This window comes from Grus americana, chromosome 24 (genome assembly GCF_028858705.1).
Source record: "Grus americana isolate bGruAme1 chromosome 24, bGruAme1.mat, whole genome shotgun sequence".
NCBI classification, from domain to species: Eukaryota; Metazoa; Chordata; class Aves; order Gruiformes; family Gruidae; genus Grus; species Grus americana.
Window position 1 is genome coordinate 3,220,255 of NC_072875.1, and position 444,165 is coordinate 3,664,419.

Sequence of the window (444,165 nt, forward strand, 5' to 3'; positions counted from 1 at the left end):
ACTGGCTCAGATAAAACTGTTTCCAAAGGCAGGCAATCGCAGGAGACAAGCTGTGGAACAGGAACAAATGGAACCCCACTGGGTATTAACGAAACGACAGCAGCGGTGGGATCCCAGTTTTACAGCAAACGCCGGCGGAGCGGCGGGACGAGGGAGGTGGGGAGCCGAGAGTCACCTCGCTCCCTGAGCATCCTCAGGCTGCTCGCAGGTGAGTAACGAGGCTAACGGGCTGAGGCAGGTGAAGTTACTTCTGTCCAACGCAGTGCCCTCCCACAGCCTTCGCCGGGGACTCCCGGCTCAGCCTCTTGCTCTCTATTTTCCCGTTTATGCAGCAGAAATGTTGTTGTGCGCCCCGTTATTTGGTGCACGCCTTCGGTCCACGTGCGCGCAGCCCCTAGCGCCGTCTGTTGTTCGCCGGGCTCGGGAGCTCCAGGAGCGGCCGTGGCAGTGATGATAACACGTTGGATGTAGAGCCGAGGTGGTTTTTGCCCGTGTCCAGGAGCTCCAGCTCCAGCTAGACATGCAGGTGAGTCCCGCGGCATCACAGAAGATGGTCGCACGGACGTTGTTCGGTTTTCTGTGTCTCCATGGTTTATAGCGTGCTCCGCGTCCATCGAAGGCAAAAGGGTCCCTGCGGAGAAACACCGGCATGGAAGCTGGGACCAAATGTTTATAAAGCCGTTTGTTATTGCCTGTAGCTGTCAGGGGAAACAGATGAAGTTGTTGTGTTTGGCGTACTGTTAGGGTTTGGGACGGAGCAAGCTGGTGTAGCATTGCTTATCAACGTCGGCCGGGCAGGTGGCTACTTCAGGCCTTTCCCTGGAGACGCGTGTTTTGGTGGTCGGGGTGCTCTTTGCACGCAAACAGCCCTCCCGTGTTTGTACACGAGGTCTCCCATCACCCCAGGTCCTCAAGGGCTCGGACGCATCGGAAACCTGCAGTGAAGGGAGAAATCATCCCCTCGTCCTCCTCCTCCTCCTCGCACCCTGCAGCTTTCTGAATTTCTGCTTTTGCAATGGGACCGTGCAAATGACCAAACTGCCTTAAATTCCTGAAAAAGCTTTAAAGCAACGGGCACCACAGGCAGTTCCTGGCGCACTGCAAGTGTGGGCGGATGGGGCAGCACCGGGGTCCCCAGGAGGCTATGGGGGGGTGCACAGGTCTCTGCACGTACCGGGCTCTCCCGGGGATGCCGCACCGCAGCCGGCATCCTCTGCTGTGCCGGCTGTGTCGCCCTTCGGTCCCTATCCCTTTGGGCAGTAGAGTTTTCTGGCACCGAGCAGCTGCCTGGCTGACGTGAGCGACGCATTCAGCTCGTGCGGGCTGATTCCTGTAATTGGGGTCAATCACAGAAAAAACCCCCAACCCATGGCTGCAGAAAGCCGGCGCTTCTTGGCTGCCAGGGCCACTGCAGACACCGGTGCTCCAGGGACAGGGAAGGAGCCACGCTGCCCTCCCTCTGCGCCTCCTCGCCTGGTTTCTCTTCGCGTAGCTCCTCTTCGCTCCCTCTCTCCCTCCCGTAGCAGGGGAGAAGGCGTCCTCGCTCCCCGCATCGCTAGCATCCCTGAAGGTCCTCTCGCTTAGCTCCTCTGGCGTGTTATTACACAGCCCCAGAGTCGTGGCGTTCACCAGAACGCCCTCCTGCACCCGCCGTGGGTCGGTGGAGAGGGCTGGGGGTTACGTACCGGCGGCAGTTGGTTCTCGTCGCAAAAAACCACTCTCCTCGCCTCTCGCCCTTGCCCTGGGATCGCTGATGCTCGTGGCCGGGCGGGAGATGTGCAGCAGCCTGGAGAGCAGGGCAGCGTCTTGCTCTGCCGTCCCTCGTCTCCTCGTGTGCCCCGTCTGCCGGGGGTGAGCTCCGTTCTCCGCGGCAGTGCTGCTGAAATAAATAAACAAGCACATAGATCATTCCTGCTTCCTTTTCGCTAACCCTGCCAGTCGGCGACAGAGGAGCGAGGGACCTTTCATGGAGATAAATGCAGTGTGAGGGGGTAATTAAAGCGACTGATTTCCCCATGGCAGGAGCTTTCCAAGGCTCGTCCTTGCGTTCGAGCGGGGAGAGGAGTGAGAGGTGCCAGCGAGCCGCCTCCAAGGGGACCTTGCCTCTCCGGTAACCTCTCGTCAGAGGTGCTCCGAAGGTCTGGGAGGTCTGCAAACAGCCATGGAAACCCACAAATAATCACGGTCTCATTTCCCTGCCGGCTCGCACGCGGTGAGACCTTTCCTGTCTTGCCGTGAGAAAGCAAACGAACCTTCTTCGTGAGTCTTCTAAAAAAACCCCTCTTCTTTGGCAATTGGAGGTCGCTCTTTCAGCTGCCTGAGGTCGGTGCTGCCGCAGGCTGGAACGCGCTGCCTGGCACCGGGGTCCCTTCGGTCCTTGCCAGAGCCCGTGGGCATCGCCGAGCCCCGTCCGCACCGCGATCAGGCTTTTTCTGTTTCTCGGCAGCAGACGCGTCTCTTCTGATGCTATTGCGCGTTCCTCTCTTTTTTTCTTTTTCTTTTTTTTTTTTGTTCTTCCTAGGAGCTTGTGTCCTGGTGATCTATGAGTTGTTTGGAGAAGCAGCAAACACTGCTTATGCATTATATACATGTCTTGTCTGTTCCGCTTGATAATGCCATTCTTTAATATGCTCAGCAGTAGCTTTTTGGCTGGCTCTTCCCCCTCTCCTGCTCTCCCCTAAAGCTTGCCTGGCACGCACCGAGGACTTTTTCTTCTTCAAATATAATTTAGGGGATTTTATATCCAAGTTTGTTTTCTGAGATCCTTGCACGAGGAGGAGGAAGAGGAGAAGAAACTAAACGAAGCATAAATCCGCCCTGGTAGCCTGGAGCGCGTCCATCCCTTTCCTCACAAAGACGTGGCGGCTCGCAGACCAAAGGGGAGAAGGGAGTGAGAAATTAGGAAGGCTGGGGGGGGTGCCTCTGGTTTCCCTTTCTGGGTCTCCCTCGGCGATGGACCTCCCTTGCTCTGACCCTTCGTATTGACATCCTCAGCTCTCCGAAGCCATGGGAATCGCGGCCTCGTCCCTGAACTTGGTTATTTCACCTGTCCTCTCTCCAGACGCGCTAAATAAAGCGCTTGATGTGATGTGCTGTGCTCGAGACTCTCCGGCTTAGCTCGGTGCACGACGACAGCCTGTTCTTTTCTGATTCCCGTGCGAAAACATCCGCTTTCTCCTCGCTTCCCGGTTGCTCGCCTCCTGAATTTCGCGGAGGGGCGCCCCAGGCACTCATTCTCACGTCGGGCTGGCTCGGGGGACGTCGGACGGGGGAGAGAAGTATGTGATGGATAAGCTTCTCCGGAGGAGCCTGTGGGGCTTGTCTCTCCTGAAGCAATCTCTCACTTTGGCCCGGCTGCTTGATCCCTTTCCGGGGGAGGAAGGTGAGGCTGATGACGCCACAACCACCTCCTCCGCTCCGTCCCGAGAGCCCTGACTTCTCACGGGGCTACGGAGAAGCTTCGCTGTGCAGCAGCCCCCAGGACGATGAGCCCCCAGTCGTACCAGCCCCAGCGACGTCGTGTTTCAGGGGTGTTGCATTTTTATTTAACGAACAGCCAAGGGGCACCTAGCCGCCGTCGACGATGCGTTATTTGGCGTTACGGCAGCTCGGGTCCCCAGCGAGGTCTCGGGGCTGCTGGGCTGGGACGCGGTGAGGAAACGCGCTGCCCGTGGAAGACCGTGGTCTCGCCTGGCCCATCGTTCGTAGGGCTGGACCGCTCCGCCCAGATGCAGTGTCAGCGGCTCGCAGTGCGTCCAGCCGGGACGGAGGCTGCGGGGATGGAGAGCAGTCCCTGCTCCGCGAGCTTTGCCCCCCAAAACCCCGCACGGGGGGGAGAAAGGATGGGCTCGAGCTTCAGGCTGTAATGCACAGGCAGAGGGGGTTTAATAATTTTTTTTCCTTTTTTTTTTTTTTTGTGTGTGCAAAGGCATAATTATACTTCCCTGATTAATCTTCAGGCTGAGCCGAGCGCGTGCCATAAATCTTGGAAACAAACACGTCTATTTATATTTTAATTATCTTTCTTCTCCTTCTGCAAAGTTCGGGTTGATTTGAGCTGCTTCTATGTATTTATCAACGGAGCGATTCCTGGGCGTCTTGCAGGCAAGACCGCGGCGTCTCCCTGCACCGTGGCTCCTCGGTGCCAAACCACTGCTTTTTAGGCTCGGAACCGACGTCGATCCACCAGCACTCAGTCTCGGCATGCCTGTAGCCTTGCTGGAAGGGGGGGGGTGCAGAAAAAAATCCATCTCCGAGGGAGCGTGGATGCTGGATTTCGGAGTGCCCACTTTCCCTGGGTGACCGCTCCAGCCGTCCTTTTGTTTCCAGCGAGCCGCTGTGATTTGTAAACATTAATAACTGTTATTACTATTAAAAAGGAAAGAGAGCAAGTAGCCCTGTATAACTAATTACTTTAAGTGTTTTCAACGAGCCACAGTTCAACTCCTTTATAAAATCTCCTGCCGCGCGGACCAAATTGTCATTACGATCGGATCTTTCCTTAGACCTATTAATTTTGCCCAGAATAGTAGCCGAACAGATGCGGGGAGAAGGCTACTCTGGTTCGCATCGTTCTTATCAAAGACCGCTTCCCCTCCCAGATCTCACGACAGCCGGAGGACGCAGGCGCCGATCGGCGATCCTGGCAGACGCGGCTTCTTGGAGATGGGGCCCCGCCGGGATATGAAACGTCATCCGAAAAAATCGATGGGAACTGCCAGCCCTCACGCGCCGCCTTCCCCTTCTTCTGCGGCCGGACGAAAGCTGGCGCTGAGCAGCGACCTCCCTTTTTGTGGCCAGGGAGGCTAAGTTTTAAGAAATTCCCTAAACCCACGGTTTATTCCCGATTTTTTAAATTTTGGGGGGTTTTTTTTGCTCCTTCCAATTCCCCCCGCAGCTTTCTCTCCTTCTCCTTTCCACCGCTCCTTCCACGGGGGAAGGCGCATCCCTCGCCCCGGTGCCAGCCCAGGACAGGACGAAGGCTTTTCCCCTCCCGTGCGGCCAAAATAGCGTTACGCCGTGCGATCGATTGCCGTCCCTCCGCAAGTGCCCACGCGCCGTTTAAATGAAGGTTTTTAACTGAACGTGGCGGCGGTGTTTCACATGGGGGAAATTGCTCCGGTATTTACTGCTATTAAATTAATTTCTCAGTAGAGGATTTCAGACTCTTGTAATTCACGAGGATATTTTAGGTCCTGTTTATTGTCTGGCGCTTAAAAAAAAATTGTCTCGAGCATTTGTTTGCCGAGTATAACGCTGTTACTACATTAGCTTTCTCTCACAGGAGAGACAGGGGTTCATTAATGTTGATGCGGAGCTTATTGTACCGCCGAGCTCTCCGAGCGGCGGGTCATTTTTCATAACGCGTGCGCAGCAATACGCAGGCATGGAAAGACGAGCGGAAAATGGTTGTAGCCAGGCGCCCGTACGCACCCTGAAAGGCTGCGGCTCTGCGTAGCACCGAGGGGAGATGCTTCAAGTCCCCTACTGCATATATTTATATATATATAGAGAGAGTGTGTGTGTGTGTATATATATATATATATAAAAACATACAGGGCCCCAGCTGCAACACCTTCACGTCCAGGCAGGGGACTCCAAAGGATGGAGCTCAAACAGAGAAATATCTATTTTTCTCCCAGGAGCGATAGCAAAACGCTGAAAGAGATGCAGCCTGAGGTGGGATGCAGGGGGGAAAAAAAGAAGGAAAAAAAAAAAAAATAGCGCTTGGTTTGAAACATCGTGAGTACCTTGTAGTTAGTAATGCCTTCCCCTCCAAGTGGCTGCGTTTTTGCGACGGAAATCGGCAGCAATCAGGCTCGCAAGTGCTGGGAAGAGATTTCCTGGGACGGATGAAAGAAAACCATTTTCTTCCAAACGCCGGTGCCCAGAGCGAGATAACCCGGCTTTCTCCGACTACGCGCACGGCCGGAGACGTGCGCGCAGCCCCTTTGCTTATAACGTATAGCTGTTCGGGCATGGGAGAAGCCCACCACGGCCGTCCTCCGCTCGCCGAAGCCGAGGGAGGTGTTGTTTTCATCCGGCGATAATGAAAAGCTCCGGTCTGTTTTTTTCATCTGGGGCCGGCGTTTAGCGTGGGGGGGTGAGGGGGGCTTGATCAACAAAGCGATGCTGTTCGGGGCTTCTTCCCTTTTGTTTTGAAGTAGAAATGCGAAGAGGTGGGGAGGGGAGCACCGGAAGCCTGTGAAGATCCGACCCGTCGGACTTCTCAAAGCAAAAAAAAAAAAAAAAAAAATTATCATCCCCCTGAGAAAAGAGCTTTTCTCCCAGCCGTATCAAAGCCGCGCATCCTTCAGATGAAAGCCCCGCTTTCTAGCTCCCGCCTTTTAACACCTCGCTTGTTTTTAAGCTCCATTCTTCCTAAACGTGAACAAACGGTTTGCCTGCTGCGCCCGGAAGGAATAACTCGCTCGATAACCATCGCCCAGGCTGGCGTCGATTCGGAGCGGGGGCTTTGCCACCCCACCTGCGTGCAGCCGTGGCTGCTGCCAGGCAGGACCTCGCCGTGTTGTTCGAGGCAAAAACTCCGTGTGACCCCATTTTTACAACAGGAATAAGAAAAGAAACGGTAACGAGTCACAACTGAACCGAGCCGGTGGCGGGGGGGGGGGGCGAAGCCAGGCTGCCTATCGCCATCCCCTCGGTATGGGTACCCCCGGCCGACATGCGCCCCGACTTTGCTGCGATTCCCTGGACAACGCCACCTGGAAGCTTCGTTCTCCCCGAAAAATCAATAAGTGATCGTCAACATGAAATGAACTGGGCGACCGATCCGGGGGGGCGTCGGGGAGCAAGCGGTGTTCGGAGGGGCTCGGTGGATTGCTGCCTCCGTTAGCCGTGAGGCTGAGCAGCGTGATGCGGGATTGCTCCTTATTAAATATATATGCGCTCTGTGTTTACATTTGCTAGAGGCTCGTCAATCCTCCAAACCCTCTCTCTGCCTGCGTTTGCTTTCCTGTATTTTAAACCATTTTTAAAAGCGCTGGAGGGAGCGGGGTGAAACGCCACAGGGTGCCTGGGATGCTCGGACCGATTCTTCCCCTTTGTGGATCGGGATGCGGCCACGCACCATCACAGCCAGCGGTGCCGCAGGGGTCGGCATCCGGACAGACGGATGGCTCGAGAATAGAAACTGGGCCATGAAACTCATCGCTGGGGTCTGGCATTAAATCGCTTCATAGTCATATATAACTTTTTAGGGTGAGCTGTCGTTCCGCTTATTGTGGGGCTTTCTCCGTACGGGACGGCCGCGCTTCAGAGGGATGCTGTAAAGCATCCCTGTGCCGTGTAAATTCGCACACGTGTTTGGCAATTTTTGGGTCTGAGCACTCAGCACTGGGTTGACGCAGCTGCCCTGTGAGGTTCGTTCTCCCCCGTGGCATCCCTTCCCTGCGATGAGCGTAGAAATTACCTTTAATTACCTAGAAACTGGCATCTTCTCCCTGCAAACCGGAGAGGGAGTCTTCCCAGGCACCCATCCACACACGGAAAAAGCGATCTCTGAAAAGCTGGTCCTTTCAGATATTTTACTTGAAGCAATTAAAAGCCTCGGTGCCTGGAAAAACTAGTTTGGGCGTCCCTTGTTACATGGGAGAGCCCAGAGAAGTCGGTCCCTGGGCTGCGAATAAAGCCTTGTCCGGGCTCGGTGCGCCGCGGCGGCTCAGCCGCTATCGCAGGGTAAGAACGGTCTCATTTGTCTTTTATCCGCACGGTATAAATTCAATAGTTTCACCGCTATGAACTTGTCATAACACAGGGATGTTTGGGAAAGCTTCGGGGGTGGTTTAATTAGCAAAGTTAGTCGGGAGGGCAGTTTGTGCTGCCGTCCTCCTTTTCCTTCTGCTGACGCTCTATAATTTACGCCAGGCGCTGCGGCAGAGCCCCCCCCCCGACACATTTCCTACCCCCAGCTCTCCTCGCCCGGCTCCCTCGGGATTTTTCTTTCTATTTTCGGGCTGCTCCCAGGTTGTTTTCAGCTCAGGAAAGATGAGTCGCGTTTGACGGAGGGTGTAATTTGACGAGTCCTAGCTGCCTCGCACCCTCGTTTATGGGGAATGGGCGCCCTCATAGCTTCAATCCCTGACAAAAAAAAAAAAAAAAAAAAAGAAAAAGAAGGGGGGGAAAAAAAAAAAGTCCAGGTTCTGAAGGGCATATCTTAAAGATTGCGGAGACACACGTAGTTATGTAGAAATAAAATATGAATTTTAATGCGAGGCATTAACATGAGCTCTTTTAGGAATAACTACAGGACTTCACGATGAGCGTATTAGAGCACCGCTTCAGCACAGGTGCCTGCCAGTCTTCATAAATCAGCTCCAACAAGTTAATTCTTCATAAAGGAGGATGAATTTGAATATGGGGGACGGATGAACGGGCGCACAGCAAGAGAAGCAGCATCACGCCGAGCCCTCGGGTTCCGGCAGGCGCCAAGAGCCGGGCAATGTCAGATGGTGTGGGAGCAAACAAGCGTTTCGGGAGACGCTCTTTAAACCCCGGCAAAAAGCAGTCGAGGGCAAGGACAGCGCTGGTATCGCGATATCGATGCCATTAGGGGTGCCGGCGATGCTCCTTGTCGGCAAACCCGTTTGAAAGGCGGCCGAGATGTTTCGCCTCGAAGAGAGCTTGCCGCCGAGCCCGGCTGCTTTTTATTTGTTGTTGATTTTATTGATGTTATTGGCTTTTTCACGGGGCGCTTTGGGGACGCTCGCGTGGTAGCGCGTGCCGGCGCTACAAAATTGCTCGATGTCACGCAGCGTTTAACTCGCGCTCTGCACCGGCGAGAGGGATGCGTTTTTATTTAGAGTCTGTTGTAGTTGCTGCTTTTGTTTTTACGATAAAATATATAACGCAGTCACTGCCGCCGTCCCACTGCGGCTACCGGCTAGGGCAAAATAACGACGTGTCGTCCACGCGCTTTCAAGACAGCGGCGGAGGTGCATAGCGCACGGCTTCGTTGCAAAGAGCCTCCCGTGCTGTGCAACGGGTACGCGGCGTGCGGCGTTAGCACGGCAACGCGCGCAAACACCGATAATGTTTCAGTAGGTGGGGGAGGACGGGGAGGGCGTGCTTTTTCTTTTGGGTTTTTTTTTCCCCCCTCCTTCCCGCAAATAAAATCACTTGTTTTCTATTCCGAGACTCGCCGCCTGCCTGAGACAATAATATTTTAAAGCCGATTGGATCTTAAAATTGTAAGAGGTCCCTGGTGGCCCGACTTTAGCCGACATTATCAGCTCGGCCATTGTCTTACGAAGCAATCTCCTCTTGAACCGTCCTGCGCTCCCTCACCCTTTAACAACACGCAGCCCGCGAAGGGCTCGGTTCCCCCGGGCTAAGACCATACGGCGATGGCGAGGAACGAAGACGAAGAACGTCGTGCCTCGCGACCTTGGCAGCAGCTGGCCTCGTCCTTGTGCCTCGGAGCACTTCCCAAGGTTTCCGTTTGCTTTTCCTTACCTCGCGGTCCGTCAGCAGCATCGCGCCGGCGGCGAATGGCGGGGACCGGATGGAGTAGGGGAAGGCAAAATTATACCTGGTGGTTAGGAATGGATGTCGGATGAATTCAGGCAAGAAATACGGGGCCAATTCTCAGCGGCGCGGTCGTAAAACACGGGAGGGTTTACCTAGGGATGGCAGCGCAGCCTCTTGAAGTCTTTAAATCAACGCCAGGTATCCGCGCGGTCTCCAGGCAGAGAGCGCGCGAGTAAATGTTCTGAAGGCCGGCTTCCTTTTTGCTACGTTAACTCTGCTCTTAATTAGGTTCTTTATTAAAAAAAAAAATAAAATAAAATAAAAAAAATTAAAAAGCCTACCCGTTGATTGGCCTTTGCAGTGAATTTTCCCTTTGGCTTTCATCCGAGTCCCGTGAAACCAGGATTGTGTGCCTGCAGTTTTTATTACCGGCTTTAAATAATTCTTCCAAAATACTCTCTTGCAAAAGGAAAAAAAAAAAAAAAGAAAAAATGAGACCGATACTTATGTGTCTGCGGTATCTAGGAGACTGGCAGGAACTGTGCTCTGCGTGATTATCCAAAGCCGCCGTCATCGTGTTGTTCTCGTCGCTAATGGTATATAATTATGTATTAGGGCTCTCTCCAGGTAGAGCATCTCGGGGCACTTAGAGCACACGACGAAGACCCCAGGCCAAGTGACTCCATCCCTCCGGAAAGGGAAATAATTGTCCCAAAACCACGTTGTTTGCATTTCTGCCACCTGAAAATGAAGCGGATCGATTAGAGAGAGATGATTTTCCAGAAAGACCCTGTCTGAGCTTATCTTGAAAGCTCTTCAGCCTGGGCCTGCGTGGAAAATTCCAGCCGCGTTTGCGTTGGCATGCTGGGAATCCCAGGTGGGGGGTCGGACAGCCCCCCCACGCCTCCCTTTGCTGAGGGGTAACGGAGCCGCACGAAGCATCGGGGGATGCTGGCGCGGTCGGGCAGGGCAGCATCCTTCCTCTGCGAGGGCCAACGCGCGCCTCGGCGACCGTATCGAGCACTCCCGGCTCTGTCCGTGAAGCCGTTCGCGAGAGGAACGCGCTTCCCCTCATCTGTTTTTTTACTGCGATAACCTTTTGTTCTGAAGGGGCTGGTCTGATTAGCCCTGGTTTATCTACTCGCGTGTCATCGACGATTAAAAACTCGCGCAGACTGTTAAAGCTGCCCGCGATGTTGGAGCGGGTGGGTTCTTGCGAGCGCGAGGCGCAGATAGGATCACGCAGGCTTGGCTTCTCGGCAGGTACCGTCCACCCGGGCGTTGTATCTGGGTGCTTAAATTCCCACAGGACGCTGCTGATGCCCTGCTTTTGGGGCGAGCCGGCAATGGCGGAGATGCTGGAGGGGGGTGTTGGTGCCCGGTTGGTCCGCAGAATGAGCAAAGAAACCCAGCAAGCGATGCAAGACCTTCCCCATCCCTGCTTCAAGGAGAGCTGCAGTTCTGCAAATAGAGAGGGGATCCCCTTTTTTTGTCGGGAAAACACGGGCTCCTCGCGTTCCCAGGCCGGTTCCCCGTTGGGAGAGCGGTCGGGAGAAGAGGCACCAGGTGCTGGTTAAACACCGTGCCAGCGGATGGAGCTGAGAAGTCGGAGATGATAGGTTTGTTTTTCAAAAAAGCGCGGGAGATAAATCACCGGGTTCTGGGATGAACGGTCCCTTAAACAAATGGCTCGAGCGCAGTCGTTTCTCCTGCCCAGCTTTCCCCAGCCCGTCACTTCCCAGGGGAGCAGCGGCAGCGCCGGCGAGCCCCAGGATGCCTCCGCTACCCGGGAAGCCCGTCCTTTGCCGAGGCTCGCAGACCAAAAACGTCATCTGAAGCACGCGCGCGGGCCCGAGGTGGGGGAGGAGATGCCAAAAGCATCGAGGGAATGAAAGAGGTGGGACGCTCGCCTTGCCCGCCGGCACGTGCCAGCAGCCCTGGGCTCGTGCGGACACCTGCACGGCGCGGGGGACGCAGCTGGGGGCTCCTCTCCTCCCCTTTGCAAACGAGGAGCAAAAGCAGCTTCGTTCCCGCGGGAGGTTCTCGTTGCGTTTGGAAACGAGGGATCACACCTGGAAGCGCGATATGTCCCTTTAGTACCTCCCTTTGACCACGGGAGCTGCGCCTTCCTAAAATAACCGCCCGAGGGAAACCCGTGGGCTCCCGGCAGCGTTTCTGTCCTGGCTCCATCGCCATGCTCCCTAAAAAAAAAAAAAAAGAGCTGCTTTTCTTCCCTCTCCCTCCACCCGCCGCTCCGCAGCTCTCTGTATTTGGGAGACACCACGAGACCAGCCGCAGCAACAGCAGCGATGCCATCGGGGCGCCCGCAGATGGGGAGAACGGCCACGGTGCTCGTTTTGGGATTGCGCTCGTGAGCAGCAGTCCAAGCACCAAAACCCCTGCGGGGAAAACGTGGCGGCTTTTGCAGGTAAAACCTGACAGCCTGCACCCCTCTCCGGTAAAAAAAAAGGCAGCTCCCACCCCAGAGAGGTGAGTAAGTGAGAGAAAAAGATGTTTTCCTTTAAAGAAAAAAAAGGCTTGGCACCTGCCCCGCAAATGAGCCAGTGGTGCACGTAGCCCAATGAAACGTTCCCCTGAACTGACAGGGATTTGCTTCAAAGGCGCCTGAGAAGAGGTTCCGCTGTAGTTATGGGGAGGAAAGTGCCACGTAGTCTAATTAATGCACGCGCACAAATACATATATGTACACACACGCGCGCGCACGCATCCCCGAAACCGCAGAGAGGGCGAGCAGGCTGCGGCGAAGGGGACGGCATCCCGGCGATGCCGCCGGCCCAGGCAGATCACGGACCAGACTTCTGCACGGAGGGCACGTTGCAAAAAACAAACACAGGTTTATTTTTAACTCAGCCAGCTCGAGGGAAAGAGGAGGGGACACCTTGCAGTGGCAGAGGAGGGCCCTGGAGATCTCGGCTCGGTTCTTGGCTCCGCCACAAATTCCCCATGCGACCTTAAGCGGGTCACTTCACCTCTCTGCGCTTCATTTCCCTTCTGTAAAGTTTGGAGAGCGCGATCCTCCCTCCGGTCTCGTCTGCCTGGGTCGGGAGACACTTTTTTTTTTTTTAAATTTTTCTTTTATTCAAGTGCAGCGCATAGGGTTGGCACAGTGCAGGAAAAGAGCGGTGGCTGGGGGAAGCAGAGGGTGCGGGGCGACCCGACCATTTATTTCAGAATACGCAGAGGAAATTTTTTTTTTTTTTTTTTTTGAATCGGTAAAGCCTGACACGGGATTAAAGCGGACGTAGGATGACGGTGCTTCTTGCAGCCTGATTTGTGCAGAAGGTCTCTGTTGCTGGTCCCTCTCCTTCGTATCGAAAGCTCAAAAGCATCCTTCTCCATCGCATAGCGATCGCATTTGAGGAGGGATACAAACCGTCTTCAGAACGGACGGGCAGAACCCCAGATTTCCCTGGGCGGCCGGTACTGGGCGAACCCGAGCTTCTCCGCCGGTCTCGGAGCTCCCCCGCCGGCGGGGCGCCCGCAACTGCAGCCGCTGCGGGAAGGGGGGGACCCCCGGTCCCCCCGGCGGGGAGGAGGCGGCTCAGCCTTGCCTGCCTTCGTCTGCGTTCCTTAATTGCTCCCCCGCAACGCGCCGGCCCGTTTAACCGTCATTCATTGCTGCTCAGGCTGCCCCAGCGACACCGTCCAGAGCATCCTTCATCCCCGGCGTGGGTGTCGTCCTGGCGCGGGGTTCTCCCCAAACTGCCTGGGGAAAAGGGGGTTTCCACGCTGAACAGCGTGAGATTTGGTGTGGGGCAGGCAAAGGGGGTTCACGCGGATGGTTTGTTAGCTCTCCTGGCCCTCGGGAGTCACCCATCCTGGGTGCGGGGTGCTGTGGGGGTCATTAGGGGCGGGCGGGCGAGCGAGCTCACCAGCTGATTGTTTTCTTTTTCAAAATACTTGCCCCGTCCAGCTGTGCCGTTATGCTGCCTGTTTATTCCCTTTCCCACCTCTCCCTCCCCACGTCACTTGCCGCTGGACTGACGGTCGCGCGTCGCACCGAGCCCGGCAGTTGACAGCCATTTGGTTCTCAGCCGTCGCTCGGCAGCCCTGCCCGCCGTCAGCGATGGGTACCCGGTGCCAGAAGGATTGGAGCCTCCGTCCTCGTCGTGGGAAGCTTCGGCTGAGCTCTCCCTCCCCACAACAAGCCCCGTTTTGCCCTTTTCCTCTCTTTTTCCTCTGCCCACGCTATTCTGCTTTCTCGTCCGCCGCCAGGACGGGCCCCGGGAAGGTTGGGGCGACTGAAGGGGCACGCAAGTTTCTGACAAGTTGTGTTTTATCGAGCGCGCGTGTGGGATAATTTCGCATGTCCTTGTTTTGTCATTTAGAGCACTTAAAGTGTCACGGAGATTTCACTATCCTAAAAGCTTATCTGTCAGCATCAGTGAGTTATTCCAGTAAAAGGGTATCATCAACAGCAGCAGGAGGAAAAAAAAAAAAAAAAAACAACAAAAAACTCCATATCTGAAGGTTTTCTATTCCGGACTGTCTGCAGCCAACCTTGAGCCCGTACAATTCCAGTGGGCCGCTCCAAACCAAAGCAAAAATCAGAAATTCAAAGCGCTCCTACTCTCTTCCTTCCCTTCGGTCTAGCGCGAGCTGATGTTTTTCCAGATTTCCGTGGTTTGCACCCAAACGGTGCAGCGTGGACGGATGGATGGAGCAAGAGGTGCAGGAAAGGGCAGAGATTTACATAGGTGCTAAACAGCTTTCGCCCCGGTACACGACCGCCGCGCCATATTTCATTTACTTTGGAAATCCAGTGGCAGACCGGATAGTTAAAAAAAAAAAAAAAAGTTGTATAAGCACACGTAAAATATTTGTTCCGAGCGCAGAAGCGAACAAGAGAGTTTGATGAGCTGGATTGGGAGCCTGGGGGCACGTCGAGCAAGGGAAATCGCACCAGTCGCTATTTGCGATAACGTTTCTGCTGCACCTTCCGGGGTGGGTGTTTCCGACCGGAGCGATTGCACGCTCAGGGCAAGAACGGCTTCAAAACCTGGCCAGAATAAGCGATGGCCCTTTTTTTATAGAATTGTATCAGTAATCCGCGGTTCCATTATTAATGTAGTATTAAAAGGACTTGAGGCCTCTCAGCAAATTCCTATTTCAAATAAATAATTACTGGAGCCAAGATAATTTATTAAATTAAATTGAAAAACCCAGGTACACTCTATATTTGCCTCAGAGTAATTTTTTTTTTTTTTTTAACTACCGCATCTGAAAATACACCGTTATTCACAATGCCGTACCCAGAGACTGCAGACGGGCCGGAACGCCGACGCGCTCCTTCTCACCCGAACCCCGTCTCACACCTTTGTTTTTTAATTTAACGTGGGTGCCGGGACGGACAGGCAACGCAGGGCAGCCTGGAAAGCTTTCCCCTGGTAGGGATGTTGTAACAGCAGTGTACGCAGAGTTTTGTTGTATCATCTCGTTTGTGGGTCGCTCATGAGCAAGCCCGTTTCAATCGGTCGGTACTTTTTCATAAAGCACTTTGATTAAATAAATAAGGAGACCGCAAGTGCAAAATGTTAGTTTACCCTTCAAAACCTCCGCTGATGTCGACGCAGCTTTTAAGGCGTCACGCAAAGAAATAACAACCGGTGGAAGCACCCCTGGCCAAGCGAAGGGTGCGAAGTTGCGGGGAAGCGGGGGGTGGCGGCGGCACCCGCGGAGCCGATTTCGGTGGGTTTTATCTGCGCTTTGCCAAGACGCGTGACAAATTTGTACTAAATCGGAACCTCAAACGATGCCGGCGCCTAAAAAAGCCAGGGAAGCGATTGCATAATACAGGAGAATGAGATGAAAATCCTTCGTACGGCGCAGTTACTTCAGAAGCAAGAATAAACAATATTTAAAAATGCATAAACACAGATGGCATGTTTTCCTTGAAAAAAAATGTTTCAGGGGAAAAATAAAAGCCTCTTAAAAGGGAATAAAATATGAAAAGGAGGAGAAGTAGGTCGGACAGAAGTCGTCAAAGGAAGGGGAGGAAAACTAACAAAACCAAAATCAAAGGTAAAGCAGGTTCGTGGCCATGGCGTGGGTCCAGGCATGCCTGCCGGGGCGATGGAGAACTGCACGTCCTCGGGGTGGGAGATTTGCACTCAGGAAAGCATTTTTGGCACGGGCTGGGGATCGGTGGCACGGCAGCCGCGGCGCAGACCCCTGCTCGGGTACCCGAGGCGTGGGAAAAGAGCCCTTCAGCAGCAGCCATCTCTGCTAGGAAGGAACCCAGTTTCCAGGGCTGTACTGCCAGTGTTTTCTGGCTTGGGTAAGTAAAATGCGGCGTACGTCTCGGCGGCGATCTGAGGGTTTCACCACACGCACGGCAGGTAAGAGACTGGCGTCGTTACGAGTCGGCCTGCGACGCGCCAAAGGGCGTTTTTATATCCAGATGGCTCAAGACACGATCTCGTAAAAGGCCAATATGTAAAACATACGCAGACTTACAGGGTGCGAGCAGAAAAGCGACAGGTTTTCGTTCCGTGTGGGAAGGTAAGTGCGACAATCTTCCCCCCCGCCACGCTATTTCGGTAGCAGCGTATCAGCGCAGGCTGTTGCACGAGGGCGCGCTGCAGCAGGGAAGCCGAGCTCTCCTCCGACCAACGCCTCCCCAACAGCACCACGGGGCCGCATGCCGCTTCCCGACCACCCGTGCCCCGAGCCAAAACTTAGTCTAAGAGCTGCAGGATTTTTAGGGTTTGGTTTTGGGGTTTTTTTCTGGCTGGACCCACGAGCCGAGTCTAGGATTTACGAGACGCGCTCGCTTATCTCTGACGATTCTGCGGTTAGAATTTTGCTGGCAGCTCCGGTGACGTGAGAGGCTGCGCTGGTATCGGCAACCAGAGTAAAAATCCGTTTGTGTCCCACCGGGGATGGGTTGCAACCTCCAGAGCCTCTCGTCCTACCCGTAGCGCGCGTGTAGTAACAAACCTTCCGAATGCAAATCTTTGCCATTTTAACACCCCAGACGCCGAGGGGCTAGCTGTGCCTCTTTCATCGCCTGCCTTTTCCCTTTTTTGATGAATTAATGTAGAACGGGTGGCTTTTTTGTTTTTTTTTTTTAACGTGGCCAGGTAAACCTCACACGTTTATGCTCCCAGGGATTTTTGCAGGGAGCGCCCAGGCGTCTCCCTCTAGTGGCATCGGGCGCTGCCAAGCCCCGTTTTCTCGGAAAAAAAAAAGGACGGGTGTCCTTACCCCAGGGTTCCCCAATCCCTCCCCTCGTACCCACGAGTCGCCTCGGTATTTAGCTGCCGCGTTTATGCGATTGAAGAGAAAAGGGCAGGCCCCTCTCACGACTCACGTGCCTTTTCTCCTTGGCTTTTCCTGGACCGTGCCATCTAAAAAGCAATCACGCCTTCTCCAAAAAACTGGCGGTTTTTAACCGGCCAGAGGCTTTCCAAGTCACAATTATTTAGGGCCGGCGGCGCAGCTACCGTTATCGAATCTTCTGTCCCGACCCGTAGCAGCTGAGGGCAAAGCAGAAAAGACAGTCTGGACGAAACCACCCTCTTTCAACAGAACTGTTTTTATTGTGTTGCGAAAGACCGCACCCAAAACCGGAGGAAGAGGAGTATCAAACAGCGTGTTTTACGGAGGACGTACAAAGAAAGAAGCTGCTGAGGCTTGAGCGAGTCGACTCCGTGCTCAAACAGAAAAGCAGCGGTAACTCGGGCTTCCCTCTGCGCATTAACAGCCGTTGCGAAAGAAGGGAACCAAAGGGTGCAACTTCTTGAGAGACTGGCAAACCAAAAAGAACCGGGAAGATGCATCTAGTACTTGCCAGGGGATGGCAGGGCCAGGTGAGGAATCAGCTGGCCGTTTTGTCGCTTTCTCCGTTCTCTATTAGTTTCCTTTTCTTCTCATCCGTTTTCCTCTTGAAGATGCTATCTCTGTAGAACTGAAGTTCTTTGATGCTTTCCCTGATGTCATCGAGTGCTCTGAAAGAGAATTCGGGAGGGTTTTGAAATGCCTGAGTGCATCCTCAGCCACACCTGGGTTCTAGCGCTTCTGAAGAATTCCAGGCTGGAAGAAATCCACCTCCGATACGCAGTACAGATGGACTTATCCAAGCCCATGGATCCCACGGCACCAGCGGTGTCTCCTGCACTCAGAAGAACTAGGAAACGTAGAAATTCCTAGAAATACGTGTTAACGCTGCCGAGAACCTTTTCTTCTACGAAACCCCACGGCAGGACAAAAGCAGGAACCTCACCTGTGAGAAGCCGCCTTCTTTGGTGCGAACTCGTACTCCTCCGGATACCAGCGCCTGCGAGCGGGGGGAAAAAAACCAAAGCACCACTTTAAAAAAAAAAAGGAAATTGGGATTCAAAGAACTTCGGTTCTGCTGGCATCCAAGGAGCCGCAACCCGGTGAGTCAAGGTGCTGCCTGCCGCAGAGCAGCCCCTTTGTGACTCGCTCCGCGCGTCCCCCAAACAGAACAGGCCGCATCTCCCAGCAGCCTTCACCTGTGTTTCCAAAGAGCCGCTTCACGGGCTTCCCCAGATTTCCTTCCGTACCGCCGCTTTGTTTGGGGGAAGGTTTACCTGCACAGTTCTTTGACGGTGCTCACGTCGATGATCCTGTAATGAAGATGTCTCATGAACTGAGGCATGTATTTGTCAAGAAATTTCTTATCTGCGTGAACAGAGTTGCCTACAAAGACACAAAACAAGATGTTTCTTCAAAAGACGTTACAAAGCCACAGCAAACGACATCGCGACAAGCAGCAGGCTAAGCGAGCTGGGGAGAAAGATCACACAAAGGTGTGCAACGCTGTTCGCGAGCAGCTCCTCGATCTCATTTCCTAAGAAACATGACTGCAAAGCTTTGTCGGGTCTTCTCTTCAGGATCACACACGGTTTAAATAGGTAATGCCTCTATTAATTCTTCAGTTCCTACTCCTACAGTTCCTGTCACACGGATAAATATCAAAGCATCGGGTTTTCCGCCACGCAAAAACAGGTGTCGGGGTTAATTTGGCTTAGTGGCAGTCGCAGGACCGTAGGCCCTGAACGCAAGTTGGGATGGTTGGTGCCTGGCGTTCCGTTCGGCGAGGAATAGACGCCGATGGGTTTGCCATCCGGACTTTACGGTTGCAGGTAGCTGTCAGCAGTGAGGTCGCCCGCCCCAATGACAACCGTACGCTGAAACGTGAATGCAGAACAGAATCGAAGTGTGTGTCCCCCCCGGCGGTGATGACGCACGGTACTTCCTTGAGGGCATTGGCAGGGCGGACGATGCCATTGCTGAACCGCTCCCTGACTAAACAGATTTGGATTTACCTGCCAGATTCCCCGTGTGGAAAACCAAAGCATCCCCGCCCCGCGCACCAGCGGGCCTTTCAGCACCCGGCTGGGAGCTGCAGGAGGGACGACGCTGCTGTTATTAAGAAGGAAGGTACCTTACCTGCCAGAGGACAGAGACCCGGGGGTGTCTGTTGTCGTACGAAGGAGAGAAACTCGTACTCTGCTTGCTGCAAGGAAATTTTACTCTCCTTCACAGCCTTAGTGAGGCCAGACTGCAAAAAAGAGCCATCTGTCACACATCAGAAATACACTGCTGGTAAAGATGCTTCCAGAAAGGCTCGGGAGGGGAAGGGCAACCCTCCCAGCAGCGCTGTCTCTACCCCCTGCCCGCCCAAAGCGCCACCCAAACACCGCGTTTCGATGTCCTGGCACATCCTCTCGCCTCTATTCCTCCCCGGGGATCCCCACAAGCAGGCCTGATGGGTGTGCAGGGCACCGCTCGGGCGGTAAAAATCCACGCGAGCGCAGGCAGCTGTAGAACAGTCCTACCACCACCAAAAAATCCTGTGATTTTCTCTCTTTTTCCAGGCTGCTGTACTCTCTAGGGGTTCTCCTCAATTACCCAGGCACCGCACAAGCCTCAATAAAACACCTGTGTGTACGCAGTCCTGGAGACGATTACGCTTCCCTCTGCCTAACGAAGGGGCATCCACCTCCCCGGCCCAGAGCGGTAGGTATAAAGAAACAGAAATAATCAAGATCGCGACCTAAGTGTTTATCAAGACTCCTATAAATCAGAAAAGTCCCTTCCTTCTTCCTTTTTTTCTTTTTTTCTTTTTCTCCTTCTCAATAGCTAAATGTCAAATCTGCTCCAAGTGTTCCCAGTGATTTATTTCCATCTGGCTACGCTATATATTTCCGCGACTGCGCCGCAAAAATCTACTTGACGGATCCGACTGGTGGTTAAAAAATTCATTATGTGGCTGCATTTTCATCTATATTCTAATTGCTTCTCTTTTCTTAGTCAATTAAAAATAAGTAGCTCCTCAGGAGCAGCGATAACGTATGGCACCATCTTCAATTCACTCGTGAACTGAAGCCGAGTTCGAGCCCTCAACCGGAGAAAGGGAAAAGCACCCATCGCAGTAAATTAATATTCGTCTTTTCCCAAACTCTCGCTAATCCTTCCCGGGGAGAGCGAGATGCCGAAGGGGGGAGGAGGGGAGGGGTTACGGGTGTCTTAAACCCTCAACCCTTAATTGAAAACTAACTTGAATTTCAATTAACAGTCAGGGCTTTCGCCTTCTTGCTGCCGGCAAGGAGGAAGAAGCGTTCTTTGGTGGCTGAAAGGACTGAACCAAATCTCTTGCTGCAAAAGTTTGGCTTTCGGAGAAAAAAAAAACCCACACTGGGCTTACAGCGCTGAGGGGGAGCGGGCAAAAATAACAACCCAGTGCTTAGGCTAAACGGGCCTGTTTAATTTTCCAAATACCTGAATTTGTGGCGATCAACTTGTCGACCCTGGACTATTCGACGCTGATCTTTGCTGAGGCTTCTGGCTCTCGAGGTAGGTAGAAAGCAGCTCCCAGCACCACTCAAACTTACTAAAGACCAGGCTGCAACGCACAGCGGGCCACTTCGGGGCAACCCTGCGGCCGAGGTACGGGGACTACAGGAACGCAGCCGCAGCCGTGCCAGGGACTGGCTCCTCGGCACCGCGTAAGGACGGTACTTACTGTCTCCCGTTCTTTGTCTCCTCTGATTGACCCGCAAACCGTTCGGCACGGTTGTCGTCCCTTTTTAGGTGACTACACTGCAACTAACGGTTCTGAATTACAGGCCGGGAGCAGCGTTGCAGAGAAAGCGTAATTGCAGCCCGACCGCTCTAGGAGGGTTACCTTCCCGTGATGCTCCTTGCACCACTCGGACATGCTCTCCAGCAGCTCGTCGGGCTGATTAATGATCAGGTTAGGGCCCTGTCGGGGCGAGAAAAAGCACAGAGGTAACGACAAAGGGTTGGGGGCCCGGCCGTCGCTCCCACCACACCCCAGCGGGACGGCGGAGCGGCCCCGGGAACGGGGATAGGGACAGGGACCGGCCCCGGGGGCTGCTCCTCACCTCGGCCAGGACGTTGAGGTCGGAGTCGGTGATGAGGCAGGCCATCTCCAGGATCTGGTCCTTCTCCACGTCCAGGCCCGTCATCTGCCACACCGGGGAGCGGCACCGTCAGCGCGGCCGCGGGCCGCCCGCGCCCCCCTCCTTTCCTTTCCCTTCCCTTCCCCTCCCTTCCCCTCCCCTCCCCTCCCGCCGCCGCGCCCCGCACCTCCAGATCCACCCAGACCATCCGCTGGCCCATGCCGCCTCCGGCCATGCCCGCCGCCCGCCGCCGGCCCCGCCACAGCCTCCCGGCGCAGCTCCGCAGGCGACCCAGGCCGGCGCGGCAGCCGCCCAGCATCGCCGCCAGGCCGCAAAGCGCCGCCGCCGAACTACAACTCCCGGCGGCCCCCGCGGCGCAGGGTCCCCCGGACGGCCGCGGGCTGTGGCCGCGGGGGCTGCCGGGAGTTGTAGTCGCGGGCGGAGTCAGGAGCCGCCCCGCCGGGAGCTGCTGCGCGACCGGCGCGGAGCGGCCGCGGCCTCCCCCGAACCCCGGGCAGAGCCGGGGGGACGCGCCGGCCCCCTCGCACGGAGCCAGCCTCGCTCCCCGAGGCTGAAAGCACAACGGCCGCTACGCAGAATTTTTCCAGGGAGACTTTTAATGCTGGTTTTTGGGGTTGTAGTTTTGGGGTGGTTTTTTTTTCCCCCCTCCCGGACAAGGAACATTCAAACATTCCTTATCAAAACAACGCTCGCCCGAAATATCCGAGATGCCAGAAAGCATCCGTCCCGCCCCAGCTCCGCCTACAGGGACGTACCCCCGCACCCCCCTGCAACCCGCTACAAAAATACAAACGTCGACCACGTCGGCTTTTTTCTCTTTTTTCCCCCCCCTCCCTGAGGTGTGGAGCTAACTTACTTAAAAACGAGACGCTAGTTTGGGAGGATTACGCTGCTAGTACTTTTACAAACATTAAAAGGTAACTGCCAGGGGCTGGGATTTGTTTCGGGGTGTTTTGTTTTGTTTTTTCTTTTAAACAGGTATGCTCGGTAAGAAAGAGATTTGAGCTTTCTCGGATGCCGAGTTCTTTAAAGCCCACCGAACGGGCGTTAGTGCCGTGACGGGTGCCACTTGGCCTCTCTGTAGCTCTCTCTCCGGTAGTCGTAGTCGTGGCTCCAGCTGTCCCGGTGCCTGTCTTCGTAGGCAGGCTCCTCTCTGCCCCCCCGGTAACGATGCTCGGCGCCGGCATCGTGCCCCCTCTCCTCAAAGCCGTACTCCTCCCTCTTGCCCCTGCCGTAATCGGGGACCCGCTCCCCGAAGCGCTGCTCGCGGCCGAAGTGCCGGCCCTCGGGGTGGTAAGGGTGGGCGCTCAGCCTGCCCTTGCGTGGCGGTGGCGGCGCCGGCAGTTCCGGACGCCGCGGTATTTGGGAGGGGGGCGACGGGTGGAAGGCGTGAGGAACGTGTTGGTAGCCGGGGGGGGCCCCGAACGGAGGCTGCTGCCGCATGACGTTGTTCATCTGGAAAGAGAGGAGGAAAAGGGTCGCTGGATCGGACACTGGAACCCAAACCCACACCTTCATTGCGCTGCAAACACCGGGGAAAAGGAACCTTTCTGGTTTGGAAACGACACCAGACTCGCAGAATAGCGATCACCGAGGGCTTCGCCTCCAGCTACAGCCCAAAGCCCTCCCTGACATTGAGCACCTCGGTACTAGGAGCCGTTACACCTTTTGGAATTGCCCTTTCCACGCTCCAAAAGCGCCTTCTCCACAACTTCTCGCCATCGTTAGAGGAAACGGGCGCTCAAAATTAGGGACAACTCTGCCGCGCGTCGTCTGTCGGCCGACTGCGGGGTCGGACGCTATCGGCGCGAGTGAACAGCGTACCACCGCTTGTCTCTGAAGGCTATCGGCAGACGGCAGGGACCGCTGCGCCGGCGAGAATCCCACGGCTACCGTACTGTCAGGACTCCTGTCGTATCTGCAGGGAAAAAAGAGAGGGAAAAAAAAAATGAGGAACACAGCGAACGCCATTTTCTCCTTCGAACCGTGTGCTCGCGGAGGGGGCGCGTACCTGCCGGGGTTCGACGCCGGATGCGGCACGCCAGTCGGGCTGGTGTTGGCGGCTCCGTGCGGGGAACAAGACGGGTTGCTGTCCAGAGATGCGTGACTGCTCCCTGAAGAGAAACAAATGGTTCGCGAGACCAACAAAAGCGAGTTAGAGCATGGCTTCCAAGGGTACAGATGAATATCCAAAAAAGAAAAACCCCCAAGAGAAGACTCGGCTCACGCTTGGCCACAACCGACAGAAAGGCCCCTGGTGAAGCAGGGGCAGGAAAGCGCACGCCTGCTCGACGCCGCCGTTCCCCGGCATCGCCGGGCGAGCGACCGTTTGGTGGGAAAGGCGCACGATTTAGCCAAACCGAGCAGAGACCCGTGGGACTCAGGAGGGGGAAGCAGCCGGCGGTCTCGCTGTCTCGGCAGGAACCGGGGTTGTTTCGCGTTTCTTTGGGCGCGTACCTGATCGGAACTGAATTTTGATGGGCCGCCCGTACAGCTTGATCCCGTTAAGCAGGCTCAGGCCATAAGGCACAGACTCCTCGTGCTTGAAATTCACAAAGGCGAACTGCTTGGGTCGGCCGTCTCTGTCCTTGGGGATTTTAACTTTAATCACCGGGCCCGCCTGCGAATCCAGACACAAGAAGCGTTAAGCAAGAACGGGGCAGCGCCCCCAAAAGCCGGGGCTGCCGCGGCCGCTCCGAGCGCCCCGCGGAAGCGTGTCCTCCGGCGGCCGCCGTACCCCCGCCTGGGCCCGCCCTGCCGTGGCGGCCGCGCCCCCTTCCCCCCCCCCCGCCCCGGGCATATAAAGCGCGGCCGGGCGCAGCCGCCGCCGGCGGTACCTGGTGGAACAGCTCGAAGATGAGCTCCTCGGTGACCTTGGGGTCCAGGTTCCCCACGAACAGGGTCCGATCCGCCTCGGCCGCCGCCGCCCCCATCGCCGGGCAGCCCGCGCTCACTGGCGCCGACGCGCGTCTCTGCGCAGGCGCCGGCGGCCTGACGTCAGCGCGTCAGCGTGCGCGCCCCGCCCCTTCCGCTGGGCCGGGGCCGGGGCGGGAGGCGGTGGCCGGTACCGCGGCCTCGGAGGCGGCGGGGCCGGAGCTCGGCTGGGGCAGCTGAGCTCTGGGAGCCCGGGGGCGGCGGGGGGGCCCGCTCGCGTCTGAAGGAAGAGGCAGGAAACTGCGGGCTCGCAGGGCCCGGTGCCTGGCTGCGGCCTGGGGGCGGAGGAGGTGCTGGCCTGCCCCGCCCCAGGGCTTGGTGATTAAGTAATAACTTGTAATAAATTCTGGTTTTCCCACCAGCGCATCGGGTGTGAGCGGCCGTGACTCTAGCACCCCACTGCTCAGAAACACGCCGGTGGGCCGAGCCCGGTGCGGCCGGGTCGCGACAGGGCCCGGCGGGCAATGGGGTTTCCTCCTTTGCTGTCTCCTTTCCACGCCGCTGCTCAAAGAAACCAAGTGGTGCCGAGCCAGCGGCGCCCGTGAGAAACCTGCGAGGGAGAGAACCCTGGGCGTGTTGCTCGCAGGCGGGAAAGCCCGCAAAGACCCTTGGCTGCTGGAGGGCTGCGGTGGAAACCCATGGCCGTCCCCGCTGCGGGGGCTCCCAATCTTTTCCTCTCTTAGAAGATGGTAGTCGAGGAGCCCAGCTGTGCCCGTAGGACTGGGTTCCCTCTCAGGGTGAGCACCCTTGCCGGGGAGGGCTGCATTAAGCTTGAGGAGTTTTTGGGGTTTGGGCCAGGCACTACCCACACCATCTCTTGGCTATTTCACTTCTCCCGGTGTTTTGCATATTTTGCTCCCCTGTCCCGGTCATTTGATCCAGTATAGTTCTTCCCAGCCACCATAACCCCCTGGATATTTCAGAAGGCGCCGGATGTGAAACCGGGGTGTTTTCCATCTGGAAAAAGTTTTGAAAGGGGAAGTTGAGCCTTCATTTTTCATTAGATTCCAGCGCGTTATGGCAGATCCTATTTTCTTGTTAATTAGGCGCTGTTCATTTTCTTCACTTCATTACTTACTACCGCACCTAGAATTTATATTCATTTGGTTTAATCGCGTTCGCCTGGTTACATTCTAAACAGTCACTCATTCAGAAAGGAAATTATTACCTCGCTCTGCCAGGACTTCCACTTTGCCTTAATTTCCCTGGAGCCTCGTTTACTTTCCTCTGCTTTTTTTTTTCCCCTGGCGCTTTTTTTTTTTTTTTTTTTTTTTTTTTTTTAGCTTTTTCCCTTTCTGGGTCCCTCTGGGCTTGGCTGGGAGCGTGCGTGGCATCAGTGCCACCGGCCGCTTGCTCCACGTGTGCCAGGCCGTAGGTAGCCATGCTCCCCCAGCCCCGCAGAAGGTGTTGGCGGGCTCGGGCAGCTTCGCTTTAAAAGAAGATCTCAGTGTTTTACTTTTTCCTCTCCGGTGGCTTTAGGTGACACCGCGATTTCTGTCGGCGAGTGGCAGGCAGAATCCCACCCAGCCCCTTAGCTGGGAAAGGCTTTGAGTGCCTCCTGGCAGGTTGCAACAGAAGGGTAATTGTAGCTGCAAACTTCTCCGTGAAGGGAATCGTCGTGCTTTTTAAACGGACCATAAAACCCCCCGACTTTCAAACACTTAAACAGCAATTAAAGGCGCTGGTGCTACAAGACCTGGGCATCTTATTTCCAGCTGCTGAATTCCCGCCTTGTTTAGATTGGGGTATCTCTAAAGCGACTCTCTGTCATGTCACAGGTCCGGCCAGCCGGAATCCTGCAGCCTGGCCAGGGGTGCTGCGTGCCAGAGGAGGCTGCTTTGGGGGGAGAGCGCGTCCTTTCTGTCTGCCGGCCCTTTTGCGGGTACGTGTTGCCGGGGCCGCGGCGTTTTGTCAAACGGTTTTCACGGGTTCGGTGAAAGAGCCTGCAGTACTCTTGGTGCCGTGAGTGCTGGGGCTTGTCCGGGCCCTCCGTGTGCCGCTCCCCTCGGCAGCATCCTTTTTGTCCCCCCAAATTTTCAGACACAGTGTGCAGGATTTGTCCAGAATCGGGCTCGGATAGTCTCGCTGCCTTTGCGGTCAGACTTCCCCCTCCCCCCCCATAAAGAATGGATTTTGCTCTCCAGAAAGCGCATCACGGCTGAAAGAGGGAAGCTCCTCAGAAGCTCCGGGCTGGGCCAAGTTTATTTGCTTTCAGATCAAGAGGTGAGGGGCTGCGCGTGGCGTTGGCGGGGCTCTCCAAAACCAGACACGCTGCTCTTTTCCTCCCCAGTGCCCGCTCAACATGGCTTCGCCGTCCACGTGGACGTCGCCGAACTTCACGTCCTCCACAGCCACCTCCACCGCGTTTCTCTCCAGGCGGAGGCAGGAGAAAACCTGTTCGTGGAAGGCATAGCAGGTTTCCCGGACGAAAAGGTGGGCCGGGTGCCCACCGCGGCTTCAGGGGTTGGCTTGGCTTCAGACCCTGCCTCGCCATCTTTCTGGGCCTCTCCTTCTCGGCCCGCGTCTCCTCAGCAGGCAAATAAAGAAATAAAAAGGTGGCGGCTCGTTGTGTCGTTATTTAGCATCCACGCCATCCGACGGCACCCAGCCCCTCGGGGTGACGGGGGGGACGCTCGCCCGAGGAGAATGTTTTGAACAGAACGGGCTCCTCGGGTTTTGCAGCAGAAACGCCTTTGGCCGTCCCTGGCTGTGGCTCCAGCTGTAAAATTCATCCAGGTGCTCCCCAGGGTCGAAACTCTGCCAATAAAGGTTCGCGTCGGTGAGGACGGCCGGTATGGCCGTGCCCGCCACGGAGAGGCAGCAGAGCCCCGCGCTTCTGGCGGCGGCACATCCCCGCGGCACCTCATCCTCTTCCTGCTCACCCAGCGGGAGCCGAAATGATCAAACGGTTTTAGGCTCGTTACCGACGCTGAATCTATATAATTGGCCTTTGCTTTTTGAAAGATCCGTCATTAGGAGCGACGGGTGGATGAGCCGCCGTGTCGTCCTCAAGCTAATAAGCGCAATTTTTAGATCCCGAGGTGACTTTGCTTAACGAACCCACGTGCTTGGCCAGCCCTGCCGACACGAAACCAGCCGCTGGAGAGATGCAAAGCGTAAAAAGGATGTCAGCTTTAAAGACAAATGTGTTAAAGAGGTTTTCTTCCGAGAGCAAAACCAACAACCAGTGCTCCCTGCCCCTCCGTCACTGAGGCTAAAACGGTCTCTAAAGCCACCGGCCCCACGAGAGCCCCCCCCTCCCCGGCCATGGCCGATGGACCCTGGGGGCATCTTTCCTGCGGGGTGTCAGCCCCCGAAGCCCGCGGACCCGGCCGGGGCCAGCTTGGTGCTGAGCATTGCCAAGCTCTCAGCGGGGCTCGGAGCGCAGCCTGGGCCCCAAAGCCGAGCCTAAAGGCGTGCGTGCCCTCGCCAGGGCCTGAATTTATTTACTGGGCGGAGGTATAGAAAGCAGCGTAGCCCTGCAGCCGGCCGCAGCTCGGGGGCTTCGGCTCGTTTCTGGTGCCGCTTGCCAGGGCAGCTCTCACGTTCCAGTCCATAGAGCCCGTTTTTGTTCATGGAATGGCATGATTTGGGGATAAAAGTAGAGGGTATTGATGAGAGGGAGTGGTGGAGCATCTCGGGGCTAGCGAGCCCCTGCTCGGCACGCCTTGTCACCCACGCGCTGCTGCTGGAAATCGGATGCGGAGCCTGCCTCTGCAGCCCCCGAGCTGGGAGCAGCCCCCCGAATGGCTCTGCCGCTCCAGCTTTCTGCCTCCATTGAAATCTCGGCTTTAGACGTCTGATTTCCATTCCCCCCCCGTACTTTCAGTTCAATCAAAGTGTGTGATTAGGGCTCTGCGGGCTCCATTGTCATCTCTACCTAAGTGCTTCTCTGACTGATATAAACAGCATTTCGATATTTACACTGTGGAACGTACCGCTCTGCTCACTTTTCTGGAAAATGCACAAAATCTGCCATTACGGGGAGGCAAAATAGCATCCAAAAAAAAAAAAAAAATAAAAGCAGCAGGCCCCTGCAGAAAGCTGCCAGGAGGGGAGGAGCCCTCCCTGATGGGACAGGGCTGTGTCCCATCAACCTAAGGAGAAGCACCTTGGCCTCGTCCCGTCACCTGGGCGGGTGGCAGCAGCCGGGAGGGGGGAAGTTATAAAGGGCAGGGGGCATGGGGAGGGGGTCTTGGCACCTGCAGCATCTCGAGGTGTACTGGAGCCCCCCCCCAGCCGCTTCCCACCCTCCTGCTGCGTCCTTGTCCCGGGAGAGAGGTAAGCGAGACCCCCAGGTACCATCGTGTGGCACAGAGCTGAGCCGGGGCAACGTGCTTTGAGCGTGGGAACAGCAGCGCCCCTTTCGCTCTTTCGCCTGCTTTTCGCTGGACAGAGCTTTGGGTGCTCCCTTCCTTCACGTCCCTGGGGATACGTGTAGAGCAAGCGCCCCAAAAGCAAACGCTTCCAGCCTGAGGTACTGTTTGGAGAAGGGAGCGAGCGTTCTTTTGTCGAAAACGCCGGTTATTTGGGAAAAAGCGGGGGCAGTTGTGCTTTTAAAGGGTAAAACGCACTCCAGCAGCTCCCCGGGGGCTTTTTGCAAAGTCCGCGGCTTTCTCCGGCAAGGCTCCTTAGGCTTCCCTGGGCGCGTGCGGCAGTAACGCAGAGAAATTCCAGAAAAAAACCGCCCGGTACCGCTGCTTTTGATGGGGCAGAAGCAAGCGCAGGTGCTCAGCTGATTCTTCTCTGTTGCACGTGTGATCCTCGTTAAATGTTACGCTGTTAATAAATGGGCATGCTGCCGGCATCTTGCCCTGGGTCTCCCCACGTGGCTTTTGCTCCCCGAGAGGCTCCTGCCCGCGGTGGGGAGCGGGAGCAGCCGGGCCGGGAACAAAAGCCGCCTCTTCCTCCGCGTGGTGCAGAGGATCCCGAACAAAAGGTTCACGTTCCCCTGAGCTCTTCTCTTTTTTTTTTTTCTTTTCTCTCCTCTCTTTTCTCCTGCTCTTCCAGGGAGATTTAAACAGCTCTTTTCTTTTTTTTTTTCTTCTGGTTTAAACTTCTCCGCGCTGCAACGAGAAACCAGCAATTAACTGTTATAAGGCTGTTTTACAGTCCTGTGGAAACCCTTTCCATCCACTTTGTTTCTAAATGGGTATGTCTTTTATTCCTAGTTTTCGGGAGCGTAAAACTTTACAGCGTTTGCTGCGAACCTTCATACTTTGCTTTGCAGTTTATTGCTCCCTCTGCAGATATATCTTACTCATAAATAAGGCTTTCATCCCTACAGTACTCGAGTAGGAACCGCAATGCCTCTGAGCCGCCTCTCTAACGGGGTTTTTGCCTACAACTCGCGGCGCGATCCATCTCGAACCTCAGCCTTTCCTTCTTCCCCGAACCCACAGAGATGCGCTGCACCCGGCGTTGGCTCGCGCGTCCCGAACCCGTGCCAGCGCCTTCTTTCTTTAGCGAGCGATGTGGGGGCACGCTGGGTTTTTGTTCCTTGCCCATTCTGCCGGCGTCCCTGGGAAGGGGGCGAGGTGCTCGGCATCCGGGCGGTCCCTGCTGCGGACCCAGCCGCTGGTTTTTCCAGGACTGTCATGACACAAAGGATTCGGAAAGGTGTGGGATATTAATTGCAGCTTTCAGACCCCCCGCGTGCTACGTGGTAATTTCATCGCATTACGGTGATAGTGGTTTTAAAAATCTCCCTCCTCCCCGTCCCCTTCTAACAAAACACGCCTTGTTTCGCAAAAAACGCATTTAGGGCCAATTTGTTTAGAGTCCAGAATGGCGGCAATTAAAGTAGCGCTGCGCGCTTGGAATAAATGGAGTAATGCTCGTGTACGCGTGACCTCCGCCGCAAGGAGGAAACTGGGCGGGGAGATTTCCGTCGGCCGTGCCGCAAGCCGGGGAAAACGGGGTACCTCGCATCTCCCCTGAGCATCCCCGCTATCACGTTATTAAAAGCCGCTTTACCGGGGGCGGGGGTGGAAAATAAGACCCGTTTAAAAACGCATCGGTGGTGTGTGTCCGTCCCCGCCAGCCTGGCACGATGCTCCTCGCGGCTTCCCCGGCCGCGCTGGCAGGCGCCGCGTTCGCGGATGGTTTATGGGACCATTTGCTGGTGCCGGTACCTGCCGCCGAGCTTCCAAATGTCAGAGCCGGGCGCGGAACGGGGGGGCGGGCGATGGGAACAGGTGGGCTGCGTGGATCTCCAGGGCCCCACTAATTCACAGGGAATAAATTAATGACGGGAACGGGGACGAAGTCCTATTTTGGGTGCAGGTGACTGAGCAATTCCCGTCGGGAGGGAGACAGACAGACCTGTCATCATCAGGCTGCCTTTGATTTTATTGTCTGAGCCAGCCTGAAAGGTATCCTGCCTTCGGCGCAGGCTTTGCTCTTGCTCGGGGTTTCGGAAGCAAGCCTCGCTTAAAATAACGCGCGCCTCTGCTAATTACATGAATTTGCAACGCGGGCTGCATCGTCCCCGCAAAGGAACCCAAGGTTTCCGTCTCTCCCCGAGAGATGCGAGGTGTTCGGAGCCAGCAGTAAACGGCGTAAAGCCCTTTACACCTGCGCAGGCCTAGTCCCCGGCTGTTGTACCGGGGGGGGGCTGTTCTTCCTTGGCCCCCTCCCGTCCTCCCCTTGCATCCCACCCGTGATGCCCATCTATCAGCCAAGTTTGGGGTGCCCAGCTGTTTGATGAATTATCTGCCTGCCTACGATTATCGCCAGCGTTTACAGCGGCAGTGCGCTCCGGAGCCCATCCGGATCGATGGCTTGATAACCGATAGATGGACGTGGAATAAGCAGCGCAACTGCGTTGCACAAACGAGATTTTTGTGGGTTATTTACGGCCATTAAGGGTATGGGTGAGCGAAGTCACTTGGATTAATAGGCTGTTATTAACTGGGAGATGCGATCCTATAACTGGCTTGGGGGGAACTGGTGGCTGGCCGGAGGCAGGGGACCTTCGGGCTCTCTCCGGCTCTGCCTCTAGGAAGCACTCTGACCTCAGGGAAATCGCCGCCACGCTCCCCAAAATGGGGACAATCGCTCCGATTCGTGCCGCCGAGCACACGCAGCTTGGTGCCGAGAAACCCGCCGTAGGGGATGGACTCGCGTGGTCCCAGAGCTGGGAACCCCTTCCCGTGTTTGTGTGGGGGGGTCCCTCCGAAACGGGGGTGCGAAGGCAAAAGCCGGTCTCAGAGACTGTGGTTAGAGACAGGGAGCGTGGTGCCCAGAGGGATCGGAGCGGGGAGAATCGTTAAGGAGGCGTGTTGGGTGATGCCGACGCCGCCGAACCTCCTCGCCCTGCCAAAGTGCGGGAGAGATGAGTCTTCCCGGGAGCAGGCGGCTGCTACCCGGCCCAACGAGCCCGCGCAGATGGCGGGGAGATAAATGACGCCATCTCCGTACTGTAGTGGCTCGGCCGTAATTTCTGGGAGACATTTATTAGAGGCAGCCTTCCCTTTTTCAGGGACCGTGACTCCTCGGGCAGGGGGAATTGCGACAGGGAAGGTGGAAAGCGCAGCCCGGCGTTACTGATGAGAGCGGTGCCCAAAACCCCATCCATTCCTCTCCTCCAATTTTCTCCTCTGACAATTTATAGGTTAGTTTGATGCTTGAATAGCTGTGTCTCTCCAGTAATATGTATTCTCCGTAAGTATTCCCCGCTGTGGCATATCCTAAGAGAACTCCATCAAATAATTATCTTCCCTTTTATTTATTCACAGTCTTTTCACTCGATCTGCATCGCGATAAAATATTCCAATGGTTTCCTCTTAGCGCCGAGCCTTCCCCAGATTGTAAAGTGTATTTATGTACAGTATTAAATCCGCCCCGCGCGGCTCTTTATCTCGGCGCTTTCCCCATTTGACGCTACCGTCGGGCGCCGGCCCCGGCCGCCTCCTGCCTCGACGCCCTGCATCATCCGGGCACGCACCGAATCCGTGCCGCTCGCCCGAATCCCGGGGCGGGAGAGGTCTGCGGGTGGCCGAGGGGACGCAGAGGGGAGGGCAGCCGCACCGGGGAACCTGCCCGTCTCCCCTCCCTCGTGCTTCGAGCCTGGATGTCGCTGCCTTGCAGAGCCGAGTCGCCCGCTGTCAGCAGAAGGACGTGACTGCAGGACGGCCGAGTGCAATCAGAGCAGGGAAGAAACCAATAACCTCTTTTTTTTTTTTTTTTTTTTCCTTCCACACTGTTTCCCCACCACCACCACCGCCCCGCTCCGGAGGGGCTGAAAGAGCAGCACTGATCTTCTCCGAGGACTTGTCGGCTTTCCCCGCGCAGCCGGCTGGGCGGATGGCTCCGTCCCCAAAACAGGCTTGCCGTGACCGGAGGGCGGCTTTTTTTTTTTTAATACGTAAAGACGGGGGATCGACGGGGGGTGACGTGCAGTTTCCAACGCCGGGCAGCGTTTAGGAGCGGTCCTCGGAGAAGGTGCGGGCGCGCTGCGGCACGGACGCGCGTCATCTCGGGGTTTTCCGGGCTGAAAGGGCTCACGATTTAAAATTTAAAATCCATAGCTGTGCCGGGGATGTTGTCAGGCCAGAAGAGCTCTTCCACCCTCCAGGGCTGAGGGAGTCCGAGCGAGTTTAACTTTAATTTTAAGTTTGCTCCCGCCTCCTCTCCCAGCACGCGAGAGCTTCCCGGGAGCCCGCGCGCTGCGAGGCGGAGGCAGCATCTGCGCTTTCTGCCGCGCCCGGTCGCCGCGATGCTCGATTAGTTATAGTCACGGAGCGAAATAGCGGTGACCGTTCCTAATCGCGGCTTTTGTTGCCAGCGGTTCGGCTCGGCTGGTCGGCGGGGAGGAAGGAAAGGGGATGCTCCCAGAAGAGAGGGAGACGTCGGGGAGAGGGACCGGTTCGCGGTGAGGATGGTGACCGCTGCGATGCTCGGCGCTCGCTTGGCTCCGGTACCTCTTCGGCGTGGCTTCGCCCCGAACGGCGGAGAGGCGAGTTCCCTAGCAAGGGTTAACCGAGTGTATAAAATTGATTGCGATTTTAGTAATTCAGTATAATCACAGTCTACCAGCAGGTTGCTTTTCCAGCAGGAGGGTTTGGAATTATTTTCTGGAGTTTGCAATATAGAACTTAAATTAAGCCTCAGAAGTCAGAGGAGCTCTGCTGCATCTCTAATGTGGTGCTAAATTCTCAGCAGCACATTCTCTGTATTAAAGCCTTTGCTAGCAATTAGGTTCATTAACTATCACAATACCTTATTTATTACTCGGCATGCCATATGGTTTCCCAGCTAAAGAATGGCACCCGTTCTAGCACAGACCATTTGGCATCATAAAAATGTTAACAAATAATGTTATGGCTCTCAAGGGCAAAAGGGCTCGCCGGGTTGCAGGTCTGAACGGCAGGAGAGAATATGAAAACATTTTTCTTCTATGGCAAAATAAAGAATTCCTCGAGACAGAAGTATTCAAAGAATATCACGCTCGCGTCACGCAAATGGGAGTTTTATACGTGCCCATAATGGTTATGTCAATATTTGCAGCAGGCAGCGCTCTCGCTCATCTCCTTTCCTTCCTGCTCTTCTCCTCCCTCCGAGCGTGGACCTTCTCGGGAGCACCGACAGAAGAGGACCCACCTCCCTACAAGCGTCCCTCGCCTTACGCCTCTTGCTTTTTCTCCCCCCTTTTTTTCCTCCTGTTTGATGGCGCTGGCTTTGCGGCGTCCGCAAGTCTTGGGGGTGGGATGAACAGCGGAGCGCTGTCCTTTATTGCCGTCCAAACTTCATCCCTGTGGAAGCAGTTCTGGGGACCGCATCGAGGCGCTTTGGATGCCGGCGGTGGTGTGCACGCAGCGCGGATTTCGGCACCACAGAAGGACCTACGAGGGGTGAAGCTGTGCCGGTGCAACGAGCAAATCGGGAGGCTGATCGTGCAATATCGAGTTAGCTGTTCTGACCCTGAAAAGAAAAAAAAAAAAAAAGAATCTTAGTTCTGCGCTTGTTTAGCGGTCTTTGGAGGAGGTCACGGATACGCAGAGCACGCTCGCGCTTGGTTCCTATTTTCAGCACGATTGGGATTACGAGAGACAGGGGCGAGGTTTCGGGTCACAGAGCTGTGAGTTGTCTCATCTCGGGTGCCGCGTGGCCAACAAGCGAGGAAAGTGTACTCTTCCATTCCTGCTCTGTGACCGGGGTCCCACCAGAAGGAAAATGAACACGTCCAAAAGGTGCTTCCGACAAAGCGCGATTTCCGTCAGGGTCGTGATGAAAGCACAGGCGAATACAGGCTTTTCCCGGTCCTACGTCTGTATCCCACGGCAGCCTCCAAATTTCCAGAAATTGGTCAAAAAGAGCCGATGAACAGGCTGGGTGTTAAACCTTATTTCCATACCCTGTTTCCAAAACCAAACTGTTCCCGTGCCCCTGACGCATCCAATCGCCCACCGGTGACGTGCCCAGTGTGTCACCCACGCGCCGTTGGGGAGCGTTTGTAAGGAGCGAGGTACCCGCGGGTCAGGGGGAAAGGTGTGCAGCTGGTTTGCTAGAGGGCTCCGGGTCCCTGCCCGCCTCGGCAACCCGGTGATGCCGTAGCCATTTCTGTAGCAAAACCAGTGACACAAACGCTCTGACGATGAGCGTTTAACAGGGAACTTTTTCTGAACGGGGAACTTTTTTTTTTTTTCTCCCCTCAAATGGCAGAGAAAAATGAAGTTCTGGTCCACGGGTGGTGGAAGTGGTATTTCCCAGCCTAGGGACGAAGCACCGGTGAGGAGCAGTGGCGCTGGGTTTCGAAAGGGACTTTACACCTCGAGAGGAGTCGGGGGAAGATGCTGGAAGCAGCTGCGCAGCCGGTGACGGCCGTGTCGGCTGCCCGCATGGCGAGCCTTGCTGTCCCCGTCCTCCCCCTGTCCCCCCCCATTCGCATCCCCAGGCGCTTGCAGAAACACGTGTGAACTTCTGGCCCCAGGCAGATAGGTCTTATCCAGGAACGGCTTTGCAGGAGTGTTTACTTTCATTCTTGGGAAGCCGATCGAGCCGTTCCGGCAGGGAACACGGCGCGGCCGAAGCTGGACCGTGCCAAGCTCCCTCCAGCCTCGTCCAAGGGCACCGCGGCTCCTTCGTCCCGGTCCCATGGCAGAGCCCGCGGGATTCACGGCGACGGATGCGTACGTCGCAACCGAGCTGGAAGGCGCCGATTTCTCCCGACCTTCGCGAGGGATTCGTAAAGATCTCCCCTGAAAAGGGCGGTTTGCAAGCTGCCTTGATGCACGAATGTTATCTGAGGTTTCAGTCGCTTAGGAATCCGTGACCAGATAAGATACTGGGGGTTTATTGTATCTTCTGGCAATTATTAAGAAAATAAAATCAGTTAATATCTAACCTTGAACCTAGACTGCAACGTTTGGCCTCAGACCTTATGCTGACTCTCTCGTACAGTTCAGAGGACTGTCAGGAGTGACGGAAGGCACGAACGGGAATTTAATCTGAGACTAAAATACCTTCATTATACAGCTAGATCATCTGAGAAACATTTTGGAAACAAGATCTGTAAGATGTGTGATTCAGCCACTAGATTTTTTTTCCCCCCCTGGTGCAAGGAAAGAGGGGGGGAGGAGGAGTCCCTTTTGGCAGAAGTTTCCCCAGCTGTGGAGGCATTTTGTGTGAATATTTAGTGCGCAGATATGTGAAGGGAAGGCTTCCACAAGTGTGGGCTTTTTGTTTGCACTGTCAAAACCGGTAATGCATTTTCTGTGTGCGCACACACACGCACGCAGAGGCACATATATCTGTATCTGTATCTCCATCCCTTTGGAAAGGGGAACAGATGACTTGGGCAACCGGACACGGGACGTGGAGCCTCGCCCTTGCTAGAGAGGAAAGATGAAATTAGGGGTAAAGGCGTTTGCTCGCTGATTGGAGTTCAGGACTTGGCTCGTTCCCTCCGGGGAAACAAACTCGAGCATGGCCGGGGTGTGAAAACCGGCTGCTTTCAACTTGGGCATCATCCTTCCGGAGAAGGAACGTTCCCCCAAAGAAGGGGGTCCTGGGTGGAGAGCCAGAGCATCCCTTGTTTTGGCGGGCAGAGTGACACCCCCCTCCTCCCCCAGCAGTGCTTTGGGGAGCCCCCGATGTAGATTCTGGTCTATTTAAAAGTGGGCTGCTTTTTTTTTTTTTTTCTTCCCTGGGATGAACTTTACCGAGCACGCGTGCAGCCTCCACGGTACCGTACGGTTGGGGCTGACATTTAAAGCCTTGGCACATCTCTCTTCTCGTCCCGTGCGGGATGTCAAGCGTTTTAGGTTAAGAGAAGGGGAAAAGAGGAGAAATCATTACCCAGTGAATTAAACAAAGACAACCCCCCTCCCGCCTATTAGGACTTCGAAAGTTGCTGCCTCTGGCTCGAGCTCTCTCGAATACGTACAAAGGGTAACGCTAAAAATAGGTACTGTACAAATGATTAGGTCATAGCCTGCTAGAGGGAGACATTTTTATTTAATTACTAACCCGGCAGCGCGTTGCTGGGGGGGGGGGTTAGTGGTGGAATACATAAACACGGCGGTTCAAAGCCCAGCTGTAAAGTTTGTGCTCCTTCGCTGAGTCACTGCGGCTAAATTCCCTTTTGTGCAGGGGATTTAGGGGAGGAATGCGGGAAGGCTGGCCCGGGCTGCCGCCCTCCTGAGTCACAGCTCCCACTCACCCTCCCAGCCCTAAGCCGCTAATTAGCCTCATTGTCTTAGGGCATCTATAACCCGCGCAGAGCCGGAGGAACGGAGGGACGCGCTCCTGGGAGCGCGGCGCGCATCGCCTTTCGCCGACGTTTCGTGCGTGGCGACCCGTCCCTCGGTAGTCCGGGAGGGATGCTAATCCTCTCCTTTGATGTAATGGCATCGATTCGGCCGTACGGCTGCGAGAGCCACTGCTTGGGTGAGCAAAGTCGTGACTCAGAGCGGCGATTACGAGCAGAAATGTAAGGATTTCGGCATTGTCGTCCCCCCTGTTTGTCGCTCGGATGCCGTGTACCTTAAAGGAGCCCAGCAGAAAAATAAACCAGAAGAAAAGGGAGGATGCGCCAGGCTGGGAAGATGCCGGTCGCGCACGGATGGATGGGTGCACACGGGCGTGCGAGCGGCCCCATTCAGCCCGGCAGGGCCGCGTGGGTGCACGCGGTGACGCACCGGGCCGTTCGGGTCACCAGGCAGGTGACACGGTTGTCCTCGTAGCTGCTGCCGTGCTTTTTTCACGTGCTCGAGCGTCAGCCAGAAGGTTGCAAGGAAAAGGCAGGAGCAGGGCAGGCAAGGGTTTCTGCGGCACGCTTGCCCTGCGCCGGTCCGCGCGTGTCTACTCAGCTCCGGTCCGAATTATTAGACTTCAGGTGTTCACCTGTCCCACCACAACAGGAGAGCTCCCACGCAGCTCCGGTTCTGTCCGCACTCCCGCAGCGGTTTCCTTCGCCACCAACTGCGAGATGGAGAACTTGTGGAAAAGCGCGAAGCCACGCCGCTTGCGTTGCGGCCCCCAAACCGGCTGCATCCTCGGAGCGACTCCCGGGTTGCCTTTGTGCGGGGAGCGGGGCCGCAATGAAAGGCTTGTTCCCGACTCCTCCGCTCCCACGTGCCGTCACAGCGCGCTCGGGTCCTGTATCTGCACGGCTCGGACGGATCCTGGTGCTCATCAATGGATTTCGCAGGGAGCTTAACGCGCCGTGGCCGCACGCTGAGCGGGGCCCCGCCGCAGCTTTCCTCCCTCCCCCTTGCAAACGGCAGCTTTGTGCATTTCGGTTTTTCTTTTTTTTGGGGGGGGGGGGAATAAAGTCTAACACGTTTAATCATCTTTTCATAAGCTGTCAGCTTGCTGCGTGCGAAAGCAGAGCACCGCGCTCTACCCCGTCTCCGAGCAAAGCTACCCTGCCTGGTCTGGCGCGTGCGCAGGCAAGAGCTCGGATGCCATAAACTTCTCGCAAAGTCTGGAGCAATACCAAACCTCCGTTTTTTAAAAGTCACTGATCCCCGATTTAAGTTAAAACAGATCTTACTTTGCGCAAAAGCCTCGTCCCAGCGTTTCATAATTCAGCTCCGCACCAGCACGACTGGAAAACCCTCCGAACGCACCAAAAGCGAAACAAAACTATTTCTAGGAAAATGTACGAGTTGGGACGCGGGAGAACGTTCCCATCCCCTCACTGTGCGCGCAGCTCGGGTGCGAATCGGCAGGGAGAAGAGGGCTGGGGGCAACCGAACTGGGGGCCCGGCAAGCTGGGGAAGCGGGAGCCGTTTTTGTTGCATCCCTCTCCGGGGCGGAAAGCGGAGGACAACGAGTCCGTGCAACGTCGGCAGAGGATGCAGCTGATGGAAAAGGGCGCTGACCTGGGGCAGAGGGAAAGGAGCAGCTGCCCGCCCACGGGTTTTTGGGGGGGGGGGGGGGGGGGGGTGATGGAGAGGAGCTAGCTCAGGGGGGCGGGGGGTGTCCTGGAGGAGCAGCCTTGCCCATCATCCCTTGAGAAGCTTGGACGCTGTTGGGTACTTTGCCCCGTCTGTGCTTCAGGCTATTCCCGTTGGGAAAGCGAACGTTCACATCTCCCTGTCTGAAGCAAAGGGCGGGCCGGGGGGCTGGAGGCGGATCTGAAGGGATCCCCAGGTTTCCCAGGAAGGATGCGCCTGCTCCCACCCGGTGCTTTCACGGGAAGACCTTCCCGAGAAACCACGGATGCCTCGCGAGTTTAACGCTGGAGGTTAATAATAATCGCACCAGGCAGCACATCGTTGCCCCCGTATCTGGTTGAGAGATTTACAACTGAAACTCGTGGTGGAGGAAGAAATTGCCTCAATCACTTGGAGTAATGGCACATGGAGAGGCACTTGGGCGTGACTGCTATTTAACACAAGAGCCCAGCTTGGCTTCATTTAACGTGCTGGTTCCTTTCTAATAAACACGTTACACTACAAGGTGGGGATTAAGATCAGGAAAGTAAATAAATTGGAAACTGATGGGGAGAGATGGGAGGGAAATGGAAGGTACTGGGGAGGGGGGAGCAAGCGAGCGACGGGCGATTAACTCCCGTGCCGGGGCATGGGGAAACGACCCCCAGAAGGCCACGCCGGTGGCTTCCTGAGCTTTGTTTTGGCATCGCCGGGGTGGGGGGGGCCTGCAGGTGCTGGGCGGCCCTGCAACTGCCCCACCACCCCGCAGGGCTGCTCCCGCTCTGCTGGGTACCTCCTGTCCCGGAGCCTCCAGGCTCGCAGCGTGCCTGCGGGTCCAACGCTGGAGCCCGGGAGATGGTTTTACATCCCCGAGCCGAGGGGGACGCCTTCGGTTTTGGCTGATGAACGGGGCTCGCGGAAAGATGCTCCGGCTGGAGCTGTCTAACCAGCTCTTCCATCTCGCTTGGCCTCTAAGAGCGAAACAACCTCCGCGTTCAAACCTCCCCGCCGCCCAGGGAGGTCTCCAAAGACACCGGTGTGCTCTGCTCACGTAGCACCGGTGCGGCAGCGTGCCGGGAATCCAGGAGGGATTTGGGTGCGCGCCACTGCCCGGGGTCGGCAGGCCGGTGGGTCCCTTTTGGGAAAGGCGGCCGTGGGAAGTCGGTCTCTTAAACAACTCAGTAGCTTTTACTATATGTATTAGAGGAGCAACAAAAAGTGCAATGCACCAGTTGACGGGAAGGACTGGGGGGTTAATTTTCAGGATGCTGCCTGGGAATTTAGCCGTGGGATTTCCATTATTGCTAATGGGACTCACGCAGCTTAATTTCATGCGAGCTACACTAAAAACATACCCCTAACCGTCTGCAAAATTTCAGTCCTGAAATCAAGCCTTTTAAAAGTTAGAGGAGGGTAAACAAACACCTGAAACCACACTGTCTTGCTATTCCCCCCCCTTTCAGCCGGTCGGATTTAAAAGTCGGGGGGGGGGGGGGAAACTGGAGGAGTTTCAGGCAATTAAAAAAACCATACCGTGGGCACGCTGACTGCCTGCGCTCCGCGCTTTCGCTCTCCGCCAATTAAAACAGCAGAGTTATAACCCCCGAAAAAATAGGGGTAGCTGATGCCTTACCCTTAAGTATACTACCGCGAGCGCTGCGTTATCATACGCGTCTAATAACCCGAGCAGCGCCGCCTTTCATTGTGAGGCCTCCGTTATTAGGCTGTTCTCGTTAAATGACTGCTATCATCTGGTCCCAAAGTACATTAAATCCCATTATAATTATAAACACACTTCCCCATAACGTTCTCCTTAGATTACATTTGCGCTGCTTTACCCCAAGGGTATCTTTGTACTAATACCGTCCGTATTTGTTGTTTTAGCTGACGACGCCGGGCCCTGCGCCGGCTGCGGCGTGCCACGGGTAGCGCTGGGGAGGGAGAGGTCTGCGGTGCCGCTACCGCACGCCGCCGTCGTTGTCGTCCCCAGGAGACCGCGCGGGTCTTTCTTTGAACGCGCCGAGCGCGGGCACCGCTGGGGTGCCGGAGCGCGGGTGCGTGACCCTGGTTAAGGATGCTAGGCGAGATGCGCCCTTGGCGTGGGGTGTCTCGTGGCCCACGCTCTACCGCTGCCGTCAGTATTAGGGTGCCGCCGGCATTTTGCCCCCTTCCCAAGCCTGCTGTCGCCGATCTTTGCCGGCAGCCCTGTGTCGCCCATCCTCGGGTGCGGGGACGCGCCACGTCCCTATACGCAAGCGGTGCTGGCGTTTAATCTGGGCAAAATAAGCCTTACTGGGGTGACACGTGCTCGGTGTCGCGTCGTGCCCGCAACAGCTCCCACCCGCAATGCGTCGCCGAGCCCCAGAACCCAAAACTTGGCTTTCTGCTTGGTTCTTTACCTTCTTAAATCTGGGCGCCCGCCTCCCCTTAGCACGGGGGTCGGCTTTTCAAACCCGGGCTTTGTGGCGGCGGGGAGGTTTCGTGCGCGGGGGCCGGTTCCGCGTGTGTCCACACACACCCCCCCCCGTGTCCGTGTGTCCCCCCCCCGCCCCGGGGGGTGGCTTTTGTTCGCGGGCAGCGCGGTGCTCGCCTCGCCTCGCCTCCCCTCCCGTCGGGGCGCGCAGCCGGCGGCGGGGCCCGGGGCCATCCGCGCTGCCGCCGGTGCCCCGGTTCCTCCTCCATGTTTGTTGTCGGCAGCGCTGTCCAGCCGCCGCCCCGGCCCCGCTCGGCGCCCCGCAAGGTGCCGCGGCGGGACCGGGGATGCGCGGGGCGGGGCCGGGGGGGGGGCGCCCGTACTCAAGATGGAGCGGGCGGCGGTGGCGGCGGGGGGGCGGCGGGGTGGGGGCGGCCTGACGTGGGCGCGGGGCGGCCCGTGGGCCGGCGCCGCGGTGATTTGCTGCGCGGCGCGGCGAGCGGCGGCGGCGGCGATGAGAGCGGGCAGTGCGAACTGCCGGAGCAGCCGCCGGCCGCCGTGAGTGCGGGCAGGGGGCGGGCGGCGGGCTGCCCCGGGCCCCCCCCTTCTCCTCCTCCTCCTCTTCCTCCTCCTCCTCTTCACCGGGCCCCCCGCCCGCCCGCGGGGACGGGGCTCCGCCGGCTCCCGCCGTGCACCTGATGGGGCTCGGCGGGCGGGACGGGGCGCGCCGGAGCCGAGCGAGCGGCGGGGGTGGCGGGGGGGGGATGCGCTGCGCTGCGCCCCCTTCCCCGGGCGGCGGCGGCGGGGACGCGGCTCCGCCGCTCCGGCAGCCGCCGGCCTCCGCCGAGCCCAGCGCAGAAACTTTTCGGCGAGTCGCCGCCGGGCTGCGGGCTAACCTCCTCTCCCTTCCTCTCCTCTCCTCTTCTCTCCCCTCCCGGCCCTCCTCTCTTTTTCCCCCCTTTCTTTCTCTCCCCCCCCCCCCCCTTCCCTCCCCTCGCTCCGCTCCTCTCCCCCCTCCGCCTTTTGTTTTCGCAGATAGTCGGCACACAAAGCTAGTCCCAGATTTGAGCGACGGCGAGGCACCCTGATGAGTGAGCCTCGGGAGCGCAATGGATTTGACTAAGATGGGCATGATCCAGCTGCAGAACCCCTGCCACCCCACCGGGCTGCTGCACAAAGCCAACCAGATGCGCCTGGCGGGGACGCTGTGCGACGTGGTCATCATGGTGGACAGCCAGGAGTTCCACGCGCACCGGACGGTGCTGGCCTGCACCAGCAAGATGTTCGAGATCCTCTTCCACCGCAACAGCCAGCATTACACCCTGGACTTCCTCTCGCCAAAGACGTTCCAGCAGATCCTGGAGTACGCCTACACTGCCACCCTGCAGGCCAAGGTCGAAGACTTGGATGACCTGCTCTACGCCGCCGAGATCCTGGAAATCGAGTACCTGGAGGAGCAGTGCCTGAAGATCCTGGAGACCATCCAGGCCTCCGAGGACAACGACGCTGAGGTCGCCATGGCCGACGGAGGCGCCGCCGCCGAGGACGAGGAGGAGAGGAAGTCGAGGTACATCAAGGGCCTCTTCGTCTCCAAGCCCACTGGTGAGGAGAGCAGCTATGCCGGTGTGGCCGGCCAGAGCCTGCCGGCAGCCACGGCAGAGCAGAGCCCCTCCGCCTCCGCTTCCTTCGGCCCCCTCTCTGCCATGAGCCCCACCAAGGCAGCAGTGGACAGCTTGATGACCATCGGGCAGTCGCTGCTGCAGGGCGCCCCGCCGCCCGGTGCCCCCGAGGACTCACGCCCCACCGCCACCCGCCGCCCCCCCGGCCTCGCCGAGGTCAAAACCGAAGCGATGCAGGTGGACGACACCTCCAGCCGCGACAGCCCCCGGGCAGCCGAACCCGGCGCATCCGGCGGGGAGAAACCCGACGAGAAGGGCAAGGAAGGGCCCGGCACCCCGACCCGCAGCAGCGTCATCACCAGCGCCCGTGAACTGCACTACGCCCGCGAGGAGGGTGCCGAGCCACCGCCTGAGCCCGGCCAGGGGCTGCCGCCGGCGCCAGAACCGTCCGCTGCTGCCCAGGGCGAGAAGCCCCTGGGCATCTACTCCCTGCTGCCAAACCACAAGACTGAGCCGGTGCTCGGCGTGCCGCCCTCCGTGGCGTCCGCCCTGCACGTGCAGCCGGCCCTGGCCGTCTCTATGGACTTCAGCGCCTATGGGGGGCTGCTGCCCCAGGGCTTCATCCAGCGGGAGCTGTTCAGCAAGCTGGGGGAGCTGGCGGCCGGCATGAAGACGGAGAGCAGAGCCCTGGGCGAGCAGTGCAGCGTGTGCGGGGCAGAGCTGCCGGACAACGAGACCCTCGAGCAGCACAGGTGGGTGCCGAGGCCGCGCCGCTGCCTTCCGTAGCCGGGCGGGCGGGATCTCCACGGAGGGTTGTGGTTTCCGGACGGGCGTCGGGCGCGCCGCTGCAAAGTTCCCGGCGCGTACCCCGAAACCGGGACACGGAGTGAGGGCTGTCGCAACTTTTCCCGGGTCTGGCAGCCATGCCAGAAGGTTCCTTCCAGCGAGTGCCGGCTGGGGAGGGCAGCCCGGACGTGGCTCGGGCCGTAGGTGTTCCCTGCTAGCACGAACCCCGCTGGTATCCCTGGCCGGTGTCCGCCGAATGGCTGATGGTTGCTGTGTCCCGTCCGTCCCCCCCCCCGTTTAGGGATCTGCCTGTAAATGGCATGTAAAGGGATGTCGTGGGGTCGGGCAGCCCTCACCCACCCTCTGCCGCGAGCCAATCCCCCCCCTGCTCCGGCACCCGGGCGCGTCGGTGCGGGGCGGGGGGGGACGACAGACCTGTGGGATGCCCGCACCCAGCTGCGGCCATGGCGTTGGGGCTCTGCGCGCAGCGCCTCACCAGCCCGGTAGTTTTACGTCGCTCGGCTTCCCGGTTTATGAAATATTTGCACTCTGCGCAAAGTAACGCGTAGGTCAGGCTGGGTAACGCTGGGGCGAGCGCAGAGGGCGAGCGCTGCCACAGACCTGCGGGGACGGCTTTGGGGTTGAACCTCCGGCGGCTGCGGATGCGATTTCGGGGCTCCTCTGCTCGGGGCTGGGATGGGGGGGGGAGGGTAGGAATCTTTGTGCTCACGCCGAGCCCCGCACCTCGGGCAGCTGCTGCGGGGCGGGAGCGCGGCGGTCGCTATCGGCACGTGCGTTCGGCCGTCTCCCCATCGCGGGGTCCAGAGCTCGTTCCCCAGTTTGGCCGGGGAAGGGAGTCGTGCTAATTACCGCGCCTAAATCAGCATCGCTGGTCAAACCCCTCGGTGCTGGGCGTGCTTCGGCGAGTGCCGCGCAGCCCTGGCCCCCAGCGTGGCTGCAGCCCTGCGGCGGGACGGCAGCGTCCTGCCTTGGGGAAAGGCAACGCCGGCACGGCACCCGAGCCGCTCCGCGCACTGTGTCAGATTTTTAATGAATCAACAGGTTAATTAGTCCTGACGCACGTAACATGCTCTAGGGACGGCGGCCGTGCCGGCACGCGTCTCTGGCGGGGGAGTTGGTGTGGGATGCGCCGGTGTCGGGGTGGCAGGTCTCCGGTATGGGGTGGCAGCCGCCGCTCCGGGGTTCTCAGCCCCGCACGGGTCCCCAAGTGCCAGCAGCGTCGCCTCTCGGTCCGGCTGGCTGCTCGGACCCTGCTGAGAGCAGCCCTGGCCCCTTGCGGGGGTCCCCCGGCTCTTTGTGGGTGCACAGCAGCTTTTGGCTTTGTTCCCCTGCCTCCGGAGCGGGAGAGCCGGGGCTCACGTTCGTTAGCTAGCGTGCCCCAAGCTGCCTCGGCGCGGCTCTTCCCCGGCCGTGCGGTGATGCAGACCGAACGTCACCGGAGGAGAGCTGCAGTGAAGGCTCAGAGAGAATTTTAACGTGCTTTTCTGCCACGGCCTCGACCATCTCCCTTTCCCCCTCCGAGCCCGTGAGCGGCGACCGATGCAGCTGCAGGGAGAGGGTGACGCCGGGGCTGCCCGGCCGCCCTCGCAGGTCAGATCCTTCCCCGTGCGCCCGAGAGATGGGGGAGCGTGGCCCGGCCCGTATTTCACGTCGCCTTCCCGGGCTCGCCTTGTTTTGACAACCGCGTCTGCGGTCGTAGCTTATTTCTTAATTATTCATGATCCTTATCGGGCGGCTGGGTAAGCGCCGTCCTCCCAGGGGCTCTCGGGTCTGACCCAAGCGCCGTCCCCTGCAAGCGAAGCCTCAAAGGCAATCGCTTAAAGCCAGTGCCGAGCTCCGTTTGGCCTCTTCTTGCTTTCAGACAGATTACCTGGCGCTGGCAAACTTTGCGGGGCGAGCCAAATCCTGTGAGCCATTTTTAAACTGATCTCTAAGACCGTCCATGTTGAAAGGCATTGGGCAATGCTCAAATGAACTTACACCCGCCCCCAAAAGTCTAAATCTAAGGCGGTTTGTGTGTAGACAAGGTCTCACGTGGCTTTTTTTATGGTGTTTGCTTTCTAATACGTGGTGAAAATTACCGTTTCGGGAGGATTTGTGGGATCCTGTTGTATTTATGGAGCTGTTAAACAGCATCTCCGCTAGACCGGGATCTGTAACTCTTTGCTGGAGCAGGTCTGGCGACGGTGGCAGCTGCGCTGTGCCGGCTATGGGCTCCCCTCCGCCCCGGTGCCTGGCGGAGAGGGGGTCCGAGGTGCCGAGGCATCACCTCCCCGAGCCGGCTGGGTGGCGGGGGCAGGATGTGCTGGGGCGGGGGGGGGGCACCGCGGCGTTGCTCGTCAACTGCTGGCTTTCGCTGACCTCCTTCTGCTGAGCGTTTGCTGCTGTGGTTTTGCTTTCCGACCCCAAAGCGAGTGCGGAGGTGCCCAGTGCTGAGTCGTTCCCGGCTGCCCGGGAGGGGCACCTCCGGTACAGGCCGCCCCGGCAGGATGCTCGGCCGCCCCGGCGGGATGCTCGGCCGCCCGGTGCGATGGCTTTCGCCTGCTGAGCCCCAGCAGGTGACAGACGGAGCCCGAACCCGTCCAGAGCCAACACCGCTCTCTCTGCGAGGAGCGCGACGAGCCAGCGCGCACCCTGCCTGTTTACGTTGCGCGAGCGGGTGTATGCATATGGCGGGTATGTTTGTTTACGCACACACATGCCTATAGAAGCATAAATATATATGTTTATAGTCTCGGAGCCTTCTGAGCATCGTTCCTGTCTTCGTTAGCATGGGAAACGCGCGCGGCAGAAAGGGGAGCGGGGGGCCGGGCTGGCTTCTTGCCGGGCTTTGGCAGGCGCGTGGCGGGGCCGCTCGCCCCAGGTGATGGAGGGTCCCCGAGGGACGGTCGTCCACCCCAGCCCCGTGCAGGAGCGTGGCTCCGCGGCCGCGTCGTCTGCACCCTGTCGCGACACGGGCAAGTCGGGAGCGCCGAGTCGTGACGTTTCGGTGGCAGAGTGGCCGCGAGCCTCGGTGCGGACTCTGATTGGGGTTTTCGGGTCCCCAAACCCGCCAGCTGCCGTGTGATCCGTTGTTGGTTTGGGTTTTTCTCTCCTTTCCCGAGCTTATGATTTTGACTAATTGAGTGGATATTGAGTCGGCAACTCTTTAATTTTTTTTCATAAAAGGTTTCCTTCTAGGTTCAGCAAAGTTCAAACTTAATCTAATGTTAGTATCGATCGTCGCTTCTAATTGCGGACAGAAAAGCCATAGTTCAGCGGCCCTTTTTGGGTTGGTTTGTATGAAGAAAAGCCTCCCGAGCCACGACGCGAGTGCCGTGCTGAGCCCCGAGTAATTTTTCATCGGGAAGTTAAATACTTTAAAACTTTATAAAAGACACGGTTCCATTTTTTTGTAGCGCCGACAGCAACCGGGGAAGACTGCGGGGGGGGATGCGATTCGATAAAGTTCCTTAGCGGCGCGGCCGAGCATCCAAACGCCGATGCTGCCTGGGAATTCACCCACCGCAACGATGCCACTGGCTGCCGGCGTTGCGTGCCTGTGCGAGACGGAGACGCTCGCCTGGAAAACGAAAGTGCTTCGTGGCGATGGCGTCGTGGGGCCCGTGCGGGTTGGCAATGGGTGGCTGCTGCCCTGGGAGCGGTTTTTGGCTGCAAGGTGCCTGTCGTGGGGGCGGGGATGCACCTTGGGGAAAAAAAGCCGCCGTGCGAATTTTCACGCCCGAGTTTGGCGTTTTGAGGTTTCGTGGCAAGACGCGTGCTCCGGCAGAGTACGTTAAGAGTGGGAACGAGGAGGCTCGCTCCTCCCTCTTGGCTGCTGACCAGCCGCGATAGCCCAAACCGCAGAGTTTTGCCCGTTTCCGAAGCGCAGAGGAGCAAGCGGATCTGACCGTCTTGCTTCCAGCGGCGCTGGCGCACGGCACCGGGAATGGATGCTCCTGCCCGTCTGGCGTGCAGGACCGGGCGCTGATGCTCCCGCCAGCCCAAAATGCTCCTGCTCGGGCAAACCGCGGCTTCCCGTGGGGATCCAGGTCCTGGTTACTTCCAACCTGTGATGCAGGGTCTGCTACCGGCGCGGAGCCGTACCGTTGACGCCGTAGCAAACTCGAAGTAGCCGCGTAGGGAAAACGTTCCGGCTTTTGGCTCTTTCTTTGCCAGCATCACCTCCGTGCGTCTCCGCCTGGATTAGCTGAGCGTCGTACTACTAATGCTATTAGGCACGTTGGCACCGCTCGACATGTCACAGTGAGAAACAGATGCAGTATACCATTAAAGCAATAAACGTGATAAATCGGATCCCAAGTGCTTTGTGAGATGTTATTAGTGTTAATTTTGGTAGCCCGATACAGTAGTTGTTTTTTATTTTATTTTAAGCATTCGGCAATTTATGTTCCGCTGCGCTTGGCTGCCACCGAAACTTTAAAAAAAGGAGGAAAAATAGAAAACAAGGGGGGGGGGGGCGGGCAAAAAAAAAAAAAGCAGCCAGCAGCCCCCCCCCCCAAACTCTGCCCGTGATTACTTCCAGAGTCCGAAGACGCCTCGGCAGCTCTTGTTTCTTGCTGATGGGCCTTATTAACGGCACCTGGCATCATAAGGGGCTAATGGAAACCAGCGTTCCTGGCTGCCTGGCCGCTGCCGCCCGGCTCCGGCGGCGCGGGGCGGCCGGGCGAGGAAGCTCTTATTAGCTTTATGGGCAGGGGGACGTGCCCCGCTCAGGAAATGAATGTTGCAGCTAAGGTCCGCGGCGCTGACCCCGAGCGTGTAACCTGTGAGCGCCGGCGGAGACCCCGCTCAGGATGCTTGGGATTTCGGGGCTCTCTGGTTCTTGTCATAGGCAGAGCGGGGAATACGGCGTGGTATGTTGCAGCCTTGAACTTTTGATTTATTCAGTGGGGGACTTAACCGTTTCCATACTCGGCTCCGAGTGCGGAGGGGGGAAAAGCCCCCTTTGGCTTCCGTCTTATTCCATCCGTGATTCCGCACCGTTTCAGTTGCGTGGGTGATGCGTTTTAAAGCGCAGCTCTGAGATGCCCATCGGAAAACACCAATTTCAGTTTTTCTTTAATTAATTTCTTTTTCTCTCCCCCCCCCCCCCCCCCCCATAACTTTTGCACCTTCCCCAGAGGATGCTTGTGTGCCTTCCAACCGGGCTGCCTTCACCTTGCTGCTTTCCCAGGGACCGGGCTGGGCGGATGGGTGCCCACCGATCCCCCTCGGCCGCAGGGTTGGGACCCTGACGCTTAAAACCTGCCGGATTGAGGACGCTCAGGGTGGCTTTTTCCCCCCAAAGCGCGCTCGCTTGATGTCGCTCACAGCAGTTCGATTAGCTTTGCGCAGCCTTTTCGGCTCTGGCTACGACTCGTAGAGTGACGTCGCTTAAAAAACGTATTTATCGGCTGCGCGGAGGGACCCTCGGAGAGCCCGTGCCGTTTCGGGGGTGACGCTGTCACCTTTTATTTTTTTCCCCGTCTTTTTCCCCGTGGCGCGTGGGAATGGCGCAGCGCAGCCCAGGCAGTCAGTGACGGAGCATCCCTGCAGCCTTCCCCGCGATGTCGGCTCTTGCGTTACACCGGCGCGTAAATCTGTTTTCCTTGGGTAGAGTAAAACGATCTGCGTTTTCCTTTTTGCTCGCAATTAGCAAGATTTTTCTTTTACTTCCCCCCCCCCCACCCTTGACAGCTTCAAGAGAGGCTTTAAATGAGTAATTACTAAATATTTCCCGGCAGCCAAACACGGGGCCATGGCATCTCCTGTTGCAAAAGTGAAAAATATTTCTGTTTGCAGTTAATTTTAGTGGCAGGCAGATCATGTTAACTGGGTGTAATTGCTTCCAGATATGGCAGAGGGTTTTGTGTGTTGGGATGAAGGGTCTGGTAAGTGCTCACTTCCTGTGTAAATTAGCCTATTCCATTCATTCCTCCTCGCCCGGCAGTCCTGGCCTGTGTCACTCTGCCTGCAAGGTTGTGGGTTTGGTTTTTTGTTGCTTTTTTTTTTTTTCTTTGGGGTTTTTTTTATTTATTTCCCCTGGCCCGGTGTTAGGGAGCTCAGCGCTTTGTGGCCGGTTTAGTCCTTCGCTGGGTATGGCTCCCTCCTTTGCCATCGCGGGCCAGCGCCGCCGGGATGCGCCGGTGCCCGCATCCCGCTCTGCCTCCGGTGCCCGCATCCCGCTCTGCCTCCGGTGAGCGCCCAGTGCCAGCAAAATGCTGGAGCCCGGTTGCAAAGACGTACTGCAAAGCACCGGCCTCACGTTTGTTCTGGGTATCCTTTATCCTGCCTGAAACGCTCGGTACCGGATTTGAACGCCAGTTTTGCGCTGGTGGTGCTTTGGGTAACGCCCGCGGCCGACGCGGGGAGCAGCAGGTAGAGCAGCGCACGCTGCTGGGCCGCGCCCTTTCCCAAATAAAGGCGGATTCCTCGGGTTTCTGACAAGAGCGTCCGCCGGCTCGGTAGCTTCACAGCCAAGAGCGTCGCCGTGAAATTTGGGTTGTAGGCGCGAGGCTCCGCGCTCTGGCCGGGGGCCAGGGCTGCCCGTATCGCTTTCGCTGCAGCGTTCTTAACTGATTTTAAGTAGATTACGGCTGGACGCGTGCCCCGCCGCGCCGGTTTAGTTTTCCGTCGGCCTTCGTCGTCTTGTTGCAGTCTTATCGTCGCGTTGTTTAGCGAGCGAGCTGGCGATACGCGATTGAGGAAATGCTTCTCCGCGTAGGCGCGAGCGCTGCGAGGCGGATCGAGCCTCGCTAGAGCCGCCCGCCATAAATCGGTGTTAAACACCCTGCTTTGTTACCGGTGTCGGCGCAGGAGATGGGCTGTTTATCTGCGTGTATCAGCCGGGCTGATAACCCCGTGCTCTGTTTAGTGCTGTACGAGGAGCGGACAGCTTGCTGCGTGCCGGGGCGGGGGGGGGATGCGGTGCCGGATGCCGGCAAGGGGGCAAGACGAGGATGCCGGCACGGGCGATGCCGTGGTACTTGGCCTGACGCGCCGCGGAAGGGACCTCTGCGCCCCCCTCTCAAAAAAATGCCACCTCCCTCTGTCTGCGAAGGCGGCTGGCGGCAGCGAGGAGGATGCTTGTTTTCACCTTGGTGACCTATAAAGGAGGCCGAGTGGAAAAACAAAGAGAAACTAAAAAAAAAAAAAAAAAAAACCCCAAAAAACCCCAAACACCAGACCGTTTCCATCGCGAGGTGGGAAAGAGCGGGGGGTGGCGGCTACCTGGGCAGGCGGGCTGGTGGTCCCTGCCGTTGGGAGGGCGCCGGGCTCTTCTCGCCGTCTGAAATAACTGCGCATTGCCGCGAGGTCCAGCTCGGTTTTCTCGCGGAGAGGCAGCAGCCAAGAGCCGTCCGCCTGCCGAAATGCCCGGGCCGCTCCCGCCATCGCAGCCCTTCTCCGGCAGAGCCGAGCCTGGCACGGCCGACGTCCCCTTGCCCCAAAGGCTGAAAATGGGGTTTCCCATTGGTGAGGACCTGTGCTGATTTATTTTTATCTTTTTTTAAAGTAATTCCTAGGGACTCGTTTAACCGCACAGTGCAATTCATATATATATATATATATATAAAAAAAAACCCCACATAGCTATTGCCTATCGTTTAATTTTCATTCAGATTTGCATTCGTGCAGCGGGTACTGTGCTGATGACGACCCATGTGCTGCTCGGAGCTCCATCGCGAGTGCTGGAAGCGTTTTTCTGCTCTTGCCCCCGAGTTTGGGGACGGAGCTGGGCTCTCCCTGCGCTTTGCCCTTTGTCACCTTCCCTCGTTCTCTTCTCCGCGCATTATTTATAGTAAATCATATTAGAAAGGAGCGCTAAGGAGGAAGTGTGATTCATCTTCCTTGAAACCGGCGCTGACATAAATAAAGGCAAAGTGCTTACTACGTGTTTTTTATTATGGTATTTAGGGACAGGTTGTACTAATCTCGGCGTGCACAGACTAAACCCGCGAAGGCTGCGACTCTAAGAAATTCAATTTATCTGCGGCACAGACTGCACGTTTAAAAAAAAAAAAAGAAATCTAACCAAAACCCAGCCGGTCTTCTTGGAAGCGTGCACGCGTGGCAGCACGAGGCTTTTGGGATGGCTCATCGCTTTCCAGATTTTACTGGGTGTTGTCTTTTGGCTTCTGGGGGGTGTGCTGGGGCTGGCATGGGAGCAGGGACAACTGCGAGCTCGGGCATCCTCGTTGCTTGGGCGTATCACGGCTCTGGGCTGAGATGCTCAAGTTGGTCCAGGAAAGGGCTACCTGGGGCGGGGGCGGGCAGAACTGCTGGGGAAGCAGTGAGGGGATGCTCGGTGCAGAGAGACGCCCTGTAAACCGCACGAATTCGGGCTGCCGGCGGCACAGCGAGCGACGGATATCTTATCTCCGGCTGGGCACGGGCTGCGGTCGCAGCCTGCTGCGCAACACACACGATCTGCCTTTGCGTGGGAGAGATAAGGCGCATGCATTGTGCAACGCCCGTGCCTCGCCGGCCCCTCGCCCGCCCCCCTCTACCCGTGCGGTGTCGGCCGGAGGGCACGGGCGATGGTGCCGTGCGCGTTGCCAGCGCCGGGTCCCCTCCGCTGGCGGCACACGGCAAGCCCGGTGCACGCCGGCGTGGGGTGGTCAGAGCTCGCGCGCCGGGGCCCCTTTCTGCGAAACAGCGCGGTGCTCAGAACCGAAACCCTCTGTGCCTCCCTACTGGCTTCGTTCTACTATTTTTACCAGTAACACGGTGATTTCCTCTTCTCCTTCTTCCTTCCCCCTGTTCGTAGAAAACGTCCCAAGCGCCGAGAGCGCGCTTCTGCGAACGAGAGCAGTGGCCGGAGGAGCTTGTAGCGTGCAAAGCCTCTTTGGGCAGCTCTGCCCACGCTGCCCTCACTTTTTTTTTTTTTTTTTTGGGGGTGGGGGGGAGGCCCCCGCAGCTGCCCCATCTCACCAGGAGCTCGGGCAGCGGATGCTCGGAGCCCGGCCCCCTCTTGCCTTGCACGCGAACCAGCGGCGTGCGATGAAGCCGGCAGAAGCCCCCCTTCCCTCCGGCAGGAATACTGGAGGAAAACCCTTTCCCGCGGTGGGGAAAAAAGTGAAAAGGAGTTATTTTGGTTTCCTGGGTGCTTGTCTCCTCTGGCTCTCAGGAGAACAGGGGAAACACCGTTCTGGCTTTGCCGTGCCTTTCGGTTCGTCGTCACCCCGGTCGAAGGGCAGCATTTTGTTGGGGTTTTTTCGGGGGGGGGGAGGGGGTGTTGGGTTGAGCTTTGCACATCTGGGGGCTGCGGGGAAGACTGCGCGTAGGGCAGGGGCCGTGGGAAACGGGTGCCACGGTGGGAACCGGGCCGCGGGGTGCTGAGTCAGGGCAGCACCGGGGCTGCCCGCAGCCCTGCCGCGGGAGCTGGGGAGGGGCGCCGGGATCTCGGGATGCAGAGGCAGTCGCTCGTATTGATTTCTGGCTTATCTGACCCTTTAGCTGGAGGCGGCTCTTCCCTCAGCATCTAACCAAATGTAACTTAAAGCAGCCCAGAAACGTATATCATCCTTTCCTTGCCTTCGTTAGGGCTGGCCGACACATTATTTAGCGGGGCGGGAGCTGCCCCAGAGCAGCCCAAGAGCTCGCGTCGGACCTCGCTGTTGGGAGAGAGGCTGGTCCAGCTGCGCCCGTCCAGAAGAAGATGGGAAAAGAGGGGACCCTGGCGATGGGGAGTCAGCTGGAGGTGGAAAGCAGCTCCCTAATCAGCACCTTTATTGCGAAAGCAAACGAAGCGGACGCTGGCGACATGTGGGTTGGGGAGGGGGCCATCAAACGCCGCCGCTGCTGCCATGCAACGCCGTCTCGTGCAGCTGCGGGCACCGGTGCGCCAGAGCCTGTTTGCTTTCCTCTCCTCCCCTGCCCGCTTCGTTTGCTTGGACGTTCGGTGCCCGCCCCGCCGCTGCAGTTGGTGGGGGCTGATAAGGATCGCTGACCTAGAGCGAGCGATGGGGACTGTCTTCCTGCTCAAAATCAAAAGAAACCCACGCTGCATTGTGTTCGTACGGGTGTCGCGGTTTAACCCGGCAGGCGGCTGAAACAACCGCGTGGCCACTCGCGATGGGGCAGAGAATCGGGGGGGGGAAAAGTAAAACTTGTGGGTTGAGGTAAAAACAGGTTAATAGGACGGAAAAGGGAGAGAGTAATAATAATAATAACAATGGTGATAAAAGAATATACAAAACAAGCGATGCGCAGCACAATCGCTCGCTGCCTAGCTAGTTCCCGAGTGGCCAGCTCCCCCCCTGACCCCACCCAGTTCTATACGGAGCGTGACGTCATACAGTATGGAATATCCCTTGGCCGGTCCGGCTCAGCCGTGTCCCTTCCCGGCTTCCCGTGCGTGCCTCCTCGCTGGCAGGGGCCTGAAAAGTCCTTGACTTGGTTGTAAACACTGCTTAGCAACAACCAAACGTCGCCGTGTTATCGGCGTTATTTCCATCCGAAATCCAAAACACGGCGCCGTACCGGCTACTAGGAAGAAAATTAACTCTGTCCCAGCCGAAACCAGGAGATACGGCCAGGCTGGGGGTCTCCCACCGCGGCTTCTCGTGTGGACGTGCCAACGAGCGGGGTTTGCATCCTCGGTGCTCTCGTGGACGGAGCGTTTTCGGTCCCCAGTGTCAAACGTGCGGCCGGGTCTCTCTGGGCTTTGGTGCGGAGTAACCTCCTCCCTGGGTCAGATGTGGTTGGATTTTGGGGTTTTTTTTTTCCCCCCTTCTTTACGTACGTTGGCTTAATTCTTGCATCGGTCTGCAGCCGCGCCATTTTCCCGTGGTGGGATTTTTGTCACTGTTATTAGCTAATGAGCTGATTCTTTTGCCATTCTTAAATAACTCTGTTTTCCCTTCAGCGCAAGAAAGGGAAAACGTCGTTTCTTAATAGCGCAGCTCTCAAAAGTCATTGAAGGCATGAATTTGCCATTCTTTCGCACAAATGCGCGGATTACCACGCTTTTTATTACCGGGACTTGAATTGCTGAATCATGGAAGCAGGGCAACGGGAAATGTTTGCATACACGATTTTGGGGGCGGGTTTGGGGGGGAAGGCTATTTTTAAAGCTGCTGTAGCAAACCGGGGTGTTTTTTTTCCCCTCTCGCCGCAACGTCGCGTGGAGTCTGTGGTACGGGATGCATCTGGGTTCCCGGTGCCGGGTCGGGCTCGGATGCACGGCGGCGGTGGCCCCGGTCTGCCCGGCCATCCCCGATGTGCAAAGTGCTGGTTTACTGTGCGCTCCGGGTGGGTGTGCACCGGTCATCCCCTGGGTACCGTCGCTCTTGCCTCTTGTGACCAGGGTCCGTGGCGTTTCTATTTTCAATTACGTTTTGGTCACCTCTCGTACGGCATCTGCCCTGTGCCGCCGGGGTCAGGGCCGAGTTAGCCGCCGGCGTCGGTCACCGTGTTACGAGAAATAATCGGAGGGACGGTAAGGATGGATGTTAACACCAGCCTCCCGCCGGTTTAGAAACAGCATCTCTCCTCCCTCCCCCGGCATGAATAAATCATGAGCTTTGCCGGTCCCGGTTGTTCAGCCCAACAACTAATGGCGCGGCTCTTGCCTGTCGAGATGCCGCAGCTGCTCGTGCTCTGGGTACCAGCCCCTCTCCGGGCGCGGGGGCTTTTCCACCAGGCGCCGTAGAGCTGCAGCCCTCGGCGGGGCTCGTTAAACAAAACTCCGTTGGGATTGCCTATTCCCTTTGATTCTCCCCGCGTCATCTTCTGCCGCATCCTGGCTCTGCGTCCCGGGGCGGGGGTTTTATTATTTTATAGGTGCCATAACACTCGGACCGCGTCGTGCGCTGGTGGCCGGCGCGGTCTCCCCGCCATCCTCCTCCTCGGGATGCTCTTCAGCGGTAAACAGGGAGCCGTCGGGCGGCTGGAGCCACGCGGGGGGCTCTCGGCCCGGATGCAAACCCGGCTGCCGGCATTTGCGGCGCAGCTCTAAGCTGATCGCCAAAAGGACGCGCTGGGGAGCGGGAGAAGAATTTTCACCCAGCAAATCGTTCTTCTCGTAAGAGCAGATTTGAAATCTATTGAACTTTTCGGTGTCCCGTACCCCTTTAAATGTTTCGAGCGCGTTCTCACCGATGGGTTACCTTTTCTTTGCTCCCCCCCTCGGGCTATAATTAGTGTCCTTTACACAGAATTGCCTTAGAATTGGATTTGAAGAAGATAAGAATCCAATTACCAGTATTTATCTTGTAAATTCCAAAAGATCTACCGAGAGGCACTGTATAAAGAGGATTTTTTTTTTGTAATGGCGACTATCGGACGATGACTAACTATCGGGGCGAAGGCATGGGTCGGACGCCGTCGTGCATCCGGGAGGGCGATCGCCTCCCGGGTTCGCTGTCGGGGGGCTGAGCATCCTCTCTGCCCCCGTGGGTTTTGCCGGTCCGGGGTTGGTACCCAGGCGCAGGAGAGCTGGGATCTTTGCTTTTGCAGCTCGTCCCACGTGGGCTGGGGGACAGAAAAGTCTTCCGCAGGCAGCTTCTCCCCCTCTTTTCCAGGCTCTCCCGCCTGGCTTCCCTTCCCTCCCCGCTCTTGGATGACTAGGCAAGTTGAGCACCAGAAATGGATGGAGGTAATTTCGGTGGGCTCTGTTTTGACAGAAATTAAGCATCTGAATTTAAATTAAGGAGATGGAGAGCCCGGGCAGCTGAGACTATATTTTCATAGCGTAAACAGTTGCGGAAGAAGATTAATAGCATCTGTGTAAACACTCCGCCGTAGCGGCGAGGGGGTTTGGTTTTTGGTTGGGTTTTTTTTTCTTCTTTTTTTCATAGTTGGAAAATAGTAAGGACGGCTAGAGGCAAGAGCCGCCGTACCTCCCCTCCCGCTCGCCCACGGCACGGCGCGCACCTTCAACCTCTCCGTCCGTCCCGCGGTAAATATCTCAGCCGCCTTCAGCCCCGCTCTCCCTTCTCGCAGTAAATTACATATTAAAGTAGCCTGGTAACTGAGCACCGGTTGCTGCGCGATAAGCTCCAGGAAATCGATATGTTTGCCATGTGCCTGCTTGTTTATGACACCTGCCTGCAGAGCAGTTGAGCAATGCTCCGCGTGCCCGGGCTGCGCTTCGCGGGCTCGCCTCCTCCCGAAACATGGACGGCTTTCGCAGGAGGGGGTGCAGCAGCACCCCTTGGGGGGGTGGGGGGGGGGGGTCCCCCCTCCCCGAACATGGGGTCCGCACGATGGCGCTGCCCGAAGCTGCCCGGCAGCATCCCGTCGCCGAGGTTGGGGGGAGGCGGAGGGGCGTCAAATGACGCGAGCGATGGTATTTGATGATACAGAGCGCGGGGAGGCTGGCAGGATGAGAGATCGGGTCGCGTCTTCATCCGTCTTCGGGGCTTCTCCCCGGCCCCCCTGCGGGTTTCCGCTCCGCTTCCATTTGTCACCTCCCCGCAGCAGGTACCAGAGCAGAACCCGGGGCTTTACGTACTCGTTCCGTGTGCCCGGGAAGGGACGGCAGCTGCCTAAGTGCACGGTGCTTTACGGGAGGGGGTCGGTGCCGGCGCCACGGGGACCGCGTTCCCCGGGCGGTCGCCGGCATGATGCCGAGGACCCATTGGCCGCATCCCGGTGCACGGTGGATGCCCTGATCCCTTGTCCTGCTTCCCCTTGACTTCAGAGCCCGGATGCTCCAAAAGTTTGGGCGCTTTGCCCACACCGAGGGTGGCGGGCACCTGCCGGTGGGGCTTTGGGATGGGAGCATACGTTGTGGGGTTTTTTTGGTGGGTTTTTTTTCTCCCCCACCCCAAATCTCGAGCTAGCAAGCTGCAGTAATTGACCTTTTGACCCAGATATGAAGTTGGGAGGTAAAAGACACAGCTTGCAAGATTTTTGTAAAACTGTTGACCTCTCACAAGATTAACTCGGAGATAATAGTAATTATAAACAGATTACGGTGGGTCCGATCGATAGCGAACTTTACCTCCTGCCTAAAACCTGAAGGTCGGCGCTTTAACCGCAGTGAAGAAGATAACTACCGCGGGTTTTCACGCCATCGCCGGCCAGTAAACGTCCCTACACGTAGGAAATCCGTGAGTTGAGCCCCTATGGTTTCTGTGGAACAGGGACCCACGGGACGACGGTTCAGCGCATCGCCCCAGCGCGGGGTGTTGCGGTGCCGGAATCCCAGAGGGAAACTTGGGACACGGTGCAAACCACCTCGCTGGGTGCCGGTACCGGCATCCCCGGATGGCAGCTCCCTCGAGATGCTCGGGTCAGGAGGAGTGAGCGCGGCGGGGTAGCGCCCAACTCCGAAAAGGCGCTTTCTCTTCGCCTAGCTTTTAATTGCTTGCTTTCACTTTTTATGTATAAAAGATTGTCCATTTAATTAACTTGAGAACGCAATTTCAAAAACGCTAATGCTTTACACATGACGGCTCTTAAAATACAAGTAGCGTTCCAGTACTGCGCCGTGCTTCCTTAGCCTCTTGCGGGTTATTTTGGGGAGAAACGATCCCCCCACCCAGCCAGGAATCAGAAAGATTTGGGGCGTTTCATCCTGGGTTCACCCCATTAGCATTTCAGGGCCGGCGGGAGCCCGGCTTTGGCGATGCCGGTGATTCCATCCTCCGTGTCCTCGTCTTTCTGCGGGGCGTCACCTGTTAGCGCCTCGCCAACAGCACCGTGAGACGTAGCATCTTCTCTCCCGGGGACGGCGCGGGTGCCGGCCGGCGTCTGCCCCGGGTGCTGGGGATGCCGCGCTGCGGCGGCGACGGGACGGGGGGCGAGGGGGTGGGTTTCGCTTTTCCGCAGCACCGGCATGCAGGTTTCCTTTCTGCGGGTGTTCCTCAAACCCACGCTAGCCTTGGGGTTCTCTTTTTTTTTTACCTTTTGGGGGGAAAAACAAAAAAAAAAAATTTTTTCTCTCCCATCTGCATTAACGCGTGCCTTTCCCCCGGGCTGGAGCGGGGAAACCTGGTGGGAACTTTGAGGCGAGTCGCTGGGTTTGTTGTTAAAAACCTGCACGCACACCAACCTTCCCCCCCTCCTTCCCCCCCCCCCTTTTTTTTTTTTTGTAGCTTAGAAACCTCTCTTTGTGGCAGAAGGCTGGGAGGGTTTGAATACCACATCCAGGCGTAGGAGGCTGACTGAGACCATACGGCTTTATCATTCATTAATTCCTGCGCTCATTCATCCCCCTATTTAAACTTCTCTGTAAAGACGGGAGCTACAGATGGTCTTTTGGTACCCGCTTTAGCCTGCAGACCTCGGCCCCGACAAAGGGGTACAGAGGGAGCAGCAGAGTGTACAAAATATTTCCAACCATTAGAAATCGAGGTCTCATTCACCGGCGGCTCCTGTTTTGAAAGCGAATTTATGCGAGAGCATCATAACCCGCCAAACGGGGCATCGCCAAGAGTCGGGCTTAATTGAGGGGCAAGCGTTAGCCGCGGTTCTGCCGGCCGTAATTGCGCTTTAGAAACCGGAGGAGCGGCAGCGTAGCTTTAGCTGCGTCCTTGCCTTTGTGTTGCGTCATGTAAAAACTCTGCTTTCTCCGCCGACGAAGGGAAAAAAACCAAAGATGGCTTTTTCTGCCCGCCTTGGCTTGATGCCGCATCCCTGTTACCCTTCTTCTCCTGGTAGAATCGGCGACCATTAGGGCACCCCCAGGCGCGACACCGCGTCCCCGCGCGGCGAAGGGTGACGCGCGGCGTGCTCAGCAGGGACGCCGTAGTTTGGGCCGGCCGGCAATTTGCTCCTCGCTTTTTTTGCTCTTTGCACCGCGTTCCCAACCCGTTCGGGTTTTCGTTTTGGAGGAGGAATTGCCGGTCTCGCTGGCTATCGGGGGGTGGGGAGGGGCGGGGGGGCTGCTGGGGTGGATTTGGGACGTTTCCGTAGTAAAAAGCCTCGCTGGCCGCTGCTGAGGGGCTTGGAGACCCAACCTGGCACGCGGCGTTTGCTGGGCGCGCTCGGCCCGTTCTGCGCAAAAAACAGGGTCCAAAAGTTTTCTGGTGGAAAAACCGAACTCTGCGATCCTGTTTTTTTACACACGCTGTGCTTAAATATTAACACCAATTGAGCAAATTGCCTTTTAACTGCCTTTATTTGCTTTCATTAACGGTATAATTTAAAAGCTCCCAAATTTGCATGGAACCTGTTGTGCACGTTGGGGGGGGGGGGGAAAGGGTGCGTGTTGTGGTGTGCGGGGCTGCTCGTAAATTAATTAATCGTCAGCAAGGCTCCTTGGGGAGGTCCCGAATTGCCAGGACAGCTCAGCAACGCCCGCGCTCTTGGGTTCGGGACGCCGCGTACTTTTGGCCGGGGCCGGGGTGGGGTGGGGGGGGAGTGCGGAGCGTGCCGTCAGGGCTGGCGTCCCGCTCGTAACTTGGCTCGCCCGGGAGGTATTTATTTATTTTTTCAGTAAAACACATCGCAGGCTGAGCAAAACTAATTACGCCGCAGCTGAAGGCAGCGCTCTCCCTATTAACGCGCCAGCGTTCAAACTGATGGGGAAAGTGGAAAAAATAAAGGAGAAAGTTGCCCGTCTCGTGCCCCCCTCCCACCGTGCTCCGTTCTGCCCCAAGCTGCTTGCACCCCCCCTCGTTTTTCGCAGTCGCGGCTCGTGCCGATAACCAGCGCTTTGCGTCTCCACCTTGGGAGCTTGGGTGGAAAACCGGGCGGTTTTGCACAAGCAGCCTGGGTGAAAGCATGCGTCCTTCTCCGGGACGGCTGTCCCCGCGTTCCAGGGGATCCTGGTCTTTGCCATCCTTGGAGCATCCCGGGAGGGGGTTTTCCAGGGGGGAACACCCATTTCCGCCTGGCGCTTCTGGTTCTGCCAACGCTGCAACACATTTCTCGCTCGTGCGTTTGCCGGGGGGGGGGAACGGCTGGCACCTTTGGGGGTTTTGGGGCACCGGTTGCTGTCGCACCGACCCGCAGCCTTGTGCCACCGGCAGCAATGCCCGTACGGCCCCGGTGCGGGACCCTCCGCGATGCTCCCCGGCTGGACGCTGCTTATCGACGCCGATACCGGACGAAAAGCCAGCCGTGCTGGGGCTGCGGCACCCCCGAGTCGCTCCTCTTGCCGCCACCTCCGTGCCCCGGGCTCTCGCCGAAGGCCAGCACAGTGCAGATACGTTAATTTACCAGCTCGACGAGGTGCGTAATGTTCATCTCCCGGCTTCTAATTGGAAATAATTAGTCCTTCGTCAGCCCCGGGAACTCCTGAGGAAGCGGCGCAGACCCAGGCCGAGGTGGCAGCGCTGGTGGGGGGGCGGGAGGGGACGCGGCTGCGGCCGGGAGAAGGCTTTCCGGGGAAATCCTCGCAGATCCGGGGGGGGTTTCAGCCTGTCTGAGGGCATCTCCCTGCCGAAGACGGGCTGTGTAACAGCCGAGTCTCGCGGTTTCATTAATCAAAGACACTTCCACTGCCCCTTTACAGCAACACAACTGCTGCGGCTGTCCCTCGCTGACAGCTCCCTAATTCATCTTCCCGGGGAAGGAGCCGGGGGGGGGGGGGACGGGACGGGACGGGACACGACAACGACACACACGCGACACCCGCTGCCGCTCTCCGCTTGCACGCCGACGCTGCAGCCGTCGCCCGCTTTCGGTGTGTGCCACGGGCGCATCGTGCGTGCCACGGGGCACGTGTGCGTGCAAGAGCTTCGGCCCCTGGCGCTTGGCAAGGCTTTCCGCGGAGGCAAGCGTCGTGCCTTGGGTCCCCCCACCCCGTCCCCGACCTGCAAAACTCTCCTGTAGAGAAACGCAGGGAGATTTCGGCAGGCGCTAGCCTTCATCCTTGAGGCATGGAGGGTGGGAAAGTTTATGATGGCATGCGCTGCGTCCCCTTAGCATCCTTCCCAAACTCCCAATGACCGCGTCCTGGGAGCCTGCAGCCAAAACCAGCCCCCCCCCCTCCCCGGGAGGGCGCGATGCGACACGCAGAGCCGGGTGGCTGCGGGTAGGAGTTGGGCATCCTTAATTCTAGCCTCAACAACACGACGTTTTGGAGTCGCTAGCGCTAAGGAAGCGTTTTCATCAAAGCGCTTTATTCGTCTGTGGGCTGACATCTGGAGAGCGGAGATAGATATTTTCCTTAAGACCGTATTTCCAAGCCACGAGCTCTTCCCCGGCTGTTAATTAATCCTTTGTAGTTTAGCGACTGATGAAATCATGACTCTATGAAATTTTAATCCTTGCGCTGTATAGGCGCAACCGACATTATCAGAGGACCCCAGGTGTGTGCTTGAAATTAGTTTGTTGAATCTCTTGCATATTTGATTACCTTATAAAACTCCTCGGGATCCGGGCCGCTCGCTGGAAAGACGGCGTTTGCCTGTAATTTGTGCCCGTTCCCGGCGGGGCTGGCATCGAAACGCGAGCGGGCACGGGGCGGGAGAAGCGGGATTGGGACTCGCGGGAGAAGAGGATGCCGTGCAAAACTCGCCGGGAAAAGACAACCAAGCGTAAAGTCGGCAGAGGGGGATGCGCCCCGCTCCCTGAGGATGAGCTCGGCGCCGGGAAGCAGCTCCCACGCTCGTCCCAGCTCATCCCTCTGCGGGGCAGCCCCGTGGGTACCACCCGGCTTCTGACCCACGTCCAGCCCTCGTCACTGCAGAGAGCGGAAATTTGAAATAAATAATAAATAAATACACAAACGAACGAATGGACCCCCCTCCCCTGAAATTCCTGCCTCTGTTTAAGCAGTTCTTTGCCCCGGCATCTTCTGGGATCTCCCCGGGGACTTTTGTCGTCTCCCTCGTCTCCCTGGGGAGCACCGGGATGACGCTGCCCCGACCATCCCGGGACCCGGCCCCGTGCCCCAACCGCCCCTCGGGGTGGGGAGGAAGGAGCGAGCGGCTGAGGCCGGCGTTTTGCCGTCCGTGGACCGGCGCTGGTTCTCCAACGGCGCACGTGCTGCTAAGGAAACCAGATGATGGAACATATTTTTAAACTTGGAATCCGTGAACCGCTTATTATTTCTGAATTAGGAATCAAAACATCTGTGTAATCGCGCTGCTGCGGCGGCGGCAGATGTACTCGGCGCTAAGGTCACTTTGCTTTTCTGTCGAAATTCCGTATTATTTTTAAGAATAAGCTCCCCCGGTGCTCTGCTTGACGCCTCTGACACCCATGTCATGTTTGCTCAGCGCGGCGGGTGCGATGCCAAGCGCGGCCCCGCGCGGGGTCAACGCCACCCAGGGAAGCAAACGCTCTTCTCTTCGCGTTCGGTACGTCAGTGTCACCAGATGCCCGAAGAATGGGGATGATGATGATGATTCTTTTTTTTTTTTTTTTTTTTTGGACGGCTGCATTAGCACCAGTTATTCTAAGCCAGGGCCACGTGCGTGTTGGTGGTGAGTTAACCCCTTGGTACCCACGCTCTGGCCCGCTGACAGAAGCATGAAAATTTGGAGCTTTTTCCGTCGGTCTTGAGCGGCGGGAGGTGTTTCCTCACCACCCGAGATAAATCCGACCGCTTCCCATCGGGTGCGTGCCCTGTGGATGCGCAAGGGGAGCGCTGGCGGGGATAAGGCTCCGACCCGGGAAATCCCACGCAATAGCGATTATTGAGCAAATAATGCCGGTCTGAACCCAGGGCGCTGGAATAAATTTAAAAAAAAAAAAAAATAAAAAAATCTATGTGCTGCCCTATTTGCTGTGGCCAGTCCCACTTTTCCCAGTCCATGGGCGCCGCTCCCGGTGGGAGACGCTGGTAAATTTGGGAGAGTCGCTGCCCTTTCGCAGGGTTTGTTTGCGGGCAGGGCGTCGAGAAAGATTTTAAAGCACGCTTTTGGCGTTTTTGCGCTCGCCTTTTGCACAAGGTGTGGGGTAAAGCAGGAGGGATCCTTTCCTCGGCTGTTTGGGAAAGGGGAAGCGCTGGCATCCCGGTGAGACGATGTCAGGGCACGGCGTCTGGGTAGAGCTCGTGAATTAGCTCACGGTGAATAGAAATATTGTACGGGCAGGGAGGTTTAGTGCTCTGTTGATAGCTATCCCCTCCCCCCCCTCCTTTTTACTTGTCTAAAAGTTCAGAAATAGTAAAATCTTTATTTCCAGCTCCCGTAAGCTTTATTTAATTTATTATTTTTTTTTTTTTTTTTAATAGGAGCAGGGGTGGTTTTGAGGGCGGTTTGTTATTTATTCCCCCCTTCTTAATTTATTAAACGGAAAGGAAGGTCTCTGCTCCCTTCCCCCTTCCGCGTGCCCTTAATAGCTCTCCCTGCTATTTTAATCCTCCGGGCTGGGAGATGAGGGCAAGAGCGGTGGCCGTGCAAGGAGCCGAGCCTCCCCAGCACCACGTCCCGCGGCCGGCCCGATGTCACCGAGCGTCGTAAATAACCGCGTCGGATGTAAAACTCTTATCGGAGGATGTATAACGGCGGCTTTTTCGCAGGCGGCTTGCTGCCCGCTGACCTTGGCTTTCGGCGAGATCCCCGCTGCAGATGAGATGTGGCACCGCCACCTCTATCTTGATAAAATAGATCAGGGGATGAATCGATTTTCATATCGATTTACCCGGGACGAGGGAGGCGTGGGTGGAAATCGGGCAGTGGGGATGGGGGTGGGTTTTTTTGGGTTGGGGGGAGGGAATTATTCAACTTGGTTGTCCTGGGGTGCACCAGTCCCAGTTTGCCTGCCCGGTGCCGAGCATCGCATCGTGCGTACCGGCCGGCAGCCGCCCCTCTGACGGGGTACCGCAGCTACAGCTCGGTATAAATAAAATCAGAAGGCTCCTATAAAACTCTGTTATTGCTGCGGCACAAAGTTAGGACCGCTTGAGGTTTCTGCTCCCTGGCTCTCGCGCGCGGCAATGAATATTTTATAGGAAAGGAAATACTTAGCGTCTGAATCTTTTTATAGCGCCGCCGCTCCCGCGGGCGGCAACCTGCCCCCTCGCCCTTCGCCGCCTCAACAGGTATCGAGCGAAAAACTCCGCTGCGCTCGAGCCTTTCCTCAGCAATAAAAAGGGGTTTGGGGTTTTTTGGGGCGGGGTTTTTTTTGGGTTGGGTTTTTTGGTTTGGTTTTTTTTTTGGCCTTTTCCCAGTAGCCGGTCGCCCTGCCAAGCTGCGCCCCAGCCCGGAGATGACAAAGTGCCCTTTAGTTAATTGCAGAACGGATCGCCTGGAGTTAAAAGTTCTGATTTATACGACTATGGCTCTAACTGCTCAATAACACGGGCCCGTAATCTACTTTCATTTCAAACAGAAGGGTGATTTATGGGGCAGCATGCCGCTTTAGCTCAGAAATGAGGTGTTCAACATATGCTCTGTTGACATAAATTTGGAATTTATCGTTCCTGTCAAAACTGCCTGTTGGACAAAGGTGCGCATTAAGGCAATAAATGGCTCGGAATAGTTTTCTGTCAAATTTCCTAACCGTTGCGTTCACTCTGTTTGAGGGGGAAAATATACACTTAAAGGTAATCAAACGGCCAAAAGCCACGCGTCTCGCTCGGCGCGGAGGGGAGAGGGGGCTCTTCTCCCCGCATCCCTAAAAAGGGGTGATGGGGAGGGGCCGGGCAGCCAGAGACCCTTAAATAAAAATAGCGGAGGGCTGGTTTTTGCGCGGGTTTTTAGATGGGCAGAGCGGGAGTTTGCTTGCGGTGTGGCGGCGGGCCACTTGCGGCCGTCGTTGGGTACCGGGGGCTGCGCTGGTATCCATGTCCCCCCCGGGGGGGATGCTCCACCGAGCCCCCCCCGCATCCTGCCCCGGGGATGCTCCGCCGAGCGTTTGCCACCGATCCCGGCCTTTTCACACAAAGCACCCTGTGGGGAAAACTCATAATTTTTTACACCGCGCGGTCTCGCTGGAGTCGCCGTCCCTTTGAAGTGCTTTTTGCGGGGCGTTTACAGGCCTTTTTAATTACCGGCAGCTTGCGAGGGGGGCCAGCCTCCCGCCCGGCTTTTGTTTGCCGGCGCTAAGGTGGGGAGGGGGTGTGCGGGTATCGCCCCACAGTTGGTTTATATCCCAGCCGGACTCGCCAAATCTCCGTGCCGGGGCTGGGTCCCGGCCCCGGGACGCCCCACTGTAAGCATCCTCGCCGCCCCGGCAAACCTCCGCGCCAGAGCATCCTCCGGCGGTGATATCTCGCACTATCCCGGCCGGCTTCGCGTCTCCGTGTGCCTCAAGCGTCGCACAGAGCGGGAATCGCAGAGGGAGAAACCCTCTTTTAAAAGCAAGAAGGTGCTTTTTCCCGGCTGCCGCTGCTCTCCGCCCCACGAGCATCTCTTCGGCCGAGTCGCTCGTAGGGGAGCACGCAGGGTGTAATTCCAGCACCGGATCGAAATAATTGAGCCCCGCGTGTGCCTTCGCGGCAGCGTCGCCGAGAAGCGGTGGGTTTTTAGGCGTTTTATCGTCCTTAACTTCTTCTCCCCCCCCAACAACTTTAGAAGCACGTATCGATCTTTCCCCTCAGATCTTAACAGCCCGAGCAGGCGTAATACCTCGCTTACATCTGCCAGGTTTCTGTTGCAGTTTTGCAACGTCCCCTTAATCCGGCGAGCAGAAATAGAACGTTTCAATCATATTTCGCTACCGGGAAAGCGAGCAGATAAAGCGCTTTAAGACCTTGTTGAAAGGGACCGTGCGAGATGGCGAGCGATAAGATCGTCCTATAGGCAGGCGCCGGAATGGAAAACTTTTGTCGCCGCTGAAATTTGTCGGTAGAGGTATCGCAAAGAAATTACTCGCCCGGCACCTTAGAACGACGAGGAGGTTACGCGGCTCATAACGGTTCTCCGGCCCTTACGGGGGGGGCGAGAATAAATCGCTGCACCCGGGCAATTTGAATCTGACCCGGGTCGCCCCGGCTTTTGGGGATCCGGGCTGGGCGCACGGTTGGTTTTGCCGTTCTTTCCGTAGGCTTGGGCGACGCAGAGAAAGGAAGCGTGCCCTTTTCTTTCACCTCTGCCCTGCTTTAAAAAAAAAAAAAAACAAAAAACAGAAAAAGATATTCCAAGTTTTACTCGAACTAATTAACCGATCGCACTGTAATTCACCGAAAAGGCATTCGAGCCTCAAAGAGGGTGCGATGCTGGCACGGAGGAGGCTGCGCTGTCCCTCACGAAGCGGTTTAAACCCGGCGTTGGGCGCGGAAGCGAGCTCAGCCCGAGCCGGGGAAGCGTGACAGGCGCGTCCCTAATTAAAAACGCAGAACGAGAAGGTTGTCACTTATTTAGCTGACTTCTTGGCAGCAGAAGTCTGTCGGGAGGTTGGCGCTTTATTTATTTTTGCGCGGCGGATAAACCCTTTGGATTGTAAACCTCCTTGGCCTGAATTCGTGCGTGACTCTTAATCCTCCGCTATGACACAGTGAATTTAGGACAAGCCTGATTAATAATTACATTATACAGCAAAGTTGAGAGTTGAGACCAACTCCTGCTTTTTTCCTCTCCGCTCCCTTCCCGCTCCGCCGCGTTCACTCGCCGCCGAGCATCGCGGGGTCCCCTCTGCGGTCCGGCGCTGCCGTTTGGCATCCCCGCAAAAAAGCAGGACGCGGGGCGGGATGCTTTGTGCAGGAATCAGACCCTGCGCGCCGCAGGGCAGGGGAGGTTTTGGGGCTCCGGGCTCTCTGCAGCTGCGAGGGATGCTCCGGCTCGGGCTCGGTGGAGCAACAGCCGGGGCCGAGCCCTCCCGCGGGAGCGGCAGAGGGAGGAGGGTTCGGCATCCAGCCCCGGACAAGACCGTTTCTGTTTTGTCTTTGGCAACAAGGCAATAAAAATATGCTCGTCTCGTTGCAGAGCGATGATAGATGGTGGATGCGATCAGAGGTCGGCACACAGCCTTTCTCCTCAAACGCATACAAATACTTCTCTGTTTACGGCATCCGATTTTGAAACTTTGCACGTGCTCCCGTCGCGAGCCCTCCCCGGCCGTCGGTGCGGACGGCTCGCGTTCACCGAGGTGCGGCTCGCGGGCGGCAGCCGGCACGCTCACCGGGAAGCGTTTGTGACTTGGGGAGGGGGCTTACCAACGCTGCCCTCAAGCGCAGAGCTGGGCTGCTTCGTGAAAGCATCCGTTGATCGCCAGCTGACGTGGCGAAATAAAGCTGCGAGCACCCGTTTCGGGCGATGTGTGTGTGTGTGTCCGTCCCCTGGCACCGGCATGCTTGGAGCAGCAGTGGCAGTTTGGGCGGGGGGGGGCCGAGCCTTGGGATGCTCCTCCAAGGCGTGGGGGAATGGGTTTGGGAGGGGTCGCCCATGGCTGGCAACAACAGCTCGGGGAGCGAGAGAGAGATACGACGTCTGTTAAAAGTCATTTCATCCGGCGGGCAGCTCCCGCTACCCAAAGACGGGAACGTTGACCTCCCTGTGGCAAAGAGGGGGAAACAGCATGGGTTTGGCCACCGTTGGCCAAGCCCGGCATCCGCTGCCTGCGATGGCACGGGGGAGAGATGCTGCGACCGGTACCCGAACCCCACCCCTGCGTCCCCGGGACGGATGCTCGGCCCCTCGGCGGGATGGGCGATGCGGCTCTGCGGCCGCAGTCGGGAGGTTTTGCAATGCTGGCCGGGCGTAGCTGAGTTTGTGCCTCGCGGTGCCAGGAAATGGTGAGTGGCATGTTTCCTGTTTGCTAGCTGGTGGTTAGGGTTTTTGCTTGTGATTTGCGTCGTGCCGAATTGGGATGGAAATTGGGATTCGCTTAGAAATGCGTACAAACAACCTCTTAATTTTTGTACCTTTTTCAAAAGGGCTCGGTGCGTAGGGAAGGGGGTTGCCAACGCGCGCTTTGCGTTAACACTGGAGCTCGGGTTTATCGGGTTTATTAAAAGAACCCAACCGTAGCGAAGATAGCGAACGTTAAACAGGAGGAGGTCACCCCATCGGTCCCGGGGTGTCACATGGGACCGCCCGTCCGTTCCCTTCCTTTAGGGCTTCTCGAACCAGAACCGACTGCGCAGGTCGCGTGAAACTTCGGGACGTTTCCCGGCGTTATTTCGGGTAACCTTTTCCCCCCTGCGCGCGCAGGGAGGACTAACCGACCCCTTCTCCGTTCTCCCCTAGGAAGCTGCACAGCGGGATGAAGACTTACGGATGCGAGCTGTGCGGGAAGCGGTTCCTGGACAGTTTGCGGCTGCGAATGCACTTACTGGCTCACTCAGGTGGGTTGCAAGAGGGATGCTCGGGGGCAGGGGGGGGACGATGCTGTCCGTGCCTGCCCAGAGATGCTGCGGCCACGGGGCTCACGTGGCTCGTCCAGAGGAGACGCGTGCGGAGCCGGCTGTACCATTCCCAGGGCAGCACGTTGCAAACTTGTTCTCCCGGTGCCTGGTAATTTGATTTATTTAAATTTTCTTTTTTGGAGTTTGTTTTCAATTCCTTAATCGGGGAAATATTTTCCGGGATAAGCAGCTCGCAATAACAAACTGCGCGGCTGCCCGTTGTCCAGCGCCGCTCGTAGCATGAGCATCGCCTTCGCTTCCGCTCGGGTCCCGGCACCGTGTCCCTCGCGTACGGGCACCCGCCGTGGTTTCATTAGCAAAACTGCCGCAGAATTAGGCGTTCTCTGCCTAATGAATCTAACTAGCAGGTTCACATGATGCAGGCCCTTTAATTAAATAGATAGGGAAGGGCTGGAACGCTGCACTGGTGGGAAGACTTGTGCTCTGCAACTCAATGTAGGCTGATGTTCCTCTTGGGCGTGCAGCCCCTTATGCAGCCCGGGGGTGGTTTCATGTGAAAAAAAAAAACAAAAAAACCCCAAAAAATGGCAAGCGGGTACCGGACTCCTTTGCTCGAACGCAGGTGGGAGTCCTCATCCCGCTGCCTTGAGGACAAATCACTTGGGGTGGCAGGTGCTGCAGCTGCACTTGCAGGTAGCTTTGCAAGGCAGCTATTTATTTTATAAGTTTTTAATACATTTTTATCTATTTTTTTCCCCTCTGTTCTCCTATTTCTTTTCCTCCCCACTGCCCCTTGTCCGGGCCGAGGGGCACAGGGCAGACATGCGCCTTGCTGGTACCCGGGGGGGGCGGCGTGGGGCTGCCTTCCCCGCACCCCTCCTGGCCCAGCGGCGGGTTCTGCTTTTCGGGGCGTTGCAGCCGGCCCTGACCTCATCCCCACCCCACCGCTTTTCAGCATGGGTACCGGCAGGTTGCTGGGGCTGGTCCCCGGGATGCCGGCATCCCCCCTGCCCCAACACTGGGATGCAGGATGCTGGTGGTACCCAGGATGCAGGTCCCCCCCCTGACACTGGGGTGCGGGATGCTGCTGTCCCCCCACCCGGTGCTGGGGTGCAGGATGCTGATCCCCCTCTCCCTGGCGTTGGGGCGCGGGATGCTGGTTCCTTCCCCCCCCTCCAGCGCTGGCGCACGCGGCTTGTGTTTGTTATGGTCGCTTTGGCTCGCGGCCCGTCCCTGGCGGGCGGCCAGCTTTGTGGGTACAGTATGTACAGTGAACGCTGAGCCAAGCTTCTCATCGCGCAGGATTAATTTTTTTTTTTTTTTTTTTTTTTTAAATCCAGCAAGGGCGGGGGGTGGGGAGATCTCTGCCCTGCGCTCGCAAACAGCCACCGCGAATTCCAGCGCTGTTATTTATTAAAGCAGGAGACCTTTGCACCTCTCCCCTCGCCTCCCCCCGTCCGCCAACCCGGGATGAAGCGAGGTTGTGCCGGAACGGCGGCGCGAGGGCTTGCTTTCGGGGTGGCGGTGCTCCGAAGGTGGCTTGCCCCTGCGCTGATGGGCGATGTGTTTAACTGGGAGTCTGCCCCATGGGTCAGCTTGTGTGCACCCCCGGTACCCCCCCGCCCAGCCCCCAGCAACCCTTGATGCTGAAGGCAATGAATGCTGGGTTTAACGGAGGCGGGCATCTCCCGGTTCCCTAACCGAGTGTTTACGGGAGATACCCGATGGGTAAAGGCGCGTTTAAATTCAGGACCGAATCGGGGACCGGCCCTCGGGGGGCTTGGGGTGCCCCCGTGACCCCCCATGTGCTGGGCGGTGTTATCGCAGCAGCCTCGCAGGTGTAAGGTAAATACCCGGACAAATGTTTACGCTCCGATATGAAGCCCTTAATGCCGTGCAAAGCCCTTCCCTACATGCGAGGATGCTGGCGGGTGGGATGCAGGCAGCACCCCACCAGCCCCCTGCCCCGCTGGCCGCGTGGGGGATCGGGGGGGGCTTTCCCCCCACCCAAACGCATCGCTGCAGGGAGGGGAGGGGAGAAAGCACCCGGGTCCCATTGGGCGGTGGGACGGGCAGGGTGGGGGCCACGGCGTCCCCGGTCCCCTCGCCCCCCGGCCGGTACCCGCGGCGGCTCCCTGGGGACGCCTCCGCCCCCCCCGGCTGGCCGGCGTCCCGCGCTCGGTCCCGGGTGATGTCAGCGGCCTGCCGGCAGGTCTGGATGTTCTGCCAGCGTTCCCGCGTTTATGATCATCCGCAGATGTGCATCCAAGAACACACTGTACCCACAGCAGAAATTAATGCAGGCTTGACTGCCGGCCAAGCCGCGCACACGGGGGAGAGGAAGAAAGAAAACAAAAACTGTTTAATGCTGTTTATAAATTATACACTGGCTGATGAAAAATACATTTCTCTCGGCACCCCCTCCCCTCCCCGTCCTCTCCGCCTCGAGAGCCTGAGCTGAGACCAGAAGAATACGGTTTGCTTTTGAGCTCCTGTTCTGGCTGCGTTCCTGCACCCGGCCGCTGGGTCCAAGCCAGCTGCTTTCCAACCCCCCAAACCCCCTTACCTGATGAAATATATTTATTTTTCACCCGCCGCCTCTCCCCGCTCCCCTCTTCCACCCCCTCTCCCCCTCTTTATTGAAGGTGGGGTGCGGACCGAGGCGCTCCCCGTACCGAGCGCGTCCGGCGCGCGTCCGTCTGCGTTATTGCCGCCGAAACGTACGCGGCCATCGCCGCCCGCCCGCTTCCCCCGGCTTGCTGCTGGGTGGGGGAAACTTCCCAAAGTTCCCCCGAGGTCGCGGTGCTGGACACCCCCCTCTCTGGGTTTGGAGGGGGGGGGTAAATGGGGCGAGAGCCCCCATCCTTCCCCATCCCTCCCCATGCTACCGCTAGCCATTTACGCAGCTTTGGCACAGGGGTTTGGTTGTGGGTTTTTTTGGTGGGGTTTTTTTTTTTGGTTTTTTCATTGTTTTTTTTTATTTAATACCGCTAATGTTTATCATTTGCCCAACAGGCTTGACAGATTTTGTTTCCTGTCGAGCGTCGCGGCTGCGAAGCCCCCCCCTCGGTTGCCAAGGAGCCGCCTCCCCGCACCGTCACGGGCTGATTTGGTATTCCGTACGGCGCCCCGCCGCATTTCTGTATGCAAGACAAAGTGTTTTGATGGAGGACGATTGCAGGAGTGTCTGGAGGCTGTTTGGAGTTTTATGGGCTGTGCAGTACGCTCCGTGCTCGCTCGCTCGCCGCGCGGGGCTGCCGGGGCTTTGGATGGGGTCTGTCGTTTTTTCCCCTGCCGAGAGGAGGCTGCCGGAGAGAGCAGCGCTTGCAGGGTGGAGGAAAAGGGGGAATTACGTAAGAACCTGCCTGGTTTTAGCTCCTGAGCTAAAAATCTGGAAAATTTTTTTTTTTTTTTAATTTTTTTTGTTTTTAATATGAAAACGCCCCCCCCCCACTCCACCCGCCGCCACGCGGCGTGGGAGTCGGTGGCGCCGGCTGGCAAAGGTTGGGCGCTGACGTTGGCGGTGGCTCTGCCCCCCACCCCGTCGCCCGAGCCCCCGCTCCGTCGTTGCAGGTGCTTTCCCAATCCTCTCCGGTGCGGCCGGTGAGATGCTCTGGCAGCATCCTTCCCGCGAGGGCCGCCCGTGGTCCGGGCTCGCTCGGCCGGGAGAACCACCGAACCCCCCGGCGTTGCCCCCCTGCTCCGCACCGGGGGGGTGATGGCGAAGCGGCGTGGGCTCGTCCGATCTGCCGGCTTCGGCTGGTGTCCGCGTCCCTCCTTACCTTCTAAAGCCTGCGCCTGGCTTTTTTTTTTTTTTTTCTTATATTCAATTATTGCCTTTTGATGGCACTTTTGGGGGGGAAAAAAAAGGGAGGTGAAGCCGTTTGCTTCTCTAAACCCCAGCCTGCTCTGCAGCTCTGGCTTTTGGGTTTTTTTTTTTCTTTTTTTTTTTTTTTGGCCCTTCTTGGGTTTCTCCGATATATTTTCTTTTTCGTGCAGAGATTTTCACGACTGTCTCTTCCACTTGGGTGAAACAGGGGAGAAGGGAAATAATAATAATAATAATAATGATAACAGCAATAATAAAAATCAAAAAGCGGCTTGATGTGGGCAAAAGAAGAAAACAAGAGAATGGGGTAGAGAACAGGCTAAATTTAAAATTGTAATTGGCTGACTTCCACAGGCTTGCGGGTGTTTTAATGACTCATAATAACTTCATTTAAAACCAGCTGAGCAGAAAATAGATTGGAGAGGAGCCTCAGGCCATTATGGATTTGGTTTTTTTTGTTGTTTTTTTTTTTTTTTTTGACAAGCTCTGTTTTCGGCAGCCAGGAAGGCACTCGCAGAGGGCTCGGCTGCTTCGCTCTCCCGAGTTGGTGGTCTGCCCGACAGAGATTGTATAGAAAGCAGGGCTGGCTCTTCTTGGGTTTTTTTTTTTTTTTTCTCCTTTTCTTTTTTTTTTCCTTTTTTTTCCTCTGATTAAAAATAGATGCCTTGAGGTATTATTTTAGCATCACTGTGGTTTGGTGCTTTTTTTTTCTTTGCACTTTTGATGTGGTAAATGGAACATAAATAAAATTGTTTTTGAAATTACTGAATTAATTAGGTAGTAAAGCGACGACAGTGCATAAATTTACTTGGCAATTTTTTTTTTAATCCATATTTCCCTCCCCCCCTCCACCTTCTTGCCAATTACAGCCTGTTAATAATATATAATCCCAAATTTTCACTAATCCCCTGTGCCGGAGGAGGGAGGGAGGGGAATAGCTGTCGCATCGTACTGGCGGGGCTGTCCTGCCGAAACCGTGGTGGGGAAGGACCGGGGCGTTGCCACCGCCAGCCCGTCCTCCCCCACCGCCCTCCTCCTTGCGAGGCCACGGGAAATCACCGATTTCCCATCCTCCTCCTCCTCCATCCTCCAGAGGATGGATGCTCCCAGCTCCTCTCTTTTCCTTTTCTCCTTAATTTTTTTTTTTTCCCCTGGCCTACAGTTTGTGTTTTCGGAGCGCCTCTTGGCCCCGTGAAAAGTTTCACCTCGCAGCCGGGGATGGGCACACGGGTGCTGGAAAAATGGTGGTTTAGCAAGCTGAGCTCACGGGGATGCTCGCTGGGGGTGCGCACTGGGATGATGCTCACTGGGGATGCTCACTGGGATGCGCTACCGGGGTGATGCTCACAGGGATACGCACCAGGATGCGCACTGGGATGATGCTCGTGGGGATGCTCACTGGGATGCGCTACCGGGGTGATGCTCACGGGGATACGCACCAGGATGCGCACCAGGGTGATGCTCGTGGGGATGCTCACCAGGATGCACACCAGGATGGTGCTCGCCGTGACCCTTTCGAGCATCCCGCTTCCGAGAGCTGCTTTAAACCCCGGCGCTGTCGCCCGTCCTGGCCAGCGTGGGGCTGTCCCCTTGCATTCGGGAAATTAAATAAGCCCGAGGCCTGCCCCTCCTCATCGCTATGCTTTGGGGGGCACCGCGGTCCCCGGACAGCGCTGACCTTGCCGAGGGGGGATTGACACGGACGCGCCGGCGATGACTGTGCAGATAGCGCTGGACGGAAAAAAACGTCGGCTCCTGGTCCGTTCGCTCTCGCTGCGGGGACCTTTATTAGGCAGGAGCTATAAATTCGCTCGCATGGATATAAATGTACGGCGGGGAGGTCGGTGCCAACCGCGGGGCTTGCGCCGAAACGCGGCTGGTACTTGGCAGCACGCGGAGTCCCGTCCCGTCGGGAAGATCATCCGGAGATATCTATATACCGTAGGCGATACGAGGCGCTCGCTGAAAATATCCTCCCCGAACTTGTGTTGTGTACGTTTGGAGAGGGCAATCGTTTCGATGGGGGGCATTTAAAGCACGGGGCGGGGGGGGGGCTGGGGGGAAAGGCGAGAGGGAGAGAAGAAAGCCCCGACGCAGGCTCAGGATGCGCTGCCTTCAGATACGTCCCGCTCCCTTTAATAACAAACATCGAGCTGCGCTGGGTGGTTTTTTTTTTTTCTGAGCCCTGTTATAATAAGCTCAGATGTTGGATGACATTTTTGCCGGTGACTCACATAGTAAAATTAACCTTGAACTATTTACATATTCAATCGCCGCCCTCCCTCCTCCTCCTCCTCCTCCTCCTCCTCCTCCCCCCCCCCTCTCCGCGAGCGTGTGTACATTACAGGAATCCTGGCTCCGTATCAGTTTTTGTTTTGCTGATGAGAGAGAAAAAAAAAAAAATTAAAAAAAAAATTCCCCCGCCTGGAGTACACATCTACTTGAGGGAAAGAACACGCAGTCCTGGCCTTTGGAAATTGGCAGGCGGCGTGCTGTTCCCGCGCTGATAAGAGGTACTGTAAATAAAACTGTACGGCAGCGCCTGCTGTAAAATGCCCCGCGTCTGTACTCATTGTTCTGACAGCTCCGGCTTTTTTTGGGTCCGCTGTTTTGGTACACGCTGTGCTTCCTTATGTAAGCGAGCGCGCCCAGCTCCTCCCGGCGTTCGCCCTGTTTATTTTTCGCCTCGCCAGGAATTTTTTCTGCCCCCCACCCCACCACCACCCCCCGGGCCAGATGCTGGCCGCCTTCGCCTTTCCTCGCCGTGCCTCCGCAGGGCGGCTCTGCGGGCTCCCGCTGCCCCCCGGCCCCGGATCGGTTCTCGGGGGGCACGGAGCAGCAGTGCGTGCGTGTGTGCTCCCTATGTTGAAAAGAGGGGGGGGGGGAAAGCAAACCCCGTGTTTTGGCACATCCCAGCCCCCCAGCTCGGCCGGAGCACGGGACCCCCGGCGTCGCGGCGGAGGTCGGTGGGGCGGGGGGGGACGCGAGCGCCGGGGGGCTGCTCTGCCCGGGGGGGGGGACCTGTTGCTGCAGCATCCTCACAGATGACGCTTCTCGGCGGTGGGGCCGGGAGAGCTTCGAGTGGCGATGGAGAGTCATTGCCTTGGCAACTGCCGGCTGCGCATCACCCGCGCCGGCGTGCCGGGCGGAGGGCAGCCCGCGGCTCCCGCCCTATCGATCCCCGTCCCCTCCTTGTTCCGGCAGCTTCTCCCCATCCCGGAGGAGGTCTCACCGCTCTTTTACGCCGCGCTCCTCTGCCGCCGGCAGCACCTGCATCCCCAAAAGCGTCCCGGGCGCGCACCCTTTGGCTGGCAGCACGTGCACACGGAGCCGCCCTGCTGCCCCCCTCGCGTCGCCCCCCAAATCCCCCTTTCCTATTTTTTTTTTTTCCTTTTTTTTTTTTTCTCCCTGTATTTATCCCTTCGCGAGCGGCCATGTGGCCCGTGCACACTCGGGTTGTTTTGAATGCAAACTTGACATCGCGGCGAGGGTGGCGGAGAACAACATATGCACAGTAAACAGGCAGACTGTCGTATTGATTAACAGATGAGACCTCTATTATCGATCAGCGCTTGGCGAGAAAATTTATCACTTTTAATTTCGCCGCTGCCAAATATTTCTGCCCGCGAGCCAGCCGTTACCGAGACAATTTAAAGGCGAAGGAATTCTCTTTTTAATGCGTCTGGTGATACCTCCCTCTCTCCCCCGTCACCTTTTCCTTACGCCTTTCTCCGAACCCCACCCTGACGGTGGGGTGGGGGCACGGGAAGGGGATGGGGTGGGATGGGAGATGCTGTCTGGACCCCTGGAAATGGGTGGCACAGCTGCGATGCCCCCCCATCCCCCTCGAAGGCCGCTCTGTCACGCTCAGCTCCTCGCAACAGATGCATCAAACCTCGAAATATAAGAAACGGGTGCGCAGCTTTGTCCCGGCGGCGATGCTTTGGACGTGGTGTGTATCGTTAATCTGTTTTTATCCGGACGTTACTTATCTGCTGCTGGGCCATCCGGGTTGGTTTTTTTTTTTCCCTCGCCCGATCTAGCAGCACGTGTCAACGGGGGGTTTTTAAGAATTCCCCCCGATACCACATCTCTCGCCAACAGTCGAAGAGTTTCTCGCTCGGTCGCACCGTTGCAGCCACCTCTCTGACCAGATGCGTCCTCGGGTCCCGGCAACGGTGGCCGTGATGGGAAGGGGCAGGAAACCGATGGCAATTAGATCGGTTGCAACGCTAATGAAACGCATTGATGTTTAATGATTTATTTTTATTTAAAGAAAAAAAAAAAAAACAACCACCAACCTCAAATGTTTAATTTCTTCCTGGCAAGCAGCTCTTTATCCCGTGTTGGGTTGGTAGGTGCAAGGAACGGGACCGCGGGGTGAAGCGAGGCGCTGCTGTTTGTGCCCCCGTCGCACGGGTCCTGCGGTTCGAACGGTACCGGCAGCCGCAGCCGCGTCCCCCATCCCTCGAATAACCCTCCTCTCCCTTTTCTCTCCCCAGCGGGTGCCAAAGCCCTGGTCTGCGATCAGTGCGGCGCCCAGTTCTCGAAGGAGGATGCCCTGGAGACGCACAGGCAGACGCACACCGGTACGTGGTCCTCCCTTTCCCCTTCCCACCCTTAAACCCAAGTCTAAGGTTTAGGCTGCCTTCGTAACTTTTTGCCCAAGGGATTGATTAACCCTTTGCGGTTCCCGCTTCGGACCTGCCCGGGCTCGTTGCCGGACTTTAATTTCACGAAGGTAAGTCGGCCGCGTTCTCTCTTCATTGCCGACGGGTTTGCGCCCGGCGTTTGCAGGGGAAACCTCCCCGAATGGCTTTTGGGTCGGGACGCTTGCTGCTGGCTGATTTTGGGCCCGTTTTTGCCGAGCTCGCGAGAGCGATGGCGGTGGAAGGAGGAGCGCGACCTCTGCGCCCTTGCACTGCTCACTGACCGCCCTCAAAGCCACGCACGCCGAAATTTGCCCGGCGTGCCAGCGCTTGGCCACCGTTTAAGAGAAGCTTCCCGAGGGATAAATACCCCGCCGAGGACCGTGCGGACGCTCTGGAGCCTACGAGCGATAAGCTACGAATGGTTTGCGAATCCCAGCCTACGCCGGTAGCTGCGTTTCTCAAAGTGTTTATAGGGATAACCGCCTTGCGTCTGGAGCTCTGGTGCGCGCACGCAAGCGTCTGCCGGACGGTCGGACCGCAGCTGCTCGTAGGAAGGGATGCTTTGGGACCTGGGACCCAAGGATGGGGTTTCGTGGAGGGTCGGACCCAAAAAAAGCCTCTTTCCCCCCGTGCTTGCGCAGGTTTAAAACCCTGACCCCAGCCCCTCTTTTGCTAAAACGCACCGGTAATGAGGCACCGGTCCGCACGGCGCCGTCGCGTTTATCGCTCGGCATTAACGTACGCGCGCGGGGAACGATGGCACAGCAAGCGCGTGGTAATTTCTTCCCTCTGCGAGCAAAACACCGGCCCTTTCCGAACGGCTCTCGGCAGCTGGCTTCGCTCCCCGGCCCTTCGGCGTAGCCGCCGTCAGGGAGCACAAGGAGCTCTTTATGTGTCCTGCAAAAGCCACCTTGCTCAGGAAGGGTTTGCGGCGGGGCGGTCCCAGGCGGAGCCTGTTAAACCCCCCAAAAACAGGCTGGAGCCGGGGGGAAAGCGCCCGTTCCTCCCCGCGCTGTATCGGGGGCGGTTTGACTGAGCGCAGGCTCTCCTTTCAGTGCCGAAAACCCCGGTAAATGCCGGTAACGGCCGAGTTTGTGCTCGGCGGCGGCACGGGGAGCCCGGCTGGTGTCACGCCGGGGGGTCGAGGACCCGACCGGCGACGCAAAGCGCTGCGTCACCAGGCGGGAATAACTCCGGCCGTCATCCGATCTGGGAGCCGTGCTGGCCGATCGCTGGTTCGTAAATCGTAGTGTAATTGCTCGCCTTATCCAAAGTCGTACGGCTGGAAGGCCAGGCTTTACAGATCGGGGTCTTTTTAAAAATGAAAAAAAATGAATAACGCATACCGTAGGTTAAGGAGAAGGAAAAGGACAAGCAACCCGAACAAAGCAGCAAACAGCGGCCAGCTCCCCGTCTCCTTCTCTTTCCCGGACCCCTCGAGCATCCCGGGGCAGTCGGTGGGACCCCGGCTCCCCTCGGTACCCAGGTCTCCGTAGCCCCGGGTGCGACATCAGGAGCGGACACCGTTGAGCATCTATCTAACGAACGCCCGCGTCCAAAACCATCCCTTTGGTTGCCGAAACCGGAGGGGCCGTGCCGTGCCAAAGCTCAAAGGGCGACAGGGAAACGGAGCGCGGGGGACACGGTGACCCCGGGTGGAGCGGGTTTATCGTCCCCGGCTGTAAACACGGGCAGCTCAGTTACACGTTGGAGAGGGGCTGGATGGCCGGGGCAGCCGAAATGAATCGCTTCCTCTCCTCGGGTAGCACGCGGAGCGCCCTGCCCTGGCACGGAAAGCATCCCTCCCCTAATTATAGCCGCCGCTATAATTAACCCCCTTCCCAAATAACGGCATCTTCCAGAAAGGATTTTTTTACTGGGGGGGGTGTTGTCCTCCCTTCGCCCTTAGCAGTGGTAAAAGGGCTGCCAACCTTCCAGGCAAAAAAAAAAAAAAACAGCCCTTTTCGGTAGGTGCCTTCGAGGGTGGCCTCAAAAATTGCACAGGGCGTCTGGTACGGGCTCAAAAACGCGGTGTTTAGCGGCGGATGCAGGACCTGTCTGCAGGTGGTCGCCACTTGTCCGGATGACCCACAGCTTGAGAGTTTTTCTGCAATGGATGGCCAAGATCGAGGGTTCTTGGGGCTGTTTCTCAGGTCAGGACCCAGGACACCCCTTTCTTTCAATATTTTTTTTTTCTTTTTTTTTTTTTCTTTTTTTCCCCATCGCCCTCACTGGCTCCTCCGAATGACAGTGCAAAACACGAAGCCAGCATCAAGCACTGCCTGTCTCTTACGGTAGAAAAGCTACGCCCTGCTTTCCAACAGGAGGTAAAAAATAATCATGAATTTAGGGGGGAGGAAAAAAAGAAAAAAACCCAACCCGGAGTTTCTGCTTGTAAACACAGAGCCGGCTGTGTACAGGACTGAGACGCCCTCTCCGGGTGTTCACTGTCCTTGGCCCCCGTCCCGCGGCAATAGGAAAAGCAGCAACTGTTTTGGCTCATCTTCCGGCAGCGCGAGCTCGGTGCCGAGCCGGGGGGGGGGGGAGTGGAGAGCGTGGAAAATTCCTTACCCTTCTCCTAAAACGCAGAGGAAAAACCGAAACGCGTTGAGAAGGCAGCCCGAGCACGTACCCCCCCAGCAAGCGCCGGCGGGGCGCGGGATGCTCGCGTGGCCAGCGTTCGCGCTAACAGGGCGCGGGCTCGCCGCCGACTTTTTTATAAATATCAGAGGTGACTCGTCTAGAATTTCCCCCCCCCCCGCGCCGTGCGCCGAGGCAATTAACGCGGGCGAGTGTGTCCGCGCTGGGCAGCCGGCGTCGGTCCGCGGGCCAGCGCGGATTTACTCCTGACCCAATTTCACGTGGGCACGCTCCGTGCCTAATACAGGCTGTGTTTTCTTCGGCGCGTAGTTGGCTTTTTGATTTGTGGGGTCGGCGTGCCCCCGGCCGCTCTGCGGAGGATGCGCGGGAGACTTCGCCATCCCCTGCGAGCATCCCCCGGCTCGGGGCGCGGAAAGGAGTTAAGAAAAGGAACGTGTAACTGAAAATTGAAAAGCTATAAATCTCCACGCCCCCCCTGCCCCCCCCCCCTTTTCCCCCCCTTTTTTTCCTTTTTTTTTTTTTTTTTTTTTGCTGGGATGTTGGTAGCGTTTTGATTTAATAGTTGGCCAAACACAAGGGTCTATTTTATTCAGAGTTTACAGGCCTCAGGGCTGTTATTCCTCCAAATTTAATAGCATTGAAATTGCAGGGTTGGCGATAATTTGCCTATCACTTTCTGCTCTCCCATTGATGTTTATTGTCAGCGGGATGGAATCTCAATCCGATTCACTTAGATAACATGTCTGTTAAACATTTAGATAATTGTGCCATCATTAACTTGTCACATTATTTTAGAGATTCAAAACAGTCGTGCGGTATAAGCGGAGGTACAAAGGGAGGAAAATCCAGCGCACGAGAGCAAGAACCCGGGAGGCAAGGCGTCGGTGGCCGAGGGATGCCCCCGCGCTGGATCCTACGGACGGTGTCGCCCAGCGGCTGCTCGGGAAGCTCAGCCTTCCTCTCTCACTTTGCAGGGCTTCCGCTGCTTTTTTCCCTACCCCCCCCTCAAAAAAAAAAAAAAAAAAAAAAATTCTGCTCCCCTTCGACAGGCATGCCGAGATCCACAGTGACTTTTTTTTTTTGTTAAAATGCCGGAGCATTTGGTGTTTTCCTGTTCGAGAGCATCCCAGGAACCCCGTCAGGGGCTTGGGTTGGCGAGGGGGATGCGTGGGAGCCTGGAGGAGGAGGGGACCGTGCCAGAGCTGCGCCGACGCACGCCGTCTCTCTCTTTGCGACAAATTTGCGCTTCGTCCAGTTAATTACGTATTTGACTAATCTCCTTTCTGTTGCTTCGCTTTCTCTGCCTCAGAACGGTACCCGCCTAAAAACCGCTGGTGACGCTACAGACGTACGTCACGCTACTCCTTTTGGTGTTGGAAACTGAGGATTTTAAGCAAGCAGAACACGAGGCGCGGGTTTGGTGACGCGAGCCATAAATGACGTCGAAACGTAAATTCCGTTTGCCTCGCGCTCGGCGTGGCGCTTCCTTACCGAAACCGACCCGGCGTCTTCCCGGGCTGCCCATGAGTTTTCGGCTGACCGTTTCACGGGACTCCTGAGAGTTTTCAGAGAGCGGCTCAATGAGGCTTTGGGGGGAAATACCACCGGATAGCGTTTTTCTTCCGTAGCTAGAGATAACGCGCTGTTGTATTAAGTACGCTTAGAGGCAATTATCCCTCCCGTGCTCGCTTCGGTTCCCCGGTCCCAGCTGGGGGAGGGAGCGCCGGTGACGCTGCGCGGCGATGCCCAGGCGACGCTTTGCAGGTTTTTCTGTCGGTCGTGATCGTGGATTTTGGATGCTTGGGTATGGAGGCTTCAGTAGCGACTGACGGCGCGAAACGCCGACAGCAAAAGAGGTTTTCGTGGCTGCTCGCGACGTCTTCGGCTACGGGCGTCCGACTGGCGCGGCCTCTCCTGTGCCTCCCAGCTCGCGGCCCACGTGCTCTTCCCATGCGAGGCGGCGTCTTCGAAGGAAAGCGCTTTTTGCAAACGTTTATTTCCGTAAAAGCGAGGGTTGGGACAGCCGCGCTTCCCATCGGAAGCCTCCGTCGTTCGGGACCGCAACACGCGGTGCAAGCGGCCGTGCCGCGGCCATTGGCTCGCACACCCCCCCACCGCCTCCGAGCGTGGCCACGGCACGCCAGGAGCTCGCCGGCAAGCGCGTGGAGCGGCGTCACCTCGTTAGCACCGTCCCCCGGCTTCTGTGGGGTTTCGGGTCCGGGGCGGGGGGGGGCCACAGCACAGAGCCCCTTTGTCTGACAGTAATGTCCTGTGACAGCGCCTGAAATCCGAGTCCCGGCGCGCATTCCTGAAACGGGGAATCTCCCAGCCTCCCAAACCACGGCTGCTTGCTTTATTTTTTTTTTTTTTTTTTTTTCCCTCCTTCCCTCTTCTTTTCCCCCGCCACCTTTACAGCAAACAGCGGCAAAAATTCCCCCGTGCTTCAAGGTGGGCTCATCGGGAAGCGCGACGAGGTCGGGCTTCGTGCAAGCGGGTGGATTTCCCGAAAGCTAAGCCGGGAGCTGGAAACGTGGCGGGCCCGCACGCCCGCGTCCCAAAGCAGCAGCCGATGGCCGGCCTTTAATTTTCCTGTGCAAATACTATTTAAAGCGCGATGAGAAAAGCCCTCTCGCTAAGCTACGGAGAAATCTTTCTTGTCCTTTAATTCTAGATGAAGGGGATTAGTGTGAACATATTTAACCTCTGACCCGCGGACAAAAGCATTATCAAATTTAGTTGCCGAGCAGCTCCCCGTTTAACCGAACCAGCGCAGTATCTCAGCAATTTATGTATTTTTTTATTTCTTCCTCCCTTTGAAAGCTTTAACCTCTGTCGTTGCCCCCGGAGCACGGGGCGGGGGGAACCGGGCAGCCCCTCGGGCTCGTCCAGGCCGCCCCGCCGTGAGGGAAACCAGCGTGGCTTCAAAAAGCGAGTGAAACCCCCCCCCCAAAAAAAAAAGCAAATCTGGTTTCTTCCCACCCTCCTTGGCGTTGGCCGCAGGTCTGCCTGAAAGGGCTCGGAGGATGCTGCGGAGCACGGAGGGATGCCTCTCGTACCACTTGGCTCCTCGTTTTGCTCTGTAGCGGGAAAGGAAAGGAAAAAAGGAAAGCTGGGCTGCCGGCCGGCGAGTTTCGGGGATGCCGGGCGCTGCCACGGCTTTATAAACTGGGGACGAAACGCGGGGCGAGGAGGCGGCCGGGGTCTCCTGGTCCGGCGGAGGAATGCCGAGAGGGGCCTCCCGTCAGGAGCCGGTGTCCGTTTACAGTGCATCTCTCATAAACCCGGCGGCGGGGGCGAGGGCAGGGGGACCGGCCCTCCTGGTATGTGATTGATTATCTGGTATTTATGCCATTGAGGACTTTTCAGCGGCTCGGGGTCAGGGGGTCATCTCATGTGTCTTGCTGCAAATCCGCTTCCTTTTGTACAGTGCGGGCTGGGTGAGCAGACACACAAAAACAGCTTTTTCTTTTCCTTGGGAAAAAGGGGAGGGGGGCGGGCTGGTGTCAATGAATTTTTTTTTTTCAGCCTTTCCTGAATAGTGTCCTTTTTAATTCCAAAGAACTTTTAATTAAAAGTAGCAGGAAAGTTCATCTCGACAAGGTTTAACTTACCTTAGCAGTTACTTTTGTCCCCCGGGATTCGCGTCTCCCCGCTTTACCAGAATAAAACCCACGCAAAATGGGGGAGAGCCCGCTCTCGGGACCGTTTTGCGTCTCCCCGCGTTTACCGAGAGGGCCTTTTCATCTTTTCTCTCTCTTTTTTTTTTTTTAAATGACGGGGGCGCAGGAATAACAAGCGGACACCGCGAATCCCGGCTTCGTGCCTGGCGGCAACCGGTCGCTCCGCTGACCGTGCCTGGCCGCCCGCGCCACCAAAAGGGTCCTTTCATCGGCTGGGACGCAAACTGGGGCTCCCCGGCATCTCCTTGGGGGCTGGAGGATGCCAGAGCGGTACCACCCCAGCCGGGAGAGATCCAGGGAGCGGGCGAGCTCCATGCCGGGCGGGACGATGGCGATGGCAGCGGTGACGCTGGTCTCGCGTGGGGTGGGATGCCGCAGCCCCGTAGGCGAGCGCGGGGGCACCACCATGGAGGGTAGGACGTTGACCGGGGATGCAGTCTGCTGTCCCCTAAAACCCTCCCGGGCAGGGAAGAGCGCGCACCCACCCCGATGGGCCAGTTGGAAGAGGCTGGCTGGGGTGGGGGGGGATGATTCTTTGGCCAAAAAGAGATGGGGGGCGGCTCTCGGTGGACCAGCGACACTGGCGAGGGCTTTGTCTCCTCGCTCGAGCTCTTTGTTTGACGACGGAGCCGTTTCTAACACGTTCGTTTAACCGTCACTGGGAAAGCAACAGGGAAAATAACGCTAGGTATTTTCGACGGAAAGTCAAATTATTTTTTCAGCTGGTTTCACTCCAAATTCCGATTGGGAAGAGGAAATTTGGGAAGCCGGCACGGTGACGGTGGGTAAGCGAGTAGGTGGCGGCTTCCCCTCCAATGGGGCGGCCAGAAACGCCACCGCGATTTGCCTCCGTTCGCCCCAGGGAACGCGCTCGTCCTCAGGAAGGGCAGGGATGGATCCGCAAGGCACGTCCTCCTCGGGAATAGCGGGGATGGATCCAGGATTCCTCGGGATGGAGAGCGCTGGGACAGGCTTAGGGGAAAGCGGCACAGAGATACCCAGAAACCGAAGCAAATAATGCGTTTCGGTCAAGCGACATTTCAAGGATTTCACCTTTTACGAGGAGCGCGCGGCTCCAGCTTTGGCCAGAAGGCTTTTTTTTTTTTTTTTTAGGGCTTGTAAACACCTTCAAACCACTGTTTGGCCTAAAATAGTAGAAATTGGGCCCGGAAGCGCAGCACGCCTACAGCGCGTTCCCAGGCTCGCCTGGCGTGGGGAGCTCAGGAAGCTCTCGCCTCCCCCAGCCGAGGGGAGGAAACGTGGTTAAACGGGATGGGCCCTCGTAAAAGGCGATCGGAGCTTGGTTCCTGAACGCGGGGCTTGCGCGACACTCGGTTTCTTCGGGAGGAAAACCTGCTCACGCCCTGCCGGTGTGGGTTTGGGCGATGCCAAGCGTTGCCCCTTCCTTCCAAAGCCTGGGCACCGCGTCCGGGGAGAGCAGAGGCGGCTTTGCCCACGTGCTGGGGAGAAGGGCTCGGGCAGGAGGTGCTCGGGGGATGGCTCGTCGCCCGCGCCTGGACCCGCGCTGTCCCCCGGGGAGCATCCCTCGCCCGTCCCTTGGTTTGCAGGCACGCGGGCTCGGCGTCCTGCCCCGGAGGCGGGAGGTGGGGGGGACACACCGTGGTCCTCGTCGGCAGCCGATCCCCCTCCCCAAAAGTCCCGGTTTGGACCCGCGGGCTGCCTTGGCAGGGCTTCACCCAGCGCCGGTCCAGCTGCCGCCGTGATTGACGCAAAGCCAGTCTATAAATAAAGTCTTTCTCTCCTCTCATAAAGACTTTGCGGTTTAGTTTGCTTTCAAGGTCAAGATCAGACCTTTCTAAATAAACACATATCAAAGGATCATTAGCGGAGCAGCACTGTTAAATTGAGATATTAACTTCTGTCAGCCACGCGTTTCCTTTTTGTTCTGTAACTCGCGACTGCGGCGGGTTTTTATTATTTTGGCCCTAGGCGGTAGCATCTGGCTTCTGTAGAGACTGTAAAAATTAAAAAGCAACACAAATCATTGCGAGAGAAAAGCAGTAAATTCAATGATAAGAATTTAAAATTAAAATGTTTCGGTGCTTTTATATTCCGCGAAACATGAAACGAATGAGTTGTGTGCCTGTTGCCATAAAGCCGCCGCCGCTAATAGTCGCCGGGCTCTTTCCCTCCCCGCTCGTAATCGTTCTCGCCTGAGCAATCGCAGAAAAGCGCAGTGAAGGCAGGCGATGATGATGACGGCGATGGAGATGCGGGGTGGCGGGGAAGGGGGCAAGGCGATGCTGATGGGACCGGGGGATGGGGGGGGGGACAAAGGGGCTTGCCCCCACCCCTTCCCAAAAGGGAGGCGAGAAGGGGATGCTCTCGTCCCACCGGGCTCAAAGAGAGATGGAGAGGTCGAGCAGGGAGGGTGTGACTAACGCGCCGGGTCACCAGGATGCGGGACCGCATTGTCCCCCGGGTCCAGATGGCCCCCGGAATAAATCGCCCCCGGAATAAATCACCCCCAGCAGGCACGAGCGAGCTTGCCCGTGCCGGAGCCGGGGCTCGGGGCTCGCCGCCTGCTCCCGTGGGCACCTGGACACGGAGCATCCTCCACGTGCATCCCGCCCCGGGGAAGGAAGTGGCACGGCACGTCACCGCGGGGGCGGAAAACGAAGCGTTTAGGTTTGGGTGGGTGGGGGTGGTTTTTAATCCCCTGTGCTTGCGAGGTCGATGCTGTGCATCTGCTCTGAAAGGCTTTTGAGTTTTTCCGGGCATCGGTAAAAAGGCGAGCGGGTGCGGAGGGGGTGCGCCCTGCCCTCCTCTTGCGGCCGGGGCGGCCGCATCCAGCCCTGGAGGAAAACCAGCAGCCGAAGAGCAGGCGCGGCGCTGGCTGCTTTTTAAGAATTAATTTTCCGTAATCGGTTAAAGTTGGGAAGAAAGCTGTGCTATCTCCAAGTAAATAATAATAATCAAACAAATGCCCCCTTGGGAGAAGTTGCCTTCCATAAAGATGTTAATTAGCGCAGGAGCTGAGCTGCGGAGTCCGGAGGCAGCCTTTGAAACCAGGATGATTTGGTGACTCCGGCGCAAAACGGCGCACATCTCGTGCGTTTATCGTCCAGGGGTTTTCCCCCCCCGCCCCTCCTGTCTCTACTTAACCGCGAAGGCTGTAGGGGCCGTTGGGCTCCAACCGAGCCACCGGCGTGGTACCGGCTGCCACTGTCACCCATCAACAGCACCCCCAGAGCGGCCGGGGGGGGGTCGTACACCCTTAAAAACCCCTGCGTCCACGTGTACGCGTGCAGGCGTCGCCATACCCCGACAGCAGCGTTCGAGGAAGGGCTCCTTTGCACCGCACCGCGGGTTTGCTTCGGTGCTGCCGCCAAAAACGCCGCTTTTGGTTTCGTAACAACCCTGAAAACAGACACCGAAACTGGGTTAATCTTCTTACCCCGAGCAGCCTGCATCCGCCACCCTCCCGGGGCAAAATGCAACCTCGGCGCCGGTCCCACGCTCCAGCGTCCCCGGGGCCGTGCCAGTGCCCGCTGCTCCTGCCTGTCCTTCACCACCCATCCTCCTCCTCGGCTCGGTCCGAGCCAGGGCGGCCGTCACCTGCCCAGCCGCTGCCTCCGTGCAGGGCATCGGCTGCCGGGCACGAGGGGGCCGGCTCGCACAATGCAGTTTCGGCACGCCTCTTTGGCGCGTGCATCGCGTCAGAGGTTACGTTAAACAGGAAAACTGAAGGAGCGGAGAGCCCCGAATTTGCAGGACACGAGTCCGAGGGTTCGGGGCTTTGACGGTGAGAGGCAGCGACGGGCCCTGTCGGCACCCTTCGATGCGCGCAGCCTCACGCCCGCTGCAACGCCGGAGCCTTCCCGGCGCGGCCCTCCGCAGCCTTCGATTACGGGTTTCCGATGCGATTGATTACCGCTGCGACGGATGGATGGACGGATGGATCCGCCTCGGGTTTTTTTTGAGTCTGGCAACGTTGCTCTCGGGAAGGCCAGGGATAACGTTGCAGGGAAAGATGGCAGCGTTGAGGGGAGGACTCGGGGAGGGGTGGTTTGGCTTGCGCATCCGTCCCCGCGCCGGCTCCGCGTGCCTGGGGACCGCCCGAGCCGTGCTGCTGCGACGGGGGCTCGGCAGAGGATGCTTCACCGGCACGGTGGCGTCGGTCCCCTTCAGTCCCCCCTCCCCTGCTGACGGATCATCCCCAGGGTCGGGGGTCCGGGCTCGGCGGCACTGCCGCGGGGTCGGGGGGCCGGCGCGTGCGCGCGCGCAGGGTGGGGGGAAAAACTTGAAGTCAAATGTCTGAAAGTCAGATCCCTTTTTAGTATGAATTTGCTGTATCTCATTCTGAGCACTAATTCCAATTTAATTGCAAGTGGCCTGAAGCCTCTTCAATAGGAGTAACAAATGGTTTGATTTTGTAAACTTCATCAGACTGCATTTTAAATGCGACACACTAGCCCGGCTCGAATGCCAATGAAGCACTGAAGTAGCTCTCTGTTTACTAATTATCCGTTTTTACTTCAAGCCACGCTGGCTGGCTTGTCTGATTAAATCGGATTTGTGGGATAGAGAACAGCTAGCAGAGTTTTCTCTATAGTAAACGAGATTGAAACTATGGGCCGCCTGGCTGCACACTGTAAATTATATTTCCTTTTAAAGGGGACGTGTCGCCTTTCTCCCGCCGGCGCGCCTCCCGCATCCTAAACTTTGCCCAAACCCGCCCGGCTCCTTCCTGGCACCGAAGGGAGAACCCACCCTGCCTCCCTCGCCCGTCACCGCCCCGGTTTTTATGGTAATTCCTCCTCTCACGGAGGCGGCGCCACTGCCGCGCTCGACGCCGGCGACGCCTGCATCATCCCTCGCCGTGAGCCGGAAGAAGCTCCTGGGTATCGCGCCTCGCCGCGCTCGCCCTTAAATCCCGGCGCTTGTTTGGGAGCGAGCCACCGGAGAACCGGGATGCGCGTCTCCAGGCTCGCGGCCGTAGGGTCTGTCCTCCCCGGAGCGAGCGTCCCTGCCCTAAAATCCAGATTTCGGACCGCCTGCTATTTAAAACCGCCTCACCCGAATAGCGTCCGAAACCCAACCTGCTCTGGCTCCAGCCTCCGAACCCGGCGGCGCCAACAGCCGCCCCGTTTGCCGGCGAACGCCGCCGGAGATGCGTAAAGCCAGGCGGAAGGTGGGCGAAGGTGGCTGCCGAACGGTGCCGCGCTTAAACCTCCCCGGTTGCTAAGACTTTAATTCTGCGAGCTTGACCTACGCCGCCCCCTCCCTCGGTATCTATCTTTGTGCCTGGGGGCTTTTTATATTTTAATTTGCTTTTGAACGTCCTGCAAAATTAATGGCGCGCTCGGGGCCATTGTGCGGCGTACAGTAGAGGGAAGGGCCGGCGGCGCCCGCCGAGAGCCGCCACGTTTCCCAGGGAATGAATTGCTCGCCCGCCTTCGCCCCTTTTAATTGTTGACAGTAAAAAGCGTTTAAATGCCGCTTAATTTGTAATCATCTTCCCGCAAAAAGGGGAGAAACCATTAAAACGTCAGGGAAATGAATAAATCCGTCTCTCGCTGGTTTGGGGCGGCAGCGGTTCTTTATCGGGGGTGATTTTTCTTCTGATGGCTCGGGGCTGGCTCGGGGCTTGCTCCGGCTGCGAGCCTAGGGATGCACTTGAGGTGGGAGCCCGGGGATGCTTTCAGGGTGGGAGGACCGGGATGCGTTCCGGCTGGGACACCGGGGCCGAATTCCCCGCGTCACCCGGTGCGTCTCTCCTGATGGCGAGCCTGGTGCTGCCAAAGCCCGGCTGCGCTTGAGCTTTCCCATTTTTTCCCGCCTCCCACCCTCTCTCTGATTGCCGCACGTGCGGCTTCAAAAATACGTTTTTAAAAAAAAAAAATCGGCTTAATTGATCGGCCGTAGCGGGGCAGAGACCCCGCTTGGTGCTGCGGACCTCGGCTGCGGCAGAGCCGCGTTGGCGGAGCCTCGGGGCCACGAGCAGGCGGTGCTCGACCTCGGTCCTCTGCGTCCCGCTGCTGGGCTCGATGCGGGGATGGGACGCGGGGCCGTCTCCGGCATCCTCCGCCCCTGCGCCGGGCTGGCATCAGCCTTCGCGCCCCGCGGACGCTCGGCTCTTGGAGGGCGGCCAGCACCTCCGCGAGCTGTGCCAGCGCGCGTCGACCTCCCCGTTGGGGCTGTTTGTTTATTTACGAACGCGTTACCTAAAAATAAATAAATAAATAAGATTGAAAAACGCTTTTTTGCGGGTCCTGGCAAGCAGCACCCACGGGGCGATGCCTGTCCCCAGCGGGACCAGCATCCGCGCGTGTGTGAGGCTACTCGTCCCCATCGCCGCGGCTGCCAGAGTCGTCCCGTATTTTTTGGGGTTTGTTTTTTTTTTTTCTTCAAGCGGGGGCCAATTAGTTTCACAAATGAGGGCCCTACGGTGCCAGGGAGGATTTGTTACGGCCCCGCGCGCCGGCCCGGCGGCATTGTCCTGCCCTCCGCCCCCGCGGGAGCCCATTGTCCCCGGCCCCAGCGGGGGCTGCTGGCGGCAGATTTATCGGGGCCGGCGTCCCGCCGGCCGGGGCCTCCGCTCCGCAGCTGGCCACGGCGCTGGGGGCTCAGCCCCGGGGACCTTTGACCCGTCCTGCTGTCACCGCCGGGGCCGCCGAGGGCCGCGGGGCCGCATACCTCTCGGGATTTGCTTCGCACGGCCCGTTTGGGGCTGGCTGCTTTTGCTTTTTTTTTTTTTTTAATTTTTTTTTTGTTGTTGTTTCGGGAGCGTTTTGTCCGCAGCTGCGTGGGGGGCGCACGAACCCGCGCGGCCCCCGCCCCCCCGGGATAAATCCCTGCGGAGGGAGAAAGGCAGTTCCCGTGCGAGGCTGCCTCTCTTGCTGCTTTTATTCCCGTTTCACTAGGGGGTTTTGGAGATTTCGGAGCGTTTCTGGGCAGCCCCCTGCGTCCTTCACCAAGGCTGGTGCTGAGCATCCCTCCTGGTGGCTCCTGCATCCCCCAGAGCTGCCACAACGCCGGGATGGGCGACAGTGCGCCCCGGGATGCTCTCTGGGATGCCCGTCACCCGGCTGGTCCCCAGGCTGGAGGCGCGGGGCTGGCCAGGAGGATGCTGCCGGCATCCCGCTGCGGGAGCATCCTTCGCTGGCACCTGCCTGCGTGCCGGGTGGGACCACGATGCCGACGCGGCGGTGGCACGGTGGTCCCGGTGGGCTCCCCTCCGGCGACTGCGCCTTGCCACCGGGTTCTTCCCCTGGGCTGGTTTTGGCAGCGTGGCGAGCAGCCCCCCCCGCCGCCCCTGCTGTTCCTAAAGGCAACGCGGATCCGTTGGTTACCTTGAACATCTTGCTGCTGCTAATGAATTGCTAATACAATTTTCTAGATAATTTTATTTCCAGAGTCCTCACATTTTAATGTCTCCGAAAAGCTAGCGTTTATTTGCTTAATCTCCCCGCGTAACACAATTTGCACTGACTCGTAGGTTCTGAACAATCAGCTATGCATAAACGAAAACGAATTGTTTAATAACAGAAAGGTCTGATATTTTTATTGACGGTGTATAAGCACCTGGGGGTGGGGGTATTCCCCCCCCCCCCGCTCTTACTGTTGCGTCGGTGCGGCCAGTTTTATTCCCGGGGTCGGTAGGACGGAGCTTGTGTTTGCACAAGGGCTCAGCATCACGTGCAGCGCAGGGGTGGGCGCGTTGCCCTCTTGCATCCAGCCCCCTGCTCGGCTCTGTGGGGTGTTTCTCGGGGTCCCCTTTCCCCTGGGCGTCGAGAGGTCTGAGCTCGGCAGCTCCCGCAGGTGCTGGGGATGCGGTGATTGCCCAACAGCTGCCTCGTGTTTCGGCTTCCAGCTGCCTCCCATGCAATAAAAGCCCCTTGCCCTTCTCCGGCGTTCCCCCTGCGGGGCCGGCAGGGTCGGGGTCCCACTGCCAGCACCCCAATGACACCCAGACCCCCTTCTCTGGGTCCCCCTCCAATGCAGGAGCATCCTCCCCAGTGCAGGAGCATCCCTGCTGCCGGGTGGAGCGGGGACTCCCCCCCAAACAGCCGGCAGCACAATGGGACAGGGGTCCCGGGTACCGGGCCGTGCCTAAATGGTCTCTCTCCGTCTCCCGCAGGTACGGACATGGCCGTTTTCTGCCTGCTGTGCGGGAAGCGGTTCCAGACGCAGAGCGCCCTGCAGCAGCACATGGAGGTGCACGCCGGGGTGCGCAGCTACATCTGCAGCGAGTGCAACCGTACTTTCCCCAGCCACACCGCGCTCAAGAGGCACCTCCGCTCCCACACAGGTACGATGGCATCGCCGACGGGATGCTCGGGGCTGGGGCGGCCGTGCCAGGCTTCTTCCCCTTTTTGGGGGGGGGGGGGGGGGGGGGAAGAAAAAAGGGAGGGAAAAGAAGGATGAAGTTGTCTTAAAACAACTGCAATGGAGGTTGTTTGGACTTAAAAAAATGAAACGGAAAGGGAAAAAAAAAAAAAAGCCCTGTGTAATAAGTTGATCCGGTATAAGGTGACATGTGACCTTCTTAGGGGACGTGCGATCATACCCGCTTCATCGGCTTACAGGCGGTAGATGCACATAATCAGCCGGTGCTCGGCCCTAATGGGATTAGGGCGACCTGCGCTACGTGTAGCCACTGCTTCAGCGGCGCAGCCCACCGGGGCAGGGCTTGGCTCCAGGAGAGCCGCGCGGGACAGCGGGGCTTTGACCGCCTTACGCCGTGTCCTCAAACTCCCCGCACCGCGTCCTCGGCTCCTCCGCCAGCGTCCCTGGGCAGGACCGTGGGGGGGTGCCAAGGGGAGAGGTCCCGACCGTGCCGTCCCTGAGGGGCGCTCCCGACTGCAGCGAGCACCGTTGCTCGGGTCCAGCTGCAAAACCTGGCGCAGGAAAAAGCAAATCCTCAGGCGACGAGTGGGGTCAGCCTGCCTGGTGCTTCGCAGCCAGCGCCTCGTGCGCAAAGCGTTCCTCGCCCAGCCTTTGCCCACATGAGCTGGAGGCTCGTGCGCCCTCCTTGGCTGCGCTGTTATTGCTGGCAGGGAGGAAAACGCGTGCCTGGTCGGGATACCCCTTCTCTGTTCACCCCTTAACCGGCGTGCGCGCGTGCAGCCCCAGAGGGGGACGTAAAAGCGGCTGCTGGGGCGGCGGAGGGGGGGATGCGCAGGCAGCGTCCCAGGAGGGTCGCTCCGTCCGGGCTGTGGCCGGCAGCTGCCAGAGCCACACGTGTGCCGGGGCTCGGGGTCCCGACGTGGGAAACGTGAATCACGTGCCGATAATAAGCACGTTAATGCCGTGGAGCTATTTATAGCCGGTAATCCGGTGACCTGGGCCGCGGGTCGGGCCGCGCACGTCCCACCCCAACCTCTGCTGCTTTAGCAGCTCCTGGCTGTGAAAAAACGCCAGGGTCGTCGGCGCTTTGGGGGGGGGGCATGTAGTCACGCGGATGCGGGATGCTCGCGCCCCGGCTCCCGTTCACGCGGCTTCTCCTAAAAACTGAGCGTGTGGAAACGCTGTCTGCCTCTGGCTGCAGAATCCCTGACTGCAGGATCAGAAAAACAAGGCCGCAATTTGGAGTTCGCCTTTGGAGGGGGGGGGGGTCTGAAACGCATCCTGAGCATCCTCCTCCTCCTCTTCTTCCTCCGGTGCCCAGCCAGCCAGCGGGAGGGGGCGAGGGGCCGCAGGTCTCGGCTGCGACACACGGGGAGAGAGTAAAATATCATTTTAAAGAGGAAGGGAAAGCGCAGGCATGTGAGTATATAACGAGAAGGACAATTTATGCCCAGGCACGAGTGCAGTTTGACACGGGGATAATGAAAAAACGTAGGTCATTGTGGATGACTTAAGCCTTCACAGCTGAAGAAAATGTATGAAATGCGGGGAACATTACACGCTTGGCAGCTCCGCACATCTGCAGCAGGACAAGTGAAATACAGTTGGCCATTCTTTACCATAAACTGTGCTCGTAGGATATGCGGCACAGAGAAATTGTAATTACAGTGACAAGACAAATCAGTAATATTTAAATATTCATGAACAAAGTCTCGGACGATCAATCTATCTTTATTGTCCTTGCCTTCGCGGCTGTAATAAATAAGTAGCAGGAGCCCTCACCTTTCCTTCAAATCATTCCGCCTTTGGTGCCGAACCGGAGTTCATTTATCAGCCGCCCGGTCTGCAGCACGGGAGACGCCCGGGGCCGGGTTTGCGCCGGCGATGCCGGGTGAAAAGCCGGGAATTGGGGGCGGGGGGGGGGTGGTCGTCGCACCCTCCGGTCTCTTTACCCTGCCGCAGACCCGAGCATCGCCGGGGACCGGCGCGCTGGGGTGCTCCATCCCCCGGGGTGGCGGTGGTGGGTGTCGGGGGTGAACGCAGGCTGGGGAGCTAGTTTCGGCACGGCGGCAGCTCTGACACGTGCGTGTGCTTGCAGGCGACCACCCTTACGAGTGCGAGTTCTGCGGCAGCTGCTTCCGGGACGAGAGCACGCTGAAGGGCCACAAGCGCATCCACACCGGCGAGAAGCCCTACGAGTGCAACGGCTGCGGCAAGAAGTTCAGCCTCAAGCACCAGCTGGAGACCCACTACCGGGTCCACACAGGTACCTGCTGCGGGACGGAGGCGGGGGGGGGCGTCTCCGCGAGGCCGGCGGCGGCGTGGACCGGGGATAACGAATCATCGGACGTGCCGGCGTGTAGCTGTTGCAAATAGGGGATCAATAGCGAGATCGGTTTTGCTGTTCATTACTCGGCTATCGGCTGCGCCCGCCGCGGCAGCGTCGATGCCGGGCGGTTAATTACCCCGCTGACGCCCCCCGTCTCTCCCGCTAGGCGAGAAGCCCTTCGAGTGCAAGCTGTGCCACCAGCGCTCCCGGGACTACTCGGCCATGATCAAACACCTGCGGACCCACAACGGCGCTTCCCCCTACCAGTGCACCATTTGCCTGGAGTACTGCCCCAGCCTCTCCGCCATGCAGAAGCACATGAAGGGCCACAAGCCGGAGGAGATCCCCACCGACTGGCGGATAGAGAAGACCTATCTCTACCTCTGCTACGTCTGAGGGAGGAGGCGCAGGGGCAGCGGGGCCGGATGGCGGAGGACTGGGCAGAAAGGGGGAGGAAAAAAAAAAAAAACCCACCACCAAACCCGCAGCGTCCACGGCCTTGTTTGTTTTCGGTTCTCGCTCGTCGCTTCTCGCCCAGAGGATCCCGTGGCTCGCGCCGGGGCGGGGGGATGCACCGACCCCCGCCCCGGCCCCGGCCGCTCACGCGCCCACTGCTCTTGCGCCCGCGCTGTGGGGCGGCTCTTGCCCCTTGCAGCCCCCCAGGGACTTGGCACCGCCGGGAAGACGGCGGAGGAGCCACGCGCTTCCTCCATCCTAATTTCCGCTGTCCTCCATCGCCGCGTTGGACCCCACCACAGATGCCCTGAGCTCACGCGTGGGGCTCAGCCCCCACATTCCGGGAGGGTTCCCACGCTCCCGGGCTGCAGCGAGCCGTAAGCGATTCGGCGAGAGCGTCCCGGCGGGGGGAACGCTGGCCGGAGGAGGGTGTTTGGGGTAGGGAGCTGCCACCCTCCCCCTGACCAAAGACCTCTCTATGCATTTCCCCTCCTTCCCCGGGGGCGAGGGCAAAGCCCCCCCGCGGGGAGACGCGGCCGGTTTGGTGACGCACGGTCGATGCCGGAGCCGGCACGGGTGCCGCCGGCGTGCGGTGTCGCTCCGAGTGGGGGGCGATCCCCTTTTTTTTCTGCTAATTTGGGGCGCCCGGAAGGTGCCGAGCGTGGTTTTTTGCCCAGCCCTCAGTCGCAGGAGCCCGCAAGCGAGGAGTGCCCGGTGGCAGGCGGCTTCGCTCGCCTTTTTTTTTTTTTTTTTGGCTTTTTGTTTGTTCGGTTTTCGGGGTTTGTTTTCGGTTTGGGTTTGGTTGGTTTTTTTGGAATATTTCCGCCTTTAGCACATTTTACTTGAAATTACCTCAGTTTTTTGTGACCTCATGAGCTTTTATTGATTTGGGGAGGACGGGGGGCGGCGTGGCAGGGAAGGTGCGAGCCGCATGCCCGGCAGTGGAGGGGCGGTGCGGCGGCGGCAGCAGCGTCCCCGCCGGCCTCCCGTTGTGCATTATCCTTACCAAAACTGGTATTTTTTGCCCGGCCCCGCGGGGCCGGGGGTGTCGGTTCTGAAGCTACCTCTTGTGTTCGTTTTTGTTGTGTTTTCTCCTTCGCGGTTGCGGAAGCGGGCTCTGCGCTGTCCATCCCGCGCGGCACTTGCGTCTGCAGCTTTGCTTTTTTTTTTTTTTTTTTTTTTTGTCGTCATTTTGCTGCGTTTGGGTGAAAAGGGGGGGAAGGAGTCCGGGACAGTGTCTGGATGCGGTTTGGAGGGATGCTGATGGCCCCTCTTGGTTTGGGGTGCCCGTCCCGGCAGAGCCCGTACCACCTCTCCCGGTGCCGAGCAGGGATGCGTCTGCGGGACCAGCATCCTCCCTCGCACCCCGGTCCGGCTTTGCACGCGCGCGCGCCCGCCGCTCCGCGTGCGGGACCTTTGCTGCTCCGCGCGGGGTGGACGCCGCTGTCGTACAATCCCAGGACGTGACTGTGGAGAACGGCTCGTTTAACTGTTGTGCCTAAGAAGAAAAAAAAAAATTAAAAAAAAAATACTAAAAAAACAAACACAGTTCTTTCGTACGGAAAGTTGCTGCAATTTCTGGCGCGTGCGCGGTAGCTCCCTGCGGCGCACCGGCGCACGCGGCCGAGCTCATGTGGCTTTTTTTGCTTTAACCTCCCCTCCCGTCCCACCGTCCCCCTCCCTCCCTCCCTCCCTCCCTTAGTGCCGCAGCCTACCGGCTGCGACGGCGTTGGGATCGGCGTCGGAGCGACGCCGCGGTGCCCCGGGCGCGCGTCCCTGCATCTCTTTGCTGTGGCGCGGCGAGTCGCGGCGCAGCAGCCCCCGCCGCCCCTCCATATATATATATATATATATATACGAGTATATATATGTGTATCGTATCGCAGTGAGGACCAAGCGCCCCGCGGGGCCCCGCGGCCCCGGGCTCCCTGTCCCCTTGGCTTGTCGTCGGTGTCGTGAGCGCCCGCCTGCCCGTCCCGTTGCTCTGTGTTGCCGCTCGTGGTTCGGGTCCGTCCGCTGTCCTCGTTCCGTCTACCTCAGCACCTCTCTGAGCCCGGGCGCAGAAGGTGCCCAAGTTCCCCTTTGGTTTTCTCAGAGTATCTATCGCCTCCTATTTTTTGTACGACTTTTCTCCCTCTTCCCCTCGCCGTTCGCTCCCTTGCGGTTCTGCTTGCGAGTCCTCTCTGTCTTCTAGCCACAGATGCCGTTAGCTAAAAGTTTCCTGAAAAATAAAGAAAAATAAAAAAAAACTAATAAAAAAAAAAAACCCCAGTTGTGGTGTCTCCTAGTTGCAGCTCTCCGCATCTGCCTTCGTCCTGTGTAGATTCAGATGCATTTCTTTGTAAGACTTCAGTGTTTCTGACAGAGGAAAAAAAAAAAAAAAGACAAAAAAAAAAAAAAAGAAGAATATACTGCTGCAGGTTTTTTTCTCTCCATGTGTCACTAAGTGAAGTTCGTGCCTTCTATAGCAAAGAGAATATTTTTTACATCCTACTAACGGTAGATTTTTTTGTAGTGAACATTTTTTGTATTTTTATTTATAAGTCTCATAAAGAAAATAGCAATGTTCAGTTGTATACCTTGAATCTGCAGTTAGGAAACAAAAAACAACCAATAAAGTTAATTCCGTTGTCTCGGCCTGATGTCTCCTATTCCTGTGCCCGTGCCCGCCGGGAGGAGGAGGAGGAGGAGGAGGAAGGATGCATCCCACTGGCTCGGGGGGGGGACCCGCGGTGGTGAGTTTGGGGGTGCTGCTCAGCTCCCCCCGGGACTGGGGAGGGGGGGGTCCCCATCCCCTAAACCAACCCCGATGGGTGGGGGGGCGCCTCTGGGATGCGTCCGGGGAGCAAACCCGCATCCCTTGTCCCGGGACGCAGGCGCGCGCTGCCCGCACTGCTGCCTGCGCCGCTGCCAGCCTGCCTGCGCGGCTCACCAGGGAGCTGAGCAAGTTTGCCTCAATGAAAGTGAACTCGTTCATTTAAACCTGACTGCAGAGTAGTCTGGCCCCCCGCTGCGTTAATTATCCTGTAGTTCTCGACTGATTGCTGTACACTAAGCTTAAGCCCTCCTTTATTTATTTACTGACTACATTAACAGCAGCGCCTGCGCTCCTTTTGTGCTGCGGCAAACTGTACGGCGTGCCGCGGCGGGGCCAGGTGGGTGCTGCTGGCATCGTCCGGCCGTGCCCCCACCCCACGGGCGCTGCCCGCCGCCCGCCTGGGCCTCACGATGCCGTTAAACCTTAATTACGGTGCGGTCCGAGTCACTGGACGCAAAGCATGGCTGAGGGGTTTGGCGTTTATTTTCCAGGGGCGGGCGAAGCGTGCCGGGCTGTCGCACGTGCCGGTGTCGAGGCCGGGCTCGCCCCATGCCCCAGGGCTTCCCGGTGGGGTTTGGGGGGCTGCATGCCCACCCCGAGGTCCCGGTGGTGGTCCCTGCCTCCCAGAGCTCCCCCACCCCGCTGCGGGTACCCCTCTTCCAGGGATGCTTTGGGCAAGCGGGGGGAGAACTTTGGTCCTGGTTCGGGCAAGCAGGGGCCGTCCTGCTGCAAGCAACTTGCCGGCTGCAGCGTCCCCGGGAGAAGGGGGGGACGATGAATCCCCTCTCCGGCGTTTGGCCCGGTACAAAGGCGTTATTATAATAATGGGGAAATTGTCGTAGGACCGGGCCTTTGTCTGCATGCTCGCGCAGCAGCTGGGAGCGATTATGCTGCAACAATGTTCTGTTCCATCAACATTATGTCCTCATTAAACCTTTATTAGTAGATTAGATTCAGATTTATTGATTTTTTTTATTTTTTTTTTTTTTTAAAGAGGAAAATCCAGGCTCCTCTCAGAGAGACGCCTGGAACTTTTCCCCGCGTGCGGCGCTTCCCAAAGCAGTGAGAGGGCAAAGGGAGAACCAGGATCCTTCCTCCGGCACGGGCAGCCTCCTCTTCCAGGGGGAAAGGACCGCCGAGCTGTGCGAGGGGGTTAGGTCGGGCGCAGGATGGCTTCCTGGCCACGGGGAAGGACGGAGGACCGAGCGGCCGCTGACGTGGTCCATGGGACGCGGCGGTGCAGGTGAGCATCTCGCGGTGGGGCCCGGCGGACGGGAGAGGGACGGTGAGGCTGGCTCGGGGGTCCTGTCGCCCCGTCTCCGCCTCGAACGCGCGGGCTGGGCGGCATCGCACGCCCGGGTCAATGGGCCCATTGGATTTGTCTGTTGGAGCGTTTGATGTTACATGAAGGCGGCTCATTCCAAAGGGTGTTAATTGCCCGCTGCAGTGATCAGGTCTGTAGCACCATCGATCTCAGCAGGATCAATGGGCTGATTTAGTGTCTCGCGAACTCTTTAGCTGGACACCTCATCAATAGGCAGCCACTTACCGACCATCAGCGCATTAGCACGGGCCGGCGCCGGCGGGATCCCGCTCCCACCCATCCTCAGCCCCCCTGTCACTCAGCGGGGAGTTTTCCTGCAGGTGACGGCTCCGGGACAGCCAGCGGGGCCCTCAGGCCAGGGCCGGCGGGCGTAGGAGAGCCGGGCGCCATCAACCCACCTCTGCCTCACCGCCCGCAGCCCGACCGTGCGCAGAGGTGCTCCCACACCGCGGGATGGGCCCTCCCATCATCTCCAGCGTTTTCGAGGATGGTGCCCATGCCAGTTGCTCAGGTACGTTACCGGCGTGAAGAGTGAGCCGTACCTTTACAGGGTCTCGGGCAAGCACGGCGGGGCCGGGGACCACCCCGAAAGCACTGTCGGCATTTCTTATTGCAACCCCCTGACACCCCCAGCTCCAAAATCGATACTGCGTTGGGCAGATCTGCTCCTGGCAGTTTGGGCTCAGCTCCCTGCTCTGGGGTGCAGCTGGTGGTTCTTTCCTCTCCTCCTAGCCTCGTGCCTCAGGCAGAGACGGGGAGCAGGGGGCTCGACCAACGCCGCGATAGTGATCGGTGACCCCGCGGGTCTCTCCTTCCAGCACCGCGTGCCCACGGAGCCAGTCCCGTTGTCACCCCAGTTCACGAGCAGCTGGCCGGCACCGGTTCTCTCCCAGTTTACCGTACCGCTGGGCAGGGGCGTGATGGGAACCCACCGGGCGAGCGTGCACGGGGGTCCCGCTGCGGGGAAGCAAGCCCCGCGTAGAGCCCGACGGGCGGGGGGAGCGTCGGAGAGGGGGACGCAGGCGTGTGGCCCCCCGTGCTTGGTGTACGGAGGTGGGGGGTCCCTGGGGCGGGGGAGCCTGGGGGCGGTGGGGACACACGCACACCCCCACACGCACCCCCACACGCACACACACCCCCGGTGCGGCGGGGACCCCCGGGCGGGCGGGAGCCGCGGGGCCGCTGTCCGCGGTGCTGAAGCGGCGGCGGCCGCCGGTCGGAGCGGGCTGGGGGCGCTCCGGGGATGGGGAAAGCGTCGAGCAAGGTTTGGGCAGGGGTCATGGGTGCTTGGGGGGGGGGGGGGGGGGGCGTGTCCTCCTTCACCTCCGCCCCCGTGCTCAGATGCTGCTGTTGCTCCGGAGCTGGGGGGGAAGGTGGTGGATGAACCGGCCCGGGTCGGCAAGCAGCTGGGGGGGGGTCCCGGAGCAAGTCAGCGTCCAAGGCCCCCGCCTCTCCTGCCCCCAAAGGCGGGAGCCACTCAGGCGTCCTGCCACACCGACCAGAGGGTGCCCAGCGTGACGGTGTAGGCCAGGACGGCCACCAGGTATGCCCGGAAGAGCAGGACGTCCAAGACGTAGCCCACTTGCAGCCACTCGCGGGCGACGTCGCGGAACTCCTCGCGTTTCTCCAGGAACTGGCGGATGGCGGTGATCTCGCGCAGGACATCCCACGTCACCGGGGAGCCATCCGCCTGGCCGGCAGAGGTCGGTGCTGGCATTGCGTCCCCCGCCGCCTCGCGCTCCTGGGGGTCCTCGCGGCCATAGTGGTTCAGCTTGGCTGCAGGATCGAGAGAGGCGAGTGCGAAAGATCCGGTTAGGTGGGGAGCTGGGATTTCTGCAGGTGGCCCGGGCATCCGGATTGCCACGCAAACAAGGGGCTGCGTGGACATAGATGGCTACACGGGGCCCGGTCCCCTTCGGTTCCCACAGGCTCTCTCTGCCTCTCAGCCCTTACCTGTGCTGTCGTTGTTCTCCACCTGCCTGGAGATGTCGGAGCTCTGCGTCCTGCTTTGGCTGAATTTCTTCCTGTCCCGGATGCAGAGCAGGATGGCGGCTCGTTCCAGCAGCAGGCGCCTCACCCAGTCGGGGACGTGGGGCTGCAGGTCTTGCTTGTGCACCAAGCGCACGATCAGGATGGTCTCCGTCAGGCTGATGACGAGCAGTGCCATGCACACCACAAAGTAGATGCCTGTGGAGATGCCAGCAAGGTGAGTGGCCTGCGAAGGCCGGTGCACAGAGCGTGCTCCTGAGTGAGGTCTCCCTGCCCGCCTCTCCAGGGGCCCAGGACCGCCGTAGCTGTTGGCTGCGCCACTGTACCTATCAAGGGAGTGCCGACCGCAGTAGCGGGCAGCGTGTCGGACACGATGATGAGGAAAACCGAGTAGCCCAGCAGGAGGGTGATCTTGAAAGAGACCCTCTCGCCACTGTTGGGAGGGAGGTAGAAGCCCACAATGTCCATAACCATCAGGAAGATGCTGGGGAGCAGCAGGCTGACGGTGTAGAAGAGGGGGCGTCTCCGGATGACTACCTGTGGGACAGAGAGATAGAAAAGGCTCAGCGAAGGGTTGAAACGAGGGCTTGAGCTGGTGCGGCTCCACCAAGGCAGGCAGGGATGGCAGGACGCGCTAAGGCGAGCCAGAGGAAGGGCTCAGCACCAGGAGCCTCCTGCCCGCAGGCGAGAGCACTGCAGCACAGAGCAGCCGGGCGATCGAGCGACAGGGATGGTGGCAAGACATCCCCGAGAAGCACGGCGGCCAAAGACCCTTACGTAGAACTTCATCTCGGCATAGCTGTCGCTGCTCTTGACACTGAACTCCTGGAAGTGGCTGAGGACGTAGAGCAGCTCCCACTCGCCCTGGTTCATGAAGACGCTCCGGTCGAACTTGACCAGCTCTGGCTGCCGCCACAGCGAGAGGTTGATGTCACGGACTGTGGGACGGAGGAGAGGAGATATGAGGACCGGGGGTGGCCCAGCCCAGAGCGCCGGCAGCTGCCGGCACCTCCACGCCGGGCTGGGTGCCTGCCCTCCCCGCACGCATCCCCGATCCGCTGGGGCCATCTAGAGGGGCGAGTCGCCTTCTGCATGGAGCTCCAGCCCAGCGGAGGTCCTGCCCGCTCCCCTCTGAGCCCCCCAGCCGCAGGGGGTCCCGGCACTCACTGTGGTGCAGCCAGCTGGTGAAGGTGAGCGAGCAGTTCTGGACGTCGAAGGGGAAGTTGTAGATGTCCAGGCTGCAGGCAGTCATCACCTGGATGGGTTTGAGGTTCTGCACCTCCCCGTGGTGGCCAACATAGACGTAGGGGACGTGCGGGGACTTTCCGACATCCACGCTGCGGGGCATGAGGGAGAGAGACCAGGGCTGGGGAGTGCTCTGGGCAAGCGGCTCCTCCCGGCCAGGCTGCATTTGGGAGAGGAACTGCCCAGGAGCCGGGGATCTACCCCCCGAAGCTGCCTTTTTTTGGCGGTACCCGTGCAAGCGTCACCTCTGTGTTACCTGGGGCCGACTCCCAGCCCACAGAGCGCCCCATGTCCTTGTCCCCGTGGGGGGCTCACTGGAGCTGGCGGAAACACCTTAAATCTCAGCAAAGCGGGGAAGGACGCCGGCTGGCTTCGCAGGAAGGGCCCGCAGCTCTGCAGCTGCCCTTGCATTGTGCTGCCTTCACAAAGCCTTTCTCCAGATATCTGGATCCCACCCCCGGCACGGCGCGGGTAATTACCGACGGTTGCAGTTAGCCAGCATTGGAAATGGCCCAAGTGCCGAGCCGTTCCCCATCTGCAGCTCGCCCGATGCGGGGAGGCTGCCAGCTCTGTGCCGGGAATACAAAGCGCGGGGCGGCGCGTGCCCACGGTGGGCGAGAGGGGTCCGAGCCCCAGGCTGCCTGCCGCGGCCCCGTGGCCTTCACCTCACTCACAACTCGTTGATGAGGATGTCGGGCACCCAGATGCTCTCCGCGGGGAGGGAGATCTGCGTCAGGTTGTCGAAGCGTGCCGGGTCCCACCTGAGGAACTCGTCCGTCCAGTGCTGGGGGGGGACAAGGGAGAGGGGCTTGGAGGGCAAGGTCCCTTCCGCCCTGCGGGGACCCAAACCCACGCTGGCGTCCTGCCATGGGCACCAATCTTCAATGCCACCCACGGGAGGGAGGAGACGCTTGTCCTCCAGCTCTTGCACCACCCAGCAGTGTGAAGCATGGAGCATGAAAGCCATGCCTTGAGGTTCGTGCCCTACAGAGATCTTCTCGTCCCCTGACCTTGCCGTACGCCTCTCCCATGGGAAAACTTGTATTTGCAGGGGTGCTCGGTCGTGGGGTTGCACAGCCTCGGCTGCTCACCTGCCTGTACCAGATGTAGGTGGTCAGCACCTGGTTCTTCTCATCCTGCAGGAAGAAGAGGACACAGCATCGGCGCGGGGGGTACCGGCGCTCTGGAGGATGGGCAGAGCGTGCCAGGAGGATGCTGCACACCGGGTGCCGTTCCCCTTGCTGTGGACACACAGAAGCTGCCCGCCCCATGAGGAATGTGGGAGCAGAGGACTCACCACACTGAGGATGGCGTAGACCATGAGGTCAATGGCCACGTTGGTGGTCGTTCGCCAGTCCCGCACGGGCCGGGTGCCCTTCTGGTAGTGGGACAGCAGGTAGTGGGACAGGCGGCGCAGGGCGGGCTCGGTGGGCTCTGGCATCCGGCCCCCCCGCCGGGTACCTGCCGGCAGAGGGAGGGGATGGATGCATGGATGGATGGAGGGCTGCTCGCACCGGGGCAGCAGCTGCAATCACCCGGGGCTGTGCCACAAAGCGCGGGATGCTGCTGGCTGCCATCCCTTGCTTACCAGTTTCCCATCAAAGTTAAAAAGGAGCGTCCTGACGGGAAACAAAACTGCCCGCCAGAACCATCGCCTAACGTTTCATTAATATCTTCTGCCGTGTAGGTGGTCAGCACTGTCACCTTCCCCGCAGCCTCGGAGGGCAGGGCTGCCATCTTCCGCCTCTCCTGGACGGACGCCAGGGCATTGGCAGCGGGGGACCACGAGGGCCTCACTGCCCCCAGATAAGTTTCCTACCACTTGATCCTTTTCCAGGAACATTTCTTCTTTGCTATGCGGGTGGAGGAGGCGAAGGTCAGAGATGAACCGGGATTTTAAATTCATTTATTAGGTATCTCGGTATTTATTAGGTATCTTAATATCTTGGCATTTGCTTCCCGTGGAAGCAATCCCCCGGCTGGTGCTGGCAGCGTTAATTGCAGAGCAAATCGCTCTCGTTACCCACGTCCTCGCTGCAAGGCAGCCGGCGACGCCGTGGCCGAGCCAGGGCAGAAGAGCCGCGCTCGTGGCTCTGCTCTCCAGCACACTCAGCCCCAGAGTCCAATTCCCACGTAACGAAAGGGACTAATTGGAATAGATCTGCGGGAACTTGGGGAAAAGCTGCCGGGAAGGGAACTTTAATCTGTCTTTTAAGCCGGAAAAAAACCCAAACCACAAACGCAGCAGTCTCAGCCCCTCCAACGTTGCACGCGATCGGTAATGCTGGGGAGCCGGCCAGGCTCACGGCCCTCGCCCAGGCAGGCGTGCGCCGACGGAGGCGATGAGGGGGGGCGAGAGGCAGCAATTAGGTTGAGGAAAACAGGCGCTGCCGTCATCACGGCTGGGGCCAAGTGGCCTTTCCCGCTGCAGCTGGTGGCAGCTGGCTTGTGCCCGCACTCCTCCTCACACCCACACCGCTGAGCTGCAGGTCGGGATGCTCTGGCTTTGCAGAGGGATGACCGGGCTGGGTTCGACCCCCGGCTGCTCCGTGCCGGTCTGCGCGGCCCCAAAGCCGTGCCGGCAACTCGCCTGGCACAAATCGGCGCTGCCCTGGCACGCAGACCTTCCTACCCCCTTACCTCCAGCATCGCTGGGGCGAAAGCATCATTGCTGCCGCTCCTCTTCTGCCACCTCTGCCGTGCTAACTGCGGGAGAAGGTTTGGGAGTGGGGAAGGATGCTCCGATGAGAGGGGTTGTCTATCTGACCAGCCCAAAGACCCGAGTTACAAACTGGCTGAGAAAGCTTTCAGCTGCGCCGGTGCAAAACAGCGCAATGATCTTTCTACTCTTTCCCAGGAAGGTTAAGCAGGAGCAAATAATAGCGGTCGCTTGTCAGTGCTTTGGCAGTCGGTCTTGTGCCGTGCGGAGCCCAGGTTACAAACCATAGAGACAGCGTCGCTTCCGCACGCTGTCATCCCCAAACCCCAGCTCTGCGTTATGGGGGATGAAACCTTAAGTTAGAAAAATCCCCTTAGCGGGTGCAGGGCTCGAGCAGCAGCTTCCAGACAGAGGGATGCAGGCAGGCAGGAGATAACCCTGTTTTTTTCTCTCTATATCTCTCCTCAAGGCTTGGACCCTGCACGCTTCCAGCGAACTTCGAAGCCCCGTACCCCACAACGCAGAGCCGGGTTGGAACGCTGCATTACCTTGCTGCGGGCGTTCAGCCTGCGTCACCGAGGCAGGCAGTGCCTCCGGGCTCTTGCGGAAGAGGTCTCCCACGCTTGGGCTTCTCCCAGGTGCTTTGATTTCCCAATAGCGTTAAGGTCTCTCTAAAAAGCAGCCTTTGCGTGCCGTGCAGCGCTGCTCGGATTTTAGGAAGGCATCGCACCGCGACTTTCGGTGCGGGGAGCGCCCTGCTCTGCCCCAGCCCCCCAGCCCCCTGCTCGCGGGGCTCCCCTCGCCTTACCTTGGCTCTGCAGCGTCGAGGCGAGAGGCAGCAGGGCCAGGAGCACCCCGAGCGTGGCGGGCGTCATGGCTCTGCCGGCTCCCAGCCGCTGCCTCCCTCCTCTCCAGCTCCCCAGCCTGCCGGCTCCACGGAGGAGTGAACCCGAGCAGGGAGGCAGGCAGCACTCCTTGCTCGCTTTCCCCCCACCGTCGGGTTTTTGAGAACGCCCAATTAATCTCGCAATCAGCCTCTCTGGCTGCATCAAGTTTCAGGCTGGGAGGATGGAGAGGAACCCACCCAGCCACCCTCCCACCCCGCCAGCTCCCCCGGGGCTCCTCCATCCCCTGCCCTGGCGCCTAGCCACGGAAAAGCGAGTTTCGGGGGTGCGGGCATCGCGCCTGCATGCGGCAGGAGCGGGGGGCACGGCGAGGGGGGAGAGGATGCTGCAGGCACCACGAGCTCGTCAGCAGTTGGAAAGTCGGGGGGAAACCCTCTGAGATGGGGTGGCCTGTCCCGGGAGGTTGCAGAGACATGGCACTAGCATGGGGTGGTTCCCATCAGCAGGGGAACGGGGTGGGGGGGTGGGGGGGCCTCCCTGGAGGTACCGGGCTTCCTTTCACACCCTACAGCGGGGTGGACCCGTCCTGCCAGAGACGGACACGCTGACGGATGCAGGTTGCAGGCAGCACGTGCTGCCTGCCTGCCCTTCGCACCCCTGCCTGGGGGCAGCAAGCTTTCCCCAGCCGCCTCCAGCCTGCGCCCAGGCGAGGGTCTGTTTTCACCGCAGCAATTTGCATTTGCATGCAAATGTCATGCAAATTTTTTACCAGTTTTGGTTTCCCCAAATATTCAACACCTTGGGGCAAACAAGACCGTAAGCAAAGGTCGATCCCGCGTGACCGAGAGCAAAAATTTGTTTGGCGCCTGCCTTGCACGCTGGTACCCTGCTGAGGCCGCAGCATCCTTCCCTCCGTGTCAGAGCGTCGCGTCCTTGGGGCAAGGTGACGTCCCTCTGCCTGGCAGGAGAGCCTCCCCCCCGGCCCCCGTTCCCTACAATCTTATATATTCGTGCACGTATGTCTGCGTTTCATAGGCGTTGCAGGCGCCCGTGCCCCCACAAAGCTGCTGGAAGTGCTGGGGAAGTGGTGGGCAGAGACCAGAGCCTGCGGCAGCGGCGGCAGCGCAGAGCAAATCGCATCAGATGGCAGCGTGGAGTCACTTAAACGAGATAAGAATTAGTGCGCGGCCCTGATGAACTCCCCCTCGGCTGCCAACAGCGGTGTCAGGGAGAGAGCGAGAGCAGAGCCGGGGCTAATTTGATTTCTCGGCTCCGTTAGCGGCTGGCAAGTCACCTCCCGGGGAGCGCAGGCAGCTCGGAGCTCTTTCCCCTTATTGAATCTGGGTAATGAAAATCACGGGCAGCGCCGCCGCGGCGCTGGGGACCGTGCCCTGCTCTGCCCCCCTCTCCTCCGGCCTCCGTGGCGAGCAGGATGCGGCCGAGGGAGCGAGGACCGCTCAAGCGGAGCCTCTGCTTGCAGCATCATTAACTCTGAATTTTCTCCCTTGGGTTTTACGTCTTCATCTTAAAGAGATTTTAATGTAGTTCCTATCAGCCCTCCTGTTATCGGATATCTAATTAGCGTGATCTATTAGAGCCTCGTATTGCACGCGTAGGGGGCTCTTGCGGGACTTTTTGTGGGACGGCTGATATCAATCGGCAGCGCCCGGATCAGATTTACTTTCCGAAATGGCGTAATGGGATTTTATTAGCCCTGTAATCTGCTGCGCGGTAATTGCTTTTCTGGGAATCAAAGTGCTCGGCGTCCGGGGCTTCCCGCGGCTCAGCCCCGCGTCCTGCCCGGGCTCTGCCCGCAGCAGCATCTCTGCGCCGGGATGGAGACCTTCCCCCAGGCCAGAAGCGGCCGCAGGGCTGCCGGAGGGGCCGCCTGTCCCCCAGCTCCTGAGACATCATGGGCGGCGACCGCTGGCGGAGCCCCCGGCCCCACTCGCGCCTGTCCCATTAGCTCCTGGAACAAATTTTCTAGCTTTTTGTTATCGGCTAAGGGTTTTTGCCCAGGGCAGCCACACTGAGAGCAGGTGCTTTGGCTTGGCAAGTACCGAACTTCGGGTAGTGCTTAGCCGGGAGCGACGGTGATCTGGGAGGCTGGGGAAGAGCGCAGGAGCACAGGCACGAGGTCCCAGCGACACAACGGGATAAGCGATGCAGCCGAGCCCTGTTTGCGGGTGTTATTCCCACCCTGTGCCGTGGGACGCAGGCAGCGGGGGCTTCGGCAGGCGAGCCCTCCAGCTCCGTGCAGGATGGGGTGCTGCGGCCAGGCTGGGGACCGCATTGGGATGGGGAGGGAGGTCTCAGCTGCGGCAGCACGCAGCGCCTGCCTGCACAGAGCAGACGGGAGAGGGAAGCAGCCCTCCTGCAGGCCGCCAGGACTCGCCTTTCAGAGCGCGTTTGGAGCGTCAAAAGTAATAAAGCATCGCGGAGGAGCCCTGGCAGCGCGGCTGCCTGCTGGCCCCGGCCCCATCACGCGCCCGAGGCCGCCCATTACGGAGCCTCGCGCTCCCCCGAATTGCATGTCTGCTATGATTTAACGCTGCGAGACATGAAATAAACACCATGCGCAGGCAGGGCTGCCGGCGCTGGCATGGGCGGGCTCGCAGCAGCCCCCCACACCGGGGGATGTGGGACCCTCGGTGGGGGCGGGAGAGCGAGCCACCCTCCTGCGGGATGGTGGTCCTCAGGGGATGCTCAGGGTCGCTGCATCCCCGGAGGGTATGCAGGGTCTCTCCCCTGGCACCCACTTGCACAGCTCCACGACTGAAGCAGAGACCAGAGCGGGCACTTGGTGCTACACCCTTGGCTGGTGTAATCGCTGCCGTGGGTCATTGCGGGCGCCAGTAGCTTTGCAGGTACGGAGCCCATCCTCACCCCGCCAGCAAAGCAGCCTGACGCCTTTAAATCTCCCCGGTGAAGGGAGGGGAGCACTTTTCTTTCAGTCCTCTTCTCCATTAGACACCCTTCAGGTGTTAGCAATATTCTGCCACTGTTTCATTATCCATTAAAGCCAGGTAATAATAACTACGGGAAGGTATTTGGAGCCCATTGCTGTTAATGAAGGAGATCCAGCTCATCCCGAGTGGGGACGGCAGCCACGGGTCGTAGGCGCGATATCGCCCGAGGTCAGGCAGGAATTGCCTTGCTGAGGGCGGACCCAACCAGCGTTTAGTCTTGTGTGACCGTCTTTTCCTTTTTCTTTTTTATTTTTTAAAGGAGACCCGTGCCGGAGCCTCACCAGACGGTCGTGGCTGCACTGGCTGCCTGCCACCTTCTCGGCAGAGACCCCATCCCAAAGGTAGATTTGCAGCGGAGATTTTGGACACGCTATCAAGAAGTCCCCTATCAAGAAGTCCTAATCAAGCAGCTCCCACAAACGAAGCCATCCTCCTTCCACGAGCAGCGTGGTCTGCAGTGTAGGAGGGGGGCAAGATGGCTGGTCCAGGGGATGCTCCCAGTCCAGGGGATGCTCCTGGTCCGGGAAGGGAAGGCAGAGACAGATGCAGAGGGCTGAGGCAGCACTAGAAAGGTCGGACGCTGTCACACAACGTGTGGGGATGGCCCTGGGGGACACAGTGGCAGGAGACGGGCTGGGAGCACGTAGTGCTCACCTCTGTGAAGGATGCTGCCAGTGGCTGGGCTGCCTCTCTGGCTGTCAAGGGGAAGGTGAACAGGGCGCACATGGGCATCGCTCGTGTGGGCTCATAGCTCCTGAGCACCCCGTGGCCAAGGATTTCACGGGGAAGCGTGAATTTGGGGGTGTCTCCATTTCTGGGTGCTGAGCTGGACACAGAGCCTAGCACAAGATTTCGATGCTGGGGGCGGGTGGCAGGTTTTGTGGCAAAGGGGAGATATGCTCGTATCTGCGTTTCGCAGCCGGCCAACCTCGATATTGGCACATTGGAAGTCGTCTCCTCCAACAAGATCGTCTCCCTGCTCGTGTTTCCCCCAGGTCCCCGTGACAGCGGGACGTTCCCAGGCAGGACTAGTCTCTCACAGATGCCAAGCAGGAGGCAGAGGACGGAGGCGGCGATGAAGCCGGGGTCGGGAGCTGCTCGGGTGAAGCGAAAATTACAGCGACCAACATCGCCTCCCTGTCTCTTGCTATTAATAGCCTCACAGGTTCTCAAAATGGGCAGAATTTCCTACATCATGCTTAAACTTTACTGGGTGTCTTATTTTTTCTTTGCGTATCAGGGAAATTGGATAACGCCACCGGCTTGCTCAGTTTGACTTTATCAATGCTGCTAACTCCTCCTCGCCCTCTCGCCTCCTGAATTCCTGAGCTGGAGCACACCTGTGAGAACGTGGGAGCAGAGACAATCCCGGGAAGGGCCGCCTTGAAATTCCCACACCTCTTCCAAAACATAAGGCAAGGGACGCTCTGCGACTGCCCAAGGAAAAATCCACGTGCAGGAGATGCCCACCCAGCCGGGAAAAGGCGTTTTGGCCCAGGAATTAGCAAACGGGGGGATGGCAGCGGCCTCGCCTGATCCTTTTACCCCCTTCCTCCTGCTGACACCGGCATCGCCGCCACAGCGGCTTCGGTGCCTGGCCAGGGGAGAAATGCATATCGGCAATTGTAAGCGACGCGTTTCTGATGATGTAGAAGGATATTTTGCTCGCCAGACCCCCCCACCCCAGGGAGATTGGCCCCGCCGGCTCGTCGTGTTGAGCCAAATTCCCTGGGCGCGCGAGCCACGTCTCATCTTTGGGGTCCCGCTCCGACGGCCGCCCTGACGAGCTGCCGACAGCACCGGATCCGTGTGGATTCAACCGGATCCCGCAAAGCCCCCCTCCCCGTCCCTCGCTTGGCATGTCTCCGTTTCAGGCGTTAAAGGTGTTTTACGGAGAGAAAGGGGACATCGCGGCTGGCTGGGCTGGGCTCCGCTGCGGGGGCTTCCAGTGACACTACACCTGGGAAATGGCCGTTTTCTCACAATTTTAACCAGACCGTAAAACCCGGCAAACGCAGAAAGCAGGTGACTGCCCCCCCCTGTTGTTACCGACCTTTTCCTCACGGTTTTTCCCTCAGGATACGCGCCGCCCCCGGCCCCCCGCCCGGAGCATCCCTAGCCGCAGAGCTCCGGGCTTGGATACCTGGAGCAGCGTGACGGGGGCAAGAGCCGTTCCCACCCGGCCCTCGTCCGTGCCCACGGGGCTCATTTCTCCCGCTCCTGGGTTAAGAAACGGGGAGAAAAGACCCGGCGGAGCAGCAGCGGCGGCGGCGGCGGCGGGGGGGTGAACAACGGGGCTGCACGAGCGGCCTCCGCCAGGCGGCGGGGCCGGAACCGGCGCGGGGGGCGCATGCGCGGTGGGCGGCGCGGCCCCGCTCCCCACTGGCGGCCGGCATGACGGCCGAGCTGCAGGCCCCGGGCGGCGGCGGCGGCGGTGGTGGTGGCGGTGGTGGTGCGGTGAGACCGGGGGTGTGTTTGGGGGTGTGTGCGTACGTATACGTGTGTTCGTGTATGTGCGGGGAGGGGAGGCTAGGCTGCGCCCCCGCCCGCCGGGGCTGACCCCGGCCCGGCCCGGCCCGGCCCGGCCCGGCCCTCCCGCCTTGGCACCTCAGGCCTTGGCGGCCCCGCTTCTCCTCAGGCCCGCGGCCCTGCGAGAAGGGGTGTTGTGTGTGTGTGTGTGTGTCCGGCCCGGCGCCCCCCTCGGTGTGGGCTCCCAGCGCTTCCCGCGGGCAAGCGCCTCGCCGTGCCTGTCCCGGTTCCCGTCTGGCAGCAGGTGTTGGGTTTTCGCCTTTGCCGTTTCTTTAGGTGCTTGCCGGACTTTGTGCGTTGTTTGCCTTTCGGACCTCAGCTGATAGGACGTGGGTGACTCGGGGTGCTCTCCTCGCAGCGGCTCCCTCCTCTGCAAAGAGCAGGAGTTAGTTTTCTCCCTTCCCTGTCACCGAACCAGCATCTTCCTGTACCCCTTAACAAAAAGTGTTGCGCTTACACCTCAGGGCTCTGCATAATTTGTCTCTGAAAGGACCTGGACGGTGACAAGACGGATGGCTGGCTGCTCATCCGCAGTGCTCTCTGCTCACGAGGTCGGTACCCGTGTACAGGAGACTGCAGCCCGGCCTGTCCCGAATTTACATGGGCCTCTGTGCTTCTCTCCAGCGTCTCTGTGCTCTTGGGATGCAAGAGAAACGCTTCTGAGAGGCCAGCATTAAAGCCACGAGTGGGAAGACGGTGTCAGCCCTTTCGCTGTGCATTTAGAAACTGTGTGCGTACAGGGACGGTGTCGTGACAGTGCCCCGTGCGCAGGGGCACTTGATGGAGCTGATGGAGCCGCTGCTTCTTCCCCTGATGGATATTGGTTCGTAAAAGCCTCGGTCAGGAATGCGGGCATTGTTCCTGCTGCCGCCTGCGGGTTTCTAGCCCTCTTCATGTCCATTTTCCTGCCGTGTTAAAAAGCACGGCTGAGGTACAGAGGCTGAATGCCGTGGCTCTGCGTCCCTCTTCCACACCGCCACCTTCCTCCTCCTTGTGCGCTGTTATTTCTGGAACCCCCTTGAACTCCCGCACCGTGCTTCCACCTTTCCCCGCTTGCAGTTTCGCATCAAAACAAACTACTTCTGAGCACAGCGAGTCACATTAGAGCGAGGAAAACAGCAAAGCCTTTCAGTTTCATCGCTCGCTGGCCGATAGCATAATTTCCATTTCCAGTACTCTCCTTCCTCTGAGTCTACTGGTGTTGTACGCGTCTCCTGTTGCATGTAATTTAACGCTAATAGCGTCGTGGTTTGGGTCGTTACTTTTCTGGCAGGTAGGACTTTGGTTTGGTTGTTCAAGTGCGGTATGTACTAATAGCGGCAGCACGCTGGTGTTAATTACCAGCTCTGGAGCTTGTTTTAAAGCACCGCGGGGCGTAACCTCAAAAAGCAATCGCCCAGACTAGTTACAGCAACAAAACCACGTGCACTCCTCAAAAACTTAACAAATTTGTTGTGCAGAGTGCGGTTCCCAGTGGTTTTTGTGGGCTGCCAGTCAGCTGCAAGCCTCTCGAAACTTGTTGTATGGGATAAGCTCTCCACTGTTAATGCAAACTTTTCTTCTCAAAGGCTGAATAAAATTGTGCTGGAAATCATTAGAATATTAAGCGGTAGCTTAGAGCGGCGGATCAGTAATTAGCTTTTATGGTTGCAGCAGCCGTTGTTAAATCCTCCTTTTGGTGAGGCAGAAAACCCCCTGAAAATCGTGCCCTGTCCTGCCTCGGATTTCATTGGTGTAATGCAGTTTATTAGCGTGGGGTTTTGGGGTTGGTTTTTTTCCTCCAACGGAAAAAGGCGCCCTGCAGCGTTAGGTGGGGTTAGCCGACAAGCACGCTCCTCGCTAAGGTAGCAAAATTAGCAACATGATATAAGTGGTTTGCCTTTGTGAAAGTATGCCCGTCCTGAGGCTTGTACCCTTGGCTCCTTACCATGCAGCTCCTCGTCATGCTGCCGGCTGGGTGTGAGGCTTTCCAGCGCCTCTCAGCTTTTCTCTGGACTAAAAGAGTCTGCGGGATGGGTTGGGAGGGGTGCACGCGCGTGCTTTTTCTTGTAAAAGTTGAGCAAAAGTAGTATTTTAGGTGGGAATGTCATGAATAACTCGTCAGGGGAATTCCCTTCGAAAAACAGTATAGGGTTTTTTTTGTTTCTGTTTTAACCACGGATACGGATGCGAGCTTTCTTTACGGTATTTGTGTGTGGAGTAGCATCCATCAGCGGTGCGGATGGATGGCTCAAAAAAGTAATTGACTTACTGCTCACTGGGTGGATCTTGTGCGCCAGTGGCACAAAAGCACCTTAAATTTTTCCCACTGGTGAGAGTAAGTAGAAACGTGAACGTATTCGTTTGCAACGTTGCCGGTTAGGAGTAATTAAACGTGTGCTCCTGAGAAGCTGGGATTCGCTGGACTGTGCTGACAGCAGGATCCCAGGTAGCCTTTATAAATCAGGCCTACGCGATCCAGTCCTGGCTGTTTTTCCCATTGTAACATCCTTCCCATAGTATGTGCGATGCCGGTGCTACCGAGCTGTATCTCGTGGCGTCAGATTTCACCCGGACCGAGCCGTTGGCGGCAGCAGCTGAACTGTGGCTACGAAGGGGGGGTGGTGGGACCCCCCCGGCATTGGGGCTCACTGCGGGAGGGGGCTCTTTGTAGAGAGCTGCCTCTCCTGATAGCCGCTTGACTGAAGTTACTCGTGGCCTGGCAAGCACAGCGACCGCTCCGGCGGTAAGCTGAGATGGCAAAGATTTGATCAGTCTGTTAAAGAAAACTTCTGTCATTCTGTATTTTTATTTCTTTTTAAGCGATGGGGGAAGGAGAGGCGATAGCAGCCTCTCAGGCCCTTAATCTGTCACCTCCTTGTCAGCGAGAAATGACGCGTGCAAATGGCATGTGCGGCCAGACTTAAAATAGCCCCTCGCCGATCCCCCGAGAACATGCGGTCTCCTTATATGTCCCGCTGCACATGCCGCCGCTGGCTGCAGGAGGGGGGGTGCCCGTTCCCACCGATCGCAGGTGCGGTGCATCCCACGGCAGGGATAGCGTTTCCTCTCGGGCCTGCTGACGTGCTCGTGAGGATAGGACGGGTTGCACGTTAGTCTGCATGCTTGCGGGGGAGGGGAAAATCAAGTACCATGTTTGAGCTGATGTCGGTATTAAAGCGCAACTGGATTTTTGTGTCAATCCATCAGTGAAAAGGAAAGAAAGAAGCAATACTCCGGTGAGCCCTCGGCAAGCCTTGCGGAAACAGCTTGATGTCTGTCCATGTCACCTTTTCACGTGAGCTTTCTTTGTTTCTTGCACGTAGGATTGCCAGATGCTTTTAAACCAGCTGAAAGAGATCACGGGAATTCAAGATTCGGCTTTCCTTCACGCAGCTCTAAAGGTTTGTGCCTGTTGTCGTTGTTTTGTGGAAAGGAGGCCTCTGAATTTGTCCCAAAAGTCAGGCAAGTTCAGGCTCTCGCAAAACATAACGCACGGGTTGGATGTTCGCCGGCACATCCGTGGGCTGATAATGAGCTGGTCCTCACTAAAATAGTCAGCGCGTGGCCTGCGAAAGCGATACAGCCTGTGCTGCATGGAATAATTTGGTTCCTGTAGGAGATGAGAAGGGTAAACCCTCCACTGCTTTTCTACCCCTCGCTTGTGCTTCTTTCGGGTGTACCCGTGAGGCACACGGGTACGCCAGGCCAGCGGTTGTTGGTGTCAGCAGGGAGCGTGCGGTTCTGGGGTTCATAGGTATTCATCCACGTCTGAAGCAAAACCATCACGCTTCGTTTTTCTTAACATTAGACCTTAAAATCTGTGCCATGCTAAAACGTCGTAAATGTCACCTGGAAGTTTCGCTCCTACAGGACTGTTACCCATGCTTTATGGTAAACGCAAACTTAGCAGGTCGGAGCAGGTTCTTCTCTACATAAACTGCTTCAGCAGTTCTGGACGGCTGTGATAACATCGCCAGCTTTGTGGCTGGTGGTCGTTCTTGTCCATCACCAGAACAGTCGTCATTGCTCCAAAGTGAGAGGACGCGGGAATCTCAGGTGCTTGAGGAAGCAACGTTTACCGGGAAAGATTCCTTCTTGTAGCACGTTTCGGTATTTATAAATTGTAGCATGAAACTGGCCACGGTCTGGAATCGTCAGACACCATGCATCTTCGTGCGACGCAGCAGCAGGATGCGGGCTGTGCTGAAAATATACAAAGAGGGTCACTTAAGGAAATTCTTAAACATTTAATCAAGAAATAATGTCCAGAAAACATCAGAATAAATTTAAAGGGGTGTAGCCTGTAGTGATGGTCTGAAGAAAGCCCTAGCTCAGTAAGAGACAAACGTCTTGAAATCCAGAGAGAGCTTGATTCCTGTGAGTCTCTCCCGGTGGCAAAAAGTACCCTGTCGCGCTTCGGGCCTTCTGCGACCACTCGAATCTCTTGTGAAGGAAATGAAATTAGTTAATGGAGTCCATACTGTCCTAGTAATAAAGCCAAAGTGCTTTCCAACAGAGAAATTCTAGCCTTCGTTATTTTCATTTTTGTACTACTGCTTGTCACTGACAGATAGCTCTCTCCCGTGGCCAGGGAAGGCAAAGTTGGTGGCGGTGTGCCTGTCTCTACCACAGATGCATTAAATGGCACGCGAATGTAGATGAAGCAACCCTGCCGCTATGGATTTTTTAATTTTTTTCCCCCCTGTCATTCCACTAGGCTGCTAATGGAGACCTAATGGAAGCAGTCACCTTCCTGACGGAGGAGCACGCTCAGGAGCCGGCTCAGGACGCGTCTGCTGCAGAGCCATCCACTTGGGAAGGGAGCGCTGTGGGCAAACAGCTCCCACAAAGTAAGTCATTCGTCCGTGCTCACCCTTTGGGTTTCACGTGTTTCGGCCCCCGCCAAAAAGGGGAATTATCAGTCCTCCCTGCTTCTGCCGGTGAATCCCCCCAGCTCCTGGCCTGGCGCGGATCTCGCATTGCCAGTACTCACCACGGGACGGTTTGGGGAATTAAACCTTCCTGGTGAAGGAGAGCTGCATCCAAAAGGAAGGTGACTTGATAGTGTTTTAACAGCATTTGTAGGTGACGCATCGTAGTCACAAAGCTATCGTGGTTATAAACAGTTGGTCTTGGCTCACCCAGAAAACCCGGAAGGCTCCTAAAGCAGAGCAAGCAGAATAGAGAACTGAATCCCTGTCGAGGTGCCCGTTTCTTTCTACAGCATCCGCTGGCAGAGCAGGCAAATCGAGTGTTTCATGTCGTATTTTCATGAAAATTTAAAGCGTTACTCGAGCTAGCAATTTTGACTACGTGCAGAACGTTTTTAGAAACGTTACCGGGATTGGCAAAAGCAGGCCGTCGGTTTGGTACACATGTAGATGTGAAAAAGCATAATTGTAGTCTGAGGTAGTTGAGAAGAGTTTCTTTAAACCTTGTTGCTAATGACAGATGTATTAACTGGAGCTTTCCCAAGCAGTATTATCACCGGACAGGTTCACGATGCCAAAAATCTGCGCTGGGAGCTTTGAAGCAACGCCCGGAACAGCATGGCTGCCCTTTGTTCCTCAGCACAAGGCTTCCATCTCTCCCAGAGCTACTTATTTTCCTTTCTCCCTCTTTCCTACGTAGCTAGTATGTGCAACAACTCGTAGCTGAGCATCCTGATGTGAGCAAAGGAAGGCGCTTCTGTGTGATTGTGCTGGTTTTATTGAAATCCTTTATTTCTTGAACCAGTGTCGGTTGTCAACACAGATGTTAAGGCACAGCAAATATAAGCAGCAGCCTACGTTCCCGTGTCATTATTGCGAGAGGTTTGAAATGTTCCCTCGAGCTCTGGATTTGGCTGTAAGGAATTCTGGCCTGTAAGCAGCCACGTGGTCTGTCCTGTTCTCCTCATCCAGCCCACTCAGTGGCTTTTTATTCCCTAGCACGACCCAGACTACAAGGATTTGCATTTAAAACTTTAGCTAGAAAATTATGCTCGTGAAAAAAAAAATCACATTTGTGAGGTGTAACGTTTTCTAGAAGTTCCTTTCAAAGAAAACGTTTGCCCGTTCCTGGTGGAAAACTGACCTGAGTGCTGCCTCCGCTTCTAGATGTTACTGCTGCCCTTACCCCTAACAACAGAGACAACCTCTGCGCAGCCGATGCCTTCAGACCGCTGGAATCGCCAAAAGCTCAGGCTGCGGAAAGAGATGCCGCTGAAAGGTCAGTGGGGCCGCAAATTGGATTTGGTTTTCCCAGGTGTTGTAAGTGGATTCTTAAGCCAGTAAGCAAACCAAACGTAAATCACCTCCCAGGTGTTAGTCCTACTGCTTTTAGAAGGTGGTTGGGTCGTTATTGCCTTCTGGGTGGCTGACCTTTACTCCTTCTTTACTATGGGTTGGATTTGCCTCCAATAACGACTAAGGACACCAATTTTTGCGAGCAGCTAGTTCACAGGAAAAAACATGCATATCTTACTACCTTCCTCCATCGTTGCAAATTGTCTTGCGGTCGTGTTTTCCATCCCCCTCATGCGAGGGCTGAAGCTTTTCTGGAGTCAGATGTTGCGGCTGCAGCATCCCACTTGTGACTAGAGGGGAGTACAATTCCCCTAGTGAAGACGGTGTTTTACAGCACAGTGTGCATCTTTTGTGACAGGCCGCAGGAAGGGCATTCTGCTGAAAACAAAAATCGCCCCAAAAGGAAACGCTGTGAAGTCTGGGGAGAAAACCCCAAGCAGAATGAGTGGAGAAGAGTGGGCGACTGGCCTGTTGGAATGAAAAATATTGGAAATACATGTTGGTTTAGCGCCGTCATCCAGGTAATCTGACAGAAAAGTTCTTCTGGAGTCGCTGTGGTCTCAGAGTCAAAACGTTTATCAGGTAGAATTAAATGTGCAGCAACTCTGTGGTCATCCTGTGCAGATGAGCGAACGTGACCATGCTCAAATGAGAGTTCTGCTTTTGTTTGATAGGATTGGGATTTATTCTGGGCGTGCACAGCAAGAGCCAAAAGAGCAGTTAAATGGGCTTTGCGTAAAAATAGATCCAGATACATATAATCTGCGTGTACGTATGCAGGCTTTTTTTGGTGCAGTGATGTCCAAATGCTTACTGAATGACAGAAGCTTGACTGGCAAAGCGAACTGATAATTTAATTTTACTGCAGTTATTGCTGGCTCTGTGATACGTGGGGTATCATATGCCAGTTAATGGAATACACTGGCATAGATGCTGGAATGAATAAGCGACTAGGTGGCATATATTATTAGTGATAACCTAAACCAGAAGAGACAACAATAAATGGAACTCAGCAGATTTGTCTCTTCTCACCATTTCACATCAGCAGATAGACGTTAATCACGTCTCCAGCTTTGAGAGGAAGCAAGAAAGCTTCAAATGGCTCCTTTCTCACTGTGGCTGGTTCCTGGATGCTTTTTCTAAGCTTGTCTATGCAGAATAGAATACGCTTTCCTAAGACACGATTTTTTTTTTTTTTTTTTTGTATGTGTATCTCCTAGAAACGGCAGGATGAGATTTTTGTTCTTTGGCGGGTACGAATGTGCTGCTCCGGCACGTAGGCTGCTCGCTTCATAAGTGTTTATTTGGTAATGTAAGGCCATGGAAGAATGCCAAGTTAACAGAAAAGCTGTCGACTACAAGAGTGGCAACGGGGCATCGAGTTGCGGCGAGTCAAATCCTCGCGGATGCTGACTGGTCTTTACCTCTCCTTTCAGTCTCTGTTCCAGTTGCCAGAATTTCGGAGGCTGGTCCTTGGGTACTCCCTCCCGCAAAACGTGCTGGAAAGTTGTCGTAGTCGCACTGTAAGTTTTCGTTGAGTAACGCTGTGAAGTTTCCCTCTGTTGTGGTGTACTGCTCTGCTCTTTCTCTAGGTGGGTGTAATTTGGGGCCATCTGAGATTCCCACGCCTACGTTAATGGCTTTCAAATTGTCCAGCTATGCGCAAGGCAAATTTGGGAAATACTTTTCAAAGACGGAATCGCTGTAGAAAAAAATCAGATGGTTCTCGTAAAGCTTTCCTCTAGAGCTTCTAACTGTGGTGCAGGGAGAAATTTGTCCCGTTAGGCTTCCATGGTAGCTCCGGATTGTTCGTTTGTTAGCACAGAGCACAGAGGAACTGGTATTCCAGTCGGTCTGAAGGTCCTTCTCTAGCCCCGGTACCTCCTGAGAGCTGTCAGGAGAAGGCGCTTAGAAAATACATAGAGAAAAAGGCTTACACAGAATTGTCCTTCGCTTCTTAAATCACTCTAGCTCATGGCCACCGCCACTTAAAAAGACTTTGCCTTACTTGCACGTATGCTCTCGATACCCTAAAATACCTCAAATGCAGGCAGAATAAATTCACAAATCCACTGGCTTTTGCCTTCTGTTTTAGCAGCTATTACTTCTGGCACTCTTCTCTCCAAAGGTTTTGTTTCGGTTAAATTTTTCCTCCCGTGCATCCACTGGGAGAGCAGATTGCTGCCAAGAAACAATGCTGCGCCTTGTTCTGCTTTTGTCCTTTTTAATGTCGCCTCTTCCCTTGGTTGTTAGCACACCTTTTAAGGTGTTCTGTGGCACTTTGTTTTAAGACGCTGCTTTTCTGAGTTGCAGGAAGGGTTTGGCTTTTCTGAGTTTCAGGAAGGGTTTGGCTTTTCTTCTTTTTGCAATGCAGGGAAAAAGAAATGTTGCGTTCATGCAAGAGCTTCAGTGTCTGTTTGCGTTAATGCTGGGGACACGTCGTAAGTTTGTAGATCCTTCTGCAGCGGTGGAACTCTTGAGGGATGCGTTTAGATCAGCTGAAGAACAGCAGGTAAAACCGTGTTAAAAAGCCTTTTGCTTTCTTCAAAACGGCACTCGCAGCCACGGCAATCTGATTCGCTTCATCCTGCTATTGCTTTCAGAGGCCTCTTCCCGTGTTTGTCAACTGACAAGCAGCTGTCCCTGTGTCATTTAGGCAAAATGTACGCGCTTGCTAATTAAGCAGCCAGCGTCACAGCGCTCTACCCAGTGCCATCTGGGTCCTTGGGTAGCGATCGCAATAATTTCCTCTGATCTAGTTTGCAGATGAGCAGAGCGTTCATTATCGGTCTAAATCAGCACAGCACTTCCGTATCACACTTCTTTCAGCTGGGTAGGTACAGCAGCACCAGTCGGGTTGTATTCCAGTAGGTTTGTGAAACCAACAGGCCGTGAAAACAAACGCTTGTCGGTCGGTGTTACGTTTGACTCTCGACTTTTGCCTCTCTTCTAGCAAGACGTGAGTGAATTTACACACAAACTGCTGGACTGGCTGGAGGATGCATTCCAGCTTGCTGTGAACATCAAGTGAGTTTTTTGTGATCTTAGGAGTTTGACCCGATGCTGAGGAGAAACAGATTTTCAGTGCGACGCCTTAATAAACGAGGCGGGGGCTTTGCACGATGATTTTGAGTAAAAGAGAGAGGGTTCTTTGTTTACTGAGGATGATGCTCCTTAAGCTTGAAATACAAAGTGTTGTTGTATCTACGTTTCCTGTACGTAAGCGCAGGACTTTATTCAATGCCAATGTGGCCTGCAGAGTAAATAAGCCTTTTAGGGGAACTCAGCAGAACCGGTGTAGGTGAAATGTCTGGGTTTTTGCAACTGCGTTTCCAAAGGTAGTGCCTTAACTTTTAAAAGTTGGTTGGTTGGTTTTGGTTTTTTTCCCTTGCCAGTCTAAGTGTTTATAATATGCTTTTGAGTACAGAAACGGATGAGAAGCTTCCTCTGTATTTTGTGCTTGGATAGAATGCTTTTGGCTGTAGGAAGATTCCAAGCAAAGGCTTAGGTTATGACTTGGGGCTTTTTTGCAGCCTAGAGCTGCAAATGTACACATGCTTTTCCTTTCTGAAACAGGAGCCCCGGGGACAAATCCGAAAACCCAATGGTACAGCTTTTCTACGGGACTTTCTTGACCGAGGGTGTCCATGAGGGTAAGTTAAGGGTTTAACTCCTTCGAGTGTTTTGATTTTATAGCAGCCATGACACAGGCTTTCGTTGCACATTCCTGATGAAACTGCCTAGTTCTTTCAACTTGCAAATAGTCATCTTGATAAAATTGTCTGTGACATTTATAAAGTCTGTCTTCTGAAATCGTTAACTGCTCGCTAACGTATCAAAAGCACTAGTTTATAAGGAGGCTCGCCCTGGCAGACGAGTTTACAGCTAAATGCAGTTTGTTTCGTGCAAGTAGCGCCTTTGACTGGTGCCGACAGCAAACTCTTAAGTTAACCAGAGTTTTTTGTTCTCTTGAGTTAGTTCACGGGTTTTGTATCGTTTCCATCATCCAGGCAATACTTTTTCCAAGATCGAAACCTTTGGTCAGTATCCCCTTCAGGTAAATGGTTATCGAAACTTGAACGAGTGCTTGGAAGGAGCCATGGTGGAGGGAGAGATGGATGAGGCGACAGCATCTCAGTCAGTGAAGTACGGACAGGAGGTTAGTTTTACGGTTTTTTTTTCTTGAGCTTTTGCTTGCCCGCTGCAGAAAATAAATGCAACACATGTAGCGCAGGGGTGTCTGGCTATACGCTGTGGACTTTAAACGGCAGTCATAAATGTTCCCCAAGAATTGAATGCAAAATGTTTTCTGGATACCTGGAATCTCACATAAACGCGTGTGAGTGCTGCGTGGTGAGACGCTAAGTGTTTGCTTATTTGTAAAGATGTGTTGTCCTCTATAACCAGTTCGAGGAGTTTGTTGTAAATTAAAAAGGTAAAGATGCTTCTGATGCGAGTGTGATAAAGTCTCTCTCTTTCTGTTGAAGCCTACCTGTACCTGAGTAGGGGGAGAACCACTGCCTCCATATTTTCGGAGGGTAAAAGTACAGTGCTTAACTCTATGGTATGCCATTTGGAATTTGTATCTTTCTCCCTATTACAGTGTGTGTTTTTTTCCTTCTCATTTTCACTCTTATCTTCTGACCGTGCTGGTTTGTTTTTTTGTTCTTTTCTTTTTTTTTTTTTTTTTAAATCTCACGAATCACAAACCAATCATAAAATACTTAGTTGCGGCAAACTAGAAAGTGAAGGTGTACCATTAATTACGTTCAGCATCCTACATGTGTAAGTGCAGCTGAGCGGTTAGCTTAGAGAAAGACTGGGAAGGCACATTAAGAAATTTGCAAAGGTGTTGGGCGTCAAGGGGGCAGGGAAGGGTAATTCTGTTCTATGAGGTCATCTGAAAAATGTGAGAAAGTCTCAGGCAGGCAAGCCCTGTCCGACGCTGGACTCAAATGTTTGATTCTGGTTTTGCTGGTTCCTGCCTGAAGCTCCTCAGATGCATTTACAGCAGATGCAGGTGAAACAAAGGGCCGTAGGGAGCTAACAGGGCAGGTTCTTTTCAATCCAAGCTTTCCAGTTCCTCCAAATCCTTTTCCGGAAAATAAGGGAAATCAGACCAGTCGTGGAGATGTTTAAATCATTCTTTGTAGAGATAGAAGGAAAAGGCTCTGGCTTTATTTCTAAGAAAACTGACTGGAAAAAACTGTGCATCATAATTTCACTTCCTAGGATGTTGTGGCTAGAGGACTGCAGGATAGGGGACGTAGAGAACAAGGTGCGTTTTGTCTTGTGAGAACGTAGGCGAGTGTACTGAAGCTCGAAGCGTCAGTGGGATTAACGAGAACTTACCTTTTTCCTAGATAATAGGTGTGTAAAATCGTTCCTCCTCTGTCTTTATGTTCTCGCAGTCTGAAGATTGGGCGGCTTCTCCAAAAGCTCTGCTACTTGGCTGTTTCCTTCCAAAGTTTTTTTTTTTTTAAATAATAAAACCCAAGTCGCCTTCGTTGGAGCTATTGTAGATCTAAAAGCGTGCTGTTGCACTTTGGCGTGGGGTGGCAGGACTTCTGATGTGAATCCTGCAAAGGAAAACGGAGCTTAGCGCGCTCATCCCGAGTCCAGCAAGGGAGCGTTGTTTGGGTGGTGCCATGCTAAGGTAGGTGAAGGGAAGTCCTGGCCTTGGATGCCAGAAGTATTTGTGAACCCAGGAGAGAGAGAGGAAGTGTAAATTCAACCGAGAATTTGCCTGTCCACATAGCTTGTTGAAACAGCATGTGAAACATACAGAAAGCAGATTTCTTCTCTGAATCTCCTAGATGGGATAGTTTGTAAATAGCCTGAGAGAGGGTAAGGAAGCGGGGGCGCTGCTTAAGGACTTTGTTTCGCTCTCCGTCGTTGCACGTGATCTACGCTGGAAAGGAACTCTCTTGGAGGCTCTTAGCTGACATCTAGAGTTGGTGTAGTGTCTGCTGTTTTTGTAAAATTCAGTGCTGGACCCGTTAATAATCCATCAAGCTGGACGCCTCAGGCCATGAAAAGTAACTTTCTGAAAGCCATTAGGAGGCTTTTTCACGGTAAAAATGTAAAATGGAGGCAGAAATTTTAATCTTGTAAAATTTGGCTCTTTCTGACTATAGGCACTCTGTAAACAGAACATGTTCTGAATCAGTGTTTAAAGACAAACAGAGATTTAGGATCAGTCTAAAATCATTTTGCATCGGTCTAAAATGCACTGTTTAGCAGTCCTCTTAAAACAAGTCCCTGTGGGGGCATTTCTGCTTTTGTTACAGCGCTGGTTTACAAAACTCCCACCGGTGCTGACCTTTGAACTCTCCCGATTTGAGTTCAATCAGTCGCTAGGACAGCCAGAGAAAATTCACACCAAGCTGGAATTTCCCCAGACTATTTATATGGACAGGTGAGTTGTTCTCTTGTACGGTACGTTCAAACCTGTTGCTTTATTGTAATTAAAGAACTTTAAAAGGTCGTACAGATGAGCAAGGAAGGATTCTAAAATATTCGTGAAAGATGGTGGACGTTTAGAAGTCAACAAATCTCAGGTGGCAGGGCTCTGTGTTTCTCTGCTTAGGTACCTCTACTGCAGCAAAGAGCTTATTCAGATGAAGAGAGAAGAAATGAAGAGGCTGAAGGAGAAAATGGGGATTCTGCAGCAGAAGCTGGAAAGGTAGGTCATCAACTAGCTTTATTTTTGTGCCCCGTGGAAGGGTGCGAATGCTTCCTCTTAAATCAGCTTTCCAATAGGAGAGAAACTTGTCGGGAAAGGGGAAATGGAACTGGGTTTGCTCTGAAAAGCGTGGCTTGAGGAAGTGATGTTTTTAAAAAGAAACTCCTGGCTCTGATGATTTCTGAATACGACCGAATACGCTGCTACAAGAACAAATTCTTTAAATAGCGCTATTGTCGCTGTCAGCTGTGTTGGCAAGTTTCGGTGCGGAAGCCCAGTAGTGCATTAAAAAGAATCCGCATTATTTTTTATATGCGAGATCCCCTCCAGCTTAGAGTTTGGCATTATTTCTTCCCTGTTGCTCTTCTGTCGTCACCTCGGGTTTAACCAAATGCTCGCGTTCCTTCGTTAATGCAACATCTTGCTTTTTTTCTTCTGCAGCTACATGAAATATGGCTCTGGCCCAGCCCGCTTTCCGCTGCCTGACATGCTCCAGTATGTTCTCGAATTCATCGCCACAAAGCCAGCTGTAGTTGTTTCTTCCACTCAGGGCTCTCAGACGACGCTCCTGCAGTCCCAAGCCGAGCCCCACATTTTGGACGTGCTTTCAGAGCCGACTGGGTTAGTAAACAGAAATAAAAATCATTCGTGGGAGAACGTTTTGCCTTGTTCAGCTAAAGCTTTGCTCCTGGTTTGCATTCTAAAAGTGGATTATTTATCTGGGTGCCTGTGAGTGTGATGTAGTAACGTGTGAATGCCTGTGCAAGGAGTCAGTCCAGTCACTTCTTTGCTCGTGGTTTGTGTAAACCACACCTAGTCTGGTCTTTTTCCTTTCCCAAAAGCATTGCCATATTCCTTGTCTAAGCGGCAATTCTGACTTAAATTATGTGCTCTTTTTGGTTAGGCTGTGAATTTTTTTTGCTTCATCAACCAGTAAATTACTGCAATATTGGATTATTACAAACCCGGCCAGCACGGCTGGTTTACACTCTAAATTAAGCTGAGTAAATACAGGAGTTTCTTCGTAGTAAGAGAAGGGATTTTTGGAATTGCTCATTGTGGATCTGTGCTTACAGAGCTCTGCAAGAATTTTAGCTTTTATTCGTCCAACGTTCTCATTTGGTCTCTTAAGGTAGAGGTACATTTCAATGTACTCGTTCTCTTTGCATTTTGTACCATCCTGGAAGGGAAATCGCGCTCTGGCTCTGGAGCAATTTTTGGGTGCTTTATTTCTCATTCTTTTCCAAAAAGAGAAAAAAAAAAACCAAAAAAAATGAGAGGTTGAAAGGCCTGTCCGCTACTCTTGGATTTTGCTTCACAGTGTGCTAGAAAGGAAGGATACCAGGACTGATGATGCAGCTTTCTTCTTGGCAAATCCCTCACCCCAGCAGCAGTCGAGTACGCCGCTCCAGCCTTCGGGTTCGCCTGCAGAAGCATCTGAACGTCCAGCTCCTCGTGTGGTTTCCGCGGAAGAGCTGAACCTTGTTCGGGCGTGTCTGCAGCGATGGAGGAATGAGATTGAACAAGATGTGCAAGGTTGGCCCCAAATATATTTGTTGTGGTTTTTCTGTTGAATGCCAGCCCGATTTCCCCTCTGTTGCTTCGACTGGATGCCTCCTGATCTACAACTGACCGTGCTCAGGCTTCAGCCTGGTGTATTTGATGATGGCTGCACGGCTTCGAACTGTTTGACGTGAAAGGGGCCGGAGTAGCCTGATGAGCAGTCATCGATTTTTTTTTTTTTTTTAATTTTTTTTTTTACGTATTTCTCTCCTTCATGATGTTCTTGGCAGATCTGAAGGAGTCTATTACCAGAATCAGCCTGTCCATTGAACAAATGTACTGCGACCCTCTCCTCCAACAGGTAGGAAACGCAGCTTCATTAGGTAAATACTAAACCCACCTCGCTGATACTGGGTTTTGCTGGTAGCTGTCAGTTTCAGTTATCCCGCTTTACTGTATTTTTAAAAAAATCCCAATGTTATGATGAAGCAGAGAAAGGATTCTGTGTGAAAATCTTGTTGCTATTCCCCTTAGAAGTCAGCTTTCCCTTAGTAGGAGGTTCACCCTGTGAGTCGAGAGTCTCGTACCAGGCTACGGCTGTGAACGTATTTGCAGTTTTTGCGTGGGGGTCAGGCAAATTCGTTTACTAAAAGCGCGTCTGAAAACCGTGTCCACGTGAACTTGCAGGTTCCCTATCGTTTGCACGCAGTCTTGGTACACGAAGGGCAAGCAAATGCTGGTCACTACTGGGCCTACATATACGACCAGCCTCGAAAAAGCTGGCTGAAATACAATGACATCTCAGTGACGGAATCATCGTGGGAGGAATTGGAGAGAGATTCGTTTGGAGGCTTGAAGAATGCCAGTGCCTACTGCCTGATGTACATAAGCGATAAGGTGTCCCGCCTCGTTGCAGGTACCAGAGCCAAAACTGCTGGTTAATTCCACGTGTGCGTATTATCTTGTCTCTCTGTGATCGCTACGTTCCTCAGCTTCTCTTTGGCACCGTTGTCTTTTGACGACGTAAAAAACTTCACCCCACTTCACCCAAAGTGAAGTCGTTTGCTCCATACTGGATTCATTTCGAAATCCCTGGTAGGGTTGAAAACCGAGGGAAGAACCGGAGTGCTGAGGTTAGGCACAGTACTTCAGGTTTTAGTAACGTATACAAATGTTCAAGCTCCCCATTCGCCACTTTCAACGCACATCTACCGCTGGCGCTTTTCACGTGGACTTTATATAGTTTATCTGACAGTCTGTCTTTTAGAAGGGCATCTGAAACGCCTCCTACTTTATTTCTCCCAATTTTTTAATCACGCTTTCCAACCTGTTGGTTTGTTTTTCAGTGATACCGTTAAACCGAACCTAACCGGGGCTCTCTTTTCACACAGCCTTTCCTAGTGCATGGGTTCTTGCTAACGGTGGTTTAAACTTGCAAGTATGTTTGTGGTGCCGCTGTATAAATAGTCACGTGGAGAAATTGTTGTGCACGTGGCACTATACATGGCAAACAGCTGTCGAAGAACCTAATAATTTCACGGGTGGTTCATTTTGATGTAATAAATAGAATGAAACAATGGAGAACTGTCATTCTGTTCATTGCTAAATATGGCTGATGAGGATCTGGAGGTTGTTCTTTGTCTGTCTTCCTATGACAGTTCCGTTTCTGAAACGAACCCGTGATTTTTTATTTTTTTTCCCCTCCTATTTAGCACAATTTTTGTTGTCTTTCAAAGACGCTTTGCTTTTACAATGGGCACGTAAGAAATATCTGGTGTAGAGAATCGCCACTTGCTTTTGATCAGTTTTAAGACTTGTCTAAAGCCAATCTAAGAAGTGCTGAGAAGTACCAGCATGACACTCATGCTATGGCACCCTTGCAGTTCCCTGCCTTTAAGTGCTATGTGGCGTTGTATGTAGATGTGATGTCTCCGGCTTAATTGTGAATTTTCCAGCTATTGGCACTTTAAATACTGTTCTCTGTACAGTCGCAGCCCTTGAATAAGGACGCGTTTTTGACCCGCGGCAGCAGCGGGCGCTGTTTCTGGAATTTCTCTCTGATAAATGCCGTCTGGTGGTGGAACAAAACTGTGTTTGGTTTCAGATAACTCCATAGATTTGTCTTTATTTTTCCACTTTTGCTTATGAATTGTCTTCAATTATGAAGCTAGTAGAAAGTTGGGAGTTTTTTTCCCATTTACCCCTCAACCAATTTGATTGTGGCTGTCTGTAATACTCCCTATTCGTTTAGTCTCTGATGGTGGTGTCCTGCTACTACGTGTTTCGCTCTATGCCCATCCTGCATTCCTTCCAGACGAGGGTGACGGCTCCGAGGTTGGACAGTTTCAGAAGGAAGTCGAAGCCTTACCCCCGGAGCTGCGACACTATGTCCAGGAGGACAACTGGCGACTGGAGCAGGAGGCGGAGGAGTGGGAGGAGGAACAGTCTTGCAAGATTCCTCAGATGGAGCCTTCGCCTGCTTCCGAATCGCAGGACCTCTCTTCCGAGTCAGGACCAGGTAATACCGCCTCTGAATTTGCACTTCAGACTTCTGTTTCGTCCTGCGCGGATGAGCTGCAAAGCGTTTTAGAACGAGAGAGGAGAAGTCGTCTCGCAGCTCGTGCTCGCTAATACCGCACCTCTGTCCTGACAGATCCGTCTTTGGTCTGCGAGCAGAGCGTGCGCTCTCTGTCCTCTGAACACGCCATGATTGCCAAGGAGCAGACTGCCAAGGCCATTGCGAACACCGCCGACGCCTATGAAAAGAACGGCGTTGAGGCGGCTCTCTGCGAGGTAGGAGCTGAGCCCTGGCCCCTGAAGCGACCCACTCTGGTCTTTGTACTCGTCGTCTTTGGCAGACCTTTGCTCTTTCCATTTCTGCGTAATTCTGTAGCTATGCCACATTCGACTCGGTCCCCTTTGGCTCTCCTGTGTTTTGCGTAGATTTTTCTTACTCTTTTTCTTCTTTTTCTTCTTGGCCACAGCCCAAGGAGGTAGAACCAAGGAAGGCCCAACCGGGAGAGACAGCCCTTACAGTTCAGGCAGAACCACCACCGCAGGACGCTAAGGAAACAGAGTCTGCTGCCCAAAGTAGCTCACAGGTCTCTGAAGTGGAAATCCCCAGTGTGGGGAAGATTCCCGTTAGATCCGATGCAGACGGATATAACGAGGAGGTACAGATCCCAGTGCAGGGGTTGATTACCACCGGTCATTAACCTTGAACTTTGTAGTTAGTGGGCTTCGAGCTTTCCTCAGATTGGGTACGAAAGGAGTCCGTCACGGAAACAGTGCTGTTTACAAAGTACGTTTTTCCCTGCTGTGGAAATGAAGGAGGCCAGACCAAACCATTTCAAAACCTAATTTCGTTTCTGAGTGCCATCAGAGAAGCAGCTCTGTGAAAGCACTCAATCGTTAGAGCCGCACGTTGTTCCTTTAAGTCTTCTTTCTGGCACAACTGTATCAAAAGCGATCCTGGTGGCATTAATTTATCGACAAGCCTCTCTACTGTCCTCGGTGCGAGTTTCGTCCCCTCTCTCAAAGATGTTAACCGCTAATGGCCTAACTGAGGGTACCCTACCTGCTGATTTTGTTTGAATCTAACCCCGCTCACACATACTCAAGTAGCGTTTTGGAAGCTGAGCCTTCCTCACAAGCGCGATTGGATTTCACGCAAATCCCGAACCCATTACTCCTTGAGTATGTTGAATATGAGCTTGTGTGAAGCTGGCACGATGAACTGCTCCGCCATAGGCACCGCTCTTGTATTTACATTACTTGAGAAGATTGAGTGGGACGCAGAGGGGATACAGCTAGCGTGCTTTACGTTCTCGCTCACTGAATTTACACATTCAAGGCTTGGAGCGACCAGCATTTAGACCTTTAAGCGCTGGGGAAAAAAAAACCCTGCATGCAAAGTGTGCATGATAGATGAAGTAAGCAGTATAGAAGTAAATCGCAGCTCTAGCTTATTCCACCTGTGTTCATACGATTTTCTTTACACCTCATCTTTTGAAAATGCATTCCTTTCTTCACCGTGCTTTCTCTTCTTTCCCTATCTGTTACCCTTTTCCTTGTTCTTGTTTGTGTTTTTTCCTGCTTTCGTGGTAGGTGATGCTGAGTCCAGCCATGCAAGGCGTCATCCTGGCTATTGCAAAAGCCCGCCAGACCTTTGATCGAGATGGGTCTGAAGCAGGGCTTGTGAAGGTATACTTGTTTGTTTGCTACATCCAATAGTCTGGATATCTCTCTTCACGGAATGAGGAATCTATGCTCTATTGACGTATCAGGAATGCGGCGGGAACGATTTGTGCCGTTTTCCTTTTAGTTAATGGCCTTTCTGCCCCGTGTTTCTGTTTCTGCTCTCTGATTGTGGCGACGCTTCCTCTGGTTCTAAACAATGTTTAGAGCCTGTAATAGCTCCCTTCTCCCAGGGGAAACGACAACTTTTCTTTTACTTCCCACAATTTATTCCGCTGGTTCTTTTAGTATTGGTCATTCTCTTGACCTGGATTTTAAAAAGCAGGCTTTCTTTGCGTGCCTTTCAGAATCTGTTGTCTGGGTCCTCAGTGTGATTGTCAGAAAATGAACCAGCACTCATGAAACTTTTTATTGGTCCTGAACATGCACGCTTTCCGTGACCTCTGGTGTAAAATGCATCCTCGAGAAACGGATGCGTTGAACAGAGGGATTGGAAAGAACGAGCACTGCTGAATGTTGAAGCTGCTGTTAGATTTTACAGGTAGCTTGAACTCAAAATGCTGCGTGGGAGAAATCACCCGCGCTATTCGTCTACAGAAATACAACTCACAAGATACTCTTGCACCTTACTACAGATGTAAGCGTGTTGCAGTCGATTTTTACAACCTCAGCGCTTGCAAGAGGGCTGCCAAAACCGAGGCAGCTGTACATTCCCCCACCGAAAGGCATTCAGACACATTGGGGCTTTTGAAATGCGCATGTTTCACGCGCATGGATGCCTTTTGGTGATAGTTCCAGGTGTTCGTGGGCTTCCATTGACCGCTAGAATATTCCCAATTCGCCTGTGGGAATCCCACCGGGACAGGAGAGCTGTAAGCTTCCTATCGGCTGCCACGGCATTCCCACGGGCGGAAGAGCGGCCGTGTCAGTGACTTGTGTTTTGTTGGCAGGCGTTCCACGAGGAGTACTCTAGGCTCTACCTGCTTGCCAAAGAGACCCCGACCCCTCAGAACGACGCCCGGTTGCAACACGTGCTCATTTACTTCCTGCAAAACAACGCTCCCCAGCAGGTGGTGGAACGGACCCTTCTCGAGCAGTTTGCGGACAAAAACCTCAGCTACGATGAAAGGTTTGTGCCGCGGGTTCCGAGACGAGGCTTTTCTCATCTGGAAGTGGCCGGGGCCGTTGTTCTGATTTTCTCCATCCCTCTCTGCTTACATGGAGCAGGTCGATTAGCATTATGAAGGTAGCACGAGCAAAGCTGAGAGAAATCGGACCCGACGACGTCGATATGGAGGAGTACAAGGTAAGGGAGCAGAGCACCGCCTTCGATCCTCCACGCCGTCGCGACCGGGGCTGTCTGGGAGGCAGGGAGCGCGGTGCAGAGCAGCGCCAGCAAAGGCAGCCGTCGCCGGCACGCCTGTCGGCAGCGTCTTTGCCATCTGCAGAAGGGTGCTGAAAGGGAGAACGAATGCAGCGGGAATCTCCCCAGCTCTGAGGGATGTCTGGGCAATTGACTAAATTGATTTGTGTGTCGCTTACGCGAGATGTTTCAGCCTTTCAAAGGGTAGAATCTGATGCGCTCTCGAGTTGCGGAGGAATGCAAAGCTGCGTGCGTGCGTGCGTGTGTGTTAGGAGGTGATGCTGACGCTCGGTTTTCTTGCTGCTCCTCCACAGAGATGGCACGAAGACTACAGCCTTTTTCGCAAGGTGTCGGTTTACCTGCTGACAGGGTTGGAGCTCTACCAGAATAGAAAGTAAGTTCCTTTTCATGCTGTGTTTGGACAAGATAAGCTAGAGCCCAGGAATAGAGGCCGCTCTGAGAGGACCTGACCCGCAACGGCCAGTTTGCGTTCAGTCTTGAGGCCAGCGGGCTTGCTTTTTGACTGGCTGATAGCCCGTTCTTGAATCCACCTTGGTTAGCAGGTTAAATATTACGCTCTAGTACTGGCTAGGTGTCTGACACGGTTTCTGAGCGTTTCCCTGAATTTCTCCTCCTGTGAGGTAGAGCTCTACAGTCTCCTTTCCGGAGACGGGTGTGCGGGAACGATTGCCATCACTTCTTTTGCTCTTCAGACTCCTGTGTTAACATTAAACTCTCTTGACCAGGCCATCGTACTTTGTGTAAGCACACACTTTGGAGGTCTCTAGACCCCTAAGAATTTTGAAAGGGCCTTTTTTTTCTCCCTACTGCTTTAGAACCTGTATGTTACGTAAACAGTGCAGTATGGAGAAGGAGAGTGCTGTTTTATGAAAGGTTTGTAATTTGAAAAGTGATTTTTCCAGTCCGGGGAATAAACTGGCTTTCAGGAATTATTCGTGGATGGAATCAGAACTGAGCTCTGAGGGGGTTAGCAGTGATGAACCTCCAAATTCAGGTGGGCAACTTGACAGGAGGCTGGAGAGCGGTTAGAGCTTCCCTGAAATGACCTAATCTCTGTTGGCCGTACTGTTTTCTCAGTGGGGGGTTTATAAGCTAGAAATACGGAAAAGAAATGAAAACATTACCTCCTGCCCTTCTTTGAGTGCTCTCCCAAAGTTCCTGGAGAGATACAAAAAAAAAGGTCCCACCAGCGTTCACGCTCAGGCTAAGTTGCACACAAACTCAGCTTTAAAGGGCTTTTCCTGAGACACTCATTGGCCAAAAAGCAACATTTAATTACCCGACACAGGGCGTCTGCCCGTCTATGCTTGGCAAGGAAGTAAAGATTTTTTCTGTTGGGCCGCCATTCAGGCCGAGTGGAAAATATTTGCGGAGCTGGCACAACTGACGGCGCAGTGCCCGTGGGTGGGAGAGCTGACGCTCTTCTCCTAGGTACCAGGAGTCGCTCACCTACCTGGTCTACGCCTACCAAAGCAACACCAAGCTGCTGCTGAAAGGAGCCAACAGAGGAGTGGACGAGTCGCTGATTGCCTTGTACAGAAGGGAATGTCTCCTGGTTCGTATCGAGGGGCTCCATGCCCCTTCTTAGAGAGGAGGGGAGGGAGCAGCCCGGGTGACATCGGCTCCTGCGGTGCGGTTCGCTTACCGGCTGCCCACTGTGCGTGGCCCAGGGAATCGGGCTGTACCGCATCCGCCTTTAGGAGCAGGCTCGATTAACCTCCTGCGTTTTCAGGGAAGGTTCAGATGCTGCCGAACATGCTCTCGGGTTTTAACTCGGTGCTTGCACTGTTTTCCGTCCATTCGCTGCCTTCCCCCCCGCAATGTTTATTTCTAACATTAATGGCTTTCTCTCTCTGAGCAAAAGACAATGGCCTTTTCCACGGGGGGCAAAAAAAGGGCGTCAAAATGAGCTTTGTTTTTAGTTCACGCTCCGGTGGTTGCCAAGACCGGCGTAACCGTCTCTCTCGTGCCTGTTACCGCGGCTTCTGCCCCTTGCTGAATACCAGCAGCAATATGGAAATTTAGGAAATAATAATTCAATGAAAGAGCGTGCTGTACCGCTCTCGGGGAGTCTGGGTAAAGGCAGATCTGGATCTTGGCATCTGAAAAGCAGAATTCTAAGCAAGCCATATGCACTCTGTACATATATAGAGAAATTGGCATATATGTATATAAATACCCCTAGTTCTCAGTTTGTTTTCGACTGTGTGATTCTTGTGATTAAAGGCGGCTGTTCCGTTGATCTTTGCGTCCCTGTGCGGCTGTGGGTGAAGGCGCCCGAGCTGTGTGCCTTTCCTGCGAGCGTGCTGGTTATCTCAGGTCCGTGTGTGCTTTTTACAAGCCTGTGTCCCCGTCCCCACCCCGTTCTCCCTCCTCCCCCAGAAGCTGAACGAGGTGGCAGCGTCTCTGTTCGTAAGTTGTGATGAAGCTCGTGTGGCAGAGGGCGTTAGCATCCTGAACGAGCTGATCATCCCCTGCATGCACCTCATGAACAGCTTCGAGATCTCCAAAGAGGACCTGGATGCCCTCGAGGTGATGAGAAACTGCTGGTGCTCCTATTTGGGACGAGAAGACATGGACGGTAGGGAAGGGCTGACTGCCTCACCTTTCTCATGCTCTCTCGGGGCAGGGCGGGCTCTAGGTCTGAACGAGAGAGGAATTAGAGGAGCGTTGAAAACCCTAACCCTTCGATTCCTGGCGTTTGTTTGGGTATTTCTCATTGCTGAGAGGGGAAATGGACTCGAGCCATCCGTTGAATTACATTATAGAAGAATTTAATGTTCTGTTGCGCTAAAGCTGCAGCAGAAGCAGCATTCCTCTTCCCTGAAACGCGAAACACTGCTTTCATAAGAATGGCTTAGCATTATCTAGGTGCGCTTTGGTTTTCTTTTGTCTTACGGAGCAGAGGGTTCCCCACAGATGGGAGGGGAACGCTGGCAGCCTTCCTTGCACAGGCATGGCCCTCTTCAAGAGGGAGGAACAGGTTCTATCAGCAGCCAGAGCTGCAGAAGACCGGATGGGGGAGCGGATTCAGGGGATCTTTGCTTTCTGAAGAGAGCTTTGCTGGTTTAGAGCTGAATTTTGGTTCCCGATAGCTGCTCTTGTTCGATGTTTCCTTCTGCGCTCTGGAGTCAGGCTGCCGTCACTCCCCTCGGATCGTTTTGGTTAAAGAGAAATTGGTTTCGACCCCCCTTGAGCTGTGTGGCGTGAAGGTTTTGGGGAGTCACGGCAGAGTTTTTTGTCATCAGCAGAGGGTAAACTTGCTGAAGGAAAATAATGCAAAACCGCAGAGGTCTATTCTCAATAACTGCCGTAAACAATAAAACGGGATAAATTTATGCTGATGCGCAAGTTGCCCGTTCTCAGGCTCACCACAACGGTCTCCCCCGCGTCAGCCACAGGCGAGGGGCGGTTTTCAGGGCTGGAAGAAGCGTCGCAGCTCTTTAGCTGGTGGCCCCGGAGCCCTCTGCCATCTGGTCTGCTACTATTGCGGCGCCACTGACTGTGTCATCCTCTTCCCCCTTGACAGCAAAGCTGCAGATGAAGCTGGGCGAATTGCTGCCCCGGCTCCTCGACTGCTCCACCGAGGTCATCGTTCTGAAAGAGCCCCCGAAGATCCGGCCCAACTCCCCCTACGACCTCTGCAGCCGGTTCGCAGCCGTGATGGAGTCCATTCACGGGGCCTCGACCGTGACCGTGAAATAGACTGCCGACTCCCCGGTACACACGCTGCGGGCCGCCCGCCCTCCCGCCCGTCGGGCCGCGTTGGAAAAGGGAGAGGGGAAGAGAAGGGGCGATTCAGATTCAGAGCCGTGTTCTTTGTAAATACAAGCGAATAAAAAGCAGCGTTGCACTTTTGAGGTAAAACATCAAGCGGAAATGCGAAGGACCCGAACCGCTTCGTTGCGGCAGCTTTCTAGACCCGGATCCCCAGGCCCGCAATGGCAGCGATGAGCTGCCGTTGATCTGTCAGATGCGCTTACGTCTCTCTGAGTGATTAGCTACCAGACATCATACCTTCAGCTCTTGCCAAGCTCCGGCTAGCAGGGCTCCGAGTTGCGCGCTGAGGAGGCGGAGAGGAAGGGCGGCTCACGCTCTCTGTTGCGCGGGCAGTCACACGTGCAGCTGCACGGTTTGGTCAAGCAGGTGTTTGCCTTTTGTATTTTACCTGGCAAAAGAAAAAAAAAAAAAAAAAAGGACACGGGAATCCGGGAATCTTCCTTGAGAAAGGCAAAAGCAAATAGTGGTGGTGACAAGAGGGTAAATATTGCCCCCTGCGCAGCTGTGCCACACCGACAGCTTACTGGTTAAGGGACATCGCACCACCCCGAAGGATATCCCCCCCTCAGATCAAACTTCCTTCTCGCCTCTCACCACCGGATTAGTGTTGCCGACAGCCATGAGGGCTAGGATTGGCTCCTTTTTTGTTGTTGGTGGTTTGGTTTTTCTATTGACTTTCTGTGAGGAAAAAAAAAAAAAAAAAAAAACCCAACCCCGTTGGGATTTCCTTTTTGCGGGCAGCCCATGCTTGCGTTTGAGCTGCGGCAGTTGTTTGAAACCAAACGTTCTGCGTAAGTGGAGGGGAGGCGGGGGGGGGGATCATCCCGTTTGTTGGGACTATGCAGATTTTTCTAAAAGTGCAATAAAAGCATTTGTTCTATGTTAGAATGAAAAAAGCTCCCTCTGTGTCTTTATTCCGCTCCAACGTTATGCCTTAAGGTGCCTCCTGGCTTCGGAGCGGAGAATCCCTTCCGCAGCCCTTCCCCATCGCGAGCCGCTCGGCGCTACCTCGCAGGGTTTTGGAAGAGGGTGCCTGCAGTTCCCCAGCAAGCCGTGGTAGATAAGCATTCGCGTTAATAAATCAGTAAAGAGGAGGGAAAACCGCTCTCCTCTCATAGCCAAAACCTCTATTTTCTTTATTAACCGGGGAATTGAAAGCATTTTACGACGTACCAAGCTGCTAATGTGACTCTGCGTTATGAGGGCACCCTTATCCCTGCTGCTGCTGGCGGGGCTCTGACAAAACATGCGTTTCTCGGGCAAGAAATACAGGTGGGTGAGGGTTATTCGGGTTTTTTTCCAACAAACTAAACAGATGGTTCTAGGACTCATTCCTGGTGCAAAATCGGTTGTAATTAGCAGAGCTGTCTTTGAGTGGAAATTGTCAGCGCGGTCCCACCGTTCTGTCGGTGTGCGTTCCCCCGTTGTTTGGGAATAAACGGCTCCCGTGGGAGAATCTTGCCTTCTCCCAGCTATTTCACGAGGAAATAAAAGCGCCGTTTGCTGTAGAGACTCAAGCCGCCTGCGTCCAAGCAGTGGATGCTGCGGAGCCGGGGCTGCTGCTTTTTCCGCCTTTTTTTTTTTTTTCCCCCCATTTTCACAACTGGGAGCGGGAGGATGTGACCTCAGCTTAATGTCTCGGGGTATTTTGGGTGCAGTGAATGAAAACTTGGGGGTTTTTTTAACAGAGACGGGGGATAATCTCTCCTCTTTCTCCCTGCCCACCCGCTCCTTCCTCTCCTCTTCAGCTGAGCAAAGTGCAGGTTTCAAAAGGAGACTTGGGGAGGAAAACGGACTTTGCTTCCCCCAGGAATGCCCGTGTCGGTTGTGGGGGGGCTTCCTTGAGTTCGGTCACGCGCCCGCAGCTTTTTAGCTTTGCAGGGATTAAACCGGCGGTGAACTCGGTTTCTAACCGGTGCCGTAGCAGCGGGTTGGCTTCTGTCGGGACTCGGGGCGTTAATCCGGCCTGACGTCCCGTGCTGCTGGTCACACGGAGGCGCGCGAGCGGGTTTTCTTTTCGCAGCCGAATTGGGGAAACGTGGAAGAAACGGTTAAGGAGACCCCCAAAACACCGCTCTTGCCTCTCGTGCGCAGGTAAACGATGCGGTTGAGGAACTTGCTACACGAAGGTCTGCGGCACATTCGCGGCTTTATTGCTGTAGGCGTGAGAAGATGAGGCTACCGCCGGGGACGCTGCCGCTGGCGTCCTGCCTCTGCAGCAGGAGCGGTCTGTGGTACCGCCTCGCCTCTGCTTTTCCCCTCTCTCCCTTCTTTTCCACCTTTCTCTCTCTTTTTTTTTTTTTCTTTTTCTGTTTTTTCCGCCCCCAATCTTTTACGGACAGACCGAAGCACGGCTGGAGCAGCAGCCTTGCCCCTCGCATCTCCCACCCTTCGCCCCCAACCCATGCTGCGCCTCCGGCAAGACGCCGCTGTATGTTCAGAGCACAGAAACGCGCTTGCCGCCGATGGCAATAATTTATTGCGGGTACATCAGAGGGACGCGGACACGCAAGGAACGAGCTGCTACGCCGGGGCGTAGCTGTTAACCGCGACAGATTTGGCTACGGGGGATTTCGCAGAGGATGCTGCGGTGGCGGCAACAAGTAACTCTGCCGCAAATGCTCCCGGGACTACAAAGTGCTGCCCGCTGCTCTGCCTCGCCGCCTTCCCACGCTCGCTCGGCGAGTGCTGCGGGGAAAGCTGTTGCTCCTTAAAAAAGAAAAAGCAAAGCAGACACGCGGAGGAAAGGAAAAAGAAAGGGAAAAAATAATCTGGAGGGCTGCCATGAGAAGTAGCGAATCATCCCGTCGGTCGTGCAGGAGCCATCTCGGCAATGGGAAGAGCCGGGAGGCGCGCAGGGCGTGGCGCCTGCTCCGAGTCCTTAGATGACCAGGTCCGCGTTTTTGGGGTTCGGGTGGTGGCCCCTGGCCGGACCCTGTGCGGCAGGGGGCTGGCAGCAGGTGGGGGCTGCCAGCGTTGCGGTGCCGGTGGAGCGGGTGCTGCAAGCGAGGAGCAGCCCGCCGGTGGTGAGGAAGGCTCCGGCAAACCACCCCAGGAAGGTGGCCTCCCCGAATTCCCACCGGGGCACGATGTCGGGGACGGTGTCATCCCAGAAGTCGAGGACGGTGTTGTAGGCGACCCAGGAGACCGGCGCCAGCGTGGCTATCCCCGCCGCGCCGAACGCCGCTCCCCCGGCAAGCAGGAGCCGCCGCTTTAGCCCGGGTCTGTCCTGGCAGGCTGTCCAGCCCTCCAGCCCCGGGGCGGCGAGGAGGCAGCCCAGCAGCCCCAGCCCGTTGGAGAGGCACATCAGGAGGCGGGAGATGCGCAGGTCGGGGGGCAGCGCCAGGAAGGAGCCGTGGGCTTGGCACTCGACCGCTCCCTCCTCCCGGGCGATGCAGACCTGCCAGAGTCCCATGGTCCAGACCTCCAGCTCGTTCAGGTCCAGGTTCAGGCTCTTCCAGAGCGGCACGAAGGTGGTGACGCAGGAGGAGACCCAGCCGAGGAGGGCCAGCAGCATCCCCCCCGCCTGCGCCTTCGCCCACCAGCTCCTGGCCATGCTAACGCCGCCCCGCTAACCTGTGCGCCGGGCCGAGATAAGCCGCCCCGAGCGGACGGACGACGTGGGCATTAACGCTTGCGGAGCAGCGTCCGCCCTGCTGCCGGCGTGTCTGGAGCCCCGGGGAGGTGGGGGGGGGAGCGAATTCAAGCCTGTTGCTCCGACGCTGGGGTGTGGCCAGGAGCGTTTTCCAGCTGGTTGTTGGTTTTTCCACGCTAAGAGAAAAGCGCGTCCGGCTTGGCAGGAAAAGTCGGGTGCATCCCTGCCACGACTCCAGCCGGGGTCCCGCCGCTGCTTCGCCGTGCTCGGGAGGGTTAAGCCAAAGCATGCAAATCCTCCGAGCTTCAGCCACCCCGAAGCGAGAGCCTTGGCAGGGAAAGCAAGTGCCTCTCAGCAGCGGCAGCTCCGACCGTGGTGGGACGGGGAGGGGACCCCGGGCAAGATGTGGGCGGATGAGAGCCAGCATCAGGCTCTTCTCAGGAGGGTTTGAGGCATCGTTTGGTCATTAAAGACACGTGCAGAGGAGCCTTCGAGAGCCGTGCCGAGGCTGGGAATGTCCCAGGGAGGGTGCGCCCTTGCCCGCTGCTCGCAGGCAGGTGCCCATCACCCCCTCCCGCGCCCAGCACCTCGCCAGGGGACATGGGTGGTTACTGGTACTTTACAGGAGCAACATCCTGCCTGGGAGAAGATGTTCTGCTGCAAAAAAAAAAAAAAAAGCAGATGGGGGAAGAGGATGGGCCGCATGGTCAGGAAAATCCCAACTTGGTGCTGGCCTCCCATCCGCCCCCGCATGCGTCCCCTCCGCGGGGTCCAGCTTGCAGATTCATCTTCCCGGGGAGATTAGCGACTAATCTCTCCTTCATCTGCCGTCTTTCTTATTGACAGGGGTATCGGGAGCCAAGCTGGCAAATTACCGAGTCCTCCTGGCGCTGGGGGTCTGGCCCCGGTCAGCATCGAGGGGGGACCTTCGTGGGGGGCTCCCGAAAGGAGGATGCGGTGGGGGCGAAAGAGCACGGCCAGCCCAGAGAGGGGAGAAGTTTTCTAGCACTTGCTGATGGTCCTGTCCCCAAGAGCAGGTGGGGAGCATCCTCCCGAGGGCGAGAGTGGGGAAATCCACCGGGCACCCCCTCCTGCTCCTTCCCTCGGGCGTCAGGGCACCCGCTCCTCCCGATTAAATCATCTCGAGGTAATTGTGCCTGTCATTGAGACAGATTAACGGGCGACCTTCTGCCACCGGAGCAGGATTGGCGGCCGCCGCCGAGCTCCCCTTCCTTCCTTCCTTCCTTCCCTCCTTCCCTCCCACCGGCTGCGGCGGCACAGCCCGGCGGAGGATTCCCAGCCACAACCAGCGAGATGATGCCTGGCAGCAGCCGGGGTGCAGCGGGATCCGCAAGCCGAGGACAACGTCTGCTGGTCCAGCAGCCGCTCCGCCTGGGCATGAGGTGGGTGCCCCTCTCACCTGGGGGGGGTCTGTGCGGGGCCAGGAGCTCGGCCCTGGGGACCCCCGGTGCCACCGGGGCAGCGGCAGGAGATGCCGTGGGAGCAGTCCTGCCCCAGGGCACCGGCTGGGGCTGCTCGGAGGTGGCCGAGCGCCTGCGCTCCCCGTCCCCGTCGGTGCTGCATTTCCAGGAACGCGACCTCCCATCGCATCTTCTCCCCGCGGGGACCCAGCCGGACTTGGCCCGTCCCAGGGAGCCCAGCTACGGGGGCCTGCACCTCTATCACGGGCTGTCCCTCCTCCCGCACCCAGGGGCCACCCGTTTCTGCTCAGAGCTCGTTAGGGAACTGGTGATTACGGCCACATCCCAGGATGAGCGTGGAGCACGGCTGCGGGCGCTCACCCAGCGCTCCTCTGCTGCCGGGGCTGCTCCTCACCGGAGGCGGCCGCCTCCTTCCCCGGCTTCCGCAATGGAATTATGGCCCCTAACGGGCTTAGCCATCTGGTGCCAGCCCGTAGCCGCCCCGGCACGGCTCCGTGGCTGGCACATGCACTGCCGGGCGAGGGCGGCCCCGCTGCCAGACCCTGGCCCGTGGGGATGCGGAGAGGGGCCGCAGCCCTGCGCCGCCCTCCGCATCCAAACTAACCCCCCACTTCGTGTCCCCTGCAGCAGGACCCGGTGCCCAGCCCGGGGCTGAGCCCCCACCCCGGCCCGCCATGGTGCTCCCCTGCGCCCACAACGGCGGCGGCCGGCTGGCGCCCGAGGAGCCCCGTGGCCGCAGCAACTCCATCCCCCCGGCGCAGACCCCCACTGCCAAGCACATGCTGGCTTACCTGCCCCGGCCGCCCACCGACACCAGCCGGTACGGCACCTTCCCCCAGAAGGTATGGCTCGCGCCGGGGCCCTCCGGCATCCTTCGGACGGGATGCTACCGGGCAGTCCTGGTTGTCAGACGCGATTTCCCGATGATGGGCTGCTTTCTGCCCCGCAGCCCGAACTCCCAGCCGCCCCTGGGGCTCCGGCGGAGGACGGCTGGCAGCAAGCCGGTGCCGCTGCCACCAAGAGAACCTCCCTGATGCGAAACTACCCGTCCCTGCCCCGCCGCGGTGGCATCGTCCCCAGCGAGCCATCCCTGCCACCAAGCCGCAGCAGCCCGGCCGCCCAGCTCCGTCCCAGCGATCTGGCCCGGCGCTCACCAGCAGCGGGCGCCTGCTGGTACCCACTGCAGGCGCTGAGCGTGCCCAACTTCCCCAGCTCGGCGCGCAGCAAGACCCCCGCCCGCAGCGCCGCTGTCCCCATCCCGGAGGGGCTGCAGGGCCGGCGGCGCAAGCTGCTGGAGGAGGACGGCCCCGTGGTCCAGGCCAGCAAGCGGCAGCGGCAACGCTACGTGACCAAGGTGGGCAAGTGCCAGGTGAACCTGGGCAACATCCAGGAGAAGAAGCGATTCCTCTCGGACATCTTCACCACCATTGTGGACCTGAAGTACCGCTGGTTCCTCTTTGTCTTCATGATGTGCTACATCGTCACCTGGGTGGTCTTCGGCACCGTCTACTTCTTCGATGCCTGGGCGCGGGGCGACGTCGGGCACCGGGGCGATCCTGAGTGGCGGGCGTGCATCGAGAACGTGGATGGCTTTGTCTCCGCCTTGCTCTTCTCGGTGGAAAGCCAGCGGACCATCGGCTACGGCTCCCGGATGGTGACGGCCAACTGCGCCGAGGGCGTCATCCTGCTGATGGCGCAGTCCATCATCGGCTCCATGATCGACGCCCTGATGGTGGGCTGCATGTTCGTCAAGATCTCCCGGCCCAAGAAGCGCGCCCAGACCCTCATCTTCAGCAAAAACTGCGTCGTCTCCCGCCGAGACGAGAAGCTCTGCCTGATGTTTCGCGTGGGGGACCTGCGGGACAGCCACATGGTGGACGCCAAGATCCGGGCCAAGCTGATCAAGTCCCGGCAGACGGCCGAGGGGGAGTTCATCCCCCTGGAGCAGTCGGAGCTGAACCTGGGCTACGACACGGGGGAGGACCGCCTGTTCCTGGTGGAGCCCCAGATCATCTGCCACGTCATCAACCGCCGCAGCCCCTTCTGGGACATGTCGGCCGAGTCCCTGCGCCGGGAGCAGTTCGAAATCATCATCATCCTCGAGGGCATCGTGGAAGCCACAGGTGAGTCGGCCGAGGGGGAAGGGGAGGGTCACGGTGGGGACGGGCGGCCCCCCTGGGGTCCTGGAGATGCCAGGCGAACCCGGGCTCGGGGGCCAGCGTCCTGGCAAGAGTTGCCCAGGGCCGAAACTGGCTTCTCCCGCCACCCTGGCCATGGGCGACCCCGGGGCTGGAAGCCCCCCCCGCCGCCCCGTTAGGCAGCGGCTCGGCCGCTGTCTCGCCGCAGGAATGACGTGCCAAGCCCGCACCTCGTACACGGAGGACGAGATCCTCTGGGGGTACCGCTTCGAGCCCTGCATGTCCCTGGAGAAAGGAGCCTTCCGGGTGGACTACAGCCGCTTCGAGATGACCTTCGAGGTGCAGACCCCGGCAGCCAGCGCCAAGGAGCTGCACGAGCTGAAGGAGCTGGAGCGGCAGGAGCTCTCCACGCTCAGCCTCTACTGGGACCACCTCCTGCAGCCCTGCGCCCCACCGGGGACCGGGCCTGGCGAGGATGCTCTCACCGGGCTGAGCGTCCCCGGTAGCCAGGACGAGCTGACAGAGCGGGGGGCCACCGCCTGAGCCCCTCCCGGGGGGAAGCCATGGGATGGGACGTCCAGCCGTGCCCTCTGTGCACGGTGGGTGCCCGGTGGAGGGTCCTGCACCGACTGTGCCATAGCCCACCCTCCCTCCGTGGGGCTGAGCCCCCCCCACGTGGCATTATTTTTGCAAAGTTGTTCTTTTGTAACAAGGACAGCAAGATCCAAACAACGGGTGAATAAAGGCTCTTATTAAAAAAACAGACCACAAAAACCCGACACAAATAAATGCGCAGCGGGTGTTTTGTTTGCACAACATTTGACGGGGGGGGGGGGGGGGGGGGGGGCGTTGCTCAGGCTCTGGAATGGGATCGCTGCCGCACAGCAACGGGAAGGGGAGGGCCGGTGGCGCCAAGAGCCCAGGCTGGCGGGGAAGCGCCCCTGTCCCCCCCCCCAAAACCAGGAACTTGCCCCCCGAAACCAAACTGGCCCCCAGCGCAGCACCAAACCGAGCGCAGCCGCTCCCGCGGCCGGAGGGCGCCGGCGAGCGGGGCTTTATATAGCGGCTGGCCCCGCCCCGCCCAATTCCATTGGCTCGGCCGCCGCTGGCCCCACCCCGCCGCGCTGACTGACAGCTGACAGCCGCCGAGGAATCTTGTCCCCCGCGGGCTGCCGTAGCGCCCCGCAGCATGCCGGGAGTTGTAGTCTCCCCGCGAACGCGCCAAGCCCCCTCCCACTCGTTACCCGCGGCCAGGCCGCTAATTAGCGATAATCAGAGCGAAACTCGGCTTTTCTGCACCCTCCTGGCCGTGCCGGCCAGCCAAGGTCAACCCACGGGTGGCGGGGGGGGTGGGGGGGACAGGGGTGTGTGGATATATATATATGTGTGTGTGCCCGTGCATAAGTGTACATTAACATGTATATTTTTATATATATACATATTTGTGTGTGTGTATATAAAAAGCAAAGTTAATACGCTTTCATACTGTAAAGATGAAGAATAGAACAGAATAGAGAGTAGAATAAACTAAACTAAAATAAAATTAAATAAAATAAAATAAAAATATAAAACATAGAGTAGAATATAGAAAGGAAAGGGGAAAAGGAAAAGAGAAAAAGAACAGAACGGAAGAAAAAAGGAAGGAGAGAAGGAGAAGGCGAAGGAGGAGGAAGGCAAAAGGAAAGGAAATCGCTCTCCCCCAGCCCGGCACTGCCGTGTCCCTCTGCAGTGGTGGTCCCACACACACACACACACCCCACCACCCCCACAGGACTGCTAATTACAGTGGGATAACACCTCTTTTTCACAGAACCCCAGCCTGGTTTGGGTGGGAAGGGACCTCCCAGCCCACCCAGTGCCACCCCTGCCATGGGCAGGGACACCCTCCACCAGCCCAGGTTGCCCAAAGCCCCATCCAACCTGGCCTTGAACACTGCCAGGGAGCCAGGGGCAGCCACAGCTTCTCTGGGCACCCTGTGCCAGGGCCTCAGCACCCTCACAGGGAAGAATTTCTGCCTCACATCTCATCTCCATCTCCCCTCCTGCAGCTTCAGGCCGTTCCCCTTGGCCTGTCCCTCCACTCCCCGGTAACGACTCCCTGCCCTTCAGGGCACTGGAAGGGGCTCTGAGGTCTCCCCGCAGCCTTCTCTTCTCCAGGCTGAACCACCCCAACTCAGCCCGAGGTCTCCACAGCGGAGCTGCTCCAGCCTTCGCATCGTCTCCGTGGCCTCCTCCGGACTCACTCCAACAGCTCCACATCCTTCTTGTGCTGGGGACCCCCGAGCTGGACGCAGCCCTGGGGGGGGGGAGGGTGGTGGGGGGGTGGTCTCACCAGAGGGGCAGAACCCCCTCCCTCACCCTGCTGCTTGCCCCAGCCCCCATGGCCCCACACCCCCCCCCCCCCCCCCAACCATAAAGGTCCCACGGACTGCACTAGTCACACACGTGTGTATGCACACACACACACACACACACACAGAGCGCTCAGGCTGGCTCTGCTCGGGGGGGAGGGGGCTCCATCCTGGCAGGGTGGGTCGGGTTCCCCAGTGGCTGTGTGGCCCACTCGTGTGCACACAGAGTCTCTCACACACAGCTGTAACTGCAGCTGTACTACCCCCCCCCCCCCAAAACCTCGCGCACCTCCACCAAAAAAAAAAAAAATCTCTATTCATGCTTTAGTACTTTTATGCAACTGCAAACAGGTGTTTGGATATGCAAATGAGACACGCTCCAATTTGCATATTAATCGCCTTATTTGCGTGTCATTTGACTCGTTTTGCATATTAATTAGGTGATTTGCATGCCATTGATATTCAAATCCCGGTCGCCGCGCGACTGACAAACGCCAACTCGGCTATCACGCCGGGGTTTAGCGTTTCACGGCACGCAAACACGCTCAGGACTCTGCTGCCCGTGTCCGTGTGTCCGTGTCCCCGCAGGGGCACTCGCTCCTCCGCGCCGCCAGGGGGCGGCCGCCGCCCACCAGCTACTCAGCCCCACCCCGCGCCGTTCTTCAAAAGCGCTTGCCTCGCGGCCGCCCAGTTTCCGGCGCGCCGCGGTGACGTCTATTGTCGTGCGACGAGGTGACGCGCTAGTGTTGTCTGGCGGTTGGCGGCAGCGGAGGAGGAGAGCGCGCCGGGCCCGGTAAGCTCCCGGCGGGCCGCGGCACCGACCGGCGCCCTCTCACGGAGCGGGCCGAGCCCGGGGGAGCGGATCGGAGCCCGGGCAGCGCTGTCGGGCGCGTTCGGACCCTGACGGCCGCTCTCCCCGCAGCCCTGCCCCGGCCCCCCCCGCATGGCGCGGCCCTGAGGGGAGATGACCGACCAGGAGAATAACAACAGCATCTCCAGCAACCCCTTCGCCGCCCTCTTCGGCTCCATCGCCGACGCCAAGCACTTCGCCGCCGTCCAGAAGCAGCAGCAGCAGCAGCTGCGGCAGCTGACAGGTGGGGAAAGGGAGGGGATGCGGACGCCGGTGCCGCCGGCGGAGGCGAAGCTTCCCCCCACCCCCGCGCCGGGACGCTGAGGAGCTCCGTTTTGCAGGTGATGAGACTTCGGTCAGCCAAGATGATTCCGATAACAGCATCTCCGAGAGCCTGGACGACTGCGACTACTCGGTGGCCGAGATCAGCCGCTCCTTCCGCTCGCAGCGGGAGCTCTGCGAGCAGCTCAACATCAACCACATGATCCAGAGGATTTTCCTCATCACCCTCGACAACAGTGAGCGCTGGGAATGCTCCTTATCGTGCCGGGGGGGGGGGGGGTGGCTGGGGCAGGGGGTTATGGGCCGGGGAAACTCCCTGGTGCTGAGCAGAGCTTGCCGGATCCGCCCGAAATTGATGGGGAGAGCTGGGAGAGGGACCTGCCCGCGGGTTTCACCGCCTGTAGGCGTGTTCTCTGTCAGTTCAGGTGAAACGGGTCACTCTGCGTTTTTTCCAGGCGACCCCAGCATGAAGAGTGGGAACGGGATCCCGGCACGCTGCGTCTATCTGGAAGAAATGGCCGCGGACCTGGATGACCAGGACTGGCTGGACATGGACAACGTCGAGCAGGTATGGCCGCCCGCCTGGGGCCGTGGATATTCTGCTTGCTTTAGCCACAGGAACTGAACTTATTGCCTCGCAAGGCACGTGGGACGCATCCTGAACACAGTCTGTTTGCCGTAGCTGCTGGTTGCGGCTCCACTGGAAACAGCCACAGGGTTTTTGGGCTGAGAAAGGTTTAGAATTTGCTGCTTGAGGCCCCTCTTCCTGGAGGCTGCGGGAGTTTGTTGCTGTGCAGATCGGCTGGGGGCGGGGAAGGGAACACGCTCGGCCTGGACGGGGTGTGGGGGAAGACTTGCGTGCGGTTGTGGGAGGCAAATGCCACTGGCAGCGGGGCAGCGTGCTGCCTCTTGCTCTGCCGAACAAAACTTTGTGATTGGCGTTCCTGCTGAGCTTCATTTACGCACGAGTTAGTCATTCCTGGTGGGGGGGTTCAGTGAAAATAACTTCTGTTAGGGCTGCTCTTGCTCTTTAAAGGGGGCCAGAGAAATTGTTCAGCTAAGGAGCAAGCCTGAGGGTTTATGCTGTAGTGCCGTGTCACTCGACGAGGGACAGAGAGTGCTCTTCCGGGCAGAACTAACTTAGCCTGCGGTGATATGACGCTTCTTCTTCTGGAGGGATTGTCTCTCTGCCGAGGCCATTTCACTTTCCATCTGTCTTTGCTGGTGTCTAGGCCCTGTTCACCCGCTTGCTGCTGCAGGAGCCCGGAAACCACCTGATTTACATGACCTCCACCAGCATGCAGAACCTCTCTGCCGACCGGGACGCCGGGGAGAGGCAGATTCTGCGCTACCTCTACGCCTGTTCCCAGAGGGCAAGAGAAGAGGTGGGTGGGGGCTTCGGGAGGAAGAAGGCAGCTCTGTCACCCCATTTTCTAGTCCGAGGTGACCGAGCTGAGGTTTTAACGGTTGGAAGCGGATGCCGGGGCCCCAACTCTGTCTCATTCTCCTTGCGCAGATAACGAAGGTCCCAGAGAACCTGCTGCCCTTCGCCGTGCGCTGCCGGAACCTGACCGTGTCAAACACTCGCACTGTCCTCCTCACCCCAGAGATTTACGTCAACCAGAACGTCTACGAGCAGCTGGTGGACCTGATGCTGGAGGCGCTGAGAGGGGCGCGTAAGTCCGGCTGCCTCGTGCCTCTTGATTAGTGCTGCGAGGCTGCCCTCTGCCTTAAAACTTGCGGGAAGAGCGTCCCGGACACGGGCGAAGCTTTGGCTCCCCTCGTCATTAAAAGCAGGGAGGGCCGCGTTTAGGTTTATACACACGCTGAGGTTCGGCTGCTCGGAGTGTTGTGACTAACAGCCTTGCTTCCCCTGCTAGACTTTGAAGACATGACCGAGTTTCTCGAGGAGGTCATAGAAGCCTTAACGATGGACGAGGAGGTGCGGACCTTCGGGGAGGTCATGGTTCCGGTGTTTGACATCCTCTTGGGCAGAATCAAGGACCTCGACCTCTGCCAGATCCTGCTGTACACTTACCTCGACGTGCTCCTCTACTTCACAAAGCAGAAGGACATAGCAAAGGTGGGTGCCCCCCCCACCCCGGCCTTACAAAACGCGTTTATAGGACCCGAGCTGTCAAGGTTGAACCTTACTCCTCTCCTTTCTGATAGTCTCTCCCAAACCTATCCATTTGTGGGGGGTTTCGTACAACCGCCGGCACATCCTGCTGTGTTCCCCAGGTTTTTGCAGGCTACATCCAGCCCAAGGATCCCAGCAACGGACAGATGTACCAGAAGACTTTGCTGGGTGCCATTTTAAACATCTCCTGCTTGTTAAAGACCCCTGGCATCGTGGAGAACCATGGCTATTTTCTGAATCCATCCCGGTCCAGCCCGCAAGAGATCAAAGTGCAAGAATCCAACATCCATCAGGTGGGCTGAAGCACAGCAGTGCTGCTTCCCCCTGGGTTTTAGTGGTCTCTCTCTCTCTGCCTGAGGGTTTGAGGCACCATATCAGGACTCGAGTTCCACTGCTGGCTCTTCTAATAGTCTGACTTGTGGCGAAGCTAGTCACAAAACTGCTTTGGATTCTCCAGCAAACGGTTTCGCTCGCTTCCTCGGGTTGGCGTAAGACCAAAGTCTTTGTGTCGAGCAAGTCGTGTTTTGTCAGAGTAGTTGTTTGAGCTGTGGTACTTGTGGAACAGATACCGGCACCGTAACTCGAGGCGCTATGCGAAGGTAATCTACCTTAGGCGATGTAACCTCCAGGAAATAGTTTGTGGTATCTGTCCTGTAATTAAAAAGGTAATTGACTCCCCAGCAGAGAAAGTGACCAGCAGCATTCTCTCTCATTGTGAAAGCAAACAGCTTCCCTCCTTGGAGGAGTGGTGCTAGGAGGATCTTCGGGATCGTTTCAGGAGGAGGGAAGCACCAGAAAGCGGGATCTAAACGCAGGAGCGAGATATAAATACAGCAGGAGGGGTCATGGAGAGGGGCCTTCCCAGTCACCTGTTCTTTCGAGGGTCACTATTGCCGCCAAAACCCCGTAAAGAACGTTGGTTTTACTCCCCGCAGAAACAACTTGCTCTTGACTATGCTTTTGAATACATCCCTGATTGTTCTTTGCTGCTGGCCTTGGGACTTGGCCCGCTCGTAACGTGTGTGTCTGGCGGGCAATTAATAGAGGTGGCCTGGCTGTGATTGGCTTTGGAAGCCCTGCCCTTGAAGAGCAGGATGGGCTCAGGAGCCGGGAGGGCTCTGAGAGCAAAAGAGCGATTCCCACCCATGACTCCCTCTGTTCCCTGTCACAGTTTATGGCCCAGTTCCACGAGAAGATCTACCAGATGCTGAAGAACCTGTTGCAGTTATCTCCAGAGACGAAGCACAAGATTCTCTCCTGGCTGGGAAACTGCCTCCACGCGAACGCAGGCCGCACCAAAATTTGGGCTAACCAGATGCCGGAGATCTTCTTCCAGATGTATGCCTCAGATGCCTTCTTCCTCAACTTGGGAGCTGCCCTCCTGAAGCTGTGCCAGCCTTTCTGCAAACCAAAATCTCCTAGGCTGCTAACCTTCAACCCCACCTACTGTGCCCTGAAGGAGCTGAACGAAGAGGAGAGGAGGAGTAAAAACGTACATATGAAAGGTACCCCCGAACCTCAGGGGAGCAAGAGAAGGAGAAAGGGCATCTCCTCGGGTCCTTAGCAGCCTCGTGATGCCTGCCGTTACGGCAGAGTTAAAGGAGCGACTGCGGGGGGGGAGCAGGGGGAGAGCCAAATGCAAATAAAACGCTGCCTAGCATCATCAGCGGTTGTTTTGTCTTCCATGGGGGCCTTTTCGAGGCCTCCCCTCACCAGCGCTGCTGGGGGAGGACTTGAGAGATGGTTTTTGTTCCAGGCTTGGAAAAAGAAACGTGCTTGATACCTGCCCTGAGCGAGCAAGAGCCGGAGTTTGCAAACAGCTACAACCTGGTGACGGAAAACCTGGTCCTCACGCAGTACACCCTTCACCTGGGGTTTCACAGGTAACCGCTCTGTGTCCCTAAGGCCTTGCCTCGGGCTGACTGATTTTGGAAAGAGACTCTCTTCGCTGTTGCTCGCGGTCAAGGCTAACAGTCTTATGGGCTCCGTGTTATTTATAGAAACGTGACAGCCAAGCGCTGGGTGTCCCTGGGTCGCGCGGTTCCCCCCCTCTCCTCGCGGGAGCGAGCTGCTGGCATCTCGCTTCTCTACTAGAAGGCATCTCGGCGGCAGAGCTCCTGCCCGCTGCGAGCGCTCTGAACCGCCCCAGTAAACAGATTGTTTGTGCATGAAGCAGAAACGCGAGGTAGCTGTCCGTTTCCAGGAAAGGATTTTCCGGACACCAGACGCACTATTTTTCTCAGCTTCCCTCTGCAAACCGTTGCCTGGATACTGTGAGGTCACCACTGATCCAAGCACCGTCCCCTTCTGGTTTATTCTCTAAATATAGAAATAGGCGAAAAAGTTATGCAAGTGGCTTGTTGCTGGGAAACTGAAAATGTCACCTCGCAGGCATCTCCCGGGCTTGCCGGATCCCTGACCTTGGTCAGCTAAGGGGGTTCGCAGCTGCACCAGCTCACTGCTGAGGGCCTTACCAGACCACTTTGCAGGCCGCCGCAGCTCCTCAGCGGGGTCCAGTGTCCTCCCAAGCCCTGCCTTGCGTTTCTCCGAAGGCTTCCCGTCACCGGCCCTCCCCAGACAGATTATCCACGGGAAATGGTTTGAACGGGACGAAAGCGCGTGCTAGCTTACGTATAGCTTAGGCACTCTGAACATCTATAGGTCTCATCACCCCCTCGCCTTGTTTCCCTGGTAGGTTGCACGACCAGATGGTAAAGATAAACCAAAGCCTTCACCGCCTGCAAGTGGCCTGGCGAGAAGCTCAGCAGAGCTCCAGCCCCGCTGCCGACAGCCTCAGGGAGCAGTTTGAGCGCCTGATGACCATCTATCTCTCCACCAAGACGGCGATGACGGAGCCGCAGATGCTGCAGAACTGCCTGAATCTGCAGGTGTCCATGGCAGTTCTGCTGGTGCAGCTGGCCGTGGGGAACCACGGGACGGAGCCGCTGGAGCTGAGCTTCCCCCTGCCAGAGGTGGAAAACAGCGCGTTGGCCTACGTGCCAGGTGAAGCTTCTCATCCTGCCGCTGGGTCGGTCTGTCTGTCTGCCTGCTGCAATTACCCATCCAAAGCAACGGGCGTCATTTCCGTGTTCAGAGTATTGCACGCATGCAGCTGTAATCATGGTACTGCCTGGACAAGCGCTGGGAGAGCTGTCCGAGGAAGTGCTTGTATGTCCAGGGCAGGACACAGCGCCACAACTGAGAGCGTCTTTCTTTGCATAGAATATTCTTTCTGAAGAGGGTCACTTGAAAGTTTGGGGTTCCCCGAGGTGGCATGCTTAGGGTATTGACGCTGCTGACTTTTTAAAGATCCCTCTCACGGCCTGCTCACAAAGTTTTGCCAAATGCTGCATTGATTTACTATTCTCCCTACGCGCAGAACCCTCCTTGCGGTTTCTGTCGTCCAGAGATTCTCTTCCCTGGAGTTTTTTTGTCTAACAGCGCATACGATCGGCCACACGGCCGCTGGGTTTCGCCCTGTAAGTGACCCGACTTCTGAGAGTGGTGAAGCGAATCCTGCGTGTTACAAACTTCATCGGGCCGGGCATCCTTCGCGAGCACGGTGTTCCGATACAGCTTGTTATTTCCCAAAACTATCATCGGGGCGATGAGGGGAGAGTGCACAGGAGGCTAGAAAAGGGCAAAAGGAGCTGCTCTTGGAGGAACTCACGTGCGATCTCTGTTTGCAGAATTCTTTGCCGATAATCTGGGTGATTTCTTCATTTTCTTGCGGCGTTTCGCTGACGACATCTTGGAGACTTCCGCCGATTCTCTGGAGCACATCCTTCACTTTATTACTGTTTTCATGGGTGACGTGGAGAGGTACGTACAGCCCTGGGTGTGAGCCCCGTGTGCCTATGTGCAGAGCACCCAGAGGGGAAACAAGCAAGTGGAAACTGTCAGTGGCGTCTTGGGGTTCGGTTTAGATATCCACGAGCAGTTTGATCTCACTGGAAAAGCTAAATTCTGCCCACAGCAGGCACAGTGAACACAGCCCTGCCCAAAGGACACGGGCTTTGTGCAAGGGGATTTGGTGCCTAAATGCATGTTTTGGTCATATTATGAGGACTTGCTGCGTTGTTTTCTCCTGCAGGATGAAAAACCCTCATCTACGAGCCAAGCTGGCAGAAGTGTTAGAAGCGGTGATGCCTCACTTAGATCAGGCCCAGAACCCGCTCGTCTCGAGTGTGTTTCATCGCAAGCGAGTGTTCTGCTCTTACCAAAACGCCGCCCACCTTGCCGAGGCACTTATCAAAGTCTTTGTGGATATCGAGTTTACTGGTGAGTGCTGCGTAAGGGGAAGAGTTGTCTGTAACGTCTGCAGGGGGGAATGTCTCCAGGGTTCAAAGTACGTGGCGAAAACAAATGAATCCGTTTGCGCTTCGTTAAGCCGCTCGCTGTGTTAGGCAGGCAGCATTCCAGGAAAGCGTTGGTCTTTCCCACCCTCTGGCTCATGCAGAACTGCATATCTAGAAAGGATAACCTCTGGAGCTCCAGCTGTTCAGCTCGGCAGTGGTTGTTATGGGTCCTTGCCCGTCCTCTTCCACTGCAGGATCTCTTGTACTGCTTGGAAATTGGTGACAGGTTTTGCTGACCTGCACGGGAGCGGTTGTTTCAGTTCAAACAAACCGAAGAGGAATTAACAGCCCCTGCCTATGCCCACTGCCCACTTGAAATGCTCTCGCTTTTGCTAACGCCTAGGTGACCCGCACCAGTTTGAGCAGAAGTTTAACTACCGCCGACCCATGTATCCCATCCTGAGGTACATGTGGGGCACCGATTCCTACCGGCAGAGCATAAAGGTGAGGCAAGAGGCACGTACGTAAGCGCATGCCTGCAGCTCTGCATGTCCTGCCATTGGGACCGGGCCGCGGCATTCACTGTTCTCTCCTTCCTCGCAGGCTCTGGCTGATTACGCCTCAGAGAACCTGGAGGCCATGAACCCCCCTCTCTTCTTGCGCTTCCTTAATTTGCTCATGAACGATGCCATTTTCCTGTTGGATGAAGCCATACAGGTAGGGCCAAGCGCGCATGCTGACGGCATCGCGTAAGCAACGGTTCTTGCTCCCCTGAAGATGGCTGGGTGTGATGCCGATCAAATCCCCTCGGCCTTTCCGCGGGTGTTTTAGCCTTGCAAGGGCCTTCTGTCTCCAGGCAGTTGTCCTTTGGCTTTACAAGGAGAGCTCCAGGTGAACTCGCGTCCCTGGTATGTGGTGACTGCCTCTCCGCGCTTGTCAGCGCTGCCCGTTGCTTCTAGAAAGGGCTTTTTTGGGGAGCTTTTATCTGCGATAGAATCGGTTGTCGGAGGGCCGGCAGATGAGACAGGCGATGTGGATGTTGCCCGTCTGGTTTCGAACATCTAGCGCAGCGCAGCTTTGGCTTAGTTGTCGCTGCCCGTTTGCCCACCTGTTGCCCCAGACGTTTCCCTGCCCTCTTGTTGCAGTACCTCAGTAAGATTAAAGTTCAGCAGATTGAGAAGGACCGCGGCGAGTGGGACAGCCTGTCCCAGGAGGCTCGCCGCGAGAAGGAGTCAAGCCTGCAGATGTTTGGCCAGCTAGCGCGTTTCCACAACATCATGTCAAACGAAACCATCGGCACCCTGGCCTTCCTGACCTCAGGTAGGGAGAGCAACCCCTCCTGCCTGCTGGGACCCGGGGAAGGGCCCTGCCTGGTTTCCGGGTGGTCATAGCAGGACGGGATTGCTGTGAAGCTCAGGCAACTGTTGGTTTCTGTTCCAGAAATTAAGTCCTTGTTTGTCCATCCTTTCCTTGCCGAGCGCATCATCTCCATGCTCAACTACTTCCTGCAGCACCTGGTTGGGCCTAAAATGGGTGCTTTGAAAGTCAAGGACTTCAGCGAGTTTGACTTCAAGCCGCAGCAGCTCGTGTCTGACATCTGTACCATCTACCTAAACCTCGGGTAGGGGACTGCGGGTCACTCTGGGGAGGACCTGGGAGAAAAGCTTTTGTCTAGCTTTGAGTGCTTTGCAGCTGTTGTGGGGACTGTGTTTCACAGCCCGACAAATGTGGATTCTTAAACCTTTGCTCTCTTTTAACCTGTGCTCCAGGGATGAAGAAAACTTCTGTGCCACGGTGCCCAAGGACGGCCGCTCCTATTCACCGACACTCTTTGCCCAGACCGTTCGGGTTCTGAAGAAAATCAACAAGCCTGGCAACATGATAGTGTCTTTCAGTAACCTGGCTGAGAGGATCAAGGTGAGAACCAGAGTGAATTTAAGCTCACAAAAAAAAAAAAAAAGGTGGAACTGGTTCCTGGCATCCTTTTCCATCTGCATATCGCTGTGTCTTTCCTGTGGAGCTGGATTTCTGGGAGCGGGGCTCCATCTGTGGCTCAGGTGGGGTGGCTGGGAGGGCTCTCTGCCAGCACGGACCTGTAAATACCTTAGCTATCAGTTAGGAGCAAACCTGGTTTTTGCTCCAAAAGAACCATGAGACCGAGTCTCTAAAGGCCGCGCGTGCCCACCAGTCTCTTGCAGACCGCCAGCAGCAGGAGGAGGAGACGTATGCGGATGCCTGCGATGAATTCCTGGATCCGATCATGAGCACTCTGATGTCAGACCCTGTGATACTGCCCTCCTCTCGCGTCACCGTGGACCGGTCGACCATAGCCCGGCACCTCCTCAGGTACGCAGCATGAGCCTCGCACCTTGACGGTTTTTGGGGATCTGTTCCCCTTATCCGACCATGCCTGGTCTCGGTGCGTCCACTTCACTCAACAGCTGGAAGATTGTGCCCCTCTTCCTGGCCTCTCTTCCTCTTTTTTTTTTTTTTTTTTTATTTCTTATTTCTAGTGCCGGGGCCATCCAAATAATCCTCTCGATGCTTTGTCTTTCAGCGACCAGACAGATCCTTTCAATCGGAGCCCCCTCACTATGGACCAGATCAGACCAAACACGGAGCTGAAAGAGAAGATCCAGCGGTGGCTGGCGGAGAGGAAAAAGCAGAAGGAGGAGCTGAAGGACACGCTGAACTGAAAACCAGGATCTCACCCCTAGGCCTACAATCACTGGCGAGATAAACGCCTTGCAGGGGTAGCGGCTGAAGCTCCAGAACATCTGTGCAACTCGCCACCTTAATCAAGACCGTGTTTAGTGCATTGCCAGCGCCTCCAGAGTCTCTCCTAGGACCTTCCCTTCCCTCCCTTGTTCTCTCTTTTCCTCTTGAGACTTGCTCTTTAATACTAAGACTTTCCACTGCCCTACAGCTTTGAGCCTCTGCCTCAGGGGAAGACTGCAGCCCCTCCTGCGTGGCCTGCCCCCCCCCCCCTCACCCTGGCCCTCTCTTACTCATTCTTTGTGTTTGGCCATGTTCTCTTCTAGCGACACCAAAAACCTCCCTCTGTTCTGTTGCTGTGTTTAACCTCTGTAGCCGTGTGTTCCGCGGGAAAGCGGTGCCTCCGCACCCACAGCCGCTCCCAGGGTTAGACGCGGGCACGGGCTGGAGGGGGATGGTTGTGCTACTTGCGCGTGCCGGTGGTGTAGCGGAGTTTCTCTTCCAGAGGATCTCTGGGAACGGCAAGGCGGTGGAAATTAAATATACGGATGAGCGGTGGAGCTCCGGCAAGCTGTTGGGAGCCCCAAGCTGTAGAAAAGCCTCTTTGCTTTGAGTGCGACGCTTCCCCGGTGGGCCGGGATGCGGCCGCGCCGGGTCTCGAACCCGCGGCTCCGGCCGGGGGTCCTCGCTGCGGGCTGCCCGCGGCAGATGCCTGCCGGGCGCTGGGGAGGCAGGCGGCGCTCGGGCAGCGGCGGCGGCGAGGTCCTCGCGGCGCAGGCGGCGGCAGTAGCAGCGGCGGCGGCGGCGGCGGGGTGACATTCAGCTCGGGCCCCGCAACATGGCGCAGGCCGCGCAGAGGCTGGCGCAGCGCATCGCCACCCGCGGGCCGCAGCTTCTCAGCGGTGAGCGGGGCTCCGGCCGGGCGGAGGGGGCTGGGGAAGGGACGGGCCCGGGGGGCGGCGGGGGAGGGAGGGGGGCGGCGAGGAACGAGTCCGGGGAGGCCCCGCGGGCGTCCGCCGTTGGGAAAACGCCTTTCCCTTCCCTTTCCCGGCAGCCGCCGTGGCGTACTCGAAGCCCCGTTTGGCCACGTTCTGGTACTACGCCAAGGTAGAGCTGGCCCCGCCGACCCCCGCCGAGATCCCCCGGGCCATCGACAGCATGAAGGCCATGGTCAGGAGCTTCCAGACCGGCCGCCTGGCGCAGCTCACCGTCAAGGTAACGGCGGGACGGTGGGAGCGGAGGGGCCCGGGGTGCGCGGCGCTCGTTCCAGGCACGGTCTCCCTGCCCCTAACCCTGCCCAGGCGTTTTCTGCCCAAAATTGGCTCGGAGGCTCTTTGGCACGTCACGGTGACCCGAGAGGTGTCCCATTGCCCCAGTGCTCTGATTTTTTTTTTTTTTTGTTTCCTGAGGTTTTTCTGCTCCCCGCAAAGAGAACCCGGGTCAGGCTGCTTTCCTCCTCCTCCTCCTCCGTGTAGCAGCGAATCCCCACGGCGCTCCCTGCGAATCTGCCCACTAGAATCGATGCGCGCTGCACTGGGTTTCTGTTGCCTGCGCTCCAAAGATGCGTTTCCTTTGGTGCCAGGCTTTCAAAATGTTATACATTTACAAAAATTTACCCACTTTTTCCTGGATAAGCCGAGGAGTAGGCGAGCTCTGCAGCCTTTTCAGGTCCTGCTGACTATTCTACTACTGAGGCTGTACCCAGCGTTTTGGAACCACCTTAACAGCGTAGTTTGTTGGGGGGTGGCTCAACACGAGAAACACCCCGTTGCACTTTTAATTATTTTTCTTTTCTTAAACCATTGCCTTGCGAATTGGTTCACTGCTTTGCTAGTCGTATGTGGAGCTCGATTACAGGAGCGAGGAGAGAAGCTGTAGCAGGAGCTGACAGTCTAACCAGTGGCTTTTTTGTTTTGTTTGTTTTTTTCTTTCAGGAAGCGCTGAGGAACGGTCTGGTGGCCACGGAGGTGCTGATGTGGTTTTACATCGGGGAGATCATAGGCAAGGGCGGCCTGATCGGGTACAACGTCTGAAGGCTCACCCTCAGTAACGCCGTGGGTCCCGAGTCTGTAACAGGGGTCTGTGACAATAAAGCCAGGAACCGATGTCGAGCTGTCGTGGTCTTTTGTGGCGGTTGGGGCGCGAACCTGGCCCCGACCCGGTTGCGCTGCTGGCAGTGGAGGTCGGCTCCTGGGAGGGGAGCCTGAAGGCCGGTCCCCTGAGGCGGCGCTTTGACGCCATCGTCCGTTGCCACACCCGGGCTCGTTCTTTGGACAGCCACCGCACCTTGGCTACAGCGTTAGGGGAGGTGCGAGAGCCCCGGGTTCGAACCGAGAGTGCAAATGCTTTCATTTCTTTCTGAATGTATTTCACATCGGCAAGCGGGAACCAAAAAGAAATGCCGGTACTTTATTTACGCTCCCAAAAGCTCTCTGCCGTGGCTTATGTCGTAGAGGATGTAGCAGTGTTCCACGCGCTTTTGCTGGTTTGGGGTGTGGCTTGTTGAGTGGAAAACTTTGAAGGTAAGCGGAGCTTTGCTGTACGCGTCATCTTAGCTCGCCACTGGCTGGAGGTGCAGGCTGTCTGGAAATCCACAAGCTTGCTCGTTTTCCACAAGGTTTTATATAGAGGTGCATACAAAAACCTGGTGAGGTCACCCACACTCGAACGCGAGTTCAGAAAATAATGGTAGAAGGAGTTCTCTGAAGCCAAGCAGTCCTGTTGGGGTAGGACCTAACTGTTTTTATTGTCTTAGAAGATGGTTCCTGGTCAGTATTGCTTCTCGTTGATACTGTCACCGTATCAGCTGCTCCTTTGCTCCTCTGGGCCTTGTGTTCGGCTCCCCGGTGAACCCGCAGCCCCCCCCAGCTTGGCTGCCCCGAGTGACCCCAATGTCTCTGGGGCAGCTGCGCCAGTAGCACGGCGATTTCTCTCCTCCCTGCAGCACAGCCGACCTCCTCAATGCTTCATCCCAGCGAGAAGCCTCTTGGATTCCTGACGGGTAGCACAGGTGAGCTCACACGCTTCCTGTTCGGTGACCGGAAGGTCATCAGTGGCCGCAGAGGTCCTGGAGAAGCTCTTTTATACCTGTGGCTTGCTGGGTGCTCCTCTGTGCTGCCAAGCACTTTGACACGTTCTTGCAAAGGGCACCGGCAAACCTAACCAGGGCTGCAGCCAAACGCCCTGGCTGAGCGGCGGGTGCACGTGCCGGTGAGGGTGAACAACGGCCCCGAAAACTGCCTCTCCCTGGGAGCTCTTCCCTCCTGCCTTCATAAACCAGCAGATAAATACCAGTGAGGGGAACCCCCCTGGGCCCCTCAGTGGGGGTCTGCAGCATGTATTCCTTAATAAGAGACAGACAAGAGAGGTCACACAGGGGATTTAAAGCGTGACCTTGATTTGCAGAAGGTTTCTGGACCCAAGAGAACCTCCCTGAGAGAGCAAGTCTGCCTGATCGCACTCAAAGGCCTGCCCGCCCTGTGTGACTTGTTCCTACCTGCACGTACTGCTCTCTCAGGGCGGGCGCTCGGGAGCGGGGCCCCGTGCCAAAGCTCGCACGCCAGTGCCGGGTCGCGGGGGCTGTCACACTCTCTGCGTTGGGAGGATTGGATTAAACTTGACTAGCGTAGCAGGGGAGAGCTTGGAGACGCTCCAGTCCCTTTCACGCTCCCTAGAGACACAGAAACCATCTAATTTTAGTTGTCCTCCCTGGAAGTCCGCGTGAGAAGCCACCCTAGCCCTGCTCACAAAGCAGAACCAACCCCCCTCCCCGGCGGCGCATCTAGTGTGAACTAAGCAGAAGCGGCATCTGCAAACACGATGGGCTCCAGAAGCTTTTCTGTTCTCTGTAACATTACGGACGTTGTTCAGTTGCTTCTGTAAGGGGCAAACAGCCTTTTTCCCTCCTCCTCAGTCACTCCCTCCCTTCGGTTGATGAGCTTTAAAGGAAACGGGTATTTCTGTTCCCCAAATAGAAGGGTTTTATGACTGATGCTCCTGTGTTTGCAGTGTTGTTTTTCTCAGGGAAGGCAACGGGCACTTGTTGGATTTTTAACCCCGTTCTTGCTGCACCGCGCAAGATGGAGGCAAGCCTGCAGGCGCGAGTGACACCGGGGACCGGAGGGAGCTGCTTGGCCTAGTGCCATCGCCGTTACCTTCTTCCTGGACATGGCACCTGGCGGGACGCTGACCCAGCCCGGTAGGCAAACGGGGCGAGGGGGTGCAGGTAGGAGGCGGACGGGGACGTGGAGGGGAAGGGCAGGCCCTGAGCTCCGCACCGGCCCGGGAGAAGGGTGGGTGCAGCCGGAGGGAGCCTGGCGGAGCAGGGCGGGGGTGGGTGTCCCCTGTGGGGGTGCCGGGCGCCCCGCCAGCGGCTGAGGGGCTCTGTCAGGCGGTCCCCGCCGCAGGCCCGGCCCGCCTCGCCGCCCTCCCGCCTCGCCTCGCCGCCGGGCCCCGCGCCCTGGCTGCGCGCCGCCGGTATGCGGGGCGCCCGCCCGCGTCTCGCTCCCCATGCCGGGCCCGGGGCCGCGCCGAGCGGCGCCCCGCGCCCCGCATACGGCCTGGAGCTATGGAGGGGGCCGGCGGGGCGGACTATGCTGTATGCGCGGTCCCGGGCGCCGGCGGCTCGCGCGCTCGCTCGGTATTGCCGTCGCGGTTATGCGGGCTGCTTGTGGCCCGATTATGCGGCAGCCAGGTTCTGGGGCCCTCGCGCGACGTGCCCCGCGCCTGCATGGCCCTCCGAGTTATCCGGGGCCGCGGCGGCGGAAGGCTGCGCTATCCAGGGCGGCGGGCCGCGCTGGGGCTCGGGCCCAGGGCCCTGCATATCGCCCAGCGTTATGCCGGCCTAGCATCTGTCGCGCATGGCTTACCCAGGTGCCCGGGCGGCGGGATGGCGGTGCCCCGCAACCTGCATCGGGCTTGCTGTTATGCAGGACCTCTGCGGGCTGCCGAAGCGATATCCAGGGCGCGGGGCGCGGCCCGGCCCCGCTCTCTGGCTCGTCGCCTCACAGTAAAGATGGCGCACAGCGGTCGGTGGCGCTTCCCTGCCCGGCCCGGCAGCGGCGGCTGGGGCCGCCGGGGGCTGGGGGGGTCCCGGCTGCGGGTGCCGGCCGTGCGGAGCCTGCGAGCCGCCGAGCCGGCGGCGGCGCCGGCGGCGGCGGGCGAGGGGGAGCGCGGCGGCCCGTGCTCCGGCGGGGCGGCGGGAAGCGGGGGAGGCGGGGCAGCGCCGGGCTCCGGCGGCTCCGGGGGCCCCGCGGCCGGGGTGGGACCCGGCTTCGACGCGGCGCTTCAGGTCTCGGCCGCCATCGGCATCAACCTGCGGCGGTTCCGCGCGGCCTGCGGCGCCGAAGCGGGTAGCGGAGAGGTGAGGAGGGGCGGCGGGGCGCGAGGGGGGGGAAGAAGGGGGGGGGGGGCGGCGGGGAGGGAGGGAGGGCGCGGCGCGGCCCGCGGGTCCCGGCCCGCAGCATCCCCGCTCCGCCCCGGCGGGCGGCACACCCCCTGCCCGCACACCCCCTGCCCGCGCCGCCCGGACACACCTACCGCGCCCGCGGGGCCCGCGCCGCCGCTCCCGCTCCCCGCACAAAGGGCGCGCCCCGCCGCCGGGCCGCCGCCGCCTGCCCGCGGGGAGGGGAGCGGGGTGGGTGGGTGGGGGGGGGGTGGGGGTGTTCGCGGCGGGGAGCCCGGCGCGGCGGGCGGGTGGGTGCCGGCCGCCCTCCGCCTCCGCGCCGCGCGGTCCCTCCCCGCGCACGCGACTTGCCGTCGGTGTGTCCTCCCCGCCGCCGCCTCCATTATCCTCCTCCCGCCGCTCCCGCGCCCTCCGCGGGGGTGAGGAGCCTGCTCCCCGCCACCGGGAGGTAGGATGGGGCCGGGGAGGGCGGCGGCGGCTCCTCTCCCCGCGGCGGGGATGGCGAACCGGGGCGCGGGGCCGGGCTCGCGTTTCTCCCCGTTGCGGAGGATGCTCTGCGGGGTAACGCGCCCTTCTCCGGGAGCGGGGGCTCGGAGGGGGCCGAGGCGGGGAGCCGGGGTATCGGCCCCTCCTGCGCGCCCCGCCGTGGGTGTCGCGCACCGGCCCTCCTTCCCTTCGCCGCCCTAGATGCTAAGCCAGACCCCGGGGCAGCGGGGCCCGGTGCGAGCGCGGTTCGCTGGCACCCAGAGTGCTGCCTTCTTTTTTTTTTTTCCTTTTTTTTTTTTGACTTGCTCTTCTTCCTGCCTTCTTTTTTTTTTTTTTTTTTTTTTTTTTTGAAGCCTTTCGAAGGCAGCCAGAGCAAGAGTCTGACAACAACCCACCTATTGACAGAACAGGGAAGACATGATGGGGGTGTGTTAGTTACTACAAGCTGCAGCGTTCTTTTCCCCCAGTTCTTGTTTTGCATCACTTGTTAGCTACGTCCTTGCGCCAGCAAGAAAATTCCCCAGGTCCTTTGTAGCAGAAATGCTTAATTTTTTTGAAAGGCTGGTTCTGTCTCTTCTTCTACAGGCAGATTGTCAGCTGCGGAGTGGGTGAGCATATCTTTGTCTATATTTTGCCTATTTAAAGAGCAATTGCTTTGCTCTTCCATCGCTGGCCATATCAGAGTTTATTAAAACACATAAAAATACAGTCTTTCCGGCTTGGTGTTGGTGTTTTCTGTTGGGCGCCGTGAAGTGGAGCTAGTCACTCGCAGCTGAGCTAGAGTAATTCCTGGGCTGTAGAGTTCCAGCTCTAGCAGGCTGCGGTGCGGGGAGGAACGAGGTCGTGTTTGCACACACGGAGCTGAGCATGGAAACGCTCTTAACCTCACCAGTATGGCACTTTGGGTTTTAACTCGGACTGCCCGCCAGCATCCCTTTTATTTCATGTCTCTTAAGGGCTGTGGTTTAGGATACTCGTACATTTTTCTGTTTGCAATAGACTAGGTTCAATGGAATTTACCGGGTCTACTTGAAAGCAGTTAATACCTCACTAGCGCTAGTTCAGTGGCAGAAATGACTGAAATCTGGCTAACCAACCTGACCACAGACTTAACAACTCTGGAGGTTTTTATGTGGGGGGAGGCGAGTTGCTTTGTTTCTTTTCTTTTTTTCTAAGATGATGCTGGGTTTTCTTTTTATTCCAGTCATCTTAAAGTATATTTTTGCGCCTCAAAAAAATTCTAAAACAATCTTTGAAAGATCTTTGTGAGTTTGGCTTTTAGGGCATCTTTGCTGTAAATCAAGGTAACTCGGACGCGTTCTCGTTGCTAGCAGCTGATGAAGATAGTGTCTCCTGGATCTTAGGAGTTTTACTTCTCATGTCAGGTTTCCATCTAGCTACTAAAAACTTCTCTCTAGTAGCATTGCATACAGTGGAAAGTAATGATAAAAATTCTCTGTGGCTTGGTGTCTGGAGATTGAGATTCACCTGTCCAGTCGTGAGCAGGGAAGGGGTAGACCCAGGGTGCTTTTCCTCACTCTAAATTTGCAACCTGTGCCTGCATTCTCAGGCACTCTCGGCGAGCAGATACTCCCAAGTATTCAGATTTAGTCAGCTCACCGAGGTGCTTTCTTCCCTTCGGTGATGCTTGAGAAACAAAGCATTTTTGCATTGAAGGACCTAGTTCTCCTGACCGGTGACTTACTCTGTATGTGATATAGTGAAGATCACACCACCGCTGCCGGTCACCAGAAGTTGTAGGACAAGCTCGTCTTTCCTGCGGTACGAGTTCTCTGCTGAAGGGTGGGAGTGGGGGATGTGAAAAGAGCCTAGGAAATCACCGTGTGGGTGCCACTCCTGGTCTGTTTAGAGGAGAGGGTGGCTCTGTGTTGGTGCTGAAACGGTCAAGTTCTGGTGCCCGTGCGGTACCCCGCTTTGGGTGGAGATGTTCTTCTAGATAAAGGGGCTTCAAGAAGAACCCTGCTTACTACAGCTCGCCGTATCCTTTGAATAACTGCCTGGCACTCACACCGTTCTCTTCCGCAAGCTTGAGGGTCTTCCCTGAATCAAGCCAGTTGCAATCTTCAGCTGAGTTGGCATTCTGCATCCGGAGTAAACTCTTGACTTGTTGCTTTGAGTTCAGGAGCCTATGGTGATCAGGTGAAGAAGCTGTGTAATCTTTTTACGTACGACTTCTGCTCTGCATGCTTATTTTTTTGACATCTTAGTGGCATGCTGCATTCCGGTGTTCGCTTGTGTAAGTACCTGTTGAAATTGTGGGTTGGCCTCAAAATTTGATGTAACAAAGAACTTCAGAGCAAGTATTATGCTCAGTCTTTCCCTTGTCTCCTTGGCCGTTTTGTGGCGTGTAACAGGTTTTATTTCTCATCTAAAAGGTACCTGAATTCTGGGGAGCATTTCTGGTGACTTTGTACAAATCCTTGACTTCTACCACAGCTCTGAGTTTCGCTGACTTGTCCTGAAACCGGCTCACTTTAAGGGAGCAACATTATGATACTTGATTTTGGCACCGCAAGACATGGGGGTGGGGGAGGGGGGAGAACTTTTCGCACAGCAAAGCTATAACTGGTTGAAAACGGTGGCATTTGTACCGTGTGTTATCCTTTCCGCTTGATGTGAGTGGTACTTTAGTAATAAGGGACATTCGGTTGCGTTTCCTTGGTTCGTTACGTCGATATTTGGTATAAAAGAAGTTTGTGCGTAGTTGTTAAATATCTGCTAGGCCTGTCAGTTCAGAGCTTTCTCCCCATCCCTGAAGTTTAATTGAAGCTTTGGAACGTAAAAGTTTAGAGCGTGTTGGATGCACGTTAACGGTTTACGCCATAAATCTGCGTCAGCTTGAAAGTTGTAGAAACTTGAGGTTTGAAATGGAACGTAGTGCTGATGATGGGTGTCTCTAGTAGTGCTGCTGTAATTATACATGGATCATAATTTTTTATGAGGTAAATCTTACAGTTGTAGATGTTCACCAGTGGCTGGCTTGTTTTGAAATGGTACTAGATCCATGTGCTGGGAGGGAGGAGTGGCTTCCATACTGCTGCCACGGTCACGCCTGAGCTGGAAGTGCAGATAATTTCTTTCCTTCACGGGCATTAAAATTCTGTCTGCCTCAAAATTTCCTCTCCTAGTGTTATGTCGAACGGTCGCTGTAAAACTGCCTGGGTGTTTAATCTGTGAGGTAGAGGTGTAGAGCCCTGCCTGTTACTGGTAACGTGATTACTGTGCACACATGGGGAGATAGTTGCTTGTAGGTATTGTAAAACAAGAGACGCGTGGTGAGGATGATACAGATCGTGGCCCGAGAGATGGAGGGCTTCTTCGTGCTTTTTCTCCTTTCTGAAGACTTGAGCCCTCCTTTCTCAGAAGTGTGAAAATACAAGTACATGTTTTAACCATCCTGGTGAGTTCTCCGTCTCCACGATTCGGTCGGCGTCACATGATACTCGAAACCCTCAGAGGAGCGGTTTTGTGAAGCTTTTTGGCAGAAAGGAATTTGGGGTTCCCCATGAGAAGCGGTTCTCGATGGAAGGTGGTGTTGCTCCTCTCACTGGTGGTAGTGAGGGGTAGGTAGGTAAGGTGGTTTCAGAAGCAGCAGCAATTCACAATGACCAGTTTGCTCTGGGGGCTTTTCGATGTTGCACTTCCTTCAGCTGGAAAACTCACAGGACAGACTCTCGCAGCAGTGTTTCTGAGTCAGTGGTTCACTTCTTGCCCTCTTTAAACTGGCTTCTGAGCGCATCCCTGCTGAGGCTGCATCCTCCTGACCTGTTGAGTGCACGTGGAACGGTGCCGATGGCTTCCACCAGCGAGCGGGTAACAACACTTTTCTCTCGTGACTGCGTGCGAGGGAACGCGCTTGCTGCAGGTTTTCCAGCTGTGATGCCAAAACTTGCTGCCTGTACCCGCTTTTAACCAGCGACAATCAAACGGCAAAAGGGACTGACTGTCTTACGTGAAGTAAAACTGTGGCAGGGAGGCATTTTGTTCAGGTTTCAGTCATATTTGGTTTCAGTGAACAGAAACACGGGTAACCTGCCTTCAGAGAGGGAGCCTTCCGGTAGAGGGACTTTGTTCCGGTCCCAAAACAGCAAAGGTTTGTCTCCTCCTCTTCACCTGTCCTGTAGGCTACCTGAGGACACTGTATCTGGCATTTGTTGGAAGGCATCCTCATCCCCTCCGATCTCTTAAGTAGTTCAGGCTGTTTTGCTGTGAAGTATTGGTAAAGGGCAGACAAAAGGAGTCACTGGTGAGATGCTGCCTCTTGCATCTCTCTCCAGCATTGGTGGCCACTGAGGATGACTTTGGCAAAGAATGTGAGCTCTTGTGAACTACTCAAATGTGAGCTTCTCTGGCAATTAAATACTTTTAGCTAGGTGACCAGGCAACACAAGCCTCTGGGGTTTTGATAATCTTGTTTTTCACTGAGAGTATTGCAGTTCATTATGGTCAGTCCCCTCTCAGTTCAGTCTTGTGCACTGACAGCAAGTGAATTCTCAGACCTTAAGGTAAAGGGATACCACAAAAGTCCTGTAGAGGGGTGAGCTGTTCCCTCCCCTGAGTCAAGCTACAAGTCATAATTGGACTTTAGTAACACTTCGTGCTTTGTCGGGGGGTGCATGTTTCTTTGGGAACGAAAGATGAGTTTGCCACTGCTGAAGACTTTTTTTAAAGCATCGATACAGCAACTTTAGAGCCTAGCCGTGTGCGTGCTGAAGTATCTGAAGTTTTGCAACCCACTGCTTTGGTGCGTTGGGCAGCTTTGCTAGTTCCGTCTGCTTTTATTTAACAACAAGCTCTAGAATTCTTTCCTTTTCTCGGTTGTCCAAGTCCAGCTGAAGCATTGCTTTCTAAAGATCCATTATGGAACTGAGAGAGAGAGAGAGAGAGATTTCGCTTGCCAGAAGCAGTGTGTTGCCAGTGGTCTCTTAGATGTGGTCCGGGAGGCTTTGGTCTCGCTTTTCTCTCACCAGGCGCAAGCTAAATCTTTCTAGGTAATAGTTTGGCTGACCCTTTTCCTTGGAGGTGGTACTGAAAGCTTGTTGCGACCAGAATGAGACTGTTTCAGGTCCTCTAAAAGCCATCCCCCTCTTTGCTCAGAGTGGAAATTGTAAATCGGAATTTCTCATCCAGGATGGAACCAGGACTCTGTGGAAAGCAGGGACCAATAGTGTTTTGTTGGTGGGCTGCTGCTGTACATTAGACTGTTCTGCCGCTCGCGGTTTGGCCAAATAGCAAGAGACTGGCTGTATTGTTACCTCCTAACACTGAATATTCTCATTTTCCTTCTAGCAAGCTGGCCAGACCGATCTGTGTGCTCGGTAGTGCCGTCAGAATGGGTGCTCTCCATGCTTGAGCCCCATAAAAAGTGGCTTGCTCTTTCTAATTCTGAAATTGGGTGTAATCTGAGGGACTCTGGAAGCTGCAGCCCTAATCACGGTTGTATTGTTGTGGTTGATTGCCGAGGGTACAGCTGCAAGACTGTATCTTCCCATTGTTCCAGTTTGGGGGTTGTCGTGTGGAGGTCAAGAGCTGTCCTGTGCTCTCGGGACATGCTGTGTAGTTCCATGCTGTTTCGAGGCGAAGCCCCAGCAGAGCCTGTGCATCACACTCATTCAGGGCTTTCATCTAATTAAAGAATGAAAGGGCGAGTGGACCGTCAGCCGAGTCAGTACATAACAGTAACCCCAAGTGCTCTGCCGCTTATTAGTGGCATTGCATCGTAAGTAATCGCTTGGGAAGCATCTCCTTGAACTCCCGGATGACTCTGCTCCCGACACGAGCGCAGAGTGCACCCAGCATTTATCTTGGGGTTACTTATTGCCAACTTCTGAGGATGTTTACTCTGCTGAAAGCAGAGTTGTCTGTTAGATATTGTGCTGTAGTTACTAAGCAGGCTTCTGAATGATCCTCTAAAAATAGCTTATCTCTTTCCAAGAAGATGAGGTGCTGTATAATTGGGGCCAAAACCAAGATGGTGAACAGGGAGGGAAGTAAAGCATTGTTCAGATAGCTCTATTGTAAAATTAAATAAACCTTTTCCAGAACCGATTGAAACAGCTGCATTGCTGGTTTAGTGCTTCTGACAGCTTTGATGACAGTCCCGTGCAACTTTATGGATCCTTAGTGATACGGGTCATACTATTATTCCTCGGGCAGAGATCGGAACATCAGTCAGTACCTTCGGGATAGTTTCTCATTCTGAAGGTGGGTTTTCCTCCGAGATCCTTAGCTGGAAATTCTTTGGAAAGCACTTTTGCTCAAGAAGGTTGTAATAGACATTTGCTTGCAACTTTTCTGTTCCTGTAGTAGCTGGTAAGTTACTTCAGGAAAAGCCTTTCTTCATCTGCTCACAGCTTTGAGGTTTAAACCAGTCGAGGGTAGTGTAATGTTTGCGTGGGAGATGTACGTGGAAGCTCTGCTGCCCATGGAGAGATCGCTCCTTGCCTGCTTCATTAGGCTTCAAGTCTTGAGGCAAGCCTTCCCTCATCCTTTTATTTATAATCCCGAGTGACCTTTTCTGCATTGCATTGTTCTTTCTCAGGTAAATGAGGTCACATTCAAAACCGTTATGGTTTTTAATCACTCTCCATCTGTTGTGCTTTATAGTCACTTCTGAAAAACCGGAGGGAGGCTGTTCCTGTTTAATTTGCCTCAAACCTGCGTTTTGACGTATGATGGCCAACTGGATGGTTTAGTCTGGCAAACGCGTATTGGTGTTCAATGGCTGCCTTGATTTTCTCCGATTAGTTACAAGGCTACCTTCTCAGATAGTGAGAACGGCCATCGTGAGGTCAATAATAGTCGTGAACATCACCAAACAAATGTGAGTGACATATTGGTCACGCTACTTGTAGTCGTAAATGAAGCCAAAGCAATGATTTTTGTGGAGAGAGCCTTTTTATCATAGATGTTTCTGGTGACTGCTTGGTAGGAAGTGAGGAAAAATGATTGTTCCCAGGATACTGGGCTGAAGCCAGAATTACTGTATCCCATCGGAAAAGCAAGGTAATGGCACTCAGTTTAAAAATAATGCAGGTTCCACTTGTGGATTATGACAGGCAATTGTCAAAAACAGAGAAAGTACTGATTCAGTCGCCACAGATAAAATAATGATTGTAGGACCCAGAATAATAAAATGAAGAAAACATTCATTGCAGCCCCGTGAACTTGGAGGCAGATGCAAGTCAAGACTTTATTTGTTTTATTTGCAACTGCGTGAGACTGTATTTGATATTAGATGCATCTCTTCCTTTCTTACCTGAGGCTGGCAGTAGTTGGCCAACAACGAGCATTTCATTCACGTGTAAGTCGAGCGCCAGGAACTGATTTTAGCGTAAGGTGTTATTTTAGATTGCACTGAACTGCCTTGCCTCTCAGGGCAGGGATGGTCTCTAATTCAATCACGTGAGTAATTCTTTTGCGTCTGTTACTCTCCCTGAAAATAATTTGTTTGATGAGTGTTTTAAGTGGTCTGTTAGAAATGTGACTAGTCCTTAGAGCTGCTTAGGTCAGCACGGCACTGCCGTAGCGAGGGCTCTGTGTCTGTTGGGGCGTGCTTCTCGGGCTGCAGCTCCTTGCTCAGAGCCCTTCCCGCGCAGCAAATGAATGAAGCACTGGGGAGCTTGTCAGTTCTTGCTGGGAGACTTGGAAATGAATTGTTTTGTGGAAGGAAATCACGACTGTCTCTCTTTCCCCAAGCAGTCTATAGGATTCTCCTCTGAGGGGCTGTATACGTGCCGTAAGAGTCTTCTGCTTGCAGCACTTGTTTCCTTGGGAGAGAAGTGCTCATACATGCAAAAGTCAGCGTTATTTGGCCTTTCTCCATACTCAGCGTACTCTGTGTGCTCATGATCATGTGTTCGAACGTGCTGCAGATCTCAATTTTTGGTAGGCTAACGAAGAAGAAATCGCGTGGGGTGAGCAGCTGTTCCCTTTGCCCTTCTAAACCTGGCTGCTTGTAGGTAGCTCGTTATTTTCCTGCTTGCATTCTGGGGGTTCAGACCGTTTCAGCCCGCATTTGCCTGTTAACAAGCCTTTCCGCTGGGCACGCGTCCGTCCCTGCGACGGCAGTGCCCGCGCAGCAGTGTTTACATCTTGCAGGGAGCCCACGTGCTCGGGGAGTGGCAGGCAGGCGTGACGGGGCCATTGATCCGCAGTGCTGTGAGCGGGCAGCCGGGCGCTTCTGCAGCCTTCCTCCCTCCCGTTTTTGTTGCTGTAGGATTAAAGTTGAGACGTGGTAGCTTTTCCCTTTCAGGAACAGATCTCGGGAGGGGGGATCTGCACGATGCAAGGTTCCTCGGGTAGAAACAAGGCGTTTTGGCGTAATTTTGTTTCTTTTACGTTGCTTTATCATTGCTTTTTCTGTTTTTTTCTCAGCATCACTGCTGCAACTGCAAAGAGCAGATAGACAGCAGGGATGTGAGGAAGGTCAGAGCTATCCCCCTCTCTGGCAACGTGCAGGCAATATTTGCTTACAGCAGTTATGAACTGCATCCTAAGTGTGCATGTATAGTATTTGACTCGCTAGAGCATTATCTGTGTTGAAAACCCGAATGGTCCTCTGTTCAGAATATTTACTCTGAGTTGTTTTATACTGAGGCTCATTAAACAGAAACCAAGCAGAAAAATTTTGGGAAACAGTTTGCTTTAAGCCTTGCTGCTTTTTATCACATCGCGACTTTCCTGTAGACACACGTACAGGTCTCGGTGCGCATGGTTTAATTTCTTTAAAACTGAACTGTGGTTTCAGTAGCTGAGACTTTCTTTGTGGTCAGTCCTGTAAGTAGATGAATTAGAAATTTCATGTAGGAAGCACAAGGCGGGAAAGAGGGTTTTGACAAAAGTCTTTTCTCAGGCCTAAGCTGCATTAGGAAATGGTGTTACTTATTTGCATGGCTTGCCTTCTCCTATTCACAGTGTTGCACTTTTTTACTTTCAGGATACTGTTTTTGTAGTGCTCCCTGTTCTCAAAGCTCTTTGCAGACTCACATTGTTACAGAAAATGCACAGTTACTTTCTAGCATGCAGCCAGGTTGCACAGCAGTTTAAAGAAGCAAGCAACAAGTGACATCTCTGTTTCTAAAGTTCAGGGGAAACTAAATACTTGAGGTGAAAGGGGACTAGGAAAGCTGGAACAACATAAAACCAAAAATGTGTCACAAATTTTGGTGGCAGAGGAATAGGATTGACGTTTTTGCATACTCCCTGAAAAAAGCCATCTTAATGTGGACAGTGTCTTTAATGTCATGCCTGTGTCAGAGGGAAAAGCTTTACAATGGAAATCAGCTTTTCATCTGTCCTAAAGACAAAGTCTAAAGTGAATTAAAAAAACAAAACCAAACAAAAAACCGAACCAAACCCACCAGCAAAACCCACCTTTACTGTAACGAAGAGTCCATTTTTAAGAAAATTGACCTTGGCGTTCCATAATGTTACCTTCATGGCTACTAATCATCTCATTATTTTATGAAATATAACAATCAGTAAAGGTTGTGGTCCCTTTGCAAGAAACGCTCTTATTTTTGGTGGTGACTTTGCTGGGAACCATAGGAGAGGAAACAATCTTTGGTGCCTCTGAGAAAAAGCTTGTTCTGCCACCATACTGGTTTACAGTGTTTCTAGACATTCAGTGCTATGACAGGCTGCGGCTCTTGGGGTGTATGAATGATGCCTGCATCTTCAGGATGGCTGTGGCTTCCCATTGTTAGCTTTAGTCTACTTTAACTTGTTCCTTAGCCAGGCATAGAGGTTGTTGCGTGATGGAGCTGATGGGGTGGGATTCATCTGAAGGCGTGCTGATCTGTGTAGGGTCAAAAGAGGCCCCGAAATCACGCGTTTTCCTTCCAGACGCCGTAAGCGTCGTTGTGGGGTCTCGTGGGAGCGGGTGGCAAGCTGTCAGAAAGGGACCAGAGCGAGCCCTGAGGTCTTGCTTGAGCTCTGGGATGCTCGCGCAGAATTATAGACCTCAGACGATGCTACTCATCTAGAGAGGCTTTTAAATGAGTTTGGAGGAAGTTAGTCTACATTCGTACTAGAACAATAAACATGGAAACACTTCTTTTGCTGGAGTATGTCTTCAGGGTGGCTTATGTAGTAGCTTATAAGAGTAGACCTTTGTGGTTTGATACGAGCAGTAGATTTTATGCATTATGGGTTTGTTTCTGTATATACTTGTCCTTTGTTTCCCCATAACTCTTTTTGATCATTCCATAACTGTAAACTATACCTGCTTTATATGTATATATAAAAGCTGTATTTCCTTTTTGGTGATAGTTTGCTAGAAGAACAAATGCCACTATGTTACTTGGGGAGGGAAAATCCTCTAGAATCCTTTCATGCTTTGATCATAGTGAAGCTCGTTTTCATGTTCATATTCACATCTTCAAATTTCCATCCACTTTCTCATTGCAGGATGAACAGTTTTTAGGTTTTGGTTCAGATGAAGAAGTCAAAGTACGAAGTCCCACCAGGTCCCCCACAGGTATGTTCGAGTCGCAGGATTGGACGTTGACTTTGTATTCTCCTTTGTTGATGGTTTTGCTGTGCCTCTCCTGTCTGTTCCAACAAATCTCCTCCACTGTAAAAGCCACCCCAGTCTTTGGATTCCACTCAGTTCTGGACTATTTACGGAATCTTTTGGATCTGTTACGGAACAGGGAAGCTTTCAGTAGAAGTGTTATACTGATGAAACCAGTATTTGAAACCCCATGTTCGTGTTTTGGAGAGGCAATTATTTTAATAGTAAGGATCTAAACTGGTTTGAATATTTCAGTATCTTTCAGTAGACTCATTATTGCCTGTAACTGGAAGCTTCACTTTTTTGGAAACAAAACAAATATAGAACACTTGAGGATAAGCTGTAGCTCAGTTGTTGCATTTTCAACTTTCAAGATGTATTTTCAAGTCATGATGGGACTGCCAGTGAATGAGTTCAGCTTTGATTTAGATTCTTGTCAATAAATGCTCTCACCACAGCACTCTGCTCATTCACCGCAATGATCTGCTCAGCTTGGCCTCGCCAGCAAATTCTGCTGTGGAGAGCCTTGCTAACAGAGTGTTTCAAACGAAGAACAGAGTATGTTGTCAGAAGACCCAGAACTGGAATAGCTGGGTTTGGTGGGTATGCATGGAAATGCATTGGCGGAGGTGAGTAATCAAGTCTTGCGCATCTGCTTGATGATTCCAAGCACAGTGCCAAGTGTTAGCTGTGTTTCCAAGCTCAAAACAGGGGTTTCAGTAAATTACTGTGTATCAACCTCTCCCTCTACGTTGTTCTAGCCTTACTGAGCTATCCCTTAGCAGTGCAGGCGGATGGTACTAGAGAAGAAGGATTTTATTTTCCCTTTCAGTTAGCTGTGATCCGCTTAAAAAAAAAATAAATCTTTTAATATGTTTGAAAGGTGGCACGTGCCCTTAAGAATTATTGTTCCCTCTCAGCATTAGGTCAATAGCGGTTTCGTGCCATCACGTATGTAGCTGTTGTGGAAAGGCAAGCTTACGTTTTAACAAAATTAGCTGTTTCTTATTGTGTATGGGAGAAGAGGTTGGTTGGGAAGATTCTCTTTACACGTATTGATAAAACTGTATTTTTAGTTGTCGATTAACTGAAATGTCTTGGCAACTTGTACAGGCAGCGTGACTGTTACTGAGTAAATACTTGCGTGAGCTGGGTAGCGCTCATCTGCCACTCGGAGAAGTTTAATGTGCGCTCTGCGTTCTCTGCTTCCCTCTCAGCTAAATCCAGTCCACGGAAACCTCGCGGGAGGCCCCGGAGCAGTTCTGACCGAAGTTCAGCTGTACCGTCAGACTCTTCATCGGTGTGTTCCCCTTCGAGCAAGTCTGAAACCACATCCATGGAGAAAGTAAAGAAGAAGGACTTGAAGGGTGGGGAAAAAAGACGAGGAAGACCTCCAACGCTTACAAGCGTGAAGTTCAAATTGTCACAAGTAAAGGACGCGTCGGATGTTCAGAAGGGCGGTAAAGAAGAAAAAGAGAGTCTGAAAAAAATCAAGAGGTCGCCATCCACTACATTTCAGCAAGCAACTAAAATCAAGAAATTAAGAACTAGTAAGCTCTCCCCACTGAAATCTAAATTTAAGCCTGGGGCAAAACTTCAGATTGGGAGGAAGAGCGTTCAGATTGTGCGCAGGAGAGGTAGGCCGCCGTCCTCTGAACGTTTAAAGACTTCCTCGACCTTAGTCGTAAACTCGCAGCTGGAGAAACCCCAAAGGATTCGGAAAGAAAAGGATGGCACGCCACCTCTTACGAAAGAAGAAAAGACCGCTGTCAGACAGAGTCCGCGCAGGATTAAGCCCGTTAGGATTATACCTTCCACCAAAAGGACGGATGCCGCGATTGCGAAGCAACTCTTGCAGAGGGCTAAAAAGGGGGCACAAAAAAAGATTGAGAAAGAAGCAGCCAAACTGCAGGGCAGGAAGGGGAGAACCCAGCTCAAAAACATCCGACAGTTCATCATGCCGGTTGTGAGTGCTATCTCTTCACGGATTATTAAAACGCCCAAACGGTTCATAGAGGATGAAGACTACGATCCTCCTATTAAAATATCCCGACTAGAATCCACACCGAATAGCAGGTTCAGCGCTACGTCTTGTGGCTCCAGTGAAAAGTCCAGCGCCGCTTCTCAGCATTCGTCTCAGATGTCTTCGGACTCCTCGCGGTCCAGTAGCCCCAGCGTGGATACCTCTACGGACTCCCAGGCTTCCGAGGAGATGCAGACGCTTTCTGAGGAGCGCAGCAATACTCCAGAAGTTCACGCGCCGCTGCCTGTTTCTCAGTCCCCTGAAAACGACACCGGCGACAGGAGAAACAGAAGATTCTCGATAACGGAAAGAAGTTTTGGCCAAAGGACTGCCAAAAAGCTGTCGGCCTTACCAAGCGTGCCACAGCAGCAGTCCTCCTCCTCTCCTCCTCCCCCTTTGCTTACTCCCCCGCCGCCGCTGCAGCCTGCTTCCAGCATCTCGGACCATACCCCTTGGCTTATGCCGCCTACCATACCGTTAGCCTCGCCCTTTCTTCCCACTTCTGCTGCACCGATGCAAGAGAAACGGAAGTCGATTCTGCGAGAGCCGACGTTTAGGTGGACCTCCCTGAAGCATTCCAGGTCAGAACCGCAGTACTTCTCATCAGCAAAATATGCCAAAGAGGGTCTTATTCGCAAACCAATATTCGATAACTTCCGACCCCCGCCGCTGACGCCAGAGGACGTTGGCTTCGCATCTGGCTTCTCCACGCCGGGTGCGACAGCTCCAGCACGTCTGTTTTCTCTTCACTCTGGAACGAGGTTTGACATGCACAAGAGAAGTCCTCTGCTGAGAGCGCCCAGATTCACTCCGAGCGAGGCCCACTCCAGGATCTTTGAATCCGTAACTCTGCCCTCATCGGTCGGTCGAACCACTACAGGGACCTCTGCGACAGGCGCCTCTTCTCGGAGGCGGAAGAGGAAAGTGTTTAGCCCCATCCGATCGGAGCCCAGATCTCCTTCGCACTCCATGAGGACAAGAAGCGGGAGACTTAGTACCTCTGACCTGACAACTCTCACCCCGCAGTCTTCTGTCTCTTCCTCGTTAACGAGCATTTCTGTCAGTTCTCTTGCCACTAGTGCCTTAAACTCAACTTTTACTTTTCCTTCCCATTCCCTCACACAGTCTGGGGAATCAGCAGAAAGAAGCCAGAGACCGAGGAAGCAGACCAGCGCGCCGGCAGAGCCTTTCTCGTCTAGTAGCCCTTCTCCTCTCTTCCCCTGGTTCACGTCGAGTCCCCAGACAGAGAGAGGCAGAAACAAGGACAGGGCAGCAGAGGAACTTTCCAAAGAAAAAGATGCTGACAAAAGCCTGGAGAAGGACAAGAGCAGAGAGAAAGACCGAGAGAGAGAAAAGGAGAACAAGCGGGAGTCAAGGAAAGAGAAAAGGAGAAAAGGGTCGGAAATTCAGAGTAGCTCTGCTTTGTTTCCTGTAGGTAAAATGCCCAAAGAAAAAGTTGTCAGCGAAGACGTTGCAGCGTCATCGTCTGCCAAAAAAACTGCCGGGCGGAAGAAGTCTACAGCAGTAGATCCCGCGGCAGACGTTGCCGCAGCCGCTCTGGTAGACGCGGCAGCCGTCAAAACCAAAACGTCCAAGAAAGGTAGAGGGGGGTTAGACAAATCGGATATGGACCTCATCCCCGCTGTGCCGTCTCTGGAGAAGGAAAAAGCTCTGCGTCTTTCTGCTCCTTCGTCAAGCACTGTTAAACATTCCGCTTCCTCCATCAGCTCTATGTTGGCTCAGGCTGACAAACTGCCAATGACTGACAAGAGGGTGGCCAGCCTTCTGAAAAAGGCAAAAGCCCAGCTGTACAAGATCGAGAAGAGCAAGTCCCTCAAGCAAGCCGACCAGCCGAAAGCACAGGTATTCCTTTTCCCAACTTTTTTCATTGATTTTCTTTTTTTTTTCCCTTTGCTAGAGTGCATCTTATTTTGAACTTGCGCTGAAAGTCACAAGTAGCTTTCATATCCTAAGCGTGAAGAATTAACGTGCCGAGCGAAGCAGCTGTTAGTGCAACAGATGGCAAACGATCCGAAAACGAGAAGCCCTGGGCAGAAGCTGAGGAGGAGAGGGAGCTACTGTATAGTCAGCTCAGGAGGGAGCTGCGTGCATTTTTAGAGATCAGTATGGTGTAGCTGCTTACTAGATTTCTCTGAATAAATCTAAGCAAAGTGATCATCCAGAGTAGTATTACTTGCTCTTAAAAGCGGGGTTCCAGCAAACTGCGGTAGTCTGTCTTTGCCTCAGTGTTTCTTGTAGGCCCTTCCTGAACATAAAGACTTGGGGAAAAAAGCATTACACTAACTGACTATTAGTCTAATTTCAGTCGAGACTGATTTTTATGATACCGATGCCTTGATAATGTGGCTTCACCACCTAGTTCGCTTCCCAGTAGCAGGTGGAAACTTACCTTATAATTCCGAATGAGTAAAACAACTACTTCTTTTGAGTTTATCCTCTCTTGGATAACAGAGGCTTAGAAGGCTGAGCGTCTTTATTTTTATCCCGATTCTTACCAAGTGCAAGCTAAGATACAATTTAACTCCTTTTAGGCTATTTAGAAGTTTCCATTACTTGTTTCCCAGCCTCGTTTTGGTACTGTTCTTAGGAATACTGTCTGCTCTCATGTTCTGAAATCTAGGGACAAGAGAGCGATTCATCAGAAACGTCAGTCCGAGGACCACGAATAAAACATGTTTGCAGGAGAGCAGCTGTTGCGCTGGGCCGCAAGCGAGCAGTGTTTCCCGATGACATGCCCACTCTGAGTGCCTTACCGTGGGAAGAGCGGGAGAAGATACTGTCTTCCATGGGGAATGACGGTGAGTTAAGGTTATTTTTGGGTTTCATCCATGGATTCATACAAAGTCAGCTTTTGTTGACTGCTTAAAATGAGGGCGTCAAGTGATTAAGAAGGGAAAGTATGTCAGACAGCCCTGGGCTCTGTTACGATGCCACTCAAACGGGGTTAATCCTGTTAATTGTTATAAACATGTGTCCTGCGCTAAACTTTGGGTCTGCTGAGGGCTGTGCGTACATATACGTACGTACACATGTGTGTATGTACACACGCTCACATGCACCCCTTGTGTGGCTCTGCAGATGAACTTGCGCTTAATGGAGTAAATTCCATTAGCGATTTAGATGCTTCTGAAACAATCTTTGACATCAGTGAATTCACGTTAGAAATTTTTTTTGATAGATAAGTCATCGATAGCTGGCTCAGAAGAAGCTGAACCCCTCGCTCCACCTATCAAGCCAATTAAGCCGGTTACCAGAAACAAGGCACAGCAAGAACCTCCAGTGAAGAAGGGCCGACGCTCAAGGCGCTGTGGGCAGTGTTCGGGCTGTCAGGTTCCAGAGGACTGTGGTGTCTGTACCAACTGTCTAGACAAACCCAAGTTTGGTGGGCGCAATATAAAGAAGCAGTGCTGCAAGTAAGTGTGCTGTCTGAGAAATTGTTCAGCTAATCCCTACGCCGAGTGGGGTAAGCGCACCCATGCTCCGGGACGGGGAACAGTAGATTTACCCTGTAGCACAGGCTTTGAGTGAATCTGCCCTGGGCTGAGGCTGAATCACAGCAAGGGATTGTAAACAGTCTAACAGTCAAGATGTTGATTGAAGGCGTGGTTGTTATGAGCTCTCTTTCTGAAGTTCACTTCTGGTTTGTTCTCCCCAGTTTGACGAAACTGGCACAGCATTGACAAGTGTTTGGTATGAGACCACTGGCTTTCCTTAGGCAGTAGGGGTTTTTGCAAGGAAGGCAATGTATACATAAATATTTATCTCTTACTCTCCCAAATTGCATTCATTGAGAGCTTGTGTTTTCAAGACGATGTTTATCTGGTGTATAACTTCCTATAACAAAGAGGTCTCTGGATGTTGTTAAGAAATACCACTCTTCCTTGATTTTTCCTGGGGTTTTTTTATATACATATCACTTAGCCTGAACCTTTAGCTTTTTTTAAAACTGCTGCATTAAATTGATTTTACCAGACTAGATAATCTGTCTGAAAGGCAGCAACTGAAGTGGCACCAATCAAGATTGTTGTGGTATGAAAGCTATTTATAAAGCGTAGCTGTGAGAATTGCTGTGTAGCTCTCGTCTGTGTGAGAACACTCTGCAGACTACGATCTGTAAGTAGTCTCACTCTTAGCAGCTTTGCCCAGGCCTCGGGCTGGGTTTCAAAACCACGGGCCCTGCTACAAGAATAAAGGCAGAAACAAAGCCTAGCCCAACACATAGAAGACATCCTACGCTAAACGTAAGAAAAATAGGAAATTAAGTTGAACGCTTAAAAAAAGGCTTGGTTGCCTAATCTGATCCCGCTCCACGAGTACCTACTTTTGTCTGAAATGGCCTTGGTTTGGATTACATAAAACCTGCAGTTGTGAGAGTTCAATGTGGTTTATTAGAGCTCTTGGAAGTATTCTAATACTTCTCAAATCAAAGGAGTGGAATCGATAGGGGATTTACCAGTGAAGCAGTGTTGTTAAGTAAGCGGTTTTTATTAACCTCAAAATTGTGTTGAGACTGTGGAAAACCAAAAGGAAAATACAGAGGAAAATAACAAGTTTCTTTTGCATATCTCTGAAGAAGGGAGGGGAAAAAGAAAAAAAGATTGCTTGGAAAAAGGTAGTGGGCGTATTGATAATGTTTTTTTCAATTTGAATGTTTACGCACTGCCCTCTTAATGTCTGCGTTCTTCTTCTGATTTCACAACGTGCTCTTTCTTTGTAGAATGAGGAAATGTCAGAATCTACAATGGATGCCTTCAAAAGCGTATCTCCAGAAGCAAGCTAAAGGTAGGCTAAAAGGCTTGGCTTGAGCATAGCACAAGAGAAAATTTTCATCTCCTAAATTTTGCTCTTTGCACTGTCATCGTGGCTACACTGAGCTTGTAAAAGGTTAGTCTGCAACCAAACGCTAACAGGGAGCCTGCCTGGTCTGCTGATGCCAGGTGAGAGTCACAGGAGAGGTGTGAGCACAGGCAGCATCTGTACTCCGTAACAGTGGCTGTTTATTTCAGCGCTGGACTTGGAGTTTTTCCTTCCTTTTGTAGGGAGCTGCCGGCTGGTCAGTCTCCCCTCTGCCCTTCAGGCGAAGCATTTCTCAGAGGTTTGCCTGCTCCTGCGTGACGCGGGGACCGACGAGTCAGTCGGAGCCTCCCTTGTCTCTGACATACGGCTTCAGTGAGCCGGCATATCTGTTCTGTTAGATCCCCACATTCTTGGTACTGGACCTGCGGAGGTCTGCATGTCAGTGTGGCAGCGGTCAGGCAGCTGCCTTGCCCTCCCTGAACTTTGCCATACAAAGTCCACTTTCTCTTTTGCACGGTTAAGCTCTGAATCTGCTTTACTATGGAAGAGTTTTGCTTGCTGCTCCCTCAGAATAGAGGCCTGAGGTATTAGAACACAGATTGCAACATAAGCCAAGTACATTACTTTCACCAACAAAATGCTTTTGCTTTTTTATTTTTTTCAGTACCAGTTTTTTCTTTTGTATGACAGAATGACAAAATTCTGACATCAGTGTGTCTGTTTCCTTATTTTAAAAAAGCAGCAAATCATTTGAGGTCACACCGTTTTCTCTGTGTTGCTTTATTAATGCTTCTTTTTCCTAGCTGCAAAAAAGAAAGAGAAGAAATCAAAGACAAATGAAAAGAAAGAAAGCCATTCTGGAAAGAACCAGTTGGACTCTGGACAGAAACAAACTCCTCCGACTGTCGTATCAAGAGAGGACAATGCCGTAAAGAAGAGCAGTGAACCAGCCCGTAAGCCCATTGAGGAAAAGCACGAGGATGGGAATTCCTCCGCTCCAGCGCTGGAGCCCAAACAGGTCCCTGTGTCTGGTACCAGAAAGACTGGCAAGCAGGCGTCCCAGCCCGCACAGCTCCCTCCTTCTCAGCCGCCGAGCTCAGGACCTTTGAAAAAAGAAGCACCTAAACTTGCCACTTCTGAGCCTAAGAAAAAGCAGACTCCCCAGCCAGAAATAGGTAAATGGGACTGTTTATCCTCAATCTGTTTGAGTCACGTTAAGTAACAATACCGCTAAAAGCTGTTGGATTTTAAAACTGATAAATGCTTTATGATCTGGTGAAATTGCAGCGATTATTGTGGAATTTTTTCTTAGAATCTGCTTCCTTTTTATTGAACCGCAGTGTATGTTGGGACGGGGAGAAGGATGGCTGTCCTTACTGTGATTTTTTTTTTTTAGTCGCGTAGTCTTGGCAGTCCTGAGGTATATTTTCAATACTGCTAAGTCTGTCGACAGTTCGCAGTCTGAATGTCAAATGAGAAGAACGTAATCTTTTTTACTACAAAGCCGTAGTCCGCTGTCGCGTGTAGTACAGAACAGCATGAACAGTGACCCGCAAGGCAGCTCCAGGACTTCTGTGGCTTTATACCCAGAACGCTTCAGGTTTTTAGCAGAGCAAGCTCTCCTGGTTGTGCCTCGAGGAGACTGCTCGAGTCGTAGTTGGTGAGGTGCAGTCACAGAAGAGGGTGGAAAAATTCTAGTCTAAAATTCATCGCACGTTACCCCGCTGATTTTTTTTTTTTCCCTTTTCTTCTCTACAGGTGGCTGTTAGTTACTTGAAATACTCATAATTTTTCCCCCCTTCCTAGGCACAGAACAAAGCAAACAGAAAAAAATTGCTCCCCGTCCAACTTTCCCTGTGAAACAGAAACCAAAAGAAAAGGTGAATACTGTTTTTTGTACACAGTCAGTAAATTTCAAGAACCTGGAACTTCTGTCTGTCTAGAAAGTAGAACTGTATTACTTAACACGTTGGCAGTTGGTTTGTTTTGGGGTTTTTTTTGTGCTTAAAGATACCAGGTTTTTCCTTGTGGCAGTATGTGGATACCAAAGTACCTGGCACGCGCCTAAGATTTGGTTCAGACGTTAACTTGTTCTCTAAGACTTGGATGTTGCGGGGTGGAGGCTAGCTTTTCCATTAAAAAAAAAATGGAACTACCTTCGCCTCAGAAATGACTCCATTATGAAAAGGAATAAACAAACAAAAAAAGAATTATTTAAATCTCTTGAGAGAGAAGTGCGTAGGGACTAATTACACCCAGAGTTGCCCCACTGCAGCAAAATAAACCCCAGCGCTCTGATGAGAGAGAACGCCACGGCGTTAGAGGAAAACACAGCAAACTGAATTAGAAGTGTAATTGTGTGTGGAATGCTCTTAAGAAACGTTTTGCAGAATGGTTGCTTTCTTGCAACTCTTACACACCTGGTAATTCTGTGATGGTTTGGGGGTTTTGTCTGTGAATTATCTCCAGCGTTTAATGTAATTACTGGTTAAGCTTTAACGTTCGGCGTTGGGATTAACGCAGGCTCCTTTACTTGACTAGGAAAAGCCCCCTCCTATAAGCAAGCCAGAAAGCAGCACGCTGAATTTGCTCAGCACTCTGACTAACGGAAGCAGTTCCAAGCAAAAGCCACCTACAGATGGAGTCCACAGAATCCGAGTGGATTTCAAGGTAGAGGACAAAATGTTTTAAGTATTTGAATGTTACCTGCCTCTAGACACTGGAACTAGAGTCCCTCCAGAGTGCTGGTAGTGACTTCTCAGTTTGTGTGTCTGGTACCGGTCAGAGAGAACTGCAAATAGGAGCCTTCATGACGAGTCACTCGGTTGTTGATTTATTTTTTTTTTTTTTAATTTTTTTTTTTAGAAGCTTGTTATGCCTTTTTTTTTTTTTCCTTATAATTAGAGTACTGGATGAAGAGACACTTAAAGCTTTAAAACCTTAACTGTCAATGTGTGAGGATGAGCAAGAATTTGAGGTTTATGAAGAATTATTCCATTAAGATGGAACTATAAAACCTTTACCACAACTTGAGCCAACAAGATTTGGGGAAAAATGTTAGTAACCTGTAATTCGCAACATTTTGGGTACATCTGGGGCTTTAAACTGACAAATCATGTACTTTTTTGAACAACGGTGTTGAAATAATAAAAATTAATATTTTCCTAATAATTTTTCAGTCCATCTATAAGTGTTGATACTGGAGATTATAGCGAGATCTCATAAGTGTTTTATACAAATATGGAGTTTTAATAAAGTACAATTCTTCTGAAATTTCACTTTTAGTAATAATTGTGCAATCGGGGGAAACTCTGTCTTGTTCCTTAGGCTTGCTTTCCATAGAAGGAAGGCTAGTGTATTATTGAGCTCTCTCTGGCAAGCGCAGCGCTGAGATGCGACTGTTCCAATAGACGCTATAAAGTAGACCGAGACAGAAGTTGAAATGATTTCAGTTTGAGACCACTTAATCCCAGGTGCAGGATGTATAAAGCAGCAGTCAGTGTGAGCACTGTATACTGATGTTGTATTGCCTTATTCTGCATGGTGACGTATCCTTTTGTACTTTCAGGAGGACTGTGAAGTGGAGAATGTTTGGGAGATGGGTGGGTTAGGCATCGTCACCTCGGTACCTATTACTCCCAGGGTGGTCTGTTTTCTCTGTGCCAGCAGTGGACATGTGGAGGTAAAGCATTGTGTTCTGCTGTCAATGACTTAGTTGCAGCACCACGCTGTTAGAAACATAACTAGATAAATTATGTCATGACCTCTAATCAAAGGGAAATTAGAACAATGCCTGTAAATCTGTCCTTGCCGAACTTTGTCCCAAGATACCAAAATACAAGGTGTTTTAAAATTGGTTTGGAAACTTCTGTGGTGCTTACTTTGCAGGTGAACCGTGTTAGACATAAAGAATAGCCTATCTGAGAGCACCCGCGCCTCCTCTTAATTTGGAATCCCACATCTGACGTAAAGCCAGGGGCTTTGCTTTCTTTTAACTCGAAATACTAAATGCTGCCTGACAATGTTAAGGGGCTTTAGGCAGTGTTGACTTTCCCAGGTAGGTCTGTATCTGCTGAGAGTTGCCAATCAGTACTGAAACGTGACCGGAAAGATTCTGGTGCTGTATAAAGAGCTGGATTTGGGCTCAAGATGAGTTAAATGTGTTTCCAGGTATAGATAGGTGCCTTCTCAACATCTGCAGACGAGCTGTCCCGGGAAGGCGATGCTAGCGTTCCAGAAAAGGCTCGCTTATGATGAGCAAGCAATATTTGGGGAAAAGGGGCTTGAATTCTGTATGTGGACATCATCACTGCACTGGAGGACTGTGAAGGTCCAGTGGGGCATGGAGCCATCCCCTTCCCAGTCAGGTCACTCAAGGGGACAAAGGGTTCTTCTGTCCCCTGTGAGCCCGCGGTGTTCTTGTCCTAAGGACCGTTCTTTTCCTAGCACGACTAGCCTTGTAGGGGATACCTAGCAATTAGCAGAGCTTTCACACGGGCCCCTAAGCTGAACAAAGGGAGGAATGTCTCTCTTGGCTCCGCATATCCCTCCCTTCTGCACTAAGTGTTTCTTCTGGTGCAGTTGGCTCGTGTTACAGCGAGGGAGGGAGATCCTGAAGGAGCCCTTGGCCGGTACCTGGAACGCTTAGATATAATGGGTACCGGGCTCCCCTTTGCTGCTAGCTGCCTAGTCTGGGTAGACGAGCATGCATCGGGGTTATCTGAAGTACGCACACAGTTTCCCTCCCAAAATATGCCGGTAGAAATCCTTGTTCTGGCAGTCATAAAGCAGAATTCGAAGTAGTTCGGAGGGCGAGGGGGCTTGTTTGGGACTTCAGAGCAGCTTCTGACTTGCTAAAACCTCCCTCTCCCCCCTTGCAGTTTGTGTACTGTCAGGTGTGTTGTGAGCCTTTCCACAAGTTCTGCTTAGAGGAGAGCGAGCGGCCCCTGGAGGACCAGCTGGAAAACTGGTGCTGCCGTCGCTGCAAGTTCTGCCACGTCTGTGGGAGACAGCACCAGGCCACCAAGGTACCCCCGAACCGCCGGGAGACCCGGCGGACACCCCCCACCACCCCCCCTCCCCCGCGCTGATCCCGGAGCTCCTCTCGCTCTGGGAGCTCAGGGAAGCGCAGAGTCTCTGCGCAAGTGCCGCTGTGCGCTGGGGAGGATGCCTCTCGAGTTGCTTCCTTGCAGCTTCTTCCTCTTGCCCCGAAGGGGGGGATCCAACGTAAAACAAAAATGTCCAGGATTTTGCATCTTTTCGAAAGGTCTCTGTTCCAACGCTTTTTTCCTCCCTTATTCTCGTAGCAGTTGCTGGAGTGTAACAAGTGCCGAAACAGCTATCACCCTGAGTGCCTGGGCCCAAACTACCCGACAAAACCCACCAAGAAAAAGAAAGTTTGGGTGAGGGATTTTGATTTCTTTTTTGGGCAATTCGCTTGTTGACTGATTTGTAACGCTGTGGGCCAGAGCTCTGCAGATCACTTGCTCTTCCGTGATTGCTTAGCCTTTTAAGGCAGGGTGCCTGTTGCATTGGAAGGCACGTTTGGAAATAGATAATGAGGTGGGTTCTGGACAGACAGGATTTTTAAAGAGGTTACACCTTTTTTTCCAGTTGTAGTAATTCTTCTGATCATAGTCCCAGAACATGGAAGAAGCTCTTCACAATGGAAGCATTTACCTTGTTAACAGCCTTACCGGTTGATACCGGTATTGAGAGACAATTTGGATCAATGCGCTGTTTTGTGTCTTTCAAGTTCTCGTTCTAAACAAGTGCAAAAGCTTTGCCTGTGCTGTATTTGACACTAACAGTTTTTAGGTGTTTTCTACTACCATATCCTCAGAGTTGGGAAACTGTTAAAATAAGGCTTCACATTTTAGGTCAGAAGAAATGCCACAACTACATATGCTGTTTTAAGGGAAGGGTGATAGTTCCTTCAGCGCAAATGTGAAGGACAGAAAAACTATACTGGGATTTATTTTCATTTTTTCCTTGTTGCCTTATCAGCATTTTACCATAAAGGGAGGGAGCTCTTTTCTCTTCAGCAAAACTTTTGCTATTTAAAACTCCTTATTCTCTTGTATAAGCTCTTTGCGCTCATTCAATAACAAAACTTGTGAAATGTGTCATTAGGACCGAAGAACAGAAACCGCTGGATAAAAGCAAATAACTCTTGCCAAACACGTTCCTTTTCCAGATATGTACCAAATGTGTTCGCTGCAAGAGCTGCGGATCAACAACACCAGGCAAAGGGTGGGATGCGCAGTGGTCTCATGACTTCTCGCTCTGTCACGATTGTGCCAAACTCTTTGCTAAAGGTACATAAAGTTGTGATTCTTTGCAGCGGGAGCCTCTTCAGATGCTCAGTTTTGAATTAGGCAGCATCAGTGTAGAGTGAGCCTGTCACAGTACAGTCAGGAGTGAAAGCACGTGTAATAGTTTCTATAGGGAAGCCAGGTTCTTAGATTTTTATTTTTTTTCAGTGGCTAACAAAAGTCACCACTGTTTTATTGTCAGAGTTTGAGACTTCCAGAATTTAAATGCTATACCATGTAAAGCCATTCTTACACACCTGTTGGCCCAGGGTTTCAAATAGCAGTTGAGAAAAAGATGTTTTAAACGACTCTCGGCTTAAAAGCAACAAAATCCCTATTGTAAAGTGGTCGTTGCTTGTTGTGTTAGTTACTGTACGTGTTATTTTTGTGGCTGTTGTTTGCAGTGTTGTAAAAGTAGATGTAACTGTGTTGGCAGCTTACTGGCGGGAGGGTTCAGAGAGCTGCTTCCTTAGCACACTAGTAAGTAACTGCCTAGCCTTTACAATGTGTGTGGCAGCTGAACTTCCGATAAAAATCACGTCTCGTTTGCAGGAAACTTTTGTCCTCTCTGTGACAAATGCTATGATGACGACGACTATGAGAGCAAGATGATGCAGTGCGGGAAATGCGACCGCTGGGTCCACTCCAAATGTGAAAACCTTTCTGGTAAGGCAAATGCTTATCTCCTCAGTACTTAAGAACGCGGGACGGCGAGTAGACCAAAGCAATCCAGTTTTGGACCTTTCTACGAGAGTGTGAAGTTAATGCGCTCACCTGTTGCGACCTACCTGAAAAAATACCTGTAGAATGGCCACAGGTAAACCAGTGCTAATATCAATGACATCCCAAAAGCTTAGGATTTGCCTCGAAGGCCCTACCACTCAGTTGCACAAGATGCTTTTGTTACGTGAGAAGTGTTTCAGTTAGGCAGCAAGTGCAGAGTAGGGGCTTTCCCCGACATCCATCCTTCAGTAAAGTAGTTCAGATTGTTATTTTCTTTGTTTTGTTTTGTCTCCAGATGAAATGTACGAGATACTTTCTAACTTGCCCGAGAGCGTCGCATACACCTGCATTAACTGCACAGAGCAGCATCCGGCAGAGTGGCGCCTGGCGCTGGAAAAGGAGCTGCAGGTTTCCTTAAAGCAGGTTTTGACAGCCCTGTTGAATTCTAGAACGACTAGCCACTTGCTGCGGTATCGACAGGTAAGCTGGAGCCTCGCGTCCCCTTAAGATATTCTGCCTTGAAGTGTTGCCTGGCATTCAGCTGAGTTCTGGTGTTGCTGTGCATCACACTGCTAGAGTGTCTCTATCGTCCTTAGGACAACACATACTGTGGTTTTTGTGTTCGTTCGTTCGTTCATTCCTATGAAAAGAAAGAAGTGGGTATCTATTATATGACTTGGGAGGCTAAAAGAAAAAAAACGGGTAACGTTCTTCAAGGAATGGGAGGATTTAGCTCTGTGGTGGTGAAGGAGCTTTTTTGACAGCAGAACAGGATCTTTGTCATGAAATACTCATTCAGAAATACAACTTCTGAAAATGAGTTTGATCCTTGCAGCTGATGGGTCCGCTCTGCTGTGTGCCTTACAGGTCAGCAGCAGAAAGCTGGTTAAGATCTTTTAATTTTTGCCCCTCCGTTTTGGAAAGGAATTCTCAGAACACGAGTCTCCTTTTCTCTCACATTAGCGAGAATCTCTGGTCCAATAAATGTGCGTGGGAGTATGTCGTGAGTAGCAGCCACACTTCAATAGCCAATGTCCCTCTGTCTGGTTGCTGATGTTAACAGGCAGCAAAACCGCCTGATTTAAATCCCGAGACGGAAGAGAGTATCCCGTCCAGAAGCTCTCCTGAAGGTCCCGATCCTCCTGTCCTAACAGAGGTCAGTAAACAGGAGGAGCAGCAACCTCTGGATCTGGAAGGAGTGAAAAGGAAAATGGATCAAGGAGGTTACATTTCTGTGGTACGTCAAAGTTTTAGTAATAAACTAAATAATAGATAAATAATAAACTTTAATAATAGATCCTATGAATTGCTTTATGACTTGTGGTGTTTATAACTGAGCATGCTTATTAAGCCTTTTCTTTATGAACAAGGAAACAGGTTAGCATGCTGCTAAAAATAATTTTGGCTGGCACTCATGTTAATGTTGGCCCAAAGACGTGCTGTCGTTTGGCTCTCTTTAACCAGCAGTGATACTTGGTTAAACCCCTTTTGCTCTTAATCAGATGTTTGTGTTGATGGAAACAGGATGGGTGATCATTCATGTGCAAATTCTAACTCAAGGCCTAGCCAGATAACACTGATGGTAGTCAGTTATCTGGAAACTAATAATTCACGTGTGGAGGGATGATCTTTTTAGGGGTCACTTATACAAAATGCTGAGGCTGACTGAATCAGTTTTCTTTGTTGGGAGCAGCCTTTCCCTCTGTTTTTCCCTATAGAGCCTGTAATCTCGAGGAAGACTGTATATTGCAAAGTGCTAGGCAAATGTGCTGTTGCCAGATTTTGGCCAAATCCTTGAGAGGCAGCTATATCTCAGCCGATTTAAAATCGGTCAGCAGTCAGCTCCTGGTGGAAGGAAGAAGCAAACAGTTATGGGTGTAGCAGTTCTGCCAGCCAGATTGCAAATGCACGGGGCTGCTCCTTTCTTTACAGCCAAATTCTTTTTCTGCTTTTGATCAATGCTCTGGTTCAGTCTCCTAGTCATCTGGATGCTCTCTCGATACCTTAAAAAAATCAGTGGATGGTGTAGCTGTACAAGAGACAATCCTGTTGATGTGAAATTTTGTGGCTTGCTTACAGTTGGATTTCAGTGATGACATCGTGAAGATAATTCAAGCAGCCATTAATTCTGACGGAGGGCAGCCAGAAGTTAAGAAAGCCAATAGCATGGTCAAGTCCTTCTTTATTCGGGTAAGCTGGACTACAGTTATTTTGAAATCTACTTGGGTATTTCCAGGAATAAAATAATACATTGTTGGAGTTGTTGATGTTAACGAAATCTTACCAGTTGCGCATTTACAGTAGATCTTGGCTGAATTTCTCTGAATTTGGGGTATGTTGTATAACGTTTCTAATGGAGTGTTGTTTTCCTTCAGCAAATGGAGCGTGTTTTTCCATGGTTCAGTGTAAAAAAGTCCAGATTTTGGGAGCCAAATAAAGTAACAAGCAAGTAAGTAATTGTTCTGTGTCCGACTGCGACACCCTGCGGTTTGCCAGCTGTCCAAGCAAAAAGTATCGAGAGAGCCTGTTTGTGGGGTTGGGTTTTCTGATTTTCTTTTTTTCTTTTCCTCTTTTTTCAAGAAGTTAAACAATAGTCTCATTCCCAACTTTTGTATATGCTTCCTTGTTCTAAAGCAGAGCAACCAAACACGTTATTTAGAACTAGTTATATTGCATGTTGGCTTGTCAGTCCTGTCCTTCCTTGCCCCTCCTCCTCACCCCCATTTGGTGTAGCCCTCCTTCTGCATCTGTTACCCTCAAAAGAGAGCAACGGCTCCCTCACAAACCTTTAAATGTACATGACCAGTGATAGCCTTTCTTGAAAGCATGCATGGACCGTAAGTTATTAAATGAGTTGTCGCTGTGTGTTGAGGGTCGGTAGTGCAGGTAGACGGGGCGCAAGGTCCTCTGGCCTAGTCAGGTCTGACGGCTCACTCCTTGTTGCATTTCAGCAGTGGTATGTTGCCGAATGCGGTGCTGCCCCCTTCGCTTGACCATAATTATGCTCAGTGGCAGGAGCGTGAAGAGAACAACCGCACTGAACAGCCCCCTCTGATGAAGAAAATCATTCCTGCTCCAAAACCCAAAGGGCCCGGAGAGCCAGATTCACCGACTCCTCTACATCCTCCTACGCCACCGATCTCTAGTAAGAAAACAGATTGCGGCACTGCTGGTCTCAAACCCAGAGTGTTTCATTCCAAACCCCCTAGTAGTAAAGAGAAGGCGGTATTAGTTCTGTATGCGATGGAAGAATTTCGGAGACCTGAAATCATTCAGAGGCTGTTACATATGAGATGTTTCTGAGCTGAGCTTGGGCCCAGAAATCCATTTGCACCTGCCTCTCTCCCCCCAGAACAAGGGCTGTATAGAGGCTGACACGTGCTTTTCCTTGCTTTACAAGCTGGCTATCAAAAACTCTAGTCTGCCACTTGCCACTTCTACCCTGTTCACCTACTGACAATCTTTCCAGATGAATTTCTTCCTCCCCGGCTTTCAAGAATAAACCCTGTTCTCTCTCTTAACTGTAAGGCTCAGACAGAAGCAGAGAGGATAGTCCTGAACTTAACCCACCTCCGGATGTAGAAGACAACAGGCAGTGTGCGTTGTGCCTGAAATACGGCGATGACAGCGCTAACGTGAGTACCTGGCACGCACCTGTTTCGATAGGAGCTGATTTAAGCAGTACTGTAGATTTGGTACGGTGGATAGGCTGGATGCTTTTTGTGCATTGTTGCATCTCATGGAACATTAGAAAATAATGTTTCCTTCCATTCTTTAGGATGCTGGACGTCTTCTCTATATTGGCCAAAATGAGTGGACACATGTGAACTGTGCGTTGTGGTCAGCAGAAGTATTTGAAGATGATGACGGGTCTCTGAAAAACGTGCACATGGCTGTTATCAGGGGAAAGCAGCTGGTGGGTATCAGTAAAGAATACTTTGTTAAACTTCACGCTGGTTTATGCAGAACCGAGACAGGAACCTGGCTAAATTAGTTTGTCCAAATTTTGGTTTAATATTGCGTCATTTGATCCTAAATATTTACTAAAACAGCAGAAGCAGTGGAATAGGACTGTTGTTAGCCAGTAGTAAGCCGCCCACGTGGGGAATACTCTGTGCAGGAGAAATAGTTGACGTATACTCGGTGAAGCTTGCAAGTACGACACTTGGATGTGGAGTACAAGCAAGAAAGTCTGAGGCCTGGAGGAACCAGTCTAAATGCAAAAGTTGTTTTGTGCAAGCGATCCTTCTTCCTCTCGCCGCCACCTCCTCCATGTGAGTCACAGTCGTGAAGTGTTACAGCAATGAAGTGGGAGGTCAGGCATTACTCTAAACTTCTCTCTCTGCCGAAAGACCCCAACTGACAACAGTAAAGGTAGCCTGGTTTTAGAAGGGACTGATATTCAACTTGTTTTGTTGGTTTGGTTTTTTTGCTTTTGTAGAGATGCGAGTTCTGCCAGAAGTCGGGTGCCACAGTAGGCTGCTGCCTCACTTCCTGTACAAGTAACTATCATTTTATGTGCTCACGAGCCAAGAACTGCGTCTTTCTGGACGATAAGAAAGTTTACTGCCAGAGGCATCGTGACTTGATCAAAGGAGAGGTGAGACTCTTCTTTCACACCCTGCCTTGTCTGAAGGTGGGGTTAGCCTGTGTTAGCCTGTAACTGTGAGCTTTGCAGAAGTTAATGTTGACTGTGTGCCTTACTAATGAGGGCCAGACCGCAGCGCTGTTAAAAAGTCGTCAGCCATACAGCTGGCACGAGGAAGTTTGGCAAGTAGTACTGCGAGGCAGCTCAAAAACCAAAAGACCAAAGTGAGGATCAAGTTTGACAAACCGCATAGCGTACGCGTGGCGATTGCTTTAAAATTAACAAATAGTTTTGTGTGTCCTTGTTCCAGGTGGTTCCTGAGAATGGATTTGAAGTTCTTAGGAGGGTTTTTGTGGACTTCGAAGGGATCAGTTTGAGAAGAAAATTTCTTAGTGGCTTGGAACCGGAGAACATCCACATGATGATTGGTAAGATCTAATCTCTGGACACTCGATCCACCTTTGGTGCTGGAATCTGGTTCACGGAATTTTGTGTTCTTCTTTCTGCTCAGGTTCAATGACGATAGACTGTTTAGGAATTCTGAACGACCTCTCGGACTGTGAAGATAAGTTGTTTCCCATTGGCTATCAGTGAGTATTACCTGTTTGATGAGTAGGTGCCTTTTAGCATGTTAGATGCCAAACCAGCGTTGAAGTAGCATATGTGAAAATTGACGGTAGCTTTCATACACTGTTTAGGAATCTTGTGATTAAGCTAGGTGTGCAGCATGTTGTGCCAGGAGGCCTTTGTCATGTGTAATTTTGAGAAACCTGAAAACTTAGAATAGGAATTTTGAGGTTTACTCGACTGTACAGTAAATTGGTTTATGTTTGAATTATCTTCCAGGTGCTCCAGGGTGTACTGGAGCACAACAGATGCCAGGAAGCGCTGCGTGTATACCTGCAAGATCATGGAGTGCCGACCTCCGGTCATAGAACCTGACATCAACAGCACTGTAGAGCATGACGATAACAGAACAATTGCCCATAGCCCAGTTCCCCTTACAGGTAATCTTTTAAGGACTTGCTGAAAGTATGTTTTCTATGTGTTTTTGCCATACTTTATTCTTACCAGAAAGCCAGGTAGTGGCTAGGACCTGCGTGTCTCAAACTGATTTGGACTAGAATCCACTTCAGGCTTCCAAACTGTGTTACAGCATCTTAAAAATTTAAAAAAAAAAAAAAAAAAAAAAAAGAGCTAAGCTCCCGAGAGCACTGGTAACTTTGAAAACTTGAGCCAACAAAAACTGCTGCAGTAATGCTTTCTAGTCTACAGATCTGAGATTTTTCCAGTGATCTAAAACTTCAAATTGTACTTCAAGTGCCAGGGTTGTTGGTATGTAACATGGAGGTTGTTAAATACCATGTTGAATAGTGGTATCGCGCTGCTTCTGTATGGCCAAATTGCTTTCTCTGTATCCATAGGTGAGGGTTTGGTTTTGTTCTTTTTTTTTTTTTAAAAAAATCTCAGCCCTATCCTTCTCTGTTCCCAGAAGGTGAAGCTGTGGAAGATTTTTAAAACATTTATAATGGTTGTTATAGTCAACATAGAATCTTAAGCTTTATTAAAATGTAATGGAATTTCACATGTAAGCTGAGGGTTACTGTATTGCTGCAAGTATTCGAAAATGGTTTCCTGGGAGAAGAAACCAGACATTAGCTGATGGCAAGGAAGCAGTAATCTTTGACTTTGTGTTTATTTAACAAATACCCTGATTCTCCAAGTGAAACCTGATAGCAATATATACTTTTATCAGATTCATACCTTTTAGGATTCAGCGATGGCTTATGCTGCTGTTTCTCTTTTACATGCAACAGAAACTCTGCCTAAAGACAGCCGAAATACACCTGAAATTGTAAACCCACCATCACCAGATCGCCCCTTGCATTCTCAGACCTCTAGTTCCTGTTACTATCCAGTGGTCTCCAAGGGTCCCAGGATCAGGACGCCAAGTTATCCATCCACACAGAGGTCTCCTGGCTCTAGGCCATTACCCTCTGCAGGTATTTCAAATGCTGTTGACTTCAATCGTGGGGTTTTGGGGGAGGTTTGTTTTGGAAATATTTTTGGTTTGCTTCATGTCTCTTTTGGCTTCGTTCAGAACGTGGTGTTCAGTTTTCTGTTTCTAGAGAAAATAGCGAAATGGCAATAGGCTTGAGGGAAGGAAAGTTCTGAAAATATACAGTAGACATGGCCTGTTGAGAAATGTACGACTGAGACAAAAACTTCCCTGGGATGAAGAAAGCAGTGTTTGGGCAATATAATAGCAGTAGTGCAGGAGAGCTGTAACGTGAGTTAGGGACTTAATCATCTCAGTCGGTATTTTTCCAGAGAGAATCTGAGATCTGGTATTGTAATTCAGCCACTATTTCTGTATGAATGAGTCACACTTTGTTTCACGCCAACCGATGTTGAAAATCCACATCTAAAATTGAGATAACGAGACCCCGAGATACAAGCTTCTCTGCTATGGGCGGTATCAGATTTTTAATAACTATCTCAAGTATGATCGTTATTTTAACGCTGTTTGGCTGAAAGGCTTTTATGGTTGTTAATTTCTTGCATTTGATATGGAGGAATTTGGGTATGAATTGATTGTCAAGGTTTCAGATCACTTGACGGTCTTTCTTGCCTTATTTTCTCAGGAAGTCCTACCCCAGTGACCCATGAAATAGTGACAGTAGGAGATCCTTTACTATCCTCCGGACTTAAGAGCATCGGTTCTAGGAGACATAGCACCTCCTCTTTGTCACAACAGCAATCAAAACTCCGCATGATTTCCCCTACGCGAGCTGGGAACGCTTACTCCAGGCACAGTGTGTCTTCAGTTCCCAGCGTGGGGTCCTCTGCAGAACACGAACCGAGCATCAGAAGTACCGACCGCTTTGTGGGATCGGTGAACGTGGGTGCTCCAAGCACTCCAGTTCAAAGCTGCTCTGCCAGTTCTGGCTCCCAGAAAACAGCAGCTACAAGCGGAAGTAAGACTTACCAGCTGGACGCACCTCAGCCTACGGAAGGAAAACATTCCGGCAGTTCAGATTTGATAGCCAAAGGTGCACCTGCTAAGGGAGATAAGATGAAAACGCTGGCCTCAAAGGACACAGATTATTCAGCTCATAGTTTTGCTTCTGGAGGAAACTCCAAAATGTCCACTCAACCAACCGGTTCATCGGGCGCAGAAATGAATGTTAAAATAGGAACCTTTCAAGAATGTTCAGGATCGTTTTCTTCCAAAGAAACCATTTCCTTCCCACCTCTGCATCAGAGAGCCCCAAGGAAAGACAGAGATCAGCACGTGGAACCCACACAGCCAGAGAAAGCGACTTTGGCCGATGAGGTGGACGTGAAGACCTTGAAGTCTGCTGGAGCAAATAGCAGATCTCCTGCAGCCAGTGAGCAGGTAGTTTCTGCCACTAGAGACAGGCGTCAGAAGGGGAAAAAGTTAATGAAAGATAGTTTTAAAGAGAAGCATTCCCTGAAATCTCTCACAGACTCAAGTCAAGCAGTAGGCAGCGAAGAAGGAAGCCTGAAACCAGAATTTGGTGGTCAGGGTCTGGCAGCTGAACAAATTAGCCAGAGGTTATCCAATAATATTCCTGCCGAAAAAGCTGGCGAGAAGTCTCCACCTTCACAAGGGCCGTCTAAAGGTTCCGCGGTGCAGATCGAAGTGGCCTCTAAGGAATCGCAGGCACCTAGAAAACGCACCGTCAAGGTCACTCTGACTCCTCTCAAGATGGAAAGCGAAAACCAGTCTAAAAACGCACAGCAGGAAAGCGATGCCGAACCTCAGCCGGCAGGAACGGACCCGGCCGCTTTGGCAGAGCCCTCCTCAACTTCAGAAGGCCCGGAAGATAACCCTGTAGTTCAGGGAAGTCCAAACGAAGTGCCAGCACAGGAATCTCAAAATAACGCGTATGAAAGTTTGCCCGTTCAAGATAACAACTTGATGCTCCAGGATGGAACTAAAGCTCAAGAAGAAGGCTCGTACAAGCGGAGGTATCCACGAAGAAGTGCTCGGGCCAGATCCAATATGTTCTTTGGACTGACTCCTCTGTATGGCGTGAGGTCTTATGGAGAGGAAGACATTCCCTTCTACAGTAACTCAACTGGGAAGAAGCGAGGGAAGCGGTCCGCAGAAGGACAGGTGGATGGCGCGGACGACTTGAGCACGTCGGATGAAGATGACCTGTACTACTATAATTTCACCAGAACGGTGGTTTCCTCGAACCCAGAGGAGAGGCTTGCCTCCCATAACTTATTCAGGGAGGAGGAGCAGTGCGATCTTCCAAAGATCTCGCAGCTAGACGGCGTGGATGATGGGACTGAAAGCGATACGAGTGTGACGGCAACAACGAGAAAAGTCAGTCAAGTAACTAAAAGGAGCGGTAAAGAAAATGGAACAGAGAACTTAAAGCTAGATAGAACTGAAGAAGGCGGAGAGAAAGTACAAGTCACCAAGAGCTCCACCGTCCACAAAGCCGACCCAAAGATCGATAACTGCCACCCCGTGAGCAGGGTGAAAGCACAGGGTCAGGATTCGCTGGAAGCCCAGCTGAGCTCGTTGGAAACGGGCCGCAGGGCTCATGCGAGCACGCCTTCCGACAAGAACTTACTGGACACCTTCAACACAGAACTTCTGAAATCCGACTCTGACAACAACAACAGCGACGACTGTGGGAACATCCTCCCTTCTGACATCATGGACTTTGTACTAAAGAACACGCCGTCTATGCAGGCGTTGGGAGAAAGTCCGGAGTCCTCATCGTCTGAGCTTCTAACGCTTGGAGAAGGTCTAGGTCTCGACAGCAACCGTGGCAAGGATATGGGTTTGTTTGAGGTGTTCTCCCAGCAGCTGCCAACCGCTGAGACAGTGGATAGCAGCGTCTCTTCCTCCATATCGGCAGAGGAGCAGTTTGAATTGCCGCTGGAGCTTCCCTCCGATCTCTCTGTCCTGACCACTCGTAGCCCTACAGTGCCCAGCCAAAATCACAACAGGCTCGCTGTCATCTCTGAGTCTTCGCTCTCCTCCTCGGGAGACAGGTCGATGCTTGCCTTGCCTTCCACGGAGTCTGGGGAAAAGAGAGTGACAGTCACAGAAAAAACTGCCTCAGGGGAAGGCGACACAGCTCTCCTGAGTCCGGGAGTAGACCCGAGCCCCGAAGGACACATGACTCCCGATCACTTCATCCAAGGTCACATTGATGCAGAGCACATAGCCAGCCCACCCTGCGGCCCTGTTGAGCAAGGGCATGGCAGCAACCAGGATTTAACGAGAAACAGCGGGACTCCAGGTATCCCGGTGCCGGTCTCGCCCACGGTTCCCCTCCAGAGCCAGAAATACGTGGCAAACTCCACGGACAGTCCCGGCCCCTCGCAGATTTCCAACGCTGCCGTGCAGACAACACCGCCCCACCTCAAGGCAGCCACAGAAAAACTTCTAGTAGTCAATCAAAACATGCAGCCGCTCTATGTCCTCCAAACTCTTCCCAACGGCGTTACTCAAAAGATACAGTTAACGCCTTCTGTTAGTTCCGCGCAGAGCGTGATGGAGACCAATGCTTCGGTGCTGGGGCCCATGGGGAGCGGGCTCACGCTGACCGCGGGATTGAACCCGAGCTTGCCTTCCTCTCAGTCATTGTTCCCTCCCACCAGCAAGGGGCTGCTGCCCATGTCCCATCACCAGCACATACATCCCTTCTCCACCGCCGCTCAGACGGGCTTCCCGCCAAACATCGGCAGTCCTTCGCCGGGTCTTCTGATCGGTGTGCAGCCGCCCCCCGATCCTCAACTCTTAGTGTCCGAAGCTAGTCAGAGGACGGACCTTGGTACCACCGCCTCCACGCCGGCTGCCCTGGGCAAGAAGCGGCCAATATCTCGCCTGCAGTCACGGAAGAATAAGAAACTGGCTCCCTCTGGAACCCCTTCTGCTATAGCTCCGCCTGATATGGTCTCCAACATGACCTTAATTAATTTTGCTCCCTCCCAGATTTCCAACCACCCCTTGGATTTGGGAACTATTGCGAATTCAACGTCCCACAGAACGGTCCCCAATATTATCAAAAGGTCCAAGTCTGGGGTGATGTATTTTGAGCAAACATCTTTGCTCCCGCAAGGTGGGACCACTGCTGCAGTCGGCACGTCTCCCAGTGTTATTGGGCCGGACGCCGGTCACCTCCCAGCGGGGCCTGTATCAGGCCTAGCGTCGAGTTCCTCGGTGCTGAACGTCGTATCCATGCAGGCCACAGCAGCCCCCGCTACCGGTGGGTCAGTTCCTAGTCACGTTTTGGGACAAAGTTCAGTAACGTTAACTAGCCCTGGGTTATTAGGGGACCTCGGTTCGATAAGCAACCTCCTGATCAAAGCTAGTCAGCAAAGCCTTGGTCTTCAGGAGCAGCACATGACTTTACCGCCAAGTTCTGGGATGTTTTCACAACTGGGAGCATCCCAAACTCCGTCTACGGCCGCAATGACGGCTGCATCGAGCATATGTGTCCTGCCATCAGCGCAGACAATGGGCATGACAGTCGCTCCGTCGTCTGCTGACCCAGAAGGCTCTTACCAGCTTCAACATATGACACAACTCTTAGCCAGCAAAACCGGGGTTGCTTCCTCCTCCCAGCTGGACCTCGGCACGGCTTCGGCAACAACACAGCTGTCGAGCTTTCCGCAGCTGGTTGACGTTGCCAATAATACCGGACTCGAACAAAACAAGACTTCCTCGTCGGTGATGCATGCCAGTTCAGCATCTCCTGGAGGCTCCCCGTCATCTGGCCAGCAGTCTGCGAGTAGCTCCGTGCTGGGTCCCACGAAGACGAAGCCAAAAATCAAACGCATTCAGCCATCGTTAGACAAAGGGAATGGAAAGAAGCATAAAACTTCTCACATGTGGACCAGTTCCTCCGAAGCGCACGTTCCCGACAGAGGGGCTGTTGCTGTACCCCAGGTCTCAGCTGCAGGGTAAGAGGAGCGTTTGATTTTTTGCTCATCCTCGAGGTTTTGTAGTGATATAAGAAAGAATCTGGCACTAGTTTCTACAGCAAATTTTCCTTTTGATCATTTCTAAGGGGAAAACCTCAGCTGCCAGCAGAAAGTAGATACATAAAGGAGTTAGTGGAACTTTTACCACTGGAAAGGGAAGGATGAAAAACTTAAGGTTATGAGGATCAGGGGATGTTATTTACATATATTTATATGGGGACTTAAATCATTGACAGCTCTGGCAAATGAAAGAGTGTTTTAGAGATCTCAGTAGAGAAAATGGCACTGAAAAGGGTGATGGGGTCTATTCCTTTTTGTTTTTAACATGTGCAAGTGCTATAGAAGTTTTAATTGTACTACCAGCAGTGTGCTAAGGCACCCAAATGACGCACCGCTATGGCATTGCCTCAGCCATTCTGATTGTAGAATTTAAACTGCATGGCAGTTTCTGTGAGCTTAGTGTCTCTCCAGTGTGCGGCTTATTCTTCCTGCCCCTCTTCCCTCCTCCTTAGTCCCTGCAGGCAAGAGGAACTGAGAGAACGGGGAGAAGCTGGCTCTCTAGTTTGGCAGAACAACGGAGCGTGCACTTGTCTCTCGCAATAGAGGATTACTTTCCAGACCTGAAATTAAAGTGCCATCTGAATTGATTCTTTGAAATATGGATCTGTAGAGAAAATCAAAGCTAGTGGTCTGTGTTTTACATGCAAAACTAGGCAGCTTAACCTTTTGAAATAGCCCTTTTGTGTTGCTGAAACTTGCCAATTTGTTACAGTCTGGAAATGTTTTCTGTAGCTGTGTCCACATTCCGCCGTGCACCTCTTGACTCCTGAGCTCATTGCTTGTGGTTGCTCAGGCATGTTTCTCTGGCACCCAGATTCACGCTCCTTCTTTCCCCCGACGTGCAAGTCTTGATTCTGATGTGATGCTGGGAGTGTGATCCGGTTCCTCGTATCTTAGGAGCAGTTGTTACTACTTTTGTAGCTCTGCTGAACTGCTGAATCAGTCGTGGCAACTCGCAGTGGATCTCTTACTGCTTTCCAGCCTTGTTTATGGCACTTGTGGCTTGGCAGGTATTTTGAATGTTCCTAAATCTTTTTGTTCCAGGACCCCTACTGTGAAGGCAGATACGCAGGATGCAGCAAGCGTAGATCAGCCGTCGCAGAAACCATGTGGCCAGTCTGCAGGGTAAGCATCGAACAGACCTTTCTGTCAGATAGTGCTCACTTGAGCTTAAGGAAATTTATAGAGAGAAGGCGAGAAGTTGTACTTTGCTAGCTGAAGTACCTTGGGAGCTTTCAGTCTGGAACGAACGGTCACATTGAGTTGCAATATGGAGCCATTTTTTTAAATTAAGTTGTGGGAAGCTTCCTGCTTGCTGAGAACGAGCCTACTTGTACGGTTTTGGCTGATGGTATGTTAGCAAAGACCTTACTACTGAGTAGGGCTAATAGAACTAACAGGTCACAGTGTATTAAATTAGACTGCTACCCACAGACTGACAGGGGCCTCAAAAATAAACGCTACTGAGCGGAATCCTTTTGCTTGCTTGTTTCCACTTGAACTGATGTTAGAACGTTCGATCCAGAAAAAGGTTCTCCCACCTCTGTCTAGTTCTCAGATTTTGTAGGTGAGTGTTCAGGGCTGGTGAGGACATGAGGTAGACTGTTAAATATTTTTCTTCACATTCTCTTCTTTCCCTCCCAAGGCAAACGGCAGGCATCCCAGAATCGCAGTCAGCACAGAACTCAACAAATGAGCAAGAAAACACAGGTATGTCACTTCTTCAAAAGCACCAAGTCTCAGGGTTCTTCAGGACTGGGAAACGAATACCTTGAAGTTTTCATTTTTGTGTGACTCGTTCTCTCAGGAAAAATCTCAGAGCTAACAGTCATATTATTCTTGCTTAGAAGGGAGGAAAGGTTTGTTCGCTATTAATAGATATTGGAGAAATAGTTATGTCTCTATTTTTAGTTTATGGAAATTTCAGCACTTGAGATTTCACACTCGTACTACAACACTGTCTAGACTTTTTTTCTCAGAGGGATTTACTGGTCAAAAGGTGAGTTAGTAAGTAATTTTCAGTTGTGGAACAACTGGTGGAAAAAAACACCATTCTACCCAGTTTCCATCTTCATGCTGGCTTCCATCTTTTCTCTAGGCTTGAAAGCTCTCGAGGAAGAAGAGAGCACTTTCAGCTCCCCGCTTATGTTCTGGCTCCAGCAAGAACAAAAGAGGAAAGAGTGTCTTGGTGAGAAGAAACCCAAGAAAGGTTTGGTTTTTGAGATCTCTAGTGATGATGGTTTTCAAATCTGCGCAGAAAGCATTGAAGGTGAGAACTGTTCTTTTTCAGTTGTACTGGGTTCAACTTTCCTTGCTAGAAATAAAATCATGACTTCTGAGGATCTCTTACTTGGTTTTTTAATAGATTTTTTTAAAAAAAAATCTCTTGGTTTACAGCCGTAGAACTATCCTAGTTCCTAACAATGTCTGGATTCTATTGATTCTTTTTTTTTTTTTTTCCACAATAGAATATTTTCAGTGGAATATATATCGTTGCCCCATTTATTTATTTTTTTTAATCAGTTGACCAATGGTGTTGGACTGTATTTTGTCAAGAAATAGTCGATGTGGATCAGACCATAGGGTATCCACACTTTACCTCCAGACTGTTTACTTGAAGGCACTTACTTCTCTTTATGCCAAAGCGAAATTTGGATCCAAGGGTCTTAATTTATGGCCCACAAAAGGATGCAAACTTCATATTCTCCAATTAGCTTACGTAAATATGAGCGTTTTGTTGGAAATCAGCGTACTGCACATGTAGATAGAAGTCTGCCGATGGTCTGTCATTTCACTGGAAACCTCATAAGATGCAGCTAAAGAAGAGGCGTAGCGAGGCACCCGTTTCAGCAATCCTCGGCGCGCAGATACTCTCTCACTTTCTTGTCTTCTGTTTGTGTGACTGCAGATGCCTGGAAGTCACTGACCGACAAAGTTCAAGAAGCCCGTTCTAATGCCCGCCTGAAACAGCTGTCTTTTGCAGGTAATATCCAGCCCCAAACTTGTTTCTGCTGTGCTTTTGAACCCATGAGAGCAAATGGATCTTTCTGTGAGTGTTTTGGGGTTCAGAGTCCTAAGAGTTTCAGTTCAGCTGCTGATGGCTTTGTGGAGGATCATTTCTTCCTGATGCAATGACTGAAAACTCTCATGTGGATTGAACTAGCCAATACGGCACGCAAGTTGTATTTAACAAGCTGCTGTGTCCTCCAGCTCCAGTTCTGCATCGTCAGTTGGGTTTTTTGTTGTTCTCTGTGTCTTGTTCCAGGGGTGAATGGTTTGAGGATGCTGGGGATCATCCACGATACCGTTGTGTTCCTGATTGAGCAGCTCTATGGAGCGAAGCACTGCCACAACTACAAGTTCAGATTTCATAAGCCGGAGGAGGCCAATGAACCTCCTCTGAATCCACATGGCTCTGCTAGGGCTGAAGTCCACCTGAGGCAAGTGTGAGCTTTGTCATCGTTACGGTTAACGGCCCTTTTGCTCGATTAAACTAATTCCATGGCGGGGCGTAAGCAACACATCTCTACAGCACTAAAACTAAAAAAAAAAACATAAATCAATTCTATTGCATCTTCGGAGTCTGCACGTTTTTCCGTGCCACTCTGACCGTTGCTTTGTTTAACAAAGCTTCCCTGGCCAGTGCTTTTATTCACAGCTCTCAGAAACTGTGGTATGTTACCCTGACGCGTCGAAGGCTTTAAGAGAGGACAGACCGACAAAGGTGTAGAGCAGTAAAGATGTCAAACAGTTGTGGCAACCGCATGTTTATTTTCAGTCAGTGAAACAAACTTCCTTTCCTCTCTTTAAATTGCAGGAAATCTGCATTTGATATGTTTAATTTCTTGGCTTCTAAACACCGGCAGCCGCCAGAATACAACCCAAATGACGAGGAAGAGGAAGAAGTACAGCTGAAATCAGCCCGGTATGCAGCAGGGTTTAAGGGTTCTAAGGGGAAAACAGCTCCATGATGTTAAAACGAGCTGGTCAGGCTTGGGCGTATGCCTCGTCTTCCTTGAGGTGATGTTTAAAACTTGAAAGCTACCAAGCAAATGTAGAGGAGACTCTTAGAACAACAACAAGAGAACTGACAGCTGGAGGTGACCAACAGACCAGTCTTCCTTTGAACGTTTCTTTTCCTTATGTAAAACAATCCGATGAGAATTTGGGCAGAAAGGGGAGGAAATGGTCTTTTATGTGTACATATATATATATATATAAAAAAAAACCAAAAACCACTGCATTAGTTTTGGTTATGTTCTCGGTGGGCCGTAGTGTCTAAATGATTGTATCTCGGAAAGCATCCCGGATAATATATGGCACAGGCTCTCAAATAAAGGCTGTCGCTTAGCAGTGTCTCTTCCTTCTAGGAGGGCGACTAGTATGGATCTGCCGATGCCCATGCGCTTCCGACACTTGAAGAAGACCTCCAAGGAAGCAGTTGGTGTCTACAGGTACGGTTTTGTTCTGCGACAGAGGAAGGTGAAAACTGGAAACCTTCTATGAAGTCAGACTGCAAAATTGAGGGGAAAAAGCAGATTCTGGGGATTTTTTCCTCCCCATCTTTCTTCCCACATAAGCTACGTATTTAAAAAGCAATCCTCAGCACAAACTGCTTACTCCTTGTCGGTAGCTAAGGCGTGTGCTCGGGAGCGGGCAGGAGAGATCTGGTATTGTTCTTGTTAGCGTTACCTTACAGAGGAGTCATGACAGCACAGTGATCCTCATAACGAAGTAACCTCTTTTCTGCAGTCGTGTCTCTGAGTTTTGCTTGTATCGTCGGAAATACTCGCTCACGTTGTTGCTTTTTTTTAGGTCTCCCATCCACGGCCGGGGTCTGTTCTGCAAAAGGAACATCGATGCAGGTGAGATGGTGATCGAATATTCAGGCAATGTCATTCGCTCCATCCTCACTGACAAACGAGAGAAATACTACGACAGTAAGGTGAGTTTTATGGGCTTTTGTAGAAGTTCTTAAAGAGTTTGGGCGAACTAGAAAGTGGCTGTGAAGGTAGGACAGGCTTAGGCCGTGTGAATACTGCATTTGGGACATCGGGAATCGGGGTTACGGACTTGGCGGGATATTTCCAGTCTTGACGCAGCTCTAGGGGCGCTTCTCATTTTCCCCTGCGGGCTGGGAGGGGTCTTGGTCCAGTCTTAGCGCGACAGATGCAGAGAGCGTGGGGATGAAACGATTCAAGGATGGGCTTGTGAAGACGAGCGAAGAGAGGTTGCAGACGCTCTTACAGCCTTGACGTTTGGTCGCCACAACAAGCGGGGTTGCCTGCTAGGGCGGTTCCATCTCCACTTCCCCGAGCTGACCCTCTTTTCTGTCCTCTCTGCGTAGGGGATCGGCTGCTACATGTTCCGCATTGACGACTCCGAAGTGGTGGACGCCACCATGCACGGGAATGCAGCCCGCTTCATCAATCACTCCTGCGAGCCCAACTGCTACTCCCGGGTCATCAACATCGATGGCCAGAAACACATTGTCATCTTCGCCATGCGCAAAATCTACCGGGGGGAAGAGCTCACGTACGACTACAAGTTCCCCATCGAAGACGCCAGCAACAAACTGCCCTGTAACTGCGGCGCCAAGAAGTGCAGGAAGTTTTTAAACTAGAACTTCCATCAGCTGCGAGGGAGCCCTGAAGAGCCTGGGGCGAACCAAAGCTTCGAGCGAATTCCTCCCCGGCCGTTCAGGCGGGACGGGGAGGTCGGAGGGCAGGAACGAAGATCGGCTGGGCTCAGGGACCTGACTGGCGGCTGTGTTTCTCTGTCAGAGTCCACATCTTCATGTCTCGCATGCACACACTTACCCTTGCGAAAGACACGGGCGACTGGAGAAGATCCTCGGCGTGATTATGGTTTTGCTATTCTCGTTTCCCCCCACCCCCCGTATTTGTTTCTCGGCTGATGAGAGGGGAGGGGAGGTCGGCCCAGGCCCAAGCGTGGGGGAGCAGGTGTGGGTCCTGTCCCTCTCTCCCTCCCTGTCTCTTGGCTCCGAGAGCTGAACGCGGAGTCCTCCTCCTCCTCCTCCTCCTCGTTTGAGGGCTGCATCGGAAGTTCGGTTGCGCGGTGTTTGAGTGAGCTTTCCTCCTAGGGACCCCAAGAGCTAGCGCGCGTGCATCCACGGTTCCTCCGGCCGTGCGTCGGCAAAACCCTGTTTGTGAGTAGGCCAGCGTGCTGCGTGGCACAGGGGGCCTGTTGTTGACCGGGGAGAGGGTTTGGCTAGCACTTTGCTCTGAAACCCCTGCCTGGGAATTCCTGGCATTCTTTGGCAGAGAGGGGGCTTGTGCCAACGGCTAGGGCGCTGGAAATCTTTGCGAGCAGAGGCTTCTTTTCAGCGGCACCCTCCCTGTCTGGCTTTGTAGGAGGGAAGTCATCCTCGTCCTTCTGTGGAGCCGGTGCAAAGGAGAGGTGGGGAGTGAGAGCCGGCTCCGGGGTTGGCCACGTACCTCTGTAGAGCAGGAGCTAGGAAGGACTTGCGCAGAGGCTCCCACGGGATCCGCTCGGTGCGCTCGCATCGTCTTCCCCGAAAGAGGCACCAAAAGGGAGCCTGAGTTCTCTCTGCAAGCGCGAGGCCAAACGCGAACCGGCCGCGTCTGCGCCACGCAGCGTCCAGAAACGCATAGGAAATAATAACTGAGCGATTGGCGGGGTTGAAGGTGCCGTAGCTGAGGAACCGAGGTTGTTTTAAGCGACCCAAAAGACACTACCGTCCTGGTTGAAGTAGCGTAAATCCTCCTCTCGTTCGGGTCCGCTCCGCGCCTCCAAAACAAAAACACAGAGAAGGAAGTAAAAAGCCCCAAGCCTAACAAATGACGACATTGGATTTTACTCTGTTCTGTTTACAGTTTAGTATTTAAGGTTTTATAAATGTAAATATATTTTGTATATTTTTCTATGAGAAGCACTTCATAGGGGAAAGCACTTATGACGAGGCTTTTTAAACAGTGGTATTATCCTAATTTAAGAGAATCTCTTTTTAATGATTTTTTTATTTTCATAGGACGGTTATAGGAAATACCTGGCTGGACACAGTCTGATCCTTTCTCGGGGGGGGGGGGGGGGGCACACTTTATTTTTGGTTTTGTTGGTTGGTTTTTTTGTTTGTTTGGTTTTTGTTGGTTTTGTTTTTTTTTTTAACTCTTGTTCTGCCTTTTTGACTTCAGTAACTTGTCTCCAGGAGGTTTGGCTGGACCTTAAACTGTATTTACCCCTCGAGATGGGGGCAGGAGGGAGAATGGCCAAGCTTAGGAGGAGTTTGACTCTGCCCCAAGGACTGTCCGTGCCCCTGGGCAGGAGGCGTGACTCTGCCTCGGCCCATGCTGGCATCTGGCATGCGTTCAAAAAAAAAAAAAAAAAAAAAAGGAAAAACAAGGAAAAAATGAGGAAAAGAGACCTGACCCTCGATACCTCTTTTGCTGGGAGGCTGCTCCGGGGCACGCGCCTCATCCTGCAGCCTCTCTCTCGAAGGCAGACAAGTTTTGGTTTGTTTTTTTTTTCCAGTGGAGGGGGGAATGCGGGAAGCACCCTGGCTTTTCCTGAGCTGTCCCCGCGGGTAGATCTGCAGCGGGTTGGAGGGGGCTGCTCGGTGGCAGCATCAGCAGTCAGTGGGAAAGGGATGGGAGCACCCCAAATCCGCACCCGTTGCACTCCCAGACCCCTTCCCAGACCTGGGGATGAAACACAGCGGCACTCGGAGGGTCGGGAACTGCCAGTTTCCTTTCGTTATTGCACTGTGTGGCGATTACTCGGTGATAACTGTTGAACGGAAAGTCGAATCGACGCCGCATTTGTTACTGAGACGATGTGATGCACTGACAGTTTGGGAACGCACATACCTTGAGGAGGCCGAAGAGCGTGCACCCCGGGGAATCTCGGCCCCGTGTCCCCACAGCCCGGCCGCTCGCGGTCCTTTCCCTTTCCCGTTTCTGACGGCAGTGCTGGGGGACAGCCCTCGCCTCGGCGAAGCCCGTGAATTTATCCCAGTAGCTCAGCTCCGCCACCTCCCCGTCTCACGGAGGAGGGAGCGTCTTCCCCGGCAAGCGGATCCCTTCTGTCTGCCCAGCTGCGGGAAAAGGCTCCACTGGGAAGCACTGCCCGAAGCCGCCCCGCAGGGCGAGGAGGGTTGAGGGGAGCGGCATGCCGCGGGAGCCCCCCGAGAACCCAGCGCCAGGCATCCCTCCTCCTGCGAGGACCGGCCGAGCCTGCGGGTCCGGCCGGCTGTCCGCTTTGCTGCTATACCTGTCGCGGCTGCCTCGGCGGGAGCCGCTGTGGCCAGTGAAACTGCCCGTTACCCCCTCCCCGCTCCCGGGAAGCTGCGTCGCGCCTCGCGTGAGCCCTCGGACCCCGCGGGACGACCGGGGGGCCGCGGCAGAGAGCGGGTGGGCTCACCTGCCCCTCGACCCCGTCCTACCTGGGCGCCTGGCGGCGAGTGCGGCGCAGCTTCCCCGTGTATGAATGTATATTTTATAAGGACTGACGCAGATCATGGTATCTGAAAATACTAAAAAAAAAAAAAAAAAAAAAAAAAAAGGAAAAAAAAGGAACCTTAGGGCGTTTATTTTTCTTTGTACAAACCGCCGTGGGGTTTTTTGTTGTTTTTGTTTTCAAAGGAAAAGCGGGTCATTGCAAAGGGCTGGGTATCTTTTCTTTCTGGTTTTCTTTCATTTCAAAGCAATACCAGGTTCTTCAGCGAGACGGTCTTTGTGCAGAATCATGCCATTCAAACCCATACTACTGGTCCACTCTCGACACTCGCAAGTTGTTGGTTTTTGTTTTGTTTTGTTTTTTATAACTATAAATATGATATATATAGGAACTAATATAGTAATGCACCGTGTAATGAAGCCTAGTTCAGTATCGGTCCATGGCTTTTAATTCTCTTAACACTATAGATAAGGATTGTGTTACAGTTGCTAATGACGGACGGGAAAGCCACGCCGTGCGTTCCCCACCGGCCGCAGCTCCGGGGGCAAGGGCCGGGCCGGGAGCGGGTGGCTCGGCCTTCCCCCGCCCTTCTTGTTACCAGTCAGTACTTGTACAACTCGGTTTCTTCCTTTTCTTCCTCTCGTTTTGGTTATGAATGTTGGGGTACCACCTGCATATAGGGGGGAAAAAAAAAAAAAGAAAAAAAATGTGCTCTGTGCTTTCCTGGTATCTTTTTAACGAGGTACAGTAGCTTTGTCTATCAACCGAGAACTATACTTGTGGTGTTTCTTTTATTGAACTTAACAGTCTCTTTAGTAAATACAGGTAGGTGAATAATTGTTTCAAAAAAAAAAAAAAGGAAAAAAAAATAAAAAGCTCTGCAAAGGCAAGGTTATGTTCTAGAAATACATTTCTTGACAACTTATCATGTATAACAAATCTCTTTTTTTTTTTTTTTCTTGTGTTCTTCCAAGCTTCTGGTTGTTTTGTTGTTGTTTTTTTTTTAAAAAAAGAAAAAAAGAGGAAACGTGTCTAAAGTACATCAGTGTTAACTCCCTGTCACAGGGAAGAAGGAAATACTTTAATAGTTTAAAAAAATGCTGAAAGCTCTGCAAAAGACTGAATGTAAAAATAAAAAAGTGTACATAGTTGTAAAAAAAAACAAAAAAACAAAGGAGTTTTTAAACATGTTTATTTTCTATGCACTTTTTTTTATTTAAGTGATAGTTTAATTAATAAACATGTCAAGTTTATTGCTGCAGAGGGCTGCTCTCCATTTCTTCTTGAGGCTTCCCCCCCGCCGTGTCACCACGACCCTTCCTGGAAACTACCGGTAGGGACAGAGCCCCAGGCCAGCGGCTGCTGGCGGGGATGCCCGAGCGCCGCGTGGGGCCTTCGGGGCCACTTTGCCGGCCCCGGACGGCAGTGGGGTTTCGGTGGAGAGGCGCTTGGCTCTGGCCAGCACACACACATCACCTTGGGGAGCTGCTGGGTCTTCCAGTTGGGCCGCTGGCCCTCCGGGAACCGGCCAGGCGGCGGGGCCTCGCGCCGGGCTGGGATAGGATGGGGAAGGGTGGCAAAGCGGTGCCGGCGGTGTGAACATTAACCTGCCGGAGGTCAGCCCGGCCGCGGGGTCTCGGCGCAGAGGGCACCATGGCCACGGCGAACGACAGGGCTGTCCTGCAGACCATCTTTAACCCCAGCACCCCTTTTGGGGATATCCCTGGGCTGGATGAGGAGGAGGACGACGACGCCAACGCCCAGGAGGAAGGTGAGGCAACGCCACGTCGGCTTCTCGCTGGAAACTGGCAGCGGGGTTCCTGTGCCGCCATGGGGTGGGTGGGCAGGGGAGGGAGCAGGGACCCCAAAGCCAGACCCCGGTGCCTCTGGTGTCTCCTCGGGATGTCCCAGGGCTGGTGTCAGCCACTTCCCCAGCCAAGGGCTCCCCTTTGCGCCGCCGCAGAGGAAGCCTTCACACCAGAGCTGCTGGAGCAGGTCCGCGACCTGGAGCTGCAGGGGGTTTCTGCTGCTGAGTCGGGAGATGTGAGCACGGCCCTGGAGCGGTTCAGCGAGGCCATCCGCCTGCTGCCCGAGCGCGCCTCAGGCTACAACAACCGGGCCCAGGCCCTGCGGCTGCAGGGGGACGTGGCAGGTGAGCAGCGCCGGCGCTGCCGTGTCGCCGCTGGTCCCCCGGTACCCCCAGCCTGCCCCGACGCCTCTCTCCCCCCGGCCAGGTGCCCTGCAGGACCTGGAGGCGGCCATCCGCCTGAGCCGGGGCTGCGGCCGTGCCGCCTGCCAGAGCTTTGTGCAGCGCGGCCTGATCCACCGGCTGCAAGCTCGCGAGGAGGATGCCCGGCGGGACTTCGAGCGAGCGGCGCGGCTGGGCAGTGCCTTTGCCCGGCGGCAGCTGGTGCTGCTGAACCCCTACTCGGCGCTCTGCAACCAGATGCTCTGCGAGATGCTGGGACGGCTCCGCAACCCCAGCGGCACCGGGAGCGAGTGAGATGGGCAGGGGACGGGCAGAGCCGTGCTCCTGGGGTGGCCCAGGCAGGCACATCCTGGCCGATGGAGAAGATCCATCTCTGGTGCCGGAGATCCTGTTCCTCCTCCTCCCAGCTGACAGCTGGGAAGTACCAAAGTGTCTTGGTTTTGTCTGAGCTCTGCTCCACCCCCAATAAACCTCCCTGTGGGCTCTGCTCGCGGCATTGCTGGCGGTTGTGGTGTTATTCCCGTGCATGGGCCGCCCTGTGGGTGCGAGGTTGGGCTGAGTTCCCCCCCCACATTAAGAAGGAAGGTGGGGGGTACAGGGACGTTCATCCCTGCCCTGGCTGGGTGGTCTCCGGCCACTCCCCTGTGCGCCACAGCCATAGTGGGGCCCCGCTCAGGGCTGGACTGACCTCACCGCTGCTGCGGCGGCTGCGTGCAGCACCAGCCCCGCTCGGGAAGGCGGCTGCGGGGCCCCAGTGAGAGGGATGCTCGCAGCCGTGCCGGGGACCGCCCCTGCGCCGCATGCACAGCCCTGCATGCCGGGGCCCAGGCGCAGAGCCGCACTGCGGGCCAGGCTGGACGCAGCAGCAAAGATGCTCCAGGTAAGGTGCAGCCTGGCTGCATCCTCCGGCCCCGCTGCGTGCTGGGATGCCGGGGGCCCAGCGCGGGGATGGTGCCGTGTCCCTGCTCCAGCTGCCTCTCTCCTAGAGCTGAGTGCAGCCGGTATGCCATGGGGCGTCCCAGGGGCTGGCCAGGGACTGCCCTCGCCCGCCTGCTGTTGCTGCTGGGTGTCCCGGTGCTCTGCTCGGCAGGTGAGGCTGTGGTGAGGTGCAGCACACGGCTCCAGCAGCAGGACCCTGCTGCGGGGCTCTGATGTGCCACGGGCTCTCCGGCAGGGCTGGGGGAGCTGGGCCCCACCATCGATGGGCAGCCGCTGGCAGTGTGCACGCTGCGGGAGGACGAGAGCCATGCCTTCACCTGCCGGGCCCCCCGGCCAGCCCCTGGTGCTGCCCTGGCATGGTACCTCGACGGCCGGAAGCAGGAGGCAAACTGCTCAGCCACCGGCACTGCCAGCACCCTCACCCTCACCGCCCGGCGCACCGACCGGGAGCTCAGCTGCTCCCTGACTGACCCGGCCTCTGGGGAGACCTACAACACATCTGTCCTCCTTGACGTGCAGTGTAAGGTCCGCGGCACTGAGCGGGGCGGGGAGGGTGCGTGGGGCTGCTGCCCAGCCAGAGCGGGACTGTGCCCTGCATCTGTCCCAGTCGTAGCGGGGCAGCACATTATCAGTCCGGTGCAAACACGGGTGACGAGTGCTCCTGGCCCCTGGCGAGACAAATCCTGCTCCCGGCTGTGCTGTCCCCCTCCCTGTTCCCTCCTGCCCATCTCACTGCCTGTGTTTGTTGCCCAGATAAGCCGGAGATCCTGCGGGCAGATGCCCGCTACCAGGAGGTCGAGGGCGCCGGGCTCCTCCTGGTGCTCTTTGTGCTCGTGCAAGCCAACCCGCCCGCCAGCGTCACCTGGGTGGACCAGGACGGGCGTGTGATGGCCAACGCCTCCGAGCTCCTCCTCTTGGGTGCCACGCGCTACCCAGGACTGGCTAACCACTCGCTCCACGTCCACCTCGGTGCTGCGGCCGGCAACTTCTCCGTCAGTGCTGCCAACAGCGTGGGCATCACCACCGCCTCCCTCCTGCCCCCAGGTAGGTGCTGGGGGGTGGCTGGGCGCGGAGCAGCGGCCCTGTGGAGGGGTGCTGAGGGAGCTGTGCTGCCCGTGCAGGTCTGCTGGATGCCCGTGTGGAGTTGCCCCTCCTGGGTGTTGCTGTTGGAGCGGCCCTGGCCCTGGCTGCCCTGCTCAGCCTGGGCTCCTGTGCCGCCTGCCTGGCGTGCCGCCGGGCCAAGCCGATGCCGGGTAAGGGGCAAGCAGGAGAGAGCAGCCCGCCCAGCCCGTGTTCCCGCTGCAACGGCTCCGAGCAGCTGCAGCCCCGGGGCACCCATCTGCCCCGCCAGACACAGTCGCTGCCGCCCAACCTGCGCCTTGGTGACCTCGTGCAGGGGGCTGGAGGTAAGACCCCAAGGTGTTGGTGCAGAGGGAGACGCGGGGCCGCAGGTCCTGCCTTGGTCAGGGCTTGGTGTCCCAGCTCTCGCCCCTTTCCTTCTCCACAGCTTCCCCCAAGGATGCGGGAGCCAGTGCTGGGGGAGAGGAGAGGGCCCTGCCAGGGCTGGAGAACTCACTGGTCCTCAGCAAGCTCGGTGAGACAGGCGAGTGGCCCCCAAAACCATGCTGCGGGGACACCGGCCTCTGCAGCCGCCCCAAAAGGCGATGGCGACAAGCCGTCTTTGTCCCGCAGGCTTTGTCCAGCTCCCGATATCTGGGCGCATCTACAAAGTGCCCAGCACGAGCAGCGACGAGATCTGGCTGTGAGATGCGGCGCGGTGCCTGTGAGCCAGGGCTGTCCGGCACCAGGTATGTAACCAGCCTCCAGAGAAGCACAGCACCAGGGTGCCCGGGCAGCCGTGCCGGGCGGTGGGCACCGGGCCAGCCCCCGGCTATACGTTAAGCTACGCACCGCAGGTTTCGGTAGCTGTGCCGTTAGCCAAGGCATGTTTTTATGTAGCCCGTGCACTTTACAAATAGACAATGGTAATAATCAAAGCTGTTTATAGCCAGGCTCTGCCAAGCTGCTAGTGCTGCAGCTCCTCCCGGGCGAGGCCAAGCACCAGCCTTGCTTTAGCAGGTTCGCTGCCTGATCCTTGCCGCCCCTGCCAGAGCCGCGGCAAACAGGCGTGCAGGCAGCACAGCAGGGACCGGAGAGAGTCGTCCCAACGGCAATAAACTAAACTCAAGTGTCTGTGTGGTGCCGCACTGGTTATTTCTCCTTGGCAGCAGCTAAGAGGCTGGAGAATAGAAAAAGGGGCTCAATAATATGGGGCAGAGGAGATTTGAGATCCCCAGATCAGAGCTCGGAACACACTGGGCAAATCTGAGTGGTGTGTCCGAGCGTGGAATTTATTCCTGCTTGCTTTAGCACGCATAGCGCATGCTCGAGGAGCCTCTGCTCCGACGCACCTACGGCACAGGGAGCCTCTTGTCGGGAAGAGCAGGCTTTATGCTGAACTGCTTGGGGGCAGGTCTAAAAACAGGGGGATTGGGCAGCTTTCACCATCAACGTGACGAGTCAAGTCCTACTCTGTGAATGCAGAACAGATCAGGAGCCTCTATAAAACCAGGGAGGCTTTTGAAGCGCTGCGCGTTGCTTTGGTCAAATCTCAATGTCCGGCAGCAGCCGTTGGTCCAGACGATGAGGGCTTAAGGTGAAGCTTTAAGTAAAGCTTAACGCTTCCGCATCTGCCGCTTGCGAAGGCGGGTTGGACGGCGGGCTCCTGCCCTTCTTCCCCTCAGCCAGGGGCTTGAAATGCTGCAGGGGAAAGAATGCGTTAGTGCAAAGACTCGCCTGTCATTAGAGTACACGTGTGCATCCGAAAACGCAAGCCGCTTCTGCTCTGCATGAGCTCTGGGCTCAGCAGTTGCCTGACTTTGGTGGGAAAAGCGTTCTGGGCTCATGCCGGACTGTTAAACAATGCGGCGCCCCAGCCTTGCGGCGCATCCGAGACTTCTTGTGTAGGGAAGGAGCAGTTTCCCTTGTGTAGGGAAAAGAGCAGCTTAGAAAACGTTCTTTGGATCCCCTTACGGCAGCCTGCCGGCCCTTTACAAACACCCACAGTGCAGCAAAGCCGAATTAAGGAGAGCAGCTTCACGATCCTTCCAGCTGGGTGAGCGGTGCTGGCCTGGAGCTGCGTACCTGTGAGTTCTTGAACTCCGAGTAGAGCGAGAAGAGGACGTGCAGAGGCTGGATCCGACTCTTGTACACGGGGATGTCCAGAACGGCTACGAGTGAGAGTAGAAGCGTGGGACAGCATCAGGGCCGCGCCAACCTGCACGGAGGCCCGTAAGCAAAGGCTGAGCATCCCTCTGCCCGTGATTTACTTGGGCCTTCGCTCACCAGAGACCGCAGGCGCCTGCGGTACAAGAGCCTGCTTCCTACGGAAGGCAGCAGAGAATGATCTTGGCTAGCCAGGGCTGAGCCTGTACCTAGAGGTGTCTCGCTTTACATGGGACAGTGCCAGGCCAGCAGTATGCTTGTGTCATCGGCACGGCCTCCCTCGCTTACCGCATATCATGTCGATGTATTCAGCCAGGTCACAGTTCATGTCTGCAGTCGGGAGGCCCACCTGGAATGGATGGGGCTGTCAGCTTTGCTCCCACACAGTAAGTAGGAAAAAACCCGACGGGGCTAAGGGCAAAGAGCTCGAAATGGAGCAGGAACCCATCTTTCACGGAAGGTGGTTTCCACCATCACGCACCGAGCTAGCTACTCATTGCCCAGACAACGTACCTTTCCCAAGAGCTCCTCAAATTCCGGTGACCATTCCTGCATCAGGGTCTCGATGTCGGGCATTGGCCTGGCCAGGGAGGAAAAGAACATCAACTTCAGGAGCGCACGCAACTGAAATGGTTTCCTACTGCTGGACCACTGGGAACAGGACGGCCTCTGTTCAAACCAGCTGAGAGCGAGCTGCATGTCTGCCGAGGGTCACTGCGGTGAGTTTTTTTGGTATCAAAACAAGCTACGCGTGCTAAGTCGCAAGTTCTGTGTGCTAACTGTTAAACTAATTCAAGTTACGCAGGGAAAGAGAAGTGCAGAGGGGGGAAACGGAGCATCCCGCACACGTGCATGGTAGGACTCCCCTGAAAACCGGCGTGTCTTCTCCCCCGCGGAGAGATGTTGATTGTTTTACTCAGCGCTCCTAGACTTTGCTACCAGCCTCCCACCAACCTGAGCTTATGCCGCACGAGTGTGCGTGAGACAGAGGCGACGTAATGGCTCACCTGGTGTAATGGACTGTGGCGGGAGGTTTGCAGCGGTGCAGCTCGCTGATGCTTTCGATCCAGCTGTCAATGGCCTTGGGGTTCTTTTCTGCATTCTCCAAACTCTTCACTTTTATCTGCTGCTAAAAACAGAAATATAAACCTGGAAGCGCTTTGTGGTGTCTGGGGGCTTTTTTGCAAACCCCATGTTCGCTCCCGATTAACGAAGTCTTTTTCTTTTTCCTAGCCGCGCTACACCAACCGATTTCTGCAGGCAGAAGAGCGGCTGGGAGACAAAATGCAGAGTGAAACCAGGTAGTGACAACGAAAAGGAAACAAAGCTTCACCCGAAGCACACAGATCCACAGCCTCTACCAAGACTTGCCTGAAGCAAGACTTAGACCCATCGCAGTTTAAAGCCATAGATTAGAGGAAAAGGTCAGGTTTTGCTGCTTTTAAAGCCAAGTTGTCAGTTGTGCTGCAACGCTATAGTTGCACAGACAAAAGTAAGATGCAATGTTTTTGCTCCAGCCAGCGTGCAGCAAGTGCCCTGCAACTCACTGTGACGTTGTGCTGCTTGGAGTTCTCTGTCAGCCAAAGGGAGAGCACGGTGGGATCCGACTGCTTGGTCGACGGCTCGTCTAGGACCAGCAGGCCAAGGTTGTCGGGCTTGCCGTCGGGACGGGGAACCTGCAGATAGGCAGAGACCCTGTTTTCTACGGGAGTCTGAAGCGGGGAAAGTTGGGGCTGTTTCATACAGAGCCTCCCTGCGGTTTAAAAATCAGACCCTAGAAGGACGCAGCCCTCGCCCCAAAAGACGCATGCGCTGTTTGAGAGGTGACTGAACAGAGCGTGGTACCCCAAGAACGGTATCTCCGGCAGTGCAGGGCAAGGGTGCGCACCGCCGCAGGGACGGGCCAGCCTCTGGGCCATACGGCCTGACTGCCCTTCTCGCACTGACGCCGCGTTCTCTTTGGGCTCGTGCGGCGGGAGGTACAGAGGAACCTGAAGAAACTGTACCTTTAGGAACGCGTCGATGTCTCCCACTGCAGGAATAAAGTCTGGGATAAAAGGCTGCAGTTTGTGCTCGATCTCTATGGTTTTGGGAGTGTACCTGGGGAAAGAACACTGCCACGGCGTGGGTGACCAGCAGCTGCCCTGCGAAACGTGCCAGGATAACTGGCACAAAGGCGAGCCGAGAGCGGGCTAAAGCCCCTTCAACTCACCTCTTGATGTACTCAAAGAGTTCTTTGATTTCAGAAGATACGGGCAGGTAGTCATAATCTGTGAGATTGAAGTCACTAAAGGAAGGAAGAGAAAGCGGGCAAAGATTAACCTGGGGTAGGTTCTGTACAAGCAGAGGGCCGGTAGTGCCACTTACCCCTCCAGCGCAGCCCCGTGCTCCTCCGAGTCGTCCTCCGAGTCGGTCTCGGAGGAATCGTCCTCCTCCTCCGAGTCGTCGTCGTCTTCCTCATCCTCGCTGAGAGCAGCGGGGGGCGCCGAGCGGGCCGCCGCCGCCGCCTCCTCCTAGGCGAGAGGGACCGGGCCTCACCGGGCGGCCTCACCGGGCCGCCCCTCCCGTCGCCGGCCCCGCGCCTACCTTACCACCGCCGCCCTCCTCGTCGCTGCTGCGATCAGCGGCGCCGCCGCCTGCCCCGGGCAGCCCCGGCCGGCGGGAGCCCCGGGGGCGGCCCGCGTCCCCAACCCGCGGCGAGCGGGCCCCGGCCGGCCTCCCCGCCGCGCCGCCCGCCTCCTCGGCCTCCGGCAGGTCCAGGCTCTCGTCGTACGGCTGGTTCTCCACCAGGCGGGTCTAGGCAGAGGGGCGCGGTGAGGAGGAGGAGGAGGAGGAGGAGGGGATAGCCCGGCCCGGCCCGTCGCCCCGCTCACCTCCAGCGCCCGCCGCTCCGCCATGCCGCCCCGCCACCGCTCCGCCGCCGTCGCCATGGCGACCGGCCCGCCTCGTTCGCCCTTGGCCGGCTAGAGCGGCCCGGCCTCCGCTGCGCCCCCTAGCGGGAAGGGCGGGGCGGGGACCGCCGGGCCACCGCCCCGCGCGCTGTGCGTGACGGCGCTTCCGGCTGGGGACGTGGCTCGGCGCCGCCATCTTGTGGGGCTGCCCGAGGGGACGCGGAGCGCGGAGGGAGCGAGCGAGCGAGCGCCGAGCCCAGCGCCGCCGCCGCCATGGTAAGGGCCCGCCCGCGGCCTGCCGCTCGCCGCTGCCGGGTACGGCGGGGCTTGGGGGAGCTCCCGCTGGGGCCCCGGCGCCTCCCCGCCCCGGCGCCTCCCCGCCCCGGCTCGTAGGCCCGCCGCTCGCCTAGGCCCGGGCGCAGGCCGGTTGCTGGAGCCCCGTGGCCTGGCGGGGCAGAGCAGGGTCTTCTGCCGCCCGGGGAGTCGGGGTGGGGGCCGTCAGCCTTCGGGAGGCAGCGGGGGGGTCGGGCGCGCCGTCTCCGCCCGCGTCCGGGGCGAGCAGGAGGCGAACGGCGGCGGAGGACCGCTCACAGAGCCGCGGTGCCCCCTCGGCAGAAGAGCTGGGGGCCGCAGCCCTAGGTACGCGGCATTACGCTTGTTTTAAAGGTCGTTTGGGGTATCGGGGCTGTCCCCTCGAGTGCTGGGTGCAGGCAGGCGCGGGCCGTGGCCGGCTGCTCCCGTGTCGGTGTAGAGTGCAACGCTGGGAGCTTTTTCTCTCTCGGAGTTGCTCCTGCTCTTTACTGCCCATCCACGGCGGTGTCTGACGGCGGTCTCGGTCAGCAAAGACTGGCACACGCTGCTCCGCGGAAGGGTAGAGCTGTGCGTTCATGGTGCAGCGGGGGATCCTCGGTGCCGTCTGGTTCTCTCGCACCGTGGTCTGAGTACTTTCGGGGAGAAAGATTATTTCCGACCCGTAAGTAATTTAGAACGTGTTTGGCCCCGAGCGGTCAAGCTGCGGAGCCCCAGGGTGGTCCAGAGAGAGCCTGGCACTCTTATCAAGGTCCGCACGCAGAGCGCTGTCTACCCGGGGCCGAGGTGGGACTTGAAACAGGTCTGTGTGTGAGAGCTTTTGGTACTCGCCGTTGTTAGACAGCCATTAGTAGCGGCGGTTGAGGATTTAAAGGATCTTAAGCGCAGAAACTGCCTTGTTCCAACAAAGTTAATTAAGGAGCTGATCTATGAGAGAGAAACGTGAAGAGGACGTATCGGTAGTCTGAGAGAATGAGAAAACTTAGGCTGGCCATTGCCTTATGATCTTTTTATTGTTGGTGTGATAACATGTCTGAAATGCCCAGGAGAGTCATCCATGGGCTGCAATTAATATAGCTGCCAATACTTTATTAACCTGGCTTTTCTGCAAACGTGGCATTGGGAAGAAACGTCACGTTTTACAGTATTCCTCTGTTTAGTTGTGAGCTGGGGCTGGACTGACAGAAAACTCAATAACCTAGAACTTCCCCTAAGGCAGTTTTCGGGGGGGGTGGGGGGGGTGTCACACCCCTGCGTGTGTAGGAGCAGGCTGATTTGCTGCGTCTGCCCGACGGGATCACCGAGAGCTTTCGTTCAGAACAGCACGTGAACTGGAGGGAGAGAAAAGCAAGATCTGCTCTGTTCAGTTCCTGGTGCCGGTCCCAGAAAAAGACTTAAAATCACGTTTTAAGGAAAATCAGCTGACTGCGCGGTACACGTGAAGGTGAAATGTAGTCGGAAGCAATCCTTTCCTTAAGCGAGCCGGGCTCGCAGAGGCTGCGCGGTGTGGGAGGCCTGGCTAACCGGCGCTTGCCTTCTCCGCAGGTGCTGTTGGCAGCAGCCGTCTGCACAAAGGCGGGGAAGGCCATCGTCTCCCGGCAGTTCGTGGAGATGACTCGGACCCGCATCGAGGGGCTGCTGGCGGCTTTCCCAAAGCTGATGAACACGGGGAAGCAGCACACCTTTGTGGAAACGGAGAGCGTGCGGTACGTCTATCAGCCGATGGAGAAGCTCTACATGGTGCTGATCACCACCAAGAACAGCAACATCCTGGAAGACCTGGAAACACTCCGGCTCTTCTCCAGAGTGGTAAGGATCTGTCGCTTAATGCTGAGTTGGCAGGCGTGTAGCCCGAATGAGTGCCGTTGTAAGGGAACCTGTTGGTGAACTGGTGCTGGAGCGCTGTCTGCCTCCGCCCGGCAGCTGGATTTTCCAGAGCCTCTTCCTGACCTGGAAGCGAGCTTTGAAGTTTTGGTGGTATTTTTGAACAACGCGTTAAAAAAAATAAAATCTTTGGTTGCAGTTTAGTTGGTGAGATCAAAGGGATGATGTTGTAAATTTAGCGTTACATATTCTCTCTGCTTTTAAGAGAACACCCGTATTCCTTCTAAAAGCAACGTGACATTACAGCATGTGATTGTTAGAAGTACAGCGCTACTTTACGTGCATTTCTTAGCAGCAAGTTTGTGCACCTGTCTTCACACAACCAAAGGATCTTCAGGAAATTCGCTGGCCCCAGTGTGTGTTTAGATTCCTCCAAGTTAGCGTTACAACTTGGCTAAGAGGTTGTCCAATTCTTTTAGCATAGAAAAACTAATAATGGCAAAACTTCATCTTGTTGTTTATCAACAACGTAAAGTTAGGAAGAGCATCTTAACAGTGCTTAACTGGTCTTGTGTGGAGGGTCTAGCGCAGCTGCGAAGTCCGGGGTTAGTACAAAGAAAGTGTTTACGCAGTATCGTCCTCGGATACTCCATTAAAATGTTTTCCCCTAACTAGATCCCTGAATATTGTCGAGCTCTGGAGGAGAATGAGATCTCCGAACACTGCTTTGACCTGATTTTTGCCTTTGATGAAATTGTTGCCCTGGGCTACCGTGAGAACGTAAACCTGGCGCAAATTCGGACCTTCACCGAGATGGACTCACATGAAGAAAAGGTGTTCCGAGCAGTCCGAGAGGTGAGCGGGGAATAACTGCGAGCCTGGTACGGGCTACTCTGTCTGGGTAGCGCTGCTCTTTTCGTGCAAAGGTGTTACACCGCTTTCAGAGGGGTTGTAAAACATTATTCAGCTTTTTGGTAAACTAAATCCCCGTCTCTTGTTTCCTTTGTAGTTTGCAAAGGGTTTACGAGGAAGTGTACTTAGCTCCTGTGCAGAATAAGATTGAGATTGCAAAGCTCTAAAGGCCTCTCTCCTCTTTTGCTTCAGACTCAGGAGCGCGAAGCAAAAGCTGAGATGCGCCGTAAAGCGAAGGAATTGCAGCAAGCCAGGAGAGACGCAGAGAGACAGGGCAAAAAGGCACCCGGGTTCGGTGGCTTTGGTAGCTCGGCCGTGTCTGGGGGTACAACGGCGGCGATGATCACAGAGACCATCATTGAAACGGAGAAGCCCAAAGTGGCGCCCGCGCCTGCCAGGTACGTGTACGGCAGGGGGCAAACGTTCCAGGCTGAAACCACGTGCCCAAATAAAGGCTCTCTAACGTGAGGTTTTTGTCTGCGTAGCCCTCCCATTTGGTCACCGTACAGGTAGAGGTGGTCGTGCCTCTGCAACGCTCCCCCTTAGCTTTGCCAAGCTGCGCGTGTTGACCTCTGAGCCTTTAACGTGGGTGCCCGTATGCCGGTATACATTGCGTATTCTTGAGATACCCTCCCCCTTTTATTATTGAGGACCATTTGCGCTGTGTACCGCAGCAGCGTCCCAGGATACAGTTGGCTTTCTGGGCTGCAAGGAACAGAATCCGGATCCAAATTATAACTTGGCATCCTACGCCTAACACCGTCAGTTTCGCGCGCATTCTCCCCAAAAAAAAGGCTGCAGAGGTGAAAGCTATGTTGTTGGGATAGCCAGGTTACGACACTTGAAGACAACCAAGGAAGGAGGAATCTGTGGCCCTGAGCTGACTTGGAGATTCTTGTGCCTTTTGTTTAGGCCTTCAGGTCCCAGTAAAGCCTTGAAACTCGGCGCTAAGGGGAAGGAGGTGGACAACTTCGTGGACAAGCTGAAATCAGAAGGAGAAAATATCATGACTTCCGTAGGCAAGCGCTCTACAGAAGCAGCCAAAGTTCTTGCTCCTCCCATTAACATGGAGAGGTAGGTGTTGCCCTCGCTTTGCAAGCGGTCTCCTCCTCACAACTCTCTCTGTGATGCACGTGTCGCTTCGTGAGCTTTATAGTTCTCAGAGCAGGCTTTTTCCTGCCGCTCAGGTCATGTGTGCTCACTTGGTCCGTTCATTTTAAAAGGTGGTGGGCAAAATCTTGTAAAGCACAGCAGCAAAAAAAGGAGATAGCTAGTTCAATTCAGATTACACGTCCGCCATGCCATCTGTGCTGTTCTGTTTGGGGCCATCGTGCTCTTGGGAGCACTTGCTCGTGACATGTAGCCTGTGTCTCACCTTGCCTGTTAGATGCCAAGTGTAGGACTTGAGATATTTGGGTTTTTTTCCTGTCCTGTCTAGCGTGCACATGAAAATAGAGGAGAAAATTTCCTTGACTTGTGGCCGTGACGGGGGGTTGCAGAACATGGAGCTGCACGGCATGATCATGCTGCACATTTCCGACGAAAAGTTTGCACGGATTCGCCTGCACGTAGAAAATGAAGACAAGAGGGGAGTGCAGCTACAGGTAAAGCCTGTTTGGTGTCCCGTGCTGACAAACGTGCTGTTGCTGCTCTCTGGGGTAAAGTTTTGGAAGTACTCAGGTGTGTTGCTGTCCTACGTTCTTGTCCAAGCCTTCGCAGCAAATGCATTGAAAGTGGGAGTAGTCACTGCAGACCGCATAAATGCAGGGCCAGCTCACACTCAAAAGACTGAAGTTCACTTGAGAAATCGGGTCTTGCGCACTTATCTTTACTGCACTTGGAGCCTTATCTGTCCAGTAACGCACGTTGGCACGCTGTCTGATCTCACTTGGACTTTGCAGCAGCCTGGTGCCTTGCTCAGCGCTCCTCTGCGTGAAGCCAGCTTTGCTTGTTGAGCGGGAGCGTTAGAATTAAGTTACTGTGCTAGCGAGGAATTAATTTATTATCTAGAAAGCCGTTTCTTCTCGAGGTCGCTCGTGTTCTGTCACTGCTGCCTCCGAGACAGTTCCTGGAGCCAGAGCCCTTGATCACAGTCAGCGATAGCAGCTCAGAAGATGCTTAGAGACACGTCCTCCCCTTTCTCCCTCTCCGTTTGTGTGACCTTACTGGGCCCTGGAGATTGCGCTGCTTTGATACACTCTTTTCCTCCCTCCTCCTCCTCACCAAAAGCTTTTCTATACATGGCTGGCTGCAGGTCTGCTTATATAGCAGGAGGTTCCTTATCAGCGCATCTCGTGAGTGAGTTCCTGACGATGCTCCCGGACGAGATCAAACCCAGTGCTGACTCCTGCCTTTCTGGTTAACTTGCAAAAATCCTCAGCTTCTAAAAAGCAGCTTGCAAAGAGAGAATATTGAAACCGAGTTTGGCTGCTGTCATACGTGTGCACTAAGGTTGCTGAGGGAAGTAGTATTTTTGTGCTTTGGAGGTGTTCTTCCCAGCAGCATTAGGTTGTTTTTTGTTCAAGAGAGACAGCTGATACGGGTCTTTGGGATGGTGTCTGAGATTTTAAGAGCTGTTCAAGTCGTTCTCTAGGTTATCAGCCCAGGAGGTGCCTCTCTAGGGTCTCTGGCACAGTGGCCAGTAAAAATCACGGTGGTGTGGATTCTTCTTGGCAGATCAGCATTTTCTGGAAGGAATCCCAGTTCAATAAGCAGATGTGCTCCGGCTGGGCTTCTGAGCAAGGAGCGAAACTGATTGCGTATTTTGTTGAGGAAAATACTCTGGGATGCGTAGGCCTGTCTTAGTAGAACCCTCATTACCTACATGCGGTTCTTTCCTTAGGCTTAAGAGTTACAGCTCGGGTATATGTTCCCCTTTCAGACTCACCCCAACGTGGACAAGAAGCTTTTCACTGCAGAATCGCAGATTGGTTTGAAGAACCCTGAGAAGTCATTCCCTATTAACAGTGACGTGGGCGTGCTGAAGTGGAGGTTGCAGACCACGGAAGAGTCCTTCATTCCATTGACAAGTGAGTGCGAGCGTGTGTCTGGGGGCTCGGGCAGAAAGAGGCTGATGTTCAGCCACAGGCTTGCCGGCTTCTAGGCTGGAGCGTGGCACGTTGCAAGATGTTGCAGATACCACGCGTCTTCTGTTGGATGGTACCTGTTCTCAGCAGCATGCGTTTTCTCTTGAAGAAAACGAGAAGCTTTTCTTTAAGTCAGAATTTCTTGGGGATGGCTCTGCCGCGCGTTTCGAAGGGCGGCATCTTTTGAGAGCCCGTGCCACGTAGAAAGCCGGCGTGGTTCAGTGTATCGTTTCTGTGCCCTCAGTTAACTGCTGGCCGTCAGAAAGCGGGAACAGTTGCGATGTTAACATTGAATACGAGCTGCAAGAGGAGAGCCTAGAGCTGAACGACGTGATCATCACCATCCCCTTGCCGTAAGTAACGCTCCTCGTCCGGGCGGCGCTAACAAGTGCCATCCTGGATCCCGTCGGTTCCTTCCCCTCCCTGGCCGCGCTGACGGGCTTGACAAGCGTTTTCTTAGCTCCGTGCGGATAAGCTATTGTAGCCTCTCGTTGCCTGCTCTAGGTCCGGTGTTGGCGCCCCGGTGATTGGGGAGATTGATGGCGAGTATCGCCACGACAGCCGGAGAAATCTCCTCGAGTGGTGCCTGCCAGTGATAGATGCCAAAAACAAGAGTGGCAGCCTGGAGTTCAGCATAGCAGGGCAGCCAAATGACTTCTTCCCCGTGCAAGTCTCCTTCATCTCCAAAAAGAACTATTGCAACATACAGGTATGGTGGCTGCTGGTGCTCCGCAGGTGCGATGTCGTTCTTGCCTCAGTCATCCGCCGGCTAAAGATGGCCGTGCTGGGGCGTGTGGGCCCTGCATAGTGAAGGCACAAAGTTGCCTCTGCCTTGGCTGGATTTGGGAGTGCCAGCGGATGCTTCCCAGAGCTTGTCTGCATTTTCGGGCCTGGGTTGATTCTGTCCTCGTGACCGCCCCGGCGTCAGAAAGCACCACGTAGCCGTGGTGGGGAGTGGCGTTCGATGCCGAGCTAACAGTGCGTGTTGTCTCCACAGGTTACCAAAGTGACCCAGGTAGACGGGAACAGCCCTGTAAGGTTTTCCACTGAAACCACCTTCCTGGTGGACAAGTACGAAATCCTGTAATGCCAGCCGTGGGGAATCGCAAAGGAAGAAATTTTTAAATTAAAAAAAAAAAAAAAAAAGCCGAAGTTTATTCTGAATGTTGGGAACGCCGCAGCCCCCTCTCTGCTAAGACACGTGGCTCTGCCTGGCATCTGCAGCGTTCCTGGGTCACAGACATTTTTGGCAGAGAATTGACGTGCTCATGGGGGGAAAGGCTACAAATTTCTTTGGCAGATTTTTACTGGCCGGCAGAAGAGCAAGATCTCCACAGAGAACCTGGTTTTGACACGTCCCTTTCTCCCCTGAAGATGACCGGAGCTCAGTCCCAGAGCCTACCAGACATCGTTCTCTTCCTTTCTGAAGCGTTCACGCGCTGTTCCGTTGTTGGTGCTGCCATTTTAATTTTTCCTCGGCCTTCAACTCTCGTTTCCATTGGTGAAAGCAGGCATTAAGATAACAGCGTGCCGGGGGCGCGTTGCTTCTGTCTGGTAGGAGTGGAGCAAGCTGGCCTCACTTTCAAAGGTCAGGGGGAGGTGGGGGGGTTCCTAGCAGGGGCGTGGGGTGGGGAAGAGGGCCTCGGGGTGTGGGTCCTGCTGCCCCACACGCTTACTGCTGTCTCTCCAGCCCGGGGCTCACCTCACTGGCTCGCAAAGGGCTCCGAGGCAGCGCGGGCTGCGGCTCTGCATGCTCTAGCTCCTGCTGCAGTTGGGGGAGAGCGTCCAGGAGGGACTGCCCCCTGCACCGGCGGGCTGGCTGGCTGGCTGCTGCAGCTGCGCTCAGGCTGGGCTTTGGAGGCAGTTTAATTCGGTTAGACCCAGCTGCGTGTCCTTCCCCAGGGCCCTTTCAGGTTCTTGGGAGGTTGAAGGCTTTGCCTGCCTCCGTGCAGAAAACGTGGGGCTGCTCCGAGCGCGAGCAGCGCCCCAGCGCATGTGGTCCTCCTCCCGCTGCCTCACGAGCATTATTTGCCTCATCTCAGACCTGTGCTCCCCTCAAAACTCATCTCGTGCTCGGCTCGGGGCCCATCACTAACAGCTTCACCGGCCACCAGCGAGGTCCGCAGGGGAGCACAGATGGGAAGGAAGCGCCCTAAAAACGCGTGTACTGCGCTCCCAAGAGAGCCCTTGTGGGGGAGCGAGCGTGTGTCTGCTCCCGTGGGGGTCCTCTGCCAAAGAAGTTGGTGGTGTCTCCTCTGTCGGCAGTACCCCAAGGGAAATCGACCCCGATCCCCGTCCTGGGGGGGGGGGGGCGGGAGAGCAAACCCTGTTCCCTAGCGAAGTAGGCGATGGATCCCCTTTGCTCGGTCGTGTTCGAGAGTTGCTTGTCTGTAGGATTTTAAAATGGAGTCGAGGTTAGTTCAAGCATTGAAGGAGCTTTTTTCTTTCCTTTTTCTTTCTTAAATTCGTTGGAGGGTAATATTTAAACCGAGCCGAGATTCTTCCCCCCCCCCCCAACTTTTTGTAACCCTGTACGATACTGGCCTAGGGAATAGAGCACATTCCAGTGTACACAGAGAATACCAAGTCTTTAATCAAATAAAGAGTATTGTAAAAGGAACCGGCTGAGGGTCTTGGGGTCTTCTGGGCGGGCAGAGCGGCCCCTGTGGCCGGGCCAGCCCCGTCCCTCCGCCCCTCTTCGCCGCGGGGGCGGGACGGGGCCGGCACCGGGGCGGGGATGCGGCCGCCGGCAGACAGCGGAGGGGAGCGGCGGCGGAGACCGGGACGGGACAGCCGGAGCAGCGGAGCGGAGGTGAGCGGCGAGGATGGGGTTGGGGCACCGAGCACCGGGGGGCAGCTCGTCCCTCCTGGGGCGGGGGGGGGAGGGGGGTGGGATCCCCACTCATGCCCCGTCCCGCAGCCGGGAGCAGCTTCGGGGTACGTACGGCAGGGGCGAGGGGAAGGGGCTCCGCTGCCTCTGCCAGGCGTGGGGTGTGGTGGGGGTCCCTCCCCGGGGGGGGTCCCGAGGAGGGGCGTGGGGAAGGAGCTGCGGGTGGGAGAGCAGGAAAACCCCGACAGCTATGAAGTGAAACCCATCGTTGCACAACGCTTTGGGGGTGCGTGGGTGGGCCGAGAGCTGAAGCTGGATCCGGTGGTCCACGTCCACGTCAGTGGCGAGTTTGTTGGCGTGGGAGCCGTGAGAGCAGCCGGCCCCGTGTGGGAGGTTGGATGAGGCTCTCCTGTCCCCAAATCCTGCTGCAGCTGCCGGGTGGTTGCAGGGGGAGACGGCGCTTGGCCTGTTGCTGTCCCTGCCATCCCCAACACCTCTCAGGGAGCCTGGGAACGGCACTGGCCTCACTGGACCCCGCTCCGCAGTGGGACCTTGTTTACTCCAGCTTCCTGACACGCTCTCGCCACGGCCCCTTTGGCCGCTGCCAGAAAGCCCGAGGAATTTGGCAGCCCCAGAAGGTATCCAGCTGCTGCGCTGAAGGGCTGCCTGCTCTCCCACCCCTCCGGCTGCCCTGCGAGCCCCCAGCCCTCCCTGGGCACCGGGCGAGGGCTGCAGCGGGGCAGATCCCTCAGCCGAGCGCTGCAGGTCAGCACTGCCCGGGTGCTTTTTCGGCACCTCCTCGTACGTTTGGGTTTGCCGCGTGATGCTGTATGTTGGCGTGCGCGGGGCTGCAGCGGGCAGAGTGCCACGCAGGGTGATGGGGCTGCGGGTTTGCATGACGAGGTGGTGCTTGCCGACGGCCAGGCACCAGAAAGGAGAGAGCGTTGACTGTTTCGGAGAGGTGAGGTTCACCCCTGCCCCTCTCCCAGTGAACGTGGGGCTGGGTGATGGGTTCGTGCCAGGGACTGGATCCAAGACCCACCAAACAAACCCAACATCCTGTGCCACGGTCCCTGAGCTGCCGGTAACAGACGTTCCCCGCTGAGCGCCTGGCCTGCAGCTGAGAAGCTGTCCTTTGCTACGAGAGGGCTTTGAGGGATATCTCCATCGTGCAACCTTACGTGGGGTTCTGTAGCTCCGTGGTGGTGGCTCCCCTGTCCACGCTGCCATGGCTGGAGGCACGTGCTGACGCTGGACTCATTGCTTGAGCTCCAGCAGCAGTCGAGGCCATGCACGGTATCACCGGCCCTTGGAGCTGGCTCATCTCGGGGAGCGTTGGGTGCGGGAAAGCTGGGCTGCACGCCCTCCCCAACCCAAGCACGTGGCGGGCACCCCCCAGGCCGCGGAGAGCCCGAGGTGCGATGCCGGCAGGGCTGTGGCCTCGGCTGGAGCGCAGCTGTGCTGCGGCAGTGCGGGAGTGCTTCCCGGGAGCGCTGAGATCAGCGGGTGCGGCCGGGATTCCTCGGCTCCCGCCGGAGCTGTCTGGCAGCTGATTTACCGTGATGTTATTGCCAGGACCGTTCCGTCGTCCCAGCAACCGCGATGCAGCCCCCACAGCCCCTCACCCCCCCCGGGGTGGGATGGGGCTGGCTGGGTCTCCCCTGCTCAGCATGGGGGCTGGAAGCAGCGGCTGGGAGCAGGGTCCTTGCTCCCCTCTGCCTTCGTCCCGGAGTCCGGCTGCCCCTTCCCAGCTGCCGGCGGAAGGGCCGGTTGTTTACCGGGGCGGAGGGTGTGGGAATGGGTAAACGCGCCCTAAGCGTGTTAGCAGATGGGGGAGCGAGCAGGCAGCCAAGTTGGACGGAGGCTGCGACGCTGCTTGGTGCGCACCCGTTAGCTCGGCCGCTCAGGCTTCCTCCCATGACTCACCCGGTCGCGGGTGGGGAGGAAAGGCTGCGCCGTGGGATGCTGTGCGCCTTTCCCTTGCACGTTGCATCCCGGGCACAGCTGGCACCGTGAGGAGGGGGTGCACGGCAGGGCGTGCCAGGCTGTGCTCCGGTGCGTCGGCACAAGCGTGGGCTGGCCGGCCGGCCGTGCCCTGGCCAGTGGCACACGGTGCGGCTCTGGGATCTGGCTGCTGGCACCCGGCCACGCTGATGGGGAGCGAGGCAGGTCGTGCCGTGCCCAGGATCTTGGTGGGCAGCAGCATTTTGGGCAGGAGCGGACCCCCTGAGCACCCCTGCCCGTGTGGGCTCGGGGCAGGCAGGCAGGTCGCAGCCCGCAGGCAGTAGGATGCAGGGGCTCCCCCGGGGAGGATGATGGCGGCAGGGCTGGGCGTCCTCCCAGGTGAGGCCTCTGCCTGCGCCAGGAGAAGAAAGGGGCTTTTGTCCTCCAGGAGGCCGGGGCCGAGCGGGCAGCCCTGCGTACGAGGGGTACGGGGCCTGTGGGCTGTTTGGCGGTAACCGAGCCCGACCCCTTGGCATTTGCTGCCTTCGCCGCTTCCCACGGCGGGAACAAGCGGCGCGTTCTGCAGGCGGCGGCGGGAGAAGAAAGGCCGCCTTGTCCGCCCCAGCGGTGGGGCGCCGGCCGGGGCGGCCACGCTCCCGCCCCGCATTCCTCCGGCAGAGCCGGCTGGAGAAGGGCTGCACCCCCCGAGGGATGGGCTGGGGGGACGGCGGGCGTCTCCTGCGCGGTGAGGAGCAAGGTGAGGGGCTCTGCTGGGGCAGAGGGCGATGCCGGGGGCCATCAGCAGGCAGGGTGGGCACAGGGGGTGCAGCCAGATGCTGGGGTGTGTCCCCCCCCTAGCCCATGGGTAGGCAGGGCTGCCTGTAGAGCAGGGGGTGCTGGGTCAAGCGAGTTTGGGCAGCAGATGAGCAGGAGCGGGGATGGATCCCCTGGGTGGCGGGGTCGGGGTTCCCCCCGTGATGCTCACCCAGCACAGCCGTGCTGGGAAGGGGTTAACGCCGGCACAGGATCCCACCCTGGCCCCGCTCCCTTCCTATGCAGCAGCACGGCCCCTCCTGGCTTTTCCTCCTTCCCAGACATTGTGGTGGGGCCTGGGTGCAGGCAAGGGGCAGCGCCTGGGACGGGCTGTGGGGTCTCCCGATGCTGGGAAGTGTGGCCCCCCTGCGCCCAGGGGACATGGGCACGCTGCCGCGGAGGGTGCCGCTTGGGGCACGGGCCAGGACAGGGTGGCAGGTAAGGGAAAGCGGGGGTCCCGTCTCGGCAGCCGGTGGGCACCGGGGAGCTGCTCCTGGGGTACCGTGTCTCTGCTTCCCCCTGCCCCAGCCCCAGCTGAGCTGCCCCCATCCCACGCGGGGCAGCCTCGGTCCCCACGGAGCCCTCGCCGTGGGGCGGCTGGCCCTGGTGTCACACAGAGCTGCCTGGGCTCTGTCCCAGCCCTGGATCCCACGCCTGGTGTTTTCCAGCATTTCATTTTTTCCGCAGTGTGTAATAGCCGCCCGCTCGCCCCCGCAGCCGAGCCCGGTGCTGGCTGAGCCAGGGGGGTCCCTCGCCCCGCGGGATGCCGGGACTGGCGGGACCGTGGGTGATGCTGTGAGGACTGAGCCCAGGGCTCCTCCTGGTGCCCCCGGCTGCCTCGGGACCACCGGGGTCCTTAATAGGGGTGGGAGCGCTCCCTGGTTCGGCTGCCCCAGCCTGCCCAGGAAGGGTTAAGCCATGCTCAGCCAGGCCTGGGCGGAAGGGAAGGACGTAAATTTAGCAACCCCAGAGCATCCCGGGCTACGATGGTGGCGTGAGCGCCGGGTGACGGAAATTGTTCCTCCCCTAGCTGCCTCCTGCCCGTGCGGAGAACGGCAGCGCGTGGCGGCTCTGGCGGGCAGGAGCCCTGCCAGACTGGTGTGGGCGTGTGTGCCAATGTCGTGGTTTAGCCCCAGCTGCAGCCGAGCACCACGCAGCCGCTCGCTCGCTCACTCTCCCCCCTCGGTGGGATGGGGAGGAGAATAGGAAGAAAAAGGTGAAATTGGTGGGTTGGGATAAGGACAGGTTACCGGGACAGCGAAGGGAGAGGGAACTAACAGCCGTGCTTAGAACAGAACGTGCAAAGCGGGTGATACAGAATGCAATTTGCTCACCACCCGGAACCCGATGCCCAGCCCAGCCCCGAGCAGCGGTCCTTCATAGGGGATGGAACACCCCTTTGGCTAGCTTGGGTCAGCTGTCCTGCCTGTGTCCCCTCCCAGCTCCTTGTGAAAATTAACTATCCCGGCCGAAAACCAGGACAGCCGGCCAGGCAGGGCACAGGCAGGGCCGAGGCATGCTCAGCTGGGCTTGCGCACCCCGAGGCGCTGCTGCTGCCCGGCCGTGCAGGAGCAGAGGTGTGTGCCCAGGTCCCGGGGACGGGCACTCGTGGCACACGTGGGTGTGCCAGGGCGTGCCGCAGGCTGTGCGCAGGCAGGCAGATGTTGCTGGGGACAGCTGGATGCTGTGCTCACGTGTCCTTCTCCACCAGCGGCCATCAGGGTCTGGCTGCCCGTCGCTCTTGGTGTTTAGGGCGCACGTTTCCTACCCCACCTCCCCAAAGCTGAGCCAGTGTGACGGCTTTTTCTGGCGTCGTGTCCCGTGCTGATGCTTGGCACACGTACTGGTTTCCCCGGGCGGACGGAGGAGCGTGCCTCGCTGGGTGGGGATCCTGCCTGGCTTCGAGCAGCTGCTGCAGGGCTGGAGACCGGAGCTCGGGAGGGGAATCCCTTCGCTGACAAACACCGGTTTGGGGTGGGGTAGGGTTTGTGAGGCTCGTGCTCAGGCTGCCAGATGTGCAAGCTGCCAGCAGGGACGTGCAGGAGCAATACAGCAGATCCCAGCCCGTCTGCCTGTGCCGATGTCCTCCATCTCTCCCAGCAGCAGCCTGCGCCTGAGAGCACCCGGCGTCTCCGAGCGGGCACCATGGAGGCACCCGGCAGGACCCCTGCCAGCCCGACCCGCAGAGTCCAGGCCATCATCCAGGTGAGCGCGCGGTGCCACAGGACCTCTGCCCTGCGAGAGCACGGCGATCCGGCCGGGAGCCCTCCTCCTCTGCAGCCAGCCCTGCCGCGGGCGGCCAGCGCTGCCCTCCGGCCTCTCCTCACCCCAATCCCATTACGGGATCCGCGGCAAAGCCAATCGAGCTAAGTGGCTGGCAGCTCGGATCCTCTTAGATGCAGCCCAAGCCCTGGGGATCTTCTCCTGCTCCTGCAGCAGCTCACTTCTGTTCCCGCTGCCAGACTGTCCTGCCTGCACACAGCTGTGCCTGGGCATCGCTCCCTGCCTGCGCGCACAGCCGTTTCGCAGCAGCCCGGGCATCCGCTTGGGTGGGCAGCACAGGGGCGTGGGCTGCAGCCGTGGGAGCTCTGAGCATCGCCCCCCTCTCCTCCTGCAGAACAGCCCCCTGGACCTGATCGACACGGGCAAGGGGCTGAAGGTGCAGACAGAGAAGCCGCACTTGGTGAGCCTGGGCAGCGGCCGGCTCAGCACCGCCATCACGCTCCTGCCCCTGGAGGAAGGTGAGTGCCAGCTGCCGGGGGGTCCCCGCGGGCACGCTGGCGGCAGGGACGCTGAGCCACCCTTTCTGCCGACAGGGAGGACCACCATCGGCACGGCTGCGAGGGACATCGTCCTGCAGGGCCCTGGGCTGGCGCCCCAGCACTGCTACATTGAGAACGTGCGGGGGACGCTCACCTTGCACCCCTGCGGCAACGCCTGCGCTATCGACGGCGTGCCACTCCGGTGGCCCACGCGCCTCACCCAAGGTAGGGGCGGTCTTGTCTCCTCCAGAGCAAGACCCGGCGTTCGCAGGCGGGGTTGAGCCGTCGGGTTTTGGGGTGTTTGCGGATCCATCTTTGCAATTGCACATCCCCTCTGGGATGCTCTTGCCTCTTTGCCCTGGGGGGGGACGGACACACACACGTGCTGGATGCTGGCACCGTTTGGGAAACGGCTTTGCCGTGAGCCCGGAGGCCGTGCCGTGCGTGAGATCGGGAGGAGAGCAGCTCCGGCCGGACAGTGCCGGGCACGGTTTGGTCCCCGCTGCCGTGGGGATGCCGAGCCAGGGTTGGGAAGGGGAGACAAAGGAAGAAAACGGCTCGGCTGTCCTGGGGCATCGCGGCTGGGGACCCGCCGGTGTGCTTGCGCGGCCGGAGGGGCTTCCACCCTGCTGTCCCCCCTCCACGGCCGCTCCCGGGGGAGCGTGGGCAGAGCCGTGGATCCCTCCCCACGACCTCCCGTCTCCTCGCACGGTCCGTGTCACGCTTCCCGTCCCTGTCCCGGCTCCCGGGGAGGACCCTCCGCCCGAGCGGCGGGGCAGGGTGAAGCCCGGCCCCCGTCGTCCCCGCCCGCCGCTCCTCCCCGGGGGCGGTGCGCGGCGCTGCCCGGGCGGCGGCGGCGGCGGCGCGGTGAGTGCGGCGCGGTGCGGGGGGGGGGGGCCACGCGTGTCCGCGCCGGGGTGGGGTGGGGGGGAGCGCTTCCCGTCCTCTCCGCGGGTCGCAAAGCCCCTTTTGCAGGGTTGCGGTCCCCCTGCGCCTTCCCCTGCCGCTCCCCGGGGAAGGGGGACCCCACCCGCGTGTCCCCCTCGGGGGACAATGGGAGACACGTGGCCGCCGGAGCAGGGGCGCGACGGCTCCGGTGTGACGGACCGCGGGGTCCCTCCACGTCCCGCTGTTCCCACGGTGGGTGGCGAGAGCCGTGGTCTGCCCGGGGCGGGGGGCAGGGAGGGGGGGTGGGAACGGACGACGGTGTGCAGGCAGGGATCAGCCGAGACCCCGGTTCTCGTGCCTGGGTGGCCGCAGGCAGGGCGAGCAGGCAGGGATGCTGCAGGTTGGGGTCAGCATCTATGCCCGGCCACAGTGGGACAAGCCGTGGGGCTGCGAGGCCGACGCTCGGGGCGTGGGGTGAGGGTACTCTGCTTCGCCGGGGTGATGCGTGGCTCCGCCGGTACCGGCACGAGCGGAAGGTGCGGGTCGGTGATGCCCCGAGCCGGAGGAGCCATCGCCGGGCCGGGTGCTGGCGTTGCTGCCCGGCAGGCAGGATGCTCTCGCTGAGCCGGGGTGCTGCGGCAGCTCCTGCCAGGGAGCAGGACACCTTCCCTCCCCGCTGCTCGGACAACGAAGCCAGGCCCCCGCGATGGCGCTCATCTGTACGGCCTCTCGCTCGCCTTGCCACGAGCCTGGGCTGCCGGCTGCTCCGAAAACACACGTCCCCTCCGGCGAGGGATTTTCGGCTGCGGCTGTCGGTGCAGAGCGAGCCTCTCCCCAGGGCCCTGGCAGGCGCTTCAAAGCAGGGTGTGTCTGCAGCAGGGAGCCTTCCAGCCGCCCGCTGCTCCCCACTGCCGGCACACGGCTCCCCGGCACTGTGGGCAGCGGGGGAGCAGGCAGCCCACGGCCCCGCTGCCCGAGCCGCCTTCCCCCGAAAGAGCTGCTGTTTTGGGCCAAGAAGAGGCGCTTTGCGGCCGGGGACAGGAGCTGTCTTGTCTGCAGCTGGCAGCCGCGCAGGCCCTGGAGCACCGCCAGCTCCCCCGCGGCAGCGCGGCCCCCGGCAGGGACCCCAGCTGTGCCTGCGCCTGCGACGCGCTGCCTGCAGCTGCCGGGGAGTGACCTGGATTTCAGCCTCCCCCTAAGCCTCTGCTGACGGCAGGAGCCCGCTCCCCTCCCAGGGACACGTCTTAGGGCCGGGCAGCGCCCGGCCGCCTGCCTGCGCCGGCTCCCACCTCGCCTTTCTCCGGCAGCGCTCCGGTGTGTCCGGCTGGCCGGCGGCTGAGCCTTCTCCCCTCTTTCCCCAGGGTGCACCATCTGCCTGGGCCAGGCCACCTTCCTCCGCTTCAATCACCCTGCCGAGGCCAAGTGGATGAAGAGCATGATCCCGGCGGGGGGCCGGAGCCCGGCGGCTGTCTATGGGCTGCCAGCAAGTAGGTGACACCCCCCCCAGCTCATCCCAGGCGGGGCGGTGGGGATGCCGGGGCACTCCCTGTCCCACGCCGCCAGCCTCCCCGGTGCACGATGCTCTCCTAAGCCCAGGCTGCCGCGCTCGGGAGCGGAGCTCGTGCCCGGCTGCGGATGAACCAGCCGTTGGCTCGGCATGGTAGCTGCACGGGCATTTGTTAATGATTAATATCGCCTCAAAAGAGGGTAATTGTGAGGGTGGCGAGGAACGACTCCAGCCTCTGCCCAGCCCAGCTGTGGCAAAGCCGTCACCCGTCGGCCTGTGACGGGGACGCAGGGTGCATGGGACCCTCTCGGCTGCCTTGTTTATGTGCTGGGGCGGCCACGCAGAGACTGTGAAGGCCGTTTCCCTGGCTGCAGTCCTCCATCTCGCCTGCTGCTTATCTTGCTGTGTCTGTCTGTCTGCAGAGCCGATGGGACGAGTGCCCGTGCCGAGGTTTGGGGCTGCACCTAGCTCCCGGGGGTGTCCGAACCCCCAGCAGCAGTCCCTGGGCTGTTAGCCCTGCTCCCTGCCCCAGCCGGCACACCCTGGCACGGGGAGAGGAGCTTGGCAGCCTCCCTGTGCCACGTGTGTGCCGGGAAGGCAGCGCACCCCACAGCTGGGGGACGGGAGGAGGGACGCAGGGAGGTGCCATGGCCGCAGAGCATCCCGCGGGGTCTCTCTCTGCCCAGGCGTGGAGGCGCTGCCGGCCGCCGCGGGGGAGCCGCTGGGTGCCAGGGGGTGACGCAGCCTGGGTGGCACGCCGTCCTGGCCAGGCTCCGTGCCTGCCGGTATTAGCTCGTCCCCTGAGTGACAGGCACATCCGTGCTGCGCCGGGAGGACGGGGCAGCCCAGGCAGGGGTCACCCCAGCCCGGGGGCACGGGGAGGCTGCGGGCGACGTGGTGGTGGGTCCGGATGCGCCGCGGGTCTGCGCTCAGCGGCTTTCGGCCGTCGCATCTCCGCCCCCTCGCTGGGGTGCCGGAGCGTGTTGGGGACGAGCGTCGGGCACTGGCGGCTGGCGCGGGCAGCTGCTCCCTGGGCAGCGGGGCTGGGAGCTGCCGGCAGCGCAGGGATGTCGGGAGCAGGCGGCTGGGCTGCACTATCGGGTTTCTGTCTCCCTGGTGATGGGGCCAGCGGGATGCCGGCCTTCTCCCTAGCCCGGCTCCCCAGCCGGCACTGGAAATGGTGGCAGCAGGGCTCGGGCAGCTCGGGACTGGGGGGGGAGAAGAGCCGCATCCCGGCGCTGGTTCCGCAAGGTTGCGTGGAGGGGTGATGCCGGGCTGCTCCGTGGGACCCCAGGCTGGGCAGTGGCTGTGTCGGGGGTCCCGCCGCACTGACGCCTGCTCCCATGTCTCCCCGCAGAGCCTGAGGCCCTGGTGAACGGTGGCCGCCAGCCGGCTGAGCCTGGGTGTCCCAGCCATAGCTCCCTCGTCAGCTCCATCGAGAAGGACCTTCAGGACATCATGGACTCGCTGGTGCTGGAGGACCCAGCGTCCACCAGCGGCAAGAAACCGCCTGCCTGTGGCCGGTCCCCCCTCTCTCCCGTGGTGAACGGGGGCGGGCGCTGCCTCCTGTCCCCCCCGCCCAGCCCTGGGGCCACCTCGGGGGGCTCCAGCTACGAGAACGCCTCCCCCCCTTTCTCCCCCCTCTCCTCCTCGGCCAGCAGCGGTGGCTACACCAGCCCCTCGCCCAGCAGCCAGGACCAGGGTCCGGCCGTGCCCCCCCTCGTCCCGCTCCGCTCCTCCAGCTACAACCACGCCGTGCAGCCGCCCCCCCAGCGCCCACCGCCCCCGCCCGGCGGGGGTCCCGGCGAGCCTTGGCCGGCCGAGAGGCTAGGGGACCACCGAGCAGGCAGCCCCCGGCTGACCCACAGGGCGGCATCGCGGCCATGGGCAGCCCTGCAGGAGCGGCCCCCCAGCCCTTTCCGGGAGCCGCGGGACCCCCCGACTCCCGGCCGGCAGCCCGTCAGTAGGGCAGTCCCAGAGACCCGGCTGCAGCCCCCCGAGAGCCCGCGGGCGGCCCGGAGGAACATGGAGAGCATGCGGGAGCTGCCCCCTCTGAGCCCCTCTTTGTCGCGGCGGGCTGCCAGCCCCCGGGCGGCCCTCGACGCCCCCTCCCCGCAGCCCCGGCTGGGCAGGGAGGTGCCCGGTAGCCCCCGCGCCAGGCGCAAGGGCCCGGAGGAGCCAAGAGGTGCCGGGAGCCCCTCGCCCCCGCTGCTGGCGGAGACCCCCACACGCCGCCCCAGCTTCGGCGCCTGCCTGAGCCCGGCATACGGGCTGGGCTCCCCGGCTGCACCCTCGCCCCGGCAGAGCCCCCGCGCCCCCAGGAAGCCCTTGGGGGAGCCACGGCCGCCGGCGGGGCCACGGGAGCGCAAGAACAGCATCACCGAGATCAGCGACAACGAGGACGAGCTACTGGAGTACCATCGGCGGCAGCGGCAGGAGCGGGTGCGGGAGCAGGAGATGGAGCGCCTGGTGAGCCCCGGGGCCAGGAGGGGGGACGCGGGGCCGTGTTCGAGCGTGGGACGCCCTCTTTGCAAACGCCTTTTGGCTTTTGCTGCTTTAAAACCTGGCCCTTGCCTCTCGGGGATTTGCCACAGCTGCCAGGCTGCCAGCTTATCCGGGGGGATTACGGTCAGGAGCGGCTGTCGGTACACGGCCGCTCTCCGGAAGGACAAAGCCCCCAGCTCGCAGCAGCCCGGGGAAACCCGCGGGGTCGGCGTGGCTCTGCGGGGCTGCCGGCTGAAATTGCGGTGCCCAGGGCTTTGCAAAACCGTCCACGTCTCATCCAGCCCCGCCGGGGCCGCGTCGGCCAGCGACGGTGCTGTGGCTTTGTGGGCATTGCGTCTATATTTAGGGTAGATGGAGTTTTTATAGAGCCGGCAGCTGCCTGGGTGGGGTTTGCTCCGTGCATCTGCCGGTCCCGGGGGCCGTACCGCCGGAGCCCTGTTTGCTCAGCCCTGACTCACGCCCGGCGCGGGCGGCCTGAGTCACCGCCTGGAAATAGCGGAGGCGCTCGGCGGCCGGCGCTGCTGCCTGTAATTAGTCCGTCTCCAGCTCCCGGCGCATCGCGTGCCTGGCTCCGGTGTGGGGTCAGGGCGGGCTGCGTCGGGCTTTGCTACGTCCCCAGCCCGTCAGGCAGGGCGAGGAGCGAGCCTGCGTCCCGGCGCCTGCCATCGGCACGGGGTCCTGCAGCCGGGACAGGCACCATGCTGACCGTTCTTCCCCGCAGGAGCGGCAGCGCCTGGAGACCATCCTGAACCTCTGCGCCGAGTACACCAAGACAGACGGCACCGAGCTGGGTGACGTGCACCGGCTCCTGGCTGGCGACGCGGACGCTGGCCGGCGGATGCCCAGGGGTGCCGTGGCTCTGGGCCGTGCTGCCGAGGACCTGCGGCAGAGGGAGAGTCTGGAGAGGTCGGATGAGGAGAACCTGAAAGAGGAGTGCAGCAGCACTGAGAGCACCCACCACGAGGTGAGGGGACGGCCGTGCCGCACCGCGCCACAGCGTGCTGCGCCGTGCTGACCTGCCTTCTCCGCAGCACGAGGAGCTGGCGGGCCCCCGGGCCAAGGAGGCACAGCGGCTGGAGGAGGAACGCGCTGGCGTGCTCGGCCGCCTGGACCAGCTGAAGGGTCGCATCAAGGAGCTGGAGCAGCAGCTGCAGGAGACATCGCGAGAGGTGAGGGGACAGGGAGCCCCGTTGGGTCCCCCGCTGCTCGCTGCCCTCGCCAGCCCAGCGCCCGATTCCATGGGCACGAGCTGGATCTGGCCGGGGCAGCCATCCTGACGTGGCCGTGCCCGTCCAGGCGGAGATGGAGCGGGCGCTGCTGCAGGGCGAGCGGGAGTCGGAGGCGGCACGGCTGCGGCAGGAGCAGGAGGCAGTGCAGCAGCTGCAGGAGAAGCTCTCCAGCCTGGACGCCAGCATCCGGAAGGAGCGGGACAAGGTGAGCCCCGGGGCAGGGCTCCCCCCCGGTGCCAGCTGTGCCGTAGCCTCCCCGGTGCTCACAGCTGGTGCCGCGGTGCCCCGACCCTGCTGCAGACTCATTCTCCGCGGAGGCATCGAGATGCCTCCCCTCTGGGTTTGCGTCATGGGGGGATTCTGTCCGTCCATCTGTCTGGTCCGACAGCTCTATGGAGGAGGGCAGGGCTGATGCTCGGGGTGCGTTTTGGCCACTGTCTGTTGCGCCGTCGGGGTCTTGCGGGGAGGCTCTGTGGCGTGGGGCTTTTCTGGCCGGCCGCCGCCTGCAGCGGGTAGCACCGACTCGGAGCGGGGGCCTCGGCACTCCCCGTTCCCTGCCCTTGCCGGGGGGCTGTGTCTTGCGGCGAGTCCCCCCCGTTCTGCTGCCCATCGGGGCATCTTCACGTGTGATGGCGGCCGCCACTGTAGCGTTCGGTTTGCTGGAGGAGGCCAGGAAATCGCTGCAGGTGTTTCACACAGCTTGGTGGCCGAAGAGGGGGGTCCTGGCCCCCTTCCCCTGGAGTTGTCTTTGGTGCAATTGCTGCTGTGATCTGCCAGCCGTGCCAGAAGGCACCTGTGCCGCTGCGCACGTGGCACGCTCGTCCCGGCTGCTGGTTGCCATCCGTCCCACAGCCTTGCGGGCAGCGTGGCACGGCTCTGGGCAAGCTGCTTCGCAGCTGGAGAGCCACCGGGACCTGGCTCCCCGCTGTCTGAGGCCGGCATCCCCGCGTAGCCTGTGTCCGGGTCCCGCCAGCGTCCCTGGGGGTCTGGCTGGAGGTGTCTGGGCTGTTCAGTTGCCCGTGGTTGGGCAGAGCTGCCATCGGCGCCCGCCAGCAGTGCCCCCGCGGTGTTTGGGGGTTTTGTTCTGATTTTGGTCTTCCAGCCCTTTGCAGGCGTCGTCTTTAGCCAGGGGCAGCCTCGTGCAGGGCCAGGAGAGGAGCACAGGGAAATTCCCCTCCCAACCTCTCTGCTGACCTAACCACCTGCTTTCCTAACCAGCCTGCACTAACCGCACTAACGGTGCCTGCTCTGAAGCCTGCCATCACCTCTGACACCTCTGCATGCCCGGGAGCCCCCGGGCACCCTGTCGCCCCCCATCCCGGGGTGCCCATCTGTGCCAGCCCCGTCTCCCCTCGGCACGTCCCCCCGTCTCCGTTTTCACGGGTCCCCCGTGTCTCTGCGGTGCGGAGCGGGGTTTCTCACAGCATACATTTCCCAACGCCTGGCCCCCCCCCGTACGGTGCTGCCAGACCTGCGGGAGGTGATCCCCCACGCCAGCCCCTGTGGCTGTGGGACGGTCGGGGACGCTTCCCTCTCCTCCCGGGGCCAGGAGCAAGCGTCTGCTCTGCCGGTAACTCGGCGTAGCCCGAGCATCTCTGGCAGCAGGGTTGGACCTCGCGTCTCCCGTTTTCACCGTCGTCCCATGGGAAACCCTCTCCTTCCGATGGATGGGGGTGGTCCACGGTCCCCCGGCCTGCATACGGGACCTGCTGTGCTTAACTGGCAGCATCCCAGATGGTGAGCATCAATTAACAAAGCTAGTTAGCGGCTGTTTAGAAGGCGCGTGTTGTGCGGCCATTTGCAGGATGACTTTATCCGTGCTGTCAGCATCGATCTTTTCGCTGCCCCTAAGCGGGCTTTCGGCATGGAAACGCGAGGCTGAGGTCGAGGGCTGGCCGTAACCCCTCTAACACCGCCCGGGTCCCCATGGCTCTCTTGACCCCTCTGTAGATGCCGTGATGCTCCTCCCCACCAGCCCCCTCTTTTTGCCAGCTGAGCCCCCCTAACTCTGCAGCTTCTGCATGGCGCGGATTTGAGAAGTGTGTTCTCTCTCTTTTTTTTTTCTTTTTTTTTCTTTTTTTTTCTTTTTTTCTTTTTTTCTTTTTCTCTTTTTTTTTTCTGTTTTGTCTCGTTCTCCCCCAATTCAGGAAAGGGCAAAGATTGATGCTGAAAGGAAGGAGCTAGAGCAACTCCGGGCGCTTTACCATGAGTCGAAGAGCCACCTTGATAAGTGCCCCGAGTCAATGCGGGAGCAGTTGCGGGAGCAGATGCGAAGGGTCAGTGTCTCCCCCCACCCCTCCCGGACCATGGCCCACCTCCCTCCACTCCAGCTTAGGCCAGCTCTTCCCCGCCAGCCGGGGCCGCACTGGGAGCGTCGTACCCGGGCTGGAGGCGGCTGGCGCCGGGCACCGCCGTCCTGGTAAGCTTCCTGCTCGCCCGGGCCCCGGGACGTGGTGCTGGCTCGGCAGAGCGCGGGGCTGCCCCCCCCGCCGTGGAGCCGCCGGGCTCCTCCGGACCGGGCAGGGTGCGAGCACGGATCCTGCCCCACAAAGGAGGGCAGGCTGGGGAGCCTCGGGGACCGCCGGGTCCTCGTCTGTCTGCTTCCAGCTATTTCCTGAGAGCGTTTATTTACACGGTGCCGTCGGTTTATGTTACTGCCAGTCTGCAGCATTTTTTTCCCATTATCTGGTATTTTCTGGTAGCGGCCAACCTTCCCCAGCCCGCGACCGGGGCCTGCTCGGCCCTCGCCGTGCAGATAAACCCCCCTCGCCGCAGCTTGCTCAGGGCAGGCACCCCCGTGTTGGATGCGGGTCCCGGCGTGTGGCAGGCAGGGACAGCCATGGGGTGTTCCCGGTGCGAGGGAACCCTCGGTGGCTGCCACGCCGGTGGTGCCACGCTGCGCCACGAGAGCAATGGCTGCCCTGCTCCCGGAGCAGGGTGAAACGCATCCCCGCGGGGAGCGCGGTGCAATTGCTGCCAGGGCGGCACCGGCAGACCCTGAGCGGAGCGCCACCACGTGCTGTCGGTGCTTGAAGGCTGGAAAGACGCGCAGGCATTTGTCCGGCGCGGTGCTCGTCCGTGGGGGGCTCTGCTGCCCATCGGCTCGGTGACGCGGGGCCACGTGTCGGTGGTTACGCCAAGGTGCGGCGTTTTGCTGCCCAGCGGGGCCCAGCGCTGGCCTGGATGCGGTTCAACGGGGGCTGCTGGTCTCCCAGGGCTGGGTGAAGCCCCTGACCGTGGCGAGCTCCTCGGACCATGAGGTTGACGGCTCTGGCCTGGCCGGCACCCGATTCCTCCATCGCCTCCTCCAACCGGGCTGAGGTTGATGGCGGCTCCCATGTCGCTGGCCTGCGTTTGTGTCCCTGCGCAGGGCACCGGGGACGGGCTTTGCCACGGGTCCCCGTTCCTGGCCGGCACTGGCAGGATGGGGGGGTATGGTGGGAGGTTTCGCTGCGGGAGATGTGCACGGCCACAGGGCTACTGCCAGCGGGACACGGAGGTGCCTGTCCGGAGGGAGTGATCGGCCATGCCCTTGTGTGTCTGAAGGAGGCAGAGGTGCTGGAGACGGAGGCCAAGCTGTTTGAGGACCTGGAGTTCCAGCAGCTGGAGCGGGAGAGCCGCCTCGAGGAGGAACGCGAGGCACGGAGCCAGCAGCTCCTGCAGAGCCGAGCCGAGTGCCACCGCAGCATCGCCCGCAGGAAGGTAGGGACGGAGGGGGGCAGCAGGTCTGGCACGGCCAGACCGCGCCCCGTTATCCCGGCTGAGCCCCGCGACTTGCCAGTGGTCAGCTCATCCCCACCGCCCGCTCTGCAGGAGCGGGTGGCTGCGCTGGACGCCCAGGCTGCCCAGATCCGGCTGCAGAGCGCCCAGGAGGCCGAGCGTCTGGCCAGGGAGAGGAATGGCGTCCTGCAGCTCCTGCAAAAGGTAACGCAGCCATCGGGGGGGTTGACACACGCTCCCCGACCCTGGGGGTGACCGAGGCAGGGGATGAGATCACGCCGGCTCTTGCCAAGGTGCTGGCAGTCGGGGTGAGCTGGGGGGGGACCGGCCGCAGATGTGCCAGTAACCATCGGCTGCCTCTGCTCTCGCCGTCGCCCCACGCTCAGGAGAAGGAGAAGCTCGTGTCTCTGGAGAGGCGATACCAGCTTGTCACAGGCGGCAGGAGCTTCCCCAAAATGTCCTCAGCTCTCAGAGACGTAAGTGGGGAGAGGGGGGTACGGTCCCTAGGGTTGTTCGCCAGCGGGGGTGAGCCTGGTGCACCGCAAGTTGCGCTCTGCAGTGGCTCCTGTGCTCCGAGCGCCTTCCGGCCGGAGCTGGGTGCTGGCGACAGGCACGGCCTGGGGCTGTCTTGGTGCTGGTATGGGGGGACTCCTTCCAATTCGCGTCCAAAGGCTCTTAGGTGGGAGTGGGTTGTCCCGTTGCACCGGTCATGGCTCTGACCGGGGAGCCAGGGCCACGATGCCCTTGGGGGTCCAGGGTGCCAACCGCCCCGCTGCTGGGGAGAGGGGCAGGATGGCAGAGTCCCCTCACGCCTGCCCACGGGGAGGGCGCCTGCTGCCACCGCCTTGCTGCCTGTGCCCGCCTTGCCTACGTGATCTTTGCCCTCCAACAGGAGACCCTCCATATCTCAGAGCCTTATGAGCTGTTGGAGGGAACTAAGCCCCTGAGCCCCCTGCCAGCAGCAGCTGCCTCCTTAGCTTCTCCTGCCGCCCGCTCCTACCCCAAGGCACAAGAGGTAACAGGACTAACTGCACGTGCTCGCTCGCTTGTCCCCTCCTTGGCCGAGCCGCCACCAGACCCCTTACGTGGGCGGACTAACGTCGCATTCGAGCGGCAGGGCATCCCCGCAGCAGCGCGCTGAGACGGCGCGGCCGGGACGTTTCTCATTAACGCTCGGATTTTGGGTGCTCTTCTGAGCCCGCCGGGCATCCCGGCTCCCGCTGCTGCCGCCCTCGGTTTTAAGCCCGGCGCGGTGCCATGTGGCAGAGGCGTCCCTGCGCTTCCCCCTTGCCTGCCGCTTATCCGCTGGCCGGGCGCCTCCTGACAGCATCCTTTAGGGTCCTGCTAGCCTGGCTTCCCCCCAAAAAAGAGCAAGTCCCCAGCTCTAGCACGTTTGGTTCAGAAAGGGCGAGGAAGTGGATTTTAAGCTGGCTCGGAGCAGCTCGAGGAGGGCTTGTGACCCTGGGGGACCCCGAGAGCCAGTTGATGGGAACGGCTGAAGGCGCCTGGGGCCTTGGCGGGGCAGGCTGCAGCCCTCCGTCCCCAGCCAGCACCCAGCAAAGCTGCGCCTGAGGCAGGAGCGAGGCAGCGTGCCGGGACACCCGGCCCAGCTTGGGCATCCTGCTCGGTGCTGTGCACTGAGGCACCTGCAGGCAGGGGGGTCGGCAAGGCAGGGGAGGGCTGGGCGCGCGCGTGGGGAGATTTGCTCCCGCTTTGCAGTCGGCGCCGTGATGCCAGCGCATGGGTCTAACTCTCCTCCTTCTCCTCCGCCGTGGATTTCTAGGAGTACATGAGGCTGTCTGACGTTTTCAGGTTCTGCAGCAATGCGCACGGCCCCAGCCCGGACACTAAAGCTTCTGCTGCTGCCCCTGCTGCCGCTCAGCGCTCTTTCTTGCTTGCCGTACCTCCCGCAGCCGACGAGGTACCCGCTCCAGAGCATGCTCGGGTTTGCTCCCATGGGGTGCCTGCCGCATCCCGGGCAGCGAGGATGCTGCAGACCACACGGCCGCCCTGTGCACCCTGGTGCTCAGAGCCCACCTCTCTCTTGGGCTGGGGGACTTGTCCGGCTGCAGCTGAGCAGAGAGCAGAGGCTGGAGCCACCCCGTCTCTTTGCCGGGGAGCGCTTCTCGCCTGCTCCGGGCAGGCCTTGTCCTCTGGGGCGGCAGCAGCGGGGCTGGGGAGCAGAGCGGGTGCCCAGCGGGGCGGGAGGGCGGCCCTTTGCTCGTCGGACCCAGTCCTGGCTGCCGGTCCCAGGCGAGGAGGTTGCAGAGCAGGCAGGGACCCGACCGGGTGCACAGCACCAGGGTGGCGAGCAGCACCAGCTGCCCTTACTCCCGGGGACACGGCACCCTCTTTGGGGGCTGGAGCTGCCGGCTCCTTCCCCTGTGCCTGCTTGCCCTTGCTCAGAGCCTTTTCTCCTGGTTTAATCTGCTTCTCTCTGCCCAGTACGTGACCGTTGAGCAGCTCTCGGGCATCCTGGGCGGCCTCCGCGCCCCTGCCGCTTCCCCGCTGGGCTGCACCCCTCCGTCTCCTTCATCCTCAGGCTGCGCTGCTCCTCCTCCTCCTCTTCCTCTTCCATCTCTCTCTTCTCCCTCCGTCTCTGCAGAGGTTTGTGCCCTGTTTCCCTCCCTCTGCCCCCACGCTCTCCCCGGGAGGTGATGGGGATGCACGGGAAGGGGTGAGCTGCGGACGAAGCCGAGCGGCAGCCCTGGGCTCTCGCCAGCCCACAGACCCCTTGCTGCCCTGCCCGCTGCTTCGCTGCTGCCCGCCTGAGCCCTGCCTAGCCCACGGTGCGGGGCAGGGGGTTTCTGTGCCCTCCCAGCGCTTGCATCACCTCTCGCCGGCCCCGTGAGCAGCAGGGGGGGTCCCGGAGCTGTCGGGACTGGGACGGGGAGCATGCGGGGTCCCCGGGGGTCTGCAGGTCCCATGCTGGGGGGGGGGCGGGCGCGGTGCAGGTGCAGGCAGGGATGCTCCAACCTCTCTATGTCTGTGCGTCTGTCACTCTCGCTGCTTTTCACCGTCCTTTCTCACGTGGCGTCTCTCTCCAGATGGAGCAGCAGCTGCCGGGGGGCCCCGCATGGCTCCCGGCTCTTGATTTAGAGAAGTGGTACCAGGAGGTCATGGCTGGTTTTGAGACCTCTTCTTCCTCTGTCTCTCCTTCTTCTTCCCCTCCTCCGCTTCCAGCTAAAGCTCACTCCTCTCACAAGCCTCTTCAGGTAATCCTGGCTCCCCGCCACTGTGGGGCTCAGGCTTCGGGGCTGCCGGCCGCGGTGGGAGCGGGGCAGCACGGGGACGTTCCTGCCGGCTCCGCTCCCTGGGCGCTGCCGGGCACCCGGCTGCCGCGGCAGGCAGGGGCAGAGCAGACCCGCAGCGGGCAGCACGCCTGGGGCAGGCAACCGCTGCCTCCTCTTGCCCGCACCCCTGCCAAGATGGCACCGCCACAGGGGCAGGGTCTGAGGAGGGGATGCTCAGCCCTGCCGATGGCTGAGCCATACATCCGGGGTGGGGGTGTGTGTTTGCAGTCCCGTCCCCCCCCCGTGCCCCTCTCACCTCTGTGTCTCCGTGCCCAGGTCTATCGTGCCAAAACAGAGGGCAACGCTGGTGCCCCTCGGATGAAGAGCGGGACCCCCTCATCCTCGCAGCTCAACCTCTCCGTGCTGGGGCGCAGCCCCTCGCCCAAGGTACGGCTGCTGGGGGGAGACGGGTGTCGCGTGGCCCCAGAGCCCCGGCCCCTGCGCGCCTGGCGCCAGCCCCCGTCCCCGCAGCTGACCGCCTGCCGTCCTGCGCAGGGCCCCCCAAGCCCGGCGGGCAGCCTGCCCCGCAACCTGGCGGCCACGCTGCAGGACATTGAGACGAAGCGCCAGCTGGCCCTGCAGCAGAAGGGTAAGCTCCAGCTCCGCGTCCCGGCTCCGCGGGGTGGCAGGACTTTGGGAGATGCTTCCCCCGCTGCCACTTGGGCGATGGAGAAGGGAGCCCGGCCGAGGGCGGCAGTGGCGATGCTCCGACGGGATGCGGTGCCTCTCTCACGGTCTCTCGCTTTTCCCCCCTCTCTTCCTCCCGACCCCTCCGCCCGACGGCGTGTCTCCAGCCGAGCCGCTCCCAGCAGAGCCCTTGCAGCCGGGCGATCTACCAGGTAGAGACGTGGGGCGGCTTGGACTGCCTCGAGCAGCCCGGAGGCAGCAGCATGGCCGTTTGCTGGCACCTTCTGCCATGCGTAGGAGGGGCACGACCAGCCCAGGACCCTGGGTGCCTCTCAGTGTCCGCTTAGGGACAACCCTGTGCATCCCTAATCCCCTAACGCTTTGCCCAGCCTGCTCCTGCCAGCCTGGCGCATGTGCCCCCCTTGGCTGCCCGGACCCCCTCCTCCTGCCCAGACAGATGCTGCTTGCTCTGCTCGCCAGGGAGTCGTGACGGTGGCTCCCATCTCTTCACCCACCATCCCACCCCGGCTCCAGCAGCGCCTGTGGCATCTCCTCCCGCCCGTGCCATCCCCCCGCCCGCTGCGGTGCGTCTCTGAGCGTGGCGTGCTCAGTCATCGTTGTTGTCTTCTTCCCGTGGCACAGGTCAGCAGGTGATCGAGGAGCAGAAGCGGCGGCTGGCGGAGCTGAAGCAGAAAGCGGCCGCCGAGGCTCAGTCCCAGTGGGAAGCCCTGCACGGGCAGCCGCCTTTTCCCGCTGCCTTCCCGCCACTCGTGCATCACTCCATCCTCCACCATCACCGTCCCCACGGCGTCGGGCCCCGGGCTGAGGATCTGGACCACGCGTACGACACCCTCAGCCTGGAGAGCTCGGACAGCATGGAGACCAGCATCTCCACTGGCAACAACTCAGCCTGCTCCCCCGACAACTTCTCCAGGTAAGCCTGGGGCCAGCTCCCGCGGCTGGAGGGACCGCCTGCTCTGCCGGCCATGCCGCTGGCTCGGGGTCATTCCGCTGGGATGGCAGCTCCGGCTGTCTTGCAGCGCCAGCGGGATGGAGGCGGGGAAGATTGAGGAGATGGAGAAGATGCTGAAGGAGGCGCATGCGGAGAAGTCGCGGCTGATGGAGTCCCGGGTAAGCGGGGGCGCCGGTGCCACAGCCGGCCAGGGAGCGGGTCGCCGAGCTCCGGGGCTGAGCGCTTGTGCGTGCCGGCAGGAGCGGGAGATGGAGCTGCGGCGGCAGGCGCTGGAGGATGAGCGCCGGCGCCGGGAGCAGCTGGAACGCCGGCTGCAGGACGAGACTGCGCGGCGGCAGAAGCTGGTGGAGAAGGAAGTCAAGCTGCGGGAGAAGCACTTCTCGCAGGTGTGGGGTGCGCTGCTCCCTCGGGGGTGGATTTCCCTCTGCCAGCCTGGCCCGCAGGGCAGAACCAGCTGGGGTTCCAGCAGGGAGATGCGGCTCCCACTGGTGCCGGCAGGCTTTGCAGAGCTGCGTTGCTTTTGCAGGCTCGTCCCCTGACACGGTACCTCCCCATCCGCAAGGAGGATTTCGACCTGCGGCTGCATATCGAGTCCTCGGGCCACAGCGTGGATACCTGCTACCACGTCATCCTGACAGAGAAGATGTGCAAGGGCTACCTGGTCAAGATGGGCGGCAAGATCAAGTCTTGGAAGAAGCGCTGGTTCGTCTTTGACCGCATGAAGCGCACCCTCTCCTACTACGTGGGTGAGTCCCTGTCCTTCCCCTCGCCCCCCCCTCCCCGTGCCATCGCCTGCGGCGCTGCGGCCGACACCCCTTCCTTCTCTCGGGCAGATAAACACGAGACGAAGCTGAAGGGCGTCATCTACTTCCAAGCCATCGAAGAGGTTTACTACGACCACCTCCGCAGCGCGGCGAAGGTGAGAGCGGGGCGCTGCTGCCGCGATCCCCCCCGGCATTGCCATCCCCCCCCATGTCGCTCTCCGCCACGCAGGCAGGAGGCGGGGGGGGTGGCTCAGGACTGGGGTGCTCCCGAGCCACCTAACGGCACCGGCCCCGTGGAGCTTTGGGGGGGGGGGCTCGGGGGGCACAATGGGGCTCAGGGGGGGCCATAGCGCTGACCCTTGTCCTCTCGTCCCCAGAGCCCCAACCCGGCGCTGACCTTTTGCGTCAAGACCCACGACCGCCTCTACTACGTGGTGGCCCCCTCGGCCGAGGCCATGCGCATCTGGATGGACGTCATCGTCACGGGGGCGGAGGGGTACACCCAGTTCATGAACTGAGGGGTGCTGCGCGCCCCGGAGCCGCCGGCTGAGGGACTCCCGAGCAGCCCGGGCAGAGCGGAGCCGGGGATGGACCCGGTCCGGGCCGCGCCCCGCGCTAAGGGAACGGGTTTCGTTTTGTACGGTGACTTTTTAAAGAGAGAAGTGACGGGAAACGTGCGGAAGTGCTGAAACATAAAGAGCTGCCCACGCGCTGCCCGGGCCGCGAGCTTTGTGCCGCGGGGAGGGGCCGGAGCTGGGGGCGGAACGCTATTGGCTGCGGCAGGGGGCGGGACAAATGACGGTCAGGGGCGGGGCCAGGGAGCATCAGGGGCGGGGTTTGCGTCAGGGGCGGGGCCTGCAGAGGCGGGAAGCGGCCGCCGGGGCTCTGTCCCCGCGTGAAGCCCGGCACGGGCAGCTCCCCCCCCACACCCCGTTCTCCGCCGCTTTTCTCCCCTCGTGCATCGCTCCGTGCTCCGTCACCACCGTCCCACGGCGTCGGCGGCCTCAAACATAAAGAGCTGCCAACGCGCTGCCGCTGCCGCGAGCTTTGTGCCGCGGGGAGGGGCCGGAGCTGGGGACGGAACGCTATTGGCTGCGGCAGGGGGCGGGGGCGGGACAAATGACGGTCAGGGGCGGGGTCCTGCAAACGCCAGGGGTGTAGTTTTCCTCGGGGCGTGGCCGTTAACCGTCAGGGGCGGGGATTTCGTCAGGGGCGTGGCCCGGGCCAGAGGCGGGGCCCGGTGGCCTCACGGCGCTTCTCATCCGCCAGGTGGCGCGCGCGCGACAGAGACCGGTTGCACGTTGCTTTGTCGCCACCGTTCACGCCCCTCCTGGCCCCGCCTTTTTCCCCCCGCCTCGTCGCCCTCGGCCAATGGGATCGAAGCTCCCGTCGTACCCGCTTCCGGCTTCCCCCGACGTGGCCCAATGGGAACTCGCGGGCCGCCGGGATTGGCGCGCGGGGGCCCGGCGTTGGCAGCCGCGCCAATGAGCTCGCGCCGCGTCCGGCACGGGAGTTGCGCGAGACGCCGGGGCCGCCTCAGCAGCACCTGCCGGTGGGACGCGACGGGCCGGGTCGGCGGCGAGGATGGCGCGGGTGCCCGGTTGGGCGCCGGCCTGGCTGCTCCTCTGTTGTCTCCTGCCCGCAGCAGGTACGGGCGGTGCGGGGCCGGCGGCGGCTCCGGGGTTCCGGGGCTTTTTCCCGCCTGGGCCCCGGTGCGGGCCCGGCCGAGGGCGGGCTTGCCGGGGATGGCGTGGGGCCGTGAGCGGCCGGAGCTGCTGGCTGCCCTTCGGTGCTCCGGTTTCACGCCGCGGTTCTCCGTCCCGGGTTTTTGGGTAATGGGAAAAAGTTTGGTCTCCTGCAGCGTGCGTTCTTACTGTTCTTTTTTTTTTTTTTAATTTTATTTATTTAATTTATTTCCTCACGCGCTGCAGAGCCCGTGGCGGTGATGTCGGTGGACGTGGGCAGCGAATCGATGAAGATCGCCATCGTGAAACCCGGCGTGCCGATGGAGATCGTCTTGAACAAGTGAGCGGCCGCTCCTCGGGCCTGGGCCAGCGCCGGTACCCGAGATGTAACGTGGGGGGCTCCTGCCTGCTTTACCGGGGCTTGAAGCATCATCACAGGCGCCGTGAGGAGGCGATGGCTTAGAGTAACGAGGGTTCAATTAACGCCCTTCCTCTCTTGTGAGGGGAAGGCGCCCATCCTCTTAATTGAGGATTGAGCATCTAATTCAGCTGCTGAGCATCGTTCAGGGCGGCGGTTCAGTTTTCAAGCGTATCGTAGGGGGGCTCGGTTGCGCTTTTGGGGGCCTTTTAATCAAGCAACCGCAAGCCCACACAATTAAGGATACGCTGTGGTTCAAACGCGAAAGGATGTAGCTTCGTGTTCTTGCTTATCTGATTAAGGAGCCCGGTTCTCAGTTCTCCGTCAGGGAACCCCAGAGGCGGGTTTGTTTTGCTGCAGCTGTTCAGCGCCCGGGCTCGTTTGTGAAGCGAATAAAGCTCTCCTTTCATTTGGCCGCCGTTGCTGCGGCCCGTCCCCCAGGCGCTGAATGAAAAACCGGCGGCTGGGAGAGGATGTACAGTTGGGAACATCCTCGTTTTCTGGGAGTCTAGACTGAGAGATAATAAATGGGTTTTTTTTTTTTTTTCACCCGGCTCCCTGAAACTTGGCAGTCGTTGATAGAACGAGGGATCTGTCTCGCTTCGCTCGCTGGTGGAGTGAAGGAAGAATAAAGCAAGTCTTGTCTAAGTATGAAGCAGCACGCTCCAGAAGGCTACTTGCGAGCCTTTCTTCTTCCCAGCAAGTCATTTCGTTGTGGCCTTGCGTTGGGAAATTGATAGCGTGTTATGAGGCGGTTGGAAGTGGGTAGCGTGCGCTGAGCTTAGTGGGCAGCTTTAAGCCGTTTCGTAGCTATTGCAGCGAAATACACACCTTGGCGTGCTAACGCGTGAATCGGAGCAGAAAGGAGTCACCTCTTGCTAAGTTCTCTCACGAGAAGAATAACAATCTGCCCTCTGCGGCTTCGACTGCGAATTTGAAAGATGTCTGTCCGTGTTTTGGTAAAGCCACGTTATTTGCCTGTGTCAAGAGGGATGAAAGCTCTGAAGGGAGGTGCTGCTATTGCAGCCCTTCAGGTGAGCAGAGCCCGGCCTTCCTCTCCGTAGGTGGTATCTGAGCACCTTCCCTTAGTCTTTCTGAAATGGAACCAAGGCCCAGCCTCACAAGAGACTCTGTATCGGATGTTCACCTGTTTTGACTGGTTTATTGTTTATTCCTCCCTTTCTACGCAGGGAGTCACGAAGGAAAACACCCGTGGCCGTTTCTTTGAAGGAGAACGAGCGTCTCTTCGGCGATAGCGCCCTAGGAATGGTAAGAATTCTTGTTACTCATTGCCCCAGCTGCGGTTTCCCTACGCAGAATATATGTTCTCACTGCTGGGTCCTTCGTGATAAATGTCTGAGCTGGGAAGTTTTATTTCTTGTCCTCTACTTTTCTTCTCCTTTGTGCGTTACTGGCTTTCTGTACTGGCTCTTTGTGTATTGGTCTCGTGCTCCTAACTCCCACGACAAGAGCTGTTCGCCAGATAGCTTGGGAGAGGTTTGTTTGAGGACTGCAAAGCTGAAGAAATGCAGCTGGGGGTGATGTACTTTTTTTTTTTTAACTTTCTGTAGTCCATAAGGACCCCCAAAGTGGCATTCAGATACTTTCAGGATCTGCTGGGTAAGCAGATCGATAACCCTCACGTGGCGCTGTACCAGTCCCGATTCCCAGAGCACGAACTGGTGAAAGATGAAAAAAGGCAGACTGTTTTCTTCAAGCTATCCCAGTAAGTGGCTGCTTCTGGGTGGGACTTTGGCTACCGGGCTTCTACAGCTGACTCTGTTGTTGCTGTAATTTTCTTTCCTGTCTGTTTCTTGTAGAACAACACAGTATTCTCCAGAGGAGATGCTGGGGATGGTCCTGAACTACTCACGTGGTCTGGCTGAGGAATTTGCAGGTTGGAAGGATTTAGTTTCTTACGTTATCTGCGTGCGCGTATTTGTACGTTGTAGGATTTGAGTAGAGACCGAAGGTGTTTGAAAATCCACAGATTTTTAGAAACAGGGCGTTGGGTCTTTTCAGTTGTAGGCTGTTAGCAAGACTTAGCAGCTATCAAGTCGTCATTTGTTTCCGATAAGATGCGAGTTTGGGATCTTAATGCTATTCTTGGGGGGCAGGAACCCCAGATCCCACGCAGCCTCACAGTGAAGAAGCCTTACTGGCCGTCTCCTGAGAAAGAGTAAAGTGTTTTCTCACTTGCGTGTGTGGCACGTCGGTAGGGAAGTGCAGGGGAAGGTGGAAGTGGCTCTGTTGAAGTCTGTGTTGAGACTCACTGCTGAAGCTGAACTACAATTAAAGAGCAAAACCTGCCCTCTGTTGTGAAACTTGCTAACAGATTAGGGGCCGTCCTGCATGTTTTCATGCTGCGTTGCTAGTAAAACACCGCAGTAATGAAAACTGGGTGAATTTCATTGACGTGTTTGGCTTGCGCGGTTACTAGGAGGCTGTGTGTTGTTTGGTTAGGAATACTGAAGCCAGTCCAAAGACTTTTCACTCTGGAGAGCGAACACAATTCTGTGATAAAGTAAGCAATAAAGATAATGTGTTGAAATCTGAGGCATCCCCGAGCATTTCAGAGCATCCTAACGTGTGAAAGAGAGGTCGGTAGGCACATGGCTTTGCAAGAATCTGCAAAGCCCGCTTGGCTTCAGCGGGATGCAGGCAGGTTCGTTCCTAATGATCCTGGCTGCTAACGCCGCTTTGGGTTCGTGTTCTGCACCAGCCTTTACCTTGGGTTCTCTGGCGTTGCTCCCGTCACCCCGTTATAACGGGTCTTTGCGCGTGGCTACCCTGATTGGAAAAAAAACCACGTTCCCTGCCGCTCTTTCAGAGCAGCCCATCAAGGACGCGGTGATCACTGTCCCTGCCTACTTCAACCAGGCGGAGAGGAGAGCAGTCCTGCATGCCGCTCGCATGGCTGACTTGAAGGTGCTGCAGCTGATCAACGACAACACTGCTGTGGCCTTGAACTACGGCGTTTTTAGGAGGAAAGACATCAATGCCACAGCACAGGTAGGCGCAGGTGGGAGATCCGGAGAGTCCCGTGCAAGTGCCTGCATGTGGGGGAGAAGGTGCCGCAGATAAAATCAAAAGGACTTAGGTTGACTAGCAGATTCCGCTTCCTCCCAGTTGTCTCCTCTGTTGTTGTGCGCTCATCAACGAGAGGAGGAGGTGAAAACCCTATGTGAATACGCTGTGAAGCCTGAAAGCTTCTGGAGCGAGGGCAGGTGGCTGGGAGTTCCCGTTTAGTAAACTGGTGTTTGGTCCTTGCCCATCAACCTGGGGAGGGGGGGGAATAACATTAGCGATATTCTAAGGTATTGGAAGACGGAGTCTGAAATGCTTGATTTTCCTGAGGTGGGAGAAACTTTTAAAGAGCAAAGCTTTGTTTTCTGATCTGTGAAAATGATGAAAAGACTTTTCTCGTCCGCTCGTGTCGAGCATGACCCCGACCATCTCCTGTGTTTGATCACAGTACGAGTCCTGTCGTTAGGGTATGAAGCCAGGCTAGGGAGCGGATAGTCTTGGCCTGTATCAGGCTCGGACAGTTGTGGGTTCTTTCCTTATTCATGGGGGATATCCAGGTGTTTCTGCTTCACCGTCCCAGCTTCTCTTTTCAGAATATCATGTTTTACGACATGGGAGCAGGAAGCACCGTTTGTACTATTGTAACGTATCAGACAGTGAAAACTAAGGACTCAGGAACCCAACCTCAATTGCAGATCCAGGGCATTGGGTAAGAATTCAACGCAAGTTGCACAAAACCCCGCAGGTCTCAGGAAAGAAACCTTTTCTTTCACAGTCTCTTCTAAATGGGGAATTTTGCAGCGAGGCTTTGGCACAGTAATTCGGACGGCAGGGTGGGAAACATTTGGAGCGAGAAGGCTCCTGTTGGTAATAATTCTGGTGTTGCTGGCTTGTGCAGGAGGTAACTGAGAACTTCCAGGAGGCAACCAGTATACGAAATTTGCTTCAGGGGTGCTTTTTTTATAGCCTTGAGCCCTTTTAGCTTAATTCTGTTTCCTGTAGTCTTACAGAAGTGGAGTGTGTCTGTTTGAAAAAGCAGAGAGGAATGAAAACGCCGTAAGGAGGGGGGTGCTGTGAATCGCCAGCCCGGCAATTTTAACTCCAAAACTTTTATACTGCTGTTTCCAAGAAAATACCTGGGACCTGAGACAGTTACCCTTTGGCTTCCCAGCTGTTTGATGTGCTTGGCAATAAGGCCTTTACCGTAATTGTAATGAAATTTCCTGCTCAAAGGCTTTTGTGGTGGTGAATCTTTCTTTTCTTTCTTTCTTTCTTTCTTTCATTATAACATGTTATTTTTGGAACAACCGTTGTTCTTTCACAGTCAATCACGGCTGATAGTACTGCAGCTACTTTTGACCACTTGCTGCTGTGCATATTTGTGAAATAACACACGAAGCTTGCTTGTATTTCAACTCGCATTTCCGTTCGTTCTTTTGCTCAGGTTTGACCGTACTCTCGGGGGTCTAGAGATGGAGCTTCGTCTCCGGGACTATTTGGCGAAACTCTTTAATGATCAACACCCTTCAAAAGACGTCCGAAAGAATCCCCGTGCTATGGCCAAACTGCTGAAGGAGGCCAACCGCCTGAAAACTGTCCTGAGCGCGAATGCTGACCACATGGCACAGGTCTGACCTTCCGTCACGGGGTTTCCAGCTTTTTTTAGGGCTGAGGGTGAGGTGGGTAGGAATGCTGTCCCTCTGCACCGTCGGTGTGCTGAACAGCATTGCTCCTGGTGTTCCAGGGGTGGTGGTGGCACTGGTGGTTCTTCTCAACTTGTGCCTGCTTAGCACTGCTGGTGATTAAATGAGCGGACTGGAGGAGAGTTAGTCGTGTGAAGTTTGGTAAATAAGCTTTCACTGAGAGAAGCAGCTGTCTGTTATAGCCACGTTCCGTCCTCTCATCAGTGGCAGGGTTCGGATGAGTGCGGTCAGGTCCTAGGTGCGTTAGCAAAGCTGGAACTTTTTGCATGCTGGGCAAGTCAGGCAAAGATTTTGCTTGGAGGATGCTCTACGAATAATTTCATCCTGGCCGTGGGGTTTTTTTGTTTTGTTTTTTTCTGGACAGATTGAGGGGCTACTAGATGACATCGACTTCAAGGCCAAGGTCTCAAGGCAAGAATTTGAGGATTTGTGCTCGGACTTGTTCCAGCGAGTCCCAGGACCCGTGCAGCAGGCTCTGAGCAGCGCAGAGATCAACCTGGTAGGTTTAAGAACGCATTAACGAGCCCGAAGCTTCTGTGTACAGAGCTGCTGTCGTCTCATGATCAAAGTGTTGGCGATTGTGTTTATCAGCACTGCTGAGAGGTACAGATGCTTGCTGTTGTAACAGATTGGTTTGCTGCTGCAGTGAGGTTCCTTGCTGCGGTGTCAAGCGGGAGACTGTCCTGGCTCCCTGCGCTATGCAGCAGAAACAAAGGACTTGGAGGTGGTGTTTCTTTCCTGTTAAAAAACTTTACTCTTCAGCTGGAGGTTTGAAACACTGATCTCTCCTTTTTTTTTTTTCTTTTTTTTTTTTTTTGTGTGTGTCTGATGCTGGTTCTGGTCTCTCTTCTGAAGTTTTATCTCAAAGTGTCTGGAACGCAAATTATTGCTGTTCAGGCTTCTTCTCTGAGCACTCTGCAGCCTGTCTACTTTTGAATCAAGTCCCATGCTTCAGGTGACTTGAAGCAGCGGTCACGTTGTCCCTGTTTGACAGACGTGACTCCGGGTTCCTCATGTTGGCTTGGCTTGTGTCAGCCTGTCTGAGATCCATCAGATGCGCTGGGACAGCAGGACATAGCCTGGGCGTTCTCAGAGCACCACACCAGTGCGTGGTGACCAGAGAAGGGGCGTAAGGAAGCCAAAATTGCTTTCTCAAGACAAGGTGACTGTTTCCAATCCCTAGGATGGAATTGACCAGGTGATTCTAGTTGGCGGTGCCACACGGGTCCCCAAAGTGCAGGAGGTTTTGCTGAAAGCTGTGGGCAAGTGAGTATGCGAGGCCCCCTTCTACTCTGCCTCCCATTGACAAGTTGCTCTTTGTGGCAGCGGCTGCAAAGCTGACGTCTGTTGCTTTTTGCTTCCTAGAGAAGAACTGGGCAAGAATATCAACGCCGATGAGGCGGCCGCTATGGGTGCAGTCTACCAGGCAGCTGCTCTGAGCAAAGCCTTTAAGGTGAAGCCTTTCGTTGTTCGGGATGCCGCTGTGTTTCCCATCCAGGTAACCTTTGGCTTTCTCTTGTGCGAGGTGCGGGTAAATGGGGCTGTGCTGGGAGTAGCGTTCCACGTGACTGGTTGGGTTCCTTTGAGTAAGGAATTGTTATGGACATCTTTCTGCCAATCTAATAAAGAAAGCAGAAGAAAGTCGGCCCTATCGTAGCAGCATCCAAGAAGCCAGGCAGATAGAAATGTCTGCTGAGAAATACTTGCCTGTCCCCCAACTTTTGCAGAGGGTAGAGTAGCCACATGCTGTGGAAACCTCTGACATAGGATGCCACAGAGGAAGTTTGCGGTTGCTGAGTCATATTTTCTGTTTGTGATCCAGGTGGAGTTTACTCGTGAAGTTGAGGAGGACGATAAATCCAAGAGTTTAAAGCACAACAAGAGGGTTTTGTTCCAGCGCATGGCGCCCTACCCACAGCGCAAAGTTATCACCTTCAACCGCTACACAGACGACTTTGAGTTCTACGTCAACTACGGAGATCTGTCCTTCCTGAACCAGGATGACTTGCGGTGAGTTGAGGCAAGCATCTGAGCAGACAGCTCCATGGCAGTGTGATATGCCTAGCTGGGCAGTTTTATCAGCAGGCAGGCCTGTGACTGGCCACCAGCACGTATTTGCAGATCTGTTCTCAGAGTTATACGCACTTTTAGCAAACCGAACAGCGCTGATTGCTGGCTTTGCGCGGTTGTCCGTTGCCACAAATGTGACTTTGAGAAGCAGTTAGCTGTTCTGCGGCGTCATTATCCTAAGTTTTCTCTCTGCTTTTGTCTCTGTGTCGTCAGGGTTTTTGGTTCTCTCAATCTCACTACCGTGAGGCTGAAGGGAGTTGGGGACAGCTTCAAGAAGCACTCAGACTATGAATCCAAAGGCATCAAAGCTCACTTCAACATGGACGAGAGTGGAGTACTAAGTCTTGACCGGGTAAGCGCCACCCTGTTGTGATGTGTACGTCAGCCTACGTATTTTCCAGTTCTGTCCCTCTCTCCAGTATTGATGGTCCCTGCTTAAAACTAATTCTGTGCTTCCCCCCCGCCCAAGGTGGAATCTGTGTTCGAGACCTTGGTGGAAGACAAGCTGGAGGAGGAGTCGACACTGACAAGTAAATGCTGAACTTTGATATTCGTACCGGCTGTTGTGTTTTACCTGCAGTAGATGGGATAACTAAAGCTTATCGTTGCTTTCAGCAGAGCAAGCACTGTGGGTTTGGGATGTGGAAATTAAACAGATAGCCATAGCCCCCAGTTGTGTATACAGCTCCAAAATACCTAAAAGCCCTTTGCAAGTGGCTTCTGGGTGCTGCTCCTAAGGTGACTGTGGCATGCATTGCGACTTGAAAAACAGGAGTCGTTTCCTCTTTGTTTGGCCACAGCTGGTAATTTCAGGAGGTCTGTCCTGAAGGGGAGTCCTGCATCCGGCGCCCCGCAGCATTCTCCCTTCTCGTTGTCTGGGTTGCGATGCCCTGGTTTGTGCTTTGCATTGCTTGGGTTTCGGAGCACAGACTTCCCTGTGGAGAGGAGTTGGAAATCTGTGTGTTTGGAGGTGAAGGGGAGACGCAGGGATGGCTAACGCAGCCACGGGTTGAAGCTTGAAGCTTTTTAGTCAGAGTTACGAATTTCAGGTCATATTCCAGCAGAGGTAGAGGCCCCGCTTGTCTGTGCACGCAAAAACACAAAGCGAGGTCGGGGAAGGATGAGTTTCTGGAGCGTACGTAGCTAACGTGCGCCGCCAAGGGAGCTCCTTGGTGATCACTGTGGTTGTGAGGAGAGCAACTGAGAGCCGAAGATTAATTTCTTCCTCCTTTGGGTGTGTAATATTCTGGATTTTTTTTGTCTCCCATCAACAGAACTCGGAAACACCATCTCGAGCCTGTTTGGGGGTGGTGGGCCTAAGCCAGAGACGGGAGAGAACCTGACAGATTCGGTTCAGGTGAGCCCCAGGGTGATTGCTAGTGGGAGGGAACCCCTGAGTCTTGCTATGGCTGCTAACGCTCTTTTGATTTCCCCTTTACTCACTTGTGATGACCAGGAAGAAGAAGAGAGCTTAGCAGAAGCAGGTAAAGAAGAGCAAGGGGAGAAACAAGACCAGAAAAGCAGTGCTGAAGATGCCAGTGATGAGCAGGGAGAAGAGAAACAGCAGTCTCCAGGTCAGGCAGAAAGTGCCCCTCCGAAAGCAGAGTCGCAGAAAAAGGAGGAAGGAGAGAAATTAGAGTCTCCGGTGAGCATCAGATTGAAGGGATGGGACTGTGATTTCGGTGCCTGAGAAATGGCATTTCCTCAGTGGAATTCTTCTTTGCCTGTTAGTGTCCTGCCTTGGAAAAAAAGTTGTGGAATCTGCAAATCTGTTCCCTTGCCTGAGAATCTGTTACAGGATTTTATCTGTTACAGGATCCCAAAGAAAGCAGAGAAACTGCGAAGGAGGAAGAGCCGTCCAAAAGTTCCGGTGACAGCACAGTTACCAAAACAGAGGAAGAGAAGAAGATCAAAGCACCCAAGAAGCAGAAGCTTGTCCACGAGATCACCATGGAACTGGATGTAAACGATGTGCCTGACCTGCTGGAGGATGAACTGAAGAGCTCGATGAAAAAGTATGTTTGAAATGGCTCTGTCTGCTAGGTTAAAGCTCTAGATAAAGGAAGGGGATCGCTGTGGAGCGGTGATAGCTCACGTGGCGCTGCTGTCCTCAGAAGCTGATCTATACGATGTGGTGCTCGTCTAAAGGCACTCGCTACCTTTGATTTCTGTTCTCTTCGCATGTTAGACTCCAAGACTTGACAGTCAGAGATCTAGAGAAACAGGAAAGAGAAAAATCGGCCAACAGCTTGGAGTCATTCATCTTTGAAACCCAGGTAAGAGAGGGATATAAAGAAAGGAGAATTCCTGGAGAAGCAGGCAGAAGTGTCTTACGCAGCTTGGCCGGTCTGAATGCAGGGGAGGTGTTTGAGGTGGGGAAAGCTGATTTGAAGAGCCCAGCTTTTGTCTTTCAGTCACTTTTTCTACTACCATGAGGCTTCCCAGGCCCATGTGGACTTGGGATGTTTCCTTGATATAAAATGAACGCTTCCCTTGGCGCGTCTAACACGTTAAACTGGCTTTCCGGTATCCCTCACGTGACCTACCTGTGTGTTTTGGAACAATTGCACCCAGGCTGTAAAGAAGCTACAGCTTCTCAAGAACTGTTGTGCAGACAAGGCGACTAGTGCTAAGTGCGTGTGAAATTAAAGTTGTTGCGGCTTTACCATCCTATACCTGGTGTGCGTGGGGGCATTACCATCGTGCTCCTGGTAATGCTAGGAGCAGGAGCTTGGATTTGGAGGGCTGAATGAGAATCTCCTGGCCAGTGCAGGCAGCGCCCCAGGAGTTCAGAGTCCAGCCCGCTTGCAAGTGGGTGACCTGGTGGTTTTATGCTTCCACGTTCAGTGCTATTTGACGTGCTTGCTTTGTTCTTTCCCAGGACAAGCTTTACCAAGAAGAGTATCAGTTCGTCTCAACGGAGGAGCAGAGAGAAGAAATTTCCAGAAAGCTTAGCGAGGCTTCTAGTTGGATGGAGGAGGACGGCTATGCAGCCACGACTAAGGTATTGCTGCATGCAGTCAGGGTACCAGTCTGCTATCGCTGACATAGGAACGGCCATGCAGGCTGACAGAGTATCGATCCATCTTGATCCTTTGTGATCCGGTTCTCGGAAGTTTCTCGCTTCCTCAGTGCGTTTATGCACAGAACAAGATAGGAAGTTCTTCCAGCCGTGGGTGTGTCTTCAACAGCTTCGGCAGTAACCTGCTGGTTCCATGTCAAGCTTAGTCACGTGGCTCTTTTTGCTGTACTGAAATAGTATATTTGATAGAGAGAACGAGAGAACCTGTAGTTTTAACTTCTGAGGTCTACAACGTTAGACAGTGAGCGAACTAAGTGTCTCCTTTCCCCTCTGCCCCATTTGCAGGAGCTGAAAGACAAGCTTTCAGAGCTGAAAAAGCTTTGTAGGAACCTCTTCTTCCGTGTCGAGGAAAGGAGAAAGTGGCCGGAACGCCTGGCTGCCCTGGAGAGTCTGCTCAACCACTCAACCATCTTTCTCAAGTAAGAGCAAGCTGGTTGGGAAGGAGAGTTGTGCAGCTGACAATGCTGTGCCAGGTGCCAGTGGAATGTGACCAGATCGAATGTGGCTGGAAAGTTGCTAAGGCTTCTTGAGAGAAGGCGACCCAAGCCCTGCTTGCTAGCACTCAGTTCTGCAGAACCCATTAACAGAAGCACGCAAGCTCTGTTTAAACTGCACACGCTGCTTGCAAGCGGATTTTTCCCTCTTGGTCCTATGGTCTCAGCTTTTCTACCTTCCCTGTTCTTCTGATCTCGTAATAGCTGTGTTTGCTGGCTCTGTATTCCATTCTTAGTATCTGGAGATTGATTTAGGACTCTGTTTCTTGCAGATGCCAGAGACGTAAATGTAAAATGTACTAATTGGTCAGTAACTGCAGTGGCTAGTTTGTATTAGTGGAGCTGTAAATACTGAGTTATCGAGGTATGGTCTGTTTGGTTTAATAGAAATAAACTTTCTTCTTATTTTTAAGGGGAGCCCGAATGATTCCAGAGTCTGACCAGATATTCACAGAAGTGGAACTGAATACACTGGAAAAAGCCATCAATGAAACAATGGTAGTAAAGGATGGAATGGATCTGGGGGAGGGTGGGGGCGGCAGTTTGGGTCACGTTTCCTGTCCCAAGTAGCGATAGGTCAAGTACTTTCACTCAATGTCATGGAATAGAGCATGCGTGTCTTGTTTCCCTGCCACCGGCAAACATCAGCTGTGTTTTCTAATGCCCAGCTTGACCCCAGACCGCTTTGAGGGGGACAGTTGTCTCCAGGAGCGGTGGTGTGGCTCAGTAATCTGGCTGCAGTTTTTAAAAGCAGATGCTGGGTTTTGAGGGTTCTGTTTCTTTATTTTGTCCTATGTGTGGGAAAGTAAGAAGCTGGTGGAAATGTAGCAGGGAGCAGCGTTATCCTGAGCAAGTTAGAAGGCCCGGGAGCGGTGACTTTGAGGTATTGTGATGTACGGTGGTTTCTGGAACCAAAAAGCATCCCAAAAGGCACCTCTTCCCTCCCATCCCACAGACTTGGAAAAACGAGACACTGGCTGAGCAGAACAAGCTCTCTCCTACTGAGAAACCCATCCTGCTGTCCAAAGATATAGAGCTCAAGATAGCAGCCCTAGACAGGGAAGTGCAGTATCTTCTGAACAAGGCCAAGTTTGCCAAACCCAAACCCAAAAAGGAGAAGAACACCACAAAAACCGATTCAGGCAAGAATGCTACAGCGACCTCTGAGAGCGAGAACACTATCCCTCCCACGGAGGGGAAGCAAGAAGGTAAGGAGCGGGTGGGGAGCGTGCATATATATATATATATATCTCCCAGTATATAATTACTATGTGTAACACACTCGTTACACGTGGTCTCTCTGCCTTGAGAGAAAGGGAGCTAAATAAGTGAAGACAACAGTGAACCATAGGATGAAATGATCCTCTTTAGTTTTCAAAGACAGCTGGGAAAAATCTAGGTGTGGCAGTGTCCTTTTTCTCCCACCATTTGTTTGGTTTTTTCTCTGCGAAAGTATTTATCAGCTTCCTGGGATGGCTGATCAGTATCTGTCTCTTTGGCTGGCTGCCTTATAGGAAAGATAAGCCATCAATTGCCTTCTGGGTGTCCAGAGCAAGTATTCAAGGTCGTGTCCTGTATCAAGGAACAGAACGAATTGTTGATGAGAAAGCTTTGTGGCTTAGATGGACCGCAATAAAAAAAAATCTCTTGGGACACTAAGACTTGCAGTTGTCTGAACTTTTTAAGATCCTCGGGTTCTGAGTGTCCCGGTCCTTTTGAACCTGGACCATTGTCAGCGGAGTTCCCTGCCGGTTCCATCTCTTGGGATGCTTAAGAGCTCCAAAGGCGACTTGCCTGTGCAACCGGTGAATCTCCAGGGCTTCTAGGGACGTAAAGCTTGGCAGATAGAGGCAGTGAGAAATAAGGAGCAGTTCTGTGATGCTTTTCTCTGGGCATCGTAGAGTGATCCACTGTGAGAGTGAATTACTACGGTCCTGCTGAGGCACCACAGCTGGCTTGTTCGTAAACCTCGCCGCTGGTCACCTCACCTCGCTGTGCCCAACCTCTTCTGTATTCTCCCTTAACTTTTGTGCTGTTTCTTTCTGCTTGAAACACAGACAAACCTGAGGATATCGGTCCAGCCAAGGAACCTCCTACAGCTGAGAAAGTAACAACAGGCGATGAGCCTGGATCAGACTCTGGTGAGTAAATGTTTGACTAACGGTCTGGAACTTGGTAGCTACAAGTGCAAGCTGTCCGTGTGCTCCTTTCCATCTTTTTAGCTGTAGGAGGTAGTAAGAACCCCTGACTGCGAAGCAGTTGTTAATTCCGCAAAGGGGAAGGCAAAAATTTCGGTTCCTCGCTGTCCCCACGTTTTTGTTGTTCCGGGTGAAGTCGTAACGTACCGCTGCCTCAGCAGCTGCTTGATGCCTCGATCGCTGCGGCTTAGAGCCAGTCCCGTAGCTGTAAGCCTGTCTTTGTTAAAGAGCTGATGCGCGGGTGCGTGCTTATTCCGCCGGTCCCACTGCGAGGACGGCAACGTTCTAGAGGTGGAGGGCAGGAATATCTTCAGCTCTTTGGAGCTGAGCATCGCTCCCCAAAGCACTCCCCCCAGGGAGAGTTTGGTGGAATACTTGATGAACGTCAGCGACTCGCGGCGCTGCCTTGTACGCTGCAAAAACCGTTACGGCGCCTAACTCTGTTTACTTTGTTACACAGGGTCCAAAAAAGAGAAGAAACCAGAAGCTGGAGGAGAAAGCAGGAAAAACGATGAGTTATAACACCCCTGAAATCCCACTAGTGTCAACATCTATTTATTTCATGGTTACTTTCTTGTTTTTATAATGGACCTGGTTAGTCATGATGTAAATGGAACACCACAACAAACAGGCTGATGATGACAACAACATGGGATAGAGATGTAAATTTTATTTTTTCTTTCTGGGGATTTTGCCGCTACTAACTTAGTGAATTGTTTTTTGTTTTTTCTTACGTGTTTAAAGGTGGGAAGTGTGCCCACCAACAGTTGTCTCAATTTCAGTACGGAAGTCGCCAAAGTGACTTTCCTGTGGAGAGAAAGCAGTAAGGAAACATCTTAAGCTTTAGGAAGTAATTTGGAACATAAACTCTGTGCCACACCCCCTCTGGTGAAGATAAATGGGACGAATGCAGAAGCGTAGGTAGCTGAGATGGTGGTGTCTTTGCATACGAGGCCCTAGGTTTAAAGCAGTGGTGTGATTTCAGCTGACGGGAGGCGTATTCCCATTTGGATTCAGGGGACGGTGGAACAGAAATGGGGAGGCGGACGCTCGGTGCTTCGAGGTAAGCGAGCGTCTATTTTCCGTGGAGTGTTGTTAAGACCGTCTCTATCCGTGCTCTGTAGCAGAGTCTGAACACCGTGGAGCGGGACAAACAGATTCTGTTTATAGTTTGCTATAAAAAAGGAGGAAAAAAAAAAAAAAAAAAGCTCAGAACTGTCCACCCGTTAGCCAGTCTTGCGCTCAGAGCAACAACCGGTAACGGAGGGCAGGGGCGGCACAGGGTTAAGGCAAGAACCGAACTGGTGCAGGGAACCGTCACTGTCCTCCTTCCTCTGTATCTTGTGCGCTCAGACCGGCTTCATCGCGAACCTCCATGCCCGCGGCCTCCCGCCTCCTCGGGCCGCTCACGCCGCTGCGATACATGAGCGGAGTCTCGGATCGACCCAAGCGGATGGACGCCTGTGAATGTGCATCTGGTGTCGTTCTCCATTTTTCTTTTTTTGGCCTCTTCAACCAAAAAAAAATAAAAAGTACACTTCCTTGATGCTCTCTTGACAGCGGTTCCCTGTGTGCGCGGGGGCGGAACGGGAGCGCGGGGGCGCGGCGGCGGGGGCGGACCGCGGGGCGGGCGGACCGGGGCGGAGCCTGCCGCCCAATGGGAGCGGCGGGGCGGGACTTCCGGGGCTGCGGCAGGAGCCGGTGGCGCTGGGCGGTGCGTCTGTCTGTCCGCCCGCCGGGCTCGTCTGCCCCGTCCCGTTCCGTTCCCGCGGAGGAGCGCGGCGGGATGGCGGCCGGCGGGTACGGGCGGTACCGGGCCGTCATCTTCACGGCCATGTTCGTCGGGTACACGCTGTATTACTTCAACCGCAAAACCTTCTCGTTCGTCATGCCCGCCGTCATGGCCGAGGTGCCGCTGGGGAAGGACGAGCTGGGTGAGTGCCGGGACACCCCCCCTAACCCACCCCGCGGCCCTGCTTGCTCGGTGCCGGCGTTAACGGGCGGTTAACGGGCTCTGCCCTGCCGCAGGTCTCATCACCAGCAGCCAGTCCGCGGCGTACGCCATCAGCAAGTTCGTCAGCGGCGTCCTCTCCGACCAAATGAGCGCCCGCTGGCTCTTCTCCTCCGGCCTCCTGATGGTGGGTTTGGTCAACGTGGTCTTCTCCTGGAGCTCCACTGTCGCGGCCTTTGCTGGGCTCTGGTTCCTCAACGGCTTGGCCCAGGGACTGGGGTGGCCGCCCTGCGGGAAGATACTGCGGAAAGTAAGTGTTTGCTGGGGAAGGCGAGGGGGTGAAACTTCTCCCGGCGGCAGGTCGGCGCGGGCCGCCTCGCGGGAACGCTTGCTCCGAATCCAGAGGCTCTTCCTGCCTCCTTCGAGCCAAGGAGGTGGAAACCGCTAGCCGTGCTTCCTTCTGCACGCAGAGCAAGTTTCTGTGCGCAAGGTTCTGCTCGTTCTAGCAAAGATTCAAAAAGTTCCTTAGCCCTTGCGTTTACACGCCTTGATTCTAGCTCAGCTTGATAAGTAACGTCCCCTGGTAGCGGACCTTCTCCGCTGTAAGAGACGTTGTTTGTTGGAATTCAGTATTTTAAGCGTGCAGGCGTGCTCATCTCTTCGCCGTTGCGGCGGGGTGCTGCTGGGCAAGGAGCAACGAGCAGAATTCTATCTGCATGCTCCAGGAACTTGGGAATTGCAAGTCGCGGGCTGTTCAGGTAGAAAACAGGGTAATGTTTGGAGGAACAGCACGAGTCAAGCCTCTAAGCTCTGTGTGTGTGTTTGGGTTTCGTGACAATCTAAACGGAAGAGATCGATTTTTGCCTTAGGGCAGAAGCAAAGGAGGTCAGCTGCGTGCTAACCTCTTTTGAAAAATGTAAAATCCAGAAATGCATGTACGTGTGGGATGAGGGGAGGTGAACAACTGCGTTGCCCTTCTGTGAGGCATCTAGCTGGTGAGAAAAGGGCTGTCGGGATGGTTGCGTGCACGGAAAGGAAGGGCCCGAGTAGCAGAAACAATAGGCACGGTGTTTTCCAAAGACATTCGTGAATGCTGCTCTCGGACGTTTTCCTGCCGACAGCAACCACCCAAGTGGTTCTGGCTCCGAGCGCGCCTTGCGATATAGAGCTGATCGTGCCTGATCCTTAATGCAGCGGTGAGTCCTAAAGTCACCCCGTGACTCTCCGCGTATCAGTTCACGGTCCTGTGCCAGCCGACCTTTCCAGGAGGACGCTTGTTCCTCGCGAGCCAGCACGCAGAACCGCGCGCTCTTAAATTTGCCTCTCCCGGCCCCGCGTCTCGGTTTCGTGGTCTGTAAATGGAAATAACTCCGAGCTGGCTTGCGGTGTGAGCACCTGTCGGGCTCCTATGGCTGACCCTTGCGTAACATTTGGAGTTCCCTTTGCCTGCTTTTGTAGATCTGTGTCTGAATTGCCCCAAACCCGCAGCATGGGCCTTGATTCAGGATTTTCACGTGCAGCGTCGCCCTCTTTCTCAGAACTCACGCCACTTTTCTTGTTGCGCAGTGGTTTGAGCCTTCCCAGTTTGGGACTTGGTGGGCAATCCTGTCTACAAGCATGAACTTGGCTGGAGGCTTAGGCCCCATCGTCGCTGCCCTCGTGTCTCTGAGCTACGACTGGCGCATGACTTTGTCCTTCTCTGGCTTCATCTGTGTGGTCGTCTCTTTTGTTTGCCTCGTCCTGATTAAAAACGAGCCATCGGATGTCGGGCTACCCAGCATTGAACAAGGAGCCAAGAAAGGGAAGAAAGGTGAGCACGAGACTTTATCGTAAGCAGGCAGCTGCAGCCTCCTGGTGTGAACATGTCGCTCTCGGCATACCGAGACCTCTCTCCTGCCCGCTTCCCAAAATTGCTGCTCGGCAGGGTACGTCTTAAGAGGTTTGTTTCAGCAGCTTTGTTCTGGTAACTATCGAGCTGCTGCGTTGAAGTTATAAATCATACAAACGGAGCCCCTGTGTAGTCTTGTGGGAAGGGGCTGGTGTACAGGCTTCCGAGACTGCCGCAGGAAAGCGCAGCAGAGCGGAGGAGGAGCCCGACCACCAGTTAGTTCTGTTTCTGCCAGCGACCGTGCGTGCATCGCCGAGATGCTCGTGGCTGGCTGTTTCATCTCCCCGTCTGCGTGATGTCTTCCTACTAACAGTGCTCTCATTTTCTTGGGGCTTTATTTGCTTAGACTGTGAGCAGAATCTCCTGGGGGGGTACAAGGGAGAGAGAGAAAAAAACACGCAACAGCAGGGAATGCTTCCTTAAGCCTGACCTTCTTCTCCTCCACGTTACCAGAGAACAGGCAGCTCTCCCCTCACCCCGCCGTGGGTTCTCTTGACCCCTGGCTTGCGGTGGACTCTGCTCAGTGTTTTCTGTCCTAACCTAGGACATCTGGTTAGTCAATGTTTGTTCAGACCACTCAGTGTGGTGCTCCTCTGAAAGCAGAACAGGTAGAGGGGAATTGCAACAGAGGTTTGCTGTAGGATTTTAAAGGCCAGTGGAAACTCGGCCTACCTTCCGCACCGTCCTGTGATGCCTGTGCCACTAGACTTGACCTCTTTGTGCACAAAACCGATATTGCTTCTGTAGGGTAGGTTTGTAGGCGTTCTTGGACGACTGATGCAAAAATAAAGGTAGCGCCTGAAAGTCAGCATCTTCATTTGGGTCTGTGGAGCAGCTTTCACAGGCAGAGCTTAAAAGCGTTAGCACAAAATCTGGAGAAGCAGAAACAACCTTTGTGAAGGGTTTATTGGCAACCGCGGTACAGAAAATCACTGGGAGTAGCATTTTGATTATTCTTTTGAAGTCTAATGAATGTGGAATGAATTGACAGAAAAGATTCTGAAATCACAGCAAGCCCAGAGCAAGGGGGAGGTAAAGCCATTCGCTGCCAGTAGCTATGAGTAGCTCCCTCCATAAGGACGTTCTGACGCGTGAATCCCGCTTGCCGATCTGTCCGCGATCTGTAGCAGTTCGGTAGCTGTGCTCAAGCGGCAGTAACTTTCCTCCTGATCTTCCTTGCAGGTTCCTCCAATGACAACAGCACTCTGACAGAGCTGCTGCTCTCGCCGTACCTCTGGGTGCTCTCAACAGGCTACCTGGTCGTTTTTGGAGTGAAAACGTGCTGCACCGACTGGGGACAGCTCTTCCTGATCCAGGAGAGGGGACAATCCATGCTCGTGGGTAAGATGCAAAGCTGCGTTTTTAAGCTTTGTGGCTGGGGTTTGGGAGGTGCGGCGCAGAGCTCGACTGGGTACAGCAAAAAGACGCAGGCGCCTCCGTCTGAGGGCCTCGTTTGCTTACCTCCTACCTGTCCGTTTAGACGCGCGTAGTTACCAAAATAACTTGCTGAGGAAGTAAGTTACTGCGTGCGCCGAGGGCCCCGGTGCTGTCTGGGGGACGAGCTGGAGGGGTCCTGTCCAGCAGAGCTGCTCCGAGCTGACGGCGGTTGAGCTTGGTCTAAAGCACGCAGCAGCTTTGCTCTTTGGTGACCGAACCTGACGGTCTGTTCTTTGCTTCACCTACGTTCTAGGTAGTTCCTACATGAGTGCCTTGGAGATTGGGGGTCTGGTGGGAAGCATTGCTGCTGGATACCTTTCTGACAGAGCGGTAGCACGAGTGAGTAATCTGGACTCTCGGATACACTGGGCAGTTGACACAGCATCCATTCGAGCTGCTTCAGAATTTTTGCAGTTTGTTTTGGCTTCCTTTGCGAGTGCTTGAGGATGACTTACCCCCCCCGCCCCTTCTTTAATACCTGCACCAGTAGCAGAGCAGACTACTCCCCTTGTTTATGTTGCTCTGGAGATTCAGGGTTTCTGTCTTCCCAAGCTCTTCTTTTGGATGCAGTTCTCTGTCTAAAGTACCCTGCTTTGAAATGGGACTTTTGAAAAATCAGACTGTTCTCGATTAACCCATTTCTCTCCCTTCATGTGGAGGTAGATTCAGGGTGGAAATAGGGCATGGTTGATAAGGGAAATGTCATTCATCACCAAGAGCTTCTTGTTTAGCACAGTTTGACTGCGGACAGTCCTTAAACCCAACCGAGAAGTCTTGCCAAAAGGCGTGCTTTTGATGCACTGTCCGTGTTTCTGACTGGGCCACGTGGACAGCGTTAGTTACCACAAGTATAAAGCGGAAGGAGTCCTTCCAGTTTCCGACCCTGGGGTTTCCCTTCCTGCGTTACAGGTGGGTCTGTCAAGCTACGGGAACCCTCGGCACACGCTGCTGCTTTCCATGATGGCTGGGATGTGCGTGTCCATGTTTCTCTTCCGCGTCACGGTCACGGGCAATTCTCCCAAGGTAATGCATGCGCGAGCAGCTGGCTGTAAGTTGTAGGGAGAGCCCTTCAAGGGTGAGGAGTTTGATGATGGGGAGCGCGACTGTTTTCTTCACCCTTCCCAAGAACTGTTAAGTTTGCATTTTCTTTGTTTGCGCTACAGAAAAGCAGGCTCGCGTAGTGTGGGTTGGACTGCTGCTGCTGCCTAAGTCGGCTTGGGGAGCCCGCGTTACCGGCTGTAGCGTAGGCACGGCTTGCATCTGCCCTCGTGATTGCTAAATAAATGAAACCTCTTTTCTCCTTTCCTTTTTTTTTTTTCTTCTTCTTCTTCTTCAGGAAAATCACCTCTGGACGGTAGCCTTGCAACCTCTAGCTGATCTTACAGGCCTAAAAGAACATGAGGTTTCTGCCTTGCATTTTTTTTCTTCCTCTGCCTGTTTCTGCTTTCATTCATCTGCCTTTTTCCTATCCTGGGAGGTTGGTTAGCACACCAGAACTTAGAACCAGGGCATTGAGAAGAGATTACTGTAAGTTTTGTAAAAAAAATCTTTTCTTATAATAATTTGATCACACTAGCTGACTTTGAAAAAAGTCTGAATATAACATTTTTAAGTTGTTATGTAGAAGGTTCTGAGGACGCTTGTTTATCAGGTAAAATATAGCCAGTTAAGGAGTCTTGTGAGTGAGTTCAGAAGGAACGATTCTGTTCCTGCAGCTGCCTTACTGCTTAACTTGGGCAAGTGTTTTCCTAACTCTTCGTTTCTGTTTCCCACCTGGAAAATACGACGGCGCTTACTTCCCTCTGGGCATCTTAAAATGGTGTTCAAAAAGCATGCCATGTAATCTCAAGGTGGCCAAGTTACTTATCCTTTGTTGTCCTTTCACAAACGACTGATAAATTCTGAGCCAGGTAGTTTTCTTAGCGCGTAACTAACGCTGAAGTTCAGATTGTGTTGGGGGTTCTTTGGTTTCGTTTCTGTGTTTGTTTAGTAACATCGCAGTTATCAGATAGTGGCTGCTCGCAAAGAAAGATGCTCTGATCGGTCGCTTGCATCTCAAATGAGAAAAGCTTTTTAGTTGGTGTCTCCAGGATCATTCTTAAAAGCGACTCGATTCACAGCTCTCTCCTGCGATTTCACGGGCTCGTTGCCAGTCTCTGCTCGAGGTTTTGGTTTTTTCTTGCAAAACAGCGCCTATTGTGTGCGCATGCGGTGCAGGGGGCAGGACTGTAGGCAAGAGGAGAGCTCGTGCTGGCTGACGAGATGGTGCGGTGGGGGTGCAGCTGGGCTGTGTGTACGTGGGGTCTGTTCCCAGCTCGAGCTCTTCTATCTGCTGGCCAGGGAGCTGGTGGCAGCCCCAAAATGTCAAAACCCCCTCATACTGTGCACAGGATCTGAGATTTGTCAGCAGCTGCTGATTGATGGCGGTAAGATGCACAGATCCTGTTTCTGATCTTAACTTGTTTTGACAGCTGTGGATCCTGACTCTGGGAGCTGTGTTTGGGTTCTCCTCCTACGGGCCGATTGCCCTGTTCGGGGTTATAGCCAACGAAAGCGCGCCTGCCAACCTGTGTGGCACCTCCCACGCCATAGTGGCACTCATGGCCAACGGTGAGTAATGCCCATTTTCCCCAAAACACAAACAAAACCCCTGCCTGTTCTCGACGAAGTCTGGTCTAGCCCCTGGCTGCCAAGTTACTGATTGCGGGAGGTTGCCTAAGAAGCAGAGATGATAGAGCCGGAAGCCTCAGGGATGCTTCCTGCTGTACCTGACAGTTAGGCGGGGGTTTTTTGCCTTATGCTTTACGTTCAAACCAGGCCTGAGGAATTTTTATACGTGCAAAAATGCGCGTTGGCAGATAAAACTGAGACGCTCGAGCGTTGCTAGTTTTTCTCTTTGTTTTTTCTTACAGTTGGGGGTTTTCTGGCTGGACTACCCTTCAGTACCATTGCCAAACACTACAGCTGGGCCACAGCGTTCTGGGTAGCTGAAATCACCTGTACCGGCAGCACGGTGGCTTTCTTCTTACTACGGAACATCCGCACCAAGATGGGCCGGGTTCCCAGGAAGGCTGACTGAGGATAAGCTGCTTGGTGAAAAGGATGCTCGTTTCTTGTTTAACTGGCCAAGGAGTGAGTTTACCTATTGCTGCAATCTCGATAAAAATGTCTCGATTTCTTGTCCACTGTCACGTGCCTGAGGGCACGAGGTTCTCACTACTGATCACTTTTTTTTTTCCCCTCGAGATGTGATAATTCAGCTAGTTTACATTTGCAATAATTTTACTGTACCTCCTTCTCGTAGCACTGTTGGCGAAGCAAGCGGGCTTCGCAGCCCCAGCTTCTCCACTAAAAGTACTCTAAAACGACTGGCTTCAGGTGCTGTCACATTTAGTTTTGTCCTTAGCGTTCATCTCAGCCATTAGCTGTTAATTCAGCCTCGTTCAGGGGTGCCGAAGCGAGCCTTCGCTCGTCCCGTGCAGCTGCCTGGGTTTGCTTAGGCGTGAGCTCCCTGGGCCCTCTCGGCCCTGAAACAGCGACAGATCGGTTAATGGTGATTATTGCGGTTCGGAGAGCAGCGTGGCTTTAGTTTTACCTGGGATTAGCCGTTGGGAGCAAGGGCAAGGTTTCGCTCTGGACAAGCGGAACGCCGATGCCGTGCTGTGGCAGGGCTCCCCACAGCACTTAGAAATAGGCACATTTCCAAGAAATTCTTGGCACTTCAGGGGAGAGCGTTTAGAGAAGCTCCTTCTGTTGAACTGATCCTGCCCAGTGCGATTTCTGTGTAGGTTGTTAATGATTTGCAAGGGAGGCGGCGGCTGCTGCCAAGTCAGCTCGTAGGGAGCGCTCTGCAAATCAGCCAGAATGGACCCGGCAGCAGGTATTGCGACAGCAGCTACTGCCGGCCCGCAACGCCTGCAGCTGGGTTTCATGAAAACCCGTATTTCTAGCATTGCCTTGTATTTTTTTCGGTACAAGGTGCGTAGTCTAGGATGTTTTTGGTCAAGAGGTGCATCTCTCATGGCTGCAGAGCCAGCGGCCTCGAGCAGTCAGGCCCCAGCACTCTTTGCAATAAGTAGACTCAGGTTTTTACCCAGGCTTTTGTTGAATACTCGTCGTTTTTTCCCCCAAAAGGATTTACTGCTTTAGGGTCCTGGAAGAGGCAAGTTTCAACTCATGAAGAACCTGCGTGCAGGTACTTTGCTGAACAGCTTGGTTGCAAGAGTAGGTAGCCAGCCTTAATTAAAACAATGGAAGTGAATTACATTTTGTACTTAATTATATGATCTTCTACTATCTGTGAAATAAAAATGGAGCAGTGTCACTAAGGCTCTGGCTGTCTTACAGAGAACGGCGCAAGCAGAACCCCCTTCCAAACCCGCTTATCCTCCTGAGGGGCTACGGGCACAAGTTTACCCCGCCAACAGAAAACAAACAGCCATCGTCTCTTTAAGGGACATTTGTTACTTCTACACAGAAACTCTGCAAAACCATAAATTAGAGCTATACAGGGAAGAAAATACATATGTACAATTATGAAACGAAAGAAAACAATTGACTGCGGTTAAGGCCGCGGACCCGCGCCTTATCTTTCTTTCTTCAGAAAAGGCAGTGGAGCCGCAACAGCAGGGTAGTAAGCCTCTGTAGCCCAATGTGAACAGTAGCAATGAGTCCGTTTTTAAGGTAAATTTCATGACAAAGGGGATAAAATGCTATCTTGGGAGATAATGAAGCGCGTTTTGGGATACGCAGTCTCTGCTGTGGAGGAGAGAGGTCAGCTGGGGAAGAGAGAGGCCCTGCTCTTCAGAGGAAGGAGTCTGTGCAACAGGCGAGGCTTTCTCTACGATCCAGGTCCGAAGGGTCCAGCTTTCTCTGCCACTTCCAGAGTGAGTTTCAAGTTCTGATCAAACAACTCACATCTGAAACAGAAAAGCAGGAGGGGGTGATTTTACTTAGGGAACAGGCTCGCGAAGACAGGATCTCCACCTCCCTTTGGCTCTGCATCCTTCGGGGAGAGATTCCATAAGTCACGAGACAGCAACCTGACTGGTGTCAAACTTCGGTTTGGCCACTAAGGAGGAGCAAAGCTTCTTGCATTACGTTGGGACAGCAGCGATTGTACCAAGGAAGAGCAGCACCTCCTGCTTCCCCAGCGCAGGGCAGCGCTGGATAAAGCACAGGTTGGTCGGTGTCCGTCCCTGCAGCAGCAGATTGCATCTTCCCCCTTCCCTCGACCTCTGGGTCTGCTTTGCTGTTTAACTTGGGGGCTGTCAGCATTTGTTACTGCACAGGCAGAAAGTGACGAGGGGCTGCGGCTGCGTTATTGAAAGGGGGCTGCTTCCTTACCTGATTGGCATCTCCAGGGAGTAGAAAGGGTTCTTCAGAGCAAAGTCAGAGTAAATCTCGTAGATCTTGCGGAGAAGGGAGTCTATCCCCGCCTGCCTCGGGTCAGCGAGAACCACGAACTTGATCCCTGGAGCCACAAGGACAGAAGTGTGAGGAAGGCTGAGCCCTGTGACAGCCCCAGCAAAGCAGAGTGGTGCCGGACGACGGTACCTGTCAGTGTCTGGAAGCAGTGCAGCTTGAAGGTGTCCGTCTCCAGCATCTCGATCCCGGAGCTCCCGACCTCGGGGGACAGCTGCGACCCGATGGCGAAGAGCCTGCGGGGAGATGGCCCTCAGCGCCCCCCCCGCCACCCCCATCCCACGCCACCCCACCACATCACGTCCCGCCCCTGCTCACGAGTGGAACATGGAGGCCAGCATGAGCTTCTCGTTGGAGGAGAGGCGGTGGCGGCCAAAGCGGATGGACACCGGGTAGTTGGCGGGGTTGCCCAGGAACTCCAGCACGTCCTTCCCATCCGCCGTGAAGCGCCCGTTAACCTCGGCACCGTTGATGGCCAGCACGGCGTGGCCCACTGCGGGGACAGCGCGGCCTCAGTCAGTCAGAGTCAGTCAGCCCGGCCCTGGCCTGGCCCGGTTCCCCCGCCCCAGCCCGCCCGCCGCCGCACCGCGGATGCCGTCGCGCTGTCCGAAGGCGACGACGACGCGCTCGTCGTGCGGGCGCAGGACGAGGTCGAGCGGGAAGCTGAACGTCTTCTCGGTGTCGGCGCGGGGCGCGTAGTGGTCCAGCTGGTAGATGAGGCCGCCCGCCTTGTTCACCACGTAAACGCTGAAGATCGCCATGGCGCCGCCCCGCCCTTGCCCCGGAAGTGGCGTCACGCCGTACCCCGGAAGCCGCCCGAGACCACGGGGCTTCCCCGCGCCTCGCGCCAGGCGCTTCCTTTCTCGGCCGACATCTTGGGGGAGCAGCCGCCGCCGCAGCATGGTGAGCGCGGGAGCGGCCTGTGGGCGGGCGGCGGGGCTGAGGGGGCGCGGGGGTGGCCTCCTGAGGGCGGGGGACCCCTAGGAGTGCTGGAGGAGTGCTGGGGGGGGGGGGGGGGGAAGGGAGCGCGTCCCGGCTCCCCGCCGCCCCGCCGCTGCTGACCGTCCCATCCTTCTACTCCCCCCCCCCCGCAGCCGCCCAAAGACGACAAGAAGAAGAAGGACGCGGGCAAGTCCGCCAAAAAGGACAAGGACCCGGTCAACAAGTCCGGCGGCAAAGCCAAGAAGAAGGTAGGAGGCGGCGGAGCCAGCGCCGCGCCTGCCGGGGCGGCCTCGCTGGCGGCAGGCCCCGAGCTGCGGCTGCGGCCCTCCCGGAGCCCGCCGTGAAGACCCGGGCGGGGGGCGGGGGGGCAGCAGGGCTCGCACGCTGAGCACAGCGAAGGGGTGCGGGAGCCTGGTAGCTCGGAGGAGGCTGTTGTGGCTCCCCAGGCCTTCCACGCGTCCGGCGTGGTCAGGCCTAGAGAGCGGGTGGCTGGGTGCGCCTGGCACCGTGATTGGGGCGGGGGGGGGTTGCGTGTGCGCGCGCCATCGCGTTAGAGGAGCTCGCTCTTCGTCTGGCAGCAAGTGGCACGCAATGGTGCGAAATCTGAGTAACAGAAGGCTTTGTTCTTTTTGTTTGGGGACGCCGCGGGTACTCTCTGCAACGCGTACGTTTACAAAGACTCTCTTGTGCATCTCGTTAGTCCTCCAGTCCCGGATGTGATGTGGGGACGTTGAATGGTGCAGCTCTTAGCCTATCTAATCTTTTGTTATTATTTAGAAGATGGCTTAGTGTGGGTTTTTTCCTCTTTTCAAGTAGAAGTGGTCCAAGGGGAAAGTGAGAGACAAGTTGAACAACCTTGTCCTGTTTGATAAGGCCACCTATGACAAACTGTGCAAAGAAGTGCCCAACTACAAGCTCATCACACCCGCAGTCGTCTCGGAGAGACTGAAGATTCGAGGCTCCCTGGCTAGAGCTGCCCTCCAGGAGCTGCTTAGCAAAGGTAAGCGCTCAAAACTGTGCAAAGACAGAAAGCCACTTGAATCGGATGTTTTCTTTTCCTTGCTCACCCAGAAGATTTCGTGCCGCATCTGAAGTACGTGATTTGGCGTGTTTTTGACAAGCTGCTCCCTTAGCTTGCATTTCAAAAGTGCTCCGAAGTGAGGAGCAGAGGCTGTGCCGTGTTCAGTGGTGTTGCGATACTCAGAAAATGCCGTCAGAAGGACAGGTTGTGACGCAGCCACTCCCAGACCTGAACAGAAGCCTTGCGCGAGCACGCGTAGCATTCGGTACCCTGGTATTTCCTGTCGCGCGTTGTCCAGTCTGCCGCTTTAGGAGGGCCCGCAATGTCCCCCGGTACATGCACACTCAGATAATTTCCTTTTTTTGTAGGTTTGATCAAACTGGTGTCCAAGCACCGAGCCCAAGTGATTTACACCAGAAACACGAAAGGTGGCGACGCGCCCGCCGCAGGGGAGGACGCGTAGGGAGGTGAGACAGCGGGGCTGGGGTGTGCTTTGTCGGGGGCTAATGGGCAGCTACGCACCACGTAACGGACGACTACCTCGCTGCTTTGGATGGGCTGTTTCCCCAGACGTTTCAAGGGACGTCGCTCGCATGCCGAGCAGCTTCCTGAGCGGCGTTACTGGAAACGTTGGTTCTCCAGAATTCAAGAGCGATTTGCGATTTTTGTCCCGTCTCTGTGGGGCGTGGGGTACATGGGCATGTGTCCTCCCTGCTGTTGCCCTGACAGAGCGTTCTTGTCGGAATGCAAGCTTTCGGACCGTTGGCTTCCTGCTAGCTTCTTTTGACCTGGTTGCCTGATTTGGGACTTCTTGCTTTGCAGGTTCTCCAGTGACCTCGTCAACAATGTGTCATATGTAGATGCACACAATAAAATTATTGAAATAATTTTTCTTGCCTTTTCAAGAACGCGTACGTTTCATTATTGACGCATTATTGATAGCGGATTCTGGTAAAGGTCACGGCTGTCTTCCTCTAGCAGCGAGTTTTTTGCGTTTACAGTGTCACGAAGGTACCGTGAACACGCTTTTATATTGCAAAAAGGGAAAGGAACTTCTGCATCGCCTACAGCAGCCAGTGATGTTAAACCATATTCGGCTCTAGTAGGAGGAAAATCAAATAGACAGGGAAGGCGCTAGTGAGATATTTTCGTTATTTATTTAAACTCCCGCTAAACAAGCTGTGCCCACAGATTGTGTGTACGAGGTGACAGCATCTTTTGGGTCAGGGTCTACTGCAGAAACATAGTTAAGCAGCTCTAAATAAGGCTGTAAGTATTTTATTTAAATTAAAAGTAAGAACTGCGCACAGCAAAGGTCTTTAAGGCCTCCTTTCTTCTACGGAGGACCAAATAGTTGTCCTTTAGGTGAGGCAGAACGAGTGAAAATACAAATTAGAATGAAAACATGAGATGGAACATCATCAGTTTCCTCCAGAGCGGGCCCTGTATCTGAAACGTGTTTCAGTTGGTCTACTAACAGAGGTAATCTAAAAAAAAAAAAAAAAAAGGTTTATTTCTCAAAAACTTATTTCTTTAACGGGACGTCACGCCATCAACGCAGGACACCGGCACTATGTGCTGTCTAAGGTCGGCCACCTGATTATGAAGATACAGCGCAGGCAGGAGACCTTCCTTGCTGGCAGGATCTGCCTTTGTGTAGCTTAAGACTTCAGAAATCGGTGCCCAGATACATCTGGGGAAGTGGAGCTACTGCGACACCCCCTGGCAGAGCAGCTTTCGGTAACAGTTCCTACCTTCCCGGGGACCGAACGCATCTAGATTATATATTAAATAAGAGCGCTGAACTTGGCGGCAGCAACAGCCCTGACAAAGCTGCAGCTGCCTACAGTCTGCCTTTCCACAGTGGTCATAGCTCTGGTTTCTTCGGTGCTCCTCTTCTGATCACTTTTTTTTCTTCTTTTCCCCTGATTCAGTTCTAAACTGATGCCTGAAAGAAGTCAGAGCGTAGAAGTCAGAACGCAACAGCCTTTAGAAAGAGGTAACGAACGCTGCCTCATCTAACAAGTAAGATAGTGTTATGTATAGTGTTTTAGAATGGACACTCAGTTATTTTTTTCTTTCAGCTCTCTCAGTGAGCTGTAGCTAGCTGACACAGGTTTCTAGCGTGTTAAAAGGTACGCGGGTGTGAAAGGTGAGCTGAGCTAAGCTCAGCGAGGCAGACATGACTCCACGGCCACGACCGTGCTTCACCTCGCGTGTGCAGCTCCAGGACTGAGCACTGCGTGGTGTAACTCTTCCCGTGCGGTGAAACGTCTCCTTGTGCTTGCTGCTACCGCAAAGCCCGTTCTGTGAGTAGCTTGCACGGAAGGAAACTGCAAACCCTCCACTCGGCATCAGCCTGTGCTGCCCTGAAGCTTACCTGGACTGCCATCTCCTGCCGTGATTCCAAACCCGCCCGAAGGAAGGGAGCCAGCTGTCACCTGTCTGAGAGGTATGGTCAAAGTTGGCACCAACGCGCTCCGCTGGGAGCTTTTTCAGCTTCTGCTTCTCCTCTTAAAAAAAAAAAATAGTTCGTTTAGCCAAAGTTATTCAGTCAAATTGCTTTTGATTCTTTAGTGCGGTAAAGTGAAAGTTAAGGTTAACTGAAACATATACAAGCTGCTCACTTTGCTTGAGAAATTCCTCATACGAAGGTCCGATTTGTCGTTTACTTCCATCCTCCTCCTCCTCTTCCTCTGTTAGCCACGGAGGTTTTGCTCCTAGAAGTCACAGGGAAAATGTGTTCAGCCACTGAGGTTATCCTAAGCTTGCCGTAGGGGAAAACATCCCTTCTTCCCCTGTCCCTGCAGCTCACCCTACCAAGTAAGGGGGTGAAGGAAAAGTAAACTTTGGGCTTTGTGAGACAAAGAAGCTGGCTTGCCTCGGTTATGGCCACAGCAGACCGCACCCCAAACCATACACTCCACGCAAGCAGCACCACCAATGGTTTTCATAACACAGAAATGTTTTCTTCTCCTCTATTATGTCAAATATTAGCAAAAGAGCGAGCACCTCCTCTGGTTTTGCTGTAACTGCTGTAAAATTGCTTAAAGTTATCCCTGTTAAATTTTGCAAGCCAAGGTTTTCGGTAGGGCAGTAACCAAACGAGTCACGAAGCAGGCGCGATTACCTGTGTGAACGTTTCCTTTCCCTTCTGTTTCCTGTTAAGAGAAAAATGAAACACTAATGAGAAACCGATGCTTTCAGGAGTATCTTTCAACAGAACGGCATTGTGCGCGTTCCCTTCCAGTGTCCAGTTCTGTGACAAAAAGACGGGGAGGAGGCGCTCTCTGTTTTCCTTAAGGAGCATTTGGGTTTTCAGTGCATTTTAGAACGTTTGCTCAAGTTAGCACTGGAGGACTGAAACTCTTCAGCTAGTTGCTGCCTTTTTCAGCAGCTGGAGACTGCAAACCCTTGTTTTTTGCCTTGTAACGCGCGCTACGTGTACCTCGCCATCATTTAAGTCACGCTCGTTGGCCAGTCACCCCTACCTGGTGGCCAATGAAGGTCAAAGCCTGGCCTGATTCTGTCCAGTTTAAGTCAGGCCCCGTCTGCATCCCGCTCGGGCCAGGCTGCTCCGCATCCTGAGAGGAGTCCCTGGAATACAGAGGCTGAGAGGTGGGTGACTGTTGAAGCTGGGCAGGCAACGATTGTCCAGAGGTTTCTGGAGCAGAACGTGTGTTTGGAGAGCTTTGCAAAGAAGGAAAAGGAGACGTTTTCTCGGGGCGCGGTAACGCGAAACGCGTGGATGTCGTTGCTGTGCTCGCTCTTTGTGGTTGTTGGCGCTTACCTACGAATGTGTGGCCGAGACTAATCTTTCTGTGGCTGTGGTGCTTACTGTAGTCTAGGTAAAAGTTTGCAAAGAATCTGAATGGGTGCCGATAACAGCGTCGCTGAGCAAGAAAGGCTGCTGCTGGGGCTCGGTCCGGCATTTTGAGCGGGGTACGCGGGTTAGCAGCAATGTAAGGAAAACGGTTCTCACCTTCCGGGTCCGGCTGGGGGGCTGCAGACAGAAGGTCCTGCACAAAGCTCTGGCTCTGTTTGAAGCTGAGTGTGATTCAGGAAAAAGGAACAATATTTCTGGTATTGAGCAGAGCCCCCCACCCCTGCCCCACTCCAGCCACCCCCAGCCCCTCCCGAGAGCGCCCGGTTCCACTGGGGGTACGTGGCCCCGTCCCCGTTCCCTGCTGGGGCGCAGCCAGGGCAGGATACGGCTCACCGACCTGGAGGGCAGCTTGCACGGTCTCCCGCTGCCTGCGCTCGGCTTCCCGGATGCCGGCCGCCATCTGCGGGGAGAGAACGGGTGAGGCCGGGACCGGGAGCTGCGGGGCCGGGGCCGGGCGGCGCGGGGCCGGGGGTACCTGGCGGATGCGCTCCTCCTCCCGCCGCTGGTGCGCGGCCAGCGCCCGCTCCATCGCCTCTGCGAAGCGATCGTACTCCTCGGCCGACACCAGGAACCGCTCTCGCAGCGCCGCCTCCGCCCTGTTCTCCCGCCAGAACCGCGCCGTCTCCCGGCGGTGCTCGGGCCTACGGGACACCCGTCAGCGCCGCTCGCCCGCCCGCCAGTCGCTCGCTCGGTCGCCCGCCCGCCCGCCTACCCACCCGGCCAGGTGCTGGAGGAGGCCGGCCTGCAGCAGCGCCAGCCCGCCGCGCCGCCCGTCCCGCCGCACGCTGCTCCCGCAGCACAGGCACCAGACGCGCCGATCGTGCTCCGCCGGGTCGTAGCGCCGCACGGCCCCGTCGCCGGCCCCGTCCCCCGCCGCAGCCGCCGCCGCCCGCGCCGCCGCCACCTCCTCCTGCAGCCGGCCCAGCGCCTCCCGCAGCCGCCGCCGGTGCGCGGCGCTGTACAGGTGCCGGCGGCCGGTGAAGGAGGTGCGGCGGCAGAGCCCGCAGTAGTGCACCGCCATGGCGGCGCGGCCCGGGACGGTCCCGCAGGGCGCAGGCGCGGCAGGCGGGCACAGCGGCGCGGGGGGGTGCCGGGGAGCTCCCCTTCCCAGCCTGAGGGCTCTTTCCGTGCGGGGGGTGGCCGAGTGCCGGCCGCAGGGTGCCCGGCCGTGAGGGCGGGGGGAAGAGCCGTGCCTTTTTATTTTAACTTGCTCTTTGCGGCAAGCCGGCGTTGCGCTTGGCGCCCGGCGGGGACGCGTGTGCGGCAAACACCGTTCTCCCCACGCCCCTCTGAAACTTTACGTGGTTTCAGACTTTTCGGTTGGTATTACGAAGGCACGCTGGAGGCGTGCCGTGCACCCCTGGAACGCGCTGGTCTCCCACCTAACTGCCTTTTGACACGCTCTCTCTGCTAACGTCGGTCTGACGCCTTTTCGTTTTGTTGGCCATCCACACCTCTACCGAAATATTAAGCAGGCTGCTTTTTTTTTTTTTTTTTTTTTTTCTCCTCTTTCTTCCAACATTTAGTAAGAGCAGAGGATGCTCGTGGTCTAAGTCCGGCGTGACTGAAGGAGAGCATCCGAACTGCAGCATCAGGGTCACCTCAGTGCTGCTATCCAGCGCAGCCAGGCCTTCGCATTACCTGGGATTGGGTCCTGCTCAGACAGACAGACAGCCTGCTCTGTCGTGCATGGGACTGACAGCCATCTGTCTCCCTCCGACTTCTGCAGTCGCTCGGGTGACGGTGGCACCCAGCTGTGCAGACCCACCTTGCTACCGTCCTAGTGCGTGCGTATAAACCTGATCAAATCCCTTTTAATGCGTCTGTTCTTTTACGCTCTCGTGGGCAGGCAGGTGAAAGGAGCTGGTCTCCAGGGTGTGCCCAGCCTGCCCTGCCCTGTCCTGCAGGTTCGGACGGGCTGTCCCCTGGCATCTTCTCCCTGCGGCCCAGGTCTAGAACATAACCCAGCCACAAACTTGCATCGTGACTGCGTGTTCTTTGTCCCCTGTCAACAGGGCGCCCTGGCTCCTGCCGCACGCGGGACCGATAATGGACATAACTGGACCGATCATGCCTGCTCTGCTCAAGCAACTGCTGCAGAAGCCAGGAGGAAGGTATCAAAAATCTTCTTGGAACACTAGACACCTGCTATCTGCCTGACTTCGGGCTTGGGGATGTGATTTTCCTGCCTCTTGCTGGAGAAGCAAGTAAGTCAAGAACACAACAGTAAGCTCTGATTGGGTTTCAGTTGGTTTGGTTTTTTTTTTCCTTTGCCACATCCTTGTGTCTCCAGGATAGCACTCTCCCTCCTCACGCTCCGCAGCGCTCGCTGATTTCTGCCAAGTGAGCGTTGCAGACATTCCAAGCAGCCTGCCCAGCAGTTATGTGGATCCTTGCCCGCTGGTTTTAACAGCTGGGTGGGCAAGGGCAATGGCTTGCATTAACACCTGTATGGTAGGGGCTCCTCTCACTCAGCCAGCTAATATATTCTCTGCTCAGCCTCTGAGATCTTTCGTTAGGGAACAGATCAACCTTCTCCTGCAGCTTAATCCTCTGCACCGCAAGAACGTTGCAAGAGGCAACAGCTTGCGTGGAGGACTTTGTCGTAGTAGGTGCCCCATGTCGAAAGGCCTTGGCAACTCAAGATGTGTGCAGCTGAAGCAAAAACTTGCCTTATTGAAGGAAATTAGACTGGTCATCTTTCTCCTCCACCCACCTTCTAAATTGGAGTCCTTATGTCACAACGGTCATAATTTCCACATGCGGCTCTTGGGAAGCTACCTGTGGCAGCACCTGAGAAAATAAGCTTGGTTTGAAAACACGCGGTACGTGTTTCAGAAGCAGAGAACCAGAAGGAATCATAGGCCAAACAGAGATCTCATGAGATCTGCAAAAGACAGAGAGAGAGAGAGGAAGCTGCGATAGTTACTTGGACCATAATGATGCTACAGCCTCAGTCCTTATGCATGTTAAACTGATAGGTACCATATGGCCGAGCAACGCGATACCGAGATGAAGGCCCCGTGTTTTAATGCAGCCTGGTTTGTTTTTCTCGCTACGTTGGTTACATTGGAGAAGGGTTCTTGGCCGGTCTGGTGACCGAGCCCTGCTTGTGGGGGTATCTCTACAGGGGTCTCCAAGTGTCCGGTGTCATCTCCTAGACCTAGTGCCCTGCAGTGCTGGTGACTGCGTACTGGCTTGGGCGCCTGCCTGTATCCCTCCCGCTACGGGAATCTTGTAAAGTCTGACTCGCTCTGCATTTTGTGGGGCTCCTGTCCTCTGAAACGTACCCGGTTCGCTCATGCTTTGGCGCACCAAGTCAAGAGCCTCTTTGGGCAGGACCTGTGCTTCCTCCCGAAACTTTCTGTGTCCTTCTGGAGTCAGTTTCCACAGGCAGGACTTGCGGTTTCCCTCACCGCATACGAAGCCGGTGGTTTTCTCAAAGCAGCTGCTGAAGCACAGGTTGTGTCGGATCGTGTTTTTCCAGCCCTCTGGGGCCGTTTGAAAAAATGGGAAGTGCTGCCTGCGGAGAGAAAAGATTTGTCCTGGGCTGAAGCACTTAGAGGCAGCGATAAATAACAGAGTGCATCGTATCTGAGCCAGGGAAGGAGGAGGGGGTCCTCCCTGACCCCTGTGGTGTGGGGATGGCTGGCACAGTTGAGCACTGCGTTTTCCTAGGAAGAGTAAAACAAAATTAAAATGCTGGCTCTCAAGACTCATGGGTTTGGGTGTTGACGAAGAGGGGAAGCAGTTTTCTCAGCAGCTTCTTGGGCCGGAGGCAGAGCGAAGACCCAAACACGAGTCCTGGCTGCCACATCCCTGCTCCCCAGCAGGAGACCAGAGAATCCCGTACCCCTCATCGTCCCGCTTCCCCTCGTTCTGCACTAGGAACTGGGAGAAGAGTGGGTACCGTGTGAACTGGTAGATCTGCTGTACGGTCAGACTGCCACTTGTGCTGTTGCACAGGGCGAGGGTGATGAGGATGCAGTAATTAAGGGGGGGACGGGGCCAGCCTCCCTCGATTTTGGTGCTCGTCTGCCTGGGGCATTTGAGCTTCAAGCTCTGAGGTCGGAGGACCGCAGATTTCCAAGGCGTCGGCATCGCCTTGAGTTCCGGAGCTTCTGGCATCTCCTGAGGAACCGGGGTGTTCACACATGAAGCATCTTCATCCTCAGTAAGCTGGGGAGAGGAAGGAGAAAAAGGAGTCGGATGTATTAGCCCTGGGTGGAATGAGGGACGGGGATAAGCTGCTTTGTTCTGGGGGAGGGTGGGTCTGGCAGAGTGCGTATAGAAAGCTCATATACTTTAAATTTTAGCCTCCCTCCTTGCACTTTGTACTCTCAGCCGGTTCGTCAGACAGGCTCTGTGCATCGACTGACCCCTGCTGAAACCGGAGACAACCTCTCACAGAGCTGCTGAGCCGGCTCCCTTGTTCTTGCGGGATCATTAAGCATGTACGATGCCTAGGACTGCCCAAGCAGTTCCCTTTTTTGTACCTTTCCGGCCTCGCTGGAGGATAACAGTGCATCCTCCTCGGAGCCGTCCCGGTCGGAGTAGTCCCAGGATGTGTTTGGAGAGGAGGTTTCTGTGGCACCAGCAAACGAGGCCACCGGGCTGTCGGATCTGGCCGGGTCTACGCCAGGGCTCCCAGGGATGGGGCAGACCAGGCTGGGGTTTACCCACATCCACAGATGGGGCTGAATGCCAGGTTCTAAGGAGAAGGAGAAACGTCACACACCCCCACCCCCACCCCCTGCCAGTCCTACCTGAGGACCCTTTCTAGATGCTGCTGTCCAGAGGCAGCCCAGGGAAGCTCTAATACAATGCAAATCCCAAGGAAAAGGTCCCCGGTTGCCTTCTCATCCCTCTAAATGGTATTTTATTTCCTGGTTTGCATACAGCATGCATGTCTGTATGTTCTTGCACCGCTGCGGCCAGCTCCAACAACAGTGCTCAGGTCTGAAATTTTACCTTCTCTTTCCCCTGCAAAGCCAGGAGAGCATAAATGACCCCCTTCAGTCCTCCTTTCCTGAGCTTATCTACCCAAAAGGTTGCATTCGGAGGGAAGTGTGTCTGCAGGCAATGTAATTCTATCCTTATCCTTGAGAGACGGGCTTCAACTTTTTCTAAGTAAGCTTAGAAAATTTCCAGTCTGGACACAGGTGATCTGGCTGGCAAAAGAAAAGCCCCTTTTCCAGCCCGTTCCCTGAAACGCTGACGGCCTCTGTAGGTAATACCAAGTCCCAAACTTACCCCTGGCATCTGGCAGTGCCCCCGGCAGCAAGCATCCGTGTGCCGGAGGGTCAGCTTGCCACTTCAGCGTGCGATGGTGCGGGGTCTCCTCGGGAGCTGGTAGACGTGGGGAGCCCAGAAACACTGTGGTGAGCTTAAATTTTCTGCGTTAGCCTTGTTTTTTGTAAGCTGCGTACTTACTTTGTACATAATTCCAGACACTTCTAATTTGATCTGATCACACAAAGAAAAAATGGGCTTTTTGTTAACTTCTAGACTGGAACTTTTTACTTACCAGATTTTATAATTTTCACCCGAGTTTTGGAGGTGGGAATCTTTCTAAAAGGAAGCCAAGTTAATCAATCCCCCTGAGGCCCTTACCTTGCAGAAGCTCTTCAGTGGTGATGGTGAGTTTGAGCTCCTCTGCCATATCCCAGTCCTCAAGGCCGTTTTTTAGGTGCAGGCTTTCCCAAAATGACCTGTTTTGAAAATTCAAGTACATTTTTCTTTGTATGTACTCACTGGGTGCTGAGCACAGCGGGATCTGCGAGGGTGGGACAAAGAATCCCGTGAGCTTGAAGTGCTCTGTGTGCTGAGAGACTTGATTTCTCTTTTTTTTTTTTTAAAAAAAAAAGGATATCACACAGGTGGGTGAAAGGCTGGTCTCCGTTTCACACTTCTAAATACCTATTAAAGCCCCTTCCAGTGAGTAAATGGTCCATATTGGTGGAGTAAGTGAGCTGATTGAGAATAAGGTAGGTGGCACCATGTAGGCTCTGTTTACTGTCCATTTACTTTGCTAGAGCCTTGATAAATGAGCCATTCCTATGTTCGTTAGGCTAACGCTTTTTTTTCCCCCCCACTTCTGATAAAATCACAGTGTTACCCGCGCTCTGCAGTGGACTTCCCCGATCTGAGAACCCGAACGTCTCTGGAAGCAGGACGGATCTCTGAGGGATGCACAGGGCACTCGGGATGCATTTGCAGGTACCGGGGATCCCCCTCACCCCGCTTTCCTGGAAGTAGCAGGTTTTAAGACCGGAAACTGCTTTAGATCAGCCCAGGCAAAACACTGAGGGGGTACCGCAATCGGGGAAAAGGAGCCAGGTTAAGCAGATACTGGGAGTGCTTTCACAGCGTGTCTCTTAGGAACTTTTTGCGCAGCTCGAAGACGCAATCTCAATTCTGCGCCTTGGTTTTGTTTCTTCAACTACATCTTTCACACACGGCACCTGCCTAATCCGTCCCAGGTATTATGAAGGAAACGACGTGGTGTGTGATATTAAAGGGTGGTTGTAATACATCCTCGTCCTATTCGCCTGCTCACTGTCACTCTTCTCCTCAGGGGGGCAGGGGAGGTAGGTGGCACAGGTGGAAATGGAGCAGCTACAAATCCAAGCCTTGGCTTAGTACCAGCAGGCAATGAGATTTCAGACCCTCTACATATGTTGACCGTTTTGTGGGAGGACACAGGTAATGCTTGTAGCAGAGGAGTACAGCAGGGACTTGCTGCAGGGGGACGGACCGAAAGAGGCCAGTTTTGGCAACTGCTAGAAGAGATTGTGTCATAACGTTAGCGTCACGATGTTGGGAGAATCTCGGCTTACAAGTGAATTCCGTGACCCTTGCTCCAAAGGTTTGGCTTCGAGTCATTTGGGGTTTTTTCTGTGCGATGAAAGAAAAGGGTAAGGTGCTTTTCCCCACCGCAGGCTTGCTCTGCGGTGCTTCGGGCCAAACGTTCCTGCGCTTGTTCGCTGTCACTATTCTCACCCTTCGCATATTTGCATCTTTTGAGACGGGCCGTTGAAAAACATGTCAAACGCCAAACCAAAAGCTTTTCTTGAAAAGATAACGTGCAAGGGGCAGAGAAGGATCTGGCATGCTTAGTTCTGCCTCTTCAATAAAAGCAGGCATGGTGGTTTGTACTGTATTGAAGTTTGCTTAGTTCTTGTTAGGCATTCCACAAATATCCAGTTGGTATTGGCTTTGCTTTTGCTAGGTGCAAAAGACTACAGTCGCATAGCTTTTTCCGCCCTCGCGTGACAAAGTTCAGTCCTGAGCGGAGACGATGGATGTGGTCCCCGTCAGATTCCTCAGGTGTGAGCAGGACCTGCTCGGTTGGCCGCTTTCCTCAACAAAGTCTGAGCGCGCCCCAATCAAAACCCTTTCCCTTTCCTGAAACTGGAGCCCGGTATTTGACTTGAGATGTGTTGCAAACAATCCAGCTACTATAGTTTAATAATTTACCCCGTATCGCTCGACCTGTCGCACCACAAAGTTGCTTTCCCCTTTCTGTCTGGAGTGAAACTCTCACGCAGTGGTGTGTGCATCAGCTGAGGCGTAGTAATTCGTTAAGGCTGTGATTATCTACATGCACCCTCAGTTGATGCCTCACCTCCCTGCATAACCTTTGGCACTTCAACAATAAACTCGCCCGAGAATGCTAGACTGGATGCAGTTATGATAATAATTTTAGAACCGTGTAAGTATTTTGGGGGCGGTAAGAGAAGTCCTGCGATAGCTAGACCTTGTATGGGGATGAAGCAACTTGCCCTCCTCACTCTCCAGCCAGGCCTGGCTTTTGAAAAGCAAGCAGGGCAATGTGTGAGGCACCGGCGTGAATAAAAGACGGAAGAATATTTGGGGATAGACTTGTCTGTGGGAAGGACATGGTTCTCCGTGCCACTTTCCAGGAGCTGTGCTGGGAAGAGCAGCCTGGCAGAGGAGAACCAGAGCGTGTGGCTTGGCCACAAGAGGCCGTGTGAGCTGGCATTTTGCAGGGAGCAACTGGATTCACCTGGAGCTGGTTCAGAGCCGGTGCCCCTGGAGTTGGGGGGGGGGGGGGGATCTCTAGCAAAAGCTACTACTCATCTCAGTGACGGAGATGAGAAACAGCTGCAGACCTTCCAGGGCTGCTAGCAGCAGCTGGCTGCAGCTGATGAGAGTTTCCTTTCTCCCGTCCTCCCCCAGGTTTCTGTGTCCTCAGAGAAGGCTGTGCTGGTCTGTGGAACTGGTAAGTAACATGAGGGAAGGGGAGGGATAGGATATAACATATTGTAATATAGTTCTCCACCTAGAGAAGCCCTCAACAGTTGTACTTAGACCCTCCCCTCAAAAAAAAGGTGTGGGGAAAGCTTGCAAGTAGTTCCTGCCTCTGCTGTAGGGATGGAAAGCGTTCCCCCATGTGATAACGTTTACTTCTTACTGGTAGAGATTCGAGGCCTTGCTATAACAGAAACAGGTAAAGCAGAGCCCTGTGGTCTGCCCCATCCATGCAATGAAGCTAGCAAAACTGGAAACAGAAGTGTTGGTTTCCAGCTTAAAGCCTAAGAGTGTTTTAAATATATACGGTTGCAACCACGGGCCTCTCCCTTAAGTCGAGGAAAAGACTGGAAAGGGCTTAATTTTGCCTTTGGCCATTCAGTTGCTGAATCCCAAACCCATTGGTGTGCGTACTGTGTATTCTGGGTGAAAGCACCGTAACCCCTGAGCTCTGTCTTGCTACCCTTGCTTTCCCAGGGGAGAGGGATCTTGATCAGACTGATGGAGCCAATTTGTGGCAATTAAAATCTAAGACTGCCAATTCCTTGTGCCCTACGGTTTAACCAGAAGCTCGCGCTTGTATCCTAAAGCCATCTCATTTTTTGGTCCCCCTCTAGCTTCGGAAGGTGAAACATAAGTCAGAAGAGAACCTGCTGATGCGTGCAGAAGGCCAGAGTAGCCAGCATCTCTAGCTGCATCATGAACAGAGCTGGAAATGTAGAGAGGTGACAAGCTGGAGGTGTCTTGGCTCAGGACGTCCGGATTCTTTAAAAGCAGCTCTTTTCAGGTGAGCATTACCAGCGCGGAAGCCAATTGATGTGATAGTTTTACTGAATACCCGTCTTGCCTACTCCAGCACGCCTTGTAACCACCAGAACTGCAGGGAAGCTTTGTAAGGATGCAGGTTGGGGTCCGGGGGCAAGCGCGGTTCTCTTTCCTTGCTGATTCCCATCTCCTGGCGTTTTAGATTAAGACTTGTTTGCAAATCAAGAGAAAAGACATTTCAGATCGAGACGTAACTGCGAGCGTGCTCAATTGCTTCTCAGGGTGTCTGAGTTTTGCAGGTGCGTTGCCGCGTGTAAGGTGTAGGCGGACGTCTTCGGCCAGGCTTATGGTTCGGTATGAATGTGCTGCCACGAGGTCGTCTTGGCAAGCCGGAGAAGCTAGATTTGCTCCTGTTTCTGAAAGATGTTGCATCCAAGCTCGCGCTCTCCCCTAAAGATAGGGGAGCTCTATAACTTGGCTTCTGACGCAGAAGTTGTTGTTCAAGTCTGGCTCGAATGGCTCTTGTATTCCACAGCCTCTGAAAGCTTTGGATTTGTACAGAGTGACATCTGTTTGTCCGTGGTGATAGGAGGGTATTATCTCTAGTTTTTGCCCAGCTGCTGGTGTTTGTACAGAAGCAAGCTCAGTGGGCTTGGGGGGGTCTCTGGCCTTGTGAATACCGATCATGCCAATCAACTATGTTCCTTATATATATTTTTTTTTTAATTATTTTTTTTTTTCCCCCTGTGGTAGAACAGAGGTTAATTTCCAATTAAGTAATCAGTACTTTCCCCCCATCTTCCTGGTACGGGGTGTACAGTAGACACCTGGCTTGTCCTTGCACAGTGCCACTCCCGCTGTGTTGGCATTGCTTCGATTCCCCGTGCTGCAGCAAGTGGCTGATGCTGTGACTATAATACAGAAAGAGCTCCCAGGATTTGCGTGGGCTGGGGTTAAAACCAGTCCTTTTGGTTAAAGAGAGGCAGCGGGGAAAGTACCGGCAGGCAGGGGAGCGCAAGGCAGAGAGGAGGCTGTGGACTGGTGAGAGTTGGTCGCTCCATCGGTACCGGACCAGGGGCTGTGTCGGGGCGCCCAGTGAATCCTGCGGATGCCTGGCTGTGTCTCCGTCAGTACTCTAGGTAGATGCTGCTGCCATCGTAGCTGTTCGTAGCCTCCTCAGGGCGTGAGGATGCAACAGATCTACTTGATGAGTATTGCAGCCTTTCTTATTAGCCGTATTCTATTCTCTCTGAACAGATATGCTATTTTTATGGTGGGGGAAAGGCGGCCTCTTACCCCCCACGTCCTCAAATTCTGTGAAGTTGCAGTAAAAGAGCTGAACTCGGGTCTCTGCCCCTCCTCCCTGATTTTTAAAACCACTTCAAAGGTGAGCTGGCGGACGATTGAAGCGACCGGTTCTGCCGGGCTCGTCACCACTCACCTTTCGTGCCGCTCCCCCGCAGAACAAAGTGCGGCGCTTCCCTTTGATTTCCCCCTTTGAAAGCCGTAGGGGACAGAGTCTGAAGCGCTCTGCAACTTTTTTGGCGACTCTGCTCCGGTACCTTCCTGAAAGCGCCGGGTGCATCAGGACAGGGCTCCAGGGAGGAGACCTTGCTCGCGGCTAAATTAGCTGTCGTCGCAGGCTGGCAGACGGGATGCTTCATCCCGCCTGGATGTCACAGCCAGCATCCCCCGGGTTTGCCGGGAGGGCAAAGTAACGCCTGCAGCGAGGGGAGGAAGGAGCTGCAGAGCATCTCAGAGTCGGTGGCTTCGACTGACACGCTCAGAAGTCCCAGAGCCTAGCCTGGCTGCCCCTCACTGGCAGTACGTGCCACCTCCCGGCTCAGTCGCTGCCCGAGGGAGGGGTCTGCCCTTTTCTCCATTTTACATGTTTTCTGCTGAGAAGAGATGGCACGCAGCAGAGTGGAGCACGTGCTGCCAGTCTCCTCCCAGGTGGGAAGGGGAAAAGCAGGGAGCACGCGTGCTGCAGCCAGTGCCCAAGGCACAGTCTGCTCACTGTCTCTGCAAGGGGTGCTCCTTGTCACGAGTGCGGGGCTGGTAGGAGAGCAGGGCTTGTCTTCCCGATGTGAGTTTCCATACCCCCTTCTGTGCCATCAGGGCTCGAGGCATTTGCAAAGCTTTAACACATAAGGCTGTGATCTGCAAGCAGGCGGTGATGCTAGTCCTGCCTGCATCGTGCGAAGGGGGGCAAAGACCACCTTGTACTGCAGCAACAACCCCACCTAATGCCACGTCCCAGCGCACTCTCATCAAAATAGAAACAGAACTTGTCTCTGCTCAGCTCATGAGATGACAAGATCGTGGCTTGCAGCCGTGCAGCCGCACTGCCAGCGTATGCAGCATTTAGTGAGAAGAGATGCAGGTCATGGCTGCGATGCTCGGAAGCAGTGGGATGCTGACTCTGTGCAGGGAGCTGTGGTAACAGGAGTAGAAATTGGTCGTGTTGGAGGTAGTATCGGACGATAGGCTTGGGCTAAGGTTAATAAATCTGATCTCTGTTATTCTGGCAACACACTTCGTGTTTTATAGCCAGCGTCGCTTTTTGTACGTGTTGTGGAGCTGCAGAATCGAGAGGAAACCTCCTCTTGCCTGCTGGTCCAGGGCCAGGCTGGATGCCTGTGCATGGCTTCTTATGGGACAGCGCTGAAAATCTAAACACGTTGGGAGGTGTGTGGTATGTGTGTTGGCCTCTCAGCCCCTGGGTGTGAGAACTGATGCTGGAATCACGTTTAGCTACCCACGTATCGGGGCACAAGCCTTTGCATGAGGCCGCTCCGTGGGATTCAGCCTCGCTTGTCCTGCTAGTGGAGAGTCGCTGAGATCAGGAGGACCGTGTCACTCGAAGTTTAGTCTAAAAAAACCAAACCCTTTTCTTTTTACTGCTGCTTGAAACAGGGATGTTGTGTCTTTAAGGCACCCCCTTCTCACTCCCCTAATACCTCAAGGCCTCCGAGTGATTCTGGAGGAGAGGATCAGTGCAGGAGTTGAAGGCATCTTTCCCTGCCCTGCTGCACTGCTCACTTACTGCTCCGAAGGCTGTGCTTTGCCATTTCCATGGAAACCATTAGTTGCTAAGCAACTGGAGCATCATCTGCGCCGAGCCCTCGCATCTAATTATCCCATCACAGTGGCTGAGAGGGGCTGGGGGGGGATTAACTCCTCTACCATGGCAGATCCATTGACAACACTTTAGTCACATTTAAAGGGACATCGTCTCCGTTCTGCCGCGCTTATCGGCACTCTTGCTTGGGCAATTACTTGGTTTTCTCGTACCGTTGGACTATCAGGAGGGATACGGGTGTCAGCGAGCAGCAGAGATGCCGTCTGTGCTCGCAGCGTGCTTGCTGCCCGTGCATGGAGCTCTGCCGGGAGCTCTTCTTTCCATGCGTATGATGCGCTTAGCTGTATGTTTGTATCGTGCAGTCCTTGCCTCGCGGACTCTGTCTGGGCCATACCTGTAGTCCTTCATATATCTCCTTTGTGTTGCGATCGCCTCGACGCTGCCCCTATGTTCTTGTCTCTGTCCCAAGAGCCTGATGTCATGTTTGCTCTGTCAAATATTGCTAATTCTTCAGAACTCGGCAATGGAAGAGGTGGGCAGCTCGCCGTCTTTGGTCTGTCTGCAAACTAAAGCAAACATTGCATGAGTTGATATTCAGTTCAGTATTACCTTACTGTTTGCTGCCGGGAGGGCTAGCGATTAAGTCTTTGAGGAGCACTGGAAGTCTGAGGTGTAAAGTAACAACTAAGGAAAATCTCATTTCCCGGACCGCCGTAAGAGGACAAAGCCACCCGCTGCCTGGTGAATTTTCAACATTCAGATATAGTCTGTCTGAGAGCTGATCCTCATTTTGAGTTTGCAGACCCAAGGTCAATATTGTGCAGGACTCTGTCTCCTGTGAGATTTCATCTGGGTGGAGTTCCCGGACTTGTGACGAGAGTGGTTGCAGTTTGGGTTACCTTTAGACAAACGCCTGAGCTTCGTGGAAGCCTGACTGCACCAAGGTCCATGCTTGAGTAAATTGTATCGGCTTCTTGCCTGCTCCCATCACGCTGGGTAGGGAAGGATTTCTCAGTTTTTACTTTCTCCCAGGAAACGGATGCTTTGTGATTTACCAAGCTGATTGCTTTTCTAGCAGCTGGGTCAGTGAGGACAGGGAGGTTTGTTAGAAAATTTTCCCACTTGTTTTTTGGTTTGGTTTTGGTTTTGTTTGTTTTTTTTTTTTTTTTTACTGTATAGGTCTGTGAACCAGCTGAGTGTTACTCCAAAGCTTCCTAGCAGTGTTTGTTGTGCCTTGTATAAACAGTGAGGATAGAGCTTCTTCAGCAGGAGGGTGACCCGTCCTTACCTTTGAAAAGGAAGAGAATCCCTAATACCTCCCCAATTTGCCTTTGTTTCTGTGTCCGTCCCTGAATTGTAATGTCTCTCGCTGCAGCCAAAGCCTGCAGGCGCCGTCCAGCCCTGGCAATATGTTGTGCCAACCTGTTAGCAGCGCTTCCACCCCTCTCCCTTGGAACGGGACCAGGGCATGCGGCTCTCCGAGGAATGAGTGACTGGGGGCTAGGTGGGATGGGGCAGCTTGGGAAGATGGAGCAGGTGCCCTCCGGCCTCGCTCTCAGGGTAGACGGATGATGCTGATTATTATTAGAGCTTTTGTAATGATCTCAGGGAGGGGCAGGCGGAGGAGAGAGATAGTTTGTCGTGAAAACGGGAAATGTAATTAAAGTCCACATGTTAATTAAGAGCTGGAGGGGAGAAATAGATGGATTTCTGCCTGAAGTCTCATTGGCATTGGCAGTTGGGCGCTTTGCATAATGCTAATAGACAAGGAAGAAAGGCTTTGGAGGAGAAGCATGGAAGATGGAAGCGTTGCGCAGAGGTTCCTGTGACTAGGAGCGGAGTGTGTAGTGTAAAGGAAAAGCTTTGTTTTCCCCAGCCAAGGTTGAGGAACCAAACCCAGGAGGAACAGTGTCCACAGCCTTTTTGCTTTTGGTCCTTTGCTGTAAATTGGCTGTGTCGAGGCTCACGGGAAGATGGTCCAGGCCCGATGACCCACGTGCGTATCTGTCATCTGCCTGGGCACCTCCCTGTTCCCTGCATGGGGATTTTCAGTCCCAAGAGTGTCAGACCAGCACACCCATCCTCTTAAAAGAAGTGGATGTGAGAGAGTTCCTGAGCTCCCACTTCCCCGTCGACGGTGGGCATCCCAGCCGAGCCCAAGTCTCACGCAGCTCCTGAGACGGAAAGTGAGAATATCTCATAGCTCCGAGCAGATCAGGGCAGCTGAAACCTGCTCGTCTGCCCCTCTGGATATGTGCAAGAACGCTAATCAGGTGCAGGTCCCTGGTGGTTTTGAGATGCTCTAATAAGGAATTTAATGCTTGCTTTTTTTTCTCGCGGGTCAGGAGTCAACGAGGTTACAGCTCTGCTGCTCTGACAGGCAGTGGAAATGAGTAGAGGGGGGGGTGAGCGTAGCGGAGTCTGACGTACCTGCTTACAAGAGGGTAGTGCAAAACCTGAACGCGTCTGTGGGATAAGAGGGTGGTGGTCCATGTGCACATGATGCTGTTTGGATGACTCTGCTCCTTCGCAAAAGTGAGAAGGTTGTCTGCGCACAGAAATTACAGGAACTGTTCAAAACTTAGTTTGCCATGTGTTGGGGGCTCACAGGGATCGGGCAAAGCAAATGTGCAAGCCTCTGACTCACGCATGAGGTCCCAGAGTCAGGAAGGAGTAATCTAAAAGCTGCTTGAGCCGTGTGCTGAATGTTAATGAGGCAGACAGCACTCACAGAAATGCTGCAGCCCGGCTCCTGCTGCCCAGCTCCGCTACCAGTGCGGCTGCTTCCCTGAAAAGAGCAAAAGGGCTTGTGCTGGCAGAGCATGCCTGAGGACTCGAGCTTCTGTGGCTCGGAGAGCGAGGCAGCCTGGGAGCTCGCAGAGCAGAACGGTTAGCGTGCCTCCTCACTCCATCCAAAGGCTAGGTGAAACGCTCCCCTTCGCACCTGCAGGTTTCTCGGTGGAGAACAGCACCGCTCTATTTGAGCGGAGCGTGGCATCGGGCAGAACCAGGGCAAAACTCGAGGAAGAGCGTCGCACGGAGCACGATGAGTCTGGCTAGTAACGCTGTCCGTGTCTATCCTGGTGGATGACCGCCGGGCTGGAGCAGCACACGTAACCGCAGGCACGCGGTGCCGTCGCACAGTAGTTGGGACGAAGAAGAGATTAAAGTGAGGAAGGGAATTTAAGAAGATAGAAAGTCACTGCCTAAGTTGGAATTTGGCCAGGATGCTGGATTGAGCATACCGACTTCCGGAAAATGTCGAGGAATTTGTAATGTCTCGTTTGAAATACGGTGCTTGACGTATTGCAGTTCCTCCCGCGTGGCTGGCTGGGTGGGAGGTTTCCCAGCTATTGGATGGCCAGCAGCGTCTGCAGTTTGCTCCCCGGCCTGGAAGTGGAACTGGGGAACGTCTCGCTCTCTCTGCTAGGTTATACGGTGTCCTTGCTCTTCTGCTTCGCTCGCACGCTCTTTCTTTTGCTTCTCTTTTCATTTCCTTTTGGCATCTCAGGGCTTAAAGCGTTTCCAAGAACTGAAGTTAGGAGAGCAGCAGCTGAGGAAGCTTGCCAAATGCTCTACATTGGTTGACAGCTCTTCTCAAAACCAGATGGTTACTAATTAAAGGGAGTCAAGTGAGGAGGCTGCATTGGCCTTTCTAATTTTTTTAATTTTTTTTTCCTTCCTCTGAAGAAAAGCTTTGGTGACCTTGGAGGAAGGTCATCTTCCTCTGTTTGCATGGATGTCTTCTTCCAGTACTTGCAGTCCGTGGTGATCCCAGCGCTGTCTGCTGGGCGCAGGATCTTTCTGAGGAAGCAGGCTCACTCTTTGCTTTAAGCCCAAGGTAGCTGCCATGGGAGGCAGGACAGAAATGCAGTTGTAAAAAGAAAACGCAAAGCGGTAGAGGAATTTGAAATGTAGGGAAGAGCCCTTCTCCCGGATCTTCTGTGGGACCTCTCCTTGAAGCCTTATATCGTCAGTAGAAACAGGCCTGATGGTGTCGTGCCGCCCTTTCACCAAGTCTTGCCGTCCTCGGGGAACTTCTCCTTGTTCCTCAGCCTGCTGCACCTTTCAGGCAGAGGAGTACTTTAAAGACGGCCGCTCTCGGGCTGTCCGTGTGTACGTGGGCTGTTCCACATGGCTTTTCTCCGTGGTACTAGGAGGTAGATGGCTGGGAAGATGAAGGGCAAGCACAGCATGTTTCTTTCTTTATTTTCAAGAACATTTGGTTTCTAGAGCCAGTCTTAACAGATGCACTGTCAACGCTTAACGGTTCAACCTCATGTGGAAGAACTGTGTATGAGGAAAAATGTATTGGCAGTAACAAACACCTCCCACTCAAATTCATGTCCAAGGAAAGTATATCGGCTTTGTCTCAATTAACTTCCAGAGCTCCACAGGCTCCCCTTGCTGTGAAATCTTGCTCCTTCCTCCTGTTGGCATTGCTGCTGCATGGCTGGATTTTGGGGGACTGGAACCAGGACGCCTGGTCGTTCCTTCCGCACGGGATTGTTAAAAGCAATACGCTTTGGTACTATAGCCCTGATAATTTTGCTGTTAGATCATGCTGGAAAGCTTCAGAGATGAGCTTAGGCAGTCCTGCGTCGTGCTGTTCCGTCCGTTTTCTTCCTGCCCTCTACACACGCTCCAGAGACACAAGAGCTCCTTTTATGCCAGACTTTCAGGGACTCTTAGACGGGACCCACTCTACATATTGCAAAGAGTCAAAACAGGGATCTCGAACCTTGCTCTCCTTTTGAATGAAGGAAGTTGTATTGAGTGCCTGCATCAAAGGGCGTCTATACAGCTTGTGCCAAGTGCAGTCCAGCCCCCATAGAGCTACATGTCTCTTCTGGTTCCAGCTGGATATCGTGCCTTTCTTGAAACCTGGGCTGCACTTAGGAAGGACCATCTGGTTACATCTTGTATTTTGGGGCCGGTGCAGCCTTCCGACAGGGTGTTTTGGTACTAGGGGTGTCCTGGGGACCGATAGGGCCGTCCCTCTACCCCTCTCCAGATCAGCCCAATGTGCAGCGCTCTCTGCCAGGATATCGCTGCCAGGTAGAGGACGGCAGGTTTGTGCAGGAGTTGCTGGCACCACCTGTGGCTCTTCGTACTGCTGGCCCTGCAGAGCAAACGTGGGCAGAGGAGGTTCCTTTACCCTCGGGGGGCTTCTCTTCTCGGTGGGCTCCCTGGGAGTTGGGGAGCGCTGACCTGGGGTCTGTCTTTTCGTGTCTCTGGCAGCACAGCGCAAATGCACATCTGCGTGATGCTGCTGAAGCATCGTCTCCCTGTCATGAAATATTCATGCCCGTCTCCAAAAGGGCTCTGGCGCAGCAAATCTGTGTGTCCCTCTCCATGCTCACAGGCAATCTGTGCTGCAGAGGGGGCAGCTGCGGGCTCTGCTGCGAGGTCAAGCCAGATCCAGGCAGCTGATCTCTGTCTTTGAGGAAATAAAACAGAGCAGAAAAGAAGTAGCAAAACCCCAGGAGGTGCTTTTGAGACTTAACCCTTTCCAGGCTGGGGCAGGACCAGCAGAGAGAGTGAGCAGCGTAAGCAGTGCAGGGGGAGTCAGATCTAGAGAGCAGCCGACATGCTGTGGTCCTTTCTCAGGCTGGGAAGATTGTTCCCAAGCCTGGAAACCCTGCTGGAACAGGCTCTGCTGCTGTTGGATGTGCTGGTTTAAATCCATCTGATGCGAGTTGCTGTGCTTCTCCTGGCTTTATTGAAAGCCACCTTGATTTCACTGTATTCGCTCCACAAAGTGCAAGTCCTTGCTAGAATGTCATGGAGGAGTGCTCCGTTTCCCCTGTGGGTGGACAAGCATAAATCTTGGGTCTCGTGAGTTACTTCTCTTCGATTTTTTCATGTTCAGGGCATTTTTGAGCCTCCTCCTCATTTACGGTTAAGATGTCAGACAGTGAAAGTAATATATTGCGTCAATTACAGGGAGACTGCTCCGCTCGGGGGAAAGTTTCTGGGCTGGGAGTGGTGGTGGTAGGACTCCCTCAGTGACCTCCGTGAGCCCTGTCGTGCTGCGGGGACCTCGCCTCGCTAGGTGACCCTGGAGCAGAGCGAACTGCTGCCCAGGGAGCTCTCTGGCAGGCGTTAAGGTGAGGAGGGGATTCGGTACTGGGGCACACAGCGCAGGGGGTGTTTGAGCGGCCTGGCTGGGCTGACGGATGCAACTGGCTCGTTTGTCCCTCCCGGTTCATCCCCTTGATAATCCGATTTACATTCCCTTTTCTTCCCCTGGATCCTGCTGTTACCATGGGAACTATGTGCACAGTTGCATTTCATTGGCTTCTGGAAAAACTCCTTTTTCCCTTTTCCCCCCCTGTCTCTTTCCCCTTTTCCAGCTTGGACACGGAGCTGTGGCTGTCGGAGGATGGGGAATCTTGCAGGGCTTCTGATAACTGGGACGAAGGCAGTGGTTAGAGGGAGGAATTGGGGAAATCAGGCAAGATCGTTAGGGGATTGGATGAAGTAATTCAGTTTGTGGTCTTTAGCCTGGTCTTTTCTGCATCCTGCAGCTGTGAAAGGGAGTCCTGGACACCCGCTGTCCACGAGTCTGCCCGCTCACCCCACGGGCCTCTCCTGCTTTGAGTCCGCTGTTGTCTCTGGTGGCCTGGGAAGCCAGCACCGAGGTGGTACATACCATGCTCTTCCTTGTAGCTGAGGGATTTTCCTGCCTGTTCTGCAAAGACCAAGCTGGTGTCGTGACTGCTGTACGGTTGAGAGACAGTAAGGGAGGAAATGCTCGGTTCTGAGTGTCCGCGCCATACTAAGGGCAGTTGCCAAGTGTGTTAAGGTACCTGTTACACAGATATTCCAGAAGAGCCGTCTCTGCAGGAAGGCGTGATTTAATGGCTCGGGTGCCAGATGTAAGCCGCTGCTGTTGGCGGGGATGGAGGGTTCCCTTTAGCTCTTCGTCTTCTAGCACGGGGATGAGGACGTATTGCACACTGCAGAAACCCATTTCCTCACTTCGGCGCCTGGATGTTAAAGCTCCGTTTGGCATTTTTCACTGGAGCCACAGTTTCTCCTTTTCCTCTTAATTAAAACATCCCCTTCTGCTGTGCACATGCTGCTATTCTGTCAGGCATAGCCCCGGAGATAGCTGCATCTCCTTTGCAGCCTCTGAGAGAGAAAACAGGGTAAATACAAGAAGCGTTTCTCATCCCAGCTCTGGTGCTGCACCTCGGCATCGGGTGCAGAGAGGGAAAACGTGGCTGCGATGAGAGCAGCCCTGCTTTCCCCGGGGGGCCGGAGGAAGAGAGCGGGACCCCTGCGCCGCCGAGGTGGGAGCCCGTGGGCGCCCGGGGAAGGGCCGTGCCGTGCCCTGCCTGCCCTGCCTGGCTGCCGCTGTGGCTTCCCTCCCTGCCGGGGGAGCCCCCGCCGCTCTGCCCGCCGGGCCCCCTCCCGCCCCGGGGCTGCTGCCCGCGGCGGCTCCCGGCAGCGGTGACACGGCCGCTGCGCCGCCCGCGCCCGCCAGGTGGCGCCGCCGAGCCCCGCGCGCTGCCGGCGGGCGCCCCGCCCCGCCTCGCGCTGCCCGCCCGTCCTCGGCCCGAGCCGCGCTGCCGGCGCAGGAGCCCGCTGCCCTCCGCCACGACCGTTCCCCCGTGCTGGGCAGGGCTGGGGCGGCCCGGCACCCGCTGCCGGTTCTCTGCCGGAGCCCCCGGGCCCTGTCCGAGAAGCTGCGCCCGGGCAGCCCCGCGCCGGCTGCAGGCAGGAAATGCCAGCAGCCTCCTGTGCAAGCCGGCGTGTCCCAGGGCGCAGGTCCGAGATGGTGTGCAGAGCAGCCTTCTTCACCAAGAGGGGAAACTTTCCCTCTTCCCCTCCTCATCCATCTGCCTAGGCAGTGGAGGGACACGCGGGTACTCCCAAGGCCGGAGGAGCTGGCCCTCTGCGTGCATTCCTCTGCTCGTGGCAGGCAATAGCACGAATGTTTAATATCGCTGACATTGGAGAGAGGGAGGAGCGCGGGGAGAGGCAGCCAGTGTCCAGCACCGTGCTCGCCTCACTGCGCACCGTGGAGAAGGCAGGCCAGGGTCTGGTAGTGCCTCTGTGTCCGTAGGGGTGGATGCAGAGGGCACGTTGTTGGAGAGCGTGAAGGGAGGTGGAGGAATCTTCTGGAGCACGAGAGGAAACTGAACAGAAATGCAAGCGACAACTAGTTGGGCAGGGATAGGGTGGCCTTGGCAAGGAGGACCTTTTCCTTGTCCCGAGTTCTGTAGAGTTCTCGTGGCAGTCGGCTGAGGTGCTCGGCACCTCTGGCAGGAAAGTGCCATCAGACCTGCGTAAATGCACGAGCGTTTTGGGAGACTGGGGCGCAAATGAGCAAGGGCTGGGTGAAAACCGAGGGAGCAGAAGTGGGAGCGGAGCCTGGACACGCAAGAGGAGCCAGCCTGTGGCTTTACTCAGGTGGTCGCCCTCCCAGGAGCACGCGGGACAGGTGGGTCTAGCCGGTCAACTGTGTGTTGGTACAGGTGAGTCGGGCTCCGCCAGCCCTGCGTGCGAGGGTATGTGTCCTGCTTCTCTGCAAAACAGGTCTGCCCCCGAGATGCTGGGGGAGAGGCTTTTCCCTCAGCTAGAGATTTGTGTGGTTGAGGCATTGCAGACACCAAGATGCACATGACTGCCTGGGGAGCAGACGCTGCGTGTGTGGGGAATGGGGGTAGCAAGGGCTAGTCCAAGCTACCAGCAACACGAGTCCTTGTGGTGCTGGCAGATGGCGCAAGGCAGCAGCTCGCTAACTTTTCCTGTTACGACCCCATTTACAGAGCGGTGATTTCGAGTGACCCCAAATACTAATAGAGACATTGAATTTGTGTCAGGCTTGTGACCTCTCTGAAAACTCTCCTGATCTCTGCTCTGCGACTCACTGACACAGGGCTCGAGTGTCTGCAGTGACCGAGCTTCCAGGAGTCCTCTGGAGATGAAGGCACTGAGTAAATAAATCAAAGGGAGGGGGAGTACTCCACTCCTGGTTCTGCCTTACTGTAAGATTGTAGTAGTAGGGACAGCAAAAGCTGTTCTTGCACCTTCCTCAACTGTCTTGTTCTTCCCTGATTCGATGCAGCAGAGACTCACCGGTGCTCGCTCTGCAGCATAGCTCCGGGGCTGGCGCCCATGCGCCGTGCTCCGTTCCTGCTGTTTGTGGTTGCACATGCTCCTGCACGCCCGCAGAAAGCGCGTCTGCCCTGGCACCGTCTCTGACACCCGGCACTGGCACATACGCGTGAAGATTTGCCCCTCCGCGACATGCGTTTGCCCGTGCGCGTGCGCGCGGCGTGCGCCGAACATGCCGAGGCTGCTCTGGGGGGGGGTCCGCTTTGGCAGGCAGGGACCGGAGCTGTGCGGGCCACCTGTGGCCAGCGGGCCGTGGGCAGGCTGGCAGAGCGGAGGGGGAGCTGAGGAATGCGACCGCAGCAGCCAAGACAGTAGAGAGAGCCGCACGCCTGCCTGCGTGGACCCGAAATCCCCCGCAGCCCGCACGGGGCCTGCTTCTGCCTGCGCGGCCGGCCAGGAATGCCACGGGGAAGGGAAATCTCGCTGCTGCGGGGTGGGGGGAGCGCCCTGCTCCTGCCTGGACCCCCGTCTCCCTCCTGCCTGTGCCCTGCCAGGCTCTTCTCCCCCTGCAGCGGGGGCGCTGGGCCGAGCCCACCCGGCTGCCCGCCCGCCCGTCCTTTCGGCGAGGGATCTGCTGGCTTTGTGTCACCGAGGCTCTGCGATTTCAGAGCCAGCCCTGCCTGCTCAGTTTTTCCAAACCCGCACTCGGGAGGAAGGCGCCGTATCAGGATAAGAGTCCTCCCCGCCCGCCCCGCTGCCTGCCACCTTCCCGCTCCCCAGCCAGCCCGAGCCCTGGGTGGCAGTGGGAGGCGCCGGCTTTGCCGATGGCTGCATTTATCACGCTGGTGGCCTCGCTAAACGCTTTAACCCTTCGTGCCCCGCAGGCGTTGCTGGCAGCAGGCTGGGGGGTCTGTCCTGCTGGCAGCTGCCCGGCCCCGCGGGCTGCCTGACGGGCTCTGGCTCTCCTGGCCCTACCAGGTGGCAGCCGGCAGAAGCTCCTTCCTAGCTCCAGCGCCGGTAATCCTCGGCCTTTTCTTGGTTTGCCGCTAGCCAGGGACTGCTCTGGACCGCAGCGATGTACCAGGACCAGAGACAAGCAAAGCAAGTGTCTCTGCGGGGCCCCGTGCAAAGGGCAGCCCAAATGCAGCTAGGGCACGTAGCTGAGGCCAGGCTGTTAAGGGGGTAGGAGTTAAGCTCGTTTTGCGTGCCGCTGTCCCAGCGGCATCAGGACTGTGTGCAGCGGAGCTGGAATGACTTCCCCTGGGCTGCAGCGAGCATCTGAGGTGGTGGGAGGACGAGGCTGGCGTTCAGAGCGCGCGGGAGTCACAAGAAGGGGAGAAGGCTGGAAGAGCTACGTCGTGCCTGCACCCGTACAGGCGTTACGAGCGCATCTGACGTTGCGGGAATAGCAAGGCATCCAGGATCCCAAGTCTCAGTGTCTTTGTGATCCTGGAAGCGTGTCAGGAGTTTGTCTTTGCTAGACGATGGTGTGTCAGCCATGCTGTGGCTGCAGCAGCGTATTTCCATTTGGGAAGACTACGGCTCAGCTTGATTAAATTCTCCTCCGGTACTCTGGCACAGGCTATGGTTTTGCCGTTAGGACTGCCGCGTAGGAAAATCCCAGCGTGTGGAGGGGAGCCGGGGCCCAGCTCTGGTGTGAGGATGCTGAGCAGGAGACCGTGCCTGGCTGGCTGCATCGCTTCACACGTTGCCTTTGCGCTTCCCGGTTTCTTCTGGCTGCAGGGGGTGAACGGCCTCGGCCTGCTGGAGATGTGATGGTTAATAGGTTAGTGCGAACGAAACGGGCTGGGCTCCCGTTTGAAAGGAGTAGAGAAGCCAAGCTGGGCACTCCCGATTCTGTCCAGGTCCATCTGGCCAACAGCACAGGCTGCCTAGGTAGCCGCAGAGGTGGCAGAGGTAGCGCAGCCTCCTCGCAGCTGCTGGCAGCTGCCCTGCTCAAACTCCCGACGAGCACGGAATGAGGGAGCCCATTCTTCCCCGGCTGGCTGCAGGGCTGGGCACAGACCTGGGGCCTCTCCTGGGTTGGCTTTTTTCCCCTTTCCCTGAGCGACGGCTTTGTGGTACCATCAAAACAGAAGCGGGATTGAGACCTCGCGACGCAGCCCGAGGGAGATGGAGGCAAGGCAGGGACTTGCGAGGCTGTGGGATAGGATCCGTGCCAGCGTCTGAGGGGAGAAGGGGGCACTGCGGCCAGGAGTCTGTGTAGGGATGGGCAGGACCAAGGGTAGCGTGAGGAGAGCTGAAAAAGCGTTTTTAGGCCAGAGCCTACCTCTGCATCAGCCTCTTCCATCTCCTCACCAGACCTTTGCCTTTCTGGGGGAACACGGGGTGAGTCTGCGTGCCAGGTCTGCGGATTTAAGGCCGGAGCTGCCCCCAGCTCCCTGCTCTGTACCTACGTGGATCGGCAAAGTGGAGGGCTGCTCCTAAAACAGGCGTTGTCACGGCTCCGGGCTTGCTTCCTTCATCCCAATTCATCTGTGCTCTTCCATCTCTGGGGCCTCTGCTGGGGGTTGGTCTGGGGCTGGAGCAAGCCACCGGGGAAACGCTTCGCAAAGAGGCAGCTCCAGCTAACTGTGAGTCACATCATTAATTCCAGTATAGTTAATTGGACCTAATTAATCATATTCATAAGTGTAATGAGGGCCTTGCCCACAGGGGTCTCGCGAAGGTCTGAGCTTGGGGCTGGCGTTCTGGAGAGGCGATGGGAACGAGCAAGTCCCAGAGCCTTGGAGGTGGCTTGGGACCCGGCTGCTGTGTACCGCAGACGTCTTCATCCGTAAAAGCACAACAGGACGAGGCCGATCCTTCCGACCCTGTATCCCAGTATCCTCTGCATCCCACAGAGGTAGAACACGTTGGGAGCTTCTGGGTGGCCGGTCCCAGTTCTTCCCAGGAAAGGCTGGCGTCACGGTCACAGATGGCGCTCTCTAGCCCCTTGACTAGTTTGGAAGGGAGACTTGATTTTCTGGGCGCACGTTTTGCGGCCCAAAGGCAGGAAAGCCCCGTGCCAGGGAGGGGCAAGTGACAGCGCGTCTGGGCATCTCGGCCAGGGGCTCGCTAATGCGCTGATGTACCAGGCAGCTCCTGGGATGAACTGCTGCCCTCCGTGGTGGTGGTGGCGGCAGAGGGAGGCTTTGAGGAGCTCCAAGGACTCTGCTTCCCCGTCTCCTCCCCTCCCTGTCTCTCCTAGCGTGGGCGTAATGATAGAGGAGGGAAGGGGAGACTGGGAGTCGGAGTCAAGTGTAGGGAGGGCAGCTAGCCCGGCAGATGTTAATTAAAGACAGAGGCTCAGCGCTGAGCCGGCAGCGGCTGGTCCTCCCGCTGACCTTTCCCGGTCTCGCTCTGCCACTTTCATGTGCGCAGGCTGGGAGAGATGCGAGGGGCTGTGATGTAGGAAGCCCGGGAGGCCGCGGGGAAGGAGCGGGAGGGAGAGGCAGCCAGAGGCCCCGGAGGACAGGTGGCTCCGCACGTCCCCTCTGCACCAGACGTGGCTGGAGGGAAGGAGCTGCCAGTCTGCCCCTGGCACCGAGCTGTTGTGCCAGACAGCGGTGGTTGGGCGCTGCGCCTGTGCATGCCGTCTGCAGGGACACGAGCCCAGTGCTGCTACTGGGAAGGATGAAAGCGTGAAAATATGTCACTGCTTGCCGATGAGGCGCCTGGGAGCTCACCAGAGAGGCAGGGAGACGCGTGGCCTTGCTGCTCCCCGGTCCCTGGGAGGAATACGTCAGGGTGCCTGGCATAAGCAAACAACGCTTGATGCTGTTTTTTGCAAAGGGGTCCCCGGTGACCGCCCAAGGGAGAACCCAGGGCATCGGCGCGCTGTCCCTTCCATCTGCTTTCCCCCAGGGCACTTCTGCAGGCTGGCAAAGCCACCCTGTGCTGGGGACAAAGAGGTACCTGCAGAGACCGACGTCCCGTCCTTACTGTTTGGGTCTGGGAGCGGCCGGCGCGTTTCTGCCCACCCTCGGGCGTCTCTTGCCGGCCGCCGCTGCTGCTCTCTGCCTGGCCCTGCCCGCAGCATCGCCCGCTGCCTGCATCGCCGGGGAACGGGGGGGGGCAGCGGCGCTGCCTCTGCAGGGGGACCTCAGCTGCCTGCGCTGCCCGCCGCGCCTCGCTGCTCGCCAGGGGGCGCTGCCGCACGCGCTGCCCGCGCTCCCGCCGCGGCCCCCCGGGGGTGGGGGTGTGTGTGTGTGTGTGTGGGGGGGGTGTCTCCCCCCCACCGCTGCCGCCTCCTCCCAGGGGCTTCCTCTGCTTCCCAGGGGCAGGCTGGCTTCCTCGCCCCGAGCCGCGGGAGGGCGAGCGACCGGGGGGGTCCGGCCCCGGTGGGCGGCTGCGGATGTGCGCGCAGGCGGAGCGGGAGGGCGAGGTGTGTTTTCGTTTTTCAATCGGGGCTGCTGCTGCTGCTTCTTTCCCATCAGCGGAGATGGATCGCTTGTCCCTGGATCCCCTTTATCTCTGCAATGCTGGGAGATGCTGCCAAGTGGTCCCTGCCTCCAGCCCTGTCTTCCCAGCCCACCCCCGAGCAGTTAGTGCACTGCAGACAGGAAGGTGACACATCCTGGTTAGGATGCTGCTGGCATCATCCAGAAGCGGGTGGACTGGCTTAATAGCCTGATGTGTGTGTGTGCGCGCGTGTGCGTGCACTTGTGCGGCTCCCTTCTGCCTGCGAGGGGGAGGGAGCAGGCACAGAGCGCAGGAAGCCAGCGAGCCAGCTGTGTCCTCTCTCAGCTGCATCCTGTAGCAGCAGCAGCAGCAGCAGCAGCCCACTGTCGGGCCGCAGCTCCCGAGGTCGGTGGAGGGCTGCGCTCCTGCCGCCCGGCCGAAGCAAGCGGTGCGTTTGAGATGGACACTCTTTCCACCTGGGCCCGCACCCGGCTATCCCCGGCCATCTCACCTCCTGTGTCCCTCTGCTCCTCGAGTCTCGTCTGCCTCTCCCCGCTCCCGTCACCCCCACCCCGGTGTAGCTGTCGATGGAGGCTGTTGCTCAGGGGAGGAGGGTGGTTAACTCGTGGAAAACTTGTTGGTGAAGACAGTAGCGTGCCGCCCTCCCTAGGTGCTGGGGCCAGCCCTCGTGCGTCTCGTGCATGGGCTCAGGGAGACCCGGCAGAGCGGGGGCTCAGGCGTGGGACCTCCCCCCAGCACAGCGAGGCTCGAGAGCAGGATGCGCAAGGCTGTCAGCACGACCAGAACTCGGAGGCTCGCGGGCCGATGTTTTGGGTGACGAAGCAGGGCAGAGAGATGCTCGATAGAGGAGAAGTCTCGCCGCCGTCGCGGGGAGGTCTGGGACGCAGCGCTGCTGCGTGCGGGCGATGCTGGGACCCGTGTGCGACCGTGCGTGTGCACGACACGACGGGACGGGCGACGTCTCCCGCACCTGGATGGCCGCTGGCAGGGAGACGACGTCTCCCCTCGAGGAGGCCGCCGGCGCCCCCCAGGCAGGCCCCCCCCTCGGCCCCCTCCCGGCGCGGTGCTGGTCCCCGGCAGGCCGCTGGGCGGCCGGCGGAGCGCCCGCGACGAGGAAGCGGTTAATCAGCGCGCGGGGCTTTTATTTTGACAGGGCAGCGCCTGGCTCCGCGCTCGGAGGAAAGTGAATGATCCTGTTTCTCCAAATGATTATTCAGGCTCCGGCGGAGAAAGGAGCACTCGGCACGCAGCGCCTCGCCCCTCGCCACGGCGTCCCCGCCCGCGCCCGGGCCGCCGCGCCCGCCGGCACCGCAGCCCGCCGCCCGCGCCCGGCCGCCCGCCGCAGCGCGGGGAAGCCGCCCGCGGCCCGGGGCCGGGCGGGCAGCCGGGGCCCGCCGCGGCCGGACGCCCACCCCCGCCGGCGGGCGCGGGCTGGAGCCGCCGCCGCCGCCGCTGCTGCCGCTGCCGGCGGAAGGAGCGGCGCGGCGGGGCGGGGGGCTCCGCCGGCAGCGCCGCCGCCGGCCCCGGCTCCGCGCCCCGCGGCGGGCGGCCGAGCCATGAGCGCGGCCCGCGCCGCCGGCCCCGCGCCGCCGGCCGGCCCTCAGCAGCCCGCGGAGCCGCGCCGCGCCGCCCCGGCGGGCTCGCCCGGCCTGCCCTGAGCCGCCGCCGCCGCCGAGGTGAGTTGCCCCGCCGGGCCCGGGCGGCCGCCGCCCCATTGTTCCGCCCCGGGGGGGGGGGCCGGGGCTCCGTGCCGCCCCGCGCAGCCGGCGGCGGCCGGGCCCGCCTCGGGGCTGTCATCCGGGCGCATCCCGGTGCGCGGGGGGCCGCCGGGAGCCGCGGTCCCAGCCCGCCGCCGTACTACAACTCCCAGGGGGCGGCGGCGTGGGCCGCGGGTGGGGGCGGCGAGAACTTGGCGGGGAGACGGCGCTCGGCCTGCCCGCCGCTTCCCCCGCGGGTCGCCGCCGCTCCGGCCCCGCTGTTGGCGTGGACAGCCCGGGCCCGGGGACGCCGCTGTCAGCGCTCCCCGCTTTCCTCGGGCGCGTCTTGGACGTCGCCCCCGGCTCCGCGTGGCCCTTCCCGCTTGGCTCGCTCCGGGTCCTCGTAACCCAGCGCCGCCGCGGCCGCTGGTGCGGCTCCTCGAGGGCCGCAGAACCGCGAGTGGGGCTCCGCTCCAGGCGCAAAGAACTTGCTCGCGCCGCGCCCGCTTTTACCCAGGCCGCTCTGAATTTTGCGAGGCGTTATCGGTGCTGTTCAAACCCCAGGGAGGATCGGAACAGGGATTCCCGTATCCGGACTCGCCGCGTCTCGCGTGGGGTTTAAATAAGCGCTCCTGTCGGAGCCCGTGCTAGATGTCAGGGGACGGCTCTCCCCTCTCTTTGTGGTGTCCTAGGCGATGGGCTCCTCTTCCCTCTTGAGGTAAACCAGGCGTGCGGTCGGCTCGGAGAGAAAAAAAAAAAAAAAAAAAGGGGGTGGGGGGGAAACACCACACGTACACGCTTTCCTTGTGCGCAGAAGGGAACCGATGTAACAAAACCTTCCCTGCGTTGTATTAGGGACGTGTCTTTAGCAGGTGGTGAACTTGTCCTAGCCCCGCTCTTGCTAGCAACCACTTGCTGGAGTAGAAATGTGAGAAGGATGCATATCTGAACACATAAGTAATGCTACGTGACAGGGCAGGCTGTTGTGTTGTTGTGTGCGGCGTCTGCGCGCCTCGGGGGCAGCGCTGTTTGACAGGGTGTCGGGCTGCCGTGTCATACGGTTGCGTCCCGGCTGCGCGAGGCAAAGGGCCATCGACAGCGTGGTGTGGAGGACCGCCGCGCACCTTTGGCTGCGGCGCGTTCCCCGCAGAGCGGTGCTACGGGAGACTTAGCTGCGCGTTCTTGACCTGCTGCGAACGTGGCTACCTCTCATTATCCTGCCCGGACGCCGTTTCGTGCCAGGCACGCGGTAACGACGCGCAGCTCCTTCCACCCGTCGGTCGCCGGGTCTTTGCAAAGGGATGTGCGTGCGCCTTGGTTTGCTACTTTGGCGGCAGGAGGGATAAGAAAAGTGAGTCACGGAGGAAGTGATTTGCCCAAGGTCGCACAGCGAGTCTGTGTCAGTGCCGAAGCGAGTCCGGTGCCCATGATAACGCTGGCTGCCGCCACACGTGGGTACGTAATACGCACCCAAGGCTGGTACTAGTGCAAAAATCACCGGGTCGACGTTGTTGTCTCGTTCTCTCTTTCTCTTTGGTAGAAAGATGAGTGTATCGGCGTGCCGTCTCTACAGCAATTATCTGCTCCATCGGGGACTTTCTCCAGAGCGTTCACACCCTAAATGCTCTAGAACCTTTTTGTCTGGTTTTTTCATGTGTGTTTTGCCATTTTAGCTGGGTGGGCGGTGTGATCGGTGCCTCCCCGCCACCCTGGCCCATATCTTCGTTACCTTGAAAATCCATTTCATGGTGTTTGGTATTTTCTGCGGGGCAGTGTTGTAGGTGTTACTATGTGTCCCTGCCCCCAAAGGTCCCTTTTTTCTTTCCAGACCACCCTCCCCTCCCCAACAACTGGAGGGGGAAAAAAAAAAAAAATACCCGAAAAAGAAAGCAACTAAAGGAAAGCTTACTCAGAAACTTGAAACTGCAGTTGTTGTTCAGTTGAAGAAAGTGAAATAGTTACGTTTTGTACTTTAAAGCCCTCCGCCTCTTGCGTCTCGCTGTGTTGCTGTTGGCAGGTGGCTCTCAGGCCACTTGTGTGACAGAGGGGACAGACCGCTGCGTGAAGCCACCGGGCTGGAAGTACTGAGCTCGCTGGGTTATGCTGCTCCAGTGCAGCTTCTGGGGCTGCGCTGGAGTTGCACTTCAGCAGCTCCATAGAGCGGTGGACCTTGCCTGTGCTGGCTTGGAGTCCCTTAGGTCCAAGCTCAACTCAGCCTTTGACTTTTCTATTGAGTCGTCGACCCAGCTGGCACCGTGTCCTCTGTATTCAGAGGACGTGTTTGACGGTGGGGGGGGAACTTTGTTTTTCCTTCTCCCCGCTGCTGTTCTTTCTTGCCGAAACGCTGTGAGCACTCTCCCTCCCAGCAGCGCTTGCTGCGTGAAGGGGTGCAGAAGGGAGCGGTAGCTACAGAGGAGGCTCTTGGTTCCCTCTGCGGGGAGCATCAGCTGTGTCCCAACCGGTGGCTGGTTCTCACTGCTGTCGAGGCGTTGCTCTTTGTAGCTTACCCGGGTCGTCTTCAGCTAGTTGCAGAGTCCTGAGTAAAACGTGGGTCCTGGGATTGTTTTCCGTGCCCCTGTCTCTTGTCAGTACAGCGTTCAGTTCAGCGTTGACATCAGGACAGCCTTTGCTTCTTTGCGCTGCCTCAGGTGATTGTGTCAGGCTTGGCTGCTGCCAAGAGTGAAAGTTTTTAGCCGTTGGAGCGCTCGAGGATGTGTCTGTGTCCCGTCCCCCCCGCCCCAGGTCCAGATGTGCTCTTGCTGGCGCTAATTGTGTATTCCAGCTGCTAGGATGGGTTTTAAGCTGCTCAGATCTAGCCGTTTCCTGGGGATGGCACAGGCGGGCTGCCAGCTCTTAATTCCTTAGGGCTCCATCCAGTTTTAAATACCCTGACTGACCGATCTCCCAAGCAGGCCTCTTCTGGGGGGGTACGTCCCCTGTGGAAAAGCACAAGTTTGCTGTTCCTGTCCAAGAATGCATCAGGGGTCTACTCCACCTGCGAGCCTGCTGCTGCTGAGCTGCTCTTGGTGCCTCCTCCCAGGGATGCCGGCCATCCCCCGCAGCCGAGCAGAAGCCCGGAGCTTGCCCTGCAAATGTCATTTTCCTCGTGCCGTTGCTCTTTTGGCAAAGACCCGGCATCGCGCCAGTGCCCTGGACTGAGGGGGAGCATAGGAGAGTTGTGCTACGTTTGTGACTACTTTTTGGCGTTTTTAACAGGCAACATGGTACACAGATGCGTGGACGTATGATATAACGAAGGCTAGAGATGCCATAGCGATGTGATGTACAGATGCAGCAATATTTTGTCAGTGTTCTTTAAGCTGCATCAGCGAAGTGCTAGGAGGATTGCCAGCATGAGTCTTCTGGCAAATCAAAATCTAATGCAGGTCAGGGACTCGGTGTCACTCGGCTCTCCTTTCCTCCCAGGAAGATGTTGACTGGCAAACGTGTCTTCTGGTGATCTTGCGCATGGTTCTGGGGGCTGGGGGGAAGGGGGGGGCTTTGGATACTGACTTCACGTAGTCAATCTCCATGAGATGAAAACTGCCCTCCGAGGTTTCCTGTGGTGCTGAAGCTGAGGAAGCAAGGGGCCTAGGAAGCATTGCAGCTGCTTTGCTTCTCACTTGTGCATTTCCAGCGGCTCTGTGCGGCACTGGGCGGGGGGGGGGGGGGGGCAGTGAGGATGGCTGAAATGAGATTCCTCGGTTCTTCCTAACTTCTGTTTCAAAGTTGCTTGCTACCTTCTGGCAGGTCGGTCTTTGTTCCTCTAGTTTGGCTTCCCGTCTGCGAGCACCACCCCAGGCAGCCCCGGGTGGAAGGTACCCAGGAACTGTTACCGGAGGTTGGCGGGGATGGTTTCTGTTGCTGTATTTTGCCCTTCCTTGGCCTCTCCCCGGGAGGCAGCACCAGCCAAACCACGTGGCATGGATGAGAGGCACCCTTCCTCCTTCCGTGATGCCTGTTCCAGGTCATCTGCTTGGCACCAGGCCCTTCCCGGGAACGGGGAGCTAGTCTTGTTTTCTCTCTACCTGGTTTTCTTTGAAACTCAAAGGTGGAGAGGGTGATGGATTTTGTTCTAATTGGGACGGGTTCACGGTGGCACTTGCACTTGCCACAGGGCTGTACTCGGCAGGAGCCAGCGTAGAGGAAGCAGTTTGTGTCGCTGGCACCTGCCCTTGATTTAAGGGAGAGCCACGCTACAGAGGGGCGGCTTGCCAGGAGCCCTGCGCGCTCCCCGTGTCCGTGGTGAGCAGAGCTGGGCTTGTCGCTGCCCTGGGCGGTCTGGTCCCTGGTGTGGCAAGAGACGGAGCGTGGGACACCTCAGCGTGGCGATCCGAAGCCTGCGCCGAGCCTCAGAAACATGCGCGCGCTGCTGTTGGGTGTCCTGACCAGCTCTGAGTCCAGCTTGCTTGGCCTCGGACCTCCCTTCCCAGCTTGCCGTCCCTCTCCCAGGGCGTGGGACGGGCTGTCGGAGCCATGCCGCTCCTCAATGGGCAGGCTTGCCTTGATGCCAGCCGCAACCCTCTTCCAGAGAAAGCGGTGTGAGGACGATGGGCTGCAGCACCCTAAAGCGATGAGCGGAAGCCTGTTCTGAGCGAGCGCTCAGCTTTTTCTGGAGAGACGGGCCGGTTCTTTGGCAGCTGTCGGCATCTGTGTGCGAGTGGCTCCCCTGTATCCCGGCGTCCTTGCTGGATTGCCAGACCGGTGCATCAGGCAGCGTTTTCCAGCCCCTCTGCATGGCCAGTGATGGGAGGGCAGGGTCTTCACCTGGTGTCTTCTTCTGCTGCATCTTTCCAGGCAGCTTGTAGGCAGAGGAACGTGCTAGCTGCGCCTGGGCTTCTTTGGGAGACTGCGCTTCCCCGATGCGGGTGGATCGTGTGCTGGCTTCGGCCGGAGCTGCTAGAGAAACCGGCGCTTTGTTGCTGGGTTTTGCTTCCCACCAAGAGTAGGAGCTAGGTTTGGGGTTTGGTTTTCTTCAGCTGCGACCCAAGATGCCTCGAATCCCAGCTAGGGGATGATGGGGACCCTCTTCTGATGCTGGGCTAATAGCCTCAAGATGGCTTTAAGACTGGGCTGTGCGCTGTGCCCAGAGGTGGGGCGTCACCCTGTTTGGTGAGGAGCTCTGCTGGAGCCGAGTCCTGGGCCAGAAGCCAGGTTTGTGATCCGTGCCAGAGAGGGCGAGACTTGGAAAGCGAAGCTGAGCTCCTCCTGTGTGAGAGATGGCCTGAAATACCGAGCAAAACCACAGAGTGCTCCTTGTTCCTGCCTATGCCTACCGGTCTTCCCTCTCCCTGAAGTATGTGGGAGGCCACAGGACGGATCTGCTAGGGAGCAGGAGGGCCGCACTCCTCAGGCACCTCTGCTCCAGCCTGCCTCTTCGGGCTGCTGATTGGGTTGGTTTTTTTGCAGTTTTGCTTTTCGCCCTGCCTCTCCCATTGCTCTATCTTCCCCTTCCCAATCCTTGCTGCTACTGATTTGAGGGCCACCTCCTTGCAGGCGGGCTGTCCGGAGCAGTGCCGTGTGCTCCTTCTGTCACGGCTCAGCTGAGCAGCTTTCCTTCTCCTTGCTCGGCCGCTTACCGCAGTGGCCGAGGAGAGGAACCGGCCAGGATATGGTTTGTGTAGAAGATGCTCCGCGGCACTGGCTGTTTACAGACTCTGTGCTTCTCAAAATGTAAGCACAGGAAATGCCAGGCTCTGCTGGGGTCTGTGCGAGCAGCGTGGCCCCTGCGCGCTGGGTGTCTTGCAGCCTCTGGCGGTAGCGATGTTCTGCACGGTCACAGGCCAGAGGAGGTTTCGAGTGCTCTGCAGAAGCAAGGGCTTGGGGTTTTTTTTCCACCTCCGAAATAGAGACTGGGAGGAAAAGTGAAAGGAAATGACTTAACCAAAGACAGGAAGGGAATATGGGGCAGAGCTAGGGACAGGAGCCAGGATTCCCAATTCCTGCTCATCGCTCCACTCCTACTCGGCTGCCTCTTTGGGTTTCAGCCTCCTATTCGAGGCCAAGCGTAAGGGGGCTTTTCCAGCCCTCTGAGAAGCTGGAGGTCAGGAGCTTCTCTTGTGAAGTCTCCTCAATGCTCGGTGCATTGTGAGCTTTCCAGTTCCCCAGTGTCTCACGCCCGGGATTTGCCCAGCTGAGAAAACCGTGAGTTGGAAAGCTATGACTGGTGTGGTTACAGCAGAAGTTGCAAACCGTGTCCTTGGCTAGCCGAGTCGAGCGTCTGGTTCTCCAAGGAGCGCCACGTCCTCGTCCGGTGCGCACTCTGCAGAGAAATGCCGCTCTCCCCAAACGCTGCGCCCTTCTTTGGAGGGCCAAACCCAGGTTCCTCTTAAGGGTTTAAATTAGGAGAAGCTGTTTCTCTCTGTTTGCAGTGCATCCCCTCCTGAAGTTGGCTTCGCGGATGGTCTTCCTTGACTTGCCACCCGGGGCTCGGTGACGTCTGATCAGGTGTGCCTGGTTCTGCAGGCAGGGACTCTGCGGAGCCTTGCACGCTTCCTAATAGAAAGTATATTCTTAATATCCTCTTTGGAAGAAAGGCCCTGCTAAATAGCTGCGTATCAGCGAGCAGTTGTGCCCCCCTGCAGATGGGAAGGGGGTTTCAGCAGCGGGTGCGATGACTCTTGCTTCGTTCTCTTGTTACGCAGTGCTGGGCTCCTGGCTCCTTGGGAAAGGCACAGTGGGAGGCTGCGATCGGTAAGAGGATGCTGGCTTACAAAAAGGCTGTTGCAAGGGTCCTGAGTAGCCAAGCTGCAGGTCTCCACGCTCGGGGCAGCGAGGAGCTGGATGGGGAGAGCTCTGAAGGGCAGTAAGCGAGAGCGAGGGCCGCATCTCTGGGCAATTCTTCCCGACTGCAAGCTGGCCGAGGCTGTGGAAACCCCTGCAGCGCTGGAGCTTTCACCGCTTCCTCGGCGGGATTCGTTCCAGCGCTGATCTGCAGCGGAGGATCGGGCCAGACAGGGCCTGAAGGGAGCGGGTCCGGCCACAGGCGAGCCTCGAGCGCAGCAGTTAGGTTGGGCTGAAAGCTGCCTGTGTCCTGCCTCTGTGCAGCCTTGTTTGAACTTTTCTCTGGCAAGGAGCAAAAGGAACCGGGGAGACCTAGGGCTGGTCCAAGCAAGTTTCCTCTGCTCTGCCCGCCCCCAGATGCAACGGGGGGAACGGCAGCAGCTCCAGACTGCCGTCCCAGAGCAGAGCAGTTTGGGGGGGCTTCGGTCACGACAGCATTTGAGCAAATGTTTTTTTTGCCTCTGGTGTTCCCTGCCTCTCGGGCTGCGATGCAGGGAGGGGGAAGTGAAACTGTGGTTCAGAACAAGCCCTCTGGATGGCAAGAAAACTGCTGAGTAGCCGGTTTCCAGGTTGCCGAGGTCCTAGCCAGGGCCCGGCACGGCTGCCAGAAGCAACAGGCTTGGAATTTCCTCCGCCTGGTGCCAGCTCCTCTTGGGCTGGCCGCAGCACCTCTGCTGGGGCCGGGGCTCCTCTTGAGCCCCGCGGATGGGGCGCTCCCGGAGCAGGGGTTACGCCGGAGCTGGAGCTGCCCCCCTCGCTCTCGCAGCCTGGTTTCTATTTTCTTTTCCAGGGTCCAAGCTGTTTTGAATTATGCAGCCTGCGCCTCCCGCGGGGCTCCTTGAGCAGCCGCCTAATGAGCTGAGCTCCTGACAAACTTTGCTCTGGCTCTGGCTACGCTTGGAAAATTTTACAGCCTTTTCAGAAAAAGGAAATGCCAGGAAAGGCCTGTCTCTTCTTACTTTTATGAGGGGGTCCCAGTTGAGAGGGGGCGAGATGGATTTGGAAAAGAAGACAGGAAGGATTTTGTATGCTGTGGTGTATATGCTTTCTAGGATTGGGGTGAGTGGGCTCCGTGCCTCCTGCCGGAGCTGGGCACAGCGGGAGCGAGACCCGCAGGGCTCTTGGAGGGCACACGACTGGGCGCAGGGAAGCAGCGACTCCTCTTCTACAGGGAGGTGGTGGTCTGCGTCTTCCCTCCCAGCTGCCAGCATAGCTACTGGCTGTTTAATCTTGGCTAATTATGCTTTTTTTGAACGGCAGTGGTTTTACTTTTACTGCGGTCGCAGGCGGAGGCTCCTGCGCGCGGATGCGCTGCGTGTCGGTCCGCGAGGCTCGTGGGAAGGACCGCCGCTGGATGCCGGGCCGGCGGTCTCCCCGTCCTGGGGGAATGGCAGGGTGCCGATGGGCACGGGGGTGTAGGAACGCAGGTGCCGCCAGCACAGGGTTTGACTCGAAAGGGACAGTCTTGTGTGACTTGCCCCCTTGGCTGAGCAGCCACGTTAGGGTAGGAGAAACCGGAGCACAAAATAAGCCGTGACTTGCCTGCCTTCCCTTGGTAAGACGGCGCTGAGCAGGGAGCCCTTAGTTTTGGATAAGCTCCCCCTCGGTGAGGTGCCGAAGGTCTGCCCTTGCATTTGTCGGGTTTCCTTCAGCAGAACCTGCCGAGCATGGCGCTGATCTCCCGACAAGCGCTTCTGTCCAGAGAGCCGCTGGGGGTACGGGCTGGTCCCCGCCATCCCTCTTGCGTGTCCTCGCAGCGTCCCAGATCCCTTTCCAGCGGTAAAAAGGCATCTCGCAGGGACCGGGACGGAGGGACGGGTTGGAGCCTGTAAAACTGCAGCGGGCTGGGGAGCTTCTCCAGCGGGGAGGGATGGAGGTTTCTGTGCGATCCGTAGGCATCAGCTGCTGCCAGTCGTGGTGGATGAGCATCAGACGTGGGCGGCCATTGCCCTGGGTGGAAGGAGCCTCACGCCGCTCCTGCTTTGAGGGCTTTGCCTGTTACGCCTGTCAGGAGCGCGGCTCTGGATAGCTATTTGATTTGGCAGCCTGTGCAGGCCTGGCAGCCCAAAGTGGGATGCGGGCACCAGAACCGTGCCCTCCTCTCCCTTTTCTTCGTCGCTCCGCCCATCCCCGGCTTTCTGCTGTGTTGGGCAGGAGAAAGCACCACCCTGGGGCTGTGTCCCCTCCTCCACCTGGAAAATGAGTGATACGTCCCCTTTCCTTCCTCGGGGCTCACGGGCAGAAGCTGAGATTGCGTTTGACAGTGGAGGCCAAGCGCCTTCGCTCTGCTGCTGGGAAGTACGAGTGCAGCTCTCCGGTCAGCTTCTCGCAGAGACGACAGGAGCTTCTCTGTCCCGGCTTGTTCCCGGCGCTCGAAACACGTGGGAAAAGTATTCAAAAAATAGTTGAATACCTTTTTGTTACTGTTATTTATTTCTGTGATGCCACCTGCGCGTATCTGGTTTAGAATGGCTGAAGAAGATGGGGTTCGTGCTCTTTAATTAGTTTCCTGATTGTCAGTGGGGCATCCTGTTTCACGTGAACTTGACGCTGCAAGAGAAAAGTCCAAAGCCCCGTTTGTCGTCCTGTACTGATCTCACGGCAAAGACAACAAACGAAGAACAGATAAGTGCAGGGACAGGGCTGTACTTCAGTCAGTTCCGCCTTTCCTTCCAAAACGTTTCCACAAGTCAGCGGCTCACTAATGATCTGCCTAGGTTGCCCACCTCCATCGGAGAATTCGGCGTGAGTTTTGTTCCTCGCTCTTTTAAAACTCTCTTTTTTTAAAAACAAACAAACAAACAATCACGGTATTCGGTGTTTGAATCTGTGCTTTAGGGCCTGCTTCAAAAAACAAAACCGACCAACCGAAAAACCCTCCCGAACCCCAAGCCTGGTTTTGCTTGCTGAAAGTCAGTTTCATGAGTTGAACTTGTAAGTGTTTTGTTGATAAAAAAGGAGTTACTTTGCCTTAAGAAGTGTCCTGTCACTTACAAATATTTTGCTATAGATGTAATTTTAGCCCTGGTTTTGCAGGTGTGTTTGTTTTTTGTTTTTTTTAGCGAGAAGAGTGATTTACCCACCAGAGAGTTTGTGTGATCAGGAACCTTATGTGCAAGTGACTGCTCCCCACCCTGCGTAGTCCTTTGAAATATTCAGAGAGACTCAGCTACTGGTGGCAAACGTTTATCGGTTCGTTTACTGTGCTTTTTAATCGAAAGTAATTTCGCCAAGTCCTAGTCTAATTAAAATGTATGCCTTGGATTAGTAGGTTTTAGACTTTTTTTTTTTTAAGGGCTTCTTTTCTGACGCTGGTACGGACTCCTGCACAACAAATCTAAGGCTATTGCAATAATACGCTACCTGCCTTCAGTACTTTTCCCCGCTTAGGTCACCCTCTGAGGTCCACGGTGGGTAGGTTTAACACCAGTGAGGCAAACCACCCGCCCGAGGATTTCCTAGTTCTCAGGCCGATGCTGGCAGTGCCGTGCTCCGAGCCCTTTCTGTGGAAAGGGGCGATGTTGGCATCCCTCGGGGCTGCTGATCCCTGTCTGGGTGATGCCAAGCTTTGTATTCGTCTCGCTGCAACCAGATGGAGAGGTTAATTGCTTTGCCCAACCTCAGGTTGAAACAAGATTGCAGAAGAGGGTAGCTGTAGTTGATGGCTGGTTAGTTGGAAGGGGAGAGAGAGGAGAGGTGAGCGTGTCCAGGAGCAATGGCGTGTTTTGGGATTGCCTTTCCTCCAAGACCTGATCCCGAGCGCGTTGGTTGGCTGCTGTTTCGGCGTTTGATCCCTGGCCATCCCTGGCTGCGGCTGGCGCGATGGCTGGGACTGTGGTTGCAGTTTGCGGTATATTTGGAAAGGCTATCGGGAGCGCGCAAAGAATTGATGTCTCTTGGAAATTGATAGAAAACACGCCAATAGCAAACACGCCAGGAGGCCAGGCGCGCTCTTCTCTTGCTACCTCCCTGCCTCCCCACTGGGCACAGAGCTCGACGCGACCAGAGTAGCTCTGTTGTCCTACTTAGCGGACTCAAACTCAGATTGTGTGCAAGTGGCTCAGCTCGAGGCGAGAGCCCAGCAGCGCTCCGGCCAGACGTGACGTGCTGATGGTCGGGGAGGGGACGAGGCAGAGCTGGGACCTGGTTCAAGAAGAACGCGGGCCGCGCAGGCTCCCTTCTGCACGCAAGGTGTGCGTCCACGGGGTCCCCCCCTGCTCTGGAGAGCCGTGGCTAACGGCAGACCCCAGGCTCAGGAAGGAGGAGAGGTGTGGAGGAGTCGGGATTGTAGCATGAAACAGTGGGGGGAATCTGTGCGTCGCCCTTGGCCAGTAGACTAGTCTAATGCCTCGTCTGATTTGCATATCAATTAATTTTTATTTTAAGAGGACTCAAGTGGACCCAAGCGCCAGACCGCGTCTCAGTATGCTGTAGGAGGAGCCCAGGAACTGCTTGATTTGATCTGGACAACAAGCCTGAGGGTGGTATCGCTTAACGAGCCAAAGACCCCTCTGGCTGAAGTCAGTCCCTTTCCATCCGAAACGGGCAAGCGCCAATTTTTCTGAGGATTTTAAGATCCTTTTGAACAGTCTGGGCAGTGAGCGAGTGAGAGAGGGTGGTGTAGACCCTGGCGATGGTCGGGATGCTGTCTGACCGGAGGATGGCTCGCCTGGGACCTGCCGCTGCCCTCAGGTGACCTGGTGCCATTGGCCAGTTGTCTAAGGTGCTGCTCCCTGTCCCTGTACATCTCATCAGACCGACGCCGCCCGGCTCACCGCATCCCAGGTGCGGGACACAACCTGTGGGAGAAGGGTGGTTGCGGGGTAGCTGCTGGATGCAGAGCTCCCCTGTTCGGCCTCACTGCTGTGGGGTGGGGAGGAAGCCAACCTCCCCTGCCCAGAGGCAGGAAACGAGAACCACGTGGGCTGCCTCGGAGCCCCGCCAGCACCTCGCGCTCGCACCGAAAGCAGCGCGGCTGGGCTTGGGCTCACCGGCTGCCCACCACAGCGCCGGTGGCCCTGTTCTGCGTCCTCTGTTTGCAAAGCAAGGGGGGAAATGTGGACCCCCCTTGGTGGTGGTGGGGGTTTCCCCTTTTGGCTCCGCCACACCGGTGTTCCAGTGCCCAAAGGGGGGGACGCTGCAGCCAGACCTCCCGGCCTCTCTTCCTCTTTCCGCTGGGAATCTGCTGGGCCTCCGTCCTCAGGCACTTGCCCGGGCTCTGTCTGTCAGTGCCTGGCTGTCACGTACACCCCGAATAAAGGCAGCTCCTGGACTGTAGCACGCTGCCTTTGCCCGGGGAAGAAGGGTCTTGCAGTTTTCCACAGCAGGGCTTTTTCCTGCTGCATTCAAGGTCTCTCGACAGTCATCCTGAGGTCTTTCTCTGACCCCCAGCCGGGGTCCTGGGACTCCCGCTTCCCATCGCTGAAGTAGCGGTTATCGGAGGGAAAGGCAGCGTAAGCTTTCTCGGCAGACTCTGTCGTGTTTGTCCTGTTCAATTACAATGCAGCAGCAGTGGCACCAGCCGCCGCCTTCCTCCCCTCGCTGGGCTGGAGCGCTGCAGGCTTTCGGCAAATGCTGTCTGCGGACATCTGCTGCCTCCTCCCCCACCGCCTCCTGGCAAGCGGCAGCAGCTTCCCAGCGAACAGCCTGCTCTTTGCATCACCCCCCGCACGCCCGACCAAAGCTCCCTTCTGCTCTTACAGGCTCCTTCGCAGGACCTTGAAATGGTGGTTTCCCCGGTGCTGGCTTGGCTCCAAGCAGTCTTCCGTCTCACAAGACCATAGCTGAAAAAAAAAAAAAAAATCAGGGTGCCTGATGGAGGGGAAAGGCTTATTAAAGGTGATGCTTACCCGGTTCTGGCTTGTGATTCAAACAGGCAGCCCTCTCCTTGGCAGGTCTCCAGCCAGCGCCTGGGGCCTGAGGCAGGCGCGGAGTCTGGGGCAAGAAGCTCGGAGCCGTTTGACTGGAGCAGATGCGGCAAGGTCAGCTGTGAGCTGCAGCCCTGGTGCCAGAGCTGGATGCTTTGGTCTGATGTCTGGCTCAGGTCTGTCCTGTGCAGCAAAGTTTGCTATTGCAGGTTTTCCTCAGGCCCCTGAGGAGCAGGGAGGTTTGTTTCTTTCCGCTCTGGGCGAGCGGTGGGACGATGTGCTCCTTGGGTGCAGAGGGCAGCAGGGCTGTGGATTTCTGCCTCCTGAGAGTAACCCCCAGGCTTGGTAGCCCTGCCATCCTGGCAGCAGGAAGCGCCCTGCAAAGTGGCGTTTCTGTGGCTTCAGCCTCTCGGCGCTGCTGCACTAGGTTCCCGTCGGTGGGTATGCGTTTGGCACCAGAAAGGGTGGCAGTAGCCCGAGAGGAGATCTTTATCCCAAGCCCGGCCAGTCCTCCAACACGAGAGACCACAGAGATGCCCTGGCTGCACCACGAGTGCTTCTAGCCTGGGGGCTTCTCTGGAGGTGAGAGTGGAGGAGCTGGGGGGGATGGAGCGGAAGGATTTAATGAAGAAGGCGTGGGGGGGGGGTGGGGGTGTGTGCGTAGCAAACTCCTTTCTGCTGAAACTGGTGAAGCAGTAGCTGGGAGCATGAAGGCAACGCCGGGCTGTGATCTCGGGGAAAGCCCAGAAGGAGGGATGAGGTATGTGGATTAGTCAGAAGAGATGGTCGAGGATGAAAGAGGATTCAGCAGCTCTGACTGTAAAGGCAGGTTTGGAAGAAGGAGCTGGAGGGATTGCAGGTGGGACATGAAAACAGGAGCTTGGAAAGATGGAATAAACGAAGCCGGTGGGGAAATTTGCCGTTTTGTACCTGGATCAGAAAGATGCGAGCGTGATTCAAGGGGATTTAGACAAGAAGGCACAAGTCCGTGTTTGGAGGGAGAGGGATCATCTTCTTCGCTGTGACCGTCTTTGCGGCGGAGGGGTGCAGAGGCACGGCCGGGTCCCCCCTGCCAGCTTGGGGGAAGCGCGGTGTTTTGCAGGAGCATTGCTCGGCACACGGTTAGTTGACAGTGGGTTCTGGCCCCCCGTTTGGTTAGTAAGGCTGCGGTCCATGCCTGCGGCAGGCGTCGAAGAAGCGACCCAGCGGGAGAGCTGGGTGACTGCCACCGCAGGAGCCGGTGAAATTGTCTGGGTGCCTGCGATGTGACATAGAGATGGGAGCTGCAGGGCCAGGCTGGGGCAGGGCATCTGGCTGACAAGTGAGCAGCGAGGCCGGGGGCTGCATGGCGAGCAGGACCATGGCTCTGCGGTGTCACCAGTGAAGGGCCCTGGCGCGCCCGTCGGCGCGCTTTCGGGCGCCAGTCTATGGCAACCGGGACCGGTGCTGCTGCGCTGAGGCGAAGAGCCTAGAGCAGCAGATCCGGCAGCCAGACCCGAGTCGAGTGCTCGGGTCTCCTGTTTGCCTGGGCAGTAACCGCAGGCCCCTCCTCCTCATCGGCGCGGCGCTGAGCACGAAGGAGATGAAGCGAGGGAAAGATGGGGCATGCGTCTGAGAGGAAGATGAGAGATGCCGCCGAGAAACAGAACTGAGCTCCCTTCCTCTTTGTGTGCTGGCTGGCGGATACTCGGTGGGGTGGGGGCAGCGGGGCTGGGCTGCAGCCCAGAAACACTCGCACACATCCCTGGGAGAGGAAGCTGAAATGCTGCAGGAAGCCGTGCTCTCGCCTGCACAGGTGATCCTGAGCCGCTCCGTCGCAGGGGTGGGACAGCAAAGCCATGCCTCCCCCAGCCAGCCGGACCCTGTCCCGGAGCCCCGGAGAAGGTGGCTAAGGAGATAAGGGAGCCCTGGCAGGCAGCCTTTAAAGCTCCCCCCTGGGGAACGGGGAGCATCACCAGCAGCTGGAGGCAAGACTGGTAGGTCCTGGTGTTTACCTGATGCTGAGGAGAAGCAGAAGATGCCACGTGGAGGCCGGTCGCGGCCTCCCCCAGGAGATGAGCGGGGGAGAGGGGGAAGGCAGCGGGGCATGACATTACCCTGGAGGAAAGCAATGATGAGTGGAGGCAGAGGGAACGTCAGGGCCCAGGAGGTCACTGGGGAAGGCATCCTTCCCTTGAGAGGAGAAGGGGTGCCAGGAGTCCGGCAGGACCCTGCCCACGGGAGCGCTATCTCCCGTCGGTGCCCTGGAGCACCCGGTTAGTGCCGCTGGTCACGACTTTGTGCCCACCGGCTTCTCGGCAGGGCCGTGCTGTGGCGGAGGCAGGTGTCTGGGGGCCGCAGGGACTGGTGTTGGGCTGGAGGAGACCTGTACCCGGCTCTTCTCCCTTCTGCAGCGGTGCTGGGCGCGTTCCTGCGAGGCGCCCGTCCCTCCGTGCTGAGGCTAACGCAGGGCTTTACCGCAGGCACTCGGCTCTCGCTCCGCCGGCCTCTTGTTTTCCCCTGCTGGGAGTCTGACTCCTGGGGCTAGCCCGCCGGCGGGACTTGGCGAGCCAGGAAGCGGGCCGAGCTTGCGCGCGGGCGGCTGAGTCCAGGCCGCGGGCGACGCCGAGGCCTCAGCTGGCCCCCGGCGGGTCCGCGGCGGCCGTCCTCCCCCGCCCTGCTCTTCCCGCGCCAGAGGGATGGAGCCAGGAGAGACGGAGGAGAGGAATCGCGCCGCGAAGGGTTAACGGTGCGCTCCAGCCGGCTGCTCTCGGCAGCCCGGGCTGTGCTGCAGGAGCGGTGTTTAGCAGCTTGCTCCAGTTGGCGTCTTTCCCAGAATGCTTTGGAAAAGCACTGACCTCTGACCCCCAGTACAAACTGAGCCCAGCACGTGGGAGGGAGAAATTACTCCCAGACCTTCAGGCTCCAGGGTTTACAAGCTGCCTGCAATAAAGCAGCCATTTTTTCCGACAGTTACTAAATCTCCCCTTTTAGCTCCGCTGCAAACCTCTACCCGTCGCTCCCCGCCCCTGCCCCCAGCCCCGCGTCCTGCTCAAATCAGAAACATCTCCGGAGGTGAGGCCAGCCTGTTCCCCCCCCCCCCTCCCCAGGCTGAAGGCTGGGGGAGAGCTCGAGCCCCGCCGGCCCGTGAGCGGTGCCCCTCGCCCTGCAGCGGTGGGTCCCCGTCCGCCTTGGCAGCTGTCCTTGCGTCTGTCTGCCTGCTTCCTGCGTGAACCGCTGCTGGCAGCAGCAGGCTCCCCGGGTGCGCCTCTGCAGCGGTCCCTGGGGCGGGGGTCCTGCACCTGCTCCCCCCCGCCAGTGGGGTGCACATCTGCGCCTCTCTTCTGAGCCCTCGCGAAGCTGGCGGGGCGCTGCTGGAGAGGATACCTTGTCCAGGGCAGCTGGCAGAGCACACGCTTCGGTATTGTCTTGGTGTCCGTGCTGGGGACCGGGACCCAAAGGGCAAAGGTTTTCTTCTCGGCTTTGCTGATGGCTGGGGCGGCTTTGGGCAGGGCCTTGGTTTTTCTGTGCCTCCGTATCTCCAAATAAGAGCCACAGGGTTTGCACTCTACCTGTCGTCAGCTCCTTAGGTAACTTATTCTGTCTGCGCTCCCCGCAGTGAGCGAGGGATTAATCTCCAGGGAGGCTGGCCAGTTTCTATGGGAGATCACTGCGTGGGAGGCTCACGAGGCTTCACCAGCTCGTGTTTGTAATGCCTGCTGCAGCTGCAAAGTGCCAAGTACTGCTTATTCACGTACGATTTCATGACCGTCCAGTTGTGTGGAAGCGCCGAGTCGGCGTGGGGCGGTGAGCTCTGCGTGTCTGGTGCCGTGCCGAGCGCGCCAGCGCGTTGCATTGCCGCAAAGGGCGTGGGGAGCGCGCGTTCGTGTTTGTACAGCGCTTTGGGAATGGTAAGCGCTCGTTACGAGTGGCTACCGTGCCATGGGCACTGTGGGATCCAGATAAATAAAACGGGAGCCGGTATTTCAAAACAACCTCTTCCCCGATCCTCCCACCTCCTGTGCACATTCCTCCGGCGGGGAGCAGGCGAAGGTGGGGAGCTGCCAGCAGCACGCAGCCCTAGCCCACGGCCCCGGAGCGGCTGCGGCGGCAGGCGGCCTACCGCACAACGCTCTTCCCAGCAGACGCAGGACGCCTCGGACACAGCGGGTCGCCCTGGCCTTGGCCATGCCACCCGGCGGGTAGATGGCACCTACCTGGGGACCCAGCCCGCCATCTCTAGCCCTCGAGGTGGCTGGAGGGGAACCAGCCCTGGAGCCTTTCACCGCGCTTCTTTTCAGACCCAGCGGTTTGCCGGGAGCGGTGCTGTGGCGGGAATCTTGGCAGCGGCAGACCGGTGCTGCGCCTCGCTCTGCGCCGAGCCCCCTGGGCGCAGTGTGGCAGGGAAGCCATTTTCCTAAACACGTCTTGGGCCGGTCTAGGATCTGTTTGACACGCAACAAAAAAGCACATTCATCCCAATCCCCTTCTCTCCCCTCTCCAAGAGCTGGGTTTTGTTTTTAAATCTATATGGCAGGCGACCAAACTGGCTGAGTCAGTCAGCTGGCTGGCCACCAGAAGTAAAAATGCGGTTTTGTCCCCTCCCTCGTTCCCCCCCTCCCCTTTCCCCCCGGATTTTTCTCCTCCTTCACTTAGCGACAGTTTCATGTATTGACAACAAACCTCTTTCTGCCTCCTTCTCTCTCGGGGCCGGGTCAAGTGGAAGCTGGTTTTTATTTTCAGAATCGGTCTAGGGGGAGAAGGTGCAGGATGGCAGCCTGGTTTTGCCTTCTTGCTCCTGCCTGCAGCGTTGCTGCCTGGGAGGAGGGGGAGCTGCCCGCTGCGCCCGGGCCTTCACAGGCTGATGGCAGCATCCGCTCTCCTACGGGCAGTTAGATGGAGGGATGGAGAGGCGAAGCGAGGAGTGAGTCTCCCTCGGCCACTGGCTCCCAGGAGCCGTGCCGGCCGCGGGCTGGCTTTCAGGGGGCAGGAGGAGGCGAGAGGCAAAGCTTTGTTCCTGGGTGTTTACAAATGCTGCCGGCTGCCATGGCGCAGGTGTGGCTGGTTGAAATGTACCCTGGAGTGGGCTCTTCCGCTGGGAAGGTGGGAGCCTGCAACTCTCCTGCGTGAACGGCCCGACATTTCGTAGAGGGGCAGCCAGACACTGTGTCGTGGAGCGGGGAGCAGGAGTGTTCGGCCTCTCTGCCGGCGGGCTGCGTGGGCAGCTGGCCGGCTTTCAGGCGCCTCGTGCTGTCGGGCTCCGTGTGATGTGTGTATCTTGGGGAGGGGGGCACAGGCGTCTTCCTGTGGGCACTGTTGTGGCAGGGTGGTACAGGAGTTGTCTGCTTCCACTACGCTGGAAGTCGTCACTGCTGAGCGCTTGTATCGCTCCCCACAGTGGGGGGATCGCACGGCTCTCTCCCTGCCTGCCGCACCGAGCGCTGGGTTGAAACGGGTGCACCGGGGCACTGGCGCTTGGATGTGGACACAAAAGGTTTGAGAACCCCAGCTTGCCACTGGCAGTGTTCCTGGGCCTCCGCTTTGGTCTGTTAATTCCCAGGAAGCAGCGTCCCAGCTTGGGAGCTTAGCTTTCCCCTAGGCTTTCAGGGAAGCCACCCATCACTGTCCCGCCTCGTGCTCCTGCCGCACGTACCTCTGCGCCCAGACATGGCTGGGCTTGGGCAGAAGCAGGATGCCTACACAAGGGGCAGTTTTCTGCCCTGCGGTTCCACCATCAACATCTTTACTCCCTCTGCATCCAACTTCTGTGGGCAGCTTTGTGACCCGTTCCCAGGGTGGAGGGGACATGGCACAGGCAGGCATGATCCGAGTACTGCCAAGTCGGCTCGTTGCTTGTGGCAAGTCCGCGTCCCAGCCTGAACTGCGTGACAGGTCGTGGGGTCTCGCTGTGTGTCCCAGCTCCCGGGGGGGGGGGGGGGGGGTGGTCACTGGGTGCCGGAGCACATGGCACCTCGCAGGAGTAAAACTTACTGAGCAAACAAAGGAGGCTCTTTGGGCAAGTGGAGTTTTCAGATGCAAATTGGCCGGTTGGTTTCAGAGACAGATTTTCTTAATTTGTATGTTGATTTTTTTGCTATTTCAAAAGCATAAATTGCAGCAAATGCTCCAGCGTGACTCTGGCTTCTGTGTATTTCAGCAAGGGGGCTGCATGAGAGCCAGCAGCCAGTTGGCTGCTGTGAGCCGTGCGGGTATCTGAGGATACCCGCACTGGTCTGAACTAGTTTGCTGCTTCCTCCGTCATATATCACCACTCAGTTGCGAGACATACTTCCAAGGCAGCAAAGGCAGGGAAGGGGAGAAATTGATTTACTGGTTTTTATTTTAGCAGGAGAGGATGCGATAGGCTAAGAAACGTAAAAGGCAAAATAAATCCTCCAGAATATTTTGCTCCTTTGAAATGAAGGGAGCTTAAAGGTGCACAAGGAGGCTTGAGAACACAGTGGGGAAAGGTGCCGGTGAGCTCCTGGTGAGGCCGAGCCTCTTTGCCACATGTCACATAGGGAATGGAGATGTGAGGGGAACGATAGCTATCTTAGTCACTAAAAGACGTCTCTCTGCACACGTAGTTGTGTGCCCACCTCTTCTCCCGTGGTCGGTGGCCCTGCCTGTGCTATGCAGCTGGAGGCGGCTATGAAAACGTTGCAGTGTGTGGTTCGTGCGGGAACTGGGATAGCAGGACAGAAGCGGTGAGGAAAAGCGAGAAGGGCTGCTGGGATCCGGTGTTTGTCAGCAGAGATTTCTGGGGCTGGAAATGAGTACAAGGCAAGGGGCGTTGCGCGTTTGCTGGGCACTAAGGGAAGGAGCTCTGAGGTCAGGAGGTAGCTGCTGGGGATGCATCTCCTGCATTTGTTTGTGCCTAGTCCTCAGCCTGTCCTCACTTCTCTTCTCTTCCCCGTCCCTTAAGAGCTTGTGCCCGTAGGGTTGAGGAGGTGTGGGAAGAGGAGAGCTCTGTAGCAATACCCGAGTGTGTCTCTGATGGAATAACTGTGCCTGACGTAGCTGCGCTTTTTCCTTAAGCTTATTTGCGGTCATTGGCTCAGCACATGTCCGGGACAGAAGAGCAGAAACAGTTTGGAAGGGAATATAGTAACTCGGAGAGACCCGCAGATTGCCGGCACCCATGGCCGAGCACCGCGAAGCGGAGACCGTTCTTTTCCACCAAACGTGGAGCCCACCGGGGGCCTGAGCAGGTACAGGAGCTATTTGCGTGCAGTGCTTGTGGAAGTTGTCCATGTTAGTGGGTACCTACTTGATCCTGGTGCTTGGCTGTTTGCTTTTGCTGGAGGGAAGGAGACAAGGCTTGTCAGTTCCATGTTGTCCCGGTCAGTGTCGTTTTCTGGTTCTCAGGCCCTTGCCTGGTTGGGTTGCAAACCTGTGGGGATCTTGGAATCCCGTTGACCTTTCTGAGAGAAAGCGGGGGGGAAATAATCCTGAGACGAATCTGCTGTTTAAGTCCTTCTCACCTCGTGATCTGAAACCTCTGACGAACCGCCCGGACTTCGGCCCCCCGTTTACACCCTAGCCGTGCCGTACTCCTCAAAATGCCGGTGCTGCCTTACAGCCGTTTGTGGCGTTCCTGCACCCAGCAACGTGGTTCTTCATGTTGGGGGAGTGGAGAAGGGAAGCATCCCCGAGGGACTACTTAACTTCCGCACCTGCTTACGTTCTGCTCCCCAGGCAGGTGACCGGAGTTTGGCACAGTCTCTTTCTAACCTCGTCACTAGGAAAGACGCTTGTAACAAGGTCTGACCCATGGGCAAACTTTTAAACAAACACAAACTCCTACATCAAATCAATACCTGGATCAATGGGGGGTTTTTTTCCCCCTCTGTCAGAAACAGAGTATAGCTATGTTGACTCTGTCTGCTGAGGCTGTTTCCCAGCCCATCTCCCTGTCAAAGGCTGAAATGAAGAGCTGGAATATCAAGCCCTTTCCATTTACGTTGTCACCCGAGTTTAAGGTATTACCTGCATTTTAGGCTTCTTGGAAAGTCTTGCTTGTAGTTCTTGGAGCTAGCTGACTATCTCGAGTACGTCAGATGGGCGAAAGAGACTGGGCAGCTTGGCAAAGCCTGAGCAAAACTGCGGCGGTACGTACTTTCTGCCCTGACCTTCCTACCTCTCAGGTTCCCTTTCGAATGCTTTTCCCTAGGGAAGGCTGAACAACACTTCAGTAGCGCAGCACTCTGGTGCGGCAGCCTTGGACCCCTCCACCAGCCCACGTGTGCAGGTACGGTCTTGAGAGAGCCCACCGCAGTGTTTCTCACCAGTGGGCTCTGTGTGCGCGTGTGTGTTTGGTCGAGGAGGCTTAGCTCTGCGTGTGCCGCGTTGTGGCAGGCATTCCTCGCCGCAGCGCCGGGGGGTGGGGGGGGAGCGGGTTAGTGACTGGCAGAAACGGAGCGCCCTGAGACAGCCCCATCCTGTACCGCAGCCAGGCGCTTCTGCGTTTGAGGCTTTGTCTATAGTTTTACTCGGTCTGGAAGGGAGAATCACTCTTGTGGAACTAGTTAGAGATGAAAACCTAGCTGCTGTCAGATCCTCGGGCTGTCGTCACTACATGGAGGATGGACACTGGTTGTCCCCTCCCTGTTGTAGCCGTGCATGCACGTCGCCCTGTGATGTGGTGTCAGCAGGGCCAGCAGCCCGGGCCGAGCTTCTTTGCAATGATCCCCACTGAATAACGGGTGTTTGAGCATGAGCACGATGCTTGGCACAGAGCAGGTGGACAGCACTGTGCCCTGAGGATGCTCGGGAGGATGCTCTGCTCCTGGGCGATAGGTCCGGATTTGGGAGCTGACAGCTCGTTTCCCATTTTGCCTTGCGAGCGTGAGGACCATCGTTGTCTCCCGGATTTGCCCGCATGGAGCGAGGCTGCTCGGCTTGGCGGTCGAAGGGGTGAACTTGCCGATGTCTTTGATATTCGGAAGGAGCTATGAGAGACTCGGAGCCCGCTCCGCTCCAGGAGAAAGCTGTCGTGTCTGCAGTAGGAGCCTTGCCCCGGCTCTCTCTTTGGCACGCTTGAGGAGATCCTGCAAGCCCCAGCTGGATGCGAGCAGGGTGGTGTGCCTTTGGCCTCACGCAGATCAGGCTTTACTTGCTTTCGCAGCGAGGTTCTGATGCCTGGAGGTGGGGTTGCTGAATTTGCTGAGCCAAGTGTTGAACAAGAGGACCGCCGTCCTCCCTTCCCTGCCGTGTGGTAGAACAGGCTCGCTCTCTGGAGCACGGTGCCAGGGCCTGGGGACAGCAAGGACGCCTGTCACAGCGCAACCTGGTTGACGCTGAGGCCAAGCAGGGCCGGGCTGCAGCGGTCGAGGTGCCTGCCCGTGTCCCGCGGCGCTGCCGTCCCGCCAGGGAAGAGGGCACGGCAGGACTGCTGTTGCATCCACTGGTGGAGAGGCTTCCACGTTCTCTCACGCCCACGCGCTGGTACAAACGCGCACACGCGTACCGATGCAGGCTTGTACCGGCGTGAACATGCTCGTGCGGATTCACATGGATCCGCGGTTAAGCAGGCGCACCCACGCCAACATGGATGCAAATAGACCCGTGCTGGTGCGGGCCTGCTCGCCGTCGCAGAGGCAGACGTGTTCGTATTCGCACAGCTCCAGGCTTGTGCCGGCACAGGCGCACGCATGCATGCTCCTGCACTCACAGACGCAGGCGACAGAGCTAAGCCACAGCGCCGGTCTATTTTTGGGAGCACTCCTAAGAATTGTGAGCGTGTTTCAGATGTTAGAGTCTTAGATGGGGGGAAGCTAGAACAGATGGCTGGAGGGTTCAGAGCAGCAGCCCTGCTGAGAACAGATATTTATAGGCGGATTTAACCCTTGTGTGGTCTCTGGAGCCACGTTTAAAGGAACAGCGTCTGAAGCGAACGTCGTGGAGCCGAGCGGTGACCTCTGAGGGCGTGCTGTCCTATCTGGTTTCTGTGAGCCGATTATCAGCGTAGTCTGGAAATCCCGTCTATGCTCTACCTCTTTCTCGAGCGCAGGGACGCAGCTTTCCCTAGACCATAGGGCCTGGTTTCTACAAGCCTGGGTGAAACTGGGCCGGTCGTGCTTATTACTCGCTGTCCGAGCCGGGGCAGCGGGTACTGAGGCTGCCCTGTGCTTGCGTGACCAGCAAAATGAGGACAAAGATTGTTTTGTCCCTCTTGCCCTGAATTTTTTTTTCTTTTCCTTTTTTGTTCCCGCCTCTCTTTTTGCCAGAGGTTACCCAGTTTCTTCCTTTTCCTTGTTGGAAGGGGAGATTGTGTTTTCTTTCAGGCATGCCGTCTTGTAAAGATGCACAGATCAAACCCTGCCCTGTCAGACCCGTCAGATGTTTTTACCTGCCCTCGTCTTGGGCCCTCTTGCTTGAGTATTTAGGGAAGAGCAAAATCCATCTGCAGGCTGCGCTGGTTTGTTGAGCAGAGCTGGCTGCAAAGTGGGGAGCACAGCACGTTTACGTTGACAGATCTATTTGTAGCCCTTTCTTTGAGAGCAGCCAGCCTCCTATTTGGGACCTGAAGTAGTGTTGTATTTAACTTGTATAGTGTGTCTTGAAGTGGGCTTGGCGGAGCTGAGTAAGAGTAGCAGGAGAGAGCGATCTGGGGGCACGGAAGAAAGCGATGCCCTCAGGTGGGAAATGGAAAGAAATGACAGAATAGTTATCTGGGAGTTGCAGGGGAGAAGGCTCCGGCTCTGAAAGCACGAACTGGGGTGCAGACTTGAGGAGCTGTGTGAGTCTGCTCAGGCTGCTGGTCAGCCCGGCTCTGGGAAAATTAGGGAGCAGAGCTAGCGCGGGATGCTGGGACACTGCATAAAAAAGAAACGGAGATGGGGACAGCTGGGAGAGTTGGTGCTGCCTGGTCAGAGAATTGTGCTGGCATGTATTTGTGCTGCTGAAAATGGGAAGCTTGAGTCTAGTCATGAGACGGGGGAAGAAGCTGTGGTATCGAGTGGAAAAGGACACATCTCCCACGTGTGTCGGAAGCCGGTCCCATAGGGTTCGAGCTGCGGTGGTTGGGCACAGCGGCACACATCTCAGCTGCACCTTCTCTCTGTCCGGACTTGGACTAATCCAGATGTTTGGGGCTGCACTCCGCAGCATGAGGGGTCCCGGGGAGGCAGCGCCGAGTGGTGGTAGGGGGATGTTTTCCACTTCTCTTTGCGCTGCTACGCTCCTGTGGACCAGCCAGAGCTGCTTCTGATGCTGGAGGCAGCACGTAGCGGCTGTAAGTCGGGCTGTTAGTCCAGAGTCAGGTCCCTGGCCAAGGGTTTCACGCGGGCGCTCAGTGTACACTTCAGTGAGCCGAGTCTGTTGTTGTGTACCCTGGTCCCATGCCCGAGGGGGCACGAGGCTCTGCTGGAAAGTCTGGGAGCGTGCCTGTGCCGGCCTTGCCTTGGCTTAGGGCTTCCCAGCGGTGCTGCCACTGTGTCAGGGATCGGCCCTGTGTCTTGGGGGTGTGAATTCGGAGCATCCCGAGTTCTCTTTGCACCGATGTGCTGGGGCTGGGAGATGCGAATCTGTAGGAGAGCGGGAGTATGTTGGAGCTGCTTGCTGCCTTGCTTATTCTTACGAGTTTCAGACCGTGGAGGCTTGGAAAGCAATCGCTGTTGTCGTTTCCCCCCCAACCCGTACCACGGCTGTGTTCTCACTGCTCACGTGTGTGTCAAGCTGAGGAGTTCTCAGGTTTCCCAGAAGCTCTCGGTCCCCGGTCAGCACTTGCACCCGCCATCAAAATGTGACTTTGGGGTGAGGAAAACCTGGTTCCTCCTGCTCCGGTCCCCCTGCAGCACATCCTGAGAGCGCAGCTGATCCTGCTGGAGACCCAGGTGCGGTGCTGGCAGCGCTCGGCAGCCGGCTCGCAGTCTGGTCTGCTGCACGCTGGTGTTGGCTGGCAGCTCTGTGCCTGTGGCTGTCTGACTGCATTTTGTACCCAGACAAATTGGTAGGAGCGAGGTTGCTCGGCAGGGCCACCGGGCACGCTGGCGTGGTGTTCCTGCGGCTGGGCTGGCCCTGTTTTCTGCCAGGGCCCATGGGAAGGGCCAGCAGCCACCGCTCTCCTCCTACCTGAGTGAAGGAGAGTGCGTGGCAGTAACGACCCACCCAGTGGGTAACTGCCAGTCCCAGGGATCTGCCCACACTTGCCTGGCCTCCCACAATGGCCCCATTGTTCCTGAGAGGGCAAGGAGGAGGCTGCCTGCAGCTCCCTGGGCATCATTAACCCTCTGTCTGCCAGCAGCGGGCTGCGGGGTGTGCGTGGAGCAGGAGGTCCGGTGGGCAGGTGGAGGAGCTCCTGCCACCTTTGGGTACGCAGAGGGGAGCTGCGGGGCAGCACCGGCATCTCGCTGCCAGCCGCCTCCGAACCCGCCGGTTGCTGCTGTTTTGAGGACAGCTAGCACACGCCCGTGGTGAAGAGGTGCACGGAGAGACAGGGCCCCGCTGAGCCTTGATTTCCTCTGACAAGGCGTAGGGAGGCTCTTTGCCTTCTTCCAGGCTGCTCGCTGCCGTGACCTTGCTTTGGGAGCAGCCCCAGCGCGGCCGCCAGCGGCTCTGTTGCTCTGGCCCTGACACGCGTGCCGGAGCAGGACGCGTCTTTAGGAACGGGACGTTTGGGGTGTCGGGGTGCTAATTCCAGCGGCTGAGGTATCGGTGTGGAAGCTGTTTAAAGCGATTCCAGTCTGATCAAAGTGCCTTCTTCCTTCCTGTCCTGTAACGTGATCGCGGACCAACGAGCTGCTCGTGGCCTGCTGTGGCTTCTGGTTCCTGTTGTTGTAGAGGCGCAGCCTCGGAGGGCGCAGGCATGCCTCACCGGTGTGCTCACGCTGCCGGGGTGCAGGCTCGGAGCCAGAGCCCGGTGTCTGTGTGCCCAAGAGGACAAGTACCCTGTCGCCAGCCAGAGGAGCTGGACACCCGCGTCCCTCTCTGCTGGCCGGGTCAGTGCTGCCCGTCTTTTGGTAGCGGTGATGCTTCCCCGCAGCTTTCTGCCACGCTTGCTTCCCCGTCAGCTGACTCCAGGGATTATAGGGCTGCCTCAGCACCCCTGCTCTGTCGCAGATTTCCTCTCCAGAATCCGTGGGATGAGGGAGAGGAAGAGGCATTTTGGCTGGCATGCCAAGACTGCGTACGGGAAACTTTCTGGCTGTCGGTCTTCAGAGATGTCGATCCCGGCATGTCTCGTGGCTTGCGAATCGGCTTGGTAATCCAGACGGCCGAGAACTTTGAAACCTAATAGATACTGTGCGAGCATTGCCAATTAGTTCTACTGCAAACCCCGCTGCTAATTCGCTTATATCGTAACCTAAACGGTTACCCTGCTTCCAAGACATCTGTTACCTCTGCTTCTCCCACTAGGTAGCCTTTGTGCTCTTCCCCCCTCCTTCGTGCCCTGGTCTTGGTTAACGCAATCACTTTTCCTTTTGATGCGTTCCATTTTTTTAAAATAACGGCGTTAACTAGAGTTGAGCACGGAGGGCCAAGGGCTGAGCTAGGAGAGCTTGATGGCCCCAGTTACTGTACGAAACTGGCAGAGCTTGATCTGGTTGAGCCCGGGCTCAAACACACACACACGCCCCCCGCCAAGGGCTGCAGTTAGTGAGATGGGACGATTTCTGGCTCTTTCTGCCTGTTTCTGGGGGGGTGGTTGGAGGCCAGGGTCAGGGTTAGGTCATTGTGTCTCTGGAGGAGCTCGGTGAGCTGCGGGGGGATTTGTATAAGGGCGAAGTAGCCCCTGGGACCTGGGGCTAGGTCGATGGGGAAGGCCGTGCCTCTCTGCCCCCACTGAGTGGGAGAAGCTGGGGAATTTCAGCTCGAGGTGCGGAGGAGGCTTCTGGGAGGTGAAGCGTGGTGAGGAGGTGGAGCAGCTGCCCTTTTGGGGTGCGCCGTGGGGAAACCCCTCTCCGGATCGGTGCAAGCCCAGACAGACTCTGATGGTAAAGCCAGGTGGGGAGCACGGGCTCCCCTCTCCTCAAGGTCTCTCCTTCCCGGGAGTCTCAGTACTGCCCGCAGGCAGCTGCCACCGCTCAGCGGCAGGATCTCCGCTGCCCGCGCCGATCCGATCCGCGCTGGGGAAGGTGAAGGGTTTCCCAGGGTGGAATTTCCTGCGAGGCAGATGCGTGGCCGCTTCCCCTCTGACCTTAAACCCCGATGTGCCTTAGTCATGATGGCATGCAAATACGAGGCGACGGGGTGGGGGCTGGAGAGAGCTGCTGGGAAAAGGAAGTGACCTCAGCCGGGGTTTAAATATAGAGCCCAGGCGTTGCTGCGTGCTGGGCCTGGTATTTATAATTCTGGAGGATTGCTTGGCGACTCTCTGCATCTCTTCTGCAGTCTGGACTGGCAGAGGGCAGTCTAGGGGCAAGGGGCCGGGGTAGCCGGCCTTGCTTTCCCCCCTCTTCCCTGCATGTCTCTGTCGGCTCCCCCTCCCCAGGTGCGCTGGGGTACGTACGTGTGCTAATGCACGCAGACACAGCGCTGGAATCTGGGTGGTTTGCTGGCCCACAGGTGCTCCAGGCTCTGCTTTTTGTGCAGGTGTCCTTTGTGGGTTGCATTTGGTGCCAGGACTGGGTGCAGAAACGGAGCCCCACTCTTCCCCAACTCACGTTGATTTTGAGAGCAGGCGGAGAACCCTGGGACGCCGAGTGATCTGAAAAATGTGCATAGTCAGGTCAAAGTAGGGCTGTCGGACCAAGCCTTCCTGCGCGTGGCTTAAAATGTCTTATCTCCTCTGCTGTGATCCTCTTCAAAGGCTTGTTACGCTGCTGGTCGTACCCTGCGGTGCAGCTGGGGTACACAGCGTTGAGAGGTGGCAGGGGTGTCCCTGCTACGAGGGTTTCCTGCCGAGACTCTGTCTGCAAAGATGGTGCCCTTTCTTCTTCAGACTGGAAAGCAGCCTGAGCTTGCATTGTCGGGCTCACAGGGAAGGCTGCTGTTTTGGGGGAGATTTTCTGCAAGGTGCTATAGGATATCTAGCCCTCACCTGCAGCACGCAACAGGCGTCTCGGTGCTGCCTTTATCTGAGGAAGCGGGGTAAGTGTCTGCTGCAGGGAAACGGTGCACGACTCTGCCCTCCAGCGCACACACACACCCCCGCACCCTGCGGAGCCCTCACCGCGAGGGCTGGGGTGAGGAGAAAGACCCTGGTCCGGGCACAAAGTCCCCGTGCCAGCCTGGGTGCCAGCCTGGGTGCCTCGTCGGTGGCAGGAGGTGCAGCGAGTTTGCCCGTGCTCAGCCCTGGCAAGGCTGTGGATGCCCTGGGTGACGGTGACACCTAGTGGCTTTGTCCCACAGTCTCCACCTCAGGCCCAGAGATGGGGCGCTGGGTGCGACACCCCGGAAAATCTGGTGATTTTGGACACCCGGCGTGAAGCTGGACCAGCACACGCAACAGACCCCGCAGCGCTCGGGAACCCTTACGTCTCTGGCTTGGAGACGGCGCGCAGAGAAGGGACCAAGCGCGATGTCCTTGTTGACGATGGCTAGTCCGTCATGGAGCCCTGCAGAGAGACTTTCTGCTAAAAAGAAGAGCAGAAACTATCGTATTAAAGCTGGGGAGTTCCTTGTGAAGCTCCGGCATCGCTGGGTTCCAGTCTTGCACACTGCTGGTGTCTCACGGGCTTCATTAGTTACTGCCAAAGGATCCTAAAGCACTTACTGAACTCTAAGACACGGCTGAAGGACCCTCCTCGTAGGCTTAGCTGCATCAGGGGTTTACCTGCCACGCGTGACTCTAGGCAGGACTTGGCTCCCTTGTGGTATTTGAGGGAGCGCTGGGTTTTCAAGGTCTCATCTGCGAGCCCTGCCAGGAGAGCCGGCGTAGCAGAGGGCAGCTCACCACGTAGACTTTTAAGCATTACTCACCCCATCCCGGGAACCCTAGTGCACAAACACAGTGGGAATCGCCCGAGGAGATCTTTTAATCCCATGTAGCAACTGCACAGGGAGGTCCGTGCTGTGGCTGTGCGTTGCAGCCTGCAGAGTTACCTGCCGTAATGGTTTTCCCAGGGAAACTGCTCCCTTCGTGTACAGGTGAGCTTGCCTTTGTGCACCCCAGCACACTCGTGCTGTTGTGGCCCAGGACAGTCTCTTCCTCTGAGCTGCGTATGATGGGACAGCCGGCGCTGAGCGGTTGAGGGGGTCGGATGCACGGTGCCTGCTGCAGAAGTGTTTTGTGGGATGTTGTTGTGGGAAGAGATCCTGCCTCAGAGGAAATCGAAGCTCCCTGAGCAGCAGCAGTACCTTTGGAAGAGATTTTTGGCTTTGCTCCCTGACCTAGTAGATGCCGTTACACCACTGCAGCCTGCCGAGCTGCAACGTGCAGGTACCCTGCACATGGGGCACCCGGCGCTTCCGGCAAGTCTCTCGCTGACCCGTGCCCCGCAGGTCGGACGAGCCGGTGTACAAAATAATTCCTCGTTATCGTCCCCATAGAGCCGCGTGTGACTGTCGAGTAATGTCTGGCACATGCAGGGTTTCTGTAGGGAGCGTGCCAGTTGGATTCGGAAGCTGGAAGGATCTGCAAATTCGGTGATAGACCTGGAGACTCCCTGAGCACAGGACAGGAAGCCGCTCAGCAGAAGAGCGGGAGAAGCTGTTGAGCTGAGGGCAAGGAAATGCTAAGAACAGTTCTTCTAACACCGATGGATTGAAGCTGCGGCAGGAGAAAGGTAATAGGGTGCGGGGCAGAAAGCAAACAGCATTCCTGCTTTACCTCGCGCTCTCTGAGCCTCAGTTTCCACCCGTGTTATGTGGGGATGTGTGTTTCTAGGAGGAAGGGAACGTGAATCTGAGGTTCTGTCCTACTAAAGACCTTTGAGAGTCGTGGCCAAGCAGCCCTGCTGAAATGCGTCGTTCCCGAGGCAGCTCCAAATGGCAGGAGATCAGCAGGGCCTGCCAAAATGTCTCTGAGAACTGGTAGGATTCAGCAGAGCATTAGGTTCTCTCCGCGGGTCTTTTAGAACCCTCCCGTACAGCTTGTGAGGGTGCCACCTTTTCCAGCATTTGAAAGGGCGTGAGAAGTATCCAAGAAATGAAGGGAAGACAAAACGGGCTTTTCTCCGGGCTATCCGTCTGAGGGTAGAACAACAAGATAATTTCATGACGCATTCAAAACAGACGACTCTTGTCAGCGGGAGCGTTGCCCTGCAGAACTCCCTTACCTCCCCGTGTCCCTGAGTCCGGCTGGCCGAAGCGAGGCTCAAATGAGAACAACTTGGGTGAGCGCTTCCGTGCCGGGGTTAGGGAGATGCTCCTGCAATCGTTGGTTGCTAAATAGCATGCTGGCTCGGAGCTGCGCTTGTCGGGCTCGTCAGGCTGTTGGAGCCCATCGCTGACTCTTGGCTGGAGCTGGCTGGGTGACAGCAGTGCTGTTTCACTACTGTTTTTCAGGGTTTTGTTTCTCACTGGAACAAACTCAAAACCCATTGAATGGTCTTGCGAAAAGGATTGTTTTGGAACAACCATTTTTGCATGGAAAAGGTCAAGTTTCTGATTCTGGTCTTTTTCTCAAATCAGAAATGATCCAAGAGTCTCGGACTTCAGAAATCTCACTTCCGGAAAGCTTGTCGTAGTCATTGCCCCCGTGAAATACTCTGACTTTAATGAAATAGTATGGTATTTCTTTAGAGGTGTTCCAACCCCTTCTGCTGTTAACCCTGGGAGGGCTGGTAGTCTAGGAGTGGTGTTGGGCAGCGTGCCCGTGATCTCGTCCAGGGGTGAGAGGTATTTCAGGAGGGGGCAGCGGGTCGTTGGGTCTCTCCTTTTGCTGTTCTCTGCCTAATGCCTTTCTTCACGAAGGCCTTGAACTTGCTTAGGGCTTCTCATTTCCAGAGCCAGGGTGTTCCACTTGAGTTTGTGGTGATGTCCACGGGACATTTTGGATCGGGCTCATCCCAGGACCGCAGCTTGTAGTGAGCGGGTGGGGGCTTACCAGTGTAGGCGATATGCTTAGAAGGCATTTGCAATGGCAACCTGGTCTTGTTTTCTTCCTGGACTGACCCAGTGGACAGGGGCCGGGTGACTTTCTGCTCGTTGCGTCTCTCTGTCATGACTCACCTCGTCTCCTGCGTTGGGTGTTTGTGAGCTGCGGGGCATGTCGGCACGGCTCAGGATGCCCGGGTTCTTGGTCCTCGCCGTGTACGCGCAAGTCAGTAGTCGTCTGGGTTTCGCAAGAGCTGTCCCCAGCATCTGATAGGTGGGAGGTGCGGGGAAGCTCCTTCCTTTTCGAATCGTCGTGACTCCGGTTTCCCGGCTTCCTCTCTCGCCCTTTCTCCCGATAGAGATAGCACGGCAGCAATGTCAGCCAGCACCAAGATGTGGAAGCTGCGGGGCAGGCAGGCTGGCAGCCGGGAGGCTTTCCTGCCCCATCGGGAAACGGGTGCGGGCTTCGCATTCTTGCAGCAGTGTTGGGAATCGCTGTTATCGTCCTTCGGAGCGAGCGGGAGCGTGATTCACCAGAAAGTCCTCTGGGAACGCAGGGGGGTTTCAGGTTTCTTGAGCTATCAGCTAGCAATTCCGGCATTGGGAATATGTCAGCCCAGTCTCTCCTGGCCCGGAGCTTCCTCCTCCCCCTCTGCTGCTGTTCAGACCGTGCTGGAGGAGACCTACTGAAAGCAGGTTTTGTTGTTTTGTTTTGAGGTTTCTTGTCTGCTAAGGTCCCAGTCTTTGATTTAAAGCTGTGGCTTTTCAGATGTACAAGGTGCAAATAGTCTCCCTCGGCATTGAGATGTAGCGCTTCGTTCAACAGATATTTTTTGTGCCTTCCGAGCCTCCCTCCCCACATGAGGTAGGCTGGGTTGTCCCCCTCGTTTAGTGGCGGGGGAATCGAGGCACTGAGAAAGAGTACGTCTCTCTCAGGGTCACTCATGGAATCGGTGGCAGCCGGGGGCAGAAGCCAGGAGTCTCGGCTCCTTGCTAGAACCACTGGGAATTAAGTTTGCTATTGTCTTTAAAACTGCTGGGCTGGAGTGGGTGTGTTGCTAAATTGCAGAGGGAGCCAGATTTCTATGCAATCTCCTTTTTGTCATGTTCTTTTCAAGATGTTTTGGATCGTTCGTCTCCCCGTATCTACTTTCTAATTAGTTCTCTTCTGTGGCCCAGATGTGTGGCATGCCTGCTGGAATCTAGTTTGAATCTAGGGGCGTGTGCAGGGAGCTTACAGGAATCGAGATGCCTATCGGCGTACTGCAACCAGACAGATGGGAGGCCGGGGTGGATCCCCGCTATGCATCTGCAACAGGATCCAACTGTTGCTACTCCCGAAAGCAGAGCAGAATCCACAGGCAGCTGCTTCTGGCCTTGCTCCCGTTAGGATTTGTGAGGGGTGTGCGGTCAGTCTCAGTCACGGCTGGAAGGGGAGGGCTTCCCAAGGTCGAGCCAGGGTCCCCGCCGTGAGCCCAGGGGGGCTTTGCATCCTGCCACTGGCCGAGGCAGGACGTCGGATGGCCTCCCTGCAGCACCAGCCTACTCCCGAAATGAAGGAAGAAGCTAGATGCCCTGAAAACATAACGTTCCGGAGGGACTTGGCGGCCAGTGGGGCTCATCCACACTGCCGGCAGCACCTGAAGGTTTCCTTGTGGTGGCTGCCAGGTCCTTCGGGATTGATGCGTGCATCCCCTGCCATCTGACCTGAGAGCTAGAGGGATGGGAGTGCATCTCGAGCGGTGGTCTCTGGACTCTGCAGGCGAGGTCCTAGCGGGGCCCCGGTTTTCTTTCTTCCTCCCTCCCCAGGGTACTCGCGTGCCTGTGCTATGCTGTACTAGGGTTGTGCTGCAGTGCTGCTGAGCATTCTCGTTTTCGGTGAAGCACTTTGGGATCTATTTCGAATGCAGTACAGTGTCCGTGCAGATGTGCCACAGGCAGGCCCGCGTCTCCCAGCTGATTGTTGATAGGGATGGCGGTGGTAGCACCGTTTCGGCTGGTCTAGCCGCACCCTGGCGTCAGTCGGTTTGTGACCCTCAGGACTGCGGTGCAACGTGTTGCAAAGATTGCCGAGTGCGGCGCAGCAGGCGGGGGCTCTGGGCCACCAGCAGCGGGAGCTGCTGCAGGGCTTGCTTTCTGGAATGCTGTCTGGCAGCAGCCTCCTCCAGCGGGGCCGAAGGCTCCCTGCGGCTGGCCAGCCAGCCGCTGCAGGCAGCGTGCGTGCTTAATGCTGCAGCTTGTGCCATATGGACCTTCTCCTCCTCCCCGCTTGCCCTCTCCGTGTCTCCTTCCCCGCTCTGCTCCCCTCCCCCTGCGAGCGGTTTGACAGAGCAATTGGGCAGGCACTGGGACGGCAGCTCTGACATAAATCTCTCCTGGTGTGGAATGAGGGGTATAAATATCCAGAGAGTGATGTGATCTTTCCAGCTGCTATTAATAGGTCCCCGGAGAACAAGAGCGAGCGAGCGAGACTGGCTGGCACTTAAAGGGCTAGCAACTCCCTTATGTGCTGTGAAAATTAATCAGCGCTGTGGCTCACCATCTTCCTCCAGGCTAGAGCAGAGCCCTCGCCGAGGTGCGTGGGGAGGAGGCGGAGGAGGAGGGAGCAACTAACGACTCGCTAGTTAGGAAGCGGTGATAGGCCAAGCTGTGCACGAACGATCCCTCTAACTAACTAGGAATGCCTGGGCGGGCTGCGCGATAGCGCTGTTTGTGCAGGCTGCTCTCGGTCCGTCGGTCAGGCGCCGTGGCGTGCCAGCCAGCCCAGCCACCGGCTCAGCCTTGCCTCGCAGGGAGGCAGGTGCCGAGAAGTCCCTTTCGCGGGCAGGGAACTCGCTGGCGGCGGATGGCAAGCTGCAGCCTGCGTGGCGCGGCGGTCGCCGTCTTTCGGGGATTACGGGTCTGCCGGGCGTGCTCTGCTCTTTGCTTGCGTGCCATTCTGGATACGGGTGTTTTGCCCTAGCAGAGCGAGCGCTTGGCTTTTGCCGATGGTATGTCTTCAGGCCCACCTTCGGCAAGCCAGGAGCAGCGCGCGTAGCGCTGCCGAGCTCTTGCGGCGCTATTTAGAGATGCGGGCTTTGGTCTGGAGCCAGTCCTTCCTGTCCCTGGGTGGCAGAAGAAATCTGTGCACGGCATCTGGCCTGCTCAATCCAGATGGGAGGAGCAGACCACAGGCCCAGTAACCCCAGTGTGCTGGGAAATTTCTCTGCCTGCACACGGGAAAGGTTGCGCCGTCACAAAACACATAGCAGATGTAAGCAAACAGGGAGTAATACCTCATCTTCCACGAAGACCTGGTTTACTCTCTTCCCTCCCTGCTCCCCAAGAAGTAGAGAAGACTGTGACGGGCAGCAGGGTCTCTGCAGCTTTGGGGTCACTGGCCAGGCTAGCGAGGAGGCTGTAGCAGAGGAACGTGGGGCCCCAATGCAGGAAGAGTTACACGCTCTAGATGAAGAAAGCTAGTAGTAGTTCTCGTGGGGATGCGCGTGTCTCTGCGCTGGGACTGTCTCCGAGGGCTTTGCAGCGAACGCAGTTCTGGCCAGGAAGAGTTGGTGTGTAAGAGCTGTGTCCGAAGGCCAGGGACGTCCTCTGCCCGCTCCGGTAGCCCCTGAGGTGGGGCTGGCTGATGTCCCACACCGCCTGTGCCACGTTGAAGAAGGCTGCTTGCTGCAAGTAGGAGGTACTCATAGGCCAGGAGGGATGCACCCTGCAATAACCAGGGTTGTCTGTTGAACTGAGGGTTGGTAGCAGCCTTCCAGAATGCGCGATGTGCTCGGGTATCGTGGAGCCACATCCCAGTCGCATCTAACGTCCGTGCAGAGCTCCGAGGGGAAGAATCCCAGCGCGAGCCTAAGAGACTCTGCCAAGGCAAATAGATCTTGCGAGGAGGGCTGCTGCAGCGTTGCTCAGCTGCATGCACATCCTCCAGCCCAGAAGCCTGCGCGCTCTGCCCTAACCGCCGCTTCCCTGGAAACGCGCTGCCTCAGCCTGCGGGGCTATTCGGAAAGTTGGGCTGGGTCTGGAGCAGGAGAGCCTCACCCTGCTATCCCAGCAGACCCGTGGCACGTTGCATCATCCTGCTGGGCTGGAAGCTGCCGCTGAAGTGGACGCTCCCTCTCACCCAGGGCCTTGGAGCAGGAGCTGGAACGGTCCCTCAGGCCCCTGGGAGAGACAGGGATACCGCTTAGCCGACGAATGCCTGCGCTTCCTGGCTCTGCCCTTGCCTTGTAACCCACCGCCGCCTCAACCGTCTCGGTCCTCCCCTGCCCCATCCCAGCTTTTTCTTTATAGGCTAGCACCAGGGCTGTTTTCTGTCTGCTCAGTTGTCTCCTGCGTGTTTCGCAGAGCGGAGGGAACTGGTTTAACAGCACAAGGAGTCCCTGAAACCAGTAGGGCACCGGATTTCTGTTCAGGGTCACAAAGTTCCCTGGGAGCAAAAATAGCTCTAAGGATCCTTCTGCTCACCAAAGGGCCAGGCTGGCGTGGAGCACCCCATTCTATCATGGCCTTGGAAACGAGGAACTCTCGTGTCCGTGCCTGTGCCTTGGAGTGCTGGCAAGCCTGCCGTGCCTGGGTGGGAGCTTGCTGCTTGCCCACACGCAGCTAACTGTGGAGCAGGGTCCTTTGCTCCAAAGGGCCAGGGCTAATTCCCGGCGCGAGCAGCTCTGGGTGATGCCTCGCCACAGGCTTTGTCTGGCCCTGGGACCAAGCAGCAGCCCCAGTGCCCCGGCCCTGGGCAGTGCCCTCATCAGCTGCGGGCACGTGAGGGGCACCGCGCTCACTCGCTGCCCTCTTCTCTTGCAGGTTTCTGACCGAAGGGCCTGGGAGCTCCCTCCACTGGCGCTGTGGGAAGCTTTAGCCAATCCAATGCACCCTGACAACAAACTGCCCAGCCATGGCAAGGCAGGCAGCAGCGGTGCCCCAGCCCAGCACCACAACGTGAGCCAAGCACCCACCTGCAACCTGGGCTCTAAGGGTGTAGGGGCGGGCAGCCATGGCGGCAAGGCCACTCAGATCTCCCCTGGCAACTCTGGACTGAAAAACAGCCAGAACACTGTCCCGAACTTCAGCTCCTTGAAGGGCAAGGTGAAACGGGAACGAAGCATCTCGGTGGACTCCGGAGAACAGCGAGAAGCCGGCACCCCTTCGCAGGACGCAGAATCAAAAGGTAATGCTCTCCTAAACCTTGCCTCAGCACGTCCTCCTCGCAGTTGCTCCAAGCGACCTGGCAGGACCTGGGATGGGAGCAGCTGTGAGCACCTTGGGTTTCTGTGCCGCAGCTTCTGTCCGGGCTTGTCCTGGCTGCCTCTGCGTCTTTGCGTTGCTGCTTGTCACATCCGCGGTTTTGGGACCAGAGTGGCTGAGCATTGTCTTTACATTTCGTTCCCTAAACTGTTTTGTTACACCAGCAGTCTGGGACTCTGGTTCTCGTGGGCTACCGAGGCCAGCTAAGCAAGAGCGTGGTTCACTGAAGCTGCACCCAACCCCTCTGCTTTGCAATGTGCAGACTTTCAACTCGGGACCGAGTTGAGTTGTTTTCTGTCTCCTTGCTGTTGGCAGAGAGCTGCCTTTGTGGTGTTCTTGCAGCTGCCCGACGACTCGGTCGTGGTTAGCGAGGAGGTGCTGTGAGGGTCGCTGTCTGAACAGTTCTGTGGTTTCGTCAGCGATGGATGACTCTTGTGTTACAGCACGTGGCTTCTGGAAAAGGGCTGAGTCAGTGCTTCCAAACCCTCTGGCTTCCCGGTCCTCACCAGCCTTCCCTGTAGCCTCTTGCGTTCCACCGTGCTCTGTGCTCAGCGGCTGCGTGGGACGCTTGAGGATCTTGCCGGGGGGGTTGTCGGAGGAGAGAAATCTCAGTGGTGCCCTTGGTTCCAACCAAGACTCGCACCCGGCCAACTGAAGTTGCGGTCCCCAAACGCAGAGCCGCTGTTCTGGCTCGTGCCTCAAAGCATTTGGTTTTGCAGCCAAAGCCGTGTTACCCGACTGGCTCGGGCCAGAGCTGTGCCTTGGAAGAACGGGTAGAACGTGCCCGGACAGACCCGCTGCCCCCAGGAAAGCTTTCTCCCCATTGCGTTGGGGGTTTGCTGCATGCCACCAATCCTAGGCATTTGTAGCTTTATCCCGGTAACTGGCCTGTAGCCCAGGCATCCACAGGAAAATTATTAAAACGGCTTGATCAGGAGTGCCTGAATCTCCTACGTTCCTGCTGCAGTGCGCTGACAGATCACGTGGATGTGGCCCAGAAACCACTAGATGATGTAAAAAAGGGAGGCCAGACAGTGTTATATTAGAATTACAGCACAGGACTGGAAGTTACCTGTCTTGTGTCTGATTCCTTTCCCCGCATTCCTGGGTGTCTTTAGGCAAGCTACTTTTTCTCCGAGCTGCATCAGCCCCATCTGAGAAATGGAGGGAGCGTCCAAGTTTACAGATGGCATAAAGGCCTCTGCCTGATTGATGTCTGCGAAGGGCAGAGTCTGTCCCTTGTTCCTACAAGGGATGTGAACGTGCCCTCCCGTTCCATTTTCAGGTTTTAATTGCTAAATCGCAGACCCCCTAAATTTAGGGTTAATGCCCAAACCTCCCCGGTTTGGAATTACAGTTGGACACGTCCTGTGTTTGCAGACCCCTTTCAGACAGTAAGAAATACATCTCGTTCTGAACCGCTAGCTCTCACAGGGGAGTCTCACCGGGTCTGGCTGCAAAGACGAGGAGCTCAGACCCGAGCGGGCGCTTCGGGACCTTTCCCGGGGCTGGGCGGATGCTGGTGCAAAGCTTCTCGTGCAGCGCGTGCCGGCTGGGTTGGCAGTGCTGGCGTGCAGCACGCAGCTGGGCAGGCAGGGTCCCAGCCTTCCCAGCCCCTGCCAGGTCTCCTCAGCTCTTCTGATGGCTCTGTCCCTTTGCAGGTGAGGTGGCTCCCCGTAGCAAGCGGCGGTGCGTGCTGGAAAGGAAGCAGCCGTACAGCGGGGACGAATGGTGCTCTGGGCCGGACAGCGAGGAGGACGACAAGCCCATCAGCAGTGCCCACAGTGAGCATCTACCTCCTTACCAGCTCAGAAGCGTGAATAAAGCCAGGTCCCTCCTGCAGCTCAGCAGGGCAGATGGCGCGGCCACCTCTAGCTTTGCCTGCCTGTGCTGACTTAGCCGGGTGTGCGGCGTGGCGGGCCATTGCAGTTGGCGGTCCTCGCGCTGTGAGAGTGTTCACGGCCGTGCAGTGAGATGTGGGACCTGTTTTGTGGAGATGCTGCCCAGATGCTGGAGGGGAAGCTGTCGAGGTCGGATGTCCCTGCTGTACATTGCTCTAGCCACACCAGCGGCAGAATTGCCGTCTTGAAAGCGTGCCTGGCTTAAATCCGGTTAAGCGTGCCTGCCGTGGTCACGGCGGCAGCCAGACCATGCGACGTGCATTGCCCTTGTCGCAGCAGCTACATCTGTGCCAGGCCATCCACCCGGCTCTCTGCAGCTGTGCTTTAAAGGCAACTGAGGCTAAAGAGGCTCTCGGGGTCTTGACTGTGGTTCAGGCAGGGCTGAGCTAGCCAGGGTGCGCACCTACACAAACTGTAGGTCTCTCCTGCTTTCCAAAAGCATCAAAACTCTGATTTTTTTTGTATCTAGAGTTGAGTTTATTTTCAAATCGCAACAGGGAGAATATCTGAGAGAACAGGGCAAGGTCCTGTGGGACCCTAGGGCTGCAGCTGATGGAGAACACTGAAGCGTGTAACACCAAGTAGAGGGTGGCCTGCTGCCTGCCGGTGCACCGTAGCCATCCTTTCCAGGATGTTCCCTTGTGCTCCTCTGCACAGTCTGCAGCCCTCGTGGGAAGGGATAGTGCCGCCTCCCTGCTCCAAGATCTGCCTAATTAGAGCTGGTCCAGGTGGGGCTGTCCAGGGGCAAGGGCGGGCAGCGCGGCAGCACGTGTGTCCTCATGCCGGATTTCCAGTGGTGTCTCTCCTCTTTAAGTGCTGCTGGGCCGGGGCCGGGCTGCTGGCAGTGGGGTACAGAGGGGCTGCTGGGAGGTCTGTGGCCAGAGGCTGGCGGGAGGAGAACTGGCGAGCCTGCCTCGGGAGGCGTCGTGTGAGGAGCTAGGCAAGAGGAAGGCACTGCCTGCTCCTGGCAATCGCGATGCTTGTCCATATTAATTAGGAATATTCTCTAATAACAGCTGACAATTAATAGTCACCGCTCCGGTGGACAGCATCCCCTCTTCCCCCGCGCTCGGGGTGTCCGTCAGGTCCGGCGGGCAGGGAGAGGAGGAGAGCCCCGGCCCCGTGCTGGGGCACCGGGAGGAGGCAGCCCCGGGGCAGCGGCCACCCAGGCGGTGGGGGACAGCCGGGCGGGTGCTGCCACCTGCCGCTGGCCCGGCCGGGCAGCGGCTCTTCCTCTGCCCCGAGCTCGGCCGTGCCCAGCCCTGCCGCCCCGCAGGTCTCTGCCCCGGCTCCCTCCCTCCTGCCTGCACCTTCCCGCCGTGCAGGCAGCAGGGGCTGCCCGGGCTCTCCTGCCGCGCTGGCTTCAACACCTTCTCTCCTGTGCTCCCGCAGATTGTAATGTAGCAGATCCTGCGATGTCCACGGCCTCGCAGCTTGGCCCAGGGTCCAACCCGCTGCCGAACCTGAACGAGAGCGGTTCTTCCAGCGTGCCTCACGGTGCTGCCCCTGGCTTACGGTCAGACGCTGCAGGAGGCGGAGGTGGCGGGACAGGAAAGCAGCCTTCACAGTTCGTTTACGTCTTTACAACGCACCTTGCTAACACGTAAGCAGTAAACCCCGTGCGTCCTCCGCTGGCGCAGGGCCGGCCTGTCGCACCTGCCTGCTGCGTGCTGCGCTTGAGTACCAGAGAGCTGGGCAGACCCACGTTGCTTTGGTTGCACAGAGCAGGTCCCCCCCGCCCCCGAGGTTCAGGAAGTTTGCTGGCAGCTACTGCTGGTGGGAAAACCTCGTCTTAAATGCACGCTTCCTCCCAGCGATGCCCAGCGCTGCGTTCTGCGACACGTGCTGTCGAGTACATCTGGTCAGCGTCCAACGAAAAGATTCACCCAAAGCAGTATGGACTGCTGGTCTGATTCGGAACTACCTAAGGGGCTGGCTGTCACGGGGAGTGCCATCTAACACTTGGTGTTCTCCGCTCGATTCCTCCCTTCTGTCTTGCATTGTCTCAGCCGCAGATTCTTAGCAAGGCTGTTGAGTTTTAGAGCTCTGCTATACGACAGGTTTGGTGCAGTAGGTCCCAGAGCATCTCGGCGGCAGGCAGCAGCAGGCACAAGGCAGAGTCGAGTGCCTGTCACGGGACGTGGGAAGAGGGAAATTCCAGGGCAAGCGATTGTCAGCTGGGGAGCCTCACCGGGGCCTGTGCAGGACATATGGGAGGACTCTGAGAGTATCCACCCCCCTTCTCGGTGACCTCCAGAGATTTCCCTCTTCCCGCAGGGCTGCAGAGCGGAGGTGGCGCATGGGGCCTGGGATGGGTGGGATAGGGGGCACAATGCCTGTTCTTGAGTGGTTTGTGCTCTCTCCCCAGGGCTGCAGAAGCTGTCCTGCAGGGCCGAGCTGACTCCATTCTGGCCTACCATCAGCAGAACGTCCCACGGGCAAAGCTAGACCAGGTATACCAGCTGTGAACCAGACGCCCCTGTCGGCACGTGCTGCTGACCGCTGACCCTTCCCTTCTGACGTGGCCGTTCCCCGCCCCAGCTCTTGGCTCAGCTGTGGAGGAAGGGGTTGTCAGAATGCCCTTCCAGTGGGGAGGGAAGCCGCTTTGCTGCGGAACCTCTTCGGAGTGAGTCCTGGCTGCTGTCAGCTGCGAAAAGTTTTGGACGGGGCATGGTATGCGGCCCCGCAGCCACGTGGGCAGAACACCTGATGGTGCCTTTCCAGGGCGTCTAATGGGGCCCGCTTCTTCCCCACAAGGAATGAAGGCCGCATGCCACGGGGCATGTTTTTGGGACAGAGGGGTCTCCCGCAGGGTGCAGGGAAGAATGCCTACCCAGGGGTTTTCCTGCTCATGTTTATTTCCCTTTTCCCTGCCAGGCACCGGCTCCTAAAGTGCTGGGGGTTGCTGAGCCACTTCCAATTAACCCTCCCGCGGCCAACACGCCGCAGTCCCAGCCACCGGCACCTCAAGCGAGTCAGCCACAGCCGCAGCCTCCCCCGCCGCAGCCCCCGCCTCCGCCTCAGACCATCAGTCAAACACCTTTGCCTGCGCCCAGCAGCCTGCCCCAGGAAGGGACGAGTGAAGATGTCCGGAGGGATCTGACTCCCAACTCTTTGGGGAACAACAGCGGCAGCAACCAGCCTGGAAGCAACCACCCAAATACGCCCACCGCGTCTGCCAACACCATGCAGCCCGGGCAAGTGGACTCCTCCGCCACGTCCAGCTCCAGCCTCCTCGGGGAGGGCCCGGGTCCGGGGATGCCGGGGAACGGGCAGGCAGGCCTGGGCCCCAGGAACCCCATGAACTCGGAAGGGCTCTCGAAGGAGCAGCTGGAGCACCGGGAGCGCTCTCTGCAGACCCTGCGGGACATTGAGCGTCTGCTGTTGCGCAGCGGGGAGACCGAGCCCTTCATGAAGTCCAGCCAAAACGCGGGTGAGGGCGGGACTGCCCCTCAGCCGCAGGCTGCCCCTGCCCAGCCCCCCGCGCCCCCCGCCAGCATGAAGAAGTACGAAGAGCCTCTGCAGTCCATGATCTCCCAGACCCAGAGCCTCGGTGGGCCCGGTCTGGAACACGAGGTGCCCCACCACCCAGGCCCTGACATGGGGCAGCAGATGAACATGATGATGCAGCGACTGAACCAGGACAGCCTGACACCAGAGCAAGTGGCCTGGAGGAAGTTGCAGGAAGAGTACTACGAAGAAAAGCGACGGAAAGAGGAGCAGATCAGCATCCATGGCCGGCCCATGCAGGAGATCATGATCCCGCAGTCGATGGGGAGCATGATGATGCGTGGGCCCCCGCCGCCTTACCACAGCAAGCCTGGAGAGCAGTGGCCACCGGGGATGGGCAGCCAGCTGCGGGGACCCATAGATGTGCAGGACCCTATGCAGCTGCGGGGAGGGCCACCCTTCCCAGGGCCCCGGTTCCCTGGGAATCAAATGCAGAGAGTCTCCGGCTTCGGAGGGATGCAGAACATGCCCTTGGACGCTCTCGGGCCCATGAACGCCATGCAGAGGCCAGTCAGGCCCGGCATGGGATGGAGTGACGATATGCCTCCTATGGGAGGCCCCGGGAACTTTCCGCAAGGCACCCTGCCCTACCCATCAGGGCAAGGGGACCCCGAGCGGTTCATGAACCCCCGTGCCAGGGAGGAGATCCTGCGGCATCAGCTGATGGAGAAGCGCCCGGTGGCGATGCAGAGGCCCATGGGCATGTCCGGCAACTCCATGAGCCAGGGCATGGAAATGGAGAGGATGATGCAGGCTCACAGGCAGATGGATCCATCCATGTTTGCTGGGCAGATAACGGGGGACAGCCTGAGCAGCGCCCCGATGGGAATGGATTTTGCAGGCACTCGAGGGATGCTGAGTCCCCCTATGAGTCAGTCGGGCCTTCGGGACATGGACGCGCCCATGGGCCCTGGCAACCTCAACATGAACATGAACGTCAACATGAACATGAACATGAACCTCAATGTCCAGATGACCCCGCAGCAGCAGATGATGATGTCGCAGAAGATGAGGGGCCCCGATATGATGGCCCACCAGGGTATGAGCCCTGAGGAGCTGGCCAGGGCGAGGGCTCAGAATGGCAATGGCAGCGCAATGCTGGGGGGACCCCAGAAAATGATGATTCCCTCCCAGTTCCCCAGCCAAGGACAGCAAGGCTTCTCGAGCGGGCAAGGGCCTTACCCCAACATGCCCCAGGAGATGGGCAGCGGCTCGGACATGTTCAGCCCCGAGCAGGGCGCCATGCCCGTTGGGAGCATCGGTGGCACCACCAGGCTCAGCCACATCCCTCTGCCTCCAGCCTCCAATCCCGCTCCCACGCAAGCCGGGGGGAACCTGGCCAACATGCACCCAGCACCTTCCCGGGGGCTGGGCCGCCGGCCCTCTGACCTCACCATCAACATCAGCCAGATGAACTCCCCCAGCATGGGTCACCTCAAGTCTCCCACCCTCAGCCAGGTGCACTCGCCGCTGGTCACCTCCCCCTCTGCCAACCTCAAGTCCCCACAGACGCCCTCGCAGATGGTCGGCATGCCACCTTCCAACCAGTCCGGACCCCTCAAGTCCCCCCAGGTGATGAGCTCCTCGCTTAACGTCCGGTCTCCAACCGGCTCTCCAAGCCGCCTGAAGTCCCCTTCTATGGCCGTTCCTTCCCCTGGTTGGGTGCCGTCTCCCAAAGCCACCATGCCCAGCCCAGGAGTCAACCAGAGCAAGCAGACTCTCAGCATGAACTCGTCTACTTCCATGGGAGGACTGGATCAGGGTATGCCGGGTATCTCGTGCGGGAGCGCGCCTGCCTGCTCGGTTTTCGCGAGCGTGCGGGCAGTGTTTCTCTCCAGCCCGCGAGGAGCGGGGAGACTCTCGCGCCTGTGCGTGCCCTTAGGTCTCACCGAGCGAGTCTTTTTTTCCCCGGGAGTGTCCTAGCAGGGCCTTTTTCAGGTAGACGGGAGGGCGAGCGGAGCAGCTTTTTACTTCGAGGCCGGCTTGCGCTCTGTGACACGGGCAGCAAAAGCTGCATCCGTGCTGGGCAGCTGGGGGCAGTTTGGAAGTCCGTCGCCATCCTGGAGCCTCCTCAGAGCCCAGAGGGCGCTGGGCTGTGCCAGCTCGGCGTTTCGCGGCCTCCTCTGGTCACTGCCGTCGGAAGGAGGGGACGGGGTTGCTGTCTGACGGGAGCAGGCCGCGGTGCACGGGCAGTGCTAATAAGCTGGTCTCTCTCTTGCTTGCAGGTTCTCTCCCTCCCGGGCCTCGGAGCAGCTCTTCCGCACCAGCCAGTAACACCTCTAGCACCATGAATCCCAACATGCCTTTTACTTCCTCTCCAGATCCATCCCCTTCCCAGAACCCCCTCTCGCTGATGATGTCCCAGATGTCCAAGTATGCCATGCCCAGCTCCACACCGCTTTACCACAATGCCATCAAAACCATTGCCACCTCTGATGACGAGCTGCTGCCGGACAGGCCGATGCTCCCGCCTGGAAGCATGTCAGGTACGTACTTTTGGGGCTGGGCTTGCGCAGAGTCGGACAGCAACCCCGACCCCCGGGCACCAGGCAGAGGAGGCATTAGAAACTCTGTCTTCCCACCGACCACCATGTCAAATAGCTTAAATCTGCCCTCGTTCGTAATAGTCTGCTCGCTCGTCCAGGCCGTCTGTCAGCTTTTGGCTTGGGTGTGTTGCCTGGAAGGACATGAGCCAGTCTGGCGTTCGGGGCACCCTTCTTCCAGGAGCTGCGGAAGTTTTTGGAGCTCCCTTTACCCTGCGCAGATGTGTTGGCCCTGGATTTTCATGGCTCCCGGAGTTGTCTCAGGCCCAGGACTTGGAGGCAGACGTCTGCTGCTTGGAGCCCTTGTGTTCTTGTGCAGCAGGACAGGGGCACCCTGAACGGGATTTGGGAGTCTCATGCTTTGAGTGGAGCCCAGGTGCCTGCATGGGCGAGGCTATGTCGTAGCGTAGTTGTGATTTCAGTAGGCAGCAGCCAGATACGCTCCGCTAGCCGCTGGCACTGGTGAGGACAGCTAGGCAAATGAGTGTTTTTAGTCACTTGGTGACCAGCCTGAAGGGGAATTCCAGCATGCCGTACCACTTGATTTAGGGGTTTGAAGCTGTCTGACAAATATTTTTAGCAGTTTTCAAAATGAAAAATCAACTTTTTGACTCTTTCACTGCTGAGTAGTCACTCGGGTTGACCGCAGGCATGCAAATGCATTGGCTCCCTCCTAACCCAAACGCCTCCGCAGGCGCTGATCGTGCCGCTGTTCCGACGAGCGCGGTCCTCCCTCCCGGGCAGCACCTGCGTCGGGCTGCCGACTCTTCTGCCTTTTTTTCCTCCTCGTGTGGTCAGAGGAGGTTGCCGGGTGGCTAGCGCTGCGGGCAGGCGGTGGTGAAGGGTCGCTTCTCAGTGCCTTCCAGGCAGCTGAGCGCCCAGCTGAGATCACGGTGTAGGGCTGTCCCAAGGCGCAGAGCCAGCCGGGACGCCCAAATCGGCGGGCTGCAAGGAGCTGCAAATCCAGCGTGGGACTGGATGAAGCTGGACCAGCTCTCTGCTGCTCACGGGCTTGGGGAGCTGGAGTCCGGGGCGCTTTTTCCTGCCATCGGTGCTTTGCAAGCCCACCTTGTGGCTGCTTCCTGAGCGTCACGCTCTGCGCTCAGGGCTATCTGAGCAGGAGCGCTCGGCAGGCTTCCAGGGCGCGGGTTTTGCAGCCCTGAGGAGGCCTGCAGGCAGAGTTAACTCTTCTTCTCTCTTTTTCCTCTGCTTAGGCGTGACGGGGAATCAGCCGAATCAACTGCACTTGAACTCTGTGGGGCCGGGATCCTCTCAGAGCCCCATGGGAATGAACCTGCCTGGTCAGCAACCCCTCTCCCATGAACCGCCTCCCACCTCCATGATGTCCTCCCCGAACCCTCTGGGCTCCAACATTCCTATGCACCCGAGTGCGCCGGGGGCGGGCGTGCCCCCCCAGAACCCCATGATGCTGCCCCCGGGGCCCCAGGACTCATTGAACCAGCAGTGCGGCCCCGTGCCCAACAGTTCGCAGATGATTCCTTCCAACCAGCTCGTGTTCCCCCGCATGCAGCAGCCCCACAACGCCATGCCGTCTCCTGCCGGAGGCATGCCCATGGCCCCCGGCGGGGGAGGCGGCCCTGGGATGCAGCAGCATTACCCGCCGGGGATGCCCTTGCCGCCCGAGGACCTCCCGTCCCAGCAGCCCGGCCAGCTGCCCCCTCAGCAGCACATGATGGGCAAGAACATCCCTCCTCGGATCGGCGAGCCCTACCCACCCGTGCTTCCCGGGGTGGCGTCGGTGCTGAACGACCCCGAGCTCAGCGAGGTCATCCGCCCCACGCCCACGGGCATCCCCGAGTTTGACCTGTCCAGGATCATCCCGTCGGAGAAGCCAAGCAGCACCTTGCAGTATTTCCCCAAGAGCGACAGCCAAGCGCCCAAATCGCAGCCTTCCAACCTCCACCTCATGAACCTGCAGAACATGATGGCTGACCAGCCCCCGGTGCGGCCAGGTATGAACGCCCCCAGCCTCCCCGGGCAGCAGGGCGTGCAGAGGGGACTCAGCATGCCCATGTGCCATCCCGGACAAGTGCCCATGCTGGGCAGGACAGGCATACCGCCCCAGCAAGGCATGATGGGCAACAGCATGCACCAGGGCATGATGTCTCCACAGCAGAGCCTGATGGCCCAGCAGAATTTCATGCTGATGCAGGCCAAGCAGAGGAGCATGTCTGTGTCGGGGGAGATGTATGCTCAGACAGGACACATGATGTCACCTCAGGGCTCGCTCATGGGGCCCCCGCCTCAGCAGAACCTCATGGTCACGCACCAGATGAGGCAGCGGAGTGTCTCCCTGGACAGCCAGATGAGTTACATCCCCGGGCCTGGGAACATGGCGAACCTGCCTTTCTAACCCCGGCTGGCGCTCAGGGGTCGGGGGGGACGACGGGGGGGACGGGGCTGCCTGTACAAACCTTTTTAGACCTTTCTTCGGGGGAGGGTTGGGGGCCAACGCCGGTGGAGGACGCCACGTGGGATGCTTTTCATATCGGATTCGCCTCTACACAGAAAACCAGATGTGCAGTAAACTTGATGTGAATTGGGTTTCTTTTTCCTTTCTTTTTTGGGGAAGGGGAGGGTGGAGGGGCCGGGAGCAGGGCTGCTACTTTGAACCCTGCGTGGTGACCAGGGACGTCCAGACCCTGTGGCAGTTTGTAAAGTTTTCATTTACGGTTCTCCTCCGTCAAGGGTTTTTCTTTCCCTTTTTTTTTCCCTCTCTCTCTTCTTTTTTTCCTTTCCTTTTTTTTTTCCCCTTTGTTTTTCTCTTTTTCTTTTTAAGCAACCAAAATGTGCAAGAGGGTTTTTGGAACTAGCTGTAAATAGGTCGCTGGGAAAGGCAAAACTTGTGCTGGTTTTTAATTGTTCTGTATTTCTGTGTTTTAATAGAAGCCTCAAAACATGTTTTAAAAAAAAAAAAAAAAAACAGAAACAAAAAACATGGTAAAGGCAACAGTGTACAAGGATTGAAAACTCTCCTTGGGGTTGCAGGAGGATCCCCCAGGGTGCACAGGGCATTGAGAGATCCCATTGTAGAGTGACTCTGTGTCAAACCTGTGTTGTTCACGCGTCTGAACGGTTTGCATGTGCGAGGTGTATAGTTTCACGCAGATCTCAGGCCCCTGCGGAGGCTGTGCCGAGTACACGAACACGACCAACGACCGAGGACCGTCGGGGAGGTCAGACCGGTGGCCCCGGCGAAACGTCGTCGGAGCGGCGCTCATCCGGTAGGGCAGAGGCCGTGGCATCACGGGATACAGCTGTGGCTGGGACGGGGAAGATGCCGGCCCTTCGGCTGGAGAAGCGTCGAGGATCTGGGCTTCGCAGATGATAACGCGCTGGACCTGAAAGTCTCGACCGGCCGTGTCGCCTCTAGTCCCTTCTCTTCCCTTCGCGCTGCGTCCCCTGTGGGGCAGGGTGCTGCGGTGTGTGGGGATAGATGGGCTCCGAGGTGCGCGAGGCGATGCATTGCTGTGTTTCTGGGAGAAGCTAGCTGGGAACCCTGCTCTTTTGCAGCCTTCCTGCGCCAGTCCTTTACCCGCCCATTGCCATCCGCGACTGCGCCGCGCCCCCTCTACCTCTGCCGTTGAATGCTCTGCCAGGTCTTCCTCGTGCTTGCTGGTCCTCCTCCTCCGGAGTTTCACCGGCGGTCTTCGCTCCATCTCGCCCTGAGCTACCGGCAGCAGCCCTGCCCTACTGCACGATGGAGGTCCAGCCGCTGAAGACAACCTGTCCCTGCGTGCGACGCTCCGTCTCGGTATACGAGTTGTCTCGTACAGCGTCAGCGGCGCGGCCGACCTGCGCTTTGGACGGAAGAAGTCGAGGTTGTGTTGCAGCCTCTCGGTCCTCGGCTGGCGGAAGCGTGCCGTTCGAACAACTCCCGGCTTTTCTGGATGCGCTCCACCCTCCCCGCTCTCCACTCCGTAAGGTCTTCCTGCACGCGGCCCTGAAGGTCTTTCCTGTATTTGTTCACGGAGGGGGCTGTGAGGTGACGCGCGTGCACTTCTGCGCACACTGCAGCGTCTCTGGACCTCCGCGGGGACCGCGTTCCAGCATGGTGTACCCTATGGGTATCCAACGATGAACTCAGGGCACGCGATTGCCGGAGGAGCGCCAGTTGGAGGATTATCTCTGCAGAGCCAGACTTTTAGCGTACTACCTCTCTCGTAACAGAGCTCACCTTTCCCTACTTCCTACTGCAGAGAGGAGAGGGCTGTCGGAAAGGGAGATTGCCAAGTAGCGAGCGAACGGCAAGGCTTTTTATCACGTTGCAAGCTGTTCGGAAAGGCCGGCAGGCGCCGAAACGTCAGCCCAGCGGGCCGTCTTGATCTGATCCGCAAGAAGATGTCCGGTTAGGAATGCCTTGAAGCCTTGGAGTGTTTTGTAGCGAGCAGTACTGGGTGGGAAGCATGGGTCCGGACTCGAGGAAGGATTTCGCTCTGTGGTCTCCTGCTTTGTGTGGTTTCGTTGTGTACGATGTGAGCGAGCAGCATTTTCGGAGATGGCAAAACGGGAACAATCCCGGGAAGTGCTCATCCCTGCCTTGGCAGTTGGAGCGGAGGAATAACCTTTAGGCCAGGCTAATGAAGCGTGCTTTGGAGCTGATGCGGGAGCTGGTTGGATTCTCCATCCTTTCAGAGCGTGCGTTTCACGTGGGAGGATGTGGCTCGAACAGATGTAGCTCTTTCTAAGCTTGACTTGCCTGAAAGGCTGTGGCTTCTCTTGGCTGCACTTCGGGGTGTTGGCTGCTGGTAGTTTCTCATAAACATCCAAATACCAATGCCAGCCCCAAACCTTGCTCATCGCCCACCAGCTAGTCTCGGTTAATTTGAAGCCATAATACTTTCTATACGGAAGTTTTTTTTGTTTGTCTGTAGACGGCTGTCGTTTTAGCCCAGTTGAGATCTCCACCTGTCCGTACCTCCCCGTTGTCCCTTTTGCCCAGCCCGACCGAGAAGTCGCCTTTGGGGCTTGCGGTCCTCGCTCGTGTCGGCAGCACGTCGTCCCCGCGTCAGCTGTCGCCCGCAGGCTGCTGCTCACCGCTCCGCAGCGCTAGGGAGGTCGGCACTGCCCGCTCGCAGGGACGGGCGGCACGCTGCTGTTTCTGCCCGGCGCCAGGAGGAAGACCTGTCCTTCGGTGACAAACGAGTAAGCAGTGAAGCCTTTTGACTCAGCAGGCCTGGATACAAAAGGGAAAGCCTGACGCTGGGTCAGAGCTGGGGACTTGGGAGCAGGAGCCGGTGCTCTTCCACAAAATCCCACCGCCCTGGAGCCGGCCCTACCCGTACCGCCGCCATGGCTGAAGGACGGGGAGAAGAGGTGCTGCCCAGCACCCCTCTGCCCCGGGCGCTGCTCCCGACCACGTCCGTGAACAGCAATATGGCAGGAGCTTCTCTGGAAGCTCAGTAACAGCCAGTCCTTGTTAGACCTGGGCAGGGTTTGCTGTCAGCCGGTTGCCCGCTGCCGTGAGCTGTGTCTAGTCTCGTGTCTCGTAGTTTATTGCTCGGCTTCTCAGCTTGAGTTCTGTGTACTGACTCCACCTAATCACAGTAAAAGGTTTGCCCATGTTTCAGCCATGACTTCGCCGTGTTTTTCCAGCTCCAAAAAAGCGAGCGCTGGGAAACCGCATCTTTCAGTACGTCAGATAATCACACACCCGGAATTAGCTTTCACGTTGAGGTAATGGTGACTGACCTGTTCTCTGTCATCCCATGGAGAAACTTCCCCAGTCATTTTGTACCATTATATAAATATATATATAAATATAAATATATAAATACAATATGTGAAGACATCTTATTGGTTTTTATTTGAAACAATTTTTAGGCTTGTTTTTGGGTATCTGTGCTGCCTGTAATGTATTGACCTGTTTTATAGGTGCCTTTTTATTAAAAAGACAAATTTCAAAACCTGACCCTGTGCCTGTCTTCAGTGGGCTGCCTGATTTTCTGCGGGGCCGCAAGCAGGTGAGCTCAGCCCAGCCCCGGGAGCCCAGCGAGCATCACCTGCGGCAGGTTGGGGCTGATTGCAGGGGCTCAGCTGGCCCTGTTGGAGAGGAGCGGAGCAGAATGGAGCAGAGCTCTCCTGGATTGCAGGAGTCACCCGTGCCAAAGGTATGCCGAGACTTGGCTGCGGTTGGAGTTTTCTTCCCGTGGAGTTCGGGCAGCCCCCTCTCCTAGCAGGGTCAGCTGTTTGGGGTTGGTCTGCGTGAGGTGGGCACTTCGACCCTCCTCGGCCGCTTGCGTGCTGCTGGCTCCCCGGCACCGAAGGAGACCCAGCCACGCAGCTCGCAGCGGCGTGTTACCGTATCGTGGATTTTGCTGCCCAAGCCCAGGCTGTGCTGGCTTGTTCTCTCCCCCCATCCTCTAGCTCCTGTGGCTTGAAATGGATCTTCTTTTCTAGCCGCTGCAAACAATTAACAGGAGGCAAACAGCCTCCTTTCCCCCCGAGCCCGCTGCTGGTCCCTGCTTCCATGGCTGTTCCTGAGCGCGTCTGCTCCCAGCTGCTCGTGCCCGGCAGGAGAGCTGCAGGCCCCCACGCAGGGGTAGGTGAGGGAGAGGAGCCCCGCCACCCGAGCTGCGAGCGCAGCTTCCAGTGCTGCGGGTCCCGCGACTTCGAATCGGTTGCCGCGCGCCTCCGTCTGAAGAGAAGCTCCTGCCCTTCGTGAGATAGATGGCTGTGAGCTCCTTGGGGGAGCTGGGACACCGGCGCTTGGTGCAGACCTGAACGCACCCCTCCTTGCGAGGCTGCGCCCTGCTGCTTACGGGCAGCAGAAGCCGGGCTGGGACCAGGAAACTGCCTTCGCGGGACGTGGGACAAGACAGGTAGGTGGAGGGGCGTGCACAGGGATGGGGGGGGAGCAGGAAGGGCCACCCTGGGCACCTCAAGTCCCCGGCAGGACTGCAGAGCGGAGAGGTGACCTAGAGCAGGGACTCTGCTCAAGCTGTGTGGCGGTGCCTGGAGCCCCGCAGTTCCCCGTTGTTCCGGGCACCTCGTGGCCTGGCAAATCTCGCAAATGTGGAGCGTGCTGTGACGGCAGCGGGGTGAGAGGCCGGTTCTGGGGACTCGGAGAGAGAAAGGGGTCGTGCTGGCGTCTGTGCGCAGAGCCGGGGTGGTGCAGGTGGCACACTGCCCTAGAGCCACGCTCACGGGCCGTGGTGTTATGTGTCTAGAGCCACCTGCGCTCAAAACAAGGAAGACGCATCAGGCAGCAGTACAGGCACTGAAGTGCTTGAGCATCTCTGGTTCTGGAAAACCAGGGGTGAGGAAGTCAGTCGTCGTCTTGATAAGGAAAATGAAACTCCATGTGAGTCACAGCGGGGCGGGGGGTGCTAGGGCTGCTAGGAGGGGTGCGAGGGTGCGGGGAGAGCCCCTTCTCTGCAGCACTCCCAGGCACGCATTCATTCATGCGTTCCCTGGCTCGCGCTCGTCGGCACACGCTCCGCTGCCTGCCACGGCCCCGTGATCGCTCTGCATGTGTAGCAGGATGCTCTGCTGAAGCACCCCAGCTTTGTCTCCTGGGAGACTCAGTCACCCCGTAGGATGTGCAGAGCAGCGTGCTGTTGTGGGGTTGCCTTTAGCAGGGACCAGGGCTTTCTCTGGGCTGGCTGCTCCAGCCTCGTTTGCGGACACAGCCCGGGACCAGGGTTGCACGAGCGTGCGCTGTGGACGCTGGTGACGTGGCCTTGCCCGCGTGCCACCTCCCCGCTCCCTGCAGCAGCCGCCTTGGAGCTCCCGGTGCCCGGAGGGCGCAGAGCCCCCTCTGCCTCGCTCGGTGGCCGCGGGCTGGGGGCCGAGCAGAGCTCCAGGGGAGAGCCTGAAGGTCTGCCTGAGGGCTGCAGCATCCAGGGGCGGCTCTGGCGGCGTGAGTGCTTAGCGGGGAAGCCCGCTCTGGGCCGAGGCATGTGACGGCCATGCAAACCTCGGGGACACGGGGAGGATTTCACTGAGTGGAAAGCCCGGCTTCCTCTGCGGTGAAAGAGAGTTCCTCTTGCTTTCTTCTTGCCATTCAGCAGGCTGGCTGCAGTCAGCTGCAGGAGCAGCAACGTCCGCTCTTTGGGGAAGGGTCCGTCAGCTCTAAGCCAAGCCTGCCCCGGGCTGGCCGAGCCAAACGTGGGTGCGGGGGCGGCTTCCCACTAGGGTTAGCAGCTGTAAAACCAGGGTGGGAGGCGCTGCAGTTGGTGGAAGAGGCTCTGTAAGGCAGGGAGCTAACTAACATCGGTCTGGACTGACTCGGAATGCAGCGGAGCCTTCTGCGGCAACTGGTGATGAGAAACCTGAGCGAGGTGCTCTTAGGAGCCCTCTGGTCTCCGCACGGGAACACCACCGCTTGTCAGAAAGGTGCCATCAACCCTCTTGGTGCTCTCTGATGCATTTCCCTTGCAACAGTGACACAACTGCAGACGACTGCTTACAAGCAGTATACGTGGGAAAACGGTATTTTATTTAACTGTTTATTACAGCTCACGTCAAAACTTTCTAAAAGTTTACCAACATACCAGTACTAAAAACTATAGTAACAATAGATGCGTGATCTGTTCACCCTTATTTTGCCTGCCGGTTTTCTTTCTACCTTAGGAACACTGTAAGAATTTCACGCTCTGACTGTTCATTTCTTCAGTAACACTTTTGTGTAGGTTCCCATCAGAACCGGGGCTGGCGAGGTGTTTACAATGCGTCTGCAACGGGTTTGCTCATCGGTACAACCGTGGAGATAGCAAGGGTAGGCTTCGGAGAGCTGCTCTTCCTCTGCTACGCGTACGTGCTTGGACAACCACGGTCGCCATTACCTGCAGCTTTCGGCTTTGAAGATGCAGCGCTGCAGGAAATGGTGTACTGGTCTTTGTATAAAAGCCTTATGCTTGGGGAGTTTTCTCCTCGAGTCGCAGTTTGAGAACGAGCTATTGAGATCTCTGCCTGAGCTGGACTGATGTAATGGGACCTCTTCCATAATGACTGGTCTTTTTAGCGGGGCCCTTGGGTACGGTTGCAACCGAGCCCTTTGTCAGCGGGTTGAACTTCAGAAGTGAGTTTAGCACAAAGTTCCTGCTGCAGCAGCAGAACTGACATCGTTCCGACTTTGCTTAAAAAAGCGAGGTGAATGGTAGAGCGGATTTTAAAGCGCGCTCGTGATTAGGGTCGTGCTCGCGTGACGGTCGGCACGTACGGCTCTCATAAAGTTCAGGCCGCAGCGCTGCTTAGCTGGCAAGAGAAACGTAATGGAGCAACGCTGCGTACGCGCTGCGATGTTATACTGTGACAAGACCTGCTAGGAAGCAGCAGGCTGCGCGAGCCTGTTAGGGCTGCCCCGCACGCCAGCTTGCGGTGCGATCGTTGATGACGGTGAAAGCTGCCGCTCTCATTTTGGACCAAATTGTTATCAAGCAGCCCTGATCTGAGCAGTTGTTGACTACTGGTGGTTCAGGGCAAGATCGGGGCTCAGGTTTGTTCTGTGTAAACCCGAACGCACGAAACCTCTGAAAGCCCCGTAGGTGTAGGTGGAGCAAAAATATCAGAAAACACGGGGCAAAGCAAAACGCTATGTTCCCTCTCAGCCCGCTAAAACCAAACAGAAATTACGCAAACGAGCTCTTTTCCTTGCTCTGGGGCATGGGGTCTCCTTGCTTTCAGAACCCACAAAGTGCCATACAACTAGCTGCGGGGGGGGGGGGGGGAAGTTATACTTCCAGCCTCGCGAAGCTGTGTGGTCCATCTCCCCTGTGCTCAGTCACAAGACAGAAGCCGTCTCTCCAGACAGCTTTCTTCCTTAAAGGAAAGCTTTTGCAGAGTCAGGCATTCAGTTCTGCAGTCACTCACTGGAGCTCTTAACAGCGGCGAAACAGATCGAGTGAGCGGGAAAGGATGCAGTTGATGTCAGGAAAGGAATCTGCGACAGTCGAATCTTTGAGGCCGTGGCAGGACCTCCTGGCACAAGCCAAGTTGGGAAAATCAACGTGCCGTGGCTGGCCGGGGGGCTGTCACGCAGCAGGAGGAGCAATATTGCAGCCAGAGACCGTCCAGCACCATGTGCCCGTGCTATCGGAGCGAGCTCCGCACCTCACCGGTCCTACCTGCATCTCTTGTTCCAGCCGCCGTGGCCATCGAGTCCTGCTGCTTCCTTCAGGCACGTCTCTACGGACCCGAGCTGGTGAAATGGAGACCTGCTTAGCTTTTGTCCTCAGTCCTCGCTCACTGACGCGACTCCGCGTTTACTTGGCTGCGCTTTTTTCCCGTGCCCCCGGCACCCCAGTCTCGTGCCTGGCTCCGTGCACAGGACGCCCGCAGTCAGTTTTCGAGGGAGAGGTGGAAATGTCGCGTTCGACCCGCTCGGGTTTATCTAGCCCTGCCAGAGCGACCATCGGACAGCCAGCCTTTGCCAACAGCTGCCGGGCGGATTTCTACAGGTATGAGAGCCAGAAGGAGCCAGGGGAGGTATCTGGTGGGATTTGGGTGTTTGGTGGCTATCGGACCTCAGCTTCCTGAGGAGTTAAGAAAGCGGTGGGGACGCTCGTGAAACTTGGGAGTGAGGCCACAGCACGTGTGGCCCCGGGAAGGCAAGCCCCAGGCCGGTTCTGCCCTGCAGGCAGCCTTTCCCAGCTAGAAAGTGGAGATGGAGGTGGTGTTGTCAGACTCAATCCCGCTGCCCTTCCTCGTCACCTCCAGGATCTCCTGCAGGGTCTCCTGGCTTATGCAGCCGAGCTCCTGCAGGATCCGGAAGAAGTCGTTACGGAACTTGACTCCGATGAAGGCGTAGAGGATGGGGTTGAGGCAGCAGTGCGTGAAGCCGATGGCCTCGGTCACCATGATGGCCGTGTCCAGCTGGTCTTCCAGGAGGCAGTTTTTGGTGAAGGCTTCTAGCTTGGTAAGTGTGTTCAGGAAGATGACGATGTGGTACGGGCTCCAGCAGAGCAGGAAGACGCCTGTGACCAGGATGGCCACGCGCACAGCTTTTTGCCTCTGCAGGCGCTGGGACTGACACAGAGCCCGGACGATGGCCGTGTAGCAGTAACACATGACCAGCAGGGGCACAAAGAAGCCCACGGTGTGGTAGAGGAAGCGGGTCGCCAGCCAGACGTTGTTGCCGTCGATCCCAACCTCTGGAAAATAGCAAATGCTGCGGTTGCTGTCGTCTGTCCAGACTTCCATGAAGATGAGATCGGGTAAGGTCAAAAGCAGCGAGCAGAGCCAGAGGGCCGTGCAGGTGAGGTGAATGGAGCGAGCTCTGCGTTTGCGGTAGGTGTGGATTGCGTAGACGATGGCCAGGTAGCGGTCCACCGCGATGCACCCCAGCAGCATGCTACTGCAGTAGAAATTGATCTTGTGGACGGCACTGAGGATCTTGCAGAGGAACTTCCCAAATACCCACCCAGCCAAGCTCTCCACCACGCTGAAGGGGAAGGTGAGCAACAGTGCCAGGTTGGCCAGGGTGAGGTGGAAGAGGAAGTTTTCCGTGGTAGTGCGAGACCGCTTGAACCTCTCTAAAATGACCAGGACCAGGGCATTGCCCACAGTCCCCAACACGAACATCAGCAGGTAGATGAGGGGCATGAAGACCTTTCTGAAGGGGTCGCTCTGGTCACCCACCACGGATGAGGCTGGGTTGAAGCAAAAGTAGCCCTCCAAAGAAGGGGTGCTGTTCTCGGCTTCGTAGTACCCGCTCAGCTCCACCTGGCTCTGGGGAACAAAGAGAGGGAGTCTGGTTACCGGAGGGGAGTTTCTGAACACGAGGACCCGGTCCCTCAGCTGCACCCGGCGGACCTGGAGCAGAGCATCCCGGCAGCCCACCTGGGTTAGGAGGAGGCGCTGCCTGTCTGTACCGTGACGACCTGGGAGGCCCCTCTGGTGCCAGGTCCTGGGAGGTGGCAGCAGCATGTGGAGACGGTCGTCCCGATCTCCAATAGCAAGGGCTGCTCAGTCTGTAATCTTTAACTAGCATATTTGGGGATGTTCTGGCGTCCAGGCAGACGACCGGTTTCATCTTCTGGTTCTTGCCACTTTACCTGCCAGTGGCTTTTGCTCCCTCGCACAGCACAGAACCCTCCTCTACCGGCTTTCTCGATCTTTCCGCCTGTTCCTGACACCGACTGTCCCTGTCCTGCCTCCCGTCTGCTGCCAGGTACGAAGGTGGTGGGATTCACCGCAGAGCACGCCTGTACTTTGAATTACGTGCGCTGATCCTGTCCCCTTCTGCCTCTCCTCCTCGGAGACCTCAGAGCTGCCTGGGGCAGAGCGAGGCGAGGTGGGGACAGCAGCAGCCGCGCTTGGGATCACTTTCCACGCGCTCAGAGAAAGGCGCGGGGCGGGCGTTCGAACGCGACTGGAGGAACGCCTCTGAGGCGCCGTGGTGCCACAGCTACGGGGATGGGTGCTGGAGAGAGAAATCTGTTCTGTCGGTAAACCTTGCGGTTCTGAATTAATTGCAGTCAGAGCAGGAAAGGGAATCCGAAAACACCACTCGGACCCCAGGCTGATACCTGGCAAGGAAAGTGCGATAGAGCCGCCGCAGATGTGATTCGCGCTTGGCCCGCTGTAGCTCCTTGCCAGGTGAGCAGCCCGTATTCGGGCTGAGACCGCACGCAGGTCCCGAGTGCTGGAAAGCTGCAGCCGCGCTCAGGACGAGCCCCCCCTGGGCGGGCGGTGGGCGCGCTCCGGGTCGACTCAGGCACCTTGCGGGAGCCGGGCGTTCACAAAAGCAAAGGGCTCAGATGCAGACGGGCAAAAATTGAGAGCGGCACAAGGAGGCTTGCGGCAAGCTGAGAAATTAGTGACAACTGGGAAGAGCTCGGCAGCAGTCACCCTGAGCTCCCCCACCCACACCCTCTCTGGAGACCAGCGCTGAGACTTCAGCATCAACCACAGCGGAAGTCTCTGCTCGCTGCTTTCATACCTTTCACTGCCAGCTGTAGCCGTTTGCACCTGCTGCTCCTTCCCTCCTCAGCCAAAGTTCCCATCTAAAAATACGAGCCCTGCTTTAAACAGTTCTAGAGCTGCTTTGGGGGGTTTTTGCTCCCCCCCGTGTGCCCCTAAGCCAAATGACCGTGACCAGTCTCGAGCCCAGCATTGTGCCTAACGAGAAAAGGGCGATTTATGTTTCCTCTCTCTCAGGCAGCCTTCCCTGGGTGACGCGCCGGGTGCCTCTGCACACGACTGTCGGGTAAAGAGGTGACATGGCAGCGGCAGCGCTCCTTTCAAACCGCTGTGCTGCTGTGAAACCATCCGTGTGGCTCCGAGGGGAGCCCAGGCGCGTTGACGGGGAAGAAGCCTGCGGAGCATCGCTGAACGTGCGGAGCAGGCAGCTGGCTCGGGTGGTCCCCGAGCAGCAGACGGTAGGAGGGCGAGCCAGCCCTTGGGAGAAGCACAGAATAAGCTTGCTCAACTCCTGCTCCCTTCCCCGGGCCTCTGCCTTTGGCTACTGCCAGAAAGAGCGTTGAGCCAGACGGACTTTGGTCTCACCCAAGTTACTCTTGGTCTCGCCACAGCCCCGTTCCCCACCGGCTCTGCACCCGGCGGTGCTGCTGCTGTGCTGTGATGCCGCAGTGCTTCCTCCTGAACAGGTGAGAACCGGTCCCCTCTCGGGGGCTGAGAGTCCTCCTCCCTGCCCAAAACCTCAAACCCACAGGACCATCTTCTGCTAGCCTAACGGTGGGGCTGCAAGCCTCTGGTGAGAAGCGCTCGTATTCCCAGAGAACAATTATTTTTCTGGTTTAGGGTATGATTCTGGAGGCTGAAGACTGCTGCTAAAGACAAAAGCCTATCGAAATCCCTCCTGGTTTGTTTTTTTTTTTTTCCTCCCTGGCTTGACAATATTTCCTGCCTGGTCCGGTACACGGACCCTGCCTCAGGAGTTATCAATGCGCACAGAAACCTGCAATGTGTTAACCAGGGCCGGGTCCTTGAACGTCCCTGAGAAAAAAACAAAACCAAACCAAAAACCTTCGCAGTTTGGTGCAGCGACCAAACCAGGCTGCTCTGGACGCGCGGGTGACCGTGCTGAAAACCCCGAAAAGAACCTGTGTTGCAATGGGTAACTTCACTGGGGAGAGGCTGGAGGGCTCCGGCTTTGCAGGGAAAAAGGAGACGATGGGAAACGGCCAGGTTTGCTGGCTGGAGTGTCGGAGCACCGCCTGGAGCCACGCCAGCGCCACCGAAGACGGCGGATGGGCAGCCCGCGTGGTGTTCAACGGCTTTGGCTGCTGAATGGTTTCCAGCGTCACCTTGCACCCGGAGCCAGAGGTGCGGAGGCTGAGTGCTGCTATCAGACACCATCTGGTTGCTGATAAGGTGGCAGGTAGGGCTCTTACTGTAAGCCACTCGCCGCGGGCAGGGGAAGCGTGCGCTGAGCTGTGTCTGAGGCGTCCTCTCATGTGCATCTCAGAGCAGCGAGTGTGGGTGGGAGCGGACAGAGATGAGTTGGAGACAAATAAAAGAGGATGAAAAGTCAGAGTCCAGGCCAAGGCAGGAAAGGCAGGGACCAGAGCTGCAGGAGATGCACTGACTGCGACAAGCCGAGGCTTTTGGGGACTCTGCTGCGAGTCCCATTTCTAGGATCAGAAGCGGGCGGCTGCCCGATCTGGGATGGGAGAAGCCAACAGCGTGCGCGCAGGGGAACCTTTGTGCAGGTCTCCTGCAATACGATTGCAGCCAGATTTGGGGGTGGGCAATAAAGTGGTGCCTTTTTCTCTAACTGAGCGATCAAGGGCACGCCTGGGAAGTCCGTTCTGTGTGCTTTTTGCTCAGGGATCCCTTTTCCCCTCTAACCCACATCTCAGAGTTATTCCGGTCTCCGTGTGTCAGCTGCTTTTCTCAGTTCCCCACAACTGCCCGTGATCAAAACATTTGGCTGCAGAAGAGAAGCAGCTTGTGCGCTATTAGGGATTTTCCACGTGAGTCATTCCCTTCTAGCCTCTGCCAGGTACGGGAGAAGCGTGTTTCATTCCCAAAGCCTTAAAACTGAAATTGCCCCCGCCTCGGCGCACGATAGCGACAGACCTACGGCTCATCCCCCTCGCCGGGTGCCGAACTAGGGAAACCCACGAGTAACAGCAAAGGCTGTGGAAACGCCACGTTACTGTAGCGCAGGTGCCTTTATGGCTCTAGAGTCACGTTGGTCCCACTGCAATAAAAACCAGCTTGCAGCACCTCAGGGGACCTGCTGGGGATCTCGGTGGTCTTTCTGCGACTCTGTTTTTGTTTCTCTAGTCTGCAGCTGAGGAAGGTGAAGCAGGCAAAGCTTTCTTGCTATGGAGAAACAGGGTTATCGTTTTGGGCACGTTACTTTTCCATAAGGTTACAGGGACGAGTGGTCCCATGTGGTATCAAAGTTTAGGTGAGGCCCTCGCTGCACTCACTGGGCGCTACCAAGATAAATGCCCTTTCGGTGCAACTGTTCTCATTCTCATGTTTTTCCTTCTGTGCTTGCTGAATCGGTCAAGCGATCCTCTCTGGTGAACGCGCAGGGCAAGGTTTGTGTCGTCGCTTTGACAGGACACTGTTGAAGCCTTTTTTTGCAAATCTCTGGGGGTAGGTTGCCGCTACGAGTGCCGAGTGTAAGTAAAGCAACAAGCGGCACCGCCAAAGCAAACGTGGCATCGCTCGTGTGAGATCTGTGGCCTGTTCCAGGGAGGGAGCCAAACCTGGGAAGCTACCGGGAGGCAGAGGTGGGAAAAGCGTGTCACAAACTCCTGAGGTCTGAGAAAAAAGGTATAAAACTATTCTTGCTGTGGCACCTGACCGTCAGTGCTCGGTCCCAAAGTTAGCTGAGTTGCCCCCCCCCCCCCCCCCCCCGAGGTCTCCTTTATAACTTAATTCACAGCAGAGGTAAAATTGCTAAGCTAAGGTTCTGGAAAGTATTGCATACAAAGAACAGATCCCAGTGCCGCTTAATCCCCCCGTGTTAAAAACGATGCGGTTTTGCCACAAGCAGCTGCTTGCTTACAGCGCGTGACGCTGCGGGCAGGCGGACGGCAGGCTTCAACTTTGCTGGTTGTCTGGTTTTTCATTTCCAATGGGGAGCTCAGCTGGAGAAGCGAACCAGCGTGGAGTTGAAAAAGGTTTGAGTTTGGTTTTAACCTCTCAGCAAGGATTAGCGCTGCCGTTCAACTTGAGCAGAGGTCAGGGAGAGATGCGTCTTCTGCAAAAAAAGTTCTAAGGGAAACGACCACCATTCGCAAAGGACTTTTATACCCGATGAATCAGAAAAAATAAGGAGGGTAGGGCTTGCCCCCCCCCATCTCCTCTCTCTTTCCTGCTGTATAGGACGAAGGAGGGACAGAAAAATCGGTAAAAATCAAATCCAGCATTTCTCTCTTTGGAGAAACTAACCAAAAACTGGGGTCTGCTGCAGAGAGCCGCTGTATTAAAAAATAAATTCTGAGCTGCCACATTTGAAAACCAGGCTAATGATAGCGCTGCTGTGGACTTCCCCTTGGATAGCACAACTTACTCTAAAAGGTGCAGCTGCTGTCTTTCACTTGCAAACGCAGGGGAGAGAACCACCAGGCAGAATACACAGTGTCTTTGCTCCCTATTAGAAGAAGTACTTGCAATTTATCTTCCCCTCTTTAAAATTCCCCTCTTGCAAAGATACTGCGTATTTCTCTTTCAGCGGAGACGACGGCAGCATGTTCGTGGATAAGGCAAGCAGAGGGTAGAAGCGTGTATAGTCGTACTGAGAGTTTTCACACGCAGAGAGGTAGCATTGGCTACGCTTTGGTATTCCTATTATGTAAAGATGCTAGATGAGATTTCCAGGGCTTTGCACGCTGCGTGCACAGTCATTTATACCGCCGAAGGCTGGTGCAAAAGGCGCCCGACTCAGAACAAGTGTTTTACGCCCACGTTGCATCAATGGCTGCGCAGAGAGCAGGGCAGCAGGGAATGGATACTGGGACAAGCCGGCAGCGCGGGACGGGGCTGCAGCAGCCCGGCTCTCCTAGCGAGCCGCCTGGCCCTTCGGCAGCGACTGTGGTCTCGGTCCCCGTGCAAGGGCGGCGCTCGGGCTCGGCGCTCGCCAGAACATCTGCGCACGAGGTCCCGGTAGTTAGGCAGCTGTCCCCAAGGGAAGGCCTGGCACCCTTGGATCGCAACTGCTGCAGCCGCCTTGCGCCGGCTCTCCACAAGCACCATCGTGGGTCGAGAGATGCGAGGGCTGCTTGTGCCGGCGTAAGAAATGGCTCAAGCCGTCCCTCTGCCAACAGGAGGGTGAGAAGACGGGCGGATAGAAACCAGGTCTTTCAGCCCACCCCAGCTCTACCTGCTCCCCCCCCTTATCCTCTCAAACAAGCAAAGCCAGGCCTGACTCACCAAGTCATAGGTCTCTGATGAGTAGCTGACAGGCCCCATGATTTCAGGGGCAGGATCTGTCTCTCCTCCAGCACTTTCAGCAAAAGTTCTTCTTTTTTTGGGGTGGAGTTAGTAATTTAAGTGAGGAGGGAGGGACCCAGCATGTAACAATAGAGTATTTGCAAGGCAAATGAGCTCCAGGCGTACAGTCACCTAATTGATGTAAAGATTAGCTTGATCATCTTTTTTATAGTGATGTAAGTTGATTTTTAAAGCACAGTTTGAAGAATCCACGTTCCTATGGTCTGTACCAGAGATGATCCTGAACGTCTATAGGTCTTCCCTGGAAGCCTCCAGGGCTCTTGCCCCCACAGTTGTCCTCATCCCAAGCAGTTATATGGAATCATAGAATGGTTTGGGTTGGAAGGGACCTTAAAGATGATCTTCCAACCCCCTGCCACGGGCAGGGACACCCTCCACTAGCCCAGGTTGCCCAAAGCCCCATCCAACCTGGCCTTGAACACTGCCAGGGAGCCAGGGGCATCCACAGCTTCTCTGGGCACCCTGTGCCAGGGCCTCAGCGCACTCTCACAGGGAAGAATTTCTTCCTAACATCTAATCTAAATCTACCCTCCTTCAGCTTAAACCCATTACCCCTTGTCCTGTCACTACATGCCCTTGTAAAGAGTCCCTCTCCAGACGCGTCCGAAAGCTCTGCACCAAGGGACACCCTTTCTAGGAATCTCCCCGGAGCCGGGCACCTCTCTGGAGCCGTGCAAGACTTTGAAGACACCTGAGATGAAATGAATGGGCATGGTTTCTGTTCCCTGATGCCACGCTCTCTGCGCAGCCATTGGCCGTAAAATGCTCGTTCTGAGTGGGGAGCCTTTTGCACCAGCCTTCGGTGATGTAAATGACTGTGCACGCAGCGTGCAAAGCCCTGGAAATCTCGTCTAGGATCTATACGTACCAGGAATACCCGCCGCTGTCCTCCCCTGCCCTAAGGATGTTCGTGTGCACCTGCGCACGCCCACCCAATGCACCAGACTCTGGGTGCCCCTTCTCCCAAAAATGAGAGGACAGAGAGCAGCAAAGTCAGAAGGAGGGCACGGGGAGCTCGCACCGTGCCTCGCGTCCCCCACCTCGTGGGGGGGAGTACAGACCGAGCGAGCCCTGTCCGGCATGGCTTGGCTGTCCCGAGTCCTTGCGCTGCCAGCGCTGTGGGGTGAGGCAAGAAGCCGGGTGCCACTGTGCCTGGGAGACGGAGAGGTGAGGAAGGATGTTTTCACTCAGCTAGAACTGGAGGGTGGAGCACACGCAGCATCAGGCACTTCCTTTAAGGGCTAGCAGCGAGGGCGCTGCTCCCCGCGGCAGGGCACGCTTGGGACCGGCTCAGCCCGTGACTTTCAACAAATGCTGGCCCTCCCCACCCCACCCAGCCCCAACTACCCCATGAGCAGAGCAGAAGTACCATGCAAAGTAAGGTACTGCAAGTCCGTAGGTGACAGTGATGCTGCAGAGCCTCTCGGGTCAGAGGGGCAGGCTGTAGGATGCGACGATGGCGAGCTGTAGACTGGAAACACCTCCCAGGCTGTGGGCTTGTCCCTCAGGCATGGCGCGGGAATGACAAGCGCTCGGGGAGCCCGCTCCAAAGCAATAGACAGAAATGATTTCACTTGCAAACACGTACCGCACCGAGGAAACGACTGCTACCGTACAGATGTGACCTACGGGATCCGTGTGTTGCCGTGAGATGTGGGAAAGATGATGGCGAGAGAGAAACGCATGGGAGAAAAATAAAGGCGGGGGGGAAGAAATTTAAGTGAAATATAATGTCACTTCACAGGCAGGTAAGGAACCGACGATGGAAGGAAATTGTCACAAAAGTCAATGATAAGTATTTGAGGAATGCCTTGGTGTCCGTACACGGGAATTCCTGGCTGAACTCTGATTTTTCTGCCACGAGTACGCGCTCTCAGCAGAGAACAGTTCTTGTATCATCGGGAACATAAAATTTTGTTAACTTGGATAAGGTAATCTGACAATAAGAAACTATTCGGCTTTAGGTAAGGATGATAAAACGCAGTACTTGCGTGTGAAGTCACTCTATTCTGTATAACTATGCGACTAACAAGCACATCTAGTGACCAGTTTGATGCTACGCTGACTTTCTGAGCTCTGCTTGAGAGAAGCCAGATCGTTTCTGGCTCCTGAATCTCCTCACCTCTCATGTTTTCCGTTTGTCGTCTTTGCTAAAGCTTTGCGAAGTATGTGCTGCCTACAGAGGTTAGTCATATTTACTAATCTGTTAATTTCTGTTGTCATTTGTTCTTTTAAGGTTAGAGCATGCTATTTCCTGTACGTCTTGTTGTGAAGTGCGATGCTTAGACCTGCAAAGCGCCGAGATGAAACGCCGGTCCTCGCACAGCGGGGCCAGAGCAGCCGCAGCGGATGCCAGAGAACGAAAGTCGTGCCCGGTGTGGGCCCCTGACTGCAGGAATGGGGGAGTCACAGCTGGAGAAGCTTCAACTGCTGCGCCCTTCGGCCAACGAGCTGGCACAGCAAGAAATGGGTGGGATGCAGCTTCTCCAGTCCCCTGGCATACGAAGGCACAACGGCTGTCTTTTCGGGTTCCTTTTGCTCTTGCTGTGCTCGGAACAGAGGAGCGTTAGAAAGAAAGAGGGATGCATCGGGCGGGAGAGCGGCCGACAAGGGAGCTGTGACCTCTCTGCCCCAGGGGACGGCAGTTCAGGACCACGGCAGAGCAGCAGGTAGTCGTCCGGGAGCGAACGGAAGAGAGAAACGGAGGACGAGGCTGTGCTGATCTTATTTCCCATGAGAATCGGGCAGGAATACGTGAAAATTGTCACGCTGGAAGGGTCGCCGATGGAGGTGATTGAGGGGGGGAGGGATAAACAATGATCTAAAGACGTGAGGAACTCGGAAAAACGGCCACGATGCGAGGAGAAACAAATGGGTTTCCCTGCCTTTTTTGTGCCCTTTTTGTGAAAATATTTGGAAAAATACTTGAACAAGAATTTGCCTGCAGAACGGTTTTGGCATTACCGGCGGTTTTAGGTCAGTGTCTTAAGATTACGTTCCCGTTGCGCCTCGAGTTTGACAAAATCCTCGTCGACGTAACGGCTGCCTACAGAGGAAGTTAACGGTTGCCAACCGGTCATGCTCAGCGGCCACGGCTCCTGCGAGCCACGGGTCCGTCCTTGGCGGTTGCGTTAGCTGTGTTGTTGCGCGTGACGAGGTCGCGTGAACTTCCCCGGCTTTTTCCCCCGGGGAAAACGGGACCGTTCCCGTTGTACTTTTGTCACGCGACGTCCGAGCAGCGCGTGCCGCTTCCGAGCGAGAGCGCTCAGCGGGGATGGCGGTTTCCATCTCAAGGCCTACTCCGTGACCGCTCTCTCCGCGGTCACCGCGGGCCCACGCTTCTCCCTCTTTGACCCTGTGGCCGCCGGAGCACCGGCCCGGGGCCCAACGGGGAGAGGGGGCGCAGGCCGCCGGCCCCGCAGCGCTCCCCGTCCGGCGGCGGTCACGTGGCCGCGGGAGCGCGGTGCGGGGGACCCCACGCAGGGGCCGGGCGTGGCGCGCGGCGTGCGTGCGTGCGTGCGTGAGGGGCGGGGCCGGCCTGCCCTGCCGGGAGGGGGAGGGCGCACGGGAGGAAGGAGGAAGCCGCCATCTTGGAGCGTTGAGTCGCCATAACAAGGCACCAAGGGGGAGCGAGAGGATTTTATACCTGGGCGAGGGGGGAGCGCGGCTGGTGGCGGTGAGGACGGGCCAGGGCGCCGGGGTGGGCGCGGGCCTGCGGGAGCGGGGTGGGGGGCGCCGCTGCTGTCCGGCCGAGCCTCGCGGCCTGCGGCGCGCCGCGGGAGCGGCGGGGCCTGAGCGGGGCCTGGCGGCGCCGGGGCGGGGGGGGCCGCGAGTGGGGCGGGGGCCGCCGGCCGGGCCGGGCAGGGCCGGGAGCGGCTGGGCCATGGGGCCGGCGCGCGGGGCGGGGCCGCGGCGGCGCTCGCCCGCCGGCCCGAGCGGCCGGGCGGCGGGCGGGGGCCGCTCCATTGTTCGCGGGCGGGAGGTGCCGGTGTGGCGCAGCTGCGTTTCGCGGGCGGCGCTGGCCCCGCCGCGGGGCCCGGGGGCCGCGGCGCTTTCTGTCGCGGCGGGGGCGACGCCGCAGTGCGGGGCCTGGGCTGGCCGGAAACAATGGGCACCGCGGGGGCTCCTGCGGACGGGCGAGCTGCGCGGCCGCTTTGTGCCGGGGCCGGCCCGGCCCGGCCCGACTCGACTCTGCCGAGGCGCGGGGGGCCGGCTGCGGGCGGGGGAAGGGAAAGGTCTGGCGGCCGCTGCCCTGACCGCCGGTCGGCCTGCCTACGTGGTCTGCGCCTGGGGACGAGAGTCGTGATGCGGGGGGGCCTTTTTTCCGTCGGACCGCCGGTTTGCGAAATGGTGGCGCTTCTCGTCTCGTGAAGGGGGAGGTTTGTTGGGCTTGCTGAGGCTGTGCGTTCTCCTTTAATCACCGTCCTTTCTAAAGGGTGGTTACGGGCGAGGGAGCTAAAGGGACTGAGAGGTTCCATCTCCCGCAACATTAGAGAACTCTTCGGCGTTGGTATCCGATTCTTTTAGGCGGTCGTGGTTACTTTAGTGTCTCGTCCGGTTTTCACAAAGTTAACGGGCAGGAGATCTCTCTCTTAAAAGACGCCCTGAAACAGTAGTTCTAGTCAGGGAGATAACTAGCAGAAGAATCCTAGTTGTGCAAACTTTAAAGTTTTGCTGTGAAGCTAGGATTGACATGCTTGTGAACAGCTGGGAAGAGTCTGAATTCCTTTTCCATCCTCTTGAATGTGCCTTTTATTCGCTGGGGAAACGCGCGTTTTTTTGTGGACTCTGAAGTTAGGAGGCGGTAGCCTGCTGGTTTTTCCTTTGCGTTTTTCCAAGATACGGATGCGTTGCGATGAGAATTTGTACAGGCGAGCCTATTTTCTGTTGCTTCGAAAGCTTTCAGACTAGAATGTCTTGGCTCTCTAGCATCATCGTAAGGAGTTTTTCAGCTCTGGGCCATGCTTATTTTATGCAAGGTGTAGACTTTGCATTATCTCTTTACAGTTTTGCCAACCTTTCTGTTAAATACGGTGTCAATATCAAGTCATGTGTACCAACTGTTATCTTTTGAGTGCAATATGAGTTGTTACTGACAGCTGGAAGGTAACGTCACACGGAACCCGTAAGCAGGAAGCTAGGTATCTAGTGTAAATGTATCTTACTCACTGCTTCAGTTTTAGGCTCGGTCACTTAGACTTAACAAAACAGGAAGCTACTGTCAGTTCAGCTCAATGATATCGTTAGCTTTGCTATTCTGAATGGTGTTAATACCCACTTTAAAAGTTTGAGTAAGCTGGTTGAACTAACTTTTGGGGTTGGAGGAGGGTAAGCTGGGGGTGTTTTGTTTGTTTGTTTTGGGTTTTTTTTTTAATAAAAGATAACATTAATTTCTATTTCCCTTTCAAAGCGAAAAAGGGCGATGAGAGTAACTTAGGGGTTTTGTCAGTTCTAACTGGAATGTCCACTTGATGTTATGGTCTTGCTTCCTGTCACAAACTTGTGCATAACGTTATTGCTCAGCGTTTTAGGGCTGCTTTGCCATGTCCCAGAAGCGGGGGAATTTCAAGATCCAGCAAAGCAATTGATACAATTCGCGCTTACTGTACAGGGGGCGGCAGGTAGTATTTTTCAAGCAGTTACTCACTGGAAGGTTGCTGAAACTATAGCTTTTTAGAAAATTATCTTTGGTGACTTGAAGGCGGTGGGTGCAGCTTTATAGGAAGGGGGGGGGGAAAGTTGGACATGCGTCTTGATAATTATCGCCGAGAAAACAGAAAAGCGAGTACTGTCGCTGCACGCCGCCTGGGAAGAAGCGATTCTTAAAATACAAAGGTAAACTGATGTGGTTGACGTCGACAAAAATCCACATACTAATTGTTTTCGTCTGCTTCTCTTTCAGATTGAAGCAAGTGAATTCTGATATAATTCAACTTTGTTAGAGGGCTTTTTTTAAAAAAAAGTTGATCCACAGTGCATCAGAGCAAGTTACTACTTTACTTTTGAGTGACTTACAGGTGCTTGCCTGCATTGCAATAAAGGACTCATATATTGAGCAAGACTTATTTATCTCTTCGTTTTGGAGAGTCTAATAAACTGTTATTACAGTTTCTGTACTGACTTTCAAAGTTTTGAAGTCTAAAAAGACATCTTTAAAAATAAAAACATGAGCACGGCCAGAACAGAGAACCCTGTTATAATGGGTCTATCCAGTCAGAACGGGCAGTTGAGGGGCCCTGTAAAACCCAGCGGGGGCCCAGGAGGTGGAGGCACACAAACTCAGCAACAGATGAACCAGCTGAAAAATGCCAACACAATCAATAACGGCACTCAACAGCAAGCACAGAGTATGACCACCGCTATTAAGTAAGTGTTTGTATCGGCTGCCACAAAAATAACGATTGAAAGTCACGTACGGGAAAGTGTTCTTGTGTTCCCGTGTTTAAAAAGTTTTCTGCTGTTGTTTCGTGACGCCGGTGGTTAGAAGCGTCCTGTGATGCACGTTATGAAAAGGAGGCTGTATTTCTGTGTGCGAGCTTCTCTCCAACAGTGACCTTTGCAATGGGTTTGCTGTGAAAAATCAAATTTGGTGCTTTGATTTTCAGAATGTGTAGCTGCTTGCCAGAGGTAGCCCGCTAAGCAGCAGTATCAGCATCCTGTTTTCTTTGCTCATTGCGAGCGGTATGAGAGGGAAGTTGGGGAGTGGGAAGGAACCGAACTGAAATTTAAGACAGAGGAGGAAACGCCACCTAGTCTCAGTGCAGTTGTGTATGCTTTTCAGTTGTTTGTTGCTGTTCTTTCTCACAGCGAGAAATTCTTTAAAGTCGCTTATCTTCTGTCATTGGTCTTAAATAGTAGCGCTTGCTGTCCTCGGTGTAATGCTCCGGCTTTAATTTATCAAAACCTGAGCTGAGATAATATGGTACCACTGTGATACCCTCCTACCATCAAACTGGTTTTGGAAGTATGCTAATAAAATGTGTGTGTGCCGGTTGGAAATTCTGAAAAATGTAAAAGACTTGGATGGTACGGTAATGTGTTCCTTTTCTTTTTTTTTTTTCCCCCATGGTTGCTCCTCCCCCTGAACAACATTCACTTTATTTTGTTACTTGATTATTTACAAAAGAAATGCCAGCTGGTGTCAGAGAGTGTGTAATGGAATGCTCAGGATCCTAAAGTTTGCCTAACTCGTCCTCGTGTCTCCCCCCCCCCTTTTTTTTTTAATTTTTTAAATTAATTGAGTTACTGTAACAAAGCTGATGACTTTCACTCCTCAAAATTCACTCATGACTTCCTGGGATTGGGGAAGAGAAGGACTTACTCTCTGTATGGGGGCTTTCGAGAGAAGATGAATGTCTAAATCTCATTGAAAGCAAAAGGCAACATTTGATCAACCAGTGGAGTGTGCGCTTGCTTAATTTTCTCCCTGAAAGTGTTTTTTATCTTCTCGCATTACTCATGAATTAAGAATGGATGTTCCCTGGGCAAGAGATTTTTCTTTTTTTTTTTTTCTTTTTTCCTTTTAAGTGATGAAATATTCTTGTGTGGATTTATTATAGTCAGTTTCTGTCATATGACTAAGTCAGTGCTGAGTTTTAAATCTGTGTTCTACTGGATTGATTCAGTGCCCTAAAAATGGGACTTGAATCATGACTGGATAAAGATTTCACAAATTCTCTGTGTGCTTGGCAGACTGCTGATTTTCTCTGTATACGGTTTCCTGCCTGTTGCATCCTGCTTAGCTCAGAGAAGACTTGAGCTCATATGTGTAGGCGCTTTTAGCTTTCAGGAGCTGAAAACATTACACGTTCATCGCTGTATCGAAGAAAATAAAAATGCAAAATGAAATTATTAAACCAGATTTTTTTAAAAAATTGTTTTTATTTTATTTTTGCTGTAGACCTGGTGATGACTGGAAGAAGACTTTAAAACTCCCTCCAAAGGATTTGAGAATCAAAACTTCGGTAAGGATGGTTGAATTGTAGGAATAAATATTAAGTAAAAGATGCGGGAGAAGCTGCAGTGGCAAAATATTTGTCCTAAGCAATAATTTAAAAGCCGTTCAGCTCTTGCTGTTTTAAATGAAGAATTAATTTGTTCTGCAACTGCTTGGGAGAGGTGCTTCTCTTGGAAAGCTCAGAAACACTTTACTTTGGATTTCCTACTTTATTAGTGTTACAGCGTGGCACTGATTGCCAGTGTCTCCTGCGAGGCAGATCGAAAGATGTCAGTGTGTGTTTGCTGTGCTGTATTTGGTTACGAGAAAGCTAATGTTTCCTTCTCCACTCTATGGTATTGCACAGATTAGTGGGAGCTTCTGTATAGTAATGGAATGCACTTTGTGGCCTTCCTGCTTAGGCAGTCTCTCATTGAGTCAGGCCAATCTACAGCTGCGGGTTGTATGACCTAATCTTATGGATGTGCTTTTTTTTTTTGATTATTCAGGACGTGACCTCCACAAAAGGAAACGAGTTTGAAGATTACTGTTTGAAACGGGAGTTGCTGATGGGAATTTTTGAAATGGGCTGGGAAAAACCATCTCCTATTCAGGTTGTTTACAAACAAGACTACTTACAAGAAGCGTTTAATTTTTATAAATTTACTGAAATTCTTATGTTTAAATGTCGGATACTCACGTCATGATTTGGGAAAACAGGGGTTGTGAACGGTAGAACTTGGGCGGCCCTTTGGGGAAGGTGAGAATTTCTGACGCTTGACTAAATCACCAAGTCATGCGTCGGGTGACTTAGAGGTGGGACTGACTTACGCTTTGGAGAAGTTAACTCGGATTTTCCTTTCGCTCTGGAGGCATTAGCGCGTTAATCCTCTGTTCAGTAACATCCTTCACATAAGTAATGCCAGTGAGAACAGGGCTGTTCTGTAAATTTTCCGGAAAACTGAGTTACCATAGGCCGCATAACCTGTAGTTGTTACAAAGTTAACTATGGCTTTATCACACTGTCTCAGCTTTTTTTATCGTAAGCATCCGAAAGGAGCGTAATGCAGATTATGGAGAGATGTTAATGTGTTAGCGAGTTTACTTTTAAGGATTGTTCTGTTAAGAACTGTTGATTTGCAAACTTCAGGGGGTGGGGAGGTCGAACTCTCTTTTAATTGCTCTTTGGAGGGTTATCATTGACACAGCTCTGCCCCTCTATCTCCCTAAGGCATGAGAAAGCCACGGCTTTTAGGTAATTTGTCTGCTTTAAAACAGATTCTAACCGTGCCGTCTCTCCAAAAGGCTGTGAGGGTTCCTTAGATGTTGACATAAAAGGTAGTAAAACAAAAAAAACCTCAGGGCCTGTGTTCGAATGGCTGAAGTTTCACAAGGAAAGCCTGCTGGTTTTATGAGAAGTATGTTACAGGAGCATGCAGGTTTGAATTACGTTGGCTGAGGTGGTTCTGATGTTAAGATATAGGTGGGTATTTTTTTCCATAGGAGGAGTTTGATAGTGACTGTCATCGTCTCTTCGCTTTTTTCCTACTTTTTCACTTTTTTCCTAATTTATCAGTATGGGTTTACCATTCCTGTGGTACCTGATCACCGGTTCTCCTATGACCAAGCAAGACAAGGACTTTTAAGTGGGATATGGGGAGCAGAGCTACTGCTTTGTTGGGGAACTCTTTACTGATAGACATAACTCCTTCCTGTTGCGAGTCTGCGATGCTTGCAGTTGCAGGATATTACATTCGTGAAACAATCGGATTTCACGTGGTACTCTTAGCAAGGAGAGTTAAATTTGGCCAGCCTCTTTGGTGAGCGTGGCTTACGATTGCTCATGCGCTGTCTGTCATTGCATTTCAGGAGGAGAGCATCCCCATTGCTTTATCTGGTAGGGATATCTTGGCTAGAGCGAAAAACGGAACGGGCAAGAGTGGAGCCTACCTCATTCCTTTACTTGAACGGCTAGACTTAAAGAAGGACAATATACAAGGTCAGTTGAGATGGATCTCGCTTAGCTGCAGCCAGGTAATGGTATCAGTCGCTACGTAGCAGACTCGAATCTCAAACTGGTCAATGAAATTGAGCAACGTAGGTTATCTGCTTGTGCTTTCAAAGAAAGTTAATGGGGAGTGGTGGAGGGGAGGTGGAGTTTTAAAAGTCCCACAGTTGCTTTCATAAGCTTGAAATAGAGAAAGTCTTCTGGACTTTACAGTCTTGCCACGGGAAGCGGATTTGGAGTAGCAGGCAAACGTGCCGACTGGGGAACTCGTGCGGAGGGAATGTCAACAGATGGAGAACCCTTGTGGGGAATTTACCTTGTCGTAAGCAGTTTCTAGGTTTTGTTCAGGATATCCAGAGTGGAACTCCCAAATCATAGAAGTATAGCTTTCATAAAGTCTCTGTCTCCTCTAAGGATTGTTATTTAAGATACAGCGTGTTACCAGTAACTGATGCCGACGCTTTTAACTTTCAGCAATGGTGATCGTTCCCACCCGTGAACTAGCCCTGCAGGTCAGTCAAATCTGTATCCAGGTCAGCAAACACATGGGAGGTGCCAAAGTGATGGCAACAACGGGAGGAACCAATCTGCGAGATGACATAATGAGGCTTGATGATACAGGTTGGAGCACTTTTGCTACTCTACAGTTGCTTTTTGTTGGCGGCTTTTACAGCGTGGCAGTGGGATTTCTGCTTGTTATTGTTTGCCTGTTACAGAACAGACTACGATGTCTTGTTCGCTGTTTGTATGCTGCAATTATTCTCAAACTGTTTGTGTGAAACACGGACGTGAATGCCAGAAACATTGTTTTAGTGGCCTTAACCATTTTTTATTTTTTTTTTTCCCCTCCCCTTCTTCTAACCTTACAGTGCATGTGGTGATAGCTACCCCTGGGAGGATTCTCGATCTCATCAAAAAAGGAGTAGCAAAAGTTGAGCATGTCCAGATGATAGTATTGGATGAGGCAAGTTTCTTGTGTTAAATGTTTTGGGATATTAATACCAAGTTAAAGCAGTGATGCATCTCAGCGAGTCTCCCCTTTATGCATGGCAACAAATCAAACTTTGCTTAGAGACACTATGAGTTTATAGCTCATCCATTTCTCAGTATTTTTGAGAAGGTATTTTGGCAGAAGAATTTTTCTGCATGTGAATCTTCTAAGAAAGGAACCTGGGAAGATGTGCCTTTCCTGTCGTCTTTGCTGTTCCTGAAGAATAGATTAAGTCTATTCTGAAATGAAGGAACGCATTTCATTTGGTTTCACTTTATAATGAGCAAGCTGTGCTTACCACATAATTGTATATAAAACTGATATATCAACGTCCAGTACAGTACAGGCTTCTGAGTGAGAGGTTGAGAAAATAGTTGTGCGAAAGCTCTTGGATGACTCTGATCAGAACTCTGATAACTGTTTTCAATTGAGATTCCATTTATTTTTCCTGAATTTGATTTTGTTTAAATCAAAGTGCTGAAAACCAGGAGAGGGTAAACTTCCTTTTACTGATGAATCCTGTCTCCAGCAGCTAAATCACACATCTTTTGGAGCGTGATGCATGCTCCAAAGGGGACAGTCCCATCATAAGGGCAGGGAGAATGCTCCTGGTGTTCTGGGGGGGTTTTTTGTCCTATGTCCCCATCATCCACGGCCCCCCCCCCCCCCCCCCCCCCCCCCCCCCCCCCCCCCCCAAATGTGGTGCTACCAGAAGACTGAAATCTTGCCCCGTTAATTTAGCTAACTCTTTATTACCTCTGTTGTTACAGGCAGATAAGTTGCTGTCTCAAGATTTTGTTCAAATAATGGAAGACATTATTCTCACGCTACCTAAAAACAGACAGATTTTGCTCTACTCGGCCACTTTCCCTTTGAGTGTACAGAAGTTCATGGTGAGTGAAGTTTGTGATGGTGGTGTCATTGCATGTGAGGTGTGTGAATGAGTAGCGCGTAGCTCGGGTTTTTTTTAAATGCATCCTGACTTCACTGGTTTAATCTAAATGAGCCTAAATCTAGGACAGAAGTTTGAAAGTAATTTTTGACCCGCAGTAGCATTAATAGGAAAGCTAGCTACGCGCAGCTCTTGCCTATGAGGTACTATTTTCCTCTTTGTACATTAGTTAATGTGCTGTCTGCCCTGATTTGCTTCCAGAGAGTGCTCCTGTTTGGCCTGCTGGGTCGCCTTGGATTTATAAGTAATCCCTCATGAAATTTACCCACCCTGTCTGTTTCGTGTACAGCATGAAGAGCGAACGGCTAGGTAGTGCACGCTTGCCACGGAGGAAGTTAAATGTGCCGGAGGGTGGGCAGTACTTAGGTTATTTTGCATGTAGGTATATCCACTTTATCTTTATCTTTATTTTTCAGAATTCCCATTTGCAGAAACCCTATGAGATTAATCTGATGGAGGAGCTGACCTTAAAGGGAGTTACCCAGTACTACGCCTATGTAACTGAGCGTCAGAAAGTACACTGCCTCAATACACTGTTTTCCAGGGTAAGCAGTAGGGCTGGGTCAAGAATGTGCAGAAGCTTTTTTTCCTTTTGGAAACAAGAGTAAGACTGAGGGCGGCAAAGACAGCTTCTTGTCCTGCACCTTTGTGTTACAGAACTTCGCTAATTTTTTTTCCCCGCTTGTAGAAAATTATACAGTGTGTAAATTACCAGCAGCATACCTGCTTCGCTGTCTTTCTGGAAGGGATTTAGACTTAGGTCTTGGATCATTTGTTATTAAAATGCTGCATTTACTGAGCATGCTACTTATATGTTCAGCTCCAGATTAACCAGTCGATCATTTTCTGCAACTCCTCTCAACGGGTTGAATTGCTAGCCAAAAAGATCTCCCAGCTGGGCTATTCCTGCTTCTATATCCATGCTAAAATGAGGCAGGTGAGTATGTGTCTATGGCAGTTTTATTTCACACCACCCTGAGCTTTACCGTGTAGCTGAATTAAGTCTCGTGCTTGCTTTAAATTTGCATGTTCTTTGAAAACTGAAATGTGTATTGTTTTGCTATCAATTTGGTTTTGAGACACGCCCCCGCCCTTCTTTTCAGACTATTCGGTGTAGCTGGTCAGTTGGTATTTAAGAGTACTTCAGGTCAGGTTAATTAGCTCAGTGTAAGTATAGACTGCCGCCCGAAGGCACGGTTCTTGCTGCTGCTGCCATGCTCTCGCCAGCATGGGGAGCCACGGTAGACCACGCAGTGTAACTGACAGATGAAAATGAGTGTGGTTTAAAACAAACGACAGAAACCCCAATACTCAGCCGATTGAGCGCCCTGCGTGGCTTGGCGAACAGTAAATCTTGCACTGTGACTGCAGGGCAATCTGGGAAGTCAGGGCGGTGGCTTTGATCAAGCCTCTTGGCGAAAGCCGTGACTGCTGTAAGGCAACTGAGTGCCCGTGGCCTTGGTGTAGATGATGAAAAATGCCAGTGATACTTGGCTGATGCAGAGGTTTCTGTTAATTGTACGTTAGCTCTGTATGTCCTCAAGCTTCATACTTGTAATTTCCTTGTTTTCAGCAAGCGTACTGAAAGTTGTCAGGACGTTGATGTGACGGATGTAAAACAGTAGTACTTTATGTTTTTCATTTTATATGTAAGCTAGAATAAATTCAAATGAAAGCTTTAGAGGAAGCGTAGCTTGCTGTTCACGGAACTGACAGGTAATGCCAGTGTTTGCTGGGCCATATGCAGACCAGTAAAGCAAGGAGAAATAGAAGTGGTGTCGGTGTTGAGAACAGAGAGGTATACAAATGGGTTCCTTGAAGTCTGATTTTTGTATGCTTTTGATCAGTCACTAGATGATCTTTGTGGCAAAATACAGGTGCGTTTGTGTGGAAACCTTCAACTTGTTCGCTCCTGCTGTTAACTGCGCTCCTTAACAGTGATATTACTTAATCTTTGTGTTGCCCAAAGTGACCTGTTTGTGAGAGGAGAGTCTTCACAGACAATTGACTCGTCTCACCCCTAATACTGAATCGGTAGTGAAGAATACTCCATACTAGAAAATGAAGTTACTGCTGACTTCCAGTTTTTAAGGGAATGAATAAAACATGCATTGAATTTGGCAGGGGGCTGGGGGATGGTGATAGTCAAAATATGTTTAACTTCCTTGATGCTCACTGTAACTTAAGATATTCCGAGATGGCTTTGATGCCACTGTAGGAGGCTTTAAAACACAGTCGGTTAAGTGTCTTTGCATAAAAGCAGTACCAACTTACTTCTGGTAAGTTCTTTAGAATATATGGGCAAGGAGTGCTTAAAAAATATGTACTAGCAGCTTTGTTTGACTCAGCTGCTCTCTAATGAGGAGGGGAGGAATTCAGGTGATTGCAGTTCAGTGTTTGTAACTTGAAAACACCTGAAAGTCACAGGTGTTGGGTTTTGTGACTTTGTTTTGCTCTTGTTTTTTTTAATCCATATATATATTTATTTCCAGGAGCACCGCAATCGTGTGTTTCACGATTTCCGAAACGGCTTATGCCGCAATCTTGTTTGCACTGGTAAGAGTTCTTGACCGTTTTCCTGTTTCTAAAGGTTGTGATAGAAAGGGGATTAGCCATTAGCCCAGGTATAATAAATAGATCAATAAACCAATATGCTTTGGTAAGATGTCTTTGTCAAGCCTGCGTGTAGCAGGGTGCAGCACTCCTTTAGGCATGTAGACTTTTGTGACTAACTGTGAAGGTGCAGCTTGCTAACAAATTGGTTTACTGTGAGAGTATTTTCTGCACTAGTTATGTTTTCTGTATATTTTCACTTGTGAGTGCTCTCTGAGTTGTTGGGCTGTAAGCTTTATGAAATATTGGTAGAACTGTGGCTAGGATCACCTGAGTAAGTTTTGCTGATTCTTTAAATGTTTATAGCTCATCTTTTCTCAATATTCTTATAGTTTTGATTGGCCCGTGTATGGTCAGAATTCTCCATTGTATGGCCTGTTTGGGCAGTACCACGGCAGCGTCTGCTGATCACTACGTGTATCCAGGTCATCTTAACAAAAATCACTAGAACAAAAAGAGTTGAGCTAGCGGGACGTAGTTCTGATCTCAAGTCTGTTGTGACATTGGCAATGTACAATCATGTGTAAGGAGATGCTGCTCAGAAATAGTCTTAAGGTGGAAAAAATTAGCTTCGTGCTAATCACTTCTCCAGCATAGATGTGCAGATGTGGTGTTTTGGTCATCGTTCTTGTATTCATGTTTGTAATGGATCAAGAGCAAGAAGAAGCTGTAACAGAATTGCATTTAAATTGTCTTTGATACAGGGGAAGCTTATATCGGGAAACTAGCGCAAGCCAATGTTAATCATTGTTAATCTTTCCACCCTAAATACTGTCAGCATTTGATTTCATTGAAATTAACTTTCTTCATGACCTGGATTGTCTTTCAGATCTGTTTACCCGAGGTATTGATATCCAAGCTGTGAATGTGGTGATAAATTTTGATTTCCCAAAGCTGGCAGAGACTTATCTCCATCGTATTGGCAGATCAGGTGAGACGAAAACCATCTTTTAGGTGCAATTTTGCTGACAACTGTGATGTGTCTTAGGCTTGGATTGGCTTCTGTTATTTATTACTGTATCTGAGAATTATTTCAGGTAGCTTTGATTTTTTTTTTTTTCTGACAAATTTGGTTTTGGGTATCATCTCAGATGTGATTAACCTCACAAATATCTGAATAAGGGGCTGTTCTCTTGAAACTGGCCTGAAGAGCCTAATGAGGGGGAGAAAAAACCCCCGTATTTTGCTTTAATCTCAGGAGACTTACTGATGCTCCTATTTGCAGTTTAGGAGAACTCTATACTGAAAACTTAGCTTCATGATGTCTTAAGCGTAGTTTTCTAATGTCTGGACATTGTCAAAATATACTCTTAAGAAAGGCAGTAAAGAAAGTAACTTGGTGTACCTGAACTTTGTAGTTCAGGCTTGTTTAAGAACAACTGTTACTGAAGAAGGGCTGGACGTGCATAATGCAGTAGCGGAAGACTTCTCATTGGTAATTAATGAGGAGGTTTGGTCAGAGCATTTTGAACCTCCCAGGTTTTCTTACTTCTCTAGCACTACAAAGCTTCTTAACAAAAACCCACGTGAAAGTTGTAGAGACCTGTGACAGGGTCTGGATCTGCTTTTATCATCAGTGTGATGTTAATAACTCCACAGTCTGCAGACTTTTCCAGTCAGCCTTCAATTACTCAGTTCGGTTGTTTTTTGGTTTGTTTTTTTTTTTTAAGGTCGCTTTGGTCATCTTGGCCTGGCCATCAACTTGATCACCTATGATGATCGATTCAACCTGAAAAGTATTGAGGAGCAGCTGGGAACTGAAATTAAACCCATACCGAGCAACATTGACAAGAGCCTGTATGTGGCAGAATACCACAGTGAACCTGTAGAAGATGAGAAACAGTAAACATGTGCGTATGTAAATGCCTTCCTGAATAGAGAAGTTGTGTTGGATGAAAGAAGAGCTGGTGTGCGAATCTTACTGCAGGGGAAGAGGGAAAGTGATGTGCTGAAGAGGCTCTGAATGTGGAAACAAGGGTTTGAAATAGACTGTCAGTGCAAGAAATTCTTTGGATGTGCTGAAGCTGGGAGGGGAGGATGAGTAATTTTTAGTTGTCTTAATTCAAATGCTGACCATATGCCAAGGAGACTGAAAATGGGGGGGGGGGAAGAGGGAATGAGGAATGGTTTTTGGAGAGGCCGGGATGGCTACTAGTAGCCTAAGGAATTCTTTCTGTATTGCTTAGCTAAAATGAGAAGCCGGTGAGGGGCAGAGAGGAAGGTGGTCCTCAAACAGGTGAGGAGAGAAAATGTATAGCTTTGAGAACAGAGCACCGACAGAAGAGCCTAAGCACCTCACCAGCTAGAAGGAACAGGTTCAAGCTGAAGGTGCTGCATCTTTTGCATCCTTTGGTTGATAGAACTCTCACAAGTAAACAAAGTAGGCAGCAAAGCTGTAATTCATCTTTGCTGCCACTCGAGGTCGTCTACATAGCTTTACAAGAAAATGAGATTTCACTGTCAGAGACTCCTAAGTGTGCCCTTTCTGATCATAGTCTGATGAAAAACTGCTGAGTCGAGTCCTTTTATAAGTAGAAGACTCGCCCTGCGTTGCAGTCAAGGAAAATAGCTATGGGATGATGTTTGATCTGGTTTTAGTTAAGACGCTATATCGTGCAAGATCAGGCACCGTACAGTTAGGGTTAGAAATCAATCATTTGTGTCCTCTTCTCAGAGATCATGAATTAGAGAATCCCAGTGAAGCTGCTGAAATTCTTCCCAGTTGACACACACACACACATATGCACACAAAAAAAAAAAAGGCCGTAGAAGCAGACTCCTGGATAGAGTTAAAATGAACCTATGTCCCTTCTTTGAAATTGTTCAAGGATAGCCCTAGCCAGTCACGCATGCTAAGCTGACTTGCAGCCTCTGCTTTGCTGGCTGAGCTTTCTCTGTGTTGTATAAATAAATTTAAAAAAAAAAAAAATCCCACTTGATGAACTTGGAAAAGGCTCTTGGGTGGTTTCCTTAAGGGGAATGCTGTGACCTTGGCTGAGAACTGTTTGCCGCTTCCTAAAGGACAAGAAACCAGTAGGTAGTCATGTTCCATAGGTATATTAGGGCATTAGCAGCACCCCTTTCTGCAAAGCTGTGGTTAAGGTTGAGCTGTTCCAGAGGCCCTTTGCTTTTCTAGAGCTGCTACATAGTCAGTGTGATTCATTACTTATGTTCTGGTTTTGCATAGAATTGATTTAACTGTGGGTGTTGTGGTTGTTCTTTTTTTTTTTTTTTGGTTTGTTTTTTTTTAGGCTTTGATTACACATGCCAGAAGGTGAAGCCCTTTGATCCAGATCTGTGACACATCGTTTCTTTGGGGATACCCTTCTCTTTGTGGGTTTTTCTTCGTCTTTTCATTTCGGAACTATGAAGACTAAAGAGCTCGGCCTTTTTTTCTTTTTAAATTTGGCAGCAAGGAAGAAAGAAGATAAAAAGGAGGAATGTCTTTTTGTTTTTCCACTTGTTTGCACTGTGTGCTGATTGAACATTAGTTGCACTAACTGCTGGTTTTAAAATTTTTTTTCTTTGGGTGGGAGGGGCAGCAAGGGAAGAAGAGAAACCCTGAAAAGAGAAGAATCTTGATGAACACGAGCTTGTCTGCTATTTCAAATTCTTCAACCATCGACTGAGTGCATTTCAACTTCTCCCTGGTTACTCATCTGTTTTTAAGCTAAAGAGCTTGTTACTTATTCGTGCAAAGTGCCTTATGCTATGAGACCATTCAGAATATCACCTTTCCGACACAGCCCAAGGAATCAACAGCCGTTTTTGGTTTCAGGTCAAAGTTCCCCTCTCTTCCCCCTCTCCTCCTCCCCAAGTACTCAAGCCCAGGGCTGGGAGGTGAAACGTATTGGTAATACTACTTTTTTCTTCAACTTTTTTTTTTTTTTTAATTGGAGGAGTTGATATGCATCTGCAGTTCACCCACACTGTAAATACCTGTATTTAAAATGAAACCAACTTAAAATCTGGGCTGATTAGGTGCAGCATCATAGCTCCAGAAGGAAAGAGTAGCCTGTCATCCTTTGCAGGAGCCATAAGAAAAGCCCTATGCTCTAGCAGAACACTAAAGACTGGTTTCCATAAGAGTCTCCATTAGTAGTTACAGCACTTGATATGTAGACTTGTTTCAGAGCCATGGCCCTCTTTCCTCTGGTGCAGTGTGTCCCATAGAAAATCAGATGTGTATATTGTACAAACTTTGTAAATATGATTTTTTTTTTCTGTTTGGGTTCATATATAACTTTTTCTTTTGTGATGAAGATTGCTGGGGTTAAAGGGATTAGACTGATTATGGGAGCAGCTAAAGATGAGAGGGGCTCAGTTTTCTGCAACACTAAACAATGGGAAGTGCTCTGACCTCCATGAAGAGCAGGCCTCTACAAGCGTCCCTTGTCAGGGTGGGTTTGCTCTGGTGCTAGCAACACTGTCCTGTACCGCTCGTGTGGAAGAGATCACTTGTGGGGCTACGAGGCCTCAAAATCTGTAGCGCAACCTGTTGGAGATGCTCTTCGATTTCCCCCTTAGAAACTTCAGGAACTTGACAAGCTCTGAAGGGGGCCGTGACCAGTGTTCCACCATGGCGCGAGGGAAATCCAGCGAGTATCAGTGTTGCTGAGCGGTGTACGCATAAGGCGTGGATTTGAGTTTGAGAGAAACCACAGAAAACCAATTTACATGCATAAACTGACAGTTCTGGAGCTTTGTGGGATTGATGTACTTCCTGCAGCATTGTGCATTTTCTGCCCAGAGTGGCCTCTATACAGACTTGTGAGCAGGTAAGGGCAAACCCCTGTTAACGTCAGAAGCTGCAGAAAGCTGCTTGCCATCTCCTCTGTTTTGGCATGAATTGCTGTCTGTCATTTTGCATTGTATATTGCTGAAAAGTGCTTTCTGGTCAAGTAGTGTTGCTTTAAATTGTGCCCCTCCCAACATGCTTGATGTTTGGCCTGATCTACAGGCAAAAGGAGTGAGACAAATCAAAAACTGTACTCTTTTTAAATTCCCTTTTAGCCTGTTCACCAACACTGTCAGGAGGCACCTGGACAAACGCAGTCCCTTTTGCTCAGTTGTTTATTGCGTATACAGATGCTGCACTCACACCACGCTTGCTTACCTTTGAAGCAGGAATTAATCGTCTTAATTTCTCCCTGTTTTGACCCTTTTTTTAAATTTGAGTAAAATTGTTTGGAAATACAAGGCGGACTTAGCCGTCCGTTTCCTTGAGGATCGTAAATAGAAGCCAGGTGCCTCCTGACAACAACTTTACAAGATGGAAAGGTTTTTGTGTTTGGGATTTTTTTTTTTTTCCTTTTGTCAGCGGTGACTCCATAATTGTAGCAAATGCTGCACTAGAGTACAAACTCAAGAGCTTGGTCACAGATGCTCTGTGAGCCACACAGCTTACATCTGACTGGCAGGTACTAAATGTAAACAATTTTGGGGTGCTTTTTGGGGGTGGGGGGTGGGAGTTTGTGGGTGGTAACTTTGACCAAAAGTAAAATCTTGCTCTTGTACTGCAGCCAGCTTATGATTTTCCAGAGAGACAGAAGAGGGATCATACTAGTGCAACAAAGACGTGGAAAATGTAAATAAAAGTTTTGTATCTTACCGGGGCACGCACACGTAACAAGAACAGGATAGCGACGTTGAGTCAGACGTGCGTGCTCTGCTTGGATTTGTGGTAGGTTAGCCTGGTGCCATGCGTTGATGGTCCCTCTTGAAGCACAGAACTCTTGAAAGTATTACTTTAAACTTGGCCTCTAATTGAGGATTGGCACTTACCTAAACTATCGGGGGCACCGTTTTTAGGCGGCTTCTCGTCAAGAAGGAAGCAGCCTATTTTTGGTGCTGGTAGGCTATCTCTAACAGATGCGATCTTGCAAATGGAAAGATGCTCCAAAGGACTAGGATAATCCTAGTTTGGTTTTTTTTTGCTTTTTTTTTTTAATTTTGTTTTGGGGGTTTTTTTTTGTTACTGTTTTTTTCCCTACCCAGGAGTAAGGAGCATGTATAAATCTTGGCTTCCTGAGATTGCTTGCGAGCTCCTGTTTTTGCTGGTCACATACCAGCCTTTACATTTACATGGTAGTTGGAGCCTTCAGCGATGAGCCCTAGGTCAAATACTTCCTCTGACAAAGGTGTGACGTGAATGAGAATCTGATGTATTCTGCACTTTTCCCCCCCGGAAGTCTAAAAGCGTCACTCGGTGATTCTGATGAAATGGAGCTTCACAGCTGGGTGAAGTGGCTGTGAAGAGGGTGACGCGAATCTTGAGCCAGCTCACTCGAGAGAAACCAGAGGCTGGTCTCTGGGTGCGTGCCGTCAGGAGCGCACTACAGTTGCTGGAGGGCTTTTCCCAAAGGGAGGGGGGTGGGTCGGTCTCAAGTATGTGTTTCAATTTGCAGAATGAGATGGGAGCATCTTTCCTTTGCCCTCTGTGACTTTTGTTTGTGGGTAAGAACAGGGAAGCTCAACATGAATTCATGTTGCGTACATGTTGGTATCAAATCATCTCATTCTGATCTTTTGTTCTTTATTTTTACTTGGGATGGGGGAGGGTGTCTGCTCCAAGGATTTAAAAATGCTTCACACGCTCAATTTTTGGTTTTATTTTTTTCAAATGACTGATAGGACACAAACCCAAGCAGACGGCTGTCCTGCCTCGGTTTCTGTTCTAGAGGTTGCGGAGATGCAGTGCCACGTCTCCCGAGCTGCTGTTGCAGTGGCTCTTGTCCTGGTGCTGGACTTCTTTGTAATGCCGCTGGGGCCGAGCAGCTGTTGCTTTCTGAGGAGGGAGCAAATTTCGTTCCCAGGAACTCCAGCGGTGCGGCCGCCCTGGTAAAGGTTGGGCAACAGTAGTACGTGCAGGGAGTTTTCCGATTGCTGTGAACTTCTGGTCCATCTTTTGTGCATCGCAGTTTCTCTTCACGATACACCAGGTCTCTGGACCAAAGAGCGTGCATCCGATCTTCAAAATGAGGCTTTGGCAGATTATCCTATAGGTTTTGCTCAGTTCACTGTTGTGTTGCTAAAATGTCCCTACGTGGAAGCATTGTTAAATTCTGCTGTAGACAAGTTAGGGAAGGGTAAGGAGGGGTGGGGGGAGGGATGGGCTTATTAAGATACAGCCTTGCTGTATTTTAACCAATAATTACGGGGAAGGGGTGTCAGGAGAAGAAAATAGTCACTGTTCCCTTTATTGAAAGAAACTGGAACTTTTATTTCAAGAAAAGAAATTATTTGCAATTCAGGTGGAATATCGTAATCCACCAGTCCCTAGTCAAGAGGTTGGTATTCTTACTGTTAACCAGCAAACAATGTGGATTAGTCCTTGAAAACATTCAGGGGAGGGAGGGGAAAATTGGCTTTCTGTTAAATCGGTAATTGGCAAATTCTTCCAGTGGAGCTCTGATTTTGTTGAGAATGTATTTTCTCTGGCTGTATGTGCGTCGCAGCACTGACTTGTGAAGAGCTTCACGAGTTCCGAGTGCAAAAAAGATGAATGGTAAAATCCTGATTTTGTTGATTAAACTCAATAAAAGCTCCCTGGAACTCCAGTTTGGTCTCATTTTTTTTCTTCTAACTGTGAGCGAAAAGCGTGCTGACCTTTTACACAGAGCCCTCTATCTATATGTCTTTCATCAAGTCACCCCCGAGCTCTGCCTTGCTGGCCGCCGGCGCTCCAGGAAACCTCTCGTGTGCGGTGGCTCCCGGTCATGTTAGTTCACAGGCAGGAGAGCTGTGCGAGTTTCTCTTCCGCAGGTAAGCGGAGGGCGTGGGATACGACGGGCTCTTCTGACCAGAGTGGCTTGCGGTCTCAGCTGGAGTTATCTGTGGAGCGTGTGCTGCTTGTTCTCACTTACATTTAAGGGAAAGCTGGCTAGAAAGGGAGGGAAAGCTGCTGCTGGGCCTCAGTATATGCGTTAATGTTATATTGGTGCCCTGCCTGGCGCTGCTGCTGGAAAACCAAGGGCAGTGCCCACTCGTGGGGCAGCGGGAGTAGGGGGCAGCCACTTCCCCACAACCGACAGGCGGAAAGGAGGTGCTGTCTGACATCGCACGCTGTGCCATGCCCCTTTGGTAGTGTTCAGCGGGGTTCTGTCCCTACGGCCGGCAGCCCCCCGCACGCCTCCCCTCCACAGGGTGCAGAGTCACTGCAAGGCCCTGATGCGCTGTGCCAGCCTGCGGACATGTGCCAGGCTTTATTGCTGTAACAGTTAATGTTCTCCATAGCAGTCCATACTGCGCTTTGGCTTTGTGACTAAAACAACGTTGGTAACGCACCAGTGCTTTGGCCACTGGTAAGGAGCGCTTGCACGGTGCCGAGGTCTTCTCTTGTCTCTCATTTTGCCCCCGCGCACGCCCCCACCAGCAAGTGGGCTGGGGGGTGCACAAGAATTTGGGAGGGGACACAGCTGGGACAGCTGAGCTCAACTTACGAGGGATATTCCACGCTGTACGACATCATGCTCGGCAATAAAATCTGTGAGAAACGAGGGAGGGAGAACGTTTGTAGTTATGGTTTGTGTCTTCCCGAGGAACTCTTAGGTGTCCTGAGGCCCTGCTTTCCAGAGAGGGGCCTGCCAATGGGAAGTAGCAAATAAATTCCTTATTTTGCTTTGCTTGTGTGTGCAGCTTTGCTTCACCTATTAAACTGTATTTTGATCCACAGGTTTTTCAGCTTTTGCTCTTCCAAATCTCTCCCCTCTCCTGCTGTGAGGTGAGGGGTGCTTAGCTGCCGGCCAGAGGGACCCTACCACCCAGGAACACGCTCGAGGTTGGGTGTCTTAAGGCAGAGCCTGCAGCTGATGCTACTTCAGGCTCCTTGGACGCTACAGCATGGGGTTTTGACACGTCTCCCCTCCCTTTTCCTGCCCTTTTCTGCTGAGCCCGTAGAGGTGACAAAAGGCAAATGAACTTGGTCAGATCATGCTCCTGGGCCCCAGGGCATTTGGTAAAGCCAGACACAGCTGTGAAACCAAGCTGACGTCAGTGCACGTCCTTTGCAGATGACCTCTTGACACAGGGGAGAAGCAGGGGCTTTAGGAAAGGCCGGGTCAGAGCGGCGCTGCCTGTATAAAGCTCTGACGCGGTGGGGGCACGAGCCCTTGCTGCACCCCCCCTCCCAGGGCCAAACTCCCCAGCCCCGGGGCAGCACCGTTCCTGCCCCGAGACCTGTTCCTGGCGCAGTTTCCCAGGGGTAGTAAAGGGCTGCCGGCCGGCGCCACGCGTGAGAAATAGCTTTTATAGTTACTGGTAGAAAAATGAAATGGGGGGGGGGGAGGTGTTGGACTAACAACTATTCGCTCATGCCATACTATGAGCTCGCCGCCAGTTGCTCTCTGGAAGCACCCCTTTCCCTGGGGGGGTGTGTGTCTGTGTGTGTGGGGGGTATCTGTGTGTGTGTGAGAACCCGCTGCGGCACTGACACCAGGACAGCGCTACTCGACGCGCCCCCACCTCAAGGCCTCCTGTGACAGGGCTGCAGCCGGCACCTGCGCAGTGCGGAGCAGCGAGCGCGCCCTGCCTCGTGACCTGGAGGGGCGGGGAAAGCGGTCACGTGAGAAGCGCGGGGGCTCGGGCCGTCCCCAACATGGCTGCCTACTTACAGTGGCGCCGCTTCGTCTTCTTTGACAGAGAGACGGTGAAGGAGCCGCCGGGGCCGGATGGGGCCGGTGGGAAGCCCTTCGCTCTGCCCCCGGGCATCGCGGTCTGCGATTCGGGCCGGGGAAGCCTCGTGTTCGGGGATATCCTCCACGGCGGTGGGTGGGAGGCGGCGGTGCCGGGCGCTTTGGCCTGTGTGGGGCTCGGTGTGGCCGGGAGCCGCGGCGGGTCGGGTCGGGGCTGCGCAGCGTGGCAAGCGCCGTCTGGTGCGGGGACGGCTCCCGCGCTGGCTTGGGGGTACTCCGGGCTTGGGAACGCGGCGGCTTCCTGCGCTCGGCTGTCCTTTGCCTGTTAAAAAGAAATGCCGCTGGATGTTTTGGTGCTCTTGGGTTGCTCCGCAGAAGCGTGCTTACCAGCAAGCGTTGAGGTTTTCGATTCCGGTATGATCGGAGGTGGGAGATTTTTTTCGTGGTTTGGTTTGGTTCTTTTTCCCTTCGTGCGCCTTAACTGTGACCTACATATGGAAGGTCAGATTTGGTTTTTGCCTCGCTCCCTTCAACTCAGTAGTTTCCAAGCTTACAAGCTAAGGGTAACGCATCTGTACCAGCTGAAGCAGCACAGTATCTTGGTTTCTGTCGGTGAGGATGAAGAGGGTATTAACCCCCTGGTAAGTTGAACAACAAAGAGAGGAAAATGCATTTGTATTAAGGGTCCTTCTTAAGACAACTGCAATTACCTCGGTCGATCTTTCTTATCTTAAGTAGCTTGCTTGTTCTGGGCAATGTCCTGTTCGGGCTGGAGCACCTCTCCTATGAGGACAGGCTGAGAGAGTTGGGATTGTTCAGTCTGGAGAAAAGGCAGCTCCGGGGAGATCTAATTGCGGCCTTCCAGTACCTGAAGGGGCCTACAGGAAAGATGGTGAGGGACTGTTTATCAGGGAGTGGAGTGACAGGACAAGGGGTAATGGGTTTAAGCTGAAGGAGGGTCGATTTAGATTAGATGTTAGAAAGAAATTCTTTACTGTTAGAGTGGTGAGGCATTGGAACAGGCTGCCCAGAGAGGTTGTGGAGGCCCCCTCCCTGGCAGTGTTTAAGGCCAGGTTGGATGGGGCTTTGGGCAACGTGGTCTAGTGGAGGGTGTCCCTGCCTGTAGCAGGGGGGTTGGAATCTTTGAGGCCCCTTCCAACCCAAACCATTCTTTGATTCTACGATACGATTCTATGTTTATGCCAGGCCTTGGCCTCCTCCTAATACCTCACATTTTGCTTATGCCAGATCGTTGTTGTTTGTAGGTTAAAGTCTGGAACCTGGAGAAACGAGACGGTGGCAATCCTCTTTGCACGCGAATTTTTCCAGCAATACCGGGTAACAAGCCCACGGTTGTATCCTGCCTAACTGTCCATGAGAATCTTAATTTCATGGCAATTGGTAAGTGAAATTGAACTGTAATGGCTTAAGAAAAATATTACGGTCCTTACTCAGATGTAAGGAAAGCGAATAGATAGCGCAAAAATCAGCCTAGAACATCCTGACAGTTTTTCTTCTCTTTTTTCTTCTCACGCAGTTTTTACATTATTCTCACAGAGAGATAGTGTATCTTGCGCTGTTGGAGAGCTTGAGAAGATAAATACGTAAATTTAGTCTGAGTCTGTATGTATTACAGTAATAAATTTGATACTTAAAAGGAAAGCACACATTTATAGTCGATGTCATCTTTCCCCACCAGTCAGTAAGGTTACACGTTTATTGAACTTAGTACTAAATTTAGCTTTTGTTGTAGTACAGGAAAAAGACGTAGGTTTGGTGGTATCTAATGTTACAGAGAGATTTTTTTCAAGCGCTGTATAGAAACCTTTTTTTAAAAGAAAAAAGCCAGTTTCCCTTTCTGGACGTAACCATTCCTTTGCAGTATTTTTTGCTTAACTTCTGACGAAGTAAGAGCAGTAACATCATAAGGTTATAAGTGCTTTCAGCGAATTGCTCCCTGCGCTGAAATACAAAAGCTTTCCTTGTGCGTGTTGTGGCCTTCTACCGTGGAACGACTTGCAGGACTGGTGCTGTCGGCAAGCTGTGAAAACCACACGTTTTGCTCACTCTTAGGAAATCTCCTTCTAGTCCTTCTATGCCGCGTAGTATGTTTTGAATAAGCAAGTGAATTAAAACGATAGTTACAATCGGTGGATGAGAAAGCTATTTGTAAAATAAAATAAAGATGGACTCAAAGGAAAATAACCCGCAGGCGAAGCTTGTGTGTGGAAGGCAAGCGGAACCCTGCTGAACAGTGGTGTCCTGCGTGCAGTCAGTTGACAGCTCTGAACCTTAACAGGAGTAATGGGGGCTGTTTTGGCGCATGCTTCCTTGACGCGAGAACTTGCGGCAATCCTATTACTTCATACTTTGCTGGCAAGCGAGGTGTTGTCGCTGACCGGAGCCGCCCTAACTTATGCTGGATAATCTTTCAGGTGTGCCATATAAGTAAGTTTTGTCCGTCCCCTTCGCCAGGCTTTGCAGATGGGAGTGTTGTACTTACAAAAGGAGACATCACTCGAGACCGGCATAGTAAGACCCAGATCCTACGTGAAGGCAGTTATCCCGTTACTGGCCTTGCTTTCCGACAGTCTGGCAAAACGACACATCTATTTGTGGTGACCACGGAGAACATCCAGGTGGGAAGTTAATTGGAAAAATGAGACTCTGACTTGCAAATTGCATTGGCTTCAGAGTCTAGTTCGGAGCGATCCCCAAAACCTTGCATTTCTTCTCTAGTCTTATATGCTTTCAGTGAAAGACTATCCTCACCTGGAGCTGGACACTCACGGTTGTGGATTGCGCTGTTCGTCTCTCAGCGACCCCTCCCAGGATCTCCAGTTCATCGTGGCAGGAAACGAATGCGTGTACCTTTATCAACCAGACGAACGTGGCCCCTGCTTTGCCTTTGAGGGACAAAAGCTGATTGTTCACTGGTATCGGGGGTACCTCATCATTGTCTCCAAGGACCGAAAGACTTCTCCAAAGTAGGGGTCCTCGGAACAGATGAGTTGTTCTCGCTCTTGCAGCTTCCTGCTCTCCCTCTTTTCCCCTCTTCCTCGTGAAGCGTCAGTCTCGGGGGGCAATTGCAACTTTGTCAGAGGTTGTTAAGATTCATCCGGACGCATGTATCGATTAACTGTGCTACTCTCGCAACAGAAGTTAAGCATGCTGAAGGAGTGGCATTTTTTTCCAGTCTTATGAATTTCTCGGTCTAACACACAGATGGAATTTGTGTATGAATACGGGGTGTTTTGCCACTTGGTCTGCTTAGTTTAATTGCCCAAATGAACCCTGTTTGTCTTGCTCTCTGGACATCCCTAGTTTGCATAGGTATCAAGAATTCAAGTTACGCTCTCCTTGTTTTCTAAAACTTTCTTCTGCTCTCCAGGTCAGAGTTTGCTGGGAACGAGGCACAGAATTCGGACAAACAAGTCCTGAATATCTATGACTTGTGCAACAAATTCATTGCATACAGCTCGATCTTCGACGATATAGTGGATGTCTTAGCGGAGTGGGGCTCTCTGTACGTACTGACCAGAGACGGGAAGATTCACGTACTGCAGGAGAAGGATACGCAAACCAAACTCGAGGCACGTAAATCTGTTTTGTTATTAGTCTCCACCTAATGGCTGCAAGATTGTACTGGCTCTGCAGATTGAAAAGTTGAACGTAACAAGCGACCTGATAGCTTTTCGGCACGACCGGTGTCATAAGGCATTTGGTATTTAAAAGCCTGAGCACGTGTATGTGTACAGCACAGAAAAAAAAAGAACCAACTTGTTTTCCAGGCGTGTTTGAACTTGTTTTGCGGGGTGGTGTTTCCCTCATCCTGCCCTTACCCTGTATTTAACAGATGCTGTTCAGAAAGAACTTATTTGAAATGGCCATTAACCTGGCCAAGAGCCACCACTTGGACAGCGATGGTTTGTCAGAGATTTTCCGGCAATATGGCGATCATCTGTATAACAAGGGGAACCACGATGGAGCCATCCAGCAGTATATCCGGTAAGCGCGGGGGTCCGACGGAGCTGTGACGGTGTAGTACAGATGGGAGCTACGGAGGCCTTTATTCCAGGGCTGAAATAGAAATCAAAACAAACTGAAACAAAAAAAGCATGACTTGAGGTGAAAATTCTACCGTTGGAGACTAAAGATCTCAGAAAAAACTTGCTTGAAAATGGCTCCGTACACCTTAGGATAAAGTTCTCCTCTTTGATCGTATTTTTACGTGAATAATGAAGGCACGCTGGGATGGAGTGGGGCCTGATGACATCATTATAAACAAGGGATTGCTCTAGGAAGGGTAGATGATGTGATTCAAACAGTACGGCAGTCTTTTTGGAAAACGCTTAAACAGCTTAATGTCAGTTGTTTTAAAACATCTCGGGTTTTTTTTTTTTTTAAAACTTCGAGCGGCTTGTCTTGGGGCTTACCGAAAACTTCATGTTCGGTCTCCTTAAAATGCCTCAAAGCGTGATGTTCGCGTACAACTGAAACTTTGGAGTCCTGACGTCTAGTGGGAGTCGACGTGTATTTTATTGTCGACTTGCATTAATCGTCAGGATAACTGTGGCTAAACCCCTCCGTGTGGGTGCGAGCGTTTAAAGCTGAGTTATGCGACCGAAGCGAAGGAAAACGTAGCTCTTGCTCCCCTTTTTTGGGCTTCCCTGTTAGCTGTAGTGGGAGCATAGTCCATCGTCTCGCTGCCTCCTTTAAAGGAGGATTAACTGCTTTTGTGCTATCACATTGTCCCGATCGCGGCCTTTGTAGAGGATTATTTGTTTCACCGTGCGTGCGGATGGGTGGACTTACACCGTAACTAGTTGTTCCTTCTGACGCGAGGCTGCGTGGTTCCGAGTGGGTTAGTGCCTGCTGAAGTTAAGGCTTCTCCGTGCTCTGTTGTTAAATTCTCCCTCTATTTTGACTTCCTGGGTATATGGCCTCTTGCAACGTGTCTCTTCCCCTGCCAGAACTATAGGGAAGCTGGAACCGTCTTACGTTATTCGGAAATTCCTGGACGCTCAGCGTATCCACAACCTCACTGCTTACCTGCAGACGCTCCACCTGCAGTCCCTGGCCAATGCAGACCATACTACGCTTCTGCTGAATTGCTATACCAAACTCAAAGACAGCTCCAAACTGGAGGAGTTCATTAAGGTATTGGGGGAAGGTGAAATGATGCAAAGTTGTTATGTCATCATAATAATTAAAAACAGCTAGCGGTGACATTGTAAATTGGCTCCTGCGGGGTTGCTGAGAGCGAGAAGAATGGATTTGTCCCTCGGTACCCCTGTCTTTGCTCCTTTATTGCCAAGCTCTCTGTTACATTCTCAGTTTGGCTGGCTTGCCGTCTGAGTCTGGAGCGTGCTGGCTTTTGGCAGGGTGACTGGTAAGCTAATGAGAGGCGGTTAGACTGCATCCTTTCTGCACGTGTGATCTCCCCCTTGCGTAAGAGGTACTAAGTTGTCCCTGCTCTGGCTTTCCTCCTCTATATGTAAATGCTTGCTGCTCGTGGACTGTGGGAGCATTGCTGAGGGACCATCTTTCTGCCTTTGTTCTTGTAGACGAGTGAGAGCGAGGTCCGCTTTGATGTGGAAACGGCGATCAAGGTGCTTCGTCAAGCAGGTTACTACTCCCACGCCGTGTACCTGGCAGAGAAGCACGCGCATCATGAATGGTACCTCAAAATCCAGCTAGAGGATATCAAGGTGAGGAGACGTTATTGCTCCCCTACTGCTTCCCTAGCCTCCTCTTTAGCGAGGATATCATTTCACTGACCTCTTCCTGCAGCTAGTGTGCCGACAGGACTGCTGAGGCAGCAGTAACAACACCTACTGCTGCTTGCGCGTTGGCTTTCCGCTTTCGGCTTGTGCGGTAGGCTAGGTGGAAATCAGAGAGGCTTATTCAGTTTCAGATGTGGCTTTTTACAGTTGCCTTCAAGAGGAGGGAGGGTCATTAGGGAGACGTTGATCTACATCGCGCTCTTTCCCCTGGGCTGCAGGCAGCCCTCCTCCCTGAGGAGGAAAAGAAGCAGGAGTAGCGAACTAGGTGATAATTCAGAGCAAACGGTGTTCACGGCATACTTGCGCCATGTCTTCGATGCTTTCTGTCCTAACCTCGAGAGCAGAGGCCAATGTCGTGCGATTGATTGTGCTGGCTACCTCCACAGAACTACCAAGAGGCTTTGCGCTACATTGGAAAACTGCCTTTTGATCAGGCAGAGAGTAACATGAAGCGGTACGGTAAAATACTGATGCACCACGTCCCTAACGAGACCACGGAGTTGCTGAAGATCCTTTGCACCGATTACCGGCCATTGGGAGACAATGAAGGCCCTGGGATGCTGGAAGGAAAAAAGGTATGGCTTGCGTCGACTGAGAGTTGTTGCTCTCAGTAGTAACTTTGCAGCAAGTGAGTGCTCCTCCACGCCTCGTGGTGCAGGCCTGATGTTTTAGGTATAATGAGAAGCCCCGTCCTGGTGTACCGGTAGTCCCAGAGATGAGAGACCACTTAAAGCTATTGCTCGGAATCAATTCCTGCCGCAATTGGCATCCCGTACCGTGCTGTATCTGTCCTGTCGCAGGCTCTGGGAACGAGCGCTCCGTATGGCAGGGAAGAAGCACCGGTCTGGCTGAGACTGATCTGGGTGCTTGACTCTTTCTGGCTGTGTTACAGGCTAATTCAGAGGAGTTCATTCCGGTCTTTGCAAACAACTCCCGAGAACTGAAGGCTTTTCTGGAGCACATGACTGAGGTGCAGGCTGACTCTCCGCAGGGCGTCTATGACACTTTACTGGAACTTCGACTCCAGAACTGGGCGCACGAACAAGATGAGCAGGTTTGAGCTCCTCCAGCATTGCGTTTGGGGAGGGAGATTTGATGTCTTTGAATGCTATTTGCGTTCCTGCCAACCCGTAACCTTTCCGGATGGGCATTGATAACATGAGGCAATACATATGCTGTGCTGGTCCAATGGCACATAAATGGGAAAGCAGCCTGCTAGCTGGAAGAATGCTCCTTTTAGCGAGGCTGAGCTTGTTTTGTATGCATCTCATTTAAGAAGGGATTCCAGACAATACAACCTCTGTGGGCAGATGCCTCTCCCACAAAAGTAGCTCTATTTCCTTGCCTAGATCTCTGAGGATGCTGGTTGTTTGGGCGAAAGAAATCACATCCCATTTGCTTAAAAGGGATAGAGGGCAAACAGCAAAACCGTCCCCCTCTGAAAGAGCTGCAAATTGTTGTCAGGTCTTAGTGCAAAATGTTCCTTCTGTGCGTGTTGCTCTCCCCGCCCTCTCCCCCTTCTCTGTAGGTGAAGGAGAAGCTGCACAACGAAGCCCTCACCCTCCTAAAGAGTGGAAGGTTCAAAACAGTCTTTGATAAGGCCTTGGTCTTATGTCAGATGCACAATTTCAAGGATGGAGTCCTCTACCTCTACGAGCAGGGCAAACTGTGAGTGTTGCTCTTGTCTGTAAGAGTCCTGTCCCTCCCACCCACTTGCAGGGATTTCGGAGACACTAATGTCCCTGCCTTAAAATGGTAACGACCTCTGTAATATCTCAAGATGGGAACTGTAGATCGTTGCTCAGCTGGAAATGTTTTGTGTTGTTAGAGCACTGCGGTTACGTAGAGAGTGAATGACAGACTGTCTTGGCTTCTGGTGCGAATGCCTGGGGATTGCTTGGCTGGGTGAAAACCTGAGGTCCCTGTAACAACTCAAAAGGAGAGATGGATTGTTGCCGCTGATGAGTCTCTTTCTCCTGTAGTTTCCAACAGATCATGCACTACCACATGCAGAACGAGCAGTACAAGAAGGTGATCGAGGTGTGCGAGTTGTACGGAGACCAAGAGGCTTGTCTCTGGGAACAGGCTCTCGGCTACTTTGCGCGGAAGGAAGAGGACTGCAAAGAGTATATCGCTGCGGTGCTGAAACACATTGAGAACAAGAATCTTATGCCTCCGCTGCTTGGTAAGAATGACTGGCTGTACCCAAAAAAACCCCAAACCCAAACTAGTTTACAGCACACTCTGTAGCTTGCAAATTTGAGACCACTATCAACGAAGTTTGAGCCCACCATTCGAAGTAATAGCCTGCTCTTCGGGTAAAAGCGATGCCAGCCACAACTCCCTAATTAGGAAGAAAGATCTGCGGTATCAGTCGTAGAGAGGTCTGTACGTGATTTCTGTTCTGTCGGCATGGGGAGGTGAAGGGCTTGCTGAAACTCCTGCGGTGCCTTGGCGGAGTAGCGGAAATCCTATGCACTAGATCCTTGCTTTGCCCCTTTTGGTCTGAGCTATCCGAACGCGCTCCCAGTCACCCGTTTCTGGAAGAGGTCAAACTGAAATCGAGTCTTTAAATGAGTACTCCGATTCGGTGAGAATGCGGACTGCCTTTGCCCGTGAGCGGCCTTTTACGGGAAGGCGGTCTGTCCAGGTAGGACTAGCGTAGCTGCAGTTTTTTGGTTGTGTTTCACCTCTCGGTTGTTTTCAGTTGTGCAGACGCTGGCTCATAACTCCACGGCCACACTGTCTGTGATTAAGGATTATCTTGTCAACAAGCTGCAGAAGCAGAGCCGCCAGATAGAGCAGGATGAGCAGAGAATTCAAAAATACCGAGAAGAAACTACGAGGATCCGCCAGGAGATCGAAGAGCTAAAAGCGAGGTGCGGCATCGTGTGCCGTTTTGTCTTATATAGGATAGAACTGTTGTTTTCTTTTATTAAGGAAAAATACACCTTGTCTTTCTCGCCCTTCTGCCTCCTTTCACGCTCTCAGTCCCAAGATCTTTCAGAAGACCAAGTGTAGCATTTGCACCAGTGCCCTGGAGCTGCCTTCGGTCCACTTCCTGTGCGGTCATTCCTTCCACCAGCATTGCTTTGAAAGCTACTCCGAGAGCGATTCGGAGTGTCCGACTTGCATGCCAGAAAATCGCAAAGTGATGGACATGATCCGAGCCCAGGAGCAGAAGAGAGATCTGCACGACCAGTTTCAGCATCAGGTAGGGTCACACCTGTCTTACCAAGCTGAAATAAATAAGGTTTAGATTCATTTACGGATCCCCGGCGGCTGGTAGAGAAGGGTAGGGGCGGCAGTATTTTGTAACCAAGGTTACGTTGACTGTGAGTAAGGAGGCATTAGGCCCTAGGGTAACCGCGTTACGTATAGTGCAGAAGGAGTCCTCGATGCTCTCCGAAGGTGAAACTATTCTCACCTGACCCCGAAACGGATCGAGAGCTGTCGGTCAGCGTGACAGCTGGTCGACAAGTTGTATAGAACAAATGAAGGAGAAGGGAAGAAAAGTTGTGGGAATCGGAACGGGGACAGGACCGCGCAGCTGGGATACACCAAAGGCGTTGCTTCTGCCGTCGCGTTTCCCAAGGATGAAGCGGTGAAGTCAAGAATGGGGTGTTAGCTAGAACACGTTAAGGCATGTAGAAATGAGAGCAGCCTGCTCACGATAATCGTTCGTTCCCTTTTCACTGCATGGCTCAAACGTGGGATTGCAACAAGAGGCGGAACGGCCAGCGGGAGAAGACCTTAGCGCAGGAAGCTGCTGACGCGGCCCTTGCATCGAACAGGCACAATAGCAGAGGCGTCCCGTGGGCTGCCGTGCCTCTAATAACAAGGCTGTAGGCGCGGGGGGGGGGGGGGTGTGTGAAGGGAAAGGGGCCGGAGGCGAGAGGCGCTGGAGGCTTTTGCTGATGCGGCTGCTTTGTGTCCGGCAGCTCAAGTGTTCCAACGACGGCTTCTCCGTTGTCGCCGATTACTTTGGTCGAGGCGTCTTCAATAAGCTCACCCTCATCACGGACTTGCCCTCGGGAAAGGCGGCTACGACCATCGAGGCTGGCCTGCAGCGGGAACTGCTCATGCACACCAAGCGCAGCACCTGACGTCACCGCGCGCACTCTCGGGTTGTACGGGGCTCCCCCGCGTGTCCTGGGCCTTCGCCCCGCTCTGTCCCTCAGCCCCCCCCCCCCAATAAACCGGACTAGCTGGGCAGTGCGCTGAGTGCCGCGGGCGGGCGGGGGCGGGGACGCTTCTTCAGCGTCGCGGCCGTTACCGGTTGCCGAAGGGCGCTGGTCACGTGGGCAGGCGGACGTGACGTCTGGAGGCGGGGTGACGCCATGGAGCAGTGCGGGGAGCGCTGAGGGCGAAGCGGCGTCATGGACGAGCCGGGCAAGGCCGCCGTGAGTCGTCGGGGTGGCGCGGGGGCAGGGGGCGAGCCGGGGAGGGAGGGGAAGGGGGGGGGGGGGCGCGGCGAGGGGCCGGCCGCTGACCTGGTTGTCGCCACAGGGCGAGAACGGCGTGGGCGACAGAGCGGTCCGCGTGGGCACCCGCCGGAGCCAGGTAGGCAGCGGCGGGGTGCGGGGTGCGTGGGGAGGCTCCCGGTTCTCGGCGGTGCGGGAAGCCCGAGGTGTGGCGCCCCGCGGGAGCGAAGGCGTTCGTCCCTCCGCGTCCCGGCAGGCAAGTTCGGGTAAAGGCTCGGCGAGCGCCGGGTCTGGCAGCGCAGCTGCTGCCGGCTCGCCCGTGGGAGAGCCCTGCGGGACGGGGACTTGGCGCGTTCCGGCTCTTTTCTTGGGACTCGTTCTAGAGTTAAGTTTTGAGAACGCTTTTTTTTTTTTTTTTTTTTCTTTGGAGCCTAGGTGCGGCGGTCAGGTCTAAATAGCGCTGCCCTTGAGCGCTTAACGAGGGTGAGCCCACCCGGGATAACGGGGATCTCTCTTGCCGTGGACTTTTTAACTTGCGTGGCCTGTGCAGCCCTTCTTCTAGGGAGGCGGGAAAAAGCCCACAGCCACCCGAAACCCCCCCCCAGCGACTAGCGGCTTCAGCGCACGCAAAGGACGGGCGAGGGCCGTGTTTAGAGATACAGCGGGTATCTCTTGCCGGCTGGCTGCAGCAGGGAGGAGCAGAGTCGCAAAGAGAGATAAACGCCCTTCGGGTCTTTGTTCCGAGATTATCTTCTTCGTTCTGGTAGCAGTTCTAGGAAGAATTCTCTCCTGTGGAGAAGGCGTTTCGCGTAGACGGCAGGGATGCGTAGCCCTGCATGCCTGCTACCTCTTTTTTTCTAACCTGAGGCTCTTGTGGCACTTTACAAAGGGAGCTCGTTTTACGTGTAGGGAAACTACAGTCCTGAGGACAAAGTTAATTGCCCCGGGCTACACAGCTCGTCAGTGGGAGAAGAGCTGAACCTCACCACCGGTTGCTCCAGTCCGCTGCCGCTTGCATGCGTGGAATGATCCTCTCTGTTAGTGTAATTCTGTTTTTATTTTACTCGCTTCTGCCGTTCTTACGCAAGGGAATGTTCTTCCTGCGCTTTACTGCTTTAAGACCTGTCGCTTGCCGTGCACGCAGACCTAAGCTGTTGCTTTTATTTTTTGCCCTCTAAATAGAGCTCTGATCTTACGGGGGATGAGTAACTCATATTTGCCAGTAACTAAAGATTTTCCGACGGCATGTGGGGAGCTGTTACTCTGCCACTTGGTCGATAAAATAAGTTCTTCAGTGAAACGCTGTGGTCGTGACACGAGTTCACGTGGCTCAAGGAGTTTGCACATATGAGCAATTTTACTTGGGGCTACTTATTTCTAACGCTTTCAATTTAGAGAATGTAGCGGTCACGCATGCCTGACCGTCGAAGAATGGCAAAGTCCTCTCTAGCTACTGTGTGGCTGATGTGCTCTTTGCATAGAGCTTTGCCTTCTGCTTTGTTGCAGCTGGCCCGGATTCAGACCGACAGCGTGGTCAAGATGCTCTGCGAGCTATACCCCGACCTCCGCTTTGAGATTGGTAAGGTTTTGCTGTTTGGTGTGAGGGGTTTTTTTTTTTTTTTTGGATGCTGCCATGGGGTAGATGGCAGCAGAAGCCAGCTGCTTATCTTTGCGTGCAAGAGGTGTGCGTAGAGTGCTGTCGTGAGGAGGAGGATTCAACCCCGCTTATCTTAGAGCGCTGCCTGAATTCGGTTAGGTCGTGCAGCCCAGCATCTGCCGTCAGTTTCTTCTAGGGCAGAGAGGTGGATTTCATATGCTCCTGATGATCGAAGCTCGGGGTATGCCATGCAGATGGCATTACGTTGCTCCATTTGAGAATCTGGTTGCGCGCTGGCCGTACCCCGCTGTGTATTAGGGACGTTTTCCTGCCTGGGGCTTGAGGCGTTCAATGGGAATAATGGGAGCCCAGCCCCGTACTGAAGAGAACTGCCGAGTACCTGTTTACTGGTACTCCAGAGAAAGAGCGTAGCAATTTCCATTGGGTCAGCTCTTCCAAAAACCTGACCTCTTTCCCTTCGCTCTGTTTCTGAGGACAGCGAAGGAAGTCTCAATTTCGCTTGTCTTGAGTGCAGTGTATTTCTACAAGTGTGCTGCTCTTACGTTTATCTCGAGTCTGTGTTCACGTGGCGGCGTGTGACGCCGTACTGCTCGTTACATGTTACATAGGTACTTCTGGTCTAGGCCTAGGTGCTCTGACCGAGCCTCGTGTTTTACTTGTGCTCTCTCTCTGAGCAGTTGCCATGTCAACGACCGGAGACAAGATCTTGGATACGGCACTTTCCAAGGTAAATGATCTCTTCTTCCGCTACACAAGAAGTAAATGTATTTGATATATTTGCAGATGTTTCTTTTGTGATTCCTGTTCCTCCATTTACGTGCAGATTGGGGAGAAGAGCCTCTTCACCAAAGAGCTGGAAAACGCACTTGAAAGAAATGAGTAAGAGCTCATTGTTTTCTCTTCCTCCTCTGGCATTCGGTGCTCTCTGGACATCTTTGGCTTGCTACGTATGTGATCTAGTTTTTTTCTGGTCCGCTACCTCTCTGGCTAAGAAAGGACTCCTTTGATAAGTCGCTGTCTCTTTCTTTTTTTCTTTCCCCATTCTACCCTGGGCTTAGGCCACATATTTCAAAGCGGAGTTGTTGTGTCGCTTGGTCTGCCCCAGTTAGGTTTTTTTTTTTTTTTTTCTCCTGTGATTTGTGCATTACGTGTGCATCAGGGAGGATGTAATTAAATCTAATTCCTGCTTGCAAGTATGTTCTTTTAAAAATACTTTGCTTGGTGGCGTTAGCATATTGCGTAACATGTTTAGTGTTATCATGTTAACATTTATTAACGTATTTGCATTTTAAATATGCAGGAGAATTGGGCGTGGGCAAGTTGTGATGCTTTCTAGGTAACTTCTTTCTACAGAAAAACTCGTTTCTGGCTCCTGCTAGAGCAGAGAGAGACATTAGTGTGCTTTTTTTGTCTTTTTTTTTTTTTTCCCCAGTATCCTAGGAGGGTTTCAGTGGTGCTTATGCCTTCCTTAAAGTAGGCTTAAAAACAAAGATCGTCTTCTGCATCTGTGATGCGTAGGCACATAATACTGTGTTTTCGAGTAAAGTAGATGAAAGAATACTGGAGACTCAAGCATTTACAGTGATGTCCGTTTGCCTTGTAACGAAGCAGATAGCGCTTGCTTTGGCTAGCTGTTCTTTTCAGTTTGAAGCGTAATACCAGACAACGTACTGGTTGCATATTGGTACGATGAGTCTCTCCGTGTGAACATCTCTGGTGTCTTCCCCTCATTCGGCCCGATTGCTGTAATGTGTCTTGCATCGCTGCTGGCAGGGAGGCGTTGCCTTAATTTCACAGGTGGGAAAAGAGAGACAGAGAAAGGTGAAGTGGCTTTTCTGGAGTAATGCTAGAATTCTATAGTGATTCCGGCTATAGAATCCTGAAATTCTTCCTCCTTCTCCAAATTAATTGCCAGGGTGGATTCACAGTTTTCTGTAGATGCCCTGCAGGCCTCTGGTAGGTACCGTGTGAGCTCAACCATATGTTCAGTGATTACTGTCCTTTAATTTTTAGAGTTGACCTCGTGGTTCACTCCTTGAAGGACCTACCAACTTCTCTTCCTCCTGGCTTTACCATTGGTGCTGTCTGCAAGTAAGTGTGGACGTGAGGCTCGATTCTCCGAGGGACTTGCATTTTACAGCATCGGTAGCGGTAGGAAAGCAAAGGCAGCTTAGGTCCTTTTAGGTATTAAAAGTTTGACCACCCCATCTCTGAAATGGTGGAAACACTAGAGCCGTCCTAGTGTTCTACAGCCAGCAGGTTTGCTGGAAATCTTTGCTTTTACGATGATGATGGGGTATTTTGGAGCCAGAGGCGGTTCTTCTGGGAACCAATAGCACAACTGTTAAGCTTAAGAGCCCTCCGTTAAATGATGTCAGCCGTTCTGTACTTGTGTTATTTTGCAGAAGGGAAAACCCACTCGATGCTGTTGTCTTTCATCCCAAAAACTGTGGGAAAACGCTGAACCTCCTTCCTGAAAAAAGGTGAGCGGGGAAGAGGAAGGGAAAGACGGTCAGATGTAAAAATGGAAGGGAGGGGTTGGTTGATACTTCCCAACGGCAAGTCAACGAGCTCCTCGCTTTATCCGTAGCGGTTTTATGCCGCCTTCGTTAGCTTTCCATAGATGTTAAATTGAACCCGCTTGCTGAAAAGGGCAGCGCTGTCTCATGGGAGTGCTGCATGCCCGGTGAGGTTGGATCTCTTGAGCCACCCTCGAGTTGCAATGTTTTCTCAAGCTAGACCCTTTCTTATCGCGGTCTCCAGAGTGAATTCCTGCTCCTTTGTATTGTGCTTACTGCAGGGGAATGCACATAATGCAGACTGGGTGTCTGGTGCAGTATTTTAGGTTGCATGGGCCTGAACTATGCTCTTGTTCTCACCCAGCCAGTTCTGATTTCTTTGTTACTTTTTTGATAGTGCTTTTTTACGGTTCTGCTGGGAGCATGAGCAGTTTCTCCATTTTGAATTACCTGCCTTTTCCTAGAGGTTCTTAGTCTCTTGTCTGAAACAGCTGAGTGAAATTACTCAGATTGAGGTAACTATCAAAAGATTTTTTTCTTTTTATATTAAACAAATTAGCTGTGACACAAACATAGACTCGTGCTTCTGCACATCTGGATAGCGGGAGAATCACGTCTGGTTTAGGTTCCAGGGTACCAAGAAAAGTGAATTGCATACATCTCTAGGAAGGCAATGCTTACTGCTCGGACCGGCAGTTTTCTGTGTTTTCCAGTTATTCACCCTACTGTTTCCAAAGGTTCTCAGCCCACTGCATTTCTGTCACTGATGAAGTCCCTCCAGTAACTTCAGTTGTCTGGCTATGTCTGGTTCAGTTTGGGGCAGCTGAGTCGGGTTTTTTTGTTTGGTTGGTTTTGGGTTTTTTTTTTTTTTTTCTGTGACAGTCTTTGTGGTCTTTAAATGAGGTTTTAGCAGTCCTTGACGGTGACATGGGGCTGCCCTCCAGAAGCATCTCCTTTAAACTGGTTCCTTGGGAGTGGCTTGCCTGCACCTAGCTTCAGCCAGGCTTTATGCTAAACCTCAGAGTGGTTTTCTTTCTTCTAAGGAGATATAAATCATTGGCAGGTCGTTTCAATTTTAAAAAAAACCAAACTACTCATTCGTTTCCTTGAAAGTTCTGACATATCTCTGGCTGGAGGTGCACGTAGGAGTATTCTGGATTTCATTGATTTTATTTTCCCCGCAGCGTGATTGGAACCAGCTCACTTCGGAGAGCAGCCCAGCTCAAAAAGAAGTTCCCTCAGTTAGAATTCAGGGATATTGTATCCTTTCCTGGCGAAACGTGGGAGCTGGGTAAAGCTGCAAACAGGAAAATAGAACTTCATGCGAAATGTAGAATCAAGGCTGACTTATACCACCCGACCTACAAGAACAAACTGCTTCCTCAGAGGATGCCCTCCACTAACCTGTTCTTAGAGGGGTGTATAGCCCTTTTTGTCCTCTGCTTTCTCACGAGGCTGTAAAGGAGGGGCCAGCCTTAATCTAGCTGGGATTCAGGATGCAGATGAAATTTACAGGAAGGAACGTTTGAAAAATTGCTCAATGGGTGCCTACCGCGTGTTTGTTGCGGTGGCGCGGCCGAACGCCGATTGGTTTCCGGACACAATTTGGGCCGCTAGTTCCGATGTGGGCCGCTGAACTAGTGGTAAAAGGCACCGTTACTTCAGTCCTAGTAGCCAAGTTCTTTGCTATGCAAAAGGAGTCGGTGTCGGGAGTTACTGATGTACTTAAATGACCGTGTATCTTTTGAGAGTCAGTGCTTGACTTAATATTCCATAATGCTCGGCAAAATTCTCTTTAAAGAAAGAATTGTCCATACTTAACGCTTCTTTCGGGATGGTACTCTGGTTCTCATTTGGAGGTTGTTGGATTCTGTACGTTCTGTAAACACACTCAAGCAAATGTTCCATGGTTATAGGACTGTTTCCCTTCTGTTTCTATGCTTGCTTAATCACTTCTACAGAGAGGGAATTTAAATACCCGCTTAAAGAAGCTTGATGAGAAGGAAGACTTCAGTGCCATCATCCTGGCTGCTGCTGGGCTGAAGAGAATGGGCTGGGAGAATCGCATCGGCCAGGTGAGGAGCAGCAAAGCAGAAGAGGTACCATTGTCTGCCGAACCATCAACCGCTCGCCTTTCAGACCTTGCGGTTGTCGTGTCAAAGATGAGCACGCGGTCTGCTGAATCCATTGCCACGTTAGCTCGTGATTTGTTGTGCTTCAGGGAGGATTTTTTTTTTTTTTTGGTCGGTTTGTGGTTTTTGTTCAAACAAAAATTCATGCTGTTTAGCTTTCCCTGGCGCGGTAACAGTTTGTATTCTGATCGTCTCCCAGCATTTCACAATACTAGTGTCTAGCAACACAGCAGCGTGCGTGACTAAGATTTTTCCGATTAGCTAATTGACAAAGTGTTACAGTCCAGGTGAAGGAAAGTGCATTGTCTCGCTTTAGGGGTGGAAACACTGAGGCATGGGAAGGGGGAGGCGATATTTCTTTGGTCATGCACAAAATCAATTGATGGTAGAGGCACGCGTAGCATTTAGCTCTCGCTTCCTATATTCTGAACAATGCGACTTAACTCTGCTTTTACTTTCTTCCAGCTCCTCAGCCCTGAAGATTGTCTGTACGCTGTCGGACAAGTACGTTTGACCTTTTGTATCTTGAGCTGTGCTGCGTATTGAAAGCCGGCAGCGGTACGATGCGTCAGAGTAGTTAATTGCGCCAAATACTTCGCGCGCATCGGTTGCCAAAGAACCGCCGCATCGCTCTTTTGTTGGCCGTTACGCTGTTTTAGGCACAGCTTGTGGGAAGGATGGTAGTTAGCTCTCTTACCTGGTGTGGTGGGTGCCGATTTCCATCGGTAACGATAAAGGTAATGTGTGGCACAAGTACAGTGGGGCAACGCAGCGGATGCGGGGTGGACTCCGGCAGGGTCAGTGTTGTGCTGTACCGGGATAATTGCGCAGAGCCACCGCAGTATCTTTGCCCTGTGACGCTCCTTCCTTCTCCCTTACGTGGTGTGTCCTAACTCCCGTAGGGTGGAGCTGAAACACCTGCCTTGGAGCACATTCTTAGCAGTTTTGTTTCTAGGCGGGCAAACCGTTCCAGCCCGTGCTGGCCGTGTGACCGAGTTTACATGGTGTTGCACGGTGGGTATCAAACTTGCTAAACCCGAGCTGCTACGCCTTAGCGATTGCAAGTGACGAACCTGCAAGCTCAGTCTGAAAGAGTGATTTTGTGATTTTGATCATGTGCTTGTCAGGTACCGTGCAGTTCCTTCCCCTCCCACCCCCCCAATCTCATTTCCAGTTTAGGGAAGGATTGTTTTGTCATCATTACTCAGTCAGCGCTTGATCTTTATCTTGAGAAAAGGTTGGGAGGCTTGGATTTATCCAGCCGCCTTATCGCGAAGGGACATTGGGGTGGGTGCTTCTATACGTGCAGTCTTAACTGAGATAGGTTTGAGGTGACGGCACGATCTCGAACACTTGGCTGAAGTAAGTTCTGATCTTCCCTTTACAGCAGCTGCTATAGGGTGTCTCTGCAACCTGTGGATTGTTTTGTAATTCGTTTCTGTAAACATCTAAGAACATTGCTCCCTTAGTGAAATGCATCCGAGCCTCCGAGTTCTGTCTCACAACCAATGCTGAGTGCAAACAGATGCAGGAAGTTGAGGAATTACGATTATTATGTTGCGTGTTTGTTTTTCTTACATAGGGTGCCTTAGCAGTGGAAGTTCGTGCCAAAGACCAAGAGATACTGAATATGGTATCTGCCCTGCATGATGCAGACACCGTGTTATGCTGCATTGCTGAGAGAGCCTTTATGAAACGTTTGGTAAGCGTGGCATCCTCGCTCTTCTGCCTCCGGCAGTAAATACTGCTCTGCTAGTTGACCAGAAGCCATAGTAAGGGAAACCTGTTAACTTTGCACTAAATCTGTGAAGTAGCGATTACCTCTGAACTGAGAAGGGCCTGAGGAGCGATAGGCGGGGTTGTGCGCCGCCTAAACTTTTCAGAGGCCTCTGCTTTGAACGTGTTGGGTAGGAGCCTCGGTGTCAGCTGCTCTCTGTTTTAGGAGGGTGGATGTAGCGTCCCTGTCGCTGTCAACACCGTGCTGAAAGATGGCCAGGTGAGGAGTACTTTGTATTTTATCTGGGATTATTTCTGAAAACCTGTTCCAGTGTGTGTGTGTTCCCTGATCCTTCCCTGAAGGTAACTCCAGCAGGTACCTTTATAGCCAATTAGGGCACACGGGCTCCCGACTTGAGCCTTCCGGGTTTGCGTCCAAAGCCAGGAGCATGAGAATGGGTCTGGCTACCGAAGCTGTCTCATAGAAGATGCCCTCATAACAAGTACCAGATTTCTGCCCGCCCTCCCCTCACCCATTCTTTAAAGGTATTGTTGCCCTGAGATCCAAACCCCTCGCTTCTGACCCCAGAAAATCAGTGTTTTTACACAATTGGGTGCGATTAAGGAGGTGGGAAGCTAGAAGTTCAGCTTTTTCCTTGGGAAGTCGCATCGTCCCTAGCAGGGATTACTTTTCTTATAGCTGTATCGTACCGCTGTTCTTGCTGATCCCGCTGCACAACAAAAGCCTTCCCCTCCAGACTTGGCTTTGTATGCTGTGGTTTTTTTGTTAAAAAAAAAAAAAAAAAAAAAAAAAAAAAAAAAGGGGTGGGGGGGGTAGCAGGCTTTCTGTGTTGTTAATGTGGTACTAATCCCTTCCGTATGTCTTTCCAAGTTGTATTTGACAGGCGCGGTCTACAGTTTGGATGGATCCGATAGCCTGAGGGAGACTATGCAAACCAGCGTTAATTATCCCCAACAGGTACGTGAACCACAGCAGGTTCAAAATTCAAACCTGAGGCTGAATGACAAATCCAGACCTTTTGAAATCAGTCTATTACTTTTGGTCTGGTTCCTTGGAAACAGTAACAGCGCGCTGTTCTTGAGGCTCCTCGGACCACAGATGTTACCCCGTTTCACACGTGGCTTAAACTATTCATTGCCCGCTCCTTCCCACTGCCTTACCTTGAGGTGTTTATATTTGCAGAATGAAGATGGACCAAACGATGACGTGCAGCACGTCGGCATCACGGCCAAGAATGTCCCTGGTCAGGCCCAGGAAGCCGCAGAGAACCTTGGTGTTGAACTAGCTAGTTTACTTCTGAGCAAGGGAGCTAAGCATATCCTTAGCGTGGCGAGGCAGCTCAACGATGCCCGCTAAACCTGTGGTGTGGTTGGCACGATTGCTACAACTCTAACAAGTCTTTGCAGCTACGCTATCATCTTCCTTTGGAGGAAGGGATTTATTTAAGTGTTCATACCGGTCTTACCTGATGTTTGGACACAAAAACTTGAAATACTAAGTTGACTAATGAGTAGTTTATGCCGTTCAGGGATTTCATCCCTCTGCGTTTCTCTAAATTATCTCTGTGAAGTTTTCTCAACAATTTTTGTAGCTAGGAAGTTTAAAAAAAAAATAATAAAAAGAAATCCTCCTATTCCATTTAGGAACAAGGTGCTCATTACAGATTATAATCAGACTCAGTTGTGATGGTACTAAAGCACTTTGAGTAGTCGCTAATATTATTTGGGCCTGTTCACTCATCAGAATGCTGAAGACTGCCATTTCAGGTTCCCCCATACCGGGTTCCTCATAGTAAAGTAGCACAGATGCCATGTGTTTATCACAGGTCTCGATTAAGGTAAGAAACGAAGCTTGCAGTTACTGGATGCAAATTTGTCGAATCGGCCAGTAATAAAATAGGAACTAAGTGGCCAGCCAGCATAGCTTCCCTTGTACGCTTGCCAACAAGGGTAATCCAAGACAGTCGTTCATCTAGACTAATCGGTCAAGGGGGAGCTCAAGAGGAAGCGCACATTTGAGCCCTTGTGCCTTTCTCTGTTAGCCCTTTCGTTTTACCGTAGCTCCTCACACTTGCTACCGAGTGGCTGTCCCCTCGGCCCAGCTCATGCGTTACAGTGCTTTATAGAAACACTGAAACGGCACCTGACTGGGGTCCCGTTCTGGAAACGAAGCATTGTTTATTCTCTATGCAACGTCCACTGAATGTAACAGACCACAAATACAGTTTAATTACAAGCACCCCAGTGTAAGTTCACGTCTTTATGGAGCAGCTCTTCTGTTCACAGTTTTTTCGGACCGGACTTGAGCGGGCCGGTTCCTCACCGCTACTTTAGGCGGTCGCCAGCGCTCCCGGACCCCGCCCAGCGGCCAGCCCGCCGCTAGCCCCGGCGGGCGGGGCACGGCGCCGCCTCCAGGCACGACGGCGGGATAAGAGACGCGCCCCCTCCCCCCCGCGGATCGCAGCTCTCCCGGTGAGCAATGGGGGTGGCCCTGAAAAGGGCCTTTGTGTGGTGCCGGGGGGGTCGGCCGGCCGCCCTAGTACTCCTGCGACTGCTGCCCGCTGCCCTTCTTGCCGGCCTTGGTGGGGCCCGCGCCGCCGCCGCCCGTTTTCTTGGGCAGCAGCACGGCCTGGATGTTGGGTAGAACGCCGCCCTGCGCGATGGTGACGCCGCCCAGCAGCTTGTTGAGCTCTTCGTCGTTGCGCACCGCCAGCTGCAGGTGACGGGGGATGATGCGCGTCTTCTTGTTGTCGCGCGCCGCGTTGCCCGCCAGCTCCAGGATCTCGGCCGTCAGGTACTCCAGCACGGCGGCCAGGTAAACGGGCGCGCCGGCCCCCACTCGCTCCGCGTAGTGCCCGCGTCGCAGCAGCCGGTGAACGCGCCCGACCGGGAACTGCAGCCCAGCCCGGGACGAGCGAGACTTGGCCTTAGCCCGGGCCTTACCGCCGCTCTTGCCACGGCCAGACATGGCGCCTCGCTACGCTGTGGGCGATACCCTCTCCGCTCCGGAGCTCTGCGGCGAAGTGAGGCTGGAGGCCCCGCACCCAGCTTTTTTATAACGTTCCGCGAAGTAGGGCTCAGCTCATTGGACAGCGCCACCGCGCCTCGCTATTGGTGCGTCTCCCGGAAGAAACGTTTTGCTGACTGGTCGCCCGTGCGATACCACCGCGCTTGCCCCGAGTCTATTGGCGACGGAGACCGGCCAATAAGAAGGTAAGGCGCCAAATTCATACCGCTCTGCGGCGGTTGGTGCGCGGGCGGGGGGGGGGGGGGGGGGGAGGAGGCAGGGTGTGTGTGAGGAGGCGCGGCGCCGTCACTCGGACCGCCTCCGCCAGGCCCCGCGGCGGGACTTGCGCAGTGGCGGGCCAGCCTGCTCGTCAGGGAGCTGCGGCCGGGGTAGCTGGCCGCGGAGGGGCCGGGCACACCGCCGCGATGGGCCTTTGTTGAGTGCGCTCGGGACGACCTGACTGTGTCACAGAGCGCCCTTCGTGTTTCCCGTCCACCCGTGGGCAGCTACAGCACCTACTGCACGAGCGCTGGTGCTCCTGACAGGGGTCGGTAACGCCTCAGGATCAGTTCTGCGTGAGGAGCTTTCACTGCCTCACGTCTTAGGTTAACGTGTGTTAAGGGCTGGTCACGGTAACCCAAAGGGGCGGAGGAGTGGCGATAAATGGGGCGCTCTGACGACCAAACCAGCGTGATGCTGCCCCGGCTGGGCTGCTCCCAAAGCTTTTTGAGGAGCGTGGTCGGCCCCTGGGCCCTGGTCTCGGCCTGGCTCCTCTCCAGAGCGAGGGGGGGGGGGGGGGGTGCTCCCAGGATGCCTGCAGACTGAGGTGGGATCCCCGCCTGAAGGAGCGTTGGGCTTACAGTGGCATGCAGGGCAAGAACATTTGGGAATGTGAAAAGCTACCGCAAGATTCTATTTAGGGGATTGTGGGAACGTGCGAGACACATTGTGGGTCGTTTAAGGGAAGCGTCAAAGGTGGGGAAGAAGTCAAAGTGGGCTGGGAGGAAAACAGATGGGAACGTGGAAGGAGAAGCAGGGTGAAGAAAGCATTTGCGTGTTAACGGGGTGGGTGTCTGAGAGTCGGCTACTGGAAGGCCATACGTCTGGATCAGCTAGCAGAGAGATTAACTTTTCTCTCCCTCCCTAGGTGAGAAGATCTGAGAAAGAGCAAGCAGAGCAGTACTGCGGACATCGGGTGCTGGTACGCCCCGGTGCCAAGAAATCCAGCGGCTAGTTACTGACTTAACGCCAGCTACCGAAGGGATTCGTAATGTTTGTGTGCGTATGCATATATGTTTACATGAATACACACTACTAGCAGACTTCCAAACTGATCAGCTGGAGAGGAAGAGGATTCAGCCGCTCGTACTGTTCACGTTTGAGTGCTGTGCGTTTTCTGTGTTGACCAGCGTTGCTGGACGCGTGCATTTTTGCCTACCAGGAATACATCCCCAGCCTCGCTACTGGCTGGACTTTGGCACGCAGGGGTGCAGCAGCCTCACGTCTTTTAAGGTGCAAGACTCGGCAACTTTTACTGTCACCTGTCTCAGCGTCCCTGTCTTTTGCCGTTGCATTATTTTGCTTTTCGGTCCCATCAGTCATGCGCACTCTTTAACCTGGTACTCCAACGGTCGTTACGGGTTTTTCGGTCAGGTAGGTAGCAATTCTGCAGTGAACTATGGCACCAGATACTGCTATATAAACGACTTGTATTTGAGGAAAAGGTAATTGCAGCCTGCAGGGTCTTAGTTCCGTGTTAATCTAAGGCTTTTACCGATGTCCTCTGTTATGCGAGGACACAGCGATCCTTACTCTGCTAGCCTGTTCCAGATGTGTCCTATTCCATGAAGGAAGGCAGACGATAAAGACGTTCAGAAATAAAAGCCCTTCGGCGGGAATGTTCCCCGTAGCTGTGAAAGAGGAGGGAGTCTACCGCAGGAATGATCAGCCCCGCAGCAGGGTAGAAGGCCCCAGAGATGTATCGTGTGACCTAGTTTCGCTGTGTCAGTATTCTCGAGGCAAAGCACTGAAGGGGAAGGGGTACCATGAGTTATTTTATTCTCAGAGCGCTCTGAGGTTTGGGTATGGTTTATAACATGCTACTCTTATGTTCGCGGGCCAAAGACAGGACTGGAGAAGCCAGAGAGGATTCTGGTTTTCTTGTTCTGCTGTACAGAGTCTCACAGAAACCGAAGTTCCTGTTTCCTCTCTCAGGGAACCGTAATGTGCTTGTTAGATGTATAGAGGTTTCATCTTTCCCACTTTCCCCAAGTGCTGTGAGTAAACATTAGGGTCATTTACTTCCCCTCTGAAAGGTATTCCCACTAATAATGATGTCCAAGTAGCAGCAAATCTTTTCTGTCAGCGGAACCGGACAAAAGCCTTCTGTGCGCAAAAAAAAAAAAAAAAAAGACTATTACGGTTCAAGACTCGCCCACGCAGAGTAGTTGCTTGCATTTTGACAGGTGTCCTGAGGTTCTTGGGGGGCCGGAGTAAGATCAGTTGAATCATTTGGTCAGCAACTGGAGAAAACTGACTGGCGGGTACAACTCTTTCCCCTGCTCTCGACAGCCCAGTCAGACGTCATAAAACAAGCGCACTAGTTGGTACCGGATTGAAAACGCAATCGCGCTGCCCAGGACCTAGGTAAAAAACGGACAGAAAATGGAAACATTAAGGCGAAATTTTTAGACGTAGAAAGATGAAAGGCAGAAGTCTAGCCAAAGTCCTCAGTTCTCTGAGAATCGCATCTACGCATGGGGGGTTTCTCCGTCTGCCCGCGCACGGTCACGTTGCGCAGACGAGGCGAACGGTTGGAAAGGACTCTTTCCTTCTTAAGGAGCCTAGATTAGAATGTAAACCCAATGGTTTGTAATGGAAAATACCTCCCGTCAAAGCTGCCGTTCAGCATCCCGACGAGAAGGCCCTGCCGTGACTTCTCTGCTGCGACTGGGCTCAAGATCAAGCGGTATGTACTTCCCCTCCTTTCCCACCCCCGATGCGGTCTGCCTAAGCCCTGTTCGGTCTCCGGGTTGGTTTGTTGGAAGCCCTTCCTCCCAAATGGGAATTTGGCTAAGGGTCTCTTCTTTCCTAATAAGAATCTCTTATGTTTGATCCAAGGATGAATAAGGAATTGTATTGTGGTCAACTAAGCAACGCAGGCCTTTCCAAAAGCGGTGTTTCTGCTTGATTACGCACGGGAGTTCGCGTGCCGAATACAGGTAGCAGCAGTTTCTGAGAGGCACGTTATCCGTGCGCTCTAAGTTGCTTCAAAACGCTCCCGCACCCTGCTTGGATTCCAGATACTGCCAAGCTGCGTGCCGTGCTTACGCGAGTCCACCGGCTGGAGGTAATGCCGGGACTGTGTTTGTTTGGTATGACAGAAACCCAGGAACGTGGAAAAAGGCTGTATTGTCAGAGTGACAAGGCACTCTGCTTTCTTAATGTTTTCCTAGCATCCAACGATTCATGCCTTGGGAATCTTCTCGAGGTAACCTAGGGACTTTGTATTTATTAGCTCTCAAAGAACGAGGAAGGGGGGAGGAATCTGTTTCCTCTTTGAGCCGCACAAACCTCCGATTCTCCTCAAGTTCTGCAGCTCAACCGCATCTTGTGTGAAGAGCGTGATACTTTATTTCCCCCTTTCCCCTTGGAACTCTTGAGACCGATTTGGATCTGTTTCTATTGCAGAGTACATCTTTCTACTGGAGGAGCCATTTGTCTGACCTGAATGAGTAGCAACAGGAGAGTGAGATTTCGCTCGTGGGTGGGTCCAATCAGCTTTATAACAAAGTTAATAAGAGTCATATTATTGCACTCTGTGTATTCACCATCTTCATCCGTTCCACTCCTCACATCTACTACGTGCAAGATCTTGACTGCCTAGGAAAAGAAATATCGCACGCTATTTCACCAGGTATGTTTGGTGCTCGCTGGCTGATTTTGGTTAAGGTGTCTTTTGCTGTCCCACCCCCGAGCCTGGCTTGTGCTCTTACTAAAAAGAGGACAGGCTTACGACGCTACGTGCGGTTATTCTGAAAGGCTATTTACATAATCGAGTGACCGTGAGGGATAGTGGCAGACTAAGCAGAGTATTTTCTTCTGGATTTGAGCCAGGAAATAACTAGTGAACCCTGAAGTTCCACATTCCCTCCCATCCCGTTCCTCTCGTGTTTGACCGCCTCAAAACGTGTCTGGATTTTTAATGTTTTCTGGCTATTACCTTCAGAATGTTTGTTCCCAGGGCAGAGAGGCTCTTAGTTTTGAATTTGGAGTAGCTCATCTCCAACTTCCCTGTACTAGGGTTGAGCCTAAAAGAAACGTTGAAATTTTAGATTGGATAGAGCAAGGAGACAGAGCGATCCCTATGTAAGCAGACTTAGATCCCTTGCCGAGTAGTTGAGAAATGCATCGATGGAGAAAGCAGGAGTAATCCAATACACGTAATAGCAGCTGCTGCTACCTGGTCCCTCGGATGGGGTGGAGTCGGGACGAGATTCCTCCCCACTGCACCCCCAATACTGGCATAAAGCTGTATAGTTTTAAAATAAAATAGAGACGATCGCTGATGTGCCACAGAATGCTCGCTACCACGAAATCTTAGCAGATCCTGCTGCAACAGCATTAAATGTGCCTGTATCAATTTTTCTCAGTCTTGTGGCTGAGAATAATCTTATTCCAACTTTGCTAAAAATTACTCTTCTGGCGGGGGGGGGGGGTGGGGGGGGTGGGGCGGGGCGTGGGGGGGGGCATGGGCGGTGAGAAAAGTTAACTTCTTTGAGACACTTCAACAGTATGACTCGACTGTAGCTGGCAAAGCGAGCCGGCTAACTTTTAACTAGAACGCTTACTTTGATGGCTTTTAAAAGGAGCACCTACCACCACCTTTCTCAGCTGGCGTTGGAGATAAAAGGCGCAATCTGTGGTACCTTTGCAGGTCGCTCGGGTACGTTACCTTGGCAGCCGGTGGCGGGGACAAGGAATGACGTGGAAGAGTTGAGGCAACGAGTAGAGGAAGTTGAGCACTTGCGGGATGAAAAAAAGCAGCATCGTTTTGCTGAAGTGCCCCAAGATCCCCACCACGGCGAAGGTCATGCCGGCAAAGTAGCAGAAGGTGTCCCCGACAAACACTCGAGATGGGTACCTGCAGTCCCCAGGACAGAAAAGCAAAGGTCTGTCACGATCGCTGTCGCCGTGAAAATGACTTTATAACCGCTGAATGTATTCCCATGTGGCAGGTTAGGGGTCAAGAGGGAACCGCAGCAGATCTATGCGGTAAAAGCAACAATCGCAGGTATTTATGCTAAGAATTGCAGGACCGGGACCTGCAACCTGACTCGCAGAGAATACGATATGAAAAAACGGCTAGCGAGACATACGAGGGAGCGTATTCTGTGCATTTTGGTGAGCTGGCGTGACCGGAATTGTTCTAATAAAAAGAAAAGCTACCGGTGCATCGATGCTTTACACTCTCGGTTCTAGCAAGAAGCCCGTCTACGCTCCAGTGTGTCCCGCCTGCGCGTCGGTAAGCGGGGTTTTTTTGCTTGAAAAGGGAGAAAGTAAAGGGAAAGTACGCTTCCGAAGAAATTCTGAAAGTCCGTCCTCTTACCAGTTGTGGTAAAACAGCCCCAGCGTGGTAAAAAAAAAGGGAATCATGAAGTAGAGAGAAAAAATGTGATCATCTCGATAATCCCCTATAGAAAAAAGACAAAAATGCATTTGTGATGAGACAGGAGCGGTTGATTTTTAGCAATACCAGATATTGCAATCTAGGATTCTATCTCCCTTTGTTTTTTGCACCCACAAACTTGCATGTTACCTTCCTTACCGTTTAACTCTACGATGTTGAAGATGATAATGGAAGCGGCTATCACCAGCGACTGCCCTGCTTCGATTCCATTAATTCCAGCGAGAATGTTGATGGCGTTAGTGCAGAACACTGCTAGCATGCCCATGTAGACGTAGTAGAGGATACCTGCAGAGCAGAGCGAGCCGAGCGCTTTAGTATTCGGAGGCGAAGCCGGCCCCGGTCCAATTCACCGAAGCTCTCGCTTCCTGCTGTGTCCGACAATCCAATAGCTAGCCGTCTCGTTGAGTTTTGGTAGCGGTAACCGTACTAATAAATCGCTCCCTCCCCTGTGAATCGGCCGTCACGTGCGCACGCGCGTACAACACGGCGACCGCAGCAAACCGTTGCGACACGGTGGCAGACCGTAGCGCTCCCTTTCTGGCTTTCGGTCGTTCTGGTGTCAGCAGCCGAGCGCCGTGCGCGCCTGGCGCTCGATTGTATCGCCAGAATACTGGAAAAATGATTGGCGCCTATCTACGCGTGTTGGTTTCTGGATGTTGGTTCCGGCCTTACGTTTAGCGGGGGGAGTTGCGCCCTCTCGCTGGTTACTTAAGCAAATCCTTCCTGTGTTCCTCCCTCTGCAGCCCACCGATCGCTCGCCGCTTGGAACGATGGCTTCTGGTGATTCGGAACTTACCCAGGTCCAAGCGCATGCCCAGCAGCACCCGGAAGGGCTTAGGCACCACGATGGTCGTGTTCCCAAAGTTGGTGAAGTAAACCATGAGCAGCGGGAGGGAGGCCATGGTAGGAAGAAGGAGCTTGTGGCGCCAGCGCAGATTCAGAACGTCATCTGCAAAGCCCAGGAAAATCATGCAGCAGATGGCGAGGAGCGAACCGATGAGCTCCACAAACTGCGGGACAGAGAACAGGACCCCAGTTACCGGAGGCCGCTCCCTGCCCATGCCCGCCACGCTCCCGACGTCAGGCCAGCCTCACCTCGTCGTAAGGAAATGCCGCGCACTGCTCCTCCACGAAGCACCTCAGGAAGGGCACGGGGATGAAGCAGAAGAGGATGATCAGGAACACGGCCCCGCTGATCACGCCCTGCGCTTCGGGGCTGAAAGGAAGGTATGGCAGGGAGTCAGCGCGGCCGGGCCCGCTCCCGGGACCGGGGCCGGTCCGCCCCCGCGGGGCAGCGCTACTCACACGGGCCGCCGAGAGGCCTTGTTGAGGTCTTCGCCGAAGAGCCGCGCGGCGAGGAAGTGGTCCTTGAAGGCCGGGATCAGCGTGAGCGTGGCCACAAGGCCCAGCAGCGACCCGCCGAGGTTGATGAGGAGGGGTACGGCGGGCCAGGCCGCCATGGCCACGGCGGGCACTGCCCCTGCCAAGGGCACCGAGCGGGGCCGGGCGCGGAGCGCCGCCCACCAACGCCTCCCGCCGCGCGTTTCCAGCCGGACGCTATAGAGAAGGTACCGCGTGCACGCGCGGGTCCCCTCTGGCCTATCGGCGAGGGGAGCGCCATCTTTGGGCCTGGCACGAGCCGCACCTGCCGGCGCGGGGCTCCGACCGGGGCCGCTAACGCTTTCGGCTGCGCTGAGCGCGTGCGTACGCGCCTGTTCCCGGCGCCGGGGTCCGCGTGCATCGGCGCGTGCCCCGCGAAGCGAAGCTCTTTGCGCGGGCAGCAGCGCTCGCCCCGCTCTGGGGGCGGCTCCGCGACGGACTCCGCCCCCCCCTCCCCAGCGCCCGCAACCGTCATGGCCGCTTCGGCGTCCACCGAGCCGCGCGCCGGCTCTATTCCGCCCCCAGGCACGTCACTTCCTCCTCCCGCGGGGAGCGGGCAAGCCCCGGCGGAGGGGCCGCGGTAGCGCGCCCGCCCGCCAGCTCCGCGCTTGCTAGAGGCCGGGGCGGGGAGCCGGGTTACTTGGGGGGGGTGTGTGTGTGTGGGGGGGGGGGGGGGGGTCGGTGCACTCCCGCGTCTAGCGCTGGCGGGATGTGCGAGAGCGGAAAACGGAGCGGCCGTCGGGTTCGCTGTCCAACGCGTTTCCTCCGATGTCAGAAAAAAAAAACAAAAACAAAAAAAACAACAAAAAAACCCCCAAAAACCAAACCCAGGAATAAAACGTCTTACTGGAGATTTTTCACTTGCCCGGAAGTCTGTACCAGCTGTTGGACCCTCCTCAGAGGATCGTTTGCGGGGTGGGAAGGCCGGACAGGCGCGATTTCTGTCCAAGAGCTGTTGCGTTCAGGCGTGAGTCGGTGAGCGGGGCGGGGGGGGGGGAGGAAGTGGCGCAAGATGCGGGAGCAGCAAGAAGCGCTTTCCTGTGCCTTGCACCTGGTTTAAGTGGGGTGTTGGCCACCCGAGATATTTCCTAATGGCTTTTTCTGTGCCACCTAGAGAGCTGCTGCTGCGTTGAGAGAGGCCGCCTCTGCGCTGCTGCCTGTTGAACTTCTGCAAAAATGATTTTGCAAACCTGAACGGAGCCTTAAATCAACTTTGAGGCTGGCCCATGTTACTGCGAGGGAGGAAATCGCAGGGTGGAGCGAGGCGGGTGGCTGGCCAGCCTCTCGCAGCTCTGGCGGTGAGGAATTGCCACTGGCCAGCCGGCCGCTGCTGCTTCGGGTCGCGACCGTTGTGAAGAGAGGCGGCCGAAACTCGTCTTACCTGGCCTGCGCGGCGAGGCTGGCCCAAGCCGGCAGCAGGTGAACGAAGGATTCCACCTCGGCATGGCGTCCTGCATGCCTGGTGCGAACAGGACAATTACCGCCCATGAAAAAAGAGCGTGATGTTATGAGAAAAGCATTTTTAATTTGAGCTCAGAGGGCCGGCAGCGAGCTCGACCTTCAGACCGCGGCTGTGCTGCTCTTTCACACGGCCACGAGAGAAGGCTCGTGGCGGCAGCTACGAGGGCGCCTGGACGGGCGGACGGCCGTTAACGACGTCCAGACCCGGGGGGGTGAGGGGGGCACAAGCTGGGAAGGCCCGGAGAACCGGGCGGTAAGCTGCGCGCCGGGGGTCAGGCCGCGGGGTAGACCCCCTGCCCTCTTCGGGCTGCCCCGCCGGGCCGCGGGGGGGCGCTCGCTCGCGGCGCCCGACCGCCGGAAGAAGGCGGCCGGCTGGCGGGGGAGGTCGGCGCCCCTGCCGGGTGCGGGCCGGGGCGCCGCTGGGGTCGGGCTGCGGCGGGGCCGGGAGGAAGGCGGCGGCGCGGCTTCTCCTCGCTTCCCCTCCCCCGGTGGGAGGTGGCAGCGGCCGGGCCGGCGCCGCAGCCCGCCCGCCATGCCTGCCGCCCCGCCGTGAGTCGCTGCGCGCGGCGCCATGGGGCCGGATCCGGGCTGGGCCGCGCTGGTGCTGCTCTTCGCCGCCTCGCTGCTCACCGTCGCGGCCTGGCTGCTTCAGTACTGGCGGTCCGCGGCCCTGCGGGCGCTGCGGCGGCGCGGGCCGGCGGCGGAGGAGACCGGGGCCCGGGCGCTGCTGGCCGCGCTGCTCGCCCTCCGGTCCCTGCGGGAGCAGTGGCAGCGGGCCTGGGTGCGAGCCCTCAACAGCCAGGCGCGCCGGCACGGGGTATGGCGGGGCCCGGGCGGGCGGCGAGCTGTCGGGGGGTGGGGGGGGGGAAGCGGCGGTGGCTTCGGGGCGGGCGGGGCCGCCCGCCCTTTGTTCTCGGGGTCCGGGGAAGCCTTCCCGGCCGGGGGCTGCGAGGTCTCGGCCGAAGGAGCCGGCAGGCGCACGGGGAGCCAGCGTCGCTTTTCGAGCAGCTCCGCGCCGGCCTGGTGGGACGGGAGCGTAAGGAAACGCGAGCATGGCGCGCTGCGAAAGCGCGGAAAGGTGAGGCGTTGGGCAGCGAGCTTTGTTGAACGAGGTTTGGGGCCTGAGCCCGAGTCAGGTGTGATGAAACTGGCTGATGTTGCCACAGCAACCTCTTCTGAATTTTCTGCTGTTTATTCCCTTTAATCTCCCAGCATTTGCACCGATCCATAGTTTTGAAGTTCACGAGGGAGAATACGCCTCGCCGATTCCATGTGGAAATAATCGCACCATAGCTCGCGTTACCTGCAAGGCAAGGGCTTTTGCCGACAAAAGCGGTGGTCCAAAGTCTGCCATAGTCTCCTTTTTTTTTTCCCCCCATCACGTGAACGGGAAGGAGGAGCCTTTCTGTTAAATTGCGTGGGAAAATCAAGAGCTCAAAGAGGTTAGCGTGAAGCTAACGTGTTTGAAGAAAAGGAAATTAAAGTGTCGAAGAACGTGCTGCAAACTCGCGTTTGAGTTTTCCCAACGAGATGGGAAAAGTCTGTCTCCTTTTGACAAAATGAGTTAAGTTCCAGACTAGAGGCAGGACAGAAAAGCGGATCTCTTGGTGCAGCGTGACCGCGTGAAAAAAATGAGGCGGTTGGCAGAGATGGGGAGGAATGAGAAGTTGTTACTCCCCTTGCCCCCAACCGTTGTTAGTTGTGTCAACGTAATAGGCTTCGTAAAGTCCAACCCCGTAGGTAATGCTGTGACTTTGGCTCCTTCGGGAAGGTTTGTACAGCAGTTTTTGCAGCGTACCTTCTGTAGTTCCTCATTTATTTCTATTGTCATTTGCCTCGGTGTAATCCCCTGATAACGACTTGCTGGGCTGAGATGAATAAATTGGATCTTTGAGGAAGGCGACTTAGGAAGAAATGCTTGGTTTTGTTACGTGTCACCTGTACAGTACCCGTCTTTTCTCAAGGAAGTCCTTTTCAGTTACGAGGCGCGTAAGTCGTACCCGTGAGATGCATCCGTTTGAATAAAGGCTGCGGAACCTGAATGAGCGTTCTCTGCAGTTTGACTGAAGGAGGGCTTAACTTTATCAGCAAGCATGGGGCAGTTCAGTTTTAGCATTTTGTTCTCCTGCTTGAAGTAGATCGCGTTGTAGATAGAACTGGTCCTGTTCTATGGGGAAATCCTCAAAGGAAGAAGAGGGATGTTTCCGCAGTGAGATTGTAGTCTAATACACCAGGAGAGGGTGGAAAAAAGGAACAAGTCGAGCACAGGAGCTCACGTACCATATGCCGAGGGTGGATTTTGTTGCTGTGGATTGGGTTTTTTTGCATTTGGTTTGGGTTTGGGTTTGGGTTTGGTGGGGTTTTGGGTGGTTTTTTGTTTTTTTGTACTTGGGGCAGGATTAGCACCAAAGGGAGAGAGAAGAAACAGCAAAGCTTCTGCAACAAAGAAGGGTTAACACACTTGACTTATAGCTGACTGCTATCCAGAAGAATTTTCCGTTCTCATTTGGTCTTGCCTGTCTGAAATTAACATAGCGTTTGTGAATCTAAGCCTTGACTGAAAACCTTGTGTCCTGGTTTCGGCTGGGATAAAGTTAATTTTCTTACTAGCAACTGGTATAGTGCCGTGTTTTGGATTTAGGATGAGAATAATGTTGATAACGCCCTGATATTTTAGTTGTTGCCAAACAGTCAAGGACTTTTCAGTTTCTCATACTGCCCTGCCAACAAGAAAGGCGGGGGGCGCCCCGGAAGCCGGGAGGGGACACAGCCAGGACAGCTGACCCAAACTGGCCAAAGGGATGTTCCATACCATGTGATGTCATGCTCCCTATATAACTGGGGGAGTTGGCCACGAGGCATGCGGCTCAGGAACTAGCTGGGCATCGGTGGTCTGCGGGTGGCAAGCAATTGTGCTGTGCATGGCTTGTTTGGTATATTCCATTATTATTATTATTGTTATTATTATCTTCCTTTTCTGTTCTATTAAACTGTCTGTATCTCAACCCGTGAGTTTTACCTTTTTCTTTTCGATTTTCTACCCCGTCCCTCTGAGGAGGGGCGAGTAGGCGAACGGCTGTGCGGTTGTTTTAGCTACCTGCCGGGTTAAACCACGGCACCTCGTTTCCTTTCTCTGTACGGGCGAGCCAAGGCAGGTAGAATTGCAGCGCGCAGCGGTTCCGCATGCTGGCCGGATTGATGGAAATGGACCGGAGCGTCTCTGGGGCCCCACGTCAGGATCGTTCATCCTCTTTGACGCTATCTGGGGTACCTCGACCGCTGGGAACTAACGGAGTTCTCTCTTTCTAGAGTTCAGTGCAGGTCACGTTTGAAGAGGGTCCTCAGTTGCCACCGGCCGCGAATATAAGTCACGTGACGTGCAAGGCGCAGTCGGACCACAGCATGGTAAGGCTTCTCCGTCGACTGACGGCGTGCTCTGTGGAGACTGCCGAGGACCGCGCGATGGGGATGGCGGAACCGGGGAAGTTTTGGGCGAGGCCCGTTGTTGGGTTCGGAGGCCTGTCGATGGGCTCGTGATATCGCGACCCTGGGGCTGCGCATCGGTGAGCTCCGGGAGAGCCCCGGGGAGAGATGCGTCGGTAGATATGGGGCGTACGGATGCTGAGCTCGAATATTGGGCTCCTGCAGTGGTGAGGAGAAGAGAGCTCCTCTCACAGATACGTCTTTACTGCCTCACCTACGGAGTCTGAAACTGTAGGTTCGCAGTGCGCAACCGTGTCTGGGAGCAGGCCTGATGTTTCTTTCCTGCCACGACGGGTCAACCTTGCCGAACGCTTTTAGAGGTTTTGCTGTCGCAGGGCTGCCTCTCCCAAGGATATAAACTCATCTCCTTCCTTTTTTCTCTAGGTGCTATACTGCCAGCTGTCAGCTGAAGCTGTGAAATTCCCTGTCTCTGTTACTCAGCAGTCCCCAGTTGCTGTTTCTGTGGACACCTATCACGTCACTTTGGCTGTGCTGCAGGCTCAGGTAACGGTTGTAAAAAGTTAGCCGTTGAACTTGTTGTTTCACCTGGCCCCACACCCATCGAGGAAGGAGGACCCAATTTAGCACAAATAAAGGCCTCATCCCGCCGGAAGAAGCGGCATGCTGTCGCTCACATTTGGCAGGATGGCAAATATTCACAATCTGCGTGCCGAGTCCTCTTTTCTGAGTCTTGTTCTGCAGATCTTGGCTACGTAATGTACCGGTAACAAAATCCAGAGACATTGGAGGCGTAGCAGCATTCTATACTGTGTTTTTAAGTGGGCGTTTAAGAAGCGGAAGGTCCGCAGAGTTCGATTCCCCTCGCAGTGTGACAGATAGGGAAAGATGCGTCCCGTGTGTACGTACGATTACGGTGCTGTTCTGGTTATCAGCGTGAAAAAGAAATCCACAGCGAGGAGTGGTTTGCTGGTTGATGCTCCCCTTAATACATTCGCAAGAGTGCGACGCAGATTTTTTTCTGCGTGTCGAATATCGTAGATGCTTCTTCCAGAACAGAAGCTCTGTGAAATCGCAGTGGGTGGTAACTCCACAGTTGCTTTCAGGCTGGCTTTGCTTCTCTGGAACTTGATTTTGTTCCCATCACGAAGAAGGGCTTGATGCCGGAGATGGTGTCTTGCTCGGAGACCGCGGGCTCGTTTGCGCTATAGGGAGATGTGGTGAAATTAGAAGTAGGTCTGCGGTAGCAGAGGCCGATGCCGCGCTATGGCAGCTATTGCGGTCGGAAGGTTGTTCTAGAACCCCTTTGCTCTCAGAAGCTTTATTAAAATTTTCAACCTACGTTTATCGGATCACCCTGGTTTGGTTTTGTGCCTCCGTTCCACGGTTGTTTCAATAGCTCTCCTCTCTCTCCTTGGCATTTGGCGTGCCCGCATTGCTAACTTATAAATGGCTGTGCTTAGGTTTGGCAATAGTTAATTGATGTAGCTCAGTAAATATCCCGTGTTGGTGCCCGACTCGCTCTTTTGGATCGTCCTGCAGGTTTTTTCTTCAGCCGAAGAAATAACCTATCGTCGTTCCTCTGACGGTGCCCGGGCCTCCAAAGGCAGGGAGGAAGCCGGATCTCGCCACGGAGCGATGAGGCTTCTGCAGCTGCTCCTTCCCGTAGGCCTGGGACCGCTTGCGTTCTTACGTTCCGTCTCTTATTGTCACGCCGTCGCGAGGGCCTTTCGGTCGCTGAATTTGAAGCGGGGCAAAAAGCACCTAATGGAAACGTAAACCATTCCTGACTATGGGTATTTCTTCCGGGCCAGGTGGAGATCCACTTGGAGGAGATACAGAGCAAAGGTCTCCTGGTGTCGTGGACGTTCAAGGACAGACCGGATTTGAACCTTTCGGTTCTTCCGAGACTTCAGCTTCCTGAGGTGAGTGGCAAATGGCGGGAGGCTGGACTCGAGCGGAGGAAGCGCTGGAGGGGCAGAAACGGCACCGAGCCAGGAGGAAGGCCACTGCGGAGGGGAGAGGTCGCCGACTCACTGTCGCGGCCCTTAGGGCGAGGGAGGGGATTCTTTTGCCCCAGAATCGATACTAGCTCAGCTCTGTCAAAACGGCGCATCGTCAAGAGGGTCCAAGCGGTACCCGTCTCTGTTGTCTGAGTTTGGTGTAACGGCTGAATGGGAGTCCGCGTAGCAAAAAAAGGCTTTCTGTCCCTGCAGGGCCTCCTGCCGTTGTCAGATGTAGATAGAGCTGCAAAACGAGCTGGGTCGGTTAGGGGCTTTCTTTGTGTGCGTGGAGGGGGGGAGTTGTGTGGTGGTTTGGTTTGTTTTGTGTTGTTTTTTTGTTTTGTTTGTTTGGGTTTTTTGAAGAGGTTAGTGTGCGGAACTCATGGGTATTACAGGTTGAACGAGCTAAACTCTGGCGTGTTTGCGCTTCTGTGATCTGAGTAGGTCGGCCGATTTGTTTGTTTTATCAATATCCTTATTGCTTTATCCTGACTCGATGTAGGAATTTGGCTGTAATCTCTAAAGTGTGGTAGTACCAGCTCACGAGGTGGCGAGGACATGGCAAATTGTAAAAGCTATATTGTCAAAATCTGCAACGAGTAGACTACAGATGTAGAGCCTTAGTTTGTCTCATTTGGACAACTTAGACTTGCCTGCAGCTGTTACACGGAAGCTTTAAGTGCTGGGGAGAGTGAGTACAGGATAAGGGAAGAGTACCTGGGCGGTCATTACTGGGAGAAAGACTCTGTAGTGTCTTAGAGGCCCGAGAGGCCGTTGGAGCTGTAGAAGGAGAAAATGCGCGTGCCTCGTTATGACTTGCCTGCATATCCTCTCGATTTGCGGAGAGAAGAATGAAGGGAGAGCGGATCTGTCCACGATAAGGGATCTGATTGAGGATACCATTGTCAGCACGCAGCCAGCCATGATGGTGAATCTGAAGGCCTGCACCGCTGGAGCTGCTGCGGTAAGGCTCTCTCCTCGTGTCATTCTCATGCCTTGAACGTGGTGCCCCAGGGTGCTTCTGAGGGCTGAGGCTCAGGCAGGGATCCGAGGGTTGAGATTCGCTTCTGGGCGACGGCCGCATCCCGGCCTGCGCTGTCGTAGGGGTTGGGGTACTGCGGCACGGGAAGTAGGGATAACGAGAACCCAATCCAAAGGGCAGCTCTGTTTGTACCTCGTTTCCCGAACACCGAGCGCCGGTCGTGCTGAGGCAGAGCTGGACGGCCTGGGACACAGCTCTGTGTCGGCAGTCTCTCTCTCGCTCTGAACGTGGGGGCTCTGTCCGGGGAGGCCTTTATAGGCATGTAACGGTCCGTGGTTTGTCCTCTTCGGTTGTTCTTGTCCGTCTCTCTTCCTGTCTGCCTTTGCTATCCCATCTGAAATAACACGGAGGTCGATAGCTCGGGGAACCTGCGGCATCACTCGGTGGCTCTGCGGGTATTCCCCTACGTTGCTGCGAGGAGCCCCTTTAATAGATGCTAGGACGAATGTCGCGCGTCTCGTTGCTGTCTGCTGGCGGGCGAATGGTAAAGGCATCGGTCTCGCTCTCGTCGTTCCTCAGGTACCCAGCGATAAGTCGACTCGAGAGTCCCCGTCCAGAGCAGCAGCAGCCCCTCTGGGTTCTAAGCTGTTGCTCCGGAATCTTCGAGTGCTGAATTTGGGCCACCAGGAGAAGGGAGGTAAGCATGAAAACAGCCCTGATCCGCAGGGTTGAGCACGTGGGTGGCGAGATCGGCACGAGTGGATGTTTTGGGTGGGTTTGAATGGAACGCGCGCGCTCCGTTCCTCCATTGCAGGAGTCGGGGAGATATGCTGCGTGGCAGAGCTAGACAGCCCCCCGCAGCAGAAGCGGACGAGGCCGGTTACGGCTGGCAGCGCCGGTGCTGCGGCAGAGATGGAGTGGAACGAGGAGCTCTTTCTGTAAGTGTCTGCCCTCCTTCCAGCTGGCACGGCGGAGGCGGACCGGCACGGTATCTGGGTGTCATTACTGTGCCATGGTAACTGACGGGGACGGCACAGAGGTTGAGACCTGCGCCGCGGGGCGGCACATGTTTGCGCCGCTGTCGGGCTACCAATTCCAGCGATTGGCCCCAGCTCGCGTACGCGTTTCCCGCTCCCCTGGACGCTCCGTGTTTTAACCGGACGGGCGGAAGTGCGGGCGGCGCACGGGAACAACAGATGCAGGAGGCCCGGAGCGTGGGTCTCCGCCTTCCGGATGGATCGCCCTCGTGACTTCCTCGGGGCCGCAAACCGGAGTTCTCCTCTTCTGCGTGGTTCACTGCCCCTTGTCGCGTCCTCCAAAGTAGTGCACGTTGCCGGAACTTTGGAAAAGGTGACGAGGCGTGCGAGATTTGAGGGAGGGAAGATAGGGAATGGGGTTGTCTCCTCTATGGCCGTTTTGCAAAGATTGCCTGATACCGGCCTGTCTTTTTCTGTTTCAACAGGGAGTTGGGACCTAGAAGTAAAGAGCTGAAGCTGCAGGTGCTGGGGAACGGTGACAGAGGCGGAAGTGAGTACGGGCAGCCGTAAGATGGATTGTAAGACGAGGAGATAAAAACGCCTAAGGGACTTCGGTGCTTTGAGCCTGGGGTAGTTCTTTGTCGGTACAACGTGTGATGAACTCTGCAAAGTGTTTTTTGTATCCGACTTTGTGAGCCGTCGACCGTGCAAAGTAACTCTGGAGCCCGTTGTTCTTAGCGAAATGCTTTTACTCTGACTGTTTCGGTACCTGGGAGGTTTCCGTGGCCTGCCCGTCCTCACTCTGAAGGGGGGAGAGGGATGCAGGGATTTGGCCCCGTGTATTGGAAGAACGTTACAGAGGGCTCTTAACTCTGTTTGTTTGTACTCTGTCGGGGACTCGCCGCAGCATCTATTTTTGATGGAGGCCGCATGACGGCCGCCTCTGTAAGGGATTCGACATCCGGAGCGGCAGAGAGGAGCGGAGGGGCGCTGCTTGCGCTCTCCTCACCTCGAACCTGGGAGCTGCCCGAGTCGTGGGGATCCGCTTTGCCGCCCCGCGGGGCTGCTTCCCAAAAGCAGGGCTTGCCCAGGAGACGCGCGAGGCGCTGAGGTCATGTGGCATGTTTTGTTTTCCCCTTCCTTCTCGCAGGTGTGCTGCTGGCACATGCCACGCTTCTGCTTGATTCATCGGGCAAACAACCGTCGGGGAGACAGGTCTGCTCACTGGCCCCAGGAGCTGGGCGATCGCTGGCAGCCGAAGCTACCGTTATATTGGAGGTGAGCTCATGACTCTGTAAGCAGGCTCCGCAAGCGTTCGCTGTGCGAGCCTCTAGCTGGAGACGAGCGTGATCGGGCCTGGGCTCGTCACAGGGGCCTGGCAGACTCTTAGGCTGACAAGCGGCGTTGCCCAGCCCTTGGTCCCTGAGCCTCCCTTGGTTCCTCCGACATTGTAGCGGGCATGGTTCCTCGGTGCCTGGAGCGGAAGCTTTTGTCACCCGTACGCCCGCCTTTCCGTCTGGGAGGAGGAGAGCCTCCCTGAGCTGCGCTTTACTCTTTGTAGCTGCTATTCCAGGAGTCTCCTGCATCTTTGAATGCTCAGCATGCCACGTCTCTGCGAACCAGCATCACCCCCACTAAGAAGGTGGAGATGGACCGGACCATCATGCCCGACGGCACCATCGTGACTACCGTCACCACGATTCAGTCCCGGCCCAAGGCAGACTGCAAACTGGGTGAGCCTGCCCCGCGACAGGCGTCTTGCACGGGTGGCCACTACGGGGGCATGGACTCGGCCGCGATACCCCTGAGGCCGCTTGCGTGGGCGGTGCAAAACCGTTCAGCCGACGCGTGCCACAGTCGTCACGGACTCGCGCCTCGTGCGGTGATTCTGGCTTCCGGGCCGTTCCCTTAGCGTCCTGTGGCTGACTTGGAGACTCATGCGTAGCCTTGGGGGAGGGAATCGATGCAGCTCCATGTTTGGGGGGAGGCGAGAGAGGGACGAGCCTCTCTGATGCCCCATGGTGGCGGCAGGTCCCGACTCCAACGCGTACGCTGCCGCGTAACCTCTGCGCGACGTTGGGCTGAGCGTTTTGCCGCTCTCCCTCTGTTTTCTTTGCCGCTGAAAAAATCATGCTGTACGTACTGAGTGCAGAGCCGAAAGCAAGATGACCTCACTCGCTGGCGGTCACTGCTGCTTGCGGTCCGACGTCCGACGAACGCGGCGCCGGATACTCCATGAGGCGGAGCTGGGAAACGGCACAGAGGGGGGTCTTGTGACGGGGCTGCTTTGCACATCTTTTTTGTCAACGGGCTTTTCGCTACTTTGCCGCCGCAGAGCCTCACAGAGCCAGCCTCTGTGGGCTCTCTGTGCGTGCTTGAGGCTTTTCGGGCGTGCGCGTAGGGGGCCGTGATACGGCAGCGAAGTCGCCTAGGCTTTGTCTCCGCTCACTGGTGTCTCTGTGTCTCTGCTTCTCTTTCCCCATGAAGATTCGCCATCCAGGTCGCCTTCCAAGGTGGAAGTGACCGAGAAGAAGACAACGGTGCTTTTGGAGAGCGGCTCCTCTCGCGGCCCCTTGCCCAGTGGTAGCCGTAAGTGCTTGGAAGTCCGAGGCTCTTACCGGGGCGGCCGTGTTCCTTAGACTTTCTTGGAGAGCAGCAGTCTGGATGTGGGTCCCCAAACTCGTCCGCGCTTGCTGCAGAAGAGAACGTTGGCGGGCCTGAGGGAAGGCAGGGGCGGAGGGGTGGTGGCGGGCGGGGGGTGGGTAAAAGAAATTCCACTTTGGCTATCCGGTCCGTGACTCTGGGCGTTTCCTTGCTTGACGGGAACGTTCCAGGCCATCCGCACCAAGAGCGCTTTGCTCGCCCTGCACTCAGGGCACCGATTGTCTCTGGGACAGAGCGCTGCAGCCATTTTCACGGTTTGTGGCCGAGGCTGCCCAAGCTCTTGGGAGTTTTTGGAAATCTTTCCTGGGCAGGAAGGGTAATTTAATGATACGCCTTATGGGAAATGAAACTTTTCAGGTGCCTAAAAGAGCCGAGAGCTATATGCGGAGCTTCCTTCCTTGGGTTTATTCGGGCAAGTCTGTAATAGATTGTTGTCCGCCTTCGTGCACGCGTAGCCGCCTGTTACGAGTGCCGCGGTCGGCGAGCGACCTCTTGCCCGTGCCGAAGGTTGCTACTTCAAGCGTCGGTATCTTTCTCGTGCTCAGGGGATAGCCATATGCCTAACGGCTTGGATCCGGTGGCCGAGACGGCGATCAGGCAGCTGACCGAGACGAATAACAAGCCCGCCAAGAAGACCCCGACAAAACGTAGCACGCTGATCATCTCGGGAGTTTCCAAGGTCTCTGGTGGTTAGGGAGCTCCGTTTCCGATCTGGGAGGGTGTTTCTAGGGATGCGTGCGTGAAGCCACCTTGTCCTGCGGGGGACCGGTGCGGGAAGGTTCTGGTGCGGACAACTCGCTCGGCAGAACCCTTTTGCTGCTTCCTTGCAGCTTGTTGCCGCTTACCGGTGAGCGTCAAAGGGATCTCACCGGTCTGCAGGGCGGTTGCAGAAAGGGAGGCTGCTGCCGTAGCTCGTTGGGAACCTTGCGGAGAATCTAAGGAGTTCTCCTTGGGCTCCCCTACAGGAGCGAGAGAGGTGCTGTGCAATCGGCTATCTTCTTCATAAAAAACATACTGGATGATCCGTGGGCTGGAGCACCTCTCTTGTGCAGACAGGCTGAGAGAGTCGGGGTTGTTCAGCCTGGATGAGAGAAGGCACCGAGCAGACCTTATAGGAGCCTTCCAGTACCTGAAGGGGCCTACAGGAAAGTCCCTGGAGAGGGACTGTTTACAAGGGCACGGAGTGACAGCACAAGGGGTAATGGCTTGAAACTAAAAGAGGATAGATTGAGATTGGATATTAGGAAGAAATTCTTTACCATGAGGGTGGTGAGACACTGGAACAGGTTGCCAACTTCTCAGTTGTGGATGCCCCCTCCCAGGAAGCGTTCGAGGCCGGGTCGGACGAGCCTTTGGGCTACCCGGTCTAGCGCAGGGTGTCCCTGCCCACGGCAGGGGCGTTGGAACTAGGTGATCTTTAAGGTCCCTTCCAACCCAAACCATTCTGTGAGTGTGCGTTTTGGTAAAAGCGACGATTACACATCGGTGCTCTCTAGCACCGGTGACAGGAATCGGAGCATCCGTACATAGGCGCGGATGGAAGCAGTGAGAAGAACGCGATCCGTTAGACCCTGTCTTCCTGTCTGTCTGACCTTCTAACCCCCCTCCAGGTACCTATCGCTCAAGATGAAATGGCGCTTTCTCTGGGTTACGCCGCATCCTTGGAGGCCACGGCGTACGGGGATTCTGCGGCTGAGGACGCGTCTGACCAGACGCACGGTTCTACTGATTCGTCGCGGCTGCCGGAAGCATCGCCAGCGGGACAAAGGGCCAGTCAGGAGCTGGATGAGACGACGCGATCGGACATCTCTGAGAGACCGTCGGTGGAAGACGTCGAGTCTGAAACTGGCTCCACGGGAGCTCTTGAGACCAGGAGCTTGAAAGATCACAAAGGTAAGGACAAACCATTAGACGGTAGCTAACGTTAACCCGTCGTACTTGAGGACAAAGCAACGTCCGAGTCCCTGGCTTGAGCGCGGGAGCTGCAGCCGGCTTTTGGCGTGGCGAAGAGCGGCTTCCGCTGGAGCCCAAAAGAGCCCGCCTCTCTCCCATGCTTCCTGCTGGAGCGGTTCCAAACTCCTCTATTTGCCGGTGTCCAATTCCCGTGGCCTTTTCGGTTTCTGTGCTCTCTTAGGCGGGAATCCCCTGCAACTCGCCCGTTCCTGAGAACCCATTTCTCACTCCCCGGCAAGCGAAAGCGAGCCCCCTCTGTAGGAAATGCTATTGTAGCTTCGCACGGCGTGCAGGTCTTGGATATACCTTTTTGAACCCGTTTAGGGCTCACGGCGATTGGCATCCCTGTCCGGCCCGCACGAGTCATCCGGAGCCGTTGCCATTATTTGTCTCCAGATTTGGGCATCTGGTGAAACCACGGGCAGTTGTTCCAGGGGCTCGATGACTGGCTGATCCAGTCGCCCTCGAGACGGGCGAGTCCGAGAGGCCTCATTGCGCGTTCCTCCCGGCATCTCCACATGCAGACGTTCTTGCTCGTTTTCCGTTTGTACGAGTCTTAGCTTTCTGTTATGATTCCACACGCTCCCGTCAAAGGAAGAACGTTGTTGCATAAAAGAGGGGATGCGCAATGGCGCGCTTAGCGAAGCAGCTCGTCGGTACCACCGTCTGTCCCGAACGTAGACTTTTCTTTGCAGCTGGGAGCTGGGATTCGCCGCCCCACTGTGCGCTTCAGCTGCTCGGGGCGGAAGAGGTCTTTGCCGCTCGTCCAAGAGCGGCCCGGGTGTGTTATTGCCCCCCGAGGTTTGTCAGGGTGGGATGCCATCGTGGTTTCCATCTCCTTCCTTTCTGTCTCTGCAGTTAGCTTTCTTCGGAGCGGTACCAAGCTCATTTTCCGGAGAAGGAGCAAGCAGAAGGAAGCGGGCCTGAGCCAGTCGCACGATGACTTGTCCAATGTCACCGCCGACTCTGCCACCAGGAAGAAAGCCAGCAGCTTTTCCCGCCGCCTCATCAAGCGCTTCTCCTTCAAGTCTAAATCCAAACCCAAAGCTAGCGACAGCGCAACGGCAGGTGAGAACTGAAGGAGGGAGAAGCCCGTCGGAAAGATCGCGCAGAGATCCTTTTCTAGTCTCTTGTCTTCCCGCTCCGTGGTATCTGTGACCTGCAGTCCGGTTCCTTCCAACCTTGGCTGAGGGAAGACACCCCAGCGCTTCACGCCATTCAGGGAGCGGAGGTGGCGAACCCGGGGCTTAGGCTGCTTGTCGGCCTCGGCTTAGCCTTCTCCGACTGTCGTTCCCCCACCGTGCTCTCCCAGAAAATCCAGGCGGCACGCTAATCCCCGCGGGGGTCCCAGGAGCTGCGGAAGCGACTCTGCCTGCGTAGCTCTCTGGCATAGCCGGGTGCGTCCTGGAAAGGGGGGGTGGAGGGGACGGGCCCTCTCAAGTGGCGACCCTCAGAGTTAAAGATCGAGAAAGTACCGGCTTAGCTGCGTTGCCGAGAAATGTGGGATGTAGCCGCGCTCGGCTCTTCTAGCGAGAGAGAACGACGTGGTCGCTGGCCATCTAAATGCTCTCGTTGCTTCTGCTCGGTGCAGAGGCCGTAACCTGACTGAGAGGCGGGGCGATGCGTTCCTGGGCTGTGAGCTGTCGGGAGGACGAGCTGTGGTTCTCCACCCGGCTCTGCCGTCGGAACGGTCTCTGGCTCGGACGGCGTGAAGGATGCCCGCTTTCTACACTATGCTGATGAAGGAAGGAGTCTCTGAGAAGAAGAAAGTTTTAACCACCGGGCGAGGTTTTGTAGAAGTCCGGGCCCTCAGAAGAACATCCAGTCGGTGCCATCAGCGCCGCCACCCTGTGACGGCAGCCCTTCTTCCGCATCCACGTTCTTGAACGGGGAAGGGGCCCACCGGCCGTCGTACAAGCGGAACCCTTTCCCTGGGGGTGCGGTTGGGGGCGTTGCCGGCAGGGCACCGGGCCCTCTTCTGGCCTGGCAGAGCGCCTGTGCTCCGGCAGTCCTCGCGCTGAGGACTGGCACCACGCTGAGGATGCACCACAAGGAACGTGGCGATGCTAGCGAAAGGGCGGTCTGGCGTGGAGCCTGAAGCCACGTGGCAGAAAGAGGCAAGAGTTTACATATTTTCGCTGATGAAAGGGTTTCCTGTAGTAGAAGGAGCTTTTCCTGATTGCATCCGCTATTTCCTTTTTTTCTAGCAAACCCAATCCGCCACGTTCAAAGGGCGGCTGTTTCCACAGCGGCTGTTTGTGGAGGGAGAGGCACGCGGGGGTGGGACATTGACTCCTCACGTGGGAGGAGACCGGCCTTCTAGACGAACAGTTTTCTGATCTGACACGCACGCGTTGCGAATGTTCCCAGAGGCTGCGTTGGGATAGCGTAAGAACGTTCTTTGGAGAAACGCTCGTGCCCCGTCAGCACGCCCGGTTGAATGGCAGCTCCTGCTCTCCTGGAGTTCGGGAGATGGGGCAAAGGGGAGGAAACGTCTCGCCGAAGAGCGATCGCCTAGGTCTGGCTGGATTCGCTAGCTCTGCTCGCCTGCTGCGGTACCTCCCGAGGTGGGGGCCGTCGCCCTGCCTTACGCAGGATGCGACCAACCAAAAAAGCAGTCGTTCTCTTGACGGCGTGCATAAATTCACACATCGCATTCTTCAGAAGGGCAAATCCTGGTTTACCGATACGGCCGTCGCGTGCCATTTCCCAAGATAGGAACGCGTTCCGTGCGCCTCTGCGAAAGGATTTACAGGCGGGAATCTCGGGGCGTCTCTTGAAAGGGTCTGGAGGTAGGGAAGGCCGGAGTTTCCTGGGGCTCGGATTGAAAGTGCCAGGGCGCGCCTGCGGGAGGGAGTCTCCTTGCCTTTTTTCCTGCCGGTTCCTCCCGAGGTCGGGCATGCGTGAGAAATCAGACCGGTCCAGCTGGCTGACCCGAGAACCTCTTCTCCATCCACGCGTTTTGGGCCTGGAGTCTATTTCTGTCATCCGCGAGCTCTTTCTCATCTTTCATCCTTTGTTTCTTTCCTCGTCCGCACGGCACCGCGGCTTTGTTCGCAGCTCTGTGCACTGCATGTGTTGGAGTGCTCGCCGTTTCTCGCCAAACATTGTTTTCCTTTGCGTGAGCCGTTCCTGCTGTGGCGCCGGTGGAAGTTGGCAATCTGCCGCTTGCCTCTAGCGATGCGGCTGCTGGTTTGACGTAGCCTTCCTTTGCTGGCTTGCACATGGTGGCGTCCTTCGTGGGCATGCCCTCGTTCCCAGAGCCTCCGGCTTTGGTTCCGGTTTGACGTCTTCTCTTGCTCCGTCCCCGCTACGACTCCGCCTCTGTCTCTAACAGTACTTGATGCTCCGCTTTTGGGTTTTGTTTATTTTTTTTAATACCATGGCAAGGTTGCTTTGAATAAAAAGCTCTGGCTGAGCCCAGACAGCACCGTTTCTCTAGCGGGACGTCTGTGAAACCTTGCGTTAGAAATTCCGGTTTGAACAGAAGGACGCTTTCAGAAGAGCTGGCAGCCGTTTGGTTGCAGGTTCACCGCAGGACCTTCCGTGAGTCTCGTTTAATAGTCCCACATTCTTTTCTTTAAACCACAAGTGTAGCTCGAACTGTCTTGGTGCAGGGCAGCTGGAGGCGAACGTCCGAGGCTCCTACCCGTGCTTCCGGAGCATGAATCTGGGCTAGGGTGCGCGAAGAGGGCCGCGAGGGCTAGTGAGTGTCATCCCGGTCGCCATAGACCGGAGGCGGAAAAGGCGAGCGAGGTTTGCGTCCGACAAACGCGTACCTGGATTTCGACTGGAATGTTTTTGTCTGGCTGGGAGGAAGGAGGCAATAGGAAGGCTAGGAGTAAAACCGAAGCTTGAGTTCCTCATTGGCCTCAGGGACCAAGGATCCCTTTCTAGCCGTGTTAAACGGGCATTTCCTGCCGTACGCCCGTGGGCATTCCTGAATTTTTCCTTGAATTTTTCCCTTGAATTTTTGGCAGAGCTTTTTATCGCGGGCGGTAAATTGCTACAAAAGTTTGTATCTAGTTAGCTCGCAAAGGAAAGGGACGTCGTCAAGCACTGACGGAGCACGTCCCCAAACGTTAATTCCCGCACCGGCTCATCTTTCCCAGCAGAGATGTTGTTTCTGCCGTTTCGTCGCTTCTCAAAGCTGTGCGGCGTAGGACCGATGTCGTGACCTTTTACCTTCTAAATGTTCTCAGGAAGCGCAGAATGTTTTTCAGGGTGTTCGGGTAAACTGCCGTTTGAGGGACCGAGGGCCAAGGGGGGACGGCTCAGCTGCACGCACCGGAGGTTTCTTAGTTCCAATAGGCTCCCAATTAAAGCGTGGGTACTTTCTCTTTGTACTTGTACGTGGCTTCCTTTCGTGCATCCCCCGAGTAGTAGGCGGCTGGTTCCGTTAGTCTGGGCTGCGCGGGCGACTCTCACGGCTTCCTGAAGCCGAGAACGGTAACGACTCTGCCTCGTGGGGGAGGTGCGATTGTTGGCCTGAGAAACTATTCCTCTATCCTAATCTCCTCAGAAGGAAAGGGAAGGTCATGTCGGTCTTGGGTCTCCAGAAACCATAAAGACAGAGTCCTAGGGAGTTTCCCCCCTGTAGAACTGCTGCTTAAAAGAAATCTCTTTTGCATTTAATCCCTGCTTGTGCTTCTGGCTCAAGGACAGAAGAAGCATTATCTGCTTTTCCCTGTTAAACTTCTTTCGGATACCCACGCCCTCACCTCGGTGCCGTTGCAGGGTCTGTGGTGTTTTGCAGTGCCCGGAAGCACAGAGCAACCCCAGTGCGCGGCACGGGCCGCCATCTGACTTTTTAGACTCGAGTGATCCGTGGTCGCCAGGTTGCTGCCTCAGGGTAGGCTCGATACGTGCACCTCGTGAAATTGCTCCTTGACCGAATACGCGGGGGAAGGGGAACGGCAGGGCGGCGGGCTCGAATGCACGGAGCCTTCCGAAGGAGTTCAACCTGCTCGCAAGGGCTGGCGTTCCAAACGCCGCCTTTCGCTGCCGGCTACGCAAGTGGAAACGGTGACTCGCAAATGAAGCCAAAGTATACTTTTGGGGTTTGTCTGGTTTGGGATTTTTGTTTGTTCAGTTGTTCGTTTTCTTTTCTATTTTGGCTGCACAGAGTAGCTAGTAACTTACTTATGCTGTGTATTTTTACTTCTCTGAAGAAGTGAAGTCGGTCCCTTCCAACCCAAAACATTCTGCGATTCCACAAAAATAGCTTTCTCTAGCCGTAAGTATGCTCGCGAGTATGTTTCTGTCTGGATGCGTCCTCTCCCTATGTTTCGGGATGGCTTTTTAAGAACCTCCCCTCGGCATCAGCCCATGAAGGGTTATCCTCTCGAGGTGAGAGAAAACGGGCACGGGAAGAAACGGAGGGAACCGCACAACCTCGGTGCCTTAGGCTTTAGCGTGGTGTCGCTCTGACCGAGGCCCGATAACGCGGCGAGGGTGCTCAAAGGCTGCATATTTGAGGGCGCGGGGATCGCGTGCGTGCACGCGCTCCTAATTGGAGCGCCCTCTGCAAACGCCCGTACCGGTCGTGCCGCTGAGCGACTGAGGATGACGGGGCCGATCGGCGCGTCGGGAGAGCAGCCTTACCGGCTTCTGTGGCATCCGCAAAATATTTCTTACGCGGACCTGTGTGGGGTGAACACGAGCCAGCGAGTCCGACTTCTGCCCCAGTGAGTGCCCTCGTGCTGCTTATGTAATTGAGGATGGGTTTTTAGGTAGACCGGCCAAAGCGGGGCAGAGCGAGGGGAGGCTGCTTGGGTGGAGAGCGAGTCAGCAAAGGGTTCGGCGGAGGGGAGCGCAATGAAAAGTTCTTTGAACCGATACAAGAGGGCCGTGGGCACGCGCCATTTCTAGAGCGGAACCGGGCGCGTGGCCGAGCGTACGCGTATGTGTGTTTTTGTTCCACTTTTTGTCTTTAGCGATGCTGCTTTCCTTCCCGCGATGGCTTCTCTTGTTTCGTTGTTTGCTAAACCGACAGAGAAGTCATTTCTGGTTAGCTAGCGAGACACGTAAATGTCAGGTAGCTAGCGTTTGCGTGTTTTGGGGTCTTTTGCATTTTTCTCCCCTTCCTCCCCGTCTCCCTTCCCCTAGGTGACAGCAAGCGTCACGGTACAGTAACAGTCCCGGTGGCAGTCAAACTTCTGGAAAAGGTCTTTGTGTACTTGTGATATCGCAGCTCCTTCTACAGGCACGACTGCTCCACACCACCCTTCCTTGCTCATACGGGTACCGGACCAAACGCCCGTGCTGAATTTGAATTAACGCCCCTCCTTGCGCGTGCTCTTTTGTACTTTGATGCCTTCTCTCTGGGTGGCTTATGGTTTAGAGGAACGAAAAAGGAACCGCGTAGCTATTTGAGAGATGGGAATAAAGTGACTTAATTCGGACTAAGCGAACGAAGTTCTCGCACCTTTGTAAATGTTGAAGAAGAATTCCATTGCTGTGTAATGGCTGCACCCGTTAACTTATTAAACCACATGGAAATCGAATCCCGACCCCGAGTCTGACTTTGCGCTCGGGCTTTCTAGAAGTCGAGGGAGGTAGTTGTTTTGCAGACCTCTTTTGTAAGACCGCCATCTCCAAACAGCCTTTTTTTGCCAAACGCAGATATGCATGGGTTTACGGTCTGCGAGACTGCGGCAAGGGCCACGGCCTTTGCGGTGCTTCTACGAGGTGAGGGATTCCCGAGACGGTGACGTCGGCCCCGGCAGGCGAGCGGAGTCGAAACTTTTGGCTGAGCCTGGATGCATGGCGGTACCCTGGGAGGCTCGGTCACGGCTTCTCAGGGTGCCTTGGCGGAGCGGGGAGAGCTTCGGCGTTTTCTTCTCTGTTAGCCTGCCCTGCTTTCCCTCGTTTTCTCGTCCTCGCTTTGTTGTGGGGCCTACGCTTCCGGCTGCAAAGTCAAGGTAGGATGGAGAGGTGGTGGCCACCATGTGTTTCTGCTCCAGGAAGGGTGGGTCCCACGGGCAAGGAGGTGGTGTCGGGCCGAGTCGCCGGCCTCGCTGCCCGAGGGGAGGGGAAGGCTCATCTCGCCCACCAGTTCCTGTAGCGTGGGACGCCGTCCGACCGCCGCGGTCGGCGGGTTCTGAAGGGACCGGGCGAGGCTGCGCGCGAGAGGGAGAACCGGCTAAAGGGAAAACCCTGGCCCTGCTGCTGGTGGGGGCACGGGAACGGGGGAGCCGGACTGGAGGAGACGGGCGGCCCCACGGGGCCAGGACTCGGAGAGCGGAGCCAGCCGGGAGCAGCAGTCCTCCGGCGCTGGCCTTCCAGGCGCCAACGCGCGTTTTTGGGGCTCGCGGGAGGTGTAGTTGCCTGCTATCGCTCTGCACGTTTTTTGCGGGGTTCACGTGCCGCCCGTTCAGCGAAACGCAGCCCCTGAGCAAAGCCTCCCGCGCGCGTCCGCTCGAGCTGCCGCCGCGTCACCAAAGCGTGGTCCCGCTCCCCGCGTCAGCCACAGCGCGCTCGCTGCTGTCACCGTCGGACGAAAACCAAGCGTTGGAGCGTGGCGCAGGCGGCGCGTGCGCAGTAGCGCCGCCGAGCTCATCGCTGCCTCCCGTTGACGGAGGGAAGGTGCTGCGGTTGCGCACGCGCACGTCCGCGCCGGGGGCTCTGGCCCCTCCCGCCCGCCCTCGGCGCACGCGCGGTGAGCGGGAGCGGCGGCGGGTGAGGATCCGGTACCGCCGGTGAGGCGAGCGGGGGCCCCTTCGGCGGTCGTAGGCTCGGAAGAGTTTCCTAGGGGCAAGCGGGGCGGCGGGGCCTGGCACCGCGGCGCTCGGGAGCTGTTGGGAGCGGGCCGGGGCCTCGCCCGTACCCCGTTCGGGTGCGAGAGTCCCGTCGCCGCCCCGGGTGCCCCGGAGAAGGGCGGCGGCCGCGCGGGACGGTTCCAGCCTGAGGTGAACAAAGACAGCTGTCGGTAACAGAGGCTCTTTCTTTGTCTCCTGGGGCGGCCCTCGGGACTGAGTCACTTGTTTCTCCTCGGGGGGGAGGGGGGGGGTCGCTGACCGCACCCGGCTTGGGCTGGTTCGCGTCGTCCCCGGCTCGCCTCGTTACTGTGGCGGGGTGCGCGAAAAGGGAAAGGTCTAACGCTCGCTGTCTTCATAGACTGGCGGCCGAGGCTGGAGTAGGAGAGAGCGGAAAAAGGTGGAACCGGCTGAAGAACGAAAGCGAGAAGCGGATCTGGCTGGAAGCTGCCTCCATCCGCAGAAGAGAGAAACCCCGTCTCTTTGACCGAGGAACGATCCCAATTAGCGGTCCTCGGCAGACTACGTCACTGACCTATGACGCAGGGAACGTTTACCTGTCTAAAGGTACAGCACGTCCGTGTATTGCGTGCGAGACGCTACGTATCTATGAACCCTTGCATTTAAAGAGCCCTAGGATGCTAGCGGTATTCTCTTAAACGGATGACCGTCACAAAACTGGGGCTACAGAGGAGGAAGGCGGAGAACGAGCGAGAGGGAGAGAGAAGCATCCGAACCGTACGTTTCTCCAGACGGCGCCAAGAGCGGGAGCTGCGGCGAGTCCCGGGCCTTCCGGTGTGTGTCCCCCTTCTCCCCACCCCCTCTGCGTTCCCCACCCCTCCCAGATCCCAGCCCATCTCTGCCTTTCCCTGCCTCTGTCTCTCTGTTACGTTATCCTTTGTTCCTCCGTGGTTCTCTTTTTTTGCCTGTCCACCTGGCTCACTCACCCTCTCTCTTTCCCTCTATGTTGTTTTTTCCACTTACCCGTACTCCTGTTCTTCTTTCTGCGTTCTCGCATCCAGCTCCCCATCCCTCTCTTTGTCCCTCGATCCCGGTCCCTGTGGCTCGTTTTGTTTCTCTGCCTCCCTGTCTTTCTCTCTGTCCCTGGTTTTTTTCATGCTCTGTCTCTGTCCTGCTCCCTGTCCCTCTTTTTCTGTCTCCGTTCCACTGTGCTGTTCCCTGCCCCTGTCCTCCCCCCCGCCCAATTCTCGTGTCGCTCCCCCTGCTGCTATTTCTCCCCCTTGTCCTACTCGCTGTCCCTCTCTTTTTCTGTATTTAATTTTCTGGCTGCCTGTCCTGTAGCTTTTATTGTATTCCTTCTGTCCTTCTTTTTGGCTATTCCTCTGTTCTTCTGCCTGTCCCTCTCTTTCTCTCCATATCCGTCTATCCTGCCTCCCATAGGGTATTTTTTTTTCTTTCTTTCTCCAGCTCTGTCTTGTTCCGTGTGCCTCTTTTTCCATCCCAGCGTCCCACTCCACATCCCTCTCTTTTCCTCTCAGCCCTTCTCCTCATTCTTTCCCCTCGCCCCCTCTTCCTTTTTCTCTCCTCTCTGCCGCTCGGTCCCGCTTCCGGTCCCTTTTTGCGCTCGTCGCTATGCTTGCTGTCCCTTTGTGCTTGGTAAGAGGCTGTCACAGAGTCCAGGGAAGGAGTTTATGTGCCGTGGGGGTGGGTGGGGTGACGGCCCAGTGTTTGGGACGGGCTGCAGCTGCGGGTCGGGGCTGGCTTAGCCCCAGGTTCGGCCAGCGAGGCTGGGGGCAGGGTCGGCCTCTCTGCATAAAGGGGCTGCGGGCTCTCGGTCCGCTGCGGGCAGCAGTTGAGCCGACCGATGCGGCCACAGAGGGGATGGTCTGGAACAACGGAGGAGCCTGCCGGGACTGCAGTCGTGCTTGTGGAGAAGGCGAGCGGGGCCAGGCACTGCGACGCAAACGGAGGGGGGAGTTAGGGGCGCGCCGAGGAGCGGGCAGGGCTCTGGGTCCGGTCCGGGGGGGGTGCATGAAGAACGGGTCCCGGGGAGAGCCGGGGGGTGGGGCACACAGGGGAGTACGGGACCACAAGCAACGCGTCGTGCCTGAACCAGAGTGGATCGCAGGGGATCCCCGGGGCCGTGTCGGGGACCAGGCTGCGTGGGGCTTCCTGGTGCAGTGGACGGGGAAAACGGTGTCCCCGTGTAGTTGGAACTCGGAGAACGCTGCGGCCTGCCGGGAGCTGTAGTCTTGGGCTGCCGCTTGGCCACGTGGGTGTGCAGGGCATGCCAGGAGTTGCAGTCTTTGGCCACAGCCCTTGCGCACAGCCGCGCCGGTTTCTTGTGCGCGCCGGGACGCGTAGTTCTCTGCCTTTTTTTTCAAGCCACTGCACGGTGCTCCGTATGTCACGCGCCAGCGTTGTCTCGCCCCGTGACGATACCTTCGCGCGTCCGTTCTTTGCTGCCATGTGCTGCTCACCCCCAGCCCCGTCGCTCTCCGGGAGCTGTGCGGCATTCCCAGTTTGGCGTGGGAGGGTATGGAGGGGGACCTCAGCAGCCATAACTTTAGTCCCCGTGAAGTAATTACTGGCCGACTTAAGGAGATTCATATCAGCTCCCTGGTTGGCAGCAGATCCGAGTGTCGCTCATAGCGTTACGGTAACCTGTTGTCAAACGTTAACCAAAGTTAATTTACGGAATCTCATTCGCAGGTGAAAGAAGCCTTCTCGGGCCATCCAAATCTGGAGCAACATCGCTCTTTGGAAGCCAGAGGCCGGGTAAACGTCAGACAAGGCCAGAGGAAGAACGCTCTTGCACTTCGACAGAAGAGTCCGTTCCAAGTACTGTCAGCAATGCAGACAGCAGTGAACTCGAAAGGGACGGAAGCCTGGATACGTGCGGCATGCCATAAAAGAAGTAACGTCGTCGTGAGAGGAACTAGCCCCGAGCCAGAAGCAGAGAACGGCACGAAGCAGAGTGTTTTCCCTGTGGTCAAATACAGATCGGGAAATAACAGTAGAGCGTGCGTCTCTCAAATTGACTTTGAAAAGGATGTAGACCGGTGAATTAGACCGAAAGTCAGGGAGGGACTCGTGACAAGGGCACGCAGCGACAGGGCGTGCCTTAGGGTTTTAAACTGAAAGATGGTAGATGTAGATTAGACGATAGGAAGAAATTCTTGACCGTGAGGGCAGCGAGGCACCGGACGGGTCGCCCGGAGCAGCTGCAGAGGCCCCCTCCCCGGGAGCTCGCAAGGCAAGGTTGGGCCGGGCTTTGGGCGACCCAGTCTAGCGGAGGGTGTCCCTGCCTGTGGCAGGGAGGTTGGAACTGGATGATCTTTAAGGTCCCTTCCAGCTCAAACTCTTCTGTGATTCTATGATAATTACTCTAGCAAACGGTATAACTGGGAAAGTTATACCTACGTTGACATCTTACTGGGATCGTCAGTCTTTTTCCTGTTTGTAACGGTACTTTTCACAATACTCGTCGCGATTGGCTGTCTGGTTTGAAAATATCATGGAGATACTGCCTGTTACGTCTTTTCGTATTCGTACGTATGCACGTACGCCAGCGTAGGCTTTGTGTTGACGATAGCAGTCCGATAGCAATGGATTTCCCTTAGCTGGGCAACGTACGGTTTGTTTGTATCAAAGCACGTAAAACTAAAGATCGGGCAGGGTTCGGCCTCAGCGCTTCTTCCCGAACCTATGTTCTCAATAAACGGCGACGGCTCTGACAAAATTCATGTGTCGGGGTCTGCTTTGAAATGCGCAGCACGAGGAGGGGATGATGCGAGGACGTCCCTGGGGAAATGCGGATGGCACTGCGACCACCTGAGGACCCCAAAAAAGCACCCGAAAAACCTCGGGCCTTCTGCCCCGTGTCAGATGACCTCTCTTTCGGTCTCTGAGCCCCTCTGGGACATCTCCGCTCTACTCAGAGGAGTACTTTTCCTAGTCCTTGTCGCTTTCACAATGTTCCGTGTCTACTTTTATCCCCTTCAATGTCTTTAGTTTGGAATTATTTCTCGCCCTTCCTTTTGCTGCCTTTTTAAACGTCATCTTTCTATGTGTCCTTTCTGGTTTCTTGTCTGTATTTTTTCCATCTCTTAATCCCTCAGCTCTCAAGATTTTGTTTCTACGTCTGCTTTTATCTACTTTGGTGTCCCTATTTTAATTTTTTTCCCCATATGTCCTGTACCTCTTTGCTTTTTAAATTTTCTTTCTGCGACCACTTTTATTGACAGGCCTGTCGTTATTTTTAAATTCTTTCCCCTTTCGCCTTTAACATGGCACTTTTAAATTTTCTTTTTGTGTTTGCTTTTGTCCAGGTCACTGTCATTATTTATAGCCTTTCCTCAGCACCCTTGCTTTTTATATTTTCTTTCTACCTCTTTGGTCTTTTAGTCTGCCATCCCCGTTTTTTAACGCTTTCCTCTGTCAATCCCTTGGCTTTTCAACATTTTGTTTCTATGTCTATGTTTATCGAGCTCCCTCCTTATACTCTATTTCTTTCCTGTCTGTCTGCACCTGTCACATTTAAAGCATACTCACTTCATCTAGTTTCCCGTGTATATTTTTTAATCTTTTCATCTCTTAATCCCCACAACTTTAAAAATTACTTTCTATGTTTCCGTTTGTTTAGTTTGCCGTCCTTATTTCTCCATTTACTTCCCTAATCCCTCTCGCTTTTAATATTTTCCACGTATCCTTTTATCCACCTCATTGTCTGTATTAATTTTTTTTATCATCTGTCCTTTTACTTCTTTGCTTTTAAAATTTTATTTCTATGTGTGCATTTTACTTCCCTGTCATTATTTTTCAGGGTTTTTTCTTTATTAATCTTTTTCTTCTTTAAACGCCCTTTCTACGTCTACCTTTATCCCAATCACTGTCTTCACTTTTTAATTTTTTCCCGGTCTTTCCTTAGTGCCGTCACTTGTAAAATTTTCTGTCTACTGTTATGGAGCGCACTGTCCCCATTTTTCAATTTTTTTAGTCTTGTAACTTTTTTCGGTTTGATCTCTCGCTCCCTCCCCGGTGCCTGGGGAGGAGAATAGGATGAAAAAGGTAAAAGCAGTGGAGTTGGGATAAGACAGTTTACTGGGAGAGCAGAGAGGACAGTAACAGCATCAGTACTTAAAATATACAAAGCAGGTGATAAACCTGACGCCCCTCCCTGTCCCAGCTCTCCCAGCTTCTTGTAAAAGTTAACCATATCGTAGCCAAACCCCAGGACATGGGATGTCTCTCCCAGTTTTTAATTGCTTCCTGTCTGTCCCGTACCCCCTCGCTTTTAAGTTCTCTCCTTGCCTATTCTTATCCACTTTTGCCCTCTTTATTCTTTATTTCATTCTAGTCCGTCCAGTACCCTGTCGCTTTTAAAATTTTCTTTCTACATCTCCATCTATTTAGTTTTTCTTGCTCTTCTTTAATTATTTCCTCTCTTAACGTCTTCACTTTTGAATGGTGGAATCATTTAGGCTGGAAAAGACCCTTAAGAGCGGAGTTTGAGATGCTTAGGGCAGCGAGGGGGGCACCCGGAGGACTCAGGGGCGTTGGTCAACGAAAAGCTCAACGCGAGCCAGCAACTTGCGCTCGTAGCCCAGAAAGCCGACCGTATCCTGGGCTGTGTCAAAAGAAGCGTGACCAGCAGGCCGAGGGAGGAGACTCTCCCCCTCCACTCTGCTCTCATGAGACCCCACCTGGGGTACCGTGTCCTGCTCCGGGGCTCCTGACATCAGGCGGGTGCAGATGTCTCACAGCAAGTCCAGAGGAGGGCTGCGAAGACGACTGGAGGACTGGAGCGCGTCTCCTATGAAGGCAGGCTGAGACTTTTGATCGAAAGAAGGTAGGTTTAGATTAGACGTTAGGAAGAAATTCTTTACCGTGAGGGTGGCGAGGCACCGGAACGGGTCGCCCAGACAAGTCGCGGAGGCCCCCTTCCCCGGCAGCGTTCGAGGCTGGGTCGGACGGGCCTTTGGGCGACCCACTGTAGCAGAGGGCGTCCCTGCCCATGGCAGGGGGGTTGGAGCTAGATGATCTTTAAGATCCCTACCAACCTAGACTGTTCTACAAGATCACCGAGACCAACCGTAAACTGAACGCCCCCGAGTCCACCACGAGCCACCTCCACGCATCTTGTAAACGCCTCGCCGGATGGCGATGACTTTTTGTGTCTGTGGTTACCTGTACGTATTTTTCTGTCCCTATTATTTACTTTTTCCCCCCCGTTTGCCCTCTGCGTCGTCACTGCAAGCATTTTCTTTCCACATCTACTTTTATCGAGATGCCTAACTCTATTTTTTAATTATTTCCCATCTGTTCACGTCACTGTTAAAAATTTTTTCATATCTGTTTCTATCCAGTTCTCTACTTTTTATTTCTTTCCGGTCTGTGCCACAGCCCGTCGCTTTTTAAATTTTGTTTCTACATCTTTTTCTATTTAATTCATCACCCCTATTTTTAAATTTTTCCTCCTTCAATGCCTTCATTTTCAAATCTTTTTCCTACATCTACTTTCACCTAGTCTTATCTCCCTGTTTTTTAATTTTTTCCTCTTATGCCTCACACTCTTTTGCTTTTCAAATTTTCTTTCTACATTTGCTTTTATCAAGATGTCTATCCCTCTTTTTCAATTCTGTCCTGTTTGTCACATTCCCCATTGCTTTTTGAACACCCTCTCTCTCTTGTTCCGTCAGAGCCTCCCATCTTCCTTTGCTACGCAGCGCTCCTTTATCTTTCTCTCCGCCATCGAGGGTGTCAACATTCGGTTCCTCTCTCGGTCATCCGTCGTTCGCCTAGGCACCCTCCTGAGACTCCGAGGCCCTCGCAACATCTCCGAGCCTTCTTTGTTTACCCCGCCCCCTCGCTATTTCTCTTCTCTCCATATTAATGTTTCCTGCGCCATTTCTCATACTCCGCGGCATGCTCGTAGCGCTTTGGCTCCGACGCCATCTTTGTGCTCCAGAGCAGCCTTTTTGTTTTCTGTCTTACGGTATATTTCTCTTTGGTACCCGGTACCACAAAGATGTCTAGCTTTGGTTCGGATCCCCTCTCAGCTTTTTTGGAGAAGGCAATGGTCTTCGTCCATTTTTATCGATGCGTCTCCCCCGATGCTTTTCGCCGTGTTTCTCAATTTATTTTTGTTCTAGCTGCTTGGGTGGCGATTAGGCTGTTTCACAGACTTTCCCATGCATTTCTTGTATTTCCACT

At 55.4% G+C, this 444,165-nt stretch overlaps 29 protein-coding genes and 2 long non-coding RNA genes across 107 annotated transcripts; 19 read left to right on the forward strand and 12 right to left on the reverse strand.

The window, feature by feature from the left end:
• Positions 1–17,027: 17,027 nt before the first annotated feature.
• On the reverse strand, positions 17,028–21,246 carry REXO2 (RNA exonuclease 2). Its single transcript, XM_054803189.1, has 7 exons — positions 21,091–21,246; positions 20,886–20,969; positions 20,666–20,743; positions 18,928–19,039; positions 18,066–18,174; positions 17,735–17,788; positions 17,028–17,459 (listed from the first exon to the last, which is right to left on the reverse strand). Exons 1-7 carry the CDS (start codon positions 21,220–21,222, stop codon positions 17,330–17,332), a joined length of 699 nt encoding a protein of 232 aa, XP_054659164.1. The 5' UTR covers positions 21,223–21,246; the 3' UTR covers positions 17,028–17,329.
• Positions 21,247–21,496: 250 nt separating this feature from the next.
• RBM7 (RNA binding motif protein 7) lies at positions 21,497–23,927 on the reverse strand. Its single transcript, XM_054803188.1, has 5 exons — positions 23,762–23,927; positions 23,382–23,544; positions 22,936–23,038; positions 22,749–22,842; positions 21,497–22,379 (listed from the first exon to the last, which is right to left on the reverse strand). Exons 1-5 carry the CDS (start codon positions 23,855–23,857, stop codon positions 21,972–21,974), a joined length of 864 nt encoding a protein of 287 aa, XP_054659163.1. The 5' UTR covers positions 23,858–23,927; the 3' UTR covers positions 21,497–21,971.
• A 17,134-nt stretch (positions 23,928–41,061) lies between these two features.
• On the forward strand, positions 41,062–103,212 carry ZBTB16 (zinc finger and BTB domain containing 16). Of its 13 annotated transcripts, none has more exons than XM_054803415.1 (8): positions 41,062–41,213; positions 41,691–43,026; positions 68,038–68,135; positions 76,488–76,574; positions 97,829–98,077; positions 98,479–98,669; positions 98,977–99,701; positions 99,789–100,047. In XM_054803415.1, the coding sequence occupies exons 2-7, from the start codon at positions 41,765–41,767 to the stop codon at positions 99,682–99,684; spliced, it is 2,595 nt and encodes an 864-aa protein (XP_054659390.1). In that variant the 5' UTR covers positions 41,062–41,213; positions 41,691–41,764; the 3' UTR covers positions 99,685–99,701; positions 99,789–100,047. The 13 variants fall into 13 exon arrangements, 12 of the variants coding, with proteins under 12 accessions (XP_054659390.1, XP_054659401.1, XP_054659396.1 ...); XR_008574114.1 differs by lacking the exons at positions 98,977–99,701; positions 99,789–100,047 and adding exons at positions 102,535–102,788; positions 103,080–103,212 and having other exon boundaries at positions 41,067–41,213; positions 41,695–43,026; XM_054803413.1 differs by having other exon boundaries at positions 41,067–41,213; positions 41,695–43,026; positions 99,789–100,046.
• LOC129196245 (5-hydroxytryptamine receptor 3A-like) lies at positions 99,636–110,126 on the reverse strand. Of its 3 annotated transcripts, none has more exons than XM_054803431.1 (9): positions 110,009–110,126; positions 102,690–102,853; positions 102,484–102,528; positions 102,067–102,176; positions 101,315–101,484; positions 100,925–101,085; positions 100,474–100,684; positions 100,112–100,345; positions 99,636–99,934 (listed from the first exon to the last, which is right to left on the reverse strand). In XM_054803431.1, exons 2-9 carry the CDS (start codon positions 102,831–102,833, stop codon positions 99,636–99,638), a joined length of 1,374 nt encoding a protein of 457 aa, XP_054659406.1. In that variant the 5' UTR covers positions 102,834–102,853; positions 110,009–110,126. The 3 variants fall into 3 exon arrangements, with proteins under 3 accessions (XP_054659406.1, XP_054659407.1, XP_054659405.1); XM_054803432.1 differs by having other exon boundaries at positions 109,919–110,082; XM_054803430.1 differs by lacking the exon at positions 110,009–110,126 and adding an exon at positions 104,860–105,939.
• On the forward strand, positions 104,566–135,076 carry USP28 (ubiquitin specific peptidase 28). 13 transcript variants are annotated; one of them, XM_054803401.1, is made up of 29 exons: positions 104,566–104,689; positions 108,125–108,206; positions 108,861–108,967; positions 109,106–109,280; positions 113,700–113,777; positions 115,094–115,226; positions 116,475–116,586; positions 117,022–117,184; positions 118,100–118,186; positions 119,038–119,175; positions 119,617–119,690; positions 120,240–120,316; positions 120,674–120,822; positions 122,954–123,081; positions 123,253–123,348; positions 123,790–123,969; positions 124,670–124,884; positions 125,142–125,212; positions 125,539–125,767; positions 127,166–127,369; positions 127,505–127,644; positions 127,836–128,024; positions 128,959–129,054; positions 129,999–130,177; positions 130,276–130,354; positions 130,726–130,805; positions 131,864–131,987; positions 132,815–133,013; positions 133,962–135,076. In XM_054803401.1, exons 5-29 carry the CDS (start codon positions 113,709–113,711, stop codon positions 134,135–134,137), a joined length of 3,387 nt encoding a protein of 1,128 aa, XP_054659376.1. In that variant the 5' UTR covers positions 104,566–104,689; positions 108,125–108,206; positions 108,861–108,967; positions 109,106–109,280; positions 113,700–113,708; the 3' UTR covers positions 134,138–135,076. The 13 variants fall into 13 exon arrangements, with proteins under 13 accessions (XP_054659376.1, XP_054659374.1, XP_054659377.1 ...); XM_054803399.1 differs by having other exon boundaries at positions 108,861–109,280; XM_054803402.1 differs by having other exon boundaries at positions 104,620–104,663; positions 108,861–109,280.
• A 1,104-nt stretch (positions 135,077–136,180) lies between these two features.
• CLDN25 (claudin 25) lies at positions 136,181–138,518 on the reverse strand. Its single transcript, XM_054803440.1, has one exon. It carries the CDS (start codon positions 137,766–137,768, stop codon positions 137,094–137,096), a length of 675 nt encoding a protein of 224 aa, XP_054659415.1. The 5' UTR covers positions 137,769–138,518; the 3' UTR covers positions 136,181–137,093.
• A 271-nt stretch (positions 138,519–138,789) lies between these two features.
• LOC129196244 (G protein-activated inward rectifier potassium channel 4-like) lies at positions 138,790–142,128 on the forward strand. Of its 2 annotated transcripts, none has more exons than XM_054803427.1 (4): positions 138,790–139,210; positions 139,877–140,091; positions 140,199–141,372; positions 141,596–142,128. In XM_054803427.1, exons 2-4 carry the CDS (start codon positions 139,924–139,926, stop codon positions 141,928–141,930), a joined length of 1,677 nt encoding a protein of 558 aa, XP_054659402.1. In that variant the 5' UTR covers positions 138,790–139,210; positions 139,877–139,923; the 3' UTR covers positions 141,931–142,128. The 2 variants fall into 2 exon arrangements, with proteins under 2 accessions (XP_054659402.1, XP_054659403.1); XM_054803428.1 differs by having other exon boundaries at positions 139,880–140,091; positions 141,596–142,122.
• A 2,324-nt stretch (positions 142,129–144,452) lies between these two features.
• On the forward strand, positions 144,453–154,621 carry UBE4A (ubiquitination factor E4A). The gene is made up of 20 exons (XM_054803412.1): positions 144,453–144,531; positions 144,661–144,832; positions 144,930–145,106; positions 145,326–145,438; positions 146,103–146,255; positions 146,387–146,546; positions 146,751–146,953; positions 147,112–147,303; positions 148,182–148,515; positions 148,767–148,893; positions 149,706–150,013; positions 150,700–150,832; positions 151,104–151,291; positions 151,712–151,812; positions 151,912–152,025; positions 152,454–152,628; positions 152,749–152,929; positions 153,078–153,225; positions 153,497–153,654; positions 153,866–154,621. The coding sequence occupies exons 2-20, from the start codon at positions 144,703–144,705 to the stop codon at positions 154,002–154,004; spliced, it is 3,234 nt and encodes a 1,077-aa protein (XP_054659387.1). The 5' UTR covers positions 144,453–144,531; positions 144,661–144,702; the 3' UTR covers positions 154,005–154,621.
• A 138-nt stretch (positions 154,622–154,759) lies between these two features.
• Positions 154,760–156,128, forward strand: ATP5MG (ATP synthase membrane subunit g). Its single transcript, XM_054803444.1, has 3 exons — positions 154,760–154,925; positions 155,078–155,238; positions 155,958–156,128. Exons 1-3 carry the CDS (start codon positions 154,862–154,864, stop codon positions 156,054–156,056), a joined length of 324 nt encoding a protein of 107 aa, XP_054659419.1. The 5' UTR covers positions 154,760–154,861; the 3' UTR covers positions 156,057–156,128.
• On the reverse strand, positions 155,394–159,012 carry LOC129196254 (uncharacterized). The gene is made up of 2 exons (XR_008574118.1): positions 158,892–159,012; positions 155,394–157,693 (listed from the first exon to the last, which is right to left on the reverse strand). It is a non-coding gene; the product is annotated as an uncharacterized LOC129196254 (long non-coding RNA).
• Positions 158,910–203,354, forward strand: KMT2A (lysine methyltransferase 2A). Of its 5 annotated transcripts, none has more exons than XM_054803394.1 (36): positions 158,910–159,385; positions 170,345–170,414; positions 171,668–174,336; positions 175,115–175,292; positions 175,673–175,907; positions 177,212–177,276; positions 178,095–178,466; positions 179,098–179,171; positions 179,833–179,961; positions 180,860–180,973; positions 182,172–182,318; positions 182,598–182,693; positions 183,488–183,608; positions 184,158–184,271; positions 184,624–184,808; positions 185,392–185,565; positions 186,408–186,518; positions 186,704–186,777; positions 187,283–187,473; positions 187,857–187,963; positions 188,107–188,244; positions 188,770–188,928; positions 189,227–189,344; positions 189,428–189,506; positions 189,763–189,923; positions 190,734–190,919; positions 191,562–195,873; positions 196,999–197,079; positions 197,600–197,664; positions 198,053–198,223; positions 198,863–198,937; positions 199,220–199,394; positions 199,772–199,879; positions 200,325–200,408; positions 200,770–200,899; positions 201,302–203,354. In XM_054803394.1, the coding sequence occupies exons 1-36, from the start codon at positions 158,912–158,914 to the stop codon at positions 201,575–201,577; spliced, it is 12,018 nt and encodes a 4,005-aa protein (XP_054659369.1). In that variant the 5' UTR covers positions 158,910–158,911; the 3' UTR covers positions 201,578–203,354. The 5 variants fall into 5 exon arrangements, with proteins under 5 accessions (XP_054659369.1, XP_054659370.1, XP_054659371.1 ...); XM_054803395.1 differs by having other exon boundaries at positions 182,601–182,693; positions 187,280–187,473; XM_054803396.1 differs by having other exon boundaries at positions 187,280–187,473; positions 200,770–200,819; positions 201,302–201,467.
• A 2,640-nt stretch (positions 203,355–205,994) lies between these two features.
• Positions 205,995–207,095, forward strand: TTC36 (tetratricopeptide repeat domain 36). 2 transcript variants are annotated; one of them, XM_054803443.1, is made up of 3 exons: positions 205,995–206,161; positions 206,302–206,542; positions 206,625–207,095. In XM_054803443.1, exons 1-3 carry the CDS (start codon positions 206,123–206,125, stop codon positions 206,891–206,893), a joined length of 549 nt encoding a protein of 182 aa, XP_054659418.1. In that variant the 5' UTR covers positions 205,995–206,122; the 3' UTR covers positions 206,894–207,095. The 2 variants fall into 2 exon arrangements, with proteins under 2 accessions (XP_054659418.1, XP_054659416.1); XM_054803441.1 differs by having other exon boundaries at positions 205,998–206,161; positions 206,354–206,542.
• A 148-nt stretch (positions 207,096–207,243) lies between these two features.
• On the forward strand, positions 207,244–209,731 carry TMEM25 (transmembrane protein 25). Of its 3 annotated transcripts, none has more exons than XM_054803435.1 (7): positions 207,244–207,479; positions 207,571–207,689; positions 207,774–208,058; positions 208,292–208,582; positions 208,660–208,944; positions 209,046–209,141; positions 209,231–209,731. In XM_054803435.1, the coding sequence occupies exons 1-7, from the start codon at positions 207,400–207,402 to the stop codon at positions 209,302–209,304; spliced, it is 1,230 nt and encodes a 409-aa protein (XP_054659410.1). In that variant the 5' UTR covers positions 207,244–207,399; the 3' UTR covers positions 209,305–209,731. The 3 variants fall into 3 exon arrangements, with proteins under 3 accessions (XP_054659410.1, XP_054659411.1, XP_054659412.1); XM_054803436.1 differs by having other exon boundaries at positions 209,046–209,132; XM_054803437.1 differs by having other exon boundaries at positions 207,586–207,689; positions 209,046–209,132.
• Positions 209,732–209,866: 135 nt separating this feature from the next.
• Positions 209,867–213,824, reverse strand: IFT46 (intraflagellar transport 46). Of its 4 annotated transcripts, none has more exons than XM_054803439.1 (11): positions 213,637–213,824; positions 213,350–213,559; positions 213,131–213,273; positions 212,976–213,050; positions 212,770–212,863; positions 212,311–212,439; positions 211,771–211,889; positions 211,277–211,343; positions 211,052–211,112; positions 210,683–210,768; positions 209,867–210,298 (listed from the first exon to the last, which is right to left on the reverse strand). In XM_054803439.1, the coding sequence occupies exons 1-11, from the start codon at positions 213,691–213,693 to the stop codon at positions 210,203–210,205; spliced, it is 1,137 nt and encodes a 378-aa protein (XP_054659414.1). In that variant the 5' UTR covers positions 213,694–213,824; the 3' UTR covers positions 209,867–210,202. The 4 variants fall into 4 exon arrangements, 2 of the variants coding, with proteins under 2 accessions (XP_054659414.1, XP_054659413.1); XM_054803438.1 differs by having other exon boundaries at positions 211,771–211,892; XR_008574116.1 differs by having other exon boundaries at positions 210,236–210,298; positions 210,683–210,815; positions 211,771–211,892.
• On the forward strand, positions 210,841–212,403 carry LOC129196253 (uncharacterized). The gene is made up of 5 exons (XR_008574117.1): positions 210,841–211,149; positions 211,322–211,482; positions 211,561–211,618; positions 211,997–212,187; positions 212,281–212,403. It is a non-coding gene; the product is annotated as an uncharacterized LOC129196253 (long non-coding RNA).
• Positions 213,806–222,405, forward strand: ARCN1 (archain 1). Of its 2 annotated transcripts, none has more exons than XM_054803433.1 (10): positions 213,806–213,930; positions 215,509–215,772; positions 216,463–216,642; positions 216,892–217,097; positions 217,612–217,773; positions 218,138–218,303; positions 219,581–219,728; positions 220,030–220,138; positions 220,290–220,494; positions 220,783–222,405. In XM_054803433.1, the coding sequence occupies exons 1-10, from the start codon at positions 213,928–213,930 to the stop codon at positions 220,870–220,872; spliced, it is 1,533 nt and encodes a 510-aa protein (XP_054659408.1). In that variant the 5' UTR covers positions 213,806–213,927; the 3' UTR covers positions 220,873–222,405. The 2 variants fall into 2 exon arrangements, with proteins under 2 accessions (XP_054659408.1, XP_054659409.1); XM_054803434.1 differs by lacking the exon at positions 213,806–213,930 and adding an exon at positions 215,252–215,407.
• Positions 222,406–222,535: 130 nt separating this feature from the next.
• On the forward strand, positions 222,536–244,315 carry PHLDB1 (pleckstrin homology like domain family B member 1). Of its 19 annotated transcripts, none has more exons than XM_054803247.1 (26): positions 222,536–222,597; positions 227,476–227,577; positions 227,990–228,113; positions 228,189–228,359; positions 230,384–230,509; positions 231,887–232,998; positions 233,756–233,998; positions 234,066–234,203; positions 234,331–234,468; positions 236,411–236,539; positions 237,810–237,965; positions 238,077–238,187; positions 238,370–238,459; positions 238,876–238,998; positions 239,767–239,904; positions 240,429–240,590; positions 241,031–241,198; positions 241,553–241,663; positions 241,772–241,865; positions 242,071–242,115; positions 242,546–242,837; positions 242,944–243,034; positions 243,116–243,262; positions 243,403–243,622; positions 243,710–243,795; positions 244,018–244,315. In XM_054803247.1, exons 2-26 carry the CDS (start codon positions 227,518–227,520, stop codon positions 244,156–244,158), a joined length of 4,416 nt encoding a protein of 1,471 aa, XP_054659222.1. In that variant the 5' UTR covers positions 222,536–222,597; positions 227,476–227,517; the 3' UTR covers positions 244,159–244,315. The 19 variants fall into 19 exon arrangements, with proteins under 19 accessions (XP_054659222.1, XP_054659219.1, XP_054659220.1 ...); XM_054803244.1 differs by lacking the exon at positions 222,536–222,597 and adding an exon at positions 225,673–225,810; XM_054803245.1 differs by lacking the exons at positions 222,536–222,597; positions 242,071–242,115 and adding an exon at positions 225,673–225,810.
• Positions 244,316–245,131: 816 nt separating this feature from the next.
• HYOU1 (hypoxia up-regulated 1) lies at positions 245,132–259,863 on the forward strand. The gene is made up of 24 exons (XM_054803084.1): positions 245,132–245,288; positions 245,572–245,665; positions 246,934–247,012; positions 247,315–247,469; positions 247,564–247,640; positions 248,574–248,755; positions 249,364–249,479; positions 250,215–250,398; positions 250,838–250,972; positions 251,657–251,739; positions 251,839–251,971; positions 252,296–252,483; positions 252,757–252,895; positions 253,013–253,073; positions 253,818–253,900; positions 254,000–254,188; positions 254,359–254,558; positions 254,732–254,819; positions 255,425–255,547; positions 255,911–256,044; positions 256,533–256,617; positions 257,075–257,327; positions 258,177–258,260; positions 258,778–259,863. The coding sequence occupies exons 1-24, from the start codon at positions 245,225–245,227 to the stop codon at positions 258,837–258,839; spliced, it is 2,991 nt and encodes a 996-aa protein (XP_054659059.1). The 5' UTR covers positions 245,132–245,224; the 3' UTR covers positions 258,840–259,863.
• A 133-nt stretch (positions 259,864–259,996) lies between these two features.
• SLC37A4 (solute carrier family 37 member 4) lies at positions 259,997–267,917 on the forward strand. 2 transcript variants are annotated; one of them, XM_054802791.1, is made up of 9 exons: positions 260,005–260,251; positions 260,346–260,578; positions 261,835–262,078; positions 263,339–263,497; positions 263,847–263,932; positions 264,503–264,616; positions 264,930–264,995; positions 266,065–266,203; positions 266,506–267,917. In XM_054802791.1, exons 1-9 carry the CDS (start codon positions 260,104–260,106, stop codon positions 266,670–266,672), a joined length of 1,356 nt encoding a protein of 451 aa, XP_054658766.1. In that variant the 5' UTR covers positions 260,005–260,103; the 3' UTR covers positions 266,673–267,917. The 2 variants fall into 2 exon arrangements, with proteins under 2 accessions (XP_054658768.1, XP_054658766.1); XM_054802793.1 differs by lacking the exon at positions 264,930–264,995 and having other exon boundaries at positions 259,997–260,251.
• A 122-nt stretch (positions 267,918–268,039) lies between these two features.
• Positions 268,040–269,812, reverse strand: TRAPPC4 (trafficking protein particle complex subunit 4). The gene is made up of 5 exons (XM_054802795.1): positions 269,604–269,812; positions 269,336–269,510; positions 269,150–269,253; positions 268,940–269,066; positions 268,040–268,512 (listed from the first exon to the last, which is right to left on the reverse strand). The coding sequence occupies exons 1-5, from the start codon at positions 269,776–269,778 to the stop codon at positions 268,434–268,436; spliced, it is 660 nt and encodes a 219-aa protein (XP_054658770.1). The 5' UTR covers positions 269,779–269,812; the 3' UTR covers positions 268,040–268,433.
• On the forward strand, positions 269,777–271,867 carry RPS25 (ribosomal protein S25). Its single transcript, XM_054802796.1, has 5 exons — positions 269,777–269,920; positions 270,112–270,207; positions 270,776–270,959; positions 271,349–271,447; positions 271,803–271,867. Exons 1-4 carry the CDS (start codon positions 269,777–269,779, stop codon positions 271,441–271,443), a joined length of 519 nt encoding a protein of 172 aa, XP_054658771.1. The 3' UTR covers positions 271,444–271,447; positions 271,803–271,867.
• A 234-nt stretch (positions 271,868–272,101) lies between these two features.
• CENATAC (centrosomal AT-AC splicing factor) lies at positions 272,102–276,296 on the reverse strand. The gene is made up of 9 exons (XM_054802794.1): positions 275,583–276,296; positions 275,342–275,507; positions 275,204–275,266; positions 274,963–275,027; positions 274,472–274,577; positions 274,111–274,141; positions 273,608–273,700; positions 273,361–273,493; positions 272,102–272,928 (listed from the first exon to the last, which is right to left on the reverse strand). Exons 1-9 carry the CDS (start codon positions 275,885–275,887, stop codon positions 272,883–272,885), a joined length of 1,008 nt encoding a protein of 335 aa, XP_054658769.1. The 5' UTR covers positions 275,888–276,296; the 3' UTR covers positions 272,102–272,882.
• Positions 276,297–277,724: 1,428 nt separating this feature from the next.
• On the reverse strand, positions 277,725–280,528 carry FOXR1 (forkhead box R1). The gene is made up of 5 exons (XM_054802834.1): positions 280,480–280,528; positions 279,363–279,577; positions 278,720–279,045; positions 278,157–278,389; positions 277,725–277,753 (listed from the first exon to the last, which is right to left on the reverse strand). Exons 1-5 carry the CDS (start codon positions 280,526–280,528, stop codon positions 277,725–277,727), a joined length of 852 nt encoding a protein of 283 aa, XP_054658809.1.
• Positions 280,529–282,533: 2,005 nt separating this feature from the next.
• Positions 282,534–351,853, forward strand: BCL9L (BCL9 like). 3 transcript variants are annotated; one of them, XM_054802798.1, is made up of 10 exons: positions 282,534–282,580; positions 283,069–283,111; positions 283,758–283,927; positions 337,533–337,896; positions 339,635–339,757; positions 341,267–341,477; positions 342,243–342,327; positions 342,752–345,146; positions 345,610–345,870; positions 347,142–351,853. In XM_054802798.1, exons 4-10 carry the CDS (start codon positions 337,596–337,598, stop codon positions 348,299–348,301), a joined length of 4,536 nt encoding a protein of 1,511 aa, XP_054658773.1. In that variant the 5' UTR covers positions 282,534–282,580; positions 283,069–283,111; positions 283,758–283,927; positions 337,533–337,595; the 3' UTR covers positions 348,302–351,853. The 3 variants fall into 3 exon arrangements, with proteins under 3 accessions (XP_054658773.1, XP_054658774.1, XP_054658772.1); XM_054802799.1 differs by lacking the exons at positions 282,534–282,580; positions 283,069–283,111; positions 283,758–283,927 and adding an exon at positions 301,622–302,157 and having other exon boundaries at positions 345,706–345,870; XM_054802797.1 differs by lacking the exons at positions 282,534–282,580; positions 283,069–283,111; positions 283,758–283,927 and adding an exon at positions 301,623–302,157.
• Positions 351,854–354,360: 2,507 nt separating this feature from the next.
• Positions 354,361–363,343, reverse strand: CXCR5 (C-X-C motif chemokine receptor 5). 2 transcript variants are annotated; one of them, XM_054803352.1, is made up of 2 exons: positions 363,247–363,343; positions 354,361–357,618 (listed from the first exon to the last, which is right to left on the reverse strand). In XM_054803352.1, exons 1-2 carry the CDS (start codon positions 363,283–363,285, stop codon positions 356,542–356,544), a joined length of 1,116 nt encoding a protein of 371 aa, XP_054659327.1. In that variant the 5' UTR covers positions 363,286–363,343; the 3' UTR covers positions 354,361–356,541. The 2 variants fall into 2 exon arrangements, with proteins under 2 accessions (XP_054659327.1, XP_054659326.1); XM_054803351.1 differs by lacking the exon at positions 363,247–363,343 and adding an exon at positions 357,730–357,970.
• Positions 363,344–366,872: 3,529 nt separating this feature from the next.
• DDX6 (DEAD-box helicase 6) lies at positions 366,873–385,386 on the forward strand. The gene is made up of 14 exons (XM_054802944.1): positions 366,873–367,003; positions 369,230–369,693; positions 371,228–371,291; positions 371,773–371,877; positions 373,133–373,262; positions 373,746–373,892; positions 374,141–374,239; positions 375,037–375,155; positions 375,631–375,759; positions 376,035–376,151; positions 377,707–377,770; positions 378,657–378,758; positions 379,498–379,677; positions 381,079–385,386. The coding sequence occupies exons 2-13, from the start codon at positions 369,494–369,496 to the stop codon at positions 379,671–379,673; spliced, it is 1,452 nt and encodes a 483-aa protein (XP_054658919.1). The 5' UTR covers positions 366,873–367,003; positions 369,230–369,493; the 3' UTR covers positions 379,674–379,677; positions 381,079–385,386.
• A 1,121-nt stretch (positions 385,387–386,507) lies between these two features.
• VPS11 (VPS11 core subunit of CORVET and HOPS complexes) lies at positions 386,508–397,460 on the forward strand. 3 transcript variants are annotated; one of them, XM_054802932.1, is made up of 18 exons: positions 386,508–386,606; positions 387,467–387,576; positions 387,952–388,100; positions 388,198–388,351; positions 388,725–388,860; positions 389,935–390,098; positions 390,199–390,446; positions 390,851–391,052; positions 391,316–391,467; positions 392,433–392,619; positions 393,027–393,170; positions 393,632–393,820; positions 394,138–394,299; positions 394,774–394,913; positions 395,228–395,430; positions 395,953–396,124; positions 396,237–396,459; positions 397,187–397,460. In XM_054802932.1, exons 3-18 carry the CDS (start codon positions 388,078–388,080, stop codon positions 397,349–397,351), a joined length of 2,664 nt encoding a protein of 887 aa, XP_054658907.1. In that variant the 5' UTR covers positions 386,508–386,606; positions 387,467–387,576; positions 387,952–388,077; the 3' UTR covers positions 397,352–397,460. The 3 variants fall into 3 exon arrangements, with proteins under 3 accessions (XP_054658907.1, XP_054658906.1, XP_054658905.1); XM_054802931.1 differs by lacking the exons at positions 386,508–386,606; positions 388,198–388,351 and having other exon boundaries at positions 387,391–387,576; XM_054802930.1 differs by lacking the exons at positions 386,508–386,606; positions 387,467–387,576; positions 388,198–388,351 and having other exon boundaries at positions 387,673–388,100.
• An 87-nt stretch (positions 397,461–397,547) lies between these two features.
• On the forward strand, positions 397,548–407,303 carry HMBS (hydroxymethylbilane synthase). 4 transcript variants are annotated; one of them, XM_054802947.1, is made up of 14 exons: positions 397,548–397,648; positions 397,755–397,808; positions 399,176–399,248; positions 399,965–400,014; positions 400,111–400,166; positions 401,301–401,378; positions 401,693–401,770; positions 402,991–403,066; positions 403,768–403,881; positions 404,404–404,442; positions 405,521–405,640; positions 405,881–405,934; positions 406,547–406,633; positions 406,859–407,303. In XM_054802947.1, exons 1-14 carry the CDS (start codon positions 397,625–397,627, stop codon positions 407,030–407,032), a joined length of 1,077 nt encoding a protein of 358 aa, XP_054658922.1. In that variant the 5' UTR covers positions 397,548–397,624; the 3' UTR covers positions 407,033–407,303. The 4 variants fall into 4 exon arrangements, with proteins under 4 accessions (XP_054658922.1, XP_054658923.1, XP_054658924.1 ...); XM_054802948.1 differs by lacking the exon at positions 397,755–397,808 and having other exon boundaries at positions 397,549–397,648; XM_054802949.1 differs by lacking the exons at positions 397,548–397,648; positions 397,755–397,808 and adding an exon at positions 397,850–398,706.
• A 525-nt stretch (positions 407,304–407,828) lies between these two features.
• Positions 407,829–408,643, reverse strand: LOC129196079 (histone H2A). The gene has a single exon (XM_054802956.1). It carries the CDS (start codon positions 408,641–408,643, stop codon positions 408,212–408,214), a length of 432 nt encoding a protein of 143 aa, XP_054658931.1. The 3' UTR covers positions 407,829–408,211.
• A 123-nt stretch (positions 408,644–408,766) lies between these two features.
• C2CD2L (C2CD2 like) lies at positions 408,767–440,692 on the forward strand. 12 transcript variants are annotated; one of them, XR_008574038.1, is made up of 17 exons: positions 408,767–408,888; positions 409,830–410,335; positions 420,522–420,617; positions 421,080–421,199; positions 422,468–422,578; positions 423,507–423,620; positions 424,218–424,335; positions 424,453–424,576; positions 425,101–425,165; positions 425,766–425,893; positions 426,177–426,348; positions 427,103–427,204; positions 427,825–427,958; positions 428,890–429,172; positions 430,091–430,300; positions 437,351–437,784; positions 439,663–439,793. XR_008574038.1 is itself a non-coding variant. In XM_054802933.1 (16 exons), exons 2-16 carry the CDS (start codon positions 409,967–409,969, stop codon positions 439,860–439,862), a joined length of 2,346 nt encoding a protein of 781 aa, XP_054658908.1. In that variant the 5' UTR covers positions 408,767–408,888; positions 409,830–409,966; the 3' UTR covers positions 439,863–440,692. The 12 variants fall into 12 exon arrangements, 10 of the variants coding, with proteins under 10 accessions (XP_054658908.1, XP_054658909.1, XP_054658912.1 ...); XR_008574039.1 differs by having other exon boundaries at positions 437,351–437,556; positions 439,663–439,791; XM_054802933.1 differs by lacking the exon at positions 437,351–437,784 and having other exon boundaries at positions 439,663–440,692.
• Positions 410,724–415,938, reverse strand: DPAGT1 (dolichyl-phosphate N-acetylglucosaminephosphotransferase 1). Its single transcript, XM_054802945.1, has 9 exons — positions 415,677–415,938; positions 415,467–415,587; positions 415,168–415,381; positions 414,510–414,656; positions 414,291–414,375; positions 413,637–413,825; positions 412,905–412,992; positions 412,409–412,564; positions 410,724–411,324 (listed from the first exon to the last, which is right to left on the reverse strand). The coding sequence occupies exons 1-9, from the start codon at positions 415,829–415,831 to the stop codon at positions 411,259–411,261; spliced, it is 1,221 nt and encodes a 406-aa protein (XP_054658920.1). The 5' UTR covers positions 415,832–415,938; the 3' UTR covers positions 410,724–411,258.
• Positions 440,693–444,165: the final 3,473 nt, after the last annotated feature.

Coding starts and splice junctions, on each gene's coding strand:
- REXO2 (XM_054803189.1), bottom strand. CDS start 21,222: ATGCTGGGCGGCTGCCGCGCCGGCCTGGGTCGCCTGCGGAGCTGCGCC. Junction 20,744..20,885: donor ACCTCAACGTCCTGGCCGAG/GTGAGGAGCAGC, acceptor TCGCCCCGACAG/GGCCCTAACCTGATCATTAA. Junction 18,175..18,927: donor GGGTCTCTGTCCTCTGGCAG/GTAAGGTACCTT, acceptor GTGTCTTTGTAG/GCAACTCTGTTCACGCAGAT.
- RBM7 (XM_054803188.1), bottom strand. CDS start 23,857: ATGGGGGCGGCGGCGGCCGAGGCGGATCGGACCCTGTTCGTGGGGAAC. Junction 23,039..23,381: donor CAAAATTCAGTTCCGATCAG/GTACGCGCCCAA, acceptor GTTTCTCTTCAG/GGAGCAGTCACGCATCTCTG. Junction 22,380..22,748: donor GCCTTCAGAGACAAGCGGTG/GTACGCTGTTCA, acceptor CTCTCTTTCCAG/ATGAACAACGTCATGCGGCA.
- ZBTB16 (XM_054803415.1), top strand. CDS start 41,765: ATGGATTTGACTAAGATGGGCATGATCCAGCTGCAGAACCCCTGCCAC. Junction 68,136..76,487: donor GCACTTACTGGCTCACTCAG/GTGGGTTGCAAG, acceptor TTCTCTCCCCAG/CGGGTGCCAAAGCCCTGGTC. Junction 76,575..97,828: donor GCACAGGCAGACGCACACCG/GTACGTGGTCCT, acceptor TTTTTTTTAAAG/AGGAAAATCCAGGCTCCTCT.
- LOC129196245 (XM_054803430.1), bottom strand. CDS start 105,100: ATGCAGCCAGAGAGGCTGATTGCGAGATTAATTGGGCGTTCTCAAAAA. Junction 102,529..102,689: donor TCTACGCCATCCTCAGTGTG/GTGAGTCCTCTG, acceptor TTCTTCCTGCAG/GATGAGAAGAACCAGGTGCT. Junction 101,086..101,314: donor CACCAGCTGGCTGCACCACA/GTGAGTGCCGGG, acceptor TCCGTCCCACAG/TCCGTGACATCAACCTCTCG.
- USP28 (XM_054803398.1), top strand. CDS start 110,260: ATGACGGCCGAGCTGCAGGCCCCGGGCGGCGGCGGCGGCGGTGGTGGT. Junction 119,691..120,239: donor CAGCTTGCTGTGAACATCAA/GTGAGTTTTTTG, acceptor TTTCTGAAACAG/GAGCCCCGGGGACAAATCCG. Junction 124,885..125,141: donor GATTGAACAAGATGTGCAAG/GTTGGCCCCAAA, acceptor TGTTCTTGGCAG/ATCTGAAGGAGTCTATTACC.
- CLDN25 (XM_054803440.1), bottom strand. CDS start 137,768: ATGGCCAGGAGCTGGTGGGCGAAGGCGCAGGCGGGGGGGATGCTGCTG.
- LOC129196244 (XM_054803427.1), top strand. CDS start 139,924: ATGGTGCTCCCCTGCGCCCACAACGGCGGCGGCCGGCTGGCGCCCGAG. Junction 140,092..140,198: donor ACGGCACCTTCCCCCAGAAG/GTATGGCTCGCG, acceptor TCTGCCCCGCAG/CCCGAACTCCCAGCCGCCCC. Junction 141,373..141,595: donor GGGCATCGTGGAAGCCACAG/GTGAGTCGGCCG, acceptor GTCTCGCCGCAG/GAATGACGTGCCAAGCCCGC.
- UBE4A (XM_054803412.1), top strand. CDS start 144,703: ATGACCGACCAGGAGAATAACAACAGCATCTCCAGCAACCCCTTCGCC. Junction 146,547..146,750: donor GGAGGCGCTGAGAGGGGCGC/GTAAGTCCGGCT, acceptor TTCCCCTGCTAG/ACTTTGAAGACATGACCGAG. Junction 153,655..153,865: donor ATAGCCCGGCACCTCCTCAG/GTACGCAGCATG, acceptor TTTGTCTTTCAG/CGACCAGACAGATCCTTTCA.
- ATP5MG (XM_054803444.1), top strand. CDS start 154,862: ATGGCGCAGGCCGCGCAGAGGCTGGCGCAGCGCATCGCCACCCGCGGG. Junction 154,926..155,077: donor CGGGCCGCAGCTTCTCAGCG/GTGAGCGGGGCT, acceptor CTTTCCCGGCAG/CCGCCGTGGCGTACTCGAAG. Junction 155,239..155,957: donor TGGCGCAGCTCACCGTCAAG/GTAACGGCGGGA, acceptor TTTTTCTTTCAG/GAAGCGCTGAGGAACGGTCT.
- KMT2A (XM_054803393.1), top strand. CDS start 158,912: ATGGCGGTGCCCCGCAACCTGCATCGGGCTTGCTGTTATGCAGGACCT. Junction 159,386..170,344: donor CCGAAGCGGGTAGCGGAGAG/GTGAGGAGGGGC, acceptor TTCTCATTGCAG/GATGAACAGTTTTTAGGTTT. Junction 185,566..186,407: donor AAGGAGGTTACATTTCTGTG/GTACGTCAAAGT, acceptor GCTTGCTTACAG/TTGGATTTCAGTGATGACAT.
- TTC36 (XM_054803441.1), top strand. CDS start 206,044: ATGGCCACGGCGAACGACAGGGCTGTCCTGCAGACCATCTTTAACCCC. Junction 206,162..206,353: donor CGCCAACGCCCAGGAGGAAG/GTGAGGCAACGC, acceptor GCGCCGCCGCAG/AGGAAGCCTTCACACCAGAG. Junction 206,543..206,624: donor GCTGCAGGGGGACGTGGCAG/GTGAGCAGCGCC, acceptor CCCCCCGGCCAG/GTGCCCTGCAGGACCTGGAG.
- TMEM25 (XM_054803435.1), top strand. CDS start 207,400: ATGCACAGCCCTGCATGCCGGGGCCCAGGCGCAGAGCCGCACTGCGGG. Junction 207,480..207,570: donor CAGCAGCAAAGATGCTCCAG/GTAAGGTGCAGC, acceptor TCCCTGCTCCAG/CTGCCTCTCTCCTAGAGCTG. Junction 207,690..207,773: donor CCCGGTGCTCTGCTCGGCAG/GTGAGGCTGTGG, acceptor GCTCTCCGGCAG/GGCTGGGGGAGCTGGGCCCC.
- IFT46 (XM_054803438.1), bottom strand. CDS start 213,693: ATGGCGACGGCGGCGGAGCGGTGGCGGGGCGGCATGGCGGAGCGGCGG. Junction 213,274..213,349: donor AGGAGGGCGGCGGTGGTAAG/GTAGGCGCGGGG, acceptor CTCGCCTAGGAG/GAGGCGGCGGCGGCGGCCCG. Junction 213,051..213,130: donor CACGGGGCTGCGCTGGAGGG/GTAAGTGGCACT, acceptor TCCTTCCTTTAG/TGACTTCAATCTCACAGATT.
- ARCN1 (XM_054803433.1), top strand. Junction 218,304..219,580: donor AGAGGGGAGTGCAGCTACAG/GTAAAGCCTGTT, acceptor TTCCCCTTTCAG/ACTCACCCCAACGTGGACAA. Junction 220,139..220,289: donor ATCATCACCATCCCCTTGCC/GTAAGTAACGCT, acceptor TGCCTGCTCTAG/GTCCGGTGTTGGCGCCCCGG.
- PHLDB1 (XM_054803244.1), top strand. CDS start 225,718: ATGCTGGGAAGTGTGGCCCCCCTGCGCCCAGGGGACATGGGCACGCTG. Junction 241,664..241,771: donor GGCGCAGCCCCTCGCCCAAG/GTACGGCTGCTG, acceptor CGTCCTGCGCAG/GGCCCCCCAAGCCCGGCGGG. Junction 242,838..242,943: donor TCCCCCGACAACTTCTCCAG/GTAAGCCTGGGG, acceptor GCTGTCTTGCAG/CGCCAGCGGGATGGAGGCGG.
- HYOU1 (XM_054803084.1), top strand. CDS start 245,225: ATGGCGCGGGTGCCCGGTTGGGCGCCGGCCTGGCTGCTCCTCTGTTGT. Junction 254,189..254,358: donor GAGAGAAATTAGAGTCTCCG/GTGAGCATCAGA, acceptor TATCTGTTACAG/GATCCCAAAGAAAGCAGAGA. Junction 254,559..254,731: donor CTGAAGAGCTCGATGAAAAA/GTATGTTTGAAA, acceptor TTCGCATGTTAG/ACTCCAAGACTTGACAGTCA.
- SLC37A4 (XM_054802791.1), top strand. CDS start 260,104: ATGGCGGCCGGCGGGTACGGGCGGTACCGGGCCGTCATCTTCACGGCC. Junction 263,933..264,502: donor CTGACAGAGCGGTAGCACGA/GTGAGTAATCTG, acceptor CCTGCGTTACAG/GTGGGTCTGTCAAGCTACGG. Junction 264,996..266,064: donor CAGGCCTAAAAGAACATGAG/GTTTCTGCCTTG, acceptor TTGTTTTGACAG/CTGTGGATCCTGACTCTGGG.
- RPS25 (XM_054802796.1), top strand. CDS start 269,777: ATGGCGCCGCCCCGCCCTTGCCCCGGAAGTGGCGTCACGCCGTACCCC. Junction 269,921..270,111: donor GCAGCCGCCGCCGCAGCATG/GTGAGCGCGGGA, acceptor CCCCCCCCGCAG/CCGCCCAAAGACGACAAGAA. Junction 270,960..271,348: donor CCAGGAGCTGCTTAGCAAAG/GTAAGCGCTCAA, acceptor CTTTTTTTGTAG/GTTTGATCAAACTGGTGTCC.
- TRAPPC4 (XM_054802795.1), bottom strand. CDS start 269,778: ATGGCGATCTTCAGCGTTTACGTGGTGAACAAGGCGGGCGGCCTCATC. Junction 269,511..269,603: donor ACAGCGCGACGGCATCCGCG/GTGCGGCGGCGG, acceptor CTGTCCCCGCAG/TGGGCCACGCCGTGCTGGCC. Junction 269,254..269,335: donor CTGGCCTCCATGTTCCACTC/GTGAGCAGGGGC, acceptor ATCTCCCCGCAG/GCTCTTCGCCATCGGGTCGC.
- CENATAC (XM_054802794.1), bottom strand. CDS start 275,887: ATGGCGGTGCACTACTGCGGGCTCTGCCGCCGCACCTCCTTCACCGGC. Junction 275,508..275,582: donor CTCCTCCAGCACCTGGCCGG/GTGGGTAGGCGG, acceptor GGTGTCCCGTAG/GCCCGAGCACCGCCGGGAGA. Junction 273,701..274,110: donor GAAAGGAAACGTTCACACAG/GTAATCGCGCCT, acceptor TGTGACTTCTAG/GAGCAAAACCTCCGTGGCTA.
- FOXR1 (XM_054802834.1), bottom strand. CDS start 280,528: ATGGCAGAGGAGCTCAAACTCACCATCACCACTGAAGAGCTTCTGCAA. Junction 278,390..278,719: donor GGGAAGCGGGACGATGAGGG/GTACGGGATTCT, acceptor TTCTCTCCGCAG/GCAGCACTTCCCATTTTTTC. Junction 277,754..278,156: donor CCAAAGCATGAGCGAACCGG/GTACGTTTCAGA, acceptor TGTCTTTTGCAG/ATCTCATGAGATCTCTGTTT.
- BCL9L (XM_054802798.1), top strand. CDS start 337,596: ATGCACCCTGACAACAAACTGCCCAGCCATGGCAAGGCAGGCAGCAGC. Junction 337,897..339,634: donor GCAGGACGCAGAATCAAAAG/GTAATGCTCTCC, acceptor GTCCCTTTGCAG/GTGAGGTGGCTCCCCGTAGC. Junction 341,478..342,242: donor ACAACGCACCTTGCTAACAC/GTAAGCAGTAAA, acceptor CTCTCTCCCCAG/GGCTGCAGAAGCTGTCCTGC.
- CXCR5 (XM_054803351.1), bottom strand. CDS start 357,816: ATGCTGCTGCCACCTCCCAGGACCTGGCACCAGAGGGGCCTCCCAGGT. Junction 357,619..357,729: donor AGCGCCTCCTCCTAACCCAG/GTGGGCTGCCGG, acceptor TTTGTTCCCCAG/AGCCAGGTGGAGCTGAGCGG.
- DDX6 (XM_054802944.1), top strand. CDS start 369,494: ATGAGCACGGCCAGAACAGAGAACCCTGTTATAATGGGTCTATCCAGT. Junction 373,893..374,140: donor AATGAGGCTTGATGATACAG/GTTGGAGCACTT, acceptor CTAACCTTACAG/TGCATGTGGTGATAGCTACC. Junction 377,771..378,656: donor CCGCAATCTTGTTTGCACTG/GTAAGAGTTCTT, acceptor ATTGTCTTTCAG/ATCTGTTTACCCGAGGTATT.
- VPS11 (XM_054802930.1), top strand. CDS start 387,795: ATGCCGCTGGATGTTTTGGTGCTCTTGGGTTGCTCCGCAGAAGCGTGC. Junction 394,300..394,773: donor CGCACGAACAAGATGAGCAG/GTTTGAGCTCCT, acceptor CCTTCTCTGTAG/GTGAAGGAGAAGCTGCACAA. Junction 395,431..395,952: donor TCTTATGCCTCCGCTGCTTG/GTAAGAATGACT, acceptor GGTTGTTTTCAG/TTGTGCAGACGCTGGCTCAT.
- HMBS (XM_054802946.1), top strand. CDS start 399,083: ATGCCTGACCGTCGAAGAATGGCAAAGTCCTCTCTAGCTACTGTGTGG. Junction 399,249..399,964: donor CGACCTCCGCTTTGAGATTG/GTAAGGTTTTGC, acceptor CTCTCTGAGCAG/TTGCCATGTCAACGACCGGA. Junction 406,634..406,858: donor GCGTTAATTATCCCCAACAG/GTACGTGAACCA, acceptor TTATATTTGCAG/AATGAAGATGGACCAAACGA.
- LOC129196079 (XM_054802956.1), bottom strand. CDS start 408,643: ATGTCTGGCCGTGGCAAGAGCGGCGGTAAGGCCCGGGCTAAGGCCAAG.
- C2CD2L (XM_054802933.1), top strand. CDS start 409,967: ATGCATATATGTTTACATGAATACACACTACTAGCAGACTTCCAAACT. Junction 427,959..428,889: donor TCATCTCGGGAGTTTCCAAG/GTCTCTGGTGGT, acceptor ACCCCCCTCCAG/GTACCTATCGCTCAAGATGA. Junction 429,173..430,090: donor GAGCTTGAAAGATCACAAAG/GTAAGGACAAAC, acceptor CTGTCTCTGCAG/TTAGCTTTCTTCGGAGCGGT.
- DPAGT1 (XM_054802945.1), bottom strand. CDS start 415,831: ATGGCGGCCTGGCCCGCCGTACCCCTCCTCATCAACCTCGGCGGGTCG. Junction 414,376..414,509: donor CAACATCGTAGAGTTAAACG/GTAAGGAAGGTA, acceptor TTTTTTCTATAG/GGGATTATCGAGATGATCAC. Junction 412,565..412,904: donor TGGGAACAAACATTCTGAAG/GTAATAGCCAGA, acceptor TTCTTTTCCTAG/GCAGTCAAGATCTTGCACGT.